This window comes from Myripristis murdjan, chromosome 19, assembly GCF_902150065.1.
Source record: "Myripristis murdjan chromosome 19, fMyrMur1.1, whole genome shotgun sequence".
NCBI classification, from domain to species: Eukaryota; Metazoa; Chordata; class Actinopteri; order Holocentriformes; family Holocentridae; genus Myripristis; species Myripristis murdjan.
This window is the reverse complement of record NC_043998.1, coordinates 12,050,903-12,610,000: the sequence shown is the minus strand read 5'-3', so window position 1 is coordinate 12,610,000 and position 559,098 is coordinate 12,050,903. Positions and strand designations below refer to the sequence as shown.

Here is a 559,098-nt window from a genome sequence, read left to right as displayed (position 1 = left end):
GTGAAAGAGAGAAAGAGAGGTGTGAAGCCTCAGTCACGCAATGCCACTGTGGGTTTTTTTTTTTTTTTTTTGGTGGGAGGGCACCAAAACTGTGCCAAATGAAGTAAGTAAAAGTTGCAAGTGTGGCTTTTACCTAGTGTGCACCTGTGCATACAGGAGTGACAGAAAAATCGAATGCTCAGAGTCCTGCACACAGGAAATCCTGGTTCCTGGCACCACCCATTCGTGCGTAAAACAAATTTGCACCTTTGAAAATCTCTTCCAAAATCTTGCAGCAGTACTTGTCTGCTCACAGGTCTGGAAACATCGTTAGTTTACAACAGTGGACCACAAAGCCTCCCAAAGGAATGACTCCGGTGCTGGGGACTCAAGTAACAAACTAGCCTCGGATTAGGTCTTATGTATGTTTCTGTGTATGTGTGTGTGTTTCTCTCTCTCTCTCTCTGTGTGTGTGTGTGTGTGTACGCCTGCAGGCACATGTGTGTATGTGCTGGCATGGAAGAGGCACCGGGGGCACCGGAGGCTATGTTTGGGGAACTTGTTGTGGTAACAGATACATGTGCGGTTTCACAGGAGGGGAAGTGAAAGTCGGGGGCCGCAGCTGTTCATGTCTCGAAGTCCTCATCTATCCTAACGATAAGGGAAAGGAAACAAGGAGTTGAAATTGCCAGTGTGTGTCAGTGCTATCTGGGTATTACAATCTGCTTTGCCATCCTGTGTGTGTTTGACTGTGTGTATTATTGGCATTTATGCCAGCAAGACAGAACAGTCAAACTTCCGTTTTCAGCCTGTATACCCCTTCCTCTTCCTTGGTTACTGCTGCTGTGGTAAACACTAGCAGTAGCAACACACTCTGAAACACATATTTGACTTGAAAACCCTCTACTATTAAGCAAAGAAATAGTATAATGCATTGTAAGTTGTGCCTCACCCTGGCTTTGTCTGAATGAGCTGCCATAGCTGAACAAAGTCATAGTTACAATGCACAGTCACTGACAGTTTGAGAGCCTCACCTAGTCATGCCACTTCCTACTGCAGGCTGTGTGTCATCTGTCCCTGCAAAGATCTGGGGTTTCATAAGGTCACAGAGAGAGGAGTCATAGAAGGTCATGCCACAAACTGACTGGCATCAATTTGTAGATCTGAAACAGTCTGGAAGGCTGATGTAGTCCAAAGGTCACATGGGAGGGTTTTTAACTAGAAAGGCACCTGATGTCCTCGAATTTACAGGCTTGACAGGAATGTCTCGGTGCGGGGAGGTGCACAGTGCTAAGTAATTAAATAAGTTAAGCGATTTAGTCTGATAATCAGTGTTAAAATCTTGTTTTTCTTAAAATAAGTGAAAAAAATCTGCCAGTGGGATGAGATGATGCACCTTGTTTCCAATTCTGGTCAATTTGTTTACAGAATTCTCTTGAATCAAGTGTCATTTTTTGATACTAGTGGGCTGATCTGCCTTACTCAGCCTTGTTTAACATATTTACACTTGTTCCCTGAAAAAAAAAAAAAAAAAATCATGAGACATGTGAAACTGCATTTGGAAACAAGTTGGATTACTGTATCTCTCAAATATATGATTTTAACAGTGAATATGAGGCTAAATGCCCCGTTAAGTTGGAGAGTGTTGCAGTGTTGATCTCTTGTAAAGATTTGCTTGAGCAAGACACAATTGCCATGCTGCCCCAATGGAGCTAGCAGGAGTCTGCGGTTGTACTCGGGCAGCACCCAAATTTGAGAGAGTGTGTGTGTGTGTGTGTGTGTGTGAATGAGAAGCAAGGCAAAAAGAGTATATGTGCTGAATAAATAAAGATCTAAAAATGTTTTGCCTTCAGTGGAGCTCCATTCGCATGCTCACATTTTAAAATCTGCAGAGTGGTTGGGAGAGCTGGAGGTGAGGTCTGGACTGAACCCAAACACCCCCACAGTTCACCTCCACCCGCCTCCCCCTCCACATCCATCTCATAGACTCCCACTCTAAGCCCTGAGCTCCAGTATGAAATCAACATTGGGCCTGCAGGAAATGAGAGATCTCCACAGGAGATAGCAGAGGGAGGGAGGAAGAGGGGGAGGAAGAGGAGGAGGAGACAAAGAAAACAGCAGAAAGAGCCATAGTTTTGACTTTCAGTGTCCATATGTCAACTCTTCTTGTCACTGTCTCTCCCCTCTCCTTCCTCTCTTCTTTTCCTCGCCTCTTTCTAGCTCTCGATCTTTATCTGCGTCTCTCTTTGTCTCCAGCAACATCTGCATGCTGTGTCTGCCTGTGCCTCTGCAGCGGGGTTGAAGGGCCCTGCCTTATGAAAGGCTCCAGGCTTGTTGTTCTTTCCTGGCACAGTAATTCGCTGGCTAAGCCAAGAAAGTGGACAAGCGGCGAGCTATTTCACCGGGGCCTTGTTTTTGTTGTTCCACATTCAAAGACAACATGACCTCAGGTGACCCCCGAGCTACTCGCGCGCCCGAAACACAGGACAGTGCTGGAGGTGTTGGAGGCAGACCGCAGCAGAAACACACCAAACACAGACGAGTCAACGCTTTGCTCCAAATGTTTTACTTGCAAACATGACGGTGTACGATTCAACAAGACAAGCTGGGGGCTGCTGCCTGATTTAAAAGTCACTGTCTTGAATGTACTGCGCAGGCGCCACGGGGGGGTTTTCGACTTGCAACATTTACACACAAGTGCATGCATGTCTGCGTTTGTGCCTGTGTGTATCTGTGTGTAGAAGTAGATACGCAGACAGACGTACCAGCAGACACACGTATACATGCACACACAGACGCACACACACACAGAGGGGTGGGGTAGCAATGTGGGGCTCAGTTAATGGCTTTTAAATTTCCACTGAGTGAGTGACTTACAACTGTGGAGGAGCACAGCTGTTCCTGATTTGGGGAACAAAGAGGGGGGAACGGCAGCGATCTGAGAGACTGGACCGGGCTGCGCTCATTTAATGGGCTAAAATCTCCCAGGAATGACACAGATGTGTGTGCATGTATGTGTGTATATATGTGTGTGTGTGTGTGTGTGTGTGTGGGTGGGTGGGTGTTTGTGCTTTGTGTGCGTGTGCATAAATCCACACATGTCTACATGTATCTATATGCATCTGTCTGCATTCTTGCATGTTTATTCTCATGTGCATGCTTTTGCCTGTGTGAAATCTTGTGCGCGCATGTTTGTGTGAATGTTTATGTGTGTGTGCATGAGTGTGTGTGCTTGTGCATGGGAGGCTGGGGGGCAACAGGATATGTCTGTGTCTACAGCCGTAGATTATAGCTGTAGAGCGAGCGTGAGCAGACTTACAGCTCAAGAGAGCTGAGCGATAGCGAAGGTCAACTCATTTGGGAACGAGTGCAGAGAAAGAGAGGAGGAGGAGGAGGAGGAGGAGAGAGAAGAGTCTCAGATGTGTGAGATTTAATGCAGGGAGAGAGGAAAGGAGATAGAGAGAGGGGTAGAGAGGAGATTAAGGCCAGAGCTCATCCAAGCATGTCAATAAGAGTTGAAAAATCTCACGTCAGCCAGGTGGAAAAAATCTAGCTCTCTTTGATCAAAGACTTTCCATTTCAGGCAGGCAACAACACAGAGCATCTGAACGTGGCCTTACTTGAAAACTTTGTGTTTCTTGTTGTCAGACCTTTTACAGCGGAGCTCCATCCCTTGATATAGTGCTTCCAGACCCCCCTCCCCTCTCGCACTCCTCCACCCCAAACACGCACACACAGACACGCACACACTCAAACACACGTCTCCTCCCCTCTGTGCAAGCGCTTTGTTTCCTGCCGCTGTTGAACGCAGCCCTTTTCCTCGGAGGCCCCCTTTGCACTGCAGCCTTGTAAAACATAGCAGGTCAGCGTCACATGACTGAGGTCTAGGACACTGACGGCTGGGGCCGGCCCTCTGCCCAGCGCAACAGGAGTTGGGTGTCAAAGTACACATGGGTGGGGCAGCAGAGAGGGAGAAGGAAAGAGACTGATGGAGGGAGAGACGTATAGTGAGGGAGAGAGAGAGAAGTAGTGAGGGGGAACAGGAGAGGAGGGTAAGAAAGAAAGAAAGAAAGAAAGAAAGAAAGAAAGAAAGAGTGTAACAATAGTCCTTTTTAAATATCCATATATGAAATATAGCAGATGTACAGTTTATGTCTAACATATATTACAAATACATGCATCCTCCCCATTATTTTCATATATGCACATATAGAAAGTGCATATATACATATGTTTATATATGTATATCACCATATCCAGAGGAGGTATATATATGTATTTGGTGCATAAATATACTATAGATGTAACATATATAACAACATTTCTGATACAGGGGCATATATGTTTATATACAGGGGGCATATATGGCAGTATATATAGGCATATATATGATACAGGGGCATATATGTTTATATATTAGATTTCCATATGGTAAAATAAGGAAGTGTGCTATATTATGTACATATAGGGGATTTCCATGCATGGCAAATATGTCCATATTAAATATCCATGTGAAACATATTTGAATTTGGCACATATTCATATATATGGGCATATATCTAACATACATTACAGATACCTGCACCCTCCCCATTGTGTTCATTTTTGCATATGTACAAGTTATGCACATATGTTTAGCACGCAGCATATGGGCTACATATATATCACCATATGTATATTACATATCTGAATGAGGAAGACAGCAAGGCAGAAAGCAAGCAAGCAGGAGAAAGTGCAAGAAAGCATGCAAAAAAAAAAGAAACAAAGATAAAGAGCAGGGAGATGGCGACGTGAAACCTATAGCATGCAGTAAACCAATAATTCTCTTGCAAAACTGAAACCACTACAAAAATATTATTTCCATCCATCCATCCCTTCCCCCAGCACACCTTCCTCTGCTCATAGCCTCTCATCTATCACCTCCTCCCACAATCTTTCCGTCCCTCTCTCTCTCTCCTACCCCCCTCCCTGGATCCTTTACAGTGTAACTTCTTGTTTTTTTTTTCTTCTCTTTCCTCGGGTCTGTGCTGCCCTGTCACCCCTAGACTGACATAAACATGAATGAGCCTCTCCTCTCCATGCCTCCCTTCTTTCTTTCCCCCCTCTCTCTCTCTCTATCTCTCTTTCTTTCCCGCTGACTGATAGGAGCTGACATACATATGGAACACACTCATCCTGGTAGGCTTCATAAGTGGGGAGGGGGTAAACACACACACACACACACACACACACACATGCACACGGACAGAAATGTACTTGCACATTATATACAGTTGCAAGCACATCGATCTACATGCACATGCACACATAAACTACCTATACACACAGTAAATTCCTTCTTCCACAGGCAGTACAACGTTATCAATTCCTTCCCTGCTTTGGTTTGAGTGATTATGTGTCACTTGCACATGCATACACCCTATTTTCTTTCCCCTGCCCCCACATTTCTACCTCTCATTCTGTCACCGGCTCCCCATTCTCTTACTTCCTCATGTTTTAGCCTCATATCTCGTCTCATCTTGCCTCTCTCTCTCTCTTTTTTTCTCTTTTTTCGCTCTCTGGTTTTCGCACTAAGCACTCTGAGCGCATCCCCAGAGGTCTCTGGCTTTCGAGGAGGCCTGTCACACTAATAGATTTCACCATCTTGCCTTTTCGCTCCTTCGCTAGCCCTCTTTTCTCTCTCTTTATCAGGTGCTACATGCAGCATTCTGAATGTGTCAAAATGAATGCATCCCTCAGATTTCCCCCGTAAACTCTGTTGCTTCCTGCTGCAAAAAAAAAAAGGATGTTGGTACTGGTCCCATCTCCTCCTACCTGGCATCAGTCCACATGAATCTGCTTGGGAGATGAAGAGGAGGGATGGTAACAGTCCTTGAAAACAGTTAATACACATTCTCTAAGCGACAATGGAGTTGAATGTAGAAAGTGAGAGGAGTGGTGTTTTATTTGCAGTTCCAAGGTTGATTCCATAGGGTTAATTGCACCCATGAAGGCCTGTGGACCCTCAGTTTAATTCAATAGCCTATTAACAGTCCAACAATGTTCCTGTACAGGACACTGGACAGCGTGCACCGTCACAACCCGGCAGATATCATGCTAAATCCATTTCTGTGGTGCACAATGTAAAATGCATTGTTCTTGGCCCAGCACTCATCTATTTATAATCACTTGTGTCTCAAAATAAATAATTTATTGATGCTAAAGTACCACATGTAGCAACTTTACATGCATTATTCAACAGGTGTGTTTACGCTTTGTATGTATGGTTGTCCTTGTTCAGTTATGTATCCAACGGTGTGTGTGTCCATGGATTCAGGTGTTCTGGAGTCCAAGCTACTGAGTCTCCTCAAGGTGTTGTATTATACTGAATAATCTGTTTTGTTTGTTTGTTTGTTTGTTTGTTTAGACCCCCAAGTTTGTCTCCATTAAGCAGCAGACTGGTTGCATTTATTTTGCCTTATAATGACCCTGATATGAAAGGATAATTTGGTTTATGTAGATGTCACATACTGACAAATCGATTTAAATTGTGTTATTAAAACATCTTAAAATAAGTAGTTTTAGATTTTTTTTTATGTCAGAATAATTTTTTTGTAAGTTCAATTTCAGTGAAATTAAATTATTCATTGTTTTGCTGAGAACCCTGTGGAAGCCGCTCAAGCCCACTTTGAAAAGCAATGGTCTATATAACTTTTTTAAAAAATATTATTATTATTATTATTATTTTTAATATAAGATCTGTCTCACACAGCCTGGCCTCAATAACCAGAAGTTTGCCAGTGTACACTACCAGTCTATCTGCAGGTCTGTTTGTAAAACCTGAGTGTGTGTGTGTGTGTGTGGCGTAGAAATGTATCTGTGTGTGTGTCCAAACAGTGCATCCTCTCACAGATGTGTGTTGTCCTCCCAGAGGGATCCACCTGAACTCCCCCCACTCCCTCCCCCTCCTCGTCCTCCTCTTCCTCCCTCCTTCCTGCTCGTCCCTCATGTCACATCACATTTCCCAGGCAGCCCCAGGAAAAGGGCAGAGGCGCTCCTCATGAATCGGTGCGGGTCGCTGACAGGCGGGCGGTCAGGACGGGCGCACACAAACACACCCACACGTCCACACACACACACACACACACAAAGGTTAACCGCAGAGGGGGGTGTGAGGGGACCTTGTGCACACACTGTCCCTCACCTGTCACCTGCTGGCATCTGCAGAGTGATCGTGCACTCTCTGAACCTCAGCTGTGAATATAATGGAGGGTATACATACAAAAAATGTATGTCCTCCATAAATTGCTGCACATACACACTTGTGCACACACACACACACACACACACACACACACACTCATATCCACACACAGTTTACTTCACTTTGTCAGATGGAGTCAGTGATCCAGCGTTTCACCACAGCATTCCTCAGTAGTTCTGAAGGGAAGCGTTTCTCTGGCAGGACTGAGCTCCTCAAGGCGGTGAAGGGCATGACCTGTGAACACGACGGGCAAGAACGCCACCTATTGGCTGTTGCGATGCACTGTCATGCACCCTCTCCAATATGAGCCGTTGAGGAGAATATATGATATGAATAACCAGTAATATTGAGTGCATTCATCATCCACTGACAGTAGATTCACAGAGGAAAATTGACATTAGCTCATAAACATCTATCACAGGCCTGTGTACTCGGCAACTCACATTTGAGGAATGCACGCTGGAGGAGTCGGATGCAATGGAGCATAAGGGCCGTACTACAATATTTTCTGTGTTTTTTTTATTCGTATTGCACACTTTGCCTGCACAGTTTCTGCACTACCTCTTTATTTCCCTCTCTCTCTTTCTCTCCATCATCTACTTTCTCGTGGTAGTACACTGCTTTTTCGTGACTCCCATTCTCTCTGATTTACTCCTATTCCCCACAGCCAGCAAACAGTCTTTTACATGTCCAGTTAAGCAATTCTCTCCTCTAATTGGCTAATGGAGGGCAGAGGGGCCTGGTGTAAAGGGAAATCCCAGGAGCCTCTGAGGCCTGCTTCATGCCCACTGGACTGGAATAGAGCCAAAATGTAGTCTCCTCCAGGCTTTCCTCCATGCCTCCACTGGGCTGGAGAGGCTCCAAGATGGATGCCTCCAGGGCTGTATTGCTGTGAAATGTACAGTATTGTACATTAATTTGGTAAGTGAAACTTTACATCCATCCATACCCATTGTTTTTTTTTTTTTTCTGAGCATGAATCATGCTATGTAACACTCTAATACAAAACTGATAAAAAGGTGCAAAAGTTTTTGTTTTTGTTTTTTCCTGCATGGGACACAAAACGTTAGAAATGACTTCACCTTCTGTGACAAGGACAAAGGCACTGTATAACATTAATAAAGCATCAAACCCAAATCCATTTTCTGACACAAACATCATCTCTCCAAAGAGATCCCACTAGTGCAGTCACAACATCGTATCAAACTGCCTGTCCTGCTCAGCCCTTTAGAAAAACACTAGGTGGAAAAATAGAGCAATTTAGAGGCGGTGTCTTGAAGCTCAGTGATCCACAATGCTTCTGCATGCAGCCGTCTCCCTGAGGATAGAGAAAAACACAGGATAGAGAGAGAGAGAGAAGGGGAGAGATGGAGAGACACAAAGAGGAGGAGGAGAAAGTACATCGAGGCCCACAGAGAGAGGGAGAGGTGATGCAGAAGGAAAATATAGATGCAGCGTGTTGTCTTAATATAGATTTTTCTGTATAAAAGGTCAAAGTGTCTCTTTCTCCCAGCCTCCTCTCCAAGCCCTTCTGCTGACGTAACAACCACGACAGGACTGCTGCAGGCCACATATCCTGCCTTTAGGGGGTGTTTTCTGTAAAGCGGTGGACATATTTAGCTGCCATTTAGCTCACAGGACGAACATGATTTTTTTTTTTTTTTTGGGAACGTGCAAGGCACTTAACCCTCAGCTGCTCCAGTAGAGCTGCTCCATGGCAAACAGTAGAAGACTGTGTTTGTACAGGGCAGCTCGCACGCAGGGTGTCGCTGAAAAAGAGCATGCATGTTCAGTCAGCTTTCCCTGCAAAAAAAAGTGTAAAAGAAAAGTATCTGCTCATTCTCAGACGTCAGAATATTAAATTGCGGCTGGTATTTTAAAGGAACAGTTCACTCAAAATACATAAAAAAAAAGCTGTTTTCCCACTTAACTTGTGCAATCTATCTATTTAGATTTAGTTTCTGTGTGATTTGGTGAGGTTTCCAGTCTGAAATGACCTCCCCTGTCTCCCAGCCGCCCAGCACAGTGAGGCTATATGGCTATTCCTTTGTTGAGCTACTGCAAATTTGAGCAAATGATATATATCTGCCTCTGTGAACAGTTTATTGATGTTTTTCAGCAGAAAATTGCTCCCAACCAAACTGTCAGGTATCTGTGTCATTATTTTTTGAAAGAGCTGCTGCTGCTGAGTTTTTCCCATTTCAATTTTTGACAGTTTGAGTGCCACAAACACACACCCATCCAGCCACGCAGTATCGGGGTGAAGGAGGACAGACTGGAAACGTCACCAAATCACGCCGAAACAATCTGGATGGTTAAATTGCACTAAGTGTATGTTGGGAAAATATATATATATATTTTTTTTATTTTAATTTTGGGAGAACTGTTCCTTTTAATTGTCCTTGGTAAATGGTGAGGTGAACGGTCAAATTGCTAAAACCTCGGATGTCAGTTGACTTGTATGTTACTGCGTTCGCCACCCTGGTTTGATTTTGCACGCGAGCAGGAACGCACTGAAACACAGAAAAGAAGAAGGAAGAGAGCGTTCTCAGGCGGAGGGATATAATGGTGTTGCATAATATGTTCGATGGCATACCGCGTCACTGTTTTGCTGTGCATGTCAGTGCCGACGCGCATCCACCATAAGGGCCGTTGGTAAACAGGCAACGGGAGGGAGGGTGGGGGGGGGGGGGGGGGGGGGGGGGGGGGGTTGTGGGGGAAATTACAGGAAAAGGAGGTATGGGGGGTGAGGTGTGGGGAAGTGTCTGTGGCTTATGGTTCTGTCTCCAAGCAGAAGACATGGAGTGATGGAGGTGGATAGCCAATGGGGTGTGGGCGCAGGGGGTGGTGGTGGGGAGGGTGTGTGTGGGGGGGTGTGGGTGTGGGTGTGGGTGTGTATTGACGGTGGGTGGGTGAGAGAGCGGTCGGTGCTGGTATTTCTAGCCTGTCACATCGCGTTAGTGTGCAGCCGAGCACGACTGCTGAGCACACCACTCTGGACAGCTCTGCACGCACTGGGCGAGCCACACACACACACACACACACACACACACACAAGTTTAAATTCACAAGGACACACACAATGCACTACACTTGAGTGGCCACACACACACACACACTAACACACACACACTAATCTCCCACGAGAACCGGCAAGGACATCCAAAACAAGTGAGCACCGATGGAGGTTTGACAGAAACCAAGAGTGCTGATACTTGCTCAGCCTCACAACTTTACTTTGTGTCCATCCATCCGTTCATCCTTCCATCCATCCATCCATCTATCTATCCATCCATTCATCCATCTATCTATGGCACTTTAACCTTTTGAGTGACTGGCTGAGTGCGCGTGTGTGTGTAGAAGCTCTATGGCATGACCTTCCTCTCTGCCCTGCTTTCATACTTTGATACTATTTTGATATTATGCTGATACTCATTTTAATGTATTTAATTTCAATGTCTTTTGAATCCGTATCTCTCTGACGTCTTGTGTTTTAACTCTGGAATGGGTACTAATAACAAAACCTCAAACCTTGAACCTCAACCTATCCACCCATCCCTCACTTTAAATCCATTTATCAATTCAATTCAATTCAATTTTATTTATTTATATAGCCCAGAATCACAAATTACAAATTTGTCTCAAAGGGCTTTACAGGAAAATACAACATCCTCTGTCCTTAGACCCTCACGTCGGATGAGGAACAACTCCCTAAAAAAAAAAAACCTTTAACAGGGAGAAAAATAGGAAGAAACCTCAGGGGAGCAACAGAGGACGGACAGACATGCAATAGATGTTGTAGACACAGAAAACAAACAACAAAAGATATATATGTATAATACAAAGGAATGTGTAAAAACACTGATTTTCAGATTGATCACAACTTTCATTCGAACAATCCAATATCAATACTTGAAATCCTGAGATCAGTCTTTTCATCAGTGCTATTTTTTCGGTAGATGTGTGAGGATTTTTTGCAAAATTAGGTTTGTGGCGCACCCTCCGTCCAGTGGAACGACCAGCCTACACAAACTCAGCAGTGGAAATATGTTTTTTTTTTATTTTTTATGTTTTTATCTAATGAACAGCTTCAGTCCTCGAGCTTGTGCCATCAAGCCAAAAAGCAGACGAAGACAAAGGCAAAGCTGCTGTACAATAAAAGCTCTAAAATTGCTATTGTAAATGTAATACCCTTAGTTGAATTAATATGGAATCAAATCAAAATTGGTGTTGAATCACATCAAATGGAGAAATCAGTGCCAATCCACACCCCGACATTTATCCATCCTCGCCGTCATCTATGCTTATAACTCTCTGTGAATTATGGCAGAAAACTTAAATTCATTTCCTTGACTTTTCAGGTCTTCCCACAATAAAATGGGCTCTGAGTGGGAAAAAATGACTGCATAAATGCAAGAAAAAAAGAATACAAAGCACATGTGTGAGGTATGAAGTTACACAGCCTTTATATTCTTGGCTGTATCATCACAGAAAGAGTTAAAATCCTTGACTCTTTGAGTGCCTGGATCTTTTTTTTTCTCACCGTTCTGGAGAGACACTGCAATTGAATGTTCTTTTTAACACACATTTTCCAAATTGTGAATATCTCGTTTTTGGAATGGAAAGGCTTGAAATACAGATGTGCCGACTGGCTGCATGAGGCTACAAATGAACTGCAACGATTTACTTCAGCGCCGTCGGCCACGTTGGCAGCACCGGGCAAAGAGAGCAGCCAAGAGGCATCGACCTCTTCAGACAGAGCTATTGTGTCAGCTGGCTCATATGCTTTCTGGTCAGTGTATACAGCATGGCTTTGTGGCCTGAGTCCAAACACTTGACAAGACATCTTCCTTGCGAGGGAGGGAGGGAAAGTGGGTGACGATGTAGCGTTCACACTTCAACCCTCGGGCTGGAGAAGCAAGATGAAAGAAAGATGGAGGAGGGGGAGGGAAAGACGAGAAAATCAAGCGAAGAAATAGGAGCAGCGAGAATATTTGACTGTAAATGCCACATTCACAAAGTGGGCCTTTAAGGCAAGAAAAATATGAGGGGGGAACGGGCTGATGAAAGGAACAATGGTGATGGAGAGGGAGAAAGATGAGGAGGAGGAGGGGAGTAATGCGGAGGAAAAGATACAGTGGCGAGGTGTGATGTGCGGTGACCCGAGCTCTTCAGTGACGCCATAAACTTTGAGCCATGCCTCGATGGCTTCGAGCGAGTCGAGCAGGACGAGCGAGAGGGGACACAAGAGGGAGAGGAGGAGAGAGAGATGGCGAGGAAGGGAGGAGGAGAGAGCGAAAAAGAGAGAGGAAAAAGAGGGAGAGAAAGGTCAGCAAGAGCACACAGAGAGGCAGAGGGCACTGTCAGCACTGGAGAGGGTGCTATAGGTCACGCTTATATAACTGAGCTTGAATATTCCCCACACTTCCCACCATGCACTGCACATGCATATCAAGTCACACTGCTGCTGAAAAGGTCAGGAACCTGATGACCCTCAAAGTCACCTTCTATCACATCTACAGGCGCTTTGTTTTACAATTTGACTACGGGGCGCGTTCACACCAAGCAAGAGTGAGGCAGTTTATTCACACTCTGGAGCATTTATTCCTTTAGATTGTTTGTGTGGGCGGGTGAGAGCAACACCAAATGAAGTCCAATTCTGAATAAACTGGGGTGCAGTTCCTTAGGAGTGAAAATGTAATCTGTGTAACATTTTGCCATGTAATGTCCCTGGCACGGCACCAGGGATTCAAGAGTATTGATGTTCAATACCATTAATCCGCTGTTATTGCAATGACAGCTGAGATTTCAAACTCTCAAAACAGCAAATTTGAGAAATTTGACACACGTGCACACAAAGCCAGGCTGATGTCCGCTGCATCGGGCAGGGTTAGGCTGCAGAGTCTGTTGTTAGCTGGCGACACACACGTATTTCAAGCTGCTGAATGCCGGAAACCATTCAGTCAGTTTGGAATAGCGTTATCACAGCAGCTTGATATAAATGTTTTTTTGATCGGATATTTAAGAAAATTCAGAATGAGAAAATGATATTTAAAAAAGGCAGAGGTTTTCCTTTAACTGTCACAGATATTACAAATGTACAGCCAAATGTACTTTAAAAAGCTATTTGTGCTTTCTCCCCCTTTGAAGGAGGTGGCATCTTGCCATATTGTCATATTGTCCTCTACATGACTTGGCAGAACGGGAGATGCACAAAGAAAACAAGAAAAATTGTTTTCACCAGGGCCTGTCAGTCAGCCAGCCAGGTGGGCCCTGAGAGAGCGTCTGTGGATGGGGCAGGGGACTCAGGTGTTGCTCAGGAAGCCCCTAAAGTGTCTCCTCCAGCCAGCCAGGGAGGATGGAGGGAGGAGGAGAGACGAGGAGAAACAAGTTGCCACTCCCATCTTTTCCTCCTCTGTGTTGGTGTGAGGGGAGCCGCTGAAAACAGATGACCTACATTCTGCTCGAGAGAAACTCAAGCAGCGAGGCCTCCACGGTTTCACAAAAGAGTGGAGGGAGAGGGAGAGGCTGGAGGAACGAGACGGAGAGAGAGAGAAGCAGACAGACTTGCTGTTTGGAATTTAAGACAGATCGGGAAAGGTAGAGACGCCGCCAGATAGAGGAAAGGGGAAAAGTTTTGACAGTAATCCTCGTCGACTCTTCCTTCCTTGCCTCTCCAGCGAGAGACGGAGCGGTTATATAAAAGACATCTAGAATTCTGTTCTATGCACATCAAAGAGCCAGCACCGCTTTGCAATCTGCATAATATGCTGTGTCCAGGGAACAGTGGGAGGGGGTGTGCGCGCTGTGTGTGTGTGTGTGTGTGTGTGTGTGTGTGTGTGTGTCAGGCAGTAGTGTTTGAGTACAAAAAAAAAAAAAAAAAAAAAAAAAAAAAAAAAAAAAAAAAGCTGCTTTGGAGAATGTTTAGATGAGTTTGTGTTTAGATGAGCCACTTGGATCTGTGACTGCTTAAATCTTCGAAAAGACAATCTCATTTTTTTTTTTTTTTTTTTTGTATTTCATCTGAGAGCGCTCTCATTGCAAGCTACCGCCGTAATCGTTAAGACCAAAGAACCATTCAATTCAATTTACATGGTGCTATAACCCTTTTCAAGGTGGAATGGGCTCCACAAGACATTACAATGGCTCAATCTGAATTGTCCCCACTGACGAGAAGCGATGCTAAGAGGGGCTACACATGAATTAGCAGCCCTGTGTTATGCAATGGCTCCGAAGCAATCAAGAATAAAGCCGCCCCTGAGTTTTCGTAATGACTTGAAAGCTTGGATGCTGTCACTGGAATTATGCGCCTGCAAATTAAGTCATGTTGCTGGGTATGAGAGCTTAATAATTCAAGGGAGCACCGCTGGCTGCTGCACTGCTGCCATCTACTGTTCACACATGAAACAAGGAGGTTTGGTCGTGTACAAGACTGCTGGGGTGGTGACTGGTTCATTTCCAGAGGATTTAAAAAAAAAAAAAATCATTATTCACCAAAACTAAATAAGATTCTGAACACCAAATGAATGTTTTGTCAGTCAGAAATGTATTAGTCTCATTTCACATTCTTTATATGAGTGTATGTTTTGTGAGACTGATTTTTTTCGGTTCTGCCTTTAGTTTGCTTTGTTACAAGAGGAACTCTGAATACAGGACTGTATCTGACATTTCCAGTCATTGATCAATAGGAGAACAGTGACGTGTATTGAGCTCTTAAGGATAAGTCAAAGTATTCAGACAGCAACAAGCATTTGTGTTTCTGTCCTCTCCTCTCGGTTACCCTTGTAATTCTAGATGGGATATGACTCAGTGACATCAGGTTTAAAGTGTGGATCGCCAGATGTAATTTTTGGGAACTCCCAAAAAAATTTCCAAGAGGTTTCAGTTATTGATCATATTAGTATGGAGAAACAACCAGCAAAATCGTCTTCATAGACTTATGACTTGAGGCTCTTTTGATAACTCACACCCTTGTTTTCTCACTTGGATTTACTCCAAACACTAATAAAAAACGACTGAAACTACTGGGAGGAGAGGTGCCATATTTTAGTCTTTTTAGCAGTTTAACAGAGTTCCTTCAAGTGTTTGTGAAGGGTATATTAAAAAAAATAATAATTATAAAAAACGAGTCTATGCCAACAGCCCACTGCTCTGATTGGCTGCCTCATTTGAAGGTTTTGCTCCTGGGTTTGAAGGCAAAAAGCTAGAAAAAGCGGCTCAGTGAATGGGAGTGGTCCTTCTTTTTAAATTAGGAAACTTGCAAAATGAGAGGAGTTTCATTTTTCATACGAGTTTCATTTTTCGTATTTTCTCAGATATCAGGAAGAATGACAAAACACTTATGTGGAACCGCAAGAGCACTTACATGGAAGTGCAAGAGAAACCATTTTGTACGAGAGGACAACTTTAAGTGTCTGGTGATGCTAATAGGTTATTGATTTGGAGAGGTCCTTGTACAGCACACAAAACAAAATGAATGTATGTTGTGTGTTTGAATACTAAGAGAATTCTGTGGACAAAGGACTGAATTAATAAGGTGTAAACAGAGTACAGAGGAACTGAGTTACTGAATAGCAGCAATAAAATGTTGGATGTGTTATGAAGGGATTCATAAAACATGAGACGACTGAAAGCAAAGTTTGCAAAACTACTTTATTGAACTCTTAAGATGTTCAGTAGAAGCCTGTATCCTGCAAATGCCCTGGAGGAACTAGATTGCATATTTTTATACAACCATGGTATGATGACTTATAATAATTTGTTCTTGAGCTTTTGAAACATTATTACAGTACATGATAGGACAAAGTGATAATGTTTTTTTCATACAGGTTTAACTTTGAACAGCTCTACAGCAACAAGTAGCTGCATGATCAAAAACTAGTGGTCAGGCGGCATTAAAAGGCCCACGCAACAACAGACTGTAAAAATGCTGCTGAACCTGTTTCTGCTCTTAAAGTACTAACTTTCAGTCTGACAGATTAAATGTTGAAACGCTGAAGCCGTGAAGCTGCTAACACCCACTGCATTCTCTCACGAGGAAACAAAGCACACTACTGCAGCTGCAAATTGCAAAGTCTCCCATTTAACACCATCCCATTTTACATTTGCAAAGACTTGGAAATAAAATAAGCATGGCACTCTGGCAGAAACTTCCCTTTAGATTAGCGGCATTAGAAAATACAGGTTATGTCATTAGTGAAAGATGATGAAATGTGGCGACATTCACTCAGCAGGTAACTTTGCGGATCTAATTCATGAAAGGATCATGTTTATGAAGGTTTGCTTTGTCCTTACTTCATACACCACAGCTCATCTTTATCACTATCTAAAGACAGGATGTTTTTTAGTATCAGTCTTTGGAATATGATAGGATCTAAGATAAAATGAAGAAACAGTTTGATAATATGTTTGGATTCTATAAACAGAGGAGGCACTGGGATTCTGCTGCATTAATGCATAACACGATGTCCTCTCTGCTTCAAGACGTCCAGTCCAGCCTCCTTTTTCGTGTCTCTCCATTCACTTTCCCGTTTCCCAAGAGCAGCAGGGTGCACTGGCTGCTCTCTCTTTTTTTTTTTTCTTTAAACACAAAACACTGACTCACTGTTTTCACCGTTACACTAATTCAATGACTTTCCTGTGGTTCCCAAGCTGTTTTGGGGTTCTCTAATGAACTATCAGACCAATCAGTCCTACATGCGTCTGCCTTGTCACCGCAATCAGTCTTGTTATGACGTCGAGTAAATGTGCTCACTTCCTAACTGTCTGACTATCGCAGACCTATTTCCTTATGATGTCTCCTTTAATGGCAGACAGAAAGCTTTTTTTGGTAACTGAGATCACATAGACTAACTACAAGTATGCAGCATTCAAGTAGAAAATTAGATACTGTGCTGAACTGCAGTGCACTGCAAAAAGCTCCATCTTAAAAAGTCATTTAGTCTTATACTCAGTCTTAAAGTCTTGCTTTTTTTTTTTTTTTTAAACAAGTGAAAGAAGTGGGATTCTGGCAACAACAAGTGGGATGAGATTATCCCACTTGTTTCCAATGCAGTTTCAGGATATTTTTCTGTGAACAAATATAAATATGTTGAAACAAGCAGAGCAGCACAATAGTATCGAGAAAGAAAATGACGACTGATTAAAAAAATGTGGAAACAAGCTGAAACAATGGAAACAAGTGGGATTATCTCATCCCACTGGCATTTTTCACTTGTTGAAGGGAAAACAAGAGTGAATATGAGACAAATGACTTGTTCTTTTGCAGTGTACATTTCAATCAAGGCCCTTTCACACCATGAGCGTCTTGCTACTCAGGTTTTTGCCGCTCCTCGGCTTGTGGCCATAGCTGCAGACCTTCCTGCTGCTGCTGCCCCTCACTGAGCCCCCCTTCAGCCTCACACTGCCCCGCAAGCTCTCGGACATTGTCCTGCCTCGTGGTTTTTCATCTTCCTCCGCTTCCTGCAGCTTCCAGTTCTGGAGGTTCTGGCAGACACAGGAGCGCTCTGGGGGTAAAGGCTCCTTGGTCGGGCAAAACCACTTTATGGAGGCGTAGCAAAGCTCTGCAAAGCTGGAAATAGCAGACACCACCCCGACAATAAAGTAGAAGCAGAGGAAGATGGTTTTCTCAGCGGGGCGCGAGGTGAAGCAGTCCACTGTGTAAGGGCAAGGGAAGCGGCTGCAGGGGAACTGGGGCTCCACCTTGAAGCCGTACAGCCACCACTGGCCCACGAGGACACCGATTTCCACCACCATGCGAAAAGCCACGTTGATGATGTAGAGCTTCCTCATGTGGAGCTCCTCCTTGTAGTCCTGGGTGCTCATGCGGCTGCCCCTCCTCTTGCTGTGGTGGTGCATGGCGTACATGAGGAAGAGCAGGGAGGGTGTGGAGATGAGGACGATGTGGAACACCCAGAATCGGTACTGCGAGATGGGGAAGGCCATGTCGTAGCAGCCCTGCTTGCAGCCTGGCTGGAGGGTGTTGCAGACAAACTCCTGCTGCTCGTCCTCAAACAGGTCGCTGGCCACGGTGCCCAGGATCAGGATCCTGAAGACCAGCATGAGGAAGAGCCAGAAGCGGCCAAGCATGGGCGAGTGGGCCTGGAGGTTATCAAACAGGCCGCTGAGGAAGCCCCACTCCCCCATGATGCCGGCACCGTGTCTGGGATGGCCTCTTGTGTCTCTGGGGGTCTATCCTCTGCACGCCCACCTGTCCCTCTCAGATCAAATGCACCCTCTGGTCCTCAGTCCATTTTTAGCACCACCCTCTCTCCACTTTATGAGTCACAGTGAGATTTTACATGACAATGAAAAATCCTTACAAGTCACAGCAGTAGAGACTAATTCCTTACAAGTCCCAGGACATTACAAGGGGAACTGCGGGTCAAAAGTCAGCCTCTAGTTGGCGTTCAGAAAACGGTGATGGGGCTTGTCCTCCAATGACCTGAAACATGAATAAAATGAAACCAGAAAACATGATTGTGCAACATAGTCACTGCAATTTAAGTATGACACCCAGTGAATAAAGCAAAATGTAAAACAAACAAACTGCAATGGACTCATTTACTAATTTTACAAATGAGCACTGACTTACGTTTTAAGGATGCAGTGCATTATGTGTCTTATCAGTGTCTCTAGCAGTTTACTAACAAAATGAGATACGCTGAAAAAAGAATCATCTGTGTTTTTGAAATGCTGTTAGGTGAATTTCAGGTTGTAGGCTGTAGTCTTTTGGAAGGAAACCCTTAATGTAGCAAGTCAGCACTTGCTCACCTTGATCCTTTCAGCCCCAGGTGCTTACCCTCAGGTCATGACTGAACTCTTCCTGTCTGCATGCGATGGCCTAGAGAACACATTTGAGCGAGAATAAGATAAACAATCACACATTGCTGAATTCCTGCAGTTACACCCAGATTTTAAGTTTATATTTTAGGGTATAGAAAAGAAAAATATGTCACACGTGTTCACACTTTGAGAGCACAACATAACAACAGGTTCCTCTATGGTTCCTCAACAAGTTGCTACTTGTGGAAGTCGGCGGGCTGGCTGAACCGCTATCCGGTCTACTGAGGCCTGAAATATCAGATATGTGCCACTGGTGGTGAGATGAGAAAACAAGTTGAGCCCAAGGCGTTTCATGTTCCTTATGAAATCTCAACATGTGCAACCCAATCCCTCTGATGAGGATTAAAGATCTTGTTTTTGGCCCTTTGTTCTCCTCGTCTCCTTTTCCCATCCCGGGATGTCCTCAGACAAACTGAAGGAAAGTTTGAAAGAAAAAGCAGAAAACCCTTACCCCAATACTGAATCCTCTCAAGGTTGATGCCCATGTCTGCACCAGCCTGCTTAAGTTCCTCTCAGTTTCTCCAAATGGCATGTGCTTAGGTTTTGGTAGAGCCTAATGACTAGGAGGGCGGCAACAGCAAGGAAGTTCCTGTTACATCCTAATCTGTGGCTATCAAGGGTCCCAAACAGAGCTGGTGTTTACTCAAGAGGGGCAAGTTCTTGATGAGCACTTGAAAGAACTTCCTTAATGGCAGGAAGGATCTCAGTTATAAACTGTGCCGTCGCAACTCCAACGTCCCAGGTCACGAGGGAAAACACGAGAGCACCCCAGCATCAGCTAAAAGTCCACTGGGCAGTTTTCTTGGGCAAGATAATGTTCTTCCCGCTTATCAATTAAATTAAAGCACATGTGATTTTTAAGACCATAATTTCACTGAGCTTTTTTTTTTTTTTTTGCATTTCTAATAAAATTCTGGTTTGATTGGCTCTGTTTCATTACTGTTTGGCAGGACACTGAAATTGAATACCTTAACATTACAGTGACAAACTACATAAGTTTCCACATCACACAAAAAATCCATCTTATTTAGTTTCACTGTTTTAAAATCTTGTTTTTCTTAAAGCAGATAGAAAAAAATCTGACAGAAGGATCAGATAATCACACTTGTTCCAATGCAGTTTCAGCTGTTTTTGGGAATATTTCTGGGTCCAAGCATAAATATGTTAAAAGTGTTAAAACTTCATTTTAACACTGAATGAGTAAATGACATGCAAAGCTATTTTCACAGAGCTTGTAGTTTCACTCTTGCTTTCTCAGTTCATAAATTCAAAACCAATCTCTACAAAGTTTTGGGAATCAAGACAAAAATGTAGCATCAATTAATTTAACTATACAAGCTCAGTTGGAAGATGGAAGTATTTCAGTTCAGTTACTTACCCAGCTTGTATCCCAACCTGACCAGCTCAATGTTTCTACATTATGTTTGGGTGAAGCTCCTCCCTTTAACTCTAAATCTCATTTGAGCAGGACTCTTCAGTTCCCACAGACTGACTCCAGTACTCATGTCTAGTCAAGACTGGGACATCAAATCAGTGACGCTGTATTTCAGGAAGACGTTAGCCCTCGAGCAAAACATTCATGCAGCTCATAAATCCAACCACGGCACAGATAGTACAACATATATATAAAAAAAAGCTTTATTTCACACACAGGAATATACAATGGACAGCCATTGAAATATTTACAGGACAAAACATGAATGAAAATGGACAAACAACACATTTCCACAATAAACATCTTCTAGAACAAAAGTGAGTCTTGATCTAAACGTTTTCTGCAATTTGATTTGCATATCTTCATATCAGAGCATAAGAACATGTTTTACAAAGAAAATATGTTAAAATGTTGTATTACCCTACACTGTCAATGTAAGCCTCAAGTGTAAGATGTTTTCAAGTGTTACAAGCAACTACTTACTAATACATAATGTTAAATATGTACAATTGAGAAAAACAGGTTCTTTGACGCTACCTGAAAATTGAACACTGGTTCAACATAAAAATTAGAAGTCATCATCTGAGTCCAGGCAGTAGGTTACAGGTTTCCTGGCACGGGACGGCTTGTTTCTCGGTGCCTCTGCTGCAGGGGCTGAGACTTCGTCGTCTGAAATCTGGAAGCTATCGTCATCATCCCACCGCTTGGTTTTCTAAAAAGAAAAAAGGAAAATAATGACTTAAAAAAAAAAAAAGGAAAAGATTGTTTTTAAAATATTATAGTGACTGTTTCTAGTATTCCATTTAGCATCACACGTCTAAACCAGATTACTGGGAGGGAAAGTGGGTATGTGAACACAAATCTTTTTCCAAAATAAAATATGCAAAAACAAACAAACATCAGTTTTGCTCTTTTAAAATGATTATAAGAAAGAAAGTGCAGATTTTTACAGATAGCAGGCCTCTGCAATGCAAAGTATTTGTTTGAGGGCTAGATAATCTAGATTTTAGAAAATCTGACTGACAGGTAGTAAAATAAATAGCATCTTAAAAACAAAACCCTCAAAACACTGTTGAAGTGCGAACATGTCACAGAACACACAGATATAGTTCCAGATCCCGGTCCAAACACACCTTGCTGGCAGCTGTTGTTTTGCCCTTGATGCGAGCCATGAGGTTGCCTGAGCTGCTGTCAGAGTCATCACTGGCCACGGCCTGTTTCCGCTTGACGGCAGCTTTCTCTTTGGCTGCTGCTGCTTTAGTTTCTGCCTCTGAGTCACTGGAGTCAAATGAAGGGACTTTCTTGGTGGCAGCTTTGGGGGCAGGTTTGGGCTTGGACAAAGCATCCATGATGGACGGCTGCTTTGTATCTGTTGGTGGGACAAGGTTAGGAATTAGAAACTAATCTTGAAACTGACATCTTATCAAACAATGTTTTTGGCCTCTTGTATGTTTTGTGTGAATAAATAGAAAAACAAATCATGTTCTTTGAATAGATTATGCAATGTTATGTTTGATTATGTAACATATTCCTAAACAAACCATGTTAATATTTTTTCCATGCTTTACACATTAAATGTGCAACAGAGAATCTACCTTTTGTGTAGATCGCAGTATAGGATCTAACCTTAACCATGTAAAAGATTTCATCTTTGTCTTGTGGCCAGGTTGTGTGTGAAATATAAACCATTTAGCAGTTCTTAATAAAGCAACAATTAGGTTACAATTATGCTATTATTATATACAATTAATTATTTCATTACCTGCAGCCTTCTTCCTGGCCACAGGAGGTTTCTTGGCAGCGGCAGGTTTCTTGGGTGCAGCCTCTTTGGCCTTGGGCTTAACTGGAGGTTTGGATATGACCATCTGATCATCAGACTGAGCTGCAGAAACAAGTTCGATACAGAGCTCATTATTAAATCTTAGATCATAGAAATTCTTAACATTCAAATCTCAAAACACATGACCACCCACTGGAAACACTTACAGCTGGATTTGCTTTCAAGTGCTTTCACTGTTGTTGATTTTTTCTTTGCCACTATGGCCCTGCGTGAGATAAAAGTTTGACAAACTTAGATTTATAATAAAACATCTGTCTGGAAATTTTATACATTCTTCATTGTTTAAGTAGCCTTTATGTAAAAGGGGACAACTTCATGCACAAGAGCCTCAGACTCACGTGGGCTTGGCTTTTGGAGGCGGGGCTGGGGAGTCCATATCGCTGTCATTCACAGCGCTGGGCTCAGGAGCGAAGCTGGTGTCATCATCACTGACAACTGCTTTTCTTTTTGGAGCATCCTTCTTCCCCCAGTCGTCAAACTCATCTTCACTGCTGGACATACTGTACTTCACCGCAGCTGAAGGAATGGGAAGCAGGATATATTGGCATTTGCACTGTTGCTGAGTGTTTCTATATCTCTAAGATGCTTCAATGTGCAAGTTGACTGCAGCAACTGTCACTGTTAATGGGAATTAGTTTTTACAGCCAGCCTCTACATTTTTACAGCAGTTAAAACCAGATGTGTTTTACTAGAACATTCCCATGATTTTCCAGTAATCAAACAGCTGGAGCAAAGCACAGTTAGGAGTGAAGTGACGTAAGAGCCATTTGTGCACAGGAAATGAGTTTTATCAATGTTTTGGTTTGAACTCCCTCACATTCTTGCAGTGATTACATCTCTTCTTACGGCCTATGCCAGGCAGCAGCTTAATTTTAATGTTCTGTTTTATGTTGTGGCGAGGCCCCAGTATGTCAAGTTTATTACATGCAATTAGCACCTTCATAGGCTGTGGCTGTCACCCTTAAGAGTAAAATCAAATGTTTAATGTGAAGTTCAAGCTAAAGGGGTGTGTACCACTGTTGTCATAAAGGATGTGACTGTGACTATAACAGTCTGAATCACAGCTGAGGTAAGAATCTGAAACTGGATCAAATCAAATGGAGAGTAGAGTGATAAATAAGCAACAGATTGATAGATGTAATGGTCAAATCACCAGTGATGACAATGGCCAGGCTCAGCTAACAGTCTCACCTTTAGTTTTGCGTTCAGCCCTCTCTCGGGGAGCAACAGCCTCCTCTACTTCGCCGTCACTGTCCGCTCCAGACTCGTCATCCGACCACGGGTTCTTCTTGGGCTTCTTTGCCAACGGCTTGAACTGAAGGGTCATCTGCTTACCTGTCTTTGATGCTGCTGCAGAAGCTATAAAATTCAACAGGTTGGGTTTGTGAACAGGTCATTATCCAACATCATTATCTGAGGCAAAAAGAGCACAGTGATAAAAATAATCGACAAATTGTAACAATTACTTTGCATAGTATTGTGATCGTTCTCTAGCGATTTTTTAATCAGTTATTCTATTATTACTCTATTTTTAACAGCAGCAGACATTCCAACTAAACTGATGCTGTCCTCTAATAGGACAGCATCTTTATCTCTTGTTACACGTTTTCCTGCAGGATGACTACAAATAGTCACCTTTTTCCTTGGTCAGGGTTTTGGTTTTCTTGTTCAGACGCGAAGCCAAGCCCATCTCCTCAGTCGGCTCCGCGTTCTCTCCATCATCTTCAAACTCCATCTTCATCACCACATCCTCACTCTAAGAACATGGAAACCAAGGTCAGATGAAAGGTGAGTTTTTTATGCCAACATTTCAATAAATGTAAACATACAATTGCACATCACTAAGGCTGCGCGGTGAATTGTGTCATTACACATCACAATTTTGGATTCCATATTTACCAAGCATGAAACAGATACACCAGCAACCCTACATGTCACCCAGTGAACTAAAATAATCAGTTTATCTTGAATTATATAAATCTAAGTAGAAAACCAGACCTTGATTTTCTTGCCCTTCTTGCCCTCGGCCTTCTTGTTGGCCTCAGCCTTCATGGTACTGGTGACACGTGGGATGACACGACGGCCCTGTGGTGTCGGCAGGGTCTCCTGCTTCACCTTCACCCCTTTGCCCTTACCAGTCTTCCCCTTTACAACAGGCATGGCAGCATCCGCCCTCTCTTTCTCCTCTATGCGCTATAGACAACAAGGAGGAAATCAGAGACAACACCAAATGTGACCACAGTATCTGCATCTGTTTCCAATTTAAAATTTCAAACTGGTCGTGGATCAAAATTAATGCTCATGGTGGCTATGCAATGTAGCTAGGCTGTCAATTTAGGTCATAATATTCTATAGCTGATGATGTGAAGTAACAGGTCTACAGTTACATTAAGTGTGTAGCCAAATGTTTACTGAGAGAATACCACCATATTTTCCACACATTGACCGATTCACAATTTTTTTTGGAGACACAGAAGTGTTGAAGTTCATTTTGTCCATGTTTCCAGGAATGCAGAAGAACCTGATGTGGCAAGGACACACACACACAAGCTGTAGTGTTGATATGTGAAGGCCCATTACCTCTAGTTCTTCAGAGAAAGCAGCAAGGTCTTCCTTCCACAGATCAGATGGACTCTTCCTCTTCAGAGTGTTCAGCTCTGTCAACTGCAGGACAGCATTGGGGTCAGAAACAAGCAAGATACACCAAATGCAAACCAATTTATCAAATCACCAGTCTTTGATAAGTGATGGTATCTTAAAATACAAAATACTACTACTACTAATTTCACGTCCTAAAAGAATGGAGCCCATGAAGTCACAGTTCTTTTGGGAACATCAGTCAGTATTTCCATTTTTCAATTTAAAAGATATTATGTCTGCAATACTTCAGGACAGGTGAGTATCAGACCTTAGCATCCCTTTGTTTGCACAGCTCATCTTTCTTCTCTTTGGTCAGGTACCACATGGGCATGCTCAACAGGTAGTTGTAGTCAGGTCCACTGGTGTCTTCTTTCTCCTTCCCTTCTTCCTCTTCATTCTCCACTTCCTCCTCATTCTGAGAACAAGAGCAGAGATATAAAATGTTATTTGCTCAGATGGTCACAATTTGCTCATTTGCTCATTTATCACAAAAGCTGCTAACAGCTGTTTGAATCTTACCAAAGCAGTGTCCTTCTCCTGAGCCTCCTTCCATGCCTTGACTGGGTCAGAGTCGTAGCCCATCTGCTGCAGCATGCGAATCAGCTCCTTCTTAGGCTTGTTCTCTGAAGGTGAACAGACAGATTATATAGCTTTGATTAAAAATCATCTGAAAATATTTCAGGGCTGCATGATTACTGACCAACCAGAAGTCATTCATTTGTTTGGAATGAGCTACTAACCAATGACCAAGGTGCCCTGGATCTTCTCCAAGATGAAGCGGGCCTGGTTGGAGAGTTTGGCACTCTCTGCCCCCAGCATGCCAGCCAACCAGTCCTTCCTCAGGACACAGTACTTCATTCTCAAGTCAAAGAAGTCCTTCAGGATGTCTTGCACTGACTCATACTTCTTCAGGCTGCCCACATGGTCAAACAGAACCTAAAAACAAAAACAAGGCCTCTCAGTTAAAAGAAATAAAAGAATTGTTACTCTCTTACAAAACTACCAATAATAAAACTAGTGTATCCAAGTCATCCGATGTTTCTTTCTTATCATTGTTGTATTACCATAGAATTGCAGGTGAGTGGGTTTTGCAGCTTGAAGACTTTGTGGAGGCCTGCAGCCTCGGCTTCCCTCAGCTTCTCCTCCGTCATCTTGACCACAAAGCGCACAGTGGTGTCAGTGTGGTATTCCTTGTAGTCTGTGATCAGAGCAGGGACCTTTTCTGTGCCATTCAGCATCGGCTCCAACACACTTTCCTTGTAGGACTAAAGCATGGAGGGAGGGATCAAATTAACATCGAGTGGCGTTAACAGGACAAACCTCAAAATGTTCTTTAATAAATGAAAACAGCGGGAATGTCAGACTAAATGACCTCAATCGTTACCCCTCAGGATTCAACACTAACCTGTGTCCAGGTTTTGACCGGTAGTTCAGAGATCTCAATGGTGGTGGAGTCCAGGATGGCCACCTCTCCACTGTTCAGGTAATGGTTGGCTGTCAGCTGGTCAATGGTGCCCTTGAAGCCTTTGTAGTTTGGAAGCTGCAGAAGAAAAACAGAATAGGTTTTCATCTTATTTTCTTTTCTATTCTTCTATTTTGGCTTTGTCATTTTTTGCACACATTCTGAAGATAAAATAGTATGTATTAGTAAACAACAAAAGTAATTTCCTGTCCTCACCATGGGCAGCGGCTCCTCCCCATTGAGCATGCGGTGGAGGTTGTTGATGATCTCTCGGATGTCATAGTTGGGGATTTTGCTGGCCCAGCCTGTGCCGATACCTTCGGAGCCGTTAACCAGCACAGTGGGGATAATAGGGATGTACCACTCTGGCTCCACACGCTGGTTGTCATCATAGTTGTACTTGAGCAGGTTGTCATCCACAGGTGGGAAGACAAGCCGAGCCAGAGGGCTGCAGGGAAGGAGAAGTGGGGGGAAATCTTGAATGAATCACTGACAAGATTATACACTCCTGGTATTTTAATATTGTACCATTTGGAAAAGCATTTTGCTGTGAATCAATTCATAGTATTTAAAAAAAAAAAAAAAGTATGAAGTATGGATCATGTGTTGAATAAGAATGATTGAAATGATTATTTTTTTTAATTCATTTTGCTGATCTTACATGAGCAAAATCCTATGTTAAGTAGTCACACTGATGTCCTCTTTTAATTGTACACTAAATTTGGATAAAAATCCTGTTTTCATATTGTATTCCTACTTTCTTTTGAGCTAATTTTTTGGATTTTTTTTTTAATTAGTATTTCCTTTTTTAATTTAGAAAAAATGTGTATCATCATGGCCTGATATTATTTCAACATGGTATGAACCTACTGAATGATTAACAGTATCATTAAATTTTGCCCAGTCCTTCTTGAAATCCTTGTCCTCATGACTGGATATGAAAATTTTGGTTGCTCAGTGTGATAATGGCAGGGTAACAAGACAACTAATCCAAGGACATTTTTAACTCTGAACATCAATCCATTGATCAAAGAAAGCCTGGGTGTACATCCACAAAAAAAAATGTGATCATTCATAGCTCAAAAAATGTAATTATTTTTTTCATACTTCCAAACTCAGGTCTATGTAGCAATCCAGTATCTTTCTAATTTTCACTAGATATGGGGCTGCTAACCTGAGCATGGTAAAGATGTATCTGGGACTGGCACTGTCCTTGCCACCGTGCAGCCTGGTTCCAAACTGACCCAGAGGCTGCAGCAGATTCAAGTTGTTGCTTCCCACAAAGTTCTGGGCCAAACCAACAATTGTCATCATCAAAGAAACCTGGAGAGAATGGGCAAGACACAGCGTTGAAAAGATCAATAAGTACTATTGATGAAACTGCTGTGGTTTTTGTAGTGAGCCTAACACAGTTCAACATGAACTTTCAGCTCCAGTTTTAACATTTACTAACACGGTAATCTTACTGACATTATGAATTGGGAAGACTAGGCCAAGAAAGCACTGTTGAGTGAACATAAAGGTGCAGGTAAACAGCATTTCTCAAAAAACAACCACTGTCACATGAGATAGATATAGATATAGATATATAGATAGATAGATAGATAGATATAGATATATCTATCTATATATATATCTATATATCTATATCTATCTATCTAAATATATCTATATACAGATATAGATATATAGATATATTTTTTTAATAAGCAGCAACTTCATATCAAAGGAGCAGGGCTCAACTGTAATTAAATGTTGACTCAACAAAGCAAACAATGTTTCTTCACCTGCATTTTATACTCACAAAGAGTCAAAACTCTAAAAATGATCTTACCTCTCCGTGGTGGTAGGCCGACATCTCAGCCACAGAGCCAGCCAGCTGGGCCACCTTCACCTCCCGCTTGTCATTCCTCTTGAAGCAACAGAAGAGTACTTTCCTCTGGCCTGGCTTCAAGCCTGAAATGCATACAAACACAGAATAAATGCAAAACTAATCCCTACATCTAACACATTACTCATAATTCATCCCTTTTTTTTAGATCTTGTAACTGTATCACTCACCATCCACCAGGCAGGGGATGGACCTCTCATTGTCAGAGTTGGAGAAGAGCACCAGTTCCTTGTTGACAAAGTCGTTGTAGGAGAGAGACGTGGTGGCCTCACCATACAGGTAATCCTGTGCAGATGGTGCAACAAATACAATGAAAATCAGCTGAGCAGTGATAAAGCACATAGTTAACCTTCAAGGTAGGGCTGCACAATAAACTGAAATCATATCAAAATCACAATATGTATAAGTGCCATATCCATCATAAAGATTAAATGTGACAGTGTGTCATTATAAATGAAGCACTGTGGAGCTAAAGAGCCTGGCCTTACAAAAAAAAAAAAAAAAAAAAAAACATTCCCCATATATAAATAAATCATCTTCATTTTCATTTTCATTTTCTCTTTTTCAGTTAAAATGATTATGATGCAAAAATGATTATCACCATTAAAATCACATATATAACCTATCAAAATATATCACAATAGGATTTTTTTTTAAAAAAACTATATCATGCAGCACTACTTCAACCATCTGGGAGCCTTGCGAAGTCATTACCAACATACCTCAGGCAAGTTGTGCTCCCTGCGCTGCCGCCTGTTGATCATGAAGTTGGTCAGCCACTCTTTGCGCTCGTCAACCTTCTTCTTGCTAAAGGCCTGAGTGGGTGAAAACGGTGTATCAGTCATTTAGGGACTTTCATTTACTGACACAAAAGGCAAATATCCAAGAAATACATTATGCCCTAGTTGTTAAGTTATTATGTTGGAAGCATTTCATTTTTCATTACAAGATGATTATGCATGAAATGTTGGGGTGTTACAAGCCCAGCACTCATATTCTTTACTATTCTTATTCTACAGTTGTACTCATGATAATTGCTGTTGATAGAAGTATCAGCAAAATATCTAAAATGTATTTTATAAACATAGATGGTCACTTAGTTAAATCCTTGACGCTTCCCCAATAATCTTGAACAAGAGGGCTGCAGAATCACTGTAAAAGAGGGACATCTTACCAGGGTAATAGCCTCATCGTCTGCAGGGCCAGAGTATTTGAATGGAATACGGTGTTTCTGCATATCAGAGAAATACTCCTTGGCTTCCTGCGATGTGCTAGTTCCCAAACCTGGAGAGATATAGGTCAGGATTAGATGTAGTATTCTGACACTCAGCAATATAATCATGACATCAAAGTGAAGTATGTGGCTTACTTGTTCTGTTTTACTACCACACAGGGGTTTGAGACAAACCTTTGTAGTATTTGATTTTCCAAGAAGTTAATTTTTGCTGGCTTTCCTTCCATTTGTTGAATTCAGGAATACTGTAGAAAGACAGCTGGGTTTTCTTATGAGTGGCCTAAAGAGAAGGAATTAAAAATAAGTTTGCATCATTTTCCCCCCCACATAATTTCTTCTTGTTATGTACGTAGATGCCATTTGTGTTAAAGACAAAATGGTCAAAGCACATGATATTACCAACATAAATATGGAAATGTGTTTTTTCTTTTTCTTTTTTGATTTGAAGGGTAGGATTGTCCTTCAAAGGAGCAGAAAAGGTTGCATCCCTGTCAGATGCAGTTCATTCAGTTCTGGCTGTTTTGTCACTAGATGGCAGGATTGTTGCACAATCCACATTGTCTGATTACTCACTAATTTAATCAGGCAGTTCCATTCATTTTTCAGCCATATAATTTGTTTAGAACAGATATGCACTTACAAAGAAATGCTTGTTCCTTGTGAGCACCTGGTAAAGTAAATCTTAACCATGGACAAAATTTTACAGCACATCAACAGGGGTGACAGTGTACTTTTGATATCACTGTAGACTTTTGGTGGATTTGTTATGAACCAGGGAGGACACAGTACCTTGATGATGGGGGTGATGAACTCCTCCAGGAAGTTGTGCCGCAGCAAAGATGGCCAGTTGTGATGAATGAAATTTATCAGCAATCCTTTGATGTGGGAGCCATCTTGATCCTGTCAGAAAAAACAAAGTTAAGATTTAACATAAAAGGTGTGACTCATGTCAGCCACAATGATAGATGACAACGATCAGCATACTACATCTCTTAACGAAAAACAGCGTTTTATAAATGCGTAACAATGAATAGTAAAACAGATTTAAAAAATGCAAATAGTCATAGAAAACTGCTTCAAAATGACTTGCAAAACACAGGTTGTTTAAAGATAACCATCACTACATGTTGATACCTGATCAGTCATGATCATGAGTTTGCCATAACGCAGACTCTTGAGGGACTCTGGGTCACTATAGTTCTTCTTGTACTGCAGGCCGAGGATCTTGATGATGTTGTTGATCTCAGCGTTTTCCATAATCTGACAGGGGAGGCCAAAAACATGTACAATTTGTTCCTTACTAAACTACATTAGTGTGACAAGGGACTGCCAGCTCATGGCCAACTACACAGACGGACACAGAAAGGGAAATCACAAGAGTAAAGTACAGTATTATTTCTACTTGTACATCTGTTGTCTAAATGATTGTGGTACACAACACAGAGTATAATGATGGCTGCCTCTTTGGTTGAGCATTCTTAGCACATTTTAGCTTTTATTGCAGAGTTTTATTTTGTTTATTGCTGCAGTGTCAAGTTAATTTCCCTCCAGGATAAATACAGCACTTAACCATCCATATCTACCCATTGAGACACTGTGGCTGCTGCTGTCCAAGAATTTGCTCAGAGTGTTGAGGGCCTAACCTGTTTGTGCGAGGCCTCACGAACGTTGAGCATTTTTCCCCTGAGAGGAAAGACGCCATAGCGGTCCCTGCCAACCACGCCTAGCCCAGACACGGCCAGCGTCTTGGCTGAGTCTCCCTCGGTGAGGATCAATGTGCAGCCTGTGGAGTTCTTACCACCTGCCACAGGACATAGTTATCAGGCAATCTTTCTCACTCATTTACCAAATGATACGGTAAGACTGTCTCATGGGGAAAGACCTCAAAGAGTTTAGTACAGGATACCTGCATCGTTGGCATCATCCAGTTTTGGCACTCCTTTAATTTTTGTGTGCTTGACTGCAGAGCACTTCTTGTTGAGCTGGGACTGGGCTTTGAATTTCACCCAGTTCATGATGCTGTCCACAATCCCACAGGAGATGGCCTACAAAGATACAAAAACACGGGGAAATATTAGTATACTCAATTCAATTACTTTTCAAAGATACTGTCTTCAGTGTCCATTGTTCAACTGCACCTGTTTAAAGAACTTGTCACCAAGAGGACAGGTGGAGCCGAAGTTCTTCTGCTGCAATGTCATGTTCTCTTTGGTCTGAGAGTCGAAGGTGGGGTTCTCAATGAGGCAGTTCACAAACAGCCACATGTGATTCTTCACCTGCACAGAAAGGTATAACACGCTCAAACTCTATACCCAACAAATGCAAAAACCATTTACGATATTTTTCATCTATTTAGTACAATCCCAGCAACTATATTTGCAAAGCAATCGTGCCAGTGCAGTTTTGTTATAAAGCATGTGGAAATGAAATAAACAAGATCTGACTTTTCAGTAAAGGAATTGTACCTGGAAAGGCTTGACGGTCACCCCAGCCTTGTTCTTCTTCTTCACCACCTCAATGAGCTTAGCCACCACCTGGTCGGCCACATAGTCTGTGTGCCTCCCTCCCTGGGGTTCAGAGGACAAATTCTCATAAATCTTAATCTTAGTGACACAAAGCGGCCGGGACAACAGCCAAGCTTGTATTCTGCTGCCAAAGAAACACAGCCTGATAATTTGGTTGACCCCCAAGATTGCCTTATAGTTGCTCTAAGAGGCAAATTCAAAACAAGGCTGTCAAAATAGGACAAAATTAAAATTGGTACTCATTATTCCTACAGGCTATGGACTCAATTACAGTTTTAATTAGTGTGGCATGGAGGTCAGTACTACCAAACACTCTTCATTACATACAGACACTGAACAAATGCTTTACAGTATATATATATATTTTTAATATACTGTGACATTACCTTGGTAGTGGCAATACTGTTGACAAAGCTGACTTGCTGGAAACCCTTCTCACTCATGGTGAGACAGACCTCCCAGCGCTCGCTGACTACCTCATGGACCACAGTGAGGGGCCCACCCAGCTCATCTACCTTGTCCTTCACGTACATGTCCACGTAGCTACGGAAACCTGACACCTGGAGGACAGAAAGAAAGGATGTCCTACATTATGTCTTCACAAGATAAAACCCCTTACACACTGATGGCATGACTATTGACTGGTAGAGCACAAAAATGACACACAATATTTTGGCATGAAACAGCGTGTTAACCTACTGGCAGCCTCTTGCCATTAAAGAACACGCGGACACCCTTGGTAGATCCAGCGATGTCATAGGCTCGCCTGGTCATGAGAGCCACTGTGTCTTTGTCCAAGATGCTCATCTTGAACTTGGACAGATCTGGCTGAAATGTGATGCAGGTGTATTCCTCTCCATCAAATGATTTGATGTGAGACTCTCCAGCCCGGCCCATGTTGTCATACCAGGTCTGTGGGAAAACAGACATACTGTAAGTCAGGGCTCTGCGCTACAGGTTAAAATGATCAGATAAAAATAACTGCAGTTCAATCTCCTTCTCACCTGCTTGAAAGTCTTCTTAGATTCCTTACAGGCAGTCTGGACAGTAAACTTTGTACTGAAGATGTTGCAAAGCTTAGCACCATATCCATTACGTCCACCTAGAAAATAAATATTTAGGTAAAGATTCTAGTTATGATATTTTCCAGTAATATTTCACACCAATTTGGCTGTAACAGTTTTTTTCTGCATGTCTTTGTTTGTGTCTTTTTGTGTAATTTGAAATGTGTTTCTCTTTTTTTGACAAGGCCCACATTTGAAATGAAGAGCCTGATTTCATCAACATGTCTTACCAGTGACTTTCTTCTCATCATCATCGTAGTTACTTGAAGTAAGAAGTTGTCCGAAGATGAGGGAAGGCACAAAGACCTTCTCAACCTTGTGCTCAACCACAGGGATACCCTTCCCATTATTCCACACACTGATAATGTTGTTTTCACTGGGGAGGGACACAACAGTTGTGATAACACTGAATACAATTGGAAATTTGCAAACAAATGACTCTGAGGCCGGCTGAGATACTTTATGATTTTGATTTCAAAACAGGTGTGTAATAATCTCACACTCACACATCAATGTTGACCTTGATGCAGGACATGTTCTTATCCCTCTGCTTGTTGTCGGCAGCATTCACTGCAGGCAAAGTAACAAAATTCTGCGTCACAGTGTGGTAGGTTTACTATGACTAATGTTTTGCTTTTTAACCTCATTGACAATTAAATATAATAGGTGTTTTGTTTTTTTTTTTTACTCACCAAGGATCTCATCAAAGATCTTGTAGAGCCCTGGTACAAATGTCACATCACGGCAGTTCAGTCCAATATCCTCATCAAACACCCACATTTGCTGAAAGGATTGATTATAAACATACATTTGCATTTCAACCATTTGTGTTACTTCCTCAACACTGCAATTACAGAAAAACATGGTAATATCCAAACACAACCTGCTCTCAGCCCTTATGAGTTTTACCTATAAATTAAAAGGAGCAAAGGTAACTTCATGTAGCCATCAATTTTGAGACAAACACATTGCTTTCTGAGTTTGTACCTGAGTGACAGGCTCCACAGAGCCAATGTAGGTGTCAGGTCGGAGCAAAATGTGCTCAAGCTGTGTTTTCTTCTGGTAGATCCTCTCCACTGACAGCCGCTTGGGATCCTTCTTTGTCTTCTCCACCACCTTGTTCTCGTACAAGGCCTGTTACAAACACAACACTGGTTTCTTTTTTGGAACAATGTTGCTTAAATTTAAGGGGTGTTTCAAATATTAGCATATCATCAGTATTGGCTGATATGAGCTTTAAAGTGAACATTTTGGGCGGTTTGTGAAATAGGTCAAATTTACCCTGGATGTGGCTATTGTCAGAATTATCTCAGGGAGAGCATCATCCAAACCTTTTTAATTAGAATAAATCTTACACTTTTGTTTGAAAGAAAGGGTTGTATGAAAATAAATATGGCATGTTTTACACAACCTAAGTTGAAGTAGAGTTCTTATTCTGCCCAGTGAACATTTGATTTTGAAAAGCATTGTATTATATCTGCATCTGCCAGTGAGTCATCATGACAAGGGTAGGCATAATAATATGTTAATTCCACTACAGGAGAGACTTGATGTTCTCTGCAACTGGTGGAAAAAAATATGGGGGGAAAAAATCTGCATTGGCAAGTGGTCAGAAGAGTTGGAAAATACCAGCACATTGGCAAAAAATCCAATAACGTGCAGCCTTATTTAAACTGCAGTCAAGTTTTCAGCAGGAGTCCTAACTTTATCTTGCATCTCAAACATAACCTCAGACAAAAAGTGGTAAGTAAAAAATGAGTTTCAACAGCATATATCTTAGCATATGTCAGTGAGAAAGAGCTACATTTGTACATAGCCTATGCATCTTCCCCTCTACTTAGTGCTATGAACAACAACAAAAAAAACAACTAATTATTCTCAGCCAGCCAACTTCCCTCCACAGGCAGATCAGAGCAAAGGTCAGCCACAGCATTTCTACTCTGGAGCTGGAGGGGGATTCATTTATTTTGCCCAAGACACTTCAGCAGAAATAGCAGATGCTTGCTGACATAAGGGCTTGAACCTGGGTTTCCTGGTTGCGGTCCCATTTGACTGCTCTCTAGCATATGTAATTACACAGCCTGGGAAAAAAATATTTACTTTCATTAAAGTTCTAATTTTTACACAGACGCCACATTAAATGCTTTATGTCTCCACTAAAACAAATCTCTGCAGTGGCTTTACAACATGTTTGGCTTTTATCTTATGATGCTACTGAGCAACTTGTGCTAGGTTGTCACGTCATTTTTTTTTTTTTTTTAGGATTTGGCAAAGGTGCTGAAGTTAGCCTAATCCCATCTGACGTTATGCGCGGACAGGGAAGTCTTGGCATTTGGAGATTTCTCAAAAAATGTTCGGTAAAAAAAAAAAAAAAAAAAAAAAAAAAATCACATTGGTCTGAGTGTGCTCCGTCGCCAGTCAGTCAGTAAGGTTAGTCACAAAACACAGAGGAGCTAGGTGCCTTGGTTTCAACACGAGTCTACGCGCATCATTAGATGTTTGCATTAACCGCAATGCATATTTTCATGTTTTAACATTATATTCCACAAGAGTTAAATACCGTCATGGTGTGCTAATGTCAGCCAACATGACTAAATCTGGCTGATAGACTGCTTTAGTGCCTTTGACTTAGTTTACGTTAGCTAGACAGTTGCTAACAATTCTGTGTAGCTAGCTAAAAACCCGAGCGTCATTACCTTCAGTGGTTCCATTTCAGCCATTCTTCTTAGTTGTCGAAAGCCTAAAAATAACAAGAAAGATAAAAATGGTGGCGACACTCTTGCCTCTAACCTACACTAGTAACCTCTAGCTCTCACCGTGGTCCTAACGTTACGCCGCGGATGTTCCCCTTGCTTGAAAATTCAAAACTCAAGAGTCTGCCCGCGTTAACTAAACGGACCAATCAAATACAGACTCTCTTGTTTCTTCCACCAAATAGGAAAACTCAGGCACCAATAGAACCGCCCCTTTCCAGTAAATAACAAATCACCAACGTCAGAACAGAACCAAAGCCCGCCCACCGTTTGTCTGTCGCCCAACCAGCTTCCTCCTGACATCACGGACAGTCCGGCCGCTGCCTCAGTGGTCCAGTCATTTTATGAAAAAACCTAGGACAAATTGCAAGAGAAACAAACTCAACTGATTTTGTATCCTCAGTTTGTCCTGAGTGAGGGGAAAAAAGTCCCAAGAAATCCCATTGGTGGAAAGTTTTGAAAATCACCTATTTATGGCCACATATTACCAAAAAACACTGTTTTTAACACACAGGGGAAAGGGGTTCAAAATTTTACTTTCAGATATCACTATAAAAATTCACAAGATGATTACACACACAAAGACAAGACAAAAAGTCAATTACAAGTTCTTTGAATTATTCTGTTTACACATGCATATCACACATTATCTGATTTGATATGCGCTAATAAGGAATATAAGGAATAAATGCCAGAGCAGATATTTACAGTGAATTAAAAGGTTACTATATATATAAAATTACTGGACTATAACGGCGAACTACATTGTGTTGATGGTGAAGTTTATGTGCTTTATCACAGTCACGCTAAGGCAAAACGTATCATTATAATCCTCAGTTATTCATAGTTAACCTATGTTGTCTCATGAACTCAGCTAGGTGACACGGTTTCTTCAGTCAGTGCAAAGGCCTGGGTGACTGTTTTTGGATAGAATATAGGCTGAAAACTGGCATGATGCCATCTAAACCCAGGCCAATTTTGCAGCCAGCTGATGTAAACACTATTTTATTGGACATTTGTGCATTCCCCTAAAAAAAAAAAATAAAAAAAAATAGAATGACATACAATATAAAGAAAGTAAAGAAAAGAAGAGCCTAGCTGTTCTGGACCTGTACACTCGTATTGATTGCCCATATATCAGTATGGCAACCAAAAGACCATGAAATACCATAGACCTAATGCAGTTTTCTCTCTATCCCTCCATCTTACTTACCCTTCCTACCATTATAGGAACTACCTCAGTGCCATTCAGTGGTAGATGGGTTTATCTCCCTGGTGGTGGGGGGTCCTGGTTTCATGATGGCCCTCAGTTGATGCGTTTTTGCAGCAGTGGCTCATCCTTCAATGCATTCCTTTGTTTTGTGCTCTGTTCAGCAGACTAAATGACCTTCAGTGGGGAGAGATTCGCAAAAAGGGGAGGTAGACAGATGATTTTTGTGCAACGTTAAACAAACAGAGCCATTTACATTTCTGGCCCAGTCAATGAGAATGCAGTAACTTGCTTCATCTACCATTTCACCATTCTTATCTGTTTTCCTCTGCTAAATCGCCCACTCATCTGACCTTGGCATGATAATAATAGGGCTTAGGAACTTGAGCTGTACCAGTCCAACGGATGTGATACATGCACACACAAACACCCACATCTGCACACACGCTTGTACACACCACACACACACACACACACACACACACACACACACACAGGCATGCACACACTAAAGGGTGATATGATTTGGCACTTGGCGTCCTCAGCCGAAGAGTGGTTGGTTTTAGTTTAGACACAAAGCAGAATGTGCCAGCGGCCCTCCAAGAATTTACTAAAATGTATTGCATTAGTTGCCTAAATGTAAATTTAAAATCATAAAAGTAATCAATCTAAACCTGCATGTATTGTTATATTTTTTCAGCTTGCTTTGATATATTTGATGTGTAAAAGCACATATGAGGAAAAAGTAAGGTATAACGGTTGATGAAGTTTATTGAAAGTGTACATCAAACACTAATTTTCCTCTGTGGTACATTTTATCAAGATCTAGAACACCTGACACTATTTAAATGGCCTCCTGAGTTTCTGGTTTTCACTATAAAAGTAGGCCATTCTCAAAGGTAATCCCCACATTTTATCCATCTGTCACCAAAACGCATAATAATTTCTATTAACACAACAACAACTCTAATTTTTTATACTAAGAATATGTAACACCTTTATTAGTATTTCAATCCTAACCCTGTAACACACATGCACATTCCCTCTCATCTAGTGCATGCGGGTACTTTAAAACAGGAATACTAAGTATCTGAAAATAGGTACCCATCTGAAGTAGCTGAGAGATATTAGTAAAAGTAGATGGACACTCGCCCGCTCACTACCACCTGCGTTCCTCTTCATTTATTGATGGCCTTGTGTTTTCTGAGGCCTGATGCAGTTTGACTGTGGAGGCAGAGGGGGAGAGGGAGACTGGATGTGTCACAGATCTGCAGATGGCTGTCCAGAGGGGCTGCATGATGCCGCTGGATGTCCTGTGTCAAACAAGGATAGCGGCGTTTTAAAGATAAGAGGTTTACAAGTATACAGTGATGCATCCCACTGAGCATTTGACAGGGACGTCAGTATTTCCTACAGAAAAGTGCTTGGGTTGTGTAAAAGTTGTACAAGTTGACTCAAATGTCTCTTGGCAGCAAAGGTTCAATGTGTTATACCGCTGTCCTCTTAATTTGACTGGTGGTTGTGAGTGAAACAAAATTCACCAACTCACGACATGCCTGCTAGTTTACACTGACATTACATGAACAGGTGACATTTCCCAATTTCCCAAATTTTGCAATGCATGCCATAAGTGGCCAAATTTTAAACAGTCACTAATCTTTTTGTCATTTTTAAACCAAAAAGTTTTCGGTGTCCAAACGAGCTTGAAATCCAGTGCTGTCGCGGCTAACAAAGACAGAAGATGTCGATGTGACAATAAAGTTTGCAACCCATTTTTGAGGGATTATTTCCTGACAGAGACGTCCATTTCTTCCTGTGGGCGTCTGGACTGGCAATAAGCAGAAAGTAATGCAATGTGTAACTGATATGAGAACACTCACCTCAGGCACAATGAAATAATGATAAAACGGAGAAAGTGACAAAACCTAATTAATCATGTCTACTGTGATGTATTGTCTAGCTTTGGCAATCTTCCTGTCTGTGGAAGCTGTTTTTCATACTGGAAAACATGGTGGCCAGTGGCTAAAGATGGCTAGACAAACCCTAATATCTGCAGCAATGCTAATGTGAAGGAGGGCGGCAACAGAGACAATTTTCACAAACTTAAAAAGACAGTTTTCCTATCCACTAACATGTAATAACTGATTGGGAATGTGTTTTTCTGCAACATGCCATAAACTTTGTACTAACAGCATGAGGTATGTTAAGTGCTTTTGAAGGAAACTGGCGCATCTTAATTTCCTTTTTATCAAGTCATTTAGTCTCACATTCAGTGTTAAAAATCTTGTTTTTCGTAAAACAAGTAGGAAAATTTTTTTTAACCCACTAGTTTCTGATGCAGTTTCACTTGTTTGAGGATTTTTTTTTCTGGGAACAGGTGTAAATATGTTGAAACCAGGCAAAAAATTTGCTTAGAGAGAAACAAGATTATAACACCGAATATGAGACTACATGACTTCTTAAGACTGTGATTTTGGACAATGCAAATACATCTACAACATGCAAGTACCCAGCCTATGTCCATGTTTTGACCGACACATTTCCACAGTATCCATGGAGGTCCATAACATGACCTTTGAGGTGCATACCCCTCCCTGGCTGTCATTGTGAATATGTCTGAGAGACACAATGAGGGAGTAAGAATTATTAATTATGCTGAAAGGGCAGTAGGAAACAGCTTCAGGCACCTCTATCCTGTGTTGTGAGGTAACAGCTAGCAACTAGAACAAGTTAACATTTAAGATAACATGCACCACAGTCAATTACGTCACCCTGGGGGTAGTTCACGCTGAAAGGCTGTGAGCTGCTTCACAAACATAAGGATTCAAATCATAGCAAATCAATCCCTGTGACAGCGTATTCACAGTAAGTACTTCTCACTTTTTACCCCCCCCCCACCAAGGTCACAAGCATTATGGATTCAACAAACAAGCAGATCTGAGTGAAATATAGAGTAGCGTGACCTGAAGGGTAAGGCGGAGATAAGAGTGCATAAATTGTCTCTGTACATCAATCAAGGTTCAAACCCCATTTGATTCCCAAACAGCCTGCTGATTCAGCCCCTGCCATGTGTGTATTTGATTTGACTCCTCACATCACAGCTCCCTCACAAATTTTAACAATTTGTAGCCTCTGAACCCCATCAAAGAGCAAAAAAAAAAAAAAAAAAAAAAAACACAACGCTGAACATGGCAGTGGAGCATAAATCCATTCATTATCTGCTTTTTTGCCGGGGAATCAAGACTGCAAGGCTCGCGGTTGGAAGCTTTTGACAAGACTCAGTCAGCCATAGCTTCGCCAATTGGGAATTCAACAAGAATGACTATGAATAACTACTGCACTTCCACACTGTGAGTCCATTGTCTCCTTGAAGTCGATGATATTAGACTTCAAAGAGTATACTCCTCGCAGTGAAGATGAGATGACCCCCTCTGTTACGGGAGGTGGTGTGAGGAAACCCTTTTAATACACCTTTTTCACAGCGTTTGATTAAAAGGTTTAAGACAGGCAGGGGAAATAAATAAATAAACGGGAGTAATGCTGCATTCAAAGACGAGGCAGGACTTTGATCTTGCTCAGGGATGACGAGTGAAGCTGGGAGCCAGACTGAGAGACAGTGTGTGTGTGTACACACTCATGTATCTGTGTATAAATCAGTGTTTATGTGAGCAGGCAAGGGCAAGTGAGATAGAAAATGAGAATGAAAGGGAGAGATAGTGAGACGTGGGAAGGGCCACATACCCCAGCTCTCATTAATATGAGTCCTTTTGCTCCACTGCAACTTGGAGCTCAGAGGCACATCTAATGGGACAATATTCCTACCCTTTTAAGGTGACATTGTAGCAACTTTGGTTCAGCCAAAATCACACTCAGCACTTTGGCTCCATGGATTGCCACTGGCTTGCAGGTAATGCCACCTACATCAGCATCGGGGTAACGGAGAGGATGCCTGAGCCACCTTCCAGGTGCTCGGCAGACTGGAACGAAAAAGGGAGGAGGAAAAAACTTGGTTCCATTCATAAGGACTGATGCCTGGTTGATAATGCACACAGTATCCATCTAGCTGCCAACCACAGCACTGAGCATTTCAAGTAATTTGATATACTGCCGGGGAAGACTGACTGACTGCCAGCGCACTGTCCCTCGTCATTGAGGAAGTAATCTCATTTTCTGCTTGTTCACTGTCACACACTTTTCCGCCCATCCCATCTCCTACTAATTGACACAGAGGGCCTCATAACCCAAATGTTCTCCCAGAGGTGATTATGGGGCAGCGATGAACACATAATGACATGATAGTTTCCCATGGTGGTTAAGGTACACCAATTAAATTTTGTCAATTACATTATGGTGCTTTTATTTATCAAGGTTGCCACTTATGTATCCTGATGGAGGCTATGGCTACATGAAGACAGCCAGTAGAAAGTGACCTAGGTCTGATTTTTCCCTAAAATGTGAAACAGATCAGATTTTTTTTTTTTTTTTATGCCAGTGTGAACCGCATAAACCACACTGAATCTGGAACTTTCAAATCTGATTTGAGCCACTTTCATATGTGGTGCTAAACCACTATTTTATTTATATTGGTGATGGTGCTTGTTGTAAATGTGAACATGGGGGCTCACAGAAGATATCTGTTCAAACTGATGTCAGATACACAAAATTGAGCATGTGATCACAGATTAAGCCAAGCATGTGGCGAGCAAAGAACGGCAAGCAAACCAGGACCAAAAATAAGACTTTTGTCATGTCACGATTTAAGAGGTGCAGCCAAGCAAGAAGTGTCAGGAGGGAAGTCAATTTGGGCTGCAGCAAAGAAACACAAGGAGATTTAGTGAGAAAGTTAACCGAGGAGAGGCGTCCAGAAAAGATTAGGACAGAATAGCAAAAACTCATCAGATTTTCAATGATGAGATAGAGTGTGAACTTGCCAGCCACTTCAAGAGTCTTGCCAACCGGTTTCATAGACTAAAGGCTGCAGCATACTTCATAAGAAATTGAACTATTAGGGCAGAAAGCCATCTTGCAAAGGCACCAGACGCAGTGATTCAGGTTCTCTCTGTGTTCTTTATGCAAGCCCCCACAGGTGAACTTGTCTTTTGTCTTTTCTACTTCTGATACCTCCCTTGTCTATGATTGGTCCTAACATGATGGGTGTGTCACCGGTGATGCACAGGGGCATATTTCAACTTTAGTTTTGACTCATGGGCTACTTTTTAGTTACTCATGCTTATGCAAAGAAGATAACAAATTATGGTCAGTATCAAACATGATTGGGAGGGACATCAGCCTAACATACAAAAAAAAAAAAAAAAAAAGTTTTTATTATGGCCTTAAAATGTGCACCTTTCATTGCATTTATGGGCTTGCACAAAAAACTAACAATGTCTTGACCTAACATGCAGCTGCAATAAAACTTTTTTTTTTTTTTTTTTTTTTTTTTTTGCATGTTAGGATTCCCTCCTAATCCTTTTTATAGTTCACTTTTTGCCTTTTTGGGAAACCAATTTTCCATGTTTGCAGCTACCTCTTTTGAGTCATTAATACAGTAGATTAACAGATTATAATGCAAGCTGACATTTGCAAAATATTCTTTTGATTAATTTTAACTATCCTCCCTCTAGGTCGTGATAGCTTGAACAAAGCATCACCATCTATCTTGTCCAATACCAGAAGTCACATCACGGCAAGAGCAACAGCCTTCAACAGACATAATGTTCTTCAACAATCTTTATCTAAAAAAGTGTGGCACTTTTTTTTTTTTTTTTTTTTACCACACAGAGCTTAATTTCCCCCTTCCCAATGCTCAATTTACATCTGCTTGCATGGAGGCAAGTTGAGCCAAAGGTCCAACTTTTTTTTTGATGGCTCATACTTCTAAAACTGCATTAGCTAAAAGCAATGTTTTAATTTCAACCTTAAGTATACATCAGAACTTTTTATGAAATCAGTTTATGTTTACAGATAGATAGATAGATAGATAGATAGATAGATACCTCCCAAGAAGAAATTTGTTTTCATGGCCAAACAGTGATGCAGGAACATGGAAAACAATAGGGAATAGCAACATCACACATTGACAGGTCACTGCACACTGAAAGAGAGAAAAAACAAATAGCTGTATGTCATACACAGGCTGTGTGTGATCTGGTGTTTCCACAGCACCGGGCAGGGAGTTACGGTGGAGTACTATATTGATTTTAATTCCATTAATACATTATGACTGGCTGCTTGGCAGGCACTCTCAGGCCAGTACCCATGTCTGTTATCACGGTGGGTTTGATTGGGCTTCCTTATCGGCAGGCGGCAGGCAGGAAAAAGGGCCGGGAGACAGCCAAAGATCCACAGCACTGGCAGCCAGCTCTGTACTGAAACAACAGACTGAAGATCAAACATGATTAGTGTAACGACCCAACAGCTCCAAGAGCATTGTGCTGTATCTGGGGCTCACTACACGCGTGTGTGTGCGTGTGTGTGCGTGTGTGTGTGTGTGTGTGTGTGTGTGTGTGTGTGTGTGTGAGAGAGAGAGAGAGAGAGAGAGAGAGCGTCGGCGTGTGTGCGGCCACTCCTTAACTGACTCCAGCAGCACCTGATGCATGCATATCAAAGCCACTCCCGCCTACATCAGTCAGCAGATGCATAAAACGAATGCCTTATCCCATTAAGATATTTGCATGAATGCTCTCCGCGCACGGCAGCTGTCAGATCCCTCCAGCAGCGGAATATTTCCAGGCGTCAAAGGTTTGTCCAGCTGTGCGTAAATGCGTCGCGCAACTTGTGCTTGCCATTTTAAAGTTTACCTCCCCGTATCATTCGTTCGTCACATCACGGATCAGAGTGAGATGAGGGATCAAGAATAGTCTCATCTCGCGTCGTGTCCTCGCCAAGTCGCGCTGGCTTCAGCAATGTTGCCTAGTTTTCTGGTTGCATAGAAACTGCATCGAGTCAGCCGAGCGCTGAACTAAAAGGTGCATTTCCAGCGGCGCGTCGCGGTTGCCAGTGCGGCTCTCAGCACAAGTTGAACAAGCCGCAAGAGGACCTCATGGAAGCCAACCTAAATATTCACCGAGCCGTGTTTTGCGGAGCGCTCTGAGCTGCTTGACGCGTTTTTTTTATTTATTTATTTATTATTATTTTTTTTTTACTAAGACACTTCCAGGGACACACATCATGAAAAGGAGAGGAAAAGCGGCAAAGATGTAAGTGTGTATTATGATTCCCGATCAAATTCATCCATTCAGGGTTGTTTTTATTGGTGATAAGCATCCACACATTAACATAATGATAATAAGTAAGAATTCACGTTTTACAAATAGTTGATCGCTCTAATTTGGGATATTTCTGTTTAAAGTAATTGCTGCCGATCTATTAAGCCTGCTGAAAAGAAGCACTGAATGATACGACCGCATACCCATGATTAAAACAAGATGAAAGACAAACTTGACAAGGGTATCAGTTCCCAAGAGGCACCGTCGATATCTTCTGTCCTTTGAATTTATTTTCCGATAGGAGCTTTTTGTGGGTTGAATTTTCTCCCTTAAAATTACAGCTCTTCATTTGATAAAATAAAAGGAGCTCTTGGTGGCATTAAAATATCATGCATATCAAATATCAAACATATCAATTTGGTATCTCAAGTGATAGCTTATATCATGAATCATCCAAAATAAAGTTTAAATGTAACTGAATTTGTGAGTTTTAAGTTGATGTATTTACACACACGTGATTTAAAATGACTGATTACTTCAAGCCATCTCTAATCTACATTAAATGCCACTACACTGTAAAGGTCTGACTGTCATAATGAAAAAGTGTGCCCTTTCTTATTCCTCTCAGCCAGGCCAGGCGAACTAGACAATATTATTCTGTAAATAAATGCACTCGGGTCTTCAGGGACTAGAGGAAAGCTGCCAGCTACAAATGTTGGGCTCTTAGCAAAGACAACATCTCCAGTAATTGAGATTGACAGTAGAAAGGGATGGCTTGTAGAGGGAGCTAAGAGCACTGAAATGAGGTTACAGCTGCATTAAAAGGCTGAGTGTCAAACTAAAGATGTTAAAGATGATTTATTTTCCTCTTCCTCTGCACCCCTCTCTGTAACTCTCCCCAGCACTGACTATAGAAAACCATAGACCACGCCAATGAAAATTTAGAAAGCATGACTGCACGGCTTATAGTTTTGATGCACATTCATACATGAGTGACACTGCATTAGAGCTGACATTTCCCATTCATTTCATCACCTCTGGTTGTGTTTGAGTGAAAGTCTGAACCACTGGTCTCTGTGTGGTCGGTGCCAGAGACTTGCCACTACAGCAGTGAATTTATGAAGTGAGAAACTGACCTTTAGGTGCGTGAGCGGTGCACAGTATTTATGGCGTAAATTAAAAGCAGGGGGGGTTTATTTATCACAGGCGATGGCTTCATGAACACTGGCAGAGGCGACCTCCTCACCTGATTTAGAGGCTGGCTGATTTACTGCGTGGAAAGTGGATGTGAGGACAGCTGTTTTTGTTGTGAGGCAAGACGGCCAGCAAAATTCATCCTCGTCTGCCAGTGAAAGTCTTTGAGGAGTGTGTCTTGTGAAACACACAAAAGGGACATTGGGTTTCCCCAAATTTGAATGGGAATTCCACAATATTGGTGCTGTTTGGTGAAAATCTCATCTAGAATATGTTATCGTTTCAGGAATTAAATATAAGGGTACTGTCTTTTTTTTGTTTGCTTGTTTGTTTTTATCACTGTATTTTAGAGACAATCCAATGAAGTTTGAAAAGGTTTTCAAATCTCAATGGTTGTAGCATTTTCTCAGCCCATACAGGAAAATGTGACCTTTCAACTGAAGTTAAAATATGCCACTAAATTGTAGTTACAAGGCTTTCACTTGACAATATCCTCTGTTGTCTCTCCATCAGCAGCTATCTCACCCACAGGCCACACCTATCTCTTGCCTCCCCCCTTATTGATACTTTCATTGCCAAGTGTTTTCATTGCCCTGTGGTTTAATAAAGCATTTGCCCCCTTCCTTGATATCCCATTAGTGTCCTTTAGTGTTCTTTGCACAGTGTCTGCGTTGTTGATATAATGCTACCTCTCTCTCTCCCCAGATCCTCTTGATATCATTTTTTTTCTCTCACATACACTGTGCTACTGTGTCCAATTTCCCTCCTTGCCTACATACGCCTTCTCCTCCTCCGCCACCAACCTCCTGCTCCTCCTCCCCCATTATCTCTCTCAGCAAAATGTCAGGCTGGCATACTATGTGATGGGAAGAGTACTGCCTTTACAGGAACATAACATTACCCATTCAATTTTGCAAGCCTTTTTTTTATTTCTCTGGGTACTTGGCTGTATCTGTCATGCTGTTCTACTCTCTCCTACACCCCAATAAGTGCAGGCTGCAATTTAGAAGTTGTTTTGTCTGGCCTTGATGAAGAAGCATGTCTGATGGAGGCAATGTACAGCAGTCAGGTTTTTCTAGCGCTGACTTGATCTGTGCTGTGCTCTTGTGGATCTGTCTCCGTGTCCCTAAATTGCTCATTATGGGGGTTGTTTGGCAGGCATCTCTTAAGCTGGCATAGCACAATGAGTCTTATTAGCTGTGTCCCGTAGACAAATCACTCCCCACACACATGCACACACACCACCACCCCAACCATCGCCACACTCCCTCTTCCAACCCCCAACGTCATGTGATACTAAGAGGTACTTAGAGATCGATTTCATTTTTTAATCTTGGTAAGTGGATCTTGCCCAGTCTCCAGCCGTTTTGAAGAAATAAAGAAGTCAGGTTCGGCTTCATGGTTCCTTTTGTTTCAGAAAAGAGACAAAAGGCCACCACGTCGTCTGTTTTGTCGGCCTGGGTGCTGTATATAGCAACATTTACCTCAACGAAAAGATTGGGTAGCCATCATTGATGCTACACTGACTTAAGGCGTTTTTCCTAAGAGGATTAGTAATGGGATATGAGGTAGCCCTGATCAGCTATTAATGAGGTATGTTTGGGTGGGGAAGGCATGCTATTTTTAAAGGCTTACATACAAAATAAAAAGTGTAATTTACAGGACACACAAACAAGCTGTTACCTCAGTGTTACTTGCACTTGTCACCAAGTGACCTAAGTCTTTTTGGTTTATGGACGAGTGACTGCATGGGTTGCATTTCACAAGGGTGTCACCAAGTAGTTCACCACGTTAAAAACACTGAAATGGTCACTTTAACATGATACTGGTTCATTCTGTCATCTTAAACTGACAGCCAACAGTTATTGAAAGAATCAGGAACAGGCAACACAACTCTATGAGCAAAAAACTGTAGTTGGGTTTTAAAGTAAGATATGTTTTGTCTGGAACATTTTATTCATCTTGGTGTTAGAGGATTATGTTAATGCCATTCACTGTGTACTGAAATAGCCCTGCACTGCAGGGATGTCAATTATAAAGAAGGAACAGTGACACCAAAGCATTTTCTTAGCATGGTTTTCTTTTCGGCTGGTATGAAGGGACTTTTTGATCCTTTGGCTGCCCTAGACATACAACAGATATCCAGTTGTTTCAGTAGAGCTGCAGTGAAATGAGAGTGCAGCATTCCCTTTGCCTCTGCACTACAATTAGGCAAGTTAACCTCCATTTGTGTATTAAATAACACACTGTGGCTTCTCAAGGACATGCTACTTGACAGTACAATTTGCTCATCTCTTTTTTCAAAAGGATAAGTGCAAACTGTACACCACCAGGCTGACACCGTGTTCTTTATTTCACAGGCTCAACAGCTACTGGGGAGGTTGACGTGGGCTTAACCTTCTTCGCCCAGGTGGTCCTCCCTGGAGCATGCCTGTACTCCATGATGCCCCTGTTGGCAGACTGGCTACTGCGCCACTCAGTGGTCATGTGTTTGCTGCTGCACAGCCTGGTGCTGATGACCTTCTGCTTCCACCATGCTGCCACCAGCTGCTCCAAGAGTTGCTACTGCTCTGAAAATGAGGAGGGGGGCAAGACAGTGCGTTGCAGCAATCTGCAGCTCACTGAGATCCCCCAGGACCTCCCAAATGACACGCGTCGCATCTACTTGGACTTCAACCACTTCACTACAGTCCCAAGTAATGCCTTTGCTGGCCTGCCCCACCTTGTTGAACTGGATTTATCACACAATGAGTTAAGCCAGCTAGAACCAGGGGCGTTCAGAGGCTTGGGCTCTTCGTTGCAGTTCCTAGACCTCTCTTCCAATAAGCTTGTAAACTTTCACCCTGAGGCCTTCGAGGGCCTGCGGGCTCGCGCCAACCTGACAAACAATCCTTGGCACTGTGATTGCAACTTGCAGATGGCCTTGCCGCGTGTGGACCTGGAGCCTGCATCGCTGACGGGCATCGTGTGCCAGACCTCAGAGCCCCCAGACATAGGTGTTGAAGGGCTGACATTCCTGTTGGTACCAGAGATAGACTTATGTGTGGTGATGAAGAAGACTACAGATGTAGCCATGCTGGTCACCATGTTTGGCTGGTTCACCATGGTCATCTCCTACCTGGTCTACTATGTTAGAGCTAATCAGGAGGATGCCCGCAGACACCTGGAATATCTCAAGTCCTTGCCCAGCAGACCAGGCAAGTCAGAGGAGTCTTCCACCATTAGTACTGTGGTATAGGGTTGGTAGAACTATTCATGATGGGACCAGAGGTTGCAACCTACAGCAAATACAAGGATGAAGCCACAGCCTGCACCTATATCGTCAGTCTGAGACACTTGCGTCTGACTGCTGTCAGGAAGCCAAGGTGGGCAACAAGACATGCGCCTGCACAAGAAAACCAGGGCATTGCAACCTAGCCCACATGAATAATTCATCCATCAGCTGCCCATTAGGAGTTTGTGCTGGCTGAGTGAATGGCCTAGTCTGCACACTAAGGGAATAAAAGCAGCAGCAAGTTTTTGGCGAACTCCAAATATGGGATTTAAATGGGATTTATCCACTGGTGCATGCACCTTGATGCACATTTCTCACATACAGGCCATTCAGGAGGCCACATCAAACAACAACATCAAGAGCAGGAAAAGGCAACACTACTATTAGCAACTCTGTTACTGCAGTCCAGACCCTTCCATGTGCAACTGTTTTCCATTTAAATCATCCTTTAGGTATTCACCAGTATATTACCAGTAAAGTGATGTTTTTCCATTAAAATGTTTGTTTATGGGTTTCTTTTTAATTACTGCTTGTTAAAAGATACAGCATTAGAATGCAGGGAAGCCACCTGCTCCCCCCTGCAGCAACGCAACCATCTCACCAAAGATGAAAGCACCTACAGTATTTGAATTAGGTCAGAATATCAATCAAGCTTAAGAAAATAAGTATTCAGCTCACTGTGCTGATCAAATCACTGTACGATGAAGGCCTCATCACTTATTCTCAGATGTTTTTGATTGTAGCTAGTGTACTGGAGTGCCATACTGATGAGAACTGCAGACCTCCAAGCAGCTCCTGTACTTTAAAAGTATCTGACAGGAAACCCCTCCTATGTTCTGCTACAGACAGCTAATTTCTCTCACCAGTACAAGCCACTGGGTTCCCCTGAAATGTCCAGCAGAGTACAATGCCCTCACACACAGTTATAAATAACCCTTGGAGAGCAGAAATTCTTGCCTTTAATTTGCCCGTTTCCTGGTGTGTTAAGTGTTTGTCAAGGTCACTGCGCAAGGAGTTGTAGTCAATTTATCAAACTCTGTGACGTAAGCTGTGCCAAGTAAAGAAGGAAACACCATGAGTCATTGTCACTGATAGGGATGGGAATCAAGAATCAGCTCCATCTGAGAACTGGTTCCAAACTGTTCAGTCCATTGGAATCGTATGTCTCCATGCTTATTAGTTCCTTTTATTGTATTGATGGTGGGAAAAAGGCCGGCAGAGAAACATGCAGGCATTTCTTCTGTATCTTACCTTCTCATGGTAATGAAAAAGGGTGGTTTGCTAGAAGCTAGTCAGCAGGATTTCAAACAACGGGAGAAGGAGAATATGGAGGCACTGTCTGCATGTTTCCAGTTGCACTGATGCTGTGCAGGCCTACTTTTTTCCACACAGAAAATTTATCAGGAATCAGTAACGAAATCAATAAACAATCAGTCCAATAAGCAGAATCAATGATGCCATTGGATTGAATAAAAGCTTATTGATTCCTATCCGTTGTCACAGAGGGGTGAAGGACAACATGACAGGGCCCTGTTTGTCTACCTGATAGCAGCAAACTTCACACAATCGGCATGACATTTGCTGTCTACCTGAAACCAGAAACACATTGCTCCTCTGGAATTACGCCTCAGAATAATATGCTAATGTTGTCACTCTAATCTTTTGCCACGGCCCAACAGTCTCGCATACAATATCATCCCATTGTCAGAAGCTATCGGTGTGATTAGCGGAGTATTAGAGGTGGATTAGTTCTTGCCACGTTCCCACAGATCACCTGTCATGAACTGAAGAAATGAAGAAAGAGGGAGAGGGAGACTCATAATTAAAATGGGAACAGTATTTTTCATATTCAAGTCAGAAAACCACTTCAACAAATACTAACCACATCATTTTCACCTCTTGATGCACGGTGAAGGGGAGTGCAGAAGAATCCTTCATGGGCATACTTGGTAATCTAGACATCCTTTGCCTCCGCACAGTTTTTATCGCTCTCTGTCATGTCTGTGCCCATGGTGCTGCTGGGAGCCACACTGTCTGATGAGGTCATTCCCATTTGTTTCCCAAATAGCTTTTCTGGGGCCATGACCTGATGGTCCATTTAGAAGAGCTACTGTGGATACAGATCCCCTAATTCACCAGACTCGGACAGAAATGCATCTTGGTGTCTTTGCTGGTGATATAATCATCCTTATAAACTGAGAGCACAAATGCTGAATGTAGTTGAGAGGGGAGACAATTTACTCTCAATTTAATTATACTTGGAAGCAAATGAAGAAAATAAATGCTTAATATCCCTAAATAACAAACTGCATATCCTTCAGAACAAAAGAAAGCGCCTTGGCTGCTTTTGGTAAAACGATCTAAGATGGCCTTTAGCCCCTTTCCACATAGTCAGGTAAGATTAATCTTCTGCTGTGTTGAATAATGAAATTTGATGTTAAAGAGCTGGAACATGGTTTGTCAACAAGGGTATCCCTATGTCAAACACACAAACGCCTCGTGAGCAGAGCACAGACGATAAAGTATTTATGACAGCCATAAAAACACTTGAGAAGAAAGTCTGGGAACGCATCCATCGACTTGTGTGACCCACTTGAGAAATAGAGAGAGAAAGCCACAGGGGATCAGCTGCCCCCCTCCTCGTTGCCTGGCAAGACCTTGCTGGGTAAAGCACTTTCCCAGTTGCCCTTGAGCTGCCCGGTGAAGTGGAGGGCGCAGAGGACCGACGATGGCTCCCGCTGTCACACCCTCCTGCTCCTCACACTACCTCTTTCCCAAAAGCAACACCTCAATTTTTAGAAAACACACTGTAACTTTCACCAAAGCCATTTAATGCTCACTCTGTCTTCTTCCAACAAAAAATTCAAGGGCAGTTCTTTTGTAGGGGATAGCTAGTTTTTTTGTTTTGTTTTGGTGTTTTTTGTATCAGCTTTTTGCATATGCACTTAACATTTTCCAGCCATGCTCTCTCCACAGTCTCGGCTCTGTGGCTGAGTTTGCTTTACAGAGTTACGTTATTGATCTTGGCAGAGTTAATCTCAGGGAAGTCTAGCTACAGCCTCCCGTGACAAGCAGGAGGTTCAACAGCACTGAAAAATAGATGGTAAGCTTCTCTCTCTGACATTTCCTGTCTCATACACACACACACACACACACACACACACACACACACACACACACACACACACACACACACAGAGCTCGCTCTTTGCCTCCTTCCCTTGGTAACACACTCACATGGGGGCACTGAGACCAGCAACTGCATTTGAAGGCTCATTGCTTTTGATAAAGATAAAAGCCGTTATGTATGGCGTGTGCTAATTTCCTCCAGCTATTATATGTGTGTGTGTGCATCCTTGTACAACAGGTGTGTATGCATGCAGTCAGAGGAGTGAGGGTATTCTGGTAATGTAACACCTCTGTTCCCCGGCATACATAAATGTCGCTGGGGTTAATTTAAATTTCAGGCCAGCTCAGCTTGCCCCGCCTGCTACCCAGGACACGTTACACTGGTGTGAGCATTACAACTGCTGGGTAATGGGACACAAAGTGGGGGATAGGGTGACGCATCCAATCCCGCAGAGCGCAGCCCCGTTTGGCATTGGGTTGCAGGTGAAAATGTTTCCAGGCTTTGAGATCACGTGGGGGATCTCAGCAAGGGCCACCATGTGATCCCGTGGTGGATTTCCTCTTCTAGCACCGAAGGTAAATGACACCGAAGAACCTTCATCTGAGGACAGTGTCAAGGACATCCCTCAAGTGAATGTCAACAGTCTTCGGCGGCCTCCTTTCCCTCTTATGGGCCGATATGGGGAGAGGAAAAAGTCAAGGCTGTTTCAAAGTGCCTGCTATATTATGCGTACCACAGCTCCCTCTGTCTTTTCAAGTTTGTAAATGTGAAGAAAACAAAGACATTTCTTCTGATGGTGTACACTAGATTGAGATGTGACCTACAAGTGTGACACAAATTTAATGTAGGCTGTTCTCAGTGTGGATATACCCTCAGGATTTTTTTTTAGGTTTTTTTTTTATTATTATTATTTTTTTAATCTTAAAGAGCAACCCAGGAATGCCCATGCAATGGATGCAAATGTGCCCTCCTGTTTGAATAGTCACCATAAGATAAATCTAAGGTGAACTTAAATGTGAGATTGACAAGGAAATGCAAAAGTCTGTCAAAATTTTTATGGAACTAGAGTTTGTATCTTCTCACTGTCTGGTGTGCAGTCACTTCCATTACTGTCTTCACTCCCCCAGCTGAACTCCTCTGCCCCTGGGGATTGTAAGTGAATCTCTTAATATAGTCAGTGTTACATGGATCCTCCCTTTACCTTTCCACATAAAAATGTTTTTGCAACTCCTTAGATAAGTCATAGATCATAGACAGGATGGCTCAGCATTACACTCACCGGATTTCCACATAACATGACCATTTCCCAGTTTGGGATCAATAAAGTAAATCTGTCTATCTATCTATAAATGCTTATGGCATGATAGACATAAACGTTTCATCACAAAATGAATCTAAAACCTCAGTTGCTGTCATGCATTTTAGTGCAAGAAGTGAATTAGTAGGATACATTCTTTGTCATGGAGAAACACATGGCATTTTACCACCAGAGGGCAAATGTTTCTATTCACAGGACTGATGTCCTGCAGGAGAAATCATACTCTATATCAAGCTGAACCAGTGCCAGTCTCTGCAGGCTAAATGCTCTGAAGAAATGGCAGCAGCCTGTCATTTCTCCACTAAGACCATCATCTAGGTGACTGCAACATTTTAAAATGTTCCTGATGCTTTCAAAAGCAGGAAACATCTTCTGGTGACAATAATGCTGTTGTCATCAGGAATATTCCAAGTAATCCCAGGGCCAGGATTAAGCCTGGCATCATGGCCCTTCTTTTGATTTAGAAAGAAAAAACATCCAAGTTGGTCATTCTATATGGGTCCCCTGAATCCAGAACAGCTTCCCTAGCCATCTGGTCTGGCTGCCTCCCCATAAATAAATAAGGAATTAAGATAAGACGATAGCTGAATGTAAAATCCCTTACTTTTTATTCATTGCATAGGTGTAATTTCCACTAGGGACACCTCAGAACACCCTTTTTTCAAAGTCTTAAACACCACTGAATGGTGAATATTTTTATTTTGTGTGAAATGTGCACAATAGGCACATTTAAGCTTAAAAAGTTATGCAGTTATGTTTAGGAATGATTATTGCACTCAAGAATTAGCTTAGTGTTTGGGTGCCAACACCACTTCAGTCAGTACTAAGAGTCACTAACGAATGGAAGAGAGTGTGATTACTCTGTGCTTTGTGTTTGAGACTAAGAGGAGTAATTACAGATGTGAGGCGTTGTCATGTTGTCCTGACAACATCATAGACTTACAGTTTATGAATATGCTTTACTGTGGCAATGTAATGGGACAGGGGTTTACAATACAGTCCTAAGTGACTCACACTTCCACTTGTGTTCAGCATGTGGGCTAAAACACATTAATTAATCAACTACTTAAGCACTTGACTAATTAAAGGACCATACCAGTAATTTGCATGTTTAGCCTAATATCTACAAAATGTATAAACTTAATGTTTCTGCGAATCCTTTTCTCAAAGCAAGCAGATGTATTTTAGCATACCTATATCATTTTTCCTACCTTTAACAGGCCATTTTAATGATCCATTCATTCCACTTTGATATGATAATGAAACTTAAAGAGACTTCATACTTTCTTCACACTAGTGTTCCATGACTTGTGAAAATAGGTGGAGTGAAACGGTTTCTGCCAGAAAATAGTCCCTGGGGAAACGTTTGCTTAACAAAGCCAATTATCAAATCTGAAAACCTTTCGTACCTCGGTGTGATTTGCAAAATGGTGGCAAACAGGCCAAACGTTCAAAATCACTTGTATGGTCCTTGAAATACCCTGAGTCGTGAGAGGTTGTGTCTCTTAAGTATGTCCTCCAGACACTCCTGCCCACGAAAATTAGGCCCCCTCACGCATTTCACAACATAGCTGTGCTGCTGATTCTTTGCATATGCTCTCATTGCCTAACTTCTTGTAACAACTCAAAACAAAAAAGACTCGCTATGTTTGTACTACCTTTCCCTGCCCTACCAAACCATTATTCAAAGCAGGCTAGCACATTATTCCACCATACAGCCAAACAGTGTTTCCAACTGGGTCACTGACAGGGCCATAGAGCGAGGCCTCAGCAGTGAATAATGACCTCCTTTCATGTACAGGTTTGATTGGAGATCAGACCAGTGTGGATTTCAGGGATCAGATTTGACGGCTTCACTTCACAGCCTACCAAGCATAGCAAGATGAAACACAGCTACACTGACTGATCAATGGGCCTTGTGTCACAGCATGAGGCAAACCGGTCTGCCACAATGACCAGTGAGGGTGCAGGATTTGTTATGCAGTGATTATTTGACTCTCACAACACTAGTATTGCGAATCGAAGAGTTTTAATTTTATATGGACTAATTGAGATGCTGTGGGAACAACAGGCATGGTCATTTAGACAAATCGAAGAGGAAAAAAAAATCATATTAAGTCTCTTCTCAGTGGATCCACTTCAAAACTTTTGGATACTTCCAATAAATAAATGAATGAATGAATAAGTAAGTAATTAAGTAAATAACTATCTAAATAAAATAAATAAATAAATAAATACTTCTACATTTAAAATATTTTTACATATTTTTTTTGTTTTTATGCATTTCCCCCCATTTTTTGTTGTTTTATTCTTTTATACCCATCTTTCTTTCTTTCTTTCTATTTTTTTTTTAATTAATTCCATTTCAACTACTGAGACAATTCGGTTGCTTGCATTGCACAGTTACAAGAGGAACAACAATACCACTAGGTGGCACTATAAGTTAAGGCTGATTATTATGTGTTTTCACCACCACACCGTACAATAGCTCAATTCTTCCCCAGGATATGGCCTGGTGAACTCACTGGCCTTCATTCAGCGGGCTCAAGGCCTGAGAAACATAAAAACTTCATCACTTTTGAACTGCGATGACTGGTTGCACAAGTTCCGCTGATAGTGCACGACAGCAATTCCTTACTTCCTCTCATGAACATTAGTTTATTCTGAGTTACTGTAATACAGCTGATTTCAGAGTGACTGTATTTCCGAAACTGTCTAGTATATGCCACAACAAGTCACTACATGCCACTACATGTCAGCAAACTGTTGCCATGTGATCTATCATCGACAGCAAACTGCAATTCATTCATCATACACCATACATGTTACTTTTCCAAATATATACATAAATATGCCACATTACAGTGCATTAATGTAAGGTGGACGCACAAACCATGATGACCAAGGCTCAAGATGACCCAAAAATTTTAAGAGAGAAGGCAGAGACATAGACAACTCCGAGCTGAATAGTTTCTCACAAATTAGTTTTTTTTTTTTTTTTTTTTTTTAATAAAATTCGGATTAAAATGCCACAGTACTTTCAATTTCCATTCCAGATTTCCCTCTCAGTAGTTGTGCCAGAAGAATTGCCTGCTTCCCCTCAGCGTGTGACTGTCTGACTTTAGCATAGTTTTGTGTCAGTGGCCCTTGCACACATGTGCTTACTCTGTTTGCTGGCTCTGTTACATCATTTGAAAAAATTGGTAATGAAGGAACTCCAGGTTCAGTACAAAATGAAACTCTTAAATTGTGTCACTTCTGAGGCTTAGAATTGAATTTCAGTTTTCATGAGAGAAATAGATTTTAGATTGAAATAAATAGTAAAAGCCACTATTTTGCATGGCATGCTCTGCTGAACCATCACCAACGAGCCTAAGTTTCTATTTTGATTTGTGCTGGAAACATTTTCACTCTTTATATAACAAAGTCTACTATCCTAAAAATTAATTCAAATATGTTTTGATGCTGTAAATGTTTATTCTTGTATGTCAACATATGTTATGTATGTTAAATCATTCCTATATCTATCTATCTATCTATCTATCTATCTATCTATCTATAAATAGATAGATATTGAGATATTGATAGATATAGATATAGGGATATATATCCCTATATCTATATCTATATTGGGATCAATAACCGATCATGTAATTCCACATAAATGGTTACTGATCCCAAAACAAGCATCTGCTGTACAGCAGTATTTACAATATCAGCTGAGTCAGTGTCTCCTAAAATTTCTAAGAAGGAATATGAGTGTTTGTATTATTCATTTGTTTTGTATTGTTGTTTTCAATATTTGGCAGCATCACCCTTTCCTGTTAAGCTTTTAGGAACAACTAGTCAGTGACAACGTAAGTTGTCTACATTATCTGGCAACAAGATAATTGTGTGAATTTCACAGAAATGGCATAGCTAACTCATAGTGAGAGTTCTTGGGAAAAACCAAAATATTTTTTTTTTTTTTTTTTTTTTTTTTTTTAGGCCTGCATATATATAGCCTTAAAGTGTCTATTAATCATGAATAGTGTTCACTGGAGGTCAATACTCAAACACCTTCCCCAAACTGAGGCTCACTGCAATGAACATCCTGATTGGTGAGTAATGAGGTAATGCTAGTGTGTGTGTGTGTGTGTGTGTGTGTGTGTGTGTGTGTGTGTGTGTGTGTGTGTGTGTGCAAAGGCTGCTCTCTGCTCACTGCTGAGGAGCTACAGAGACTGGAAGGGGGCTGAAGGAGAGGTAGGCCTTGTTGCAAGCTTGTTGAGGCACCTTTAGTAGATCATTATCTTATACAGGTTTTGTTTTTTGGCACTAGTGTTTGGACTGAAACTGCAATGAAAGCGCCTTGTGAGCAAAATCATAGAAAATGTTATGGTGGAAGATTTCAAAATTAACAGGTTTGATGATCAAGCTTTGTACCAGTTAATTAAGTGGGAGGCAGTTATTATGGAGTTGATTTTTAAAGGCTATGCCCTGACGTGGAATGATAATTTTAAGTAGATATCACATTTCTGCTTGAGGACAGGATCAGGTTTGCCAAAAGATTTAATTTTGCCATATTTAACCAGAGCAGCTACTTTTGTCGTGGGGTTTCGTGTTACTAAGATTATTAAGTTGGGCAGGCTGTCGTGCAGCTATTTTAGCCCGGGGCGAGACAAGCCCAGCGCTGCACGGGGCGCAGGGGCGGCTTTGTTCGGTTCTGGCTGAGTTCCTGCTCCGCCAACCAGCCAGCGCTGTGGGGATGCGGCGGGCTGAGTGTCTTGATGCCTCGGCGCTGATCCTGATTTCTCTCCTCTTACAGTTATCGCCATTCCCTGCTGCTACATGGCCTCTTTCGTCCGCAGCGCGCCTCTCCCGGAGCTCCCGGGCGTAAACAGGACACTTGTTGAGGATCCGGGATTTCAGGAGCTTGTAGAGAGGAGCCACAGTTTGATCCAGAAGGTTTTGCTCTCCATTCCCGAGGCGCACAAATCCTGCATTCACACTGAGGTAAGACGGCATCGCGTTTGCTTCGATTTTTCCATGTATGTGTAAGCAACTTAGGCAGTCGATTTCCTGGCTGCGTATAATCAATGTGCGTAGAGCTCAGCTCAGCAGCCCGGGACCATAAAACATCTTGACCGGAGATGATAGCCAGTGCGCCGCCGCCGTGCGTCTGTTATGCTTTTGAAACCCTGTTTAGTGAAACTACTGCATTATTATTATCGACGTATTGGCCACAAAACTGTGTAAATCTGATATATATAAAAAAAAAAAGTTGTCTGTAAGTAGTCGCAATCATCATCATAATAATCATCATCACCATTATTATTATTATTAATAATAATAATAATAATAATAATAATAATAATAATATTAATGTTATTAGTAGTAGTAGTAGTAGTAGTAGTATTGTTAACAGTAGTAGTAGCAGTAGTGGTGGTGGTGGTAGTTTGTAGAAGCATGACCACAACCAGCTTCTGTGTTTGTGGTATTATTATCATAAGACTGCTTTCAAATAAATGTGAATATATGAATATATGAATGAATTAATATAAAATATTTTGAATAAAAACTCTTCTAAACAGCACCTTTACATTGATTACATGGTAACGCATGTCCTTGGGGCATGCAGTGTAGTTTCTCTTGTCATTTTGGCACCAGCTCTGCCACACTGAGGCCAGCTGCTGCTGTGCTGCAGGCTAAACTGCAATTACCATCTTTATTCTCTCTGAACAGACTCTGCAGCTCAACTCAGCAGAAAATGCAAAGCTCGTGGTTATGGCTGCCAACATTGGCATCCCCTCTGCTCCTGTGCTCAAAGTCGTATCAGACAACTTCACTTTGGTAAGTATCATCCTGACGGGGGAGGGAATCTCTGCAGTGCATCAAAGAAAATGAACAACAGTGCGACTTGTGTTCTTACGTTGCTGATGTTCTGTCCTGTCAGGAGACCTGTCTGAGCCGGATGTCTGAGGGCATCCAGCTGCACCGGGCTTTACTGAGTGCTGTCTTACCTCGGCTGGACAAGAAAGACAGAGTGAATGAACTTCTTGCTGACACCCGAGACCTTCTTGTTCAGATCCATAAGGTAACACAATACTTGTAAATCTCTAATGGCAGTCTAAAAGGACAAACATGCCTTCTTCTGTAGATCAGCAATGCCTACATACTCTTGGCTTATATGATTGTCACACCTTGATGATGTGGTTTTCATGTCTTGCAGATGCAGAAAATGGTCCAAGGTGAGTCTGCGGTTCAGCCCACGCCCCCTGCCTTGAATCTACGTCTCCCAGGAGAATATGAAGTGCAGGTGGCCACACACCTCACCCTGGTGCAGCTGCAGTCGTTCGGGCAGGACATGGTCCGCAGCCTGAGGAGTTTACAGCAGAGCAGTGAAGAGGAGACAGAGAGCTGACCTGCCACTGCCACATCCAGCTTGCTTTTGGCTCATGCCTAAAGCGTATCACATGTTGCCATTTTTTGTCATGGCCGTTATTTATTTCTATTTTAAATAATTTATTGTTTTAATCTATTTATATCTATGTATTTATTTATTATTAAGGTATTTTATTTTGTTGACAACTTGAGCTTGGTAGGGCAGTTTAAGCCACTTCCTCTAATGTTTTGACACACTGTCTTCTTTGTTCAAAGTGCAGTTTTTTACAGGCCTTCATCACAGTTACATCTCAAAGAGCTTTACAATGCCCACCTTGTTAAACAATAAATGTAAATGACAACTTCTCCTAACCTTACACGTTTAGTGTGAACAAGAAAAAACTAGAATATATGGGGAAAGAAAGACTTGGAAAGGGCCTCACAGACAGATTCCCCTTCCAGGACGTGTGTAGTGGATTACATTGATTCAGCTACTTATATCTTGCAATATGATTTAATAACAAGAGTGTACGGCGTATTCGAAAATTTGATGTAGGGACAGATGAGCTTTTACAGGCCTTACTTTTCAGTGCCCTTTTACTGCCTTAGTCTGGCGTGGACTTTGTAAGCTTTATAAACAATTAACACTGATCAAACTGTGCCAACTGGGTGTGAGGAGGGATTATATAAAGTACTAGACACTGATACAACTAGCCGTTTTTGTTCTGTCATTTTAAAAAAAGAGATAACTAATATTTTTATATGGATTGTTTACAAATGCCAATGCAACATTTTATTTTGTGCTTAGTCTTTAAATAAAATGGTTTTCCTCACAAGAATGGTTACTTTTCTTGCAGTGATTATTGCATTCCTTTAACAGCTGTATCGCATGTATGCATTTGAAAAAACAAACAAACAAAAAACAGGAGGGCAGACAATACTTTAATTTCTACATAAGGAAATCTTGCGATGGAGAAGTGGAAGTAAAAGTGAAATGAAAGCTCTTGTGCAATTTCTTTTGCCGTCACAGTCAGACAGACTTCCTTGAGGAAGCTGAAAGAAGTGGGTGACTGGTGACTACACATTTATCATGTGGAGGTTCCTCCAAAGTCCCAGAAGGATCATGTGGTGGCATCACTATAATGTGACCTCTCACGAGTGTTGGATTATCATCATACCACTCTGATGTGACCTCATAGTGTTATTTTAACTTTGCATGTTATCACGCAATCACATAAGATATTTACACACAAGATTTTTGACATTCTTTAGTAATGTGGATATGATGACCGGGCAAATGAAGTAAAACAGGAAAAACAGCTACAACTGTCAAATAAATTAAATAAATACCATCATGCTGCCTTTAAAAGTAGATAATGACAACATTTATGCCATATTATGTTATAATCAATATCTACCCTCATATGATAGCTATAATATCAATGTTTTGCCCAGTCCAACTGTAGATACTGGCAAGCAGAAACGGTGATATTAATATCAAGAGGTAACAAATGAACACCAATTTCACATGATCCTCAAAATGAGTTTATTATCTTAAAAAAGTACAATTTTGCTGCTACAAAGGAATATTGAAAAAGGACATAGTAATACAATGTGTTTTTTTGGGACTTTTTTTTTTTTTAAAGTAAGAGAGAGAATGCCTTTAAATGGGTGTCCCAACCAGGCACAGAGTTACTCAACTCAGGTGGTGAAATGTCCACAGTTGACAGAATGGAAAGGGGTGTTTTTTCCCTACACTGCACCTCGGCCACAGAGACGGTGAGCCAGCAGACGACTGGGGGGGACATTCGACTGAGCTCAGCTGGGCTTAGCTTCTGTCTATAAGGCAGAGATGGCTTTGGCAGCCACCCTCCTCCCGAGCGGCAGATTCAGGTCAGTGATGGCCAGGATCACTTTAGGTTTGGCTAGGGCAGGCAGCTTCACAAGCTCCGACACCTGCATGCAGACACACAAACACACGTTATTAGCTACAGTGTGTTTAAAGAAAACATCTGCGTGGACATCATACTGATCAGGAAAATTTGATTTGATTTTTTGATTTTTTTGATTTTTTGATGATTTTTTGAAAAGGACCATACCAGGGTTGTTGCATGTTTTAGTGTTTTCTTTTTACTAATCTGTGAGTCAACTTAAAATGATTACTGACCATTTTTGAATAAATATTTGAATTTGCTATTTTTAAAATATTAATATGTTCAGGTGATAAACCTACCTAAAAAAATCCCTGTTGCTGCTGCTAACATTAATGCATGGGTTTATAAGTCACAGATGTTTGAATCTGGTTCATAAAACAATGGAACTATTTTCTGGTGGAGACATATTTTATTGTGTGGGTATCTCTGTGTGGAAAGCATCTCTGAGGTTGAGGAGTGGTGCATTCACTGCTATCTGATTTCATACTTGCTATTTAGCCAGACTATCATAACATTAAAAAAAAAAACAAAAAAACAAAAAACAAAAACAGAAGCAGCTAAATCTGCATAATTATAAGTCTGTGTTTGCTCATCATTTGCTGCACTGCACCAGAGGACATATGTCAGTTAAACTAAACTACCACACAATCAAGTAACTGACAAAAAATAAATCCATGCAGGATTTTTTGTGATGTTTATCGTAGTGAATTAGAAATCTCAGTCTTGTTTCTGCAAGTTGACTTTCATACTATAAATAATAAATAAATATATGAAAACGAATGGCGGCCTATAAGGTGAGAAAAATGCATTCAAACGTGTACAAAAGAAGATTTTAGAAAACAGTTGATATTAATGTTTAGTAGGTGTGAAATGTAATAAAAGGCCTCAAACATGAACAAACACCAGTATGGTCTAATAAGGTCATTTTGGTCATGTTTAGGCCAACACTACTGAACTATAAAACAATATTTGAAATGCATACCAGCAAATTAACACTCCTAGAGCAGGCATGTGGCTAAAAAAGAGAACAGTGACATTTCCTAACCTCTAACCCCAACCAATCCATCCAATTGACTATTGGGATTTTTTTTTTTTTTTTTATTGTAACATCATTTTATTTTTTTGACTGATGCAGCAGTTTCTGCACTGATTGTGGTTTGTGTGGTGTCAGCACTTTCTGCTGCTTCAGGCTACATGCTCAGTTGTTCCTTGATCGCAAACCACTCCATCAAAAGACACCAAAAAGAGGCCGTAATATTAGAAAGAAGCACAGTCTGGTCGACTCTAGGGCTGCACAATTAATCAAAATCCTACTGAAATTGCAATATGGATAAGTGCAATATCTAAATCGCAGCAGATGCATTTTGTTTAATAAAGGTTTTGATAAATACTTTACAAGTATTTTTCTGGTTAAAATGAAAATTATGACACAAAAATTACCACTCCCACTATAATCACAAATATCATTGCAGTATCTGTCAAAATAATGGCAATATGATTTTTACAATATTGTGCAGCCCCAGCTGGCTGCCACAAATCACCTATTGTGGCCCACAGGAGACAGATGTTACATTAGTTGTGCACTTTAACAACAAAGGGTACTCCTAATAATTGGGGGCATTTTTTGCTTCCTCTTTTGTAATTTCACTGGGTTTTCAAGTTCCCCTATTCATTTTTGACCCTGACTGTAGTGATCTTCTCTCTGATACTGTACTAATCATTAAAGCAATCACAAACAGCCAAAAGGAGTATTCCAGGGAATGGGCTGTAATGTCCACCCTCCTATGCAAACAGCAGAATAATAATAATAAAAAAAAAAAAATCATCCAAGAAATGACTCCAGACCCTTTTCAAAATAATTTCTGAGTAATGGAACAGTCCCATTATAGTGCAAGCTGTCCGTCCTTCCTTATCATCACCTATCTAGGCTCCCTTCCAACTCTCTTCCTCCCCCTTTTCATAACTCACCATTGTGAAGGGCATGAACTGCAGGATGCTTCCACGGCTTCCCTGTTCCAGGCACTCAACACACTCCTCCATGAAACTGTGCACAAACTGGGTGTGAGGGCCTGCCATCTTGGAGCCCAGGATTGATGAGATAAGGAGGAACAGGTTGGCTGGAGAGAAGGGAACAGGCGTTCACATACGGGAATCATGCATGTTTGCACTCTAATTTTACAAAGTGTACAGTCAGTTATTGTAGAAATCACTTGGAAGCATGACAGACTTCACCACGTCATATGGGGGCTGGGGGTGGGGCTGTGCTTGGCTTTTTTTTCTTCAACCTCTCCTGCACAATTTTTTGTTCATGGTGGGTTTTGTATCCTTTTTTTTGTTTGTTATTTTTCAAAATTTGCTCTGTTAAAATATTAATGTAACAGAGATTTGCTGATTTTTTTTTTTTTTTTTTACACAGATGAATTATAAAAAACAATATTACAAAGTTACAAACCAGTTTGCAAGCAGGCAGTGGGGGGTGGGCAGGGACTATTTGCATATTTATAGATCCACAAAATGTAGTTATTTCTAAACAATTTTAAGGCATTAAGAGATGCTTTTTTTGTGGAAAAAACATCTAAATGTATAATACTGAGGAAAGAGATGATTTTTAGGAGGTTAACCGATGGCTGGTGTGGGACTTAAAGAATATAATGTTGGTAATATTACCTTCACTACTGTCCAAATTGGCTGGAGATTTGACTAAATTGTTGCCATCTTGTATGTTAAAGGCACAATTTTTAGTACAGATGTTCACATTCATGCTACCAAACTTCTTTCAGAACTGCTGTCAAATGTTGCAAATGATGGATGAAACTGTCAACAACGCTGTCTCATTGTGATGCCAGATAGACAACAATGATGCAATAACAGTTATGAAACAACTTCTTTCGGCACACTTCAGAGAGACATTTCAGCGCAGGACACGGGTTGTAAAAAAATGTGGCACATTTACTGAGAAGGTCTTGACTTTAAACCAGGTTAAAATATAATCTATACCTTTCTTGACTATTTAATTTCTAATACAAATTTTTTTGACACATTTGATGGGCATGGAGGCAAACTAGTGTCCATGCTGGTTTTGTTCATCCTGATGATATCTCATATTGTTTTTGCTTGACAATACTTGTGCTTTGCTTTTCACACAAGTACCAAAAGTAATTATAGGACAGCGATGTTGTAAGCTGGCTCAGTGGTTTGCCCCCTCTGTATCTTCCTGTCTCTCTACTTACTTCTGTCTGATAAATGCCAAAAACAAAACAAAACAAACAAAAAAAATAGTTTTGAATGGGAACACTACAGGCGGAGTTCTCACCCAGGACTCGGTTGAGAGGGTCCCGCATGTTGACAGTGTGGAGCTGGGAGGCCGAGAGGGAGCTGCTCATAGATCTGTCCCCTACAGTAAATCACATGAGTTAGTAAACGGGGGAAGAGGTCACAACAAGCAATAAAATAAGAAGTAGCTGATGAAAGTCTGGGAGGCATCCTTCTGCTGCCTGATGTAATCTTTCTTGTTCTTAAATTAACTCTCAAACACATTCCTGTTCATTCTAGAAACACATGGGTTCACTGACAAAATTCTCACAGCAGAAATGTTGTACGAGGACTTATAATGATTGAAAATTGTCACTGTGTGGTTTAGACACAATGACACAATGAAACCAGAAAAAATCCTAAATACTGGAATACCTGGTATAAAAATAACTCAAGGAGGATGACCAGTTTCTAAATGAGATTACCTCACTTCATATGGGTCGGATTTTACTCTACATTTCAAAAAAGGAAATGTCACTGTATTTGCCCTATGCAAAAAAAAGCTTGTAACTGTTTTCCAAAGTAATGCAACACACTGATCTTGGTGCTATCTGGGGATTTCTCCTCTCTGTACCAATCAAAAGAGCCCTCATTGCTCAAACAGATAAAAAGTGAAAATACAGCAGCCTGATGATCAAAAACTAGAACTCCTAGAACTGAAAGCTTAACTCAGTGAAGACATTTAAAAAACAAAAAAACAAAACAAAATAAAACAAAATATATATATATATATATGTTTATGTATATACACACTAAAAATACGCTAATACTCTAGTTGTAAACCACAAACATTCCTCTGTTGTTAGTATACTTGTTTGCTTAAATATCACATTCCTTATTGTTGTTGAGCTGACTTGTTACGAGTGAAAAAAAAAAAAAAAAAATCACTGATCAAACCGTGCAGCCATCAAGTTAAAACCCGCTGACAAGCAAGACACTGAAGGATAATTATAAGTTGAGACAGGTACGTTTCTACAGCTTGTCCAAGAGTATTTACTTGCAAGACCTTACTTGCTGGTTACATGAACCTGCTTTACAAAGCCAAAGGAATTTGCATAGAAAGCCAAAAGAACTGACAAATGATGGCAAAGTTACAGGCATATAATAACTGTATTAAGAAACAAGAGGGCTGTGGACTGACCTGGACTAGACAGGGCAACAGGCTCGTCCTCGTTAGAGCTGAGCAGACGCATGAGTTTGGACGGTTGAGTGTCATCCAACGGGAAAAGGCTGCTGTAGTCCTGTGGCCAAACACAGACACATCCTGTAGTAGTTTCTGGGACTGAAAAATTATATCAGCCAGTACCCTTCCAATTTCAAAAGGTATCACAAAGTATTCAAAAGTTTCACAATGTCGGCTTCTTACACTAAAAACAATGTTTACTTGGTCATTTAAAATTTTAATAATAAAAAATCATCATCAGTTGAATAATGCTATCAAACAATCAATTAATTAGCATACAGGAAACACAACACCAGTGAATAAAACAGAGATGACTGTACAAAAGCAAGAAAATGGGCAAAGAAAGGATGTGTTTGATTAAGTATTGAAATAAATTATCTGTGTGTGTGTTACCTCGATATCCTCTCGCTGCCTCCTGCGTTGGCGAGCTGAGGCCTGGCCTTTGTGGTGAGTGGAGTAAGAGCTGAGAGCGCACCATACAGACAACCTGCAGAGTCACCAGAACATCAACTTAATACAAGAGTCCCAGCAGAACAACAACCACCACTGAAGTGTTGAGGCTCTTTCTTACTTGGCCAGTGCCTTGCCAGGTGGGTCTGTGAGGCTGTGCCAGTGGGCAGAGTCGGTGAGCAGGTTGGGCAGTATGGTGCCGAGCAGGCTGAGGGTGATCTGCTGAGTGTCGAGGCAGAAGATGCTGTAAAGGAGCTCCACCGCCCGATTGGCCCACTCCTGACGAGTCTCCTTCAGCAGCTCCTGATTGTTGATAAGACACAGTGCAACGTTTAGGCCAGACTGAGCTCAAGGAAATAATAAGGGAAAACACAAACACTATTGCTATGAAATGAACCTCATCTAACAAATGTCCAGAATACAATTACAAACTGATTAAACTGGGTAGACCTGAAGTTACCATTTGTTTTTCAGTCTAGAGTACCAGCTTCTTGGAGCTCAAAGCTATTTCCACTCCTTCCTGGATGACCCACCTTGACCAAGTTGTTGGTAAACCAGAAGACCCCTCCCATGTGCAGAAGGCTCTCAAACAGATGCAGAGCCCGGCTGTCCACCCAGCCTTTGCGCAGCACCGCCTGGAACTGCTTGCTCAGGGCCTCGTGGATGGGCTCCTTGGCCGGCAGCAGGTTGCGGTAGGGGATTGGCTCCTGGCCCTCCACTGGCGGCCGCAGGGTTGCACCCGTCTGTTGGAAGACGTCGGCACACATGTGCTCCATGATGGAGCTCATTATCACCACTCTGGTGAGAGGAGATTAACAGACACAGAGGGTTCATACTTCCACTACTGGATTTTTAAGGAGCCATATAATGAAACAAGAGCTTATCTGTATTTGATCATGTACATGTAAGAACGAGTAAGTGTTGTGCTACACCATTAAGAGTACAGTACAGGGCATAAAACTAGCATAATTTCCAGAAAAAAAACCCCAAAAATTCAGCACTTGAGGATTAAATGATTAATACTTGCAGGAATGTGCTGAAATCACTGAACAATGTCAGAAAGGCGCTGTAGGATTTGTACAGATGAGTTTCTTGGAATCTTTTCCAAGAAAGAGGGAAATAGCTCCCTGGACTAAATGAGGACTTATAATATTATTTAGGGTTGAAGCGAGGGAACTTTGTCAGGCCTTGTCTTCTTATATTATTGGTTCGGCTCCTTTCTATTTGAGCACTTTCTTTGATGTGGTTAGGACTTTCTTTACTGTTATCAGTTCATACTGTTCTGATATTTGAGTTTTTTTATTCATTATTACAGACAGGAAATTGAGACAATATTTTTTCCTGTGTCATTAACTTTGTAAGTAACACCGGTGTCACTGGGCATTGTTCTCTGTTTATTACACTGGGAAGAGGGCCAAGTATGGCTGCAATGTGTGTTTTTTAAAAGACCTTTTAACATGACTTACTCCAGTGAATATAAACATCTTTTGCTACAGAGGTGTGCCCCCAGATTCCCTCTTTTTATTCTTTTTATCAGTATCATCATTAAAACGTCTCTGTTAAAGGCTGTTAAAAGTGTAAAAAGGCCGAGGCAATTTGGAAACACTGAATGTGACACACCATTCTTTTTTAAAAATGTATTATGGCTAACCATCTGTGGAGTTATACATGTGTGCTTGAGGTGTTTGTACCGTTCGTTGTAAAATTGCAGTGTGTTCTCCCCATACAGTGGGGTCACAAGTTGGCGGATCATAGTCTGGGGCTTCTCCCGCTCGTCCCGCCCCAACATCCTGACGTGTGCCACCAGCCAGGCCACGGCGCAGATGGCCATACTGCACACCTTCCCCTTGATGTTGTCTGTGATCTTCTACACTCAGAGAGAGAGAAATGGAGAGAGAGACAGATTCGAGTAACACAAAAAGAGGAAGGATGTGATGTGGATATGAAGGGGGCGTGTGTGTGTGTGTGTGTGTGTGTGTGTATGCGAGGAAAAGTGAACTCTGACTAAGGCTGCAATCCTTCCTAGGCATCCTGTTGCGTATGTTACATTGCATGGAACAGAAGGAAGTAATGACAAGTGGACTAAGTATACTCCAAACTGAAACGTCACCTGTTCCTTGATTTTCCACTGAATACATCATATTCACTTGAGCTATGAGTCAAAGGGCAGGAAACATTCTTTGAGATTAGCGGTTAAGGTTGCTACGTCCGGATCACGAGCCCCTTGCAACTCAACAACCAAATATTACAAGAGTGCTTTCCTGTAAATGAAAGAGAGAAAGGAAAGACAGTAAGAAAGACAGACATGCCTGTACTGCCTCCACAGAGAGCACACCGTTCTCCCACGCATTCAGAACTTCCAAGATGGCCGCAGGGGTGCTAAGGCAGATCTCATGCCATTTCATTTGACTGGAACACAAAACAGACAGCAGACATTTTGTCAGAATGTCATCAGGCTCTATAAATATCAAAGTTGGAGAAAGGATTGCTATGTTTCAGCTATCCCAATTAAGTGTGCAATAATATTCTGTATGTTCACACATCATACACACCTCCCTATATGAAGTGTGCAGCTCACAAAAATTTAATTATTAAATTATAATTGGTAAATGACAGGAAAAAAAGTGTTAAGTGTAACTGATTTGATAAATTCATTCCAAAATTATCGAGGCTTCATCGATAATTCGTTAAAATTATAGGGCATTTGAATCTCTGTTGCATTTGACTATAAATGATTATGATTGCTTTGATTATAACTGATGTGATCTATCATCACTGAACTCATGTCAGTGCATTTTGTAATTACTAGACAGTCTGTGAATTAAAGGTAAAGTAAAAATGGATAGTTGAAATGTTGTATGGAATGGCAAAATCTATTTTGACTAAGGGAGTTCTACGACTCACACTAGCTTCATCTCAGAGGAGTTGTTGAGCAGAGCCACCAGGCTCTCCACTTTGCCAGACTCGGGTCTGAAGCAGGGGTGGTCTGGGTTCAGGGTCTTGCCCTCCTCTGGCATACACGTTTGTAGCCACGTTTCAAAGAAAGGTGTCTCCCCTGAGGGACTGGGGTCTGACAGAATAACCTGTGAAGACCACAGACAGAGGAGTTTATTATGTATCTGCAGCTGAATCAGCCAATGAAAGAACCTAGTGTGCAGAGTTCCAACTGGACAGATTAAAAATATCTTAAATAGTCCAACTAGGATATTTTGTTCAGCATTTAAAAAATATTAGTTCAGTTATAGATGTTCTTCTGTGTGTTCAAAGCAATCTATAACCTTTATGTGCCTCTCTGGACACCTTGTGGCCTTGTACTGCAAAAGCAGGTTGAACTATTGTATACACCACTGACTGTACAAAATACTGTCTGTCTGAGCATTAATATATTAACACTGCCATACACCAACCTCGGAGCCGTATGTTTGTACCACATGGCAGAGCATGAGGAACGAAATGTCAAAGAGCAGGGCTCGCACTGACGCTGACTTGGCTTAAGGAGAGAAGAGAAAAATCCTCAGTGTTAGTCATCTCATTTAAAAACTCCTACAAGGAAAGAAATTCCCGTATTGGAACATATCACTCTCATGTTTGAACTTACATCCTTCACCGCTGATGTGCTTGGGAAACTCATTGAGTCTGTAAGAGCAAGGGAGAAAAAGACAGTACTTTGGAGTTTCCAAGTGGGCAAATAAAGTGTGCTTTACATCAACCTTTGAAATAAACACGGTTGGTGATTAAACCATTTCAACAATCATGACTATAAAGACCGAAAGGATTCATGTGCATTATAAATTTGCTTTGTAATATTTTTCAAAAATGTTAATGTATTTTTAGGTCACCCACTTGATGAATTTTCGAGCAAACGACTTGAGTTTCCCAGTGGCAGCTGCTGCTGCCAGGAGAAGGTCCAGGCTTTTCCCAGACAACATGTGTCCCAGGACCCCCAACAGGCCTTCAGGGGACTTGGAGTGGTCTGCATCTACCGTCTAATGAAGAAAAATGAAAGTGATTAAATTTGCTAACTGAAGTACTGTTCCTCTTACAAAAACAAGGGTGCTGTCATCTTTAAGAATCAGGTCAGTCATTCAGGGTGAGAAGCTTCACATCTCAGAATCTCATCCATAAAAAGGCATTATTGTGAACATTTAACATTTAACAAATCTTCACACCTTAGCTGCAATTTTTCAAACACCCCCTATAATCCTCTTGTGGGAGAAGATCAGACAAGTTTCATTTATGTCATTTATTAGTTTGTACAGGCTGCTGTGATAATAGTAGTTTTGCACCATAAAGCAATACATAATCTAGCATTTTACAATAACACCCATTGCTACTGGGCACATTAGACATAAATATACTGCTGGCTATACTGTCCTTAGCTTCTCTGTGTGTTAACATGATCATTATAGTTTAGATTCTCTTCAGTTATGGCCTTACAAATAAAGTTTTGACAGCAACAATTGCGGGTGCTCTACCTTAAGGATGTTGGTAACAGTGGGCTCAGCTCTCAGGATGAGTCCCGGGTTCGGCTGGATGTTAGCATTTTCTGCTGTCTTGAGCCTCGGGGCGTACTCCCTGTCCTCAGCCCTGAAGAAATATTGAGCAGGAGAGGGAAAGATACAGAGAAAGGTAGAGATAGAGATCGAGAGACAGAAGTATGGAATTTGCGAGCAAGCGTGTCGAAATGACACAAATGGAATTTTTTTCCATGTTGAACAAGAGAGTTCAGGAAACAAAAGAAAGAGAGAAAGAATGAAGGGGGTTAGCGCTGGATTTAAGATACACTTGAGTCAATCCTCTTCTTGAAATGGGATGTATAACGTGTGCCCAGTGCGGATGGGATCAGGAACTCATACCGTTTAGAGGTGAGGTTGCTTGTGTTGGAATCTGACAGCAGGCCTAGCTTATTACACTCCTGCAGCAGCATGTTGAGACAGTCACAACTGTGGAGAGAAAGGCGAAAAAAGCAACATAAACTCTGTTGTTAGCACATTACAATTATTCATTAGTCTTGTGTTTGCTTTTTATGCATTTAACTGTTGCTCTTATTTAGTACACGTTACTGCATGACTGCTGAACTGTAATTACTGCAATAATGAGTAATTACAGTTCTCTGGATTAATCTGCCACACAGACATTATAGGTAATAAAGATGGCTGTAGCAAGTATCTAGAAGTCCTTACTTGCATCTCTGGTCGGCCTTGTCCAGCAGCGGCGTGAGTTTTAGTAAGTACTCAAAGGCAACATTCACATCCTCCATGAAGTCCTGGAAAGTGCATTTTTGTGTTATAGACAGACAATGAGGGACAATCACATTACAGGATAAAACACACACCAGTTGTTGCTATTTAGACCACGTCTGCTTATGGTTATTAATTGCGCATCAAGATGAGTCAGTTTTTTTTTTTTTTTTGGATCAAGGGATTTACCTGTCCTTTGTCTCCTTGAGGATATTTCTTTAGCCTGAGCAGAACTTGTGGGATCTAGGTGAACATGACAAGACAGAATAACAGTAATAATAATCATTAAGCAATTTTTTCCTCTGCTGACAAAAACCACCTTCAAATGCAGACAACAAAAGGAATTATAAGGCAGTCAGGACTTGCCCTGCTCACTGTTAGAGACTAACTCAGCAAAATGGCAACAGACCAAAACCATTCAATGAAAATATTATAACAATACTAAATCAATATAAATATATGTCTATATAAATTTCCATATAAAAGTCCACTCAGTAGTTCAGTCCTGACTACACCATCAACCTGTAGTTAAAGGGGAAACTATAAGACCAGGCATGAATGGAAGACAACAAGAAGCAAATGGACAGTGGAAACCAAGACCTTTACTAATCTATGAAGCCAACCTTGAGGAATGTGAAGGCAGTCCATTTGAGCTCCTCTGTGCCCTCTGGTGACTCAATGAGGCCAGTGAAGCAGGCCTTCCAGATCTCCAACACAAAAAGCGGAGCAGGAATTCGCTGGAGAAAACAAGCAATTTGAGAAGTGCTGCTAATTAAACAAAACAAAGACAAAAAAACTTTGAGTCGAAACTTTGTCCAATGCAATCTTTGGAAGGTGGTCCTTAGAACCTTCTATGATAATGCAATTATTTCAATTTAATGACTAAGCTGCACAAGGAAAGAATTTTATGTGAAAATACAGCTGTTTTATCAGCCTGAATCACTACTTTGAGGTACCTGAAGTGGAAGCTTAGATTTAATTTCTCCAAGACAATAAAATTATATCATATCACCACACAAGGTACTGTCCGATTCACCTGATAGCGCTACCATAGAGTCACATCAAGTAAACACATCTCCACCCTCAGAAACTGACAAATTCAAACTTCAGAGCAAAATGTAAAACTGACCAGCCTCATCCAGAGAAAGCTGAACTCACCAGTATGAAAATCTTTTGAGCAAAGTTTCCTAATGCAGCTTTCATGTTAGACTTGTCTGCAGCCAAACGCTCACCTGCATTCTCTTGATCATCATCAGCTGCTCCACGAGTGGCTGTGTCTCTCCTGTCAAATTCATGGTCCCTTCCAGCATGATGAAGGCGTGCACTGATGGGAAGGAGGCGTGGAGCGGAGGGTCACACTGCACTGACAGCATCATGGGAATACTGAAAGAGAGCGAGGAGTTGGCACGATGCAAACACTTTTTGATTAAATACAATATCAAATTCCAGTAGAAAAGTGTCACATAAAAGTTCAATAGTATGATGTAGTCAGTAATTAGGAAGATAATGTGGGGATTCTCACCCCTTCACCAACGACACGCTCTCCTCCAATTTAGTTCTCAGTGTCTGATTATTTACACTGCTGAGGCTGTCTGTCACTTTAAGCATTGCTTGCTCCACATTGCTCCAGGAACCTGTTGGCAATAGCAGCAAAAACAGTGAAAGACTGCACACACTCTTAGGGCTGTACCTGACACACAATTTCCAGAGTCGGCCTTTCAATACAACAAATGGACTTGCGGCCTGTAACTATCTAAAAAATTATTTTAAAAAACATGACTCTTTGGCTCCACCTTCTCAGTCAGCTGCGGAGGTCTATGACTGAGCCCTACACACTCTGTTATCAAACATGCACAGTAATCTTAAGACCGATAAGGATTGTCAATTTACTGATATGCTGCTGATATTTTATGACACTGTTATCTTTGAAGTGAAGTGAAGGAAAACAGTGAAGGAAAACACTAAAATATGAAAACAAAAGAACTTTTTATGTAGCTGTGGTCAAGGCAAAACCTCCCTTTATCATACTTGCGACCAAAGACACTCACTGGCTGATAATAAATAATAATGGGGAAATACTGCTTGGCATATCAGAAAAACGAGAGTTTGCGTTGGCACTTAGTAAACACACGTAAAATCCTAATACCTTGTTCCTCTAGCCGAGCAATGTGGACCAGGGCTCTGTTCTTGGTGCTGCTCATCAGCGTGTGCAGCCTCTCCTGGCAGGCCCTCAGGCTGGCCTCTGTGCTGGCTGATGGGCCGAGCTCTCTCAGCCTCTCACAATACCAGGCACAGCCCTGCAGCAGCCACACCACCACGCCCAGCAGAGCCCGACACAGCCCAATGCATTCCTCTGCCTTCCCATGGCAGCTATAGCGTTAGAGAGGAAAATTATCTCATATAGGACGCATTAACATAATACAATGTAATATAATGTAAAATCCTCTCTATTAGGCTTTGCAACACACATAATTTCCACATATTTAGCAGAAAAATATCTAATGTTAAGCATCACACAACTAAAACAGGCATATTCTCCATGTTTTTTTTTATTCATGAGAACCTGCACACTATAAGCAAGATAATATAATGCCAATGTTTCACTGCCAAACAGGCTTTTTGTCAAATCTCACTTTATGCATAATCTCGAAAAAGCAAGCCATGGATTTGTTGATTAGACAGTGTTTAACTTGGCATGTAGCTGTGGCAAAGCATTGAAAATACATTCAATTAAGTGGCCATTCAAAGGAACCCTATGCTGGTTCGTATAGTTTTGCATACCTGAGGCGATGGCAAAACATGTCCATTATCTCCAACAGTGATTTGACACACAGCTCCCGAGAAAAATCATCAAACTACAGGAAGGAGAGACAAACACATGGAAACATTCTGTAGCTCATATTTGGTCGAAAGCACACATTCATAATTGCTGTGAAGCCTGTTATTACCTTGCTGATGGCTGTGAGCACACTTGAGTAAGACACCATCTAGGGAGAGGGCAGGTGATGTTTACTACTGGCTCTGACACACAAGTCAGATTCCATAAACACACACTCATTTGACACTCATACACACATTATACTGAACACAACTGTGCTTACAACATTTTTCATGAGACAATGCACTTCTTCTCACCTGAGAACTTATGGCATACTTGAGGTAAGACAGGATAAGAGGGTTTGGAGAGGGACCAATCAAAGCCTGCTCCATGAGGGCCTCTGCAATAAATGAACATCTATATTTACCATCAACCAAATGACTGAGTGATGAAATGGTAGTTGGCAAAACTGGTGTAATCTGGGTATCCTCATGTATTAATCAGATGACTCTATACACTGTAACCGTTTAAGTGTGATAGCAAGATGGTAACCATTCCTTCAACCTACAGAATTTTTCTTGGATTTCTCTCTACAGGTGACAGGTGTGTGTCAAGTGAGCTGGGTTCATCCACAGTTTCGAAAAGTCAGTATAAAGGCAGCATTAACTTCAGCAGGCTTGTAGTTTTGTAACATGAGGGATGCTGCCTGTGCCTAATATTTACACATCTGGATTTCAGACTTTTAATGACCTGCAGAGACCCTGATGTCACTGTGATCACCTCTGATTAAAAGAGATATCTGTGCTCTGACCTGCCAGGTTCAGGTAGTCCCATGTGGCTCCCTTGGGAAAGTTCTTCTTGATGTTGATAGCCCACTGGTAGTCACTCCAGCGCTCCTTCCATGCCTGCAGGATGGCTTGTTTCAAATTGACCACCTTCATCCTGCTAACACCACAGGAAGGCACACACAAACACGCTCAAATAGCTATAACACAACACTAGCTAACCTGACGTACCTGTTCATTTTATGATGCCATGACTGTCCACCACAATGAGCAAAATGAGTAGATATTATTAGCTGGCTAACGTTAGCTCGCAACGTTAACAGCAGCCGGTGTAATTCACTGATGAATTAAAACTACGTAGGCTAAGTCAAGTGTAAAACAGTTGAATCAGAGGGTAATGTAGGCGGTTATAACATCTCATGCTTACCTGACGTCTCCAATATTTATAAAAACGGACAATTACTTGTTTCTAGGTTTAGTCGTTTACAATGCCAGCAGCGCCATCTTTGTTTCCAACGTCGTACGCGCTGATTGGTCAGTCCGATGACGTCGCAGTGTTCTTTCAGCGGATTGGTCAGATCGGGCACACACCGGCACGAACCTGCTCTCGGTGAAAGCTAACGATTTCATTTTAACACAAGATGGCGCTCTCTTTCAACTTTGGGGCATAGCAATGTAACTGTAAGTGAGTGGGAATGTAAAAATGTAACCCTAACTAATGTGAGACTTGACACGTGAAAATTTATGTGTTCGCTATATTCCAGGTGTCCCAACCATGTGGGAATTTTACAGGGAAAACCCACACCGCTTGCTAAGTCTTTAGCATCCTGTCAAGTCTTGCCGCCTGGTAAAAGTAAGTCACATATATTGTAAGTTTAAGTAACTTAATATCATCATCACTGTATTTAATTGTCAGTTTCATGGTATTCGGGGAAATACATTGATCTCTACTACTGACAGACAGATACTTAGAACAACCCTTGAGCACTGGCCGTTGTTAATATTCATATCCGTGCAGTGGTTCCTTATCAACTCACTGATTCTTGGGAATTTGGATAAATCACCTCCCACAAAGAAAAATGCTATTTCTGTTGGAAATTTACAACATTTTAATGAATAAAAAGAATAAAGGGCATAATCAGGGGTCCTTTGCACATTTGTAAGGTTCTTTATAGGTTTATTTTTAATTTTTATTAATTTAATGATTATATGTTGGCCCATGGCCTACAAAACCAGTTGTCCTCGGATAGGAGATAATCATTTCAACTTGATTAAAACAACAAAAAGTAATAATTTCATTGAATAATATATTTACCACATGAAAGAGTACATCATAATATGTAAAAACTACAAACGATGAGTTTTGAACAATATTTACTATTATTTTGTGGTTGCTCAAAATGTGTCCCACATATTCGTCACCACCGTCAGATATTTATTTAAAAAAACAAAACAAAAAAAAACAAACTCTACAAATACAAGGTCAATTACATTCCTGAGGAGCCCTTTTCAAACCTTCAGCTCTACTGCATGCTTCAAGACCACTCAGGCTCCTGGAAGTTTTCTATTTTCTCTTAAATCTCTTCATATTTTTGGACACTGCCACTGTCACAACCATAACATGTCAACACCGTCACTTTTGTATAAAAGTATTAGATTAGATTATGGAATAAATGTATACTTTTTAAGAAGAGGTCTGATGCAGGTATCAACAGGGCGAAAACAAGCTGGCTAATGTGAACAATTCATGCTTATCATGTGAAAGAGTAGGTTTTTGTCACCACCGTCAGACGTCACCACCGTCAGGTTTTCTGTGTGACGGTGATGACTGAAGTCTGAAAAATGCTTATAATAGTGCTCAGGATTGTTATTTTTTGTACCAAATAGTTAAATAAAGTTGTTAAGCAAGAAGCCATTGACTTGAGTGGTATAAATTTGGAAATGTATGTTTTAATGAGGCCACTGTCACCACCGTCAGATTAGTGTCACCACCGTCAGAGGCAGTTATATTGGTTTTAAATGAATATGCTTACAATATGTTTCTTTGGTGCAGTTGAGTTATTAAAGTAATTGTCTCTTTTAATACAAAAATATGTTTTTCAAATAATAATAAAAAAAAAACATTATGGTGATGGTGTTGACAAAAACAAAGTAGCCTAATAACTGGAAAAACGCCTATTTTATGAAAAAAATGCAAAATGAGGAGGTTGCACACATTGCTGAACAGCCAAGACCTTGGCCTATAATGATATACCCTCAGATTTTGTAATTTAACTCCCTTTTTTTTCAAAATTAAAACCTCTTTTATCCAAATTCCCAAGAATCAGTGAATTGTGGAAAAACCTCATTACACTTGCTGCTTATTTCCAAAAATAAAACACTGAGCACTTTCAGTTCAAAGCTGGAGTAACAGCAGTTGTTAATGTGAAAATCATCACATGCAATGTCCCTGGAGTAGTTATAAATAACTACTCTCTCTCCACCTTTCCTCTCAGCTCTGTGTTAGGTTAGAAGAGAGAGAGGGAGATGCCATGCCCGCTTTCACCACCGACTGTCCCGGCCCAGCTACTCTTGTGAGTGAGTGAACGTCCCGTATTGAGTCTGGGCAACAAAGGCCTTCATTCTGCCTGACACTGGAGACGCTGTACCGGCCGGGTCCGTGTCCAGGGACATACAGCGGTGATGCCAGCCAGCGAGACACCATACTCACTGCTGTGTACAAGGTAGAGGGATGGAGGGGTGCTGATATAAGGGGTTGGGGTGGTGTTGGGGGATGGATCCTATCCCCTTCGAGAGGTACACTAGAGAAGGGCGCTGACAGATTTGAGTGAACCTCCAGGGAGAGCAGAAAGTTTCTAGTCTGTTCTCATGACCTCATTGCTGGACCAGACCCATAACAGAGGTGTTGATGTTGCCAGCTCTCTCCTAGTCATGAGTCCCTTTATTCTAGAGTTAGATGATGCTTATCCATCTGGGAAAATGGATGGGATCATAGTCCCATTGTTTTTTGTTTTAAAGAAACCCATGTACTGGGGGCACAAAGAGGACAAAGGGATAACCTGTATGATAATATTACATGGAATGAGGCAAATACCTGATATTTAATGTCTTGTATCTGTTGTAGTATATCGCTTGCAGTACTCTATTCTTCTACATAACTCCGCTCTCTCGCTCTTTCTTCTTTCTCTCTCTTTCTCCCTCTCTCTCTCTTAAGCACAGTAAGGGCCGTTGGGCACACTGAGGTAATTACAAAGGTTGAAAGCTAGGAAATGAGTGTGGCCCCCTCATGTCCCCTCAGGTTGTCCATTCATGCTGCATCATGAATCAGGGTAGACTTGAGGCACCTGCTCCAACTGAGAGAAGATAATGTGTCACCATTACCTTAAAGCTGCATCCGGTACCTTCACATTTTGGTGGCTCTAAATGGCCGCCTCCTTCCCATCAGTCCACGGTTTCATCATGCTGGAAGGGACCATGAATTCGACAGAGGGGACACAGCCACTCGAGGAGCAGTTGATGATTGGCAACAGATTGCAGGTGAGCATTTGACAGTAGAGAAATCTAATGTTAAAGCTTTTGCTTTCAAACAGGTAGGTGTTTGAACATTTGAACTTCAATACCCAAGCACAACATTGGTGAACTGCACACAGTGTGCTCATGTTTATCAAGCTGGCTGGCCTGTGATCGCTTTATACAAGGGGAGAACAAAGGGATGGGAGAGGCAAAAGATCTAACGCTGGTGAGTCCAGCTTTCTCTGGACAGAATGCTTAACAGCTGCATATTTTGTTCCGATAATTCAATTGATAACTTCCTTTGAATGCAGAAGTGTTTATATGTAACATCAGAATTTCATTTAAGCAAATAAACAGTGTCAGTTAAGAGGGGTGGGATGCTTTTCTCTTTTGCAGCCCCACATCATTACTTTGGCTGATGAGACAGCTGGATTTTGAAATAAAAATCTTTTTGCAGCTTTAGTTTTGTCATGAAATTAAATGGATGGATGAAGGATCTATGGACTTTTCACTTTTTATTGTAAAAGTTTCTTCACTGTCATGCCAGGGCATTAAAAGCTGATTGCTCTCAGTAATGTTTTGGTTTTAAATCCTTTTTTGTTCTGGCAAATTATCGCTATCGCCTCAAGCAAGTAAAGTGTCAGTAAGTAGTTCTTCCACCTTTTTAGTGGTAGTATATCTTCAGTTGTTCGTCACCCAGAGTGTATTCCTGCTCCTGCTACTGTTCAGGAGTCTGTGTGTGTTTTGATTTGTCACTTCCTGTTGGTAGAAAAGTATACCCAATATCAGACTCACATTTTGGCAAACAGTACCAATCAAAGGGGCCTCAAGGGTGTTGGACACTAATGCAGCCCCACTTTGTAATCTAGGCTGACAAGTTGTAGGTATTTTCACATAACAATCTCAAAATTTTAGTGATAGACTCACCAAAAAATATCCTCGTGTTGTGGTTTAGCTCTTTGTGCTGTGTAGCTCAATACATCACTGGATCATCACTACCACCCACACAGGACATTTTCAACAAGTGGTGTGACAGGGAGGCTCACAACATCATTAGCAACCCATCTCAAGCCAACCTTGTTCTGTTTTTTTTTTTTTTTTTCTGCTCCCTTGCTCGCTGGCAAACAGTACCATACAGCATTTGGTTCAGCACCAATAAACTCAGCAACAAGTTTTACCCCCAAGCAATGAGGAAACAAATAAAATAAGAATAACTGAATAACTTTCAAACTCAGTATGCATACACCTCAAACCTTTTGAATTTGACTGAGCATAGCCCACTGCCAGCTGCATCACTTCTATCCAAGGGACAGATATAAAACTTATTTTAAACATTACTGTGTTACCATCACTTAACTGCTGACTGTGACTGTGTTGCAGCACTCAATTGCTATGCATTAGTCACTTTATACCTACACCCTGGACTCTGTAATGTTGCAGTACTTGAACTATGCACCAGTCACTTCAAAACCTACATCATGTGCTCCATGCACCCCATAACCCAAGTGCTGTGATTCTGCTATCATGAATACTGACTTATTTTGAATCATTCGCTACCTCTGCTTTTTTAAAATATTGCAGTACTTCTGATTCTGAATACTACAGTATGTTTTGTATTCTACCATTGCATCATCACATTATGCTGTCTTGTGTGCCACTTTTGTATTACATCATCCCATTTGACTGACTTAGGAAAAGCTTTTGGCTTTCATTGTACACTTGTGTGAGACTGGATAATAACACCTTTGAGTTGTGTTGAATTGAATTAAATTGTTTGATCCATTACCTGAGAAAAATGTGGTTACATTCCCTTTTCAAAGTCTTATTAATTTTGTAACACAACGGGATTATTCACATGATTCTTTACAAAATATGTGGCTTTTAAGTGGACAGTGTTTTCACGGCATAAAAGAAGTAGCAACAGCAAAGGCCTCAGACCTGAGCCCATCTCATTCAGTGGCACCATCAAAGTAACTAATAGGGAATAGAAATGAAAGTGGTGGCCAGAGAGCCACATGCAGCTTGACACTGAAGAGCTTTATATAGCTGCTTCAACATGATTTCCCCTCATTTTACTGTCATCAAAGCCTGGGCTACAGGGAGTATGTTCCAAGGTTAATTAACTAGACTATATGGGCTGGGTGGCAGAGAGTATGGCAAGTCCACTTCTATACATCTTTCTAATGGCCCCAGTAGTCTTTATTCTTTATTATTTACTAGCATGATGTGAACAGAAGTGTGTGTCCAGACCCCAGCTGGCTTAATCAAGTGTTCTCTGGGAGCCACAGAAGGGGCATTCCCAGGGGACCTTGGGTGTCATCCTTGCTGTTGCATAGTTTAGTCAAAATATCAGGATGACGTAAGACCGGATCATCATCAAAACCCTTTGAGAAAACCCTTGGACAGAGACAAAAACATGTTGAATTGTTTTTTCCCTATAAAACCGAAATCACAGTCTCCAAATTGAAGGAAATGACAAATGGGAGAAACCAGGCATTGGTGAGTTGGTTTCTGTGTTTAGGTTGTGTCTGGTTTGTTCACCAGCTGCAGGCTATTTTTCCCTGGCCGGCGGGTTACGTGGCAACAGCCTCCATATGGTAATTAATAGGTTTTATTTGCAGGGGCCATGAGTGTGAAGGGAGAGGCTGGTGCACCAGTGACACTCACAGCTCTGGGGTACAGACGACTGCTAATAGACCATTATTGAATTTCAGCCTTTCCTGCCTGAGGGGTAGGAAGGAAACAGCTAGTATCAGAAGAAAATTATTGCTCTCAGGCATTTTTACTTTGTGGTTTTTTTTCTCTTACTTACAGTACCTTGTGACAAAACCAAACAACAAATAGAACACCTAAAGCAGATTTTCATCATAGAGCTCTGTCTTATCCATAGCTGGTAAGCTTGAATCAGAATGAACAGGGATAGATGGAGGCCCAAAATACTCTATGCAAACATACTGTTGAATTCTACAGACTACCCATCCCATCAGTATGGCATGTGTTTGGGATTAAACAGCAGCCATCTCAGTTGCAGGACAGCTTATCCCTGCATGTTCTTAATTATCCAGGATCACTTGATGTCTAATCCTACCATGACAGTATAGCTGTCTGACATCACAGCTATCAAAAGATACCTCACTATATGGGCAGTGCTGCATAGCTCCAATAACACTGATAGCATACGCTGCAACTATGGCAACAGCTGGCTGGTGACGTACTATGTCAACAGCAAGCAATAATAGAGCGAAGAGAGATGATGCTACAATTCACACTGCCTCTCACCTCGGCTCCTTGCCTGTGAATGGCCCTTCTGATCCTTCTAACTGAGTGTCACTCAAACTAAGGTGGAGTGTTTAGGGGGCAAAATGGGACCAAGCGGCAGTTTTCTAGATTTTTTTTCCCTCATAGGTAAGAGGAAGCATTATACATTGCATATTGTATCATTATTTGTGGCCAATAACTCCTGACTCTGCCCCCATTCCTGAGCAACAGGAGGAGGCGCTCCCCATTATAGGCCACTGAATATATCAGTACAAAATAAAATTCTGGGGTCCTCAGCTGCTGTCACACCGATGAAAAATCCATGAAACAATGTGCTCATGCAACATCTGCCCACATGTCCATATGTGCTCATTAACACTGTCCATCGCTAATCCCAACAGCTTCACTTCTACTTTATGTGTGCAATACCAAGACCCATGAGGCCTGACATGCACTGCCCCGGCCCTGTTGCATAACTGAACTTGGCGAATGCCCTGAGCATAGCCTCTGTGATCCCTGTGTCAGTCAGTACCGGGACCCAACGCCTGAGCTCAGCACATCCACCAGCCAGCATGTTAATCCTACATCTGTCACTCACTGGGGGTGACTTAATCACTTGAACCTAAATTATTTAGAAAGACTTGATGCTCTCGTGCAAAGAGCACATGAGTATTTGTCACTGGTCAAAAATTTGCTCAGTGATACTGATGACAGCCTTGTATTTGTAAGCCAGTACAAAGCTGTTAACTCTTTGCTGCAATAAAGGGCCCTTATCAAAGGAATTGAATATTTCCTCTACTTTGGTATGTGTATAAGATCAAAGATGTGTCATGCAGACATTGTTAAAACTTCATTTTGTTTAAGTAGTTTGATTTATGGTTATTGAATTTTCAAAAATCCTTCCTTTACTTAGTTGTAGTGCTTTCACACCGAAGTGTTGGCTGTTTTATAGTTGAATGTAATGTAAATGTAATGTGCAGTGCAAATGTAGAAAATGGAGCAGCATTTACATGAAGGTTTTTACAGCTTCTGTGTTGACATGCATGTAGTTGAATTCTCTCACACAAATAATTCCTGTAGACTTGACAGGAAGTTTAGATTCTTAGGCAAGTATGCAGCCCCTCTCTGGAGATCCTTTTGAACCCTAAAGTACCTTCTATACTTTATACTATTTGATGTGTATTTGGGATTGGAAATGGTCTCAGAATAGGCTTTGCATACCTGCCCAAGAATCTTAACTTGGCGTCAAGACTACGTGAGGCTGAACGCTCTGGGTGCAGGAATCTTCAGTGACAAGCACATGAATGCAGAAGTGGAAGAACATCAATGTAGATGCCATCATGTTGTTTGCATTCACGTTTTCATGACATTTGACTATAAAATGTGCTTAAATAAGTGTCAAATATCATTTGTTTGCATTCAGAGATGCTGTTTTCACTCAAGCATAAAATGTGCTTGTCAAACATCACAACTGGTCTTTGTCTAGATTGGCTCCTCTTTGTAAACTAGTAGTAAAATCTGCAAAAACCTGCAGTCTCTTCAAGCAGCATTTAAACATGGTCCAGTATTGCTTTCACTCTGCCTCTGAGGACATAGTCTTCAAATTCATTCAAAAAATACCCTTTTAGCTAGAAAAAACAGCATAATGAACATTGTTCTTATCCCAAACAATACTATAGGGTACTCGAAAAACAAATCATTTACAGAAAAAACACCCCCTCTGGCCAGTATGTAATAGTATAGTTTAATATTACAAGAGTAATGTTTCCTCAATTCTGAGTTAGTAGAGTAATAATGATCTCTCTTGGTACCCCATTGATCGGACTACGTCTGCCGCACGCCTCTGGCTCAGCTCTGTGGGGCCAAAAGGCCCCTGGACCTGCTGGTTGTTTGTGTGTCACAGTGATTAATTGATGAGCCTTCTTGAATAATTGGCCCACGACCAGGGAGTCATCTGACTGTGTTGACATGAAGCTTGATCTATCATCTTAAACCGCTCCTTGTGGTGATGCATTACCTTAGCTACCACTTGATCCATTGATTAGTCAGGCCTGAGCAGGTGCAGGGTCTGTAATAGATTCTACATTTCAATACACCCCAGAGTGGAGGACCATTACCAACATCTGGGGTTATGTACGTCTATAAAAAGGTTACAATTAGAGCAAAATAAAAACAAATCAGTTTCTTTCACAATTAGGTTTTTAATTGAATAATTTAAATGACTGAATTATCCATTAAAATAAAAAGCCCGGTAGACATTATGCCAGGCGTAGGAAGACTTCTACAGAGGTCAAAGGTTTTTCCAATCATCCCTTTAAGAGAAATACCAGTTTAATCATGAGCTTCTGTGCTGAAGTGAAACAACAGAAATTAAATCATTAAGAACCAAGACAACAGTCCTATTTTTTCCTCTCATTTGTGATTTCATTGGATATACTCTGATAAAAACAGATAAATATTGATAAGTATGCTCTATCTGAAGGAAATGCTGAGGTATCAAAAGAACTTTGTATAAAAATAAGCAGATTTGTTTAGCCTGGCTGTTCCCTAATATAGCTTTTCTATGTTACTATGCCGGTCTACAGTAAGAATATTTTTTAAAATTTGTTTTTTTAATTAAGGGCTCAGGTGGGCAACATCAAAACCCAAACAATCAGAGAACAAAATCTGCAGGAATGATTGAACTATGCATTTCAGTGATGCAGCAGAGAAGCTGATGATGCTTCACTTTTTTCTTTTTTTTTTTTTTTTTTTAACCACTGAAGCTTTGTGAGTGGGTGCAGAGGTTTCACACATCAGGGTATCAGGGCCTTCTCAGAAGGCAGTGGGCATAATAAATGTTAAGGGCTGGGAAACAAGGCTTCATTCATTAGCCGAAAAATGCTCTAGATGTATTTTACTGCATCCTAAAAGTTTCTAAAAAAGCAACGCATTATCAAGAATTATCATAGAGCCAAGCATACCCCTGGAATTAAAGGACCACTAGGAAAATATTAGTCATTGTGACCAACTTAACGACCATTTTATGGTTCTCCTTCTCGTAGCAGGTTTTCAGCACATCCTAAGGGTTCCCCTCTCCTCTCAGGTGTGGTTTTTTCATGTGGGGAGGTGAACAAAAATTGTCTCACAGGCACATGAGATCCACATTTCAGTGAGGTAAGAGACAAATTGAACTTGATATATTTTGTCACACAGCATAAACATTGTGTGCAGTTTTGAATAATAACTTCTGGCTAGGCATTTAGAGTAAGGGATGAATTTTAAATGTTATCATCCATGCCAAGATAAAAAAAGTCATGCATCATAATTTTCTTGCTTAAACTATATATCAATAACAAACGACTTAATCTATTACTAACACAAAATGATCTTTCTAAAAGCTTGAAACTGATTTGGTTCCAATGTCTTTTTTCTGATTGTAAATTTGCTTAGAATTATTGGCCTGTTTTTTATTTTTTTTTGTTTTAGTTTTTGTTTTTTGTTTTTTTAAGAACTGACTCAGATCCGTGTAGAGACCAGTTGGGATTTCATTCTGAACAGGTCTACCCATTACTTAACAAACAATCCAAAAATTTTGAACATTACCTTGGGAAAACATCAATCCAAACAACACTGTACATACAATACTTTGGTGTCAAATTTGTTTGTTCAAAATCTGTGCACAAAGTGTATACGAGTACAGTAGAGAACACTAAAATTGACAAATTTGGCGTCATACAGTTCATGACATGACCTTCTCTCAGTTATAAGCAATCTATTTTTTAATTATTAAGATGCACATTCAGTGCACTACAGGAGAATTATTATGAATATTCTTGTTGATTCAGAAAGGTGTTTTTCAGTCTTTATTGCTTCCATACAGACCTTGGTCCAGTGTCTTGTCACATAAGCATATTGCCTCCTAAATGCCGTGAAGTTGAACTCAGTCATTTAGCTCTTTTACACTGTGTGATGTTTGCAGATGCCAGAGGACACAATATGAGAGGTGAAAAAGGAGGGAACAATTCCTCAGCTTTGTTTTACTGTCACTTGTGCATATTCTGACTAGACAGTAAAAAGAATGCTAACAGGTTTTTAGCCAAACTCAGTTTCTCTTGCACACATTCATCTATCTCTTCAGAGGAAGTTAGTCAGGTGAAATTGGAATGCTGAGTTTGACTGTCAGTTAAATTTAGCCATCGCTGATGTAAATGAGTCGAAAACATAGGGCAGTCGTAGCACTTGGCTAATAATTTAGAGAGAATTAACTTTATACAGTATAAAACAATGTGTAGGAGGCACCTTTGCCTCAGTGATGCATGTTCATGTTGCACTCGCAGTGCTTACATATTGCCAGTGCTTATAGGGCAATTAGAGACCAGCTATTCAAACAAACATAGACAGCTCTCAGGCCAATATCTCATGGAAAAAAAAAACAAAAAAATTATTTTCTCATTTCTGCATGCACTTTAAAAGTTTTGAAGTACCTAAAATCTTGATTATCAGTTTATTTCATTTCTTATCAAATAGATTTGATAATAAATCGGCTACTCTTCACATTGAGTTTTGGTAACATTTTCCCTTCAGGCTGTTAACCCCAGCATTTTGTAATGACTGAAGCAATTCATTACAACACTTTGTCTCACGCAGAAGTCCGTAGAATTTCTGTCCCCTGATATTGTTAACAATATGCATAGATTCATTTTGAAAGAGAACAAAAACATGTCTTTTGTGATTAAATCATGCCGTTTTGTTGCAGTATTGATTATCATCAAGAATGAAGGTGAATTCGCTGAAGAATTCTGAAAGGCTGCCAAAATTCAGTTTTGCTGTTTCACTTATTTAATTATTTATTTTATTTAGGGTAACCTTAAAATAACACAGTATGTTGTTAAAGTGCACATTTTGTGGGGGTTACAATTGCTGCTGTTAATTTATTTATCAGCATTGCTTATTACCAACCTGGGTATTGTAAACTTGTGCTTTACTTTTTTTTACCTGACTAGTCAGCAACAATTTGTGCATGAAGTGATATGTGCAGGCCTGTGTGGACAAATCATGGTATCAGCTAGCAAGGATATTTGTTTTTAAGATGGGAGGTTATTTAAAAATATTTAGGATTACGAGAGTAATAAGTACAAAATTTCTCAAGTACAATTCAATTTCATTTCAACATATTCCTAAATTCTCTTCATAGTGCAATTGGTGTTGCCTTCTCTCCCGATGTTAGTATATTTTGGGATCACACCAATACTAAAATGAAGGTGTGAAATCATGTTGTTCTCAGTGGCTCATGGTCAGATGTTTTATCATGGCTCATTGCATTTGAATGCTGCAGTGCACGAATTTGCGATGTGTCACTGAACTCAGATTCAGCAAACTACAGCAATATGAGAAAAGCTTAAGGGAAGTTTTGTAACACTATCGGTTGTGCCCAAGATATAGCAAATACTCTTTTTCAGAGGTGTCTTTTTTTTGTTTTGTTTTGTTTTGTTTTGTTTTGTTTTTTGGAAAAATGATACTCCACACAAAACGTAACTTACCTAAGCAATGTATTTACACCTACAATTTGATTATAAGGTTTTGCCATAATAGGTTTTTGATGCACGATCATTGAACACTCCTAACTCAAAATGACCGTATGACAAAAAAGATTCAAGTTTCCATGAAGGAAGAAGGTCTTTCTCTAGCCTTTTCCTTGGTTGTGGACATTCTTTACCACAGTTTTCTAAGCTGTGTACTCTTGCTTTCCCCCATTCCTTCCAGTTAAGTCCCTTTCACTGTTGTCCTATTTCTTTTCCAATCTATCACAGTAGTCAGCTATTCCTATGGCACTTTGCATTGTTCTGCATTTTTACCCTTGAATAAAGTTATTGAAAGTTGACCCCAGGTCAGTGAGCAGAGGTCATATTTCCGACTCTCTACGGTATGACCTTTGATCCAGTCCCCTGGTGGCCTGTAAGCGTTCAAACTCGTGTCGGCTGTTCCGGTCCGGGCTGAGGTTAGCCAGCGCTCTGCTTCCTCCACCTACATCCTCCTCCTCCTCCTCATCCCGGTTTAGGAAGGCCAGCTCGTTCTCGTAGCAGAAGGAGTTAGAGCTGGGGACTAGGAACTTGTTCTCCACCATGTCCTTGGCACTGCAGCGGGGGGTGGACGGCACCTCATAGGTTTTGTGAAAGTGAGAGTAATCCACCTTGTACAGGTTCTTCTCCTCAAACAAGACTGGCTCGAACCGGTGACCCCAAAGGACCTCAGAGGCCAAGTAGGAGCTGCGAGCCTGCGTGGTCATGGCGGTTGCTTCAACCATTCCCTCCAGGATGACCACAATCTCAAAGTCTGCTGTCTCCAGGTCCTGTTTGCTGATCCCGAAAAGGGGGCTCTCCTCATCTATCTCATGGAGAATAGTGATGGGTGAAACCAAGAAAATCCTGTCCAGGCCTTTGTCAAAGCCCACATTGATGTCTATCTGGTCCAGAGGAATATACTCCCCCTCATCAGTGATACGAGGTTTGATGAGCTGCGCCCTGACGTGGGCCTCTACAATGTGGCTCTTGCGAAGGTTCCCCACCCTCCACATGAGGCACAGCTTCCCATCCCGCATGGCGATGACAGCGTTATGGCTGAACAACAGGGTTTGCGCTCGCTTCTTAGGCCTCGCCATCTTGGCCATGATGGCACCAATCATGAAACAGTCAATGATGCAGCCCACAATGGACTGGAAGACCACCATGAAGACGGCCACTGGACACTCCTCAGTCACACAGCGGTAGCCGTAACCAATGGTTGACTGTGTTTCAATGGAGAACAGAAAGGCAGCCACAAAGCCGTTGACCTGTAGGACACAGGGAGTGAAGTTGTCGTCTCCGGCAGGGTTATCCAGATCCCCATGCAGCAAGGCGATGACCCAAAAGGCCAAACCGAAGGCCAGCCAGGAGACAACAAACACAAGGGTGAAGACTACCAGCATCCATCGCCAGCGGATATCCACACAAGTGGTGAAGATGTCGGCCATGTAGCGCTGTGACTTGTCGTCCATGTTGGCAAACTGCACATTGCACTGGCCGTTCTTTTTGACAAAGCGGTTGCGGCACTTGCGGCGTGTGTGGATCTTGCCATTGCCAAAGCCGTTCATGCCATGCATGGTAGTGAGGCGGAGGCCCTCCTCCTCGGACGACACAATGCTGTAGCGGTTGATCCTCCCCACGCTCATACTCCCGGCGGTGCCTCCAGCTGCAGGGTCAGAGCAGGAGGGCAGGCCTGGAGTCCCAGTGTGTGATCGAGGCCCCTCACAGCTTGATCACTGGCTAAGCTGCATTTTAGTCAGTCACACACAGGGAGCTGGGTGGGAGCCTTGTGCTTTAATCCAACCAATCCCTGTACAGAGTGTTGAGAGAGGATAGCAACATTAAGTGTCTGACTCTGACATATCGGACATATCACACCACAGTAGTGTCAGATGTCAAAAGGCTTAAGCCATGAACACTTTTGGTCAGTGAACAGCAAACACTGTTACATAAGTCACACACAAGACAACAGTTGTGCTACTGGAAAAAAGTATCTACGATCAGTAATAAACATTGTGAATAATTATGTCATTACACTGAATAAATTGTGAGTATTATAGAGCGTAAAACAAATACTCGACTGTTGTTATTATTTACAGTTCACTACGCTCCTTCACTCACAATATAAATTATATTTATTTCTATTTGATAAATTTAATTACATGGTTAAAGATAGAAGATAAACAAGAATGGAAAAACCTGTTTTCATCATGAATATGACACTTCTGAATAAATACAAATAAAAATTTTGCCACGTAGAGGGAGGCACTCATGCCAAAAAATGTTGGTGAATTTTTAATTACATTTATAAGCTTTTTAACATTCGCTTCAGTGCCTGGACCTGGATTATTTGTGTTACTTTCTCCACATATTTGTGATCACAATTTCCCTCTTCTTTAATTTTCTTTGTCTTTTTTCTTTAGTTAAAAATTAAGACTTGTTCTCATATTTACAGACTATTTTAAGAAGAAACACTATAGCCTCTTTATGCTATTTTAATTTCTCTGCTGCTCCTTTTAGTAACTGTTTTAAAAGATGACTCACCATCAATGTCTATTTTTCAGTGTATCCTATGGGTTGTTGATTGTTATTGTGCCATACTTGTGCTAAGTTTCTCCTCTGGTAAATTTAACTGTGATTATAAAAAAAGCACTGGGGATTTGGATTCTGTTGATAATAAACTTCAACATTATGTTTCATGTCTTTAGGATTTATGAGGACATTTTTACCATGCCTTTTCAAGTACATGGCTCATAATTTCAGTATCCATAACAGTTTCTTCACAGTCCCTCCGTGTGCTATCTTGCTCCCTGTGAACCTCACGACTCAACACACTCCATACAATTTGGCCCCACTGAAGGGTACTCATCTCTTTTGATGACGGCTGGGAAAGTGAAGTAGCTGGCTTCACAGAGCCACTTCTGTCACATGGCATTTCCTGTTCTTCTCTGCCTCAAATCATGAAGCAGGTTGGCAGTGATGAGAAACTACATGTCTCATCTACTGCACCAGATGTTTATGATTTTGTAAAGATTTTGACCATCAAGCAAGTTGTTTGCTTGTGTCTGTTTAGCTAGCATGTATTAGTAATTGAGGAGGGTTTTAATGCATGAGTAAGACTGTCACATATCAGTTACAGATTATCAGCACAGCCACGCAGCCCTGATGCACAGTAAATTCAACAGACAAGCCTTACTGTTCTGTCTTGCTCATCTGTTCTTCGTGGCCTAAGTTTTTCATTGTATCAGCATAATACTTGCGAATGGAGTGTGTTTTTGTGTCTGTATATTTAATCAAACTCCTAAGGGACTTGTATGCGTTCCACTGATTCCACGGGCATACAATCCCAGATGCTGCGTAGAGGGACGGGGAGAGAAGCACTTCTATGGCCTAAAATGTGAGCATTTCTGTCACTGCTTGGCCAGGCTTCAAGCTCTATTAATTTGACCCCATTCTGTACAATTTACGGTATTATTAATCATGCTATGAGGATGCGATAAGATTTATAGCACCTTCCCATGGTGCTTCATACAAGCAGATGGGTAGATTGATTTCTCCCTAGTGCTGTGCCCTGTATTACATACCCACGGTAATTGTAGAAGTTTAGCTTACACTGTGATATTATAGGAATGAGTAAGTTCATGTTTATACAACATTCTGGACCGTGTACAACATACTGTACTGAATACAAAACGTCACAACATGCTCATTTACTCAAAACTTTTATCTGAAATGTATCAGGGCTGCTATCAAGTTATCACCTTGGTGAGATAGCAGTTTTGAATGGACATCAGATAACCAGGCCTGTGCACTGGATGTTGGGCCTTTGGGTCAAAGTGTCCTCCCCGTGGGAGCCGGACTGAGGCCCCTCTGGGTGCAGACAGCTTTTATCGCCTGGCCACATCCGCTCTGTGTCTGTCTCCCTGATTTGGGCCCTGAAGACTTGACAGTTCACTGATGTGCGCTCCCAAATCCCTGGTGCCCTGCCGTCTGCCACACACTCTCACTAAATCCCCTCACACTCACACTGTTTTAGGTGGAAGTTCACCACAACTGCTGATCTGGAGCCCGATTACCTCATCCACAATCTTAACCTTGACCATTTGGGGACAGACATAAATCTGAGTCAGGGAAACATCGCTGATGTGAATCAGATTCAGTCATGTGTCTCTTTTAAACCCTGTCAAAGGCTCTTTTTGCCTCTTGACAATATCATACCACATTTCCAAAACTGCACTGCTGTTAACGTTGCGACTCAGACACTGCTCTGACACTCCTGCCTCTCCTCTCAAATATGCAACTACCTGATTAGAGTCTATGATCTAATTACAATGTAGCACTTTGTTGTGATACAAATATAGCCAGTTTAATTAAGCTTGAGTGCTTGTTCCTTGATGGCTCGCGCACTTAATGGCAGGTGGGCTCGGCTATATAACATAGTCGACTGTATTATATAATGGAGTTGGAATCCTGAGCCTGAGCTTCGTCTCAGCATTTCACGTTATACATCTTGTTTGTCTACAGTACGTGCGTGATTCGAACAGTCCTCCATGGTGAGCGGTTGCCATATCATACTGTAGTAGTGTGGTATCAGGTGTCCAGTGAATTGGCCAGATGAAAGTAAAAACCCTCCCTGCGTGCGTCTTTGCAGTCATTAGATAAGTACCTCACGGTGTCAGCTCAAGAAAGCCTTTACTGTAGCTACGTGAGTACAGGGGAAACTCTTTAAAAAGGCATTCAGAAACACATGTCATGTGTACATAGAGCTAAAAGTTTAATCACAGAAACTGGTACTTAGATTTGACAGTATATACCCTGTGTCTAAAGCTTTTACATAATTTTAAACACTTGTTAATGATATTTAAACATCTCTAAATCATAATCGCCTTAATCAAAATGAATAATAATTTATTGCTGGTTGTAAATCCTGAGAGAGCACTATAGAGACCCTGTAAAGCATGCGGTGTGAAATGACAGCCCTGCATGGACGAGGCCAATTGCACAGTGTCACGATGTCTTGACAGAACTCACAGTAGTGAGTCCCACACATTGTTGCATGTATTTTTTTTTTTTTTTAACTTCATCTTCCATTTAAAACATGTTGACTTTAAGGTACTCCAATCACCAAATAAACATCTTCAGCATCTTTGGCTCATAAAGCATGCTTTGAGAAATGGTCATTTGCAGTTGCTAGACACAGCTGCAGTTAATTTCTTGAAAAAGTACATTAACCTCATCTAACCTGGCCTATGTGTTCTTACAAGGTTGGAGAGGACATGATATAAAATAATCAAGGGAATGACAGTGAGGCGTAGTGGGACAGGGTGCTCCATCTCAAGAAAGGCAAGCAGGAAACTGAGCTCCACCACTGCTATCCCTGCCCACCTCTCAGGGCCATTGTGAAGGAGAGGCTGCGACTCAGGTGTCATTGTATTTTCCTATAGCTCACCATGCAGAACTCATCTCTTCTCAAGTGACGTACAGATATTTTCCTATAGAAAGCAACACCACTTCACCATGCCGAGACGCTTTAAGTGCACCTTACCGAAGCTGGGTTTACAAGTGCAGCACAGTTATTTAGAGAGGGAGAATTCCCTTTGTATCATTTCGAGGATCATAACCCATCCAAAGTGTTGACAAGAGTATAAGTTTTGACCAAACAGTAGCTGCCCTGGAGGCTGTTACACTTGGTATGTAGGCCATCTCTTGTTCTGAGGTGCCATCTGAGGTGGCTGTTGAGCTGGTAGTAGAGAAACATGCTCATAAAGAACTGAGTCACCTCTCACATTGTTCACTTCTGAGGCATTTATAGAAGAAAAACAGCTGATATAATGAGTGGAAACCAATCTTTAGGTTTTGCTGGTTTCCACTGACTAATTATTCCCAGAGGTGGATATCCTGCTGGGATTTTTTTTCATTATCTTTATGCATGGAGTTTATTGTTAATGAATCATAGGCATGCTAAATGGCTGGATTTACAACAGTAATTATAAACTAAGTATTATCCAGATTTTAAAAGAAGCCTGCGTGTTTGAACAAATAAGCTCAGATGATGCCCCTCTAATATTGTTACTCAGGAAGTTACCAGTATAGTTTATCAATTCATCATGAAGCCTCTAACATGTCGTCTATTTATCTTACACTTGTTGTATTGGGATTATTATTTATTTATTTATTTTGTATTTTTATTGTGTATTGACATTATTTTCTTATTGTGCCTTGCTGCAAGCTGAATTTGACTTGAGGGCACTAAAAGTGGACTGATATGAAAAGCTGTATGAGGTCACTCAACTGTCTGAGGAAAAAACACAATAACAACACAAAAACAACACAACAACACAGAAACTGTGCTGCATCATCTTCATGCTGCTGTTAATTTGTCTCACTCCAAACTCTCCTATGTGCCTTCACAGCAGTGATTCCTCACGACACTGAAGTGGATCATGATTTTGCTGGGGACAGTTGGTCCAACCTCAACGCAAAAACAGAGGCAGCATTCATATTACTGCTAATATTTTCTCATCATTATCCCTCAGTCATTTTTTTTATACTAAATTAGATGCCAGTGTTCATTTTTCTGATATTCCTCTCTCTCTCTTTCGGGCACCTGAAATGTCCACTAAAGACCATCGAGGTTGTTGGATGGGGAAGATTTAATGCAAAACTATGAGCAATTATCAGTATTAGTTTAATTTGTAATTATATTGCTGATGCACTATTAGCACATTAGTTATGCATTTGTGTTCTCTCACCTTGAGAACCGTACCAGCCTGTTCTACCGTCTCACTCAGCTCGCTGCGATATGGACCCACATCATGCAGAACGTAGCTGCCAGCTCATTGACAGACTTAAACTTAATTGCCTGTTAGTATCAAGATTGATTTTAAGATTTAACTGATCACTTTTAAAACTTGACAAGATCTGCCCTCAGGTTACATTTCTTTTTCTTTTTTTTTTTTTTTTTAACTCTACAGGAGCTGGACAGCAGCCTGATATATCGCCAGGCAAGGCCTTCTCAGCTACTCCAAAATCTAGGCTGAATTCGAAAGGTGACTGAGCCTTTGTCATTCGGACCCTGAGGCCCTGAAAAATATGTGTAAACTTTTTAATCACTTATTGAACCACATTTTACGCTTCCTCTTGTTTGTTATAAGAATTTATTTATATTTGCCTGATATGTTGCAGTGACTTTCTTTCATGTTTGGCATTTATACTGTCTTATCGGCTCTTGTGCGCAGTTATCCTACTGTTTGAAATTATTGTTTTGAAAAGTGACATTTTTAAAGTTAATTATTAAAATTATATATGATTGGATGTTGGAATAGAATTCAGTGGGCTCAACTGAGAGTCTACTGTATTTCAGTCATGCGTCAAAGTTTAATATGTCAGTCAGGGGTCATGCACAGCTCAGATATTGCAAATAAGAGGAGGAAGAAGAAGAAGAAGAAGAAGAAGAAGAAGGAAATAAGAAGCCTTGCTCCATAGGGAATGCATAATAGAAGTCGTTGTCTTCCACTAGCACTTTTACTATACTACAGACCAAAGAAATTTTGTTAACTATATGTTAGGCAATCAGGCTAAAAGTTTGGAGTGATGTGAAGCTGTGTTGTCCTTACCTTTATTTCCACCTGGTCTTCCCCCAAGTTGCAGGTCTGAAAGGTGGTATCCTCTCTCCCAGAGTCCCTGTCAGCCAAACTGAGGCATTCTCTGAGTGTCTGCCACCACAGCTGCTCTCTCTTTGTGTCTGTTACCTCTACCTATGGGGAAAACCACTCCATCCTCTTCAGCCAAAGGCAAAGACCCCCTTTGAATTTCTTCATCCTCGCTTGATCTCTCTCTCTTGATCTCTCTGCTTTTTTCAGCTGGGTTGCACAGGTCCCCAAGCTGAAGCACACATACATGAAATGCAGTTTGGACCAGGCTGAATCTCGCCAGAGCCCAGGGCCAAACCACTCCTGCACAAGTCAGCGCTGGACGTACGAAAAGGTGCGAAAAACGTTTAGCAGGGGCTATCCCGGTGAAATCTCACATTGTGTATCCCTCTGCGCTGCTCCCTTAGCTGGTCTTCTGCTAAGCCCTCATCTTCTCCAACGTGAGGTCTGTCGGTCACATTTCCCACAAAACTGGAGAATTCCACTTCACCGCTGATTAACTGAACAGCTCTCTCTATTAATCTTTTGCAATCTGATCTAGTTGGGCTGCAGTTGTCTCTCTCTTTCTCACTCTCACACTCTCTCTCTCACTCACTGTTACTTGCTCACTCTCTCCCTCCCTCTCCTCTCTCTCTCTCTCTCTCTCTCTCCTGTGGTGTCACAGAAGCTGCCATTTGCAGCCTCCCTCCCTCCCTCCCTCTCGCTCTCGTCCCCTCCCCCTCCTCTCTTTCTCTCTCTTTCTGCCTCCCTCCCTCCCACGTCATGGCACTACCAGTTGACAGTAACTTGATGCATAGACGTATCATTCAGAAAGCATGAGCAGACAGCCCCCCCATTGTGTATGATCACATTTTAATCAAAGCAAACGAAAGCAGCGCAAACAGCGGCAGAGTCATAAAGACTAGCACAAAACCGTGTAAACAAGCCTGAGTTTGCTGTTTTCTGCAGCCCATCTGCTCACTCAGCTCACTCCGAGATAAGTCCAGTTATCCCATGAAGTACCACTCACAGGAAAGGAAAGGTTCACGAGCAGATCTAACATCTTTGTGCAGATGTCCTCTGTTCTCAAGAAGCACCTGCACAGTCGAGTCTCTGGCCTTACAGCATGTATTGACTGTTGAGCGGCACTGGTAAATATTCTTGTATGGTTTGTGGGACTGCGGGAGCCGGCCGCCTTGCTGAAAACTTGTGTGTGTGCTGTGCTACGCTGTGCAGGCTGTGTATTGATAGATCATGCTGCTGGGTGGTGTGTCTCTGTGTAGAATGATGCCTTTCACACTTGTCACCAGCAACAAATCAACAGCATTTGACCCTAGGATGCATGTGTGCGCGCGTGCTTGTAAGTGTGTCTTTGACGATGTGACAGTCTCGCCACACCAGGACTCCCCTGTCAGTGGAATTGATGTTGAAATATGTCAATCATCCTATTAGGCGACTCTCGTTGGATCGTACGCTGAAGTTGCTCTCACTCGTCTGCGTGCGCCTTCTCCCGAGCAAACAGCTGCACGGTGAACTCACCTGGAAGAGCAACTCACAGTGTTTCTGCAGCACTGTTCTCCACACATCACAGCACCTGTATCTCTGAGGTATTGGTTTCTATCCTTATCCTAAGTAGGACTTCCTGGTCTGTGCCTTTAGGTGTTTTCGGGAACAAGCTGCAGCTCCCTCTCCCCCCTGCCCCCATGTTGAATACATTACCGGTACCCTTGACAACTTCAAAGTATGACATTATCCTTAGAGCCGAGTGCAAGCTCCCCTTTTCTCACATCTTTTCAGAGAGCCAGTCATCAGTCAAACGCTAAAAGAGATGACAATTAGTAAGGGGTGGGGAGGTGGGGGTGAGAGAGTGAGAAGTTTCTAAATACAGCCGTACTGGCTCGGCCCCAGCTTTATCACTAATGATTCATCAGTGCAGGAACTCTCTCTCGCTCTCTCTCCCTCCTGCTCCTGCTCTCCATCGCAGCCTCTGATTTCAGACTTCTGAGGGTGATTTGCAATAGCCTGTGTGTGTGATCATCATCACTGGGCTATTGTGTTTGGCCCAGGATGTCAACTAATGGAGCACACGGCGTCCTTGTAAAGTAGCCCTCGGTCTGTGTCGGCAACAGGTACAGTATCAGTTCCTGCACATAATGTCTTGCTTCAATGCCTCGGCACCGCAAGCCAGGAGAACAGTGGATCACAAGGTTCACACATCCAGACTGTACACCTCGTTATGTAACTGCTCCATAATCACAGGTGGCGGCTCGCATATCCTCTGCATGTCTGCATTCAAATGAAAGGGTTTTGCCTCCCAGGCAGGGGGACAAGTGGGACTCACTACCACTTCCATGGCTACAGGTACAACACATCCTCACCGTTTTCTGGATAATAAGAACTGACAGAAATGAGGGGGAGGGGGGGGGGGGGGGGGGGGGGGGGTGTGTTTGTTGGTCAATCTCAGGTCTTGTCTCTAGTGACGCCACTGACGAGAGAGAATTGAAGAGATGAAAGATGAAGACTGTTAGCAGGGAGGAGCTCTATTACAGAAATTCAAAATTTCATCTAATGTATACACACGATTTATGCTGACATTTAGTATGTGTACATGCATTCAGAAAATTAAATTAAATTGTAATTTGATAGGGGCAAATAATTTGGTTCTTTCAAACATAATGGATACAATCAGATGAAAGTCATTTGAATTAGGGATACATTTACACAGCTACATCACGTAATTATCGTTCAATTTAGTCTCACATATCTACAGTTAAATCAGATCTGATGCATCTCTCTGGCCCGAAAGTGTAAACTCATACACAAACAAAACAGCAAGCAGCAAACACCACTTCTGCACTTCTGCAACTTTTTAACCAGGTAAAGGAATTAAACATATGGCGAAAAAATATGAAAACAGAGACATTTTCAGAAAGGGCAGAATCACTTTGTCACACGACATCACTTCCTTTTCCAATCCTATTAATTCAGCTCACATAAACAGCTTAATCCAACTATTGACTTAATCTGGTGAGTCTTGACGGCGGAGCACTTTGAGTTAATCAGACTATAGACAGTAATCACATTGTTTGTGTGCATGTAAATGTATTGACTGTGAAAGGCAAGCTCACAACATTGGAATCTGAAGCCACTCCACTCTATTTAGTGCTGTGACTGTTCTGCCACTGAGGAAGTGATATCAAATTCATTCAATAAATACCCTTTTAGCCAAACTACATTTTATTTGCAAAACATCATGAGGCTGATAATAACATTGGACCTTTAAAATAGAAAGGAGAAGTGAAGCTGGAAGTGGTAAGTGAAGCTCTCAGGTCGGGATAAAAAAAAAAAACACTGAAGGAGAGATCACAGAAAGTGACAAAAAACGATATCGGCTGAATTAGCGAGACAGCTCCGCTCCTGCCGGTTGTGTGCAGTGAGGTGTAATTTGCATTAATCACAGTGTCCCTATGAATAAACCTCAGATGATCTTCCTGGTGGTAGTGATTGTGGCATTTCATCTCTCCCTAATGTTGAGTTTGCCAAAGGCAGCAATCTGCCTGACACTGCTCAGGAGCTCTGCTGATTTATTGTTGCTGACAGCTCAATCTCTCCATCATAATCATCCAATCTCATCTAAAGGGCTTTGACACCCAAAGTGAAATGTATACTCATGGCACTATGGCACTGGTGATACTGTCCGCTTGAATAAGTGCCAAAGGAGCTTGTTTGTGTTTAATTTGTCATGTTTATATTTGTTGTGTGTTATGCATGGTGTTATGTCTAAGTGAATCAGTATCTGCCAACCACATTGTCCCCAGGCTGAGGACCCGCTTTTATATCTTACTTTAGAGAAAGCCACAAGTGTACATTCTATTAATTTAGCTTTAGATTTATTTATTCTGGGAGAGAGTTTGGTCTAACTCTTTAGATATCTAGATTGGCTTGGCTTCACAGATTGAATCCATAGACAGGAAACAGAAACTGGACTTATCAACTTAAAATCACAATAAAATCACATTTTGAGAGGATCTTTCCTTAATTTGATGTATAGCCTGTTGGAAGAGGTAGTTGTGGCAGGAGTTAATGCAGAGAAGCATCTTCTATCAAAAGTGTAAACTAACTGCAGATCGCTTAAGGAGAGAGAGGGGAGTTTTTATGTGATAGTGGTGTAATTGTTCAAAAATATGATGTTTTTAATGGCTGAAATTTTTGTTCATGCCCACTGGTTCACCACTGAAGATACACTGTTTTCCAGATTGCAGAGATAATGGGAAAAATCTGGATTTATTTAATTTTTAATTTCATTTTATTGTTCAAATGTATATTGTGGCATGTAAAATTAGCTGACAAGTTGAAAAAGTAATTTTTTATTTGAGTTTAAAGTGTGGACTACTTTCACAGACTGGAGGTAAAGGCTGGCACTATAGACTAAGCTATAGACAAACCATATGCTCTGATTATCCTAATGGACTGGACTTGTTTTCATAGAATGAGCCAAACTCCTACTTCCTGTAACACTCCCACGTCACAGTTTATAGAAAAGAGTTGAACTAATTCATATTGAAATGTCCTCCTGTGACTTCAAAAACACTAATCCCTGATCCTGAGGATGGATGGATGGCAGATTCAGGGATCCTCTTACTACCTCTTCCTTCATTCCTTTCTTTCTTTCTTTCTTGCTTTCTTTCTTTCTTTTTTGCTTTCTTTCTTTCTTTGCTGGCACAGTGCCATTGAGGGAAAAGAGCAGATCATTTCTTCCCACACAGACGTATCTCTCTATTGTGTGGAAGCCCGGGAGAGCTCTGATCCCCCCTCCCCCTCCCTCCTCCTCCCTGCCCGGCCTGTCACTAAGCACCCCAATTACGTTATTCTCCGAGCCCCTGTCTGATGCAGCTATTTCAGGCCTGGGAGCTGTTCCTGTTCGTTTCATTTTTGCAACTTCAATTCTTCACAGCGGGGATTAGGAGTGTGATATTATGGTAGTTTAACTAGCTGGAATAGTTGTTAACAGGCCTTCCTGTACCTGGGCTCAGTTGTGTGTGTGTGTGTGTGTGTGTGTTTGAGAGGGATGGAGGATAATGCATGTGTTTGTGCCAATCATGTAAGCTTCCCCTCTTCTTTACATTACTCCTGCACACAGTGTAGTCCCACACTTTATTTTGCTCATCTGCTGCCAGCCATTTTCGTACAGTATGAAAAAAACACTAACACAGACTTGAAAATTGCCCAAACAAAATTATGCATCACAGTAAACATACATTTTTTTCTGTTCTATACTTATTTCATTTTGCCAGAGTTGTGTGTTTTGGTATCTGTGTGTACATTACATTGCGGTCCACTCACTGTCAATCAAATAACCAGACACCTACAGCAAAAAAAAAATGGAAAGCTCTGCCAGGAAATAATCGGCTTAAAAACTTTATTGTCCCCTCCATGTCCTCTTATGTCGACCATCTATCTTAGCCCTGTACCAGTAATTAATTTCAAGCTTGATTTGACACTGTAAAGTATTTGAAAGAGAGAGAAATGATTAAATGCGCTCTAAAAATTGAGTTACATCAGATAGGCACTGCAGAATGAGCGTACACTAGACATAGATAGGCTGTAACAGGCTATTACTGTAAATCACACTGGTTTTCTCCCTTAATAGTAACATCGTAGTAGGATGTCCCACTACACCTACTGCTGAATCGCAGTCAAAGGAGCCATGATTGCATGTGAGGACAGAGACTGTTAATGCCTTTACATAATGACTCCAACAACTGCACTCACCATCCCTCCCTCTGCCTCAGTCCGGTTGGTTCGCATTACATTGTGTCCAGGAAACGGACAATAATGAAGGTTTGGTCTTATGGCCATCCTAACAAACCTTAACAATGTTGCTCCCAGCTGACATTTGAGTTAAGGATCCACACTTACTCTTATGTAACATATCCTCACTTCAACTCTGAATAAGATCCTAGTTTGTTTCATAATGTCCTATAAATACAGCTATGAATGCTGCTAAATGTTATTGTTTGCCCTGGACAGATAGCATTCATAGTATCCAACTGCCTTTACTTTTTGTCTGCAAGCATCAGTGTGATGTCCAAGTGTTTGGCATGAAGAAGGTGAAAAATGCCTCTCATGAAATTATAGTTAGAATGCGTGAGTATATTAATGAACAAATGAATTTTTATAGAGCTACAGAGATGAATATCAGCCAGACTCCCCCACTTGTAAGTGTGTTTGCATGCGTGCTTGAAAAAATAGCAATTTTGCACACTGCAACTTAAGAGGCTCGGACTGCTAAGTTGCAGTGTGCAGAATTACTATTTTTTCCTAGTACATTTCATCAGTTGGATTCTTGCACCTCGCTTACCATCGGCCTTCATCTGAGTGCAGCCAGAACTTTTTTTTTTTACGTTTTTTTCTTGCATTTTCAACAGAAGACAGCTCCATACTACAGCTGTACACTGCTGAATCAGATGCATGGTGCTTTTATAATGTCATGCTGTCACAGTAAAATGAATCAAAATGTCATCGGTGATATCCAAGATTACATAAACATATTTTAGATCTACATTCGATTGTAATATTGAGTGCATGTCCACCTCTGAACAGGATCAAACCTGTTTCTGTGACCATTTTATGTATTTTTTCACTATTCGAAAGAAATCAATGCCTCTTTGAGGATTAAATCGACTGTGCTGATGCATGACTTCCTTTGCTTTCTTGCACTCATTTACTTTGGACCAGCCTAAGCATCTTTAGTGATCCAGATGTCCTCACCTCAGTGCTTGTTTACATGAGTCCTGTTTCATAATGTTGTCACTTTCACTCAGCGAGTATCTACATCTTTTCTCAATGGTAATGCTAATTTGTGCTTCTTTTTGGCAATGGAATGGAAAGAAGAGCTGTTCATTCCACACAAGAAAGTTTTGAGGGCTCTCTTTATAAAATCATGCATTGTTAAATAGCCAGCATTGTGGACGTGGCTTGTAATAACTTATTGTTCGCTGAGGCAGAAATGCAACCTATTGTCAGCCACAGTTATGTAAGCTATTTAAGCCTCATTTTACAGTAGCTCAGTGGTTAACTGGCTGGATTGTGATTAGATCAATAAAGTTTTCACTGGCAGACTGACCACACTCTATTAAACAGGATGAATCTGAGCTTTCATGCTCCACCGATGCCAGGCGTGTGGCACCGCGGTGGTGAGTGACACGTGGGGGTGTGTGATGCGTCCTTAAGCCCTGCTTTTCACCCTCAATCTTGTGCCAAGTACATTTTGCACCTTGGAAGAACTGAAAAATTAAGTTGCCACTCAACACAATCCAGCAGCTTTTTAAGAACACATCATTCAAACTGTGGGAGTTGCTTTTTAAAACACTCTCATGTCATAGTGTTAAAGAGAATATTCCTCTGCCCGAGCCTTATGCCTTATCCTTGCTTGGTATAAGACTTTCATTATCTAATGGGCTGTGCGGGGCAGTGCTGGGGGTGACAGGTCTGTGTCACGGTTTCACCGTGTCCCTGCACTGACACTGTCCACCGCGGCCCCAGGGGCGAGGAAATTAATCGGCTCAGATCTTGTGTCCTCACAGCCAGCGTACCTCTCACCTGGCCCTTCCCTCTGTTGACCCTGATCAAACACTCGAGTCCCCAATTTAGCAGATAGTAAATGAAAAGGCAATCATTCACAGATCTGTGACATGCAAGGTTGCTGCAGTACCCATTTCAACACCTTTGACAAAATCCACACAACAGCAGAGTTTGGTTTATAAAGCTTCTTTATGAAGTTTTAAGATCTCATCACATCAGTGGGTATGATGCAATTTTGGTATATCTGTATGTATGTATGGCTGTTTTTTATGTGTATTTATTTGAGGCAGTCAGTTTAAAAATCAAAAGCACATTGCTGTCTCTTAGTACATTTGTAGAAAAAAACATAAATGTGCATTTATGGAAACATTGTTCATCCGTGGTTTACTGCCTCCAATACAGCTTGTGTTAACTGATGTCTAGCTTTCTTTATGTTTTTCTTTCTACCTCATATTTCTAGTATTGGTATCCATATTTTGTTGTTTTATTGATATTTATTTTATATGCAACTTTGAATGTATTTACTATTTGTATTTAGGTGAGATAACCTATAACTCTGAAAGGAGTTTTTTTTTTTTTTTATCTCACCTGCACAATCTGTTTTTGTTATTTTATGCTTTTGTTGCTGTTTTAGTACTGTGCAAATAAATAAACTATAAATGGTCCTTGTCTGATGGGTTAAAAACATTTATAAATAATAGTTACTATAGTGTGTAATATACTGTGACTCATAGTTCTGACCTCTGAAATCATCTCGGCGCATATAGATTAATTATAATGTAGGGTTTGTTTTCTCATCATGTCATATCAGCCGTATTCTCTTTAAATCAAGCACCTTGGCCATTTAAGATTCAGCCTTTTTTAATATTAAATGTCTACAGGGAAACTTAGGATCTTTGTTTCCATCTAGTAATCCATCACAGCGAGACTCTACACAGTGTTCCTACTAAATGAGGCGACGTCTGGATGGAGACATGGCCACTCACCTGACGGCCCTGTTGTTCCTCATGTCCCCTTTGTGACTCGGTGACTTGGCTTGTTCATTACAACAGATGTTGTCACTCATGACACAAATTAAACCTCTCAGCTGAACTGATTATCCCTTCAGGCGCTTTCTGACTCCCTCTCTATTTCTCTAGCTGGTATTTTTAGAACTGGTGTTCTACAGCAAAAAAAAGACTCATTTCTTTTCCAAGGCGCAGCCACCTGTTTTCCCACCTCCACGTATGGGTGAGTGCTTGTCACTCGTCCAGTAAAAGACTAAGAGAGGGTGTTATCATTCTGAAAAAAGCCTGCTGCATCGATGGAACAAAGAAAATGGGTAAACACACTTGCAAACTGGACACACAATCCTGATAGAACTGGTTCATATTCTTCAAAGTTATAAAATACAGTGCATTTCTGGCATATCAGCCCCACTTTAAATGGCAGAACCAGGGCAGGGAGAGCAGAGGAGTCAGCAGGCACGTCGTGACTTCGTCAGAGCTATTTGCTCCTCGTTTCTCTATCCCTCTCCCCTAACCTTGATGGCTTAGCTGCGATGTGATTGGACAGCTCCCGTGGAGCCCTCAGCACTCGTCCCAGGAAGGGGGCCAGTCGCAGCACCAGCCTCAGGAAGTCAGGAAAACCAGGCAAAACCAGGCCAGGAGTATGATCGTGGCTTTTTTTTTGTTACAGCTTCCTTGATGAGCGTTTTAAGGAACATTAAACATAGAGATGGTGTAAGGATCAGACGTAAACAAAATTTAGGCCATTGTTGACAAAAATGACAACTTTCTGTTCTTCCTTGTGTATGTTTATATGTCTTACCTTTTTTTTTTTCTTCATGCCATTTTAGCTATGTCATGTCTAAATCAAGCACCCTAACCTTTTAGGTATTTTGAGATTTAGCCACTTATTTATCAAATGCCTACAATGCAAAGTAAATTTATTGTTTTCAGCTGATAATCAGTTATATGCAGACCATGGGTCAGTTACAGCCTACCTGTGTCTCAAAGTGTGCAATCACTGTGGAATACTCCAGATATTCACATTTGTTGTGCGCATTTGTGCGCGTTGGTGTGTGTGCATCTGTGTTAGAACTAGTCTGTAAGCTTCTTTTATATTAGCAGTGTGTGTGTGTTTATGCATGCACATGCATGAGTGTGTGTGCACAGAGCTATTTGTAGCAGGTCTGGCTCTCTGGGAACCTATCCTCCATCTGTCGATTCCACACAGCCTAGCCCAGTGAAGTCCTAATTTTACCCTAAATTTACCAGCACCTGACCCTTTTTCACAGTGGCATCACAGAGACCCCATTATTTTGCAGCTTTTAATATCCTCTCTATTTTCTCTCCCTCTCTCTCTCTCTCTTTGTGTCTCTGACATACTAACTCGTAAAGGTATATTTTTACTCTCTCTGCATGCTCTTGCTCTCTGTATCACACACTCAGTGGCACTCTCTCCATCACACGTACACACACTCATCTGTAATGTCACTAGAGTGGGCACAGGGGAAAGGAACAAGGGATTTATACATGTAAATGAAGAATGGCTTTTTGAATTAATTAACTGAAGCCACAGATGCCAAGATGTGATATATTTACCATTTCATATAAGGAGTTGAATTAAAGTTCAGTGCAAAATTTTTGTTATGGTATCTTTGGTGTTCTGAGATGTTGAGAAATGGGCCCGTGGCCTTGGAAAAATGAATTAACCAGTGGGGCATATGGTGGTTTTGTGCAGGCATATGGTGAGGTGCCACTTGCCCCTTTAGCTCGGGGCTTCTCCGGAGAAAGCCAATAGGGGCCATTCATAAGACTGTGCTAACAAGCTTTCCCTTACACACGAGAATGAGAGAGAAAGAGGACCAATACTGCCTATGTGCTGAATTTATTTGGAGCGACTTGTTTTATCTTTGGGGAATATAATGTTTTGACAAAATATTGGAGTTGGAAATATTAGAGTGTGCCAGAGTTTCCATCAGCCAAACCTCTGCAAAACTTTTACACTACATCTAGCTTGTCTCTCACATTGCTCTTCCTGTGCACTACAGCCCTCTCATATCTGCATGTCTATATATAAATATATCCTCAGCATGGGCGCGGCAGCCTCAGTTGTTCAAAGCGCTGGACTTTTCCAGGTTGGGCCCAGTGTTGCGTGGCAGGAACTGATTGCAGAGGCCATAGCTGCGCCGTTGCGTCAGCCCTATTCTCTCCCGAGGCTTTACACTAATTCACTGCATCCGATCCCGCAGCAAGGCGCTCAATGGCCCCGCTCACCGGCTCCAAAGGCCAAACATTTCCCCCATTGTTCCCCAGAGAGAGGCCGGATTTAAAGGGATGGCAGGGGAAGGGGAGGATGCTCAGCAATTTTTTTGGGACCGCTACTGTTTACATGGGCGAAGTTCAACCCAACATTTTTTTGTGAATTTGTTTGCAGTGAGTTGCTAACAGCACAGTGTACGTGAGTGTGTGTGTGTGTGCTTGTATGAGTGTGTATTGTATTATGGATCAGGACAGTGATACAGCCTACATTTGGGTGTCAACGACCCAAGGTAACCCACTGGGATTCACGCCCTCTCTGTGAGATTAAGCTTTTTGAGTCCCTCTCTAAACAGCTCTGGCTGTGGGCGTGTGGATGAGAAGTGAGAAAAAGACTGACGCTGTGAGAAATTATTAAAAGTCAGGCCCTGTTTGCTCTATGGGAGTCACATTGTGTTGCAAGGGGGTCTGTATGTAAACCTACTAGGCATAACAACATGGATTTTCATCATGCAATCATGGTGAAGTAGTGTACTCTCCCCGCCACTCCTCTTTTAATTAGGACTGTTTTAGAGGAAAGCAAATGATCATCACAACAGTACGCTCTAATTATAGCATTTGTTCCTGGGCTTATGTTGATCAAGTGTTTATGATACCATCAGCAATTAATTCCCGTTTGTTTCTGTCTTTTGCTGTACTGGGATCCTATGAAATTCACATTTTTTCTCATGTCCTAAATTCAGCTGTTGTTTTTTTTGCCTTATTGTGGGGAAATACCTTGGAAACCCCTGAAATCCTGTTAGATGTCATTTCAATGTTGCATCTATGCTTTAACTTTCACAGCACTGCAGTCCAGAATCTTTTTTTACTATAATTCAAATATCACCTCTAAAACCATGCTATAAATATTTTTTTTCTTATATTCAATGTTAAAAATGTGTTTAAACTAAAACAAGATAACAAAAATCTGCCAGTGGTTGAGATAACCCCACCTGTTGAAAATGCTATCAACTTGTTTCTAGATTTTTTTTTTAATCAACCATCATTTTCTAAGTTGATCTGCCTTATTCTGCCTTTTTCTACATATTTATACTTGTTTCAAGAAAGAAGAATTGAAACATTTTTAGATTTTAAGACTGAATATGAGACTAAATGACTGATAAGACAGGGATATTTTGCAAAGTGCAGCCCAGTGTTAGACCAAGCAGTAAATCTTTTACTCCATATCTGTAGAATACATAAACAGCTGTACAAATACACAGAAAACATGCACCACGGAAATCCATTTGCACTTTTAAACCCTGCATAGCCAAATTTGAGCTCAGAGGCTTTAAACCATTAACACCTCTGTTAAACAGCTAATGAATGTAAAATTGCTCATTGGGTTTTTTGGCATTGGAGTTTCCGTCACTGCAAGATGACAAAATTGGACCTTATCTTGGACCTGAACCGTCACCGCGGTGGAACACACTGTTACTGCTCGGTGGTAGATGGCTGCATTATGCGGCAGGCCAAATGGAAGACACAAACTTATGTAACATTTAGTTGAAGTACATATAATCCTCTGGCATTGAAGTCTAAAGCTGTGCACCCTTAACATTATCCAGCTCAGGAGACGCCTGGGTGGGTGCTCTCATTACAGAAATGAGCTTTCCGAGTGAGCCCTCATGTCACCATTAGGTTCAAACCTGCTGCGCCATGAAAGAAGAGGTGCAAACTGACAGCCACCGGTGTTCTCTATTACACTGATGGGGAGAGGCTCTTATCAACTCCACAATGGACACGTCAGTAAGACGAGGAACAGAGAGCACCCTCTGAGGTTTTTGTCTCACCTGTCACACCACCTGACCCCTTCTAAACTGCCTCATTGTCTTGCTTATCTAACAAAATGATACCATTCTTGGAGAGAGTCATCTTATAAATGATGTGGTATTTTTATTAAACAGGCTGGAATGATATTATTCATCAGACTGAGTGAGATGAGTGAGTGAGATGTTTTAACTATTCCCCTTCTTTTGATTTCTTTTCAAGTTACCATTAGCTAACTTAATAGCCATTAGTTATTATCTTTATTGGGTGCAAATCCCTTATCCCTCCACTAATAAATTCGTCCCTCTGCTTGTAAGGTCAAATTCAGATAGTTTTAGTTCGAATTCAAATGTGCTTTAATAGCAAGCAATTCAAAATACTAAATGCCAAAGCACAGATTAGCAAACAGCTAAGAGATTACAACCACAACATCAAAGTGTTCATTTTTATTCACTAAACCCATTGAATTTGGTGTTTATAACATACATTCAGCTCTTGTTTCTTAAGTTACTGACCACATTCAAAAAAGGTTTGCAAAACTAGTCTGTTCAACTAGATTTACAGAGGAAGTCAAGCCTTAAAATTTTAACAAAATTACATTGTATATCTTGATATTTCTGAGTAGTAGGACTAAACTGACTGCCATCTTATATTTATAATCTTCCATACAGTTGTAAAAAACAGCTCCCAAACGCTGAATTTCAGTAGCATTATCAGGCAGCAAATTTTGCCAATGAGTCACCAAAAGTGCATTTCAAAACAAGTCTAGCTTTATCTGAACTCACATGTTAGTCTTTAGTCCTGGTCTTTGCCTAAAACATGCAGCATTAGAATTTTTTTTTCCAGACCTACACTTTCACTGTGACTCTTTACTGAGCCGCCCACTGACAAATGCAACTCTCTGCGCTTCAGATTTTGAATCCCTCAGTCTCACTGTGGTAGGTACTGTGTTACTGTTAAGCCGGGCTGATCCAACATGCTCTGAACATGCCTCAAGTGCTGCAGGATTATTCATTGTGTTGCATCAGAGCTTCACAAGGCAATAACAGTAGAGGACAGGACGATCCCAAGTGGTGATGCTTCATGCTCTCATTTTGGAGGACTTCTTTTATTTTTGGCTCATTCGGCACACGCAAATGGCTGTGCCAATAGCGCTGTACAGTAACCCCAGTGTCCTGTCCATTAATGCATGACAGATGGGGCTTGCTATGAAGCGTGTCTCATTGTGGGACACAGAACACATTTCCAACTGCTGAGAAGTTTACCGTATATTTACCGTATATGGTGCACACAAGGGATGAAACCTTGACGTAATCTGTGACATTTTCATGGAAATATATTTCAGATTTGCCGCTCTTTATTGCTGATATAACACACAACACACCGCACTTGCTACATTTTCTGTTCTAACACATTTTTTCAGGAAAATTTGACATGCATTTTATATTTTTGGTAGCGGCAGCAGCATTTTGCGTGGAATAAACTCTAAACAAACTGGGTTATGGCCGAACAGACAGAGAAAAGCAAGCTCAAATCATCAACAGAAAATCCAAGGAAAAAAAGATGTCAGAGTGCTCTTTTCACAGTTTGATTGACAAGAGGTACAGTGCAGAAACACCAAAGCGACGACAGAAACGATTACGATGGTGATGATGACAAGGAAGAGCGATGATGTCTGCAATTTTAAAAACAGGAAAAAAAAAGCTTGAATCTGTGGACTAAACTTTCTTCTAAAATCAACAACAGCAAAGACATCAAGAAAAGAAAACTTCAATTTGCTCGCTAAACCATTATATAAAATAACTAATGACAAAGAGAACAACAACAAAACACAAGTCAAATTCAAAAATGAAAAAGTGGAGTAAATAATTTCAAACAAATAGCAAAACACTTGTGACAGCAGACAAGACTGACTGCAGTAACTGAGAAAACAGTTATAAAAGAGGATGATGATGATGATGATGATGATGATGATGACCAAGATGCTGCCAATATTACACAAAGACTAATCTCACACTGTTGTTGACCAGACGACCGCACATTCAAATAATGTAAAACTGATCAAACTTGTGTCTTTTTCGATTCTTATTTCTTTTGCAGACTATCTCATGTCCTAATAATTTCAGCGTAATGTTGATAGTGAAACATGTCCGGAAAGAATGACAGCAAGCTCCCAAATGGCTCTTAGCAGTCAGGAAATTGAGCTTTTAATCTCTCAGCAACTGGAAATGATCCTCTAATTACTATAATTGGCCGGGGGGGAGGGGGGTGTGAGGTGGCATGAAGCACCCGCGGTGGCACCCCGGTCCCCAGCCTCTGACCGTCCTCTCAGCGTCATCACCTACGCTGCTTTGTCAGCTTTATGTCACCCCCGACCACTCTATCCTCCTGCGTTGTGTTTCACCATGCGCACCCCCATGAAGACCCCACAGGGAGGGTTTGTGTCCAGAGCGCCAGCTGTGCACAAGACTGGTGGCTTCAGAAAGAGCCTTACTCCTGGAAGCGCTGGACTTGCCACAGTGCAGTCTTTTCTGTGCGACTTTGCTTTGGTTTTCCCTGTTTTTTTTTTTTTTTTTTTTTTAATATATATATGGTTCTGTGTGACCCTCCTGTGTTCCTGTAAGCCAGACCTGTGTTTTCCTTGCGTACCCGCCCTGCATTTGTCTCATCAGCCCTGCCTCTGTGTTACCTGTTCATTTACCCTCTCACCATCAGCTGTCTGCTCTGTCCACCCACCTCGTCATTCTTCCCTGATTCGTTCAGTTTCTATTTAAGTTCAGCTTTCTGTTCTGTCTTTTGTCAGTTCATTGTCATCTATGGTTTTGATTCCTGCTCCCAGACAGTTGTTTGTTCCTGTTTCCCTGTGATTACCTGTATTCCTGCCGACCTGTTCCTCAGTAAAGACTTCAAAGTCTCAGCTTTGCTTCCCTGTGGGTTATTCCATGAAGCGGGATTAGCAAGTCAGCCAGATAACTTTAGAAAGAGTCATTGAATATCTTGGGAAATTTGTTTATTATTAGCAGCCATCGTCAGGGTCAGATCATCATCCTCAGCCATTAAGAGCCGAGAGCTTGCAGGTTTTCATTCCAACCAAAAACTCCATCAGGAGTCACTGATTAGTTCCTCCTCTCTGACTGAAAGTGAGGTGATCAGTGAAATCACCATCTCTTCGGTTGGAATGAAAACCTGCAGACTCTTGGCCCTCCATGTCATATGGTGGCCCACCTCTGTCCTAAACCTAACATTCAGCCTTTTGTTCCAGATTTAAACTACTAACTTTCCAATCGTGGGTTGTTGAATACCCTGGTCTGCATTTAGGTCCACTTGCCAGTTCACCTTTGAAAGCACTTCTAATTTTATTCTAATAAAATATTGACCTAAGTATTTTTATGGTGAAACTTAACCTTTAACAGTGATCACTGCAATGCTGTAACTGACAATTGACTGTAGTCTAAATTACACCTTGAGGCTACATGAATCAATTATTTTGAAAAGCTAGAGTTAAAGACAAGCAAAAGCTAAGTGCTGATTGATTTGGTCCGTGCGCTGAGGGATTTGGAGGGAAACATAACAAAATCCGAATCCAACCCATTAATCAATAAATCAATACAAAATAAGATCACAGCTGTCTCCCCTTCCATTTTCATGATACAGTTGTGCTTTACTGATCAATACAGGAAGAATCTTCACAAAGGAAATAAAAAAGTGTTACTGTAAAATTTGCCAGCTTATTTTCAATAGACATGAGACACAGGCCTTCTTGGGCCAGCACCAAATTTGCAATAAAAGTTAATCTTGGCTTTGAACTAAAATCTATTTATGTAAAATTTGTTTAAATTTATTAAACTTTTGTAAGATGAATTATCTTAAAGTTATGGGAAAAAAAGATTAAATTCAAGGACTTTTACTTAAACTATGCCATTCATTTTTAAGTTTTACTTTGGAGGAAATGTAAGGAGATCTTTTTGAGAATCTTTTTTTTTTTTTTTTTTTTTTTTCCCAATTTCCGATTAAGACTGAAGTTAAGAAAAAATGGCAAAAGGTTTTCTGAATCTTGCCCCTGGACTCCCTTCCTCACTTTGCTCACTTTGATTTTGCCCGGGATGTTTTGATATTCATTGAATTGTGGCGTTCAAATGCGCTGTGTACCATCTCTCTCCGACCGCCGCGAGCAGTTCTGAACATGAAGAGACCAAAGTGAAGAAATCGGCCTAATCTCCTTGCCTTGAAACTGCTCTGTACATCTTCACTCAAAGATCTGCTAAGCTGAGGAGACAGTTTTCCACTGAATCCCAAACAAAACAGGGCAGTTTTTGAGAATAATTGAGGTAAGAGGAGGGTGAGGGAGAGCGGACAGTGTATGGTGCTGTCAGCCTGGCTTAGCGTCTGTGGCTGCACCGGCCGTGCTGACCTGGTGTTACAGTGAGTCTCCAAGGCAGGACACCAGCATAGCAGTGACACTCCCAGGACATGTGACCTTTTAGCAGCAGTCACCCTGGACTGCTCTCTCCACTGGATGCCATTCACATGTTACAGACTGACAGTCTTTTTATATTGGGCATGAAACTATCATCCTGAAACTGTTGTTTAAGAATTACACAAAACCTTGATTATTGTTACCTATATGGTGCAGATATGTTGTCTTAAGGCTGCTGAAAAGCACAAATTAATAAAAGAGAAGAGCGCTTAGTCAATTTTTTGTTAACTTTAAACAGCTGACGGCCACTATCTGAAACGGAGATTAACTCATGTGTAACGGCCACCAATTATAACTGCCTCTACTCAGTGTGCACAGAGGTCAAACACAATCAGTCCTTAACTCAACAGTACCATGGGAATGGTACACATAAAAATGGCCGTAAGGCAGACCATTGATTTGACTGGGAAAGACCGTTCTGCTCCATTCAAGTTCTGTGGTGATTTCCTACCTTTCCTACACTTGTTGCATTCAACTTGTGGTTTACATGTGGAGGCGGAGAGAGCCACAGATAGCAGAGTGACAGGTTTTCTAGTCAACAAAAGCTTAAGCCTGTCTTTGGGTGCATTGCATTCTGGTCTTTTGAGCCTTGTGTCAATGGAGAAACTGTATCTCTGTTGTATTTCTGTTTTTTTCTGTATATAATTGATTAATTACAAAAAAAAGTGTGACCATATTGAAAATCTCTCACTCTTTCATTTTGATGGACTGCAATCAAAAAGTGATGTTCTCATTTGATATTTTGTTCTCTACATTGGATATGTATCCACATGAATGAGAAAATACATCACCAAACAACAAGGTAGACCAAGAAAGATGTGGTGATTTACTGATAAGCTTTTTGGCATATATCCATCTTTCAGAGATGGATTAAATAAAAAGACTTTGCACCAGGCACTGCCACTCACTCCCATAATAATCTGAGTCACAACTTTTTTTGCAGTTCATTTGTCTCATGCTGTCTGGGTCTGCTGTATTCTTCCCAGTCTTTTCTCCAGGGAACATCTAATCAGCTCCTGTGTAATTGGAGCTGTGTTAAGATGATCTGTAGGAGTGGGACCTTGGCTCTAATCACACACACACACCACCTGTGTGTGATTAGAGCCAGCAGTCTGGTGAGAGCAATTACGACTTCAACATTGGTACCTTTGTCTACGCTATACAGAACAGGTCGTCTACTGGGAGCTGAGGACTCTAATAAGATGCAGTACATGTCACCTTTTTCTCACTTTCTCACCTTGCAACCTTTAAGAAAATGCATTAGTTTCCAGACTTTGTGGTCCTTACATCTTTTTGATGCAAAAGGTTTGCTGATGCCCAGAGCAGAGGATTGTGCACCACCCTGTCTGCAGTTCTGTGCAAGACAACAGTTGCAGTTTACTTGTTTTAGACTGATTTGAGAACTGGGGCATTACTCCCAGTACCTCATTATACCATGCACGGCACTGTGTCCTGTATCCATAGTATACGTTTAATATATAGAGTAAATTGCCTGCATTACTACAGAGTCTCATGAATGCCTCTTGTTATGTGTCATTTACCTGGGTTGCAGGTTGCTTGCCAAAGTGCAAAGACTAGAAACCACTGAAAATGGGTTGAACAGCATGTTGCAGTCTGTTGTCTCTTGTGGTTGAGAGCTGAGGTCTTTGATGAGCTTTTTGACTCAGCCGACCATCACCAGGCTGTGCGTCTGCTGGCCGATCGACCACTTCACTCCACTGTGTCAGGCAGACGCAGGCAGATGTTGGTTCTATCCAGTTTCCTTTTTTGTATCCAACATGGGGTGTCACTTTGTATTTGTTTGTGCGTTCTCCCCGAGGAATGATAAAGTGCTCTGTGCTTTTATAGACCTCAGCGCTTCTGAGCGTGCATCTGTCCAGCAAAATAACCACTGCGCTGTCCAAGGAGTGAGAGTCCCAAAGTACAACAGGACTTTGAGTATTTTGTTTTGTCTCAGGGTCAGTATGGAGTTCCTTCTTATCTAGCCACACTGGTACTGAATCAAAACCAGGTCAACCACTACACACATATATATATAAAACTATAAAGGGGGTTGATCCAGGTCTCTGAATCACCATCATCACCCAGTTTAATTCCAATACTTATGACTTCAGTGTTGCAGTTATACATATATCCAACCAGGAAGGATTTACAAATGTTAAAACCCCTAATATGCTGGAGTAAATTAGATTTGGTAATTGGCTTACAAATTCAATCAGCTAAATTGAGTGCTACTTAAGTGGCCATGAGTGTGTAATGATGCTTTGCATTATCAAGCAAAATCTTTGTAAATCAAGAGAATCATTAGAAAAATGGCACTATACACAGTTGCCAGGTGCATGAAGATTAGCATGTCCAAAGCTGCCAAAACTGTTAAATATGATATTAAATATGATGGATGAGTATGTGGACTTGTTAACACTGTCATAGCATTGTTTTGCTTCATCAGTGGAAAATTAAAGCTAAAATATGCAGATTTTTCACAAGAAAACAGCAATAAATAGAATATTTTAATCATTTTCAGTGTGGATCTGACAGCGTTCCTGTGGGTGAAATTAGATGTTCAATAACTGCAGCATTTGCAACACTTTATATATAATTACTGAGTGCTGGGCATGGCTGTGGGTGAGCTATGTTGTGGCTGTGCAGGAAGTCATAGCAACAACAGTGATGATACAGTTCAAAAACAAGGGTGATCAATGTCGTTGCTTTTTTTTTTTTTTAACACATGTTGCCTGTTCAGTGCCTGTGGTGGCTTTACAGATACAGGTCACCTCAGCCTCAGAACAGATGCCATTCAAGGCAGATAGCATATGAGGATACACATTGATACAGGATGCTAAGTTGCATATTGTTATATTGTTGCTTGAACACAGATGATTTTGCCTTCAATTCTAAGTGTGAAAAGGCTGGAAACAGTTGTCTACATGTGCCTGGGTTGCAATCAAAACCTGTGTTTTTTTCTCCTCCAAACAACTTCTCACAGTTGCAGGAGTTTGTTACAATTCACAGTTGCCATCACACCTTAGAAACTTTAGAAATTCTTCCTCATTAAACAAGACGGTGATTTGCTGTGGCTGGATTTCTGTAATTTGTGTGTAGTCGACAAGGCAGGATTAGTCCTCTCTGCCCCGGCTCATGTCCATTTCTCTCCAATCAAACTATAATCACGTTAGTTCACTAATTAAACACGGCCATCGATATTTTTAGTATCTAGGTCAGCATGGTGTCATGATCATGTAGACTGGCTGTGCAGCCATAATTTCATAAGATCTACAAATGCCCACACACTTTACAAGTAGTTTTTTTTTTTTTTTTTTCAGCTTCAAAGTGCACATAAAAATGTACTCAGTAAAACAAATACCCATGATTCTCAGTCTAATGTGCTGACCAAAAATGACCACTCGTTGCAGCGCTTACTTGGCAGAGGAATAGCATTCAGTTCATATAGTTATTGTTTAAAGTAGTAATCTGTGAAATTTTCATACAATTTGTGTTTTTTTTTTTTTTAATATATACCGTCTGTTGCTGATTGAGTGACTCAGCCAATACACATCCTGGAACCTTTTACCTCTTGCTCTTCTAAACACCCTCTGTCAAGTAACTACCATGGCTGGACAGACACAGAAACTCAAAATCCATCTGCAGAAAATCCCAGGAAACAGTCCTCATTTTACTGGACTCATTGTTTGCTGTTTAATTGGCTGGTGATCTAGAGGAAGTGCAGTGCAGAAACACCACAGCAATGCCCATTAGCAGCAAATATGTCACATTTACATTCTTTAATAGTCACAAGAGTGAGTTACCGCCAATGCATAAAGGCAATGACCTTCAGGAGGGCATGTCTTACTTTGATTTTCAAACAGCTAAGAGGCACTCTTAGGAATGATGCGAAGCGACAGGGAGGAACCACTGACCCTGCCCACTCAGGCAAACATCTATTTCAAAAACTTTCCTCAGAGAGATTTTACCAGCCTTTTAATGTCACAATGCAGTGGAAAAAAAAAAAACACATTTCCCTCTGTTAGTTGATGCTCCATATGATAATGTATACCTGTCTAAAAAATTTAAGATTCAGATGCAGAGGATTTATTGTCTTCGTTCAGAAAACAATGACAATGAGAGACTTTGAGACCAAGGCCATCCATCTCCTCAACAGCTGTCATTCAAACCAGCCTTTCAGTCTCTGGCCTCCTCACCACCCAGAGGAACAATGCATCTGTCTTAACTATTACCTAAGTATAGTTTTGCATGACTCATTGCACTGCACTATGCATGACTGTCATTCAGTTCACTTCCCTTGATAGTTAAAACTATTCTGTATGCCATGCTGCTTGAACACACTGCTGTGTCCTATAAAACCATAACCCTCAACTTTAACTTTATTAGCCCCCAGATTCTTTTTGCAGCCATGTGGTGAAATTATAATGGTTTTCAAGATACACAGTCAGGCAGCGTCACATTCCAAACATAAAAATCAACAGCTTTTCTCTTCTGTTTATCTTTGATCGCTGCCCAACTAGCTCTTGCCTCGCTGAATTGCTATATGAGCTCATCAAAATGATGCAATGCTATAAAAGGAAATGCCAGATCAGCAAAAAATTAATGATTCGACACTCTTGTGGCTGCACCAGCCGATTCCGCAGATGCAGCCAGAGCTTTCCGAATCAACCACAATCAAAACAGAAGGACCCATCAACTAAGTTGTTTGCTGCTTGAATGCACAATAAGTAACGTGGCTCCACACCAGTGCCATCAAAACAAATTCCTCTGCAGTTGCTATGATTCTGATTTCAATTTTGAGCAGAGAATTGTTGAATTATCTTCCTACTCATGTGGAGTGTTTTCTCAACCACGCTCTCTTTGTCTGCTCTCCCACACTCAAAATGAATCATGTGCCACTGTGAGTGCATCGTCTCTGACCAGGTTACCTGCTGCACTCGCTCCATACTAACCAAAACCCTGGCTAAACCTCATCTCTCAGTTTGCACATTTTATCCCCCATCTGTCAGTCCAAAATGGATTTCCCCACATGAGAACACACGAGACTCACTGCTGGCCTCTTTAGCTCTTTGGTCTGTATAAATAGGCGACAAAGCCACATCAGAATGGAAGGCTTTTGGGTAGGCAACTTTAAAAGTGTGAGGCTGAAAGCACAAATTAGCGGTTTAGCAGTAGGTGTGCGATGGAAGTGAATGAGTGTCGGTTTGAGGGTGTGAGTAAAGATTATCAAATTCTTCCTCCACACTTGGACCCTGTTGAAAGTATTTTTAGTGAGATAATGAGACTCTTTAAGGATGCGGCGGCAAACTGTGTCATGCCTAATATTGTGTAATATCACATTCCCGTGCCTCTCCTCACTCCCATAAGATGAATTTATTGCTTTGAGCAGTGATTCGTATGTGACATCCACCTAGGCCCCATGAAGCCCTCGCTCTGATTCCAGTCTGTGTGCAAGTGATAATGTGGCAACTGATTTACCCACAGCTATTCAGACACACTCTAAATTTGGTGTTCACATCATCGTGTGTCTCTCGTAACAAGGCGTATGTAATGGATTTGCAGAAGATCACACTCTGAAACCTGTGATTATTAATTTTCACTTCTAGAAGCCCTCTGACACTTTGGGGAGGAGTTGAGCATTACTGGTTCATGGCACATTGTGTGTGTGTGTGTGTGTGTGTGTGTGTGTGTGTGTGTGTGGATTCTTGCATGCATGGGTGTGCATATGTGTGTGTATTCAAGTATGTGTATTCATTTCTGGTTGTGTAAGAGTCTTTGTATCTGTATCTATATTTGAGCATGTGAGTCTTGTTGTTTTCCTGTCCTGCGCTGGAAACTGGATGGATCCGACTGAGCACCATTTTTATTCTCAGAGGGAGACTCCAGCTCTGATTACTGCTCCGGCTGTGAGACACTGCTCACCTGAAACCCAGCACCTACTGCCACCTACAATCAGTCTGTTACATTTGTCACTTTCACCAGGCTGCAATATACATAGTCAGGGGTACATTTTTCTATATATATACTCTGAAATTTAAGTTATCCAACACACTTGGCCTTTCCAAGCCTTGCAAAAAACTGGGATCACTCATCAGCTGCTGCAAACAAATAATGTTTACTGTTTCAGCATGGAGCCAAAGAAAGTAATTTCAGAAATAAACTTTCTTTTTGTTAAAAAAAAAAAAAAAAAAAAGAGGTTCCCTCTTCCCTTATTGAATTTTGACAAGTAAAAATATCTCTAATTTAATGACAACTAGTTATAAAAGGCATTTGAGACATGCAGTTACCAATCTTAGATAGATATCTATAATTTGAGTTTGAGTATATCACTGATGTCTAGACGTAGAATAGCAACTAGTTAGAACAAGGCAGACAATCTGGAATTGCTCCCACTAAAAAAATAACTGCACAGATCATTAGATTTAAATTTTTACCAGTTAGAACTGAGTTGTCGGTAAGAAATACTGAGATTCCATGCAAGTCAGATTTGCCTAATGAAAATGACAATATGGATATGTCACTCTGGCCTTATGACTAGTCAGAATTTCTGAAAGCACATGAGTAAAAAGTGTATTGTAGATACATTGAATTAGAATTTCTACTTGTAAAAATTGAGCTATGACTTGTTGTATTTTATGCCAAAGCAGATTGCTCTATATGTCGTCTCCAGTTCAGTTCAGCAGCGACATGAGAATAATCAACATGGAATGAAGCAATTCCCAGCTTGTTTTTCACTGTTTTTTCGCCTCCATCTAAAAAGAGGAAGGTTGTGTTTCCTGTCATGGCAGCCGGTTGTCACGGTTCGCCTGCCTCCCAGCAGCTCGCTGTCTGGCTGGCCGAGCTTTTTCCATTTTTGCCTGATGAGGCTGGCGCTGATCGGGCCTTTAAATGAAGCCCTCTCCTCACTTTCACTCGGGTAGTACTGAGACACCCTGGCCTGCTGCCCTGCCAGTCTCCTCCCCCTGCTGCCTGGCTTTGTCTCTGGCCGCCCCACTGCCCCCACCTGCCCCTCACCCCCACGAGGAGCCCAAACAGCGACCCATCCAGCGAAGATGTAAACCAAGCTAGCACAACGCCAGCACACCCTCCTCCATTATTCATCTACCCCCTTTAATGAGTTTTCCATCCACCGTCATGTATCTACCACAATTAAGAGAAACGATTATTGTGTTTGTTCACTTTAATTTGGTTTTACCGGGAAGTGCTTTGTGGTGAAAATGCTTCTCACCTGCATGAAGCCCATTGCAGTGTCAAGAGTAGCACAGATGACGAAGGAGGAATTAAATAATGGACCAATAAATGCAAAATAAGGGTACATTTTTCAGCAGATGGAGTGTCCTAGAAACAACAGGAGCAATTAGCAGAACACAAGATGTGCTGTACTGAAACAGATTTTTTGCTGACATTCTCATTTATCTTTTGTTTCATATGCTAATGTATATTTATATGACAGTTTGCTTAACTGACATAAACCAAAAATTGTATCTAAACGTCTACACCTGCAGAAAAGTATAAGATACTCCCGGTGGTCTGATCAAATCTTGCGGATATTAATTTGATAATTAATTCTCCACTGTGACCCCCTTTTCCTTTTACACTAAAGGGCGGTCTAAGCTTTCACTGCCGTGCCAGGCCAATAGATCGTATGTCAATCACACAGATAATATGTTTGTTTACATACCATGATCATGAAAAGGAGGCCAGCTAAATATTTGATGGCTTCTTCGAGTTACCCAGGAACAGTCACCCTTTGACCCAGCCTTGGAGTTGGACTTCGGCACAACCAGTCCTCGTTAAACATTTCTACAGAGATCTGGTTCATATTTGTGGGCACATGACTGGTTGGCAAATGATATCACACATAATATAAAGCATTTTCAGGCAGCGTGCTCTCTGTGTCTGAAACTTGGGTAGATGAATGGCTCTCAGCAACCAATGTCTATTACTGTACCAAGTATTACCTCTTTAGTCACTGCAGTTTTGTATATAAAAAAAAGGCATTAGTTTTATATGAAAAATGTGTGACTCAAATACAAAAATAATGCAGATTCCTGGTGCTCTCTATACACTGTGGAATGTGACAGCTCAAAAGAAACTGGAAACTCCCAGAGCCTGGCAGTGTGGCATTTAGGGATGCACGATACTATCAGCATGACACTGATATCGGCTTTAGAATAGAATAGATTAGAATAGGATAGAATGACTTTATTGTCATTGAACAGCAACTGTTATAATGAAATTCAGTGCAACGCCTTAAGTGGTACATAGAATACAGGTAAAGAAAAAAAAGGGATTTAAAGACTCTCATAAATAATAAATAAATTGTTATAATACAAAATAATATTGATGCACAGCATATTGTACATGCCAGTGAATATTTTTATATTGCACCTGCCTGAAATTGTTGCAGTCTCCAGATTTCTCAGCAGATTCATATTACTTAATAGAGATGCAATTCTTTGATGGCTCATGGATAAAAAATGTTCAAGAGTCTGGAGGTACAGCTTTTGATACACCTGTATCACCTTCCAGAGGGCAGCGGTGTGAGGAGGTGGTTGGCTGGGTGAGATGCGTCCTGTATTATGTTGCTGGCCCGTCGTAAGCATCGGGTCCTGTAAATGTCTTCAGGAGAAGGTAGATGTGAGTTGATAATGTCCTGTGCTGGTTTAATGACTCTCTGTCAGTCCCTCTGCTTTCTTGTCAGCCACAGTGGAGCTTGCAGACCACACTAGGATGCCATGAGAGAGGATGCTTTCGACAGAACATCTGTAAAAGGACAGTAGCAGCTGCTGGGAGAGGTTCACTCTCCGCAGAGTCTGTAGAAAATAGAGCCACTGCTGTTAGAAATGAAATGTCATATGTTATGTAAAATATCATTTGTTATTATAAAAAATATAGCATTTGTTTTATAAAAACTAAATACGCCATGTTTTGGACCTTGGACAGTGGACCTTCACCATAAGAGCAGGCATAATAAAATATTAATTGCACGCCAAGAGAGACTTGATGTTCTCTGCAATTAGGTGGAAAAAATATGTGCATATATTGGTATTGGAATTGGCATCAGCCAAAAGAGTTGGAAAATATCGCCATATCAGACATTAGCAAAAACTGCAATATCGTGCATCCTTAGTGCCATTCAGTGAGATCCACTTAATGTAAAAGCAGGGAACAATACCACTGTCTGTTCTGTGGTTTGTGGTTACTTTGTGATGTCAGACATGGCGGAGGTCAGGATCACGTTGTCCAAACAAAATGAGTGGATACAGGTCAGGGCAGGCTAGAAGAGAGCAGAGTAAGAAAGGGCAGGAGGGTACAGGAAAGGACAAATGGGACTATGGATATGTGATACGGAGAGCCATGGCATGTAAAAACAGGGGACAATGCCATCAGCTATATCGTAGTTTGATGTCTGGACATGACGAGACAAGAAGACAAGATATGATATGACATGGGAGAACAAGACAGGACAAGACAAGACAAGACAGGACAGGACAAGACAGGACAGGATTGGACAAGATAGGACAAGACAAGACAGGACAGGACAGGACATGAAAGAGACAGTCATTATTAAATCACATATGGCAGAAAACGTCTACTGCACTCCTCTCTACGTGTTGACACTTTGAGGCATGTTGCATGTCTGGCCACACCCAGTCAGTGACGTCACAGCAGGTATATTTCATCAGCGGTCAATAGCAAAGCTTCCGCTGTGACATGAATGACTGGGTGTAAGGATCCTCTTAACAAAACTGAGAAGCTGCAGAAGCAAAAATAAAAGGAAACAGCAAATAAACTAGAATTAAAACAAAATTACAATATCCGTAAATAGTGCAAACTGGGTTATAAACACCTATCTTTACAAACGTAGAATAATTTTGATGTCTTGGGTGTTCTGCCTTATCCATCCCAGTGTAACTATCAACACATTGCCCTCGACCTCACTGTGACCCTCTGACACATTTGTTCTTTGACACTTTTAACTTAAAGCCCCGGTGGACTGAACTGAACCAAGCATGAATCAGTTAATGCTCGAGTCTGTGCTGTGCATGTTAAAGGCATTCACTGGTACTTGCCGTACTACTTGCATCAGCCCACGCACACCTCAGTCCTCCTCCTCTAATCTTAGTGTGGTTGAGTCAAGGCAATGTGAAGCATATAGCCCAAACAACGCGAAAGAGAAAAAAAAAATAGCGAGTGGGATGGAAGTGAACAAAAGAGTTGGAGATGAGACAACTGTCTGCAGCAACAAGAAAGGGCAGCTGAACACTTAGTCATAAAACAATAGCTGCGGCTTTTTTTTGTTTCTTTTTTGTTGTTGTACCACTTCAAAAAAGAGCACTAAAACAAGAGATTAGATCATTCTCTGGTATCATTTACTTCATATTTTGATTTTCAGTATTTTGAATCTCGGCTAATAAGCATTGCATGAAGATGGCAGGCAAGCCCCAAGGTGTGGAGTACATAGTAAGACATAATTTTGAGGGAGTTAATTAACCTAAAAATATCACACTGCTGCATGCAATGTGAAATGGAGCTGCTGTATTAATAGCAAGGGGTTCCCTCTGTGCTGTTGACATTAATTTACATTTTTAAACCAGATATGAATTTGTAATTGCAGCACATTTTATTGCTTTCTGTTCCTTGTGTTGTAATCCCTTTGTAATCCATGTCTACCCACTGAATATAATTATCAGCAGTTGAAAGTATTAATACAGTTGAGGTTATGCTACTCCCTCAGGGACAGAGTCATTTTAGTCCGTTAGCAATGGCGGAGCCGGGGGTGGCCATGGTTGCTTTACGCTGAATCCTGGCCACCCATCAGCTACCCCAAGCACCATTTCACCGATTTTTTCTCCCATTCCTGCACTGCCGGACCTTTTAGCTGTATGCACATCCCACTGTAGTTGTGCCCATTACCCACCAGTTCAGCCCTGTGCAGCCTGAGAGAACACTGTGGCACGTGACAGATTATTTCCAACGGGAGAAAAAACAGCCACAGTTGAAAATCACATAATTACAATTAAAGGTAAAATGAGTAGGATTTGTCAGTTGCGGTTTGGAAACTCAACATTCAAAGTTGTGTCTACATGCCCCTCCTCCCTGGCTAAGCTTACCACCGGCAGCCAGTTTTCATCTCCTAGGATGGCGATGGAATGAAATGACATCCAAAAATGTAGTGTCACCATCCTAAGAAACAAATCTGGCCCGCTGGCACCTACCTGTCCAACAGGAAAAAGGCCAGCACCACATCGATCATCATCCTCATCCTCTCGGTCAGTGCTCAGCAGCGGATGAAAACTAACCCCAGATTCACTCTTGAGTTCATTAACCAACATTTCACAGGCTCGAGCGCGGTCATTTTTTAACATAGCACGAAGACAGGAGTGTCAGGTGCTCTTTTAGTCACCTTTGCCTGAGTAAGGGAACTAAAGGAGGAGTGACCCAAAATAGTGACTGTTTGGCCTACATTGCCGCTCTATGCAGAAAGAAAACAATGGACAAGACACATTTCTGTGCCATCCCAAAGTAAACACTGCTCCCAAAAACTATATCAAATATTCAAATCAAATGTGCTACAAAGGGCTGGGATACAGGATCTTTTAGGCTGGCATGGTGCAGCTGAAATGCAACCTCACTTCTATGCAACTTGGTGGTGTTGCATTTCTGTTGGAGCATTATCCAAACAAAATCATCTGTTGTGTTGGCATCATAATTTGACATGCTTTGAATGGGTTTGATGACTTTGTTAATGACTTTGTTGACACTGACTGTGCATTTTTATCTTTAAACATGTTTATGTGGATTGGAAATCTGAATGTTACAAGTAAGAAGAAGCTGCAGAGAACATTTTCCAAAATAGTTGGGAAGGTACAACGACAGCTGAGTGACATCTAAGGAAAACTCCTGAGAGGTAAAGGCAATGAAATTAATGAACGACACCTCTCATCCACTGCATAGCGACTTTGAAATGTTACCCTCGGGAGAAGATAGAGTACCCCTGCCAAATAGAAACATATATAAGAAATCATTTGTCCCAAGATTTGTAGGGATTTTAAACAGTAACTAGGAAAGCTGCAACATTTGTACACCTTCCTAATCTCATGTTTGAAGTATTGCTTGTCATTGTTATGCTGTGACAGTGATGGATGATGCATCACGCACTGTGGTATCTACTGCTCTGTCTTTCATGTCTTCCACTGTCCCTCTATGTCTTACGTTGTGAAGCCAAGGGCAAATTTCCACTTGGTGGACAATAAAGACTGACACTCCTGTATTTGAATAGAATAGAATAGAGCAGAATAGAGCACGACAGGGCAGAGCGGATTCTGTTTCTGTTCATTCACTGCGACAGAGGGACCAGTGACTGTAGAACTAACAGTACAGTTGTCTTATCTTGTGTATTTTGATTGCATTGCAAAGGGAAAACAAGCTGCCTTGATATTTATTTAATGACAGTTCAAGTGTAGTCAGGACAGGCAATAACCTGATATGCATCAAAGCATTAAGGCCCGTTGACCAGGTAAGATGAGGAGACGGACTCTCCTATTGACAAGCATCTAATTACCTTATCGTTCCTCCTTAAGTACAATGTTAGACGTCTCACTGCTGCAGTATTCTTTACCCTGTCCTTTTCCTTTTTCCTGGTTCCCCTGTTTCCTCACCCACATTTCCCCCAGGGTTTCTCTGAAATCCCCTAAATAATGCACACAGAGTGAAGGCCTTAAAGGGGCTGCATGATGGATTGCTCTCCTTCTCTTTCTGGAGCTGGTGTATTCTTCTTGTGCCACCGCTTATTTATCATTTCCATAATGACACTGCTCTCAGGTGACTGTCTAAATATCTATATTTACACCAGACAACCTTTAAAAAGAACATTTTTTTTCATGATCCAGTTTTTAGCATGTGACATCACAACAAAAATGGGTCGCATGCCTGCTTTCAGGTTTTTATTTTGAAAATCCCTGGACATGTAAATACAGTTTAAATTATATCTGCAGACAATGAAATCAACAAATTGCATTTATCTTTTTTTAAATCCAAAGCCATACAAGTTGTGAGGGCTTGTGAAAGTCACAGTCTTGAGAGAAGAGCAGATTTTCAGGGCTGATTTGACCATTAAAATTCTATGTAATTGGTTGTACTGGAAAAATATGGGGAAACTTAAACTGAAAGTAATTTTGAAATGAAGTGAAGTGCATAGAAAGTGAGTTTTGTAATATTTTTATTCCTTTGGTTTCTCTTTTTTTCGCTACATCAAAGCATCAAAACAGTAAATAAAACTTCTATTTAGCTATTACATATGCACAATAATTTTGGGAGAGAAATATATGGTATCAGTCTTATTTCTCTGGTGGAGCTATTCTTTTGCTTGTAGAAACAAACAAACAAAAAAATAGTTCCACCAGAACAAAAGCTTTCACTCTCAAACTTAATGGTAAAAATATAAATGCAAGAAGGTGACCATTAGAAAACATGAATTTTAAACAACTTGTAAAGATGTATGCCTACATAAGGTCTCTTCATAAGATAAGATGAAACTTTAATGATCCCTGTGCACAAACTAGGTCATGGCAGCAGTAAGGAATAATGTATAGATATGATACAGGAAATACTGATGATTAAAAATGGGATTATAGAGCAGGCGAAAACAACTTCCTGCTTGAGGAATCTTCTTTGCTACAGTATCACTCTTTGAAAAGATGATCCTAAAGGTAAATTAGTATTTGAACTACACATCACATGAATGCTGTGTTTCTTTGGAAAATATTTTATAAATTATTTTTTTACTTTAAGGTGTATCCTGGGACACATCCCAGCCCACACACATCCCAAACTAGTGCTTGACTCTAGTTTTTTTTTTTTTTTTTTTTTTTTTTTTTTTTTCCAGTTTGGTCTACATGTTTTTTCAAGCTGTTCTCCAGTGCTACTTATCATAAATATATAGCTGCACTAGACAACTTTTCACTTTGGCAGATGGCAACAGGAGATCTTTGAGCTCTTTGATGGCAGTGGTGATTCTGCTATAATTGATAATAAAAAAAAAATCACTTTGCTTTATGTTGTTTCAAACACAATTGTGTATTTCGCTCCTAAGCTTCAATTTCTCACTTTCTGCACACCAAGACATTTGTCTTTTAGCTCAGAGGTGTTATTTAGACTAAGATGTGTGGATTTTGACATAAAATTCTTGTTTTAGTGCACCCTAGGTGTCCCATTGCATGGCATTATTATGAAATAAAATACCAGAGAACAATTTTTTGTTTTGTTTTGTTTTGTTTTTTAGATTTTATGCTAAAAACATGCTCCATTTGAATGTATTTCAAATCCTTGAACAATGTCATTTTTGACATACGTTCAAAAATGTCCTAATCTGGGGTCAGTAAAGAATCTTTGTATCTATCTGTCTCCTCTATCTTATTTTCGGTGTAGATGACTTTGAAAGGATCCTTTCAAAGTCATCTACACCGAAAACAAAATCCTTACCTTAATGAATTTACGGACAGGATTGCAAGTGGCATGAGTGAACTTGAGGTGTCAGCTTTGAAAATGTCATTAATTTTGAAGCGAATGGCTCAAGTCACAGATGAAAGTCAGTTTCTCCACCGTCTTCATGAGGTCACTTGTGACAGACATCACATCACTCTCCACCTCTAAGTGAACTTTCCCTCAATGACAGGGGCTTTTTAGCCAGAATACATCAATGATGATTTTGAAATTAAATGAAAAATGTTTATATCAGATTACACAAACCATTTTTTCCTCATAGTAGACAGATTAGAGGGTGTAGATGGAATTTCTGAGTCACTGGGTTGAGGTTTTGTTTTCAAATCGCCAAAATATTTGCCTCAAAAAGATCATTCCTGCACAATTTTAGATTTGTAAATGTGGTTATACCTTGTTGTACATTTTAAAATCAAACGCTCCCTTTATGCCCAGTGTCAGAGCATGTGTGCAGGGTGTTAAGCAGTGCATCGCCTCCTGTCTGCATTACAACATCACAGATCAGATGAACCAGTGTGTACCGTTCCGTCTTCATATTAACCAGTTCACAGTCAGAAATGGCATATGTACACAAATCTGCTCACAAATATGCACCGACTCATGCACAGCAATAATTGGCACGTTCATATAAATGCCACATGATACCCTTAAGTGTGACTCAGGAAAAAAATTACCATAAAGTGAGTCACTGTTCAATGGTAACACTAAAAAGAAAAAGAAAGTATCCTCGGAGTCTGCTGCTCTGCTCTCCCATCAGTGGTCAATTACTGTGAAAACGCTCATTTATCATTGAGGTAATGAAGTCTCGAGGGAGAGAAAGAGAGAGAAAGACAGAGCAAAGGCATGGCGGAGTAAATTAAGCAGCAACAACTCCACTCTTTGACTTAGTGTGTGTTCTTTGCATAAAACAACTATTTAAGTGAGTTGTAGAGAATGTCACATAGTTCAGCCAAACAAAACAATACACAATGCTGCGTGCTGCGTTTAAAAGGTTTGATGTATTTTGGTAACAGTTGCCATGTCTTGTCTCAAAAGCAGGAGGCGTTTAACATCGACTGCCTGACTGATTTTTACCCCTGATTGAGGTTAGTCAATCAATTAATCTGCGAGAATCTTTTTTTTTTTTTTTTTTTTTTTGCATTACATACTCTAAATATTTTCCAGCGAGAGTATTTCTGAAGTGTTTGAGGAGGTGATGCAGGCCCTGGTTGTGTTTACTTGCAACATAATGGCAGTTTAAAGTGAAATCTAAAGGGATTTTGCCACATTTATTGACAAATGTACACAGCCAGTGCAAGTGCATTATTATTCTCACTGGTAAAGTCTTAAAATATTACCCTTTGTAACAGTGAACTACACAAAGCTTCAGCTCTTAGTATGTTGTGACCCCTGGTGGTTATTGGTATCAGATTTGTTTTTAACATTTTGTAATCAGCCCATTACACACCTCAGCATCCTTAATAGGGAATCTATTCCCTCTCTGTGAGGTTTCGTGAAGTTTCTTTTTTTCTTTTCCTAATTGGATTTATGTGAGGAACTCTCCTTGTCTTCAGTTGAGGCTCTGTGGTTGGTGAGCGTCAATCACATCAATTGTTTGCACTTTATACTTCTAGAGTAAGTGGCAGATTGCACAACCATTTATTGTGCAAAGCAGATAATTTTCCGTTCAGATATACACAAATACACTGTACAGTGAATGGTACCAGCTGAAAGCTAAAGCAAATCAAGTGCAAGTACTGCAATCTTTTGTTGTGTTATTTTACTAGATTATACTGTTTGATTTAGGTTTTGCATGTTGACTGTTGGACTTGTATGTTGTAAAGGGGCTGAATCCTTTTCTGAAGATGTGACATGACTGTAGTGTGTGTTAGCAGTAATGTTAATTGTGATGTTGTAACAGTGAGCTTTTATTGTTGGTTTTAAATATTTTTATTGTTAGATTTAGGGGCTTGCCAGTTCTGCTATTGTTCCTTTTTTGCACTACTTCTTCTTACCAAAACTTCCTGTCTACGCATGAAAATGCGTAGGATCTTGCACACAGCAAACAACACCTTTAAAATGTGAAGTCAGCTGGCCTCATGGTGGCGCTACAGCAGTAAATATAATCTGAATCCTCCCGCAGTTCATGTTCAAATGACACTGAATTTGCTAAACAGCATCTGTAGACCCAACAAAATGTAGCTCAAGTGTCTCACTGTAAATGCCAGTGAAATCACTGTAAGTTTTTGTTTAAAAAATGATGAATATCCATCAGTCTTTGTGGCTATACTTCCAGTTTCAGAATTTCAACTCAGTGGCATTTTGCCGTTTACATATTGTGCATTTCGTTTTACCTTTAAAAGTGGATTTCCAACATTTTGACATTCATTCTCTGTCACTTTGTGAAGCAGCCACCGTGAGAAACAGATGTAGTGCTCATCAGCCAGCAAGTCATGACCTACAAGTTTGTCATGAGACCGCAGCCTTTGTAAATAAATGTTATCATCTGATCAAAACCATCATTTCCCAGCAAAATAATGATGGCCAGACTGGACGTTGGAGCCATGATTTTAATCTTAATTCTTGCCACATGAAAAAGGATTTTTTTTAAATTAATTTTTGCAGTGCAACAGAATGACTTGACAGCCTTTTACTGGTTTTGATTGGACGTTAATGCATATTTATTAACATTTCCCACAGACTGGCTTATTCTGACTGAGCCAGTTTGGTTTTGGGATCATTAATAATCTGCAGTATTCAGATTGAGTTAATTTGAATTGGATGGTTACTGCCTCTCTTAGAAGTCCATTAATCAGCCAACCATTCAGCTAGTCAGGCAATAACCATGCCTGGTGTCTAGAATTAGTCATGACAACCTGCCTTCGGACTGGTTTTGAAGATCCATGCAGACAACGATGTTAGCTAATTATGATGTTGCAGTGGCGGGTTCATGTTTCCACTTTGTCCACTTGTCAGAGTCTGGCCAGGCAGCCATTCAGGAGATTAGATTACTGATCATATCACATAAAGATTACTTCTTTGCAACCTTTTTTTTCCTGTTTGTAGCCTATAACATCATTCTGGAGCAACCCACAGACTGCATGCATGCAAGAAAAATGCTGCTTCTTGATTTCCTGTTGAGCTCGTGCACCTGTTTAGATGCTATTGTTCTGTGGTTTTCCCTTGTTAACTGTAGTCACAATACAAGAACGTGCCTGTGGAGCTCAGTGGTGAGCCCGTGTAAGGCCCAGTCCTCTCATCTAATCAATAGAGGCTGCAGGACATGACAGCACACATCATGCTTAGTTCTCTGGAAAGGCTGACACCTCAGTGCAGGGAAAGAGCCCCAGGTCATATAAATCAATGGGGATGAATTCTAGACATATGGATACTGACCTGAGCTGTCAATCTGAGCCTTCTTTCTTTGTTGTGCTGTTCAAGAAACATTTAGCCCTTTGTGTTGCATTGTTGTTGTCTTATTATATTTTTAATGTGCCCTTTTCCTATACTGTCTGTTTCTCCTGGCTGTGGCACGACATGTTGCTGCATATATGGCACATGCTATATTTCACGTGGAGGTGTCTGGCGTAACCCCACCTTGTGTCTATTTCCACTTGTGAGGACATCCTTGCCCAGATGGCCGAGGCAGGGGGTTCATGTCCCTCTGTGGACAGCACAAGATGGATATAAAATTAAATTCAAATTCAAATGAGCTTTAATTGCATAAAATACAAGTGTCCTTAGTGGCAAAGCACAGGTACAGTATAAATATAAATCAAAAAGATAAAGATAACACTGACAAAAGAAAAAAAAAGAAAGTGGGGCTCCAATTAGCAGATCCCATTACTAAATCATCAATCAGTTTATCTTGTGGCAGTTTTTGTTGAGTTTTCATTTTCTCTTTTAAAGTTGAGGTGGAATTCAGGAAAGCGTGATATTACAATGCGTTGATATTTTGTGCAATTCAAAGTAATATTACTCTATAACATACTTTTTTTTTTTTTTTGCTTCATGTTCAGCTGGTTGTGAATAGGACGTGTGTGTCTTTGGTGAACTTCATTAGCTTCCCTATGGTTTCTTGATTTTCTGTTTCAGTGTGTGGGTCCATGTTTAAGGACACACGTGTGCTGGAGGACAGAGGCTACACTTGCCAAGGTGACTCAGACTGCAACATGAAGTTAAAGGCATGTTCTCGCCTAATGAAGCCTATTCTATCAGGACTGGTTTGTCATTTGGGAATCTCAGTGCTACGTCAGCGGAGAAGAATGTTGAAGAATGTTGAACTGATCCACATATCAATGAATTTCCCCTCAGTCACCTAGCTGTTTTATGCAGGAGCTGCTAATGAAAAGTGGGACAGAACATAAAGAGTGCTGTAGTCCCTGTAGAGCACACCTCTTACAAAGGGCTTTCCAAGTACATTTGGGCTGCAGCCAACAAAGTGAAATGCATCAGATTATTGGAGTGGAGGCCTGGGGTGTATAGACAACAAGGCACTTCAATTTTAACAGAACATTACCTGGCTGCATTAAAAATATGTTCCTGTGTGCCCTTCCTGTCCCTGTTTCCACTTACTGATCTCAGTAGATAGAAAGAAATACAAGAGTATGTTATGTAGCATCTCAACTTACTCCTCTTAATGACTGATGGATACCATCGCTACTTTTTTTCCCCATCTTGACAGCAAAGTTGCTTGACTGCCTTGAAATGTTGAGGTAACTTAGCTTTAACTAATCCAGTCGCTGCATTTTTAAAGCTACTAAAACATTTATGACATCAACAGGATCATTTAGGAACATGAACAGGTTTTGTTGGTACAAGCGCGCATGTACACATCCGCCGGCACTGAAACACCCGTTCCCGCATTTGTCTCATCCAGCCTTGACTGCTGTAACACCCTTAAATCAACTATAAGCAAATTACAGCCAAAAATACCACTGATAGGATATTAACCAAGACTAGAAAATGAGATCATGTTACCCTTGTTCTTGTTTCATTACACTGACTTCAAGATTCTGCCGTTAACTCATAAAATAATACACAGACTTGCACCATCCTCTTTAGTCACTCCTCATATTCCCGCTAAGTTTCTATGATCACAATATGCCTGACTATTCCAAAAATAAATAAAACATCAGTAGGTGGCAGGGCTTTCTCTTACCAAGCCCTTCTTCTTTGGAATCAACTTCATATACAAATTCAAGAGGCTAGCTCAGCTGACTCATTCAAAAGTAAACTGAAAACACATCCATTTGCATCAGCCTTTTTTTTTTTAAATACATTTTAAATAATTCAAATATTTTGTTTATAGTCTCTCTCTTGTTTAATTAGATGTACAGCCCACTGAGACATACTTTGTGATATTGTGCTATTATGAATTTTGACTGACTTTGACATGTGCACATAGGTGTGTAAGTGTAATGTATGTCTGTAAATGAATGTATGTATGTATGTCTGAAATACAAAGTACAAATGTCACAATCATTCTCAAGTATCAGTCACAACTTGGTGTCAATTGAAGGCCACGCAAAGATCAGATTTCAAGAGCAAGGCTATTTAACGTTGGAATTTATTTATCACTTACATTTGAAAATAAGATGAGAAAGTGTCTTTTGGTGAGAAAAAAATGTCTAAATTCAAAATAGAGGAGAATTTTTTTCAACCAATTTGCTGTAGATGACAGGGGAGGCACATGGTATTGGCTCCCATGACAGCATGACATCAGCGGACGTCTACCAGCGTTTCAGCGTGAATCAGACTGACTGAATGAACATGATTCACTCACTCCCCCGCTTTTCATACAGTTACCCAACCCGAGGCATTCAGTGTTATCAGTTACAGTATCGGTGTCTCACTGCTTTCCTAGCAGCGATCTGATTTACAAGCAAAACTGAAAGTAATCCACCAACCAAGCTGCTCTCTTTCACCACAGTGGCATTATATCTGTGGAGAAACTCTGGGATATTTTGATTACCTCATCCAAAAAGAAAAAAAAAACATGTCACAAGCATACTTGTCAGAGGAGGTCTGAAGATGTGTCACTAAGGGAGACACAGAAATATCAAATCAAATCTATGACTCCCATCACTTCCTGTAGGTTATTTTGTATTTTGAGCTTGAAGTTTAGTTCCTGAAGTATCAGGAAGTATGTTTTAGCTCCACAATTTTACTAGTTGGAATGGAATTTGCAGTGATATAAAAAATGACTTATTTATCAAATTTAATGTGCAAAGAAGGCCCTTAAATATCCAGTCAAGACAGTGAAAAAGCCCACAAATTCAGGAACAACTTTCAATGTGGCTTAAAGGCAATTAAATATGCAGAAGAAAGAAAGGCCACAGTAATACATCCGCGAAATGAGGTGCATTAAGAGAAAATGTGTAATTCCCAATGGCCGCACACACATATTTGACTCTCACTGCAGCACAAAAAGGCCCTTAACTTAAGGAGTCTGGGATTTGCTGGCAAGAGAGAGAGAGATTTTTCATATAATTTTTATTGCAATCTGCATTTACAGATATAGTTTTCAGCTGATGTATTGTGTCTGAGAACTGTCTTTTTGTTAACATCTAATATGGTGTCCATGAACATTTTCCAGTGACAGTAACTACTTAATTTCAGTGTGGAATGATATGTTCAGGAAGCATATGCTTGAGGTAACACTGGAAATCACACACTTAGGATATTAATAACTCATGCTGCCTTGTACTTGCGAGGTTAATCAGGTACGTTTTAAGTAGCTCAGCCTTTTGAGTCATACACAAACAGCCTACATTTTTGCCCACGCCTAACACAGGAGTTTGTCAATCAAATCAATATGAAAAAAAATGATCCTATTTTATCTCCACCTTTTCTATTTTTCTGTTCTTGTTTTTTTGCCGTCTTGTAAAGCGTGTTGTAAACTCTGCGTTTAAATGATGGTATTACTTTTACTCCAGCTTGACTCCACTAGTTGTATACAGGATGTGCTTGGATGTCTGTTATGACAGTAATGGGTATACAACGGCCCTTCGACACTCCTTCCTTCAGCCAGTCCTTTCCTCACTTGAGTGTGTCAGAGTTTTTCCAAGAAGTACAGCCTTCCGGAGAACTGCAACGGCTTTGATTTTTAGGCAAGTGAAATATGAGCCGTCATTGTTTCCCAGCTTCCTCTGTATTTTTGCCAGCATTTTTGGTGTGGATTTCTTATTGTCCTTTGTATCCCCGGTGACAAAACAGACCACCCATATGGAAGAACAGTTAAAGAATGGGGTAAATGCATTTTGGTGTTTTCCTAGAACTAAGCATTTTGGAAAAGGGAGCAGATGGTCGTCGTGGATCAGCTCCTAAGGAGATGAGTGAGAGGTGGCCAAGTCCAGGCACGAAAAACATCTTAATGTTTCCCGTCTGCAAAACGAGAACACATTGAGGGATCCTGTCCACCACAGGCCACTCTATCAGCTATGTCCTGTCCACCAACTTCAGAAACACCAGATCAAACGAGCAGCAGCACGTCTCTGCCAGCTGGATGACTACAAACTGGAAGTCAGATCTCGGAGACCGAGAGTTTTTTCCAGCCCTCCGAGCCAACTATTAAACATGCCTGCAAAACAAATTTACAGGCAAGGAATTCACAGGTATACATCAGTCTGACTGTTCAGGCTGTCGCTCCATCTGTAGAGATGGGCTAGAAGAAATTCTCCATATTTGTACACACACTTTGCATCAATCCTCAAGTAAAAGAATCAGATCTTTTTTTAGTTTCCTGAAAATGACAATGGATTTGTATTTTTCTAACTGCATCATTGTTATGACAAAAGTGTAGTGCCTTTGTTTTCTCATGCAGTATGTCCAGTCCTCTAATCTGAGGTCACAGTTATTTACACCTCCTTACAGACTTGAATCAGAAAATATGGAAGGGTGGCTGTATAGCTGCTGTTTCCTGAGGTGAAAGGTACGTTTTCTGTTTTCAAACCAATAACCCACACCTTTGTGTGAGGCTCATTTGGTCCTCTTATTGTGAAAGCACATACTGAACATGTCAGGTCACACTCTTCTTCCTCAGGAATGAGCAGCTTTCTCTTACAGTATAATTCAGTTTTCCTGGCAGTATAGTGAAGAAGACAAGTAGCATAAAACAATGAAAATCTGTTTTTCCCTATAATTCTACTTTTATGTAGAATAAAAGCAGAGTGGTGTTTATTACAATTTTTTGATGTTAAACATTAAATAATAAATTTAACATATAACACATCATGATGACATTTTATATTACAACAAAACACAACACGTTCAGTATTTCTCTGAATTAGTAGCTGGAATACATGATGAAAGCTTTCAACTATAGTTCAGGCTTGCATTTAGGCAGTGTACTGTAAAAAAATGTCTGCAATGTGCCTGAATACTGAAAATAAGTGGCTTTTTCCTGAGCGACGGATTTTCTTGCATCTCTGAGTGGTTATAAAAACCCAACCCTTGAGATCAGCTTGTGGCTGCACTCCTGTTTCCTGTCCTTGGTAACATGAACTCTTGGCAAGGATCGAGTGGATCGAGCATCAGGTCTCATCATGTGACTCTAAGTAGATTGGCTTGGCCTGCTTCCTCAGGCGCTGCTGTGTTCGGAGCTTCCTGCCTTTCTGGGTTGCCAGTCCCATCGGTGGTAGGTGCGTCTGCAATAACATTGAGAGAATGAAATAATTAAACCTCTGAAAAGCAATAGAACCGACACAGAAATAAGAAAAAGATAATCGGTTAGATTTTAAGCACTTACCGCCCTTGGATATGGGTTCCCATAATGTAGACCTGTCAAAAGAAAAAGAAAAATATAATAATATAAAATATAAATATAAAGGAATAAAGCAATATAAAATCATCAATATTATTTTTGAGGTGCTTTAGCTATTTATGATCTTCTGTCTTAGATGCTTTACCCCTTTTAAAGCTTGGTTAAAATCTTCTGTCCACTACCTGCATGCTGAAAGACTCGCTAACCACTTACCAATAAACAAATTAATAATAAATAAATACAAACATACATAAATAAATCAAGGCTACAAAAAACAAATATTTTTATGATCTAATTTGTGCAAATCAGCACTATAGCAACTATAGGGTTTCTATTTCATGCAAACTGATCACATTATAAACCCTGCTCATACTGGTGTTTGTCTTCTCTGCTTTCTCTTTCTCAGTGCCAAAAAAGTTGTTGTTGTTTTTTTTTTTAATCCTTTTTCAGTGACTCAGGGTTTTTTCGAGGGCAGGGAATATAAACTCATGTTCAACAGCCTGTCCTCACTTGAACTCACTCAGTCATTTTATGACAATTGCTCTGCATTAACTTGTGAATACTGTGTAAATACGAGTCTGTTAGACAGTATGAAGAGTGACCATGCGGGACATCAGGCCTCACCATCACAGATCTACAGCACCATCAGAGAGTTCAATTTGTCAGTACACTACGGTTTCACTGAATCGGGCCCATGAAGTCACCAGAGGCGTTAACAAGGAACCTTAGATGCAATGAGCCAAAAGCCACAGTATCACGTAATACATCAGTTTAGCTTAATGGGTCTCAGGTTATCCTCCAAGTGTCCTCTCCCTTCACGCACTGTTTGCTCTGGTCTTAAAAATCCACAGGATAGATGGACCTTCGATGGGCACTGGGGCCACAAACAGATACATTAACATAGGAGCAAGCACTATCATTAAGTCAAGACGGCAACCCACACTAACGCTTGAGTCTTTCATCAACCTGTCATTCAAAATTTGCCAGTTTGTACTTATTAACACCTGATTGCAGGTGTTAATAAGTACATTCCTCACCTGATTGCAGGTGTTAATAACGGGCAAAAAAAAATCAAACAAATCATGTAGGCCACATATGGGCAAAATAAGGCCCGGGGGGCAGATCTGGCCCTCAGACATAAATCAAAAGCATTCAAAACAATTACAGTAGCTGGGTTTCGAATGCTTTTACGCTGCCATGTTCACGAGGCAGGTAAGCAAAGAGATGTACTCCCACTTTGTGACACTGGCCTTTCTGGAGTTTGCCCCTGGAGAAAGGCAGTGAGGCGCAGGGGGAAACTACAGGCGCTGCATGCACAGTATACACAGCACCTCGCTTATTTTGTTAAAACTGAAGAACATTTGTGTGTCATACTGCGGATTTCCACTTCAAAATGCTGATGAAGGCTGACACTCCTGATGTAGGCTATATTTGATTCCAGTACAAGATTGTGATTTCTTGTATTTTTTTCCATTGTAGTCTTCAGTGTGACTAAGAAGAATATGTAAAAAACTTGACATCTTTCCACTCTTACCTATTTCTATCCTTGCTTCACATTCTTGTATGCACTTCTTTATTGTTTCTTCATCTGTCATCTTAAGAGAGGCAACAAAGAGGATTACTCATACAAGCAATTACGCATGCATAAATCCACTGCACCATCGCTGCAGTAGGTAGAGCACGGTTCACACCTGCTGATTCTGTCTGAACAGGGTGCGGGCCTCCTCGACAATGTACTGTCTCTCCACTTCTGTGTCTCTGGCCACAGCACTCTGCGCCTGCCAGGTCCGGGCAATGCGAAACACCCGCATGTACAGCGCCAAGACTGTCTTGCGAGTGGAAGCTGTCATCAGGGCTCAGTATGTGACAAATCAGCATGCACCTGCACAGAAGAGAGCATGAGGCTGTTATTCATGCAACTTTTGAAGACAGGCAATCTCAAGTTAATCATCAATGCAATGACAACTATTATTTATTGATTGTTTAGGCGAGCTAACACACTACAGTTTATTAAATAGATAACTACCCGCTGTTTCCATTACTCGCCGTTAGATGGCGCCAAAACCAAAAACTGACTATTTCTCAGCCTAGTTACAGTATCTGAATGAAGGGTATGCGAGGAGCCCACTGTGTGTTGAATTGAGAGGTGTGTGATAAAGAGTATATTTCTTTATCCCTAAGTAAGAGTCTACATGCAAATACACTGCCTAGAGTTTGTTTTTTCCCCCCATACAAATAGCCTGTGGTAATGTCTATGCGTCACTTGTCATTAGGCAATGTTATTACCCCTGCTCTCCACACCAGGTGTCTGCTGTTCATATACCTGTCTACAGTCATTTCGCACATTAGTTCCATTCGTATTAACGACGCACATTGACGTTTTCCTACACTAGGTCATACGCAGTGTTTTAACATCTCAAATCTTGACCTACCGGCTCTGTGTGAAGCAAGTGGTAGCTGGCTATTAGCTTGGTCAGTTATCACATTAGTCGCTTAGTGATGACGGTGGCAGCTGCTAAACGGGAAGCCAGATTTTTTTTCCTAGGAGGACGACGGATATTTTAGGTGCTCATTTTGGCTTATTGATAAAGGTCGGGGCTAGGTGAGGTTAGGGTTATGGTTAGGGATAGATTTCCTATGGGTAACTTTAGTTAAAGACTGTAGAGAATAAATGTAAATCAATTAAAAATTCCGTCGCCCTCCTAGGAAAAAAAAACACTCGTAAACTGGAAGGTTGCAAAAGAGACGTCGACAAAGCACGCACAAGTAAATGAATGCTCCTACTTTCCTTTAACATTTTTACAGTAAGGAAATGTACAACGTAATTCCTACATACTGATTCCTCAGTTTTTATATTGACTGTGTGCAGACCCACTATATGTTAGATCAATGAATAAGAATGACTTAACGCCCAATGTTATTCTTTCAAGTAGCCCGACATAAACAATGACATCTCTAAAGCTTCACACTCGGTTTAATATGAGCATATAAGTCAGAGTATCAGATTACATTTACATGCATATTATTTTGTTGGAAAATAAATAATTAATCTTTTGGTTGCCATCCCTGTGATGAGGATCAGCTGTGTGCTTTGCTAGATGGATGCTTGTTTTGCAGGGAGGAAGTGATGCAGGGAAAATTCCCACAATGTACACTCAATGACCAAAGGGGAAGCACAAAGAAACTGGCTGCTTTTACTCGGAGATTGTCTTTTAACTCACTTCAATGAGCCAACAAAATGATAGATGGGTTCCAAACTACACAAGTTTTAACAGCAAGCTGTGTCTTTTTCTGAAAGCGAAGCCAAACTCGACATTGATGTGGAAGTTTCTTGCCAGCTGCTAGCTAGTTAGCTAGCCATCTGAGTTAACGCGACGAGTTTGCCTCAGTTCGTCGCTGCTCTTTAAAGCTAGCTTGAATAACTTACTAACCACTAATTTGGACTGGCATTCCCGTAGTGATGTACGTCCGATTCCACGTGACAGAGTTTTTAAAAAAGGTAAGTTTCCTTTCTTGGATATTTGCGGTAATATTTGAGAGCTAACTTTTCGTTCTGCTCGCTAACCCAGCTCATGCTAGCTACCTATGGCGACGACGCCAGGGCCAGGCACTTTGGATGGAAATGGCCCGGTGGCGGTGATGTCTCCTCCGCAAATTAACACTGTCTTCACGGCAAGCTCCAGGCCAATTAGCAAACAATATAAATAATAAGTAGCGACACAGTAAATCACCGTAAACATGCCGTTTTGAGTGGCGTGCATGGGCTGAAAAGAGGACTAACTTGATTATGTTTGTGCTCGTCAATGCCAACTAACCCAATAAGTTGGCTAAATAATGCCAACGATAGCTAGCTAACATTAGATATCCAACTTATAATACCGGCTGTGTATTAAAACAAGTACTTCAAGCTATTGGCGTGTCGGTTCAAATGATGTGGCTTTACAGGGACAGGTTAGTTATGTTGGTGGACGACAGCTATCGATATCACAGCTTGGCCAACCTAGCATGCTAGCTAGCTAAGCTGCATAATACAGAATTGTTTAAAAAATAATAGCCGACTAAGCTTTCAAGCTGTCATTTTATTGAGCCAGAGTGTATCTGAAGGGCGATTTGCCGTGACATGCCCCGTGTTACAAGCAGTAGGAGCCCATGGTTCCTGGCTCGGCAAGCTCAAGAAGAAACACAATAATACAAAGTAGAGGAAGTTCAGCCATTGTGCGATTTAAGAAATGAAGTCATGGATTTGGCAGTGGCTAACAGTGATCATGAGTAGCTGGAGTCACTCAGCCACCCTGACCGGGCAGAGCAAGGCTCCTGGACATATGCTGGACCCCCAGATAACACCAACCCCAGGCCAAAAGATGGAAAGCCCTAAAGGGGAGGGTCACTCTGCAGAGCTTTTCCACTAGAAATTCTCTAATTTGAACATTTGTTATGCTCAAATTTAAAAAATAAAAAATAAAATAAAATAAAAATCTCTAGTTAAACAAAGCCACGTTGGTGATCTCAAATTACAAATTCATGGCATGTTGACAAAAATAGTTCTGCAGGATTGGGAAAGACAAGCTATCACATTCTGCTTATGATGACAAGATAATGTGTCTTTCAGCATTGCGGATGTCAAGGTCACAACAGTGGAACAGAATAGGATGACACTTTCACCTATAATGGCCAGCGCCATCTGAGGAATTGTTTGTGAGTAACCTTTAAAGTAATTTCCCTGCGGGGATCAGTAAAGTTTTTCTGAATCACAATCTCACCAGGTAAATTGCTGCTGTATTCTCAAATTGAAAGATCTCTTGTCTAGATGCAACATCAGAATCAATAATGAGAAGCAGTTTTCATTGGCAGTCATGATAAATTTATAGTCTGGTCCCATGGTTGCCATGAACAAGTTGTGATTCTGTGATTTTTTTTTTTTTTTTTTTTACTTTTTGGGTGCCTTGTTATCTTGGTGATTTTGAAAGCACTATTACATATCTGCTGCCTGTACACATCTAACACATAGCAATATGGCACCTATTATAGAAGCTTGTCAAACTCTGTCCATGATTCTGTGTAATGCAAACCATGTTTAGTTCTGATGGTTTCCTTGTTTATGAGAATGTAGTAATTTTGTATTTTTTTTTTTTAAGGTTTCCGTGGTAACCCACTGAATATAAGCATTCTGTGTGTATGCTCTACATACGTAGATCCTCACATCCTCACCTCTAGGTTTCAGGGTGTTGGCAGAGCTTAACAGCTGGCTTAATTGCTTTACCATCATTCACTTCTTAACAATCATTATTTAATTTTGTTCCACTAATAGCCATAGAAATGCAGATCTTGACCTTTTTGATCTTGAACTAGACTGAATCAACATTGCATAGAGCTACACTCCATGACCTTGAGCTATTTATTTTAAACTCTCCTTTACCTCAGGGCATGAGGGTATGTTGAGACGTCTCACCCGGCCAGAGCAGAGGTGTCTAGGTGGTTCGGACGGGGCCTGAAGGAGGGGAGGAACGACAGAAGAGGGACCAGGGAGGGAGACATGGGCCAGTGTGTCACCAAGTGTAAGAATCCAACCTCCTCACTCGGCAGCAAGAGTGGAGACAAGGAGAGCGGTTCCAAGTCCCACCACAAGAAAGGTGGTAGTGCGAGCAGTGGGGGAGGGCACAAAGAAGAGCCCAGTGCCCCATGTAGTAAAGCCCCCAGTGAGCTGTCTAATGGCACCAAGGCCATGGAGGTCACTGTGGAGACACCTGTCATCCCGACGGTAACAGGGGAGCCATGCAAGGAAGAGTGTTTGATGGACGGGGATGGACTGTCACTGCTGCGCATTGAAGAGCTGTTCTGCTGCTACAAGGATGAGCAGGAGGATGCCATCCTAGAGGAGGGCATGGAGAGGTTTTGCAATGACCTGTGTGTGGATCCTGCAGAATTTCGAGTACTTGTTCTCGCCTGGAAGTTTCAGGCGGCCACCATGTGCAAGTTTACAAGGTAAGATTGACCTGGCGTGGCGTGTGAATGCATTTATTGGGGGGGTTCTTCACAGTTTTGTTTATATTTGAACAATGCCTAAGCAGTAGTTCTGTTATGCACTGATATGCATTGATTAGGTTGATTAGCTTGTTGTGCTGTGCCTCACTTCTGGTCACTTTATAAGATGGTAACCACCGCCTATCCCTGCACTGTCTGACCACCTAGTCTGCAGTGTTTTCACTGTGCTGTGGTCCATGCACCCCGCCCCCACCACTCAGTTTTCAGCAGCTGTACTGCACACATACACACCTGGCCTCTCACAGGTAGGGGGCACACAGGAAATGGATCCGGCTCCCACACCACGCTCCCACTCAGCAGTTAGTGTCTGAGATGAATAGGGGTGCCTGCTGGCTGGGTCACTTGTCACTGCTACCCCTCTCTGATTTTTAACTCAGCACTTTTCTATCCAGAGGCTTTGGACAACAGGCATTCTCTGGTTAGGAACATGTTTCATTGTCAACTGTTGCTTACTGAAGCTGTTTATATTACATCTGATTTTGAAAAGCCCACATTGTTGTTGGGGTATATGAAAGCATATCTGCCTGGGTCAGGGTCTCCCATGCTGTGGTGAAAGTACTGTTTATTATATTGACAGCATGTGACCAGCATTGTGTTATATGCACGGGCATTTTGCTGTTACTTTCCTCAAACTGCAAGGAGCTAGGGTGGGCGTCTGTCTTGGTCTGTTTGATGTGTTTCTAGCAGTTAATAGCCTGTTTGTTTGAGATGACTTTAAGATGTTTTATTGTAGCTCTTGGCAACTGTAGCTATTAGTTAGATCCACTGCTGCTCATGTAGCTTTGAGAGGTACAGGCTTTGCTTCTGGATGTCATTTTCTTGCGTGGAGTGGTTATAATCATTCTGATGTCCTGTGTTGTCTTCCTTGTGTCATTAGGAAGGAGTTTGTGGAGGGCTGCAGGGCCATTCAGGCAGACAGCCTTGAGGGCATTTGCTCACGTTTCCCTTACATGCTGCTGGAGGCCCAGGGTGAGGAGAGCTTCAAGGACCTGTACCGCTTCACCTTCCAATTTGGCCTGGACGCCGAGGAGGGCCAGCGTTCACTGCAGCGTGACATCGCCATCGCCCTGTGGCGCCTGGTTTTTACCCAGGACACACCTGCCATCCTGGAGCGCTGGCTGGACTTCCTGGCAGAGAACCCCTCAGGTGTTCGGGGCATCTCACGGGACACGTGGAACATGTTCCTCAACTTCACCCAGGCTATCGGACCCGACCTGAGCAACTACAGCGAGGACGAGGCCTGGCCCAGCCTCTTCGACACCTTCGTGGAGTGGGAGATGGAACGCAGGAAAAAAGAGGAGGCGGCACTGAGGGCAAAGGAGGAAGAGGGGAGATGTACTGAGACTGAGAGCCCGCCCACCACAGACAGACTTGAAACAGAGGGCAGCCGCGGCTCACAGACCTGGGGGGGCCACTGACCAGGAGATGAGAAATACTTGGGAGGGGAAGGATATGACCTATAAGTGAACTGTACATCTGTGAATCATTGGATGAATATTAGTATTACCATTACAGCTATTCATTTCTCTCTCCTTTTCTGTTGGGGTGGGATTCCTGCTTTGCAACCTTATTTTCTGGTTCTTGAAAGGGCTCTAAGAACTGTTATGTTTTAAGCACTTCTATTTAAGTTATTGTTTTACTTTGTTTTTTTTCCCTCCCCCTTCCATGTGTGTTTTAGTAACTGGACATGTGGTCCATTTTAATCTTCACCCACCCACCATAACCCTGCAGAGATAGCTCAGTAAAGGCTTGCTTTGAAAACAGGCAACAGAAAGCCATACCTTTTTTCCATGAGCATCATTTGACAGCTTATTTTGACCTGGTAACACTGGTGATATGACTTTTTGTACAAGGAAATAGGCTTGCTATTCATATTGCATTAAGAAGAAGGGAAACTGGGACAACCTGACAACTAATAACATCTGACCATCAAAACACAGGTATTATCCTAAGGGAGTAAGGGTCATCCTGATTGGACTAATCAATTCAGAATTTGATGCTTTATAAATATTTTATCTTGCGGTGCTGTGAGGATGAATTGGTTGCATTTCTATTGCCTTGACAGCTGTTGGCCTGTATATGGCAAACAGTAATACATTCACATTCTGTCAAAAGGGCATTTTATCTTTGAAGATACAAATGAAAATTACATTTGTATCTTTTTTTTATCAATCAAAGTTGAAATAGCTTTTAAAATCTCAAGTTGATTTCTTCAAAAACAGACCCACCCTCTCTCTATCCCTCTATCGAGTGTTTATTGAGTGCTAAATACTTAGTGCTGAGGAGTGCAGTTAGTGGCTTAGCTTATTTCAACAGCCAGGGCCGTGCTCTACCTTAACCTCTAGTATCTGCCATTTTGATGTTCACCAGTCTTCAAGAAGTGGGTAGGTGTATACAATAACGATGCTGGCTTTTCTCTACTGCCTCATTGATCTCAATTTTCCATTTTTTTGGAAATCTTGAAACTCCAAATAGTCTAAAGCTAGGTCTTGGTCATTTCTGGACAGAGGATGCCTGCACCTGGGCTACATTCAGGACTGTTACATTGGGCGTTACACAGCTTTATATTGTTTACCTTCAAAAGTTTAAAAGTCTTCACATCCTTGAACTGCTATACAATAAAATAGTGTGCACACTTCACAGATCCGTTGACTGCTGGTGATGGTTGTAATGAAATGCACAAAAAAGCCAATGGCCTGCTAAGTTGCTATACTTGCAATGCTTTGCAGAGAGATTGATGTCAGCCACATTATTTTCCATTTTTAACCTTTCGAAACTGTTGAATGATCTTAAAATATAGCCTAGGGTGTTTTTTTTTTTTCTTTTTCTTTTTTTTGGGAAAAGTGAGTGATTGTTAACCAGATATCCTGGCTCATCGAGAGTCTGTGAAAGGGTCCAGTGTGGTAAGAGGGTGCCCATAACGAGATCTGTGAGGTTTACATCTTAAAATGGTTTTATTTCAGATTCCCCCTTTGTCCTTTTTATATAAAATGTATTGATTTATAATGAATAAAACAGTGTTGAACTTTTGACTGTGGACCACGAAAATCTCCTGTGTGTGTGTTTTTAATCAAGAGGCTTCTCAAATACACCAGTGCACCGGTATCCTCATACTTTTTTTTTTTTTTTTTTTTTTTTTTCCCCCATACCGAGGGTCCTAATTTGCACTGCTTTAAAAGTGTTGTCGTTGTGTGAGTGTGACCAGGCGCAGAGCTGCACTGGGGGGGTGTGTCTGGTCGTGATGCGGCTGTCTCCATTGGTGGACGGCTATCCTGGTAACCAACCAACACCAACAACACACAGGGCACATGAGCGCTCACAGAATAACGGCATTATCATACAGCTAATAACACCAAAGTGTGTGTGTTACCAGTATGACAGTAAGTATATCTTCTCAACCGTCATTAGGGTTGCACTATGGTGGGATGTGAAAGTAATAGCCAGCCTTTTTTGTGAGCTAACATGAAGTAGCTACATGCTAGCTAGTTAGCTTTTCAGTTTGTTGTCGTTAACGCTAGGCGAATCGGTTCACACGTTAGCCAGCCAAGTTAACTGTTAGCTCACCCATGTAGCTGTTTTCACCAACACTGAAAGTCAGCTTTACTGTGGGCAGTGAGCTTGAATAAGTGACTCTGTGACAGCTAATGCATTACAAGTCAGCTAAAAGCCCTCGCTTGCTTGCTAGCCAATGTGAGCAAGACAAGAAAAGACATTGTGCCACTACTGTAATGGTCAACTCAGTGTTGGCTAACCTGTTAAGAACGGCGTTCAAATCAAGACATTATGCATGTGCAAACATCCCCTGCACGACTTGTCACGGGTTATCGTTAAACTGTTTAAAACGACAGGTTTTGACGAAAAAGACGCCAGTGAAATGGTTAAAGTTGGGCCTGGAAACAGTCCGCCAATTGTAGGTTTTCTTTATGCGGGACGCAAGCATCATCTTCCTGCGGGTGGGGCAAATTTTTTTTTATATGTGATGCATTTTTTAACGTCAAGCTAATCTTGGAGCTCATGTCACATGCGAGTAACCGTGAGGTATTCATACATGTACTTCTGCAGTGCAGTGCTGAGCGAATACACAGGTGCCAATGGAAACGGTGAGGGATGGTCGGCCCTCCAAAATATGGAATAGGGTCATATGAGCACCATCATCTGCAGCCCCACAATGGATAAGGTAAATGTAAGTGTTTTATGTGCACGTCAGCTCTGGGAGTGAAGTGTTGGATACATGATGCAGATGTCTGTCCTCACATTTAACTTGACATGCAATACTGCCATTAAGGTCTCCTAGTTTTAAGGGCAATAATTGCAGCAGTGCATGCCATTAGTTAGAATAGTGTTTCAGGTGTCGCTCTGTTTCTATGCTACTGTGTCACCAATATAATTATCTGCTTTTTTCCTCTACTGTCCTTGCTTCTCTTCTGCTCCTGTCAGTGACAGATGCTGTAGCCCAGTTGGCTTATAGCAATTAAGTAAGAGGCCTTGTGATTTCTTTTCCTGCATGATGGTGTCATTTATTTGCCTGTAATATGGAATCACATAAGCTGTAAGTGACTGTATTTTGCTGACAATTTATGTTTTTTTTTCCAAAACACTCTCATGTGGGGGAGCCATCATTGCCTGAAGACCAAGGCCAACATTTTTAAGACTAAAGCAGTCAGACATCTGGTGTCTTTTTGTTCAGTCCAACACAGTGTAGCTAACGTAGCATCCATGAGCACACAGTGCAATCTGGAGACACTCTCTTAACTGGGAGGGTTATGCCAAAGCTTTTGTTTGCCTTTTTATCTGGTGCTCTCTTGCTAACATTGTAAAATCTGTGCTTGACACACTTGACACATTGGCGGTTTCATATGTCAGTGTGAGTTACTGTTAACTGAATTTCAATATTCAGAAAACATGCAACTCGTCAGTAAACTGCACACACTCTTGTTTATGAGCCTGGCTGGTTAGTGATGAGAGAGGCAAAAGATCTAAGGATTCAGCTGGATGGAGCACTTGCTTGCTGCTTTAGTGGAGAAAATTGTGTATTTTGCACTCAAGTTTTGATTCATCACTTCCTAAGTCTAAGTCTAAGTCCCATGGGCAGAGCCATTTCCTCAAGTATTGTATTAAAGAGGTTGCACGCCCGTCAGTTTAAATCTGAAAATAAGGAAACAGTGCAAATAAATGGCTTGTTAGTTGGGACGGGAAACTCTTCTCTGTTGTGCCACCAGTTTGGGAATAAGGCTGATTCAATGGAAATATTTTTCATGCAAACAACCTATCTAGTGTAGCTTTCAGTCACTTTTGGCTTAATGTGACATTTTTACTGTTTTGCATCATTGATCTTGGGTGTTGTCATTGTAGATGTAATTTAATTCTAGTGGGCTATGCTTTAAGGTATTATGCAAGATGTAATAATGCCACTTGATATTGTCATATACACTCAGTAACCACTGTATTATGTATACCTAGCAAGTACCAGATGACCCCATTTTGCTTCAGGGACATACAGGCTGAATTGGTCACGTCATGAATTCATAAAGGTGCTGGAGATGTCCCACAGGGATCTTGATTTATGCTTAGTCAGTAGTGGCATTGCAGTCCCTGCTGAGTTTTTTAGCAGCACATTCATGCTGCAGACATTCCCTGCCTACCCCATCCCAAAGACTGTCTATCACTGTAATGGTCCTCCAACCATCGTGACACAACTATGCATCACCCTAGTCGAACTATCCCTTTTAAAAGCTATATACTGTGGTCATGAAGCTATGCACCTTGTCACCAGTGTTTTTGTATGCTGTGGCGTCAGTGTGGTCCCTAATGTGTTCCCAAGAAAACATTCCTCACACCATCGCTAGATCACATTTTTGACCTCTGGACTGCTACAAGCTGGATTTTTTTGTTCCTTGTACTATTCTCAGTAAATTCTGGATGCTGCAAAGCATGAAAATCTGGCACCCAATATCCCACCATATTAAAAAATTTATAAATCATATGTCTTACCTAATCTTTTATGTGGTTAAACAGTAACTCATCGTCTAGAGGAAGAAATTTGTCATATAAATGTTGTGGTGTACCAAATAAAGTGGACACTGAGTGTAATCCTGTGGTTCAACACTCATACTGTCATAGTGAGTATGGATACTTGTCCAATGGCATGGTGTATTGTGACATGCCCCTGTGCTCTTGAAACAGCTTACGTAGGCATTGCTGACTCTGCATCACGTTGGTCTGTGTGTATGTGTGCTTGCTTGTGTTCTTGAAGGATAGTAAGAGGTGCCAAGGAGGGAAGCTTACCTCTGCTGTGGAGGAGACTCTGGATGAATATTTAATTGCCCTCCAGCACAAAAACAGGTGAGGTGTGAGCATAGGGCATTGGGGAGAGACACGATTGAATTTCACAGAGGAGATACTCTTCCATGACTGTCAGTGCTGCCTAATAGGAGACTTTGATTGGCTTCTTGCGCTGAGAGAAAAGATGAGAGGGTAAAGTGCTGTGAAGTGTAGGATTTTTGAAGTTTGAATAGCTTGCAAATATAAGATGATTTGTCGGGTTGGTGCAGATTCATCCTGAAATGTAATTATTTACCTGTGCAGTGCTGATTTTCAGATTTTGATTTATACATCTGTATTTGCAGAGGTGGTTATTACTCTGTCTGTATTCCTCAGGATCCTAAAGCGCCTTAAAGTCAAAGATCCCAGGGAGATAGAATTGGAGCAACTGGAGCAGGGGTTTTCCATTTATCTTAACGGAGCAAACGCTGAAGCCTGCAGCAAGCAGCCCAAGCGGTCCAACCACAAGTCTCTCACCTCCCCACCTGCTTGGAGGCCTGCACACACAGCTGGTATACTGCTGCTGGAGACCAAAATAAATCTACAGACACTCAGAATTGAAAGTGCTTACATAACAGCTCACCCATTTTTTACCTCCTTATTGTGCATGTGGAAACTGTGTTCTTGAGTATTCAGTCATTTTTAAAAGACTCATTTCCAGTCTCAGTTGTAACTGGCAGACAGTTTTTTTTTTTAGCTCTTCCTCTTTGTGCTCTAGACCATCTGTGAACGTGACTGCATATTCCTTCTCCTCTGAGGGAACACTTTGCCATGTGCTGCTAATGTGCTGTTTGTGCTGTGACTCATCGGCAGATGCCTCTAGAAGTGGTGCCCACCAGCTAGCTGAGGATAGCCGTGATCTGGAGAAGGCCCACAAACAGAGGAGCAGCACTGCCCCAGGAAAAGTCCAGAGGAGAGAATGGGTGCAGGTACAGGCCTCTAATTAATGGTAAAATATTTATGTATTGATTGAGGTTTATTTAAAAAAAAAAAAAACATACCAACAAAAAAACTACAAGTGTATTTTTCCCAAGCAAGTATGCTTATTTAGATTCCCCCCTCTGTCATTTATGCAGGATTCTTTCAGAATTCGAACAGAGGAAGGACCAAGTTTGCAAGTATCCCCGGAGAAACGTTACTCTGATGATTTTGAGCCTAATGAAAGCATAGACATGGAGGTAGAGTGAAGACAAAGCAAAGCCTACCAGGCTTATGTGTGGGTGTTCTTTGGGGGAGGGGCAGTGTGTCAAATGCAGCTGTCTGTACGATTTAGCATCTCTGTTATCTCTGCTATCTCCCTTCATCCATCCACTGGTGTCTCATGCAGAGCTCCAGCCCGCGTTCTCCCCGCAGTCCCTGCTCCCCGAGGGACACCTGCAAGGTGTCACGCTCCTTCAGCTCCAGGGCAGAGAGCCGGGGAGGCCAAGTGAATCTGGAGCACAGTGAGAAGGTGCTGCTCAACCTTGAGGAGGTGAAGGTGAGTGGAAGAAATTTGTGTGCTGTTTATTTTGTTTTGTCAGGCTGGCATAAGTGAATTAGAAAAAAATTGCACGTTCACAGGTGTTAATTTATGATATTTTTTAAGCATTATATCAATAAATCAGGTCATGTAAGAGCCATCAGCATGCATGTGTTTGTGTTTGTGTCAGCTTGCCCTTATATTTACAAATGTGTGTGTGTGTATGTGTGTGTGTGTGGATTTTAACGCTGACCTTTATAAACTAGGTTTTGCGTCGGAGCCTGGAGGTTAGCATGCATCGGAGCAGCCGTGGCTCAGCAGGGGAGGAGTCAGATGAGGAGTGGGTGGAGGAGCAGATTGAGAGGGAGGAGAGCACTGAGAGTCTGGAGGAGCTGGGGCTGCCTCCCTCTTCCACCAAGACCACCTCCGTCCCCTCCCCTTCCCATCACCACACTCGACCCAGCAGCTCCCATAGCTTCGATTCCACAAACCTCATTGTGCTGGACTTCGGACCCTCACCTAAAGGTAGGCCTCAGCATCCACTTCCATGTAGAAATTCCTGTATTGATTTTTAGGGTGAGTCGTAATTGCTCAGAGTGGTTCTGTCTCCTCTCACTATCTGTTTCATCAGCATTGACCTGTAGACAAGGAGAAGTGGCAGTACATTAGCTGTCTCTGCAAGATACAAGCCCTAGGTTAGTCAGCATATGTGGGAGGCAGAAAGACTATGTCCCTTCCTTTTATGCTCATGCTCCTTCATGCCTATTCACAAAGAAAAAAATCTAGGTATATGTGAAGATGTAAGTTTACTTTACTCTGATTTTTTCCGATGTCAGTATATATTACAATAATGTTAGTTGAAAATTCTACCGAAACATATCACATATCTTTATATGATGATATGATCTATATATGATGATATGATATCTATATATGATGATATGATATGATATGATCATATCATATTGATATGATTATAAATGATATCACCCAGCCCTAGTCCCTTAGCTCATTCCTGAGACTTGGGTTGTTTTTTTACTCCATGTTGTAGGTCGTAAGATTGAGCGCTCTCTGTCCGCCAAGAGGAAAGACAGCATTGAGACGTACATACCCACCAAGCCCATGTTGGTGAAAAGTAAAACATTAGACAGGCCGCCTTCAAAGGACAGCAGGGATGGTCAGAGTAAGTCTTGCCTGATTAGCTTGGCATCACTGCAGATAACATTTTAAAATGTGGTATGTGCTAAATACAAAATTATTGTATTCCCAGTGTCTAAAATGTAGAGAATACAGTCTAACAATAGTGGATTTCTCATTTTTTAATCAAATTTTTGTATATGCCCTTTGAAGTAACCTACTGTAATGTTTGCACTAAAGGGAATGGGTGTTGTTTTAAAATACATCTGCCTCCTCTTTAAGGGGCAAGGAGTCGGCTAGAGAGGCCCCTATCAGCAGTCAGGAAGGCTTCCATGGAAGAGCGGGACCCAGAGGAGATGGTTTGCAGGGTGCAGCAGGCCATCCAGAGAGAGAACAGCCTCCTGCGGAGCCCGGAGCCCTTCAGCCGTCCCACGGTCTGACTGCCCCCCCACCTTTACCAAACTCAGGGCCACTACTTGTTATATCATTTTTCCTGCTGTTAACAGTTGTTTCTGTTGCCTTTTTGTGTGCGCTTTTTATATGGTGATCAAGGACAGTGGGTGATTTTCAATACCATTACCCCTAACAAAACCCAGTGTCTGTGCTTAGAAGTTTCTTGTCTCTTTGATACAGTGACAGCATTCTGGATTAAATGTAAACCTTAATATAAAAGGCTATCTATCACCACCTGTTGTATTTTGCTCTCTGTTCATTCAGGGTAGAGGACACCAGATGATGAATGGTTCACTGCATGACAGCAGCCGTGACAAGGATGAGAACAGTGTCAACAAAGCCATGCAGAGAATCACACTCATGGGCCCCAGGTAGGTGTTCTGATGAACATGACATTTCAACAAAAACATACACACATTGTGCAGAGAGGTTTCCTAGAGGAGAGAAGGACACCAGGAACTTGGTTAATTCTGTGCCTCCTTGGAAGTCGAAGCCAGAACAAAAGTAACCATGTGTCGTAGAAGCTAAAGCTAAAAGGAACAGGAATTTATGGTGTGTATGCCTGCTGACCTTGAAGAATTAATTACCAGTGTCCGTAACCCAGTGCTCAGCCATCATTCCCAACGGACATCAAGGTCAGTGACAACAGATAAAATAGCAGAAATGAGGATGTCATCCCTCTTTTCAGGCAACAACAGAAACTACTTAAAGCCTTGGAGAAACTTGAAGCAAGCCCCAGCTACGACATCCCTCCATCTGTCAAAACGGACAACAGCAAACAGCCGGTGAGAGAACCAGTGCCACAATTCAGAATGAATAACTCCAGTTACACAGTGGTGGGTGTGACACAGAGCTATGTCAGGGTATTTCCAAGCTGCCATGAGGATGTGTTTGTGATTTAGTATGGTCTTTTGTGTTGTGTCGTCATGCAGAGAAAGCAATCCTTGGCTGAGGTGACACCTGCTCTGTATGTTACCATGGAAATCCTGTCAAACTGGGGGAACGCTTTGCAGGTGGGCCTGACTGAGTTGCAGTTCTTCTGCCACAAGAACAAGAAGGTGTACGTGTCGCCTCACGACCTGGACATCAGGAACACCGACTATCCCGGGAATCTGGGGGCGCTTGTCAACGGCAAGACAAAGGTGAGTTTCTGCTCGCTTCCTCAAAATCATATTGTGGTGATTGCTGCTGAAATTGTGATTTGAACAAGTTATATGTAAATTGCAGAAGGCAAATGCTGATTTGAACATTAGAGTTTTTCTTATCAGTTGTTTATGAATCAATATTTAGTTTAATAGTTTAATAGCCGGAGAGGAAAGTGTGTCTGCCTGCAGGAGGAATAAAGACGGTCCAGTCGTGATTCGGCTGAAAAATCTGTTATCTAGGCTTTGAATGTTTCAGTCAGTTACATTAGAGAAGAATTACATAAATTCATAAATTTTCAACATTTCATTTTGATACATTTAAATCAAAAGTTGCACATAAACTCTCGCACAGTCTAACTTGCTGTGATACATTTAGTGTGATGTTCCTTCTCTTATGCACCTGTCTTATGAAATAGATGTGTGGACTGTTTAAAAGCACATCACATCACAGACGAGTTTGTGGAAATTGTTATCTTTGAATGAATATTATTTATTCAAAGGTCAAAAGTTTGCTAATTGTTTTTGCCTGTCCTGTTGGGTTGACAGACCACCAAGGAGCGTCACATGTGGACGTGTCCATTTCACCCTCCCATCCAGCTGTACTTTGTCATCAGGAACACGGAGTACTCCTTAGACTTTGGAATATCCCGCATCAAAATCTGGAACTACAACAGAAGCCTCAATGTTAGTGCTGTTTACCATATGTTGTTTGTTATTTTGTGAGGTTGGCATTATGGTTTGTATGAAGTTTCACTCTAATATGTTGCATAAGTTTAGTTCCACCCATTCGTCCAACACATTCAATCCTTTGCATGGAGTATCCTTTTGATTATCCCTCTCTTGAGTTCAGAGATTATTCAACATTTAGCTGTCTAGCAGCAGTAGAGTGTACAAGTCCAACATGGTGTGTGTAGTCACTGTGATAGGATAGAACAGAACAGAAATTAAGAGAATAGAGTAGAATAGAATCTTTATTAGTCCACTGAAATGGAATGTCATGTCTGGCTTCACTGGTTGGTACATTAAAAACATAATACCATAGAAACACAGTACATTAAACACGCGATGCCATAAGGAGTGACCGTATTGGCGTGGCTGAATCGGGGGTGTGGCTTTCTCTTAACAGTGGCTGGCTGAGCTGCCACTCAGTCCGTCCGAATGTGGAACAGTGAGAGATTAGCCCCAGAGGATTAGTGTTAGGGAACTTGGGCTGCCGCCTCTCGCCCTCACTGCTGTTCATAGAGGGGTACAAAGACCCCATGATGAGGTTTCTCTCAGGCTGTCTATAACATTATAGAACTACATGATGTATTATGTGTATTGGATTGTGTGTGGCTGCCTGAACCTTTAAGGTAAGGAGCTGTCAGTGTGAAAAAGGGTGCAGGTTAACCTGCAGGTGCACTGTGATTTACTGACTAGGGGATCAAGGAGATTTGAGTTGGGCTTTAGCCATCTCTCCATGGCAGCCATGACTTTGTGTCTGTTAGAAGGCTACTTACTGCTAGCTTGAGGTGCTCATACTGTACATACTGTACATTCAGAACTAGATAAAAGAATTACTGGTGGGTTTGTATGGAGACTGCTCCATTCTTTCAGACTGTTTGATTTTGTGCATTTTCAGTATGTTCCAGTAACAGCTTATCTAATTTTTGAATCTCACTTTTCTCTTTGTTTGTTGTTGTGTTCCCTTGATTTCATTAGCAATACAAGAGCTAAATTAGAACTATTTTGTACTCAAAATATTTTCAGATATATTATGAAATGTTATGTATTTTCCTGTTATACCTGTTAACCCAAAATGCAGCAATGGCATGTAAACATTTGTACACTATGTTTTTTACATGAATCTTATATGATCATTTTTATAATTTTTATAGGATCATTTTTATAAAATGCTGTCATGTTTTATACAGACTTGTGAACGAGAGTGCAAATTAAATGTGTAGGTAAATGGAGATGGTTTCTTTTTTAGGACCTGGACATTGGTGCACGACATGTAAAACTGTACCTCAACAGCACGTTGGTGTTCGAGGGCGAGCTAGAGAAGGGCTGTGGCAACCAGGTTTTTGACTACAGCACCACCATTGACCTCCAGGCGTTTCAGGTCTGTGAATCCTTCTCTTCTAGCCCTGTGTCTTCAGGCCACAATCTGCGGGGTGCAAGCCCCCAGCGCCATGATGACAGGAAGGGTCTGGAGGGCTGCAGCACCCAGCTAGACTGCAGTTCCAGTACCCGGCCATCAGAGGTGCGAGGCCAGGCTAGGACAGACATGCAGCAGGACAAATCACATGCACCGTTGCCACCCATCACCCCCTCACCAGCGCCAGTCTCATCTTCCACCCTGCGCTCCTTCATTCAGAGGAGTTCATTTGAACTGCCTGCATCAGAAGAACCCCTCTCTCTCAGGCAGCAGCTGGAGCAGCCAGTCCAGCTTCCAGCACCCATGGAGCAGACAGTCACCACCCAGCCCTCCTCATCCCGGGTGGCCCCCCAGTGGCTGCAACCCTTGAACAGGGGAGCCCCTGAGGGCAGTGAGGCCAGCAGGGAGAGGGAGAGGCCCCGCTGGTTGGTGCCTCAGCCCTCTGTGGAGCCCAAAGCCCCCACAGCCTCGTCCTCTTCAATGCTCCCGGAGCTTCCATGCAACCCAGGCCGGGTGTGCAGAGGGGTGGAGCGGACAGTGAATGGGGGTCAGTGGAAAGGCGACTCTTTGGATCTGAGCTGCGACCTGCTGGAGGAACTTGGGGAGCAAATGCCAGACAGGCCCATCAGTGGACGCAGGAGCTCAGTCCGAAACTCTGCGATCACTGCCAGACAGATGGAGGAGCAACACTTTGGAGCTGCTGCGTTCTCAAACACTGGTAGGCGAGGCTGCTGTCTTCCATATTAAGCCTAAAATGGAGAAAGATACCTTTACATTTGATTATTTATCACTTATACTAACTATACTTACTTATAATACCTTAGAGGTTAATATAAAATTGTGAGAGTACAATGCAAACAATAGATCAGAAGGCGTTGATCTATTGGTTGATGGTTGATCAAATTTAGGCAACCATGTGCCACGAACAGCCAAGAGTCTGCAGGTTTTCATTCCAACCAAAAACTACACCAGGTGATTTCACTGATTACCTCACTTTCAAGCAGAGAGGAGGAACTAAACATTGAAATTGCCTGATATAGATTTTGTTGGAATGACAATCTGCACACTCTTGGCTCTCTATGGCACATAGTTGCTTACCCTTGGGCCAGAGCTTCTGGTGGATTTTCTCATCGCCACATGTCACTTCAGCTGGTACTCTACAAGTCATGTGGTTTCAGACGCCTCTTGCCACAGGCCCCCAACATGAACTGAACGCTTGGCTACAGCTGTTGCTCTTTCAGATGTTAAGTTGATTTGATTAGATGCAGTCATCTCATAGTTAGTCACAGCATGTGTTTGTGGGTTGAGAGTGATGCACTATCATATTGTGTAGTTTAGTAGAGTCCTTATAGCCTGTATACTGAGCAGCTGCCTTTTGGTGTGACCTTTGTACTGAGAAATTGTTATTTCCTTCTTCTGCCATTTAACTTTGTTTTTGTCATTAAGAAATCTGTTTCTCCAAATGACAGATGTATTTTTTTAATTGAAAAGAAATTGGCATCTGCACATCTGTAAAGATCTTTTCCTGCATTGTAAATGAGATTATAGGGAAGCCAGATTGACATATTACGAATCTCTCTGCCAGCTCCATCATAATCCCTTGATCTCCTAGAATACACATAAATGAGCTACCAGACGTCAGGGGCTGTGTGCAGGCTTACACACACATCAACAGAAAGAGACAAGAGAGAGAGTACATTGTTACAACCTCAGCTGTTGCCTGTGAACCCACTCTTGTAAACACAAGTGAAGATATCATTAGATAGACTCCTCACGGATGAAGGCAAGCATCTTTAAAAAATGAGACATTTAGTCTGTGGTCTCATAAAAGGCACTAACTTTGCTGATTCCAGTGTACAGTGATAAATTTAAAGGCTGTTTATCATCAAATATACTCTTATTTCCTTTGCCTCATCAGTAGCTCATGAAGGTTCTGTGTTTGTGCATTCCCCAGAGGTGCCAATGTCATTGGTAACCACAAGCAGAAGGCAGTGCACCCCTCGGGCACAGCTACACAGCCAACAGGATGACACCCTCATGGAGTCCTGGGACTCCCTCACCAAATTCAACCAGTGCCAGCGTGGACGCATCTCAAACATGGGCTTCGAGGGTGACATCTTTGATGAGTTCCTACAGCGCCAAGGCCACGGCCCACCTGCAGCTCTAGTAAATCCCTCCACAACACCCAGGAGCCCCCTTTCCCACCAGGCAGGCCTGTGTGAAGACCCTGAAGATGATCCATCCACAGAGCGGGAAGAAGAGTTTGAGATCCCGGTGCTGCCCCAGGGCCAGAGGCTGGTCATCAACATCCTGTCCACCTGGGGCGACCGCCACTACGTTGGCCTCAACGGTCTGGAGGTGTTCAGTTCCAGTGGAGAGCCACTCCGACCCGCCCACATCCGTGCTGATCCCCCAGACATTAACATTCTCCCAGCTTATGGTAAGGACCCCCGCGTAGTTTCCAACTTGATCGATGGGGTTAACCGCACCCAGGACGACATGCATCTCTGGCTGGCCCCTTTCACTCCTGGTCGCAGCCATGTCATCTTCCTGGACTTTGGAGCTAGCCACAAGGTAGCCATGATCCGTGTGTGGAACTACAATAAATCGCGCATCCACTCGTTCCGAGGAGTGAAGGAAGTGGAGATGCTACTGGATGGAAAGTGCATCTTCAGGGGCGAGATTGCCAAGGCCTCAGGGACACTGTCTGGAGGTAGCTGAACAGAGCAGGCTTTCTCGTTATGTGTTATTTTTTTTATCAGCTCATCTTATTTACTTAAAATGTTTTTTGCCTACACTTTGCTACTGAATCTCTAAATGACTACTCTCTTGCAATAGGACTGGACCAATTTGGGGACACGATCCTGTTCACCACTGATGATGAAATCCTGGAGGCCATGTCTCGTTATGATGAAACTTTCCAAAGCGATGGTGAGGGGCCCGAGAACCTTGTGTATGAGGAGGAGCTGCAGAGACCCCGCACTGCTGATGGAGAGGGAGAGGAAAGACCCTTCACACAGGCTGGCTTCAGAGAGGAAGACCTCACTGTAAGTGCATGCTTTGTCTAGTAAACAGCACAGGGCTACTGTGCTCATGGAAAACCTCCAAAAGCAATGGATAGTTGTGATTCCAGTTGTGGAAATGTAATGGAAAAGTGACACAAATCCAGAGGGTTTTTGAAAAATAACAGATATTTGTTCATAATATTATTTCAACAACCTAAAGATAAACATGAACACTCAGACACTAGTGAGATGGAGGCTGAGGCTGAAAAAAAAAAAGCCTAAAACATCTGCAGTTTGGGATCATTTTAAGTTGGTTAAGGACAAGGAAAAGACACCAGGGGCAAATCTTAATGTTTTCAAATCAAAATAAATTACATGTATAAAAATGTTATTGACAATGCCATATGACTCATTGCAAGCTTCCTCCATTGTGGGGGAAGTCTACCAGTGGGAGATCTGCATGTTTGTTTGAAGTGCGTTCTCCTATAGCCCGATTTGTTTTTATAGACCAATTAATAAGATAAATGATTAAAAAAAAAAAAAATTGGGACAGTTTTCAGTATCATGAAATGGTCCTGGAAACATTATGGAATTTGATTAACAAAATTGAGTTTGTTTATGATTCCCTCACGGCTGGCAGAGGGTAGCTGGCAGCATTACAGGCATAAGGAGGAAGTGACCCATCACAGCAAGTTATTGTAATAAAATTACATCTCTGATTTGTTTCCATGTCCTCTCAGCTGAAACTCCACCTCAACCCGGCTGTGAGCCAAACAGAGAACACTGAACAAATCCCTGGGATGTACACTGGAAAGTGTGAGTGCATGGCTCCACATTAAAAGATCCCCGTCATCATCACATCTTCACATTTACTTCAAAGGGACAGTAGAGGACTGTCTCTAATTATTTAGGCAAGGACACAGTTTGCTTGCTGTTTATAGATACTGACTTTACAGTTAACATATTATCTGATTTGTCTCCCTGACCCAAGGCCTTAGACTTGAGCTGGTGCTGACGTGGGGTGACTCCCACTACCTGGGTCTGACAGGCTTGGAGGTGGTGGGAAAAGAGGGTGAGAGTTTACCTTTGGACCTCAGTATGATGGCTGCCTCGCCCAGGGACCTCAACGACCTGCCTGATTATGGACATGACCCGCGCACACTTGATAAGTATGTGTGACATTGTGTTCTTTGTGAGCATATAGAATACACTAACATATCATATACACACACATTTTAGACTTTTTAGCTAATACTCTTAAACTGGCAGTATACTTGGAGTATACTGGCAGCAACAAAAAGACACAAGAACAGCCCCGTGGACACATCCTGGAACACCGCGTGCAGTATACTCCATCCGAACTATAGTTCTTCTTATGCCACTCCCTGCCAGGAGGGGGCACAGTGCAGTCACAAGTCGTCCGTTGAGAGCCATCTTGGCGACAGAAACACGACACAGCAGGTGAAAGGAGGTCCTGTCTAGATGGTAACTCTACTCTTGTAGGCTCTTGAGACTGCGGTGAGGGTTAATGTTAAGTTTAAGGTTAGGTTAAGGTTAAGGGTTGACAGTTGCAAAAAAAACACCAAAAGAACCTGAACCTGGCGAGACGTCTTTTAGCCCTAAAAGTGGGGCTGGGACGATATCTCATTTTGAAAACTCGATATATTGGCACAAAATTGTAGATAATTATTGCTATGTCCATTATATTTACAGTACCGTCAAGTCATCAAAAGACCAACCATGTGTATATTTTTTGCCACAGGGAGGCGTGGAAACATCAGTGTTGAAAACACATTTAGCTTCTCGTCCACTACAACATCCACAGTCTGATTTATGATGTCATGAGCTCGGTACGGAGGCTGATTTATTTTCCCCACACAAAGTAATGTTAACAGGACTCTTGTTACTGTGCAGTGTTAACTGAGGTAGCCAGCTTAACCATAAAGGATGAAGGCTGTCTTCTCAGGTGATTAGCACGTTGTTACTGTTAAAAATGTTAGTTTCAAGTGACATTTTTGCTGGTTACTAGGGAAAACCAGCAAGGGAGCATTTTATTATTGATAGATTGTCTCAGCCCTACATAAAAGTTTGACTTCTTATGAAATATACAGGGGGCCTTTACCCAAAGTGTCTCTTGAATGTGTTACTAGAGTAAATTTCATTTCTTAGCTTACCGAAAATTTAAGTAGCTATAGTAATGACTGAAAGGCTCAAGCAAAACCACCACTGATGACAAAAAACACATAACAAATACCTCTATGGGGTTTAAATAATAATGCATTACATCCATTAATATTTGTCTTCTAATTACCTTTCCAGTACAGTTTTCTCACCTTGCTCTCTTGGTGTAAATTTCTACACCATGTTTCACACTGTTATTCCCTTCCTCCCCCCATCCTGCTGTAACACAAAAGCTAATGACAGTATTTATTGTTGTTAGGCAAATAATGCAGTCATGAGCCTGATCTCAGTTACATCATTGTTCGCTTTGGTGCAGTCTGTAGTGCTGATACATTACATTTTGTTCACCCAGGCTTATAGACGGTCACAACATCACCACAGATGACCAGCACATGTGGCTGATCCCCTTCTCCTATGGAGAGCCGCACACTTTGACTGTCACCTTCAACAAAGCCCAGACCATTGCAGGACTCCGTATCTGGAACTACAACAAATCCCCAGAGGACTCGTACAGAGGGGTGAGTCACTCCTCTGTCAGTGTTCAATGTTCAGGTGCAGCTGTCACAGGAAGTTTCTATAAATTCCCTTTACCTAGTCATAATGATAAACAGTGTATGCCAAACAACACAATACAATAAAAGCAATACGATATGATAAAACAGCTATACCCAATTCAGAATAGTAGCTGACAGTAGAAACATAATACAGTTAATTACTTGTTTCACATCTTTTTGTTGACATCTGGACATATTTTTTGGGAGTGTGGTTTTCAGTGTATGGTTTGAATTAAGTAGTAAGCCAGTTTTGCTTGTATTAAGCAGGATGATGTATTCTTACCCCTTGAGTCCTTGGTGCGTGGCTCTATCACATCACATCTGTGACTTGGTTTTGTCCTGTCATCTGCATGGTTTCATAGTCCACCAGGAGCGTTTCAGAAGCACAAGGTTTTGCCTGCCCGATTATGCTGACTTGCTCAGGTTTCTTTTATTTCTCCTCTTCCTCGTCCATGGTGCCAAAAATCCTTTGACCGGTTGACTTCTGACCTGGTGCCATTGGTTATGACGCAGTGTTGATGTAGTGATGTGACACACGATCAGAAGTCTGCACAGGGTGTTTTATTTTGAAAACTCGTTGGATGCTTTATGCTGTTCCTGCATCTGACTTCCTGCCTACCTCAATCTACGCTGTGCAGCTTGAAGTGGCTTCCATCAAAAATAGACTAGGCACGTATTTGAAGCCAAGTGGAAGCGTGTGCGGTGGAATCACAAACACAAAGTGACCACAATCAGCTCCAGCAGCCACGTCGCAGCTGGAATGCAACACAGCCACGCCTGGTGGAATCAAGCTTTTACGATCATGTGTTCTTTAATGAATCATAAAAATATTGGTGAGTGTGAAGTCATGGTGGGATACAAGAAAGAACAGTTTATGTACAGATCTGTAAAATAAATAAATAAATAAAAGTGTCACAACAGTTTTGATATAAACAAGAATAACAGATCACACCAGGGATAAATTGATGGTTTTTGATCAATATGAACCAAATGGAAACACACACATCTCAGTTTTCACCATGTGCTGAACAGAATGCAAAACATAAGACAAAAGTAGTTTGCACAATGAGTTTTTTACATTCAGCAAGAAAGGCTACGTACACAATTTGCACAAAAGTCTATCTTTGATTCAGTTTAATTTCATACTCTCATCTCTGCTCCAGGTGAAGGTGATTCACCTGTTCCTGGACGATGTTGCCATCTCCCCAGTGGAGGGTTTCCTCATCAGGAAAGGGCCAGGCAACTGCCATTTTGACTTTGCCCAGGAGATCCTCTTCATAGACTTCCTCCAGACGCCTACTGACAGCAGGAGTGCCGAGGACTTCTCACACAAGTAGGGACAGAAATTTAGATTCGTTTGTACACTTACTAGGAGATTTTATGAGAACTGAACTCTTTTGAACTGTAATTTAATCTTTTCTAAATCAGAGGAGGTTCTAAGAAACAAGAGCAGGCCAGCATGGACTATGAAGCTCCCATCATGCCTTGTGGATGTATCCTTACATACAATATCTTTCATATGCTGACTTATCACTCACTTTGCTTTAGCATGTTTTTGTCTGCATCCTTTTGTACATTGTTAGTTTAAAAATACAATATTCCTTTAAAAAAAAATGATGGAAAAAAGGATCTGTTTTTATATTTTTGGCAGATCAGACCCTTATTTGTCATGATAGCTATAAATATCCATGATATATTGTCCTTGACCTCCACCCTGCCAGTTATCTTCCAGCTGCAGCTGTTAACAACCTGGGGAGACCCTTACTACATCGGCCTCAATGGCCTTGAGTTCTACGACCAGAATCACAAGAAGATGAATCTCAGTGACAACAGTATCCTCTTTCAGGCATCATTTATCATGGAACTCTATTTACAAACTCAGAAACTGTACATAGAACCTAGACTATATGAATATAATGTGTTATATTTTATGTGGTCCTGTAGTCAGCTGGTTGGGCTTCATTGTGCAAATACATAAAAGCATAGAGTTTGAACCTACAAATCTGGGAGATCTAAACAAATCAGTATTTATGTTAAAAAAAAAAAATAAAAAAAAAAACTTAGCAGCATCATGGATCATCACACTAATGGGGCACTATAATTAAACGCACAATACTGCACCTTTCACAGAATATGTCTGACACCACAAGCCCAGTTTTGCTGAAACTCGGGGGGATGATGCATTTTGGCACTATGATGTGGTGTTCAAAAACATTGCACTGACTGACTGGATGAGGCTGTAATTAAACATCAAAATTTCAGTCTCTGACAAACGATGCATCATGTTACTGATCAAGCCTGGGTGTAAAGTGCTTATAGTCTTTGGAAGAGTTTTCAGTTTGAATGTGTCTGTTCCTCAGCGTTACATCTTCCAGACATCGCCGCTTTCCCCGACAGCGTGAACGTACTGGACAGTGTGAACGGTGATGTGAGGACTCCAGATAAACTGGTAGATGGAATTAACAACACCCACGATGGAAGGCACATGTGGCTGGCCCCAGTGCTTCCTGGACTGGTGAGGATGTGTTTCCACTAGGCTGTCAAGTGATTAATATTTTTTAATCATGTTAGTCACAGAGTAGTCATGGATTAATCATGAGTAATCACATATTTAAAATGTGTAAAATTAGTTGCTTGCTTACCCTTTCACTATTGTATAGGGTATTTTGGAAATAATCGTTCTTCAAGGGAGTTTGTATGATGGATTCTCCAGTGTAATCTGATGTTTTTCTGCACATTGTCTTAAACATCGCTGATGCGCCAACAGTCTATGGAAACCCATATAATGGCTGCATTGCTCGAAGTGTGCTAATGTTACTACTATTGGAAGCACTAAAAACATACTTGTTGTTTAGCTGGTATTTTAACCTTGAAATGCTCTGACACAATGACATTTCAATGTTGCAGTGTGTCCATGTGACTTTATTTCTCTAGAAATCCATCGGGATGCTTTTTGATAGAAAACGTGCCATACAGGGGGCCACAGGTTGTTTTTGTGATTCATTCTGTGATTCAAGTCTGTTTTTCAAGTAGGTTGCTGCTCACAGAATGCACTGCATCATGTATGATGTCATGTGGGGTTAAGGGTCAAAAATGGATTAAAGCTTAACATTGCAATAATTTACATTGATTTCTTAATAATGTGTTAAAGTCCTCAAATGAATCATGTGTTAACGCGTTAACCTCAACAGCCCTGGTTTTTACGTGTGCGTAATAGAATTAAGCAGCGAGATTAGGTAACCCCACTGCAGCCAGTTTGAAGACTCGGTTTGTCTCAGTTTGAGTGTGCTGTGTTTCTCGTAGGTGAACCGTGTGTACGTCATATTTGACCAGCCAGTGACCGTGTCCATGATCAAGCTGTGGAACTACTCCAAGACACCACAGAGAGGAGTGAAGGAGTTTGGGGTGAGACTCCTTGCCCGCTGTGAACCAGGCAGTCACTTTTTGTATGTTTGGACAACAGGTATGCAAAATCGCTGCATGTGTGTGTGTGTGTGTGTGGTTGTAGCTGCTCGTGGATGACCTCCTGGTGTACAACGGCATCTTGGACAGTGTGAGCCACGTGGTGCGAGGCATTCTGCCTACCTGTGACCCAGTAGTGCCCTACCACACCATCCTCTTCACTGACAACGCCTACATCGCCCACCGTGAGAGGAACACAGTCATCAGGTACCCTGGCATTTTAGGACACGTGTGGTCTGACTCGCATACATGTTATCGGTTGCCTGGTTACACGGCTGATTGGTTGTACCTTGCAGGGTTCCTGTGGGTCACACAATTTCTATAAAATCATTGAATTTAGAAAAGTCTCTTTGAAACAGGGAAAGTCGGGTCATTTAATAAATTATTGGGATGAGTGCAGAATAACACCTCTGGATCTGAACTTTGGTTAAATTTTTGGTCAAGGGAAAAAATCTGATGTTTCCTAGGTTATAGAAAATCATGGAAAGGTTACGTAATTTTACAAATGACAGTGGGAACCCTGACATTGCCTGTTGGAAAAAAAAAACACTAATTGCTTATTGGCCCTACATCCCCTCTATAATACGTCATGCATGCTGCCTCACATTGGTACACACTGCATAGCTATGAGCGAGTATCAAATGTTGGCGTACAGATGACACCTTACATATAAATAATCTTTATTTGGGACTGTTGTTGAGTAATAGACAATCCTATTTGGAATGATTGTGGGACAAAACCCCATCACCTCAAGTAGTGATTGGTTTTGAACAGAGCTGTGCTCTTCTCCACTCCAGCCCCCGTGGCAGCAGACACCACCTACAGTGAGTAACAGAGCCCTGACAGCCCCGTGTCAGCACCCCCCTGTGGTCAATCCCTGTATTGAAGATTTTGTCCCAATGCCCTCAAATGTCCCCAAGCCATTCCACACCCTCACCCCACAGCTTGGCTTGTGATGCCTCAACCTTCCAGTCCCTCTTCTCCCTCTTTTCCCTCTTCTTTCTCTCTAGCTCCATCTTTGGTCTCAAGGCCTGGACCTGCTGGCTTCAAGCTTTGTTGTCAATCAACCCTCCATTTTGTGGTGTTCCCTGTTCCAACTTCCTGTAGGCATGGCCACATTGTGGATTTACCCAAGTGTAACTGTTGAGTCTTCCCTTTTTTTGTTGTTTGCAGTAATTATGTAGAGGACCAGGATGTGAAGATGACAAATGAAAATCAGATCGTCCATCACAACAAGAAGAAGCAGACAGCAGATCCAGGTGAGCTTGAGAGTTTTAATGACTTAATTTAAAAGAGTAATGTGTAAGTCATTCCTAAATCTTGGTTTATTAATGCTTAACTAAAAGCTTGTTTGGTCTTCTTCATCTCAGCTCTCCGGCCTAAAACCTGTATGACTGACACTGGGAAGCAAGGAAAAAGGAGGTACTGACTGATGAACTGACAAACATGGAAACAAGTCACACCGCTCATTAAAGGGAGGAGACTTGAAGGGGAGTGACTGTTTTAGCCCACTTTCTGGTGGGTGACCTCTGGGCCATGAGCCTCCCTTACAAAAACAATCCCAAAGTGCTCCATCAGCCACTCTCCACGGTTCCAAATTGCAGCCTGGTAGTGCAATGCTTTTGGGTGACGAGGTCCCCACTGAAGAGGCCAGCTCTCACACAACAGAAAGGGTTTGCGCACACCCACAGGATTCCACTTTATGGTTGGATTACTTCCCTGTCCCTCACCATGTAGACACACCCACAGATATATATACATGTTATCCAGAACACATATAGTCGCCCCTGTTCTCCCTCCCACAGTGCCAGGGTAAACCTGTGAGGCTGCCGTCCGTCAGCCCTATTATTGTGCCTAGTTTCAATTACTATATCTGTGGCTGCTACTTGTGACTTTTGTGCTGCGTACTTAAAATGCTGCTTGTGGCGCTTAGATACTCAAAGAGAGGCTCCAGGGCCACACGACTACACTCTCACGTCGGGATGTGGTCCACGCTACATTTGAGTTTTATCCAGATATGAGCCTAGTCAATTTATGATAGCCCCTGGCCTAATGGCTATGAAAACTGACTAACACACCCGCCGGTGTGCACCAAACAAATCAGAATGCTATGCAGACACTAATTTATATCTCTTAATCATTTATAACATATTACAGATATAATATATTGCAAAGCCTAATGGTTTTATTTGGAGCAAGTGGTTCTAAAGAGATTTTCACCTTTAGAGGATTTATATTGGTGGCTGAAGTGGTGTAAAGTACAACAGGCAGATTTTTGTACATTTTACCTAGATAAAAAATAAAGACTACATCTGTACTAGGCAACGCTGGCTATTCAGACTTGCTTCTTGAGTATATATTTGGCACGCCTGGATTACGTATCACTGTTTTTTCCAAGTACAACCTTTTTTCTGCTCAGCATCAGGTAGAAAGACTTGTTTGCTGTCCAAGTGACCTTTATTGAAGTTGCTGTGGGGGACAGATTTTTTGGAGACAAACATTTCTTGAAACTGTAAAGCAGTTTCACTAACTTGAGTAGAGGGAGAAAGGGGAAAAAACTTGTTTTGTTTGGACTCTGAGTAGCTAACAGACAATTTCTAATATGCAAACACTGTTAACATACCTCAAATGGAGAAGAATGATCTTCAAAAAGGGACAAAATATGGTTCTACCTTCACTGTAATACCTAGTAGTTGGTGTTGTACAAACTATATTCTGTATTATTTTGTTGCATGGGACAGACTCCTCAGCACTGGCTAAGGTGACCAACTTAAAATGTTAGACAGTTGTGTTTTGAGAAGATTTACTGCTTCATTGAGCCACACTATAACCTGTTTCATACTGTAAGTCCTTACGTACAATTTTAGTAATCTAATTGTATATGAAATGCAGTTTTATGTATTTTATTTCAATATGTCCGACAGCAACAATAGTCATTACTCTGTTTCGCAGTCCTGCTGTGTGTGGTGGTGGCTATTATTGTGTTCGACATTCTGTGTATAAAATATTTAATTATTTTTCTAACCTTGTTTAAATATGTGTATATTTGATGTAGGTATATTTGAATAAATAAAAAGAAAAAGGCCTCTATCAGGTCTCTGGGCTAGAATTGTTACTTTTTTGTTTAGCCTTTTTTAGGCTACCTGTCAGACTTTGTAATGACCAGCCTGTAAGAAACACGACTCTGACCGGTGCGGGCCAGAGAGAACAGCAAAGTGGATTAAGGCTCCAATGCATTACCATGGGTGAATATCTTGTTTCCTCTGTAAACCCAGTGCTATAGGCATGTATGTTCACACATGGGGTTTCATACCCTCATCTAATCTGGTATGTAGTTCATATAATCATATTCCAGATTATACCCATTTCAGTGATCTCCTCATAATGTAAACAAACTTCATCCAGCTCATTTGTCAAAATGACTGCTACTGAAGGAAAAAGATGTGAGACTCTGCGTAAATATAGCCTGAGACACTTTAATGCAGAATCTGCAGTACATTTCATGTCTTCTGTAAGGAATGACCAGTTACATTGTGCTCCTGTTCCAGAGCAGCACTTGTAGAAAGGTGGTGGTGGAGCCACCTGGAGTCCTACCACCTATACAAACATAATCTGTAGCAGTGAAGATCAGGTCTTTGCAGACCAACAGCTTTGTAGAGGCAGGCTCAGATTTTGCCTGGAAAGGTTCCCTCTGCTTTCTGGTCGTCCCATTTCTGGACCTTAAGGGCAAAAAAATGAAAGAAAACATTTTAGAAACCTGAATATTAGTCCTCACTGTGTGCTGTCTTGTTGAATGTTCATATTTGGTTCATTAGAATTAATTTGTTTAAAAAGACAATGTTACTTGACAGCATAGCTATGGCAGCATTAAGACGCATAAGTATAACTTGACTTTAAGAGTAACTTGATATTGGTTACTAATCCATAAAGGTCCCAAAGGTGAGAAAATAAATATTTGGAGGGAAAAGGTTTTTCTGCTTGTACTGAAGCAAATCTGCTGACATACAACTGAACATTTTAATTCCAAAATCCTATGTGCTGTCCACTTTAAATTTGGTATTATGTCATAAATGAGAGAGATGTCGTCCTCAACTGAGTTAGTATTTTGGCAATGGGACTACTTTTTTGTGTTTTGTTTTAAGCCATGGATCTCCCATACTGAGTAAGTCTTTATTTTCCCCATTGAACCTTTTTATTTATAGCATTACCAAACAGCTATTGCCATATTAAATCCTTTTTTCTTTGTGACTGAAAGCTTAGCAAAGAGCCCATATTAGTCTTTCCCTTCATGCCAACACTCTTGATCTGAATGAGCAATAACTGATTGAGCAGGAAAATCTCTCATTTTGAAATTACATTCATGTTGTTTTGATTGTTAAGGAGGCACTAGGGGATGGTAAACTTGTATAACTCATCACACACAGGGCCAACCACCATTTATATTTTACGATTAATTAGCTGTCCTTGTTTTGTGGAAAACAAGTTAGCCTCTGGAAATGGAAAATATTTACCCAGGACATGGGGCAGAGTGACTTGTAGACTCGCTTGTACCATTCACAAGGGGCGGTGTCGACTCCTTTGGCGTCTAGGGCTTTCTGGCAGCGGTGATAGTCTATAAATAGGGCAACAATAACAATGAATATGAGAAAGAAAAAAAGTCCATGACCCTGGGCCATGATTTAGAGGAAGGGTCTTGGCAGTGGTCCTTAAGAAATCCTTCAATTGGATTATATCCAGCTCAGAACTAAGAAGCAAACACCTTCACAGATCTCAGAGGAGCTGACAGAGTTTTAAAAAGCAGCTGTATTATGCTGTTATTGTTATTAATATTCAGTGTACACAGCATGCTGGTTTAACTGTTTTGAAGCTGGTTTGACTGTTTTGTCTTCATTTCCAACCGTGACAAAGACAGTGAGGCCCCGGTCCAGTGCTTTGACCTTGATGTCTCCCACACAGACTCACCCAGGTAGTTGGACCAGCAGTTCCTGGTCTGGTTCTGGTTGGGGAACCTGGCGTCGAAAGGAGCAGTGCGGTACTTCTCCAGTTTGTTCTGAATGTCCTCAGCCATTTTCGGGTCTGTTAAAGAGAGCCTTCTCACATGATGCAATCGAAAAGGGATTTTGTCACCCAAAGCCAAACTACATCTGCAACTGCCTGCATATTTGGTGTCGTGTCAGACACATGTTTACATGTACAGAGCGGCATACAGCAGGCTCCCTTGGTGCTGTAGGTGTCCTGTAGATATATGACCTACTCTATGTGCACGAGGCAGATGAAAATGCGCACTGCCGAAAGGCTCAGCGGAGGATCATTTTGAGGTGTTAAATGGTGCTGCTAGAATGCGGCAACTTGGAGATATTTCTAGAAACTAGGGCTTGCTTTATATCCGCATTGAACAAAACTCAATAACATCAATCTCGACAGAATCGGCTATCGATACAAGCGATCGGTATTTATTTCAGCCTTTGATTTAATAATATATTCGAACGTACGCAACACCTCTGTGAAATACAGTTTACCCAGACATAATGATCAATAGCTGATCAATAGCCCGCTGTCACCAGGCCTTTGAGACATTCTCCTGTTTCTTCATATTGCAAACGCGCCTACTATTGTATTTTAGCAAGGTGATTAATTATTAATAATACAGAGAGAAATATAGCCTGTGGAAATACGCAAAATGACAAATTGCGCTCTTGAGATTAAGTGGTATCATTTTAGACGAGCCGACTGAGCCTTATTTAGAGAAGTATTCTCTCGCAATGTAGCTTACAGTACACACAGCTTTGAAATAAATGATGTCTAATCAATTCTAATAAGAAAAAAATAAAGAATAGACCAAGAGTTACCTTTGCTGCAGGCCCCGGGTTGCTCAAAGTGACTTTTACACTGGACGGTGAAAGTGTGGCGCTCCTCTGATAAGCAGCGTGCGCCCCGCGCGTCCCAGTCTGGAGATATTGCAGCCGTGCAGTCTGATCATAACGGTATGGCGGACGCAGGTCACATTGGAATGACAGTCAAATAGTCACACAGCTGAGGGCACCGGCAGGTTTGACATGGGTGATGAATGATTTGCAGGGGGTAAAGACACCATGGGGATGCACTGAAAACACCACAGGATTCCCAAGGGGCTCGCTTTTAAATGTTTAATTCAACGTTGCGCACACGGCAGCGCACATTTCTATTCAAGGCGGAAGTATCCTGTCTTCCTGTATTTTTGTTAATCATTAATAGACACTTGTCTACAGTTGGACAAGTAATATAAAATGTACCACACGACGTTTTTCTCGGACTATTACTTGGGACAAAAAACATGGGACTTTTTTCTGTGATTGCATATCTGCGTTCAACTGAGGAAATCATAAGTAAAATGGGACAAATGTTCACCTTGTCTAACCTAACCTCTCTCTCCAGGAATTGCACAGCGAGGTCACTAAGGGGCGAATGGAGACAGGCGCGCAGCATGGGGACAGAGGTAAAAGTGTCCCCTCAGGTTCATGGGGGCGCACAGGAGCGCAGCCGCCTTTAATGTGGCCGCTTGGTTATATTTGTGCTCTCTTAAACACGGACTGAATGGGCACTCTCATAGGCAGCCATACTTTGACTACAGAAGCTATAGTCGCTCTTGCAACACCCTCTATATGGAAATGTGGTCACACGGATTATTAAATTCTACAGTCCATCTTATAATAATAATGGACCAGTCTGTTTGTACATCCAGTGTAAATATGCGTCCAGTCCGGCTCTCTCCATCCAGCTGGTGCCCATGTCAGCCTCCGCCTCGCACCGCTGCTCCATCCTCTTCCTAATAAACAAGTCTGCAGGCGTGAACCCGACCAGCTTTGTTTAGTCTGTTTCCTGCCGTGCACCATCCTCCTGCAAGTCAGATTCAGAGCGAGGTCCAGGGTCCGGTTCCACCACTCCTGTAATGATTTACTAGGAGAGCCGGTATAGCCGCTCATGCCTGCCCGTGATACACCACGCCTCGACTCACAACAGCATTCAGTGCGTAAGGAAAAGGCTACGGTATAAGCCATGAGCTACGTGACTGAGAGCAGTCCTGACTCACTCTCGCTCTGCCTGCGGCTCCTTACTGCGGTCAAGTTGCCGGCACGAGACACTCCGTGGTCAAACCAGCCGCCCATCGATTTGGAGTGCGCGCGTATTCTTGCCTTTATGGCAAGTGTATTGAAATGTCCCGGCACACCAAACACAACACAATTTGTCAGAATGCGTTGCACTTGGCGCAAGGATGCACGTGACTGCGTCCGGTTTTCAAAATAAGGCCTTAACACAGGGTGTATAGGTGTACAAAAACACAAGTGAAAGGATAAAGCATGTTATGTGTGTCCCCTATACATGAAAACATCCTAAACTAACCTGTGAGGGACATTACTTCATTCTTCGATTTTGGGTGGCAAGAGAAAAATCTGGACCTGGACAACCCAGACTACACACTAACTCAAAATATAGCATTTTTACTGTATCTTTTTTTTTTTTTTTTTTAAACACATTTTGGGTAGTGTTTTGGTTTATTGGTTACTCTTAGGTTTGGGCATTAGTTGGCTCTGGCTAACATTTGGTAAAGGGCGCAGAGAATGAATGTAAGTCGATTAGAATTTCCGTCGCTGTACTAGGAAAACGCAAAGTTGTGTAGCGTATACGTCTGCTTTATTGTGACACAAGAGGGCAGCATTTCTCTTTCACCATGGATTAATTCCCCGTGACTCCCTCTAAAGGCCCTAATTTTTCAATAGTAAATACACTGATTGTACAAATCTTGTTTTCTGGATCTACACATAAGGAGAATCCAGGTAAATCTAAATAAGGTAAACAAAGGTAAATCTAATGCCTTGTTGATTTCCCACATTAAATCTATGCCAATCACAGAGTGTATATGTAGATAAAGAGAAGAAGACTTTGTTCTTAGGCATCTAAAGGTGTAAGTTGTGCAAAACGGCCTGCAACTCAGTATCTGGGTGATAAACACAATATTTTGTACATTGTACAAAACTTTTACATATAGTATTTTGTACCTAATATTTTTGTAGTGTCTTGTGGGAGCAAACACTGAATAAACAAAAAGCGTGAGACCCACTGACAATGGAAACTGAAGAAAGTAGTTATTTTGGAACAGTTTAATATTGCTCAAATGCAAACAAATAATGTCAAATCAGAGGGAAAAGCCAGCTCCAATAGGGGTCTGTTCCACAGGTTAAATATATTAGTGTTTGGAAAAAAAATACAAACCTCATTACCAAGAAATTGTCAAAGGCATACCATAAATGTTACACAACTGGAAAAACAACAACACCTTTAAAAGAGATACAGAACGACAGGAATAGCCCAATATAATGCTGAAAATTTTAACATCAGTGTTGAGTGCTTCAATGCAGTTCTGTGAGTGTGCGTTGAAGACATCGCTAGCTACAGCATCTTGGATTGAACAAGTACCCTCTAATAGACACAAATGTCCCGTGATTGTCAGATACAGTACCATGACTACAAGACTTCTTTGTCTATACTTTTGGAAGCAGGATCCTCTACAAAAATAGTTACCTCAACCAGCTTGAGGATTGGTGGATTTCTGTTGTAATGTCAACTGCATTTTACTTTACAGTTTCATAAGAGTAAGGCAAGTTTACCAGAAAATTCACCCAAGGAAAACTCCAACCTTCTTAGTGTATAACCACGCTGTAAGGCTACCGCGGCTTGAAGTATATAAAGGAACTGTGACCTTTTCTGTTGGCATTCTTCTTCTGCCTTTCAAGCATCGTGCAACAACCAGTGGCATACTTGGCATGCTTTTGCTGCACAACAATCGGCTGCATAGATCCAAATCACGATCCATCTGATAGACGGGGGCTGGGCAACCAAACAATAACAATCGCAATATATTTTTCCTCAATATAAATATTAAAAAAAATGTTCAATAAAACATAGATCAATTTAAAACACAGCTCAGGTGGCAAGAATAGAGAAAGGTCTGATGGCATGCCTGATCATGAGTGAGGAGACGCACACTGCACACAGGAACTGCACGCTGTGTTGCATTGGTGGCTTAAAGAGATGATCAAAATGCCAATTATTAGCATTCTGGATTGCTCCAATTTCACACAGAAGCAAAAAGTACAGTACAATAATTATTTGATGTATATGGAAATAATTATTGATGGACTGAAATAATGCATTTTATCATGGTAACATTTTTGGCCATCTCGCCCAGCCCTAGAGACAGTACACTAGGGTACCAGCATTGCATTTATGTTTGAAAGTGCTAGGAAATAATACAGCAAGTCAGGTCATCATGATAGTTTTCTCAGCAGGAGAGCAACAGTCTGTGTAGTGAGACTGTCAGGAGACAGTAGCTTTAAGAACAGTGGATATGGTCTGAGGATAGTTAATGCCTAGTGTTCCAAATGATTTATGGAAAAGTCCTATCAAATCAAGTCAACCTAGGCTCAGGAAACACAGGAATTTGTTTGGTTGTCAGCAGTTTTACGGTAATGATTGCTAGTGTATATACTTTGGTTTTCAAAATCAAGTTAAGCAGCTGTACAGTCAGCAACGCAAAAAGGTTGCAGCGCTGAGGGGAATACTGCACATTTTACCATTGGTCCTATCACTCATCTTTGAAGCGGAGTCTGTTGAAGGCCTCTTTGATGCTGTCACTGGTCTCTGAGCTGCCGCCGCTGCCGATGCGGAGAACCCTGCTGTCAGGCACGTCCTGCTTCAGCTTCCGCTTGCTGAGGACCACCGTGCCTTCAGCGCCGTCCGTCTCAGGGCCTGTCAGCAGGATGTAGCAAGCGTGGCGCCCACGCTCCAGCAATGTGGCTGCGATAAGGACACACACACAGTCATGCACAACAATGTCCAGTCAGTGATTCACACCAGACTTGTTGCACTCGTTTACCTGAATGGAGTCTATGGCATTCAAATAAAACCAAAACACACCTTTAAATGTAACGATGTGGTCCATGACATTGGTTGACTCTAGAAGTACTTCAGCATAGTGAGGATGCAGCATGTATGAACGCCGATCATCAATCACTGACATCTGGAAAAATACATTCAGTTCAATCAGGTCAGTATTTTTAGCAGCTCTCATTAGGTTGTAAAATGATGAAGGCTACTGAGTTCTATCTGTGAGGAATCTATCAACTGAATCGTCCCATGAAGACGGTGTACTAACAGAAGAGTTTGTCTCTGAGGGCAGCACGCCCCAGAACATGAAGACAGAGAAGGAGTTGATGGTGTTGACTGAAACTGGTCGGGGTGAGTTGGGACTGGCCAGCAGGTTGACTTCCCACAGCACACCACCTGACTTCCCATCCAGAATCACAACCTGGATGGAGACACAGCAGCAAATGCATATTCAATTTGATATCATAAAAGAGAGGTATGACAAACGCATTGGTATGGCAAACGCGTTGGAAACACATTTGTTTGTTTGTTTTTTTTAATTATTTCTAATGAGTGTATTTTCCAATCAGAAATGTTTACAAGTATCGACCCATCTTACCCTCTTTGTGTTGTTGCCAACATCTTCCTCAATCACGACATCAAGTATACCATCTTTGTTAAAGTGACCAAAGGAGGGCTCACTGAAAGAATGAGATGAAAAGATGTATTGGAGTCAAAAGATCTGATTGCAATCACAGAGTATGATACTGTGTATTAGAAATGCTTCTGTTAGATCTATTTTCTTATTATCTGATTTACTTGTTCTTTGTTAAAGAAAAAAAAAAACAGTTTATTGTTCCTATCCGGCAAAACTTGCCTTACGCTGTGCCAGAGATCTGTGTAATGTTGTGATGTCACTATTACTTGAGAGTATTATTCAGGTCTACAAATCACTTAGGGCCCCCTTAAATATTCACTTACATATGAAGTGAAAAGGTTCTTTTAGCACATGCTGTTTTGAAGTACCTGAAGACTTTGCTGGTGTTGAATGTCCATAGTTTTTGCAAACTGTTTCCATCCAGTAATACGACTTCCTCTCCAGTCACCAGCAGCAGGTTGGACAGATCATGTGTTTTCCCCGTCTGTAACACTTGTCTCACTGAGTCAGACCTACACAGGAGGGGAAAAATGTATTGCTAATACAAGTGTCTGCCTGAAGCCACAATAGTTACTAGCAATTTAATGTAATCTGTTTTTCAGACCCGGTTGCAGTTAAAGTCACAACTGATAGGTTACTGTAAGTATTTGGCTGTTTCTTACTCGTAGACAGGTACAAGGCCAGAGGTGGCGCTGGCTTTGCTCTCCCAGTGTTGGTTCTTCTTGAGGCCCAGTTCCATCCCTGCTTTAGCCATGGCAGCAATCCTCCAAAGTGCCAGTCCATACAAGCCAGTGTCTGTGGATCAATGTGAGATAAGTCATGACAACCATCTACTGTAACTGTACATAGATACAGATACACAACAGTTGTCCCAGAACCTGAAATCAATACACATTTCCTATCCTCAGTAGGGCTGGACAATACACAGATAATTGTGTCACAATGCCAGTTTCATATACTGCATACAGTAACATATGGAGTAACATGTAGTCAATGCTTGTTTACAACTGAAATCATTATTTAAAAAAAAAAAAAATGTCAAATCCACAACAAATAGTAACACTAGAGCTGCATCTAAATAAAACCTAAACATTTGTGAATAAATTAAATCTCACACTGAAAACAGACTAAAACTAAACTGAAATTTAAATGAAACTGAAAACTACAAAAAGAAAAAGTAATGACTAATAAAAAATGTTAATTTTGTTAACAAGCTGTTGAAATTGCCAAAGCTGTTCTCTGATACAAACCTTTCTGGAACAAAACATAGTCAGAGTCTTTGGTAGAGGGATGAAGAAGATGCCTCATGGTTTCTGCCGAGTCGAGGATGACCTCTGAACCAATCTGATCACCTGTTTTCCCTGACAGGAAAACCAGTAGTGTCTGCAGCTATGACAGAGATTCTCATGTGAGATCAATTTTATTTTGCTGCTACATTGCCGAATGATTATATGTAAAATACAAGGCTAGCAAGTAAATGTGCAGTAGCTGTAATAACTGACATTACTGATGATTACCTGTACTTTCCCGGGTGACACTAGAGCCACATCACTGACCAAGTCCCCATCCAGATCTGGGACACTAAGAACAGGTACAGCACTGCGAAAATTTTGAGGCTGAACCTTTTGCCACTTTATCTCACCTATCAAAAACACAGACATCACACAGTTACAGGACACTGAATTTCACTGAGTCTGTCTGATCTTAAAGGAGGTAAAACTTCAGTTCACAATTGGTGTTTTTTATCACGACAGTCAAAGACAAACAAATGAAACAAAGGCAACCTGTGAAATGCATGAAAACCCGACTTACACAATATAGCCATACATATAATACTGTGCATGCATTCACAAAACAAAGCATACCATACTGTAAATCATTCCAGGAAAGCTTTACTGGCATGTCTCTAACTCCACTTTGGGTGGATATAACAATTAAAATCCACAGGCATCTGCAGCCATATATGTCCTGGAATCGGGCTTTACATTCATAACTTAGATACTCATGAATGATACACAAGCTTCTTTTCCTTGTGTGTACAGCGATCTATATCTCTGCTATACCTCTACTTGATACAGTCTGAGTTACAGTTAAGGCACAGCTGAGGCACAGTGCACTAAACAGCCGATCAAACATTGGGGATGCTCAGGTTAAGTGAGTGTCATTTTCATGTTTCATATTTCAAATCAATTTAAAAATCCTAAATTATAAAACATGAGTTGTGGTTTATGTTATTTGTAAGTGTTAATTTACAAATTTGTAGTGTTTTTACCACAATACAGGTCCGCCTACTATTTACACTCTCACAAAGTGAAAATTTCCCCACCCACAGAGACCCATTACTTTGTCAAATTGTACTCAGGCTTATACAACATTTGCCTGGTGATGTGTAACATGTTACATATATACATACATCGGTTATGTATGGAAACATTACACAGGACAGAAATGTGAAATAAATGCACAGTAGGTAAAGGTGGAAGGAGTCACTCACCAGTGTATTTGTCGATGGCTGTGAGCTGGTCAGAGTGGGACAGGAGACAGTCCCAGGTCCTGTCTGTCTCTGTCTCCAGACCACACTGGGCCCAGTGGAACTCCGGTGCCAGTGGACGCTCCCACAGCGTCTCTCCATTTGTCCCATCTACTGTCATCACAAACACACAAGGCGAGAGCAGACCTGCAACACACACAAAGGATACCTTAATACACAACAAATCATTTGGCAAGCCGCTCATTTCTCATTTTTTCAAATGGTAAATTAAATAAAATTATTATTTAATTTCATACCCTCATCAGTACATGTATTATTCTGGCTGCCTTCCTTGTCCTTGAGAACAAACATGACATCCATCACCTTGTCTTTACTTGCATCTTGAATGGCTAGAAAATCATAGGTGACTGTAGTGGGGAAGGAGAGAGAAGTTAGTCCATCAGCTCACCACTGACAAGCAGGGGAAAAACAAATCACAGTCGTTCTAACCTGCTTGGGGGAACGTCCTGTTCCAGGCACTGACATACTGTGGTCTGACAGGACAGGGGATGATGAAGGAGAAGGCGAACACTATGATGAGGCAGAGGAACAGGGAGAGGAAGAAAACTGCAGTCCGCCAATGAGACAACTTGGCAAAACCCAAGGCATCTTTACAGCTCTTCTTCCTCAGCTCTGTTGGTGATGGAGCCGTTCCAGCCTCAGCCCCGTCCTCGCCCCTCTTCAGAGGATCGCCCTCTGTGGCACGGTCAGTCGCCTCCATCGTCGCCTCACTGCATTACCAGCTTATGGACACTATTTGACATAAAAACAAGATATAGCACAGATTTTATAACAAGACATTAACTCAATGCAATGCTGATCATATTCTCTGAATAAATGATTCAATGGCAGGACTCTACAAATTTCTAATCCTCTGTGGAGAAGCTCAGCATGATGAAGTGTGTCTCTGCTCTGGTGTAGTGTACAAACCTGAACGTGCCACAGTTGCCTGGGTGGATCACAGCGCTACAAACAAAGCTTACTGGCACGGATAGATCAAATGCGTCTGTATAAAAAATGAAGGCAGCAGGGCCTGTAAGTCCAGCTGTTTCTGCTGTATCGACCTTTGTGGGTCTGCGCCTATTCAGACGTGCCAGCACTGACTCCAGAGATTTCTCACCACAACAACAACCCCATGGCGAACATTCACGGCGCAACACACCCTATTATTGGCTCTGTAGACACACACACACACACACACACAGTGCTCCATTTGGATACAGTCATGGTACTGACGCCAGCTGTAACTATAAATGTGACAAAATAAATTATACAAATACTTAAGATTCACCCTGTATCTTGCTAGCAAACCTTCCTGCCCTTCATGTAACACAGCCACCGGAGTTAGCTAACAGTTAGCTTAGGGATAGCTGATTTGGTAACTTTGAGTTAGTTCCCTAGCTAAACTTGTTGAGCAGACGCCAGCTAGCTCAACAACACGACAGTGGCCTGCTACCAAAAGCCAAACCGTGTGAGCTCCAAGGAACAATTTACACTGACTTGACATGAAGTTTTTTTTCTTACTTTGTTCGCCACGGCCGTCTCTGGTGACTCTCTGGTGCTGCTAACAAGAGAAGTTGGTGTTGGGATCAGTGAAGTTGGGCTAGACGGCAGGGAGTCTGTCAACCTCAGCTCCTTAAACAATCCGACTATCACAGACAAGCCCACCTCTGGGTTCAAGTGCATGTGATTGGCTCATTCATTGACTCTGCATTGTTACAATTGGCCAGTTTTGTCACAATGGCGGTGTGTTTGAGCTCGCAGACAGGATGTGTCGTCACGCCTCCTCCTCCCCCTCCCAACAGTCAAACGGAAGCTGGAGAGTCCACGACAGAGAGAAAAGCTGCGAGCGGCGATGCTTTGAAGAGTAAATATAGTTCACAAATAATATCAGAACCACACGGGGGAAGTGTAGCTTGGCTGAATTTTATAGCGAGGCGTCGAAGAGAGACCTGCGACCATGTCTGCCCAAGCTCAAATGAGAGCTTTGCTCGACCAACTAATGGGAACTGCGAGGGATGGTGAGTTGCAGCAGGATGCTAGCCGTGCTAACTAGCTAGCAAAGATGGAGCCAAAGCAAAGGCTCGCTAGTGTTGTCGTGTGATGGACAGAGCTTGCATGAATGGATGGACTGCAGGCGGCTGTGTGAAATTCACTAGAGCCAGTCAGCCTCTTCTCTCGGGTTATGATTTAATGTTTGTATTCATTATGGCTCATTTTAAACATTTTTACATATTATTTTTCTGCCGCTATTTATTGTAATCTTCTGTCACGCAAGCGATAGATTATCTGACAGAAACCAATCGAAGTCGCTTATTCACCAAACACTGTGGTTTCTACCTTACACTACTGATCGATAATCGGCTAGACTTGCCGCCTTTGGCCGAGACATTTGCTGATATATGTGAGAGCTACTCGACCATTAAAATAACTGGCTGACACATAAGCAATCATCAGTTAACCGTAAGAGCCTGCACCAAATTCAACAGATTAATATAATCTGAAGTTATGTTGACCTAATATATGTAACTTGTGGCCTTGACATGAGCAGAGTGGTTGAAGATAATGCAGATTTCCTTAGTAACATTGCTGTTTTGTTTATGGTCTCTTTCCTTTTATATATACTTTGTTTTGTCTAGAGGCAGTTTGCAGCTTATTGGATACAAACATTAAATGATAGATCAGCTGTCAAGTCTGATGGTCATGTGCAGAAAATGACAACTTAATTGCAACCCAACTATCTTTAAAAATGAGAGGTTCATCCTGACAGTTGATTTTTTTTTTTCCTTTTTAAAGGACTATAGTTTTGTGGTTTATTTTATTTTTTTTTTAACAAGTAAATAATTCGATCTGTAGAGTAAGAGTGAATTTGTGCTGTGAGTTTGTGGGTGTATGTGTGTTGAGATTAATATCAAATTCTTCCCATACATATGTTGCATACAAACTGAACAATTGTGGCCCCTTTATTTTATTCATAAAGGTTCAGTGTATCTTTGCCAGCCTACATCAATCTGCAAAGGAGTTGCAGAAAAGCCTCATGTTCATCGAGCCGTGAGTCACACATAATTTTTAAAGCTGTTATGATGAATATCCAAACAATTTGTTTGCCTTCCGGAAGTTATTGTAGCCTATTTTTTATCACACAAATGGGTAAATCTGCAGTGGCACTAGCATTACAATTTGGAGTAGTGTATACAGCTTGAGTTAAGACGTCTGTTCGCGCTGAATCCAAAGGAGCAGTTCTCTGTGTTCCTCTAGACGTCTGTTGTCACAAGACAATTTTAGCAATCAGTCAAAACAAAAACTTTGCACAGATCATTTACAATCTGACTTGTGTATGACTCCCAACTTCTTACTACAGGTATGGGCAAGAAAACTGTTCCCATTTATACTTTTCTACAACGGGTTTAAAATTCTGCAGCTGTGGTCTTGAAGATGCAGATGGGTACAGTATATGGTGCAGATCGCAGTGTGTATAAACTAACTTTTTTCCTTTTTATTTTCATTTGTATTTTGTGTTAATTTCTTTTCAATGTTCCATGTCTGTAAAGGGCTTGGCTGGAGCAATTTTTCTGGAATGTTTACTTTTCTTACCACATTTTCTAAAAGCACGGTCTTTTTCTGTATATTCAGAGTTATAACTGCTGCATAAATGTTAAGTGAGAGACTCTCCACTGTTAAGGTAGCCCTGTGAAACCTGTCCATGACAATCAGTTCAGACAGTTCTCTCATAGCCATTTGCCAGTTATGTGCCCTTGCTACTTTATGGCTTTATCTACTTATAGCTCTGGCCTAAACCCAAAATATTCCACACTTACAGAGTGGACATTGAGCCTTATCACAAGCTAATCAGAGCCGAGGCTCTAACATTCCCGCATAATTAATTAGGCTTGGGTAAGGTAAGCACCAAGAATGACAGAACTTGCACTTTTACTTAGTCTACTTTCATTTTTATAGCCCGATCAAGCATTTTGGCCAGCAGAGGCACAGTTAACTTCTTACTGGTAGCAATCGAAATTCAGATATTCATTTTTACTCATTTAGGTGGGCACAGAATCTTAATATGCAACTCTAGTGACATTGTCATGTGTCTGCCCCTTTTTTTTATAGTGAAAACACAGTTAACAATATAGAAAGCATTGGATACCTCGCTCCTGCTAACAAGTATGTGAGGTCTTTCTCATTGGTTGTTTTTGGCCTGTTTCAGGGGACGAGACGCGACAGAGGGTCAAGTTCACTGACGAGCGTGTCTGCAAAAGCCATCTCCTCAACTGCTGTCCACATGACATCCTGTCTGGAACTGTAAGTGAGCTGCTGCTTAGGTCTGAGTACCCAGAAACAATATCGGTATTGGCATTTCATATGTTTAAAATGTTGGATTCCACACAGGATATCGCTACCCATGTCACTGAGGATGCCGACCCCACTTCAACAATGCTGGGTCTAGAGGCCAGAGAGACAAAGAATGAAAAGATATTTGGGCAGAAACCTGGAGTGAAATAAGGGAATGGGAAACTGTTGAATCTGACTCTGAAAATAGCACTAGACATGATAAATGAACAGTTTATAACCTAGATAAAATGGGACACATTAGCTGTGACTATGGAGTAGGAAGGTTTGGAGTCTGTTTAAAAAAAAGAAAGAAAGAAAGAAAGAAAAGATTGAAGACTAATCCAGGTCAAAAGAAGCCAAAGTGTTTGAAAGAATTTGACTGACATATACAGCCAGGAAGGCAGGTCAAAAGGCATCAGAGACATCAGAAGAGCAACAGATTATTTGATGTATTACAAGTAAATCTGAGTCTTAGCATCAAGGAGGAAAGAGAATCTTTCAGACCGCATTCTCCATTGATGCCTTCGTACGTGTCACATCAAGGAAAGGAGTGATAGTTTGAAAGCAACAAAGCAAGGGCTCAAAATCTGCTAAAGGCAGGAGAGAAAGCTTTGTCTAGATATTCCATCATTTGAAAGTCCATAAAATCAAATGGATGGTAGCCAATCACAGGAGAAAGAGATGTGAGTCCAGTGAAATGTACATGAGCCAGCAGGACTTAGCTTCACGCTGGAGTCTGATACCAACTATACACACAACAGATGTCATGAGATTTTTGTGGAAACTTCTGAAAGTAGAAAGAGAGATTAAAAACATCCAGACCATTGCAGACCTGGAGGAGCTTTGCTTCAAAGTAAGAAAGGTGCTCTAAAAATTATGGTTTCTAGAGCATCTAACCAGTTAATTTAGTTAATTTAAGCCCATTTGTTGACTTAGTGTGGAATGCAGCATCTGTGGTGTGATAGCACTTAATAAAACCCACAAATTATGTAGAAGAGAAATGGCCGATTCAGTTTGATTCAACTTAATTATACCAGCCAAGTGAGCCATAACACGCTCAACAAACAACAGCAAAAGACTATGGCATACATAAAATGAAAGACAAAAGCTGTGGAAAACAATAAGCAAAAAGCTAAATGACACATCAGTGCAAGGAGCAGGAATACCTGGCTTCTCCAGGGCTTTTTAATACACAAGAACAGTTTGATACCAAATTCAATCAGCTAGATTAATGAAGAGAGCACAATTGTGTATTTTTAGACCTTGAAAGTTGGCAACTGGCATTTGGCTCATCACACAACCTTCTGTGCGCTTCTTTCAGCTTCTGTCGAGTACTTATTGTGAAAATCTCATTCAAGCCTTTTCATAAGCTCATTTCATTTGCATCCAAAGGAAACTTACACATTTAGAACCGGTATGAAAGTAGATTGTGTCAGTGCATATCAACCTCATTGTGATTATCACTTTTACAACATTTGAGGAGACACCGGATAATATAGAATTATTTTGTTTTTGTTTCAGAATTGCCACTAATGCCTGTGTTATGTCTGCTTTTGTTTTTGTTTTTTTTTTTGTTTGTTTTTTTTTTTGTTTGTTTTTTTGACAGCGAATGGACTTGGGAGAGTGCTCGAAGATCCATGACCTGGCACTTCGGGCAGATTATGAAATTGCCTCCAAGGAGAGAGATCTGTTCTTTGAGCTTGATGTAAGTGATGTCCTCAAGTAAACTATCTTTTGTATGTACAGACGTAGCCAGTGAGGCAGATGCATTAGATTTTTTAATATTCTCCTTTTTCCCCCATCTAAGGCAGTGGATCACCTGGAGTCGTTCATTGCTGACTGCGACCGGAGGACAGAACTGGCCAAGAAACGCCTGGCTGAGACCCAAGAAGAGATCAGTGCTGAAGTGGCAGCAAAGGTAAGCGCATGAAAAGAATATAAAGTGTGGAATGGCTTTTGGGTTGCAAGAAATGATGTGAAACCCTAAATTACAACTTCAGTTTGAAGATTTCAAACACAGAATGTGAGAAAGTCACATGTTACCTTTGCACTTGAACTCCTGAGCATTATATTTGTTTAGGTAATGTCCAATTATAATGTGATGACAGTATGTTTTGGTCGAGATGTGACCCAGTATAACCCGTGTTGTTGGTTGTGTTGCAGGCGGAGAAGGTCCATGAGCTGAATGAAGAAATAGGAAAGCTGTTGGCCAAGGCCGAACAGCTCGGAGCTGAAGGCAATGTGGACGAAGCCCAGAAGGTTCTGCAAGAAGTAGAGAAGGTCAGAACTAGGAAGAAGGATGCAGAGGTAAGGAGGGGTTCTAGGGAGTTATTGATCTTACTCTTGAGTTATTTTGCATTTTTCTACATTTTTTGTATTGTTTGATAGTTTCAGATGTACAAATGATGCTTTTTTCTTGCGTCTAATAGGCTATACTTTTAAATAGTTTTTGCTTGTTTTCAGTAGTTTCAAGAATAAAGCTGTTCTTCTGCTCTTCAGACAATGCTTGAAATAAATTAGGACTGTGTGCAAAGTGAAAATGTCTTTCACTGTATTAGTGTTTTCCCCCTCTGAACCTTCCACTCCCTCTTTTGTGTCTCCTCTCAGGAAGAGTACAGAAACTCCATGCCTGCCTCCAGCTTCCAGCAGCAGAAGCTACGGGTGTGTGAAGTGTGCTCTGCTTACCTGGGTCTCCACGATAATGACCGCCGATTGGCTGACCACTTTGGTGGGAAACTTCACCTGGGCTTCATCCAGATCAGAGAGAAACTGGATCAGCTAAAGGTATGTGCTAAACCGCCCCTGTGTACAGTATAAGCCTATTAACAGACCCGTCCTGACTAGAGAGGGCTGTTAGTTATATGTAGGCGTGGTGCTAAGCCTTATCATGAGTAAAAGAGGGATTGTTATGAGCTGTGTGTTTACAGGGTGTGGATTAAGTGCATGTTTATTCACTTCTAATCAAGTGCTGCTCATTTTGATCAGAAAACTGTGGTGGACAAGCAGGAGAAGAGGAACCAGGAGCGCCTAAAGAGGAGAGAGGAGAGGGAAAAAGAGGAAAGGATGAGGAAGAGGTGGGGACAAGGCCTTTTTGAAGTCCTGATTTTGACATCTATGAAAGTAAATTGATTATTTGGATTATAAGTTTTAAACCTTTAAACCTGTGTCCGTTTATTTCACAGGACCAGATCACGGAGCAGAGAGCATAGAAGGTAAGGCTTTGCCCCGCTCATCAACAGGGTTATGTACTGACTGCACCACTTAAGTACCACTGGGTTTGTTTAAGTGGAATATCCGAGCTCAGTTACCATATAAGTGCTGTTGCTGTTTCATCAGGTCCCGTTCTCGTGACCGCAGACGGAGGCGCTCACGTTCCTCGTCACGGGACAGGCGCCGCTCACGCTCGCGCTCCAGGGACCGGGAGAGGAGGAGGCGGCACCGCAGCAGGTCTCGCTCCCGCAGCCGAAGCCACCGTCACAGCCATGAGCAGAGCTCCAGACACAAGTAAAGACACAGCAAGCTCAGGCACTCATGCTTTGTTCTCCTGTTTGTTATCTTTGTAATTTTTGTTTTCTACAATTCTAGCTTTCATAGAGACAAAACCTCCATTCTTTCAATTTTCTTTTTTTGTGTGTTCAAACAGTAGGGAAGGTGGCATGTGACAGAGGAGGGGAGGTATGGGTGTGGGTAGGTTGGGGGGTAGTTGTGACACCATTTGATTCAGGCCAACAAGTAACACAAGGTTTTCTTCTCATCTATGAATTTCTTCCATTACCCACATGGCTTTGTTGAAAACACAAAACGAATTGGCCATTGAGTGCAGTCCAAAGTCCACTTTTGATTGATAAAATTTATATTTGACATAACATGTAACCCATTTCATATCTAATCATATCAAACTGCAATCAGGCCTGTGTGTTAACACCTGGAGCCAAAAACACACAGACTGTCCTGTCTTTGGAAACTTTATTGACATTTTAAAACAGTATTTAATCTCAGATGTTTCTCTGGTGAGAAGCTGCGTAATAAGCAGGCAAAGGAGCAGCGATCCGGTCATTGCTGTTACTCAAACCCACTGCCAACACCTTTTATCACAATGAGCATTGTGTGCATTGTCCTTGACACATAACCTATAGTAACCATGGTGACCAAATTTGTTGTTGATGCCCTCATGCTGTATCCACATGTTCACCAAATCATTATTTTTCTGTTTGTATTTTCTTTTATTTTGTAGACATTTAATCTTGGTTTGTCCTCTCAGCAGATCATTGTGGCTGGGGGATCCCTCTCTCTCTGTAGCCCTTCTCATTTCTCTTTTATTTTCCTTAATAAAGTTTTGCAAGAGCGTTGTTTTTTGTTTGCATGCTTGTTCTCATTTTCTCACTTGGGGGGGTAGGTGTTTTCATTTTTTCTAAATGTGGGTGTTGTAAAGCCCTGTGAGACTTTAACTGTGATGATAGGCCATACAAATAAACTCAACTTGAAATAAGCACTCCTGTTATCTGTTTTCCTCTTCGTTCTCCTGAAACATTTTTGTCTCACCTCCCCCTGAACGTTTCGTAAACTCTCTTGTTAATCAGGTCATCCAGGGACCGAGAGCGCTCGTCCAGAGACAGGTCGCGGGAGCGGGACAGGAGAGACGGTATGAACGGTCGGTCAGACTCACGCCGGGTGGACGACAGGGACATGGACCTCTGAAGACCAAACTCCATCCACCACAACACACGACCTCCTCCTGTTTCTCCCACTTACCTGTCCATCCTCGTGTCTCCATGAATGATAACCTAATGGTATACAGACTTTCCTTGTCTCGTATAAATAACCTCATCATTCCCCCAGTTGACCCCCCTCCTCGTTTGACTTTGCTTTAACAGCTACTGCAGCCGACCCTGTGTGTGTGTGTGTGAGCATAACTACATAAAATCACCCAAAATATTATACGCATTCTCTTTTTCTAGCGTCCAGATATAGATTTTGTTTGTTTTTATTTTGTTTTTGGATGGGGATTAGTTATGGTCAGTGGTGGAGTGTATTGTAATGCACATCAGTGATTTGGTGGCTGTTTATATTCAGTACATGCAATGTCTGTTATCTTCATAAAAAGCACGCTGCCCTGATTCCAGTAGAAAAATGTTCAGATTTATCTTTTGAAGCAAGCTTAAATCGATGGTCTGTTGGAATGAACCATAAAATGTAACAGATCCATACTCTTTGTTGTTATTAACTGTTGTTGACCTTTTTATACAGAAGTACCATCTGTAAATATCTTTTAGGCCTACTGATTGTCATGTTCTGAATAGCCTTATCCTATCAAGGCTTTAATTTCTCCCCCTGAAGACTTCCTCTCACCAGCTTGTGGTAAACCGCAGTTAACATTGCACGGCATGAGTGCAGTTTTTGAATGTCTTTGTCTATATAATTGTCTCCAAATGAGTTAAAATAGATAAAAACCCTTTTATTTACATTTTAGGAACTCATGAATTTGAAAATCAAGAGGTTTTAACGTTGCTAGTGTCACTGTCTAGCTCATATTTTTCAACATCTCCCACTTCTCATGTCACGTCTCAGCTAATTAAAGTTTATTTTATGCTGCCAGTAGCGAAGGAAATACATGCTTGAGAATGTGGCCAGTATAAGTGAATGTTGTTGGGTTTTTTGCCGTTGGTGGCTAGTCTCTGTTTTAGAGTTTAATCTTATCCTGATGTTTTTCTTTTTCCATGTAAAGATGACAAAGATATTAAAAACTTCATCTTGGCACGTGAAGCAATAGGTTGAAAATGACTGTTCTGGGTTTCTTGCCTTTAGAAATTTGCAAAATTGGAAATCCTATCCTAAAACTGCACCTGCTGTTTTGGTCAAGTCGTACATTTCAATCAATCTGATGACCCATTTTTGTTTATTTCTCTCATTGCTTCATCTGCATCAGCCTCTAATAATTGACTGCAAATACATTTAAATGGATGCATTGCTTTACCTAATGTGTGAAGTCTGTAGACTTTGTCATATGTTTGTTTTGCTGGACAACTTTCTTTAAAGTCTCAATAAAAATCACAGCCTTTTAATTTTTATTGGGTATTGGCCCTTTCTTGTAAGGGTAAGATGCACAAGAGCTGGTGAGAAATCATAGGCTAGCTAGAATAATAAGACTTGTATTATACAAACAAAAGATAAATACATTCATTTAAGTTAGTCGTCACTATCAGGCAGAAGGAATACATGTCAACATTGTGTACAACACACATTAGGTCTTTCAAAATTAAAGTCATTTTTAATTTGCACTGTTACTGTGTCAAAAAGAATTTGATTCCAGATGCGAGGCTAAACACTTTGGATTTTAGATTAACGTCAGAAATGACGCACAGGATCATCTGATTTCATGGTCAAGGCCCTCAGGGGCAGATAGAGTCCTCTGGGGCAAAAAAAAAAAAAATCCAATCCAATATCTTTTATACTGGAATATTTGGGGATTCCAGAATAAGAAATAGTTTGTATGAAATCCATGATGTAGACTCCTGGATTTCATAATGTGCTGCTCTCCAGTTTCAGATCAACCTTCATTTTCTGTTTCTCCATTACTGCCTCCAATTCTGTGGCTTTTCGGGCATCCTATGGAAAATGGAGAAAAATCAAGACAAAGACAAAAACCTTGTTATTTTTTTTTTTACACCGAAGCAGCTGAGATCACCACGCACAGTTTCACATCTAAAACTTGTACAGGTTTAATTGGCCTGACACTCCCAAGTCCAGGGGGTTTCTGTATAATCACAAACAGCACGTTGTTAAACCTAAAACACGGCTACTTATCAAATATGTTAATAATTTCATTATGAAACCTGAATATGAAATTACTCTACTGGTCACTGGGAATGACATAGAAATAACCTTCCATGCCAGAGTGTAGCAGCACTGTAACCATCAATCCAGTAAGACTGCATTCAAACTGCAAGCAAACTATTTCTGTTTTGTGCTTGACTCAGCACACAAAAATGTGGTAGAAAAAAAGCATGAATGAATGAAATCAAAATCAAAAATAAATGAACAAAAAAGTAAAGTTTCCAGAGCTGTGTACGATTACATTAAAAGCCCACCAGTGCACTGCTATCACTTGTCTTTGCTCTGTCATCTGTGTCCCTGTCATGAACATTGTTGCAGGAGTTATTGCACAAGTATTATCACACAAGTAAACTGAGCCCCCTGGAGGTATTAAAAAAAAAAAAAAAAAAAAAAAAACACTACCTCCAGCAGTGCTTTCTGCACAGTGAGCTGGCTGTACACTCTGGCGCCCTCCTCAGGAATCACAGCACGGAGCTCCTCCTTGTTGAGGGAGAAGAGCTGGGCACCTGTCAGCACGCCCAGACACGACACCGTGCTGAGGAACACAAAACACATAGTGACAGATTATAAAATCACTGTAAAATATACTATCCTATAGTTTATTTAATCTGCACCATAATATAATTCCAATTGTTGAGCAGAAAATGTGCCTTGATACATAAAAACATCCCATGTACAGTAGCAGTGGCCTTTTCCAACTGCTCTAATTCATTCTCTATTGATTCACTGGTATGATGTTATTTTGTCATTCATTCAGGCGTACTGGTTGCCCTTCCAACATGAACTGAATGCGGTTAATCTGGTCTGTCAGATTAAGGCACTCACGGTTCGCTGAAGCCCTTCCCTCTGAGCCACTCGGCCACCTCGTCCGGAGGCGAGTCGTAGTCCAGGGGAACAGACGTGTCCGAGGAACGAGGGATGACCAGCGGTTTGTTCAGACCCGCCTTTCCATTGGTCAGCCTCTGGAGCAGCTCGTCATTCACCTGCATGACTGAGGAGGGAAGAGTCGATAGAGGTGATATAAATACCTTGGACTTTCACACTCCACTGACTAAATATGAATATCAGTGACAAGCATCACACAAGTGTTGGGCTTCAAACAGCCAAAGAGAACTTGGCTTTGGCTTTGGCTCATTTGTGCTTTTCTTTTCTACCGTTGACTCATCATACAAAGTAATTTTGCGCAGGAGACAGTCTAGAACAACAGTTTCCAAACCTTTCTATTTCTAGGACCCCAAAGGTCAGGGGAAGAAAACAAAACAGGCTAGTCAAACTATAATCAGTAGACATTATAATCAAAAAGTCATTCTCAGTTGTATTTATTCTCTTGTTTTTTTGACAATAAAGGGAGTAAAAAAGTTAAATTAATCCTCTTTTTGCTGGGGACCATCTGTAACCCTCTCAAGGACCCCTAGTGGTTCCCAGACATCAGTTTCTGAGCCGCTGGTCTAGAAAACTGTAGCTCCTTAGGCAATGTCTGGTACCTCTGTCTGTGTCCTCTGCGGCTGGTATATGTTGGCTGTAAGGCGGCAAGCTGCGTGGACGCTGGGGCGACGGGGCCTGTGGTGGAGTGGGAGGGCTGGGAGGGACCACAGAGGAAGTCAGGGGAGGTGGGGCTGGAGCCTGCGAATGTTGAGTGAAAAGGAAATAACATTCAAATATTTGTCGGTGAGAGAATACCCCCTGGCTTACAGGGTTTGTGTGTGTGTTTGCATGTTACCTTGGGAGGCTTGGTGTTGACCGGGCTGTCTATGTGAGCCACAGGCTCCAGGATGTTAAAGGGAACAAAGCCAACCTCGTTGAACCGATTACGACACTTCCACCAGCGCTTGGACGATTCAATCACCTGTCAAAGAGAGAGGCATCATTATAAATAAACATACCAGTGGGAGTATTGGAAATGTGAAAATATGTTTTCTATAATCCAGTACACTGTACCACTGCTAAAAACATTAATCATGTGGTGTTGAAGCCAGCGCCATGCTGTCAGAGCCTAAAACCCACCATTATCTATGCACACTTGAATCTTGCAAGATTGGTATGGTATTTGGTGTGGTGATTTACACTGCAAAAATATGACATGGGAATTTCTTTGAACATGTATAAATATGTTGAAACAAGACAGAACAAGGCAGATCGACCCACCAGTATCAGGAATATGGCATTTTAATTCAGAAATGTAGGATTATTTCATCCCACTGGCAGATTTTTCCACTTGTTTTAAGAAAAACAAGCTTTTAACACTGAATATGAGACTAAATGGCTTAATGATATTTTTGCAGTGTACAAGGGCGTTTCCTTTAGCTACATTTATACCTGCTCGGTCAGTGGTTGTTTTGGCAGGGAAATATGCACCCTGAACATGAATGTCTTGTAATTTCTGTGTAATGACACATGTTGTCATTACATTACATTACATTACATGTTGTCTCATTGGCTTATGCCCACAGTCTACATCCTGTGAATCAGACTATGGTACATGTGGTATTTGACAGCATTACCTCAAGTGTATCTCCCTGCAGCACTGACAGCTCACTGTTATTCCTGGCCACAAAGTCGTAACTGCAGCTGTAGAGTCTCTCTGGTAGAGGTGCGCTGCTGTCTCTGAGAGGAGAGGAAAAGGACGCTGTTATCATGCATTGTGGGTAAATCATATTTGTTGAGTTGTTTGGTCCTTGAGTGTGACCTACATTTCATCACTGATATGAGGGACAGGAGGTCTGACAAGCTGAGGTGGCGGCTGCTGCTGCTGCTGCTGCTGTGAGAACAGACAGAGAAATACAGACATACATGAACAAAGAAAGACACAGTGAGACACCAAAACATGTACACGTACAGAGAAAACTAGAGGGGGTCGATATGCAAGGCGAATGGACAAAATAATGGAAACAACACAAAATATAACACTTCATCACAATAAGAGAGGAATCTAACCCAGATCCAATAAGACCACTGCATGAAAACACTTGGACCTCTCAAAAACCATGGTAACAGATGCCGAGCATGCAGAGCTGCAGGGATCAATGGACTTAACAGGACAGTAGCTGGACACAAGAAAACTACAGCCTCAAAAGATAAAAGCTGGAGCCCTAGGCAGCAGACCTGATGAGCCACTTTTTATCTTTTATCTCTACACTGCACAGCCTCACATTTGGAAGAAGCTTTCAATCCAAAATGCAGCTGTTGCCAGATGTAATAATATGAGCAGCTATCTCACGGCAGTCACTGATCTCTGAGGCCATTACCTTGCACCTTGTAGTACAAACACTGTTCCTGCATGATGTTCCTGTACTGTAAGATCATGATGCCCCCAGACATGCTGCTAAACAAGTTGAAGAGTATTCTCATGAACGTCAGGATGTAGTCAAACACCTTCTCCCTTAATCCCTTAATACCTTCCATCCCTCAATAAACTCAAGGCTTTCCAACATCCCACTACACACAGTTCATTTATCTGGCACCACTGCAGGGAAGACAGACAGCATTGCTTTTGAACACCATCGATCACCTCATCAACCCTGTTAGAGTCCATACAACCACCTTATCGCCTCTTGTGGACAACAGCAAAGAAAACTCGGCTAACATCAGGTCATGTATCTGTCAGCTGCACACTGCCGTAACAACTGAAGAAACAGCCAGCAGACAGTATGAAGCCCTGCTGGACAGTTTTCGCCTGGTTGACACTGAAATGCTCAAGGAAGTGGTAATAACGCTCAAGTCCTCTACATGCACCCTTGACCCAATCCCAGCCTTCTTCTTGAAAAATGTTTTTAATCCCATGTCTGACAGTCAGGGTTTCCGCTACATGTAATTGATCGTGGCGCACCGCCACGGCTAAATAAAAGCCGCCACGGCTTGGGAATGATGTTTTTTTTTTTTTTTTTTTTCGGGTGTTAACACAATTTAAAGTATATTGTATGAATGACCTGTGAAAACGACCCTACATACACACATAGCATATATTTGCGCACATATACTTACTATGATCAGAGTTTTAAATGATAAATTAAATATCACGACATGTTACACTATGCCGCAATTAATTTTATTTTGAAAACGCACCGGAGTTATCACCCACCTGCTTTGTGCTACTGCTGTGCGCTCAAGAGTGGAGGCGGTAAAAAGCAGAGGGAGAGAACAGGGCGAGAGCAAGGTACCTAAGCAAGATTAAGTTTAATCCATTTTTTGTTCAAGCCTGTGAAAACGACCCTAATGTTATTAATGTTAACACTGCATTACGACCGACAGTAGGGCTGGGCGATATGGACCAAAAGTCATATCCTAATATATTTTGGCTCAATATCGATTTAAGATATATATCCCGATTTTTTTTCCTTAAAGTGAGAGCAAATGTTCAGTCATAGTCAAAGCCAAATATGACATGACGGGGCTGGAGCTTTTTCGGGTTGTGGATGGCTTGTGGCTGGGGCTTCTGCAGTGTTCCTGGTAGTATTTGGGGGGCAGGAGCTGCTTCAGGAACGTTCTCTGGCTCGGCCCTCTCACCTGCCATGTCTCCACTGAGAGGCCGAGTAGGAGGAAGGTTCCTGTAAAGTTACCGGGCGGCTGAGCGACCATGACCGGAGCATCAAAATGCGTGTTGTTAAAAAAGCCTGTTGTTAGCGTTAGCTAACGTCCGCTAAAGCTAACGTTAGCGTCCCTAAAAATGCCGACTAAAAGTGTGTTGTTACTGTTAGCTAACGTTAGCTAGCACGTTAGCGTTAGCTTGGTAGTGTTGGCCGTGTTGCTAGGCCTAGCGCCCGGCTGTTTGCTTCCTGTTGACACCACATCGCACCGAGAGTAAATCCAGTCAGCACCAAGTAAACCCCAAGCCCCATCCAGGTTTGGTTTTTCTCAATTTACCAAGTTCCACTCACTTTAAATTGTATTTATGTGTAGGTGAAGACAGACCTGAGGAACAGGCTGCAGGGGGACCATCTGGCAGCATGCATGCTGCTCAGCATCAATGGGCCACCTCTGGCTGAGTTGAACTACAATAGAGCCTTAGAGCTCTTTTTCCAAAAAAAAAAAGAAAGATGAAGTGGTCTCAGCCAGGCTGCACACTGCCAATAATACAGTCTTGCAATATGTAGCAATGTAAATAAAGTGTGTATTGGTCCGAACCAAACTCTGTGTTTCTGTTACATTCCAACACATTCTAGCCCCCCCCCCCCCCCCCCCCCCCCCCCCCCCCACACACACACACACACACACACACACACACACACACACACACACACTATGGTTGGCCGGGGGGGGGGGCTTCGTCCACCTCAGCACCACAGTTTCAAAAAATCCTGGGGGAAACCCTGACAGTTATAGCTACAGTTCTTAATCACTCCATGCAAGCCTTGATCCCTCGATAACCAGCAACTACAGATGAATCTCCAGACTTCCATTTTAAGTAAAATTTTAGAAACATTCATATATATTCAAACAATAAGTTGGAAATTTAGAAATAAAATCTTGGAAGTCTTGCTTGATATTAATCTTTAAGTGATGCAGACAACCATGGAGAAAAGTAAGGCACTCCGTCTTTGAATGAAGGAAAATAATCACTTATGATTTATGATCTTAATCTTAAGTCATAATCTCATTTTAGACAGCTAGTCATCTGTGAACTGCACTAACTGGTATGAGGTGCTACACAAATAAAGGTTGATTGATTGATTGATTGATTGATTGATTGATTGATTGATGCTGTTCTGATGCTGTCCCCTATATATGCGTTCACACACTCCTATCTGACCTGCTCGTCACTTCTACACAAGTGTGACTCACTCATGTTATACTCAGGTATTCCATACCTCCTGTTTTTCTCGGAGGGCTTCATGTTTGTGCTGTGACTCGACCGGATCCTCCCAAACCTGCCCGTCTGGCCTCGAGGCTTCTGGCTTCCAGCCGTCTGAGAACACTGGTGTGTACGGTGCGACGGGCCCTCTGAGCTGAGAGCTGGGAGACGAGAAGAAAGACTCACTTGTTCTCATCACTTTATCACTTTGCAGTGTAACCCAAAACCAGTGGCTGTAGTGAATAGATTTCAATTAAAACGGGTTTTTGAAGGCTTGTAGCAATGCAGATATTATGGTTTTGGAGTTGCCACTAGCCAGTATTTTTAACTACTGAATGAATTAAATTTGACCACTTTTATACCCCCAAATATCCCATAAAAATACAAATATTCAGTGTTTCTCACAGGATTTGTTCTTGAGAGAGTGGAAACCCATACTAGAGAAATTCTTTTTGGTTGTTAGCACCTCTTTAAAAGAAAAAAAATATATACTCCAGGTTTCATGAACTGTTTTACATAGTTTTTTTTTCAGTCATACTTGAAGTGGTCTATACTGACTGGCCAGTATTTGATATTTAATAAATGGACCAATATTTTAGGGAACCAATGTCACGGCCGAACACTAACTGTGAATTTAGTGATTACAGAAAGAAAAGAAAAAATGACAGTCAGTATTGAAGCTTTATCATGATTGTTTTTGTCAAAAGAGAGGTAGAAGTAATTGTCTCAGAGGAAGGCTGTAATCAGCTGGAAAAGGGTCAACCTTATTTATAACGTCAAATATTGACACTGCCACTTCATGTTTCTTTGATCTGCGACTGGCACGCTGCGGAAACCTTGTCACTGCAGTTAATGAGGCGCCAGGCAACGCCGACGACGATGATGATGATGGTGCTGTTACTGACCGAGGGAGCGTCCAGTTGGGGCCCAGGGAGGTCCACAGCTGCCTCTCCTCCTCGCTGAGGGTGCCTTGCAGCAGGTAGATGGCAGAGCTGGTCATGGCAGGGCTCGCCACCGAGGCTGCCAAGGCCGGCCCACCCGTCGTTTTCACCATCTGCACACACACAGATGAGATAATGTCAGCGCTGTCGAAATGCACAGCTGCTACAGTCTACAGTATTGTTGATTACTAGTGATTGATGGTTTCTTCATTGACATCTGCCATTTCAGTAAACCATGGGTTCAGTTACACACACAACAGTGGATTAATTCGGTTTTAATGGTGCTTTTTCCCTTTTGTTACAGCAATCAGCATGCATGCACAGACACACACTAAAATCTAATGGACACACCCAAGCACACACACTTAAACACACACTGTAACGCACACAGTCCCAGAGATATGACACTTCTATTTCTCATACCTTTCCTAATGTCAGCCTTTTTCCATACAGGCGTGTCACTATACACACACCAAACACACCCAGTCCACCTTTCATTATGTACTATGGGCTGATTTCTATCTCAATGGAAAACTTAAAGGCAATGTGGCTTTCATGTTACATCAAATTTCAAAAGGAACAAACCTGAAATTCACATGCGACACATGTTACTACACTGCAAAAAAATCTCTGTCTTCCCAAGCCGTTTAGTCTCATATTCAGCATTTAAAAAAAAAAAAAAAAAACTGCCGGTAGGATGAAATGATCCCACTTGTTACACTTGTTTCAGGAATTTTTCTGGGAACAAGTTTGAATATGTTGAAACAAGGCAGAGTGAAGCAGATCAGCCCACTAGGAACAAGAAAATGATACTTGATTCAATTCTGGAGAGAAGTTGATCAACACTAGAAATAAGTGGCATTATCTCATCCTACTGATTTTTCACAAAGAAAACAAAATTTTAAGAATGAATATGAGATTAAATGGCTTGCTAAGACAGAGGCTTTTCACAGTGCACTGATTTTCGTTTGAAATGTGTTATTATTCTGTGTGTATCTCTTCACACCTCAGTGTCAGGAGAAAACATCTTGGGTAAGGGAAGACAAAGAAGTCATCAAATGAAATCGTTATATATATTTAGAACCAGCAATTTCTGTGTGTAATTTTGTAAATCTCACACACACAGTGGTGGATCTTGGAAAACTCATGGAGTTCTATTTTGATAGATGAGAAATTCACAACAGCAGCCAAGGACAGCAGCTTGGCCTTCCTAGTACATATTCAGTCTCGGTCAAAGTGTTGTTTAAGTATGTTTTCAGACTGCATGCCTGCATGAAAACGGCAGAAACACTGCCACACAAACAAGCTCAGAGCAAACCCTGCATTTATCAGGTGTTTGGAGTTTCAATTCAGCCTGTCACACAAGGACCTGCCCTGTGTAAATACGGAGTGGCACTTGAGGTTCCTGACAACATTACTTAACTAAAGTGAGGCTGTGCCGTTATTTTGATACAACACATGGAGTCAGTCTTTTTTTTTTTAAACACATGAACAATATTGTCCAACTACTGACAAAGGGCAAAAAATGATAACAAATATAGTCTATAGCCAGTACAAAACAAATAGGATCAGATAAATTATTAAAATAGTCATAAAACAGTCCATCACCATGGCTGTGTCTAAATATTTTTCTATTCACCTTTATTCTCAGTTTATCCCCTCCCTGACAGTAATTAGTATGACATCACGGGATGTAGTGATTATCACAGGCGAGAGGTATTTTAAGACACGCTTCATGTCCCACCCTGGGTTTTTATGTGCTGTGCTATAAAAGACAAACCCTTGTGTTGACAGCAACAGCAACAACAGGTGTTGTCGCCCCCGCTGGTCAGGCTGGTGGCAATGTGACCGAGTGGCTCACCATATCCAGAGGTTTGAATACATGGTGCACAAGTTCTGCTGAGGAAGGGTTGGAGATAGCTGACTTCAGACGGGCCTGAGAGAAAGAGACAACGAGACAGAAGGAGAAATAAACTGCAGTGTAGCTTAGTAAGGTGATAAAATAAATGAAATGTCATCTAGTTAAATACACACCAGTAGGCTGAAGCAATATTTGAATTTCTGGAAGATATCAATGAATTCCTCCTCTGGTGGAGGGCGAGCCTTTGCAGTGAGTAGATCTTCTGTTATTGAGAAAAAGTGACACACACACACACACACACACACACACACACACACACACACACACACACACAAAATACAGATAAGAAAAGGCTGGCCCCAGTATTATCAGGCTCTATGGCCAAATGACAGATGTGTTATTTCAACCAGTGCTCTAAGTGAATCCAAGTTTCCCATCAGTACGAAATGATTTCCAGACTTCAACATTTCCCTCAAATCTTCTCGTCCGGTTTACCTTCAGCATTTTGCTTTTTGCTTTTCTTCTTCTTCTTCTTCCTCTGGTTCAGCACCGTGGCCGCCTCGGCTGCCTGCTGCAGCTTGGCCATGAAGTTCTCGATGTCGTCGAAACAGTGATTGAGGATCCCCTGAGGAGGAGGGAGAACCAGTTAGTTGTCTTATTCTGGTTTGAATTACAACCAGAGGTGAGTGAGAGGTAAAAAGAAAATGTGTGTCAAAGTGATGAGGAGGCGTACCACTTCCCTCTCCGCTCGCAGGAAGGAGGTGTCGGGCCCGCTGTTCACACCGTTCACTGTTGTGGACCAGACGAGAAGATTCAGCTCATCCATTTTCATTCATGGCCCTGGTATTTCCTGCATTTGGAATCACTGCCTCCTTCTAGCGCTGAACTCCCCCCCTCCAACACATACAATGTAATCTCTGTGCTCCTGAGAGCCTTTTACCTTAAATACCTCTCTGTGTGCCTCACTTCTCTCCTTCCCTTCTCCCAGCCCTCTCATCCCCGGCTTCCCTGACTTCAAGCACCTCCACAACAAAGCTATTTTGTTGACACGGCAAACATGTAATACCAGAGCACGCACAAGCATTCACCAGAAAATAAACAGCAGCATTTTCTTACCTCTGGGTCCTGGGTAAGGTGGAGGGTTGGCCGGTGGGGGGTTGGGAGCGTGTGGGATAGGGGGGTTTGGGATTTCGTAGGGGTCGATCATCCCTCCTGCACTCTGGGGAAGCCTGCAGGACAACAGGGGAGTTTGTTGGGTGATGTGAAAAGCAGCCAGCGCAGTAATCTGCACCTTAGCAGTGATTTAGTCTCATATTCAGTGTGAAACTGTTGTTTTTCCTCAAACAAGTGAAACAAAATCTGCCAGTGGGGTGAGATAATCCTATTTGTTTCCAATGCTAATCAGTTATGTTTCCAGATTTTTTTTAAATCAATTTCAAATTCTCAATCCTAGTGGGCTGGTCTGCTTTAATCTGCCTTGTTTCAACATATTTATGTAAAATATGTAAAATGAAAAATTCCTGGAACAAGTGAAAATGTGTTGGGAATGTCTCATCCCACTGATGTAATTTTTCATTTATTTTCACAAAATTTTGTTTTAATACTTAATATGAAACTAAGATTGAATTGTTTGAAGCCAGAGAATCAATAATGGCAGCCAGTGCTTCCTTGTAGGTGCAGCAGCACTGCTGATGACATCAGCCGTTCACTCAGCACCATCATGGGAAACATGTAAACATGAAAGTACAACACACCGAATCACCTTTTCAGATTGTCAGACTGGCTCATCGTCATTCTGTCCGTCTTAAGTGGATGCAACCTTGGTGACGAGTTACAACAGGACAGGATGTATTTGATCACTGAATCAATCTATTAAAGCTAGGCAATGCCTTGTAGTTTTAATATCACTATAAAAATACAGCAAACAATGGGATTTTGTTCACTTCTGACTAAATTTTGTACAAAAGGCAAAGTTTTAAACTATTTTTTCCTTTAAAATGTCAGCACATTGCAAAAATTATAATCTTTACAAGACATTTTGTCTAATATTCAATCTTAAAATCTTATTTTTCTTAAAACAAGTGAAAAAATCTTCTAGTGGGATGAGATAATCACAATTATTTCCAGTGCAGTTTCTTTAAAACATGTTGAACCAAGGCTGGAGAGGGCACATCAGCCCATTGGTATCAAGAAAATCATACTTGACTTGTAAAACCTGCCTGAAACGAGCTAATTAATAATGAAAACATGCAGGATTATTCTCATTCCACTGAATATGAGATTCAGTGACTTGTAAACATGGATATTATTTGCAGTGCAGCAAAAGTTAAATACCACAGAACAGCAAGGACATGTACCAGTCTAGGTCAGAACTTTGGCTGACATTGGTATGTTTACCCACCCTTTCATGCACATTTATCCAAACACCTCAGGTTACACACTCGCTCACACTTTGCCGCTGTTAAACTGCACTGCTACAGGTGTATCTTCAAAAAAAAAAAAAAAAAACGCAGGTTACCTTACCAACAATGTCTGTTCTTTTCACGTCCAATAATGCAAGTGTTTGTGAGCAGTAATCCGTTCAGGCCCTGAGCCGGCGCCCCGCCATCATCATCCCTGTCCTCTCTCTCCTTTCTGTCACAATGGCCTTGCTCTCTCTGTCACACCTTCTTAAGTTATGTAGAAACCGGTAAAACCAGTCTTCCCTCTCCCACTCTCTCTCTCTCTCTCTCTCAGCTGTTAACTCTCTCTCTCTCTCTCTCTCTCTCTCTCTCTCTCTCTCTCTCTCTCTCTCGCTCTCTCTCTCTCTCTCTCTCTCTCTCTCTCTCTCTCTCTCTCTCTCTCTCTCTCTCAGGCAGGTGGATGGTGTCACCGGGCTGCTTTGATTTGGCAGAAACCAAGAGATAATGGTGAACAGTGGGAAATGGGATCGAGGTACAATGTACCACGTGTGCTTGTTTGTATCTTTGTTTGTATATCAACCTCTATCGCTCTCTAAAACACCGAGACATTTGCATGAATGCACATGATACAAACAGACACAGACACATACACACACGCACACTGAACTGTCTAACACAGGCGGTTTCAAACTTTATCACGCTACAGATCCAAAAGTTGAATTTTATTTGGCCACCAACACCAATTTAAAGCAACTTTGCCAGAGGAACCTGGATATGGAAAGATATTTTGGTTTGTGTTAAGTCTTAAATTGTTCACTGATACTTTTTTGTACCTTAATTTCTAGTGAATTAATTATGGTGAAATGAAACTGAATAAACTCATTTTGCCGAGGAGATTAAGAGAAGATTAAGATTAAGAGAAAACCTCAGTTATAAGCTCAGTTTTTGCTTTGTTTACGTCCAGCAAATTTTGGTTTCAGGCCATTATCAGAATCATTCCCATGTCTCTTCACAGATTCACTAGAAGGAAGGCAACTTGTAGTTTTTGGCAGAGAACTGAACCAGAGAAAGGTTTTGCAAGAGGTGCATTCATTGCTCTACAAAGCGTCACTAAGGCTGTGATGTTCACCGTACCTGAGGGCGGCGGGGAGCTGCCTGCCCCTGTTGGAGGAGGAGCCGGAAACCACGCCTGTGATGTCATTGCAAATGTGTTCAGCCTGCAAGAACAAGCAGCACGGTGAGCCGGGATCAACTAGTCAAACCTGAACCAGCCTGACAGTTTGACAGGCTTACAGCTTGTGTTATGGCACATCACACCAGAAAATACAGGCTCACACAACACAATGAGATGTCACTCAGGTGTTACTCACGCTCACAGTCTCACAGTTGAAGAAGTGAATGTCTGGTTTCTTCTGATCTTCACTCCGGCAGACGAGCAGGAGGAGGGACGGGAAGCGTTTTTCTGTGTGAATGGCTTCGCAGCGATACACGGATGTGACAGAGTATCTCTCCAGCTCGTCCTGCATGAGTCCATGACAATGAAGGCCGTTATCTAAGCTCATTGCAACACCATTTCCCTGTCAGACACACTATCGGTGCATTGATTGTGAATTCAACTGTGTCACTTAATCTGCTAAATGAAGTAAATAAAATGAATTGCTCCTTCTTCAGCCTGAATCAGTATGGAACAAATCGAATTGTTTGTGACTCTTAAAGAGAAGAAGGCGGCCTAATGCTGATGTGATTTATCTTCTGACTTCTGTGAATTGCAATTTTTTTTGTCAATGATGTTTTTACTTAAACAAAATAATGTTAAATTAACTATATTGTTGATTTTTTTTTTTTTTTTTTTTTTTTTACATTTTTCCCCATCCTAAAAGGTCATTCAGTCTCATAATTCAGTGGCTGAAGTCAGATGAGATAATCGTACGTTTCCAAATCTGATAAACTTCTTCTCTTCTCTTCTTCTTTTTTTTTTTTTTTTTATTAAGTGTCATTTTCTTGATTCTAGTGTGCTGACCTGCCTTATTTTATTTTATCTTTTTATTTATTTTAACATCTGAGACAAGTGAAACCGCACTGGAAGCAAGTGAGATTATCTCATCTCTCTAGCAGATTTTTTTCACTTGTTTAAAAAAAACCCAGATTTTTAAACAGAGAACATGAGACATAATGACCTATGAAGAGGGATATTTTTGCAGCGTGTTAAATGGATGTAAAATTTTGCAAAGTAGTGAATTAAACTGCTGACTTCAATCAGGGTTTACAAACTTTAATCAAATTGAACTGTTGCAAAAAAAAAGCTAATTCTTTCACCCATCTGGATTAATTTAGTTGATGACACCGTTTCTACATTCATATCAGTCTTCTGCCCTGACCTGGCTCTGTACGTCTCGCAGTAAAATGGCCTCTGGTCCCACTTCCACGATCATCTGTTGGCTCCACAGTTTATTGGCCTGAGCCAGCAAGGAGAGACGTGACTGGGCCTCCTCCACGCTCTTCACCTCCCCACCCTGGAGTGAAAATGTCAACAGGTGCTGCACAGGGGAACAAAGAAGTACAGGATGAGAAAGAGAACAAAATATCTTCATTCCAGAGTAAATGACGTTGGGCTAGCGTATCATTGAAGAATCTGCGGCCAGAGCACTCACATTGACGAGATACCGTGAGATGTTTGCCATCTTTTGTCCGCTAGTGTCTCCCGCCTCTGCAGAACGTGGGGAGAAAATGTTGGAGAAATGTTTTGAGGAAGAATGGCAGAGGAATGGACAGGATCATCATCATCATCATCATCAGTCTCACTGACAAAATTTAGCCAAAAGACCTTTGATCCACTCACAGATGCAGACCATTCATCTGCTGGTGACTACCACTGCTTAGTCATTTTAAGGCAGAAACCTAATCTCAGCTATTTTTCCACTACTCAAACACAGCAAACCCTTGGCCAATAGCCAAGAAATTAAAGTTGACATCCTCATTTACATTTTCCTCTCCTCTGTTTCAGTCTCCATCAGCCTATCCCTCTCTGTGTTTACCTCAGTAACCTGGGACTACGCTGTGACTGAGCCACCCAACCAGTCTGACCACAGTACACTGTTGTATCTCTACCGCTGATCTCTCTGCTCCCTGGTGGCCATCAGCGCCGGAATCAATGATACCAAGGAAATGTGAAGCGGTTTCACACAAATGTCTGGTATCACACACTTGTCTTCACGTCTAGTTTCATCAAACCATCCCTACCTAAATTAGTCTTTGATACACTCGGTGCTGCAGCTGGCATGGTACTCACTGTGTTATATTTACAAATAAAATCGGATAATTTAGAGTTAAGAAAACAAGCCTGGCTATTTGTGAACACTATCTCTCTGTAGTGATTTTTTTAAAAACAAAATATGAGCTCAACTCATTCCAAAATCCTACAGCACTCATGTTGCTGTACACATTGCAGCCACTCGCTGCTTGCATTAAAACACACACACACACACACACACACACACACACACACACACACACAAACACTTCATATGTGATGTGACTGTTACAACAGAATTCAGGAGTGGATGGAAAGTCAAACTATTTCCCAAAATAATTTTAATAGAGACATAAGCTATAATAAGATTCAATGAAGCGCATATGACCTTTCCAAGAAATCTACATCAGCACGCTTTAATGAAATTTCAGATCATAGAAAATATTGCCATTGTGTTTAGACTGACTCATGTAGCTTGACAAATCTCTGCCTCCTCTCCTAGTCTCCATGTGCGTTGCACTCATACATCAATCATCACATGATACTTACCTTTCTGTGTATAGGCTAATACATTTCCTCAAGCCAAAGTCAGGAGTATTAAAGTCATAAATACAAATACAAAGACTGGTGATTGGAAATTAGTGTTTTTGGTCAACTCACCAACACTCGGGCTCCTGAGGTATGTCCACAGATGTGTATGGGTGTGTTTCCTGTTTAGATCTGCAGTAAAAGCCCGTCCGGTGTTTTAGTGTGACTGCAGGTGTGTTATTCTTGACTTTCCTTCTCTTTGGCATTAAAAGCTTTTTCTCAGCAGGGGTGTGTCACCTTGCACAGGCCCGCCCCTTCCACCACTCACCTTAGAGATAAGAGATAATAAGTGTTTACTCTCTCTCTCTCTCTCTCTCTCTCTCTCTCTCTCTCTCTCTCTCTCTCTCTCCCTCTCCCTCTCTCTCTCTTTCTCATGCACACACATTAGAGCCAAATTTGAGGGAATTTGCACTAGAGACTTGTATAGGCATGTTCCAATAAATTAGGCTGGCTTTACACAGTGCTGCTTTTATGTAATTAGTTTCAGGTTACCAATGAAGTTTTTGCTGTTTATATGACACCAAACCCACATGGGACGCTCCAGTTGTTGATGTAATCCTGTTTCATGAATTTCATTGGATGGTTCTCTTATGGGACTCCAAAACAGCCAACCTAGCCCTACCAACTGCTATGATACACGAAACTTATTCATTTTTACCTGCAAACACACCACACTTCTTAATAAGGTCTTAATTTCAAGATTGAGCCAGTTAATGTCACATGACTGAAATCAAATAAATTTTAAAATCACAGCATATTTCAAGGGTATGTCAGTGTTTGCTGTTAATAGGATCAATTCATTTTATTTATAGGGGATGATATTTCATATTATATAGCATTTCAGGGATAACTGAAAACATATTTAAAAATGCCTTAATAGTGGACTGAAAATCTTATTCTCCATTAAGGTATAAAGTCATGATTTTATGTTTTAAGTGGTATTTCAGGGACAAATTCAGGAATAGCACCATAAAATGTATCAAATTAAGGTAAAACCAAGGAGGAAGCCATAACTCCTGATTTACTGTTTCAAGAATTAAGTAATTACCTATTCAAAATACATACATGGATTTTTTTTTTTAGTGCACTTTATAGCACACTAGTTTAAAATTTCTTAATCCAAAAGTGTGTTACAATAAAAGGATCCTGTCTCCTACCGGATGGTTGCAAAATAGCCACATACAACATGCAATTACACCATCTTGGCTGCAACACATAAAGTGTAGCCTAAAGCAGCAGGCAGTTACTCTACACTCACAGGAGGAGGGACAGTGTTTGACAGTCATACACCTGTCTAGCCTTAGCTTTAAATGCACATGCACATTAAGTTCCCCACCTGAAAGAAAGTGGGAAAGGTGTCATATTTCATAACATTCCCTGATAGGATGAGACAAACGTGCCTGCAAGAGTCCATGTGACCCACCAGTGGAGTCAAATAAGACGGGAGTGGAGGGAAGTGCCAGCACGTCTGTTTGACTTTGACTTGAGGACATTTGGGAAACTTTAGAGGAACTTAGGGAATTTTTGCGCTAGAAGGTATTTATTGCTTTTAATAAATGCATGACATTATTTCCTGTGCCTGTGGATCCTGTTTCTCGTGGACTGTTGAGGGCAGTGGCTCTGGCTCTTGTGCAGCGTGCAGTGGCATACGTGGCACACTGTGTGTGTGCGTGTGTGTGCGCAGTGAGGTCGCCTTTAATCTCACTCCTGCGGGACAACTGCACTGAAGTGCATTTAGGGATTTTTCTTAACTTGTAGAAAACATAAAAAAAAAGTGTGATATTTTGAATTATGTGATCACAGGGATGCTGAAATTATAGTTAGTTAGTTAGTTAGGCGGTATAAACTATGCTCTATTAACTGTGCAGCTGATGGCCAGCCAGAGCAGAGTGTTGCATCAGCCGTTTTCCCCCAACACATTTCGTCAGTAGTTTTTTTCCCCCCGTAAATTAACTAGCAGAATGACATCCCTGTGATAGCCTAATATATTAAAGCTGTCAGTGGGTCACAAGCTAAAGAGGGAATGTTTGGCATGTTTGTTTTGCCACGTGTTGCATTTGACTGGCAAGCCGGGGTAGCCTCGTGTGGGTGCAAGCCACAAACCCAGCTTTCCCTCTCTCCTCCGGAGTGAGTCTGTGTTTATGTCGGATAATTTGGCCAGTAAGCTTTAAGACAATAAAAACCAAAACAGTGACGTGGTGCCACATCCACGACCAAATCACATCACTGGGTAGCGTACTACGGCCAGCTTGTAAAGCCCGTTAATCATCTGGGGGAGGTGCGTGCTCCGTTCATGTGCTCCTTGTACGCTCGGATTTCCCATAAACAGCCCAGTTAACACTTAATCGCGCGTTCAAGTGGTATTGTAGAAAATAATTAAAGTTCATTAACTATAATGCAGTACAGTTTGGTTGGGTGTAAACAACCAAATATCCATCAAATACGTTTGTATGTGTTCCTAGACAAAATATTGAATACTCAAAATTTCTATTAGGCCTACTGCAATGTCTCATTTGACTATAGACTGCAAAATTTCAGAGGGAAGTGAAACATAATATTAGCACCTGTCTCTACAGCAGCTGTCACTGTCCAAAAGGTCACACTGACCACTTCATATAATCTACACAGTCAGCTGATAGAGCAGGTCAGTGCTGCCACCCCACATTTTGTTGCAGGCGGCTGGCTCAGGCCCTAAACCACAACGACCTCCAAGAAAAACTTGTAAACTGCTGTTTTTTACGACTTACATTTAGTTGTAGTTTGTACTGTAATGTAATAAAAATCCCCTGGCTCTGTACTTCCCTTAACCTTTATTCTATTAAGAAAGGTGGGCGTCTATCAGATAGGTCAGTAGATTAACGGTTATGTCCAAATGAGAGGCTTGCCGTTCAAGTCGTAATTGCAGTATTTCCGATAGTGCGTAAAGGCGCTCCTGTAATGTGGTTCGCTGCTCATTCACCGTTGCATCATGCGGAAGACCAACACAGCCACGCTAACTACACGGCGGGTCTCGCAGCGCTCCTCTCTGGCGGATGTAGAGCCGCGGCGTCGTTTTCAGCTCCGATGTAACTGCAAATTCTACCTCTTTCCACAAACTCTGCAGCTTTAATGTCTTTAACAGCTCAAAGTTAACCGACGCGTTACGTTTAAATGTGGAAGAGAGCTCGCGACGCGGCTCACGTCCAACTGACAATCGGCTCAACATCGCTGCACGTGCTTCGCTTCTCCGTGGACTGAGGAAGACTACAGATTATAGTCGACTCTTATCCCTCCTTTTCCGCCATCTCGACGGGTTTTCTACCTCTTCGTCAGCAAAAAGTGCCCGTGTTCAGGTCAGTTGGCCCTATCAGAAAGATGCATAGTGAAATAATTTATCCGTTTTCTGGGTGTGGACTCCGCGTGTCAACAAAAGCTGGTCGGCTGGGTTATGGATGCTCGGCTAGCTTGTTGTGCTTCCCCCGGAAATTCTCTCATATCAGTTGTTGAACACTGAAGTAAACAGCGACTTTCTGTATTAATGTTGTTGGAACTGAGCAAAATAGTGTTTCTCCGTCTTGTTCTTCGGGATAAACCGCTCTGTTGGTTTTCCTTTCGCCACCCAACCTGTTTTACACCTGCAATGCAAGGTGAATGCAATTAATTACCAAGTCCTGTGGACAGAGAATGAGTAAATCAGCATTGGCACGTTGTTTGCAGAGGCCAGAATAGTTATTTGTGGCACACCATGAGTAAACACCATAATTGGCTGTTGCCGTATTTGGGTATGGTTGGTCGGAAGCAGTGCCCTTCCATCAAAGGTGATGCTGATGAGAAGTGGAAATGTATTAAGAGTCTTGCCTCTTGACATCTGGCCTCACCAGCTACACTCTTGCTTCATCTAGTAAAGAGGCAACTTCCATGTTTTTTTTTTTTGTTGTTTTTTTTTATCAGTTTTTTTTCATCTCCTGCCTCAGATGGAGAAGCAGCCCTTGTCTGATGATGATGGCAGGACAGGAGCCCCACAGCTGGAGGTCAGCGTTGTCGCTAGTGAGGAGAGCGCGCAGCAGGATACATCTGAGCCCCCTGCCAGAGACGGGTGGAACAGTAAAGTGGAGTATTTCTTGGCCCAGGTGGGATTCAGTGTCGGTCTTGGCAATGTCTGGAGGTTTCCATATTTGTGCCACCAGAATGGAGGAGGTGAGGACTCAGACTTGTCAGTCATCGTTCAGTTGAACTTTGTCGGCATTTTTTGTTTTTTGGATGTATTTAGTGTACTGTTGATTTTACTGCTGGTCATTCACAACATATCTCTTCTCTCCCTATCAGGAGCTTTTCTCCTTCTGTACGTGCTGCTCATGCTTGTTGTTGGAATCCCTCTATTCTTCTTGGAGCTGGCTGCCGGCCAGGCCATCCGACAGGGCAGCATTGGAGTGTGGAAGAGCATCTCCCCAAAGCTTGCAGGGATCGGCTACTCCAGCTGTGTGGTAAGATGCCAGTGGTTAAATTTGAAGTCAACCTTCACATACTCTTGCTGCACTACACATCAATCTATGATGATGAATGCATTCCAGGGGTTATTTTGTAGTATACCTTATTTTCCCTCTGTATGCAAGTACATGGAGAAAGCAATAGTGATACTGTAGAAAGTTGTTCCAGTCAAGAAAAAGTGAGTGGAGACGCTGAGAAGGGTTATCATGTTCAAACTGATGTATTTAACTCTGAATCACAGACATGTTACAAACAAAATGAGCCCATGTAGATGTAACTGTCAACAATTAATCAGAGCAAGGTCACACAGCCAGCAGAGAACAGAAACAAACACACAACGCACAACAACAAGGACATAACAGGCCTACCTATCTGATAAAGCCTTGCTTACCGAGCACCCCAAGTTTTTGACTCTCTACAGCATACAGGAATAATTCCCAGGAAAACTTTACCAGAAAAGCAAATGGGAGAAATTGAGGGTGGGCCAAAGAAGTGGAGTATGCGGTTTATTGCCGTCACTATGACTGTTTGCAAAATTGTAATTCTAGATACAAGGCTGACTGCCAAAACCTGATTCCATTGATGTTTTAGATAGCAGAACTTTTTTTCAGCAATAAAGCTTCATTGTGGTTACACTGGATGGATTACGAAGTGACCTCAAACTCGCTGGCCAGTTATCCACAGGAATCTGAAGTGTATGCCAAATGCAAGATACCTTGCCAGCTGCTGTTTTTGATAGTGCTTCAGTGTTTTAGGGTGGATTTTTTTTCTTTTAAGAACGACTAGCAGTTTTTGGACTTTATCATGTCTAGGGTTATGAACATGGCTGTTTAAGGTTCTTCAGGTAATGGTAAACCTGGTAACCTTGTTCTCAAATGTCCCAGGTGTGCTTCTTTGTGGCCCTTTACTACAACGTGATCCTCGCCTGGAGTCTTTTCTACCTTGGGAACTCATTTCAGTACCCTTTACCTTGGGAACAGTGTCCAGCGCAGGGGAACAGGACAGGTGAGCACTCACCATCTCTCACTCTTTAAAGGCAAGCTGACTGACATGAACAATGTGGTTCAGAGCATCATAAACACACTAGCCAAGGTCACTGGTTGCATCTGCATTTTACAGAAATTGAGTACGTATTTCGCTCTTTTCACTCCAGTAAAGGAATGTGAAGACAGTTCCCCCACCACATATTTCTGGTACCGCACGGCCCTGAACATCACAGACTCGATAGATGACACAGGCAGTTTTAACCCTTACATCACCTGTTGTCTGCTGGCGGCCTGGACCATCGTGTGCCTGGGAATGTTCAAGGGAATCAAAACATCTGTCAAGGTATCTGTCTTATAACACTGCACCTGGCTGACTGAGAAGTATTTCTAAGTTAGTAGTTAGCTGAGTTACAGTTAGTGTTTTAAACATGTCAGTTTTACTGTCTCTCAGCAGTAAGTCTATTACTTTCTTTAGCTGGGTTTCTTTGTACTTTCTTTAGTACCAACATAGCGTGCTGCTCTTTCCTCAAATATTTATTTGGGTGTGTTCATTTTAAATCCACATTTGCACATATTAAGTCCAGTATTCGTTCAGCATTTTCTATAGCTGCTTCTGTCAAGACTAAATTTGCCAAATGCTGGTTATGAATACCTGTGTAAGAGTAAATGGCTGGAGGAGGTAGAAGAAGAATCACTTTATTCAGTTTGTGCTTATTGTGTGTGTCTTGAAAGAGACATAACCCTGATGCTTAAAATGTAAAATGTAATGCATGTGCTTGGAAACCTCCCAAAGTCTGTTTTTTGTTTTTATTTACCATGCAGCATTTGTTAGAGGATAGACGGGGTTGTAGACTTTTACTAAAACTGGCTACCTACTGGCTACCTAAATGTACAGCATGTGTGCATTTTTTCAGACTTCCATGTTTGAAAAGATTAGCATGAGCAAAGCTCAAGTGATGCAAAGTATTTGAAGTTTACCTAACTTTACTTTTAAATGCCCCAGTTGAGTGTTGACATATTGAGTCATGGTGCACTCAATGATGAATTACAAATTTGACCTGGTAGTCACTGAGCAAGTTTTAAATTAACACAATGTCTTATTCTGTGCATGAGATAGGGCGACACTTATTTAGTTATAAAAAAAAAAAAGTGTATGAAGGGTTTGGTCACTAAAAATCATTCTTGGCAGTATAATTTAATGTTAAGTTGAAGCAGAAAAATGCTGCATGTGGTTGTTTGTAATTTTGACTAGCACTGTGTTTGACTGAGTTTGGTCAAACCCTGGTCATGTGTTGGCTTCAGATGTCAGGGGTCCCTCGGCCAAAAGAATTTCTAGAATGTCTGGCACTAAGACACCCTTCATTTGATAAATCAATGGACTATCTCATTGAGTCACAGGGGAATTTGGGGGGTCACTTGGTATAAATTTTATATATATATATATATATATATATATATATATATATATATATATATATATATATATATATATATATATATATATATATATATATATATATATATTTCTCAAACACCTAATCAGTACAGCTGAAGTAGACCAGATTAGAGAGAGAGAGTGGGAATTTTGAATTTGATCTCATCTGAACTGATATCTAATTTTTTTTAAAAGTATCATCTTGCACATCCAGTGTCTAGAGTTTATTACAAGAGCCATGTAACAAGTGGTGGCATAGAGTTGCATTCGTGTTTAGATTAGGTTAGAAGAAACTTATGTGATCCCTGCAGGGAATTTAGGTCCCTGTCACAGCAAATGCAGTTGGTTTCAACAGGGGAAAAATATACGAGTATAAGCACACAAAGGGAATATAGTATAAGAAATTAAAGGAAGTGTTAAAAGGTTACGAGTTCTAAGCATTTAAGCACAGTTTGGTACCAAGAAAAAACAGAATCACAGAACATTGAGACCAAGGTGCTGGAGTTGATGCAATAAAAAGCCACTTGGAGACTTTCACCTTTTCTGCTTTGCTGTTGCTGGTGTTGTGTAGTGTGCCCCTGGATTCCTTAAGCATTCCAGCAAAATATTTTGCCGTCTGGAGGATTATGGGCTTCCCTTGCTAATACTGGAGCTCTCTTGAGAGGACTAAAGCTTCATGTGTTTGATTCACGCTCAGATAGCTCTATTTTTTCACAAGATACTTCAAGTGCGGCAGCGGCATCAAACTTTGTAAACAATTGTAAATCACAGTCCTAAAAGTGGCACCTGCTAAGTAGCCAGATAAGCCTAAGAGTCAGTTACCCCGATGGAGGAGGGTTACTAAAATTAGACAGATTACAGATTGGTTAGCTGTTAGTGTTATTGCTCTGTACCTGCATCCTGAGAGGAGACTGTATTGATTTTGGAGGGTGCTTGTAATGTCTGATGCTATTTGAGACTCCTGTCGGTTCTAGATCCAAGTTCATCTCTGTGCCAGTGATTTTATTGCAGATCATTTGTTCATGTACTCATCCCCTCTCTCTTCCAAGGTGATGTATTTCTCCTCCATCTTCCCCTACGTGGTGCTGCTGTGCTTCCTCATCCGAGGACTCCTGCTAGACGGGGCCTTTGAGGGCATCACCCACATGTTCTACCCCAAGGTATCAGCAGTTCGTTTGTCTGGTTGGGTGTAGACAAGAGAGCTAACCATGAAGGTGTCCCTGATGTACCTGTTGTTCCTTCAATGTATTCACAGCTGGAAATCTGGGGGGACATGCAGGTGTGGCGGCAAGCAGCCACGCAGGTCTTCTTTGCCCTGGGCCTTGGCTTCGGATCCATTATTGCCTACTCTTCCTACAATCCCAAGAACAACAACTGCCATCGTGATGCCTTCACTGTCTCCTTCATCAACTTCCTCACCTCTGTGCTGGCCACCCTGGTGGTGTTTGCTGTGCTGGGCTTCCGCGCCAAAGGAAAGGTCATGGAGTGTGTGGTCAGGTGTGTTTCAGTGAAGGATCGCACACACTACATCTTAAAACTGAAATCCAAGTTACAAGAAAATATTTGTACCCCACGATGAAATTAGAGGAAGGGTTATTGATCAGCTCAGTCTGTCCATCCCTAATGTACAATGTTTTGGCTGCATCTTGACTTGTGTCTTTTGTGTTTTTCCTAGTAATGCAAAACAGCTGTCAGAGCTGTTTTTCAGTGGAGAGGACAGGAACCTGATGCCCCGTTTCAACTTCTCTGATCCCACTTCTTTGGCCCTTGAGGACTACAGGGCCTGGTTTAAAGACTACAGTGATAAGGTGTCAGGCACCTTTACTGACTGTAACATAGAAAAAGAGATGCAGAAGGTAAAGATGAAATTCATGGTGTGAAATCCATTTTGTTAAATGAAATGTATTAAGTTAAGTTTCATTTAAGTTTTTTCTTTGTGTGGATTAACATTTTAGCCTGATCAGGCATGGTATCTTAGTATGGTTTGGTAACTTGTCTGTGCAGTTAAAAGTAAACTGATACGTATGACCCAGACTGTGTGGAAAATAATGGGTGGTAAAAATCGCACACCCCTGCAGACGATTTTTGATCAGCCACTGTGAAGCAGGCTAATAACATTATCAATGGTCCATCACATGGCCTACATTCAGAATATGAACTGCTGCCCTCTGGCAAGAGGTTCAGAGTTCCTCATTGACTGAACAGGTTTAAAAACTCATTTACTTTCATACACTCCTGATCAAAATTTTAAGACCAGTTGAGAAATTGCAAGAATTTACATTTTGCACTGTTGGATCTTAAGAAGGTTCTAAGTAGAGCTTCAAAATGCAAAAATAAGAAATCGGAGTGAGACAAAAAAAATGTTGAGTAAGCAATTTATTGCAAACAGCCATTAAACTGAAATAGGCTGTTCATCAGCTGATCAAAAGTTTAAGACCACAGCCTTTAAAAGCCCAAATCTTCGCAAAAATGTGGATTCAGTGTCATTTTCTGCCAGCTATCCACACTGTCATGACCTCCTGATGGCAAAGGCAAAAAAGCTTTCTTGTTAATCGCCTCAAAAATTCGTTTCAGCATGCTTGATGCTCGTGTTTCCAGGAGGCTAGTGGGAATGTTGCTCCAAGTGGTGAAGATGGCTTCACGGAGGGCATCCACTGTCTGGAACTGGTGTCCATTTCTGTAAACTTCCCTTGCCATCCAATCCCAAATGTTCTCAATTGGATTTAGGGGAACACGCAGGATGGTTCCAGGATGGTTGCAATGAATTGCTTACTCAATTTTTTTTGTCTCACTCCTATTTCTTCTTTTTGCATTTTGAAGCTCTACTTAGAACCTTCTTAAGATCCAACAGTGCAAAATGTAAATTCTTGCAATTTCTCAACTGGTCTTAAAATTTTTATCAGGAGTGTATTAAGCTTTTAAATAGTGGTAAATAAGCTTGGAGGCTCTGTGTGCACGTTTGCACTGGCATTGAGCACCTGATTTTTATCTTGATTTTATTTTATTTATCTGTTGTAGAATCTTTTAAATCTTTTAAATTATATATTACAGAGGACTGTCATTGTTTTACATTTGATGTTGAATGACTGATGCTGATTGTTGTCTTTTTAATGGCTGTAGCATGTGTGAAGAGCCCATGACAAATTTCCCACCTTGTGGGACAGTTAAGTTAATCTTGAATCTTGAGTCTAGGACAACACATCTTTTACTGTTACCGCGTTAAGTACCATTACTTTTTTACTCTGTTATTCGGACATCCCAAGATCTGTTGGTGTTGTTTTAATTGAAGAAATTGAAATTGGAAATGTATATACGATATACATTTTTATTCCCTCCTTTCTGTTGATCTGCCCTGTTTCCAGGGTGTGGAGGGGACGGGCCTGGCCTTCATCGCCTTCACGGAGGCCATGTCGCAGCTGCCTGGCAGCCCCTTCTGGTCGGCACTCTTCTTCCTCATGCTGCTCAACTTGGGCCTCAGCACCATGTTTGGCACTATGGAGGGCATCCTTGCCCCCTTGACAGACACCTTCAAAACTCTGGCCAGGAACAAGACCAAGCTCACAGGTAAACACTAGTCATAAATGATATTCCTACAACAAATAAGATTCATTGTGAAGGTTTTTCTAAAATTTAAAAATGAGATGGACTGGATATAGTGATTATTATTATCATGATGATGATGATGATGTATGCAGTTAGTCCTGATTGTAGTAAACAGTGACTGCCATTTTAAATTTGTGTGTCTAATATTTTTTCCCTTGTTGCACAGTGTTCAGCTGTGTTATTGGTTTCCTGATTGGCCTGCTGTTCACCCAGCGCTGCGGGAACTACTTTGTGACAATGTTTGATGACTACTCTGCCACTCTGCCCCTCATCATTGTCGTGGTTTTTGAGACGTTCAGTGTGTCTTGGCTTTATGGAGCTGATAGGTGAGATATCGTATCTTGAAATTATGAAACACTGTCTTAAATTCTGGGAAGATTTGAAGGCTTTGAGCTGTCAGTGTGCGCTACAAAATGTCTCCAGTTACTAAACATTCACTGTTTTATGTTTACAAAGGTTCCTCGACGACATTGAGGCGATGCTGGGCTGGCGCCCCACTGTGGTTTACAAATACCTTTGGAAATACGTATGCCTGCTTGCTATGCTGGGACTACTGTTAGCCAGCATGATCCGCATGTTCATCAACCCACCCAGATATATGGCCTGGGACCCAAAAACGGTATGAAGAGTGACATTATAGGAGAAAAATGTGTCCTAAACAATTTAACACTGCCAAAAAGCAGCTCACAGGTGATATAGCTAGGATTTGGTGTCAGTTTTTCTGACATCCAACAGTCATGTGGGTGTAAATCCATTGCAGATGTAGCAGAAATACCCATGTCTCCACTAATAGTGTCTTGGCAGCTGCAGTCCATTGTGGTCTCTCTCACTTTGTCCTGGATGTAGCACTCTGCTCTTGCAATTGCTGTCTCCACCTACTCACCAAACCACTGAATGCAGCAAGTTCATTCATATTTGTTATAGTTTGTTCATTCAGGGAAATGCTAGCAAAAAGTAAGTAGCTGTAAATGAGGCAGTTGGAGTTAAAGTGTGTATACCAAAAACTAAAACCTCAAAGTCATTAAACATCACAAATTGATATCTAGCGGTATAAGAGTAAGTTATGGTAGACTTTCATTTGTCTTATTTTTTTAGGCCTCTGAGGTGTCCCTGCAGTACCCTGGCTGGGCCTTGGCTGTGTTGTCTTTACTGATCATATTTGCCATGCTGCCTGTCCCGCTGGTGTTCATCCACTCCATCCTGAAGGACAGGGCGAAGCCAGAGTCCAGAGACGCAGAGATTGGTCAGTACAGCCCCGTCAGCACTGATGACAAGTGTGAAACCCCCATGACTGACATGTCAGAGCTGGACCGGAGGAATGGGACCACCGCTCCTGTTTCCTCTTAGGCTGCTGGACTCTTAATGTGCATGAGGCCAGGAATGGTTCACAACAAGAAGTCAAAAGTCTGTCAGTCAAGGGACACAGGATTATTTCACACTTTTTTTTGAAGAAATGGTACAGAGAGACTGCTGCTTGTGCTAAACATTCTAACAGAAAAAAATGATTTCAGAGAACACGGCAGGCAGATCTCATTCCAAACCCACTTCCAGCAGAAATACCGGCGCCCAAAAAAAAAGCAGTGGCTTCTCTCCAAGGAAAAAAGTCATTATTTAAATGGCACAATACTATATCCCCAAAACAATGTGAATCTTCAGTAACACCTTGTGACTTTGTTGCTAATCTGGCTCAACAGTTTGACCAACCTATGGGAGACTGAATTAACCGTTGCTGCCCCCAGTAATGTGGTCACTCAGTCCTCGTGATCTGCCCAGCAGGGCAAAGGTTATAACATGCCTCCTCTTTCAGTTTGCTACGAGTAATGCTAGTGCTCTTCCTCTAGGGGTCATGGATGTCCACAGCAAATTTTCAAAGATTCAAATGAAAGAATATCACATTCACAGCTTGAAACAGTGGCAGCAGCAGTCTGAGCAAATCCATAATATGCCCGACCTGTTGTTTTGGAGATAATAATTGTCCAGTGGTCTTTTTAAAATATTGTTTTCAGAATTAATCACAATTTTTGCACTAATGTTGAGGAACTATTGATTTACACACTGAATTTTTAGCTGCCAGCCAAACAAAACTTTCCTTTGTTTCATTATAGGTTATATAAATTACTTCTTATTCCTGCCATTTCCTAACTTCAGCTTATTTTATATAAGCGTAATTGTGTTTTGTGTAATGTGAATCATTTTTTGTTTTTATTTCACCTGTCTAATTAAGCTGTCTTACACAAAAGACCTTTTGGATCATTTCATGAATCCAGTTATTGCTACTTAGGTCATCAATTCCCAACAAAATGAACATTTTAAAATTTTAACTTTTCTCATTTCTGTTGGGCAAACATTTCATGTCATTGCCATGAACAGTTGTTTATTGTATGTGTTCATGGTGTTATGTTTTAAATAGACCAAATGTGACTCAAAAGACAGAATGAGCCTACAAAGACCTCGAACAGTCAACAATGAATCAGAGCAAAGTTTTGAAATAAAGGCAGGAGAGAACAGAAACAAACACAAGCATTACAGGTCTACCTGTCCTACATGCATCACATCCTACTATCCTACACCAGCTTACCAGGCACTGCCAGCCTTACAGCCAATACAGCTATAACGAAAAACTCTCAAGAAAACCTTATTAGGAAAAAAATGGAATATGTCACCTTCTGTGTGTTCAGTTTTTGTTTCCTGGGTATGATTTCACACAAATTCTGGAGCCTGCTCTTTTGTCATTTGTGAAACAACCAGCATCCTTACACCATTTTAATGTCGTTCCAGCATTATGAAATTATGATATGTTTCACCTCTTCTGTGAATATATTAGTGTCTGTGCCACAGTGTTGTTACCACTAACAGATTCAGAGGGTCAGCAGAGCCATCAAGCTTTTACTACAATCCACATATACCTGTATTGTGTAGCATATTGTGCATGAAAAATATCCATATCCATCTATACACATGAATGTCAAAGTGCTCTCTTCAAGCCATATAATCTAATTGCTGATGCATTTGTTCTTGATTTGGTTTTACTATGATTGTGTAATGGTATTTTCTGTATGTTTTTTGTTTTTTTGACAGGAAGTTGTGTCTGAAAACACAACTTCCTGTCATCCTGCCATGCTCGATATTTTGATGTTGGAGGAAAAAATAAGTGTATTGAAAAGTCTGCTGATCAATACTGCAGTGTCATGGAGGTATACAGGCACGAGGGCTGTCAGCAGCCTGATCTTTGTTGAACTGATCGATCAAGTGACGACACAGTTCAGGTACTACAGAGGGACTGAGACATGACAGTTTTCAGATTTCATGTAATGTAAATATGTATATAGTTTATGTAAAAAAAAAATCCCTCAAGCACAAATGTAAATGGGACTGAATTCATTTTGGATTTTCTGTCATCACCTGTTTATTGGAAATGCTCATAAGAGCATTGTACATAACACAGGTTGAGAAATGAATTGTCAATTGTCACCATGCAGTTTGGGTTTAGGTGGAAGCAAGCCGCATACGTCGTTTAAAAGGGCTGAAAAACCTCAGATTTCCATCAGATTTAGCTGCACCTCTTGATGTAATTAAGGTGTTAAAGATGAATTTATCAGTATCCTTTAACAGTATCCTTAATAATCCCAGCAATTTCTTATTCTGCTTTTGTATTTCACAGCCCTTTTTCTGAATATTCATATGTACTTTTGTAGTTTTTCAAAAATGGTTACAATTTTACTAGAGTCCTTTTTAACTGACGAACTTGATGCTGTTAAATGTACAAGAACCAATGTTAAGTGCCTTCATGTGCGCAGTGCGTCAGTGAGGTAACGGAACAAAATGGAGAAGGGCGTTCTTTCAGACATGTTTTGGTTTTTTAAAAACGTATTTGCCTTGAAGATAAATTCCACAAGACCATGTAGTCTCCAAGTTTGTATAAATCTCATTTTTGAGATAATGTCAAATAATGCCAGTGCTGTCACAATGTATAGTTGTAAGCTTTTATTTTACAATTTTCTTAGTGTATTTAAGTATCTGTTTCCTTTCTAAAAATTTAGCTTGAACTATTTTATTTTTTGTTTTGTTTTTTCGTCAGCATTATGTGTGTGGCAGGATGCTGCCAGTTGTATGGAAAAAGTAAAGATCGGACTGTAATGTTATTAGATTGAAAGCTTTATTTAGTTTAGAGCTCATCTGAGCTGTTTTTTTTTTTTTTTTTTTTTTTTTGTAAATACAAATAAATATACAACTGCACTGTACTGACAGTTTTTTCACAGCTTGGGTTTCTTTTGAATGCATGTTGAGGAGTGGACCAAAAAATACAGAGGTGGTACATTTGCCCCAGTAGATACATCTGATTCACTGTGCAGCAGGTTGGCTCAGCATGCATGATGTTAACCCAGTGTAGTGTGTGACCACTAGTGGCGCTATAATGCACACAAGGAATACTGGGTCCCCTCATCGTTCACATGCACAGGTGCATGTTCAGCAGCAGCATGTGCGTTACATACACCAGTGTAAATAATGCATCATTCAAAATACTCCAAAACAGACATAAATGTTTGAGGTAAAAAAATGCATTCATCATATTCATGGTATAAAATGTGATACAGTCAGAAACAAAATTAGTATGTTTACAATGAAGGCCACATTTGCAACCTTTCTGCAGTCACACTGAGGGTTGACCCGAGGCACACACAGGCTTGTTCCTACATCATTAGAGGGCTGTGACAGTGCATCTGCCTGAGTGACAAGTGTTTCGACTGAAATTACCAGCTCGCTCTGTGACTCAACATCCCAGCTTTGACTGACTGGCTGACTGGTGTGGGCAGATATTCGTCTCTGTCTGAGTGTGCCAGTGGAAATCAGGCAGCCTGTCTTTGCAGAGTAAAAGTGTGGGCGGCCTGAGACATTGTGTGAATCGCAGTGTTCAAGGGTATGAAGACCTCTGCAGGTTTACTGTCTGACCTGATGTGGCCCCTGGCTTTCACAGCTCTGTTTTGACTACTGAGCACACTCTCTGCATTTCTTTCATATCCAGCAGTCCTTGAACACTCTGTGCCGGTCGTTCTAGCAGCTCCTCACTCTGGCAGTGCAGCAGTGGCCCTCTGTTACTGCCAGGTGTTTGCAAACCAGTGACCTCAGCAGATCAAGCACGGCAATATTAAGATGACTACTCAGCTCTGTCTGTTGTTGCCTGTTTGCCACATTGTAAACCAGCAGTGAAAGGTCAAAAGTTTATTTGATTTTATGTCAAGAAAAAGAATATTCTGATAACTACGCTTTGATTTCTAGAACCAACTATATTATAATTATCACTGAAATATTGTGTTATGTGATGGCCTGCGTGAAGTAACACTAGGAGATAAGAAAATGGTTGTTAGAGTATTAAATGTTCTAATATAGGCTACTGCAACAAAATATTTCGATGATGAGTTTTTTTTTTTTAAGCTTCAAATGGGAGGGCACACCACTTTGTATACTGACGTTAAGGATGAGGCTGAGGAAGGATTTAACCTCTTAGACTAATAAATCATAGAATTATATAGCACTTTGAATTGCCCATCTTGAATCAAATATTTTGATGCATCTACATCTGAGCTCCAGATTAGAAATGCATTGGATTAGAGAAACATTGGCTGAATGCTTACAATATGGACAGAAATGAAAAAATATATTGGTTCATTTCTTCATGTACTTTTAATGATGTTTGTGTTTTGATATCTCTGCCCACAGGATTATCTCAAGTGTTTATATTTTATATAGAATTCTATAGAATATAGTCTGGTGCTGGTAAAAATATTTTTTGTTTGTTGTTTTTGTTTTTACTGGAATTATTCTTTAACCAATCTTATAATACTGGTTTGGACTCAAACATATTCAGACTTGCAGTACTGCCCTGCATCGGCAGAGTGCTCTGTTGCACTCGTATTAAAGCATTTTCAGTCCATCCATGGGATACTACAATTAGGAAGTTAACTCCCTCAAAAATGTGTCATGATTCGCTGTTATTGTAATTTTTGACAGTTGTTCTGACTCATTTCTTGTGAGCAATTAACAAATTCATAATTATAAATCTTACAAAGAACTGCACCAGAAATAAAGTTGCAACAGTAAAATCTCATTCACAGCTCACATAACATTTTATCCAGACTTTAAAAACTGCTGTGAAATCAACAGGTCAAATGGATACAACAGCCCGTATAATAAGATTTTTAAGGCTCTTAAATGACGTCACTATGCCTTTTTCTGTGTCCATGGTCTTGTGTGCATCAGTGCTTAAGGATCTCCCCTTGGAAACACAGGAGTCTGGGGAGTTTAGTTGTCTTGGATGCAGTTTAATTGTCTTGGATTCACTTCAGTCAGCCGGAGAGAAGCAGAGAGGAGAGAGACACACCCAACACGAAGAACCAACACATCCTGCCTTCAACTTCAGGTAAAAACTGCAGGAAAAGATTCATATTAAACAAGACTTTCTTTTGCATATAGTAAGTGTGTGGATGAGTGTGGCGCTGATGTTACTGATTGACTTTAAATTGTATTTTTCAACAGCAGGAGCAGGTAGGACTTCGGTCTTTACATCAAAAGTCTTAACAAGTCTTTTAGTCTTACATTCAATGTTAAAATCTTGCATTTCTTAAAACAGGTGGGAAAAGTGAAAGTCAGATGAGATAATCCCACTTGTTTCTGGTGCATTTTCAGTTGTTTCAGGAAATTTTCTGGAAACAAGAATAAATATGTTGAAGCAAGGCAGAATAAGGCAGATCAGCCCACTATGATCAAGAAAACCTCTCTTAATTCAACAAAATTCTGGAAACAGTTTGATTAGCATTGGAGACAAATGGGATTACCATATGTCAGTTGCAGATTTTTTCATTTGTTTGAAGAAAAATTATTTTAACACTGAATATGAGAATAAATGACTTGTGATAAAGATTTTTTTTTTGCAGTGTAATCAAGTGGGAAAAGCATTGCTGTGGCTAAACACAACTGATTTATTGTTTTGAGAAGTGCTGAGTCAAACAGCTAATTAGGGGAGCCTTGGCAACTCCCTCCCTGCTCCTGCTGCAGCACCCAGGTGAATGTGTAATGCAGCTCTTGGTACAAAACCTTTGCCTAAAAACAATACAGACTTCTTTTCTCCCACTGATTTATTTCTCACTCTTAGGTGTATCAGTGGAGTTCATGGCCAGCCTGGTGGCTCTCTGCTTACTGCTGGTTCTCCCACTGAGCCGCTCCCAGAGTGCCCTGCAGGAGGCCGACGCCCATCCAGCCCTGCAGTTACGGGACCTTCTCAGACAAGAGGAAACCAGCCATGTCAATGCAAAGCAAACATGTAAGTGCTCATATCTAACCTAGAAAAGGTTGCCAAATCACAAAAAGATGTCATTTGTGAGTACCTAAGTCATGAAAAGTCTTCCTCTAATGGTGTTTGTTGCATGTTTGTGCCCCTGCAGATGCACACATATACAAAGATAATGCCAAAGTGGGTCTGTTCATTGCTGCAGCCATGGGGACGATAACCCTGATGGCTGCAGTCTACTGCATCTACAACAAGTTCTACACCAAGCAGCAGTACCTGCACACCCAGCTCCACGATGACCAAGGTGCTGTTTCTGCTTGTTTTCCAGGTGTAAACTGTCAAGAGGAGATGTTTCACTCGCTGAATGTTAGGCCTACGCTTTCCTCAAAAAGATAGACAGGAGGCAAAAACAGGTCAATGTAGCTTCACCAAAATGTGACTACTGTTACTAGTTTTTTTTTTTTTTTAGATCTTTTATGGTCTAGAAATATGCAGTCTTATGACATCAAATTGCATTGCCACCATGGATGTTGGCAGTCACCTGTGTATACCTGTATTTAAAGCTGTACTAATCAAGTTTTATATGTAAAAATGCACCCACATTACTATCTTAAATGACAAAATGGGACAACACAGGGAGCAGCGTCTCAGCACTTCTATCTGAGACATTTTACAGTCACCCAGTTTTTTTCAAATGAAATTCTGATTTTGCATATGAGACCACACACAGGAAGTGATTAATCAGAGCTTAAAGGGAAAAAAGTGTCCTACACAGCAGTTTGAGAGCTCCATTCACAGAGACGTGAGCTCAGCATTGATAGATCTTTGGTACACAGTGATTACAGGCTAGATAGTTTGGTAAACATGAGTGTGCCTCGTGCAGTTTACCGACATCATGGTACAAGATGTCAGCATACTGAAGTTCACATGCTGAAAACAGTTACCTCTCACTGCCATCTGGAGGCACTAACTCACAAAATTGCCTACTGAGCCTATGATATAGAATTATGAAAGAAAATGAAGGTGTTTAAGTACAGAAAAAGATTATACATTTGTTAATAATAGCATAATAAACACGTTTAGAAGCACAAAAATACACTTTAATACAGCTCTTTAGTTTTTTCACTTTTCTGTTTGTCAGTTTTTCAACAAAGAGCTGTCTCAAAGTGTGTTTTTGTGCTTCACAGCTAAATTATAGTATATGTAATTTTTTATTCACATTTTATCAGCCTTGTCCACATTCCAAACAGGGAAATAATGGGGAACAGGGAAATGTTACACTGACTTATAAAGGTCTTATTGAGGACCTTGATGTAAAGTGTCACTGACTTTTCAACCATCTCAGCACATGTTTTTGGATGATGTCTAGGTTTACTTTTTGCTTTATCCTTTAAGGTAATACCTGAAAACTCAGAAAATAGCAGAAAAAGATTTGTGGGGAAATTAAAATCAGTCTAAAATAAGAGTCTAAAAGTCCGTCATGGTGGAACTGAAACCCAGTGTTGATCCTATCTCATGACTCCTTCCTTCCTCTCTGTCCAGAGTTAACCATCGACTCCGTGGAGCGTCCTCCTGTCTTCTTCCACAGCTCTGCCGGCTCTACCGCTGCAGATGGGAGGAAAGTGGGCTACGGCTCTCTTCTGGACACGCCATCCATCATCTCTGTGCCACCCAGCCTGTCCCCTCCTCCTGCCGTCACGCCCTTCCCTCCCCTCTTCCTGTCCTCTCACTCCCTCAGGACGATATCAGCCAAGGATCTGGAGAAGAGCTTTCTCTGATATCAACTTGACAAATGTCATCATTTGGGAAACAAAGGAGAGCTAATGGTCTGAATGAGCAGGTTTTCCTCCATCAACTATACACAACAGTTAGTTAGCACAGTGTTGTCTTTTGCAATGATTTGTAGTCATTTGTCTTTTTTATGTGTGGGCTAGATTTTTCCTGACGGTATTTGCACTTTATCTCATAACATCCATTCTTGTTGTAGTCAACCATTGCACCATATAATAAACTTTATAAGAGTGACAGAAATGTCTTGCTCATCTGTATCTCTGAGTTACATCCTAAAGTAGAATTAGATTGATTTGGTAAAATAATCTCTGCACAACTTCACATTCCCTGAGTGCGAACATGTAATTCATCACACCAGAACCTTTGTATACTCTTAACATGAATAAAAAACAATACTGCTACTACCAATAATGGTATGTTATAGATGTTATATGTTATATGATATGTTGAAATGTTATAAATAAACATTACAAGAAAACAATGGCAAGCACTACACCAATAGAAAAAACAAAATAAGTACACAGTGCACTTTGCTTGAATTTTCTCTATATATGAACTTACCATTCATTTAGCCATTTAGCACAAAGTATAACCAGGTACATGCAGTAGTCCCATGGAAATAATTAATTGTTTTGATTTTAGTTAAACAAAACAAACAACACACAAACAGGTGTATCAGAAAATATTGGCATTCATGTGTATGACAGCTCATTTTCAGAGTCTGTGTTTTTGCCTGCACAGACAACATGATCACAGGTTGTGTTAATAACTTTAGAATATTTATAATTTTTATATAATATGTATAATTGTTCAACTCATGTCTACAGTCAAAGTGCAGTAAAGTCTAAACATGATAAAACGTTTTAGGTTGTTGGTTGTGTGTGCACTCTTACTGCTCTGGATGTGAAATGCCTTCTCTGACTGTGAGAAAAAGATCCAGAAAATGTAAATGAATTTAAGGAATTTGGACCATATCACCATTTAGTACATTAATTTAGCAGGGCTGGAGTTAGCAGAGTCCAAGCTGAAGACTAGGTCTCGCTGACTTCAGGTCTGCAGGGGCCAGACCAGAGCAAATCTCTTAGAGTTTCTTGATGGTGAACAGAGACGTCCATGTATTTCAGCACAATACAGTAACCTTCATTTTGACAGAAGCATTTGACTTTTGAAGCGTTTGGAGAAGGTTTTGACTAATCAGTGCATTTATACACTGGTAGAACCCCTTGTATCCTTGAGTGATGCAAGATGGTGAGCTCAAAGAAATATGCAAACGGTTTGATCAACATCCTATAGAGGGCCAGAACAGGGAGGGGAAACTTTATCAATCACATCATTATATTAACATATGCACTTTTCAACTTGGGTTTGTATGAGCTTTTTAATGAGGAGCCAAGGCATAGTTTTATAAATGAAGTCCCTGGTTCACAGTCATGAATGTTTAATTCACCGAGATCTGTGTGAATGTGTAACCCCCGACTTTACAGCCTCACCACATCTTTCCCGGGATCCAGCTGCCCCTCCCAGCTCACAAACACCGGCGAGGTCTCTGAATATGCTCCAACGGGACAGTGTTACTCCAACCGTGTCCATTCAGTGTTTGTGTGGTACCAGAATAGCCGCTGCTTGAGCGGCCAGCGCTGCGGGGTAGGAAGTGACATGCTGCAGCTCACTACTCACACTTGGACAGATTAAGGCGCAGGAGCGGTAATCTGGTTTCAGGACCGCGGCCAGCGACACCGTTTGACCATGAATCCTGTCGAAAGTTGTCTCCGGCACACCTTGAACCTCACCGGATACCAAAGACTATAAGGTTGTTTTGGACCCTCACAATTCAAGGTTTTAAAAAAGGAGAGCTTGTTTTTATGACAATGTTTAATTCCCTAGTTTGATTTAGATGAAGCCGAAGCTGGAGTCTTTTCTGGTTAACGTGGGAGGTGAATCGCCGGACTGTCAGTGTCACTTGATACAAGTTTTAGGAAACAACCTGCGGCCGAGGCATTTTGGTTCTGAATTGAAAACAAGTTTTATGTTTGAGTGAGAAGCACAAGGAGGACAGAGAGTAGAGGTGAAAGCTGCGCGCTCAGCCGGGAGCGCGCAAGGACAGTACATTGGTCGGATCCTGGAGTCGTGAGGATGGAGATCCGGTCGGACAGGGCTAAGGAAGTGGCAGCCAAGACTCTCGGGAAAATATACGGGTAGGTGTTAAAAATCACTTTGGAACATAACCAGAGAGTGTTCAACATTCCCCAGAGAAAGGCAAACTGTCCATTCATGTACTAATAAAATGAAATTTAAAAAGTTTATATCCCTCAGTTAAGTTAGAGGGCTATAGTCATTCTGGATGCTGAAACATGATTTCAATCTAAACATTCATACAAAGAGGGGAAACCTGTAAAGATCAAGGTGTCCAGGGGCCTGGATTAGATACTGAGGTTGGATGACTTGGCACATCTGTATCTCCTCACAGGCCTCTGAATTTACCGCTTCATTTGACTAAACAAAACCAGCAATACAATCAGAAAGTCATTAATAGTGAAAACTGATGTTTCCCTGACGCGCATCACCTCTGTGAAACCTTAAGGGCCTATTTTCACACCATGAGCCACTGGTGAATTCACCCCGAGGAGCAAATAGAAAGATTTAAATGCCATTTTAGGCCAAATCTGCTCCTCCGTGTCAGATGAGGCGGTGGATCGATAGCTGGATTAATTTCGCCCAGGCCTTTAGTTTCTGCTGTGTGGTCACGTTGTCAAATAACAGTTGTCCCCTCTCCGCTTTCTGTGTTTCAGTCTCTGTATGGTGGACATCGAGATGCCCGTGTTTGGCCAATCATGTATACTGTGTTTACTGTGTTTCACTTTCCTCCATACAGACACAGAAACATAAATAAACATGCTTGATAGCATATGCATATGTTGCGGAGCGTCACTGAGTGTGTTTGAGAGTGTGAGCCAGGCCTGTGACGCTCACCGGGCCTGGCACAGAGAGCTACAGGCCTTCGGTCATTCTGTCATTGGAGATCTAAGTTTAAGAATTAAAACTCGGTTTTTTATCAAACCTATCAGAAATACTTGCATGCATTAATAAAAAATAAATAAATAAATAAATAAAAACATGCTTTTGCGGTATTGTTGATAGAATATGGCTGACACTCAAAAATGTGACTATCTGTTGGGTGTTGTCAGGAAAGCTAAAACCAGAGGGCAGAGCTGAAGCAGTTTCCATGTGAGTGCATGCTTCTGCGACACCTGTGCAAAAAGTAGTGTGTGACTCGAGGATTCAAACCACCACAGCCCGCTGTATAGAGACTGCCTGGCAAAACTGCATGATACATCATCTTAACGAGAAAGAGAACAAAAAATGAGTGTGGTCGGCCGGAGCCTGGTCTAAATATACACACAGTGATGGATATCTGAGCGCAAGAAGATGTTTGTGGACTCCCTTTCTTTCTCCCGGGATTTGAAGTAGCGTCTAAACACATAAATCCTCTCCAGAAATAGCCCTCTCCTCCTCCAAGCTGTCGGACCAAGTAAATCCCCACAGGCCGTACACCTTGCCACCTCTCCCTCTCCCTGCTCGGCCCTCCCTCCCGCTAAGTAGCCTACCTCTCCGCGCTGGATCGCTCGTCATCGCGTCCCTTCCCCCCAGGGCACTTACACTCAGGATTACACTTCCTACGAGTCCGCGCTAAGCTTTTATTTCCTTCGAGCACATGCTCCGAGGTGCTCCCGTGGTGCCTTGCTGTTGTTTCAGAGCAGGCCTGCCGTGCGTAATGCGGACGGACTAGTGACTTGTCCTGCACGCAACTCGTGTCCCCCTCCAGCGGGCTGAGACAGACACCTGTCTGCTCTATTCTATTCTATTCTATTCTATTCTATTCTATTCTATTCTATTCGAATCAATTACTACTCTATCTTGTTCTGTTTGTATAGTCACATTCTATTCTATTGTATTGTATTGTATTCTATTCTATTCTATTTGACTCTCTTCTATTCAGTTATAATCTTTTCTATTCTGTTCTGTTCTGTTCTGTTCTGTTCTGTTCTGTTCTGTTCTGTTCTGTTCTGTTCTCTTCTCTTCTCTTCTCTTTCCGTCCAATCCACTCTAATCTATTTGAATCAGTTAATACTCTACACTCTTGTGTTCTGTTTGCATTTGTCATACTCTATTCTATTCTATTCTATTCTGTTCTACTTGGCCCACAGTGCTATCAATAAAAGTGACTTGACTTGACTTGACTCTATTCTATTCTACTCTAAAATAGGCAAAGCTTCTCTCTTCTTCTTCTTCTTCTTCTTCTTTTTTCTTTTTTTTTTTTTTTTAAATTATATCACGCTGTTTAAAACAGCCATGCAGTGTGATGCCTTTAGTGATGAAGTCATGATGTAAACTTTTGTTTCCACCTGTAAGTTCTGATCACGGCAGCTGGTGATCAATTACCAATATACAGTGAGACAAAATTTAGCTGACAGCAACAGCAACAAGCTTTCACTCATCTGTGACAGTCCTCTGTCATTCATCCACTGAATATTAGTGGTATGTGTGTCCCATTTGAGATTTAAGGATCTGATTACTGAATCCGTAACCTGTAAATGACTTACTCATTCTATGAATATTTGAAGAAATCTGACCTCCCTAGTAGTGAAATTAATTTTTTGAATCAATTCATTGCAACAGAGCTGAGTTTGATGGCACATGTTAATAGTTTGTTTTGCTTGCTTTACAAAATTAAGCAAAAAAAAAAAAAAAAAAAAAAGAGTTTCTCAACTGTCAGCACTATTATTTCCTTTACAAATAATATTGCTGCTGATAACTTTGCAAACAAATGTTACATGTTAAAGAAATATGTATGGAGACATTTTAACCCCTATCCCTAAGTATACATTTTTTAATCTAGCACATTAAAGCACTCTGTCAGGATAGCAGAGAGACTATGTCTGTCTGCTATCCAGTCAATGATTGGAAGCTGCTGACTGAACTCTGAACTGTGCCGCTGAACCGTCCTCACACTCGTCCTTGGTGCATGAATTAAGAGATTAAGATGGAGAGAGAAGCAAGGGTACTTCCTGGGCAGAGCAGGGATATAGATTCAACGTCTCTCGCACTTCATCTAGATAGACGTACTCAGGCTTGCTCATACTGACACAAATTACCTCACAGAAGTCAGCAGACCTGTCTTTATGGCGTGTTGAGAGGAAAACAGGCGAGGTTCGGGAACTGCAAGGGATTACAGAGGATATTCCGTATCTCAGGGTCAGACAAAGTCAAGCAGAAATCAGTCGTGAGGCGTCATGCAGAGATGTAGAAAACATTCTGCAACAGATACATTTTTGTGCAGTTACTGAATCCACAGCTCAAGAAAATATTATGCACACAGAGGGCTCAAGCCACTGTAATGCAAGGAGAAAAACTCTGTCCATGTGGAGAGGCTCTGGATGCAGAGACAGAAATTGGTGCAAAGTAGAAAAAAAATGCTGTGAATTGCATGAGGGACCATGTGAGAGTGGAGGGAATTGATGATGAAAAGCAGGGTTAAAGATGAGCAGGAGACAGGAAGAATGAAGAGAGTGAAGCTCTCGCAGACAAAAATAGGCTGAGAGAGCTGAAGATATTAATAATTCAGCATTGTGAATCATTAATTCTTGATCAATGTCAAAGCAGTTCGGCCTGCTGCTTAACTAATTTGCTATGTATGCTTTATACCGCAACTGTCTTGCAGTTATTCTCTATTGTCAATGTACTCTCTCCTCACTATTTAGATCTCTAGCTGACTTTCCCCACTGTCTTTTTGTTAGTAGATATGCAACAATCCCATTTCTCAAGCCTCCACAGCAAGTTAAACATTTGCAACTGGTGAGCTGCAGTTTTATTTACATTGAGAATCTGCCTGCAATCTGTTGGTGCATCTTTTTCTTTAAACAAAAATTGCTCACCACACTCAGCATTTCAGCATTTCATGGTTCTGTAAGTGAGGATAACATAAACAATAAGGAGCATATAATGTAACATCTCCCCAATGGTTGTAGAAAGTTTTTTTTTTTTTTTAAATATTATTTAAAATATGTTTCATAACCAATTCTGCCCATTTTTAGACTGAAACACGTGCAAAAGAAAATGCAAAATCCCATTCGTTTTCACCATAGATAAAACAAATGACAGATCCAGATACAATCCAAAAGCTCTGAAAGAACACCTGAAAGAGCTATTCTTGGATCTGCGTGCTATTTGCAGAATAATCTATATATAGCTCATACTCATGACAGAAGTTTGGTGTTACTTCATCAAAGTCTAATAATCTCAGAAACGTCAGCTGCGACTGCTTGAATTTAACCCTGCTAAGTTGTTGATGTTTAGCTTACTTGCTTGTTAGCTACTAATGAATGCCAGGCCTAGATTCAAAGTTATTTGGGGCCAAATATATTACAGTGCATCCCTCTGGGGTTTTGTGGTACTTTTGTTTTCCAGTTTGACAGTTGTTCAAAATAGTTACTATGGCATATGTCATGTAATATGATGTCCTCAGTGTGAATTGGCATGGACTATTGTGCGATATCATCCCCATCTCATTCCCGATTTTCCATTCTCTCTACCCGGCAAGTAAAATGATCAAATGATCTTTAAAAAATCAGCATGGCACAGAAACACAATCCAAGGTTTATCCATTTCCTGCACCACTGACTGTTGTCTTTGGGCTGTTGTGGAGTGCTGCGCTGAGCGGTGCGATCACTCAAGCACAAGCACTTTTTGACCTTGGCATCATTAAATTACCTACACCAGAGGAGGCCATTTGGGATCTTAACTTTTATCTCATGAACACAAATATTAAAACATGTGTTTATACTAAATAAAGCTATATCATAAATGGGTCTGTGTTGTCTAGCCTCTGGGACAGCAGGATCTTGGTCTGGTGTGTGAACTCAGCACACGTCATGTTTAATGGATGACCCTTTGTGGGTAGATACATATGTGATATTTGAAGCAGACAGAGGTCATGTTTTTTTTTTGTTTTTTTTGTTTTTTTCTGCAAGCCACATGAACAGGGAGACTGGACAAGAGCAGGAGTGAGGAGCCCTGTTTTGACAGGGAGAAGGAGTAGGGATGGGAGACATGTTTCTGTAATCGCTGCATCTTTTAGTCACACTGCCGTGCTCAGGTCTGTCAGCAGAGGCATGCTGCATGCCAACAACACAATTTAAACAAAAACCTAGAAAAGACATCTTGGATAAGTCAAGGTCAGCTCGGAAAGCTTCAGTGCCGGAAGGTTTTGTGTCTGGTGTTGACAGATGAGTTTGTAAAGTGTCTACTGCTCATCAAGCAGTCTTTCTAAAGTAAAGGAGTTTAAGTCAAATCCACGGTGGGAAAAATCTTCCACATAAAAAGATCCGTGCAAATTTACATTTATTAAGTCAAGCTTTCAATCTAAAAGACCTTGAGAATTTTTATACCAAGGAGGAGCACCCCTTCTGTCTGCCTGTCTATGTTCAGGATAACTCAAAAAGTATGCATGTGCACAAACTTAGTTTGGTCATGGGCTAGCAAAGAACTGAATAACTTTTCAGGTCAATCAGCCTCAAGCAGGTGTGACAACAGGATGGACCTAGCACAAACAGGGCTGTAATTTCCAAACACATCAAAAAAACCCGTTGCGGAGGCTGGCCATGGGTCAAACCAACACTGACCAACTTTTACTGCTTTGCAGAAACTGGGCTGTAGTTTTCAAATGCAAATTAACATATCCATACAAAACAACAAAACATCCATGAAACATCTTTCAACCCAGTGAGGCGGTGGGTCGTGTATCAAAGCTGTACTGAGCGCGTTTCCATGATGATCAGCTAAAGGGATGTATATCCTACAATAAGAACATTGCATGAAGTGGATGACGCTTAGCACAAACAGACTTCTAACTTCTAATTTTTTTGGATATCCCTTTAGTTGAATTGAATCTACTAATGGCTGGAAACACTCGTTTGCGTGCACACACATACTCACATACGCACTGATTCTTCGTGATCTTCAGTATGACTGATTTTCCATGGAACAGTTTGTTGCTGTGTGGATTAATACAGGTTTTATTTGTGGTGATTAAATTATTTCAAAAATTTAGACTTTTTGCAAAAAATTGACTTTTGACTTTAATCTGACCATCACACCAGACAGCAAGACCTCAAATTCTTCAACAGGGAACTTTGTCTTTGGCAAATAATCATCAACGTCCCCATCTCTAAAATTAATTTATTTACACCATCTTGTACATACTTTCCTTTGTATATACACACTTTTTTGGTACAGGGTTCAGACTGGAGGTTGAAGAACAAACTTATAAGAACAGGATTTTACATAGTACATATTACATTGCATTCATCTTTAGGTTCGCCAATCTTTTCTTCACAGAGCTCTTGAGAAGAAGCAGGAAAATGGCGAGACCATTGAGCTGTCGGCGGAGGGCCGGCCTGAGCTGGTGCAGGAGAAGGAGATGCCCGTGGTGGACTGCACGTGCTTCGGCCTGCCCAGGCGCTACATCATCGCCATTCTCTCCGGCCTGGGCTTCTGCATCTCCTTCGGCATCCGCTGTAACCTGGGCGTGGCCGTCGTCAGCATGGTCAACAGCCACACCATCTTCAGAGACAACAAGGAGGTCATAGTGGTGAGTGGATGAACTGGCAGCACAAGGGGGGGTTCCCATGACGTCTGAGTCTGTTAGTACTGATGAGATCTACAGTCATATTTTGATATTTACCTGACACAGTTTGCCAAAATGTTTTTTACGTAGCACTGTAAATCAAGTCAAAATTTCCACAAACAAGCAGTGTGGCATGTGGAAGTCAACATCACCAAAATGAAACAAATAAATGTCACTAGTTATTCATGTATAATTAGACTGAGGTGCAAGGTAAAGGAACAAACCAGAAAAGGATTCATTTACAATATCTAGATAAGTTTAAAGTAGAAAGAGAAGGTTGAGGAACAAAAGTCTTCTTTTAAGATAAAATTTCATGAAACGCCAGGAGGTAGAAAGTGATTTTACCACACACTACGTCTCTATGGTATAATCAGTTTAGTTATGATAAGTGTCAGTATAATGATTAATGCAGTTAGCATATTAGAAGTTAGAGGGCGTAATATTTCCATCACTGGAGTTCCTCTGAAATCTTTGTTGCTGTCATAAGTCCCTTGCTGTCCAATAAATAATAAACCACACATATTACTGGAAATAGGAATAGTTATGACAAATGCAAGCAAAAGACTGGGTGACTATGCGAGCTCTGTCAGACAGTGTTATTGTCAGTAGGGTTAATGGAGAGTAGAGCCCACACACCAAAGGTGGATTTTCTTTATTTGATTGAGCTGTGACAGCATTTTGATCCATTATGGATCTTTGTCAGGTATAAAAAATTGTTCTATATATAGACTAGAGTCTGCAGTCACCTGATATGTGATGCCATGGGTCCTATAGAGATCCTACCTCAGCACAGATGAAGCCCATATAGCTCTAATGACCAGGAGCCGCATTGAAATACATATAAAACTACTTTCATTGAATTTCAGACAATATTAGTTATAACAGCATATATACATGCAGCTCTCAATAGAGTAGACTCACACATTAAGATCTTGTGAGAAAAGATAATTTAATTATAGTAATTTAATTATAGTCAGATTTCTGGTGGTGTTCCTGCAGGATTAGAGGTTTGGCATGGCTGAGTGACGTGGTCTGTGGGTTTTCTGTAAAATCAAGGCAAAGGATAGGGCTGATGGGTCAATGGGAGTTTATGGCAGTGAGCTACCACATTCCCCCACGGAACTGGAGATCGATCAGATCAATTTTGTTGTTTTGACAGTTCTTCATCCATCTTAACAGCTGGTTATCCCACTTAGACTTCTTACCAGCACTGCCTGTGTTGATAAGATTAGCTCTGTGTTCTGTAGTGTGGTTGTTGCTAATTTCCCATGTACGTTTGAGTCTATAAAAAACAATACCAATAATTACCAGGGTCTGCATAGAAAGATTTCTCTGTCAATTCATATATAGTCAGTCTGATCCCTTGTGTTAGTCCTTGATTTCTTGTCTTCCTGTCTCTCCCAACAGAAAGCTCAGTTTGACTGGGATCCAGAAACAGTGGGAATGATCCATGGGTCTTTCTTCTGGGGATACATAGTAACCCAAATCCCAGGAGGGTTCATCTGTCAGAAGTTTGCAGCAAACAGGTCTGCTTACTCCCCTATTCATTGGACTCTAGAAGCATCTTTGACATAATATAATCTTCTTTTTTCTGCTGCTGCTTTTATACATATCAAATGTTTCTCTTGTTTCTCTTTTGTCCCTTTCCAGAGTTTTCGGCTTTGCTGTAGTGGCCACCTCATGCCTGAATATGTTGATCCCGACAGCAGCACGGCTTCACTTTGGCTGTGTTATCATGGTCAGGGTGTGTCAAGGACTTGTGGAGGTGCTTGACTCTGCTCTGTGGCTTTTTCTTGCACATAGAACAGTTTAACTTGTAGTTTGCTGAAACTACACTGTTTTCTTTGTCTTAGTCTGGCTGCATGCCGAAATTAAAAGGGTCAGTCAGTCAGTTGGTTGGCCATAGTTAAAGTACTACTTTTAATATCATGACAGCATTTCCTCTCTGTCTTATAGGGGGTTTCATATCCTGCCTGTCATGGTATCTGGGCAAAATGGGCACCACCTCTTGAAAGAAGCCGACTGGCCACAACAGCCTTTTGCGGTGAGTTTATTTTATTGTTATCCATGCTTCTTTCTTCTCTGACATTTGCAATCACTTTAGAGACATTTTGTATCTTTTTTAACATACCCATGATGTGTCTGTGCATGCTAGGCTCTTACGCTGGAGCCGTGATTGCCATGCCATTAGCTGGAATCCTGGTCCAGTACACAGGGTGGTCATCAGTTTTCTACGTCTACGGTGAGTGGGCCTTGACCGTTGAACTGATCCTGCTTTTTGAGGCATTCAGAATGAGCAGAGGTTGATCATCAAACTGAATATTCATCATACTGGTTAGACTGATGAACACAGGCATACCAGGGGATTTTTGGATGTAACTGTAACTGAGAACACCAGACATTAAAACACTTCCTCATAATGACAGTGTCATTATTGTGAGCAAGAATCACTCACAGTGTGAAGTGCTAGTGATTAATTGGCTCAGACTATTAATATAGCAAAACACTGATACCTAAAATATTTATTTAAAGCCAGTCAGTCAGTATGTACACAGAACAGTCAGAATCACTTCATTAAAACAAGCATGGTCCAAAGGCCTAGTGCCAGAAATATGAGAAACAGAAGACTGTCAGCTTACATGTAGACTACACCTTACATTGCAGTCCTGTACACAGGCAGCAGCGACTGAAAATGTTTTCTCTTACTTGTCTTTGTCCTGTTCTCCTTTTCTATCCCCTACTTGTTGCATCCCTGTCTTTCTTCCTCCCTCCAGGCAGCTTTGGGGTCATTTGGTACTGCTTCTGGATCCTGGTGTCTTATGAGAGTCCGGCAGCCCATCCCACCATCACAGAGGAGGAGAGGAAATACATCGAGGAAAGCATCGGCGAGTCGGTGCAGAACACCACTCCAGTAACGGTCAGTACATAGATTTGTTGGGGTACAATAAGACGCAGATTCAATATCAAATGTCCCCGGTTGGAAAATGGATATTGCCATGGCATATATATTTCCTTCAAGTCAGCTCAAGGAGCTCACAAAATCAGTAGCAATAAAAAGACATTTTGATGTTTTGTGCATCTGACTAGAGTGGGTGGTGAGTGTTTACATTTATGCAACGTTATGAGAGAATGACATGATCACAAATAGATGCAAATGAGTAGAAAGTAATAAAGTTTCTATATCATGAGTTGGTTCTAAAACATCTGTTTTCTTCTACATCAAATTAATATCTGGAACCAGTAAGTCCGCCAAAGAAAGTGCAGTTCTTCTCACAAACTGTTAATTATTTGTTAAGGAAAGTGCAACCAATAGACATCACTGGTCATCCCAACTCATTTGTGTCTTTAGTCTGTATGCAGAACATAACTAAGTTTTCTTCACTTGAGTATGTTGGTTTCTGGTGCTTGTTGGGTGTTAATGGGCATCTGAAATGATTCAAACTTGAACTGCACTTTGAATTGCCTTGTGTTTGAAAGGTGCTACACAAATAAACTTTCTGTAAATATGTTTACAAAACAGCAAATGAGTAACATAATGATCCTGATTTGAGTGTAGGTTTTGTTCTTGGTTGTTCACTGCTGCATTGAACACTTGCATCTCCCCTCTTATAGAAATTCAACACTCCGTGGAGGGCTTTCTTCACATCGATGCCAGTATATGCCATCATTGTGGCTAATTTCTGCAGAAGCTGGACGTTCTACCTGCTTCTCATCAGCCAGCCTGCGTACTTCGAGGAAGTGTTTGGATTTGAGATCAGCAAGGTGACAAAACCTAGCTATTGGTGATGGGTTTTGAGTGTACAGTATTGGTATGTTACAGAGGAAAGATTTCATCTCATAACCTTTATTCAGTCTTGAGAGTCACTGAGATCACCCTCATTTACAATGATGATGATGGCACACATGATAACAATAAGATATACATGGACAAAGTCATATATTAAATATAAAAAAACAAACAAAAAAACAGGTGATTAACCTCAATTAAAACAATTACAGCCAGAAATACAGTGATTCAGGAGCATGGTCTTAAATTACCCAGTAACTATGTCAAGCCTCTGGGTGTGCTCAAGTTTTTTCCAGGTACTTGGGTTACAAGAACTACAAGCTATCTTTCACAATTTGGAATAAACATGTTGAATCTGAGCATGAGGCAATCATTAGAACATGCATGACAAGAACCAAGATTCCAGCCCAGCTTGGAAGTACCAATGCTTGTTGCATCTTCCAGATAGAGAGGACCAGCCAAACTTACTGTACAGGATCCAGTGATGAGTATGATAACCATCACTGGTAATAAATCTAAAGGCTGAGTGGTATACAGAGTCCAGCCACTGTAGAGGCAGACACAGGCCTGTAGATTACATGACCATAAAACAGAACTGAAATAGAAACTGCCTCAATCAACCTCTTCCTGCAACACATTGGGAATCTGTCTCTATTTTTGTAAAAGAAAGAAGCAAGAAGTAGCTATTTTCACAGAGTCAGCAATACAAACTGCAGTGTAGTTTCATCTGTATATAAATGAACATGACCTCAGTCAGGGGATGAGGGAATGTTATTAAAATAAATGGAAATAATACAGGGACTATAACTGATCCCTGAGGGACACCTTGCATGTTGCCAGATACATGTCGGCTTGGTGTGTTAAAAATCCCCACATGTAGAAATAAACTGAGGGTGTATTAACTTAGTTATCGCATAAAAAGATTGTTTTCCTGCTGTAATTACCTGCTGTCCATCTAGGTGGGCATAGTTTCTGCCCTTCCCCACCTGGTCATGACCATCATCGTGCCCATCGGAGGCCAGATTGCTGACTACCTACGTTCGAACCAAATCATGTCCACCACCAACGTCAGGAAACTCATGAACTGTGGAGGTAAGAAAGGACAACAAGACATGATGCATGGTTATCATAACAACAAGGGAAAGTATTGAGTATCCTGAGAATATAGCTTGCTTACAAGTTCTGTGATGGCTACAAAAACATTGTCTGCATTATAGCACTTAATATCTAGTTGTTTTTGTCTCTTCTAGTAATTCAAAGGTGTATTCTAAAGCCATGAAACTGCTATAGTTGAACCGTGGTGCTCAACATTTGATATTATAAGGGGTCAGGGGTTCACATAATTTTCTAGCAGGTGCCTCTACTTTGAGCTGAGAGAATTCTGACCCCAGCATTCACAGCCAAGCTCCTGTCAATGCACTACAAAAAAATCTCTATCCCAACAAATCATATAGCATCGTTAAAGCCTTGTATTTTTGTTTAAAACAAGTGAAAATTTTTCAAATTGTGGGATGAGATAATCCCCTTTGTATCCACTGTAGTTTCACCTGTTTCAAAAGTTTTCTCCAGGAAAAAAACAACAACAACAATTATAAATATGTTGAAACAACGCAGAAAAGGGCACATTAGTCCAGTGGAATCAAGAAAATCGCTCTTGATTCAGCAACATTCTGGAATCAAGGTGATTAGCATTGGAAACAAGCAGTATTACCTCATCCCACTGACATTTTTTTTTTTCACTTGTTTTAACAAAACGGAACCATGCAGACCCACAGTGCATACTGTATATGTGGCCTCTAAGCATCCAACTGAGAGGCCCGTGAAACGTCCATGAGTGTACGACCACAATTTGCCTTGCATAGCCCACTGTGAGAAAAGCAAGACTTTGAAATGAGGCTGAAAAGACTGACTCTTTTGCAATGTGGTAACTAAAGTTAGGTACATAAGTATTTGGACAGTGACACAATATTGACAATTTTGCCCGTGTACACCACAATTGATTTGAAATGGAGTTATCAAGACGTGACTGAAGTGCAGATTTTCAGCTTTAATTTAAGGGGTTGAACAAAAATATGGCATTAATCTTTTATATATATGCCAGTTTTATGTAGTGTCACCCCATTTTCAGAGACTCAAAAGTAACTGGACACTTGATTAAAAAGCAGTTTCATGGTCAAGTGTGGCCCTTTCGCTCATTATTCCATGACAAATTAAGTTCATACCAGGTGTTTGCATTTGCATTTGGTATCTGTTATCTGTTAATCAGAACACTCAACGTGCGATCCAAAGAGGTGTCCATGCAGGTGAAGGAGGCCATCATTAGGTTCAAAAAGCAAATAAAATCTATCAGACAGATAGCAACAACTTTAGGAGTTGCCAATTCAACGGTTTGGTATATCCTGAAAAAGAAGGAATGCACTGGTAAGCTCAGCAATGTCAAAAGGCCTGGAAGACCACAGAGGACATCTAAAGTGGATGACCAAAGAATTCTTTCCCATTTGCAACATCTAGGGAAGTCAAAAACACTGGAGGAGGTAGGAGTATGCAAGAAAATAAATACAGAGGGTATATAGCAAGGTGCAAAACACTGGTGTCACTCAAGAACAGGAAGGCCAGATTAGACATCTAAAAAAGCCTACCCAATTCTGGAACAAGGTTCTTTGGACAGATAAAACAAAGATTAACTTGAACCAGAATAATAGGAAGAGAGAAGTGGGGAGAATGAAAGGAACAGTTCATGACCCAAAGCAGAGCATATCATCTGTCCAGCATGGTGGAGTCAGTGTTATGGCATGGGCATGAATGGCTGCCAGAGGAACTGGCTCACTAGTGTTTATTGATGATGTGACTGCTGATGGAAGTCGCAGGATGAATTTGGATGTTTATAAGGCTTTACTATCTGCTCAAATTCAGCCAAATGTCACAAAACTGACAGGACGGCACTTCACAGTGCAGATGGACAATGATCCAACATACTGCGAAAGCAACTCAATAGTTACTGAAAGCAAAGAAGTGGAATATTCTTCAATGGCCGAGTCAGTCCGCAGACCTCACCCCAGCTGAGCTGCTTTTCACTTGCTGAAGACCAAACTGAAGGTAGAAAGGTGCACCTGAAGGCAGCTGCAATAAAGGCTTGGCAGAGCATCTCCAGGGAAGAAACTCAGAATTTGGTGATGTTGTCCATGGGTTCCAGACTTCAGGCCATCATAGACTGCAAAGGATTTTCCTCCAAATATTGAATATAATCCTTATAATTATAGTTATGTATGTCATGTATAGTTTGTCCAATTACTTTTGAGCCTCTGAAAATGGAGTGACAATGTATAAAACTGGCTGCACTTCCTAAAAGGTTAATGCCATATTTTTGTTCAGCCCCTTAAATTAAAGCTGAAAGTCTGCCCCTCTGTCACATCTTGATTACTCCATTTTAAATCCACTGTGGTGGTGTACAAGGGCAAAATTATGAATATTGTGTCACTGTCCAAATACTTATGGACCTAACTGTATGTGAAGACAGTTTGCATGTCTTTCTCAACATTTTCTAACCAGTCTAAAAGCTTTGTTTTTCAGTTGAGCTCTTGGTTACTTTTACATTCATTTCAGGAGGAGGACAACTTTCTGCTTACACAATTTTCTTGTTAGAGGGTTTGTTGACTTCAGGGAACTTTTTAGCCGGTCTGGGCGTTAACCACAGCATTAATTCACTCGTGGTGAGAAACATTTGCTGCAGAGGGCAAAAGATGACTCAGTGTGAAGTAGCACTACTGTCTCTGTGGGCTATTTTTGAGAAATTGATAGAGAAGTGACAGAATGGGGAAGGATCTAGGTATCGCTTCATGAGAAGCTTTGCCGTGCATACAAGCAGCATTGGGGCCAGTTCAGGTCACACAGATCACAACCAGCAGCATGCCATAAAGACAAAGACTTGAATAAAAATGTTCTCCGTCTCACTGTCATCTTGTTTTGAAACTTAATGCAAGCCATTAACACATTTAAGGTCCTTCCTCTTGGTTGCTTTCAGTGCAAAGCGGCACAGCCCATGCATCTTCATTTCACTGTGTTGTCTTGTCTGTCTCAGGCTTTGGGATGGAGGCGACTCTGCTGCTGGTGGTGGGCTTCTCCCATACCAAAGGGGTTGCCATCACTTTCCTGGTACTTGCTGTGGGTTTCTCTGGGTTCGCCATTTCAGGTGAGACATTCAATACAGTGTGTTTCCCAATGCTCCCATAGCTCCATCTCAGTTTTTATTACTGGTGAATGCACATATTTGGTTTTCTCACCTCTTGAACAGTCAAAATTGATCTCACCAAAACCTATAAGCTCCTAGTTAAGTGGGAAGCCTGGCTGTTCTTTTATACCTTTACACTTGAATAATATCTCCATCATAACAAGTGCTTTAGTTTCATCTCTAGTCTTCAAATCTTGTTTTTCTCAACACAAGCAAAACAATCTGCCAGTTCCAGGATTTTTGTCAAGAAAATGACACTTGATTCAAGAGGATTCTGGAAAAGTCAAGAACCATCAGAACCAACTAGAATATCTCATTCCACTTTAGTTTGTCCTTTTATGGGGGGCTTTTTTTTTTTATTGTAATAGTCACATACATTTTAGCTCCAAATGGGCACAGAACCAACCTTTTTTCCTTTATCTCTCTATCAGTATTACAACTCAAAATAGTAAGTGTGTTTTCTGTAACTGTTGCCCATACATTTTCTTCTGACTTTCTAAATGACATAATTACAATTTAAACGAAAGGTTTCATAAACATAAGAAATACATTTTTTTGGTATGGGTTGTTTAAGAATGTCTTCCAAGAAAGACATATTTGGAGCATGTACATTTTTGGTACATAATGTCTCATTTGTAGATAGCGGAAGAAATGAGACTGAAATTCTAAGGAATGTTTGTTCTTCTTATGGGGGGGCTCTTTGATATGAAACCACTTTGTGAATGACTCTGATGATAAAAATTTATTTATCCTTCCTCATAAGGTTTCAATGTCAACCACCTGGACATCGCACCACGCTATGCGAGCATCCTGATGGGCATCTCGAACGGCGTGGGCACTCTGTCTGGTATGGTTTGCCCACTTATAGTTGGAGCCATGACGAAACATAAGGTGAGGACAGATTCTCAACACATGCTACTCTGATTTACATAAATATGTCATTGTGTGTGCACCATCATCTTCCAAAATTTAAAGTTCATTGTGCAAAGTAATATGCTGGTGTAATTTAATGATGCCAGTGAATGAATGATGCATTATTTAAGAGCAGTGAAAAGTCCACCCTATACCATTTTAACCCATACCACAGTTACTGTTAATGATGGATCTTGCATTGTGTCATTTGGTGGTGTGTATTTCTGGCCAAATGGAGACTTGATGTCGCATTGAGATTTCCAGTGAAGCTGCAGTGCAGTTCAATGTCAGAAAAACTTCCAGCAGTCTAAATCAATAGAAAACATCAGGTTTTCATTTCAGCAAGGGCTCCTTTCTTGACACAAATGCAAGGACTCCTTTCTAGACTTTCTAGACTATTTGGCGCCAACATTCAACAATCTCACAGACGGAAATCTCATTTCCTCATCAACAGTAGCCTCAATAGACCACAATGCAATGCAGCTAAAATGCAGCGTTGTGGGAAATGTGAGAATCCCTAGCTGAATTTATCAGAAGCAAATGAGGAAAAGGTGGTTACAAGCAGAAAAATTTGAATACTTCATCTTAAAATTGACTTTATACACATGTATAGATCACAGTACAGATGCAAATCATGACATGGTTTTATTTGGTTTAAACATTGGAATACTTATACATACATAAGGCCCGTTTCCACCGCCGGAACTTCGGGGTAATTTTACGGGGCCGTGGCCGTTGTCGCGTGTCTCCACCGCCGGAACTACCCCGAAAGAGAGAGTTCAGGAACCTTTACAGGGGCTAAAAAACGGCCCTGCCTCGGGGTAGGGACTCTGAGCGGCCCCGAAAAAACTCCTGGGTTTACTCACGGCGCGATGTGATGTCAACAGAAAGCAGGCGTCCCTAGCAACACAGCCAACACTACCAAGCTAACGCTAACGTGCTAGCTAACGTTAAAAACACACTTTTTAGCCGGCATTTTAGGGGCGCTAACGTTAGCTTTAGCGGACTTTAGCTAACGCTAAAAACACACTTTTTAGCCGGCATTTTTAGGGGCGCTAACGTTAGCTATAGCGGACGTTAGCTAACGCTAACAACAGGCTTTTTTAACAACATGCATTTTGATGCCCCGGTCATGGTCGTGCAGCCGCCCGGTAACTTTACAGGAACCTTCCTCCTCGGCCCTCTCAGTGGAGACACGGCAGATGAGAGGGCTGAGTGAGAGGACGTTCCTGTAGCAGCCCCTGCCCCCCAAATACTACCAGGAACATTCTGGTGGAAACGGGCCTATATACTCAACTTTCATTTTTGTGTGCAAATCCACTCTGGGAAAGTACTCCATATTTAACAGGTCTCTCCAAAAGTTCTCATTTTTTAGACTGTAGTCTGTCTTCAAAACTCATTCATCCTTTCTTTTACATATATCCTCTCACTCACTGATACTCACTGTTCCTCCTTTTCTTCCCCCTTTATAGACGCGGGAGGAGTGGCAGGGTGTGTTTCTCATTGCCTCGCTTGTTCATTACGGCGGTGTTATCTTCTACGGTGTGTATATCCCCCTCTTTCTTTTCTGTTTCCTTTCATGCTTCCATCAGTGCACTAAGACTAGAGAGGCCAAAAGATTTTGAGGAGCCGATAAGATGTCAATCAAAGAGTGAAAATATCATTCTGGCAGCTCCTGCCTGATGTGCAGTTGCTTTGAAAATGAAACAATATTGTTTTTTGGGTGGTGGGACATTTTGAAAGCTGGGATAGTTCAGTTTTAAAATCCAAAACTGACACCAAGTGACTGCAGCTTGACCTTTCCAGTATGCATTTGTATGCTGTCCTTTCTGCAAATGATTGAGGAAAACATATAGAGCTTATGTTTTGTTGACTTTCCCACTGGTCTACTTGTCGTCAGTGGTGTTCAGTCCTTTGTGTATTGACTGGTCTCATTTGTCTCTCTGTGGCAGGCATCTTTGCATCAGGAGAGAAGCAGGCGTGGGCCGAGCCGGAGCAGCTGAGCGACGAGAAATGCGGCATCCTGGATGAGGACGAGCTGGCCAACGAGACGGAGGAGCTGTACCGCACGAGCGGCGGGGGTGGCTACGGGGCCATGAACCAGGGATCAGATCCCAACGGAGGAGGGGGCATGGAGGGAGGCTGGGCTTCGGACTGGGACAAAACAGAGGAGTACGTTCAACCAGCCGGAACCAACAACTACCTTTATGGAGGAGAGGAGGACCGAGAGCTGACATAAAAAGAAGACCCGCTGCACATAGCCGTGGAGGAGGAGGACAGAGACAGTAGATCACACAGTACGACGGTTGCTTGTGACACAGGGAGCTGGAAATGGGCGGGGAGGTTTGAACTGTGCAAGACGCTGTGTTCAGCGAGCCTGAGCACATTATTATTTTAACTGAACTGTGTTAAATGACCACAGGGGCAGTGGGAAGAGGCGCAGGAGGCAGTAGTAAATCCACAGTGTGTTTGTTGTGTGATTGCAGTTGTGTATATCTTGTGTGATGGTAAGAGTATTTTAGGGCTTCACAGCCTCCATGTTAATGACGCTGCAATTTCTCTACTGGAGAAGGGGTTTGTTTTAGGCCTGGTTGGGTTGCTTTCTTGATAGTGTGTTATTTCAATTTTAATAACCATATATATCAAAATTTTGATCTCATTTATACCTCTATGCTGCTGTTGTCGGGTGGAAACCTTGTACTGTACACCTTCATAATACCAATCTTTCAGGATGAAAAAAAAACAGCATTGTTTTTAGATTGAGCATTATGCATTTATAGGCTGTCTGGTCTTTCAAGGGTTTCATTTAGAGTCAGAGGAAGTTTCTCACCCCACTAAGAGAAGCATGTGCTCCTCCAGTTGAAGTTATAACATGAAACTCATCAGAGTTGGGAGGTTTTCACCCGACAGCACTCACACTGAAAGCTGGATTCCTAAAAATAAATGACACTTCAAATTTCAAGTTCTGTCCTTAATGTGCACACTTTTAAGAAAAAAGCATCTTACTTGTGCCAATGTGGTGTAGTATTGGTTTGCTTATCTCCTGATGCCCAGAGAAAGTTGTTCATTCAAGACGTACATATTGTATTTACGTACTAATCGTATTTATTTGTTTTCTTTTGAGTATATTATACAACAACGTTTTTTTTTAGGTACCACATTTTGATTCCTTCACGCAACAATACTGTAACCACTAGGCCTCTAGCCTGTCTACTTGTTAAGGCTTATCCAGAGAGAAATTATGACCCCATGTCAAATTAGCTTCATAGTTTAGAGACAATTTTATATCTATGTTTTCTTGTTGAGGTAATTTAAGACACTTTCCCCAAAACCCAACCTCTGAATCCTCACTCCATTTGCTTTAAATGTGATATACGTTACGTTAATGTTGATTTTATTCTGTTGTTATGTTGCTGTCGCATTCAAGGTGTCGGCATATTGTCTTTCAGGAAAAGCGGTTTGCTGATACCACATAACCTAAACACCCCGACACAAACATGCCTGCTCTGTGCTCTCTGTTACAGTGACAAAAGCAACACTGAGCTGTCATTTACTTCAGGAAACTTGAAAGTTAAAATTACATGAGATTAGTGTCATAGAGCCACGGGGATCTCACATGGTCTCTTTTGCTTTGCTTTGTAGTTCAACCAACTGAAGTCTCAAATGATCAGCATATTTTTACTTATTAAATAAAAATACAGGACTGATCATTTATGGCACAATAATGCCATTTCACTGTACATGAGTAATGTCTTTGTTGGTAGATGTTGTGAGTTATTTAACAAGCCCCAAGATGAAGGTTAAAAAGGTGAAAAAGCCCTGTGTTAGGTCATCGGAGGTGCAGTTTGACTTTGACTGAAGAGAGCGTTTCGACCTGTGGATCACATTCAGAGATCATAGTTAGTCTCCTTCACAGTCAAAGAAAGGGTGAATATTGAATATAGAATTTTGAATATAGAGTTTTTACTGGGTTTTTTGTCTTTTTTGTTTTGTTTTGTTTTGTTTGTTGAACCACTTTTTCAGGCTGCTCTGTCAGTCCCTTTTCTTTTATTGTTAACTGTTTTGTTCTTGACTGTAAACTGAAATTGTATATGTAAAAAAAATCATGTACATGTGGAAATTATTATTATATAATAAAACCTAGAGGTGATTACTCCAGTAAAATGTGTTTACAGTAGATAATCTTGGCATTTAAAAAAAAAAATCATATTGGTTTCACTGCAAAACCCTATTTTAACAAGGAATTTACGGTCATTTTTAGTCTTAAAATTTAGTTTTTCTTAAAATGTGACAAAATCAGACAGTGGGAAGAGATAATTCCACTTTTTTCCAAATTTGTCTTGAATCAAGTGTCACTTTCTTGATCCTAGCGGACTGATTGGCCTTATTCTGCTTTGTTTCAACATATTTATACTTGAAACAGATAGTGAAACTGGACTGGACACACGTAGATGGTGTGTAAACCATCCATAGAAGATATATTCTGTAAATAAAGACAGAGTCTGCTTTGTCTGCTTCCAGATACGAGCAAGAGCAATTTTCCCCATCTCCCCCTCTGTCCCTATGTGGCTCAGAGATGCAAATAGGACATTTGGCTTCAGCGGTTTCATGTTACCCCTATGCTCTGCTCCTCCCGTGGCTGTGTATTGATCATGGAGCTAAAAGATATTACACCAGGGGAAATGAGGAAGAGAAACAGAGATTTTGATGGGACCTGAGTGAGGGGCTCACCAGTTTCCTTCGACCAGCTGCGACTGCTGTGGGGCAGCGATACACTCTCACCGCCTTTTCTGCCCCGTGTCTAAAATCAGCAGGATTATCCTGCATCCATCTGCCAGTGGGAGAGCAAGACAGGAGGGAGGGTGAGAGATATCCATTGCTGACATCTGATAATACTGCAGTATATACTTGGCAATGTTTTTTTGTACCTCCTCATGGGCACAGAGGAGGAAGGGCCAGAAGAAACCAGGAGGGATGGAAAGAGTATATAAAGAGTGGTTCGATATTTTAGGTCAGTGTTGGCTTTTGTTGAATATTACATATCGATCTGTTAGTGTCATCCACTGTCAGTATGATGGAGGTTACTCCCTGGCCACGGTGACATAAAACAGCCTGCAAATCCTGTGGTGAAATTTTATTTTCTGCTCTTTATTCCCTCTCTTAATATGTACATGTATTCTTCATTTAAAGGCCTAATGACGACACTGAGCGGCTGTGGTCGGTCATCGTTTCTTAAGAAACACAGCTGAAAGAAACTGTGGTTTTCAAATGAATCTAAATGTTGTGTCAGAGGCCCTTTCAGTCCTTCCCGTGAACATTGTGGAGGAAACAGAATACTTGTGAGGTTTAGTGTGAAATGGGTCAAATTCAAAGATACTAAACATCATCTCTCAGAGTCTGAAGTGCAGTGAAGCGTCACCTCAGAGCAAAAACAGCATTTTCAAGGTTATTATAGTCGATTGGTGTTACCCTCTGGAAATTGTGGGTCTTAAAGACAATGAAATAATCAAACTTTCATGGATTGATTAGTTGGATATTGAAGAGTGTAGCGCTGATGCTTTTCATCACAGCTCAAACTCTGTGTGTAGAGTAATAGTACAAGAATATATAACAATGGCAAAAGTAGCTTTATTTATAAATGCTTTATTTCAAAATTTTAAAAAAATGAACATAAAAAACAGACACTTGTATTTGATAGCATATTTTTTGCATAGCTCATGAAATAAAAAAGTGCTATATAACGTAAGTGCTAAGTAAAGTGCTTTTAATTTCTGTTCTTTGCAGAAGTGGAGTCTCACAAGTTCCTTCTTCAAACTGATGGCACAGGATGTTGCGGAGGAAAGGCTGATAAACTAACAAACCAAAAATCGCATGATAAGATCTCAGTCTCTTTTGGAGAATGTACAGTACACCACGTAACTGAATGTGTCAAATTTATAAGGCAATGTAAGCAAACATCATCACTGCTGAGCATGAAAGCTCATTTGTTCACCTGTTTAGCTTTATGGAAGGTATTTCTTGGTCATGACAAGCAAGCAAGCATCGCTGCACACTGCAAAAAAAAAAAAAAAATGAAAACTAGAAATGAACCGGTTAAAAGTTATTTTACAGAGAGTTGTTTCTTATCTGATGTGAAGTCTATGGACTTTTATTGCTATAAAGCCCCTTCAGGTGATATTGGGCTATACAAATAAAACTGACTTGACTTTAGCAACACTGCAGTTGTGGTAATATGGGTTTGGTTTTCTTTCTTTTTTTTTAACAGCATACAGTCTCCGCTTTATCTGTTTTATTAGCTTTTATGTTCGTATTCTTGTGAATTTCTGACCTTGTTTTGAGGATTTTGCAGTTTCCATCATTCTGTTTTTATCTGAAACGTTTTTGAACAAACCTCTGTACCTCTTTAGCAAACACTGACACAGGTTTGCCTTTGAAGGAAAAAAATCTACCTGAAATCATCCTCCTGGACGTACATGAGCAGAAAAATAGTAGAGACACTTTGGTGCCACTTACAGCTCCCACACAGCATTACATCCCTGTCACACTCCAGTCACAGGAGTGAAGGAATGACACTAAAATATCAGGGATAAAAAAGATAAATATTTGATCTTTGCACAAACACTCTGAATACAGTGCATGGGCTATTTGGAGTAATTTAAGAGATTTTATGCTTTTTGGGGAGCTGTAAAAAGATATCTATCAACTGAAGGTGTTTGGGAGACGGCTGAGGTCTAAGGGGGCTGATTTGCAGTGTGTTTGGTGAGCTTCAAAGAAGTTTCAACTAACTAGCTGTCTCTGTGGCCCCAGTCGCTCCCCCCAGAGTCTCATATTCCTTTTCTCTCTCCTTCGTCTTCAGCGCCGTGTACCCCCCCTCTCCTCCTGTTTCTTCCACCGCTCCCAGTGTATGATACACCGCATCTTTCACTTCCTCCTTCTGCAGCGCCTGATAGTCTCCGTCTTTTTTCTCGCTGCCCGATGGTGCTGACTTCAGCTGGTCGTACTCTTTTTCTCTCTCTTTCTTCTGCAGCTCCTCGTACCCTCCATCAGCTCCGTCTTGTGACTGAACATCCTTGAGCGCAACGTCCTGATAAATTGCTTCTACAAGAAAGAAAGATGGTTTTAGTTGGCCAAACAGCTTCATGCACCTGCACACCTAGAGAGAAGTGAAGTCGTGTCATTTACCGGCGTGACTCCTCCTCACGCGGCGCAGGCAGACGACCACCACACACAGAGCAGCACCCACGACTATCAGTATAATGATGATAGTAACCATCATGTTATTCCCAGGCGGAGTGGCTGAAAACACAAACAAGCTTGATGTTACACATCGCAGGTGTGTGAAACCTTGTAACTCCAGTTTTGGGGATTGTCACTTGAACTGAATAAAACCGTGGTTTCAGAAAAAGTTTCTGAAAAGAAACTTTTGGAGGTAAAAGGTTTTCATTGGTGCTGATACATTGAGCTAAATGAACATTTCAGCATATTATGGTAAGATATAACTTAGAGTTAGAGCCAGACAAATTTTTGGAGCTGATACTGATATTTTTATTTTGGGGTAAAAAACTATATATATGTTTTTGTAGGCTGATACTGTTTACATAAAACCACACATTTAAAGCAAAGATGAATCCTATTAGTTAATCAAATAGTTGCAATAAAGATATGTACTGGAGGCTTGATATTTTGTACTTGAACAATACATTCCTTAACACAATCTGCACCACCATCTGCTCAGATGTGAGACGCTACTCTGCCAAATCGTGCTGAACAACGTATTGCAAACAATGAAGTCTGCGGACCAAACTTTGTCTGAAGTGTTTTTTACTCCAATATGTGCAGTCTTGTTTTGCCAACATGTATGCCGATAGTGATATATTTGTGATGAGGCACTGCTAGGTGATAGTATCGGTCAGGCTCTAGTTTCACCTTTGAAATCCCTCTCAAAGCCCTTTCGCAACACATTTTGTGACGTGACACTTATGAGAATCAGCTGTGGTAACAGGAAAGGTAGGAACTCACAACTGTGGACGTTGCTGAGTAAAGTTCTCTTGTTAGGCCACACGGCTCTACACGCATAACTACCAGCCGCACTGGGCCCATCGTAGTGCTGCCCTTCGCCTTTAACAGCCCATCGATCATCGTTTCCTTTGAAGTACCAATGATAGGAGACATTGCTGCCGCAGACAGAGCAGGAGCAGGACATGCCATTAGCTGCAGAGAGAACTGCCCTTTGAGGAGGCGCTGGGAAAAAAAAAACAAAAAAAAAAACACCAATGTAAGGACACAGACTTAAGACAATGCATAAAGTAGGGAGGCGAACTTCACTCAGCACTGACTGTGTCTTAGCTGTCTCTGGGTACAGCTAAACGGCTAAATCTACCAACTTTATGTGCTGTTACGTGTGCATCAGCAAACTTGTAAACTCACAGTGCCGCTAAAAGGTAGCCGTGCTGCTGGCTGGGCGTACATACCTCTGACAAACAGCTGCTGTGGGTCGGAGGTCTCTTGGCGTGGGGGCCCGCGGGTCGTGGACTTGTGCGTGTACCTGGCTTTACACATATATTGTCCCGCATTGGAGTCTTTTACAGAGTGGATTTCGTAGACATTACTTTTGCCTTCCTGTATCATTTGTCCATCCTTGTAGAAAACGACATGCTCGATTTGACTGGTGCCCCAGGCGAGGCACCTCACAGTCACACTGTCCCCTGCCATCACGGGCACAGGCGCCATCTCCAGCAACACCTGCTTCTCTGGAAGGGTGGAGAGGCAGATTAGATTATCATTTAACCTCAACGTGAATTAACAGGTAACGACAGTAAAATCAGAAGAAGCAGATGTGGTAAACAAGCATGGTGTAGGCCGCCACACAGCACAGATTAACAACTGAGTTACTGTGTAAAGTAAAGGTGCTTTGGATGCAAAACTTGGGTTGATTTAAATAAAAAAATGGCATAAGCATAATCTGACAATTGAGTCAACATGGTTCTTATCATGTGCCTGATAAATTATGTGTTCCATTTTTTTTTTTTTTTTTTGGTCAGCTGACCTAAAGTGTCCTCACTGAAAACAACCCTCGGCAATTTTACATAGAGCACCGTTAAGAAGATTGTGACTATAATGCATATATAGTGCATATAATGTATACAAGTTACATAGTTTTTTATGATTTATTTTTATCTTTTAAAAAAAATAACTTATCGCTTCTTATCTTAAAATAAAAAGAGACGGCCGATACTGAACTGACGTGCTTTAGCGTTTCATACATGGTGAAAAAATCTTGATGGTGAAACCTTCAACAGCTTTGATAAAAACAGAGACAAGCAAATAGCAAAGATAGTAGTCGGGTGCATTTTGATCTGATTATGCCTATAACATAAACTTAACATCGCAGAGTCATCCGAGTGATTGAAAATATAGTTCTGTGTGTACCTGGAGACTTGTGGAGCCCCAGCACGGTGTCACTTTTTAGCTGAGACAGACTATTAAAGAATCAATGGTGTTTCCTCGTCTGGTCCCTTAGTGCTCAGCCATGTTTCATTTTATCTTTGGGTGTGGTTGGGGTGGGCTGGGGTGTGGTGGGGTGTCTGCCTGGAGTGTATGCATGTGTGAAATATGTTGTACTTGTGTTTGTGTGCGTGTGTGGGTGAGTATGAGGGGGTGGGGGATTAGGGTTGTATGTATTTTAATGTAAAGCACTTTGTGTTGCATTTGTTTTATGTATGAAAGGTGCTATATAAATAAAGTTTGATTTGATTTGATTTGATATTACTGACTTTAGCCCGCTAGGTTGTGTTTGTTAAAAATGGTGATACCACTTGATAGCTGCAAAGTTGACATCCAGCTGTCGAAGTTTGAAAGATGCAGCTGAGGAGTGTTCAAAGCTCTGATAAAATCAATAAATGCAGCCGAGCATAAACTCCATGTGTGTGAAGAGGCAGGGACAGCATTATCTGTGCTCCGTCCCTGTCTGTAAGCAAACTGTAACGGGTCTAATTTGCTGTTCATGTCCACTTTCAACAAAAACATCCCACATTTCTCAAGGCATTTCATCACAACTGATGCAAGAGCAACTAGTCTAAACATCTGGATGGGGTAAGGGGGCAAGATGGAAGCAGACAGAATTACAATTATAAGATGCAGAAAAAGAGAAGAACAGCAACAAACAAGTTCTGCATAAGTTTTTAAAAGAAACGGTGAAATGTCATGTCAGGTCCTACAATCTTCTCTGAAGAGACAGTGGCTATGTCTATGTCCTGGCTGTGGAAGACGCTCCAGCTCGTTGCAGAGACAACAACCTTTCAGAGAATCCACACTTGACCGCACAGCTACTGTTTTAATCTTCATTTAGTTTCTTCAGTTCCTTCAAAACCGCAGCTGGTTCTATTTATTTTCAAATTGGTGTGACTATTGCATCTTTCAATCATTGCAAACTGGGAATAAGCACACCATATTGTGATCACAATTAGCTGCAGGGGGCCTCAATCTAGCAGTATAGGCACTTTGTACGTTCCCATAACACAGCCAAAATTCTTGAACTTAAATGTTTTACCAAGCCATAGTTCTTGAACTATGGGCTGTGACCTGAAATGGGTGACAACTATTTCTGGGTTAGGGTTATCACATGGTAGAGGGAAGGATCTATTGACATGACCTCAGTGTCTGAAGTAGAAAAGTCTTATTTCTCTGGCAAAAACATCTAAGACCTCACACTTTACATAACGGTGTGTATAGTTAAGAACAGCAGGCCTACCTGAGGTCCTGATGGTGACTGGGCTGCTCCTCCTTTGCCCGGTCTTGTCACTACACCAGTAAGTAGCCTCGGAGTGATTCAGTGTTGGGGCTTGAAAGATCTGATCCTCGTTCAAAGGCGGATCATTAATGAAAACAATCTTTCTGACCGGCCCTCCTTCATAGAACCAGCAGTTCCACCCGTCCAAGCCGTCCTCATTCTGCAGCGCCAGGGAAAAGGCGTCGCCGCGCGGCATCACCGGCTGGCCCGTGTAGATGGAGAGTGAGGCGGGGGGAACGTAATCTGCTCAGGTGAGCCGAGACGAGGTGAACAAGAGGAAGAGAGAACACAGACAATCAACAGGAAAGTTAGTTTTGATGACCCACACAGTTACAGAGGGTGGAAACCCCACTCATCATACTTATTTTTTTATTCTTAGTAAGTCATTTACCATAATCCATATTAAACATACTCATAAACAATGATAACTGGGCAATAATTCATATGCAAATTGATTGGTAATCATAAAAGGAATGAATCCATAGATATTGTCATAGTTCAGTTGTTAGATGCACTCATAGTTAGATCTATGAGCTTTGCTTGAAGAGGTTTCATTTTTTTACATGCTGGTCATGTGGTAAACCTACCCAGCACTGAAATAGGAAGAACTTCACTCGTTTTCCCGTCGCTCTCACAGCGATAAGAGCCCGAGTTCTCGGGGGTAGCAACTGCGATGCTCCAGGTTTGCTTCTTTTGCTCTGAAACCACGGCGTTGTTGAAGTACCATGTCACCGGGCTCCCCGCTGCACTGTTGCTGCACTTCAAATTAATTGAGTCCCCAGAGAAGATTGGCGTGAATTTGGGTATCACAGTAACTATGATGGAGCAGAGGGACAAAGGAAAAGAAGAGATACGGTATATATATAAGTATTTTTGCTGTTGCACCATGAAGTGACATGTCCCACAAACTGATTCACACTTAACACATCACACACTTGAGACACAACATAGGAAAAGCATGTGAGAAGTGTGTGTGTGTGTGTGTCTGTGGTTACCCTCGAGAGCTGGCTGGCACTTTGCCAAGATCATGAACCCTGCAACAAAATTCAAAGATTATTGTTTGTATAGATTCTTATAGTAATCACACAAACTTAATCTAAATATGCAGTTCTTTTTATATTTATTCCACACAAACCACTGTTGATGCTGCCAGAGACATGACAAACTTGAATATGAAATGAACCTCTACTACAGTAAATTCTAGTTTTTCTGATAAGCACAAAAATATATCACATATTTTTTTCTCTCCTCACATGAATAAGCCTTTAGTTGGGGATGATTTTGAGTAAGCAAAGCATTTTTTGTACAAGGTATCCAGCAAAATAATTTAAAATGTAAATATCTGAATTTAAAATGAAATGAATAAGTACATTTTAAAGTTTGTGCAGGATAGAAATCTTACTTAGCTACTTATTGGTGATACACTATGCATGTAACACTGCTAAATCTATAAAGACATAGTTGATGACTGATTATACCTGTCAATATTAAGATTAGATATTAAATAAATAAATAAATAAATATTTGGGGCATTAGCAAATTGTCTATCCTCTGTCTCAATATATCCTCAGTGTAGACCAGAAATGAATATTTAAAAAAAATGCAAAAATATAAACTAATATTAGACTCATATGGCGGCTATAACAGTCACTAAAAAAGAATATAACACGAGCATTAACAAACGCACAAAAACAAAAATTAAGTGTCTACATCCCAGCACGTCAGTCCACACCACAAAACACTGCGTTTGCTGCTGTGATGCGTGAAATTTCCCCACCGTGGGACTAATAAAGGAATATCTTATCTTATCTTATCTTATCTTATCTTGTCTCATAAGACAGCTACAGAGACTGTGTTTTCTCACATATTTACCACGGCAGCTACCAACAGGTGAATTTAAGTGCTATAAATAAATAAATAGATAGATAAGTAAAGATAGATAGATAGATAGATAGATAGATAGATAGATAGATAGATAGATAGATAGATAGATAGATAGATAATCTCAATCAGCATTCCCTAACAGGCGCGTGCTGACTTGTTGTGCGCATTAGTTTAAACAAGTCCAGGTGAAGAATAAGTAGAATAAGTTCAAATTTAACAGAAAACACCAAGTGGACTGATTGTGGTGTCACAAAACGGGAGATACACAGAGGAAAAGTGACCAAACGGCAGGAGGAAAGGCCCAAAACAAAACAAGGAGGCTGACGTGACAGGTAAACGCGCAGGCTTAGTTTTGTTTTGTTTTGTTTTGTTTTCTTCCCCAAAACGGCGAAGTCATTTTTGACATTTTGAGTGATAATTTTTGGCTTACTGGTTGAGGTTAAGCGTGGGTGTAAATTGGTTTGTAGCTAAGATTTGAAAAAGGCTGGAGCGAATGAATGCAAGTCAATTAGGTTAGGCCTTTCTCATCCTAGGAAAAAAAAAAAAAAAAAAAAACAGCTGCGGGTTACAGGTGAAACGCTTACCTGCAAGCAGCAGCAGCCGCAGCAGCAGTGGCATTTGTCCTCCCGTCATGGCTGAGTCTCAGAGCCTCTGACCAGCCTCTGTGACCGAGCAGTAGGCCTAGTCAACAGAGGGTTGGACTTGTGGAGGAATGCCCATCGAAGTCAACACTGGGAGGGGAACCAAGGTCAGACCGCCAAGAGATAAGTGTTTTCAAGAAACAACTTAAGATATTTGTATTTCTTTATTTCACTTCCTAGGTGAGTCTCCATAGCAACAATGACGTGTATGACTGGGCAACAGTGTATGACTGGACAACAATCATGCACATAAAGACTCAACTTTTTCTTCAGATAACTCTGTACTATTGTACTGACTTGTCTCCTTGCTGCAAGAGAAATAAACAAAACTGCTTTGACTTCGGTGACTCCGTGTTCATTTAAGAATTTTTCCAACACCTTGGCAACATAGAACCTTGGGAACATAAAACCTTGAGAACATGAGATCTTGAGAACATAGGGCCTTGGGAACCTAACACATAGGCTGTGGAGTGGATCCCATCAAAAGCTACCTGTAGCTGTAGCAGTCACAGTTTAATGTGACTGATTAATGTGACACATTAAACACAATATTTGTATTTCTTTATGTACTGAGCAACTATACCAATTTGATTATTACTGCAGAGAGGGGGTCCAGTGAACGGTATTATAGTCTCATTAAATTAAGGTAGTCACTTAATTTAACAGTTCTGACTACCTCAAAATAGCTTTTCGTGTTTAGCTGCCTTAAATGAACTTCCTGTCCACTGTGGCTTTGCTTTTCTCAGTATCATTGAACTGCACTTCTGTACAGTGCAGCCGTTGAGCTGAAACTGTCTTTATCATGCTTTCTGTGAACTGGTGACTAATCATGTTGAGAAAGGCAGATGATTTTTTTGAAACTGCGGTGCAAAATGAAATAGGATTTGTGTGTTAATCTAACACTGAAAAAACAAGCAATTACTTAATAAACCTTTAAAGAAGACATTTTATTGCGGTTTTGCTCCCATTTAAAAATTAATGTAATGTAGTTACTCTATATTTAATTGTTTCTTGGATTGATTACCCCTTGTCATCATCCCTGAGAAAGCTCTTGCAAAACAGCATTTTCTCTAGTAATATTTTCTTTTTCTGACAGTTTCTGACACTAACCATTTCCCCTGCTAAAGGGAGCCCAAAAGAAGACGTATTTTAGTTTCAAATGGTAAACCACGGTGGTAGTAAGCTAAAGTTTCACTGTGGCTGAGCTAACACATCTGCTGGTGGTGTCAGTGTTGCCAATTGGATTGCCACTGTCAGCACAACAACTATAAACCAAAAAAAAAAAACTTACTATGGGGTAAAATGAAGAAGAGAATATATAAAATGGAAGTGGAAGAGCAGTGCATCATTACTCCAGATAGCATCTATGCCACTACACCCCGTGTCCCTGATTATTACACAAATTAGCGCTTATCTCACAGTCATTAGTTTCTGATCCACACTGATGTCATTTCCCTTCAGCCAGACTGCCATGCAACCTGCAAGCATGTCAGCCTGCATGCTGCAAACAAATCAAAAGGAGAGTGCATCTAACAAAAGAAAAAAGTTCACACCTGTTTTTTAGTTTTAAAAAATCACATTGAGTTTCAATATTGGGAACATAAGACCTTGAGAACATATGACCTTGTGTTAGAAAAATGTGCTGCTTATCTTATACTAAGTAAGAAAGAACAGAACAAGAAGAATGTTCGAACATGGCGTTCTCATGTATCTTCTTGTTGTTCATGTTCACTCTTGCCATAGAATGCACCTGTAGCATCTTGCATCATAGTATCTTGCACTGCACACAACTTATTTCACTTCCTAGGTGAGTCTCCATAGCAACAATGACTGGGCAACAGTGTATGACTGGACAACAATCATGCACATAAAGACTCACATGCTCAACTTTTTCTTCAGATAACTCTGTACTATTGTACTGACTTGTCTCCTTGCTGCAAGAGAAATAAACAAAACTGCTTTGACTTTGGTGACTCCGTGTTCATTTAAGAATTTTTCCAACACCTTGGCAAGATAGAACCTTGGGAACATAACACATTGAGAACATAAGACCTTGAGAACATAGGGCCTTGGGAACCTAACACGTAGGCTGTAGAGTGGATCCCATCAAAAGCTACCTGTAGCTGTAGCAGTCACAGTTTAATGTGACTGATTAATGTGACACATTAAACACAATATTTGACTGTAAAATAGACTGTTTAAATAGGCCTGTGTGCTAATATGACACCCTAGGTTGATAAAATCACAATGCATTTATAGACTGAATCACATACTGAATGACAAACTTTGGTAAATTATCTACAGTTAGGTCCATAGGTATTTGGACAGAGACACAATATTCATAATTTTGCCCTTGTACGCCACCACAGTGGATTTGAAATGGATTCATCAAGACGTGACTGAAGTGTAAACTTTAAGCTTTAATTGAAAGGGCTAAACAAAAATATGGCATTAACCTTTTAGGAATTACCGCCAGTTTTATTCATTGTCACCCCATTTTAAGAGGCTCCAGTGGTGGTGTACCAGGACAAAATTATGAATACTGTGTCACTGCCCAAATACCCATGGACCTAACTGTATTTACCTAAAATTGTATTGCATGTCGCTTTGAAATGAGGATCTTCATATAGGGCATGTGAAGACAGTACTCATTAGTCATTACTCAACAGTAAACGCTGTGCTGCCACCAGCATATCTTCAGTGTTTGACTAGATGCTGCTGATATCTGCTCTGAGGAGGAATAACTGTAGAAAAAAAAAACCTTAAAAAACCCTCACAGGCAAACTTGTCTCAGTATCTACTTCTACTTCCGAATGTATTTTGGCATCCTTAGTGAAAAAGAGGAACTTCCCCAAATTAAACACATAAACCATGCTTTGTGTTCATGCATGTTTCTTGAATTTCCTCTCTGACGCTACACTGAAAAAATGATGGATGTAACAGAGATAAACATCAAGATGCAAAACAGGATGTTTATTTGTGTTTACTGAAGTCAGTGTCTCTTCATCGGAAGAGAAATTGCACAATGGTGTGATGCAAAATAAAATATGTTTCCCCTTCTACATTTTGCCTCTGAGAATGCAGAGACAATTTAAATGTATTTTTCTATTGAGAACATAACACTCTTACTGTAGTTGCCTCATCTTCAATGTAAAAAAAAAAAAGTCTGTGTGCACATAATTTAGCCTAATTTCTTTCATTCTCCTTCTCTTTGGGGTTCAGGTTAAATGAAACTATGGACAAAATGTCCAGAATGACAAAGTCATAGTGAAAGAGGATGTTTCTCTGTCAAACTTGTTGTGCAACTTTATTCCCAGACTTGATTTCTTTCCTCTGTTTCAGTTACCTGTAATGACCACCAGAGACCACCACCGCATTGGTTTTCCCTGAGAATTATGAATGACCAGGAGCCTCATGTCACACAGCAGATTTGAGCTGATTTTTCCCTCATAGTGCAGGTAAGCAGATGGTTGATTATATATGATAAGATAATTATGATAATTACTACAGTTGCTGCCAAGAGTGAGCGACAATTTGGGGATGTGTTGTTTGTATTTCAGTGTCAGTTTGTGTGAGAATGCATGTGGCCAAGCAGTAATTTCTCAATTTCTGTTTGAGTAACATTATTGTCAGTTTTGCTGACAAGTGTAGGTTACGTAAAGTGCTTGCAGTCTAAATATATAAAAACCATTGCATGTCTTAAACCTGTGATTTAAAGTCATGCTCTCTCTGTGCTACGCAGCTTGCATTTACAGTAATATAAATCAATAATTTCTCTCTCCATTCCTATTTTTCTCTGTTATCCCCTGCCATTTTTTTCCATTCTCTGTCTCTCTGCTTCTCTAATTCACACAAAAAACAAGTGCACGCATGCAAGCAAAGACAAACATATGTACACCACTACACTGCATATTCTTACTGTACTCCATTTGCCCGTGACCCACTTTTCTCTCCTTGCCTGTGGCAGGAGAAGGGTTAACCCAGAAAGCAGAAGGAAAGCTAGTTTCTCAGAATAAGGACATTGGACAGCAGAGGCAATGGAAGCACCACTGTAGGATGAAAGTGTGGTGAATATAGACTGTGGAGTGCTGCACTATTAAAGGAGAGCACCCACTAGAGCACTTACCAAGGGCTCCAGCTCAGTTTGTGTGGTGTCATACCGTCCTTAAGAGGGTGGATGTGACGAGCTACAGCTACATCTCCTCAACATATTTCAGAGTGCACTATTATTTGAATTAATGTGTTCAGCCGACCTTGCCTTTGTCTGTCCTCCATGCCTCTCTCTGCTGGTGTCTGTCTGTGCAACAAGCAGAAGGACAGTGTTTTTTTCTGAAATACTTCACAGCACAAATGCAGTTCACTTGTGCCTACACCACATTTTAAAATGTACCTCTTATGATCACAAACACATTCAACACTTTTATACGAAATATGCATGTTGCCTAGATCAGTTGCCAATGGGTGTGTTAATGCTGTCGGTATTGCATTTTTTTTTTTCATTTTGCTAGCAATTGACATCTTTCTGTGTATCCCCTTTACCAGAAATCTGTGTTTTTACCACAGGTGTCAACACCAGCACACTGTGGAATAGCAAAATGACAATTTTAGGTCCCCAAAGAAAACTTTTTACCCATTGGGATACAGATGTTAAATGAAACTTGTCATCTCCTGTGAAGGATGCAGCCTCCCCTTGGACGAGGCAGTAGCAAGTCACAGCATCCGTTCAAGTCTCATCAAAACCGGACAAGTTGTGTAGCAGCTACGGTTGTTCAAAGTTTAAAACTTTTGTCTTCATAGCGCCACCATGACACAAATCAGAGCAATTTGTAAGGACAGCTGGATGTGCAAAGCAAATTGTGTCAGTTGAATTTAGGGGGCCGAGATTTCATAGCTGTCAAGAATTGATTGAGCCACGTTTTTTTATGGGGCTGATAGATTTATGATGACAGAGAGAACAGAGGGTTGTTCTTTTTTTTTTTTAACACATTTGAACTCTTTTTTTACATATGCATTACGTTTACGTTTGCCCTTTTCAAATGAAGAAACTTCATTGTTTCTCAATGTGTGCTGTGCTGTAAAATAGGAATTTCCAGTTTCCATGATGTGGTTGCCAGAACCTCATTTCAGTGCAGGGTGACACTAAAATCTGAACACTATGAACTTTTGGGAGGAGCTATCAGCGCGGTCTTGTGAAATCAAATCACTGTGAAATCAAATGGCAAAACAATGGAAACTGTAAGATGGACAAGGGAGGACGTGCATGCCCTCATCATCTCATCATTCAGTGGGGAAGTATTCAGGGAGCTTGACTCAGCTATTAGAAACAAAAAAGTCTTTAAAAATTTCACACACACCCTTCACGGTTGGTTCTTCATCCCAGCACGTCTGAAAGGGGTTCTGAAAAGTCTGAATAAAGTTTACATGGTAATTCAACAGCCTCGGCTAAACCTCCATTTAATTTTCAATCACACAGAACAAAGAGTGACGAATCCACATACAAATTTCCACATACAAAGTTACAAATTTTGACCTTTAGTCATACCGCCCCCTTCAGGCCAATCAATGTATTTTGTAAATACTAGAACGCACTGTGAAGATGCACCATCCGTCCAAGTTTAGACAAACAGCCTCACCGTACCAACATCATCACATTCCCTGTGATAATGATGCGTTAGGTGAGAACAAATTCAGGATTTAATCATTTGAGCCTGGAGGGTTTTTTTTTGTTTGGGTTTTTTTTTTTTTTTTTTTGGATCACCCATCAGCATCAAAGACAAGGGAGAACAATGAGCTGGCCTGAATCAAGCTGCTGCCAGTGTGAGACAAGGAAAGAGAAAGGGGCGGAATAATATCATGGGACAAGTGTGTGTGTGTGTGTGTAAAAATGATTGAGTGAAACAGCAAGAGGGAGAGTGACGGAAGGATGGAGGGAGATGGAGCAGTGAGAGACAAAAAAGAGTGTGTGCGTGTGTGTGGAAGAGAGAGAGAGAGAGAAAGAGAGAGATGAGGAAAATTGGGGATAATTGAATAGAAGAGCTCATTGGTGAGAAAAAAGGCGAGAGAGAGCTGATAGAGCTGCTGGAGTGATAGTGGAAGTAAGAGGAGAGGATGGAGAATGAAGGAGAGAGATCAATCTAGCTGTTAAAGAGAGAGAGAGAGAGAGAGAGCGAGTGAGTGAGGGAAGAGCGATAGAGCTTGATAGGGAGAGAAAAAGAGAGAGAGCAGATTCATTTGAATACGCCACAGTGGAGAGAGAGAGTGTGTGAGGGGGAGAGCAAGAAGGAGAGAGAGAGACGGCTATACTGGGGCAGAGTAGGTGAAAGTGTGCATGTGTATGTGTGTGTGTGCGTGTGTGTGAATGAAAAGGAGAAAGGCAGTCAGACCCCCACCACCACCCCCCACCCCATTTAACAGAGGCTGCTCAATAGTTGCTCAGGGTGCACATCGCTGCTCATTTAAAGACCATGAGGCATGAAAATGTGATTTTGAAGAGAGAAAAGCAAATCACTTTTTCATTTTTCCTCATCTATATTTTACCACCTGGATCTTTCCCTCAGCTCTAATCCCGGTCCCTGTTTGCTCTCTTTGTGGTTTATCAAGGAGGTCACTGCGGATACAACGAGGAGCAACACAGACTGAACTGCACGCTACAAGGTATTTACTTTCTAACGTTCACTGATATTATGATCTTAACTGTTAGTGTTATTCACTTTGAGGATAAGAATAATGGGGGTGTGTACTGTACCTTGAAGTGCAAGTGATGTAAAAGTGACAATAGCACGAAAAAAAAAAGCAGGAAGGAGAAACTTGCGATGACAGAGACCTTGTGCGTGTGAACTGCAAACTCAATTTGCAGAAATGCTGTTTGAAGTTTTAGGCGCGCAGAGACACAGGTTTTCTTTGTGCCGCAAGGGGTGTGAGGGTGAAAGTCACAGCGCTCTTGAAAGGGAACTGGGTGCTATGGGGTGAGCGTGGTGCAGAAGGGTGTTTTCTCCCGTGGAGGAAGAGGGGAGCGGGGTAATTCATATGTTTTCTATAGGTGGGGAGAAGAGCAAAGTGGGACATATCACAATACTTACAAAGATCCTTCAAAGAGAACTTCATTAACTGTGCACAACACTTGAGAGCAGCTTTAAGACAGATTAGTAAGAGCTAAGTGCTCTCCTCTGGCCCATTTTGCCTGTGCAAGCTTCATTAGTTATGGTAAATGGCAAATTTTAAGGCAGCTATAATGGAGGTTATATGGATTTGGTTATTTCTGGCAAATGTGAGTGATTCACTGCAAATGAAATTTTAAATTGACATGATGGGTTGACCTCCAGACTAGAGGGATTGGTCCTACTTTTCACCATCACTGCCCAGAAAAAGTTTGTTCCTCAGCATGAGGCTTTCATGATGAATCTGAGTTTGTAGCCATAATTGAATCCCTTGTGACCAGTTGAAACACTGTTTCAAGTGGATTTTTCCATTTTATGAACTACATGCAGTAATTCATAAGCACTGCCAAACAGTTACACAGTAGATGAATATTTATGATATTGTAGGAACAGTATGTATACAGAAATTGAGGGAAATTGTTGAAATAGGTGATATTACTGCACATATAGAGAGCAATACAAAATCAGAGAAATCAGTCAATGATTAATGGTTGCTCATGTAAAACTGCGCCTACAGTACATATATAGCATCCCGACACTCGCAGGACGGTGTTATATCGTTGTTGATGCGTTCAAAGGGGTGAGGTGCTGAAACAGGAGAGGTGAGCAGGTAGCAGAGAATCATCTGAGAGCTCATCAACACCTCAGTTTCACACACTTCCTGTGCTGTGATTTGTCGGGATCATTACCTGCTCTCTGTATTTATCGTGTCAGCTGGTGGAAATCCTCGAAGGACGCAGTAGCACAGATTCAGCTAGACACACACATGCACACATTTAATTTTTTCCAGGCCTGGTTGAAATTAGGTGTTGTGGCATTGGATGTGTGTCAGAGTCCTGCTTATAGGCAGAGAAATGTGCTATGCACCAGTGGTCTGTTACTCTGGTGTTGCAGCTCTGTGGACTTTGATCCTATAGATACAAAGTAATTGACTATGCACAGCCTCCCTAGACCTGCCCTGCATGGTGTAATGCACAACAAGCAGTATTGGCTTTAAAGCATATTTTTCTATGGGAAAAGTGCACCTGGGGGAATTCATTTGAGAGAGAGGAAAATATACAAAGTGGGCAATTTGGAGGAGAGTAGCTACAGTGAGATTAATGGCTCCCGTGCAAACACAGGGCAATTGATCAAAATGGAACAATGGTAGCAGGGTGACATTATCAAAGTCGGGGAGGGATTGAGTGATTATACATAATGTGGGCATGCCTACGCAAAAAGGCAATGTGATTAGGAAAGAAATGAATGGAAGATGAAAGATGTGAAAGAAAATGAATTGGCCAAAATGCTTAATGTGTCAGAGTAGATATGAGCCTCGTTGAATCAGGAAAATTTCCTTATACCTGCCTGTTTGAACCCCATCCTATCCCATCATGCCCTATCCTGTCTAATGTTATCCTTTCCTGTCTTGTCTAATTCCGTCCTATTTTGTCCTATCCCGTCTCTGAAGGAAGAGTAGGAGTCGATAAATGGGTAGGTCACTGTCGTGGATGTGACTATGCTATATGGTGCAGTGACTCTCCAGGGCTTATATGAGGAGAGTGTAGGACAAAAGAGACATGCCAAGATATTCCCAGTGGCAGCTAACTGTTGTGGAAGAACAAAACTAGACTCTGTTTGCTACAAGCTACTATCGAAGGCAAAATGCAAAACCCACAAAAGGATTTTCCTTAAATCATTCCTATGGGGATCTTAAACTAGGCTACAGCACATATGGAGCTACCACAAAACAAATATATAAATGAAAACACAAACACAGAAATACTGGGCCAACGGTATAAAAAAGTCCCGCTCTCAACACACCATACAGCCTATGTTGTTTTGGTTAAGCAACTTGATCAGTAAGCCTTGAGAAGTAATGTAATTTTTAAATAAAAAAAAAAAATCATCTAATACAATTTCTAATGAACTTCCTTTTATGGGACTGGCACTAAAAAGTCTCATTGCGCTGCTCATTAAGATGGAACACAACACAATCGCTGTTTCTCCTGACTCTGCAGGCTTTTCATATTGCGTACAGGGAGAAATTCCCCAGGGGGAACGATCTGGAGGGTTGCCGTAAGCCATGGAAACCGGAGCCAATAAACTGCAACACATCCAACCATTATGAAGAGCTCAAATAGCTCCAGTATCTCAATTCCAAAGCAAACGCTAGTTAAAATTAAATGACTGTGAATTACAGTGTGATTCAGGCAGTGTGATACAGTGTCTTTCCGGTAAACTCTTTTTGCATGGCTCGCTCAGAAAACAAAGATTATGTGTGAGATTCCCCTGATAGCAGTATGAGAAATAGTGCATGTACCTGCTTCTGAAGAAAAGTCCAAACTGTGTAAATCTGCCTATTGAGTAGAACAGGGGTAATATATTGTGGGATGACATTGCTATGATAGCAGAAGTGGGTAGTCATACATCGTTCTCAGCTCTTTTTTTGTAATTGGTTTACCAGGTACACACAATTACCTCAATTATATTCATTTTTCTGCATGCTAGGAAGAACTGCCCCTGTCTTTTCTTTATTACACTGCCACTTTCGGGCCCTTACTTTTCTCACACTACTCTTGAGTGTAATTAGTTTGCATAATTAACCTGTTTGCTGATCTAATTCGGTTTCTGAACTGCTGAGCAGCCTGTTTCAGGGCATAAAGGTCAGATGTCCCTTTAGCCGGTGACTCTTGATACAGTTTGGTGTCTGAGCGGCCGGTAACAGGGTAGTTAGATCTGATTAGAGTCAAGAGTGGGTCGGGAGAAAAGTGGTTCTGGGATGCAGGTCATACTGCTGAGCCTGCTGGAGGTCTTGTGGGCCAAATTCAACAAAACATCTTTGATAGGAAGTGCCCATTTGAAAATCTCAGTGCCTTTTTCGTTTAATATCCTTAAGTTTCCACACAAGTGCTCTCCTAAAACAAGGTGAGAATAAGCAGTGATGAATTTTAGAGGCCATGATAGAAGCTCAGGGGTCACTACATGCACTCAGCAGGTGCCTCACACTTTCCTTTGCCTTTTTTGCCCAAGTAAACAATAATTACTGGGTTGAGAGTGGGGTTACGCAAGTCTAGTGTTAGTGTACAGCAGTAATTGCAGTTTATTGGTAATAAAAGTACATGAAGCTGAAGCGCAGAGTGCAAATAAAGGGTCTTCCTGTTTGTGGGACCAATCACAGCCCATTAATCAGTAGCTTGGTGAACCGTAATGGGGCCTGACAGACACAGGCATGGTCCTCACGTTGCCAGCCATGTCTAACAGCATTTATTAGTATCTTGTTCACTTTTGTCTCTCAGTGTTACCTTTGTGTCAACGGACATGCAAGGTAAGTCAATCTGTCACTGTGGGACAGTCTATCTGTGTCTGTTATCCATGATAAAATCAAACTGAAAGTCTTAAGCCTGTGTTCAGCTGCCTGTGTCTGACTGGCTTGTCTGTGGCCTGCTTTCATTGTATTTGAGGCCTGAGGTCTTTAGTCAGGAGCTCTGGGACAGGTAAAAAAAGTAAAAGACACCCTTGAAATAGTAACTTGATACTACAAATTATAGCAACGCTCTCTTTTATAAGAAATATTTTGACCCTCCATCTGTACTTCTCTCCTCTTTTCGATGTGTAATAGAAGGGATCCTACATCACGGCCGCCTCTGACGTTTCTATTTTCATGCCATTTTAACGCATTTTCTGTCTCAGAGAGAAGGAGAAGATATTGTCTCCTGTTGGTGAAGTTAACTCATTTGTAGCAGGGTGGAACACTGCACATTTTAAAGTATACAAAATTATTTGCCAGGCAATGTTTTTCCAGTTATTTAAATCAACTATGGTTAAGATATTATACGATTTTTTTTTTAAACCAAAAAATTGTATTTCATACAATGGGATTTCAATGACATACAACGGGACATGATGCACTTCATAACAAGACATGAAAACTACACTACTCACAAAAAGTTAGGGATATTCGGCTTTCGGGTGAAATTTCAGGATGAACCTGAAATGCATTATAACCTTTACAGGTGAACTTAATGTGACCTTCTGTAAACTTTTGAACGCACACGTCCAACTGTTCAATGTTTCAGTACTTTTTGCACAAGTTGCTGTTCTCTAACAAGGAGTTTAACGGCAAAATTCACATCAGGTGTTTGATGCTCCAGCTCATCGAGGTCGTATCATTAGGGAACGGCTGCTGGAGACTGGGGTACCTCAAATGGAGTGGCCTGCACTTTGTCCAGACCTGAATCCCATAGAAAACCTATGGGATAAGCTGAGTCGCTGTGTAGAGGCTCGGAGCTCTGTACCCCAGAACCTCAATGTCCTGAGGGCCGCCCTTCAAGAAGAGTGGGATGCCATGCCTCAGCAGACAATAAGTCGACTTGTGAACAGCATGAGACGTCGCTGTCAAGCTGTAATTGATGCTCAAGGGCACATGACAAGTTATTGACACTGACATTTTTTGTTGTGGTATATCCACCACTGTTGTTGGCTTTTGTTTCAAGAAATTGTTTGAGATGAGGAAATCACCAGTGTATGCTTCTACTTAAATGCCCTACTTTCATGATATAATATCACTGTAGCGTGAACTTTTTGCATTTTCCATAAATTTCACCCAAAAGCCAAATATCCCTAACTTTTTTTTGAGTAGTGTATAAAAATAAATAGATACTATAAAATACTGAGGGAAAAAAATATGAAATAAAACATGAGATAAAGGGAACACTTTTCAGTAAAATGGCAACAAAAACTTATATTTAGTGACAATTGGAGATTAAATGCACTTTTGTTAGCTCATGTTAAAACTAAAAGTGTGGTATGTTTGTAAGGTTTGAAAACACGTCCTTGCTATGCGCAGAGCTGTATAAATGTGTGTGTCGTGAAACTATGACAGGGCGGAAACCACTCTGATCAGGACTGATTAGTGATTGGTCATATAGTTACATGAACTTTGTGGGAAAGGGGAAGTCTCAAAAATAGCAGCGGGGGATGTTCATGCCTAAATTTGTGCTGCATTTAGGTCTCCCAGCCCAAGTGGCCAAGTATAGCCCAAGCGAGGCCCACAGTGCACGCTCCACCTGACCCATTTACGCCCCGTCTGACAGGGAGATAGCCCACTTTGATGATCTCCACCGGACCGCCAGCCTCGCACAGAGCCGCTGGTCTGGCACTTAAACTTGCTCTCGACCAGACTTTTCCAGAACAGATGTGTTTGAGTGCTGTCTAAAGTGCCAGTCAGTGGTGTGTGTGTGTGTGACTGTGTGCGTGTGCTTTGTCACATGTGTGTATGTTGAAACAACGTCAAGTGAAGTTGTCTGTAACCTCTGAGGGAAGTTGTGGCCCCTTTTTCCTAAAAAAAGATTGTCCTTGGCTAGGTGGCGATGGAGAGGATCGAGCTGGAGTGGCAGATCAAAGGAGTAGGAATTGTTTACTGTGGAGGACTGGGGGTAATTATTTTAATCATCCAGTTAATTAATGATCAACGGGCGATAACTTTTTGTTGGAGCAGAGGTTTGATTAGCATCAGAAATGCGGTTTGATTAAAAGGCATCTGTTTTTTGTTAGATGGGAGAATTTCTGCTCCCTGCTGAGGGGGATGCTAGAGCCTTGGAGTGCATGTGGGATGCATCTGTTGATATTATTGTTCTAATCTCCCTGTATATATTAATCAAAGAAGCTTGATTGTCAATTAAGCGCACAACGATTGCACTTGCATTTCATCAGACGGTGTCAGGCACAGTAGATTTAAGGCCTGCCTGGATAAGGTTAACATTGTAATTGAAACTGGATGGTGAACAATTAATTTAATTGCTTGTTCTTTTCCATCAAACATTTTTAATGTTTGATTTTAGGAGAATATGGACATATACTGAAGTATCTATCGACCATATGGTCTTCAGGAGTCGACGTGGACTTTAGTGAGTGCTGGTACTACACAGGGTACCTCCTATACTGTAGCTTAGCCCTTCCTCCACATACTCCCTTAAGGGAACTTATTACGTCAGGGAAATACTCCCAACACTGGTGGCTAGTACTGCACCATTCATATAAAACTAACCAACAATCCTCTTCCCCCTCATTGAGTGTTTCAGTCTGTTGTAGTAGGCCCAGAGTATTCCTGACAGCTCCTCGTCACCGTCAAGGTTACCGGTGGCGTGAAAGAGGCTGGAGGATGGAGACCCAGTGAAAAAGAGGGATATGGAGGACAGAACTTGGCCGTTCCACTTTCACAGGACATAAAAGTGGGACAATCTGTTCCTTGGATGATCTCCAATTCTACTTTCTGGGGACCGATACACTGAAAATATATCTATACACATGCTCTGTCCTACATAGGGAGAGAGTGAGCGTGTGAGATAGAAAGAAAGAGAGAGCTGCAAAGAGACGAAGCGTGAGTGTGAGTAGAACTGACTGTCCATAAGGCCTTTACAATGCGTTTTGCTGGGTTTGTACTTACGAATGTTCCCTCGAGACTGGCCCAAAGGAGAGGAGAAAGCCTTACATGACAGAGGCAATATTCACAGATGCTAGTGATTCTCGCAACTCCGGAGACAACAGCTAGATGATTTATGCAGCCTTGGTGATGTACTTTAGAGAAGATATTCTGTGATTTCAAAAAAACACACTCAGGAGGCACCACAGTGGCTCACCTCGTGGAGTGTGTACTGCGTAACGGGGCTACAGCCTTGACGTAATGGCTTGGGTTCGGTTCAAGCCTGAGCCCTTTGCTGCATGTCGTTCCCTCTCTCCTCCCTGCCTTTCCTGTCTCTCTCCTCTGTCAGTATCAAATCAAGCAAAATGCTAAAACAATAATCTTAAAAAAAAAAAAAACACACACACACACACACGCTTTAAAAGAAATAAAACATCCTTATGAAACAACCTTATTTTGCAGAAATTCTGTGCATAATTTTTGCATTATGCTAAATTTTAATTTTTACGTAGTAGACCAAAGCATTTGTCATATTTGGTTTATGACTGTAAGGAACCCAAGGATGACAAAACAGCCAAACAAGGCCCAAATCATTGCAGCTTTGTCAAACTTTCCAAGCAACGACATTTAAGATCTCATCATGTAGTATTGGAAAAGGCAAATATAGACACATAGAGACAAGATATCAGTGAGCCTTTCCTCCAGATCTCTCCATCCATCCATCTTTGCTTTCCGGATGCTGAAGGAGGGTATTCATCTCTGTCCTCGTTATCGTGATTAATCAGCACCTGATCTTCATCTTAGTTTCAAACCATTTCCTTACTTTCTGAGGACCCCTGCCTGGAAACTTACACTCAGTGTTTTGTTCTCCAGGCTATGGACATCCAGATCTGTCCAAATCCTCTCTTTATGTCTCCACATGACTTCCAGTGATCTGAAGTGAAGTTGCTTAGCTGTGGGTGTCAAATATTTTGGCCTCCCACTGGCACACCAAGTCATTAACTTCTAAAATGTTCAGATGACCCATTTTTCTTCTCTGCAATTGCACAGCTGCTGAAATGTTCATATTTTTGACTTATGTGCTCATAAGATCACGAAAAAAGCAACAGTATGACATAATTACCTTTGCTGAGATTGGGGAAAGAAATTTTTATGGACAGATTTTTTTTTTGTAATGCCCTTCATCACAAAGCACATCTCAAAAACCCCATAAAATTGACTCCTACTTTTTTGATTTTATGTATTTCATGTTGAAACAGGGTGTTTGGACAGGACATGGTACAGGGAACAATCATTCACAAGTGCAAACCAACAGGATATCAGTTTGGGAGAGAAACACATTTTTATTTGAGCCAATAGGTGGATGACAGTGGACGTTTAAAGATTTGTGAAGGTTTCATTGGTTGATGCAGGATGATGTCACCATTTAAGAATTCCATTTTTACAGGAAGTAGAAGTCACGTGAGGTCATTTCATGGGGACTTAAACAGAAAATCAGCCCCCCTAGATCTAAGTTATCAACAGTCAATCACACAGCAAAATGTGCTAATGCAGGTAGCCTTTGCAGAAAAATAAAATCTAAGGAAACAAAACAAAGTGCAAAACACAAAACAGCATGTTGAAAAGACGACAACAATATCACCTAACCTACCCAGCAACAATCACCGTGAGCAAGGAAAATGGAAGAAACCTTTAGTGGCCAATTCAAGCAGGATTCCCTCAGCAAGATGACTGAGAGCTCAGTAGGTGTTGGCGCAAATTAATCGAAATTTTTACCAGAATTAAACATCTTGAATTGCACAAAAGATGTTATATATGGATCGAAGAATTGGTCTGAGGTATGGAGCTGTCCATAAAAAATTCTTTCAGCATTCTCAGACAGCACAAGTTCAATTTACATTTATATTTTAGGCACTTAGAGGACACTCTTACTGTATCTAAGGATGCACCAATACCACTTCACTGCAGATACTGAGTGCAAAGCTTTGAGCATGGACTGATTCTCAGTGTGGATTCAATCCATTGCTTTCACAGAACAGTGTACAGCTATTAGTTCGGCTCACTGGACAAAATGATATAATAGCCTTCTTTTTTCCCATCACTTCAGGAACTTACAGTGAGTTGAACCATAGAATATGCTTAAATTCTTAAATTAATAACAGTGAATAATCATGAAAATGTAGGAGTGTGAGGGTCAGGGCCTTATTCCTGTGACAACCGAGAATTATCATGTGAAAGAGAAGTGCAAGGGAAAGAATAAAATAAAGGTTAAGGACTGAGATAGAAGTGACTTTTAAGAGAAATTAGAATAAGTAGTGGAATGGGGATATGATTCAGTGGAAGATGGTGAAAATATTACTCCTCAGCCTCTGATGGAACCCTGGGAGTGACTCTGCTTTTCTGTCCGGAGTGGGAAAATCACACCAAAATTGAGCAATCAGGAGGGAAAAGACTCGAGGCGGGGTGGAGCGGCAGCCTAGTTCAATGAAAAAAAAGAGACAAGCATCTTTTGCCAGCAAAAGACAAAGCTTAAGCTACTGTGCAGGAGCTGGGAGGGTGCCATATGTCAGATAGGAGATTACTAAATCAAGTCATTGTATTTAAGTATTATATTTATTTTCATTCATAAGCATATAGTCCATTGTACCTTTTTTTTTCCTGTTTTTGCCCTCATGATGCCTCATTTCTGAGGTCACTCTCTTTGCCCTTCCAGCCTCAGTTTTTCACTCCCCCTTTCTTTCCCTCAATCTGATTACTCTGCTTTATGCAAAATACAACTCTGTGTCTCTCCCTCTCTCCATCTCTCTCTCTCTCTCTCTCTCTCTCTCTCTCGTTCTCTCTTGTGTATTCCACTTTCACTTTTACATCCCAATTAGTTAGCCCCTGTCTACCTCAGTCTATCCTTCCAGTTCTTTATCTTGCCCAATGCAGACTCAGTGTTCTTCAATATTTAATGAGTCTTTGCTCATAAATCAAGCTCCTCCATTCCCTCGTGGTGTACTTGAATGATAGTGTTAATCTGCAAGACCTTCAAAGTGTTAACACGCTACTCTTTGGCAACTTGTTATTATAAAAACGATCAGTCTTTATGTGATGCACAATTTGAATGCAGCCAAACAAATGACAACAGTTTGAGGCAGTTAAATATATGTTTTTTTCAGAGCACAGCTATTGATGGATTTCAGTGAGACTCCTGCACTCATAAACCCAAAATAAGTTTTGATTGATATGTTAATGTTAGATTTACCATACACTTTCCCCGACCCTCTGCTTTGTTTATTTCATTTATTTTTTACTTATTTGTCAGGTTCCTTTCCTCAATGAATCTGTCCTTGCTGAATTGGTTAGATACATTTTAATCGTCAACCATCCAGTTTTCTCTTCCCCCAGTTTTCTCTTCTCCCTGCCTCTCTCATTCTGACAGACGTTTGTTTGCATCAAAGTGGCTCACCCTGTCACTCTCTTGAGCCCCTTGGAGGTTCATGTTTCGACCATAGTCAGTCCTCCTCCTCCCACTACAGTGCCCATCTCCCCGCCAGAACTGCTCAACTGGCAGACCTCCTTATGGGCATTCAGACATGACATGAACAGGCCAGGCCTGGATACATTTGCATGAATCCACTCAGTCATTCAGACACCTCTGACTTTGTGGGTATTGAATTCAAAATACTACAGGCTTTAAATGAGCAAAAAGATTTTTACTTGTGAATGACCATAATATAGCAGTGGGCATTGATAGGTTTGTTGGTGAATTTATAGATGAATACCAATCATTCAACAAATTCATCACCAAATATAAAAAAATTTGACTTGTAGGACCGACTTTCAGACATATACTCTGTATCACATAAACACACACACATTTTCAGCAGTTTAGCAATGAAGGTCATTGCTATAAACGACTGAATGGTAAATACATTTCATTGTGAAGCCAAACTGTGAATGACAAAGCAGCATGTTTATTATGGTATTCTGAATTATGATATATTTCCTCTTCACCAGATATTTCTGTTGGATCTCTGCTCTAGTCAGCAAGCTTTCTCTGTTGTGAACGTGTGATGTAATTATCTTTGCCGGGAGGCAGCCTGGAGGGTATCATGCATTTAGTGTGCATCTGCCCATGTGTGTATGTATTTGTCTGCAGCTAATCTCACATACTACTGCACTTATCAGCCTAATATTTTTCTATGCACAGTTATGACTGTATGATCGAGGACCTCTAGCAGTTTATTCAAAACCTTTGAAAAACCTGTTTGCCACAATCGAGTTCTACCTCCTCACTCCTCTTAACCGGCCGGTAGGTACCACAAGTGATCAACAGCTGCTTCCCTTTGGGTTTTTTTTTTTTTTTCCATTTCCTTCTGTTAGGGACAGCCAGTCACGTTTTGTTGCCACAGATTCAAATGCATTTACAATTATGTCGTGTCAGAGATTCAAAAGTTAACATACATGCTGGGGCATGTCAGTTAGCGGATTCTTCTCTTTGCATTTTTCACTTTGAGATTGACATTTTATATCGCTGGTCTTTTGGAATTGCTCCTGTCCACATTTGCACACCAAGGTAAGAACTGTGGCTTGTATTCATTCAAACAAACAATACAACATTGTGGTTTGAAAACATTCAATAATGTCAGCCAGCTGCTGAAATGCCTTTGTTGGTGAACTTGTCATTTATGGTGGCATGATAACGTACCTTGCATATTGTCTCCCTTTCATTCCACTAGTCTCATGCACACACACTGGACACACAGCCTGTTCCTGTTCTCCACTTACACGCTACAAGTTATTTATGTCACTTACAGGCTACTGTAAGCTGAGCCAGAGACTCTCTGGGTGTTGTCGCAGTTCCTGCTGGTCACAATAGATGTCGAGAAGTCAAAAGTCATAGATCACCTAATGCTCTTTTAAGTGTCTATATATTGTATAATCTCCATCAATATCATGTTTTCTGCATATTTCATTGACTATTGATGGACTCATAACATCTGTGTATTTTTGCAATCAACTCTGATTATTTAAGGAATTTAGATCTCTGCCCTAATTTGCGTTCTGATGTGTGTCTCCATAGTCTTGTAATATTTTACTGAGAGCCATCTGTCCATGTGAGCGTTCAGATACCCGTCTAATTTCAGACTCCCAGCTCATTTGATATTCAGAGCACCAAACCGCCTATGAGACGGTGAAAGATCGCCCACGTCAGTCACCGTCATTAAAACGGCTTATAACAATCACCAAGATCGGTGCGGTGGCAAAGCCCCTGTAGGGAGACTTCATTACAAACCAGGACAGTACATAAGGACGCACCCAAATCTGAAACAGAGTGAAAAAACCTTAAAGGGAAAAGTCCACCCTGAAACACTTTAAAACTAAGTGGCAATGTAATTTGCATTTCTTGGACCATTTTGTTGTTTGACAGTTTGTTTTACTTCTAAATGCCAAATGTAAATGTCACATTGAGGTATTTCCACTGTGCTCATAATAGAGTTTAATAGCAGTGGCAAACATCAGTTTCTGACGTCAGTCCCTCATAATGAAGGAGCAAGGACTTCTTTGTAAATTTAACATTTTGATAGACACGGCAGAGCTGTAATTGCTTCACTCAAAAAAGCCTCAGTGGTCCAGATTGCAGCACAGTCACAAAAAAAAAGATTACATTTTGGGTTTTTCTTGACTAGAAAATGCTGTTTTGCTCTCACTGCTATTGTTATCGTTAACGCTAATGCTCTCTCCGTATACGTGTACAAGATCAAGCATGCTCTCCAAGGATTGTCAAAATGCACTCTGGGAAATGTTGGGAATCACTAACAGAAGTAGAAGCAGGCTGAGGTCAAATGGGTACCCCATAAAAGTAAATTATCACTGCCACACTTCCACAAAGTAGCTCCTTGAATGCGCTAAAAATCACAGTTTATCGGGGGTGGATTTTTCCTTTAATGAGCTCATATTAAGCTGTTAGCCCTGGCTTGTGCCTCAGAAAACACATGGCTCCATTAATACAATGCAGCAATGCTCTTGACCTCACAGGAGGCTAAACTGCACATCCAGCTCGCTCTCTTCTGCACTGAACCTGTGATGCAGATTCATAGAGTTTATATATAGCTTGTCTTTCATCAGTCTGCTATTCCCCTATGCATTCCCAGTGGCTAAATGGAAAAATGTGGACCAGCTCTGTGCTCGTTCACACATGTGGAGTGTTAGCATTGCCTGTGGCTCATGTTTCTATTATTGCACTTGTCTTTTAGAAACTTGAATTACACACTCTGCATTGATTGGTACACCAGTAGACACACCTACTGCATTGTTTATGTCGCTGAAGTGAAAAGAGTTAAATGACCAAAATCTTACTCCCCTCTCTGCCTGTTTCCCACAGCATGTTTCTAGGGATGAAGCCAGAGTCTCATGGGACAGCCATGTCTTGTCTCCATGACAGATATGTCACTCAGCCCTCTCTGCAGTGACCCCCTGCACAGCAAAGGATGCTGGGAAATAACAAGCACTTTTATCCCGGTCAGGACGAAAAGGATGGGGAGGATGAGGAGGAGGAAGAGGAGCAGGGGAGAAAAAACAGCAAAGGGGAAGATGCGCCTGACACGGAGAATGGAGGGATAGAGGGACTGGAGGAGGTGGAAATGAGGGGAGGAAGACAATCATGGGAAGGGAAAGGTGGCGAGGTGGGAAAACCATCAGCCATTGTGGTCGGTAGACAGAGAGTTGACCGGCCGATGAGGCCCGGCAACTTGGGGAACCGGGGTATCCCTTATATGACAAATCAAGCCCCCCTACACCATCAGGCATTCAATAAGCAGCAGATTCACCTCATCCCTGGAAATCAGCAGCCTCATCACCCCGGCCTGACCAACGCTTTGCAGAAAAGGCGAGCTCAGATGGAGCGAAGCATGACCACAGTGGCTCCCCTGGAGGACACTCACATGACCATGATGGTGTTCCGCATCGGCATTCCTGACATCAAGCAAACAGTAGGTGCATGTTGTCACTGAACTCTACCAGAGAGAATCATCACAGCAAGCAATTCCAGGTTCTTTTTGAGCATTAAGACGTTCACACTGGAGCAAAACATATGTGTTCAAGGGGAGGAGGGGTTATGTTTGCCAGCATTCACCCAAAAAAAAAAAAAAGATATTAAACATAGCTAATGTGGCCGAATTCCTCCTAGTTACAATCTGTGAGAAAAATAAATAACTATACTTACTTGTGTATCTGATGCTTTAGTTTTTCTTCTAGCCTCTCTTTGTTTAGTTTTGTTTCCTCTCAGCTGACCTCTTAAAGTGTGGCATCATTTTTGGACCCAAAAAGTGGATTCTTGATGACATGCTTTTCAGTCTAATGTGAAACTGAAAAATAATTGCCTTTAAGTGCCTTTAATGTGTTGAGGTGGATTCTGATGGGGTTCGGTGTTACAGTGAAAAAGAAAGAAAGAAAGAAGGAAAGAAAGACATTTCAACATTACCTCGTCTTCATGCAGTAAGGATAAATACAGCATCTGTATGGTTTTAGTGAAGTATGTTTTTCTAAATCCAGTAACACGTTGAAAAAAAAAAGTAATAACTTTATCACGTCTTTTCCGCAAGAACAGAAAGATTGTCAGAGATCCCATTTATTTTCACCATAGGCGAAAAAAGGATCAAGATGTAATCCGAAATTCCTGAAATGAACATTTGAGAGGACTTTGGAAACAATAAAAATCCCCTCAAACCCCCAAAACACAGCGTTTTAGCCATTTTGGTCCTGTGTGGGTTTTGCACTCAAAAAGAACATGGATGCATGGAATTGTTTATATAACCTAAATATCCTGTATGTATATGGGACCACACTGTTCTGGGATGCCTCTTACCATTTCAAAGCATTTTCTAATTTCCCAGCCTGGCCAAGGGACGAGCCCCAGATGGGAGCTTCTGCGCTAAAATATCTGCTGCATGTTAAAAGAAATGCTCGCTGGCTTTTGCTGAGCATCAAGCAGGTGCCAACATGTTCAGCCAACAATACAATGTAACCAGCAGCCTCAGGGTCACATATGATTATTATTAGTCTCCCAAACTGAGGATGGTACCTTTTCACACTCAGAGCAAATCTCAGTTGTGCGGCGGAGGCAGGTGAGAATTGGCCAAACCAGACACGACACATCCAGGTGAGAATAAGTGCCCCGCTGTAACCCCCCCGCCCCCCGCATCATCATCATTTCTCCATTTTCAACTCCCTGAACATGCCCACTGTTCTACATGTCAGCTAATCTGCCCTCAATATAACAGTAATTGCTAATTATCTAATAGGTTTTTAATGAGTTTGGGGAGGGTTGGGGAAGTGAGTGACGTTGGAAAGGCATGAAAGCGCAGGAGGCATTTGTGTTGCTCTTTAGTGGCTCAGACACAAGGCATCACACGCAGCCCCCCTGCCCACCGCGGACAAACACCCAGCACCCCGAGCCTCTGAGCTGAGATATAATTGAACCGAATTAATGGGAGATGGAGAGAGGGATCGAACATTAGAAGCTGGCAAAAGAGAGAAGTGGAGGGAGGCGGTGGTGGGGAAATGCTGTGGGGATAGAGGTGATGGATGAATAAGCAAAGAGGGAGATATATTTACAAACACCACAAAGCTGCAGGATGAAGATCTGAGCAATTCTCCTGAGCGGATGCAAGTAGTGCAGGAAACAACCACCAAAATTCTTGCTTGTATAACAGAATGACAGGGGAGGAAAGTGTCATTCTAGTATATATTGCATCAGCCTTTTCTCCTGAGGATTAGCCACACACACTCACACACTCACACACACACACACTCACACACACACACACACACACACAAAAATGTATACATAAATGTATATTCCCATATGTGTGTGCACAGACACAAATATACTGTACAACTCACACACACACACACTCACACGTCCTCCTCATGTGGTTTACCTCCCAGAGACCACCGAGACATTGCTACGGCAACGGGCGCCTGCCTCCTCTAATGAATTGGTTGCCATGCCAATAGTGTTGGCTACACTGTCAAACAGTGCAACCTAGCGGGGGGTGGGCGGTGGGGTAGAGGGGGGTGGAGGAGGGACTTGGATCTCTGCTGAGCGGTGCAGTTTTACTCACAGTTCCACAAAATGGAACAATAGATCCATACATCTAATTTAGGCCTCTCATTCCCGTTCATAAAGCCGTGCACCCAGTCAGCGCCGTCCAGCCGCTGCGGCCTTTAATGGGAAAAGGGATAAAAAAAAAAAAAAAAAAAAGCCCTTGTCCTCCTGTGGAAATGCATGGAAATGGAATAGTATGAGAAAATGGGCAGTGCACAAATCACCGTAAAATCTAATTAAGTGTACCACAAGCGCATAATACACCCAAGGTATTTTTCTCATTGTGGCCGCCGAGCCTCCGGTGTATCACACACAGACATAGCAGGCAAAGGAGCTTTTCTTTCCAGACGAGTTTGTTCTGTCCCCAATGGATTGTGGTGCAGATATAACATTATGTATGCGCAGATCAAAGAGGAAAATAACCAAGTGGAAATATTTTTTTTTCCAAGTGTAGAATCTTTGCATTAACTGGTTTAAGAGGAAAAAGTGATGGGAAAATGTGAGCAAGGCTTGAATATTATTAAGACCAATGGCCTATAAGTCATCTTATTTTTATGAATATGGCAGAGGATTAATTATTTAAAGACAATGCATTCCTATTCAGCACACGCAACCGCGCACATCACGTTCTTATGCATACATCACTCACTAACCCGTTTACCATCATGCAACAGTGCTGAACCTTAATATTAAAATATGACATGTTGCGACGCTGGCTTAATTTAACTGTCACTGTTTGTGACCATACCAAGGTAAAACACAATTACCGGTGCACACACACGCGCGCGCGCACACACACATCACACAACACAACATATTAAAAACCTGTCTAAATTCCCTGGAGTTATTTATTAAATACCAGTTATTAAAAATTTTTATTTGGTGTAGAGCTGCCCTGGAGGCAGAAATAATCTCATTGGTTGAGTTATATCTCTGTGGACGGAGCCAAAAAACCTAAATAACCTTAGATTTCAGCAATAAGCTTATATGAAACAAAACACCTTACTACCAGTGGGGAAAAAAATCAATTTAAAGCTGCACTATGCAAAATTGCAGAGGTTCAATAGAAGTGAGGACCGTTTACACTAAAGTGACAAAAACTGTGGCAGAAGCATGAAATTTGATTGCTGAATCTATATGGGTCTCATCGTTGCTGATTCGCTGATAAATTATGTGCATATTCTGTGTTTGTTTGTTTTGTTTTACTTGTTTTTTTTTGTCAGTTGAGTGTAAGCAGTCGTCACTTGAATCGACCTTCAGCTTCAAGCCTATCTGACCTTTCACGTTTAAACTAGCCGTACCACACTAGCCGGTTGACTTTCCCTGATTTCTTTTTTCCAGTTTATAATGTGTTACTTCCCTTTTCTGTCAGTTAGCTAGCTTGTGCTCTGAAAAACTGTTTCCTTGGCTCCTCCCACCGAAGCCAGCCACTGAGATGATTTCTGCCTCCAGTGCAGCTCTGCCTCGGAGAAATGTTTGTCCAACAGCAGACTCACTCCCAGCTCCCCTGTGCCTCCCTCTCTCTCCGTCAGAGGTGTCTGCAGTTTGACTCGGACTCAACTGTGTGGAACGCCAAGCAGCAGGTCATCTGCTCCCTCAGCGAGTCGCTGTGGGACGTCTACAACTACGGCCTCTTCCAGCCGGCCGGGGATGGACGGGACGCCAAGTTCCTGGAGGAGGAGCGCACCCTGCGAGAATACCCACAGTCCTTTGAGAAAGGGGTGCCTTACCTGGAGGTATGCGGGTGGAGGGGGTGGGAAAGTGCATTGACTCTGTGCTTTTGAATTGTATTTGAGCCTGTGCCTTGCTTAGTGTTTAAAGGAGAATTCAGAAAAAAAAAACTTGTCAAACTTTAGTTCACACTTATCTTTTATTCTGACTTTTATATTGCTAAAGCAGGCACCTCAAAATGTATTATTTATTATGAAATGAATTATTTATTGTTACAAACTTATTATTAGGATGTTTTGTGTGTGTGTGTGTTGTGTTGTTGCATCACCAAACTGCATGGCAAGAGAGGGCTAAATAAAAAAAATGTAAAGCCTGTGGGTTTCCTGTTAAAAGTTAAACATCCTGAACTTTTCAAAAAGTCGATGTGCAGTCTAGATACAGGAGTACAACCGCACGTAAAAATGTTCTTTCAGCCATCTCATCTTTGCAGTTCAGTGATGTTATGAAATTGCATCACACTTTGAAACCACATGACTTATTAAAAAACATGTAAATACTTTTGTAAAATATAAACTCAAAGGCCAGTTTTGGTACAATTACAATTCTCACTTTACCTCCACGCTCTCCTGATCAGTGAAGTGAATGAATTGTGAACAAACTCTAACGAAGGCAACAGCAGCATCGTGGATTTAACTGCACCCTCTAAAACTGAGGCTAATGTCATGTGGAAAGTGGGTTGCGAGCTGGTGTGAGGTGACACAGATTTACACTGTGGCTCCTCGTGCCGTGAGACAGTGATGCTACAGTGCTCTCTGGTGGCTGCTCTCCTGTAAATGTCCATGACCTGGGTGGGGCTCAAAGCACTGTATGCACAGCAGCTTGGCTTGAAACCAGAAAACTGCTTACAGTCTTGACAAGGCACCAGGTAAAAACTTACCAGGTTACGACGAGGCTTTAGATCTCAAAGGAAAATTTCACTCTAAAGCACAATTTATCCGTGCTGTTCCACTAATCTAGGACAGTTCAGTCTAGCTGGCACTTATGTGATTTGGTGGATGCTTTTATGCAGAACACTTGCAGAACCGTGCATACAGTTTTAGCATGGGCAGTCTCAGAGGGAATCAAACCCCTTACCCTAGCAGAAATACTGCCATGCTGTACCCACTGAGCTACACATATGAAAAAGTGTCGCCCCAAACCGAGGCACAGAGAGCTAAACGTCACCTGATATCTTCAAAAACATAAATCCTGGGGCTTTTCCAGTGACAGTGAACAGCTAGCAGAATTTGTGGAGACAGTGAGGTGGTTTAACAGGGGCTGTATAACAGCAATAATGATACTTTTTCAGGTTAATAGCTGCGAGACTGAAATAAACTCATTTGCATGTAATTCCCAAGCCAGTAAAATATCTTTCAGTTCATTTTCAGTGTTGCAGCTCAAGGTCGTACAGATTTAGAGCCTTTGAGTCATGATAACTGGAAATCCGTTTTGATTTTTGATTTGAGGTATGGCGTCATCGATGAATTTAAGCATGTTATAATACTGTAAGTTGAAAGTTCAGCATTTTCACACAAACCTCTCCCTGGGTTCCAGTTTAGGTATAAAACCAGAGTGTACAAAGAAACAAATCTGGATGAAAAACTGCTTGCCAAACTCAGCACAAAGGTACTTTATTTCCTTTTCTTCTTGAGTGTGCACATTTTGCTGCTGCACAGTATTCATTTCCACTCACACACATCCTCTTCCCTCTTCCTCTACCCGCTCCAAGGCCAGTCTGAAGAAGTTCCTGGACTATATTCAGACCGGAGCGACAGAGAAGATAGCAAAGATCCTGGAAAAAGGTCTTGACCCCAACTATCATGACCCTGACAGTGGAGGTGAGTTTGTAAAAAGCCTGTAAATGTTATCTGACTCTTTTTTGTTGTTGTTGTTGTTTTGTGTTCAAATAAGCAATTAATTTTGTTGCTAATGAGTCTTGTAAGTGCTTTAAAAGCAGAATTAGTTAATCAGCAGTTACATAATTTGGCTGCGGTTTAGTTTTTTGCTGCTTGTTTCTCCTCTGTTAAAAGACAATGCCAACCTACAGCACTTAAATACTGTTTGAAACAAAGACTGGCAATTTACCTTGTTGATTTTTATACTTTATATTTTTTATACTGCAGTGGATAACTGTACAATGCAGTTGTATCGCAGAAAAAGATGAATAATCCAACGCATTATGGTAAACATGGTTTAGGTGTCCCTCAGGATCAAAGAGCAAGAGCTTCTTTTAGGGCTGCAGTGACTAGTCAAATATTTGATTAGTTGCCAACTTCTCAAATGTGAATATTTTCTGGTTTCTTTAGTTCTCTATGACAATAAACTATTTGTGTTGTGGACTGTTGTTTGGGACAAAATAAGACATTTGAGGACGTCACCTTGGGCTGTGGGAAGTGATCAACATTTTTCTCACATTTTATGGACCAAACAACTACTCTGTTAATCAAGAAAATAATCCACAGATTAATTGACAATGACAATTATCATACATGCAGCTCTATCGCCTTTGTACACAATATTTTGCACACATACACAGTGACAAGCCGTCAGTATCTCTGCCGTAGAGATAACCAGTTCTCCACTGACTGTCGCCCCGCTAAACCAGAATGCACTGCAGGCTGCGGCTTGAATCTTGTCTTGGTTGTATTTTTGTATCGTGGATAACCAGGCAGGTTTTTTCTCAGCTCTCACTCTTACTTGACTGGAAAACTTTCCACATCATGATTGCCCTCTACCCTCTCTGGGGGTTGTCAAAAATCATTCTGGGAAATGTAGGAAATCACCAACTGCAGCAGAAATAGCCGAGACAGGTTGATGGAAAGTGACGGAAAATGAGCATTTGTTGATACTGACACCTTCTCCTTCTCCCTGGCCGACTGTCTCCTGTCTGTTTCCCCCGTGCATCATCTTCTCCTCTCTCTCCCTACTTTACCCTCTCTCTCTCTCTCTCTCTCTCTCTGATATAATCTTCCTTCTCTCTTCCTGTGCACTATTTTCTCTCTCTCCCCTTCTCCTGCATCCCCCCACTCCCCTGTGAATCAGAGACCCCGCTCTCTGTGGCGGTGCAGGCGGGCCTGCCGGTGGAGACCATCAGGGTGCTGGTTCAGGGCGGCGCTCATTTGGACTTCAGAACCAGAGACGGTCTGACACCCGTGCACAAATCTGTCAGGGCTTACAATCACACCGGGCTGCTGGTAATAACGAGCTCCTCGCATTAAATCCACACATGCAAACGGCAAACACTCCCCCAAGTAAAGCTGGGCAATATGGGTGAAATTAATATCCCAAAATAATGAGAAATCCCTTCAGTACTGATATATAACCATATCTGTTCACATCTGTGAAATCACATGCTAAATAGTGCTGAAACGATGAGCTGATTAAGAGATTAGTCAGTCAACAAAAATCAATATAGCATAATTTTCATAAGCATGTTAGTCATTTTAAAAAAAATCCCAGCTTCAGATCACTAACATTTTCTTACTTTTCCCCATTCGTATTGTTATGAAATTAATACTTTGGGTTTTTTTGGCTGCTGGTCAGCAACCTGAAGACATTCCCTTGGGTTCCTCACACTGCCTTTGAGCATTTTTCATTATTTCTTTCACTTTACAGACAGTATAATTGATCAATGCATTGCAAAAAAAAATATTATAGATTAATAAACAATGAAAATAGTAATCAGCTGCAGCCCTAATGCTGAATAATCAAATTGTTGGTCATTGTATTGACCTGTAGGGTAAAATCAAACACGATAAACTGTCAAATTTTCAAACAATGTTCAGTAATTTGTTGCCGATCTAATTTTGTGAAAGACATTTATCACTGATATTTGCTATGTAATACAATAAATGATAATACTGAGTTACAGCCCAGCCCTACGGTCAATCACATCTGTGTTTATACATTCTGGCTTTCTTTTTTCACTTTTTCTCTCTGACCTCTGTTAACACACACACACACACACACACACACACATTTCAGAACAGCAGTGCCTTTCTCTTACCCTCTCTCCATGCCCGTGCCTCCTGCCAGGCTCTCTTGGCGCTGGGAGCGTCTCCGGACTACAAAGACCGCTGTGGCCTGACCCCGCTGTACCACACCGTGCTGACAGGGGGCGACACCTCCTGCTGCGAGACGCTCCTCTACTACAGGGCCAGGCTGGGCACGAGGGACGAAAACGGCTGGGACGAGTCTCATCAGGTAGCAACGTGTTTTCCATTTAGATTTATGCTCAACTTACCAAACATCAGCTGTCTGTCTGTTCATTTATCAATCAGAGCTCGACAGAGACTCCAATCAATTCATGATCCAGTGGTTGGCGACTCTGTTGAAGAATGATTTTTCAGTGAGATTCAATTCATATCAAAAATTCAGTCAATTACTGTATTTGATTCAGTGCTTTTAGCCAAAAGTTTATATCCATTAATTTCGATAAGCACATGCAAAAACGCAAGACTACCCTTTCAAGTCTCATTAAAAACACACACACACACACACACACACACACACACACACACACACACACACACACACACACACACACACACAAACCTTTTCTTAAACACATTTTCTCTTGATTTTTTGTTGTTGTGATTCACATTGTTTTGTCTTCTTTTATTGCTTTACATTCCTGCCTTAATTCTTGTTCTATTTAATTTGATTTAAGTTCATTTTAGTTTCTGCCTATCTCCTACTCTCTTATCTCTGTGGGCATTCACTGATCTGTTCACTGTTATTCTGTTTTACATCGCTTTCAATCACATCCCTTGAACTTGATTATGAAAGGCATTATATAAATAAAGTTTTAAATAAAAAAAAATAATTTTAAAAATTGGTTTTTGATTTTTTATTATTATTATTATTTCTGAAATTTAAAAAAAAATCAAACAGTAAAACTACTTAAACCTTATTTAACAAAAAAAAAAAAGAATAATAACACTAATACTACAGCTCATAATGATAATATATGATTCATTTCAAAGCATTTCATGTCAATTCAACCTAAGATGGAACAGTTCTTTTTATTTTATTCATTTTTTGGGTTGGTTGACGCAGTTGAACCTGCAGGATTTCTAATTGAGTTGATTAAGTGTCTGTCTCTCTCTATACATCTGTTTTCTTCGTTGTGAATTTCCAACATGGTTTCCTCGAATATTTTTATGTGGAAAGACGTTTCTGATATCGTTGTGTCTCATCCTTTGTCTCTGTGTATGTGTCGGTGTCAGTGCACTGCCTTCTCTCTGTTTTATCTGTGTTGTTGTTGTTGTTGTTGTTATTGTTGTTTACCATCACCCTCCTCTCTCTCCTTATCCTCTCTCTCTCTCAACATTTTTTCACACTCCTTCCCGCCCCTCCACTCCCCATCGAACGACATTCTCTCACTCATCTCCCCATTCTCTCTCCTTCCTCCCCTCCTTCTTCTCTCTTTCCATAGCACAGGGATGAAGAGGAGTATGGAATGCAAGAAATACATAAGGTACCCTTCATCCTCACCATTAACCACATGCCATGATCACTCTCGCAGTCAGAAAGAGACCCCGGACAAAGAGAAAAATGAAAATGAGCTGAGTGCAAACTGAAAAAAAAAAAAAAAAAAAAAAAGGCTGAGAAAATGAGAGAAGGCACCACACAGTTTCTGTACAGCTGCTCCAATCAAAATCATCTCAAGCTGAGTCCAGTTTCTGAAAGCACATTGGATTTTATCTCTTTCTTTGATATGGGCAAATGTGGGTACATTGCCTACATCACGTCTCTGTGGCATTCTAGTAAATTTGCGTCTGTGCTGCAAGCTGGTTGTCATGGTATTTTATTTTCGCTTCTGCCCTATGCATCCCTCCTTTATTTTGTATGTATCTTGTGTTATTTTAGTCCCTGCAGAAAAATATGAGGAAACCTGTCGGCCTGCTGAAGGCTCATTTCTGTCCTTTTAATATTGTGTCCTTTGTTATTTCGTGTCACTGTGGTGCGGATGTAATCGCCAGCTTTATTCCCTTTGCTCTGACCTGTTTTTTTTTTTTTTCTATAAAAGTAATTGGTGTCTAAATGTGGATGTAAGACATATTCTCCCCTTTTCTGGCTCTTTGTATCTCACTCTCAGTTTCGTTTCCTCTTTTCTTTCTCCGTCCTGCTCTTTCTAATGTGTTCAAACTGTTCTAAATGAAAGCCACCCTTTCCCTGTTCCCTTGTCCCATCGTATATGCTCTATCCTGCCAATTTCTGAACCTTTCCTTCACACGCTTGCCATTGAAAGGCTTGCCAGAACGGCTTTGCCCAGCACTTGGAGCACCTTCTGTTTTATGGGGCAGACACCACCGCGCAAAATGCCTCAGGGAACACTGCGCTTCACATTTGCGCCCTGTACAATAAGGCAAGTATGGAAACAAATACCTGACAATAAACTTTAAGCGTTGCAAATAAAACAGCTACTGCAGCTTGTCAAACAGCTCGTGTGTCTAAGTTAATGTTAACCAATCACTTTCCCTCTCTGACCAATCAGGAAAGCTGTGCCCGTGTTCTTCTGTACAGGGGAGCCAATAAGGAGGCAAAGAACAAGCAGGGCCAAACCCCTTTTCAGGTAAAATGTTTGGGGTGTAACAGAGATTCAGTTTGAGTCACCATCCTGTAGTTGGTGACTCATTTTAAGAGCGATTTCTCTCTCTTTTTTTTTTTTTTTTTTTTTTTGAATGATTCAATTCAAGTTTGCACAGCCTGATTCGAGTCAATAATTTCATTCAGTATTTTTAGATGAAATGTATTATCCATGAAATAAAAATGCAATGCAATAATATATAAGATTATAAGACTGTTTTTTTTTCTTCTGACATTAAGAAATCAGATGACAGAATTAATCATTAATTAAGCTGAATTCATAATATACTGTTACTACATTACCACAAATTTAGTTGTTTTTTTTTTTGTTTTTTTTTAATTATGTGCAAATCGATTCAAAGCATTTCATATCCATTCCGGCCAAAATCAGAGTGATTCATTCTATTATTTCTTTGAGCAGCTCAGTGTAGCTGAATGAATTCAATGAATGAATGTTTTTCAGCCATGTAGATATTATCAGTGAAGACATTTTGTCATATTTTCAGAGGTGTGACAGGTCAAGTCAGATGTATTTGTAAAGCAAGTTTGACCAGTTGGTTTTTCACAAACTGCTTTACAGAAAAGAAAATGGTGCAGATGAAGATGAAGACCGGATAAAACGAGGGACAGGAATGATAATTAGGTGTGGAGCATTAACAGAGGCAACCTTGTGTTTTCTTAATTATTGAATTTTTTGTTCTCTGTTTTTGGCAGCTAGCTGTAATGTCTGGCCATTTTGAACTCGGGGAACTCATCAAAAACCATAGAGATTCTGACATAGGTAAGTCTTCATGTTAAACCTGGTGTCTTCTGAGGCCTCGTATTTAATCCCACTGCTGCCCGTCTCCTGAATCTGTCAGCTCTTCACCCTCACAATTTTCATTTTTTCTTGCTCACAACTTTTTTTCCCCTTTCCCTCTATCACCTCCTGCCCTCCTTCACTCCTCACCCGTGACCTCTCACCCCTTTATCCCCCGCCATCACGCCTCGCTTGCCTCTATCCTCAGTGCCCTTTTTGGAATCGCCAAAGTACGTTGCCAAGCGACAAGAGAGCGCCCGCACACTGCCTCTCCCCTTCCTCCAGTCCTACCCTCTCCTGCGCGCAAACAGTGATAACACCATGACCCCGTCTGACCCTCTGGCCCTGCCCAACAAGGCCGCCACCAGTCCCATCCCCAGACAGGTACCGAGGGTGGATGTTGAACAACTAACCCAACATCTCTGCACTGCAAATCTCCACCTTCACAAGCATTTCAGTGTCACATTTTGTGTTAAAATCTTGTTCTTCCCACAACAAGTGGACAAAAATCTGCCAATGGGATGAGATAATCCCATGTATTTCTAATCCTAATGTCTAAATCTAATGGGCTGATCTGCCGCTTTCTGCTTTTGTTTCTACATATTTATTCTTGTTCCCTGAAAAATTCCTGAAACAAGTGAAACTTCACTGGAAACATGTGGGATTTTCTCATCCCACTAGCAGCTTTTCACTTGGTTTAAGAAAAACAAGATTTTAAAACTAATTGTGAGACGAAATGACGTGTCATGATGGAGATTTTTTGCTGTATGGCATCTTTGCCTGCCAGGTTTTAGATTTTTTAATTTTTTAATTTATTTATTTATTTTTGGTTTGTGTGTGTGTATTTGACTTTCCACGTTATTTGCAGAGTCAGCGCAGAGCTTCAGTAGGCATGAGGAGCTCCAGCAGCCCCAGAAATCGAACTCGCTCCCCATCCAGAGGGAGGGGAGGCCAGAGTGACACAGAGGAGAGGCACCGTCAGCCACGAGGCCGGCTGGGGTAAGGAGCCAAACAAGGGAAAATATACCAACTTACATATACATTAACATAAACAGGGCAATAGGCTGCAATTTTATTTATGTATTTATTTATTCTTTATTTCATTCATTTATAAAAGGGAAAAAAAATTTAATATAAATACAAACGTTCCCGGATCTTGAATGAAAGGGAGCAGAAAGAAGAATAATCTTATTTAATCTGCCCCTTTATCCCAAGAAATCCAGTTACAAAGAACGTAATTTAAAAAACAAAGAGCGTCACAGAGAACTGAGTCTCCAGTGTTTGATCCTAAACAAAGACGACACCAGCTCATATCACTGATGAGTTGAAGGTGTGTTAATCGGTGAAATCACCTGCAAAATGATGCAGCCACACCTTCGGCCTGTCAGTGACAACATGAACCTTCCCTCTACGTTTCACCAAAATCATTCTGGCGGTGTCACATTTATTTAAAAAAACTGAGCTTAAAACACACAACAGTGAAGACGCAGGAAACAATGTGAAGATACTTCACCCCTCTGCATTATATCAACATTACATCAACTATCATTTTATATCAACTCAATCAGTACCAAGGCACGCTGTTGCACGATGGGAGACATTAGTATTCACTCTTTAGGGTGTGAGTGCGGTTTGCTGTGATTTTCATGGCCTGTCTGCAGGCGGTAAGTTAAAATACTTTCTGGAGAGAGAGAGAGAGAGAGAGAGAGAGAGAGAGTGACAGCTCTGTTTCGGGCTCTAATGATCTTTGTGGCAGCGCAGATAAGACGTACAATGTGTGTTTTTTTGGGAAGTTGCAGCATCATAGGCTCTTAAGCATTCCCATTTGTATGTACATGTGCAGTAACGACCTGCTCTGTGGCTGTATTTTGGCTTGCCACCAGCTGGTAGTCTCTGCTGTTTGGGTTGAACTGAAAATCCTCTCCTTTGATTTGCTTACATTCAGCAAAAGGAAATAGGTACCACAGAACTGCACAAAATTGTCAATTACAGATGAGTCCTGCCATATCAGATTTTGTTTTTATTGCACCAAGGATGGCTGTGTCATCTGGGATTTTACTGTAACCATGTGGATGTTTGGCTTGTATTGCTTTGACAGAAATTGCTGCAGAGGGTTGAAGAAAGTGGGGGAGCTCACAAAGCCTTGAGCCGCTCCTGAGCTGCTCCTGAGCTCATGACAATTAGCACAGGGACGGGGTTCGCTTTGTGAGAAAAGGAGTGATACGCCCGATTTCTGTGCAAGTTCACGTTCAGTTCCTGTAACTCTCTGAGTCGTGTGTGAGGCTGGATTGTAGAAAAGCTGAACTAAAGACTATCGACAGTAGCAGAAACCGTTCTTGTGATTAAAACTTTTTTGCAGTTTAACTTTTGCTTGCATGGTGTGAAACACTTTTATGTTCTCTTTTTTTTTTTTTTTGCCGTTGTATACAACTCATCTCGTCACATCTCATGATACAGCTTCATCTTGTGGTTTTGTAACAATCTCTCTCTCTCTCTGTCTCTGCAGCTCGAACTTTGGGGGGAGTCAGATGAGGCGTATGTACAGTGCAGTACCAGGAAGGGTGTATGTGGCCACGCGCGCCCACTCTGCCAGTGGAGACAGAGAGCTCACCCTCAGCAAAGGAGACAAAGTTAAAGGTGAGATGGAGGGCTGACAAAACGCTGCCATGTCTTTGTCTCACGAACCCATTTCAAATCCATTTGATGCAGAAATGTGTGGGTATCAGTGTGAACAAGCAGAAAAGCAGTTTTTGCTTTCCTGATATGCTGACATTTCAGTGTTTTCCTCGGACAGGGGATTGATGAACGTGATCTTAAGGGAAAAAAAGTGAACCCAAAATATAGTAAAACCTGGAAAAAAGAATGATAACATAATTAGATAGGTGATTATTTTTTTCCTTTTGCTTTACCAACCGTCATGTTGGAAGATTTGCATCGATGTTTAATAGTCATACAGGGAGAAATCAATCACAGAAGAGGCAGGAAACTAATTTCTCCACAGCAGCAGCAGCCTCCATAGACCAGAGTGCAATGCAGCCACAAGTACGGGGTGCAGCTGCAGTCACAGACACACCTCTGTTGCCATGAACTGCTTGGCTAACTAACTACAATTATACATCCGTACACCGTCCTTTGATTGATGTTGAAAGTTATTCTGGGAAACGTGGCAAGATGTAGAGGCTGAGGCTGAAATAGACAAGGCAGGTTGAGGGACAGTGTGTGCAGGAAAGTCGATCGCAACAGTTCATCACAAAATAACTCCTGCAATGCATTGAGCATCACAGACTGATGATGTATACCAGTGTAGGAGTATCTGAGGGTGGATCTTTCCTTTAATGTGACTCATTGCAATGTATCTGCTGGCCTTATCTTTCTTTGCAATGTTTCTCCTTCTTTTCTACATGACACTACTATATCTATCTATCTATCTATCTATCTATCTATCTGCTCAGTGTTGAGTGTAGGAGAGGGGGGCTACTGGGAGGGGACGGTGAAAGGTCGCACCGGCTGGTTTCCCTCAGAGTGTGTGGAAGAGGTGGCAGCTCTCAACAAGGACAATCGACCAGGTGGGAGCTTCCCCTCAGTGTTACCTTTCAAAATAATCACTCAAGCCAAAGGTGAATGTTGAGCCCATTATCCAGAGTGTCTTCTCTCCCTCGTGAATCCCTGTGTGTGCATGTTTTTTTTTTTTTTTTCTTCTTTTTTTTTTTGTGGTAACCTGTTGCCAGAGTTTTAATTCTGTTGTCCTGGTAGATAAGAAGCAAATGTTTTATGTTATTATCATCAGGTCCAACTCATTTGTGTGTCTGCATCTCAAAAATAACTTGCATACATACTACAGTCATGTTAGCATTTTGAGAGGTAGCCTACATTTAGTTTTTTTTTTTCATGATTATTCTCAAAAACCAACATTATTTTGCAGTCATGCTGCCAGTGTTCAGTGTTTCTTCACCCTTTATATTTTTGCCATACAATGTAATGATTTTGTTGCATCATGTAATAACATCATTGAAAAAACTACAGTAGCCCTGTTTGTCCACTGAGGGTTCTCTGAATGTCTGTATTAATTTCAAGATATTCACATCTATTTGGGGGAGAAGCAGTTTTCATTCACAGAACAATGTTTTTATGAGGTGAGGCAGGTGCACACATCTCCTCGGAATACATTATTACACTTTGTTTATCATCTCAAAAATTTGTTTTTGAATTCGTTTTCAGTTGGATGAAAGATAACAGTGTCTAGTGGTAGGGAAATAAGTCACAGGACAACTGCTGCTCTGATAATAGCATGTAAAAATATCCAGGAATTTTTAGATGAGCGAGAGGGCATGCTGGAAAATGGGCCGAACAGTCGCTGTTATCCTTTAAGTCAGTGCAACACCCTGCAAATGTCACGTTCATGTTTATCAGCAGGCCCGTGCACAGCAGTCCCTGACACATACACAGCACAAGCTTTCACTTTGGTCTTGTTTTTCACAGCTGCATGGTTTGCACAGCAAGACAACCATATGCCATGAACAGAAAAAAAAAAAAAAAAAATAAGGACATGAGAACATGGTGTAAATATGTTTGATTCACATGTGTTGTGCTAAAGGCAAGGCAACGCTTGTGTGGAAAGACAAAGCACGTGTTGTGACAGGAAATTTAAACTGCACATATGTTGTGCCTTTCAGAGATGCGCAGTGAAAAAGCCAAGAGGAAACTATTTCGAAATGTCACCGTTGGAGGCTACGATGGGGTCGATGGCCCCAGGTAAGAATCAATTGACAGTCGCTACTAGAACAATATCGATATTATATCGGTATTGTGACACAAGATATCGCCTGGGATTTTGGATAACATAATATAATATCGGATATGTGTTGTCTTTCACTGTTTGTAAAGGCTGCATTTCAATAAGTTGTAGCTGTTCTATCATTGTCTTGCTTGGTTATCATATCCACGTTGCTCATGACTCTTTATCAGAAATATTCTCTGTGTAAATATTGCATGAAATCACTGACAGTCATGCCTAAAATATCACAATATCAGTATCGAGGTATTCAGACAGAGACATCGTGTTGTTTGATTTTGTCTATTTTGCCCAGCCGTAGTTGCTATGTCCCTTATAATGCCTAGACGTACCCAGCAACTGATGTGTGGTCAGTAAGTGGGTTAAAACAGGCATTTTCGCCACAAATGAGCAACTGTAATATTCAATCCAGCGGTAAGCCAAGCCTGCTGCCTTTCAGTTTAATCAGTATCGAGAAAAACTAGACTGAATCTCATTGGCTGTAACCCCTGCTGATGTTTCAGCTGTGGCTTGTCACATGAGCTTGTGGGCAGCACATGAACTGTCTATTCTCTGCTTTATTAAGGGCAGACTGTCAGGCTAGTCAAGGTGATTGAAATAGTAGACCATGCTGGGTTGACACGCTGTTGTTTTGTTGTTAATTGGAGGCTGTGTGCGCATGTGTGTGTGAGTGTGTGTGCCAGTGTGTTTGTGCACGCCTGCCGGTTTGACTTTGTGTGTTCATGCCTTCATGTCGATGTGCCTGCGTGTCTGTTTTCTGCTTGATCCTCCGGTGAAGCTTAGGGTGGAGTGCCCGTTCCCTATTGTTGTGCTGTGTGAACTTGCCCGCAGCTGAAAGCACAAAGAGCAGGCATGTCATTTCACTTGTTTCCCTTTTAGCTCCACCAGACAAACGCACTTGTCTCCGCAATTGTTCCCGCGCTGGCCCTATTCAGATTGTCAGCTACACTACCACATGCTTCACTCTTCCTTCTCGTGCTTGTTTACAATGGAAGACAATAATGACACAATGAATGGCGATGGTGATTTCCTGCTTCTCCTCCATTGCATCTGTCTGATCTGCCAGCATCACGCCGCAGCCGAGCCCCAGGCTGCTACAGTGCTGCATTATGAAGCTTTGTATGTTTATGTGTGTGTGTGTGTGTGCTAGTATGCCCATGTCTCTCTGTGCGCCTTTGTACACACAGGCTAGTACATCATCCTGCTGATGAGTCATGAGGAGGCTGAAGCACCGAGCATTAGTTAGGTCCCTGGGCTAGTGAGGGGGACTTACCAGTTGCCACCCCTGGGCTTTGCAGGCTCTTACGCATTGTAGCTGACATTAGCCCTGCGCTAAGCGGCTCCCACTGTCACTCAGAGACAAATGGAAATAGCAGCCAATGGGGTTACATTACCTGTGTTAAGTTAGTTAAGTGTAATTTCAGCACCGTCGCAAAGTGGTGCTCAATTAAGAGCAGGGTGACGCCGGTGAATGTTCCTCACTGCGGTTAGGCATTTGGGAGAATGTCAATTACTATTTCACAGAGAGAGAGAGAGAGAGTCAGTGAGAGAGAGAGAGAGAGAGAGAGTTAGCCTGTGCCGTGGTGAGAGTGCTCTGTTACGGTTTAGCGGAGAGGAAGGGAGTGAGAGGAAAGTCTGCAAAATGTGTGTGTGAGTAAATCCAGGGTGGGAATCAGCTGTTGGTGAATCTGTGATACGCCAGTCGCTGGATGTGCAAATACATGCACTGCACCCTCCCAACACCATGTCACCACACATCTATAGCCACCCAACCCCCCCCATCACCACCCGACGATTCAACTCTATCTCCCCCTATTCCTTATTTTACCCCCCACCCCCTTCCCCCTTCTTTTCTCCATCCTCACTCTCTCTCTCTCTCTCCCTGTTGTAATAATCTCTGGCTCTCTCTCTCCCCATCTCTGTCTCTTGCTTGTCTGAAATATGCGGGGTGCAGACCAGTGCGCTCTCTCTCCCTCTCTCTCTCTCACTCTCTCTCTCTCTCTTCCTCTTCCCCCACCTCTCTCGCTCTCTCTCTCTCCTCCACTCTCGCGGCTCTCTCTGGCTGAGCTCTCGCTGGAAGACCAGGAGGAGGAGGAGGAGCGGGAGGAGGAGGAGGAGGAGGAGGAGGAGGAGGAGGTGGTGGTGGAGAGCGCGCAAAAGAGGAGGGGGGGACATGGCAATGGGGGGATGCGGAGAGAGAGATTTCTCTCTCTCCCTCTCTTCTTCGTGGCCGTCACTGGGCCCCAGAAACAGGAGCGTGTGGTTCATTTACAGGTAGCGGCTGTTTCCTCATTCATTGGCTGGCTATGGATGTGAGGAGAGGACAATGGAGAGAGGGGAGAGGTAGATGATGCTATTGAGAGGCCGTGCCTTTTCAAAGGCAGACTAATAAGCTATGTATTCTGTGTGTGTATGTGTGTGTGTCTCCAAGCGTGCGCGTGTGTCTATGTGCGTGCGTGTTTTTAATTGTCTTATTCCTGTGCATGTGAATATCTCTGTGGGACGGAAGTGTCTATTGAATGGAGACTCTGCAGCATGTTTATTTCTGTGTCTTCCTCCCATGTATTTCTGAATGCTGTGTGTGTCTCTGTGTGTGTGTGTGTGCGTTTGTGTGTGAAAGGGAGCATATATTGATGCATTTCAGTCAGACAGTGTGGGTGTATTTCATTCTCTTTGAGTCATGATCTCTTAAAGCAGATATTTTTCATTCACCAGCACTTCCCATTTACATGTATTCCTGTTTCTTTAAAGGGCTCCACTGTCTTACCCCATAAAATACGTGTCATTTCCCACTGTATCATTAAGAATGTGTGTTGCAGTCACCATAGACAAGGATGAGAGTGGAGTCAAAAAGTGGCAAGAGAGTGGCTTATCAATTCCTCTTGAGACTGATTTGACATACCAGCAATTTCTGTGTGTGCCTGTGTGTGCACGCATTTGTATTAATGTGCGTTGTGTACGTACATGTACGTTGAGCGTCTATGTGATTTCTACATGTAAGTGTATACGTCATGGTGGTTGATTGTTGGGGGAGTAGCTTCTCTTCTGCATCTATCTCCATGCACAGTGTGTGTCACTAACATCAGTCAAGTGCTTCACATGTGGTGTGTGGGTTCCTGTCCCCACATAGCCAGCCTATCTGCATGTACGTCCCGCAGGCAAATGGTTAAAAAGCTGCCTTTTTTCTCAGTAATTGTGGATGGAGGAGAGGATGACTCAGGAGGGTACATAATAACTCTGTTCTCTAATAGGCTTACAGCTCCGTTGAAGCCAGTTCAGGGAGAGTGTCCTCCTAGCCAGTAGAGATTAACCATGGATGTTGGGTCTGTGTTTGGCTGCAATCAACAGGGTGGACAGTGTGGTGGAAGAGGGGCTGAACAGCTACACATGTGAGCGAAATCTAGTATTTAGTGTTAGCAACACCTCAGAATCACCTTGGGGAAACACGCTGGCTCTGTTCATTGGAAATGGATAGCTGGAGAGCCTAGTGGATCCATCCACCCACTCCATGTTACTTTGATCCTGAGAGAGGGAAAGCATGATGGAGGACAGGGTGAGAGAAAAAGGAATGAGGTGTGAGGAGCAGATGGCTGGAAGGCGGCTGTGCGTTGGCGAAACAGTAACGTTGATGGAGAACGCGCAAGGGATGGACCTCAGTAGGGGGAAAGTAGCGATCGTCTGCTCGGCGCTAAAAGTTATGGCTTGGTGTAGAGGACTTGGGGCCGGGGCACGTGAAGTTAACCCTCATGAATCTACCGTCCTTTTCTCACTGCAAAAAACTGTTCAGCAAGTCATTTAGTCACACATTCAATGTTGAAATCATTTTTCTTAAAGCAAGTGTAAAAACCTGCCAGTAGCATGAGATAATCCCACTTGTTTCCAATGCTAATCAACTTGTTTCCAAATTTGTCTTGAATCAGTCATTTTCTTGATGGGCTGATCATTGCAGTGGGCTGATCTGACTTATTCTGTTGTTTTTCCAAAAAAAAAAAAAAAATCATACTTGTTCCCAGAAAAAAGTAAAAGTACATTGGAAACAAGTGGCAGATTTTTTTCACTTTTGTTTTTTTTTTTTTTTTTTTAAGAAAAACAAGATTTTAAGTCTGAATATGAAACTAAATGACTTGTTGAAATGGAGATTTTTGCAGTGCTAAACTTGGTGTACTCCACTTTGTGATGGCATGAATGCACGAGTGGTTGCTGGATGCCACCAGTAAAGGGACAATGTGGAAAGTAGACACATCAACACATTGGTTTGATATTATTTTATTCCCACCACACACTTGTCATGTTGGTGAATTGTGCACCCAGCACAATGTTGCTGAATTTTTTTGTCAGTCAGCTATTAAGTAAAGACAATTCTGTGACCCGGCAACTCATGCTATTCGCTCACAGTTCAGCCACTCTAGGAAATCAAAACCTTTGATTTGATTTCAGTCGGTGTGCCAGTTTGAGTTAAGCTGAAGAGCACCAACTAATGCAGAAATAAGCCACTGAGGAAAGAAATGTCTGGAATTCCTCTTAAGTCGTACAGCTCTGTTCAAGCCCCGGGCTTTCTAACAGAATGAGGGTGAATTGACATTGTTGGAAAGTCAAGTCCAGAAATGAGTCATGAGATGTGGTTTGCGTGGTGTCTGTTTATTCAGTGCCACATGAGGCGAAAGGCCGTAATACTGCCATAAGTCCCAGACATGGTAATCGAGTAATGAAGCAGATTGACTTGCCGGGCTAAACGTGCAGGAACACCACTTCAGCCATCTTTATAACGAGGTTGCCACGTCAATCAATGAACATCATCAGCTTCTGTGATCACTGGTGCTCCCTCCCACACTCTAATGTTTGGGCGAGTGTAGCTGGTTGTGGAGGGAGATTAGGCGACTGTCGGATTTCCTCCTGTACATAATTTGAAGTGTCATGTATGACCAGTAGTTGTGCGCTGGAGTCGAGCAGTATCCTTGCAAAAGCTGCCAGAGGCGGTGAAAGCTAATGCAGCGATTTAGGTGCATTTGGAAGTTTCCATTATCAGTGAAGTGCATGTGCACATTTTTCTAATGTGCCATTCCCCCCGGCCCAGTAGTTGTCAGCTCTAGCTGGATTAGGCTATACTATGGATTGTCATCCCATATACTCTTACTCCTCACCCATTGTGACACTAACTCTACCCCTGCCATCGACCCTTTTGTACAATAGCGCTTTTTTGTATGACACTCTCAAGCCAACCTATCTTTTGGTGCAGTGTGATTTCATAATGTGATGCAGTATAGCTGTTTCCCACATTGAGAAAAAAAAGCTTTATTTGCATGACAATAACACTTTTCCATTGCTGAAGAAGTCATAGCGATCTTTCTTCCCCTCTCTCTCTCTCTCTCCATTTCTGTCTTTCCCCCACTCCTGCACTCCTGATTCATTCTCTCTAAGTGACTACATCATTAAGGAGAAGACAGTGCTCCTGCAGAAGAAAGACAATGAGGGCTTTGGCTTTGTGCTTAGGGGAGCCAAAGGTAAGACATTGCCTCCTCTCCTCAAAAATTCACCCCAGATCCTTCTGTCTTTATAGATTCTTCAGCCTCTCAGTCTCTGGTGCTGGTTTTTTTTGCCTTCTCACCCTCTCTAATCTCTCCATCCTTCCCTCAATTTCAAACCTATGTTCTTTTTATCCGTCTCCATTCATGCTCGTCCTCTCTGTCTTATCCTCTTCAGCTCAGACTCCCATAGAGGAGTTCACTCCAACGCCAGCGTTCCCCGCGCTGCAGTACCTGGAGTCTGTCGATGAGGGGGGCGTGGCTTGGAGAGCCGGCCTGAGGATGGGGGACTTCCTCATCGAGGTGCTAACAGGCACAGTGGTGGTTTGCATTTGGGACTGTCAACACAAACTGAATTTTAAGTCTTTAATTTTAATACCTAATAAGCAAGCAGGCATGCCATGCGCAGAAGCCTCATTTAGATTAATTGATTAAAAATTCATTCCAAAACACTGCTGAAAAACAGCTATTGATGATGTATGATGCCTTTCTGGGTCCATTTTGTTGTTTGGGGACGTGTTTTTAGCAACTGTGTAAAAGTCAACAACATGACAACACACTTAAGATATTTCCAGTGCAGCAGCAATGTAGTTTGATGAAGCGAAATATTGAGCTATGTAAAAAATCAGCGGCATGTAGCAGATCAGTCTTTGAGAATTAAAGAGCAACAGCTTCTTTCAAACCATTTTGCATTCATGGTGACATTCAGAGAGATCATAGAGAAGGCAGAGATGCTTTTTTTCCAGTGACAGTCGCACTAATATAGCAGAATGCATGCAGCCACAAGACATGATATATATTTTGTTAAGTGGCGAGGCTTTCATTTTTTTCTCGTCTGGAAAAGCTCTCTTGCTCTTACGATCTTATCTCGGTTACTATAGCTAGTGCTCTGTCCACCTACACACACTGAATGCAACAAGTTCTCACACATTTTCTGCGGATTGTCAAAAGTCAGTCCTGGAAATATAGAAAACCACTAAGTGAAGTAGAAGTAGAGGAGGCAGGTAGAGGGAAAGTGGAAACAACACAAAATACATTCAGCACTTGATCACAAAATTGGATCCTGGAATGCACTGAACATCGCAGATTGATGAAATATAGCCATACAGAAGGACCCATGGGTGGATTTGATTTTGCCTTTAAATGAAATTCATGCACCTCATCTGCTCATTGTGTATTCATTCAATCTCCATCTGTGTGTCTGTCAGGTGAATGGCCAGAATGTGGTGAAGGTGGGCCACAGGCAGGTGGTCAATATGATCCGACAGGGCGGCAACAGCCTCATGGTTAAAGTCGTGATGGTTGCTCGAAACCCTGAGATGGAAGACACCGCCAAGAAGAAAGGTTAGAGTCCAACATGTGTGTTATTTCCATCTTATGTTTACGATGTGACGATAAAACTGATTGTATGTTTATATCACTGTAAAAGCGTGTTGTAATGTAGTCGTCACTGGCGACTGCATGTTTATACCAGAATACTAAACATTAAGTCTGCATTTGGCTGGCTTCCCCTGGCAGCCCCGCAGCAGACTAAAAGACTGACTCCTCCTGCCATTGCCCTGCGCTCCAAATCGATGACATCAGAGCTGGAGGACATGGGTAAGACAACAGTGGAGACTAAGAATAAGAAAGCACGGCAGAAGGAGGAGGAGGAGGGGTATTTCGTTTAAGATTGCATGAGAAGAGAATGCCATACATCAGAAAATGTATCAGATTAGTGTTTCATCTTAGATGTTTTTTGGGAAAAATGAAAGTACCCTCAGAAATTTAGAGCCTGTGAAAATGACTCAACTGAAACCAAGGTATGAAGTAATATTCGGCGGGTTGCGGCTCCTCTATGCGGGGTGGCCCACCCCACCGTTTGAGTGGTAGGGGAAACACTGCATTAAATATTAAGTGAGTTGATGCAGAGCCTTGAAAATTATCCAGCATGTGTGTAATTTCATTTTTTCATCATCATCGGCTTAATGAGGGAGGACTGAGTAGATTAATTTCCCCTTGCCAGTAAATTAGCAGTTCTTACCTATGAATAGCAAAGTTGAATATTGCTGCATACTATGGAGTACCTGTGTATCTCTAGTAAGTCTGTCTATTAAGTAAAGGGAGATCTTAGCAGTTTCCTTTTTAGTTTCTGTGACCTGTTAATAGCTTCAGTAACAAACTGTTTCTTTTTGTCTTCCGAACCAAACGTGCCGCCTAAAGTGGAGAAAGGTGGGAGAATCATGGATCTGTGTACCCTCATTATCATTTCCGTCCCCATCACCATCCCTCTCACCACATCAGCATCCTCATCATCACATGTGTCCGAGTATGTATCTTCATCCTTTCATCTGCTTTACATAGACGGCAATACAGTAGCTCTAGTCAGGCCTAATTTATGTTTCTCGAATTATGTATGCCACAGCTGCCTCTCCTTGGAAAAAGAAAGCAGGTGAATATGAATCTTTATCATTACCTCTATCAGCCCCCGAGCCTTAATTAAGAGTCAGCCTGTTTGATGCTTAAAGGATGTTTTTTTCTCTCCTCCCCCCCTCAGAATACGAGTCTTCTCAGGCTCCTGATAAGAAGAGGACAGTCTATCAGATGGCACTGAGTAAGAAGTCTCTCCCGCTTTTGTCATACTATACTAATATCATGTATTTAAACCTTTAGGGGGCAAGAGGCGGCTTTTTTCTGTCCTACCCACCAAATTTTGCTCATGCTATGCTCCTTCTTTCTTTTTTCGCCCCCTCTCCTTCCTCTGTCTCTGTCTTAGACAAACTGGATGAAATCCTGGCTGCTGCCCAACAGACAATAACATCGGACAACCAGGGCCAGAGAGGTCATGGGGGCAAAAGGGACCGGACCAAGAGCATTGCTTCCAATGCAGTCACTGAGGTACAGCTGGGAATTGGAGGGAAATGGATGCTGGATCGTTTGCCTGCATCTACTGTGTATTCTTACATAATTCAAGCTCCTGCTGGCTTTTCAGAATCAGCTTGTACAGCCTCTACGAATGTTAACAATGACAGCAATAATCATGAACAGCTGTGAACCTCTGCCCCCATTCTTGCAATGTCAGATTCACACAGAGAGCAGAGCTTTTCCACTGCCTCAGATTTCAGCGTGCGTTTAGCCGTGGAGCCGACGACCACTTGTAGAACCCCGCTATTTTGTTTCCATGAAGGAGCACAGTCTTCAGCTTTTTTCCACGCCGTTATGCATTCTGCTGCCCTCACTGTACTTTACAGAAAATGATTGACAATGGACCACCCACACCAAAGCATTTGTTTAAGTATGAGTCAGGTTGTGTCCATTTATATGCTCTGGTTCTTGATACACGAATACTTTTCTTTTAACTGATTGGATCTGCTGTATTGCAAGGCACATCAACTTTGTATCTCCTTAGCAGTCAACATTAATATATTTTTTATTGGTTTTGTCTGAGTAAACATTTCCTGTCATGTCTTTACTTCCTTCCGCCTTCTCAATTTCTCTTTTGCTTGTCTTCCTTTCTTTTCATTATGTGGTTCAACATCTGAAGCCAAACTATGAGCAGCAGCCGCCAGTGAGTATGATGCCACACGGACCAGGCTTTGGTTATAACCAGGCTCAGTTTCAACCAGGCCACGGCCCCCAGCATGCAGTCATGATGCGGCAAAAATCCATCGGTAAGGCCCATTGTTGTAGAAAGATATTGTGTGACTGTTCAACAACGTGTGTTTGATTGTTACACCTTATAACTGTCTCTATCTATGTATTCAGGTGTGACAGAGGAGGAGCGTCAATACCTCCATCCTCCTGCCATGAAGCTGGCTCGCAGCCTGTCAGTCCCGGGACCTGAGGAAATCCCACCACCACCAAACACGTCTGCCCCAGAGCCGCCTTTATCTGCAGGCCCCCACCCTGGGAGAGGGCCGGCTATGCCCATACCCCCTGTACCCCAACAACACTACCAGCTCCACTCCCAGCCAGGGCATGCTAACCAAGCAGCCTGGGACAGGGGAGGCCCTGGTGGGATGAACCAGCAGGTCATGGTCCCCACCCTAAGGAGACAATCTGAAGGACTTACAGCACTAGGCAGGGAGCCGGAGATGCCCAGGAAGGGTGGGGGCAAGATGGGGGGGTTAAGGAGAGGCTACAGCAGTGCTACGCCACCGACAAGTGCTACATCCAAATCCCAACAAGCTCCACAGCATCACCCGCACATGGCCACCCGGGAGCGGGGTGGAGGAGCTGGCAGGGGGGGAGTAGCCAGGAGGGGCGGCAGGGGAGCTTTAATGAAGCAGTCGAAAGTAGAAGATGGGCTTAGGCAGCACCGAGCGAAAGGGGGCGCAGCCAAGGAGAAAAGCTCGATCCCCATCCCCACCATCATCGTCAAAGCCCCGTCCACCAGCAGCAGCGGCCGCAGCAGCCAAGGCAGCAGCATGGAGGCCGAGCCCTCCCCGGAAATAGACGACTCTGCCTTGCCCACTGCAACAACGGACGGCCCCAACACCAACTTACCTTCACCCCTCACTCCCTCACCACCTCAGCCCCCCACATCCACCCCATTACCCCCATCATCCATCGCCCCCTCCATTTCCTCGCAGCAACACCTGGATAATCTGGACTACACTTTTGGCGGAGCCTTCGGAGGCGGGGCACGCAGAGAGAGGGAACGTTTCCGGGACATGAGGAGAAAGAGCGCTTCTTTCTTCCTCTCCTCTGAAGAGGACATCCAAGGGGAGGCAGGAGGTGGGGGAGGAGCAGGAGAGGGAGGAGGAGCACCAGCGGTAAGAATCCAGCCTTTACAGACCTCCCAAATGGATGTGCCCACCCCTCGCCTCCGGCCCTCCAAGTCCATTGATGAAGGCATGTTCTCTGGAGACAGTTATGTCAACTATGCCAGCAGCATGCCCCCAGCCTTTGGCTTGCCCGAGTATTCCTCCCCTATCCTTGGTCAGGACGGCCAGCCCAAGTCAGCTCCCTCCAACTACGGCCTGGGCAACCAACCAGCCACAACCTTCATCCATCCACTCACAGGGAAGGTTCTAGACCCCTCGTCTCCTCTGGGTCTGGCTTTAGCTGCAAGAGAGAGGGCCCTGAAGGACGACCGCAGGACACGCCGTGAAGAGAGGCACTTTGGTCGGCAGATGTCCACAGTGGGAGCTTTCCCCACCCCTGTACAGACCCCGACACCTTCCCTTTTCCCAACCCCTACGCAATCTGCCTACACCTCTCCGGTCTCCTTGCACCTCACCTCTCCCACGACCACAACCTCCCCTGCCTCTTTGAGCCGGCCACAGTCGCCAAGGATACTGCGGTTGGGAGGAGGAGCAGGTGGAGAGAGAATGGAGAGGGAGAGAGAGGGAGGACCCAGGGAGGGCCTCCGAGTTCGCTTCTCGGAGGACAGAACTACCCAGTATTCAACACAGTATTACCCACAGAGCCCTAGGGAGAGAGACAGAGAAAGGGAAGGGTATGAGAGCAGACCTCTTCCACCTTCACAGCCTCCACCCCCACCGACTCAGCCTGCTCCTCGTCGACCTTCCTTCCTGCAGATGGAGACTACTCCCAATACCAGCTACGTCCCCCAATACACCGTCCCCACAGCCCCAGCACAGACACATGAACCTGGTGGAGAGGCAATGGGATCAGAACCTGGAGGTCTAGGGCTTATGGTTCTCCCTCCACCAGCTCCCTCCATAGATGTAGACGATGAGTTTGTCTTTGCAGACCCCTTACCCCCTCCATTACAGTTTGCCAACGGTGAGAATGAAAGAGTTCAGCAGTTCGCTCAGCAGCATCAACACCAAAATCAACACTCTGCTGCTGCTGCTCCACCTCCGGCGCCACCACTTCCCTCTACCAAAAATCCTGGAGTCGCCACCTCAAACGCACCCCAGCCCTCACCGCAGGGCGGCGACTCTGCTGCCTCCAGCCTTACATCGTATGACAGTGAGGTGGCCAACCTTACACAATCCGCTCTCTCTCCCTCCCTCCCCTCCCCACAGATATTCCCACCTTCCTCCACCACTACCACTTCTGCATCTGCTCTGCCTGCTTCCTCGCTGCACAGACCCCAGCCGATGTCCCACTCTCACTCCTACTACGGCAGCCCCAACAACCCCTCAGCAGGCGGTCAGAGCGCAGCCCAGGACAGAGGGACGGCCTCCCTCACCACCACCATGACCTATGCCACCACAACCATGACTGCAACTGCTGCTGCCTCTGCCACAACAGCCTCCACAGCATCCTCTGACTACAGCATGACAACGGTCGGCCCCAAAGCCGGCTCCAGCGCCGGGGGAAAAGCTGCTGACCACCACCATCACTCCAGTATCACTTCCAAGAGTGGAGACTGGCAGGATGCGGTGGTGGATTCTGGGATTGAAGAGTTGGACAGTCACAGCAGTAGTGACCACCATCTAGAAATGCTGGGACTGAGAGGAGATAGGGGAGGCAGTGGAGGAGATGCAGGCGGAGGAGAGGGAGAGAAAGGAAGTGAACACCAGGAGTCCTACATAACCTACTCAGGTGGGCAAACATTCGAGGTGCACAACGCCAAACTGGCAAACCCTGTGTTTCCAAAGATGACTCATTACAAGGAGGTGGGAGGGAGGGGCCCGCCTATTGCACTGCGTAGACAGAGCAGCACCAACCCTGCCTCCTTGCAGCTGCAGAGACAAAACAACCAAGAAGAGCCCAGGAGAGATGGCGCTGCAGTGGAGGAGAGGAAACGGAAACCGGGCCGATCCAAATTGGAGGACGGCTTTGGCTCCACTCTGGCTGCCTGCTTAGAAAGGCCCATGGATGCCAGGTCTGTGGGCTGGGGGGAGGTGGGGGAGCATGAGCATGGCGGTGGCGGGATCCAGAGAAGTGGTATGTCTCTGGATGGCCGGAGGGCGCACTCGCCTCTATCCGGCGTGAAGGCCAGCATCATCAATGAACTGAGCTCCAAACTGCAACAGATGAGTAGTATCAAGAGCATGGACGAGTGGAGCCACACTCCCAAGTCACCTACCATGCATAGGTAATGCTGTTTTGGTCCATGGGTCTTTGATAATTGAAATGATTTTTCAGCCAAGCAACTTTACAGGTTTTACTGTAGTTTGTTATCAGTATTGAACAGTTGTCATTCACCCCCATGCCAGTTAGGAAACACAGGTGAGGAGTCTTTGTCTGTACAGCACAGGGGGAGGAAGGTAGCACAGCTCTAGAGGAGCCTTCTCCAAAACAGCTGAAGCCAATGAGTGCTGCCTTTCACACTTCCAAAGATGGCAAAAAAATGACAACACAATTACTCCATACAGCTTGTGCAGCATGATGCAATCTTGAGTTGACAAGATCTATATTTACACCATTATATAATGCAAATAACGATGGCCTTTGACAGCAAAACTCTTCACACTAATGTGCATTCAAGCCTTGTGCCTCCACATTTTGTTTGACTCGAACTTGAGAGTTTTCTCATAACATGCAAACTCGGGGCAAACTCTTCCGTGTTTCTGTGTTTATACTGCTAGACTACACATAGACTACACAATATGGAAGAGTGTAGTCTGTTACCAAGCTTGTAGATTTGTTCCCTTGCACCAAATGAAAGGTTAAAGTGGACGCTCAACTCACTGCACAAGGTCTGGATGCACATTAGTCTGACCTGGCTTGCTATCAAAGAGGGTGTGCAGATAATGACACATTTTTTTGTTAATTGTTCCTTCAAGGCTTACCAGCTACTTTTGTGTCTTTCAGGTATTCAGCAGATTTCACAGATGCGTTCCACAGTCCCCCCAGCGGCCGCTCCACCTCCCCCTTACCCACCTCGTCCCCGCAACACCGTCAGATCCTCACGCCCAACCTGACTGCCACGCCGTCCGTCTCTCCCACCCCACAGGTCCCGATCCAGCGCAACTGGACTCGCTCCCCCTCTCCACAGATGCCTTCATCCCCAGTCCACTCACACCCACCCCTTTCCCCGACCTACTCCCCGTACCCGACGTCCCCCAAGCACCGGTCCAAGTTCCGTAGACAGACATTTGACTTCCAGTGCAAACCCAACCAGGAGATGCGGTCTTCAGCCTGCCGGCGCCGTGCTCCCAGTCCCCTTATCTATAACACCGACCAGCCCAACCCTGCCCCTCCCAGACCCTCATCCCTCCCCATCCTCCCCAGTACACCCGTCTATAACAGCCCCTTTGACTTCCCTGGCCCCCTCACGCCTCCCTCTCCTGGTCACCCTCTAGGAGAAACCTACAACCCCTCCACCCCTCCGCTGTACTCCCCGTCTGGAGTTCCAACTCAAAACCCCCTCCTGGTCTCCCGCTCCCTCTCCCCCACCCAGTTCCTCTCTGGTGCCTCCTCTCCAATGCACTTGCCCCCCAGCCCGTCCTGCCTCAGTTACCCCCACCTCACCCCTCCTCCGCCGGCCAAGCCGTTCGCCATCAAGCCCCTGCCCTACTGGACCAAGTATGACGTGGCTGACTGGCTGGCCTACCTGAACCTGGGTGAGCACAGGGAGCGATTTATGGACAATGAAATTGACGGGTCGCACCTGCCCTCGCTCACCAAGGACGACTTCTTGGACCTGGGAGTCACACGTGTGGGCCACCGCATGAACATCGAGAGGGCGCTGAAGAAACTCACTGACAGGTGAGGGAGGAGACCGATTAACAGACTGAGGAACGTACAGAGGCACCGGGGTTGACTTGGGGGGGAGAGCAAAAAGGAAGGATTGGATAGTGAAGGAAACTCAAAGCGTCTCATTCCCTCCACATAAACTAGTTGGGTCCATTCCATTTCTTTGTTAGATACTTATTGCATTTCAGTTGATAAGCTATTTCATCTTCCCTCCATTCATCTCTCTTTCTCAGTTATTTTAGCCTTCCTTATTAAGCTATCTTTCTATCAACCAGTCACCCCATTTAGTTTACTCCTTTGTTATTTCTTTCCTGCTCATTCTTATTCCCTGATTTGCCCTCCCTCTCTTCCCAGGCGGGTCTGCTCTCCTTTGCATGTCACTTCTTCTCCCCGAGACACAGACTGAGCTGAGTGAGAGATGGGGTGATTCAAAGCTGAAAGAAAGGGACAGAAACAAATTGGCAAAGATGAACAATGACAGAAGATGTGCAAGAGAAGGACAACAGTGGATGGTTACATGGAACTCAGACTTAAGGGATGATTATGGGGGAAAAAAGGTGTTGCAAAGACGCAAGTTTGCCGTGTTTGAAGGACGCTGTGATGAAATTTATGGGATTACCATTGGTCAAAAAGGGTAAATGGTACAAATGAAACCACACTTTACAACTGCTGAAGGACAGGTGTTAAGTTAATACACAATTTTGTGTTGTAACAGACATAAACACACACACAGTCACACTCGTTCTCAAACACACTGACAGATGGATTCTCACGCCATCTGCTGCTTGGCAGGGCTGGGAAAACTTCAGTCTGAGTCCAGGACAGGAATGTCACTTCTTAAAGGGTGAACCCCGCGAAAATGTTACTGATTGTGGCAGTGCAAGAATCTCTGATAAAAAATAATAATAAGGGCAACATTCTTACTTCAGTTTTGTAGCTTTAAGCAAATCAGAGTATCAAGTGGCTGTGAGAACACAAGCCAAAGTCAGAATATCGTCCTAAAAACAGGGAGGAGAAATGGTTTTGTGTACACCATGATACAAGAAAGAGTAGTCTTTTTATACTGATATTATTTCTTTGCCATAATCCCCCCCGAATGATGCCCCAATATGCTTTGTATGTATGTACTTTGCGAGCACTAAATATACTATCCTCCATGTAAAAAGGGATTCACTATAAGTAGAACCATTTGTTTGTTTTGTACTGAGTGCTGATCGCAATCATTCATTTCAAATCGGTCAGGGTATTTATAATCGTTGAATTCAAGTTGTGCATAATGAGGAATATACAAAATATTCTAACATATTCTTGTGAAATGACCTGTTATGATTTTTTTGGTTAAGAGAAAGAGAAAGGGAATTAGGGTGTATTGGAAAGAAGCTGGAAGGAACAGAGAATGGGTTTGCATGTCATTTTACACTGCAAATCAAGCTTTTCTTAGACAATTTTGATGTTTACGGACACAGCACAGGTCAAGGGATGGATCCATCCTCTTTGATGCCATAATGTTGACCGCTCTCACACACAGGTGCAGTGATCAAAAAGGGCTTTTTACTGCTTCTCTGTCTGCCTGACTTCCTCAACCTTTAGCCTCTGTGAGTCTACCTGTCTGATTTTTTGTGTGTGTGTGTGTTTGTGAGTGTGCGTGTGTGTGTGTGTGTGTGTGTGTGTGTGTGTGTGTGTGTGTTTGTATGTGCGTGTGAGTGTATGTGTTTGTCAGCCTGCCTTGGTGGCCAAATGCTCCCCCCACCCCGCACTCCTCTCTTTCTAATGCCTTCTCCAAGACATATTTATAATGTTCAGAAAACAGTTTTTTCTCACCACTTGACAATCCTAATGTTGCCCCATTCCACACATCAACCCAAGACAAAAACTTGCACCCCCTTTTCAAAAGGTTTTGTGAAACCTTTATTTTCAGAGTGATAAATTTCAGTCAAATACTATATATGTTATATAGAGATGAGTATGAACGTCCTGGATTTTTTTAGCCATTCCCTGCAGTGAATTCAACTGTAAGGCGAAAACACATCATTTATAGATCTATATGTAATGATGATGATGAGAATAACATAAAAAAACATAGTATAATAAAGATAACACTATTAATTATTAAGTATGTAAACATTTTTAAGAATCTTTGTCTTCCAAATAGTGTGGACAAATCATTTGAAGCTATTTGTTTTATTTATGTTTCATTTTGTTTTTTCTGTAAATGCTTTCTATACTTCTCGCCATGTGGTGACCCCAGTGAAGCTGACACACCTTTATGCATATCCTCCCTATGTGAGTACAAAATTATTACTCTGTAATCTCATGCTGAGTTGCCTCAATGCTATTTTATAATGGATGATACTCTGAGACTGCAAATTGAAAGGAGTGAGCGGTAGTGTAGAAAGCATTACATACTATGATTTACAAAGAGTATTTTAGGACTAGTGAAATACATAATGAATATGACTCTATATACAGTATGAGAATAAGTATGCAGAGATAAAGAGGTATATAAAAGGTATATATATATATATATATATATATATATATATATATATATATATATATATATACATATATATATATATATGAAGTATGAAGTTTTGTTTTAAAAGAAATACAGTATATACTGATAAAAATATGATAGAGCTACAACTAAGGTGTTGAAATAAATGCTAAATAAACTCTAGCCCTGTCTTGATTCTTATTTCTCCATGGATCCCCTCTTCTGACAGATTCACATAATGATCCAATTTAAAGTGCTGTGTTTGAATTGAGTCATTTGGCAGCAGCTCCTCTTAGCCCGGCGGTGGTTGAGCACAACATTGTTTTCAGGTCCAGGATTATTTTCCCATCAGACTAGATGAGATAATACGACAAAAGAGCAGAGCTCACTGGGAGGGAGAAGATGAGATGGCTTCATTCAAAGCGAGCGGTCTCTGTGTTCATGCAACAAACTAAAATATGCCCTAAAGCATGAAAAACACTACAACAAGAGGATTGTGAGATGAAATACCTCCGTATCACAGGGGCCAGCTTCAGCCTCAACATGTGGAAATTTGAAAGGATAATACCAGTGTTGTTGTTGTTTTTTTTTCTTAGTTTGTGCCAATCATCTAGGGCTGCCCTCTGCTTTACATCATTCCTGCTGGGGTTTGCACATCGTTCTCTTCGATATGGTCAGAACAACTGGAGACCTCTGTGGGAGATCTGTCTTAAATGTGGATGGAAACAGTGAAACCAGTCCACAGCTCTTAAAGCTGGAAACTTAAGGTCTTTTCAAACAAAACATCCATTTTGAAGCTGTTAGTTCACCAGTCACATAGTATTTGTGCTGATGTCCATTTCTTAAAACTTATTTACTTCTGCTCCAGTTACTGCAGGCCTCTCATTTATTATCCATGTATTTTGGTGGCTGGTGCAGGTAGCATGGGAGCTGATGGCATGATGACTGGCAGGCGGGCAGGGAGAGAGACACAGGGACACGCCCACACCACCCACTGGGAGACAGGGAGCCACTGGGGAGGCAGGGAGACACGAGGAAAACACCAGAGCAGACAGGGATCATCACAAGAGCTGTGCTTGGGGTTAGGACACCAGAAACAGTTCTCTCATGATCTTCAGTAACAGCTACGAAATACGCTGCCATCCACCATTGTATTCACTTCTGAAACTTGCTCAAGCTAGATAATCCATCATTTCAAACATGAGGCCCTAATTTGTTTTGAAAGATTCTGTTTTGTTCTTATGTCACTGGGTGTTTTTGTACCTGTGTGCATGTTACTTTAGGTTCTGTTTTCTGTCAATCATCTGACACCCACAGGAAGAAGAAACCTCAGCCTGGTGATAGCTACTCAAAAACATGTTGCCTTGCAACTTCTGTTGTCATATCCATGTCCTCCTGTATGTGGTGTCTTTATTAGACAGGACAGCAGCTCCTTTCAAACTTAGTTTGGCATGGAAACGTTAAAAACATGTAAGTGAGGTGTAATGATTCATTGCATTGATGCAATGGTAATAAATTCTGTCTATTCAAATGCATCAGTTTGCTAAAAGATATTAGAGTGAATCCCTCTGAATCAGTGGGAAATGTTTTTAATCGCTTCACAACTGACAAGTGATGATTCGATTGATGATTCTTGAAAAAACACAGAAGACCTAATATGGTGATCTAATAGTAAATTATTAACTGGCAACTTTTTTGTCAATAATGTGTTTTATTTATTTATTTATTTATTTATTTATTTATTTATTGTCTTCATTCAAGTAATTCTGTTGGCTGAGTTCATCCTTAAATCAGCTGCTGAATTTTGAATTTAATTGAATCTCTGTTAAGCCAAAGATTCACACTCCTATAAATTACTTTACTATACTATTACTATAAACTATACTTACTATAAATGGACCACACATTTAACTCGTGCCGGTATTCTGCTTTTACTACTGGCTGATATCCAAAAATGAGCACAGACTAGAATAAGCCGACACACCCTGGCTGCACAGGCCACACACTGTGCTCTCTTTGACCTGGGCACTTTTCTAGGCCTCACCAGAGAGCGGCAGGTTACAAAGGAGCGCACGGCTAGTGCTGCGCTTCACGGGACACTCCCCCCTCAAACAGACACTAATAAGCTCACATGACTCTGTGCCACATTGACACGAGGCTGTGACAGGCAAACGGTCAAAATGAAGCTCACATTCTCTGCCCGGCTTGCTTAACGTGTCAACTCTATAGTTCATTAGCACCATATTGAGAGAGAGAGAGAGAGAGGGAGGGAGGGACGGGCACAGAGAGAGGAGAAGGAGGGAGATTCTTCCAGCTGTTTTTGTAATACACACTGTGGAGAGAGAGAGAGAGAGAGAGAGAGCGAGGGTGAGAGTCAAGAGGTGCAGAAGAAGCCAACAACCTGACAGTGAGGGAGGCAGTGCAGGAGATGGGGATAAAGTGAAGGAACTAGAAGGAAAAAGAAGAAGAAGAAGAGAAATGTTCACCCATGGAATGGATGTGAACTAGGACACCACAGCTGTCAGGGGAGGAGAACAAGAAAGGTAAGTTTTTCTCCCCCCTCCCCACCTCCATTTGTTTGCCTTAAGCCAATTAGCAGTGAAGTGATTACCATGCAAACATGCACTGATTTGTTTAATTTTTTCTGCTTGCATTGCCTCGGTGACTCACGCCCCACTCTGAGATCAGCAACGAGTGTGTGTAACTTTAAGTGCCAAGGGAAAATTGGGTCAGTGAGTGAGCAGAGAGAGAGGCATGTATTAGAGGAGAGAGAGGCACACAGGGAGAGGGGTAGACAGAGAGAGAGAAATCCTCAGCAGCCCTTGAACTAACAAGTGGTCACTTGAGTAATCAGGGGTGATTCAGAGAGAAATGTAAGTGCTGGTTTCTCCCAGGCATGACTTCCACCACTTCTGCTTGATTTTTGTATGTGGACGCACTTTTTTTTTCTTCTTTTGATTGCATTAAAACACTTGGGGTAATATGAATGCATGTTGAATTGCAGTGTGATAGCCGTTGGATCCTGTTTCAAACCTGACCTTTCCACCATGTCAGTGCAGTGGAATCAGACAGAGGGCGAAAACAGGAAGTAAAATACACAAAGTTCAGGTCTGCGAGATGTGTCTGACATCTTTCAATCTATAGAAAAGCACAGCCATAGTGAGAAACACTCAGTCTGGGTGATTATATAAGACTGCAACTTTTAGGAAGCTGAAGAATGGAAGACAGAACGAGACATACTGTACAGGAGAACAAACGCACAGGTCTTTTTGTGGAAGAGCCTGCCTCATGCTCAGTCTTGTGATGAGGTGTGGTTAGTCACTTTCATATTACTCAGCCAGCAATGTGTCAACATTTCACCCAGACAGAAATAGGCCCGAATGTGACTGCGTCCTTCATGTGTTTGTGCATGGATCTCCCTCCTTTTTTTGTGTGTGCTTATACCCAAGTATCAACTATTCTTTTTGGTTTAGACACTGTGGAAAAAAATGTCTGCTATCTGGACAGTTTATTCCATTTAAATCCTACACCCCCGCTTGTTTTTCAGATCAGAAATCCACCGCTGTTGAGCTTGTGTGGTCAAGATCTCTGTATCAAATGGCAGGAGGAGTGAGAGTGGGAGACAGTTGGATCCAATGGGTCTTGTATTAGTCAGAGCAAAGGGAAAGATGACCTTTCCCTGGTGTTTATTTTGGGACGGCAACAGGAAGAATGCCGGAGCGGCTGTTCTATTCCTGCTGTTAGATTCCAGCCCTGTGAATTCCAGCTTGAAACGGCACTCCTCTCACTCACTCACACATGGGCTCGGATGTATGTAAGCAATGTACAGTATAAATAACACCTCATCAGGATCTTCCAAGTTGTCATGGCACTGTGCTCAACAAGACACACTTGTGGGTTTCAGGTGCCAATTTTTTCCCTATCGGCCACGAAGGCTAGTTGTGTTTATGAGGAAGTCAGTTTGCTGGGGCTGCACATTACACAGACGTGGCGTAGAGGCCCAACCTGTTATATAAGTATCCATGTCACCTGCCAGCTAATAAAGAATGTTTTCTATGCTTGTCATGTATCTTAACCAGTCTAGGGACTGTCTCATACGGCAACAACTATTTCTCCCTCTCTGCGCCAGACAAGTCCCTGAAAATGGCGACTCCCCCCAGAGAACCCCCTGAGGACGCCAGGAAACAGAGCTTCTGGATGGTGAGGATTATGCTCATGAATTCTGGGAAAACAACTCCCAGAAATAGCCTGCATATCCAAAACTGAGCAACATTGTGTTCACAGACATGCAACTCATGCCTGTATGATTGTGTGTCACAGTTAGGGCTGGACAATATATCAGTACTTTATTGATATCATGATATGAGACTAGATATCGCCTGGGATTTTGGATATTGTAATATTCTTATACAGCGTATATGTGTCATATCCTAATTTTAAAGGCTTCATAACAGTTAAGGGATGAAGTTTTCACAAGTTATTAGACTGTTCTAGTTGTTCTGTTATTTACTTCTACCCATTTGGTCATCATATCCACATTGCTAACAACTGTTTATCAAAAATTCTGTGAAAAAAAAATTGTTAAAGCACCTACAGTTGCCCCTATAATGTCATCACAATATCAATATTGAGGTATTTGGTCGAAAATATTGCGATATTTGATTTTGTCTATATTTATAGTATCAGGATCAAGCATGTTAGCTGTCTACTTTGTGTCCTCTGTGTCTCTCCGCCCAGCCAGGGAACTATAAACGCACCGTGCACCGCACTGACCAGTCCTACCAGGCCTGCAATGACATTATGGCCTGCTTCCTGGAGAGGGCCAAGGTGGAGAAACAGTACGCCCAGCAGCTCAGCCAGTGGAGCAGCAAGTGGAAGTCCATCGTGGATTCCAGTGAGTATGGGAACAGCAAATGTTGAGCTCCAGAGAGCCGCTACGGCCTGAGAGCAAAACACATGACATGGATTCCAAGTGCCTTTTTGATCGTCTGAAGTCCCACTCTCATCAAGTTACAATTTGATTTCTATAAATGGGTGCATCTGCCCTTGTTTTAAATTTTCCCCTGGGCAGATGGAGGTAATTATGTCTGTATTGGTTCCATGACTCACCTCTGTGATACATCATCCAACCCCCCCATCTCTTTGTTCTCCCCCCTTCCCAGGGCCGCTCTATGGCTCCCTCATGAGGGCGTGGCAGTGCTTCTTCACCTCCACCGAGCGTCTGTCCGCCCTCCACTCCTCTATCTCCCAGTCCCTCATCTCAGAGGAGGGCGAGAGGGTGCGGGCCTGGCAGAAGGAGACCTTCCCAAAGAAAATGTTCTGTGGCTTTAGGGAGAGCTACGACAACGACACGAGCTTTTCACGTGTTCAGAAACCCTGGACCAAGAAGCTGAAGAAGGTTCAAATGCATCTTTTTTTATTACTCTATATGGTTGGCTTAATAAGGCTTCAAAACATTAGTCTGCTATTATTTTTTTTTAAATTATGAATGAAAAAACTGGGGAAAAAACTAACTAAAACTAGTGTTATTCACCCCCAAAAAAACTTTTGAGTAGACAAAATTAAAACTAAATTTAATGCAATAAAGAAACCAAAATATTTGTGTCAAACTAACTAACTGAAAAAAAAAGGCAAACTGAACTGTTTGCACTCTCAGCAGTTTCCATGATGAGAATATAGAGTGAATATTCCTATGGTGAATATATACAAATTAATTCATTAATTCAATAAATCATCACTATGTTTATGCACAATTAGTGCTGGGTGATATGGACAAAATTAAACATCACAATACTTTTGGCTGAACACCTCAATATTATTGTTAAGGTAGTGTGAAGACATTGTGATATTGTGAAGATATAGTATAGGGAGGTCGTTAAGCTTTACTGGCATTGCCAATACAGCTGAAACTGTAGCCTAAAGACAAAAAATCAATGAATTGTACTGCTACTGATAATACTAAGATTAAAACTAATACTTATACTTTCACCAATAATTCTGATGATACTGGTAGTAACAAGCACTTATCTAAAAGTTGAGTTTACACAATGTTTCACAAAACAGCTTAAAAAAAATTAAATCTGTTATTCCATTTTTTAATGCAACAATCCTGCATTAAGTTTTGTATATTCTGTACTATAACATTTGGCACAATTTTTGTCATATTTGCACTATAATATTTTACACACTATTTTTGCACACTTTACGATGTAAATGACTGTTCTTCACTTCTGGTTATGCAAACTGCTTTTCACTGGCTTTGTATATTCCTACTCTGATAATCTAATGTAACTGCGAGATTTAGAATAAATAAATAAATAAATAAATAAATAAATAAAAGGAGAACGAACTAAAAGAACAGATAGCTGATATAACATGAAATAAAAGAAATCATAAGGGAAAAATATGTTTTAGTATGTAGGATTAAAAACTGCCACAGAAAAACAGATTTATAAATGTTAATTTTAAGAAATGCTTTAAATGGTAAAGTAAAATGTTAAACCCCGTCCTGCAGAATAATTCTTAATACTGCACTAAAGTGGGAACGCTAAGTGTGGTTTCTGTGTGTGCAGCTGGACTCAGTCCGGCTTTCGTACCACAAGGCCTGTCAGAAGGAGCAGACCGTCATCGACAAAGAGAAACAAGCCAATGAAAGTGAGACGACTCCAGAGAAACAGCAGAAGCTGACGGCGGCCCGAGAGAAGGCCACAGAGGAGAAGGAGAAAGTGAGGAGAGACGCTCACACACTGCACCACTTCACCTCCAGTCAGTGTGTGCTGACTAGGGGATGACAACCGTCACACACTCAGCGTTTCCTCTGAGTTAGAAATATTGCATTGACAGAGAGTTTTGCTGGTCTGCTCCATGTGGTGATATTTGTTCAGCTGATGTGAGATTCTTCTAGGAAACCAGTCTCAAAAACACACACACACACACACACACACACACACACACACACACACACACTCCAGCCTTGAGCTTTTCATTTTCAGGCCCTTCCCTTGTATGGTGGTGTGTTATTGTTACCATGCACACTGTTTATGGAGACTTAAATCATGCGTGCTTTGCATGGGAACAGTGGAGAGAACCAGAAATTATTTTAGATCAGCGATAGAAGAGACACAGTGTGAGGTTGGTCCAGACGGAGGGCAGGGCAGGTTTTGATCATAAAACTGCTCTTCTGAGCTCCCTGCAGGTCAGGGAGCGCTATGAGAAAGTGCTGGAAGAAGTGACCTCCTGCACCCCTCGCTACATGGAGGAAATGGAGGCAATTTTTGACCAATCGCAGGAGGAGGAGAGGAAGAGGATCAGCTTTCTGAAGCAGGCCTTCCTTTCAATCCACAGACATCTTGACATCACCAACAACGAGAGGTCAGCTGCCATCTTTGTGTTTGTTTACATGTGTGTGGTGCGTATGAATGAATGGCTTAATATAGCACAAGTGTCACTGTATACTTAATGCATGTTGACCAGCATCGGTCTCCCTCTGGCAGTGTGAAGGCAGTGTACAGCGAGCTGCACCACACTCTCATGTCCATCAGTGAGCAGGACGACCTAAGATGGTGGAAGAACAACCGCGGCCCTGGCATGCCCACAGACTGGCCCAAAATTGAGGTACATGAAAAAGTTTCATTCCCAAATGTGATGTCTACCATTTGTGTAAAAAAAAAAAAAAAAACACAGACCTTGCACACACTAAAAACAAATTATGGTGAATTTAAAGGAATACTCCAACATTTTTGGCAAAAAAAAAAAAAAAAAAAACTTTTTCCAACTTTCCCAGACTGAGACAAGATGTTTGATACATACTTCATCATAACAGGAAATGCTACCCAGAGGGACCAAACCAAACATCTTGTATCAGTTTGGGTAAGTCAAAAAAGGTTATTTTGTCCGAAACATTGAGTATTGCTCTAAAGGGGTAGGCACAGAGGCATTGGCTGGACCTATCAGGATCAGAGGCTGAGCCCAAACTCTTGCAGGAGGTCCAGGGGCATCGTCTCCTGGGAGAAAAGTTTTGAAAAATTACCGTCTCTCCTCTCCAGGTCTGTCCCTCTTATCTCACCTCCCCTCTCCTCTCGCCTCTCTCCTCCTCTCCAGGTTTCTGGTTGTCTGATATTAACATTATTCCTGAGCTAAACCGGCAGTGGCACCACCTGCTAACCTGTCCCTGTCACACCTGTCTCAAACCTGGGTGGTCTGGCTCAGTGGGACCATCCGGATGCAGAGGCTCCCCAGAGAGCGCTGCTTTTCTGTGTTGGAGCAAAAACTTGTGCAAATTCATTGTTTTGCTGTCCGTGGCGTGTCCTGTCTCTACCTTTCGACTTTGCACATCACTCACTGGATGGGGGTGGGGCGATAGTGACATTGGGGGTGAGACCGGACCAGATGCAAAAAAATATTCTGGCCTTGAGCCCCAAATGGCCAGATCAGGCTCTTGCTGTCATTTTGGTTCCTCTATGGGTTAAGAAATTTTTTTTTTCAATCTTTTGGGGTAGCTCGGTGTACATGCCATGCATTTCTGTTACAGTTGCAACACCACTGATAAACATAAAGTCTAAACTTGTGCTGTGTCTCTAACATCAGGAATGGGTCCCACCAGTGAAAAAGCCAAAGAGAAAGAAAAAGGACCGGAAAGGGCAAGAAAGCCGACCGTAAGTCACCCTGTGTAGTGAATTCACTGTATGACAACTGATAAATAAAAAATCCACATTTACACAATATTTCTCTACTCCTTAAACCATCAACGTCTTCCCCGGGTAGTGTGATGATTGGAGGTGTGAAGGTGCGAGCTCTGTACGACTACGTGGGAGAGGAGGGCGATGAGCTGTCCTTTAAAGCAGGTGACAACATCAGAACGTGTGACATGACTTGATTATGTTTACAGAATATTATTGTGCTATTCTCAATGATAAAGCAGCACCTGGCATGATTTTTATGTAAAGATACATCCTGTTGTGGTGCAGCAGTGGAGACGAGCGTCAAATCAAAATGGACCACCTCACAGAGGAAACTAGACACACCGACGTAGGCTTTTTGCTTCTCCTGTTGTTTTGGCTTAATTTATTCTAAAACAATCACAGACCAGCTGCGTTGTTTTGTTTATTCTTACTGACATCGCATTACATGATTTTCGGCTGTTGACCTTCAAATGACCTCATTCTGATTTTTGAACCCACCAAAATGCAACATTTCCCACGGCAGCTTCTCAGGTCTACACCGACCATAGAAACTGAAGGAGTAGAACCAACGTGGGCCTTTGAGTCACAGCAAATCAAAGCACGCCTGTTTCCAGGTGGTTCACCTCGCCATGGCAACAGCTGTAACCAAGAAACTGATGTCATGGCGCTGGAAGAACAGTTTGTTTACAGCGGGAGAACTGATGCACAACTAACGGAAACATGCTCTGTTTTCACAAGAAAGTGAATACAGAATTGTGAAAAAACAACAAATGCAGCTAAGTAGGATTAACCACAGAAAACAGATGGGATTAACTTAGTTCACATCAGATTAGCTAATATTAATGTTATCCTGAGATAGACTATGAAGTAGCCTCCAATCATTTTTCAGTAACTTTTGCAGCACACATATGATTTTAATTAATTTCATGCGTCAAGTTCAATTTCCCCCTTCATTTTGCTTGCTTTTGCTTGTTTTGTCACGATGGATGTTTTAATTAAATTACTCGAACCAACTCAGACGCGGTGACATCAGTGGAACATTTACAGCTGTAGCCTCGATGAGGTGAAGCACCCAGAAATGCTCTGATCTGCCGTGAAACAGAGGCCCATGCCGGTTCTACCCGTTCTATTTCTATGACAGTGCATGTGCGGTTACTTCATGACGTTGCAGTTGGCGTACATAAACAAATTCAAACCAAAATACCAACAATTTAAGCCTTTTGCCCCTTAAAACTCTGTTTCCTTCCAAATTAAACAAACAAATTTTGTGACAGCTCAACAATCTGCACGAGGCACTGAGTCACTTTGCATGTTTGATATCGTCCAACCTGCCCAGTTTTCAAACCCAAGTCATCCCAGCATCTCGTTTCAACTGGAAATGTGTCACCGCACTCGGGCCACTTTGAAAGCATATTTCCTTTGTGGGTTTTAACGCCGCTTCATTTTCTTTGATCACGAAGCGAATGCCAGTTTTAATCCTGCTTTGCACCCGAAATCTGATCGCAGGTGAGGTGTTCCTGAAAGTGGAGGAGGAGGACGATCAGGGATGGTGCCGAGGGATACTGAGCGGCGGGAAGGAGGGCTTCTACCCGGCCAATTACGTTGAAGTTGTGGAGTGACATCACACCGTCCTAACATTTTGTCCTACATGTATTTCTCACAAGGTGTTCGGAGTTCAAATCTTCCAAAGAATAATAATAATAACAATAATAATAATAACATCAATTAATATGTCCTCTCACTGCCAAGATGTTGTCACACTGATTGTGAACAAGCATTTTTACTAAGTGCATTAAATTCTCACCAGTATGGTTTGAGGACTTCTGAAATATGGATTAACGTATATGTGCCATGTACTTTTTGTGCAGGGGCTATGTGTGTATGTACAATATGTGTGTGTGTGTGTGTGTGTGAGGAAGTATGGGTTCAAGATAAAATTAAACAGAAGAAGAGATATTTATTTGCTGCCATTCTGTCAATGTCATTAGGTCACTGTTGATCACAATACATGTATGTTTTCCTAAGCACGGGTTTACAATGATGTGTGCATAAAGTCCAAAAGGGTAATGTTTACTTGATAAGTATTAGGGAGAGGCAACTAAGAAGGCAAGTTCTGTTGACAGTGGGAATGGATTTTCAAAATAAAAGTATTACTAATAACCATGCTTGGCCTCTTGTCCTTCTTGTTGCTGCTGCTTTAGTAGTTTTAGTGGTTTTGTCGGTATGCAGCTAAATCAGCCTCGGAATCAGCTGTGCAGGTTCGGCTGCAAACGTTGAGAAACTATTTAGTCCAACCTGCTGTACAGGATGCTTGAGCTCAGACGCGGTCGGTGATAAATGACACAGCGATACACACACCTTGAGACATTTCTGCGAGGGCGGGCTTTAGTTTTATAGTTGCACTGTACAGTCACTCAGCGTTCAAAGGGCTCTGTGTGTGTGTGTGTGAGTACTTCAGCGCTTTAACTTGTCATTTGTCTGAAAAATCATTTGTCTGTGTTCATTTAATTATTATGCCAGTATAATTTGATGCCTTTCTATGATGTCTCTTATGGTAGTTGTGTCTGGATTGCTGTTTCTTTTAAAAGCAGACTTGTCAAAGACTGCTTAAGCTCACAGGTTGCATAAGATTACATGTTTGCTTTGGACTTAGACTGAGAGTGCTGAGAGAGTCCAACAAAAAAAAAAAAAAAAAAGATATATATAGGTGAGTTTTATGTTGTGGAGGTTTAGGCTTTAATTTTGTGTGTTTTGTTGTAATACTACTGTCCTACCTTTCACAGGCAGGCAGATAATGGAATTTGCCTGTGAGTTTGTTTATGTTCCTCCACCACTTCATCTGCGGGACGCCCAAAGAACAAACCCAAATGTCATTAAACGCTCAGGTGCGACTTCTTTCAAACGCTCATTCAGTCGTGCTGTTTCCAGGTTGATTCTCTTGTTAGATTTAGGCAGCTTTTCTTTCCCTTTTCTTTTTTCTTTCTGGTCTTTTGAGGCAGGCTGTTGTGATGAAGGGCCTTATAAACAAATCTGAGTTGACATTCGCAGACATGACATTAAAGGAATTCACATGAAAAGAGAGAGAGAGGAAAAAATAGCTTTCCAGTGTGTTAGAGTATATGAAAAAGAACAGGTGGAAAACCTGATTCCCACCTGTTCAGCTTCATGACATTAAAGGTAAAGTCGAGGCTTTTGCCTGAATGAGCTCTCTGGGTCAGTTTTGTGTCTGACATGAGATTCTTGCTCTGTTATTTGCCTTATTCACCTCTGGGCCGTGTTTGGTTCACTGGCGTCATGAGGGGGATTAGACGCAGTCTCAGTGAAAAAGACTCCAGTGTTAAAAAATCTGCTATAAAATACTATTTCATGAGTATTATTGAATGAAATGATCAGGAGACGATGCTTTCATGGTATCAAAGTCATTACTAAAAGATTTAAAAATGTGTTTAACCATTGCAGTTTTTATGATGTAAAACAAATGAAGGAGAATGGCTGCCCCGCTGATTGACTTTCATTCATTCGAAAGCAATAAAACAACAATTAGAAACCAAAACTCAGCCATGGGAAATGTTTTTTGTGCTAGCTGAGCTCACCTCCAGCTGTGACTGTGATTAATGCTGCTCCTGAAATAGTATTTGATATTGGAGTTTTGACATTGGAGTCTATGGCTAATCCTCCTCATGGTGTCACTTAACCAAACATGGCACAGAGGTGAATGAGGCAAATTGCTATTGCTTTCTCTCATATAAGCATGCCTCATGGCTAAGTTAAAGCTCTGTATCTAGGGATTGGTAACAAGCATTCTGGGAAATGTAGGAAATCACTAGCTGAAGAAGACTAGGCAGGTAAAGAGAAACTGAGTGCACCAAATAATAATAATATTTCATTACAAAATAACTCCTAGTATCCATTGAACATCACCATCTAATGATACTGAACAGCATAACATGATGTGAAGGTTGATTTTTCGTTGAATGAGACATTTCTTGCTAACTGTGACTTGGTAAAGCGGTGTTAATCATTGCAGTGGTAAAAAAACAAAACAAAACAAAACAAAATGTCACTGAAAGTCTGTTTTCAGATTCCACTCAGATACCTTTCAACATTTTAACTTTAAAAGATACGCGCAGCACAAGCCATCTGGCACCTGAGTCACACTTTTATCACAGCACAAAGTTCATCGCAGCACCAGTTGTTTGGCGATGCTCACATTTCCCTCGCTAGACAACCCGTTTTACAAATTAATATCTTTTTCTCTCCGCGTCCCTTAGCCCTCCTCCCTCCCATGCGACCCCGCTGTCGTCCCCCTCCTCCTCCAACTAACTCCGCAGATGTCCAAAAAACAAAATCCGGCCCTGTTACTCACAAGTTCATCGAACACTTGGAGAACATCGAGGAGAAGAGAGATGTGAAGCCTTCTCCCACGTATGAAAATGATGAATTTAATCCCAAAGCAAAGGCAGCTTCCCCCATCAGTGCAACCCCTCCATCAGTGACGCCACCCCGGAAGACAGGTAGTGTGCTACCGCTGCTTGAGACGTGACTGGTGATATAATATGCATGGTTGGACTAATGTGACTCACTGGACTGTAAACCTGTAATTATTATTTACTGATGGTATTGTCTTCAATAGATGTAAATCATGTTTTAAAGAAAAAGTTGGAAATTCAGTCATTAGATGTACTCACCTCTCTCTCAGCCCAAACTCCACTGAAGTTTGTTGGACCTCCGCACACACAGCAGTTTGAGGGGACAGTTGAGATTTATTGACACAAGTTGTGTGTGACTTACATCGATGCAGCAACAACAGTGTATTCCAATGCAACGTATTTTTTCACCGACTAACACTTTCCCTGCATTTCTTCAGCTGGCTATTCTTCAGATACCAAGATAGAATAAAAAACATTTCCAAGATCTCGAATCTTTCTAATGGAAGCAATAAATATTGAAATACATTATTTTGGTTGCATTTTTGGTGTGCATGGTTTAACATTTTTAGCGATTTTTTGTGGCTTAAGATGTTAGCCATTGGTCAACCTTGCTGACTCTTACTTATTTAGTGACGTGCTCGCCTGGACTATTAGCCACAATATTGACCACTGAGACCGCAGATAATGTGCAAACTTCATTATTACTAATAGTGAGTAAGTCATACCAGCTTGTGCCAAGTCCAAATTTTTGGTTTCATCTCAACCTTCTCCCGACTAATTGACAGGGTCACAAACTTACAGTTCCAAAAAAAGCACACAGTGTCCATCCAGATATTTTCCTCATGACAGAGCCTTTGGACCACTGGACTAATAGTGCAACCATTTGCCTACAAAGTACTTGGATTGTGTCAGTCTTCAGAGGAGTTTAACCTGACATGATGATAGGTAATGAATCTTCATTTGGGGGTGAACTACCTCTTTAACGATCAGCCCATATCTGTGTTATACAGCTCTTCTTCCACCGCACATGAGGCCTGCAGCAAAAAGCCAGCAGAAGTCACCACCTTACAGCCAGCCGCTCCTCTCCTCCCCCTCCTCCAACAGCAACAGCCAGATATTCAACTACGACCTCCCCAAAGAGGAGCCACACTTAGATCTCCCTCCCAGCGATCCAAACTACTCATACACTATCCCAGAAAGCAGTGGGGGTGAGGTGAGGCTGCCAGGTGATACTGTCAGTAATGGGCCAGCACAGAGGGCAGGTGAATATGACGCCATTGTTTCTCCTCTTTGCAGACATTTTGTAGTTTCGCTCAGTAGACATCCATGCCGGACTTTAAACAGCCTTGTGCAAATTGCTCAAGACAACAATCGGTCATCCCATATTTCTTCTGCTCTCACCTCAAACCTCAGCTCCGCCGCTCCCTCCAAGGCCCTCGTTCATGAAGTCAATGCCAGATTACCTGGTGCTGTTACCGTCCTCAAGCACACCTCCTTCATCCCAGCAGAAATCCCCCCCAGGCCCGCCTCTTGACACTGCGCATACTGGTAAATGTGAAAATTAATATGTAATCACACCCTGGGCCTAATATAACTGTCTCTGTCACGCTGTCAGGAGGGTAAAAGGAGGATTTCTTTTTTATTTGTACTTATAGCATTGCACAAGTACAGAACGCCCAGGGTCTACAAATTACAAATCTGCACCCTCAGATTGAAGTTGGAAAATGAGACGCACAATATGCATGCACTGAAGTACTCAATGCACAAATAACATAACATTATCACTATATCCTTAGATCCAGATAAACTGGGTTACCTGGCTGATGCTATATCACCATATGGCTTTGAAGTGCACCAACCATATGCTTCAGTCTCTTTGCAGAAAAAGATCATCTGAACATTTGAATCCGAGCAATCTGAGTGAGCAGTGTACGAATCTGAGGGTATGCATTTGTAATTCAGGAGTACGGTTTCTGAATCTGTGCATGCAAATTTGTAAACTGAGAGTACAGATTCGCACACTGATTCATTTTTTTTCTGCCATGATGTGACCCCAGGTTGCTTCAGTACACTTGTTGTGCTTGATTTTGCTCTTTTTTCAACGCAGGATCAGCAGATAACGGATCTTTACCAGGAAATCCAAACGTGATCCTTGTCAGTTTGGGAAAGCTGCTCTCAGAGATAAAGGGTTAGTTAACATTTGTCATCGAAATCAAAACCCTCTATTTTCTGTCCTCTGGGTTGACTTTGTTCCTGCTCCACCATGTTAGCCCATGTGGACCCGTGTGTGTGCATTCACAGTGCTCCCCACGCAAGGAGAACCCACCTCCTGCTCCCAGTGTGGCTCTGTGCTGGACTCCTGCTACGACAATGTGGTAATTAGAGCTTTCATTTGACCTTTATTCTGAAACAGATATCCTATAACTAGAAACAGTGAGTCATTGACTTTAAATGCAATGCAGTTCTGTAAATCTCCTCACAATCACTCCTGGGAAACAGGGGAAAAAATCTTTGAAGCACTCAAGCAGTATTGATCATAATTTAATGAACCAGAGCAGCAAACAAAAAGCACTCTCCAAAACCTTCTCAGGCTGTGGTGCTGGGTGTTATCTTCAAGAGGAGAAGGAAAATACTCCCACACACACAAAGAAATAGACTCTGCATTTTTATTCTGTTTCTTGTCGACGTTTCGGTCTTCTGACCTTTGTCAAGACATTTTTTCAGAATGCAGTGTAACCATGGGCGATCAGGATTAGTTAGTCAAATTAGATTGTAGGCTGGTTTGTAAAATGAATGTGTGTGCTGTGTGTGTGTGCTTGTGTGTGTGTGCGTGTGCGTGCGCGTGTCTTGATGGGTTCACTTGCTGCTGGTTTAATGTCTATTTAAACAACATACCCCACAATTCAGCCCAGGTGTATTTTTATTTAATATTTCTGTCAATAGCTGAGCAAGATGCACCACAAGCCAGTTTTCATTTTAATGCACATGATGCAGGTATGAATCCACATCCACAATACAACATGCTTTTCACATTATGCAGTCAGTACAACGTCAAAGTTAATGACTTACTAATGTGAAGAGGAAACCATGGAAATCCTCCAAACATTGCATAAATAGTAAGCAACCAAGACCTAGAATAATAAGTAATAAGACTTAGTCAATGATATTTGCTTATTTTAACTGAATGGTGCCTTTCTTCAGAGCCACACTCTAAGGTCTTGCTTGAAAAAAAGAAAGACATGGCTGAAGTCCTTGTTTTAGAAGCCAGATTTATTTATTTTACAAAAATCCACTGCTGTGTTCTTGGCTGTACTTGATTTTGGAGTCCTGTTGTGTATGAAAGCATTAGTTCAGGGTCTGCACAGGTTGGTCCTCAGATCCTCAGTCATCAGTGTATAATGTATTCCAGGGCCAGCTGGCCTCCACAGTCTCTGCGTAGGCTCAGACACTAGTTGACAGTAAAGTCTCGGGTCCCAAGAGCCACTTCTGTTGACTGTTACAAGAGCTGCTCCGGGCAACTTTGCTCTGCCTCAAAAACTAGGAACTTTGGTAGAGATCATGCAACATGATGTCAGTAAACTTAGTGACGGAATGATGAACCATACACTTCACAGTTAAACTGTCACTGCCACCGATATTACACAAACAGATAATGTATGTATGTGTGTATGCACCTTATGAATATTTTAGAAACAGCATCAGAGTCCTGATCTGTGGCACCACATAAAGGACAAAGTTGACAGACAGGGGTGTTTTTCCAGGTCCAGGACCAGGCATCAGGAAGCACACATGGACTCACGTTACCGTAATCCTGCTGTGCTTCAGAAGCACTATCTATAATTAATTAATATAACCTGCAGTGGCTGGGCTACAGATTTTGGGCTTTATACACACAGTACATCCACACCACCCTCACACATGCACATACTATACTAATTCACACAGACACTGCACATGTATGTATGGATGTATCTATTGTGTCCTATTCTTATTTCATGTTATCTACCTTTTTGTATGCAACTATTATTATATTTCATATAGGGATATAGGAGAAACTGTTTCTATAGGGGGACTTTGGATAAATAAAGATTCATAAAAACACAAAATGTTCCCACCAGGTTGTAGAGTGCTACTTCTGTGAGCCAAGGGAGCCTCCTGCCAAAGCCCAGCTGCCCCCAGACACCGTCCGGGACGGCCTCTTCCTGCTCAGCCCCGACGAAAAGCCCCTGTCTCCCGCTGATGCCCTGCTGCTCATCTGCATCGACATCTCGGGCTCCATGAGCATGACCTCCCAGGTAAAACCACACGACTGACACTGATCTGGCCGTTGGGATTTATACGACCTGTGGCGTTACTGTGAGTGCTGTGTGTTGTTTAAGGTGTCAGAGGGCGAGCAGGTCGTCTACAGGTCCCGTCTTCAGGTGAGCTCATCTCCCTTTAAAAGTCCATTTCCAGGTGTGATGCACAGCAAAGGCCTCAGCATTAATTTGACTGAGAGTGTGAAAGCCAACACCATGTCAGTATTTAGGTAAATCTACAGCCATTGGAGCGAAGTCAAAATGATTGGATAGCTTTGAATGGGCACTCCAGCGCCAGATCATCTCTGTGAGTGGACAAACAAACTCCAATCAACATTAAATAACTGTCTGAAAAGTCAACACTCGTCAGCCCTGGGAATTTGCTGTGTGTCGACTATACGTGCACATCAAACTGCAACAGTAACAGCAGTCCATTTCCATAGAAGTGATAAAAATCAATGTATTCAAACCAGTTTGTCCAGGATGCTGTGTTACAGTGCATTCAGACTCTAAGTCAGCAACAACCAGACATACGAGTGGGTCTCATCACCTTCAACAATCAGGTACGACATCCTTACATACACATTTCCATCGGTTTGATCACTGTAGACCAGTGGTTCTCAATGTGAGGGTCGGGGTCTCCCAGGGGGCCACAAGATAATTTTTGTGGATCACAAGATGATTAAGACATGATTAAGAAAAAGCATTTTTAATATGCAAAACCGACTGATAATTAAGCAAATAAAATAACCCAGTAATTCTTTAGGACTGTTTGCCACTCTGTATATGCAGCCTATGACAAGGGGTTGTGAGTCAGCAGTGGCTTGTTTTAAATGGTCACAAGCCAAAAAGACTGAGAACCACTGTAGACAATAGAGGCCACAATTTAATTTTCTCTGTTTTTCATTTTCTTTAGTTACTGTGCTCTATCCTTTTTTTTTTTTAAAGATTGCAGCTGTTTGCAATATGAAATATTTTTTAGTTCATTTTTACCTCCTTGTTCTTATTGTTGTTTGTTTATTACTATGAGACACTATCTTTCAATTTCTTTCCAGTTTCAGTTTCATGCCATTAAACTGGGATTCTCATTTAAAAAAAAAAAAGAAAAAAAAGAAAAGAAAAGAAAAAAAAAGTTAGTTATTTAATTTTTGTTTATCCACTGATAAACCTTGCCAGGTGACAATACATGGAAGTGAGAATTTCCCATCACGTTACCTGATGGGAGCTGAGCTGATCGACACTGAGTACTTGAAGGAGGCGGCCTTCAGCTTCCCGAGCCCGCCTTCTCTCTCACGGATCAAAAACTGCATACAGAGACAGATTCTGGAGTAAGAACAGAGAAGCTGTTAGTCTATAATCTGTGATTTTTTGTATCATAAGATAATACTTATATACTATTTACACAGTGACTTTGGGGCCGCCCTGGTGGCCCTGGGTCTTTACTGCAGTGGCATCCATCATCTCCCCGTCCTCTCTCTCTCTCCTGCCTTTCCTGTCTCTCTCTACTGTCACTTTCAAATACAGCAGAAATACCAAAAAAATTACTTCAAAAAAAAACAAAAAAAAACAGTGACTTTGTTCTCAAGATTCTCCTCATGTTGACAGATTATCTGAAAGTGGGGCCACTGCCCTGGGTCCTGCTGCTCTCCTGGCCATCGCAATGGCCTCCAGACAGCCAGGCTCCAAGGTGAGCCTCGCTCCTCAGTCTCCTCATCAAATATTTTGCTTTTCATATTACATAATCATATTCGTGCGGGTGATTTCTCCACGTTGTAAACAGTACAATCTGTCCCTGTTGATTTCTAAGGTGATAATCTGCACAGATGGGAAGGCCAACACAGAGTTAGGGAATCTCGAGACGGAGGACAATGACGCTCGGACTCTCCTCTCATCCACCATCTTCTATCAGAATCTGGGGGAGTACGCTGCCAATCAGGGGTTGGTACAAACTGTGAAGACTAACGCACACGTTTACATGACTTAAACACAATGATATTTGCTCAGATCATGCTGTAACGCTAAGAAAGGACCATGGCAGGGTGGAGGTATATGGCTCTATAATGGCTATAATGGTATTTACAGTAAAATTCCCTTCTTCCACTAGTGTGACAGTGTCTGTGCTGTCCATTGAGGGAACAGACTGCAGACTGGACGAACTGGGCAGATTGGCAGATCGCACTGGAGGCAAAGTAAGAGAGAACATGAAAGTGTAACACTGAGCGCCAACAATTGTGTCAGAGTTTTTATTGTGGCCAGCCTCTTCATTATGACAAGTGTGTCAAATCCTGCGTTTTTCATCTCTTGTCCCCTAGGTGGTGATAGCACGCCCTCACATGTTGCACCCGGAGTTTGAGCAGATCATTGAGAACAGGACCATCGCTACACACTGCAGTGTAACCTTACTGCTGCCTCAAACACTGTGAGATCTGAATGGCATTACTGTGTGTGTGTGTGTGTGTGTGTGTGTGTGTGTGTGTGTGTGTGTGTGTGTGTGTGTGTGTGTGTGTGTGTGTCTGTGTGTGTGTGTGTGTGTGTTTAAAACGCAACTGTTTCTAAATCATGGTCTGATCTGTCATGAAGCAGTATAGCTTCTTGGCACTTGGATGAACATGCAACACATAAATAAGCATTATTAACAAGGTCCATGTGGTGATTCTCCTTTGCTCCAGGCGTGTGAGAGGTGAGAGGGAGGCGGGCCACAAAGGGATCAGAGAAGTGGGAAATGTGGCTCCAGATACAGAGATCACCTTCCAGTTTGGAGCCAATGACAGTGGCTCAAAAGGTGAGGACTGCTGTTAAAAGAAACACCAAAATAAGCTCTAAAAGACAAGTTATATTACAAGATAACATTAATGTAAAACATAGAGACAGTGAGGTATGCAGACATCCACAACTCAAGTATTACCGTGGGTAATGGATATTGGCAAAGGGGAAAAAAAATGCAGTGATTTAACTTGGGAATCCTAAAATTCTTGTGGTAGAGAATATGAAATGGGTCGGATGTGATTTTCTGAGCCAACCTGACCGCTGACTGAAAGGGTGGGCACTGTCTGACTCCTGCAACCTTCACAGCCGTCTGCCCCAGACCACTTCCCTTTTATCTTGGACAGATTTTCCAATCATAAGTGGAATTTGAGTGGGTGCTGAAGGTAGCTGGCATCCGTAGCCTGCAGAGAATGTAGAAATCCCTTGGAATGTGGTAATATTGGTAAAAAAAATTACTCATAAGGTAAATGAGCATATTATGAACAGTCATCAATTATTTTTGGTTGCTAATTCACTCTTTTAACCTTTAATAAGAGTCACTGACAAATTTGCAAAATGTAGAAAATGAACTTGCAGAGATGGTACAATATAGCAGAACTGGTGGGGAAATATTGATGCAGTATTGATCTGCTTACATGTCTTGAATATCAAATGTTAAACTAGAAAAGGAGCATAGAGGTAAATGCATGTGATTGCTATCAGCTGACAAGCTGATTAGTTTGGTTTTGCATTGATGTATTTATTATTATGAGTGGGGATGTTTGATCAGCATTTCATACTGAGCATTTAGAAAGTTCAAAAGGGTTTCTACTGCACACAGGGGCTGACTTATAAATACAATGGAAGTCCATGTAACCCATATACACCCATATGCTGCTCCTTTCTTCAAATCAAGCCAAGTTACACTGAGTGATACCTCATCTAAAAATGATTTGTAAAGATGCTTTTACTTGAATAAATGTCAAAAGATAATTGGTTATTGGTTAGATTATTGATCAATAACTTTTGTAAGTTGAGAGCTTTCTCTGTGTATTTTTTGCAGTGGCAGCACCAGCTTCAGGCAGCAAGGTGTCTGTCCAGCTGCAGATCAGGTACCGGCAGAGAGATGGACAGATGATGCTCAGAGTGCTGAATGAACAGCGATATGTAACGGATGACAGGTGACGAAGAAGATCTCAAAGTCATGCTGCAATACCTCACTTGCTATAGCATTGTGTGTTAAAACAAATGAGCGAATAAAAAGCAAAAACCATGATCTACTGAGATGACATACACTCGGTGGACACTTTATCAGCTACTGGGCTGGATGAGGCGCTTCTGCCTGAATTCTTCATGGCATGGGTTCAGCAAAGTGTTAGAAATGTTCCACAGGGAGTCTGATCCACAGTGTTCTGCAGTTTCTCAATATTTTTCAGCAATACATTCATGCTGTGAAGATCCCACTCCACCTCAATCTTAGTTGAGATTTGGGTTCAGGACTAAAGTCTCTGTCATTTTCCTGGAACAATCCTGAGATGGTGATGAGAGAATCCATTTGAAAAGTGATTGATAGACTGTGGCCATGAAGGGACGCACCTGGTCAGCAGTGTTTCTGCACACTGTGTTGTTGCTAGGGGCCCCAGTTTGTTCCCAAGAAAACATTCCCCACAGCATTACATCACCATCGGCAGTCTGCGCTGTTGGCAGCAGGCAGGGTGGATCCACGGGTTCATGTTTCTGACCCTACTGTCAGCGTGTTGTAACAGACACTCAGATTCGTCAAACCAGGCAACATTTTTCCAGACTCAGTATATGAGGCGTGCTGCCCCAGTCGACATGCTTCATATACTGAGTCATAATTCACTGTGTAGGAGCCAGCTGTTTGCGTGGAGGGAGAGGGGAGCCTGATAAAGTGGCCACTGAGCACATCTGTGTACTAATGTTATGAGAAGGATGAAGTTGTTAAGCGCCATAATGATGAAAGTGACTGTCCCTCTCAGCTCGGCAGTGCTCTCCTCTCTGTCTCTGGCCATCATTCAACTCAACTCGTCACAGGCCAGCGCCGCTCTGGCTGTCAGAGGGCGCTTCCTGGACGCCAGGAGGGAAAGCGAGATGCAGAGGGAGCTGATCGAGAGAGCAATGTGAGTGATGGAGTGATGGAGTGATGGAGGGAGGTCAAAATGACATCTGAGTGAGTGGGTATGAGGACAGTATGTGTACAGACAGCTAGTAAAGGAGGCTGGGAATGAATGAAGACAAGGGTTAATCACATGTACATGTGCATGGCAGTGTACTTGTTTGCATCTTTGCACATATAAAAATGACACGACATAAAAACATTAAAAAAAAAAAAATATGCAAAAATATTACTGGATTAGATTACAGAAACTAAATGGTATCAAATTTGACAATGCAAAAATTAAAAAAGTGAAGGAAAATATAAAGACAGACCTGTTGAAGTGGCTGATATGTGTGTTTTGTAGAGAAAAAAAATGTGTCTGTTGTGTTACTGATGGAAAACTGAGAAATTTGGTAAATAAGACAGAGATTGAGTCTATTTTTGAAATGTTGTTTTTTTCTAGCTCCGTTTCATTTGTTATGACTTCATGGCTCATGTCATCCTTTTCAGTGCATGAATAGCATTTCTTAAGATGTATTTCCTCTTTTTGCTTTGTAAAAAGGTTTTTTGCTGAGATAGTTTGTTTACTCACTTAAATATTTTCTTGTTTTTTGCTTCTAAACCAGCATTTCTTTTGAAAAATGAGTGAAGAATGTTTATTCTTTAATATCCAGTTGTTGTGTTGCACCAGATGACTGTTAATTGTAGTCTGTTAATGCACACTGTATGTTGTGTCTTTGGTTGCAGAGAGCATAATTGCAGTGCAGAGGACGAACAGATATACCAGAGCTGGGTTAAAACTATGGAGCCAATATACAACAACATATTTAACTACACAAGGGTGAGCTTTTATTAGCATAATCACATTTCAATACCTCACAATTAATATTCACTGCACTGAAGCTAAAACACTGCACTCTTATTTTTTTTTCCCCAGAGAAAATCTGTCATTTCAGACTCACAGGTAATGCAAATGATGCCATAAAATCATTGTTAATTGTAGCGCTATGTTGAAGTGAATTAAGGCCTGATGGTGGCAGCTAAGCATTAATTTACTCTTGGCAGTCTGCATTGGTTGAATGCAGTTATAAAACGCTAGCAATTAGCATTTCATGAATAAACATTTCAGTGAATTTCTGTGTCCATTGTGCGAAACAATGAGCAAACTAAAACATGTTCAGGTGTGTGCTGGATGCACAGCATTTTTGCACACTGAAGCATTTGTTCAACTATGTCCCTTATCTTTTTCTACCTCCTCCCCTGACAATTCTTCCTTTCTTCTCCTCATTATCAGTCTCTAACAGACAAGGGTGCAGCTCTGCTTTACACCATGAAGCACAGCAACAGGAAGTCCATCTCACTGAAGAATAAACAGAAACCTTAGCCTTAGACAGCCTCCACCCTTTTGAAATCTTGTACAACAAATGTAAATACAGGGGTGGCTGTCATTTTACTGGAAAGCCCAAATGATTAATGCTGCAGCAAATATATCACAGTAATTTATATGACCTGTAGATATTGTCATGTGTATCATAAAGACATGCATCTCTGAGAGTAAGTCTTCTGAAATTCTTCCTGTGTGTGCCACAACTGCTGTGGCTGACAGGGGTGTGCACTGACACCTCTCTCCTTTTCTTCCTCTCTAACGCTGACTCTGTTTTCACCCTGACCAAAGTGCACAAGAATAAAACCTGACTCAGAAACATCATCACACAGCTGAGACGCAGATCCTTCCGTGTCAGCCAAAAAACTCAACATTAAACATTTGAACATGTCCAAGCAGGTGGTTAATTTACCTCTGATTCTGATTATTCTGTTGCAATTGAACCAAACTTGGCAGATGTGACAGAACAGGAAAGCATAGAACAAGAGTGCAACAAGAGATGTAGGAGATACATCAATAAAAAGGTACACTGAAGTTTTGTTCACATGCAAATCATATAATCTAAATCAGATGCAATATTTTTGACATTTCAAAGTACATCATAAGAAGAAAATAAAATGCAGATGATTAAACACATAAAATAAAAACATTAGGAACTATGAAACATGAAACACACCAAGAAATGCAATCTGAGTGCATGGTACAGCCCACTAGAGTGTTTAAATCCCAAAAAGATAGTGAGCAATGGAGTACATGCAAAACAAGACTGAACAAACAATAACCATGGCTGAGATGGAAGCCAAAGCATAGATGGACATGCGTTTCTCTGGAGCGGCCCTCACAAGGCAAATATGCAGCTTCGTGCAGATCTCTGTCCTGCACTGGAACGGGCGCTGGTCCAGGGTGGGCAGGTTCCAGAACAGCAGAACGTACACAAACCAGACTTCGACCAGAACGCGCAGAACGTTGCTGAGCAGGTAGAAGCCCACAGCGCTTTTGTTTTTGTGGAGATCTACGACCATGTTGCCATCGGGGTCTGCACACCCGGCCTGAGCGCCCCCGTTCCCTTGGGCCTCCAGCTCCACGTTGGCTTTCATCTTGGAGCTCCTCTTCCGGGCCAGGGAGCGCATGTGAGAGACGAAAAGCTCCATGAGCAGGACGGAGAGGATAACAAGAACAAAGAGGAAGTTCCAGGCCACCATCACGGGCTTGTGGAAATGTTCGTTGAAACAGGCCCGGGTGCAGATGTCACTGGTGGCGTTGCAGCTGAAGTCGGCGTCCAGCTTGAACCAGGGGAGCTCAGCCAGGAACAGGATCACCAGGCGGATGCACAGGAAGCCGAACCACAGGGTGCGGCACTTGTACGTGGTGGTGCTGTCCACCGCCGTGCGCAGGATAGGGATGAGGCCTGTTACTATGGCTGCCATCGTCACTCCTGGCTTTTATTTTATTGGGACTCTAACAGTGGGGAAGAAAAAAAAAGTATATCTAAAATACATCATTTTCATCAAGAGACAACAGTGCATGGGTACAGGTTTAGAGAAGGAGAAGGGATGAAGGTGGGTGATCTACACTGACCCAGACAATGGAGACCATCGCTGTCAAACAAAAGATGTTGATTTGAAGGGTTTTTATAGTGTGGCTAGGTGATCAAAGTGACCTCCTCTGGTTGGACAGAAGAAGGAGTGAATGAGAGAGAGTGAGGGGAGGCTCACCCTCATGTAGCTCACCCTTTAATTTAAGCTCCATTAATTTAAGCACCTTCTCTGCAAACGTTTTGACAGACTTGCTGTTTTGCAAATTATCAAAATCATGATCACTTTGATTGCCAAGTGTAACAAATTTCCACTGGAACACGTCTGCATTTTGGGCCCAGGCTGCCATAGCAACACAGAGGGAAACTCTCTGTACAGCTTCACCACAAGTCAGAAGAAATGATATTTAGGTACCAACATGTTGAAAACAGCAGCAGTCCTAGTCGGTTTAGGCAGCAACATGATGCCTTGCTTTGTAACAAATGCAGCCTATATTTTTAATCACTTCAAACACTCAAAGTTGCAGGAATGCATACAGGAAAATTACTAGCAATATGAATGAGAGCATATAAATCGTACCGCTTCTTTCACTGTTACAACAAGACATTTCAGGCAGATCCTCTAATTTGAAATTAGTGTTTTGTTTGGGCTGTTTTGTTTTCTTCTTGAAGGTTACAGCCCGAGGTTGCACTTGAAACTCTGTTCTTATTCTAATGTTGCCTGTGTGCTTAAATTCTTGAAACAAAGTGTGTTTACTTGCTATTGTTTCCTTGAAGTATTTAAATAAAGGAGTGTGATGAATGAGTTTGTTGTTCTTTTTTTTCTTTTTTTCTTTTTTGCCATATTGAGAATTGTGAAATTTCCCTGGCATTAGAATCAGCGACCTAATTTCTGTTGCTGTGCTATTACAATATCATATTCCTTCTTTGCCAAATGAACACAGCTCCACCTGCTTCCACCTAATGCCATCTGTAATACATTCATGCTTGTTTTTAAAGGAAACACACAATTATTGTACGTTCAAGCGAAGACTTTTTATTTAAGCTTTTCATAGATGTCACAGTAGCCATATGCAGCTCTGTTTTAGCGGTTGGACTAAAGCAGACCTCTCCTCTGTTCCTGAAGGCAAAACAGTTGCCTGGAGACTAAAGTGCAGCAGATGAGAGCGCTTACCTTTACCAGCTGCAGCCGAGCCACTGACGGACTATTATCTGACCATCCCCACGTCTTTTCCGTCTTTTATAGGTTCAAGAAACGTGGGTCATCAATATTTGTGCAGCAGTTTGTCACCAAATATGTTGACTTGACCTAAACCTACTTCTCCTTTTGCAGAGTAAACATCTCAGCAGTGTTTAAGATGTTCATACATGTACAGATGTTTCTAAATGTGAACAGACGCTGCCTTTGAATTCTATGTTGAGACACCAAGAATTTTATTATTTTTGACCTCTACTTGGAGAATTTCCAACAGGACGTGGTGAAGACTGTATTGATATGTCTGGAGTACAGGCTCTTGCTGATAACACTGTAACACAACAAACATTATTGGCATGATAGTGAAATCTCACTAATCCTACCTCTTGGAATGTATGATCTTGATCATTCATGGTCAATAATTTTCTGTGATTCATTACACAAAAAAATAGTTACATTTTTTTTTACTTGCTTCATCGAAATGTAAATTCAGACACTGAAGGGTATACAAGACGGACTGTAATTAAAAATGCATTATAAAACATGTATAACTGAAATCATAACATTTTAAGTGAAATTAGTTCATACCGTGGACAGCATATATTGTACATTTGCATCATGATATTTTTATGAAGTGGCTGCAATGATAACTTTGACTAACTTTATAATAGGCTATTTGTAGTACATATTTTAAAACATGAATAGTATATCATACATAACATCTTTCAAATCGCATGTCAGTACAAAACAATGACAGAGCTCTGGACAATGCACACTGAGCAGACTCCATATTGAAATTATAAGAAAGCCACGTTGAAAAATAACTTTTTTTTTTTTTTGTCACAAGGAGGCCCACAATCTAAATAAGACCTAAGGCTTGAAAGCTGAATATGTGTGAAATCATAAATACAAAACAGTAAAATATCTTACAGTCCCTCATCTTTGACCAAGTACTCTGGCAGAGTCTGAAAGGCAGTCACAGGGACAGTCACTGGAACTGCCAGGGATATTGCACTGGGCTCGACTGTGGTGGGGGAAACCTCGCTGGGAGGTAGAGGGGATGGGAGCGGGTCTGTATGCTGAATGATGTTTAGGTCGGTGAGCTGGGTCGCGGGCACGCCGTCCGGGTGTGTCCTTAAGTGCTTGCGAAGATAGGCAGCGAACAGAAAGGCTTTGCCACACAGGGGACAGCTGTGAGGTTTGTTGGTGGAGTGGATCTTCTGGTGTTTGCGCAGTCCAGCTTTGTTGAGGAAACCTTTGCCACAGCTGCTGCAGACATGGGGCCGAGGCTTGGGGTGCTGCTTCTCGTGCTCCTGCAAATCTGCCAGCTGTGCAAACTCGGCCTGGCAGGTCTCACATACATGCGAGCCCAGGGGCACGACTTTGGTAACAGTGGAGGGAGTGGAGACGGTGTGAAGATTCTCATGGGCCTGCACTTGGTCCCAGGTTCCAAACGTGGCGTCGCAGTGTGTGCAGGAGAACTGTGGCAAGGTTGTGTGAGCAGGAAACACTGATGCTGACCCGGACACCGACTCCCTTTGTTGCTGCTGCTGCTGCTGCTGCTGCTCGGACCGCTCAGCAAGATGAGTCCTCTCATGCTTGCGAAGGCTGGAGGACACAACAAATGACTTGAAACACTCTTCACATTTGAACGGGCGCTCTCCAGAGTGGACGCGACGGTGCTTGTTGAGGCTGGAGCGCTCGGCAAACGACTTATCACACTCGGTGCACGAGAAGGGCCTGAGGCCTGTGTGTACGAGCATGTGGCGACGCAGATCCCAGGATGCTACAAAGGCCTTGTCACAGTTCTGACATTTGTACGGTCGCTCGCCAGAGTGCACACGCTCGTGCACAGCCAGGTCTGCTGGCTGTCGGAACCTCTTGGAGCACTTATCACAGGGGTACGGCTTGAAACCCAGGTGGGCTCGCTGGTGGCGACGGAAACTAGAGGGGTCGGAGAACATTTTGCCACACTGTGGACAGAGGAATGGTTTCTCCCCAGAGTGCGTGCGGAGGTGAGACTGGTAGGAGGAGAGCTGGGTGAAGCCTTTGCCACACTGCTCACACTGGTACGGTTTGCTCTGGGAATGAATGCGCTGATGGCAGGCCAGAGAGGAGGAGCGAGAGAAGGCTTTGCCACAGTCTGAGCACAGGTAAGGCTTTTCTCCGGTGTGGGAGCGCTCGTGGTTTTTCAGGTCCTTCAGCTCTGTGTAGGTTTTCCCACACTCGTCGCAGGCATACGGACGGTGGCCCTGGTGGTTCCGCCTGTGCTTTCTAAACACAGAGGGGTCGGCAAAGCTCTTACCGCACTCAGCACAGAAGTATGGTTTCTCTCCCGTGTGAGAGCGCATGTGCACTTTCAACTTAGACAGGGTGGGGTAGCTTTTCGAGCACTGGCGGCAGGAGTATGGGCGCTCTCCACTATGCTGTGTCATATGGATCCTGAGGCATATGGCTTGCATGAAGGCCTTGCCGCACTCTGTGCATATGAACGGCTTCTCCCCAGTGTGAGAGCGGCTGTGGTTGCGTAGCTCTGTGGGTGTCTTGTAAGCCTTGTGACAGTCAGGACACTGAAAGGGGCGCTGGGCTGAGTGAGAGCGCTCATGCTTTGAGAGCTGGGCCTTACTGGAAAACACTTTGCTACACTGGGAGCATGAGTGTTGCTGCTGACGCTCCTTTGTGTGTGCAGAGAGCTTGTGAGTCCGCAGAGCCGAGGGACTCCTGAATGCCTCCTGGCATGCAGAGCATTTGAATGAAGGCTTGGCTTTCGGGGGCCTGCCTCTGCCACGCTTTCTTGTAGGCTTCACCACCTCCTCCTCCTGTTGACTCTCTTCATTCTGTGCTGGGGGGGTGTACTGCTCTGCTACAGGTGGGCTGCCAGGTTGAGGAGAGGCCATCTTTATGTTATATCTGTAAGGAGAGAGCAAAATAAGCCATTTGCAAGGATTCTGAAAATAAAAAAAGAGCAGCACTAACATTAGGATAACAGAGTGGAAGCTGGGTTTTGCAGCAGACAGCAGAGCCGAGCCCAGGGCCAGCTGTGCATTAGCAGAGCAGTATGCCAGTGACAGTGGATGGTGCTGGGCCAGCAGCAAATCTATAGCATAACAGCACAGAATAATGAGGGTGTGTGTGGTCTTAAATCACAAAATGGCTGGCATTAGGACCTCAGGGACAATAAGCTAACCGCTTGATGCCAGAGGAAGTTGGTAACGCGATGGTGTGGAGACCAGTTATTGTGTGAGTGAATGACTGATGTGTCCGGCTGGAGAGCAGGTTTTTGTCTGAGAAATAACGGTAAAGACTCGATGCGATGTCTTTTCACAAACTGCTCTTAAATGTACGTTCTCCCTTTCGCTAGCTTCCTTGCTAGTTATTTTTACCTCCTCAAAATGGCTGGCTTTAGGACCGGCTGCACATATTCGCTCACTAGTGTCATCACTATTATGACCGTGATTACACGGGGACGATTTAGCCTGGTCTGTGCGTCGTATATGGCTTTGTGTGTAAAAGTTATTTCTTACCTGAATCAGGGCATTAATCGGCCGATAGTGCCTGGAAAACGTCAGGACTCCTGCATTTACTGAGAAACTGCGATTGGTCCAGACTGCAGTGCTGAGGGACGGCGTTAGGACCATGATGACGAAAGCAGGCGACTAACGTTAGCCAAATGGGCAGCACTTCCGTGAATGGTAAAATATAACATATATAACATCAAGCTCGATAGTCTGGGAACTACCTTTAAAGAATTACCCCAATTAATTGATAAAGTGAACTAATTCTTTCGTGCCGAAGCGAAGGTTATTTATAGTGTACATCAGTGAGATAACGTTGCTTTTTCTGTAATGTTGCAAAGCTGACGTCAAAAAGGTGCGTGGTGCTATTTTCGAGAGGCTTGGGCTATCAGTATTTGGCGATAACGGAGAGTAGATGGGTATTGTGTTAAATTTTTATCTTTTGTCATTTTAAAGTTGCACTCGCTTCGTTGTTTCTCAACTCAGAGTACCGATGCCGAGCTTACTTTGCTGGTCCGAAGGAGGGAAGCATTTCAGTGCTACACATTTCCTGTTTCCTAGCAACAAGAGCAATGTGGAAATGGAGATGAAGAAAAAAAGACAATTGGAAAAAAGGGGGCTTGCCCTTTACACCAAGAAATAACAGTAGTTTAGTGATGAATGAAATTACAGCGGCGGGAGTAGTTACTGAACTTAAACTGCAAAAGGTATTTAACGGATGTTGGTCTTTTGATTTGGCATTAAACGGCTTCTTGGGGTTTTTGGTGCAATGTTTGTTTAGCTAAACATGATGCTGCTACGTAGCGGCTAGCGTGCTAACGTTAGCTCGCTGTTTCGTAAAACAAACATCGTTGTGGTCAGCCTGCTTGCACGTGAACATAACTTTGCCAAGACGAGCCGCATTACATATTTTCGGGTCGTTCAAACATGCCAGAGAATACGGAATTATACAATGGAGCTAATTTTCTAATGCGAGGCGTTGGTCTCCGGGTTTATTGACATTGCTAGTCGAGTTAGCTTGCCAAGGCGAAGACATTGGCTGACAGCTAGCCGGGCTAGCCGCCGCTCGGCTGCGTCCAGCTCCTGTCTTTGCTCGCCCGGGCATTTAGCTTTTGCACATTGAAGCTTCATAGCTCGGTTTTTGCAGGGGGTCTATGCGTTTTAATATTTAAATCACGATTAAAGAACTGCGGGAGGTTAACAAAAACGGAACAAAACAATGCTGCAAAACTGGCGTGGGAGGATGAAGGATGGTCTAATTTGTTTATATTACTGTATGACTGAATGAGACAAAACCTGGTCCATGTGTTGAAATCGAAGTGTTAATTCTCTGTTAAAGGAAATGTATAAACAATTTAACCTGGTTAGATAAAATTGCGTGAGATGATAACTTTCCCGGTTAAAAATGACCACTGAGGTATTTCTGAGTCTGGTTTTGATTCTAATCGGGTTTTTGTGATTTCAGAGGGCAAAATATTAACAGGCAGGTATAACACATACTATGCTGGAAGGGAAGCTTGTGCTTCAACAATATGAGTCTCAGTGGAGTGCAAAATTCCCAAATCCAATGGGTGTATTCAAAAAAATTGAAAAGGTAGCAAGAGAAAATAATATTTAATGTAATATAAATACTAATATTTCACCTGTTTGTTTGGCTCACATCACACTAGAAAAATGTATACATGTTCTGCACAGAGCCTTCATCAGAGTCTTTCTATGCATAATACAAACTTTTGTTGTTTTGTTTTAGTATGTGTATAACTCATACTACACCAAAAATCAGTGAGAGGAATTAACCAGTGCAAAGTATCACAGCTGCACAATATATTAAAAAAACAAAAAACAAAACAATTAAAAAGCCAGTCCTCAGTTGAATGCAGTGATTGAAGGCTGTGTAACTTATGTACTTATGCATACTTCTAAGATTCCCTCTAACTGACTTGTTTTCTTTACCCTACGCAGCATTCATGGTTTGCCTGCCTCCTCTCCTAAACCCAAGTCCTTCTCTTCCTAACGCTGTGGAACTGGTGGTTAACATCTTGCACACTCCTCGGACCTTGCTGCAAAGAACTGACTTCCTTTTAAATGGACAAGCTAAACATCTAATGTATTTCCTATCCTCTTATTTACACAATCTCCCTCTGGTCCGGTTATTTCAAACATTATCCTGTAATGGCTGTGCACGAGCCTGGCAGGACAAAAGGATTTCCTTGCAAAGAGTGTGGCATGGTTTATCCCAGTATGCCCAGCCTGCTGGAACACATGGACAGTCACCTCAGACAGGAGGAACAACGGAAATTTAAATGTGATGAATGTGGACGTGGTTACAGGCATGCTGGTAGCTTGGCTAACCACAAGAAGACACATGACGTGGGTTCATTTCAGTGTCAAATATGTGGTAAGGAAAACTCTAACGCTTTGGCCCTGAAGAGTCACCTCCGCAGCCACACTTCACAGAAAAAGTACTCCTGCGTTGAATGTGGGAAGGCGTTTCGTCTGGCTACACAGCTGGCTACGCATGAGAGGGTTCATCTCGCAAGGCAAGCGAAGGAGCAGTCATTTAGGAAAGTCGACATGGAGTATCCCACACTTGAAAATAGACATGATGTTGGAAATGATTACTCACATCATCTTAATGATGAATCAGGCAATACAGGAATTCCTACAGAAAACAGCACCACTGAGGACAAGATGGAGGCTGTCCACAATGCAGAAACTGAGACCTCTGATGGAGCAAATCGACCTTTCAGATGTGATTTGTGTGACAAGTCATATATACACCATCGAAGTCTGACCAATCATAAAAAGACTCACCAGGTAGGAATGTTTGAGTGCACGGTCTGTTTCAAGTTGTTCAATAACATGGCTGCCCTCTACAGCCACCAGAGAACTCACAAGACAAGAAGTGGGGCAGATCTCAGTACAATGGATGTGGCATACACAGGCACACCACCCAACCAGTTTTCACCTAAGAGCCTGGACACACAAGTAAATTTCTGCCACCTCTGTCAGATACTGTTCCCCAACGACAAGGAGTTCGAGGAACACATCCAAATGCATAACTCTTCATCTGTGTCATTTGGTCTTCAGGATGGCTTGCCAGAGAACCATAATATGCCGTATGATAATAGTATTGCTTCTCCTGAGTCAAGTTTTTATGCTTCTCCTGTAAATAATGTTCCTTCAGTGTCATCATCAATGGATAATCATGGAGATTTTGATCAGTCACAGGAGCAGATTAATAACGGTCACTTGTACTCAGACTGCTCCAATAATCAAACGCCATCCAGCACCACTCAGGGACAGCCCTCAGTCATGGACGTAGATCCTCTCAATCCTGCCCTGGCACATACACAAAATGCTGATGAGGCAGCTGAAATGGAAGAGAACTTGGCTGCAGATTCTGATGAGCGCCGCTTCAAGTGTCAGATCTGTGGTAAAAGCTACCGGCACTCTGGGAGTCTAATCAACCATAAAAGGTCCCATCAGGTCGGCATTTACCAGTGTTCCATCTGCAGGAAGAGTTACCCTCACCTGGCCGCCCTGAGGAGTCACCTTCGGCTCCACAAGGCTCAGCCTTCCTCTTTTAGCCTCAACAGTGAAGGAGACTGGCTCTCCTCAGAACCTCTGACTCTGGAAAACCAACAGGCCTGCTTCCCCTCACACGAGGAGGAGGAAGATGATACTGGCCTTATGCTTGGAATCGATCAAGAGAATGCACTTGACCACAGCAACGGAGTATTGTACCATGAGCAATTCAATCAGGATTTTTCCCAGGATATGACTGTGCATCTACCTCACGATGAACACCTGATGCAGAGGCACATGTGTGCAGACTGTGGTGAGACATTCGCGGACATTGCAGGGATCAAGTCTCATAGTTGTCCTCTACTACAACAGCAGCATGAAGCTACTAGCAACGGCTATGGCAGTAATATAAACTTTCAGGACAGAAATGGCCAATGTGCCATTGAAAATCCAGGGGATAATTTAGAATTTCAAGGTCTGAATGGTAACCATGACCAAAGTTACTTTGAACAAAATTTCCATGAAAATTTAAATAGTGATCAGTTGAATGGTGATGGGGAAGCAGATAATTCTGAGGAGGATGATGACGGAGATCTTTATCAGTGCTCCGTATGTGGGAACAGCTACACCAGCATGAGGGCTCTTAGGAGCCATCTCCGTGGGCACACTCAGTCCCATGGGACCCCTGCAAGCTCAGTGCCTTCTTCCATGTCCTCCCATGAAGAAGTGAAAGATGATGAACCAGGAGAGATGATGATTTGCAGTACATGTGGGGAAAGTTTTGCCAGGAGGCAGGACTTAATTACTCATCAGCTTCTACACAGCAAGACCCAGGCAGAAGATGTCAGCCACTTACACAATAACAATCTAGATGTGTCTGAAGGCAAGCAAGAGGAGCACAGCATCATCTGTGGCAGCTGTGGCATCTTCTGCGCCAGCTACCATCATCTTGAAAATCATGGCTGTACAGCTGAGAGGAGAAATGAGTCAACAAATGGTGAAGAGAAAATTAAAGTAAATGATGTTGCCGATTGTGAAGAAGTGAAACGCATCAAAGAAAATGTTGATAATGAAGATCGTCAGTACAAGTGTGATCAGTGTGGGCGGTCATATAGACACGCTGGCTCCCTTCTTAACCACAAAAAGTCCCATAAAACCGGAGTATTCCGTTGCCTTGTTTGCCAGAAACGCTTCTATAATCTCTTAGCCCTTAAAAACCACCAGAGGTCCCACTTTGATATTAAGAGGTTAGTGCCACCTTTAAAATTGTTCATCATTTATGAATTCATTACACATGTCATAGCTATGTTATTTATTGTTGTATAACATTGTAAGGAAACAAAGAAAGAATTGCATATAGTTTCTGTTGCCTGCATTGCACATGTTTTGTCAACTGTTTTCCTCCTCCAGACTGGTCCTTGTTTTGCAAACACAGGATTAACCATATGCCTTGTCTCCTCCTCCAGGCACACTTGCCACGAGTGTGGGAAAGCCTTCAAAATTCAGAAGCAGCTACTGAACCACTTGAGGAGGCACAAGGAGAACCAAGCCAAAATCCAGGAACTCAACAACCAGATTCAGGCCCTCATGCAGATGAATGGGACCAGGTCAGATGGAGGAATGCACACCCTAAATGCAAATGCCAGTCAGGCTTTCACCCCCATCCCACGGCGCAGACAACCTTCTGAAGAAAAAAAGGGTCAGATAAAGCCTGAGACGTTAGTCAAATCAGAGGACACAGGTGACTCCCGTCCTTTCGCCTGTGACCAGTGTGGGCGCACGTATCGCCATGCAGGAAGTCTGGTCAACCACAGAAACTCCCATAAGACTGGTGAATATTACTGCTCTGTGTGTAACAACACTTACTCTAACCAACTAGCAATGAAGAACCACTTGCGCACTCACTTTGCATATAAGAAGCACTCTTGCCAAAACTGTGGGAAAGGCTTCAGAGGAAAGAAACAGCTATTAGCTCATGTGTGCGCAGACATCAGAAAGGATGGAACAGGAGGCAAGAAGGGCCTAAAGACTAGAGCTTTTAAGTGCAAGGAATGTAAGCAGGCATTTCTGTCTGTTGACCAGCTGGCAGCCCACACTTGTGATGGACCATCAGGCAATAGTGACGAACAAACTGATACATCTCTGAATAAGGAGGAACGACCTTTCACATGCAACATTTGCAATCGCAGCTACCGCCACGCAGGCAGCCTCCTGAACCACAAAAACACCCACAAGACAGGACACTTCAGTTGCACATTTTGCTCGAAGCCCTTCACCAATCCGATGGCTTTACGCAATCATACACGTATCCATACCCAGAAGAAAAAATATGTATGTCTCACGTGTGGAAAGGCTTTCCGCCTTGCCAGCATCCTGCATAACCATCAGAAGGTCCACAACCGGGTGGCGAGCCACTTCAGCTGCCCTGCATGTGGAAAGAGCTTCCAGGGCAGGTCTGGCCTGAAGAGGCACCGCTGCCGGAGGGGCCAGGACATCGCAGCACGAGTCAGTGTCCAGCATTCAGAGAGTGGAGACAAGTGCTTCATGTGAGTTACTGTCCCATTGTGAACTAAGTATGTTAATCATGTTCTGTCTTTTAGTCATCATTGCTGTAAAATATATTTCTCAGATTAATATTCTCCTTTTTGTTGTACAAAAGTGTTCTAATGGTCATTTTGAATGTTTGAATGCATTATTTTCAAATGTACTTGTAAGAATTGTAGTTATGAGTATTAGGGTCATTTCATGGAAACTGCTCAGATTGGACCTTGGAATTTCAAAATATATATATTTTTTTTAACATAACAAATGTAGAATTTAGTTGTTGTTGTGTTTTTTACCCATTACATCCAGACATCAGAGTTTGTTTGTTCCACCTTGTCAGAGGACAATAGGTAAACCAGGTCAGTGGTAATTTCAGACAAAAACAAAGAATATAGAATCTATTCCACTTGGGAAAGAGTGTTTTTTTCCCCCCAAAATAGAAATAGTTAATGTTTTTTTATATCAATTAATTCAAGTTCATAAATAAATCCAATGTTTTGGTTGTCACATTTTTTTGCTAAAATTACTGTCAAACTGCAAAATTCAAAATAAAACTTAATTATTCTGTAGGGTCAGTTACAAACAGCTATCAGCTGTGTATCAACAGAAATCACTGCTGTCCAGTATATATTTAAAAAAAAAAAAAAAGGCAGAAAATAGCGTAACAGAGTCAAAATTGTGACAGAGTGAAAAGGACAAATTGAGAAACTGTACAATTTATGTTTTAATCTTCCTAAAATGCTCGACGCATTTGTCAAAATATTGTTATCAATATAAAGTGACTGTTGGGTGAAATGATATTTGTAGGAGTAGAATATTAGAGATTGAATATGAACATGTCCCTGCTGCAGGTGTGACCTGTGTGGGCGCTCCTACCGCCACGCTGGCTCCCTCCTCAACCATAAAAAGACACACTCCGAAAATCTCCACCACTGTACCTTGTGTCTTCAGACATTCCCCGACCCTCTCACTCTACAGATACACTCCCAGATGAAGCGACACTGCTGTCCCGAATGTGGCAAGACCTTCTGTCTGATTGCGCACCTACAGAGCCACATGGAGGTGCACTCCAAGGACAGGTCCGTTGTCTGCAGCCCCTGCCAGCAGAGCTTTCCCAACACAGCCAGCTACCAGCAGCACCAAGACATGCACCACGGGGCTCAGGGCCACTATCAACAAGGCATGGCTGAACCCATGGATAACAACCTCTGCTGGGATTCTGACATAAATCAGACCATGGGAATGCCCAAGGTGGTCCCGCCTTTGTCCCATATGCCAAGTAGCATTTCTGACCCGCAGGAGAGTAACGACACCTCTGGCACGGAAGAGAAGAGCCATGTCTGCGAGCACTGTGGCCGCACTTACCGCCACGCCGGCTCTCTCCTCAACCACAAGAACAGTCACAAGACCGGCTCCTTCTTCTGCTCCGTCTGCCAGAAAGAGTTCACCAACCTGATGGCGCTCAAGAATCACCGGCGCATTCACACAGAGCCCAAGCGCTACCAATGCCTGGAATGTGGCAAGGCCTTCCGTGTGTCCACTCAGCTCATATGTCACCGAAGAATCCACACCAAAGAGAAGCCCTTTGCCTGCCTGCTGTGCGATAAGAGCTTTTCCAGCAAGTCCAACCTGCGGCACCATCAGAAGATGCACCAGAACACCCAGGCCTATGACTCCTCCTTTAGCATGGATGCTAATACTTTTATGGACCTGGACATGGGGTCTTTTCTTTGAGGTAGGATTCTGTAGTATCAGAGAACAGGTGGTCCTCTTATTTATCTCTCTATCAATAATTGTAAAACAGTATTTTTTTTTCAGAAAGTGCCCCAAGGTCCTGACAAAAAAACTCCTTTGAAGACACGCACATTTCATTACTGACTTCCAGTCTTACCTCTGCAACGGATGGCGTTTTCAATGAAAAAGTCTTCAGAGAGTTTATTGGTCAGACCGTTTTTTTGTAAGGTCTGAATGTTTTCCATGGAGTACACAAGATCCAAGAATACAGAAGTGTGTGACGGGGCGGCTGCTCAGAACATTTCATAGTCCAGTTCCCCCTCATTCCTCTTCAACAAACCAACCATCCAAAGCGAACAGAAAACTACAACCCAGGTCCATGTGAGAACATGATCAACACGTTGATGACTTTTTTATGAGACGGTACTGTTCTGATAATGGTGATATTTCCTCTCTTGCTATGTATACTTGTGTTCAGTGCCTCCGTAAGTTCCTTACAAAAGAAAATATACAGACTATATTTATCTCTGAATCCTTTTGTCAGCTTTGCAATAGGTGTCAAAGGATTGGTCACTGTTCTTTGAGATTTCACATAGGGCAAGCCTGCTATTATTCAGTCAAATACCTCTGGGTGTGTCCAAAGGTCAGTGGCAAAGTGATTTACTGAAATCATGTAATCAAGTAAATGGTTGTACTGCTAATAATATTCAAGTTCACGTTTGAGTGGCATTGTATGCTAAAAATGGATGTATTTAATAATTTATTCCTGTTTTATCGATTTTATTTTCTGTGCATATTTTAATAGAAAAACTTTTTATGAATGTTGTAAAAAATTTTACGTCTTCTAAGACTCATGTAGCCTATAAGGAACTTCATCAATCGATTTGTAATTGCGCAGTTCTCAGTTACAACAGGTAAGAATGAATTAGCCAAGGACGGTGTTATTGGCAGCACTCAGGGTACACCTTCAAAAGGAACATACCTGACGTGTAAACATTGTAGATAATCAGTTTCTGAACTGAGCATGATATTTTTCACCTGTGCCATTTCTACACCCTTATATTTTTTGCTCATGTAATAGTTATTTGTCCATCCATGTCTGTATTGTTGATGCATTTTGTTAACTCCACATGCATTGCATGCTCTTGAACTGTAATGCCCCTTGAAACCTTCAAGAAGCATCATTATGTCTAAGTGCCAGTGCCTGAAATGTAAGTCGATTGTAGCAATTAACTGTTTCATGTGAACAAACCTCTCACTGTAATTGGTATACTGTAGAACGCAGCGTTTATTTTCTTATTCAGGAATCTAATTTACAAATCGTGCTTATTTTGGGATATTCTTATTCTTATGACTTGTTAATCTCTTCGGCCACGACTAGTTTGAGTTAGTTTTATGCAGTCAAAGCATTGCAACAGTGAAGAGAAAGTGGTTTCTTTTCATTTATTTTTCCATGAATGTTTTCCCCTCAGAAGCTGTATATGAGGCAAACAAAATATAATGACTGAGTATTGTTTGTCTGTTTATGAAAACATCAGTGGTTAATAACCCTAATTTCAAGTAAGCACAAGTATTAATCAAACTGAGCTTTATGGGTTTAAAGAAAGAACCAGCTTCATCTTCACTGTCTAAGTACATAAACCACTCACTGTTTTGATTCATGTGCAATTTTTGTTTTCTTTGCATTAATTTTTTTTTTAAAGCGAGCTGTCTGTGGTGCCTGTTGTAACTTAAGCCTTTTTCTGTTTTTATTTTGATTTGTTTTGTTTTAACATTTGACAAATCAGACATTTCCGAAGACTGAACGGAGTGTAGAAGACACGGCCTTCTGTGTCATTTGAACAGTATGAAATTTGATTTTCTTTATGCCTTATATGTTACACTCTTATATAAATACGTGTGGCACTGGTCAGATGTATGAAATACCTCATCAAAAGCCCTGCCTACCTAGCAACTGATACTCAATGCCTCATGCAGCTTAATTCTAGAGAATACACTGTAATCATGCAAACTTTGATAGTAATTAATTGTAAGACACACACTGATGATCTATGAAGCATCATGGTTTTACTTCGTAGTTTGCAAGAGCCATTTTTACCACGACATGATTCCTTCTCTGTAATTTGCCATTTTCAAAGTTATATTTGCACATTGGTAATAGAGCAGCTTGTAGCTTAAGGGGACGTGAAGTCTGTAATAATGCAGCCACCGCAGTCGGTCGGGATGTCGACGCTTTCCCCCCCAGGGCACATCTCCAGTTGACAGTGAATGAGTTGGCTGGGCTGTCTGGTAGTTCACCTCACCTAGTTTGCGGGTCATAATATTAAGCAATATGCTGAAATGTTAGAAAGTATTCTTTCAGTGCATGAAATTTAAAACATCTCATTTTATTTATGTCTTACCATTGTATTGAGTACAGTGACGGATTCAGTACATTCTGGATAGCCTTCAAAACCATGACTTCTGCCATTTTGTCACATTTCAAATCTTGCCTGCATTAATTGTAATGATTTCGACTGTCTTACTGTAATGTATTTTCTTATGCCATGGTAGCCTACATGTAAAATGATGTGAACATTTCAGTTACAAGCGTAGACTGACTCGTTTTTCTAAAATGATCCCTGTCCCATCTCCTTTGGCACTTAACATGTTCACTCCTCTGTCACTGGTCACAATCACAGGCTAGTTATTTGTGTCAAGTGTTTTATCTCAGAGCTCTGTAAATATTAGAATGAAATATTGGTTGGATCTCTGTACATTTATGGCAAGATTTTCTTCCACAGGAGAAAACTGCTAGATTAGCTATTGTGTAATAAAAAAAAAAGCATATGTCACATTCTGATTTATTGAATTTTTAGTGCTCAAAAAAGACAAGTCTGCTCAATATTTAATTCATATTTATATAACTATTTTGTCACTCTGAAGCGTAGATTTTTACTTCTTTGTTAGAACTTAGTTTAGAATATAAGCAAATTATTGAAAATTCGTTGTTGAAATTAAATGACTTGGAAAATACATGTTTGTTTTGTGTCCATATTCTTCTTAATGAATGTAAACAGTATGCTGTTGATTATTTAGCGACAGACAAATTAGAAAAACGTTACAGTAGAAAAAGGTGCAGTTTCTGTTGCAATCATTGAAAATAAGAATAGTAAATGACATGTCTGCAGATCAATAAGCCTTACATTTTTAATGAAAGTTGTCAATTTTATTGTGAAAATACATTTGGTACACAAAGCACAGTTTATTTGTAAAATTGCATTAAGTAAAAGAAGCCAGTGCATGTATATACATTTACACAAAACTACAAAGCGAGAAAAATATGCAGAAAATGTTAGTTATTGCTCAGTAACAACATTGGCTGGCCTGGCAGAAGTTTTAGAAAAAAAAAACTTCACAGGAGTCCCTTTAACAGTCTGCACATATTTAGAAGTTAATGGCAAGATACTTTAAAAAATAAATAATATAAACATAGTTAAAAAGTGAAAGTATCTGTATTTTAACTACTTACCAAATTTTGCTGACAGAGGGTAATCACTATACCCAAAAACACGCAAAATAGTTCAGTATTTTGCCTGGTGATTTCTCGATGTATTACCTCAAGTAACAGGTGCTCAATGATCATTTGAAAATAAAGACAATTTTGAAAATCTTGAAAGCAATGTGGGAGGAAAAAAATTAGTTTTTACCCATATTTATCGATAATTCACTACAAAATGTTCATAATTTGTGCTATTATGGATCTAAAAGGATTTAATGAGTCAGAGTTAGTAAGCAATGTGATTACGTATCTCCACCTAAGACATGTTAGGTGGTTATTTTTTTTACTACAGTACATTCCTTGCAACCTTGCCATATTGTGTTAGCAGTTTTCTGATTGCATGTCTAGTGTTTCAAACATCCTGTCCTGCAAGCACCGATACTCTCACGTTATTTACCACCGGGACGGTAACACGTGTGTTCTTTCGGGTAATACAGCAAAATCCTGCCAAAAACAAATACACCAAACAAATACAATGAGACAATATTGAAATGACCTGCAAAAGGAGGATCCGTTTTGTTCTCAGGAGACCCTGTAACAGTGCATAAGAAAAATGTTCACTCCCTTTCTCGACATCTTCAGCTATCACTGCGTCAGGCTCTTGAAAGAACAGGTACACATGTTCTGAAACGGAGGTACTGGCAGGGGTTATATATTTCACCTAAAACAAAACCAAAAAAAAAAAAAAACGTAGCTACATTCACATGGCCTTGATGTGCCAAACAGTATGTCTTGCTCACTTGCGGTTCGTCTTACAGAGGCTGTTGTGGTAAAATGACCAGCAAATTGACCCCTTCAAACCCTGCTGAGCGGTAGGCAACCAAACTGCGGCCCAGCAGGCAACAAAAGCCGTGTTACATTCACTGGCGGTAGGATATACCAGGTCTTAGATAGCATCTGTCTCACTGGAGAGACAACTGCTGTTTCTGTCAGAAGTCTGAATCTGAATTGATGCACACCAACATTGATTTCCAAATCCAAATTGTGATTAAATGTAATTTTAAGGCGATTGGAACGACACCCTAGTGTGACATCGTCGCTATTCCTACAGACGTGTGAGAGCTGCTCGTTGTGCTGTACTGTAAGTCGTGATCAGTGCGCCACTGGACTATCTGCACTTGAACCTACACAGAGGATGAGAACTGAGCACCTCTCCTACTTTGAACAGTATAATAAATAAAAAATGGTCCGGTTCTGTTTAAAAAGATACCCTGCAGTCAGAGTACAGAGCATGGTCCAGAGAGTCTTCTGGCTCTGAACCAGTCTTCCTTGGTTCTGTCACATCTGTTTCCAGAGAGGGATGAGGCTGTGGAGGACATGGGACTGATTAAAAACTCCGCTTCGTTTACATTCACATGATGTCAAACTATGAAAGATTAAAACGTTACATGTTGTGACTAGGGTTCGACCGATGGGGCTGTTACATACATGTTTTGGATTAGAGCTGCCCCCGTGGCCATATTTTGCGCCGTATTTGCAAATTTGACCATTTCAGCGCCAAAAACAATTCCAAGAAGTTCAAAAAACAATAGAAGGATTCAGTCCCCAGCATTTTTTATTGTTTGCCAGGTGGAAAAAGCCGCTGAAACAACATTTAGAGCACGGGACACTAATATTTTCCGTTGAAGCCCGGGCAAAGGAAATACTTAGGTGGGGTAGCAGCTCTTTAAGGCAGGGTGAGGCAGGTTTCACTGCCGGTTTTACAGACTGCCACCCATGAGGCATCCGATCAGCAGCGGCGAGTACACAATTTCCAGTCCAACTCCAACATCAGCCCTTACATCGGTCAAACCCTCATGCACAGTGACAGGTTTACCTACTGAAATGTTTAAGCTTGATAAAGTGGCCCCGCAGTCTCCTCAATGGGTTCTGTAGTGAAGGAAGTGAAACAAACAGCAGATCATTTCCCTGAACATGTGTGTGTTTGGAGTGAGTGTGTTGACATCTGCCCTGGTGTCACATGACCGCACTTCATCACGGTAATTATCCTGACTCATCACTGCTGATAACTCAAAGGTGTCTCCTCTTGATTAAAGACCAAAACTCACAGGAGGGACCCGGGCTCTCGCTCAGTTTGTTTAACCACGCCGATACAAACAAAAGCCTCTCCAGGCAACAATGCGCACCGGCTGCTCCAAATGGCAGCGGGAGGAAAACACTGTGAGCCCTTCGGAAAACTGAAAAAAATAAAAACAAGCTCAGCCGAGGGCTTTCATGTGGAATCTGGCGGCCATGCTGGAGGTCTACAGGTTTCAGTGATCCATCAGCACCTTGTAGTAAAAACATCTGGGCTCATATTTATTAAGAGAAATTTTGGTCTACGGTGGAAGATACAAGTAAAAATCTTTCCTCTTTAGTCCTACTCTCAGACTTAAAAATTAAAGTTATTTATCATATTTCTAGTGCCATAAATAAGTAAATAAATGCTCCACCGGTTTCTTAACTGGGGTAGGAGTGACTAATACAGGTTGTGACTGCTCTACATCAGAGCCACTGGGACCACCACAGCCAAGTATCAGTATAGCTATCAGTCACACAGTTAATGCTCCTGCAGCTCCACATATTCTACATACTAACAATACCAAAACTCCCCTTCATGCCATTTTTTATGTTCTCTCGCTCCTCTTCCAGCCTTTGCTCTCCTCTGTGCTCTAGTCTGCTTTCTACTCTCCATTCGTTCCCAATTTCCCAGACAATAAAGTCTTATTTAAACAGCCCAGGCACTGCATGTTATTATTAATTTCACATGTGTTACTTACAAATCGCTTTAAATATTCAAGGCCGGATGAATAAAAGCAATGCATCTATTTTTTGGGTGCAATATAGAGCTGATGGTTTAGCTTCATCATTTCACAAACTGTGAAAATGGCTGACCACAGAGGCTACAACTAGAGAGCAGACGGCCTCTTGTGTCACGGTAACCTCAACTTAAACTGCCAGGCTCCTCACTTCATGTTTCTGAATAGATCTGCACTCACACCACAACAATATTGCGCAAGCGACTTTCCTTTTCCTGCCAGGTCGTTCTATACTGTATTTATTGGTTATGTGAGCACACTTGATTATCCAGAGGAGCTCCATGATGGCACCAGATGTGGTTGCCGGGAGACCAGAAGACACAACTCCACAGCCTCAGCGCTCAAATATCCTGTAAAAACTCATGAGTCAGTAAGCTTCACAGGGCTCGGCCTTGTTTACAACACAGCAGCCTGGTCTGTATCAGTGACGCTCTCTGCCCAAGGGACGACAGAGGCAAAACACTGAGTCGGTGTGTGGCTTCCCAGACTGAGACAAGATGTTGGACAGCACTTTCACCTCTGTGCGTCCACCGGCTCAGCTCCTACAGGTAGCACTGCGTGTTTGCTTAACATAAAGACTTGGGAGTCTATGGGAGTCGTTAGCCAGGCTCTGTCAAAGTGGAAAAAATAAACCTTACAGCAATTCCACAACTGTCTTAATTACACAGTGTCTCATCTGGATTTGAGCTACACATCTTGGAATTTTAAAAAACAAGCAAGAGTCATTTCAGGAGAAGTTAGATGGTGGAATCCAGCACGAATTAACTTCTGCTTTTGGACATGCAGAGGTGAGAGTGGTGTCAAACATCTCAGTCTGGTTAAGTCGCAAAAGGGGTATTTTGCCCAAAACATTGAACTCCTGTCATTTCTTACAAGCAGAGGTGACTGTAAATCTGACACCACAATTTCATCTGAGCACTAAGAGGGACCACCAAGGCCGACACAGCCTTAAAAGTCACTCTTCACAAGTTCAACCTCAGATCAGTTTTCGGTGACCGGGTCTTACCACGTAGAGGCCGTTTCTGCGACTTGCGCCGATGCACCATAACCCCGATAATCAATGCGGCGCCGACCAGCACCACAGCCAGCACTGAGAAACTGGTGATGGCTGCCAGCCTCCACACGTCAGAGGGGTCCTCTACAATGACAGGCCTACCTGCAGGGCAAAACATCACAGCACAGCACAAAGAGAATGAGAGGACGCTGCTGTGTGCATGGAATGAGGCTGGGGATACTCAGGCATCAAGGCAAAACCAACATTTTGAAAACAATACCAACGCTAGCATTTGTAGTATTGGTGTTGGTAACTCTGTGTTTTTATTCTAATGTAGCCTTATGTCATATGTTTGAATACATGAAAGTGTCAGTCACGTTTACAAGACTGTAAATCAAAATGAAAGCACATAATCATATCAATGTATTTGTTGTTAAAGCAGGACATTTCATACAGTTCCTCTTATATGAAATTAATATTTTGCTGGGCTGCTTTGTTTTCTATAGAAGGCTATAGGTCAGTGCTGCACTTGTAACTCAATATCCTTATTCTAACGAAGCCTGTGTGTTTAAAGACCTGAAAAACATGAAGTTCCTGTTTACTTGGTAATGTTTTAAAAGGCTTTACAATAAAGGAGCATTCAGAATATTTCTGTTTTTGCTGCGATATTGAATCGGGTATAGAGAATCGTGAAATTTCAACGGTGTTGGTATCGATCAAATAAAACTCTGGTGTCGTGACATCCCAAAATGAGCCTTGATGCGAACATGAATAAACTAGTGGCTGCATGTTGACACAGTCACACTTTCACGGTACCACAAGCCAGATAGGCCAATCAAACCTGATTAAATTGCTTACATGTGTTACACGATGGGGTCTTTGGATACTGCTTGCATGACGCACATGGCACGCAAACGTCCAAATCTGAATTCCAGAACTCTGAAGTGCTACACGGGCCTGCACACACACACACAAACACAGAGAAAAACATTGGAAATCAAATGTTAGTTATGTCATTTGAAGTATTACGAGTCATTCGCTGGAACAAATTCGCTAAGAGCCAAACCCTGGACTGTTTATGTGAGTTCTCCCAAAGAAAAACATATTCCCTAATTTATCAAATATTTACCACTGCTGAGCCTATGAAATATTAAGATGGCGGTGGTGGTTATGTTAAAGGAGAATAATGGTATTTGCAGTGAGACAGACTTCCTTCCCTTGAGACTGGTGCAGATGTTTAAAAAAAAAAACAAAAGAAGAACAAGAAAAAAAAAGACCCAAATTCCTCCCCCTTCCTTAAAGAGAGACAATCAGGTGAAATTCAGCCGGACTGACAGAGAAGCTGCAGATCTGAGAAACGCCACGGGTTTCATCTTCTTGTGAAATCACTGGGAAAGTCCTTCAGGGCCGACTGTCTGCTGATGCGCTCGTACGCAAAAGGAGCACTGCTCAGTGACTCTGGTTGTGCAGGCACAAGCCCGGCAAAGCAGCGAGTGTGTGAACAGCAGGATGTGTTTTCATAAAGTGCTTCCGTTGAATTGTTTTGAGTGTGTGTACATGTGTGATTTCCAGAGAATAAACGAATGCAGTTGTATGGTGTGTGTGTGTGTGAGAAAGAAGGCACGGCGGTGAGCAGAAAGAACATGTCTACCTCTCTGGACACAATGGGAGGCTTCATCTCTTTTTATGGCAGCCAGACAGCTGAACAATTAAAGCTGTGCACTTCCTGCATGATAAGAGCAGAATTAGCCTGAAGATCTGACCCTGTAAAGGCCAACAGCGAGCCAATGTCACTGATAATATGAATTGTATTGTTCTGGAAGAGCAGATGTTGGATTTCCCAACAGTTTCACTGTCTGACTTTGCTGAAGTTGCATGTATGCATAAATAACCTGATGCAGTGCATGAAATAATGAATATTATGACATCAACCCTATAAACGCATTTATAGAGGATATATAAAGTCTTTTAAAACAGTGTTGCAAAACACTAAGCAAAAGCTAATAGATTAAAAACATGACCATGAGTTAAAAAACAGGTTACAGAAGAGTGAAACAGGCAAATAACCTATAGATATTCGAAAGATAATAAATATGATAATCGCACTTCCTTCTCAGTGCAGCAAGTGCATTTGCATGGGCATCTTCTGTTTTTTTTTTTTTTTTTTTTTTCTCTCCCCCACATGGTGACGATAAACCAGCATGGCTACAGAATAAATTGCATCATCATCCACGGCGCCTTCCTTTTTTACGACAGCTGCTCAACCATCAAAGATAACAAGAGCAAAAACGACTCAAGACAAAACTCTGATATGGGCTAAAAGTAGCAGGATGAATGTGCAGGAAACTGAGGCGGCTCTGTCTCTGAATGAAAATGACAGCGTCGAGCCTCCGGTGTGGGTGTTTTGGATAAAGAAAGGCTCTGTTGTCACTCCTGCGCCGAATGATTCCACACAAATCTGTAGTCTGATGGTTTTAAGTGTCAAGGATTATTTAAATGCACAACTGAGGCAGCGTCTCGTGTTTGGCTGAACTTTCATATCCAAATGAGCTGCATATTTTTGTAGCGCTATCAGTTACAAATAAGAAAATGTATCCTGATCTCCAGAAAATCTTCCTGGATACTTTGAGCATAACCTTTTCTATCTTTTGCATCTCATTCTCTGTGGAGCTGGGGCAGCGGTGACATTACAGATGAGCGAGTGGAAAAACTCTCTGGTGTTTATGGCTGTGGAAGATAGCTGTGAACGCCGGCCAAATTAACTCACACAGCCTGAGCTGTCCTGAGGAAAGATTTTAGGTTCTCTTGGCATGTTTCAGCACTCACACCCAAATTGCAGCAACAATATTTCTTGTCTAGCTTTCCATGTGCATGAAATCGAGCTTACATCACAGTATAGGCTTGCAGTCAAAGCATACAAATCACTGATAACTTTTTCGCTTTTTCTTGGTTTGCGGTCAAGTGCACAGGAAGTTTCATATTTATGACATGGGTCTCAAGCTGGTGACATCACACAGGCCACACAATTCCTGTTGATCAGACTCACGAAAGTCATTCTTAGTCATCTGATGTGAGAAAAGCAGTGAAGTGAAGGTATTCTGTATACTTTGGACTGAGTCAGTGTGTCTCAGGGGGGGTCAGAGCTATGGTGTGCTCATGCCTCAGGAGCCACTCGGCGCTCCACAGCTACCCTGCGTGACTCCTGGCCTGACTCATCTCACTGGAGTCGCAGGAAAGTGTGTCACTGGTCTTTATGAGCATTTCTCATCATGCTTTCCGCACTCCACCCACCGGCTCCACATGACCTCCGGGTTAGAGTGGCCAAAAGGACTCAGAGGTGGACTGGCCTGAAAGCTTGAGCCTGATCTTATCTTCTGTCCAAACCCAGACCATTCCCAGGGGGTGACACTCCTGTCTGATCAAACCACAGAAAGTCTGAAACTGATACTGATCTGCTCATATCAAAGTGATGAAACTTATCTGTCATATGCTTGTGTCTGAGCAAAACTTGAACAACCAAGAGCTCAAGAAGAGCAGTTTGTTATTTCAACATCGCCCTTTACATGACCTTTATATAGTTTATCCAAGAGGTTTTACCACATAATCACACATGCATGGAATTTCAACATTTCCACAAGTCAATATTATAACATTCAGAAGCAAAGGAGTGTAATTTTGATTCATATTTGGCAACTATATGAACTTACAATGACTAGGGCTGATAACTGATAAAACTGAATATCATGATATTTGAGAAGGAGATGTTGGAAGACTCAGCTTAGTCTTCACATCAGTGGGTGCAGTTCTTCAACCTCCAGCAGGGGCGCTGTTGTTCCTACAAGCTTTGCACTAAAGTGTTAATTTGATTTCTGACTAATTGGCTCAAATTGTTTTATTTGCCCTCTATTTGATTAAAACAAAAAGTTTATTGAATTGTTGGCCCTGCAGCTTGTGGCAAGTTACCAACGTCACAGCTGGACAGATGCTAGCATTAATATTGTGCATGGGTCACTCTGATTATACACAATTGCGATGAATGTGCAGCTAATTTGCATAAAACTATTACTTTAGGAGAGCTTAGCAGAACTTACAATACAGTAAAAAGTTTTTTTTTTTTTAAATGTTAGGTCAATATTAGATAATATCACAATATTTTGATGGGACAATAAATATCGCAATACTGAATTCTGGTTATCACCCACTCCTAGCTGAGTTTTCGCATGTTAATATGGGAACCAAGATATTTTACTGCCCAGATAAATAGTTAACACAAAGTAAAGGTACAGTTCACTTCTTCTTCTTTTTTTTTTGTTTTTTTGTTAGAGGTGTCTCAAACTTGTCAAAACCTCCACACCAACTTGACAGAGAGTGGGCTGCTGTGGTTTAGGGGTGGTGGGTAGTTTCTCATAAATGCTGGTGGGCTGCTTAATGACAGGTGATGACCAGATGTACAATTACCATGTTATACAAAACAACCTTCAAACTTCCAAAAGCACTTGATTTCCCACGAAAATCCCTGAATCAAGCTTGAAAATGTTTTGATTTTAATATATACTAAAATGTGATGGTCCAACACCTGTGGCAATGGGGTTATAAATTAGGTCTTCACTGGGCTGCAACATCACCTCACTGAGCCTGGGAAAGAAAACTCCAAGTTTTGACTTTCCCTGAAAATGTGAAAACATTTTAGAATATTAATCTATTCCACATATGTGTGCATGTGTAAGGACATATGGAAAGTAGCAGTGCACCATTCCATGCGGCTTGTCCTTTTCACCCAGGGGCATGGATGAGGTGAAATAAGGCGATTGGAATGCGGAACCGGTGAGAAATGCAGCTGGTAGAGGAAGCGGCTCTGTAAGCAGCCCTATTATCTGACTCCATTAGGCTGACCGAGAGATTCCGTGTTCACTGAAACAGGGACACCCGAGAAAATTCATTCCCAGAAAATAGAAAAAAAACCCGGAAAATATTGAAAAGTTATATAATCCACTATCAAGCCGAAAACTTGCCTCCACTTATTTGTCCAAGTCTTTTCCTGCGCACACATTCTCAGTCAGGTTTGTGGGAGAAAGAAAAAAAAAACAAACAAAAAAACAAGTGTTGTTTTACTTACTTTTCTGTGCGTTCACACCATAGAAGTTGGTCACAGCCGCAATGATAAGTCCACACAGCGCACAGAGAGCGTTTGAAGCCATGGCGGTGCTGAGAACAGGCTGCTTGCTGCTGGCTACACGATTCCCGAAAGTTCATCTGATTAACAATCCGTGCTGGTTTTCACCATGGAAAAGCGAGCATCACAGTGAGTCACCCGGAGGAGTCTGCGCCTTGTTTTAATAGCGCACACACCCACGCTAACAGTTCAACTCCTATGAGTCATTTCCTATGTACTGTAGCCTGCTCGGATTCTCTGTGCGCACCAAGGAGCCGTCCCAGACTCACAGGAAACTTCACCACCACACGATTTGGTTTCGTTTGTTAGAGTAAAAGTGAAAGTTTCATGCGGATCGGCATGGCAAGATGCTTTTCAATCCATAGATTTTTTTATTTTCACTGGCCACACCCTTTAGGTTTTCCACATTTTCCCTCGCACTAGAGAATGTGTGTAGTCTGGATTTAATAGTGTTCTCATTGTTATTACCACGCCTGTCGACGTCATGCGCCTCTCACTGCCAAAAAACACAAGTCTCTGGCATGAATCTGGATCCCATACACAGAAGAGGAACAATAACTTAAGGCTTGAGTCAAAAGACATTTAAAGTATAGATATTTGCATTTCACACTAGTGGGAAATTCTGGCCGGTCTAGAAGGGAGTCTTTATCGCTCTGCACTTGAGTGATCTCTCGCTCCAGCTGTTGCCTCGCACACAATGATAATGTGGCGTTTAAAAAAGTACACATTTGAATATGCGGGGTCCCTGACGCAGTGCAGGGTGGTGGTGGTGGAGCAGCAGTCTGGGACCGGGGTGTAGCCTGCTTCACAAAAATGCAACAACAAAGCCAGTGGACGCATGCCTCAAGTGCAACCATGCTGGCCCCCTTTCAGCGCTTCTCTCAGCTCAGTAATGAAGACCAACAGCAATTACACAACATCTGCTGTGTGCTGCCTCGCATACAAATTATCAGCACAGAAAAATGAAAACTCTTGTGATTTATTTATGTCAGGTTATGCATGTTCAAATGAGAAAACAACCACAGCCCACCTACCATTTCCAATCTAGACATTCAGACATACCTTCTACATAACATCAAAATTATGCGGAGGTCTTACTTTCCCCAGTGCATGATTAAGATTTTTTTTTTTTCACATCACAGGCTCCGTTTTTTGCAGCAGCAGCCTGGAAGCTTTTAAGTGTGCTACATGGTGTGAACTGCCTTTCCCACAAGAGCTAACGTCAAACAGACGCTGACCAAAGTCTTATTAAATAGCTCACATCATCAGAACAGAGGAAAAGAGGTTTCATTGGTTCAATTAGGCCAGAACCATGTTGTTAAACAGATGTTTTTCTACTTGACTGTCACGGTAACCTTTAGTAAAGTAGTCTAGGAGGACCCAGAGTAGCTCAGCCCACTAAGGACACCCATATGAGCTGACTTTCCACTGGAGTGATTTCATCAGTAATGAGGCACTATAAGCTGCAGATGTTGTGTCAAACTCTCCAGCAGGAACCATGGTAACAGGATGAACACACACTGAGGACCTTGCCCAAGGTGATCCAAACACTCCTGTATGTGCTGACTGGGTGCCAAACTAAGCTGTCGTCTCTTAAGCATTGTTAATACTGTAACCTAACCAAAGGATTTAGAGAAATGTGGTTTTTTTATGTAATAATAAAAGCATCTTTAGTTGAATACACAGATGCTTATCAAGTTGAGAACAAACTGAATTCACAGGATTTCCAAGACCAGCAGCAGGACAAAATGATCCAAACAACGTTAGGAAGACCAACCATGTACTACTGAAGGGGTTTTTTGTTTGTTTGTTTGTTTTTTAAATACATTAAAAACTCTCAGTTATTAAACAGGTGGGCCTAGTTAATTAAAAGTGGAGATGTTTAACATTGGCAAGAACTGCAAAGACAAGACAGGAAAAACAGTGCAGGGCATCAACATATGGGAATTATCAACGTGTGTACAAACAAGTGTGTTTTATTAACTACAGCACGACACTTTCACTCAGTCAGAAGTCTCACTATCGGTTTGGTCATAAACTTAAGCACCAACTGGCAACGACGTGGTAAAACAAGTCTTTCCAAAGAGAGAGAGATTAAAATGGGAAAACACAAGCCTGTGATGTTCCCCAAGAAAAGTCTGTCTCTTTGAACACATCCTCGGTTCATCTCTCATGTCTCTACTTTTCTCTCCTTTGGTTCTGTCTACTTCCCTCTCTCTCCAGTGTCTCTAGGTGAAATTAGGTGATGTAGATGCGGTGGAAGTCGTTGGCTCCGAAGGCACAGTTGCACTTGGGGCATTTCCTCTGCCGGGTGTCGTACCGGGTCTTCAGACATTCGTAGCAGAACACGTGGAAACACTTGGTGAGCACTGTCTCCTTGTCTCGCGTGTTGCAGCAGGGGCAGCGCAGCTTGGCCTGATGAAAGAGAGAGAGAGTTTATATAAACCAAATAATGGCTGTTTATCATTTCCTACTATAGCCAGCAGTCACTGGTTAATATTTAAAAAGGTGCATCAAATAAAATATTTACTGGTGGCAGTCTGCCCTTCTACCTTACAGAAAATAGCAGCATACAAGTGATTTTCTTCCTGTATTAGTTCAAGAATCAAGTGTCAAAGTGTCTTTTTAAGCAGGAAAATATTTGCATTTTCTTTTAAATGGACACCAGATGACACCAAGAATCAAAGAAAAGCCATAATCAATTTTATATTTTGCTTTTGTTAAAATGGTTACAATATATATGCTGCAATGTCCTCCTTTGTCTAACCTTTTACCTCCCTTTTCTTATAGTTATGAGTATTTGCCAAAGTATATTTTCTGTTGTACTGTACTTTACAGCTTTTGAGTACTGATTGTGATTTGTGTTATGTGTCTACCATATATTGTCGTTTCTTTTTAGCTTGTAAAAGCTACCAACAACATATTAATTACAAAATATCTTGTCCCATGACACAAGATCACTATAATAATGTGGGATTCCTGATCAATACCACTGACTCAGTCATAACTCTGCAGGCTGCTGGGATTTCTGCTTTAACATGGTGGATGATGCTAAGAGTCAGTGACTGATATTGCAGCATATTTCAGTCTCGGGCCAAAAAATCTGAAATATTTTGCATTTCAACTAGATGTTCATTTGATTTCTGCTTGTCTGTTGTGAAACTGTGACTTTTATATTTTTGCAATCTATCATAGGCTGTGCCAGAGATCTGTCGATGTTGTTGCAATTCCTTGGATGGAAGTTCAAGTCATGAATTACTAAATGCCACTTCTCTGACAGATGTGAGAGGTGGAAGATGTAATCCCTCTGACGGTATGTCAATGTTTTTTTTCTCACCTTGTACTGGTTGATCTCCTCTTGCAGGATCTCATCAGCATCGGTGTAAACCTCGACCTTCTTCTGTTTCTCCAGCTTCCTCCTCAGCCTGGACAGATCCTCCTAGAAGGCATCAGTGGACGAGCTGTTACAGCCACAACCCCCTCAAACACAAACTCCTGACTTGCCTCTCCAGTCTGAACTCTGATGAGGAATATCCCCCAGTGCCAAAATTCGACGTACCTGTGCTCGTTTGAGGTTGCCGCTCTCCCTCTCTCGTGCAGTGCGATTCTCAGCCACGGAGACCTGGATCTCCTTCAGCTTGGCCTGGGTGTGCTCCAGCTGCACCTTCAGGTCCTCTGCCAGCTGGGCAGCTTCCACCGCCTGGAGCAGGGAAGAAACTGGACACACTCAATAAAAAACAATAATGATGAGATTCCAGCGCTGTAACAGTGGCCGTTTAACAATGTAGGCAAAATAAAATTGGTGATATTTGCCTCGGCTTCTGAGATTTAGGCCTGGAGGTGATTATGATGGATTGTATTTCTCAACCCACCTTCCTCTTGTTCAGCTCTAGCGCTTGTGTCCGCACACCCAGCTCTTTTTCCAGAGCGGCCAGTGAGCTCTGGAGGATGCCCTCTTTCTCCTCTAGCTTCTGTACGACCAGCAGCTGTGCATCAACCTGAGAGGCAGCGACAGTAGGGAGTCAATGCTTGAATACCTCAACACAACAAAACAATGGCCCTGTCAGCAGAAGTCTTTTACCTGGGTTTTGAAGGTGAGAACCTGGTCGGCCAGCTCTTCCTTCTCCTCCTTCAGCAGCTTGTAGATCTGGTTGGATTTGATCCGCTCACTCATCAGCTTGAAGTTGGCATCATCCTTCTCCCTCAGCTGCTGCAGCAAGCGGCTGTTCTGCTCCTGCATGTCTTCGAAGGCCTGGCCTGTCACGTCCATCTCACTCAGCAGGGCCTCCTCCTCCTGCAGTCACACACAGTCGTCAAGCAGGGGTCACAGATGTTCTTGTGTTGTAAGAAACGTTGCATACATTATCTAATGTGGGTATGTTATGTAACTGGACAAAGAAAGTTACAAAAGATTTTTCTCCAATGTATCCAACACTATATTTTGAGTGATTCCAACAATCTGACAATCGACTGCATCTGTGTGATCACACATACTTTAATTTCTGCAGTTAAACTATAGCTGAAGTTTTCTTTTTTGTATTGGTTCTATGTTCACACAACCAAATTAAAAGTGAAGCAGGGCTTGTAACCCAAAGTCAGAAGTTGCTTGTTTATTGGACAAAGTACCCTGTTATCCTGCGAGATTACATTTTGTCAGCTGGGGAGTGGGTGAAGTCGAGCATAATGGACTTATTTGCACTCTTTGTTACACTTCACCTTCTCTGGAGTTCAAACATCCATCAACATGAATGAGTGTCAGCCCTGTTTGACAGAGCAGCTCTAAACATGCTTGACGGGAACACACCCTTTGTAATACACAAGGGCAGCACGCAGCGAGTGATCTCAATTCCCCCGTCCCGCGTGCAGAGTAAACTTTGAAGTATCTGTCCATTATTTATAGATACTGTACGCACAAAAAGGAAAGGACAGAAGGTGAAAAGTGAAACATGAAGTGAAAGGCAACATAACAGGCTGGATTTCACTCCTAATGAATCACCAAGCATGTTACCTAGATTATTTCTTTATATATGGGATGTACCAAAACAAGAATGAATTCAGGAAAGCAGGACTCTCCATCAGAAATGACACATGGATATACACAACTCCTGAAAAAAAAACATCTTTTTTGCTGTCTTAATCCATTTTCTTGTAGACATAGACATTTACAGGATGAAAACTCTTAATTTGTGTTAAAGACAAGTTGTGTGAAGACAGCGTGCTCCATATTAACTTGTTTTCTGCCTCATGTCTGATAATAACCACGTGAGGGCGAGTGATATCAAATTCAAGGTGGCCACAGGGTCAGCATCTTAAGGAGTGTCATGAAGTAGACATGATTATTACATTTTGTAGCATGGGTGTATCCACAATTCATGCAGCTCAGATTATATCATTACAATGACATGTTTTGACCCCCATAACATCAGGTTTTAATAATGTCTCTTCGCCACAATGGTCCTCTATCTCAATCCCTTCGTTTTTGAAAATTTGTAATGAAATTCCACAACATTATCTCACCTCAAACACATTTGCACGGCAAGGAGGTTATGAAATGAAATCATCAGCAAGTTCAGACCTGATCTGTGTTTTCAACCTCATATCATGTGACACAAGATATTTTTTAAGATGTTCCTCAACATAGGTTTTGATAATAGTGAGGACTGACCAGATTGGCTTCAGTATTGTGTGTTCAATGTTGTGAAAGTAGAGAAAGGAGTGGACTGGATGTATGCATGCAAGAAATGCATCGCAACTCCAGGTTATGGGTTGCTGACAGTTACATGGGATGAACTGTTCCTGTGCAAGAAACATCAAGTCTCTCAAAAATCATTCAAAAAATACATAGAATCATGCTTAGTTCTCTTTTTTAGGTCTGATATTTTTCTAAAATCACAGGCAGATTAAAGAATAAATGTAAAATCTCACTTACAAAAATACACAGACAAAACAAAACGGGAGAGTTTGGCAGATGTGTTTTAGGTTCTGCTGGTAAACACTCTCAGCAACGCTGGAGTGTAAAAGCTGTAGGTCGACTCTGCAGCCGCAAGTTCACCAGATGATTAGAGTCAAATTACAGGCTTTAACATGAGCTTTCATTTCCTCTTTGCTAGTCAGTCAGGTAAGATTAGGAGCAGCTCTTTTATACACCAGGGTGATGCTTGCTTACTGCACCACTTTCGTTCTTAACACAGCTGGCCTATTTATATCGATAGATGCTGTGGCCTCAAAGGATTAAAACTTAAGTTTTCTCAAAGAGAACTGAAGCTTAATCGTCCGTTCGCTTGTTATGTTTATTTGTTTAAGTACTTGTCGCTGTTTACGCCATTATCTCATTTCTTGTAGTGCTGAAAAGGCATAAAAGTTTAGGAAGTGAAAAAAGGCTGACATTTCATTCGCACTTAAATTATGTGTTACTTTATTTGCATATCGTTTCTGTACATGAACAAGCCCTAATTAACACCGTTGCGAAAAGGTCAACGAGCAAATAGTTTTCTCATCACCTTGCTGGCAAAAAATGAAATCCGCTACAATCTTCCTCATTAGAGTGGAAAGAATACCAAGACAGAGGTAAAGAGGACACAAGCATGTGCTCAGCCACCTGCTTGAGCAGGTGGCAGTTTCATTTCAACCTAACCCAGTTACACCCTCTGATATGAGCAAGGAACAAAGACATACCTGTTTAGTAGCAGCAAGCTTCTTCTGCAGATGATCAATGGTCTCCTCGGCTACTCTGATCTTCCTCAGGGCGTCTTCATCAGCCAGCTTCTTGCTTTCCTTCCTTTCCCTCTCCTCCAGCTCTCGCACACGCACCCTCAACTCATCCACCTGCATCGTTCCAGAGTAGAGACAGACGATAAATAACTCAACTTGGAGTGTACACTAAACAACCTGTTTGAAAGTGTTCGTATAAGCAGCTCATGAACACCTTTCTGTTACATACCAAAAGGAACTGTGTCTGATAACCTTTTTACACAAACCTTCAGGATTTGAGCCCAGCGTTAACAGTAATTGACTTTGGCTCTCATAGGCAGATATGTAAATGGGTCACCTGCAAATATGTGACCCATGTAGGCGTGATGACTCAGGACATGCTCTACTTGTTAAGGAAGGCAATCCAAACCTCAGTGTTGCATTAAACTGTGCAATATGATAAATTACCAGTAAAATCACAATCTTTTTGATTGGACTAATGTTCATAGTGTAGTTGTAATAACAGACCACTGGGGCAGAATGCTGTGTTTAACCTGAAGGTGAAACTTGAAGGTGAAATATGCAGTTTGGGATTTCTGCTCATGTTCAAGGTGTCACCTTGGTGTAAAAGTGAACAAACCTCAGCTTTGGATTTGCGCTCGGCTGCCATGAGCTGGACTTTGTCCCTCTGCTCCTTTGGGGCAGACTTGTACATGTCCAACAACAACTTCATCTCTTTCTGGGACTCCTGGGCTTTCCTGGGAGGACATAATTGAACAGGTTAGTGAGGACATAAGACCTTCAACTGACCTGACATATCATCATTTGCCATCAATTGAGTGTGCTAAACCCACGTTCACACATTTGTTTAATGACATTGTTGCTGGCATTACAGATCAGCACTTACTGCTGACCTGCAGAACAAAACCAACAGCAACTAGCTGCACAAAACATGAACAGTGTTGGTTTGTTGTTTGCTTTTTTGTGATGCTTGATAGTGTCAAGCCTCTGTGTGCAGTTTGTAACCAGTCAGATGGCAGATATGGAAAAAATGCAGACAACTTTATTTTGACTGTCTATTTTGTCGGTCAACTATGAGACTCTGAACTGTGTGAGCAACAGTATTTTCAAGCAAAAGTGTGAATAAGGCCAAAGACTACATGCTTTCTTAAAAATAAAGTTGGAGTTGAGAAGAACATAATCTACTTGAGTTCCCCTCTGAGCATCTTCAGTGTGTCAGAGTCCTTCCTCTTCAGCTCCTCACTGCGCTGCCTCTCCCTCTCGCGCTCCCTCTCTCGCTCTCTCTCAGTCTCCCTCTCTCTCTCCCGAGCCCGCTGCCTCTCCAGCTCCTTCCTCCTCTCCTCCTCCTCCTCCTGATCCTCATCTTCCTCTTTCTTCACATCCATGCCGTCGCTTGTCGTCTCTTCCAGGATCAAAACTCCTGTGTCGCCACTCTGGCACCGCAGCTGTTCAAAAAGCATTAAAATTATTTCATTATTATTCAAATGCAACTTAGGATGTCATTTTTAATACACCGTGAATGCTGGGGAGCAATGCTCTTAGGGCTAGTGGAAATGTGTATTTCTACTGCCGCAGTATTGTTTGGGAACAGCTTTGTGCACCTCAGTGAAACTGATGAGTTCACATCGCACGACTGTGAATGATACCTCACCTTGTTGATCTCCATCTGTGTTTCTCGCAGTTTCCTTTTGTAGCGCTGCACATCGCCTTTCAGCTGGAGGTTGTGGTTTTGGAGACTGCTGATTAAGTGTCGCATCTCCCTGTTGATTGGTCCTAAGAGAGTGAGCAAGTGTTTTAGTTTTGAGTCACTGTGATTTACAAGCTCAACATCAAGGCCAAACGGTTGTGAGGACATGATACAAACGGTGTAATTACACACTGTTCCCACACTGATGTTATCTGATTGAGCAGAAGACAAGAAAACAGTCAGAAAGGTTTAGATGTCACTGTCAGCTGCCAAATGCAATAAAAAAAAAATGAAACAACGGCATACGACCCCTAAACTGGTACAGGTAAAAGGATCTTCAAACAAACAGGAACGTAATAAAAATCATCAATGAGCATTTTTCAAATTCTGTTACCGAGAGCTTTATGAAAAAAGACTACACCGAACATAAACAAGAACCTGGAAAATTGACTAAAGACAGAAAATTACAATAAACCACATGAAAGCCCACGCTTAAAGATATGATCTACCAGACACCAGATTTTGGCAGCCTAAGCTCCAGACACAAAGATCCAGTGAACGTAGACGATAAAAGACCAGGAGGACCCCGCATGACTATGTCAGACTGCTTTACAACATTAAAGGATGCCAACATCTCAAAGCTCTCTTAAAATACAGGAATCAAGGAATCAAGAGGATGTAAGTCAAAGTAGGAAAAGAAAAAAAGCATTAGTGACATAAGTAAACCCGCACACTTATCTACATGGTAAACAATTTCTGAATTTATAAACAACATTTCAGGCCACTCAAGCCTTCATCAGGTAAGTCCTGAGTGGCCTGAAACACTGTCTATAAATAAATAAATGGCCTACATGATTTCATTCAACCCAGCACCTATCCCGATGTGCAATTTAAATACCAAGTGATGTTTGCAGGCTCCAAAAACAAGCTTCTGTCTAACATTAGTTGTATCAAGTTTTGGGACATCCACTTCTTAACAACAGCTTCACCCAATGAGAGTGACTGATAGGTATAGATGACTGCTAGATTTTAGATTTTATTATTGAACACCAGCATGACATTAAAAGGATGCTGATAATGTTGACAGAAATCAATATTCACCCCAAACTTTGGGCCTTGAAGCCCATCACATATGATCAGAGAAACAGAGATGATCATCCCTAGAAAAAAATCTGTTGTGAAGGGTCCGTCAATGCATTAATTTGAATAGTGAAAGTTGAATCAGTACCACGTTGTTGACAAAAAAAAAAAAAAAAAAAAAAACAGACCACATTCCAGTCCATCAGAAGTGAAATGAAAAGAGGTGGTCTGACAGCACACTCCAAAAAATGTGGGGAAAAACAAAACTTGGAAACAAAGTTGCACATATTACAGCCTTACTAAGTCGTTTTGGGGAGAAAAGTAGAGTCTGTAGCCCATATAATGTCTATGAGGAATTTAGTGGGAATAAGATGTAGCAGACTAGCAGATGGTGTCACATGTGATACAACATCAATCAGGTCCCGCGGTGAATCTGACCTGATAAATTTACATTTGGCCAACAGAGGGCCAGCTTTTGTTTGTCAGAATCTAGGTTACATACAAATATCTTTAACAAGTGACGCAGACACTGTAGTCATGTAACAGTGGTGCACCCCCACAGCAAGCAAGTTACCACCACTGCAAGTGAAGAAAAGCATAAAAGCATTTTTAGCAATAGAACCTAAACTTGAACCATAACTTGGGCTTAGTTACAGATGTGGGACAAGACAGACAGAAACAAACAAAACAACAATAAACATATGATCTATAAACGACTACCTCAGCACCTGTGATGTGTTTTTCAGTTTAGTTCCAACCTAAACTCACACACCACACTCTGGCTTTTTACCTTGCTTATGAATAGAGTGATTCATAGGATTTTTCTTTGGATGGTACCTGCTTGCTCGTTGGCTGCCAGGTTCTGCTCAAACTCGATGCGCAGCATCTCATACTCTTTGCGCACCTGGGCCAGCGTGTCCTCCAACTGGATGACGTCGGTCCGCAGCTTCTTCTGGAGGGACAGCTCGTCACTCTGAACACATGAACAGTAAGGCATTGTTGACCAAATATTCACTAATTCCCCTTTCACACTGACAGCTGACAAACTTATTTACAAGGTCACTTGTCTGCTGTGCAGGTGTCTGCAATATCCATCAAGTTAAATTTAAGACTATTAAAATACTTTAATGCTAGTTAGAGTGAATTATAAGCTCAGTTTCACAAATGAAACACACATGAAAATGAAAACAACTGTAGACCAATCAAACAGTAAGACTGCGTGACTGGGTGGATTTCTCACAAGAAAAACAATGAAAGGAACTGCCACAATTTTAAGATCTCTAAATTGAATTTAAGGCTTTTAATGCAAGACCTTTGAAGGCATTTAGTTTAGATAATATAATTAATTACATTCACCTGGTGTCCTGGTGTAAATCACTGACTGATTACATGGCTAGAATGAAAACCAGCAGAGCTCCAAGCACTGGCGACCAAGACTGAAAATCTCTGCTTTAAATAGCTTTATCATAACATTACCTTAATATCTGCCCGCCTGCTTTTGCTGAAACTGCAGCAGTACAGTAGATTAGTATTAAGTGTTATTTTTCTTCAAGGGAGAACCTTCACACAAATTTGGCCCAAGACTTACCTCCATGTGCTCAATCTGTCTGAGGTGGGTGTTCTTGGCAGTGAGCAGCAGCGCCCGCGCCTCGTCCAGCTGGGTCTTCACACCAAGAGACTCATTGTACAGCAGGGAGAACTGGGACTGGAGACACTTGTACTCCGGGGTCTCCTTCACAACCTCCTCAGGAATATTCTTCAGGTCCATCTGACAAAAGGGGATGAAGATGAGGATCATAGAAGAAGGCTGACATATGGAAACCTAACGCCACACTGGATTGACTAGGGCTGAGCAATTAATTGAAATATTACCAAAATGGCAATATAACCAAGTGCAATATCCAAATCACAGAAGCTGCAGTCTGTTGATAAAAGCAAAATACTTGGCAAAATACAATTATACATTAAATACTGTGGCGCTACAGACATGCTCTGGCATATCATATTCTCCAGATGTAAGAAAACATGTTTGTTCAAACATATCATCATTGTTTTAATGTTTTTTTAGTGATAATGAAAATTACAATGCAAAAATGGGACTTGATATGTTTTAAAGGACTTGTAACTGGCGCCTTTTAGCATACTGACAGATACTAGTAAAAGTACAGATACCAGTACAACACCCAGGGACGACAGCCCTACCTTGAGCTTCTCGCTCTCCCTCACAGCCTCCTGGAGCTCCAGCTGCAGTTTCTCCAGGTCTGCCATGCGGCTGTTAGCTAACTCCTGGTTCTGCTCCAACTCTGCATTCAGACTCTCAAACTGAGATGGAAACAGACAGGTGAAATGCATTGAGTAAAAACGTAGCTTTACCAGTATATCATCCTTTATCTCCAAGTGTATTATTATTACATTTACTGTACAAAATAATAAAGAAGTTTAAGGGTTTACTCAAGGTTTACATCTAAGGCCTGAAGTCAATAAACAAAATTGGGATTATGCTGTAGAAAATAAATAAACACAGCTGGGAAAAAATATACCAGCTATGAATACTCACCTTCTGAATGTTGAGAGTAATCTGGCCTCCAGGTAGCCCACCTGAGCTGCCAGAGCTGTTGTATCCAGAGTTCAGCTGCAACAAGACAGCGGAGCCAGTATAAGTACAGGACAAGAGCAACAGGATGGTTAGAGGGGAAAAAACACATGAAAGGACAACAGTACAAAAACAGACCATAGACTTGGCTACATCCATCCCATAATCACATTATTCAGATAAAGCTTATTTTATTAAAACAGAAGCAATAGCACTGTCAGTGCACACACGGATAGCAGGATATTATGCATCAATAGCAACAGCTGGCTTGTCACACTTTGGTGCTTACAGCCCTATCACTGTCCAGTGATGTGTAAGAGAGGAACAACAGCGATAACACAGTTGGGTGTGTATGCCGTCGTGCTGATAAACACTCACAAAAACACAAAGATACATATGTAATAGGGCTGAAACGGTTCAATAAACCCACGGTTAGGTTTGCACTGCGGTTATCCCAAGAATATGTTCTCTGTGTTCTCTGTATTTTGTCTAATTTGCAAAAATAAAATTTTTTTCATTCAGATAGGGGATACCAATATGAAATTAACACATTCTTTCAAAGGCAAAAGTCTACTTAGACTATTTAAAACAAACATAAAAATATGTTTAGTATATTCATCAATTCATCAGCTCAGTGTGTGGTTGTATGGCTCTTATACAGTGGATGCGTTTGTAGCACTGCACTTTTCATGTTCCAGTCCAAAATATAATGAACACTCACAGTCGGCTAACTCTCAGTTGCCCTGGAGATCCAACCACAACTTTGTATGGTGTATTGTGTACTGAACAGTTTGGCTCTTAACCCCTACTGTTTAGCACGCTCAGTATTGTGCAAACACACCTGCTCCAGCGCTTCAGCTAGATGTTTGTTGAGCTTCTGTTCCCTCTTGCGGAGTTTCTCGATGTCCCACTGCAGGTCCTCCACGGTCGTCTCCATCTCAGACACCTTGGTCTCAGAGCTGGTCACCTTGTCGACCAGCTCATTGTACTGGGGGGAAGATGAGACATGACAGAAGTTGCTTCATCAGTGCCAACAGAATGAAACTGTCATCCTGTCTATTAGAGACAATGAAAAGATGTGAAACAGAGCTACATTGGTATGAGGGAATAATTTATTTAGGGTCTTGTGGACATTTGTACAATCTTCTCACTTACACACTCTGTCTCTTTCTCCGACACACACACACACACACACACAAATATTCATCGTACACGCAGACACCCGTGCCCAGCGCCAAAAACAACCCACCTCCATGGACATCTTGTGGTGTCGGCCCTGCAGGAAGGAGGCCAGGTCCTGGAGGCGGCCATTCTCCTCCAGCAGATTACGGTTCAGACTGGTAGTGTCAGACTGGCTGTCATCCTCACACACTGCAAAGGAAGACCAGCTTAGTAGCACCAAACTGTGCATAGAACCAGGCCACATAGACAAAATCAAACATCATATATTTAATATCGTTATAGTGATGATATTGTCAAGATTTTTAGTGCTTTCTTAATATGTAATAGACAACCATTAGCAACATGGATATGATGACCAAGCAGGTAGAGGCAAATAATAAAACAGCTACAACTGTCTAATAAGTTCAAAAATTGCATCCCTGTATTGTAATGCAGCCTTTAAAAACAGGGAAAGACGTCACTTATGCCATATCACCATGTTACAATATATGCAACTTTTGCGCTATTACCACAATATCATTATTACATCAATATATCGCCAGGCCCTAACTGTGCATGCCAATGATGCATCGTGTATGATTATATCAGAAACAGTCATGCCTCCACAGTTACCTGCAGCCTGGACGCGGTTGCAGAGCTCATCAATGCGGCTGTGCAGCCTGTCGAAGACACAGACCAGGCAGGAAACGGCCTCTTTGCTGAACTGCATGCGTTCCTGCAGCTGCAGCGTGAGCTCCTCCTCACTGCTGTGGTCCAGCGTGGCCAGGAAGGCCTTGGCATTTTCACTTAGGGGAGGAGGCGGTGGCGGTGCGTCTGCACAACAGGGGGTGGCTGGGTTAGAATATTGATAGCTGGCAGCAACAAGATGAAATCGTTAAAACGCCAGTATTATCAGAAATAAATGGAAATTGTGTATCCCAAAAAAAAAAAAAAAAAAAAAACGGAATCTGGTAAGATAAGACACGTTAGTGAAGCTGGCAGAAGTGACTGACAGATTAAGCTTGTAACGAAAAAGTATTTGGCAAAGTCACATGTCAAAACAAGAATCTCTAGTGAAGAAAGACACAAGACTTTGTGTTGTGGGATTGCTCAGAAACAAGGCGGTATTATGTCCCTAATTTCTCCAGACCATCTGCTAGAACAGCCTGTCTGTGCAAGTCAGAGAAACTGAGAATCACTTCCTTCACAACTCTAACACTTAGTTAACTCCTTTAACATGACATTTCAGTAATTTATTTAATCAACTCAGTAATTTTGGTGCTCTTTCTCTCGCTCTCTTCCCATTGTCTTTCCTAACTCTAATTTCCTTGCTTTTTCACTGAAATTATGATTTCTTCTTTCCAAAGCTGTCTACTTCCCTGTCTTTCCCCTGTCACTGTTCCTGAAGTGTAGATGCAATCTGACTTTTGAAACACTACATGCCAAACACCACTTTTGCATGCACTCACAAGAAATATATTTTAAACACTCAGACCAACCATTGAAGCTAGAGAGACAATCAGATAACCATCTTGTCTTCTTGAATGTCAGTAAGTGTGTGTGCATATTCTTACTTATGTTAACCAAACAAAATAACTGAATTGCTAGTTACTTTTAACTAACTGAGATGCTACTTAATAAACGAAAGAAAACAAAAATGTACAAGTATTTTCTGCAGTATCATGCATTACTGATAACAGACTTGGTCAACTCTCTGAGAAACATGAATTTGGCTGCTGATCTCATGCCATGGGACAAAATCCATCAGTGATCGAGGAGGTTAGGAGAAAAACCTTGACACTGAAAACCCTCCTTACCTGTTGCTGATCCCTGTGGCACGTCTGTGGGCGTCAAAGACTCTTCTAACCCATCAGGAGGAGGAGGCTCCTGCTGCTCCTGCTGCTGCTCTGCCTGCTCCTCCTCATTCTGCCCCTCTGGGAGTGGAGGTGGAGGCACGGCTGGGGCTGGTGGCGGTGGAATCACCCCATCTTCCTCCATCGGGACAGGTTCAGGGAGAGGGGCAGAGGGAAGGTCAGGGGCAGGTGTCGTAGAAGCTTCTGGCTTGATGCGCTGGCGCAGAACGTGAACACTCTCTTCCAACTGCAAGTTAGAGAGAAAAAGATTAAAAGAAGTTTTTAAAAGAAGGATTTTTATTTTTACATAGTTCACCATACTAATCCTGAACACTATACAGAGATGTCTAGTGCACCTTGTAAGATCCTTCAGCAGGCATTACAGCAGTGCACCTACACAATGACTTATTCTGTACATGTGGAAAGCACAAAGGCACCTGTGACCAATAGCGGTTGACAATCAGCAGAGTGGTGTCATCAGTTGCTTGTCTTTTCTCCAGCTTCTCTATTTTCTCTCGCAGCTCATCCTCCATGGCCTGCCTCTGCTCCAAGCGCTCGCACAGCTTCTTGTTTTTGAACTGGATCACCTTCATGTCCATCTCCTCCTGCAAGACCCGGCATACACACAGACATGAAGACAGAGGGAATCTGTGACCTGGAATGTCGACCCACTGAGACTGATTACACATATTGGTTGAGATACTAATAAGCATCATGAACCAAAGACTAACCGTGGAGGAAACACCCCCTATGCGTATGGGCTCGATGAGAGTGGTGGTGGTCTTCTCTTCCTTTTTGCTCTTCTTCTCAGGTGGGCCAGGGGGGCTGTCCCCTCCCGAGGGCCGCTTCCCTCCACCAGCACCTGACATCTCTGCCTCTGCTGAGAAACATCACAGGAGAATACAGACTGAGAGTTACAGGCAACACCCATGCATCGTTATCAAATGAATGAATTAGCTTGTACCACAGGTTCGGAAATACTGGCTTCAACTCTCAGTGAAAACACTCATCCTGTCGTGTAAAAATTAAAGTATCTATCCCTGAAGCGTAAAGTCGACTGCCATGATGAGGGGCCACGAGCTGGACCGTTAAAATCTACATTAAATCGTAGCGATACATGTTCAGCTCACGTTAGCAAACTTGCTAAGCGAGCTATGCTAATTTTGCGAACTGGGAGCTAAACATCGCCTTTTTATGGCTACATTAAATGATTGGTCGGCGGTTTTCTTCAGTGGCCATGAAATACAAGTGTAAACTGTCTTTAGAGCAGCTCTTTGATTGAATATATGAACTATTTCCTGACCAAAAAAATTACAAACCTTCACAAGCAGCAATTGAAACCGTAAAACATCTAGCAGCTACAGGAGGTGACGGAGTTGCACTTCCGGTAGGAAAAAAAAAAAAAACAAAGCTAAATATTTCCAGTCAAGAATATAATTTAAAAAATGAAAAACTGTGTAAATGGTTGGACCTTATTGGTACGTACCTGATTTTATTTTATTTTATTTACAACGATGAAATATTCCATAAAATACAGTAAAAGACACGTCGGTGTCTTGTATTTCTTGACTCCGGCCTCCAGGGGGCAGTGCTGCCTCGGCGGGGAAAGAGAAGTTTCAAGAAATGTGACTAGAATGTAAACAAATCAGCGGCTCCCGCTAACATTAGCCAGTTTCATAGAATCAGCGTTAAGATTGCACACAGTTATGGCCAACTTTTGTTTGCTCGGACTGTGATGGGATTACTAGTCTGATACTTCACTTGGCGTCCTCTATTCTCGGTATTTTTGCCTGCATGGTAAGTGATTTCCGGGTATGGACACGGTGAGCCTGCGAAGCCAAGGCCACAGCAAAGACACGGCAACAAGCAACTGGGCTGCAGGAAACAAAATCTAAAAAGAAAGCTTTACACGCATAAAAACATCAGCCTACAGATGCATTTAATTTTTTATGTCTTTGTGGTGACTTATGTTGAAAAAAACAGGCGATTGTTCCTGTTTCCTAACATCCCTGCTTCCCTAATTAACAATATCTGTGCAGCACTCTTCTAAAATGAGTCCTGGTGTTGTTACAGATCCAGACTCTGCTACCATGACCAAAGACATAGTTGTTGGAGATGAGCTGCCAGACTGGGTGGGGGCCAAGGAGTTCTACCAGAAGTATGATCCTAAGGAGGTGATTGGCAGGTGAGTCCACTTAGGAAAACAAAATGTAAACGTCAGTAATCATTGATTATGTGAGCTTAAAGCCTATGGCTGTGTAATCCACATGTCCTGCTTCAGGGGTGTGAGCAGCGTGGTGCGCAGGTGTGTGCACAGACAAACCGGACAGGAGCTGGCTGTGAAGATTATAGAGATTACAGCAGAGAAGATGACAGCCCAGCAGCTGGAGGAGGTGAAAACCTCCACACTGAAGGAGATCCAGGTTCTCAACATGGTGAAGGGACACTCCTCTATCAGTACGTTGGCACTCCTCTCCACCGGCCTCCCACATGCTCAGCTCAGTCTTCAGTTTACCTCATGCTGTATTTCCTACAAGAACCTGCCAATATCACACAATATATCGCTCAGCCCTATTATTATTGTTATTACAATGAATTCCAATAAGTTTGATTTTTCACATTTTTTTTTCTGTTTTTATACATCAACAAACTGACTTGCTGATCTTTGTCATGAAGAGCGCAGTATCGTTAAACAGTTTTTCTTTTATCCCTCAGTCACTCTCATTGATTCCTATGAGTCGACAACCTTCATCTTTTTGGTGTTTGACCTGTGAGTATGAAGGAAAATAATTTGTGTATGGATCAGTCTCTTTCATTTCCCCCAAAACAGTTATTTTAGTGTTTATGGGAGCTATGTTGGATTCATGTCATCACTGACTGTTGCTGTTGTTCTGTCAGCATGAGGAGAGGGGAGCTGTTTGACTACCTCACAGAAAAGGTCACTCTGAGTGAAAAGGAAACCAGGTGAACACACTCCATCAGCAAATTAAATGCAACAATATTCCAATTGTTTCAGTGTCAGTAACATTTGACTGAACTCCTGCCTTATTAAAACCCATCCCTGCTGCAGGAGCATGATGCGAGCTCTGCTGGAGGCTGTCCAGTACCTCCACTCCTTCAATATCGTCCACCGGGACCTGAAGCCTGAGAACATCCTGCTGGACGACCAGGGCCATATCAAGCTCTCTGACTTTGGGTTCTCTGTGCAGCTGCAGCCCGGAGAGAATCTCAGAGGTAATCTCAAACAAGACGGACGACTCTAGATCAATATTAAACAGGATTTCTGTAGAGCATTTCCATTGCAAAGCATTTATATAATCTATACAGACAGAGGTAAACCTTAATTTGTCTTTTGTTCCAATAAATGAGAGCTCTGTGGGACGCCTGGTTACCTGGCTCCTGAAATCCTGAAGTGCTCCATGGATGAGATGCACCCAGGCTATGGGAAAGAGGTGGATCTGTAAGTTCATTTCTTTTGCCAGTAATACATTTTGTCAAGCCTTCGCTCGAAGCTTATCTCTAACTCCTGCTTAATTTTTTTTTAATGTACCTTTTTTTTGCTAAGCTGGGCATGTGGAGTGATTCTTTTCACCTTACTGGCTGGCTCACCGCCATTCTGGCATCGCAAACAGATGCTGATGCTTAGGATGATCATGGAGGGTCGCTATCAGTTCAGCTCCCCAGAGTGGGATGACAGGTCTGACACTGTCAAAGACCTGGTAAGACCACACTCTGTAAACTTTCCTGTTTAAGTACATATGCTGCATTGATGCTGCAGTGAACTACATTTTATTTTAGTGCAGTAAAGACTGGCTGGACAGCTTCCTGTGTCATAAACAAAATCAAAATAAATTCATCACTTCATTCATCTTTAAATATATGCTCTTATGAAGAATGGTTGATGCCTATTTTAGACTTTTTTTAGTGCAATATAAAGATCCTAATGTCAGGTTTCTCAAATATATAAAAGTGCATTTGCTCAGTTCTGTAAAGGCTGTGTTTATTTTGAAAATCACTGTGTGTGATGCTCAGATATCCCGGTTGCTGGTGGTGGACCCGGCTCTGCGTCTGACTGCTGAACAGGCCTTAGCCCATCCCTTCTTCAGACTGTACCAGAGGGATGTGCGGCTTTTCAGTCCACGAAGGACGTTTAGGGTGAGATGCATTATCCGGCTCCATTTTATTGAATCAAAGTTAACTGCCTTAAAGAATGGGTTTGCCACACTATGCTTTCAAGAAGTACAAAATCTTCCAAATTTGGATGTTACTGTTGTAATGTTCCCTGCTGCCTCCTCAGGTCTTGATAGTGAGCGTGCTGGCCTGCATCAGGATGTACAGTCGTTACCGCAGGGCCCGGCCTCTGACCCGGGAGGTCCTGGCGAGAGACCCTTACTCCATCCGCGGGGTCCGCAAACTCATCGACGGCTGTGCCTTCCGCATCTACGGACACTGGGTGAAGAAAGGCGAGCAGCAGAACCGGGCCGCGCTCTTCCAGAACACAGCTAAGATCATGCTGCTGGGCCTGGAGGACTTTGAAATTTAAAGGTCAACCTTATCTCTAACTGCTTTGGTTTTTATGTCACTGAATAGTGTTACCACTTGCATGTGCTGTTGTTTCCCTGTCAGTGTACGTCTGGTCAAGTCATTCTGTTTACTGCAGATAATGTACAAGATGAGGAATTCAGGGACTGGGGCGTTTGTATGCCTTAATGTGCACCGTGGCCCTGTTATTTATTCTAAATAATAGCTAAGGGTGCATGATTTCATATTCCATATCTATTTTTTGATCTGACTTGGTGGGTCAAAGACGTGGCTATTTGAAACTCTTCAAGTCAGGTCGTAACGGCTGTAGAAAACAATATTTGCAATGCCACTTTAATGCAGTACAGAACACATTGCACAATCTGTTTATACAACACATAAAGCTGTCTTATGTGTGATCAAGTTTTTTTTTTTTTTTTTTAAGCTCTTGACCATCCGTTGTAACTGAGGAGAGTGTGGATTTCTAAGCATGGTGTGGCTGAAAATGTTAATGCACTGTAATTAATTATTTAACAGATAATTATAGGTGCTAGGCCCAGTTTTCAGGAACATAGGCCGCATTTAACATAAAGTGTTGCTGATGAATATCAATGGACTCAATCAAGAATGTAACAATATTTCTGAAACCTTCAAGTACAGTGTTGGAATGCCTTTGTCAGAAAATCATGCTACTACCATGCATGCAGACATTCCTCCATAGTGAACCCACTAAGAGAAACTGTGAAGACTGTTTGACTGTATTTCCTGTTGCAACTAACCAATAGCATTCCTTACTCAGCTCAAACTACAGTTTACTGAATGCTATGTCTCCTAAAACAACCTGCCTCTATGCATGAGCAATGTACAAAAGTTGTACAAATAACTACATGGAGAAAATAGTTTTATTAATCCTAATAAAACTAATATCTGAGTTTGAGTTTTCTGTTTTCTTTTGTATGTGTTTATGCATCGACAGAGTGACTTACTGATGCTTTATATGTGTAAGAAGGTTAATAAAAGTATGCATTATTTTTTGCCGTGGAGATTGGGCTGTAGAGGAGCCAGTGTGCTGCTGAGCTGATCTGTGTGATCTTTGAGTTGCTGCTCTAGCTGGCCAAACACGAGCATCATCTCCTCTCTGAACTCCTGCTCTATCATTGCCCTCAGCTCTGACCTGGAACCTGAAAGACAACAAATGAACCAACAGTTACAGTTACCACAAGTAATAACAGAAGGTATTTGATTAATCAAGTCATTTGTGCTCAATTACTCTCATTCGTCAGATGACTTGTGAGCCATACCCAGTGTGGCTCCCTCAGGCTCTGTGGTGACTGTTTCCTGTGTTTCGGGAAGACGCTCTTTCTCTTGTGCTGCTTCTGACTCTGTCTCTGAGTGAGGTACAACAAGTCATTTTTTTTATAACTCAGGGTATTTGCAGGTCCTTGAAAAGTATGAAAAAGTCAGATCTTCTAAATGTACGGCCTTGAAAGGTATTCAGTGTCTTACATAGTTACTAGACGTCAGGTTTTTTGTTTTTGTTTTTTTACCCTGCAGTAACAGCTTTCTTTGCACTGCATGTCAACTCTTAGATTAATACAGAATTGGTTTAATAGTATAATACACACTCGGTGGCCATGTTATTAGGTCCACATGCACAATCTAATACAATCCAATATAAATATTCTGCCATAAAGTTTACTTTCCTGATGCCTATAATACTCAGGTTTTCTTTTTGTCACAGTAATAGAGGTGTTCATTCAGTTCTATGTTTGGCATTGAGCTCATAGTTAATGCTGCTGTTGTACTGGACTGCATTTTATTGAGAGCTGTTTCCACTATTCTGTCCCATTCATGAATATCAATAGGGGGGGACAAAAAATTAGAAACACCTCAATATAATGTCCTGTTCAAGGCCTCTGCAAACTACAACCTCAGTAATTAACAATGAATTAAATTTACACATGAACTGCATTAGATTGTACAGGTGGGCCTGATAAAGTGGCCACTGGGTGTATAATGTGTCTGTTTTATGAAAACACAGCTGGACTTCATGACCCTTAACATTTATTTCCTGGTGCCCTACTTTATACTGACCATTTGTAGTTTCGGAGCTTTTATTCACTATGTTCAAGTGGAAATAAGTTTGTTTTGCCAGCTTTCTTCAGTCTAATTTTTAAAACTGATCCTAAATTTACTTCCAGATAGCGGTGGAAGGTTTTTAAAAAGTTTTGAAATTGGCTTTATAAAACGTGCTGATCCCTGTGCAATGTTAATACCTGGAGCAGCAGAGTCCTCCATGGTAGTGTCATCTTCCTCCGGCATCCCAGAGTAAACCAAAGACAGATCAAGTTGTACCTACAGTAATGCATAAATAACAAACACTTTGTATGAATCATGCAAGCTCTTCAGTATGAATCCCTCTGATTAAACTTTATCAGCACTTAAGCGAAAGGAAGCAACAAAAATGGAAGATGGTGCAAGATGGCAGAAGTTTCAACTGCTAAGTTTTCCATCAGTTCACGGTTGCAAACTTTTTCATCATTACCTGAGGAGTGAAAATATATTTGTAGAGCTTGTGGTGTCTGATGTAGGTGTTGTAGATGTACTTTAAGATATGAGTCACCTCCTCAGAGCTGAAGAGACTGACGCTAAAGGGAGGTCGCTGCAGCGGTCAGGACAGATACACATCAAAACAAAAACAAACAAACAAACAAAAAAAAAAAACGTTCAAGCATCACATATGGAAATTGTTGGCTGCTGAAATGACATTATGGGTTGAAAATAACTAAACAGACAGCTATTAGTGATTGGTTTACACACCCTGACTGAGTGACAGAGTAGAAGCTCACCGCAGTATTCAAAACACTGCTCCATGTTGTTGAAGGTGGTTTCTGTAGGGAAAGAGTTTCAAACATATCCCAATATCTCAGATTACAAAGCAGGTAAATCACACAGCAGTAGGAAGATGAACTTGCTACCGAATCCACTGAATAAACATTTTCCCAGTGGTAGAGTTAAATATTAGTATATTAACATATTGTTCAAAGCCTGCCAACTCTACCGGTGTTAGCCTGGTGGATGCACTTGATGATGGACAGGAGGGCAGATGTTTGTTCTCGGTTGAGGCTGCTCTCTCTGCAGAACAGCACAGTGTGGACATACAGCTCCAGCAGGACTCCTCTCTTTGGCTCAGGGACGTCCACACAAAACACGCCGCACAGAGCCCTGTATCACCAAGAGAATAATGTGACTAAACAGACACAAAAACATGCCTGGGCTAAATGCACTGATGTGTTAGTAGGCATAAATCAGAGCAGATATACCTCTCCAAGTCAGGAATGGTCCACATGCTGTCAATCTCCTCCATGTCATTGTAGCTTACATCTGCCCTGAGGACAGCCAAGAGAGACAGTCAGAGCAAAAAATTACATGAAAAACTTACAAATGACAGAAAAAGCAACGTATATATTCAAAATTAATATTTGAGTACTAATATGATACTCACCATAGCAAGATTTTAGGTTTCAGGTCATGTGGTAACTACAAAACAACAAAATAATGACACTACTACCATTACTACGAATGTTAATAACAACAACAAAAACAAAAACAACAATATCATGTATTTACATTGCTGCTTTGCTAAAAATATGAAGCTAGCTCTATTGGAAGTTGGCTCTTGCTCGCTGTACCTTTATTTTCGCCTCCAAGTTCATTTTGTTTCTTGAGTCAAGCCGCACACTTCTGCACTAACGCCAGGTGTTGACAGTTAATTCGGAAAAATACAACTATAATTTCGTGGTGAAAAAGAAATCAAGTTTTAGAAGTGCTGGTTTGCTCATGTAGTTTCGCTGCTCGTGTTTCCATTGCTCCGTATCCTAGCAACAGCCTCACCACTTTGTTCCCCTTCCGGTGTCGCTCTTCATCTGCCCCTCTTAGTTATTTCCCCGGCGCTTTAAAAACTGGTCTCTTATCATCCAGATGAAAATATAATGCAGATTTTAGCATCAAATCCCCAAATATAATCAACCGCAGCGATCCGTGGACTTGGGTTACTTGAACGCAAGTGCAAAAAAAATTGATTTATTATTGACAACGCCCAGTGGATGCAGACAGGCAAGGCATCAGTTCACCAAACCATATTTAATTAATTACTTAATAATTAGTTTCACCAAAAACAAGCCATTCTTTAAAAATAACCCAATACATTTATATGCAGGCTTGTATCGTATAGTATATCCAGCTACATAATACCTAGAATATGTTATATATATAGCTACAATATACTATAAGATATATTTGTAGTATATTAGTACAGATTTTTAGATTATAGATACAGACTAGATTGAGATTATTCTGTAGACTGTCAGTTACGTGCTGTCTAACTAACAGAATACTGCATATTTATTCCAAGGCTCTCGCGCCACCTGTATCCATGGCAACGACATAAACATGTCAGATTCTTCCAAGTAGCAACGTCAGTTTTTGGTAATGTTTTGCCTAGTTTGTGATTATTTTAGTCGTTTTTTTCATATATTTTTGTTGTTGAATGATGTGTGAGTGAAGGTTCATCTCTGTGAAGCGGGCGGCGCCAGTTTCATTAGCTCTCGCTCTTAGCTGGAGGTTTTAGGGGGTCTAATGTGGAGCCATGTGTTTGCCATTTCCAGTCTAACTAGAGATGTATTATCCAGATTATTATTACTTCTTAGAGATTGCTCTGGCTTCGGCGGTTAAGTGTTTATGCCTGGGGAGACAGCTGAGAGGAGATGCAGCAGGCTCAGCTCACCTGTGCAGCATGTCTCTGTGTCCCAGCTGCAGCCTCAACCAGAGAGCCTGGGAGACTGAGAGCCTGAGAGCCAGGCTGCAGGACACAGGCTGCAGGACACAGGCTGCAGGACTGCAGGAGGCCAGGCTGGGCTGCAGGACACAGGTTCCAGGGCACAGGTTGCAGGACACAGGCTGCAGGATACAGGCTGCAGGGCACAGGGTGCAGGATACAGGCTGCAGGGCACAGGCTGGGCTGCAGGACACAGGCTGCAGGACACAGGCTACAGGACACAGGTTCCAGGGCACAGGCTGCAGGACACAGGCCAGGCTGTTCGTCCTGCTTGAGACTGCTTGGCTTTGTCCCTGTAGTGCGTGTGCACACTGACTGAGCTGCCCAGTGCTGTTTAAGAACATTATCCCCTTCTAATCCACTTTGCCTTCTGCCACATGCAGGTGGATAGGCTCTGTCAGATGGAGCAGGGCTGACAGAATGAAACACTCAGCTCCATGTTTTATTAGGCTACCAAAAGTTTTCCCATTTGGCACTGAGCGCTTTCTAACACCGGACACCTAAATGCTGTATTACCCTCTGGCATTTTGAGACATTTTTCCGTATCTGTTGATCATCTCCTAGGCCTGCTCTGCGGTTAAAGAATCTCTCTCTAGTGAGCCATATCTACACTTTAAGTCAGACATGGAGGACCCAGACATACGTCAACAGAAGCTGGATAACCAGGTAAAGAAATGGTCTTGTTGCCCGATGATGTAACCTAATGTAGATGTCAAATACATCTGGAAGTGTCCGTTGTCTTGTTTTGTTTTGTTTTTTTTTAAGTCAGTACCAGTAACGTTGATATACTCAATAAGAAAATAAATGACCAAATATTTAAAGGCCATTACACTTGTAAGTTGTGATATCTTGCGGCATATTATACATTTAAAAAGGAAACACAATTAGGACAGGACAGAAGGGAGGCGAGTTATGTGAGGCTGTTCCTTGATTAAGTGGCTAATACAAAGTGGCTAAAATGGAGGCAGGATAGAGCCTTGCAAAGAAATATAATCTACCTGGAGTGTCATGATCTAGATATGGACACAGGCCGTCTGAGGCAGCCATGAAACTTATAAAAATAACCTATTTGCCTGTGTGGAACTAATATGACAGCCAGTGAACAGACACTGAAATAATTTTTATTGTCCTTATTCAGTTTTATCAGTTTCTATGGTCTAAACTCTTAGTCCTTGGTCTTGTCTATTTGCATCTCCTGCTAAATAACGTAGATGTTTATATTATACCAGAAAAATCAGCAGCACAAGTTGAATCATTAGAAAAGAATGCATGGTATTAATTCACATAACCTACCACTCGGGCCTTCATTAGGATGTGTTTTTGCTATTTTTGAGGAAAGAAAAAAAAAGATAAACAAGCAGATGATAGCCTCTTTTAGGATTTTTAATACAACAATGATGCTTGCATTGTTTTTGTTTGTTTGTTTGTTTGTTTGTTTTGGAGGCTTTCTTTTAATAAATTGGAAAAATGGTGCATGGGTTGCTGTATATAAAACTTTGCATCCATTATCCAAACCTCAGAACTCCTTCAAAAGGACCATTGCCCCTTTTAGGAAAATTATTATGGACTTTTTGCAGATTGGTTGAATAATAAAATATATTATTAGCATTATCAATATAGAGATATATAGAGATAGAGATATAGAGATTCCTAACACCTGTTGTATATCATACAGTCCTTTTCTTAGTTAATTGATAATTTTGGATCACTATGTATTTTGTTGCACTTAATAAGAAGTGAAGAATAACTGTAGATCTGTGCCTAGTTGTAGCTCCAGTTGTGAACAATGTGGAGAAACGGAGTTGACAGAGTTTTAATTAAACATCCCACAGCGAACCCTTCTGATGAAAAAGCAGCAAAAGAGGAGGGCTGATAAGCAAATGGTGATCTCAACTCGAGACGCTCGACCCAAGAACCGAAAGCACAAGACTGGCAGCTCAGATGACATGGCTCTGCTGATCAGCCAATCCCAGAGCAACACTTCCCTGAATGGTTTGTAATAATAATAATAATAATAATAATAATAATAATAATAAAGGTCATTTATTACTATTTGATGAAATAGAACAATAGCCCACTGCATCAGCTGTGGTCCAATCTAACACTGTTCAGTCTTTTTAGGATTCAATTCAGCTAGAAAATCGTTCTCCTCAGTATTGTACAATTATACTCAGCATCTAAATAACAGCGAATGAAAGTGGACACTCTTGATCTCCTGTAGATGCTCAGGTTGAACATGCCCATGATAATCCACTGGAGGAGATCACTCTTGGTGAGTGTGGCTTCACAACAACAATGACGGCAGATGAGATGCCTCCTAGAAAGCCGGTCACTCCCAAGACAATGAACTTGGATATTGAGAGAGAGCCGGAGCCAAATTATGAGAAGGAAAGCGATGACCAGGCGGAGGGCAAAAAGACAAAGAAGAAAGGGGTGAAAAAAGAAAAATCAAAACGTAAGATGATGGGCCTTTTTTTTTTTTGTTCCCTGCGATTGTGTCTTTATGTTTGTGTATTTATACCTGTGTCTGTCTGTGTGTGCACTGACATGGTATGTAAATTTGTCTGGCAGGGCATAATCACAATTTAATTACAAATGTATCTATATGTAAATCTGAGGCTTGCAGGGACCTTGCTAGCCGGCCTAGTTGGTAATCCAGGCATGTGTTTTTATGCAGGCAAGTGTTTAATCTAGAAGACACTTTACTTCAATAAATTATTCATCAGCAAGTCACTGCTTTTCCACTGCTTCAGAGCTCGAACAGAACGAAGGAGAGGAGGCAGAGAAGGATCAAGAAAAGGAGAAAAAGGAGAAAAAGACCAAGAAGAAAGTGAAAGGATCAGAGGACGCAGAGAAGAAGAGCAAGAACGAGCAAGAACGTGAGTAACGTAACTGTGAGTGAGTTTATCCCTCACAGAGAACATCAACACATTAAGTAAGTCAGTTTCTAACCATATGTAATACCATAAGGCTTGATTTAACATATGAAAATGCTTCCACTCTTTTCCATTTGCAGAGAAGCATTTTTTGGAGCATCCAATTGAGATAGACTCAATGCTGGAGGTGCCAAAGTCAAAGACAAATAAATATGATGATAGTGACAAAGAAAAAGACAACCGCTCCCCGACACCTGACCTCCAAACTCCAAAGAGGAAACAACAGCTCAACACATGTGAGTTAACCTCTGTGTCAGACCAGTGTATTATCAACAATACTCGAAAATGACTGTCAGGGAATAACGCTATGTGTTGTCTCTACAGCCAGGTGCCAAATAAGTGACGAGAGCAAAGATGAGGCGAGTCCTGAAATGGGAAAAAACCCAAGAAAGGCCAAAAAAGAGGAGAAAACCACAAAAAGCTTGGCTTCACTTAACTCCAATTACAGGAAGAATTCATCCTCACACAGTGATTCCACTGAAAGAGTGAGATATAAAATTTTGATTTGACACAGAGAAGCACAAGTTGTAGTGAATTTATCCATTCTAAGTTTGTTTCCTTTTCCATTTCAGCCTACGTCTCCCATCTCAGTGGAGGATCTGGAGAAGTTCGCCTTGCGTCCAGCCCCCAGAGACGTGACCATCCAGTGCAGGGTCACCAGGGACAGGAGAGGCGTCGAGAAGGGAATTTACCCCACTTACTATCTCCACATGGAGAAGGACGACGGCAAGAGGGTGGGGGACTTCAACGACATTTCACCCTTATCATCGAGCGTACTCTTGTGTTCACTCTACAAAAGTGATTTTGCTTTTCATAGCTGTCTCAACTGAAACTAACTTTTCCTTTCCATCTCTTTTCCTCTGTTCTACAATTCATTCTTGATTGTGCCATCCAAAGGTATTTCTAATGGCAGGCAGGAAAAGGAAGAAGTGCAAAACGTCCAACTATCTCATCTCCACTGACCCAACAGATCTGTCTAAAGACACCAACAGCTACATAGGAAAACTAAGGTATGCAATATGAAAACCTTGTCAATCAAATGTTTAAGATTTTCATGTTTTCATTTCAATTAAAGGAGTAAATGATCCTCCATGGGGTGAGAAAATGTCCTCACCTGTTGGATTTATGAATCTTTTAGAAAAAAAAATAATAATGTCAAAGGTGTATGGTCATCAAGATTAAACATAAAGTTGTTTGTTGGTTCTTTTATCAGTTATTACTCCTCAGTTTCAAAAAAGTTGACATTTTTAAGTTTTCACATACCAGCATCTGATAAGGCCAGTGTGTTTCAGGTCCAACGTTCTGGGCACAAAGTTTACCGTCTACGACAGAGGAGAAAACCCAGAGAAAAAACCCTTTATCAAAGAGTGTGAATCAGTGCGGCAAGAACTGGCAGCGATTTGCTATGTGAGTCAAACTTTCTAGTTTACACATCCTTCTTCGTACACCACCGAATAAATCATGTAACACAGTGCGTTATCGTGTTTCAGGAGAAGAATGTTTTAGGTTTCAAAGGTCCGAGGAAAATGACAGTGATCATCCCCGGCATGCTGGAGAATGATGAGCGAGTGTGCATTCGCCCAAAGAGTGTATGTTCACAAAACCTTAACTCAGCTTTTAAACCTGCAACCCACACACTGTAAACGAAAGGTCATGGCCAAGACTTTTCAGATGGCCCATAACTGTGTTGACCTTTCAGGACATTGAGACTCTTCTGATCCGCCACGAGAACGGCAACACAGACAACCTGGTGACCCTGGTGAACAAATCGCCCAGCTGGAACGAACAGACCCACTCTTACGTGCTCAACTTCCACGGCCGCGTCACACAGGCCTCCGTCAAAAACTTCCAGATCATCCACCCTGACAACAGTAAGATGTCAACGACTGATATTCGTCTTTTGCTCATGAACCACAGGAAATGTTTCTAAGAGCAAACACCGTCTAGATAAAGAAATGTATTTTCCCTCCTACGCACACTGCTAACTTCTCCTCTTTTTTCCAGCGGATTACATAGTAATGCAGTTTGGCCGTGTGGCAGAGGATGTGTTCTCCATGGATTACAGTTTCCCAATGTGTGCCCTGCAAGCTTTCGCCATCACCCTCTCCTCCTTCGATGGCAAACTGGCCTGTGAGTGATCCGTGTCGGTGTGCCTCATGCACAACCTTGTGTAAATTTTCTGTAGCTGCACATTTGGACGGTTGGTATTTGTCAAATGGCAATAAATTGTGAGTAAACTGGGCTTTTTGAAAGACTTTGTTATTTTTACTGTCTCTATGGCCAGCAAAGAAAACAGGGCACTTGCATCTTCATGTAAACCAGGACTGGGCAATTGAGCCTGTTTTCAGTCCAGCACTGTTGTTTTCACATCTGCATACACTCAGCCCCAAAATGCCACATGATTGCCCATTCTTGATCCAGACAGAAACTTATTTATTTTTATTTGCATTTTATTTATCCTTTATTTAGCCTGAAAAGTCCCATTGAGATGCAAGATCTCTTATTGCAGGGAGTTTTGAAGGTGATAGGTTTCACATAAAGAACAATTTCACATGATAGAACATAAAACTATAATTAAAAGCAAAACAAGGGAGGCATGCAGCCCACCTCAAGTCAAGAAAATGATGCGAAACAATATGTTTCCTTCACAGCAGTTTGTAAAAGACCTTTAAAAATATTCAAATAAAGAACTCATTCCATGCCCAAGGTGCATTTACATTTTAAGTTTAAAAACTCCCTACTATTTCCCACAAGACCTTCTTTATTGCACTGGTGCATTTCAACACATTTTAGAAAACTGCGTTAAAAGGTGCAAATGATGTGCACAGATTTAGATTTTAAAGGACCTTTTCTTGCTTTCTAATGTCATTTTGATTATCAGTGATTTTATACTGAAGTGGAAGCAGAATGTTTTTCATTCATTTTCATTTTATATTTTGCTGGATGTCTACAAGATGGGTGTGATAAAAAAAAAAAAAAAAAAGATTGATGACAACTTTATAAAGATGACTGATATGAGAAATTAAATTGTGATAACACAGTTTTTGCAGAAGACTGACTCTTTATTTCTGTTAAACCTCCTCCATATACCTGGTGCATTTAAAGGTTGTTTAGATTTACTTTTGCTCACTTTGCCATATAAGATTCATATTATTTTAGCACTAACTCTTGATTTAGTTTTTCTTCTAATAACAACCTTCCAATACATCACAAGCAGCACTCTAAAATACTTTGATGTTGACATTTGAGACATATACAACGATGCCGCAGGAGCCGCTTCAGGCCCCTCAGATCTTGGTCTGACAGTAAATGTTATTTCAAGCTATATCTATTTTCAGTAGAATCGTGTCTAGCTGTCTCCCCTATCTTCTTCAGAGTCTTTTATCACAAAGACGGAAACATTTTTATCAAAGTTGTATGGCCTGAGAGGAGTTTTCATATCAGATGATGTGTGACTGCAACATGATGCAGAGAGAGAAAAACATCATGTTTCTCCTCTTGCGCAAGATGAAGACTTATTTCACAAGAGCATCGTCACTGATCACCAACAGAATTTTAATTCGAGGTCGTGTATCTTCACACAGACGGCAGAAAGAGCCACTGAGGTTTCAAGATGCAAAAATAGGCCACATTTCTGCTCTGTGGTAGACTATAGTGACCATGAAAAGTGTAAAGATGTTTGCGTTTGAATAGCAAAAACCCCAACTAAATTAAACTCCCATCTCTGTCTGTGTGCACTTGACAGAGCTACCTGTATAGTTACATATATCTACACCCAGTTCCTGTTCAGCCAAAATACTGCGTATCAGCCACTATTGAAAATGTGAAGCCTTGTCAGCAATCTACGTCCTCACTTTTAACCTTTGCCGGTACCCTGTTGCAACATCTGTGTCAAGTGATGAAGCTTCTGACAACAAGTCACCCAGACGCAGTTCAACCTCTGATCTCATGACTCAAAAACAGTCTTGGTGTACAGCGTATACTTATAAATCACACATTTTCTCATCAAACTGCAAATGCCATAACACTTCGTACTTGCTGGTAAGTTCATCTCCAGCAAGGAGCTGCCAAATTAACTGTTCTTACACACTGGGACAGAGAGATTACTTGCCAGCACAGTGACGTGGATTCTACCGGTGTGCAAGTTGGCATTTGTACAAGCTCAGCGTTTATAAGATGGCATGCATTCGCTCAGCACAGAGGATAAGATATGATCTCAAGCCTCGGTATCACCTCTTATTGTTTATAGATTCACATGCAAACACTATCAGGTTGATCTCCTCCTCTCACAAACACCCACACACACTACACTACACTACACTACACCACATCACATGCTGCCATCTCAGTTGGTGTGGATGTGGTAATATGTTCTCCAGCAATTACGACTACAGTGCAAAATCTGACTTAATCCTCGCAGGAAGAATCAGCAACACGTATTGCCCTGCATTTATCAACAGTGCGTAGCGATCAGGACAAATCATCCAGTTCGACTGGTTCATCATCTCCTTGGAGTGAGTGTTGGCACAGCCGGAGGTGCGTACCATGAACCTGTTTATTATCACTCGACTCAATCTTCTGTTGTTGCCATTCCTCATAATCACTGTGCACCGATCACTACAGAGGAAATGCCATAGAATAACCCTAAAAGTCATTCTTTATTAACTGTATGGGGCTTAAGTCTCTTTGGTTTCTTGTTCTGATCATAAATAGTACTGAAACAGTGAGAAAGTAGTGCCTCACACGGGGATCAAGATCAGAACTTGCCATGATCTGCCTTAATGTGGCCTGATGGGTGACGGAGCCTGAAGCCCTCACACTGTGAAATCCTTACGCAGTACTGAAAATGAAACCAGAGGTCGATCAAATCTGTCTTTAGTTATACTGTACATGACATTCTAAAACAAGCTGCAGAGGCACTTTACAAGAAATAAAGGAGGAAAAACATATAAAGGAATTGTGGAGCACACCATATCAGAACCAAGTGAGAAGATTTAAAACAGTTAAAACTACTGAAAATACTGTTGAGTGCAGAGACAGGAGTGTGGAAAAAAACAGAGGACATGCAAATAAAAGCATGAGAATAAAATACAGGTAAGAAAATGGATGCAAAAAAAAAACAGTCAAACACAGTTACAATGAGTAATTTTCTACACAAAAAGCAGCAGTTCTTGGATTGAAAACTTCAGTGATCTCACATGTTGTGGCATCTTAGTCATCAAGACATCTACTTTGGGACTTTACAGTATGCACTTTTGCACGTCATCTGCAGCATTTTAAAACTGACCCTGAAGCTGACAGGTAGCTAGTGCAGGGAGGCCAGAGCTGGGCCGATGTGCAGCCTGCAGATGGACTGTGTTAACAAGCAAACGGCTGCATTTTGGACTGACTGACGGCAGGCCGCTGCAGATTGGCTGCAACATATGAACAGAGCCCAACAGTAATCAAGTCACAGTGACAGAAAAGCAAGCATTTTTCTCTGAGATTCTTAAAAAGCACTGAACCAGTTTTTTTTACAGTGTTGTTCAGGCTTCAGTTGTGGATCAGAAATGTAACATCTACATTCACAGGCCTGTTATAGTGGATCACAGTAGTTGCTGTCCTTGACTCCTGCATTTTGTGGAGTTTCAGACTGAATACAACTAAATTTTGATTTTTTTTTTTTTTTTTTTAATCAACAAAAATACCCTGTAACGCACTGTAAATATCAGATGAATTCAGTCTTCACACATCTGGATTTTCAAATTTTCTCCCCTTTTTTCCATGCAGATTTGTGTGAGCTCAGTTAAGTCAGATGGGAAATGTCAGTGACCAGCAATCTTGAGGTCATTATGGAGATTTTCAGCAGCTCTGAAGTCTGGGCTTCGGCTGGGCAACCCGACGACTTTCACATAATTGTTTTGAAGCTGGTTCAGTGCTGATTTGGCTCTAGGTATGCTGAGGCTCATTGTCCTGCTGGAATATAAATCTGCACCCTAAAGTCTTTCGGAATTAAGTTCTCCTCAGGAATTTGCCTCTGTGTGGGTGTATTTTGCTCCTTGTAAAGAACATCAATACAAAATACAAAGAAAGCCAAGGCAGATTACAACGATCTACTACTATATTTTCCATGCATTGTGCACAGCCATTGCAACAATGACAGAATAAGCCAAAGTGACTTTAAATGACGGATCTCATTGTTGTCTTCTCAGATGACTGGCTCTGATGATAAATAGAGCTACTGTTGAAATTCCATATTTCGTTAGAAAAGGCTCCAAATTCACTGCATCACTCTGAGGGAATGGTGATAGAAGGGGAGAAAGTAAGTTCACCAGATTAAAGAGAAAGAGTTCACACAACTGTGAGGTTCAACCGTAACTTTAGCCCTCTAACACAGTTTCTATTGACTAGTGCTGTCTGCAAACACACACATCCCCCTCCACCTGTGACATCAGAGTGATAACTGTCAGTATGAAATGACTCTCTGCTAGCTCGCTCTTTCACTCCTCACCTCAGGGGTGTTTGCAGCTGTTTCAGGGTGATACTATTTAATCACGACCTGACAGGGCAGAGGTGATGTGCTGTCGGCTGATGGATTCTCCACTGAGGCTGAAGCTGATGGTGCTGGCTGCATTCCTTCTCGCGTCTACCAGCAGCGTCTATGTGCATGGAAACTCTACAGCGACAGGTTATTTAATTACAACTATCTTCTAGTATACTAAAACAAATTTATTTTAATCTGTTGTGAAATAAAGTCTCCTCAGCCGTGCTTTTCCCATTGCATGCTGTGCAGCCAAGCTTTGTTAAGACCCACAGAACTGTATTTTAGATTTTACTGGATGTCCACAGGTTTCCAAAGATAATAAAAACATCCTGCTGAATTACAGTGAAATGTGTATAAAATGACACACAAGCTATCTAGATATTTGCTATTTGATATAATGCAGCCATGGCGCATTGGGTTTGAATATTTCTCTCAACAGAAATGTGATGTAGCATCAGTGAGATGTCGCTGCCAGCCAATACATAATAATATAAGTACCACTGTCAAACAAAATGGGAAAAAAATTAATGTTTTTCCTAAGTTTGAAGTGACTCAGGAGGAAATTTGAGTGAAGATTAGGTATGAGGTATAAAACTAAGAATTTGACTAAATTACATAGGGTTTTTTTTAGGGATGTGGAGGGAAAATAAAATAAAACATCCACATCCAAAAAAAAGTTTAGCCAGGTGTAGGTCAGAGGAATAAAGAAAACTGGAGAAAAAGACTCTGAGGAGTGAGTATAAGCTCTCAATATTTTTAACGAACCAATGTTTCGGCCTCATGTATGTATAAATAGGGAGGACAAAAAATTAGAAGCACCTCTCAATATGATGAGGCCCACTACAAGACCTCTACAAACTACAATCTCAGTAATAAACAGAATTAAATTGTCACATTCTCCGCTATTTCAACAAAAACTGAACATTATACACTTTATTAGAAGACAGAGGTTATGGCAGAGCTGCTGCACTGAACTGCATTAGATTGTACAGCTGGACCTGATAAAGTGACACTGAGTGTATAATGTGTCTGTTTTATAAAACACAACTCGACTTCATGACCCTTAACATTTATCTCCCGATGCCCCTTTTTTTTTACTGGCCATTTGTAGTTTGCCAGCTTTTTTTGTCTAATTTTTAAAAATTGATCCTAAATTTACTTCCAGATAGCAGTGAAAGGTTTTTAAAAAGTTTTGAAGTTGGCTTTATAAAACCCGCTGATACCCTGTCACAATGTTAATACCTGGAGCAGCAGAGTCCTCCATGGTAGAGTCATCTTCCTCCGGCATCCCAGAGTAAACCAAAGACAGATTAAGTTGTACCTAAAATATCAAATGTGCAGCACATTTCAGCTTTTTTTTTTCACCAACAGGTTACTCTATATTTTGCAGATTAACAATATTACTCACAAGAGGCAAAACCTGGTTCTACTTTTAACCTGTTGGTCACAAACTGTTTATGGGGAAAGAGGAAAAGACGTTTGCAGCGCCTCCTGTGCCTTATTTCCCCACATGAATATAAACTTTTTTTCACAAATCAGGGCATCATCAGGTTATCATGCCCTCCTTTACTTCAGTGGTATGACGTTTGTATGAATTTTTGAGAGAACGTGTTATCACATGTGTTATCACACAAGTGATAATTGTGTGTGACTAAAATGTCTACTGTGTCATTGGTGTGGTCTCTAGATATTCAGTGTGTGTGTCTGTGTGTCAGGGTTGGGTTTGATGTTGGGAAGGTTGACGCTGATGGTTGAGGTGTTGAGAGGTGTATCGTGTTTGTACATGAGCCAGGCAAGTGATATTTTGATATTTACTACAAAAACTGACTGGACTAAAGATTTTGCCTTGTTACTTCCAGATGTGAAAATTGACCTTAACTGTGTGACCGACTTCATGCTGGTCATCAACTGCTCCCTGAACATGACACCTCCAGATAATGACCCGGACATCATCTCCTCCTGGCTGGCTTTCCACCTTGAGGAGTATGAAGACCCCATGTGAGGCAGATTCGACCGATTACTGACACATTTTAATGATACTTATGATATGAGATTATGCTTGTTGTCTTATCGCTGCTTTTCTTTTCTTCATCATGCAGTCAGAAGTATGTCTGTGTGCTGTCAAAAATGAAGGACGGCTTTTATATCTGTTCATTTGACAAATCCCACCAAAAATCCGATTCTGGAGGCTACTTTGGTTATATGGATTACTTTGACATCGGCCTCTGTCACAACAAAAGTAATGTCTCTGAGAGCTGCGAGGTGATACTACGGGAATTTCAACCAAGGAAAAACAGTAAGGAACAATAATCCCACCATGTCCTGCCACACACACACATATGTACAGAACAAAGAATCCATTGAGGAAATTTTAATTTTGAGTGTATTTAAGCTGAAGTTTTTTGTTTTTTTTTAGAAACATAGCAACTTTTGCCAAATATCTGGAATGTCTTTTGTTTCGACACACACCGCTTGCTATCAATCAAAAACATGTTGAAAACTCACCTATCTGTTGTATGATTCTTTCTTTTTTTTTTGTATTGTTCTTTTGCCAGTTAAACCAAATGCGCCATGCTGCCTCACAGCTAACCAGTTACCCTCTGATGATTACCAGTTCACCTGGAAAGACGGCAATATGAACCCCTATCTGAAAAACAAGCTGACATATGAATTTCAATATTATATAACAACCCGCAGAGATGAAGTAAGATTCAATAATAAACAGGATTCCCTTTGATACTGGAAATTAGAAGTTTGATAACAGCCCGGGCTTTTCACTCCCCCTTTCTAGGTGAAAACATTTACTGAAATGAGGAACAACGTGACAAAGGACAGCGATGATTTTCTGCCTGGTACTGAGTACGCCTTCAGGGTGCGGTCCCAACCTGAAAGTGATGCCTGCGCTAGATGCTGGAGTGACTGGTCGCCTGAAGCTAACTGGATGACAGCCAGAAAGGGTCAGTTCCCCCCCCCCAACATTAATAGCTTATCTAGGCTTTTTTCCCCTTGCAATGCATTTCCAAATCAAACCCTTTGATTTTCCCTCTCCCAAACATCCAGGAAATTTTCCTTTTCCTTATTTTTTCTTCTTCCTATTTTCCCATATGTAGATCCACTTTTCCTTGGAGTGGACAAGAAGGTGTTCATCCCCTTGTGTCTGGTGGTGCCACTCTTGTTACTTGTGTTCTACGTTCCTATTAAAAAGTAAGGTCCTCATTCAGCTTCTGACACCTCAGTAAAAATCATGAGACAGAGCAAATGTAATTGAACTGCAAAGCAATTTCAGTCGCCATTAAAAATATCATCACACTTGCAGGTGTAAGCAAGGTGCCTTTATCCCAACGCCAGCACCCTATTTCCATTCCCTCTACAGTGATTGCAAGGGAGACTTCAAGGTAGGTTGAACTGGTCTTGCCTCTCAGATAATGCACCAAACATTCCCATGAGTATGTCCTTTCAGATGATATGTGTGTTTGTAGAGCTGGGTGGTGACACCAAACACGACAAACATGCTAAAAGCAGAGGAGACCATTCAGATTGACACCATGACCAAGTGTGAGGATGAGCCAGAGGAGGACCGTCCTGCACAGTTCCACCACCAGCTGAAGGAGGAGGGCGCATATGGAAACCTTTCTGCCCCAGCTCCCGATGCCTCTCTCCTGGCCATCCCATACACTGTGAGCCCTGGACCTCCACTGTCAGCTTCAGGCAACCCCCTCAAGGACGGGTCCACTGTCTCTGGGCTGGGGAGCACTGTGGGAGACTCGGGGTGCTGGCTCTGCAGCGACACCTCTCTTGACCGAGACATTCCTTGGTACAGCAATCAGTACTGCACCCTGAGCGCTTTCCAGCAGTCTGGTTCAGTCGTGGCACAGCACCACAGTGCAGGGGGCTCGCTTGGCAAAGGTACATCTATCTTGGATTACCAGAATAGTTGCCATCAGGAATATTTTGGTACATCTGACATTGAAAACTAGTTGGTAACACAGTATTTCATTGAGTAATTATACTTGCTGTGTTGGGAAATGTAGAGATGTCATTTGCTTGCACACAACTAAGCAGATTACTTATAGTTCACTTGGTAATATCTTAAAAATTCACCACAGATTCATATAAACTCAAGAATGCCACACCTGCTGAATGTTTCTTGTGCTATCAAGCAGACTGCAGTCTAGAAAATTCATTTATTCATAGCACAGGCTGTTGCTTTCGTAATTGTACTGTAAATACATACTATGTGAATATTTGATTAAAAGCCAGTGCTCTAATACTAAAAAAAATGAGCGTTTGTATTTTTGCCTCCTATTGTCAGCTTTCAGTAGTGGTTTCAGACAGGAGGAAGGGACGGGGATGATCTTCGAGAGATCCCTGGCTGAAGTTAGACCTTATGATGTTGCTGGTGCACACCTGAGCTCACTGAGCCACCTTTTAATTCTTAATACACGACTGCCTAAAACCAGCTTTTTACATGGGAACCATGCTCATGAAACATTGTCACAAAGTGCCCCGAAAACCATTTAATGGTTAGATTGTTGCTTAAAGACTTCAAACAGAAACCAGAATTCAGTTCAACACTTGTGACTGACAAAAATGAGATGTGGGTAGGAACATCATGATTGTGACATTGTTAATCAAAATGTTCAGTGGACGCCACTGATATTACTTGGAAAGTGAGCAGTTAAAGTGAAAGAAAAAAAAAGTTATACTTCCCGTGTACTAGCCGTGCCTTGAGGAGAATAAAGTAACATGAAAATCCATAGGAAGAACAAATCAAAGTTTGGCCATGTACCTGCAGTGCAACTGTTCTACCTCCAGGTGTCAGGGTACAGGCGAAATGCTCAAACTTCTCTTTAGTGTTTAGCATTTAGTCTGCATAAGCCCTCTCTGCATCACCAACACAAAATATGCATGGGATGTCACATTTTCTTCCTTGTTTGTGGGACTTTATACTGTAATTTGTATCTGAAGATGTTAGTGTACATTTCTTTGTTACAAGCATGTAATGCCAAAGAAAAGGTTCATAGAAACAGTTTTATTTACTCCAACACATACATGAACAAAAGCACCATATAAACTTAAGTCTGATACAGAAGTAAGCCTACCTGCCTTCAGTCAATGTGGCCATTTACTTTATTCCATAGCAAACACTCTGGATAACAAAAAGACAGCCAAGGCAGCAGATTCTATCATATATTACAGCATGCTGAATAGAAAACCTGCGAAAGAGAATTAGACAGAGCCATCTAGAGACACTAGTGAGATACGACAGTATAAAAGTGCCATTCATTATACAGCAGTTGAAATACTGACAATGAAGTAATAAGCAAATTTTACATTAAATTCATGGAAAATACAGGGGGAAACTTAAAAGGAATAGACCCTGTGAAAGAGCAAAATAAAACAAAAAGACAGACATTTCTTCCTTGAACTTTGATGACAATCAGCTTGCATGGAGTTGGTGAAAACTGGTACCGAGCTGTGTCCCTTGCACCACATAAGACAATTAACGGCTAAAAAAGAAATGACCAGGGTGCTGGAGCACCCATCCCCTCCCAGCATTATGTGCCAACCAGCAATTAAGAACAAAAACGGTAGGTCAGAGGAGAGCGGATGGCACAGAATGTGTGTGGAGTTTTAAATAGAAGTCTTTAAGCAAGTCCCGATGTGAGAGGAGCACATTCATTGAGAGACTGAGCGGGGAGGTGATTCTTGTTTAACCCATTCCTTCTGCTGGAGCGGAGCGGAGTCTTCACTCTTACGAGGGGGAGAATTTTTTGGCTTGTGCTCGAACTCTTTTTTCATATTCTACTCTGTTTTGGCTGTAAAGGGGTAAAAAAAAACAAAACAAAACAAAAAATTATGATGACAGAAATCTGACTGAAACACATTGAACCTTTCCTGATTTATCTTTTACACAAGCAAACGTTGAGCAGCCTCATACGCGTTCACGGGTTGCAATCCTAAAAAACAGGCAACCTCAGCTGTGGGGAAAAAAGCTGAGTACTGCCATATTTCTAACCAGTTTGTCAACTCGAGCTCCTTGTATTGATTATGACATCTACATTTTAGTAGATGACTTACACCCTTTGACTCTGGCATGGTGCTGGATGGGGGTGCAGTTCAACCTTTCTAATCATCGTCCCGTGTTTCAAGCTGCTTGAGAACTGAGCATCATGACTACAGATGTGGTACCATGTTGCACCACTCAGCTCTGCTTTTGCCATTTTCTTTCTTGTCGTCGCTGTATCCCCTCACCCCAAACTTGTTTATTACTTGGTCTGTTGTTAAAATAACATCAGCTTTCTCCAGCTCACCTCTAATTTCCTTTTCGAACTTAATTAAAAAGGTGCATTAAAGCACCACTGATTGTTTTGAGAGTTATTTCAATTATTTCTTCTTGTGATAAGCTAGTTTTGTTGTCATTGTTGATTGTTCTAAAAAAATGCCACTTCAATTACTTGTAAACAGTGGCATTACTCCGCCTTCTGGCCCCTTATGTCATCAACTCCTTGGTGCAAGACAAGCACGTTTTTGGGGCTGAACTCAGAGCAGTTCTACCTGGCCCAACACCAGCATTTTTGCTGTGAAACACTCAGAATTGTTCACAATCGGGCAGTGGTACCGACAGGCAAGGAGTAAATAATTTTACAACTTTAAAGCAGTGAGACATCAGGAACAGTCTGACCTCAGCCTCTTTGTCTCATTCATCACTATCTAGTCACATCTATATCACGCATAATCACCAAAAAGGTATTGGTTTTAGAAAGTCCAATCAGACATCACTCACCAGTAGATCGTGTAGGCCTCTGCTTGGGCTGGATCCTGGATATTTGGCTCATTTAGGAGTTCCTGGATACCTAATAAGATCTGCAAGACAAAATTAATGAATCAATGATAAGACCAGAATAAAAGGCAAGTCTCATGTGAAAGCCTTTCCATGGGCAATTTATTCTGTTGTGAATGTCTACACAAGCCTTTATGCATATTGACAATAACGGCCATCCATGTGCTACACAGGATCTGAACTGGTTACATCAATCTCCTTATGAATTTGTGTCTCATCTCTCACATGGTCCATGTGCATGTTTACTGGTGTATTTACTGATGCTCAGTCAACCAAAAACCTGGATGGTTGTTTATACATTTGTTTCGTACACATCGCTACTCAATTAACCCAAATAGTCATATACACAAATACAATACAATACAATATAGTCAAATACTTGGTTTTCTTCAATTTAGGTGATGCACATGAAACCTAAACCTCATGCTGGAGTCAGTTAAAAAATGAATTTTTGGCAATTAAAGGACTATTTCAAGATCTTATGCTTAATATTACTCGGAGAAACATGCCAATATTATAGAAATAAGTTGGACCCAATCAAATCTTAGGACTGCATTTTATTCAGAGTATGCACAAAAATACAGAAAAATGAACCACATAAAATGTTAGGCTTGTCAGTCCTTACCTGCTTTATTGTGATGGCTGGTCTCCAGTCCTTGTCCTCCTCTAGAATAGATAGGCATACTGTGCCTGATGGATACACATTTGGATGGAAGAGTGGAGGCTCAAATTTACCTGCAACACAAACAGGAATGCACAGTGCCCTTACATTTCACATACAAATGTCACCCAAGTTGAGCACACCCAACAGCTGTCATTGGTTTGAGGCAGCAATTAACTTCCTCATATTTGCACCTCTGACAGGCAGACAAAATGACATCAGCTCTCCGCAATGTGCCTGTAAATATCAGCAGCAGCTCCCGTGCTCCATGTAATGTCATTAACTGTGATTAAAACATTACTGAATCCGTCTTTTAGAACGAAAGGCACCACTTATTTAAGGTGACAAACACTGTGCTCCAGAACTTCCCATTAAGGTTTAATGGTGAATGGAGAGCCCATTGAAAGTGTCTGACTTCACAGTGGCGTTGATGAAATCACCCCTGAATTTGTTCAGTACTGTGTACAGGGGCTTCATGACCTTGGAATATGAAAACATCATAACTGAACAGTGTTTGCACATCGGACTGCAGCTGGTCCTGTAAAATGGCTTCATATTGCTTGCCTGTTATGCAGCCATGCAGAGTAATAATCAAATCTAATGACTGCCGCAAGTCGGCTGCTCATACTATTACAGTCTCACAAACATCATTAGTTCTCAGATATTGTGGTCTGAAGAATTCCTTTCCAACAGTAAAGCTGTCTGCCTGAGAGGAAAACAACTCAAACCATCCTGTTGCTCAGCGCTGCCCAGAGCTCAAGGTCTTACACTCACTACACCAGGATATGAGTTTGTACTGGCTTTGGGCACAGCCCTTCCATAAATACCAGTTTAGTGAAGCCATTGTCAGTTTTTTTTTTTTTTTTTCCTTGCTTCTGCATCACAGAAGTGTTAATTCAATTCAGCGGTGTTTTCTGAGGATGTAGCTGTGTGGTGTGAAGAGCCCCTTTCTTTTTGGTGTGCATCAACTTGCTTGTTCATCTTTGCAAATGCCATTGCTCGTCTTAAACTGCATTTAATATATATATTGTCATGACTTGACTTTTGCCCCTTTGGAAAATGGTCAGTTGTTCCATGCTGCCTTTAAAATTTATCATAATTTGTTATTGTCATACATTTTAAAGCCGATACTGCTAATTGACATCAAACTTAAGTCACGCATCTGTGTCACCGCCTTTCTAGTTGTAATTTAGTTACTTTAAAGTTGAGGTCATTTTTCCATGTAGTGTTTATTTTGTCCATTAAAAATACACATTCATCAGCAGGCTAGTTTTGTTTTCTGAATGTTAAAATTGTTTACTAGCCAAACGTCTCCTCCAACATTAATAAGGCAAAAACACTGGATGTTAATGTTTCCAGGTATGTGCATTTGTTGTGTATGGTGGTTGAGGTTCAGCATGATTTTGCTGTGGCTTATTGATATTTGCACTTTGGGCTTACAGCAGTAAAACTAAAGACAGGGTTAGCAGTGAACACAAGTGAGAGACAGGTTAGCAACTCACATTTTGGAGGTGAGGAAGGATAGTCATCCTTGAACAACATGCGCAGTTTGAACAGGCCTCCTTCCCACGGGGTCTGAGGAGAGAATAATTACATTCCAACAGGTTAATTGTTGAAACCTATAGAACTACAATTTAACAAAACAATATGGTGTCTTAACACATTGTCCAGTTTTCCCCTCTGTATTAATGCATTTTAGAAACCTTGCCATCAACAGCAAATGTAACACCAACTGAAGATAAGATTGAGGTGTGCATTTTGATCGCAAGGGCAAGTTTAGGATTTTCAGAGGCCTAGTAACTAATCAAGCTCTTGCTATGGATATTCAAAAGTTTTCACACACTGTATTGGTTCCTGAGAAACTGGCTCAGTGCTCCTCTTGGCATGCATTAGCTTTGCTGGCACAAGAGGGTATGCAAGACGTTCCACAAAACTCCACAGTTATAAGAGGATGAAGTAATAGAACTGGTATAAGACTTGTATGCTATTCTGTATCTGCTATGCAAATGTCACAGACTTGAATTACACTGCTTGGGATGCTACATCTGACAGTGGCCACCAAGTAAGAATCAAGGTGCTATTATGTGAACACTTTGATTACAAACTATAACATTACCCCCTTCTTTCCAGGGATCGCGCATTCCCAATTCATGAGGTTCATGGTTCCATCTGGATTTTTTGTGGGTACAGCAACAAATCCCTGATAAATTAAAAAAAATGTACAAAGCATCAGTTAGCTGCATTTACTCAGCATTATGAAACTGAACAAAAGCACCTTATAAGACACTACTTACAAAAGGATGGTCTTTCCGCCATGCCTTGCGCTCCTGGGCAAGCCGGCTCAATGCAATGCCAGACATGACTGCTGGACTCCTAAAATGAATGACAATTTGAGCCAAACAGAGATTGGTTACATAATTTGTTGTTCATAAAATTCAACATCATGTCATAACTTCAGCCTGACAATGTTAGCACTTCAACGATACAACTAGCAGTTACAATTTAGACGAGGTCAGAGCTGGTGTAGCCCAGGGATAGGAAACCTTGTGCTATGAGCGCACAGCATCTGAAGGATTTCATCCTGAGGTCTACAGCAGGAGATTTCACAAATTAGTTCCTGCTGTCTGCTTGAGGTTGCACTAATAATCAGTGAAATCACCTGTTTGAGTCTTTGGTACTGATGAAAACATGCAGACTCTCACCTAGTTGTCTATAATGAAATTAGACCTTCCTCAGAAGACTATGCATGTCTTAGAGTACAGGTCCACTTTGCTTTTGTCATATCAAATATCTCAAAGTTTTCCAAGCTGCAAGTTTTCCAACATGCATTTGTGCAGTGAGCTATTGAGTTGTTATATTTAGGACTTGCTGCTGAATTCCTAGGCAGTGGTATCCACATATATGCCATGAAGCCGCATCTCTCAACTTAGCCCTCTAGTACCTCCTGCTCTAAAGGCGTTAGCAGCTCTTCTCTTTAAACAGGATTCAATTAAGAGGTGCATGTTCTCTTGACACCTTAATTGAATCAGGTGTGGAAATGTAGAGTTGGAGCTAAATCATGGAGGGCAGGGAGCACTGGAGGACTTAGTTGAAAAACACTGCAGTCGAGACCCGAGACTATGCAGATTTTCCTTGCACCCAAAGAGGACACTATGGCATTTCCTTGCTCTTCTCCTGTTCCAAGTGAGCAGTGAAATGTCCCAGTGTCCTCCTCTGGGACTGGACATCCCAGTCCTATAGTGACATTGTAACTGTACTCAAAATCGGGACACCTACCCTGCACTAATTTGTAAACTCACTGCAAAACTGTCTAGCCGTCACCCAGTGTAGTGAGGCTGCCTCGGTGCCAGCCTGAGGTACAAATTAAGTCCCTCCGTTGATCACTTAATGATCTCTATGACAACAACGCTTTTGACGCAATAAGCATGGTAGCAAATGCTACACGGCAAAATAGTGTCTACAAAACATCCACTGTATCCACAGGACAAGGATCTACTTTACCAACTTAAATTAAAGTTTACCAGCCTCACTGTGGTGGTTTGGAGTCAGGGCGACAAGTCTTCCACATGACTCTGTAACACGGGGGGCTAGCGAAGTTAGCGACTGATAACACGTCTGCCAGAAATGTTTTCCAACTCCCAAATACCGGCCACTTCCTCTCAACTACAGCGGTAAGAAATGCATTAACTCGTTAGCTACGTTTTACTCGTTGTTTAGAGATTAACAGAGCTCTAGGCTGGGCTAACTATTGACGTTAACGTTTACAGAATGACCCTCAAGCTATCCAAATTAGCAAAGTAGTCGGTTAGCTAGCCTGCTAGCTCGTGTGCGCCAGAACGCTGCTGCCTAGCAGGCGCTGGCGCGCTGTTAGCGCCTGGCGCGGCCTATTGCAGCACAAAAATGCGCACATGCACTTGATTTGGGCACAGATCTGGTTGCGAGAAAGTGAACGTAGCTTTCGTTTTTAACACTGAATACCATCCTCTTTGGAATCGTCATAAGTATTGTGGAAAATGTTGCACAAATATACCATATCATTACCCATAACAGAAAAGGGACAAAGAACGCCAGAGCTAAAAGGCGCACATTTATGCATTGACCAAACTAGCGAAAATGGCGCAAACTCAGGCGGATTAAATAACCTTATATCCCAACAAAATTAACAAGTTGGCTCGTAGAAATTTGCGCTTACCTTTCAGTATGGCTACAGTGGCTCGGGTAATTAAGCAATATGAATTAATCGTGTTCAGATCGGGTTAAACCTTATAAAGTTTCCCTCCTGAAAAAAACCACCCGTTCCGTCTCAAGCCAGAGACAAATGCAGCGGAGCCAGGCACTAACCCCCACCCGCTTCCCTCTTTGCAGAAACACTTCGGCGGATCAGACCGTGTCTTTAACCGATATTCTGCTCAATGACTCCCACAGATGATGTACTCCTTAATTGTCGTTGTTAATACGCGGTATACTATTTTTGTGATAACTGCTGTGTACGTCTTAAAGTCCCATAAGTTAGTGAAAATTACCTGTTTTGCAGCCCTTAAATCTCGCACATGCGCAGTGTGACCATGCCCGCTGCCGCTCACTCATTAAATAATTAAAACAAATACAGCAATATAAAAGTCTTAGAGGTGTGCTTTATGCTCGATGTCTTCCATTTTTCTTACCAATTTCTACAGTATATGGTTGTTTCGAGAAAAAAGTCAATCTTATGTGTTACGTGCAGCGCCGCCTGTAGATGTGCGCAGGTGCAAAGTATCCCACCGGAGCGGATATCTATCTCCTCTCACATAACATCTTTGTCTCGACGAAAAGGAGGGTCATCACGCCAAATCACAGAACTTGAACGGATAGAAATCAAATCATTAACTTTGAGTGTCTCACACGCACCGAAATTAACACTGGTTTCCATGACAACGAAAAGTCAGATTTCATGGCGGCCGTTGAAAGTGTCCCAGCCGAGTCGCCATTCAAGAGCACAGACATGAATGAGAATGGCCCATCTATCAATTCAAATTCTATGGCCCCGAACAGCCTGAAAGCCGCCTCCAACATATAAAACCAAATTACATGAAGAGTATGACGCTTGATTTCTGCAAATTTACTCACTGGATTACATCGTGCTCATTGGACCTTTGACACTTTGCGATAAGACCTATATTTATGGTTGATGTTGTCCTCATGCCTGTTTTCCTGTGCAATACAATTTTTAAAAAATCACATTTTCATTATGTTCCAGTTGGTAAAATTAACTGTAGCGATTTTTTTTTGAACGACAATCAAACAGGCAATGCTTTAGACAACTATGCCATATGGAGAAGTGACACAAGAGGTCGCCATTTATTTAGGTTTCTGATTTGTTTCTATGGCTGTGACCTCTACAGGTTTGTCTATTTTTACCTGTGATCTCTACAGATGAAAAGCCACCTCCAAGTGTTTTTGGAGAACACAGAAAGTTTAGAGCAGGACACAGAGCCTCATCTAGTTCAATGTGTTGCTCTTTCTAAACAGAGGGCAACTTTAGAAATTAACTAGGCCAACATTAGGGGAAGGATCACCTAAATTCAAAAGCCATCCAATGTGACTGAAAATGTGCCATGAGGTAAACACACCAGGAGTAATAAATAAATAAATAAATACACCTGCACACAAAAATATGAATGACAAAATTTTATTGGGTTTACCTTATGCAAGATCATATAGATCTATCCCATTAACATCATACTTAAGTTTGTACATTTTGCACATTGCATAAGATCATATAGAAGTTAGAAGTGATTTATGTAGTGATATGAGAACCTTATTCGTCAACATAACTCTTAGATTGAGGAAAAATGACACATTCATTCCCTCTGATTATAAGTGTGACTATCTTCAATCATGCATTACAGTGGTCTGTGGTTTTATGAATTGAAACTCTTTATCAAAATAAACTGGGCACTTACAAATATTAGGCTACAGATTTGATAAGTCTATCCGTCACATGAAATGATTATCGAAGCCAAAATGTACAACTGGACGACCTGTTTGGGGAGTTTGGGAGGATCACAGGTGATGTGGCTGCTGAACAACAGGGGGGCTCAACAGCTCAGACCGGAGCGTGTCAAACGACCAGGTTACAACAGAACCAAGCAAATTAATTAGAAAACGTGTTAAATCTCATTGCAGCAAGGCTCAAAAGGAGACCAAAATAAACCCGTCCCTCTGAGCCGACTTAGCTAAATTTCACCATATTAAAAATGAGGATTACCACCGTCAAAAAAAAAAAAAAAAAAAAAAAAAAAAAAAAAAAGGGAGGGGGGGCAAGATTGTCTGCAGTGCTCAAGCAGAGGCTGCTGGAAACGGACTGAGCGACATCTCAACATCGATTAAGTCTGAATGCATTTCTGTTTTTGTGGAGTGAGAGTGCCAGTTGTCAGTGGTGCAGGAAAACAAGTCGGACTATGTTAAGGTGTGTGAGGGAGTGCAAGACACAGCATATAATTGGAAGGCTTCAGAACACTATAGCAAATGTAAACATAGCCTAGCTCTGGCAGGAAATCCAGTCTATTTTGATTGAACCTCTTTGCAGATCTCAGATTTTGCACTTTAAAAGCCCTTGTGTGTGTGTGTGTGTGTGTGTGTGTGTGTTTGTGTGTTTGTATATATGTGTATATGTATTTATATATATATATATATATATATCAAAAACATGCATCCATACTTTTGTCCCCAACAATATAAAACTGTGTTTTAGTCAAGTGTATATGTGTACGTGTGAGTAAATGGAGGTTTGTGTGTCGTTAACAAGTCTGTATATATGTACAAAGTGTGCCAGCAGTAAGAAAAGTTCACTCATCCCTGACACTAAGATCAATGTGTACAATACACATAAGACATTGGATTTTGGTCATCGGGAAAAAGGCAACACTAAATGATTATTTGTGAATGAAATATCCAACCAATCAAAAGCACACATCAAACCTGAAACAACTTTCTATAAAAAGAAAAAAAGTGTTCTAAAATGCAGTATTTACAACATCACAGGCTTGTAAGCATTGTGCACAGTGTTATTCCCACTGTAGTGCTTGAAATGCTGTTTTCAAAATCTACACAATTCAAAATTCTTAGAAGAATCTATCACACTGCAAGAAAAATACATTTAAAAAAAATGTAACAGTCAACTTCTTAGCCAGCCAAGTATAGCTTTGTTATTGGATATCAAAAGATGTTCCAGGCATGTTCTCAAGTGAAAGACACCATAATCAGTATCAACCATTTCAGTCCTTACTTAGAAATCTCTTTAGGTCTAGAATCCTGTACAAACAATGCAAAACTGAAGTTAACATTGTCAAGATTTTCTAGCTTTTAAAGATCCAGTATAAACAACTTCTATTTGAAGTTGTGTTTTCTATACAGTGTACAAAACGTGCAGTTTTAAGAGTTAAATATTAATATTGGACTTGGATTATTTACATAACAAAAAAAAACCTATTGATATTAACATATATTCCTTCACCACCGCCTTCAAACCATTCCAATTCCCAAACCTCCCACACCAAAAATATTTCCCCTCAAAAAGCCTTAAACAAGATGTTTCCTCTAACATACAAAAAAAAAAAAAAAAAAAAAAAAAACTAGGTTAGGAAAACTCAGAAGTCAGTGAGAAAACAAAGACAACATTGTCTTTCAATATTTTTCCCCCCTTGCTTGATTTAACAGGAAAAATATTATGGGCCCTTGTCATAGGACATTGATGTTAAACAGAAAATCACCCCTAAACAGAATTCACATTTGTTTTACTTTGATTTTGACAGGTCCCTCTAAATTTATGAACATGAATAAGTTTCTTCCCAAACTAGAAATCAGAGACTCAAGACTAAACTGCGATGTTATCAAATGACAACAGAATAAAAAGACCATAACGGCTACAAAGCCATTTTCTGTGTCAAACTGCGCAGCTCCAGAAAGCCCAACCGTGACAGGCTGAAGTCTCAGGCCTCATGTAGTGTTTCGAGAACAATTTCAGTCCTTTAAACTGTCAAATCCACTTTTCAATGGGCTGCAAAAACGTACTTTTGAAGGTGGTTTTAGGCACGTTTTGTAAACACTTTTTTCTTTACTCCCCTGCAGCACAAAAGAGTCATATCTGTGGAGGTTTGTTGATCAATACCAAAAAACTGAACTGTTTGTACACCGGGTTGAAACATGGAGGCTGACACCACCAGAGTGACACGTTTAAATCTGGAGCCAAAAAAAGCAAATGACAAAGCAGTATTATTGCATTGTGATGTGTTAACTCTTCATGTGGTATTTCTGTTGGATCTCTGCTCTACCGTGCAAGCTTATTTAACTTAGACATGTTTTTTTATGATTCTGCCCATTACAGGCCACTATAAGCTGTGCCTGTAACGACCTGCGAAAATTATTGCAGTTTTTTGGTTGCTGATCAAAAGTAATCATGTCAAAAATCATTTAATGCCCCTATAACTATTCAATCACATCACTAACATTTAGTTTTCATCTTGTAAAAGGGGAGGAAAGATTCAAATTGGTAACAAGTTCAGTTCCTACCTGCCTCATTAACAGTGCTGCTGTGGATGCATAAACATTAGATGGAAACATTGCTGACAAATCTCATGGTGAACACAAATAAAGAAACTAAAATGTTTCCCTAAAAGTAGGGAACAAAAAATGTGCAAGGGTGTACAAAGCTTTAGTTCTAGTCTCTACTGCTGAAATACAGTTCATGTTCATCAGAGTCAATTCAACTGTCTAATACCTTGGTCATAACAGTCTATCAATTTGGTTTTGGGGGTGCATTTCACATTTTAAAAAAAGGCCCACATCTTAATGTGCTAAATAACTGAATAATTCCCTTCTTAACATCTCAATTCATCTAAATAATGATTTTGAGTTTGATACTTTGAGTTATAAAGACCATAATGATCCCTTACAAGACCCTTGAGTTGGAGGATATAAGAAGTAACTCAATAGAAGACCCTGAGTGAATCATTGGCCTTGCATGATGATGGCCATATTTTCTAGCATAAAACATTTGAAGATTACAATTCCTACCTTTAGATGGAAAAAAAAAGTCTTGCCGCTAATTCAAAAAGGTCCAGTTTAAATGTACAGGCACAAAAAAAGTCAGTAAACAGACTTATTTACAGAAAGAAATAATAAAAAAAATGGAGGGAAAACATGAAACAAAACGTACACCCCCCTCTTAAATCTCCGTTGTGCCATACGTTCTTCCACAAAGATGATATGTTTGCATCGTAACACCTGGAGCTCATAATACTGAGTCCTCTTCACATCCGGGAACCCCTTTCCTGAAGAATCTGCAGAGACAAAACACACTTTAATGATATAATCAACACAAATGCAACTTAAAAAGGATAATTCTGGTATTCTTCAACCTGGGGCCAAAAGTCTGGTGGGGACAAAAATTGGAAATCGGTCCAGTATTGAGCGAGAACGCTTCATCAGTCCCCATCTATCGTTTGGACCCCAAAAAGTGGAACAATAGGGCGGGTCCAGGTTTAAAAATATCAGAATCATTCTTTAACACATTGCACTGCAAGTCCTCCAATAACTGTTCCCTGCATCTGAGTCCTCAAAAAAAAATAAAATAAGATAAAATATATAAATAAATAATAATAATTAAAAAAATACTAACAACAATAATGATAATAATAATAATAATAATAAAATCAAAATCAGCTGTTTTCCCAAAAAAACACTTATTCCAGCAGCAGTGAGTAATCTCTCAGCCGGCAGCACACATGCATTCACTCTCCTTGCAGGCTGAAACAAACAGTGAATGGAGCAAGGGGAAAAAAGGAAAACAGAGACATGAGGGAGAAAAACAGCACTGTGCTAGAAACTAGGAATATGGGCATGTGGAGCGATGTTAGGGGCAGTTCAAAAAGGGGACAGGGGCAGGTGTGGTCAACCTCGGTACTACAAAGGCATGGTCCTAAAAAACCTACCACTAACTACCGATGCTTACTCTGAACTCCCGAAAAGAAAAGAGGAAATCACAAGTTCACATGAAGGATCGAAAGAAGGCAACAGTAAGCATGTCATGTCGGCTGCCATGTCTGATATAGTCTATGCTTGGGCTGATCAAAGTTTCATGACCTTACACCCACAGTGCCTATAATACGGTCTCATTGATTTGCCCCACATTGCATCTCAGGTTCAACAGATTAACACCAAGTACTGTAATTTTTTTTTTAATGCCAGATCAGTGCTATCAAACATACTGCATATACAGCTGGAAACCTTAACTTTCCACACATTGTCACTCCACAGTGGTGAACTACCGCAAAGCATCTCATTTCTAGCAGAGTGAAAATGTCATCGACTGAAACGTAACTTGGACGCAAACATTATTTACTAGAGTGCAGAGGCTTGACAGTAAAACAACATGGGATGATGACATTTAACGTAAGTGCACACTGCTGGCAAAGAGCATTTCACTCACATTATTTTCCACTCAGCGCAGGCTAATCTATCTGCATGTGTGCATCTGAGATTGCAACTGAAGCGTATGTGTTGTGGTTGATTAATCTGGTTTAGAGTATAAAGGCTCTGTTTTGGCACTGTCAACTACGACAGCTGCAAACCAACAAGCCGACTGACACTTTTGATAGTCCTCAACAGGAGAACGGAGACAATTCTACAGCCATGACAAAATGGGTTTTATCCTACTCGACCATACACATGCACATCATAACGACATATTAAAAAAAGTTCAGTTGACTTTGTTTCAACTGAACTTGTGATGAAGGAGTCTGGGCCGTTTAATTATAGTGCCAATGCTGAGAGACAGTGCAAAGATGCATCATCCCTCCAGGTTTCACCATAATTAGATCAGCAGTGTCTAAGATATCATGTTTGACTTTGACAAAGGGACAGAGTCTGTTCCAAAATCCTCCCCTCCTGATTTTATCGAGTAGAGGATAAGAAGCCCAAGTATAGCAGCTGATGACACAGGATGCCCTCCTCTGACCAAGGTTGTGAGTATAACAATAACAACAAGAGGTCTTATTTAGCCTACTACAAAACAGAGCTTTTCCCATCTGGTTCCAAAGAGAGCTTTACCTGCAGGGAAATAGTTGGACCGGTCTATACAGGCACCACCAGGCTTTTGATCTGGCTTTAGCTTGCAAGTGTTCAAGCCAAAGTTACAGAGTTAAACCCAGCTTCTGCCACTGCATCTGAGTAAAAACATCTTTTTGTCTTTGGAAACAAATGTGACAAAGTTCTCAGTGCAAACTGCGTCAAAGAGGGGATGGAAAGGGAAGGTGAGGAGCAACTGGGGGAGCGTGGAGGAGGGACTAGGAGAGCAGTTGAGCGCTCACCATTGAGTCATAAGTGCTCAACCCTAATCAGAGTCATTCATTTCATAATCCGTCTCTTCGTCCTCGCTCTGAGCAACATGCAGCATGCAGACAGCACAGAAGAAGACAAGAAAGGCATCTTGTAAAAGAATGGAAATGAATGGAGGTGTAAAAGTTAGAAAGGACAACAAACAAGGAGAACAAAAAAAAACATCTAATGGGATATGTTCAATGGGGATTAACATTACTTAACTACATTTAATCTCTCTAGTCCAATGAAGATTTAGAGTCTCAAAAACACCCTTATTACATTGGATCTTCATTGGATTTTATTAAGAGGTTCAATTAAATACACATAACTACTTGCACAAAACACAACAAACTAACACAACAATAAAGTAAAAAAAAAAATGTTAACCAAGAGTACTTTCCAATGACCTCAATTCTCCATTCACTTGTCACAAATAACAGAGTCAAAATGCATCAATAAACACTTGTCTAAATTGAGATTTCTGCTAAATAGAAATGAAATAAAAATATTACATAAATAAAAATGGCCTGTGTTCAATAAAAGAAATTAAAAAAACAAAGAAACCTATACCAAAAATGGTGATCTGTTTGTGTTACAGCTTCTAAACCTTGATGGTATAAAATATAATAATGCATTAAAATAAAATAAAGAACCCATTTTTTTTTTTTTTTTTTAAAAAGGGTGATCTGCTTGAAGTATATGCAAATAGTGTTAAAATCTTAACCGACAAAATCATTGAAAAAGGAGAGTAAATACAGGTTGTTCAGTGTGTTTCTTTATAGGTTGTGGGGCCCCATGGGATGTGCTCCTGCTTTGCTCCCTAAGCCCTCGACAGAATGACCGTCCTTACTCATTGTGCCACTAATACGCTGACCGGTGCTCTCATGCTCCCCCTAACACGGATTACAATGTTGAGACTTTTCCCATTTCAGGTCAAAGCTAACGTGACACAAATCTTCAAGCTGGGTTAATGCTATTAGACCTCTGTGTGGTCTTTGACAGTCAGCATCAAAATAACAGTTGCTCTGCTCCTGCCTAAAACCCAAATGTCTTGTTAGCTGTGAAACTCTCCTGGACTGACAAAATTCAGTGCTCCGTGTTTTTCTTGTGGGTTTTTTTTTTTTTTTCCTTTCTTTTTTTCCCCCCAGTTTATGAACATTTCCACTGCTTTAACTGACAAGCACATGAACTAATGTTGGAGTTTAAAATCATTTCCTGTGATCACTTCTGGATGTAAAGGCAGTCTGGCTTAGCCGCAGCAAGCACAATGTTCTCCTTCATAGAGGTTTCTCATCAATAAACCAAAAGGTACTTATCACAGTCCCGTGGAGACATGTTGATCAACGCAGTGCATTTAAAACCATCCAACACAGGCAGGCATTCACAGATGTTTGCTATGGACTGATTTTCAAACCAGCCTTACCGTTTGTGTACACACACACACTCACTCACCTTCGCCTTCTCACTGGGCTCACTGTTTGTCCCGTATGATTGGTTGTGCAGCTCCTTGGAGACTACACACAGGAACTCTGCTTGGTCCTCATTTCCGTAGTTGTAAGAGGAGCCTATGCTGACCAGCTACGGAGACAAGAGAGCAGAGCACAGAGGAAGAATTAGCATTCGACAGACGGTATTGAGATACAAACTGGACAGCTCGTGGTGGAAAACAGAAGCGGGAGGAAGGTTAACAAAAATTTAAAGCAATGTAAAAAGAGGTTCAGAACCAAACAAGAGACACGGTGTCTGCATCAAGTTAAATTTTAAGACTTTTTAATATATTCGAAGGGAATTGTAAATGAAATATACAACAATTTTTTACCAGTGGAACCGATGTGAATATGAAAACCAGACCAATTAAAGTCTTGGTTTTTATTAAGAGGACAGTGAAGGAGCTGTAAAACAATTTAGGACTGAAATGCTAAATTTACCTGTATTTAAAGACCTTCTAAAGGCCTTAAATACAATTTCAAAATAGGCTTTCAAATTGTCAGTACAATTAAGTTTTTAAGGCTTTGAATACGATTCATGACATTCTGAATCTTTTGAGCACCTGCAGACTTGCCAGTATGGAAATATAAATAAATAAATAAATAAAAAGGAGATATGCTGGGATTCATAAAGATCATGGTAGAAAAAAAAACTACATAGGAGAAACAGATGGAATATTATGTTGAGAAATAAAAGTAATCTGAGGTCCATGATAAGAAATTAATGACTAGTAGAAAGAAAACAGCTTAAGAGACATCAAGGGACAGAAAAGGAGTCAGCAGTCGTCCACTAAGAAAATACAAGTGCATGGAGTCAACCACAGGGAGCAAACATGCTGGCTGAAAATCAAATGGGGAACTAATGGGTTTGATTTGATGGAACCGATCTCATTGTCAGTGAAGTGTTGCGATGCAATGAAGTGCTGGAACCTGTCTCCTCCTCCTCATCAGAAATAATGAATAAAATCAAGGTGGAGCAAACCACTAAGTAGCCCACTCCCACCTTTTATAGCAGTGTCACTTGTTAGCTTTGTGACAAAGATTTGATTGATATTAACATTATGTAAACAGCAAATGTAGGGTTTTCTCTAATATTAAAATTGTCAAGTAAATTATTATCAATGCTACTGGCACGGTTCTACTGTCACTGTGAGCTGCTCTCTATCAGCATTTTTTATGATTTCCACTCCTTCCTGCTTGTGTTGCATAACTTACCAGTCAACCAGAAGGGTTTACTGAACATTTTACAGGGAGTAGAGGGTGAGTAGACCCAAATTCAGCCAAATGAAAACATCACCGAGGCTGCTGCTTTTAACAGTGAGTGCTTTTTTCTCCTGTAGACTGTAGCAGTCACGCCAGCTCTTTTCCTAAGCTATACACCAATGAGAAAATCCTACACATCATTTTAAAATTTATCTCCAAGACAAATAATAAGTAACTTTTAATGTTTCTGCTCCTGATAACATGTCTTATTTACAACAGGACACAAATAACAAGGACATGAGAGGTAAAACTATAAAAGGGGACAGGATCTTTCAAACAAAAACAAGAAGACAGCGTGCACACGTTGGAAAACAACTGTCAGAAAAACAGAGCAATTCCTCTTCCGGAATAACTGCTTTTAAACTCGATGTTAAGTGTGTGTGTGTGTGCTGCAGGCTACATACTGCCTGCACCCAGGGTGTGCATGTTCAGACATGCACTGCTTCATTAGCCACTCCTGCCTGAGACTTGTTGTTGTCGACAGATCTCGCTTTGCAGCAAAAAGCAAAAAGTGCTGGCTACTGAGGATCCCAGCATGCAGCAAAACTAAACACCCACAATGTCTAACTATGCTCGTTTTAAATAATAACCTTGCATGGCCAATGACCGTGACACACCTTCACAACAACCTGACTGTAATTATGGAGTCCTGAAGGCAGCAGTGCCATTAGTGGGCCTAAAACCGAGGCAGTAGGTCAGCTAAGCTCGTCCCCCCTGACGACTCCCCTGGGCTGGCTACTGAGCTTTACACTTTGCATAAGGGAGTGTTTCTAGGGGTTTCCCATCTGACCTGTGTAAGGAGATTAGTGAGATTTTAGCTCTGATGGGAGATCCAGTGATCCCTCATCTCTATGGGGAGATTCATTCTCACACAAAAGCACACACACGCCCACACACACATTGTGTTCTCTCATCAGATATAATCCCTTGGTGTACAACTCAGTACTGTAAACTTGAGCAATTCAATTTTAACGTTTGAATCTATTTCAGTTTGTAGGTGAAGTATGCGGGGAAGATTAAAAACAACTGGTACTGCACCCGCATTTCTAAGACTTTTAACTGTAAACAACCATCAGTGTATTGTAGCACAGTCACCCAAAATAGCCAAGGAGCTACATCAAAGCAAAACAAAGGAAGTTGTTGACAAGATATAACAAACTGTGAATGGGGAATGGAGAAAAAACAAAAAAAACAAAAAAACGACAACCACGCACACAAGAAAAAGGTGTCATGTTCTTGTAGCCTCATTGGTGCACAAGCAATACAAAATGAACACTCAAAAGAATCAACTCAAAAATGGCCAACAGCTATGTGTCAAGTTGGGACATACAATGGACAACATGGGGACCATGCAGTGACCAGCCCGTGGACAGAAATTTGTGGGACACACCTCTCCGCTGTTGTTTGGCAAAGCAGACTCCTCTCCCTTCACCTCCCTTGACACAATCAGCAGAAACTCTGACTGGTGGGCCCGCCCGTAACCTATACTGACAAGCTGCAACAACCAATCAGAGCACAGAAGGGATGCCCGGATCATGTATGCTGACATTCAGAAAGATGCGATTTGCTGTTTGGATGTTTGTTTTTTTTTGTTTGTTGTTGTTTTTTTCCAATTTCCAACACTGAGGATTGGATTTTTCTGGTCAATGTGAGGATAGCGGGGTGGGTGAAGCACATAAAAGGAGGATTACTGCTGTGACTCTGTGGGAAGGGCTTTACCTGCTCAAACTTCCAGCCGTCAGACATGGTGGACACCATCTGTGTCAGCTCCTCCTCCTGGCACTGCAGCACCCGGTACACATGCTTCACCGGAGCCTGAGAGGAGGGAGAGGAGGGTGAAAAGGGATGGGAACAAAGACAGGTGGTCAGAGTGTACACAATCAAAACACAAGAATTAACAAATTCCATGAGAAATCTCAGTTAGATGAACACTGCTGGACTTTACACACCTGTGATGTTTTGCAGTCCCGTTCCCTGATCTTGTCCTTGATGAGCTTTATTAATGATGTGATGTTGTAGAATTCGGCTTCTTCCAGCACACCTAAAAGCAAAAGTGAAAACAGAAAACAATGTATCATTTTGGGCTGAGCAACGCTGTGATAGCAAAAGGTCAGGCTTAGCCAAACACCATGCTGCTGGAGATGCTCCTGTTTGTACCTGTAATGTTTAACCAAACAGATTAGATGTGAAAGGTTTCATAAAATGTTTTGGTATCAACTTCTTTTTAAACTTTTTAAGCCTGGCACGGACAAGCATTGCAAGAAAATTAATTTTTAGATGCTGGTGCTACAGGTCTTGGAGAATCTGCATATTTCATACCTGCAATTAGTTAGTAGCTGTAGTTAGTGGAAAACAAGAAAAATCTAGATTGAAATGGTAAATGGTGAAAAGTTGTAAGGTCAGCCCCATTAAAATTGTTTATTTCCAGGTCACAGCACAATTTTGTCCTTTGCGCAGGAATGGGGGAAATGTGCAGCAAGTGCCTGTGCCTTTTCCCCTATTCCAATGTCTGGGTCTTACGCTGAACTCAGACAGAGTCTGGCCATCCAGCAGAAACACACTAAACCCGTTCATTTTGAATGTGGTAGTTCAGCAGTGCTGCGCAGGGTGCTGACAGGGTGTGCCACAGGGTGTTCTAGCAAATACCGCAGTGCCAACCAGCAAGAAGTTGAAACAGATTAAACTTTTACAGGAACGTAACCCAACGCCATGCTGCAGTGGCCAATCACATAAGCCAGCGATCAGACTAAACAGGCAGACGGTGGACAGACGGGCCACATAGTGACTCACATCCACACAACGTTGAGGCAAGTCGCCGGACTGCCTGATTTTATCTGAATGCAACGTTATGGTGGTTTTCTACTCCTCTGGCAGGGATTATAAATGCAAATTAGAGGAAAAGTAGTACCCTAGTTAGCCTGTAGTATTTTTGCACAGAGTACTTTTCATGTTTTATATTTACCATTTATTTACCGTTTAGACCCTGGTTACAAAGTCTTCAGTAATTTTACCAAAGTAAACAATTTTAGCATGTTAGTAACCTTAACATTAACAAAATCCAGTCTGGTTATTTTTAGCTGAATTTTTAGTCCACAGTTAAAGGCATTCTAGTACAGTTGAATGATACTGAAAATAATTATTAAGGAACAAAACTTTGTTATAAAAAAGCTGTTTGTGTTTATCTAATATAATATGTAGAACTGACAGAATATATATGCAATATAGATCTGCCTTATTGTGCCCTCTGTTAATAGTCACTTTGCATAAAGCCAGCACTACCTGTTAATAACTTCTTATTTAATATTTTGTAAATAGAGTACTATGGAGTAAATGGAGTTAACTTTTCCCTCTTACACCAACATACCAAAACAAATTCTGTGTATGTTCTTAAACTATTTGGAAATAAACCCGATTCTGATTACCTTCCTCTGCCAAGTCCCTGTTGAGCACCAGTTTGCCATGCCTCAAGTAGTTGAGCACTGGCCCAAAGTACGTGGGGTCTCTGTCGATGAGATAGGCACCAGTTTCATCCTGGAAAACAGAGCAAAAGAAAGATAAGATTAATAGCATTAAAGTTTGGATTTAAGCCAAAACATCACAGCTTCATCAAACATACGTGTGTAAGACCAAGCTCAGCATCAGTGTGTAAAACTGATGGTATATAAATTATGAGGTCAGCTCCTGTGCTGATTATTTCTACATGCGGTGTGAAGACATGCACACACAGCCACACACCACAGCTTAGGAATATCACTTCCATATTCCCAAAGGCCTTGAGTTTGATCCTCATTGCTTCACAACCACTGGGTATTCCCCTATTTCTGTAAGTACTGTGATTAGAAGGTCTTTGTCTCGTGGGGGAAAAGGAGGTTAAAACAATTAGAGCAGAACAGAAAGAGATTTGGAACAGCAGGCTGAATCCACCGAGGGGACCCGAAGGAAGCGCTGCTATCTCGGCGTACAACTAACAATTAGCCCACTCTGGTGTACGTTATAGTTAGCTCAGCCCACGAAAAAGTCAATTTCTAAAGTAGTCAAATGACTGCAGTTAACACTATTGCACAAACATGGCAAAAGAGCAGAATATAAAGTACGTTTTGCCTGAAGTCTGAGTGGATCACATCCACCGAAACACTCAACAGGAGAGAAAACCCCCAAGCAAATTTTGTGCAAATGCACATATGCAACAGGATGTGTGAGTTTGCATCAGTTGATCCGATGGCCTCAGGAGCAATCTAGACAAATTAGCAGTCCTGCAGGGTCATTGCAGCTTCCCCAAACATTATTTACACAAATACACAAGCAATATTTTCATACTTTCCTGGACACGACCACAATCATAGAGCCAAGTCTTCACTGGCAAACAGAGGTGCACATTCATAGCTGGCTTCCCTTCAGAAGTCCAGAGATTGATGGGACTTCAACTTAGAACCCATTAATCTTTCCAATAATGAGAAAAGGTCCCAGTGCATTTTCTTTTGTAATGAATATCTGAACCCTCTTGGCTGGCTGACCTCCTTTCCATGGCAAAAATACCCCACAGGAGCCCAATGGACTTCTATTCTAGTCTTATTGCTATGTTTCAGTTCTTACATCTCTACAGACATTGAAGTTTAAACACAAGCACATGTGGCCTTAAACAGAGGACCCAAATAAGTCCACAGTTACGCAGGTAAACCCATTTAAGTTTTAGTTTCCATACAGAGGGGTTAAGCTTTTCCATATAGCAACTGCATGTGTAACTTGTAAACTACATTTCACTTATTAATTTATGTTTGGACCGACACTTCTACTGTATTTCTCCAAGCAAGAACTTCAACAGCTATTCAGAAATTTTGTTAAATTATAATCTCCTGATTTGACATGTCAAGTCACTACTAACATCTAGCCAAGAAGAGTGATGATTTCCAATTGGTGGATGCTCCTCTCTCTCTGGTTAAAGCTGACTACACAAATCAAACTTTTGAGAGTCTTGCTCTGGAGGTCAGACGTCTGGGTGAGTAGCCCACAAAGTATCTGATTTATCTGAGTTACCATCATGGTGCTCAAAGGCGAATGTATTTTGTGAGAATAGAGTAGAAACAGGACTACAATTAAAATATTGTATTTTCAAAACCACTGAAACATTTGATGAATCCAGGTTTATCCTCAGACCACACAGGTGAATCCAGGAGTGATTCCACTATTAAAACATGACTGATCTTGAGATACTGACTTGACTTATGATCTTCCAAGAATGTCAAGTAAACTAGGGTTAGACTTATATTTTGGATCAATATTATCTTGTTATTCCAGTGTGATGTATCATCTGTTTTTAGGCCTATCCCACTCTGCATTGGGTGGGGAGCGCAGCTGAGAAGGACAGGGAGGGTCAGCAGGAGCGACCATCAATCTGATTACAAACTCAAGTACAGCACGACATATCAAATACCATTCATCACCTCATTTTGATTTTTAACCCTGGAAAAAAGGGAATTGCTGATTTATCGCCTTTAATTTATGTGGAGGTGAGGCGTGCTTGTGTTCCATCTTAAACAACACACAGATATTAGTGAACACCAACAAATATGTTTTAGCAGTGTTTCCTCTGTATTAATTTAGAAATGGTGTGCCACCACAACAAGGAAATGAAAACCACTTCAAGAAGAATTGTGAAACTAAAAAACACGGCAACTCTGTCTTACTATTAAAAGTAAAACAAACATAGTCCAAATGTTATACAAGTAATGATTATTTTATGGATTTTTTATTACTGCCCTGTCCACTGCAGCAGCATAAAATTTGAGGAAACACTGGTTTTAGTGTTTCTGATCCCTTTAAATATTGGACCAGACATTTTCATCTATGATCACAGCAACATAAAGGGGAATATAAAACCTGAGAAAAAAATATTCTCCTTACATATTTTTTCCATTTAATTGATCAATAATGTTTAGTGCAAACTAACAGCTCATTTTAAAATAATGTATCCCCAAGTCCCATCACTGTTGAATAAGTGGTTGGGTAAACCTGCCTTATAGACGGCAACAGTGAAAGTACAGTGTCGGTTTAAATTGTCTTTTAGTGTCCCATGATGGCTAAAATGATGTTTCAAAGGTTTTTCCAAATTGACAAGAATTAAAAGGATTTTTGAAACTCAATACTTGACAATACTCTGTTGGGGGATAAAAATAGTCAAATTCAAAGCCACCATGAAATGAGCTCACATGATTTCTACTTCCTGTAAAACAGTATCTTAGATAGTGACATCATCCTGCACTAATGTGTGTAAATAGCCTAATGGGTGTAAATTAAAATGTCAACCAATAAAGCCTTCACAGATCTTTAAACAGCCTCTCTCATCCACCTATCCCTTCAAATAAAAATGTGTTTCTCTCCAAAATTTATATCCTATTGGTTTGCACTTATGAATAATCCCTTCCCTGCATTCTGTCCCACCCCAACCGTCCTGTTTAAACAGGAACTACATAGAATCAAGAAAGTAAGAGTCCATTTGATGGGGTGTTTAAAGAATTAAAGAAAAATACCCTCTATTGGCAGCTTCAATAAAAACATCAAGGTGGGCGCATCAGACGTCTGAAACCCAAATGGGTCAAAACCTAAAGCTACAATGTAACCTAAAACCTATGTGTACTCCACATTCCCATAAACTTGAACAAGCTAACCCATTGTGCCGAGGAGCTCCATGCTGTCCTCTGGGTGTACATGGAGCGATGGGGGAGTCCTCCCTCTTGGGGTGACAGTGACCCAGTTAGACTGAGCTGATTTTAGGGGCACTGGATTGTAATTTGTGTGGACTCAAATACACAAAGGGGACAGTGTTTTAATTAAAAACAAAAGGCTGTGTCTCTGGGGGCCCGGGCTGGGGAGCACTGGGCAACAAACAGAGGGGCGGGGACAGTGAGCATGTGTGAGGAAACAGGACAAGCGCCGCAAGAAAATACAGTAGACAGGCAGGAAAGGAGATAGCAAGCTGAATAACTGGCAGGATGACAGTCAATGAATTAGGAAACTCTGAATAAAAGTATGATGGTTAATTAAATGAGTTCATTATCCATGTTTTTTATTTTTCATGGTCATGACAGTATTAAAACCAGGGGACAATGTGAAATACTGAATAATGTGCTAATCAAAGAGCAGGCTTAACCTCAAAGTTTAAAGTCCCATCATGGAAAATGACAAAACATCCATGTTGCAGGTCTATTTATGGAGAAAAGCTAGACCTATCTGGACAAAAAGGGGGGCACTAAACATGAAGAGACTGATCCTAGTGTCCCATTATTGTGGTGGGAACAGCAAATATACACAGGCTAACTGCAACTCTCAAATTTATTGAGATGCACCAAGACAGATGACAGTTACATGTCTCTTTTCAATGTGACTGGAGAGACATTTGTGAGATGGCATGCACTTCCACACACTTAATGCCCGTTATACACATTCTCTTCCATGTTGCATTGCATCCATTGTGAATGTTTCTGAATATTATGTTGAATGATTGCAATATGGATCTGATGATCCAAGGGCAAGGGGAGGTAGATCTATCCCTTTTCTAACTCTAGGCTGGAATAAAAAAGCCAAAAATAAAATAGCTAAATAAACAAAGACACTGAAACAACTGCAAACCAAACCTACAATAACCACCCGATTCATTTAGTGTGGGGGGGCAGCACAAGCGTTTAACAATGTTACATGGTTCTCATCTCATATCACTGGGATAAATCCTCTTGAAGATAATGGGTAGTAAATTGTTCAGTTGTGACGTGGATCAAAGTAGGCCTAATCATGAGCAGATTCTAAGACAAAGATAACTGTGACTTAAAATGAAGGTAAACAGTCTAATTGGAAGGGTGGACTTCACAAAAAGGAAAGCTTACTGTATACCCTAATCGTTCTTCTTCTACACACAATACATATCCTCCCATAGGAAATACCACAGTGGCCCACCCTTCAAGAACATGAAGTCTGATACGACTTTTTAGACACATGAACACGGCAGCTGTATCCGTTATTCAACAAATCATGACAAAAAATTCCTTTTTGGCTTCTGCTCACTACAATGGGTGTACACTAAAATGCTGCATAGCAACATTCATTGTTTCATGCTTAGCACATGGAGGTATCAGTCATTTCTTGCACACACAAAAACAAGTATGCTGGCTTAATTGCATTCACTGCTAAAAATCATATAGGCTGTCTAATTAGAGGCTTGCTTGCTTCATCTAATATTTCAACTGCAACCGAGACAAAAATGCCATTTACACTGTCATGTGAAACAGTTCCAATCCACAAATTTGCTCAGGCTCAGGATAAAATGAATGAAAGCCTTATTAACACTGCTCGCTTTCACTTCAGCTGAGCTAGGGTATAAGCACCCTGCGGAAACAGGGCTTAAAGATGTTGCGGTAGATCTTCTGAGTCACATGACTGTAGCTACTTAGCTAAGCCAAGTGGAAGTCTGATCCTTGCTGAGCAAGAGCCAAAGTCCCTGTGGAGTACAAGTAGTAATGGCATAGTCAAATAGGCCTTCCTTGTCTAAATAATACATACATCACATCAAGCCTGCATTATCTGAAACTATCTCAGATTTCAAAATATTTAACGCTGTCATTTCAGTGCAAATTTGACCTTTCCTGTAGGGTGGGGTGGGAAGGATGGTCTCATCCTCCTTCCACCATTTTCTAAGCACGCATGATTTTGCAAAGCAACACCAGCAGTGCATTTAGCTGAACAATTTATGATGGAGTGGTGTTTCAGGCACTAAATGAACAGCTCCTTTTAGATGACCCCTAAAAGCTTCCCTGTCAGTTCCTCGGCCAGGCTGGCAAGCAGGAAATTACTGCCACACGGAGCTTTCTCTATTGAAATCAGCAATGCTATAATCACAGATGAAGCTTAATGTAAAATATGTACTCAGTAATTAGAGAGGCCCGAGTTCCAGTTGGCGACATTTGAAAACAAGCCTGTAATCAATTGTGCGTGTCTGGATTTTTTTGAATGAAGTGGCCTTTGGCTGGTCATGGTGATGGAGCGGGCCTGGAGTGGTCTAGAGTTGCACCTGATTTGCCAGTGGCACTGCAGCGTTGTATTGAGCATTGACTATGTGGAGGTTGTAGAGAAGGAGATGATATCACTGTTAAATATTTACGTTTCCTCCCGCAGTGTGCTCAGGCATGACATACAATGTGAGCCCTGCATTAAACGCAGCCATATTTCCACACAGGCCGCAGAGAGCACCTTCTCAGCCGGCAAATGGAGATGAATATGAAGGGAAGGAAAAAAAAAAAATCAGATGTGAAAGGAACAAGAATTCTATGTGATGGAATGCTTGAAAAATTGATGCAGCTCTCAAAACCAGAAAGCTGGATCTCTGCTTGAGTGGTTTGAGAGGAGTAGTCTGCCACTACACATTAAAGAAAAGGATGGATTTCCAGTGATGTGCATCTCTCAGCTTGATGATTGGGCTACTAACAACTTTTTGACAGCGCTAACTGCTTAAGATACTTCTGACATGAATCAGTAGGCTAGATGTAAGCTGCACTCTCTTTAACTACTTCGCCAAAATTGCAGAGTAACAATATCATACTAACATGATTGCAGAGATGGGTGTTTGTCATTTTAAAAATAGACAATTTAAGAGACAGACGTGGATACCTATATGTTTAAAACATAAATGGACTGTGAGCTGTGATGACTGGTCGTGCATATGAGTGCACTTCCTTCACTTTCTCCCTGGTCTACCCCAATGTGCAAAATAGGCTCCAGTCAACAACATGAATAATGCAGTTCTCCTCAAGAGTCCTACTGAAGCACGTCAGCCTGCGTGACTGAGAACTGAACCACTCATTTCCTTGGCTAAGAAACACAATACTGCATTCGCCAAAACCAGAACACTTCAATAAACCACCAATCTTCTGGTCTCCCTGTTCACATACAAGCTTATGTGAGGTGACAAAAATATAGGCCTTCTTGACAGACATACATGTGTTGAATCATGAATGACACAAATCATGTCAACATATACGGCTTGAGTGCAAGTGGGAAGTAAAGCAACACCCTGTCCTATATACGGAGAGCTGCTTTAAGTCAGAGATGCCTGCAGCAAAGGAGAGCAGTAATGGCTTGCAAGTTCAATATGCACTTAAGACAGGGGATTTAGATAGGCTGATCAGTTGCTCATGGCAGGGTAAACTGACAAAAACAAGCTGATTATTCAGAGATTAAGATATTTGCATGAAAATATGAGAGGAGCCAAGGCCTAAGATGGGTATAAGGGGGTTAGTGGTTTAGATTAAAATGTGTAAGTAGATAAGTACAATGGATAATAATGGAACAGTGGAAACAACGGAGCAAAACAGAGCACACCGCACCATGCATACACACTGAGTGCTTGGGGGACTTGAACACACTCCTGTTACCGGCAGATGGACAAACAGAGAGGCGCCTGATTCTCGCCCAATGAAGCCATTGAGGGAGATGAGTGACATCATCCCTTGCTCTTGGTTGTCAGCACCTCACCCCACTTGGCAATGACTTGTGCACTCATTAGGAGAGGTCTGCCACAGAGGCTGATTATTATTGCAGACCAGACAGATGAGGTGGGGGTGCATCACTGCAAAGAAACAAACTACTGCACCCACCTCCATTTAAAAAACAAACAAACAAAAAAAAAATAATAATACAATAGTTTGGCTAGTACTATGACTGCATCGAAAATGCTATTTGATAAGGTTTCTAGAAAAATCCACCACTTCTGCACTTGTGTGTGTGCTCGACATATGACAGATAAATGTGTTAACGCTTTTCTGACATCTGACACCTTGATGAGTGCAACGCAATGCAATGGCCTCGGATGGGGAAAGTTTCTAACTAACGTTGCTGTGCCAACTTGGAAAGCTGCACTTAAAAACTGGTTATTAGTTAGATAATTCCAATTGGTAATAATTTGCGTACCTATTTAGGTGAGAGTAAGACCAAGAGCGCCCGGTTTTTGCAATGTAATTAATGTTAATGTTACTTAAACGTCATGAAGCAACATTAGACTCAAGCTAGCAGGCTCGTGTCATGTGGTGACTGTCGGAATCTAGCTAGCTTAGCAGGTTAATGCTAGCTAGCTACAACGAATGCAAGCTAGCGTTAAGTAACTACAGAAGACGCGTTTCCGCAGCTTTAACACAACTGAAAAAGTGACTACACAAGTCCACGAGAGTAACCGCTACCCTGCCTTTCGTATCAATACCGGACACACAGAGTGCTAGTAAGTTTGGCACAAAATAACGAGCTAGTGCGCTTCCGACTCGTAAGCTAAGTAGCTCGGCTAACTTAGCATTTACTGTTACCTTATCGGAGTCGAGCTCGGGGTCAGCTTGGCTCAGTCTGTACAGAAATGACTTGGGATCTCGACACAGCGTCTGTCTTGTTGTTAGAAAATATGTCCCCCCGACGTTCAGGCGAATCCATTTCGATGCCCCGACGCTGGATGAAATGTTTTTCTCTGCCGAGGAATGGGCCAAACATCTCCGATAAACGGAGCCGCTTGTCTCGGAGCTGTTTTCTGCCATCCCTCTTCTCCGCCCTCGGCTCTGTCTGTGCGGCTGACAGGAAATATCTCAGCTGCAGCTCCTAGATTCCACGATTCATGCAAAGCAGGGTGCCAGCTCTTCAGCCACTCCTACTGCCGCTCCGCCAGCGCTCACACACACTCGGTTAGATTATTCCCAAGAAACGAGGTCCCCCACTGATAACTTAATCTACTGGCGTCTCAATGTGGGCCAGTGGTTTTCGCACATTTAGGCCTACTCAACTCATCTGGTTAGAAATGCCTCTGCAAAAATGATTTTAAAGTAAATGCCGTATGCCCAGCATCTTATTTATGTTAATTTATTTGAGTATTTTATGTTAATTTGTTGAGTCATCAGCTGACCACAGTCATGCCTATTTGCATCAAGGTTTTTGAGTCCATATACAGTCAGGTCCATAGGTATTTGGACAGTGACACAATATTCATAATTTTGCCCGTGTACACCACCACAGTGGATTTGAAATGGAGTAATCCAGATGTGATTGAATTGTAGACTTTCAGCTTTAAATGAAGGGGTTGAATAAAAATATGGCATTAACTGTTTAGGAATTACGGACAGTTTTATACATTGTCACCCCATTTTCAGAGGCTCAAAATTAATTGGACAAACTATACATGACATACATAACTATAATTATAAGGATTATATTTAATATTTGGAGGAAAATCCTTTGCAGTCTGTGACAGCCTGAAGTCTGGAACCCATGGACAACATCACCAAATTCTGAGTTTCTTCCCTGGAGATGCTCTGCCAAGCCTTTACTGCAGCTGCCTTCAGGTGCACCTTTCTACCTTCAGTTTGGTCTTCAGCAAGTGAAAAGCAGCTCAGCTGGGGTGAGGTCTGCGGACTGACTTGGCCATTGAAGTATATTCCACTTCTTTGCTTTCAGTAACTCTTGGGTGCATTCACATTATGTTTTGGATCACTGTCCATCTGCACTGTGAAGCACCGTCCTGTCAGTTTTGTGGAATTTTGCTGAATCTGAGCAGATAGTAAAGCCTTACAAACATCCAAATTCATCCTGCGACTTCCATCAGCAGTCACATCATCAATAAACACCAGTGAGCCAGTTCCACTGGCAGCCATACATGCTCATGCCATAACACTGCCTCCACCATGCTGGACACATGATATGCTCTGCTTTGGGTCATGAGCTGTTCCTTTCATTCTCCTCACTTCTCTCTTCCTATTATTCTGGTTCAAGTTAATCTTTGTTTCATCTGTCCAAAGAACCTTGTTCCAGAATTGGGTAGGCTTTTTTAGATGTCTAATCTGGCCTTCCTGTTCTTGAGTTACACCAGTGGTTTGCACCTTGCTGTATACCCTCTGTATTTATTTTCTTGCATACTCCTACCTCCTCCAGTGTTTTTGACTTCCCTAGATGTTGCAAATGGGAAAGAATTCTTTGGTCATCCACTTTAGATGTCCTCTGTGGTCTTCTAGGCCTTTTGACATTGCTGAGCTTACCAGTGAATTCCTTCTTTTTCAGGATATACCAAACTGTTGAATTGGCTACTCCTAAAGTTGTTGCTATCTGTCTGATAGATTTTATTTGCATTTTGAACCTAATGATGGCCTCCTTCACCTGCATGGACACCTCCTTGGATCGCACGTTGAGTGTCCTGATTAACAGATAACACATACCAAATGCAAATGCAAACACCTGGAATGAACTCCAGACCTTTTATTTTCTTAATTTGTCATGAAAATAACAAGGGAAAAGGCCACACCTGGCCATGAAACTGCTTTTTAGTCCAGTGTCCAGTTACTTTTGAGCCTCTGACAATACATAAAACCCGGCTCTAATTCCTAAAAGGTTAATGCCATATTTTTGTTCAAACCCCTTAAAGCTGCAAGTCTGCACTTCAGTCACGTCTTGATTACTCCATTTCAAATCCACTGTGGTGGTGTACAAGGGCAAAATTATGAATATTGTGTCACTGTCCAAATACTTATGGAGCTAACTTTAAATACAAGACATTGATGGAAGGATACTTTGTCACTGCATTAATGTACTGAATGTTGCTGCTTGTGTCATGACTGTGGCTGTTAACAGAAGACAGGACACATGGGTTTATTTGTATGCCTAAATCCCTACATGCTTTAATTACTGGACTACCAAGCATTAAGTGGAAAATTCATCATTCAACATCTACTGACCTAGCGCACAAATAATCAGAGAGAGAATGAACAGATTCATTAAATTATCAGAAATATGATTAAATCACTGAGCAAATAGAAAATGTATATGATATAGTAAGAAAAAAGCTGTAAAATATTATAGTTTACAATAATTATTCACATTCAAAGGCTTTACATCTCAATACATACACAACATGGCCCCTGAACATGACTTCAATCCAAATATGATTCATATATTAGAATTTAAATAACACAGAATGAACTAGAGGCTAAACAATAGCCATCAAATAACCTTATACAAGAATAAAAATACAAAAACTGTATCCTAATATCATTGCATTACTTGCTTCAGATTTCAATAATACATCGTCTGTACATCACAGTTCTAGTCAGTTACAAACCCGGTAGAGTATTCCATACACAATGTAACCGACTGCCATCAACTTGATTCAAACAATTTTCTAACAAGAGAGGGGCAGACACTTTGCTAGAGTGTTTCCTCATCTTTATAGACATACAGCAATTTCATGTTATTTGGATCAGATACATATCCTTTAACTGACATCCAACCACATTGAGCCCCGGGCACCAGGGCCTGAGGTTCCTATTCACCTACTCCAGTCACACACTGCACACACAGACTCAGCTGGAGGAAGAGGACCTTTGGAGAGGACCTTAAGGTAATATGTCAAAATTAAAAGCAGTACAATAATATATCTTTCTAAAACAAGAGCACAAGTTAAATCAATCGCTTAATTTCTATTGGGCCAGATGTCAGAAAGAAACAAAATAAAAATGTAGGGGCACTCCCAATGAATGAGGACCTGATGAGGCAGTCCTGCCAACTTGTCCAGGGACTACAGCTTTACTGTGATTGCTTCCAAGAATGATAGTATGTGTATGTTTATCTCTGATGATGAAGGTTTTCTGTTCAGCATGGGGTGGTCAGCACATTAGATTTTGTTTTCAATAGGACATACTGAAGATGAGCCGACAATCCCACCAAAAAAAGAAATTTATGTATTCACACCACAAAGAAATAGCCAGTGAATGGTACAGAACAGCCAAATCATCCAATAATATTAGCTATGGTTGCCAATGCAGTCAAAAAATACCCACCTTTTAACTTGAATAAACTACTTCTCCAGTGCCCTAGGAGAGAGAGAAGCGGACAAGGCTGAGCTACAAAACTGGCCGTGCAGTAAAGATAAGCAAGTTATGGTTAGGGAGTACGAGCTAGTGGCATGTTTACCCGGCCCATATTAGCAATGTATCCTCAGTAACGGTCTATGGAGCGCTCACACTAAAACAGAGACTGATTGAGAACCATGTGTCACTGTAGACCAGCACTCTGCTCTGTAATATTGAGACCCAAACTGGACTGCAATAGGCAAGTACCGAGAGACTAGCTAACTCAAATACCATGAGAACGCTGGGGATTTGAGAGAAAATATATCTAGGTTTTGAGTTGGATAAAAGATTGAATCAGTTAACAGTATCTGTTGCAACTATAGAGTATATGCACTAAAAGTGGGGCCTGAGTACACCTCGCACATACAATGTAGGATTAGGATATGGTTTAAGTAAGATACTGGTATCAGGATAGGCTCTGGTTCACAAAAGCTGGATTGTGTGTTATGGTGTCATAGAAGCAGGAAACCAGTCCTTGCACTTGAGATAGTCTTAGCGGTACCTAAGCTTGTGTTATTCTACAGACAAGCTTGCCCTTCTCTTTCCCCCTTGCAGAATGTACAAGAAGCAGATGTGCATGGTGGCAGTCTCATCATCCATACATGGAAAAAATGCAATAGAAGCCTCACAGAGAGCACAAAGAACAAGCAAAGCAACCCTGAATCCAAAGTTGTATTTTTTCCCCACGGTTCTACTCAGGAAAACAAACAAGGTCTAGATGCCAGCGTCTCTAAGAGTTTGTTTACATTGCGGTGATGAAGGGCACTAAAGAGGGTGTTACTCTGCTCAGTGATTGGCCTCAGAGCTAAGAGGGAGTGGCAGCAGGAGGAACTGAATTCCTATAGGCCAGGATTTTGGTGCCTTTGATAGATCTTTCTCCACACTTCCTGGATCTTCTTGCACCATTTGTCAGCATTTCCGCTGGGGTCCATCAAATAGTATGTTCGATTAGGCTACAGAGGAAAGGAAAAACAAAGGAAAAAAAGACAAATGAGGAGATAAACAACACACAGTTGTCAATGCTGTGCTAAAAAAAATATGCTAGAAAAATAAGACATTTACCGTGTGAACAAAGAAGGTTTTGAAGTTCTTGGCTTCAGGGCGTAGCTCTAGGGACCAGGGAATCTCCCCCTTTAGGACCTTATTTACAGGGTCCACATAGTACAGGTGTGGTCCCTCAGTGAGAAGCAGCTGTCTCCGCCGAGCAAACAGACCCTGCAATGGAGTGCCACATGTGTTGAGACATTAAGCCACCAACAGAGGGGGCTAGCAGACAAAAGACTTTCCCCACCAGACAAGGGAATTCCCCTTCATTTCCCATAAACTAGCACACAGAAATGCCATGAAAAGTGACTTCACTGATCTTGAATCAACTTGTCTTTCGCTGGATGACCTGGTTATGTATAAACTTGAAAACAAAGCTATTACAAAATGCAGCAATAGTTAAGCTGGCAGCAACCTCCTGAGTCCTGTCTGACAGGTTTCAGTCCTCAACTTCCCTGCAAAAATTCTGAATTTTCTGACATTAAGTGAAAATCTTAAATACATTAGTTAGAATCCACATACCTTCCGTTTATCCACTGGGCCCATTTTCAGGATCAGGTTATTTTCAACAAACTGGTGCCTATGTAAATAAGCAGAGGGTGATTAATGTACACAGTACAAATTTCATCCCCCGTTCACTTGAAGCATCATTTATCCCTCAGTAGACTACATCTGACGATTGTATTCAATAACATTTGTTTTGAAAATGAACTTCAACATTTTTAGGGAATGAACATTAACCAAAACATGATTCATACTTCAGAATTCAACAGTAAACTTGCCAGTTTTATACAAGGAATACAGAGGCAACAGGCTCACCAGGGGTTTCCAGTGGTCTGCTTATCCAGCAGCAGTTGCTTCTCCTCTTCCGAGAACTGCAGATCCAGCTCAAAGGAGTTTATGTCCAGATCATGGATGTACTGCTCAATGTTGCTGCTGGACCTCTGGGGTGGGATGGACTCAGGTGCTGACAAGGAGTGTGATGAACTGGACTGGGCCACCTGCATGCTGCTGAACTGGCTCAGGAGGTCATCGTACTGAGGTTGGAAAGAAGATCAGTGAGCGAGAGTGTAGGCTGATTTTTGGCTGTATACACTGCCCACAAAAAGTTAGGGATATTCGGCTTTCGGGTGAAATTTCAGGATGAACCTGAAATGCATTATAACCTTTACAGGTGAACTTAATGTGACCTTCTGTAAACTCTTGAATGCACATGTCCAACTGTTCAATGTTTCAGTACTTTCTGCACAAGTTGCTGTTCTCTAACAAGGAGTTTAATGGCAAAATTCACATCAGGTGTTTGATGCTCCAGCTCATCGAGGTCGTATCATTAGGGAATGGCTGCTGGAGACTGGGGTACCTCAAATGGAGTGGCCTGCACTTTGTCCAGACCTGAATCCCATAGAAAACCTATGGGATCAGCTGAGTCGCCGTGTAGAGACAGTCAGCATGAGACGTCGTTGTCAAGCTGTAATTGATGCTCAAGGGCACATGACAAGTTATTGACACTGACATTTTTTGTTGTGGTATACCCACCACTGTTGTTGGCTTTTGTTTCAAGAAATTGTTTGAGATGAGGAAATCACCAGTGTAGGCTTCTACTTAAATGCCCTACTTTCATGATATAATATCACTGTAGCGTGAACTTTTTATATTTTCCATAAATTTCACCCAAAAGCCAAATATCCCTAACTTTTTGTGAGTAGTGTATATGGTTATTTCATGACTTAGAGGCATCATTGCCCATCAAAAGGTATGACATCCCCACCCACTGCCACATGGCTTTGTGTGTGTATGACTGAGCAAATGACAGAGTAGAAGAGGACCTGGACAGTTTCAGTAAAGATAAGATCTCACGTTTCCATAGCAGTCTTCATCATCCTCAGACATGGCTGGTAAGTAGGGGGTGAGCTTGGGGGGCGTCTGTAGGTGGAGGTCACTCCAGGAGATGGTCTCGAAGAATGGGTGTTGCCTCAGAGGATCATACCCTCCCATCTCCTCACAACCAATGCGCTTGGAGGGGTCCAGTGACTGAGATAAAAACAGATTACATGGCAGTGCTTTCAAATAAATCCAGAAGTGCGGACCTCTACATACCATTAACCCCAGTAGAGATAACCAGTTTACCAAATTCCCTTATTTGTCCACAACCACCAATAACATTTCATTGCATCTTTTAAGTACAAAACTATGGCATGTAATACCCTTCATCCTTATGGTACTGCTTAAATTAGACACACTATTTTTGAATGGTCCTATGGCTTTATTGATGAAAATATGACTTACCAAAAGCTGTTCAACAAGATCCTTGGCTTTGGGGAAGAATTTCTCTGGAAACTCATACTCCAGCTTTATTATCTTCTGGAATATTAGGTACTCATTTCTAGAACAAAGCACGTACACAACATCAGAGGGAAAGAGGGGAAATTAATTTATGACAAGCAAATTGTGATAATACAAGCTCAGTACTTACCCAGCTCTGAACGGTGGTAAACCAGCCACCAGCTGATAGATTATACATCCCAAGGCCCAGAGGTCAGAACTAAGAAAAGAAACAATAAAAAGAATTATAGTAAAACAGTAGTTATTATACCACTCCAGTCCAATAATATAAAAATAGACCAATGATCAGCGACTAGGTGAGTGACATGGTGGTCAAAACCCACCTCTTGCAGGCTGATTTCTCTGTCAGCAGCTCTGGAGACACATACTGTGCTGTTCCGACAAAGGAGTTTGCTCTCGCTGTCAATGCAAAAATGATGGGGAAACATAAGTTTCTATTCTTCACACAAAGTAAATACTCTCTCTATGACTCTGAGACACTTTTAATACTCAAACATACTGCATACTTCATGCGGAGAGGTACAGGTCAAAGTAAGACTGAACATACCTTGCTTACTATCTGATGACAACTGCTTTGCTGTCCCAAAATCTGTTATCTGAATGTGCATGTCTTCACTCAGAAGAATATTCTCTGGTTTTAGATCTCTGCAAAGACAGGAATATTGGGATTGAACAGTAGAAATTAAGTTAGGGTTTGAAAAATTTCCTCTAAAATAAAACATAAAAGTTAACACCATTAATAAAAACTAAAATAGCAGATGATCTTACCTGTGTATTATCCCCTTAGCATGCAAATATTCTAGAGCACAAACTATTTCAGCTGAGTAGAATCTAGTACAGGTCTCATCAAATGAACCGATTTTGCGAATGTATTTCAGAAGCTCTCCGTTCTTAGCGTAGCTGAGACCAAAATCTGAGAAAAGGCTGGTTAAGGAACACACTGAGGAGCAGAGACATTTTTTTAAAAGGACCTATAAGCAAAAACACTGTATATAATGCTGAAAGAACAATATCAGTGATGACCTTATTATACATGAATGAATGCAAGCAACATAATCACAACACAAGAATTGATATTTTATTAATACAACCAATGCCGTGAGAAACTGAGCTTGTTTAAGGATACACAACTTCTCATCATCTTGAAATGTAAAGTAGAGTTTGACAAAGAATGGGTGATCTAGATTTGACATCAAATCCCTTTCTCTCTTCACGTACTGGGCTTTGTTCTCCTTCATAATATGCCGCTTCTCCAAAATCTTGACTGGAGGGGTAGGGAAAGACAATTTTAAGATTCATCTACAAGCAATCTCAGCCACTTTTAACAACTTTTTTAAGGTTTGGAATTGCAGTGCACTTTATATTATTCACAGAGCTGCCGTATTGTTACTTACTTGCATATTCTTTCCCTGTTAACTGTTCTCTTGCCAGGACAACCTTTGAAAACAAGCAGGCAGAATGTAACAAAAAACACTGCTATGTCTGAAACTTGAGCACAAATCTACTGACATTTAAGCCCTTTCTCATCAATTCACCTAAAATGAACTGAAGATGAGTCATTGAAGAATCTTGACCACAAGAATGCTAGCATGTAGCGACATCTATCAAGGTATAATTCATAAGCTAAATGGAATGCAGGCTACATACGGTCGAGAAGGAGCCCTCTCCTAGTATCTTTCCAAATTTGAAGTCCTCTGGCCTCTTCTTGCGTGGCTGCGGGGCCTGGATGGCCGTCTGTGTCCGGAGCTCTGAGCCCTGGCTGGCAGGCTTTCCCGTGGCACGGGCCTCTGACGCTGAGCCCTCCATGCTGGGACAGTGGCTGCTACTTGCGCCTGGGATAGCAAGTGGCGAGCAGGAGTCGGGGTGATTTCTTACCATTGATGGATGTGGGCAGGAACAGATGACAACGCTGGGTTGAATGGGCACAACATCATACTAGAAAGAGAAGCAGCGAGAGAGGATATTTATGTAATGTCACTCAGCAGGATTACATTTGCAATTCCTCTAAAAAAAAAATCCGTGAATATGTTTCATCTCTATCAAAACATTCTCTTAAAGTAACGTTAAACCGAAAGATTTTTCTATTCATAACCACTGATGGGATGTAAGTGAGTTCAGGACGACCAATCAATCAACATTAAGTACGCTGATGATAAATAATGTACTTTGTGGGTGCTGCAGTTTGTCAATTATCCAAAACAATAATGTAACCACATCAATCCAGTAACAACCCCTGTTCATTTGACACAGGAACAGGTGAACAGAGAGCATGTCCAAAATAAATGTAACATGGCACTACAAGAACCAAATCATCCATTTAACACCACTGCAGGGACCATAATGTCATAAACTACTTTCAAAGAACAACTTCAATTGGCTATAAAGACTATAAACTAGCATATACAAAGAAAAGGGCATGGAGCTGGTTCTGAGAGTGATGGTCCCACCCGCCACGGTTAAACTGAGGTATAAGTTATGTGGCTCATGTTTATGTGACAGCTGTGCGGAGACACCACTCAACTTATCAAAAGTATATGTGTGTAATCAAATTGACATGGCAACACAAACACTGCTGAGAAATCTATCAAATGGTGCATCAAGACCCAGAGACAGGACACACCGCAGAGGTTAGCATGGTTACTATCTAATTATAAGATCCATAGTGTAACGTTACTTACTTTAAAAAAAAAAAAAAGCACAACAATTTATTTTACAAATAACATTATTAACCCTACGGTCGCTTAATTTACTATTTGCCACTTAGCTTACGACTCACTTAACGCTAGTTCAATTGGCCTGGCCTCTTCTCATTCAAATCCAAGGTGTGGCCATTTAGCTGCCTTATTCAAACATGATTATACGATCGCTAACTGGTCATATGGCTACTGGTGTATTAATTAATACTGGTTGACTGCGTGATGGTTATTTATAAACTTAAGCTAATGTTAACCTGATTGCGAGCACTCGAGTAACATTAGGCCTGTGCAAACTTTCTTTGCTAACTAGTAACATTTGCTAGCAGGCTAACGTTAGCTGCTGCTGCTGCCTTGTCAAATGATGCCGGCCATCACTGACAGCGAGTGAAAAACTTAACAGCCAAGCCAATTAGCAGGCTGGCCAGGTAACAAACTCACAAACCATCTGCCATTCAAGCTCTAGATAACCATATACAAGACGAGGGAGCTAAAGGCGGCGGCCAAACATTGAGTCAATAAGTTGGCAGGCGAATTACTCGACGTTAACCTTAATTAGTTAACGTTAGATAGCACGCAACACGGCTAAGTTAGCTAGCAAGCAGGAGCATCGCTCGAAAGCGCGAACCTAGCTAGCCAACAGTTAGCATCACTGGCAAACACGAATCGAGAAAAGGGACAGACATCTAAAATAACACAGCGCCGACAAAACTGACCGCGGCGCCACACAATTCAAAGACTTGCAGCGAATACCGAAACACATCAAGTGCTCACGAAACCTGATGAACATAACATTAGCTGTGATGTTGGCTAACATTAGCGAGCTAGCGCTGTTAGCGAGTCCTGACGCTAGTCGCTCCGTGGCTAGCACCGCTGCTCAAATGAAGGCCCCATGGAACAATTTGTTGTCAAACAGCCGCCACGCTGTACATCGTTAGCGCCGGCTTCGAGCTGGTATTCGTGTTAAAGTCGCAACACTCACCAGCTGACTTGTAGCTCTTGCCATGGAAGTTTTCCTCGAGTATTTATTCGGAATAAAATAATTACAGATCCTCCAGTAATGGCTGCCTCTGCGCCTTCATTTTCGAGCTGTGACGTCGTTCCACAACAATGTTACCGCAAGACAGGAGAGGAGAGTCCCTGTACCCGCCCCCTCGCCACATTTACAACCTCACTCAACTCCAGCCCGTTCATATGCAGCCACACGGCGACAATTGTTGATAGTCAAACAGCAGCAGATGTGGCTTACCCTCTGCTACAGTTCCGGTCTGTTTATGCTTTTTGATCGACTGATAACGCACTGCAAAGGAGTTTGTTTTGCGCCCTGGCCACACATTTTTACAAAACTTGTAAAAATGACCTGAGTGTTCCCGACTCATCGCTGCTTTCTGGCTCCTCATCCTCTGCTTTCTCTTCATCTGAGAGGTCAGAGGCATGTAGATGAGAGAAGGGGATGCATGTGGAAATAAAAACAGGCAAACCTTCACTTTTAAATAGAAGTTGCTCAAGTTTTCAGCTATAGCCACTTCTAAGATTTTTGAGCCAAGTGAGCCAATTTGAAGACTTAATATAATTTAATGATAATTTTAATGTGTAATAGTAATGAATCCCTACACAGTGATGGATGTTGTAACTCTGGACATCATGCTAGTATTAATAAATAAAAGTAAATGTAACACTTAAGTTGGAGTTTTGAACAGCCTGCACATAGCTATGTCACCTATAAGAGTAAACTAATTTCTCAAAACCACTCTAACTGTAAAATCAGAACTTACTAACACCAGAGCTTTTGTGAGTAATTTGTTTCTTGTGTTTCTGCAGGTTATTCCCCCCTGTGGTTGGAGCAGCCCGGTGCCTGCATGTACTCTCTGACCTTTGTGACCCCACTTGTCTGCCAGCCACATTCATGCATCACACACGCAGTTTATCATTCAATATATCACTCTGCTTTCACTGGTCGGCCTATAAGCTATCTTCACGCCCATCCAGACAACCACATCTATCACACTCGGGCTGTGACGTTGTCCCGACATGCCCCTCAAATTCAATAAAGGAAGAATGCAAACATTCATATTTATTTTGACTGTGATGATGTACACAGATGCTCCACTGAATCAGGCTTTTCTTTAATACTTTATCAAAAAGTAATAGGCTCAATAGGCGGCAAGTTATAACTGTTACAAAAGTGATTTATCTTGCCACTCCTTGTGCTTAAAAAAATAAACTATATATTCACACCACTCGAGCACATCGGCTTTGATCCCCTCTCATGGTGACCTGAGAGTGTCTCCGACTCATTGTTGCTTTCTGTTTGCTCGTCCTCAGCTTGTTCTTCATCTGAGGCGTCACTCTCCTCACTAGAATCAGATTCCTCATCCTCAGGTGCACTAAATATAGAATTGGTAGTTAGATGATGTAAGTAAACACACAAATGTTACAGGACAATTTGCAAAGAGATACAGTGGGCTAGAGGGATTTTCTCACATTGACAGGAATCAAATATTAAATGCCCACATGAGCAAAACTGAAAGTCTTACCATCGGGGTCTGTTGAGATTCACACAGTCTCTTCCTGAGTCTACATCAAATGGATCTGCATGTAAAATGGAGGATTAGCTTGCATTAAAAAAACATTCTCAACAGAAGAGGTCACAACCTCAGGAATATATCCCTCTTGGAGTAGGGGGCAATTTTCCAGATACAGAGAAAATTCTTGCCCACACAATACAAGGGGTGTGCACATGTGTGTAAAATTTCAGAGAAAGTTGTCAGTAATTCTGGGTTAAACGTCACTGCGAGCATTTTATAATGAATAAATTACATTACCCATTACCTATACTTGTGCCTTTCACACTGAAATATAAAAAGATCTTCATATACTAACAAAGGAACACAAGTGGCAAAATGGATCGTATGAGAACCAACACATTTCCCATTTTACCAATGTCGTCCTCCTCTGGGGCAGCACTGAGGTACTCCTGCTCCACAGAGAGCAGTTCCTCCTCAGACTGGCACGCTGCATAACGCTGAAGCAGAACTTTATTCAGCTCCAGGAATACTGTCCCCCACTTGAATTTCTTCAGCAGAAGCACTGCCAGGTCCTCAAAGCCTGCAAACACAAATATAACAGACTTTATATGTCACACCTTAGCAGGAGTTACCACCAGCTACCAGGAAGATAACACAACATATCATTCCTAAAGTAGCGACATCAAAGACATTATTAGCCTTACCTACAATGCAGAAGGTGGCAGCAAATGCTTCAACACACGACAACTTGCATGGTTTGCCATAGTTGACTGGGTTAGCAGCTACAAGGTAGGGCAGTAACCTTGGATGAGACCCGATCATCTTGTTGAAGGGAGTCTCCTCCAGCTTGGCCCAGGAACAGTCAATGACTGCCAATCCACTCTGAGCCACAATCTCTCTGCAGATAGAAGAGCATACACAACTTTTTTTGGCCACAGATTATGTCTTCCCAATTTGATCACAAATGACAGGTTTAACAATAAAAAAAAATCCAACTAAAATACATTTGCTGTGCAATGAGAAACCCTCTTTTTCTCACATTATAGACTCACAAACTTAGTCTATTGTGACTGCATATAGCATATATAGTTTAACTAATACAGCAGAGATAACAGCTCTCCAGGGTCATCAGCACCACCCAGAATATTACTGGTTGCCCTCTCCCCTCCTTGGAGAAGCTATATTAGAATCAGAATCAAAATGAGAATGACTGAACTGCTGCCGTCGGCCAGCAGATACAGGACAATCCAAACAAGGACCAATAGGCTGAAATACAGCTTTTATCCAAAAGCAACAACTACACTCAACACTAAAACAGGCACTTTGGCTTGACTTTTGCAATATGTTTGAAGTGTCATATAAGAATCTATAAAACAGGTGGCATGTCCTGTGTGTGTGTGTGTGTGTGTGTTTTCAGTGTTTATTATGTCCCTTTTTTTTTTACTATTTATTTATTGACGGTTTTTACTGATTTTTATAAGTTTGAACTTTGCATGAGAAGGTTGCAAAGATCGTTGTACATGTACAATGACAATAAAGCTATTCTATTCTATTCTAATCTATTCTATTCTATTCTTTCATGATAGGCCAACAAAACTGAAACAAACAAACAAACAAACAAACAGATGTTTGTATTATGCTCCACAATGATCCAACAATACGTGATGTGGAAGGGACATGCGATGGTACCATTGATGGGTTTCCCTACCTCTCTGCTGCATTTTTACAGGTAATGGTTATTCGTTGTGATAATAAACAATGAACTGGTTCACTGCAGGCTGATTTTAGTGAGTGCAGTATGGAGTGGGTAACTCACAACACACCTGTCTGCTGGCGTCACATATTTGGTGCCCATTGGACTCAGTATGAGCCCATTGAACCTCTGGTTGAGGCGCAGGTTGCGTACAAAGCCCTTGCGTACCAGCTTCCTGCCGGTGCAGCGTTTAGGGTCACAGTGGCCCAACTCCCACATGGCAAGAGGACAAGGCAGCTTCACCTTCAGCGCTTCTGCTCCCTCCTCTGGGTGAAGACTCGCTGAAAAACACATTGACACACTCACAACCTGCACACTACAGACACCTATATAGACACACACATATGTACACACCATGTACTCTGTTTGTTTACATGTAATATAACTAAACTTAATAATGTAATATAATGGATTACTAGCTACACACTAATAAAAATGAAACAGCCATAACAAAAGCAGAGCATGACTTTGGATCAGCCATAAATCAGTGAAGCTTTACCTTCTAATGCATTTTGCATTTCCTCTGTAAAAGTCTCTAAAGATTTCCCCTTCATTTTGTGCCGCTTGTCTTTCCCCTTGCTCTCAGGGCGAAACTGTTTGCCCTGTTTCTTACGTCCCATATTGTCCCAGTGGTCTGCTAGTCACCCAGATGACAGCTTGTATTAATTGTATTAATACACATTTGCTCGAGCTTCAGCTAGCTGAACGGACTAGCATGGAAAAGTGACACAGGCGTGAGTTTGAAATATTGACGTTCCGTGAGAATTATGTAGTATTTTATCTAGGCACCCTAAAATAAATGTATTTATTTATGAAAACAACAGCATCATATATTTATTGTTTGACTAGTTTTACTTATCTCGCAGCCTGCTGTCATGCTACACTTTACACGACATCTGTGGAAACACGCAGCTCGATACGTGAACGGCGCATGCGCAGCTCTTGTTTTGATCAGGTGACCTGTCACATGACTGACGACCGGCGAAACAGGAAATGGGGCACCAGTCGGGAACGTAGCATATGTTGAATCAGAGGAACTTGCTGATTATTGTTTATTTTACTAATATTCCAGCCATGCACTGTTTGTCTACACTAGTTTGTCATGTAATGAGGCTGTGGGTCGTGTGTTTATCGCTTCTCAGTGAGTATTTGGCGATCTGTGCCGCTCAGTGCTGATGTGTTTGTGTCAATCCGGCTGATGAAGCATTCTCACACTGTTTATTCATTTGTTTTTTTTTGCACAGTGAACTATGGACTCGCCGGTAAAATGAAAATAGTCGAAGAGCCAAACACATTCGGGTAAACAAAAGACCACAGTATGAGCGCAGTGCAGCTTGTTGTTTTGTCTCATGTGTCTCTGTCCTCACCGGGCTCTCCTCTCCTCTGTCCAGATTAAATAATCCCTTTTTGGCTCAAGGAAGCAGACTACAGCCTAAAGTGCCTCCATCTCCAGTGTCTGGTAAATAGCCTCACTAAATAGACTTTACACAGATAGAATCCAGAGTTATATATCGTGTAGCATTTACAGAAACTTCATTAAAACATTTGTGACTCTTCTTCAAGGTCCATCTCACCTCCATCGCTTAGCCGGGAAATGCTTCAGTTTCATTGAGTCGACGTAAGTGTTTTCCATCATTTATTCACACTATATACGTCCTCTGCTTGAATCACATAATTTTTTAGCTGTTGATTTCTGATTGGATGCATGTTACGTACAGGTAGGCTTAAAGGACAAAAATGACAGCTGTGGTCGTGATTGGTCCTGTTGCAGGTATAAATATGAATTTTGCCCGTTTCACAACATCACTCAGCACGAGCAGTCATTTAGATGGAACGCCTACAGTGGTATACTGGGGTAAGTTACATGGCAACAACAGCAGAAACTTCACGTTACTGATGTGAATTAGCGAAAGACTGCCAGGAAACAGTGATCCAACTGAAAGCCCAGCACTTTCTCCTTTATGTTTTCACAGGATCTGGCAGGAGTGGGATATTTCAAACAACACGTTCACAGGCATGTGGATGAGAGAAGGGGATGCGTGTGGAAATAAAAACAGGCAAACCAAAGTAAGTGACGTTTTAAATTGAAGCAATTTAAATTTCCCTTTTTTAATAATAGCCAGTTCTAATATATATATATTTTGGGGGGTCTAATCAATGAATAACAAAGTAAGGGATGTTGTAACTGGACAGAACTTGTGTGTAATTTGTGTCTTGTTGTTTTTGTAGGTTATTCTCACCTGTGGTGGGAGCAGCAAGCTGGCTCAGGTGTCAGAGCCCAGCACCTGCATGTACTCCCTGACCTTTGAGACGCCGCTCGTCTGCCATCCACATTCTCTGCTGGGTAAGGCAGAAAATCATCTCATAATTGCAAACCAGTGTGGATAATGCTGTTTTGTAATTATTTGTATACTTTCTTCAAGTGTATCCGACCCTGAGTGAGAAGTTGCAAAAGGAATGGGACGATGCCGAGCAGGCTCGCTACGACGGGCTCATCACTGAGCAGGTGAGAAAGAAGATCCAAACACAGACACCTTAACTGCTGCTGTGAGGAGGAGCTGCTCATTGATTTAGTCCACATTCAGCTGAACTAACCTGCTTCAGGAATAACACATTAACAAACTGTTGTTCATTTACAGTTGCATTCTAGGCCTTTATATAAATACATGTGCTGCATGTTTGTTGCAGGGATACAATAATCTTTTGAGAGATATTTTTGAGGATGCTGGTTTCTTGAAGAGCCAAAAACTGAAGTTGAATCCCAGTCTTGCGTCCCATTCCAAAACCCATGAGTCCTTACAGAAATGCACCGAGGTGTGTATATTTATCCCAAAGCACCACCAACCAACCATATGATAGTCTACAAACTAGATCAGCTGTGCACATTATAGCGATTTTGATTTATCTTTGTCTTCGCACAGGACTTTGTGAAGCAGAGTGAAGAGATCGAGAGACTGCGAGCTCTCCTCACTCAGCACAACATTCCCTTTGAACTGAACCCAAGTGAGTAAAGTCAGCGAGGCTGTGTGGCTTTACTCAGGCAGATCAACCCTCAGCTACAGGCTGTGCGATGACAAGTGGCTGTGTAATGTCGTTTTCTGTACGTCACAGATGAAGTAAAGACTCCAGTCAGTGTGACGGTTAAGGATCGACACCTGAGGGGAGACGAAGGCCTTAAAACAGATCTCTTTTGACAAATCTCCTGCAAGAAGTCACGTTTCCCGGATGTCATCTACCTGAGTGGATCTGAAGATTTTTGGTTGGTGTTCAGTGTGAGGTACATCGTCAGCGGCTGGACAAGATCACAGCATCATCAAGGCTATACCGCTAATTGCTGAAATTATCCTAAACAACATATGTCTCACAGATAAATGACAGACTGTTAACAACTTCAAGAAGTAATTTATGAATCAGAGCCTTTCTTTTATCCAATTGCACATTTCTTAGAGAGGAACACTGGCACCCATTCAGCTTTCTTCAGAAATTGTACAGCTAAAAATAACCATGATACACTATGAAAGACAAGGCACAAGGTTGTGGAATAAATAAATGTTGTTTTAATTAACTCATTGGGTTTGTGCTGCAGTAGAATCTTTTGTTTGACTGTAGAAAAATGGTTTTTGGTCACTCAGGTGTGACTACCTGTGTCTGCTATCACAGAGCATATGGAGATGTTTTTGTATTTATCCAGTCATACTTTGAGATATTTGTTGCAGCTACATTTTACAATTAAAACTTTAACAATTCATATTTTTAAAGTAACCAGACGGTCCTGAGTCCATGACGCTGCAGTTTGTTCATGAGCACACACACACACAGGGACTCGAGTCAGCTTGGGCCTTCTTGTTCCCGCCGTGGTCTGATGTGTTAGGCCACATTTTCCATCAGTCAGACACACACACACACACACACATAATGCTGAGCTGTGCTTTTTCCTTGACAACGTGCTGTAGCTGCAGCAGTGCTGACACTCATGGCCTGCCAAGGTTTTGTTACAAGAAGCGTGACATGCCGAGAACTGCATCTCACATTTGGGGAAAGCAAAGTTTGTTTTGAGAATGAATCAACTGAAGACTGTCCAAGGTGTTTCCCTGGCTCCCGCCGCAGTGCATGCTGGGTCGTGCTCCAGCCACACGCCCCTGAAATGGATCAAGCAGGTCGTGAAAATGAATGAATAAATGATACTTGCTCAGCAGCTGAATAAAGTGTTGGAGGAAGAGGCTGGCATTCATAGCCTGTCAAGTTGTAACTAAGGTTGGATTTAATAGCATTTAGCCTCAGTCAGCAGTACTGCCTTAGTAACTAAAGGCATAGTAATTTATTCTCATGTTTTTATTTTATTTTATTGTGAAGCACTTTGAGCTACACCCCCGCTGGTTTTGTCATGTTTACTTTTGGGGTGACAGACTGTATTGTTGTTTTGTTTATGTGCAAGTCAGTCGTCAGTACAAGGCATGGTAATCATGATCATGCCGCAGTGGAAGGGGAAAACCTCCTCCATCAGTGAGTTTGCAGCTCATGGGCCTGGACATGCACGGTCGTCAACTTCCTGACTGTAAAAACAACTACAAACACTCCCGAGTGAGCTCTGATCTCCATGTTTCATCTTCAGCAATGGACACCAGATCTTTTTGTCAGCTCTGTCTTGTCTCTCCATTCTGGCAAAACTGGATCTTGTTTTTGGAATATTTTATATTTTGAGTCAAACAGGAAATAAGTGATCAAGTTAAATTAGTTGGAAGCAATTTGAAGAAAGACCCATCGACACAAGCTCCCATCGCTGACCAAAAGAACAATTCATTAAAGCTAATCTTGTTCTGTCTTTCTGCACTATAAAAAAACAGAATCTTATAGAATGGTAACTTACAGGTTTATGGAGTTTGGACAAATGCATGTTTACAGTACTGTTACAGATGCACAATACTACTCAGGACATATGCCATTTAAAACAATAACAATAAATTGACTAAATGTCACAGTGACTCATTTTATCATGTTAGCGTCCATCTAGATGCACATTGTTCAACTGCATGTAAAAGTAGTTATGTTTGCATTGAGCTTTGAATTCTGTACAGATTGGTCAATATCCAGCAACAATGCACGTCTGAGCAATGTGACGTGGAAGGAAAAAACACAGCACAAACTGATTTAAATAAATTCAGCTGTGGAAAATGCACAAAGGAATTTTCAGGCAATATCAAAAAAAAAAAAAAAAAAAAAAATTCCACATTGGACCCATGCATGCAAAACAACATGGGATTTATAGTCTGATGCTAAAAATGACACAGAGGGTGCAGAGTCCTTTTCTGGTATAGTTGTCTGCTTCCTGGATGGTGGAGGGTCAGGTGAGCAGCTGGATGACTTCTCGGGCTCTTTGCGCCCTCTGCTGGCTGGTTCTGTCTCCGGGCTCTTGCTCCAGCTCCTTGACCAGGGCTGTGGCTTTCTGCACTGTGGTGTCCCGGGCCCCTCCGCGAAGCCCCTCCAGGTACTGGAGAAGCACGGAGAAGTTCTCATCGGGAATCTGAGGAAACAAGGGCAGTACAAATGCATCCGGATTATATGACTGCATCTATTCACTAGAAAAAAAACAAAAACAAAAAACCCCAAAAACAAGCATAAGCCCTCCAAAATACAGAGGAAGCCAAGTTCATTTCTCATTGCACTGAATAAAACATATAAAAAGACAATAAAGCTGATAACCCAGAAGGAAGATAATTATTACCTTGTGTTGTATTTGTATCTGTTTTGCAAAGCACTTAGTAACATTCTGCATGAATACTCTATATAATTACAATTCTTTATTAGTATCATTACTCAAGAGAATTTATCTTTCAATGTCATCTCCTGCCAGGGGAGATCACTACATTTACTTCAAAAAAATAATAATAAAATATTTTTAAAAAAAATAATTGTGGAATTCTTGAACAATTTCCACAATAAACCTTATCAATAAAATGGTGATAGAATGTTGCTGGTTGAGAATGCATAGAAGTTATGCTAACTACAGTGTATTAATTATTTTTCTAAAACTGATGTACAAAAAAAGAAAATTTTTCTATTCATTTATCAAAAACAAAAAACGCACAGTGTTTTTTTTTTTTTTTTTTTGTCAAAAGTTTGTATAGAAGGCATCACTGTTGACTTGTATCTGTTTCAAGGAGACATAATCAAACACATCAGGGCTCAGCAGGGAGCATCTCACTCAGAATTTTCCCAGTGTAATTCATAAAGATTATTAGTAGCAAGATTGTACCTAAGAGGGGGAAATATCTGGGAATACTGCAGGGGCCTGAGCATTTCCTCTCTCTGCAGACCTGGCGGTAGCAGTTCAGCCATGCTACATTCACAACACCTGACATTTCACACTATTTTTCATGTTTGAAAGGTGTCAGACTAATTTGTGAAGGTAAGGAAGTGGGTACAAGTACAGCAGATAAACCAATCAGACAGGAAGTCTGTCTTCCCGTGGCTGAGAGGTCAACCACACCCAGAGCCTCAGCTGAGGAAAACCCCCCGTTCTTTGCATGACACTGAAGTGAGCTTGTATTTCTAATGAGCATCTGTGTCAATTTTACCTTGTCAGAGTCAAACATGTGCTGCAGCAGCCATGTCTGCCTGGTCTTCTGGAACTTCCACTCCTTGCGTTTTTCAGCCCAGCTACAAAGACAAAGAGAGAGAGAGAGAGAGAGAGAGAGAGAGAGAGAGAGAGAGAGGACAGAGTGCATAAACATGGCTGCCTCTTGGACTGGGCCATGTTGGCGTCTGGATCCAGACCATGATGCCTTGATGCCTTGGCTCTGTACTGGTATTAACCAAGAGCCTGAAACGTACATGTGAATAGATCCTGGACTGATGGACATGTGAGAAGTGATGACAAGGCAGGAGGCCACCATGATGAAAGTGATCTGATTGGATTAAATCTGCAAACTAGGTATTTCAAAACAGATTAAAAAGTTTCTGATCCTGAAGATTTGGACCTGGATTTTATAATCCAATCCAACCTTTAATCAGGATTAAATGCTGTTTTGGGATTTTTCAGAGCCCAAGGTAAAAATGTGGGTACATTAACCAAAAATCAGGATAATAGAGCATTATGCTTCATAGGGTTCCTCTCTGTAATGATCAAGAGTGGGCTTCTCCTCAGTGCTGCCACCTGATGGAGCAGCTGAAGGGGCAATGAGAAATGTTCTGGAGAACCTCTGTTCCTCACGATCATCAAAAATGGTTTGGTATTAAAAAAGAAACACACGTTGTTTTTGTGTCCAAATATTAACTGCACATTGCTTTGCGGATGGAGAATAAAGGTAACTTCTCTCTTGAAAGGCAGTTTGTTAATGAATTATCTGTCATTCCCAAATTAGCTGTTAATTGTCTCACAGATTACCATATAAGGGAATTGGAAGTCCCAATCCAGGGATTAGCATTATCTGGTCTAACAATGTTTTGAAAACCTGAGTTAAAATCGGTGAGATTATGTTGGTTCTATGAAAGAAAGAATGAGATTTGATCATCCAGATCCTACTGATCCAGATTATATATTTTGAAAATCTGGCTGCTGGTCTGTGATGAGTAAAATTTGCTCTTACCAAGACAAATAATCTAAGGCCTGCTGAGGTGCAGTAGGCTTGGACTCTTCTGATGTCTCTGAGCTTTTCCCCTCGGCTTTAACTCTCTTCTTTTCTTCCTTTTTCAGGATCTTCTTCATCTTTCTTTCCAGGGCCCGCTGCTCCTCTGGGCTCAGGTCCTCCTCGCCCTCCTCCTCCTCTTCCTCCTGCTGCTCATGTGTCAAGGCGAGGTCAGCAGTTGGCTCTATAATCTGTCAAACAGAAGTAAACAAACGCACACTATCAACACTGCCAGACCTTCCTCTGTAGACCTTTATCATTCTGAGTGTTTATGGAAAACCAGTATCAAGTATCCTGCACAGGACTAACTCTGATTGTTTACCTCAGTGAGATGCACTAATGATTATTTGTGTACGTTACCACCCAAATCCTATTTCATACATCAATATCAGTGTTCCACTGCTTTCTTAATGCACAGCAAGTTTTCCTATTAATGTTAGATGCACCAGCTTTGATATCCACTGACAGCACTACTTGCGTGAAAAGTTTTTCTTTTTTTTTTTTTTTTTTTTTGATACGGTGTAGAGAAAGGATGTTGCCAGACATACGCTCTAGTTTCGGATCACTTCCTGTTGCTCAATGTTTCTTGTGTCTGCAACCGTATGAGGTCAGCATCACACGCACTTTCTATGTATATTAAGGCTCAGTGTGGTTAACATCGCTTAAGCTCAGAATGTAAAGCCCTCCTACGTATTGTGCACCGGCCCTCATGCGTGTTTCAAATCCCCCCCCAAAACTGATAAGTCAGAATTGTCTCTCACCAATGCATTTTTGCAAAAGGATGCAGGAGAGTCATTTTGAACAGATTATCAGATTCTCTTGTGTGGTTTTTGAAATTAAATTTCAACTTAATGCTAAAGAAAAAGAGTGGAAAAAAAAAAACAGTGAAAAGTGAGGGCTGTTTGGAGTGAAGGTAAGAGAGCAGTAGGACTTGGGCGGTGGTGGTTTACGCTCACAGTGAGACCACAGAGACTCCCTTTATAGCAGCTGACATTTCTGTATGTTTGCAAAGGTACAACTAATGTGCATAATATGAAACAAATCAAATGGAGATTTTTCCCCCACAACTTATGAATTATGAAAGCAAAACTACCAAATAGAGACAAGATAATAAATTAACTTTTAACAGGGTTAGTTGGTAAATTTCTCCTTTTGCCTGCAGAAGCACAGATGCATGGCAAAGGGTTTACTAAAATTCATCCTAAAGGTGAACACTGAACAAATTAAAAGTCAGTAAACAACTTGAAAACCGCACTTGCCTCTCAGAGAGTAAAACAAGGGCCATATGTTCTCTGATGTCTAACGGCCCTCCTTTCCTGCCCCAGGAAAAAGGGGCAGGAAAAGATTTTGGTCACGTGGCCACGAAGTCATTCTGCAAGTATGCTGGCTGGGTTGAAATTAAAAAAAAGCTATTCACGCTGAGCGGTCGAGTGCGTGAAGCAAGCATCGTTTTCAGAGTGTGCAGCTTTGAGACGAAGTCAAGGTTCATAAAAACAAACAGGAGACGGGTGACGAAAGCAAGAATGGTAAGTGGAAACAGATTTGTCTGAGCGGGCAGTTCCTCTAATGAGAGCGGGTGAAGACAACAAGAAGATGTGGGCATAGCAAATACTAAGATCTTATAAACCAAACTTTCCATCACTTTGATTCAAAGAGGATTTGTAACTTGCAATTACAGCACTGCAATTACAGCAAGCGTTTGCAAAATGTAAACATAAGTCTTGATAGGAGGTCAAAAATAAACATTGTGTATGACTGTTTCTGATGCATGATAAAAGAAAGCTGACGAGTGAGTTTCACTAGTCACGCATGGCTGCTATAAACAATGCATTTCACCGTGTCACTCGGAGGGCCGGGCTCATAGAAACATAAAAAAGGTCTTTGACTAACAACTTGAAAGGCATTCATACAGACGCTTGATCCCTTGATGGGAAAAACTAAATGCGTGCTGCGACACTGTGGAAGAAGTGATTAAATCTGTAGCTCTAAGGGTGTTTCCTCTTTTCGCTTCCAGTCAAATCAAAGTGAGGATCCGTTCTCGTCTACGATGAACAGCACGCCCGTGTTTCCCACCAGCCCCACCTACCAGCCGCTGGACAACACCACGACAGCAGCCTCCCCTACCTTGATTGCAGTCATCATCGCAGCCAACGACTTCATCTCCAGAGCCAACTATGCCTACAGTTTCTTTGCCGCGCTGGGCTTTCTGTCGGCCTGCTTCCTGCTCTACAGCTTCGTCCTGACCTACCGAGCTCAGAGACGGCTGGTCTGGCTCGACTGCCTGCTCTGGCTCTTTTGTGGCCTCCAGCTGCTGCTCCTGCTCCTCTCCCTCTACGCGGTGGCCCACAGACCCAACGACCTGGTCACCACACGGGTGGGCTGTGCCGCTCTCTCCTTCACCATCAACACCGCCTCGACCTGCAGCCTGTTGCTGCTGGCGCTCATGGCTTACGTGCTGACCTTTAACCCCGCGTCCCACACTCTGCCGAGGAGGCTCTGGGTATGTGTGGCTTTAGTGGTATCGGCTTCTGTTTCGATATCTCTGCTGTTGGCCGGCCTTCGTGGACCCAGCGACCATCTGGGAGTCAAGGAAAACTGTTTTATGGACCGAGTTCAAGCCGGGATTTCATATGCGGCAACAAAGTTCTTCTTGGCTTTTCTGACTCCCTACGTTCTCCAGCTGGGACTTGTGATAGGCGGCTGTGTCCGCAAGTGGAGGTCCACGGGTCGATTCCTCTCCGGCTCCGAGGAGGGTTCCATGTTCTCCACTGTCACCGTGATCGTGTTTTTCTGCCAGCTCTTCTACGGTGTGGTGCTGCTGAGAGGAGTGCGGCTGGAGGAGAGGGGGGCGATGAGTCATCACGAGCGAGCGTTCCTGTGTGTGGCCGAATTTGTTCTGTTCTCTGCGAGCTGCGCGAGCCTGCTGCTCATGCTGCTGATGCACCGGCCGCATCGAGAGAATCTCCGGGAGCTGTTCAGTCGGCTGAGGGACTGGTGCCGAAACCCCGGCCGTGCACAGACCAACAGGCACATCATAGCCCCCCAAATTGAGATCCTTGATACCCTGCAGGACTACGAGCCATAGTGGCCAACAACAACCACAGACATGATGGAAAATCCCAACACATCTTGTCCCAATGTAAATTCATCCATCAGGGAAAACTTATTAGACTTTTTTATGTATCAAGATAAACAATTTTGTGGACTGACTTTTAAAACCCAACTTCAAAAGTGCTTGTTGCTGTTTAACCTTTTTTGTACACTGATTGTAAATTTGGACTTGAACTTATCCGTTTATAGAATAAAATATTGAGAAGAAATCAAGGCTTTGGCTGTGATGCTTTGGCATAAACATGCATCATACATCAACAGTTATATATATCAATATCAAACAATGATGAAAAGAAAAACTGCTTTAGGGAGTAGGTAGGAAATTCAACCAAATGGCTCTTACACATATCTCTTTTCCTGGAAACAGGAAAAGCGTTTGCAGTAACATGATTTGCACAAAGCCCATTGAACATAATGCCAGGAAAAATGTGTGCAATACCCAGGACGCCACATTTAGCGGAGGAAAAAAAGCGTCAGTCTCTGTGCTTAATCCAGATGCATGAAGCATCAATATTTTTAGCGTAATGAATTTGAAGCATTTTTAGGAGGACAGAAAAAAAGAATTTAGATTAAGTGCCCAGTGGAGGGACACTAACTTCTTTTTCAGGAAATTAATTGGCGCCTGTTCTGGGAGTTACCCTCATGGATCACATATCACGTCTATACCAGCACATCTAGAGCTGCACAAGTCAAGGCACCAACAGTAAAACAAGACAGGAGCCGGGCTGCAGGAGACAGTGGCTCCATTAGAGCGTCACATCTGATTCACACCGCTTCAGGGATCAATCATCTCATTTCTGCTCTAATCCATGAAGCAAACAGCAAACAGCAACATCTTTAAATCGATGATACTGATTATACAACATAGGGCAGCAACAGCATTTTGAATAAAAAGTCATCTCTGGTCTCAGATTGAGGACTGACTCTGTCCATCGGGTGTGAAACAATGAAACAAAAACAAAAGATGCCACTAGGGAAGGTAGTGCTCTTACTCATTTGGGTTTCCATCCCTCTGAGGCTACAGAAGTTAGTGAGACGCCACAGTCTTTTTTGTCCTTCATCCTGTTTTATGTAAACACGCTGACGCTCCATCGTTGCCAAATGCGCCTGACTCCCATATTTATGTATTTGAACATTCGACAATAACAGTCACAGTTCACACATCAGTGGGAAAGTGTTGAGAAGTTGGCCCCATTTCACCCTGTTGTGTCTATGGTAAATTGATTATGCAAAGAGGGACAAGTAAAAGAGAAATATGTACGTTCAGAAATACACATGTGGTGTTCAGTTGAGCTGCCTCCAGCGAGGCACGGATCACTGTGTTTAAAAAAAAAAAAAAAAAAAATCAGTGCTTTGATGTTCAACGACAACACAGGGAGATATATATCTAATGCAGTCAAGGTGGAAAAAGTGTGTGTGTGTGCGTGTGTGCGCGTGTGTGTGTGCGTGTGTATTTAAGGGGTGGGTGGCACTACACTTCCTGCGAGAAAAGATGAGGGACAGGAGTCCGACCTCAGTATCTTGTCTGGATTTATGATGACAGCTACTTCCATAAGCACCACACCAGCCACCAAGCAAGGAGCCTCATGTAAGTTCAGGCTGATTCTACTTATAAATTCAAATTACTCATTTGAGTTTGACAGTTTGCCGTGATTGCTTGGTAAATGAAAGCCAGTGTATCTGTCAGCTTCAGCAATGGCTGCATTTTCTCTGTGGTAGAATTTTATTATTATTATTATTTTTACAGTAGCTACTGCAAAATAGTTTTCATTTTTATTCCTTTAATACTCGTCTGAACGAGGTTGTGGCATGAAACTACAGCATGCAGCATCTTCAACTTTTTTGTGATCCTTTCTCTGAAACCAGAATCAAATGTTCTGCAAACGTGAAAATGCAGCAAATTATTTAACACAAATAGCTAGATAGCTCGATATCACAGCTGACTGATATATCGTTTGATAGGTCGGTAAAAAGGCTAAACTGAACAAACCCAAGTTGCCCAATAGTATCGTCATGTAACAACAGAGCATTAATTCTATTCAGTGCTGCCAAATTATCTGCTATTTACTGAGAACGTCCATAGAGCTTATTCCTCCTGCATGTCTATTTAATACGGAGTCTAAAAGTGAGATGGTGAAAGCCACTGACTGCTCTCCTCTCTGTGCAGAACACCCAGAAGGCTTCAACTTTTTCCAACCAGAGAAGCATTTCAAGCTTCAAGAGGAAGGAAGGCAGATGGCACCACAGACTCCACAGCAGCTGGAAGCCCCTGACAAAACCACAACCATGGAAGCACTAACACAGGGTTAACACTACAGAGTAGCATGGAGGACACAATGGATGTGGACTATGTGGACGTGACTGATGATAACATGAACGGCTCCTTGGCAGTCGTCTCCAGTCCGCTGCGGGGACCGTCAGAGCGCCAGCAGCATTTCGCCCTCAGCCTCTTCCTCTCATGCCTCTACACCATATTCATGTTCCCCGTGGGCTTCATCGGGAACATTCTCATCTTAGTGGTCAACCTGGGCCACGGGGGCCGCCTCACAGCCCCCGACCTGTACTTTGTGAACCTGGCAGTGGCCGACTTGGTGCTTGTGGCCGACTCCCTCATTGAGGTGTTCAACCTGAAGCGAGGTTACTATAAGAAGGCCGTCCTGTGCACATTCATGGCCCTTTTCCAGCAGGTCAACATGTACAGCAGTGTGTTTTTTCTCACTTGGATGAGCTTTGATCGCTTCCTTGTGCTGACCGGCTCCATGGGTCGCAGCATGTCCCACGCCCGCCTCAGCTGCTGCCTCATCTGGGTGTCCTCCTCCTTGCTCACCGTGCTGCCCTTTGCGGTGGCGCAGGCGCGGCACGCCGGAGAGCAGCACTTCTGCTTCGTCAACGTGTCCCATGTCCAGTGGCTGGAGGTGACACTGGGTTTCTTGGTGCCTTTCTGCATCCTGGGCCTGTGCTACTGGAGAATAGGCCAGGTGTTGCTGCGCAGCCACAGAGAGCACGGCGGACTTGATCGGCGGCCTCGCAGGCAGAAGGCCCTGCGGATGATCTCAGCCGCCGTCTTGGTCTTCTTCGTCTGCTGGCTGCCGGAGAACGTCTTTGTTAGTGTCCACCTCCTGCGGGGCGAGGAAGACGGCAGCACACTGTGGCACGACTACCCTCTGACGGGTCACGCCGTCAGCCTGGCGGCCTTCTCCAACAGCTGCCTGAACCCGCTCATCTACAGCTTCCTCGGGGAGACCTTCCGGGACAAATTTAGACTTTTTCTCCGGCAGAGGGCCAGCGGCACCAAGCTGCACAAGTCCAGGAAGTCGACTCCTCCGCCTGCTGCAGGGACGTGCAGCCACTTGATATGCAAGGGGAGCTGCAGGTCCACACATTTCCCTCAAAGCTTTCACATCCTCCCACAGACGATAACACCCACAAATAAAAACCTATCTAAAGAATATGACATCACACAGAAACTAGAGAGCCAAGATGTGTGGCACAAACTTGAGAGACAGCATTCACACACTGCCTAAAAATAAGAGCTTGTGCCAAACACCAAAAGACAGTGTGACAGCTGGATGAAACAAGGAAAGAGCCTCGGCTGCTGGGTGAAATCTAATGTTGACACATTAATGTATGCTTCATGCCTGCCATCTCATTGTTTATATAGGTATTTTCCTGCAGTATTTAACAGTACACTCCTGATCAAAATCTTCAGACCAATTGAGAAATTGCAAGAATTTACATTTTGCACTGTTGGATCTTAAGAAGGTTCTAAGTAGAGCTTCAAAATGCAAAAAGAAGAAATGGGAGTGAGACAAAAAAAAATTGAGTAAGCAATTTATTGCAAACAACCATTAAACTGAAATAGGCTGTTCATCAGCTGATCAAAAGTTTAAGACCACTGCCTTTAAAAGCCCAAATCTTGGCAAAAATGTGGATTCAGTGTCATTTTCTGTCAGGTATCCACACTGTCATGACCTCCTGATGGCAAAGACAAAAAAGCTTTCTTGGTAATCACCTCAAAAATTTGTTTCGGCATGCTTGATGCTTGATAAATTGCTTACTCAATTTTTTTTTTTTTTGTGTCTCACTCCCATTTCTTCTTTTTGCATTTTGAAGCTCTACTTAGAACCTTCTTAAGATCCAAAAGTGCAAAATGTAAATTCTTGCAATTTCTCAACTGGTCTTAAGATTTTGATCAGGAGTGTATATGTGAATATTCAGCGCTCATCTCTGTTGCTCACAGGTTCCAGCATCATAAAAACATTTGTTCCCATTTAAAAAGAAAATCAGTCCGCTCTCTTACCTCTATTTGCTTTTTCTTCTTCTTCTTTTTGTGTTTATCGTCCATTTCCTTATCATTGATATGTTTTTTTTGTTTTTTTATTGATATGTCTGGAATCTGTAATGGGGCCTCCTGGATTACCAAAAAAAAAAAAAAAAAAAAAAGATAGATTAAGTAAATAATAGCCTTACCACATAGATGTACAGAGGGCAAATGAAAACATTATTGTGCCGCTCACCTCTACTTGAGACTTTTTCCTTTTCTTTTTCACTTCCTCCTCATTTGAATTCAGCTTTTTCCGTTTGGGGCCACTGCCTTTTGGTTCTGATACCAAAGGTTTGCTCTTCGCCATCAGATAGCCTCCACCTACAAACAAAGCCAGATGTGAGCTCCTGGCAGGCGGGTACAGGCAAAGCATCATCAGCCTTGGAGAATCAGACGTCTGTGTTGTTTGGCAGCTCATTTGTAGTGACACTTTCTCTTAGAAACAGAAGCCCACCTCGACTTTCATATCAGCAGAAAATCAATTCTAAAGTGGAGAAGACATATTTCTTGACAATCGGCTATCATTGGAAAGTGCATACAGAGCAGATCACCTCTTTTTTTTTTTTTTTTTAATTATCCTGAGACATGTGCCACTACAACAGAATCTAATGTCACCACTTAGGCTAAGACTCACAACCGAAGACAATCAATTTCCCTCATTTATCATACAAACAGCTGATACTGACACCCTGTTTCATGGTCATGATGGTCATCAGCACAGCTCAGATCCCTTCACTGCACTCGCTGTGGATTCACCGATATAAAGATCTCTAGTTTAAGTTAGAAATCTTGCTGACATGAATCTGGAAAATTGACAATCAACCACTTGCTGGTAAGTTATGAAGTCAGCTTGCTTTCTGGGAGGATAGTGCATGTACATGACCACAGCAAGAGGACCATTTGCACCTCTTATCAAAAACCTCATCCCTCCATGTGGATGTTTCCAAGCCTGATTTAAACCTATAAATACTGGTGACACAGTGCACACGTGGTTTATGTGGGTAACTTGTCTGTATTGAGCTCTATCTGTTGTATTAGATTTCGATTTTTTTTTTTTTTTTTTTTTTTTTATTGTTTTCATCTCCACATGTGTCGGTGTATCTAGAGCACAAATATTCACCTCAATGTGAATTAAACAATAACCTGTTAACAAAAAAGTCTGAATTTAAAAGTAAGACGTTGAACGGAGCTGTTTTTAAAGCCCGGCGACTTGAGGAAACTCTGCTAACTAAGTGCAAATAAAACGAAGCCCTGCACGAAAACCACGAAGCGTCTTAAATCCATTCACACGACCGCACTTCACCTTTACTTTGATCAAAATATACACTTACCTGTGCTAGTAGGCACACACACACATGACGCTGCTGGGGCACAACAAGCATGGCAGCTCAACCAGGAAGTGACGGTACCTCGGTGAACAGGGATTGGACAGATTCCCAACTCTGCCTTGTGATTGGCCAACGGACGCTGCTCAACATTATAAAAAAATCGTTCTTCTTTTTTTTTTTTATCTTCTACTTATACTGTTTATTGTCAATGGAACCTTACTGATATATTACAAAAAAAAAAAAAAAAAAAAAAAAAAAACCTAAACGAGCCCAAAGACAAGTAAATCGGTGTCGGAATAGGGCATGATTTAATGTAACAAAACACCCGGAAGAATTTCGGCGTTGCACAACGTTGTGTTACATGACCTCGCGTCGAGCTCTTTACCTAAGATGACCACCGTCAGAAATGTCTAGAGGACGTGTTTTGGTTAGTTTGGCACGGTTCTCCTTGAACCGTGGGGTATCGGCTCACCACGCGACCACAACACCGAGGTAAGTGAGAAGCAGAGCGTGTCCGTGGAGCTGAGACTCAGCCGCCACGGGGTTATCACGCTGGATCTGCTTCAATGACAGAGATGTGTGGCTCCTCCGGCACTGCGGGAACACATCAGGGTTTAGATGAGCATGGAGTGGCAGTGATGTTCAAATAGACTGTAATGTTTTAAAAATGGTCATGTTGTTATTGTGTGTGTGTGCAGGAGTTAGTTTTATAAATCAATTCATTCTGTCCATGTGACACCACACAGCGACTGTAACCATCATAACTGCTGCTTTTACTGTCTTACTACTCATCTCTCCCTCCACCAAGAGATCATGTGTAAGTGCAGTCATCCTCAGGCCAGAGGAAGAGAGTTGGTTTATGCAGCAATGGCAATGGGAAAAAAATATTATTGTTATTATTAGAATTATTTGGCTGAAATATATGAAATAATGGTGCATCATGAGTTACTGGAGGGTTTAGAATAGCTGATGGTGAGTATTGTCTGATTGATGAAGATGTTAAGATGGATCATCGGTAGCCAGTAATGTTCTTGAAGTGATCATTTCCCTACCAAAATATGTTTTAGGATCCAACTCAGTCAGTCCATAATATGTTTATGACAACTGTATACCCTGTATAATCATGCTCAGTGTCCATCATAACTGTATGAAGTGCATTTGCTCTCTATTAGGAGTGTGTTTATAAATTTGCATGGGGCTGTCTGTGATTTTTAAAGAAGTTGTTTGATCTTGTTAGGTAAAACGGAGTAAACAGTGTCCTTGCATCAAGAGCTAGTCATTTATATTTAATAGGTGGTTGTTTTCTTGCAATAAGTAAGTTTCTGATGGTGTTAAATGTTTCTGTTAAAGATGGACATATCATTTTAATCTTGTACTGGATTTTAATGTCTCTTCTCCTTTTAATGTCTCTTCTCCTTATCAAAAGGCTGAACCATGCCCGGTCCCTCGCCGTGGCCTCCCAGAGGTGGGCCCGGTCCAAAGAGGAGGACGAGGAGGTGAACAGCGAGCCCATCAAGTTCACCACCAGCAAGGCCAGCCACAGGTCCTGGAGGGTGGACCGCTCCATGGGGAGCCAGTTCCAGCGGCCGCTGCGGAAGGTGCTTCCCATCAGCCTGCTGGGCATCGGCTTCCTGCTGTGGTGTGCGTTCAGAGGGGAGACGGACATTGACGCTCAGCTGGAGAAACACCTCTATGAGAATTTTCCTGGCCTGCTCTCAGACGAAGAGCCGGAGCAAACCACAAATAAACCGAGTTAACGCCTCTGGGACTTTATATGATGTACATATTAGAGGTTGTATTTATTATCCGATGTGTCTTCATGATGCTGCGTGGCACCACCTCGCTGGAGGCGCCGTGTTGATGCCGTCCAGTGGAGTGCTGCGTCCACAGAGCAGGAAGTACCTCACTTTTCCTCACTGCTATGCTGTGGGGAGATGATTGTTTTACCATCAGACCTTGTCTGTCATTTGTCTTGATTTGCTGAGTCAAGCACAACTTGAGTATACTAGTAAAATTTCAGTTATGAATACAGAAATGACATGTTGATTGAACTGCCTTGATTAGATTCACTCATGTAACAGGACAATTTATTCTGCCTTGTTTTGCATAGGAAACTCGGCTTAATGGAGCATACTGGCATAATCCAAATTTGCCACAAACTGTACTGATAACTTTTGCCAGATCATCACCAAATCATTTGCTGGTTTAATAAAACTTATTAATGTGCCCATAGTCCTTTCTTCTTGACATACATTAATATATTATCAATTTAATACAAACTTCAAAGTCAGAGTTGAGGTAGCGGAAAACGTTTATTTACAACAATGTTGACAGATCCTACAACATGCACAAACGGTTAAAAGGTAAAAGATCCTAAAATAGATTTTCGAAACCTGAGAAAGGCAGGGGGATATTTTGCATACATTTTAGCATTTACGTACAAATCAAGCTCTATCCTACAGTGATCAGGACAATAAAGCACAGAATCAAGGGGGAAATAACAATTAGAAAATAAATGACAAGGGAAAAAAACTCCCTGAACCTACAAATGAAACCAGATTTTACACATGCTGTTAATAGTTGAGATTTATACAATTCAAAAAACCCAGCCAGTCCCACCCACAACCCCTAAAAAGATAGCTGAAGATAACTTTAAGATTATGCACGCTCTCCTCTAATTCGCCTGGCCAGCTGAATATCCTTGGGCATGATTGTGACCCTCTTGGCATGGATAGCGCACAGGTTGGTGTCCTCAAACAGACCGACCAGGTACGCCTCGCTGGCTTCCTATTTAAAAACAAACAAAAAAAATTCACTTACAAAAGTAACATTTAAACCAGATCAGTAGCAGGCACTTTTTAAATGGACATCTGTGAACTGACTTTTTTGGGATTGGCTCAGTGAAGCATTTGTTATCCACGACTGTCACAGCAAACAAGTTTAATACTGAAATTATACAGTTCAACGCATAGACACGGGTTTACGAAACAGAGAGATGAGAACACTGTCAAGCTCTGCTTACCTGTAGAGCGCCAATCGCTGCACTCTGAAAGCGGAGATCTGTCTTGAAGTCCTGGGCAATCTCCCTGACAAGACGCTGGAAGGGCAGCTTCCTGATGAGCAGCTCTGTGGACTTCTGGTACCGACGGATCTCTCGCAGAGCCACAGTGCCAGGCCTTCATGGAGAAATTATTGATGATAAATAAAAAGTAGTAACAGTCCACTAAAGCACAACACCTTCTTACAAATGGCAAACTAGAGTGTAAGAAGCCTAATGACTTTCAGATGACACCGGCTAATTAAATAGCTTTTGAAAAAACCCAGAGAGTCATAATAAACTAATAAAGGACATACTGTATCCTATAGTTCAACAAATACTTTTATTGCATTACTATTGCACCTGTTACTTATACATCTGTAGATATACAAGTCTGTTAACTGTATAATTACAACTACCGACAAAATTTCACACCTCCTAATTATGCCAAATATCTATAACACATGTCATCCCTGTGGCTGTCTCCTCACCTGTATCTGTGCGGCTTCTTCACACCGCCGGTAGAGGGCGCACTTTTCCTGGCAGCCTTGGTGGCGAGCTGCTTCCTGGGCGCCTTTCCTCCGGTGGATTTACGAGCGGTCTGCTTGGTACGTGCCATGGTTCACCTGAATTTCTAGGAGAAAAAAAGACGAAATATCAAACATCTGGAGACGCGTGTCTTGTGCAGCCGACACAGCACCCGGTCCCAAATATCACCAGCCGGCATCCTCTTCACACAAATACACAAAACTGTAACTGTACTGGCGTAATCGATGACCTCCAATTCAGAGGCACAAGCTGATTAAAGGAAAAGTTAGCTCTACTATTTATGGAAATGCCTTTGGTGCCACGGTGTAACGGCTTTGGTGGACACACCATGCCTCACAGCTAAATATTTCTCAACTGGTAGTCGGTGTTGGAGCTATTTACTTCCCGACCACACACGGCTGACTTCACTATGTCCCAAACACACACAAACTAACCTGTTCCCCACCACCATTACGAGGCGGAGAACTCACACGTTTCCTTTTGATGCGCTAACGTTAGCTCATTTAAAGCTAGCTCAACAGTGAAAAATGGCGCCAGATAGCTAACAACACTCCTCTGTTTACACTAAATACTTCACATGAATCACTACCACTCGCCTCTAAGAAAGTCAACATGTAACAATACAAAGGAGAAGCAGAAAAAACGCATTTAGTCGCTGGTTTTATAAATGAACAGCTTTTATAGACCGGCTGCTAGCCAACATGCTAACGCTAGCCAACTGCTCATGGCGCGCTCAATTTTAACTTAAAGAGTCGCATTTAGACGTTGTTTACTAGCTGACAAACAATGTAAGGTTTATATTAATGTGATTATTCGTTACTAATATCGAAATAATGTCTAAAAGCAAAGTTACAGTTACAACACTCTTGTTACCGTTTTTGTTTATGTCCCAGTTACACCCAGCTGCTCGCTCTCCGTGTGATCTCATGTTGACTGGGGGCGCACGGGCTATTTATAGAGCTGGGAGACCGGACGTCCAAGCCCCGCCCCTGGAGCTCTCTGATTGGTCCGCTCCGGAGCCCCAGCTGAGAACAGGCATTACCACTTCCTGTATATTTGAAGCTGACAGGAAGTCAGAAAAAAAAAAAAAAATCTCCGCTGATCTCGTCAAAGGCACTCAGCAGGAAGCAGCTCCATATATGTCTGCATCTGTGACCTCACCAAGTAGTCCAGTCATTTTATGAAAAAACCTAGGACAAATTGCAAGAGAAGCAAACTCAACTGATTTTGTATCCTCAGTTTGTCCTGAGTGAGGGAAAAAAAGTCCCAAGAAATCCCATTGGTGGAAAGCTTTGAAAATCACCTATTTATGACCACATATTACCAAAAAACACTGTTTTTAAAACACAGGGGAAAGGGGTTCAAAATTTTATTTTCAGATATCACTATAAAAATTCACAAGTTGATTACACAAACAAAGACAAGAAAAAAAGTCAATTACAAGTTCTTTGAATTATTCTGTTTACACATGCATATCATACATTATCTGATTTGATATGCACTAATAAGGAATATAGGGAATAAATGCCAGAACAGAATCAGAATCAGAATCAGACAACTTTATTTATCCCCTAGGGGCAATTCGGTTCAGCGGTGTACCCAGATTATGCATACAAAACAAGGAAAGAGAAACAGACAAAAACAGACCCATACCAAGCAGGAACAGTCAGTGTGTGGCACAGATACACAACAGGCAATAGAACAGATATTTAAACAGTGAATTAAAAGGTTACTATATATACAGTAACCTTTTAATTCACTGTTATATAGTAACCTTTTAATTCAAGGTTACTATATATATAGTAACCTTTTAATTCACTGTTTAAATGTCTCTTCTGGCATTTATTCCTTATATTCCTTATTAGCGCATATCAAATCAGATAATGTGTGATATGCATGTGTAAACAGAATAATTCAAAGAACTTGTAATCGACTTTTTTTCTTGTCTTTGTGTGTGTAATCAACTTGTGAATTTTTATAGTGATATCTGAAAGTAAAATGTTGAACCCCTTTCCCCTGTGTGTTAAAAACAGTGTTTTTCTGGTAATATGTGGTCATAAATAGGTGATTTTCAAAACTTTCCACCAATGGGATTTCTTGGGACTTTTTTTCCCTCACTCAGGACAAACTGAGGATACACAATCAGTTGAGTTTGCCTCTCTTGCAATTTGTCCTAGGTTGACCCCAATTTTGGCCTAAAATTACTGGACTAAAGAATATGAATCCTAAACTCAAGTCCATCAAGTACACACGTTACATACATTTTTTTCTCATTTGGAAAAGTTGCTGTAAATATACTTCAGTGTAAAAATAATACAATAACTTACTATGAACAGCAAATAACAAAATGTATGGAAAGGAAAGAAAGGCACAAACAAAAAGTGCCTCAAAGCTGTTCTAACTAACTGGTGTAAATTTAAAATGTTGTTCACTCGCTGCAGCGAGCGGAACTATTACAACTGCGGACACATTTCCCCGTCGGAATTCTTCTGCTGTGACACGCGGTTAGGTTTCCAAACAACACACTTCACGTTACAGACGGTAAGAGAGAGAAATATGTTTTAATGTCAGCGCCTGCGGGGGTTTGGTTGTACATGCTGATATTTCTTATGACACCGCAGAGGATTTGCGATAAAACGAACGAGCTCCTCACGTGAGTCATCACCACGGCAACGGGATGCTGTTTATAGGTACTGGCAGAGTCTCTGGTGCTAATAAAAATAAAACTACCAGCTAAATTACTGTTATAGTTTAAAATGAAAGGTGAAAGGCATGAAAGGTGCTCTATAAATAAAGTGCAGTTAAGTTAAATGTCATTCTGATGAGCCATTGTGTGTGTGTGTGTGTGTGTGTGTGTGTGTGTGTTGCTGTTCCAGATATTAAAGCCGAGTCAAACAACACGTCCACTGCTGCTGAAGGCGCCCACAACCCCCTGTGGACACGCAGCGATAATTCCTTCAGATTCAACTTCCTCCCCGAGGGCCGTCCCGCCCCGCAGCAGGACACACCGTCCTCAGCCGGGACGCCCCCAGCAGCCGCCGCAGCCTTCACAGGACAGGGCGCCGCAGGGTTTGCCTTCAACTTCCAAATCCCCCCCGCCACACCTGAAGACATGACGACGGAGAGCCCTGAAGCTGGAGACAGCCACAAGAACAGGGCGCAAGAGGAGGAGGATGCCCGCGTCCCACAGCAGCAGGGGAGCTCCTCGACTAAAACCAAGAAGAAGAAGAAGAAACCCGGCAGGAAGAAAGCCTCAGAGGAGAGCAGCAGCAGCGAGGTGCAGGAGGGGCCGAGTTCAGCTGAGGGCAGTCACGGTGAAGAGACAGCGCTGGTCAGTGTGAAACCGCTCTGCTTAAACTTGAACTCTGAGATAAAGTGATTGTTTTTTAAAATCTGTTTAATTTTGTGTGTCAGACGGCAGAGGAGCAGCTGAAGAGAGAGCTGGACTGGTGTATCGAGCAACTGGAGTTGGGAATGAGGACCCAGAAGGGGACACCCAAACAGAGTCAGTGCAGATTTGGTATTTGTTTGTGCCCTGTTTGTGACCCCTGAGTGACAAAATGACTGGTTCAGAGTTGTGACTTGCTCTGAGTTTTGTTTCCTGTGTTGCTCCGTGTGCAGAGGAGGAGGCGTCCCGTGCCCTCAAGACCCTGCGCAGCTCCAAGGCTCCTCTGGCCAAGAAGAGGCAGGTGATGAGAGCCGCGACGGGAGACTACAGGAGGAAGATGCAGGAGGAGAAGGACACGCAGTTCAGACTCATCGAGCGCGGTGAGGAGACGGAGCAGAGCTGTTTGAAAAGACACAGCGATGGGGGAGAAGTGGCCTAGATCTGATGTTTTATGCAGAAAATCACGCTGACTCTGGAACATTTACATCTGATTTGAGCCACAAACCAGGAGACAGGAGTTTTACAGGAGAATTATGTGTAACTGCTTCTATCAAAGCCCTTTTTTGCCTTCTTGCCCTCAGCCTGAACAGCTGACAGAGAGCCACCACACCACTGTTACTATAGCAACCATAGCCATCAGTTCCTTTAACTATAAAACATCAGATTGCACAATACATATCAAATCAGCACCCAAGTATGGTATCGGATCGGGAGATAAGCGTATTGTGACAGCCCTGATCTGCGTTGTGTGTTCAAGTGACGTTAACTCATAGTTTTGTTTCCTCCACCAGCACTGGCAGCAGCTCAGGTCAAAGCCGTGCCAAACTCCTCAAAGAAGTCTGTGTTCCACCGCAGAGCCGGAGCCAGCAGCCAAACAGCAGCCGCGCAGGAAAACAACAACCAGCAGACGTCACAGAGTCAGGCCCGAGCTGCGGAGGAGAGGCCGCCGGCTCAGGAGGAGGAGACGCCGGCTTTTGTCTTCACTCCATCCAAGGAGGAGTTTCACTTCAATTTTTTCTGATTTATACCCTGACAGCGTTCCCAAAAGACAGTTTTTCAGCCCCGTGTTGAGGGAAACATGTCTTCTTCACCGTGCCTGGTCAGGATTGTGCACCGTGCACAAATAAAAGAAGCACAGTGCAAATCAAAATGTTGGATCCGTCAGCCCAGACTGACTTTGTACCATATGTCTCAATAAAGCATTTTGTACATGTTTGTGTTTGTGATTTTTTTTAATATGGCAAGATGTCACATGATCAGTGTTCTTGACCTAGTTTTCTCTCGAAAAAATTTAAATAATGTCAGAATGTCAGAGGCTAAAAAAAACTAATTACCTGTTTCATCTTAATTTATTAGTCCTTCTACATTTGCATGTGGTGCACCCAGAATCAGAAATACTTTACTGACCTCCAAGGGAAGTTGCAGTTGCTAAAATTCTCAAGAGAAAATATATAAAAGCATAAGTTAAATTATAAGAAATACCAAGAGAAATTTATATTAAAAAAAATGTGCATTAGAAGCTTGTAAAAAAAAAAAAAAAAACGTGCATTATGTGCATTAATCCTACAATACACACAGGGATTTTGCACTGTTGTTATAAAGTCCTACAGATATAAATAATTGCACAGTTAAATAGTTAAATAAACAGTTGAACAGTATTGTGTCTGTGTATGCTGTGAGTTTCCTGTACTGTTTTTACTTTTTGTTGCTGATTATTGATCTAAAGTAGCTTTATATGACTGTTCAAACTTGTAAAACGTCCTAAAACAAGCCACTAAATAACATGATTAAGTCTTGTCACCTCACCTCGATTCTGCAACACACAGTTATTGAACCGTAAACAACATAAACAGCTCGTCTGTGGTGTTTACACCGAGCACACCCCTGGCCCAAACGCAGAAACATCACACTGTCAAAGGTTCCGCAGGGCTCTTCATCAGGAAAAGGACAGCCCGGGCACATTTGTGCGTGACACACAAAACAAAAAAGTTTGTCGATTCGTCTGCTGGGAAAATAATCTGTACCTGTTGCTCGTAAGTGTTAACTTTTAAAACTATGTAGCCCCTAACTTACAATGTTGTTTGTTTAGGTCGTCTTTTACTTTCTTACTTTGTTGGGTTCATTGTAACGGTTGTACATTTGCTCGCGGTGGTGGGAGAAGTGTTGCAGGCTAACTTTTCTGTCGCCAGCTAGCTAGCAGAGGAAATCAGCGAGCCTGTGAGCGAGTTCAGCTGCACTGAACCAGGAGGGAGGTAACCATAGAGACAGTGGTGCGTGTCATCCGGTAAACCCAGTCTGTAATCTGGGTCAGCCGCTGTCTCCCCAGGTGTGTGCAGAGCCAGCGGAGGTGAGGATGTCCGAGCTGAGTGACGAGGCCAGTGAGTCGGAGCAGCTGGGGGCCAGCCTCTCCCTGTGGCTGGGGGAGAGCCTGCTGCGGCCCGAGGAGCTGGACGTCCCGCTGGACCTGCACACTGCCTGCTCCATCGGCCAGTACGACGTGGTGGCAGAGTGCATCAAAAAGTGAGCACCCTGAATCATTTTGTCAGACATGCTCATTACGTTTTGCAGTTGATAATTGTGTGTTTTTTCTTTCTTTCTTTCTTTCTTTCTTTCTTTCTTTGTTTTAGAAAAACGGTGGACCTGGATGGCAAGAACGTAGGAGGCTGGACTCCCCTGATGTATGCGGCTTACATCGGCCATGACAACATCGCCAATCTGCTGCTGGAGGCCGGGGTCAGTGTCAATGCCACCACTTCCAAAGGCCTCACCCCGCTGATGCTGGCAGCGAGCTGTGGGAACGAAAGCATTGCATACTTTCTGCTGCAGGTACAGACAGCCCCATCAGACAGTAGCAGCTCATGGTTGTGTGTTGACGGTGTTTCACACTCAATTCACCTCAGACTGGTGCTGTGTATTGAGTGGCTGTCACCCGTCTGTATTTACATCTGTGAGTCTTTCAGTATATGACCTGTTCTTTGTCGTGTTACTCCAAAAGCAAGGTGCCGAGCTGGAGCTGAAGGACTCGCGAGGCTGGACGGCTCTGCTCCACTGCACGAGCACGGGCCACCAGCAGATGGTCAAGTTCCTGCTGGATAACAACGCAAATGCCAATGTGAAGTCAGTGTCCTCCTCCATCTTAACACAGCTGCAGTTTTCCGTTCAGCCTTTGTGCTTTTCTCATGATGTTTTTCGTCACCAGGGAGCCAGGGTCCGGTTTCACTCCCTTGATGGAGGCGGCTGCTTCCGGACATGAAATCATCGTTCAGTACCTGCTTGACCATGTGAGGAGGTTACCACTGTTTAACATGCTCTCTACTCGCTCATCCATATAACATCATTTGATCCTGACAGCTGCTGTTCATTCATGGCTGCACTTACAGAAGGTGAGAGTAGATGAGAGGAGCTGTAAAGGAGAGACTGCCCGTGCCCTGGCTATGATGTACGGCTACACCAAGATCGCCAGCCTCATTGACTCACGTTCTCCAAAGATCAAACCAGGTGCGCCTTTCAGAAATATTAAATATCTTAATGTTATACAATTCAATATTATTTTTTTCTGAGCTGTCTTTACCCTTTCTGTGTCTCCCACCCAAAATGATATCCTTTGGGCTTTCTCTGCTGTGCAGGACACTTCGAGGACCTGAGCTCCTCTGAGGATTCGGACAGCGCTCCCCCAAGGCCGAGGCTGAGTCGGAGCCGCAATAAAGGGCCCAGCATCCATGACGGGCCCCAGGCCATCGCCAAGTTCCGTGTAGGAGGCACCAGCAAACTCTGTGGTAGTGTCACATAGGTTACCCCGTCTCCGAATTGACAACCTGTTTGCACCTGTTTGCATAATAATGACACTTTGTAGTATCAGAGTGGGATGGTTCAGGTTGAGGAATTAAACTATGCAGAGGATTTAGATGAAACATAGCCCGTGTATGAAAAAGGGAATAGCACTTTGATAACTTAGTAGGTCAGGCAGGAGACCCCCTTCCTCCTCATGCCTTCACTTTGCCTCATTCAAGTTTGCATTCATTTCCCCTGATTGGCCCGACGATTCTGTCATGTCAAATTAAGCATAGAGATTTTTACTTGGGATGAAGCATGTAAGTGAGGACATGTTGCCATTAATGAGTGCTAGGATGAGTGGCACTGATTGGTTTGAGCTGTGTGTGGTGTAGTGTGTGTGTGTGGTTTGGCTCACACCAGTCTCCCTCCCCACAGAGCGACCTGCCGCTCCACCAGGTTACATGACGTTCCACGATCTTGGGGAGCAGAGCGAGGGCATCTGCTACCGCGACGTCACCTCACCCATCAACGAGTTGGACGGCCAGAGCAACAGCAGCAGAGGTCTGAGACGACTTAATAACCTCAGTGTTGTGAGACAGCTCTGGAACAGCAGCATTTGTTTGGATGTACACACCACAACGTAATCTTACTGTTACCTTAGGGGAGTGTTAAGGACTTGTCTTTCATATTTTGGCAGATGAGAGTCCGTTCTTTGAGAATGACATGCCGACCATGAGGAGCAGCAGCAGCAGCAGTGAGGGTCTGCCTCGCGTGGTTGGCCTTAACTGGGAAGGATCAGTGGAGAGCAATGAGGTGAACACATCAGACCGCAGCAGTCCCGCTGATTTAGAGACACACTATTGTTGGATATCACAATAACACAGACAGTATACCTCTGCCCATCAGGACTCAGACCAGTGCAAAAAGAGCAGCGCTCGTCGAGTAAACAAGCCTCATCACTCAAAAGGCAAGAGTCGACACAGCGGCACTGATGCCACACAGTCTGGTGGCACGGGAAACTGTGGGATGCGCTCGCCTGCTGGCTCTGCTCCCTCCTACACTGGTCCCAAGGCATGTGTGTGATCGCTAAATTCATATTCTATCACTTATGTGAGCTTTAGTGCATGGTTTTAAAAATATTTTTGTTCCTCCAGGATCTGGCTGAGTTCTTGGAGCAGATTGGCTTTTCTAAGTACCTCCCTCTGCTCGAGGAGCAAGACATTGACCTGAGGATATTTCTCACTCTCACTGAAAATGATCTAAAAGAAATAGGGATCACGTAAGAGATTTTAGATTCTTCTTTCACATTTACCACAGTGCAAATTAAAGCCCATCGAGAGAGAAGCCATTGACCGCTGCATTAGACAGAAAAAAAAGTGCAGTACAGGTACGGGCTGGTTACGGATTGACTTGCTGTTGGCCTGGACTTTGAGAGGCCTTGATTTGTGCTGTACAGTGCCCCCTGGTGTTGGCCACAGATATTTTTGCAGGTGGAATATTTCCCGATATAAACTCTCTGTTGCATACAGTGTGAGAGCCGTGTTGATCCTTCACATTTCTGTTTTCTTACGGACTTGAAATTCTGACTCTGTTGCTGCCACTGCAGGTTGTTTGGACCCAAGCGTAAGATGACCTCGGCCATTGCAAGGTGGCACAGCAGTGCTCGACCACCCAGCGATGCTCTGGAGCAAGCCTATGCCGACCAGCTGGAGGCTGAGATGCAGGAGATGGCCATTCAGCTGCACAAGGTAACTGCAAAGCTAAAGCTGATTGTACACGCCTTACAGACACTTCAGATTTCAGCTGTGCCTGTTCCTTATGGTAATCAACTGACCATACTGTATGCAGCGCTGTGAGGAGGTGGAGAGCCTGCAAGGCCAGGTATCTCAGGAGAAGGAGCTGCGCACAGTAATGGAGGGCTGTCTGATGGATGACAAGATGGCATGGAGAAGGGTGCATGCGGAGCTGGTGGAGAACCATCGGCTGGCCCAGGACATGAGCGCCACGCTGCTGAAGGCCAGGGCCTGCCGCACAGAACTGCAGTCCTACCTCAACATTGACGGGAATGGCAGCCCTTATCCTGGTGGCGAAGACAAAATGAAAGGTGACACTGGTGTTAAAGGTGGGTTCAAATGTGCTGTGTTTAATAGCGCCATCACAGTGTCTCCAGAATATCACTGAAAGCATATTTTTCATTTGTCCTTGCAGCTGGGGAAAGCTTGAAGCCCTGCCGTGTTGTGGAGCTTCTGAAAAAGCTTGATTCCCTTGAAGAAGAACTGGGTAAGATGGTGTAATACTCACAATTGTGATCAAAGTGGTGTTGTGTTGTGAGCGGAGTTATCTTATGCTGGTGTCTGGGCTGTTTCATCACGCCAGAGGGGACCCTGGAGACGGTGCTCCAGAGCCTGAGGCGACTGAGCGTCCCTGAGAAGGTCACAGATAGCTGGGAGCGGCCTTAGCCTTCATGGGTAAATCCTTAAAACAAACTCACACAAATATGACAGCAACAACTCTGCTGGTACTACCAAAAAAAAAAAACATTTGAAAAACAATTGGGTTTTGCTTTTGTCTTTGTAGGGGCTTCTTTCAGTGCTGACGGAGGGTGAGCAAACCACCCTGAACAAACTAAACTGAACGGGAGAAGGCCAAAGATGAGGCCAGCCCTGCCAGACCAGAGAGCCTTGAGGAGTGGAGCTGCCCAGCAGCTCTTCTAGAAATGGCTGATGGACCAGAGCTGGCCAGATGTGGACAAGGCCAGGGCCAATGGCAGCTACTGCAGGGAATCGACAAGCAGGCAGGAAGGGCAGGTGGCCCTCAAATGCTTGTGCTGGTGTATATTGGATTCCTACAAGAGGACAAGGGGAGAATAGACTGACTAGCACAGTCCTCTATGTGAGGCTGAGAGGCAGTCATGCTGTGAAGTCAGTGCAGTTTTCTTGTATGAAATATGGTGTAAATTATGTTTCTGACGCTAAATCAAAGTTCAGAGGTACATTTATAGTAAAACACAGTAGTATATTTACTTCAAAGTCATCTGTGGGGCTGTGCTTTTGAATGAAATCCTCTCACTTCTATGCTGTTGCTAGGTGTTGAAATATAGTCCTGCTGAATGCAATTTCAAGAGCTGAAAAGCCCATACAGGGGAGAAATATCTATGAAAACACATTGTTTTTTATTTTACAGAACTACATAATGATACACTAGGAAGCCGTCCTTTCTGTCCATCCTGTTTCTATGGACATTCTGTAACTGCAGAGTACTGAATTTCAAAATAAAATGACTGAATACTAATTTGAACTATTGTTTCATTTTTAGAGCAAAACAGCATTTTACTGTTCAAGCTTGATGTGCAGAAACACTTTAACATATAATTGCTAATTTGACTCAGTGCTGCAGGCGTCTGTAGCCCAGATTCACTGAACAGAAGTTGAAGCGGTAATCAGGGAGAATCAATGAGCAAATGCTGTACATTCCCAAGTGCACAGGATGTGAATGAAATCCTAAGCCTCTTCTTGTCCTGTTCATCCAATGAGGGCATGACATATGAATGTTTCATAAGGCACAAGAGGTTGACAGACTTCCATCACACTTGTCCAAAGAATCTCTTAAATTCCCTGACTCATGTCCGGAATAGACTTTTCCAGAAATTCCATGGCCTGCAGGAACCCTGGACAGCACAGGCTCAAATTTCACAGCATGAACAGAAAACTGTCCACTTGCCACCGCTGCCTCGAGGTGCGTCTGGACGGCCCTTATCTCTGCCATAAAAAAGACTATCGGTGTCAACACTTGTCTGCTGCTTCATATTACACAGCAGTGGTGAGACACACACCGGACGGTCCTGTGTGGTCAGCTGGTGCTCGTTGCTCTGAGCAGCACACACTGTCTAGGCAGTAAAGTGGAGGTTAGAGCTTGTGACTGGAGGACTGCCAGTTTGAATTTCTGGCCACTTCTGAGGAAAATGAATGAGTAATGCTCTTCCTTTTCTCAACAACTACAGTTGAGATGCCCTTGAGCGAGGCACTTTAGCCCTGCACCTGTCCACAGAAGCTGCTCAGCAGCCAGCAGCAAACTAGCTGTCCTGGGGAGCTGCCAGGTGTGTGTGTGTGTGTGTGTGAACTGTAAGAATATCAAGCAGAGGGAGAGTTCAGGTGACTCACCCTGGATTACAACCAAAATATCCCTTTGTATAAACGTAGTGCAAACAAATGTAGTCAGACTTGGCTTCTTTAAAAAACTGCAGTGGGCAAGAGGATCTTTACTATTACGTATTAGAGAAACAATGAATTTTGAAAATAATTCTTGATTATAACAAATGTCAGTTTGAAGGACCAGATGTTTGGGATTTACTGCATCACGACAGCTCAAACTGAAAATGTCGGGTAAGATGTCCAGATTTTATTGTCTGAAATTTCTGCCTCTTACTGCGTTTTCTTCATCAATTATGTCAACATTATCAGGCCCAGTTCTGACTTGTCATTTATATAATTAACTGTAAGCTACAGAAATCAAGTTCTAGTTTGAAAGACAAGTATGTGTTTTATATAAATTTGAGAATTTATACGAAACGCTGCATTTTGAAATCCCGCTGAGACATAGGATATTGCACAAATCAGGTGAAATTCTATTTCCTTTTAGTGACTGTGATAGTTTCAGGTTATCACAAAGACAGGTACACACGCAAAAATACAATGACTTGTTATATTTCAATTTTTCATAGACAAGGTTGACTCCTGTCATAAAATGTATTGCTTTAACAGAGTGCTCTCCAGAAGAGGAACAGCTCAACTCTTGACAGTTAAATAATAATAATAATAATGAACTGTAAATATTCTCATAAATCAATTTAACACTATCCCATTCCTCCAAAACAGCACAATGTACACACATTTAGCAGTCCATTTAAGATGAGCAAACACTTAACGGCTGCATACTTCACAATTTTAGTGATGGGTTTAAAAGTAAAAACGTAAAATGGTGTGGATTCATAAATATGTCTAACATTTCCGCCCACATACGATTTCACAAATGGGTTAAAAACAAAAAAGGCAACTCAAAGGCAAGTATTAATTCACATTTGATTGTTTACTTCTTAACGGCTGCCCCGGACAGTCAGCACTCAAGTGTCGATCAAACACTTGGCCTGACAAACCCCCTCCTCCTTTGGACTCAGTGGGTCAGACTTCCAGCTAATGATGCTTCAGCACACTCACACAGCCGTCCTTTCTACCGTGACGAGAGGCCGTGGACTCGTGTGGAGGGATGAAGACGTCTAGTTTGTCTGGTCCGGGCCGCTGTGAGGATGCTTGCCCCGCTCGCACAGGGGCAGCTGTGTGCCCAGCGGCTGTGGCGGCTCAGGTGTACTCACACAGATGACCGCAGCCGGCCGGGCAGTGGGAGCTGCTCTTCAGCCAGTTCATCATGTGCTCCAGATGCCCGCCGTGGCTGCAGCCCTGGCACCACACAAACAGTCCCTTCACCACATGGTGGCACACTGCGCACACACTGGCACACTGGTGGCATCTAGAGGAAAGTCACAGGACCAGGGGGCAAAATTGAAATGGATTTTCTGTGTGTGCTAACAATACATAGACAATACAGTAAGAGAACATTGCAACAATACCACTACGGATTAGAAACTGGATAAAGCCTTTATTGGCTCTGTTTGAAAAGGTGCTACATGAAGCATTTATTAAAAATTACTACATGAATTTTGATGCATTAGTATAATTACCATCAGCAAAAACACCATTGCTACAAGGATTGAGAGCCACTACATAGTGCTGAAACTATGTTAACTGATTAATCAATTGACACAACATTAATTACTTACAACTTCAAATATTTGTTTTAATTTGCTGGTTACAGATGCTAAGGTACAAATGCTAAGATTTCGTATTATAAAAATAATACTTTTGAATGTTTTTTGGCTGGTCCGACTAAAGAAGCAATGACAAGACATATTCAATGATAAGACAGTTCCAGCATGTTTATCCTCCTCAGTACAGTGAAATAAGAAAAATGACAGAGAAGGGGAGGGTAGACAGGCAGAAATCATTTTCTTTGCAAAAGAAAAAAAAAGTGTGTGAAATATGGTCTTGATTTTAAGAATCAAAGAAGCCAAGAAACAGAAGAGGCAAAACACAACTTGTGTGTGAAAGAGCTGTTATATTTATTCATGCTCATTAAAGAAAGCTATCAATTAATTTGACTCTGACATGCTGAGGTTTAAAAAATGCTTCACAAAGCAGCTTTAAATTAGAAGTTGAGGTGATGCAAAATGTCTACCTGTCACAGATCCAGCCCTTGTTGCTCATGGGCCGCTTGCAGTTGCTGCAGTTGATGTGCAGCGTGGTCGATGCCTGGTTGAGGCAGGTGATGGCGCTGCATGTGCTCAGCTTGATGACCTCATTAGAGACGTTCCACAACTCAAAGCGCTGCAGCAGATCTATGTAGGACATGTACCAGTGCTCCTGAAATGGAAACAACTCAACTTGAAGGGGATTTCCTTCTCCAATTTTCAATTTCAAAATAATATTTCTTTTCCAAGCTGAAATGTTTTGCTGATAGTGGATTTTAACTGTGATATGTAATGCAAAAACTGAAGTAACTACTAATATATCTTTATATGAGATGGCTGTGAGTGTATAACTACATTAACATCTAGTCACACTGTATATTGAATGGAAATTATTTCCCAAAACCTTTTGTCCACCTTTACCACAATGCAAAGTTTTAGTCCTTGAAATGGTGCAAATGCAGCAAACATTTGTTTTTTGTGTAGCTTACGCTTTACTAGAAAAAAAAAAGCTACAAAAATGTCCTTTTCTTCTGACCTGAGTAAGATCATCGATTTCTTTGCGGATTCGGTCTCCCAAGACAATGAGCACAGACACGGCCATCTGCACATCGCCCTGCTCCGCATAGTAGCTCAGCATCTCCCGCACGACAGGGCAGAAGAAGCTGGCGGGCAGGTGGGGGCTGAACAGCGGCTGGGAAATGGAGATGAGGGAGAAGGACTCGATGGGTGTCAGGCACATGACCTCGGCCTCGTTGCCACTGACATGCGGGGAGTCGGCCTTGTCCTGCTGCAGGTGCTCAGGGGCAGACGGGTTATCCATGATCTCGTGGCGAAGCTGAAAGGCCTCCTGAGGCAGAATGTACTCCTGCTCCTCTGTTAGGACAGGGAGCAAAATTAAAATTAGACACAAGACCGGAGAAGACAAGACTCTGAGCATGGCGCTGGCTGTAAATAGCGGGCACTGTCAGTCTGACCTGTCTGGTTGTCATGTTCCATCGAGTAGAGGTCATCATCGTCCAACTCCGCATCTCCAAACATGTACTCTGCCTGACCCTCACTGCCCTCTGTCTCCTCATTTTCTGCAGGGAAATTGAAGGAATGGTGCATGTTGGACGACAAGTTTTCCTCATTGTCACAGTCTAAAAATAGCCACAGAGTTTATGCAACCTCACCATCGTTATTGTTGCTGATGTGGGAGTTCCCAGGCTCCAGGTGGATGTTGTCCTGTCTGCTCTCACCTTTACTGCGCTCCAGTCTACTCTCTGAGCCCATCCCTGAACCCATTTCCTTCATGCTAAAACTGGAAAACATACCCAAGCATTGTATTATTTTTCAGTCTCTAAAAGAAAGACATGACTATTTTTATGGAGGAATAAATTTACCTGTTCATTAAGGGTAATGTACCCAGTTTACTGATGTTGTGGTTTGGACCTGGTGTTGTGAGGTTTGCTGGGTCTGAGAACATGATTCTCAGCATGGTCCATGTTGTTGAAACCTTTAGATTGAAGAAAACAAGAAGAATATTACAGGTTATTCACAACAAACCATATCATAAACTCTAAATGGTGCCATCTGAGATGGAGACCTCAAAACTAAGATGGTTCATCTGAAAATAATACCACTTGTCACAAATACTGCATCTCAACCGCAGGACTGACCTGAGGTCTGTTGAGCTCCCGGGCAACTTTGGCATTGTGATCACACAGCTCAGCAAAAGGCTTCCCACTGAGGAGGTAGAGTCGTGCCGTCTTGACAAACCAGTCCATGCGGTTACTGTCCAAGTCTGTCTCAAAGACACTCAGAGCGCTGGACACATGGGCAAACTGTTCTGTGGGGTCGGGCTTCTTGAAGAAAAAGATGGGGTAGCGGCGGTCACCACCAGGGTAGGGCTTCCTGTTTGCATCACTGCTGATCAGACTCTCTTTTGCAGCAAAGGCCAAGTCACCAAACAGTCCAAAGCACAGCCCCTCAGGGTTCGCTTTGTCCACGGGGCGGCTGGCGTCCTTAAACATATGTTGGTACAGTGTGCTGTCCTTGGAGCCAGAGAGCAGGAAATATGGGTCATGCTGGTGGCGCCACACAATGCCAGTGGTCACGTCCTTGTGTTCCTCAAAGGTGGCGAAGGGGATGAAAGGTCTGCGAATGTCCCATACGTAGATGTTGTGGTCCACCATCATGGAGCACGTGGCCAAATGCCACTTCCTCTCTGGGCGCCACTTGACTCGTGCCACGGAGGCGATAGTCTGGACACAGTGTATCTCCTTGGCTCGGTTCGTGGTCATGTCCCACACCTTCACCATCTTATCCCTGCCTCCTGTGGCCAGCCAGCCCCTGAAGAGGACAAGAGGTCCAGACATTAGTGACTGACAATAAACCAGACGTATGAATTTAAAGAGATTTTAAACACATTTTTTTAATTTGCGAGTGACAAACCTTTACAGAGAGGAAAACTTGAAATTTTCCATTTGGTTTCCATTTGAGTCACCAAGACACTTAATGATCTTTTCCGCCTCTCCAGTTTTCCTACCTGTCATCAGGGTGCCAGTCACAGCAGAACACAGGGCCGGTATGGGCGGTGAACATCCTCTCATAGCGGTCCGGCCGCCTGATGTCCCACAGCTGGACGTTCCCATTCTCAAAGGATGCAGCGAATGTGAAGTAATCCTTCATACTGAACTGCACGTCCCTCACACTCTCTGACTGACCTGGAAAAAAGGTAATAAAATGAAAAGATGAAAAAATGGAGATACTGCATCTTCAGTGATGACATAAATTTGAAACATTAAAATACTAGCCGATGGCATGTTGTATCAATTCATTACATATACCAGTATTTTTGTGTCAATAGAGAATTTATGAGACAACTCCCTTTTCACCAAACGAATACGTAAGTGTTTAATGTTTGTAAGGAGAGAAGATCAGGTTCTTTTGCCTTGCAGTGATGTTCACACACATATAGTGATATTTGTTGGTGTATGCAAGTGTAATAGATCACAGTTTGGTCCATTAACCCCTTCCCTGCCATGAGAATGAGAGGAATGTGCAGCTCCAAAGTGAATGCAGTAGATACAGAATGGACAACAACATGATTCTGACTGGTGACACAAAGCTGGAAAAATTGTTTTGAAGATATGAGAGACAACATGTTTGTTTTGGTTTCACTTTGGTTTCCAAAATAGCTGAACTATTTTCTGCTCTAAAATATTTTTTTTTATGTTACATGGCTGTTGGTGCCTGTACTTAAGCATTAGGGATAATGTGCATCTAAATGCTATCCATATCCAGCATTATTACTGATGCATCCCTGGCATGATTTATTTTTTCTTGGCTTAATGTGATTACAAACATGCCACTGCTTCATGCTGATACAATGCAAAGATGGTTAATCACTACAGGTTCAAATTAATCAAGTTGGATATTTAACTTGACATAATAACTGCAATCAAATGCTGCTTGAGCATCCCACCTGAGAAAGTGCTGACAGACTCTTTCTTGCGCAGGTCAAAGCACTTCATGAAGCCATCTTGTGAGCCGCTCAGCAGCATGTACACCTCAGTGGGGTGGAAGCACACCTTGTTGACAGTCCGCTTATGTTCGGTGAAGAGCTGGTCCTGCTTATTACGAGAGGGCTTCCCCAAGTTCCAGGTGACCACCGCCCCGTTGGTGGCCGCCGTGGCCAGCAGGTTCTCCTCCATCTGGTGCCACATGACATCTGCACAGCTGAAGTTGAGCGACGGTTTGCGGCCGACACGGAGATTCAGCTTCTCCACAAACTGCTCCTCCTCCAGCGTGTAGATCTTGAAGATGTTGCGGCCAGCCACCACCACCTGTGTGGCGTCCCGGCACACACTGATGGCATTGGCGGGAGCGTCCAGGTGGCAGAACATGGTGCGGCCACTGAAGGCGCTGCTGCCAAGAGCTGTGGTAACTCGTGACATCTTTTCCATGTTCCTGAGACACAGAATAGCGATAATATCTGTCTCAGGGGCAACAAAACTATCAAGCTGCATAATGTGGTTTGCAAAGTCACATGTTTCTGCCAAAAATTATTGTGTATGAATTTTACATTGTCTGTTACATTCAAAGCCCTCCTGCACAACATGAACTAAAGATCTGAAGACATTTCAACATTTCACCACAAGATGGCACTGCAGCTAAGTGAAATACTAGATTTTGTGCAATGAGGCAGGAGTGGTGGACTCACAAACAAATCAGTGCATGGCATTACTTCTATTTTAATATCTAATACAGTGCACCTGCTGCAGGACTCACTTGGTGTAGAGGTGCTGGTCTCATTAATGTCCACAGCAACACAAAGTCCTCTTCATGTGCTCCCGTAAGAGCCAACTTGCTAGTGAGAGATTATAATGTCAACACAATGCCGCATGGTATTTACATAAAACTCAAGTTTGCTCCACCTTGTTGAAAGGGATTCTGCATCAGGTCAGCAAAAGCCGTCTTAGACTGTGTGGGTGGAATAATGGTCATGACAGATGCCACATGTGTCCTTACCTACGGGCAAACGGTCCCCTGTGTGTAGGTTCATCAAAAGCGTCACCTCCTTCAGCTGGAGGCACATGACGCTCAGTTTGCTGCTCAGTCAAAACTGAGTTATCACACACTGAGGCCCTGCAACCTGCAACGAAACAATGAGAGGAAGATGAGTGTTGAAGCTGCCAGGACTTGCAAAACATCATCATGCAGAGCAGCAACACTGAGACAGGGGGGGTGGAGGGTCACAGAATCAGCTGAATTCATGTCTGGGTTACTGCTGCCACCTTCTGACCTCAGGATGTCACTGTAATTCATTTCTATTTACTTGCATCTTTAGGCCCCAACTTAGCCAAGCCTCATCCTCACAGCACAGGACAAAGACGTGTCTGGATACATGTCACCTGAGTGCATATTCAAAACAGATGCACGCGAGCTTTGTTACATCAACCCGGCACGTGCATAATTTCCCTGCTATGCAAACACCATTCTCCACATCCATGTGGGGGGATCAAGTTTCAAAACATGAGTGATACAACCACTTCTAATAAACAGCATCAACAGCACGGTGTCATGTCCCACTGTGTCCTTGATGACAGATGATTTGTTCCAGGTATTGATCTTGTTCCGATATCGCGCTTGCGCAGTGGGACAAATGCTTTTAACATCGTCTGTGCGCTGTTTTAATAAGAGGACTTCAACGAAAACTTTTTCATTTTCTACCAATGCCATGTTTGTTTTCTACACACTCAAGAAGGAAACCATCACTCAAGACACATTTTCACTCAGGCTGCCTCTTACCTAACATTGCCGGCCGGTATGGGGTTAATAATTCAACAAAGTTTGGCATTAAGCGCATAAAGACCTCTCTGCATGTTGTCGTGCAGCAGAGGCATGCGGAGGCCATGCAGGCTAACGCCACGGTAAACACAGCGCTGTTAGCTTAGTGTTTGGCTTGACGATACCTCGCCTCAAACAAAAAAGACGTGGCGTAATGTTACAACAAATTCAGCTATATGTTTTACCTACTGGGCATTAAAACATACGCAGCATCCAGACCGTGTTTACTGTAAGCTTGACAGGCTGCACTTGCAACATAAACACGAGTCAGCCGAGCTAACGCTAGCTGGCTAAACAAGCCACCAACAGTGCGGCGAGGCGGAGACGCGTCGCCAAGCTCCTGTTAAGTTGTGCAAATGTGCCCGACATTATCGTGAACAGCATATAATTACTTCCACCGGGCAAGAGTTTCATTAAAAAGTAAACAAAGTATGTCGGAGGACTAACCTTCTGGGACTGTTGCTCGCAGTTTGGAACAACCGGAAATAGTGTTTGCTCGTGCCTCTCGCGCGAATTCCGGATTGTACAAGGGGACGGAAGCATCAAGGTGCAGCTCATTCACGACTTACGACTTAAGAAAACAGTCCAGCCTGTTGTTTACATCGTGACCAGCGTGATCACAATATCTTCTGCTGTGTCAAAGTGAGATCTGGTTATAAGATCATCATTGTAATCTCGTTTTTCCACATCGGTGTGCAATAATCCTGAAAAGCCTGTGAGAAGGTGCACTCAGATTGAGTTTGATATTTATGTCTTGGTGTGTTTAGGCCCTGCCACGCTGCCATGAGTGCCCTGTTCGCCTGTGAGGACCCAGCCCAGTGGAGGAAGGTGTATGATGGATACTGGGAGGTGGTGGAGGCCAAGTCCACCGGGCAGGGCAAGAAATCTGGGAAGCTGCTGGCCCTTGACAAATGGTAACCACAGTCTGCTCACAGCAACAGTGACAGTGAGATGTGGCCTCATCGCACCTCCACCACACTGTGTCATGTGTCTGATTGAAAGAAGAAAAATGTCACTGTGCATCTGTGTTCAGGTACCAAGAGGAGCTGCCCGTGGCCATCGGCAGCCGCCCTGACAGACATGTGACTCTGTCAGAGCTGGTCAAGCTGATGGAGTGGAAACTCACTGTAAGTCCTCCACTGGATCCTCCAAATGATCCACTGCTGAAGCAATCAGTCAATTAATCAATCAGAAAATTAATTGATTCTAATTTTCTAATAATCGGGTCAGTGCTATAGTCACTTATCATGTAGAAATGCCAAATATTTTACAATTGACACATGCTAAGGTGTACTTAAGGGTTATTTTGGGTGTTGGTCAGACTAAATAATTAACATTAAGATTTAATTTTGAATCTGGTAACTTGTGATGGGTATTTATCATTATTTCTTGTATTTTCATAGACAAAATGATGCTCGGACTACTAAAAAATAATCGATATATTAACTAATAATAAAAATAATCATGAGTTGCAGCGGTAAGATAATCCTGTGTAGCTTATTTATCGCCCAACAAGGCGTTTTTTTCCCACACTGCTACAGAGCACAGTCTTTAAAAGCATCTTTCTGCATGACACATCTGAGTGGCCAGTAATGGGCTAACTGCACACATCAGCTGTGCTCTTGATCGGCCCCATGTGTTTTGTGCAGAGAGGGAAGTTCAGGCCGCGGCTGCAGCAGCTGGTGGCCTCCAACAGCGAGGAGACTGTGGAGAAATGTTCCAGAAAGGCCTTCAGCCTCCTGCCTGACATGCGGGCAGCCATCGCAGAGCTCAGCTCCCTGAAAGCCCTGGGCCCGGCCACCGCCTCAGGTCAGCATCGGGTCTACACTCTGTTTAGTTACACGTCAGAACTGAAGCCGCATCCAGAGACAAATGTCGTAGTCACCCCCCCTCCTCCTAAAAAGACAAATTTCTTGCTGTCTCATTTAGTGCGCTGAGTAAAGCTTACACTGCTTGAGTGAGCAGCTGAGAGTCCCCATCATCTGTCTAAGCAGACTGAAATTTCAGGAAACAGCTTCGTGCTGTATGGCAGTTGAGCTTGGCATATGGCTGAGTGTGCGTTTTGTTGCAGCTGTGTTGGCAGCAGGAGCTCCGGAGCAGGCAGCGTTCATGTCTGATGAGGCCGTGGAGAGCGTTCCTGGACTGAAGCCCATCCAGTACACAGCCAAGCACTACGCACTCTACCTGGACAAGGTGGTTGAACGCACTAAAACACTTAACAAAGGTGAGGTGGGGACCGGGATATTAGGCTTCATTTTGTCTTCATTTCACTGCCGTGCCTACATCTGCAGTCTCTAATCTGCATCTTCCTTTTTTCATTAAAATGCAACAAGAAAGTAGTTTGTTTGTTTATCTGCATCAATTCCCTTCATGGCCTCAAAGCCACATCAAGTGCAGCGGCTGTTCTCATCATGAACTGCAAGATGCAAGAGAGATGTGTCATTGTGGAGTAACCTCAATCTATTGTCTGCCCTGATATCATTTGTTGACCTTCCTCCTCCTCCTCCTCCTCAGTGGATCCCCAGCAGGACTGGACGCCCCACAGGGTGGAGCTCTGTTTGTGGGCGTGGGCCGTAGCCAATCAGCAGCAGCTCCCGCTCCTGGAAGATGTTGGTGTAAAGGGCAGTGCTGTGAGGGAGAAGACCTCACACTCCGACTCTGACCAGAGACCAGCTAAGAAGCAGAGAGCCAGATGAAACCACAGCCAGGTTTTAACATGAAACCTGCTTTAATCTTCTGTCCAGTTTATATTTTTTTGTTAATAAAGCCCTTATTTGAAATAATCTGTTGTGTTTCTGTCATTTTCTTGTATAACTCATAGATTTAGTCTTCAAAATGTGTAAAATCCTCTTGCTTCATTTTTGAGATCAGTTACACTTAATGTCTTAATGCCCAACATAAAAAATAACCTAATTTGCAATTTACCAATTTGAATGCATCGGTAAAAGAAATAAACAAACTGAATAAATGAATTATTTTAGAATAAATAAAGTTTAAGTAATTCTGTTTTCTGTTAACAAAAATAATCAGATACCAGTGCAGGAATAATATTATACAGTGTCAGATGATGATGTGCATAAACAGAATAAAAAGCAGTGGGACTATGGGGATGTTGCCACAGTATTGTTCTTTATTTATATTGTTCCTAAATTAAAGCAAGTACAATGAACAGTACAAAATAAAACAAAAATATATATATACAATATAAAATGGTTCCGTTCAGAACATTTAAAAAGTACAATAGATCGTGAAATAATTAATGAGGACTTTGATATAAATTATCCATATTTATGTAAATTTAGTCTTCCTTTAGTTTCTTCATGACAAGAGAAAAATAGCTTCTGCTTCTTTTTTTGTAAACGCTGTATTGGCACAACCTCTGGTCTGGTTTTTAGAGATTGAACCTCATAAGCTTGGCACCATTTTATCAATGCAAGTAAGCAGCTCATGAAAACTACCACAGCAGCACAGATATGACTTCGTACTAAACCATATGAGGGGGACAACTCTCATCTTAAGGAGGGGGTCACGTGATATTCGTATGACCTTGAAGGGTCCAGGCAGTATTTTGTGGACGTGAAAAATTCTGTACCAAAGCTAGAAACTGGAAATCTGAGACTCTTGTGGTGCTGTTAGACAAACCCGAAAATGTACCCCCATCTCCAGAAACAAATCCCGAACAGTGTCACAGTCTCGCTTTGCATTTTCATTTCATATGACTTTATTCTCCGTGGTGCTGTTTATCGCTGCGCCATCACAGACTAAAGGACAAACTCCTCTTCTCATTTCTAGCTATGGGAGACAACGGTCAGCCAAAATGATACTTCAGTGGCATTCCCCTTTAAAGTTTAATATTCTTAACATTTATTAAATATAAGGGATAGTGGATCGATTAAATTATGAAAGTCTTAAAGCATTAGCATTCATAGATGCATGTGTGGTTCTCAACAAGGTGTCCCAGGGGCTTTCCTTTGCTATTATTTTACTGGCCAGTTAGCACAATGAGAGAATGTGACCCGCTTGTATGCATTTTAAGCTTCTTTTTCAGATACCTTTTTATTTGCAGATCGGTTTAGTGGTTAAAGCTAAATGTCAATATATTCAGAGGTTACTGGCATTGAAGTTAAAGAACCTTTCAACCTGTGTTATGGGTTTCAATGCCTTTTTTTAAAGTTTGAGAGTGAAAAATCAATGTAGTGGTGAGCATCCAATGACCCTTGTTGTAAATACAGTTAGTTATCCATCTCTAGAGCTACAGTAGCCTGCTTTGTACCTGTACAGTCCTGCATTGAGAGTTACCCATATTTTAAGTAGCAACACACGCTAAGAGAAGGCAACCTGGCCTGCTTGGTGGCAAGCAGCATTTCAGAGCAGCTACTGGATTTATAAACAACCTCAGTTTAATTAACAGTGCGCTGCATCAGTGATGCGGCTTCTCACCTTTACTGATGCAACGCATAATAATGCAGAATATACTGTACAGCTAACAGCAAAGCAGCCCTCTTGCCCATTGCTTAGTTTAGGGTTTATAGAACAAGGCATTGGGCATAACAGCACAATGGATTGGCATAAGGAGGTAATACCTAAAAAAAAAAAAAAAAAAAAGCATCAAAGAATGTTAATGGCAGTAGAACATATGGCACACAACAACATGTCAGTCAACCACATTACGATTAAGTGCAAAAAAGCCCACCGATGACAAAATACAGGAACTGGGAATAAGAAAGAGTAGTCAGAGAAATCTCAAGTATGCTGCTATAAAGTTATGTTTTGTTTTTGATTCAGACACGTACAGAAGTGAAAAGAACAGAAGTAGCAAAATCGGACACGGCTACATAAAAGAATCACGTCAACACTGGTTCACGTGGCAATGAGAGGAAAAAAGAGCTCCGATCGGTTCCAGAGTCGAGTCGAGTCGAGGTTGGCACTAACATCCTCCTGAACTGCTAATGACTGTATCCTCCTCGTTTAATTGGTCTCTTATGAATCAAGGCAGACCACCTCCTGGCTAAGGATGCAGATTACCCAAAGTGATGGATCACATGTTATGGCAGGCCAGCCCTATTCATCTCATGCCACTCCCTTCTGTGCCACCCTTATATTCTTGAAAACAAATATGTCACTCAAAGAGAGCAATTAAATCAACATCATGCAGCCTGTCACATCCACTTCTTAAAGGAAGATGTCCTGTTTACAGTCTAGCTTTGGGCCCTTGTATATCCTCGCAACAGCCATGCATCATCCTGACATCGGGGGTGTTGTGATGTGCACGCGACAAGATATGAAAAGCACACAGCCAGCTTCTTTACAGCCCCGGCGATGTTTTATGAGGAGCGCCGCCTCCGTTCTCCTCTCCTCTGCTGCCCCGCTCCCTCCATCCCTCACGATGCCTCACTTTGGCACAAACCAAAACTGTCACATATGTCAGCCGGAGGATGACAGTCGAGCCTCAATCACACCTTTAACGCCTCTGCCTTTAGACGAGCCGCTGTCTGAGTGCAGGGGAGGCTTTCTCAGACAGGGAGACGGCCTTTTTTTTTTTTTGGAAGGCGTGATGTTGATGATGTGTTTGGCTAAGGCTCAGAACAAGGCCTTGCTAATTTGGCCAACAGAGGAGTAATATTACACTACTGCAAAATTTCCCCCACCTGGTTAATTAAGATATATGCTCTTCTCATTTTCCCTTCAGCCGACAGTGGCATTGTCTGCTTCATATGGCATGGCTGCTGAGGGACAGATTTGCACAAGTAAACAATTTAAAACCTATCTTAATTTGAAGGTAAGGGTATGAGCACTTAGCGTCCTGTTAGGAAGAATGGGATGAGTCTCATTTTTGAGGTTAGGGGGCAATGGGACTTTGTAAGCTTTTTGATATTAGAGTCCTGCTAGTGTTTCGTGTGAAATATCCAAGAGGGGTAATATTCACAGTTAATGCGTTTTACAAAAACGTAGCCATTTACTAGCCCTTTTTACAACCCTTCTGGGTTCCCATATGAATCTTAAGTTAAAGAGGCACATTAACCTCCTCACAGGCATCCTCTTTATCTTCATTATAGGCTAACCGGGTAAGTATGCATTATTCATCATTGTATCTATGCTATCCCAAGCAATAATGTTTCATTGTATACACAAGAATTTCCATCATGAGTCCATTAATACTCTACATTGGCTAATCTTTTCATTTTTATCTGTAGTTCATTTCTGAAGATGGCTTATTCTGGCTATTTCATGTGGATTCCCTCATTTACCATGGAGTCTTATGTTAGTACCGGCATTTTCATGTGGAAGCCAACGCTGAGGGCTGTATTTATGAGACTGTCAAGATTGGCAAATACATAAAATCTTTCTTTTTTTTTCCCCCAAGCAGCCAGTGGACATTCAAATGAATTATTGATTCAAAGAGCGAAAAAACGGAACATTGCATGAGTAAATGTAATTGCCGTCCTCGCTGCAGCTTTCCAAAAGCTTGAATCTGTCTACAGCTAATCTGTGACGTGACCTCTATCCATAATTTGATATTTGGAAAAAAAAAAAAAAAAGGAACTGCAGGAAGGCATCCACACACACTTGCCCGGGGGAATTTGGGATCTGGCATTTTGGCAATTAAGCTGTGCCCACTGCCAACGAGGACGATGGGAAACAAGTCAGCGACAAGTTGTGGAAATGAGTGCAGCTACATGAACATATCTACTATCTCAGACTTAGAGCGACTGTCTAGGGGTTCACAGGCATGTAACTTGCACAGTTTGTCTTCCTCCACCTCATCTCACCTGCTGAATATTCACAATGCAGATCATCATTTTCAGCCTTTGATCACACAAACAAGAAATTAAAAAATGTGAACCGAAGCTCACCAGAAATCAACCGACCGGTTTCGACAATTAACACACTTCTTTTTTTTTTTCCTCCCCGGCTTTTGCCCCTCTGTAAGTTAGTTCTTTCTATGGCTTATTTTGTAAAGCACTAAAGATTTATAAAGTCAAGCGAACTTGAGTCATTGGTGCTCGTTTTAAGAAACCAGGGGGATTTTGCCTCACAGATTCTTTCTCAGAGGATCAAAGCCATACAGCAGGAGTAACCAGAAGAACGACAATCATAGCATCAAGTTTGCACCATTTGAAACTTCGTCTTTTTCCCCCTAAATGAGGAAAAATACAAATAAATATACTCTTAGTTATGAACATACAATATACACATCCACTATCAAATGAAAAAACGGGGACAACTTAATAACACTCTTTTTTTTATAGATACATTCCTTTACAAAAGTATACAGTCCCTAAGAATGAGAAACTGAGGTATAGACTGGGCCTGACAGAGAGACCCCAATGCCCTCTGGGACACGAAGGTCAGAGGTCAGGTGATGACACGTCCGCGCCCTCCCCAGTTCAGTCCGTTAGAGCGAGAACAGGCAGAGGCCAGTATATGCTTGTGTGTGTGTGTTGGTGTGTGTTCTTCTCTCAGGTTGTCCATGCTGACCTACAGAATCAGGCAGTGGTTGTTCGTAGAGACGGAGCAGAGACCTCTGGGAAGGCGCGTGTCCTTGTCTCGGCGAGAACCACAGAGCGTGAGATGACATATTTTACACGGTGCTTTAGCAAAGTTGGCGGTTAGCGCATGACACAGTAATAGGTGGAGCTCACTCGCTCAAGTGATGACTAGCTAGGAAGTGATAAATTCACTTGTCATTTTCCTATGAACTTCTTAAACTTATCTTCTTCCCCCTCCCCACACCGCCACTGTCGTTTCCCATCTGCATGCCTTGTTTATGTTATATGTACCGTATTCTCGTGACTGTCTGTATCCACAGTGTATTTATAATGTTATGCACATTGTGTATAAAAATGAGCTTGTTTTTTGAGACCACATGAAGTGAAAGTGATGCTGATGCTCCAAATCATAAGTTACTCCAAGGAGATGGTATAAGCCACAAAATTCACAAAAATAATGCCTGAAACTTTGCAGTCCAAACAGCCAAAAAAAAAATCCTTTTTACCTCCATTTTTCTGTAAATGCTCTGGGAAAAGCGTAATCCACTTGCACTCAGAGGGGGCGCAGCGTTTTGACTGACATCTCCTACTGAGCCGGAGGTGCTACACTGGGGCTCATTTACAAGATAGAGTGTATACCAAGTTGTGTTAGTTCATCTTTTGCCCTCCATTAGCATGCCAGCGATTTTGAGGAAAAAAACAAAAACAACCCCTGACTACAATCGTATTTCATTGCTGCTTCCATGTTTTTTTTATTGCTCCCTCCTGAAGTAAACACCATCCCCTCCTCAGATATTTCACCTTGTAGCTCTACTTGGAGGCGCAGTAAGTAGGAAGACTCACTTTTCAACCACAGCGCCCACGTTCAAGCCCCCGTCATCAATGCTCGAGTGCCTTTGAGCAAGACGCTGAATCCCTAGCAGCTCCACGGGCAATGCTACAGCTGACTCGGACCTATCTGCGGAGGGGCTCAAAGGAAAAGACAATTCCTCCTTTGGGGATAAATTGATCACATTATAATAAATGATGAGTCGATGCTGTTGAGCATTTGGCCAGCTTCGTCACTAATACAGTGCATACTCCTGCTGTTTCCCTCATATAATTCCTGCCCACACTGACTTTTTTTTTTTCTTAACCAGAGGCACATATCATGAACTGAGCTCAGATTTTCATTTTTTTTTTTTGGAGTCTTTAAATGGGTGAAGGATGCACTGAAAGAAATGAATAATGAAACACCTTTGGGTTTTTAAAAACCCTCTCTGAGGAGAAAAAAAAAGTACAATGGCAAAATGCTCACTGAAAGGTTTGAGCTGGTAAGGTGGATGAGATTTCAACATATATAAAAAGATATAATGCTCCTCAAAATGGATCTGAGGAGCATTCACCTGTACTTGTTGCTACTGTAATCCCTCTTTAATAAAAGAGACATATTTCTTTGATTTGCAAAGTATCTGTAAAAAAGGATTCTTGGTCGACTTTAGTTTTGAATGAATTGATACCAGTTGGGTCTAACTTGAGAGGGAATGGGAAAGGTAACGATGGTCAGGGGGACATTTTTGTTCGGGGTGGGGCTGAAGTCAGTGTGTATGTTGGGGGGGAGGGGCCGCGGGGGGCCTTCATCAGGGCGGAGGCGGGATCTGCACGCCCAGCAGCTCATACGCAAAGATGTTCCAGAAGATCGCAAAGAGGAGGAAGGTGATAAAGGAGAAGACGATGACCCACCAGGAGCACTGCTTCTGCAGGCTCTCCTCGTAGCTGCGTAGGATGAGCAGCCCCATGCTAATACCCACCACGGCCCCCGACAGGTGCGCCATGAAGCTGGGCTGCGGCCCCGAGGAGGGCAGCGGCGGTGAGAAGCGCAGCCACACGGCACGGCCCACCTCCGAACTCACTGCGAACCGAGGAAGAGAGAGAGAGAGCGACACATTCAACATTCAACAGATAGAACCCTGCCTCGTCAAGAAGACTGTCTTAATCAAGGTTATTATAGTCAACAAAAACTAAACAAAATACAAAACAAAACTCATGACAAATACAAAACTATAATAACTCTGAATGCTGAATACGATCAATGAAAACATTTTAGGTACTCGTTTTAGATTTTAGAAAATCTGGGACATGAGTGCATACTTTTTCAAAACTAAAAAAAAAAAGAGAAAAAAAAAAAGACAGTACAGGTCTACTTTAATTTTACTTTTGCTGTATTTGCACAAGTACAGCTGACAATAGTATACATGACCTTGTAATTTAATGCTTATTAAACCTGATGAATACTTTTTTTCCCAAAAGATACTGAGAGTAATATATTTAGTCTTACTTGTACTTTTAAGGATACTAGAGGTATAATTTAACAAACTTAAATGCGCTCCATCAAGTACAAAATTATCTCTTTAGAGTGAATACTAGTAGTGCTAAGTAGAGTACATCTGTAAATACACTTTAATAAACAAAAATATGAGTCAGTTTAGTCCGAACAAGTAAACTACTAGTTTAGCAACACTAGTGCCCTTCTTATACTTAACAAATACACCTAATTCGATTCTTTCTCTTGAAGGTAAGGCCAGGATTAGTATGGGACTTAGCCATGCAAACAGTCCAGACTGCTGTTGAGGTGACAGCATGACAATGGCTCAGGATAAGACTCATACTGTTATTTTTCAGTGTTTGGCTCCGCAGGCCACAATGGGCCACAGGAGGATTAAAATGAATCCTCTGATTATTCTACAGAAATTGCTTTAAGGAGTTAATGGCTGTTACTTTGCCCCCGTCCTCCCAAGTCCCTGCGAGCCGAGAAGGGCTGAATAAAATGATCGGCGCTGCTGGTATAAAAACAGGGCGCGTGCTAGTTTAGGGCGTCATAATAGCTCCGAAAATCACGGGTTATGAGGGATTTTCATTTGAAAAATTGCATCCTGTGTTTGCAAAACACTTCAGGACAAATCTAATATTCCAGCAGAGACGAGCTGTGCTCTGTGTGGGGGAGTGAGGCGAGGGACAGATGGAGGAGACATATTGCTCACTAATGAAAGTCATAGTGTTCTGGCCCTCGTGCGGAGAGAACGGACATGTAGTATGACTCAAATGTTTTGAAAACAATGCTTCATTTCCAATCATCAAACCACTCACTCCATGCCATTAACAATGATTGCATAAGTGACACGTCTGCTGCTCGCTTTTAAGTGGCTTTTAAACCCCACTCAAATGATAAATACTTGGCAATTATGTTAAACTGTAAACAGGTGTGCAGCCATCAAATGAAAGTTCAATACACACTCCTTACTAAACATTTAATTAAAGGTGCACTGCAGAGATTTTGGCCACTACTAGCGCTAGGGAGCCGAGTGGGTCCTCGAACAGCGGCACCACTTATTTGGTTTTCAAGCACGTGGCTTTTAACTTGGGCTGTCAATCAAACGGAGGGGCGGGGGCTTCCTCTCCAGGCTGTTAGATCCGAATGCAAATGTTTTACCCCAGTAAACATTAAGAATTGATATTTTGAGAGTGTCTTTGAAGGTCATAAATTTATTCAAGACAGTCATCGGGGTCTGAGAGCACACTGTATGAGTGGGGACCGCGAATGTAAACAAATGCACGATGTTTACCAGGACAGCTCTGCAGCTCGTCTTTAAGGATCAAACTGGAAACTGAACATAAACAGCCGCAGCAGACGCGGAGCAGCGCGGCTACCGCGGCCTTTGAAAGGGAGTGCGGAGGACTTACTGCAGACGAGTGCCAGGATCATGCGGAGGAGCTTGTATGGGCAGCGCATCCCGGCCCAGTTCTGCAACGCAAAAGGAAAACGTCCTGTCAGCGCAAACAATCACGGCACAAACAATTCACAGGAGCGCGGGCACAGTGTGTTGGCAGCCTGGCAAGAATGGCTACAGTTGCTATTCTCTGGACATTTTTAGACTGGAGAGCTGGACAATCCACATCCATATGGGCGAGGCGACAGCACCTATACTAGACAGAGACATGATTATACACCTGGCTGCTCTCCACTTACTGGTTCCAACCCAGTGGCATTCTATTAATCAGGGCTAAGATAACTTAACGGAGGGGGAGAACGGGCCAACAAATAGTCCTTGTGATTCTCCTGCGATTAAAAAACAAAACAAAAAACAAAGGCATCCCAACTGAGAATAACACATTTATTCCTCAGGATGAATAATTGCACCAATCATCTCCCTCCTTAAGTTCCTGGCCCTGGGTACATGAGGAAGTGTTTTCCCTCCCCTCTCAGCCAAAGCAAAGTGAAGACAATGTCATGCAAGATTAAAGACGCCAAAGAAAAGTACAAATAAAACCTGATGGGTCCATATGTTTGATATAACTGTGGGGTGACAGGGCTCATAAAATCACAGTGTTATCACGGCTAAATGACGACTGTCACGGAGATGAAAGGTCAATGGAGCGGCGCAGAGGAGGCAATCGGAACTTTGGTGACGTGGTTTTGCTGTTTTCTGATGGGAGGCAATTTACTTTGACACGGCTGCACTCGCAGGAGAGGAGGAAGGACAATCTTTAACCAAAGGACAGACGATTCATTTTGTATGCTGCGGCTCTTGTTATCATACTGCTGACACCGGAATGGAGAGAATTGTTCAAAGAATGTGACGTGTGCATGAGGAGAGGAGGACCATTCATGGACTGTCAGCGAAAGTGTTTTCCCTCCTTCACACACAAACGAGTTTCCATCACGGACCGGCTCACGCTGGAAAAAAAAAACAAAACAATGAATGTACTGCGCTTGAAGCGGCTGTGCTGTGCAGGATGATAAAGGTAATAGCAATAACAGATAGCAGGGACACACACACAGAGATATGCACGCACAGATTACGGCAATCGTGCATATTTAGTGACGACAAACTATTTGAGCTTTTCTTAAAATAAATTAAGAACTATAGAGAGAAAGGAATGCATGCAATGATCTATTTCTGCGCTAAATCTCCTTATATGAAGATGCATACAGACAGATTAGCTGGATTTAGATTAATTCTAGTCATGCAGATAGTGAGGCTTACAACTTAACTGGATCTGAATGTTTCTTTTCAGCAAAAGGCATGGTGGAGGTTGGCAGCAGATGGCCGAGTGTTTAGTGGGGTGAGGTCGGACGAAAAAGATTTCCTTCATACCGCCAAAAACAAATCAGAAAAAACCCACGAGAGCAGAACTAAGACGTGCCTCACAAGATCCCGAACAACAAACAGGCATCAGGCGTAGTAGACCAAATAAACTGTCTGCTAGTTGCTATGAGCGCACACCAAAGCGGCAGACTCTCGCTTTGGGCCTGTCGATGCACTTTGATTTCTATTTTCGTTGGCATCTCTATTGCCCACAGTGAAGGCCTGTATTAGTTAAAGTGATTCATCAAATATAACACTGCCCTGAGTCTTATGACAGAATGTGTAAGACATTTCACATGCAAGCCTCCTGACACACACACACACACACACACACACACACACACACACACACACACAGTTTCACATGGGCAGGCACTCAGGGCGTGTCAGGGGAATAATTGACTCGGCTGTGTTTTAAGTGGGCAGAAGGGACAGAATCAGACACCTTTTTAAGTAATTAAAATAACAGACTTGCCCACAGGAAATGCAACTTTACTTAAGGATCATCAATACAGATTATGAGACCCGTGTGAAAATGCAACTGTTTTCCAACATCTTGTAATAAACATAATAATAATAATAATGATATTGGACTAAGTCTTTGTGTAGTGCACTATTAATCGACACATTTCAGTGAGAGCGCCTATATTTTAGTGACAAATGGAGATGAGCCTGTATGGCCTCTGGAATATTCCTTTGGCGCTCTTCCAGAAAAAAAAAACATGCTTGTTAGTGGTCAATAAAAAGTACTTATCACATCATATCAGGGTGGAGCTACTGTACAAGTGAAGATGAAAACATCCAACTCATATCTCCTGCCGCTGCAGGGCCTCCCGGGCAGAAACAAAGAAAAGAAAAATACAAAACACTGGACATACAACACAAAAAGCTTTGCTTTGAGGGGGGTCCTCACTCCCTTTCTCTCTCTCTCTCTCCCACCAAGTGAACGGCTCTGACATTTCGTCTCTATTGATACCATTTTCAAGCGTAACAATAGAGGTGATGATGCAGTTACCATGACGACGTTGGCCAGATGTGCCGAGCACAGAGCGTAGACTCCCCCGGAGCCCCCCACCACGGGAGCACGCATGTCAGTGATGGACACTGTCAGGGAGCCTGCAGAGAGACGGGGGGAGGTTGGGGGTGTGAGCGGGAGGGAGGGATGGGGGTGAAATGAAGTGGGAAAGGGAGGAGATAGCGTTTTAGAGCGGGGGTGGGGGTTGGGATGGGGGGACAAAGCGGATAGAGTTAGATTACTCATCACACAGCAGTCACCTTCCTCCGAGCTTTCCCAAAAAGCTCTGCGAAAACAGCCTGTCTTCACAGAACTGTGCAACATCAGCTGACCTTCACATACCCTTTTTTCTTTTTAAATCCAGAATACATGACACATGAGTAGACACACAAACACATCCAATCCCACACACACACACACACACACACACACACACACAAATAAAACCCTCCGTCTCCTTCCTACAGCTCTGATTGCACACATTATTAAACTCTGTGGTGTGCATATCTTAAAACTGTGTAAAGAAGTCCATAAAGTAGAAGCTGAGAGGCTGACTCATTCGATTAAAAGTGTTCAAGAACTGAGAGGGAATATATTTTAATGGGATTTTTCTTTCAGGATGCCTTGATGGGAAAAAAAAAAAAAAAAAAAAAAAAAAAAAAAAGATCTCTGGTCAGAGTCAGGCCAAGAAAACACAGGCCACCCCTGATCCGAGAGGATAATTTGCTATTCATGCACTCTAGAAATCCCTTGTGCCATATTCATGAGAAAAAAGTCTAATCAGGGATATGTATGGGGTGGATAGGAGCCAAATGCACTGTTTAAAAATGTATTTATAAAATGAATGGTACAGCAGTGGACGTGGCAGTGACAAAGAAAAGGATGAACATGCAATAAGGGGCCATTATGACAAACTGTATCGCCTGTAGAGTGATTGTATCCATTTCCGCTCTGACGGCATGCCATGCTGCAGTTTGCCAACAAGCCAAGCTGGACTGGCAAGGAAAAAATCCACCCTTGGACACTCGTACACCGTTATAAATCATCGGTTTGTGATGTTCAACACATTCCAGGGGTTATTTTGTGATGAAGTGCTGTGATTTAGGTTTTTTTTTTTTTTTTTGGTGTACCCACTTCTCCCTCAGCCTGCCTTGTCTGCTTGTGCCTCAGTTGGTGATTTTCTATATTTCCCAGAATGACTTTCAGCAGTCCCCAGAGAACAGGCCTGAAGTTGTTGTACTGACTTATTGTTGAGTTACACATGTTGGCTGAGAGAGCAATAACAAGAGCATAGTATTTTTTCCCAGTTACTCAAAACTCGACATGTATTGCGGCTGCATTGCATTATGGTCTATTGAGGCTTCTGTCAGTGAAGATAATTGGTATCTGTGCCTCTTCTACCATGGGTTTCTCCCTCTGTGATTGTTGAACATGGCTGCACAGTGGGGAGTCGAGAGGAAACCCTTCTTTGATTGTTCTTTGATTCTGAGAAACTGACACCAAAACCTTGCAATATTTTAGATTGCTGAGAAAAAAAAAAAATTTCAGCTGCAAAACTACACTGGAGCTGTGCTGGAAATATCTCAACGTGGTGTATCATCATCCACATTTGGCCGGTTGACAATGGAAATGCAAAAAAATTTCGCACCAAATGAGCCCGGAAATGCGAGTTACATCATCGGCAGTGCCAACGGGAGTTAACCTTTAAAGGTACCATCTTGGAAGCGGTTAGGTGCACCTGCCACTGCAGTCACAATGTGAAAAAAAGGCTGAAGTGACACTATGAAGTAGGACAGAATCCCAAGCAGGAGAAATCACAGCGGCAGTCGCTTGCGAGGACAGCGTCAGCCACTGTTAATTATGCAAATGAGCTGATAAGGGAAGCGGAGAGGGCTGATAAAACAAAACAGCCCCTTTTTAATCACAGTTGGGGTTCGTTGGAGTTGTGATCTCAGATCTATAATGCATGTTGTAACATTCACATTCTGTGTGTGTGTGTGTGTGTGTGTGTCAGTGTGTGTGTGCAGTGGGACCGCAGACAGTAAACAGCATCTTAACGCCTTGTCAGCCTGTGGTGGCAGTGATGATCATGGCATGACAGATGGTAATCAGAGCGTGTTCTTGAGTCATTTATCTCCTCTCGCCCCGACACTTATAGGTCTATTTTACATGGATTTATGGGGCACATGAAGGTTGATGAAGTGGATGCTGCAGCTGAAGATTTGTGAAGATCCACAGTGCCCCATTTTTAGTGGTTCCAAGAAATCGCAATTACACAGTATAGCATATGTGGTCTCTCATCTCTTCAAAGTAAAGGAAAAATTAAATTGGAGCAACTTTAGTACAAACAACTCCAAGTTTCTCTTTGAGTCTCCATCCTAGTCTCACGTTATCATCATTATTATTATTATTTTTTTTTTGCAATTCGATTACTACTTAAATGTAGCATTAACTGCATGTGGAGTTTCCATTTTCTCCTCAGACCTTTAGTTCTCAGGTTTTTTTTTTTTTTTTTTAATTTAAATTACTATTTATTTGTGCAACTTTGACAGATTTCTAAACCATGACAATAAACTCCTGCCAGAAGGTGGTAACGTGTCAATAGCACGGGTCAGTGAGGAAAATATGGAGCAGTGTGAGAGCATGAAGTGGCTTTAACAGTGGTGTGACGAGCTGTTTGGGTAGTAGCATGACTGTTAGCACCAGTCTCCAGCACTTGTCACAGAGATGACATGCCATCTGTGGGTGAGGGAGAAGACAGAGCCTAAGACCTCAGGCTGAGAGGAAGAAAAAGGCTCCACAGGGAGGAAACAAACCGCTCTCTCCTCCTGCTAGCTCTGCTTTGGTGCAAGGCTCCCAAATACAGTATGAATATTAAACGCACCCGTCATGTGGGCTTTCCTGCTTACGGGGGATTTAAGATTTAGGAATCTCTCGCTCAGCAGGAGCTGAGACGCGAGGTGTCCGATTATTTCTGTGTGGAGTTGCCACTTTCCAACTCACATGCAGATTATTTATTGTTGAGATCCTGAAGGCTTCGTCAGCATCCAAACGTCTTTTTTGTGCGCTTGCATCATGTTTCAACTGCACTGCAGAGCTGATGTTACAAATGATTGTAATTTGAATAGACTATGGGTCAACCACTCATTCAGGGCTGTATCTACTTCAGCATAATCCCTAATGCAGCCAAAGAGAGTGGGGCCACTCTGTCACACCAAACCCACTACATCATTGCCATTATTCCAGGCTGCCCCTAAGCTATGGGTCATATTTGTAGTCTTCAGCCTCTCAGGGATAAGGTGCAGACAAGGGAGGGTAAGCTGATCCCGGGCCAGTGCATGACAGTGCCTAAGGCAAGGTTTCTCTGTAGCCACTCGAGTGACTGAACTGGAACCCGAGCCAGAGCACAGCAAAAGTTGCGAGAAAAAAAAATCCTCTAATCCTCTGAAAATATGGCAAATCATGCCTCTGCAGAAACACTTACAAGCCTGACGCTTTGCAGTGCCTGATTTCAAGAGGGCTTACTGCATGGGTAGCTACACATTGTGATTATTCCCACTATTTACAGCCTATTGCCCCTTTTCTGCTAAAAAGTTTATGGGGTAAGAGTTCCTGGGTCTCACTCTTGGAAGAGAGATCCAGGGTCAAAGCCTGAGCACCCTAAGTGTGTCTGTGTTTCCAGCGGACCCAGACAGCAGTGAACCTCATGCAAATAAGGAGGAGGTGTCTCTTCATCCGACATGTGATTTACAACCGCAGAGCAGCAAACATACAAGATGTTGAAGCTGTTGTTGTGTTTATGACTATTTACTTTTGTGCCACTTGTGATGTTACATTTGGTTTTCAGAGAAGAGACACTTGGAGGCTGATAATGCAATAGAGCAGCGGTTCTCAAATGGGGTACACGTACCCCTGGGGGTACGCTGGAGCACTGCAGGGGGTACATGAGATTTTTTTAAAAATGTTAATTTAAAAAAAAAAAAAAACAGTCATGTATAATTCCTAAAATAAGTAGCTTCTGCTACAATAAGTACAATAATACAATGTAAATGTAAGTTTGATAAACCACATCCACATTTTATATCCAAGAAAATTTCCTCAGTATCAGGTTGTTGTTTCAGACACTGATGGAGCTGTATTGGACCTCCTTATCAGATTTTTCTTCTACTTTTTTTTTTTTTTTTTTTTTTTTTTTTTTGCACTGGTCGGGGGTTACTATTATTTATTTCAAAAGGGAGGCCTTACTGAAAAAAAATTGAGAGTCACTGTAATAGAGAACTAACTCTATTGTTCTCTTACTAGAAAAGCAAGAGCTGAAAAGAGGAAACTGCTTTTAAGTAGAGAAATGGAGCTCGACTGTGACGTGACATGCAGCTGCAAACAGACACAAACAGTATGTTTTTCTCTCAATTACTACCCACATGATCTTCTCACAAAATAATCTTTTAGCATTTCTGTTTCAGGCTGCTCATGTTTTTAAAAAATGGCAGAGCGACAGTTTCCCGCTCCTGTAATATGTCTTTAACCAATCAGGGATGCTCAGCTTACTCTGGTTGCATTTTGGGGCCCAGAAATTCAACCCCCAGGAAAAAACAGGGACTGGCTTCTCTTGAGCACATAGATCCCAGAGGACAATGTGTTGATTCAAGCTGAGCCAGGAGCTGAACAGTAGTGTGGTCATGCCAAAACAACTCAAAAGGAACATGATGGATGCACAACCACATATCACCCAAGTCTTAATTGGTAAAGATGGCTGCCAGCAGGTGACTGAGGGAACTTAAAGGATGTCCCAGAGCATTAGCATGCCCTGAGCTGCATTTCCTGGTTGGTCGGTCAATAAATCACTCAGGAGGGGACACCAAAAGGACAATGAGTGGTTATTTATTAATGTGATTTACTCAGTGCTCTGCACAAGCAAATTTGGCAATCGGCACAGTGCTTTAATTCCCTGTGAGGTTGATAGCGGCGGTCCACTGATATGAGCTCCAAAGACAGACCACCAAGGGCTAGTGCTTTAAAGGCATCCCACAAAATGTGCTTTACTCTGCACCAAACTGTCCAAGTGGGCCAATTTCTTTTGTCATGTTTCATTATTAGAGATGAGAGATTTTGAATCCTACAATTAAGTTGGACTCAGTCCAGCAGGATTAACATATTCAAATGGGCCATTCTCAATGAAAAGAAAGTTTAACAAAGAAAACCGCCAGCACTTTGCCTCAGCTCATAAAAAAGACCGTATCAGTGGGGGAAACCTCTACCTACTGATAGGACTGTTGCCTTTTAAGTTCAGGTCGCTCTATTTGTACACACTCACCTCAGACAGATCTATCCCATATGCATTCAATCTTCTGGCCCTGCACAGAGATGTGCTGCAGTCAGCACTCCTCCACTCACAGCTCTGCCTCTCTTGGCTAATAAACTGGGGAAATGCCTGATCAGATTTATTCACCAAGCACAAATAAGAGGAGAGGGAGCGAGTGATGGAAGAGGTATGACTGAGAGTCCGTGTGGGAGGGGAAAGGTGAGAGAGTGAGAGAAAATGTGTTAAGAACGTGAAAGGTAGAGAGCTAAAAAGATGGCAAGAAAGAAAGACTGAAAGAAAAGGAAGCTTTTTATGTGTAGGACATAAAACTGAAACTAAGAGAGGAGACAGTAGGGGTGCACTCACACCTACTTTCTTGGATCCAAACCGTAGTGGAAAAGCACAGTTTCTTGCATTTTAGCTTTAGATTCAAACTTCAAACATGCTTCATGTGTCCAACAACTCTCCTGGAAAATCCTAATTACTTGTTTGACATCTCAAGTCAACTCACATTTGCCACAATGTAAATGTAATATTTGCTGCAACACTTCCCCCAAAACCGGCCGCAGGCAAGCATCTGAGTCAGAGGAGTGCGGTACTGACAAGTCTGTATATCCAAACCAGACATGACGAAGAGATAAACGACTGAAAACTCTGGCCCATTTATTCAGAGGTGCAATTTAAGTGAACTATGCCTTTCATTAAAATACCTTCAGGATTTATGCAGGGGCAGCTGGAGTGCCGCTTCACAAATAGAAGCAGAGCGAACGGCAACACAAGGCAAACAATAATGTGAGGGGACGCTCACAGGCAGCGTAGGTATCGGCACAACAGATATGATTTTTATTTTTCAACAGTACCACAATTAGACGGACAAAAGCTGAATGGCAATTTGATGTACAGAGTGTACAAATTGAAATTTTGGTATAGCAAAGAGAAAGAGTTTAGAGTTGACTGGAGTGAGACACAAACAGCAAATTAGGGCATCCGGCTGTCCTGTTCTGTGCGCTGGGTGGTGAGGCCGACAGGATGACACAACTGGAGGCCACCCATCTGTCACATGAGCTTTTGTCTACTTTATAGTCTACCGGAGGAGCTCCGAGCCTCAAATTTCATTTAACAGAACAGCATCCATCTCTGAGTCTCATTTTAAACACTAGACGAGCTCCCTCAGTAGAGTGCAGCTCTCCACCAGGCGTGTTGTCTTAACTTGGAGTGCAACAATTTCAAAACCCAATTTCTGAGCCCTTACTGGGAGAGAGGAAAATACAGACACGCTGCCTGTGTTTCTCCCCTTGTCTAGTGCTTGCACTTAGATGAAAAAACAGGAGAGGAATTTGCACACAACTGCAGGGTAAAACAGGTTTTCAAAAGGATTTGAATAACCAAAACCATGAGTGGTCCTTGATCATACAGCCATAACTGTGCACAAAAAATATTATGCTGATAGGCCCATTACATACATGACATAAAATGACTTTTTCAGCTTGTTAGCTAATTAACTATGCCAGAATATTCACACACTTAAATGTCAAAGATATATCAAAATTTTCATTTTTTCCCTTTTTTAATGTTAACTAATAAAGTCATCGCATTTTTAAACAACTGCAACCTTCCCATCAAATAAAACTGCCTCTCTCCCTGACTGATCATTTATTAATCATATTTGCACTCATTAAACTCTTATGTCATGCTCAAGGTGAGAAGCTCAAATTCTCTAAACAAAAGGACAATGTCATACTGATGTGTGTCCCAGAATGCATTTCTTACAAAGGTCGAGAGTCTGACAAAATATGATCATACTGCTTCCTCAGTGAACAAAAATTAGGAGAACAATGGATGATGAGTGACACTGAGCCACATTTCAGCGTCAAATATCATATTTGGTCATCAATTAACCAATGTCAGACAACAGCTAACATGAGCATTCAACCACATCCTAGCTACCACATATGATAGGAAAGGAGAAGTATAACTTAAAAATGAAATCAGTGAACACTGACATTGGCAACACTTATTTTTTTCTTAATTTATTAAAGTCAATAAGTAAAATACGCTGGATGCAACACTACAGCAACATAACTTTCTGCTGTTTTTTCAAGCTTCTTCGCTACCCTCACTTTGACTTGAACCCATCGTGTCACACTGCTGTCAGACTGTAGCTCAGATGTGACAGACAAATGACCAACAGATGATCGAATGCAGTTTCACCTTGAATTTGAACTTCCCATCCTCATCTAAGAGCGTAATGGGCTGCCTTATGAATTTGATTAATTGATTTACACTTTTGAAAGCTGCGTCCTCGTGTTAAGCCATGCCCCAACCACCTGTTTCAACAAGAAATTCATTCAATTAAGGAAGGAAGAGGCTCTTAAAACACAGTTTGATTGTCTCTTTAAAGACATGGACCACCTGGGACAGGCAGGTGTCCTCCAGTATCCAATCAGTCCTCATCCAATCTAACATCCTCCATCTTTAGTGGCCTTGGTGTGGTGTGTGTGTGGGAGGGGATGGAAACCCTTGGGTGATCTGAGAGGAAGGACTTTGAGTCTGAGGACTTTTACTTATCTGCAGTGTACAAATGTCAAGCAGTGGGGGAGCTCCCAAACCATTAGCGTTCTCTCAAAGATCAAAGCAACACAACGCAGAGCCGAGCACCTGCACTGCAGTCAGCGCAGATCATTAGAGAAACAACAACGATAAGGTAAGCACGGAGCCCCAGTCAAAAAAACAGCAACATAAAAGTTGGCCGAGAAAAACAAAAACAAGTGCAAAAAGTCCAGCATGCTAGCGCTGTCCACGCCAAGCTCGGGCCTGGAGGAGGAGATAAAACTCATAAATTTCGCAGTGTGCAAACACAGCGACTCCAAAGACACCTTGCCCTTGGTTTCCTCTAAGATTGATCAGTTTTATTCTATCACAGGCCTCTGCTCTGTCCAAATTTTCCACACAGGGAAAAATATGATAATGTTTATGTTACCCCAGAGCCCAGGGGGCATCAGGGAAAATCAATAGTCTCCAGCAGTCACATCCTCAGAGCCGGAGAGAGGAGACCACTCAACACAGCACCAACTGTCAATGGCCAAGTATAATCATATCTGATCTGTGTGTGTGTGTATGAGCATGCCTGTAATGGAAGAGGCGAAGACAAGAGATTCGGAAATAAGCGTGAGTGTACATCAAAATACCCCTAATGCTCTAAAAGTTGTCTGTGTTTTTGCTGCCTCCCTTTCTTCTTGGCGTGAGTGTGTGAGCAGCTATTATTCAAAATCACTGAATGGATTCTCATCACGACCGGAGCCGTTATCACTCACGACTGCTTTTCCGCTAACAAGCACAATAGATGGCCTTGGATGAAAAATACTCAAATTCCTCGAACATCCCATGGAAAAAAGAGCATGAAATCACTTCTTGTGCTCAAGGTTGTGAAACTACACAGTGTGATGGGTAAGGCAGTGGGATCCGGTTTTTCAGAGAGGCAACCTTGAAACAAACCTCTGAAGTAAACGGAATATTAACAGTGCTGAGAAATAGCCTCCTTCATAACTTCAGCTGACAGGACAAAGTACCCGACAAAACAGCTGTCCAACAGATACAAATATCAAATCAAAACACACAAATCAACACATCAAAAACACACAAACGGGTTATTATCATTAGACTCTTCCACTCATGCAGCCTGATCTGGACGTTTGCTGGCATAGAGGTCAAAATGCCAGAAAATCAGCCACGCCAAGTTTGCAGCTCAAGTAGTAGGAACGTGTCAAATTAACAATGATTTGACATGAGGACCGTAAAATGTGAGGAGGCGATTTTGTTTACAAGCGTAAACATCTGTATGTAACAGGAAGCAACGATTAGTGAGTGGATAGTGCTGATTTATTTCAATTTTGAAGAATATGATTGGTCTTATTTTGTGTACATTATTACATTTTACAATTTGGGATTGTGTGCTACCTGATAATTGTGTTTTCTTTAATTTTTAAAAGTATAACATCAGGTGGCTAACTGTAGTCAAGTTACTCCACGATAAGAATCCTGCATTTGTCTGCTGTTACCGTTGATATACTGTGTCCTGTGTTTGTATTTAATACTGCCATGTGCCTGTTACACTGGTGTTATTCAGTAAATGCTGAATGAATGAGTGAAGTCAGCCTGCCGTCATGAGGGCACGCTTTATGCATGAGACATAATTGAGCTTGGTGCATGCATCAGCAGTACTGTTCAATGTAGCGTCTGAAACCTCCCCTGGTTGAGTGAGCTGATCATACACGGCCATGAGTTTTGGTAATACAGGTATTACCAAAACTGGTGTACTCATACAGGAAGGAAAAACTAACCACAACACACCAAAGTGTTTTGACAAAGGATTGGGAAAAATGTTGAATTTGACAAACACGGAAACAATGCAGCTAGAGAGCGAATTCATACGTTCAGTCTCCAGTAGAGCCTGTGTGTGTGTGGGACCATGCCTGTGTGTGTGTGTGTTTCAAGGGACCATGACAGTCATGATGAAAAGATAATTGCAAGATGTCTCCAAACTGCAGTGACTGTAAGGGTGCAAGGGTCAGATGTCATTTCTGGGAATTTCCAGGACATGACAACAGAGGAATCTCATAGGATTGCCATTGTGGGTAAATGATAGTACTGCAGTAAAATAGTGGAAAAGCATGCCTTTTCTGCATGTTCTGGTAAACCTAATCCTAATTTTACAGTGTTCATGTGTGAATGGGGCCATTGAGGCTGCATCACATTAGAAATATTCCCAATCCTTGGTGTTGTTATCAGTGAGGCCACAGGGGGTGGCTGTGGAGGAAGTGAGCCTGGTGTCACCTAGGAAGAGCTGACTGTGGGGTGTGTGGGTTTGTGGGGGGTGGGGGATTACCATAATCATACCGGCAGCCACTGCATCGCACCAAGGTGACCCTGCCTCCACAATGCACACTCACTCCAGCCCAGCACCAGGGGAGTACATCAGAGGTGCTTACAGAAACACTAGTCCACACTCTCTCTCATTATGCAAAAAACATTTGTGCACACAGGCTTCTGCAGTTAAGTCCTGCTAAACAGTTTTAAATCCAAGCACATACACTGACAATACTGTATGGTGACAGCTGAGCACATCACCACGGCACTAAAAGGGCACAGAAAATAATTGGCATTCAGCCGGCAAAGGCAACACAAAGACATCTCCGTGGCTCTGAGTCACAAAAATGTCTCCTACTTTCCAGCCCTTCACAAATTCACCTCGGGCCAATCAAATCGCTATGTTGTTAAATATCTTTACACCAGCGCTTGGAGTGAGTCAGGGCCAAAGTCAGAGAGTCGCAGCCTGAGTCAACCCTCTGGCACTGGGAGTGATTTATCTAGCTCTTTTCTCTGTTTCTTCCTCTCTCCTGGTCTGTCTTCTCTTGTCTTTTTATCTCATTCACACTCTCTCACTAAGCTTGGATGCTGTGCCACTGATGGGGCGAGAGGCTGGCAGATTCAGTTCATCCATATCTGACTTTGCTCCAAGAAAAAAAACATGGAATCCCATGCCAAGTCTGATCACCATCACTAGCTTTATTGAACCTTGCATGAAGCAACTTCCCAACTGCTTGAACATATTTTAGTAGTGAGATAAGCAGTTTGATCACTGGTGTATCCCTATCATCATACAGTATATGCCGTTTTATCCTCAATGTGTACAGATTTTCAATTTTTCCATGGGTTTTGTATATAAAACCAAGAAAACGCGTTTCTGACCTCTCTACAAAGCTGTATTGGACTATGATATACAGGTTGTTAAGTATTTTAAAAGCACATAAATCAAATTTTCAATCCGATAGCCCAGCAGAGAAAATTCGAATTGTCCTGCATTTTTGAAGCAGCGTTTCTTTATCACACTAAAAAATGGATAGTCAGAGGAATGCTGATTCAAACTTATAAAGTTTGGACTCAGGGAACCCTTACCACAGTAGAGATCTTGCATCAAGGTAAAGCTATATTTCTTGTGATTACTCAAGTGAATTTATTGATTTGGGGCTTATGGATTTTATCACAGAATAAAGCTGTATTTTCTAAGCTTTGGAGATTTCTGCAGAATAAAATAACTTTGCAGCTTGTGCTACTACCAAACATCAGCAAAATGCATGATGGACAGATTCTCTCTTGGCCACGTGCCAAGATCCACTGACGTCTATTCACTGGCTTCAGATGCAATCATATTTACCCATACCAATGTGTACAGGCGACTTTTAAAACAGAAATCTGGAATGGATAAAATGGCATTGTAATACAGGCAAAAATGGGCCTGACTTCATCAAGCAATTTCTAAACTGAATAGCCCTTTATTAGCTTGAGAGAATGCAGAGATTCATGCAGCTAATTTAGGGAAGACAACACAGCAACTTTCATTGCCAAATCATTACAGAAGACAGCTCACAGAGCGATGGTTCTGCCAATATCAGACCAACGATTAGATGTAGCTTGGCATTACATTTGAAAATATAGACATGCCACAATGAGGTTTTACCAACATACAAACATCATTTATCACATTTCCATTACAATTTTCCCAACAGACCCACAAATGACCACATGGCTCTGTCGCCTCTCCACCAAGCAGACCAATAACTAGTGTGAACACAGGGCTGTCTAACTCACAGTCACAGCATATAATCTGCTAATGAGCTCCTTGACACAACATCTAATTATGTTGCTACAATTCACTGGTATACATCAAAAACTGAGGCCTGTGGCGCCCAGGTGGAGCACGAGGCTGGCAGAGTTCACCCCACGTGTCAAGGTTAAGTCCTTACTGCAGCGGCCTGGCTCCAACTCCAGCCTGGACACTTTGATGCATGTCATTCTCTCTCTCTCCCCTGCCTTTCTTGTCTCTCTCTACTATCACGAACTAATAAAGCAGAAATGGCAAAAAAAATCTTAAAAACAGCAACAACTGTAGGCTAACAAAATTTACTTTCCAAAAACAAAGGGTACTTGTGAAATCCAAAAGAGTCTGATCATCCTCATGGTCGCCTATCTACTCCAAGCCAACGCAAACTGAATTCAGATATGTTCAACTAATACATTGCTATGGTAACAACTCAGAGATGCTTTGCTCTTAGGCTCTTGCACGTTCTTTCGGAGTTGATTATAACTTTTCCCCCCCCGAATGCAATGCCACAAGCTTGCTCTCCTGCGACACACAAAGCAGCCTTCGTGAATCCTGCTCACTGTCAGCGGCTGCCACTGTCAACAACCGATATGTGGAAGTTTTCCCCTCAGCTCTTCACTTTTTGACTTCGCTGCTAGCAGAAAAGGCTTTGACAGACACCAAAAAGCAGGAGGGAAAAAAAAAAAGCGTATGCATGCACAGCATCCTCATCACATTGACGTCAGAGCTGAGAGGAACATAGGGGGCTGGTACAGTCTAAGCTCAGATTGCTATTATGAGAGGCTGCAGGCTGATTAGGAATGTCTGAACTGGAAGGTTTAACATCCCGAGGTGGTAGTGGAGGAGGATGCCTTTGAGTTTATGCACGGCTGTGAGGGAGAATATGTTTTTTTCTGGCACCTGTTGAAGAAGGCCTTGGAGGAAGTCCTGGAGCATGTGAGGAAGCTGAAGGAGGTGCTGGCCCAAGGAAGGGAGAACCAGAAGAAAAAGAAGACGCCCAGCTGTTTCTCTGCAGGGTGGAACTGAGCACGGGGTTGAACACAGCTCTTCATTATGCATTAATCTCATCAACATCATCTTAGCACTGACAAATATACATCTGGACTTGTGTTTCAGAAGGAGCCTCTCATCCAGTAGAGCCTTGAGGGATTAGCGAGTGGACCCAGAGTGTCCAAGGACCAGGGACTGTCCACAGCCAGAAAATAAGGTACAAAGTTGTACCTTCTGTGCAAGAGTGGAGGACCAGTGCCATAAAATCAAACTCACTCAGGTTCTGTTATCCTCTGAGTCATTCACTAAAAATCACACTCGTTAAAAAAAAATAAAAAAATCATTTTACAAGGTACCTGTTGTTAAAGCAAGGAATTTAACCTATTTATATATTTGCATATGAATTATTTTCAAGATAAAAACATAACAGTGTAAAGCATGCAGACGCAAGCAGTGTAAAACTGCTTGCTCATGCATGTGTGATACTACATATTTATGTAATCTACCGACTGTGCGCTACACAGCACAGATACATATGGTTAACTTGAAAAATATATATTTTCTGGCTTTGAAAGACAACCCATGGTGCCAAGACTTGTACAATCTATTAGCAAGCACATGAAAACAGGTTGCTTTATGAATGTAACCACTGAGCACCGCTATGACCTGAGCGCACTGCTCGACGAAAATAACAAGCAACATGCTTGCAAGGGCTGATAGCAACAGCCGACATGATTGAACTATTGAGCAAGAATCAGGCTGCATGAATATAAACATGAGACAGCCATGGGCAACAAAATGGGAGAGCAGGAAGAATCAAGAGTTTCACTGAGTAATCGAAAGCACTGGGCAATTTCTATCTTGCACAAGCAATCATAAGTTTACAGAGAGGACCAGAGCGAGGGAAAATGAAGGCAGAATGCATGGAGGACTTAAACGTAGGAAAACACCATTTGGCAACAAGGAAGCAAATTCTATGCACACACAAATGCTGGATGGATGGATGGGTAGGTTAATTTGTACAGGAATGACTGAGGGGCATTAGGTAGATAAACAGATAGATGGCTGTTTTATCTTAGAGAGAAATATCATGTCTATCTGTCTACACCGTAGTCCTGTATGCATTCTGTTCATTTTCTTCCCCTAGATTAGTCCTCTGTGTAAATTTAGGACTGAAAATGAGTCCATAAAATGCACATAAATAACTGATTTATTACCCGGCCACTGACTATATTTAAACAGCAGCAGTTAAAATGACTCGACTCAAATTTCATGACACAGGCTGACATCATAGGCTGAGGCTACACGGATGTTTCAAGCAACTTTTATCATCCGATCACGCCGTGAACCAAATCTAGCCTCAGTGCAAATATAAACAATGTAAAGAGATTCAGAGACTTTAAAGGCATACTTCACCCATTTTGAAATATTTGACATTATTTCTCTTACCCCTTAAGTGGTATGTAGGGTAGTAGTGATGCTCTCCTCTCATCGTTCTTGCAGTGCTGAATACTAACTGGCCCCAATACAAACTATCAGCCAGCTGCAATTGTTTTGAAATCCCCCTGTTTGGCTCTCTTTAAAAATTCCTGCCTACATCCACTCAAACAAAATTGTCCAGCACTTTTACATGTGTTGTCAAAAAGCAAAATGCACATATGATTGAGGGCATATGAGGGCACGAACATATTTTTTTTTCTCAAAATATTGTTGATTCCACTGTGGCTGTGATCTGATGTGTCACTCTAGCTCAAATAAACAGTAAATAAGACTTCCAGTTTGGCTGTTCAGCCTTCAAACAGTGTGAGATTTTATATTCATTTGTATGTAATCATCAAGTCCAATGAAGTGATGACTGAGTAGCATCACTACTGCTCTATGAACCATTCAGGAGGTAAGTAGAAAAAATATCAAATATTTGAAAATGGGAGAACTATCCCTTTACAATTGAGATCTCAAAAATCATCTCAAAATGGCAAGTGTAACTGTGACAAATTTAAATTTGAAGTGATATAAGATGTACTAATTTCGCAGTTGTTTCATAACATAGGGCTGCTTTCTAACTTACATAATATGAACAAAATATCGACACATGCAACACCTACTCTGTGCACCAGTGACGCCCGCTGAGAGCCGCTGTCTCACAGCGTTATGTCTTTTTAAAGCTCCCGCTGCGGCCAGAGCCCGGGCGGCTGTTGACCTGCACTGACCTCTCACCTGGATGCAGCCGTACCGCTCATCGTTAAGTGTGAGGAGTGACTGGCACCGGGCAAGCCTGGGCAGATCCCCCAGCCTCTCTCTCTCTCTCTCTCTCTTACTCTCTCTCTCACACACACACACACACACACACACACACACAGTGCCAGTGCGCTTCTCAACCTGCCTCCTAATGGACTGCTTTCCTATAGGCTGACATTTGTGCCGGCACAGCTTCAGTTTGAACTCCATCAACCAAAATGAGAAGGTCAAGTTATTACACTTCTGAAGTCATTCATCATGTCTGTGACCATGGGCTCACTCTTCCTCACTGCTCAGGTGAAAAGGAGTTCAATTGAATTCTTCCTCTTTCGCTTTTCCTCAATACCCAGATGTCAGAAGACTCAAAGAGGAACCGAACGTTGAATATTTACTTCGAGCTGTCATGAGGTAAAAGTTGCAAGTTGAATGCAATTAGGGGATCAGAATCAAATTTCGTACAATTACATTCGGCTGCAGGTTCAACCCATGCAGCACAAATTCAATTTTCGATTGCGATGATTCAATCTGAGCATGACAGTTCAAAAGAATGCAGTTCAAACTCAAGCCGCTGTGGTAATGTCAAGCCATGCGTTCCCCTCACTGCTTTCTACTTTTTCTTGATTCAGTCTGCAGCTTAAATCTCCAAGCAGCACCTCAAACTGCACTTAGGCTAATTCCCCAGAGAGAAACCCTGCATTACGCTCCCACGTTTTCCTCCTCTATCTCCCTTGCTCGCTCTCTCTGTCATCATTGCAAAAATAAATCAAAGCTACAATAATTCATGAGTGTTAACAGTGTGTGCGTGTGTGTATGTGTGTGTGTGTGTGTGTGGAGGGGTGGGGGTGGGGGACTGATTTTCAGTGAGCACGAGGAGTTTTGCGGAGCGTTAACTCCATTTTACCGTGTGAAGGGAGGGCAGAAAATGGAGAAATAAAGATTTGGGGATTTTCAGGCGCAAAGAAAGAAAAACGCCAAAAATCAGGTTACCAAAGATGAATGAATGCCACTCAATATGAATGAGGCTACTACTCTTGACAGTAATCAAATAACAGTTAGCGCGAGATTTACGAGATCCAGGACAAAAACTGTTCAGAGCGAAGATCAAAGGGGAAAAGAGGCTTCACCATCAGTGTTGATATGATTTCTGCAATTACGGGTTGACTGCAAAATGCCACTGAAAAACCACATATTGCAATCAGCGCAGATTTTAAATTCCCTATCTCCAAACTGCCTTTGAAGAGGATAAAAGTTAATGAGGTTTCTTGTCAATGAGGACTTGAGAGGGCTGCGGCCCGACCTCTGGGCACCTTGTGTGACTCTGCTTTGGTTTGGCTCGGTGACCTGCTTTTTTATCAAAAGGCCGTGTCACCAGCCAGATCCTGTACATCAAAACTAACACAATCAGGGCTCTGATGCATATCAGCTTGAGCACAAAAAACGCTAACAAAGTCCATTTCAACTGTCCTGCTCAATGTACCCGTTGGGTTTGTTGCTACAAATGTGAAATGAAATTCAACACCTTCAATTTATTACCCTTGATAAATAATGAAGGTACAGAGAAAACAAAATCAAACAAAGCATTCTTAGGAGTAATATATTGTGCAAAACACATGCATAATACAATATGCATAATAAATTTGCATAATACAAAAACATTATACTAAACCATGTCAGCCCTGTTATTTTGCAGGCACACAGAGACACACACTCACACACACATACACAGACACACACAGACACAACACATTTGTTGTTGATGCCACTTTTAAAATAGGCAAGAGCAGAGACTAGTAACAGCCTGTAGTGACCAGCTGGCAGTCTCAGCTTTATCTTTTAATAATGAATCTACAGTACATTACACTATTTATCAGTCAACAGCAGAAGACATAATAAGATGCATGCTAAGTAGACATAAATCACCACAGCACTAAATACTTTTAGATACATGTACCCAAAACATTTTTACGTGCACAGCCCAGGCTCATGTCACCGACACTCACCGGCCACCACTCCTGCCATGTAGAGCAGACTTATTCGTAAGATGCCATGGACCATCTCCAAAGGAACGCCAATCATCAGCTGGAGTAAAGCGTTGAACCCCAGCTGCTCCAAACTGAGGAGAGAGGACAGAAAAAAAAAAATCAAAAAAATCACAACGAGGAAGGCACTCCAGTTCAGTGAGAGGCTTTCCTGTTTATTGGCTTTTGTCTGTAATAATGATCTACTGACATTCATCCGTTCTGTTGTACCCATCAGCATCGTCTGCATCAGGTGCTGTTTTTGGCATGGCAAGGTATGGCACTTGTCATACGATTGGCTTCATATCCAAAAATGAAATATTCATAAACTCTGCTCACCTGAGAAATTTGTTTTCTCAAAAACATCTTGGGATATAGCGCATGCCTTCCCTATCACAGAGGAAAGTAACCTACATATACAGATGTGAGCAGCACATACAGACATCCACGCCGGCACGTGCCGTCACAGAGAGCAGAAGGGATGCACCTGGAAACCTGGAGTCAAAATTCTGGTACTCTGTGGATGAATGGAAATGCCTCCCAAGGAAAAAAAAAAAGGATGTGTTTTGAGGGGAAATAGTGAATATTAACTTGCTAGTGGGAAAGCTATATGCTGTCTGGATCGGCTAATGTTAATCAGTCAGTTAGGTGAAGCAGCAGCCCGGCCGCACAGCAGTTGGCAGCATGATGAAGAGGCAGGAAGACAGATAAGGTCTGCAGTGCAGTTTGACTCAGGTTTGAGCTCTTATTTTTCTTATGATGGTGTATTCTGTTTACCATAAGTTGCAGGTAAATTATTGTGGTCCCCTAATCAGTGTTTTGACACATTTGTATTTGCATTCTGTATTTGTGGTTCTGTGTGTGCAGAGCAGGACCAGCCACAGAAGTAGCCTACTGAAGCAGATGTAATGACTCCATAACATGAGAATGATGACTCCTCCTCGGCAGAAGTCACCAAAACTCACTGCGGAACAACTCATTTGGAAAACTCCAAATGAGTTCTCGCTCTGAACATTAGATCGGGCATGTGCACTTACCCGACGTGCATGAACATGTAGCTGAAGAAGCGCCACACTTGGGCGCGGTGGCCGGGGTGGTAGACCAGGGGGCTCTTCATGAAGTCAGGCTGGTACGTCTGCAGAACCCACTTGTTCAGCATGATGCCATAGCACATGAACACAATGATCTGTGGTGAGAGAGAGAGGCGACAAAACTGGAGCCGGTTCTTGCTGACATCACCGTTAACATGCCTCGTCTGCAGATTGCTGCGACAAAAGTGACGAGATTGCTCCCGCTGAAACAAAAACTGATGTGGTTTATGAAAGCCACGTCGTGTTTTCTTTCTCCATATGCCTTAGTTGATAACTACTGGATTGGTGGAGACAATTACTGCGTGCAGAAAAAGACACATCTGGTCCAATTCCATTAGCTTATTTTCATAGATAAATGAATCATTGTCTCTGTGAATTAAAATGAACGTGAACAGTCATTATTATATGCACATTGTCATTACAGAGCGTTCAGTGCCATTGGGAGGCATTTTAAGAGCACTTGGCTTTCTTCAGAATTATGATGAATACAGAGGAAATGATGAAGCTTTGTTGAGCAGCAGTAGGTTATATTCACTCCCTAATCCCAAACCATTCAACTCCAGCCCACAAGTGCTTAGTGGTTTTCTTTTCCACAAATGAACATAATTGGTCAATTAATGCCACTGTGGTGGCCAGAGTGCTCACTGACCTGGTTTTCAAGTTTCACATAAGTAGCTGGAAAAAAAAAATCCCTACATGCAAGCCGACTGAAAGTTTGTAGGAATGGCAGTAAATGCTGCCACTAAGCCGCTGACTCCCAAATAGGTTACCAGCTCATATCAAGCTCTGCTACAGGCGCAAGATCAAAGGCCAAAAATCTTTTCAGACGGAGCCAGCAGAATTGTCTAAAGCGGTGGTTTTCAAGCTGGAGTCCTGGGACCTACAGAGGTCTTTGAGTGCATTATGGGGGTCCCTGGCAAAAAGAATAGATTAATTTGATTAACTGGTAACACTTTACAATAAGAGTACAACAATTAACGGTAGTTAATGCCGTAATAAACATTAAGTAACAGTTAACTAACTGTTAACTAATGTGTCTAAGAATCATGTACTAATGCTGTTCATGCTACGGTATTAATTTATATGTTATTTAAGGGTTATTGTAGATATTATTAACATTAGTAAATGCCATAATAATCATTAATTAACAGTTAATTAACCATTACGGCATTAAGTAACGTTAACTAACGTTAATTGCTGTACTGTTATTGTAAAGTGTTACCGATTAACTTTTATGACTTTTCTATAGGTTGTTTTGATTGTAATTTATAGTATCCAGGTTGATCATAGTTTGGCTATATTGACTTTTGTTATCTCCAAACTGAAACTACATCCCTTCGGTCTCACCTGGACGATGGTGATGATGGCCATGAAGACAGGCGGGGGACACAAGCGGTTCTGGTGGAAGTACCAGCGCCGGTCTGTCTCGCAGGGCAGGATCTCATAGGCCACGTAGCGCACAAAGCGTTTGTACACACCCAGCCCCGTCTCGTCCAGCAGGATCTCCCTCTGCAGCGTGCGGCGGCCATTGGCGATGGCCCGTCGGAAACTGCTGGAGCGCTTGCTGCTCATCTGAGGAGAGGAAACAGTAGATCCTTGAGATGACTGCTGAATGCTGCTGCTTTGAATCAGCCCACGTGACCCTCTTTCGCTAAACAATGATAGCAATTGTTTTTCTGAGGTATGCAAAATCAGCCTGTATACAAAATCAGACGTACAAGACTTTCAAACCACTAAAGCACCTAGCCCAGCTCCTATTTTCAAGAGAGGAAAGGCGAAATATGCATCACCTCAAGTGCTCTGTTTTCAGTGTGGGGAACATTTCAGCACTTCCTTGATAGATGCATGCTGTTCCTCTGTTCAATCAAAACACCAGAGCTTAGAGTTTATTCAATTACATCAAAATGATAAAACCGAAAGAAAAGAGAAAAATTAACAGATTGCAGAGGCGAGATAAATTAAAATAGACCAAATGCAGGAAATGAAATCAAATGGAAAGTGTGTGTTGTAATGAGTTTGCAGGCGTGGGTGTGTCTGTTACTGAGGGAAACCATCCATCAGTTTGGCTCATCAGACAGGCCTTAACTATATTTGAAACTGTTGACAGATGTAGATTCATTATAAATTTGGATGTGACAATCCCATAATCGAGATCCTGCATGTCTAATGAAATTAGTCTGAAATCTGAGAGGCTGCAGGTTATTGGTGTCTGGTGTTGTCTGTATGAACTTGTACGCTCAATTTAAAATACACTTCACAGGGCAAGAGGAGGTATTGTCGCTGATGTATCTATTACTAACCAAAAAATACATGTTTGGTATGTATTTATATTGAAGATGGACAGAATATTTATTTGACAACAGAAACATGCCTGATAAACCAAATCACTGATTTTGTTCATGATACCAAGACACATTTTCATATTGTTTCAGAGAAGATAAATTTGATTTTTTAAGCTCATAGACTGATCATGAATGTGGCTCCTTCTATTATCTTTTCCCTTGGAAAAAAAACGGCCAGTTGTTTGCAGTATTTTTTGCACCATGAAGTTTGCTAAGATCTTGTTTCCAGTCATTTTCAGAGCGTATCTGTCAACGGCTTGAGGACACACCTTATTTACCAAAGATGAACAAATCTCATCATGGCCTGCTGCTGAAATTTCTCATCTTAGCAATTATGTCCATGACTTTCTGCTCAGTAAGTGGATCAAACCTCAGTAAAGAAGGATGACTTCTTTTCATATAATCTGAGGGAGAGTCATCAGTGTGACTAATCATCCTAGACGGGGATGAGCCAACATTCATAAAGTACTGAGTTCACAAGCGATACCATGACGGTTTATATAACTTCTACTTTTCGAAATACATGCTGAGGCGAAAGGTTGATGATACCCTTTTCTTGTTTTAAGAGTGGATTGATGACTTTTAATCAATCTGAGACTTCAATGAACTTTTTAATGAAGTATCTCTTTTAACGGGAGTGGATTTTAATGCATTACCTGTATAGTTTTACTTGCAATCACCATAAACCAGGGTCTCAGGTATCCATTAATTGCTTTTTGCAGTTATTGACTAAGATGAATGATTTGAGAATAGCAGAACCAAATGAAGCTGGAAAAGATTTATATGGTAATTCTACATCACTGAAATGTTTCATGTGAGATGATCAATGACACTCTTGAAACAATTCAGTCAGTCTCTTCTTCAACACTTTGCACTTCTCTACATTCCCACATTGGCAATCTCTACATTCCCATCTGTCTGACACAGAAATAACCAAGGAAGGAAAACAGCTGAAATGTAGAGATTGCCAGTCTTGACAACATTATGCAAACATTTGGCAAAAATATTGCCTCTAAAAATAGCCACTGAAGACATTATGTGATTACTAAACGGTTGATTTCACAAAATCTGCTATGAGTCTTACGTTTTCAATAGACCATTGCTAAAACACAGCCAAAACCAAACATACATTACTTTCTTTTTTCCATAGGCAAGAGTGCCATTAAAATAATTAACACCGGAGTAAAGTGATGAGAGCAGTTCATAGTCACTTTTTTTGCCATCAAAGGGAGAGAATGGGAAAATATCAAGAGTGTGATAAGTGTCTGTAACTACATTTCCAGCCAACCACCAACCTTCCTGCAAAAAAGACTCCAGCACCAATTAATGACTTCCTGCAGTAATGAGCAGTGCAGACTTTACACTCCTCAGTTGAGCTATTTTCTGATAGAACTGCAGCTGCATATTCACGATTGATTAGGAAATTGTGAGATGTAAAGGATGCTCCTGATTTCAGCAAGACTGTAAATGCTGAGGTTAAAGCGGCGGTGGACAGTAACAAAGTACATATATTTGAGTTGTGTACTTAGATACAATTTTCCAGTATCTGTACTTTATTTGAGATTTTTTTGGGGAACTTATGCGTTTTGCTCCACTACATTTCAAAGGCAAATACTTTTGACTCACCTACATTTCTGGTTGCTGTTACTTCTTTTCTAAAATGCGACTGGCCACACGCTGTGCTCCTCACAAGAGAAAAACCAATCACAGTTCCTGCTCTCAACTGGGTTTGATTTGGGTTTAAAAGTGGAAATATGTCATCCAGCTCTGTGAGACAAGTGCAAGCAAGACATCGGCTTTCAAAGTAAAATGCATCCATTCCATGTTGTTAGCAAATCGCAAACGACGTGGCGGTGGTTAAGTACAGCATTCGAGTAGCAAAATGGCTCTACACGCAGGTCAGTGCATTCATTAGGTGGTTTCCTTGAGTTACCAGGTTCTATAAAATGCATTGTGAAAATAATACAGCAATATGTTGATATATTAAAAAAGAAAATGTACTTTTGATTTGAATACTTGAGTATTTTTGCTTTCTTAGATTTTTTTGGGCCTTTCTGCTTTATTTGATAGTTACAGAAGACAGAGACAGGAGAGGTAGGAGAGAGAGAGAGAGGGGACAACATGCAGGCCTTTCTGCTTTATGACTCAACCTTGATAAATGGTACGTGCTCTACCAGGTGAGCCACCAGGACACCCCTACTTGAGTATTTTTAAAATTAAGTAATCCAGTACTTTGACTCATGTAAAAATCTGACTGAGCAGCTTTCACTTGTAGTGGAGTAATATCTGATCAGAGTATCTACACTTTGACTTAAGTATTTAGGGTTTACTGCAGCTCAGTTGTCTAAATAAAAAAGTTATTGAAGCATTTTTGCCTCTAAAGAGCAAATCATTGTTGAGAGGAATTATTCCATGGAGTGTGTGTGTGTGTGTGTGTGTGTGTGTGTGTGTGTGTGTGGCGGGCGGCTGGGGGACGCTGGGGGAAATGGGTGGCAGCCTCATGTTATCACAGACTCCAGATATGCTTAGTGAGCAGAAGCACTGCAGCAGCCTGCAGGCCGGCGTGACCCACTATGTGAAACGCAACTGATACTTTCTTTAATAGAAGCTCAGGATGAAAAGTACCCTGATGCCACTATTTTGACAGCTGTGGCAAAGAGCTGTCACGATAACAACACAGAGAATTCATGCATCAGAGTTAGCACCAAAAATACTTATGTTTGACCAGCTAACCGCAACAGGGATCCTTCACAGTCAATATCTGCATTTGCTTTACAGACTGCGAGGAAAAACGCCTCAGAGGTAAAGATTCACTCACTGACTGATTTACAAAGGCAATGCCAAGTGCCAGATGTCTCCAGTGTGGCTAAAACAATGCAGCTCCCACTCGGACAAATGGCTGACTAAGCAATTATCTGTGCGTCAAACCAGGTCCTATGATGTGATGTGACACTAGATAAAAATGGGTTTCCAAGAAAAAAGTGGGGTAAGGTGAGGGGAAGAGGACAGCAGCTGCACTGCAGGAGACTTTCTGCATGGATCTGTCCTAATCCCAGATGTTACACAGGGAGTACGGCAGCTCCACTTTTACTGTAAAATAACTGCAGGACAGGCAGGCTAGTCCACACAGGCATCATTTAACTTCAACTCTGCCAGTCCCATTGGTGGGTTTGTCATTACCAATGCATGCTACACAGCTGAGCTTTGATCAAATCCACAGAACCCACACCCTTTATTTTAAATTCTAATAGAGATCCCAATATTTCCAAGGATACAACGTGTCTTGCTGAATTACAGGGAAATATGTATAAAATAGTGCACAAGACATCTAAATATTTGAATATTGACTATTTCCTTAATATAAATGTGATGTAGCTTGAATGAAATATTGCAACCACCAGATACAGAATATATGATTATGTCATGCAATATGGAAAAAAGCCTTTTTTCCTCTAACTTTGAAACTACTGAAGGGGAAATTTAAGGGAAAGAGTTCAAGAGGTTAAAGCACATGAGCTGCGGTTCATTAGCGAGGTGCTGCTGTGTGCAGACTCACTACATGTGGATACTGCACGGTTACGGTTAGAGAAAGTATAGGTCAATCTGAATTAAAGCTAATGAACAAAACAAACTGGGAGTCAAAGGATATCAGCAAATAATGGAGAATGACTGTGAACAAATTGGTGCATGAATGGAGGGGCTGTTTTTTTTTTTTTTTTTTTTAGAAACCCCTCTAGAAATAGTCAGAGTTAGCAGAGCAAGATGCACTAACTACCATAACTAGGGGTAATTATGATCCTGGTGGTTAAACAATGAGGGTGTGAGGGCCTGTGGCACAGCGATAACCAGAGCGAAGTTGAGTTGGGCTGCTAGCTCTCCCATGGATGGAAGGATGCATATTTAGTATGGAAATCAGGCCTAGAAAATGCAATTATACTATTCTTGAGGCTGGGAAGGAAAGCAGAAGGAGAGGAGAGGAGGGACATTAGAAGGGAGAGAGGGGAAATTAAGGAGGCAAAATGAGATGCCTGAATGCACTCACTTCACAGTTCTGGAGGCCACCAATGGACTGCGAAGGGGAGACATCACCCTCCTCTTTTTGAACATCTTCATCACAGTATGCTGCTGAATTGACTATGAAAAGGAGGAAGTGTGTGTGTGTGTGTGTGTATGTGTGTGTGGAAAGGAGAGGTGCAAGAGAGTGGATAAGAGGCGTAAACAAAAACCTGCTTTTTTTCTTCCTCCGTGGGCTTTCTTCTCAAAATGATGACTGTGTGTCTGAATTTGTTTTGTGTATGCTTGCTCACTGGAAACACCTGCCGCCTCTCCACCTTGCATTGTATTCCCTCTCCAAGAGCCGCGTCTCCTGTACGCTCCCCAGAGACGCCGTTAGACACAGCTGTCACTCCGCTTTGCCTCGCCTGACACGCGGGACTACCGCCTCTAAAGTGAGCATTAGCGGCCTTTGAAGTGGGGACAGGAGTGAGAGGGAAGGCAGACAATAAGGCACACATAAGCAGCCAGACTTGAGAAAACATGCTGAGATGAGCTGTGAAGCAGTGTGCACTAAAAAATCACATCGCATCACAGTAACACGTCGAGGGGAAAACCTCTGACTTGGGCATCGGTAACTGTGGAAGTCCCCTGACGAGGCAACGTCTGCCAGGGAATAATTGATGCTGAGGCTAAGAGCACAAAGAGCTAAAGATAGTATTTCCCTTTAGGGACGGATGAACGGGCCAAACTGACAGCAGTGTGTGTGTCTGTCAGTGTGGGAATGTGCGTATGTGTGTGTGCGCCTGCAACAGCAAGGGTCCACACTCCTCATCTTGGAAGCTGCATGTAGCCTTACTGTACATGCTGCTCTCAGCTCTAGTCAATGTCCTTGATGGCTTAATTAGCCATACCACATGGTCAATACCTTACAGCTCAATACTAATTAGTAATAACAATTAAAAAATGTGGTTCAAAGGCATCGGGGGTACACAGACCTCACCTTGGTTTATTATGAATTATTCTCATTTTGCTCGGATGCTCAACAAGTTTATTAAGTCCTTCAGTGTTTGAAAGGCGACCATCGCTCATTCACTCCCTCTGACCCCCCTGATAACACACACACATGTGCACACACACAAACACAACACTGCGGCCATCAATTCAGCGGCCTTGTCATTTATTCATGATGATTAGAGGTCTAACATTTCATTCCTGGCATCGATGTATTGATTACAAATTCTGATGACCCACCAGCATCAACCTGCTGAAGGAAATAAACAGAGCGAATCGCTCTGACTTTGGCCTGAGTCGATACGAAACGCTTGGAATTGATTCTAACATTGATGATCTAACCAAATATGATTTGCAACATTTTTTGTCAATAATTTGTTTTTCAAAGTAAATAGTGTTAAAGTAATTTAGTTGTCTGATTTCTTTTACACAATTCATAAGAAAAAGGATTCCTGCACGTGTTAATGTAATAATGGAGTTGGGTTAAAAAATACTGACTTGAATCACTAAACTGAATCATGATTTACAAACTGGAATCAAACTGAATCATTCCAAAAAAAGACAAGTAAACATGTTAGCTATTTCTGCCGTGGCCCATGACCAAGCTTCCCACCAAAGCTGGGCTGAAATCTGAACAATGCCACTGCATGATGCACACAGTTTTATAGCCCCAGCCCCATTAAAAAAGTTATTTTTAAACTAAATCACCAACTACTTAACTGTAAATCGAGTTGAATCTCTGGTCCTTTAATAGTGATAAATTATTTGTTTATAGTTACTTGAGGATTAAGGGTGCAATGTGACAATTAGGTAAGCTTGGTGAGTCACGACCACTTTATTAACAGTATCGCTACACCATTTACTACTTACTTTGTGAGTCATTCAAAAGAGCAAAGTCTCTCTCTCTCTCTCTCTCTCTCTCTCACACACACACACACACACTCTCTTACAACAGGATCCAAATCACTGCGGATCTCAGCCTTGCGTTTGCTGATTCTACCCTGACCCAGATTCTCAGGTTCTTTTCTGCCCAAATCCTTTTAAAATGAGAGTCCACCTCGATCCCTCAGCAGTCCATGGCCACAACCCTCCTTCATGGTTTAATCATCAGGGTACTAAAACTTGAAAAACCTTCACTCCAGGACACTTAAGCAAAGTGCACCACTTTTAGCTGGCATCTAAAACGGAAATGCTTTGAATGGATGCAGTGTGTGTGTATGTGTGTGTGTGTGTGTGTGTGTGTGTGTGCGTATGCAACAGAATTTGTATGCGTGATGTGAGCTTGATAGGTAGCATCTGCATCCTTGGAGACACTTGCAACCTTTAACACACCACTAAATATCACAAAGTCCCGGGCAGTGGATGCATAATACACTCATGACCACAGGTGTGCTTCTGTCCTTTGACTGGGGCCTTTAATCCCAGTTAATTTCTGCTGTCTGTAAATGTCAAGCCTCTTTCCTGAAAAAGCAATTTTGCCTCAAATGTGTCAAAAGTCTATGTTTTAAGCAGAAAATGGAAAATATTCAAGCTGTCCTGTGTAAATCCAAAGAACAAATGTCAATGCAATGCTTGGGGCAGAAGGATAAAAAATGAGCGAAGCAACACTTAATCTCCGCCAAATGGAACAAAGAGAATACCCGCCATAATGCATAAAATACACCCCCCATATGATTAAAACATGGCAGCCATCTTGGATCTCTGACAATCATTAGCCAAATTGCCACCCGAAGGAAAACAATGACACACTTCTTCAGTTACACCGTCGGAACATGATAACATCGGAGCGCTTTGCAGAAATCGATACGTGCATTTACACACATTTGAACCCACCGACTCTTTAGGTGGAGACATGGCCTGGTTTCACCCTCGGCTCGCAGATACACACCAGTCTGTCACACACAGTGTATCGTGCTCCCCAAAGTCCCCATCGTGTGTGAACTTTACACATTGGCAGTCAGCCCCCTGCACTGAGACAACGTGTGTGTGTAATTGAGTGGAAATGTGTCACTGGATGTAAAGCATGAGCTGCTTGGCTACTCTCTCCACTGTGGGTTAGCTGTACGATATGGACCTATACTCCTTGTTGAGTGTATGAATCAGTGTGTGTGTGAGTGTGTGAGAGTGTGCACTTCCCCAGGAGAGGCTTTAGCGAAGCGTTACTTATTCACCCCTCAGGCTGAGCTGATGGAAGTTCTCTGGCTAGGATGAGCCTGCATGAATAACATGAGCGATGTCAAACACATGAACGCCCACTCAGGTCGAAAGAGGCATCATGGACCGACGGCTCCAAAAAGCTCACTGCAAGAATGAAGAGAAAAACAAACCAGAGAAATCTTGTGCACACCAATTAAAGACAGAAATGAGTTGAAATCACAACGGCCTGGGGGCTGAAAAGGCTGCACAGGGCATCAACCTATACTGTGCGAACACAGACACACACACACACACTCTCTGCAACTTGAATTCTACACACTAGTGTATCCCCAGCTTCAAGGGTGCTCCATTCTCAAAGCCAGACCCCAAATCATGACAGACGACAAACTGTAGACACTCGCTGTAATTTAATGGCAGCTCTGCTCTTTCCAAGTCAAAATACCACCATCATCTGTCACAAACTGACAATGAAGTCTTATCTATCAGTCTGCCTGAGAGGGAGAGAGAGAGAGAGAGGGAAAGAGATGAATGAGGGAAGAGGTGGAAGAGGAAAAGGAAACAGGAGTGAGAGGAGCAGGGCAGTGGCGGATGGAAAGATGGGTTGGATAAAGAGCAGGAAATAGGAAAATAATGTGAGCAAGAGAGAGTGAAAAGAGGGATTAGAGGAAGAGAGCGGTACTGTATTGATATCCACAACAGACAAATCCAATACCAACCCTGCTGGTCCCATTACAGATACATGCTGCGTGGCCGAGGCTGTTCAAACCTACAAACCTTTTAAATTATAGTGGAGACCCAAAGGTTTTCAAAGATACCAAATATGTCCTGCTGACTTACAGGGAAATGTGTATAAAATGATGCACAAAACACTGAGACATTTTCTATTTGATGTAACGGTGCAGTCATAAAACAATGGCACCTCGTGTTGGAGTATTTCCCTCAATGTAAGTGTGACGCAGCTTCAGCGAAGCGTTGCAGCCGGCAGATACACGATATGTATGTGGCACTGCTGCACATGGGGAAAATGTTTTCTCTAACTTTGAAGCTACTTAAGCATAAATTTAAGGGAAAAATCAGAGTTCATGGGGTTAATATCTCTACCTAGAATATATTGCACTCAAACATAACAGTGCTGTCTCTGCCGTGCGCCAAAAATGCAAGGTATGTTTTGAGAGTGAGCAACAAAATATCGCAATAGTTTCTGACAGAACAGAGGCACACATTGACCAAGATTTGAAAATCTGGATACTGGGAGATGTGAATTCAATTAATATGGAGAGGTAAAAGGATAGGCTGTAAAAGGCACTTAGTTTTCTCGGCGAGTACTGAGAATACAAAAAACTGTATTCTTATGAGGTGGATATCTGTAAACTCGCCATCACAGAGACAACTGGTAAACAAATCCTTTCCAGAAAAGAAACAAAAACAAAAAGAGAATCTTTGACCAAATCCACGGTCCCTTCCTAGATGTTTCATCATCTGTGCACACTATGGAACGATTTCAGTGTACTTTTTTTCTGGATAATATATGACTATATATGCCTTTAGTTATTTATTGAGTGTCCTTACATCATTTTTTCAGCTCTATTAACAACTGTGGATAATTTACATATTCTTATGGAGAAAGGGGGAAGGGAAAGTTTTGTTTTTTAAATTATTTCTTCTTTTCTATTTCATGAATGTGCAAAAATACAAAAAGTAAAGGAAAATGCAACTCTCTAAGTGAACTTTGCATCACATTTCTAATAAAAAAAAAATCCTGAAAATGACAAAGAGGGATCCACAAAAGAAATAAAAGTGAGAAAAAGAAAAGTGAGAGAGTTGGAGACAGAAAGGGGAGGATAGGGAGAGGAAGGCCTGGGGGACCTGGTGATGACCTGGTTAAAAATGTCACGCTACATGCGGCATGCTCCCTGTGGCAGCCCGGAGCAGACCTGCTCTCGCACCAGATCGCGCATCACATGCTCTGTGACAGGAGCCCAGATTCACATGAACATCTGAATATCATCTAAATTAGTCAGCAAATTTGTACCGGCAGCGCTCATGTGTATGAATGAGAGTCTGTCTGTGTTTTCATGCACATTGGGAATGTGAGTGTGAGTGTGTGAGCGCGTGTGAGAGACAGTGAGAGTGAGAGTGTGAGTTAGAGCGAGAGCAAGAGAAAGAGAGAGAGGTTTGTGGAAGGTGTCTGCAATAGTCTTTGATCAAAGAGTGCCTGCATATATTTAGAACATGCAAATTGTATGCGTGCATAGAAGGAGGAGTGAATAAGTGTGTGCATGTGAGAATGCACTCACGCTCATGTGTCAGACAAATCTTTAAAATCAGACTTGGGGGTCAATATCTCTGCGAGGTTGGGCGTTCTCAAATTGCCTCAGATTACTGCCTGCTACTACCAATGCTGGGCTAATCGAAGGCAATTTTCATTTGGCTGATGGGCAATGTTGAAAGTGTCTCCCTGATGCCGTCGGAGCAGAAGCAGGTTTTTTCTCCCACCTAACATGTGCTCACGAGGAGCTCGCGATGAGAGTGGAGGAAATGAGATCTGAGGGTTCAAGGAAGGGGAGGTTCAAAATAAGCAGGGTGATATTACTTGGCTTGAGAAAAGGGAGGGGTGAAGATGTGGACGCATGAAAATGAGATGGTTTGGGAAAAAAAATACCACTTCAAGGATGGTGGAGCTCCCAGAAAAAAAAAAAAAAGAGGGTTGATGTAAAAGAGTTGCCGCTCTGTGGGAGCAGCACATCGGTCATTGCTTTCCCCTCAGTGGCAGAGACCTCACAATTTTGGACCTTCTCCAAATTGAGCGGCCTTCATTACAAACCATGGCTGGGATAAAACACAGAGATAGAGACAGAGAAAGGGAAAGAGAGAGAGAGAGAGAGAGAGAGAGAGAAAGAGAAGAAATGAGCTTAAGGAAGTGAAAATATGCCAGGAATTGCATTGCGTTGAATTAATCACGGTGCTTACGCCCGTATGCTGCTAGGAGCGGAGGCAGGCGCTTGAGTGCGGGCTTGGGGAGAATCAGCCTTTCTCATATTAAGGCTCGACATGAATTTCTAATAGGGACACAATTGTGAACGCAGATAGGTGAAGAAGCAGTGAATGAATAAAAATGAAGGACCTGACCTCACCTTCAAAGCACAAGCAGAGGACCAACCCGAGCCGGATGTTACCTTTAAACCTGGGCTGCCGGTGTGTCCAGAAACAGGTGTGATAATCTAAATCCTCCAACACTGTGCCCCCGTCAGCTTGGTGTGTATGGTGTAAATGTACAAATGTTTTGTAAGTGTGTGGATTTATCAGCACATTTAATTGGAAAGATTGATCCTTCTTCTGCCTGACTAAAGACTTCAATTGTCCGGTCAATTTAGCCGTCGTGAAGCTTGTTGGCTCCGGTTGCAACAGACAGAATCAATTCTCTAACCTTTCACAAATCAGACAAAGTTGTGCATGTGTGTAAAATTATGCCTGCACCTCCAGACACGAAATGCCTTGCGTAACTGTCCATGCATATGTTTGCATGTGCGTGTGTGTGTGTGTCTGCTCCAGGCAATTTCCACTCACCAGCTCGATGAGCTCTTGGTAGCACACCTGTCCCTCCTCATTGCTCTGGACCAGGGCGAACAGCATGTCCAGTTTGGATGGGTCCAGCTGCAGCTCATGGTGCTCCACCAGGCTGGTGAAGTTCTCCACTGCGATGAAACCGGTGTTCTCTGGGTCCAGCTGAAAAACAACAATCCAGTTCAGTCTCAGATCAGTGGGATAAGAGCAGCATTGCTGATAAAACCAGTCCTGATAATGTTGTTTCTCCATTGCATCCTTAAACACATTGTTGCACAAACCTTGTATTCTTGAAGCGCATACAGAACAATAGGCTGCACTGCAGTGATGAGGAATGGTGTCAATGTGTCCCGGAGGGAAATGCGACAGTAATCAACTAGGTTCATAGACAGATGAGAAGTCAACTGGAGACACAATAGATACACTTAAAGACAATGCAGAGCTACGGAGCTGGCAGCAAGAGCTCAGTCAATGACACCGGGATTAATTAAGCAATGTTGCCACCATGATGCTGATGAAAGAATTAGACCTGCCTCAAGAAACAGCCTCGTTAAAGGAGCAGGACTGACTGCCGAAGAAACAGCAGGGTGATTGTTATTGTTGGAGCTGAGAGAAAACGGGCTGACATGCTGTTCGAGTATACGGTGACCTGCGGTTTCCCTGCTGGCAGTTGGAAGACAAGAAATGTTTTGTTTGAATGATGGAGTTGTTGCATTTTATGTATGCATGATAATGCTTTGGTGTGACTCCACTCGCCACCTATGGGGTTTCTCCACAAAGTTTTTGGTGGTTTAGTTTGTGGAGTCACAGAGAAATTTGAAAAACCTCTGATGAAGGCCATTTTCCATGAAAGTTTGAGTGCTTTTGATTTGTAGGGGGGAAAAAAACAACTAAACAAAACAGAGCTCAACAGTAAATTAGGTTGATTTGTCAGCCCTCGTTTCTAAGTGGATGCTTCATTTGACTGTGAGAGTCCCTCCCCGGCCACATTTGCAGCTCCCAATCAGTGTGGTTTTCATTAATCACCACTCACACACTGAGACCCACAGCCCCATGGGTTATTACTGCTGATGCCTGCATGCCACTGCTGCTCCTCGTAATTGATTTAAGCGGGGGAGTGTCATAAAAGTGCCTGAGTGTAGCGTCTAAAATAGTGCCCACTTAAAATGGCCTGTAAAATATAGGGTGTGTATCTATGTGTGGTTTATGTTATGTGTGTTTTCTGTTGGGGGGGGGGCTGTATCGCATACTTATTTCATTTTCATCGCTTACTTTTTCCCCCTAAATGCGTGTCTATAGCTTTTCAATGGAGCGTTAATTTCTCATGCCAGCTCTCTTTAGTGCATCTGACTGTGTTTATGAGAGTGTGCCTAAGGACAATCTTGAGCAGTACAAAGAGACCACATGGGAAGAGCCCTTGCCGCCTCTCCTTTTACTGTTTCCTGAATGCTAACACAGCCTCATTAAGCTTCGGATAGTAAACCAACAACCTCTTCTCGCCCAGGGGGGAGAGTGGGCTTTCAGATGTTGCATCAGTCTGGAGTCAGTCGAGACGGATCATCTCTGCCCATGTCATGAGTCCGCGAGATGAATCCGTTTTAGGCCGTTACAGTCTGGACTCGATCTGTTCTGACGCGGTGAGACAAAGGCGTCGCGCCGGCTGCATGGGGAGAGTGGCATTAAACTCTGCCATGCAGCGTCAGTCTGTACAGCAGGAAGCTCAAAGCTTAAAGCTCCACCACTCAACTGGGGAACAAGGAAGATCAATCAGACAATCCGTCGGTGTGAGAGTGCCTCCATGTGCATGAATGTGTCTCTGTTTTTGAGGGTGTTTATGTGAGCTTTGCCCCCCTCTCCTATATGGTTTACATGTGTTCAACTGAACAGAAGGAGCCCATTAATTCCATTTAATGCACTTCTCTCCCTCCTGTGATCACTTATTATCTGTTTATTAACCTGGCACAATGTACTGGAGGGAAGTAATGTATTAGCTCTGATGATGCTCCAGTCAAGTTGAATGTATGCCTTCCCAATGCTGGTACATGTGGTGAAGGACTTTCCTCACTTTTGCTATTTTTACTTCAGTGTAACAAGCTTCTCAGCACTGCGAAAAGTTGCTGATAGCCAAGGTTGCACAAACACGATTATGATATATATATATATATATATATGTGTGTGTGTGTGTGTATATATATATATATATATATATATATATATATATATATATATATATATATATATGTATATCATTGCTGTCTCATGGGCACTCCCTGGTTTTGGGGAGGCAAACATTTTGCATCATGTTGTGTCGATTTCTGAGGTGTTCACATGTCATGTGTAAAATCCTGTATGGTCAGGCCACAGTGCTTATACTCTCTCTCATAAGACACTGGCACATAACCAATTTGGTCCATCCCACCCTCTTGGTCACTCTCCCTCACACACCACATACACATGCTATAATCCATGCTGAACGTCGAGCCCCCAGCTGGCTCGGCCTGGCAGCCGACAACCTCAGAGCAGCTTCCTGAACTGCATCTAAAAACCACATGCATGTTTGAAAATGAACCAAGAAGGCAAAGAAAATGGGCCCAGCTCTATTTTTAGATAATCCCCTTAACTGTGTGTTCCATGGACGTTTTTTTAAAACACGGCCCATTCTCCCCTTGAGGCGCACAGAGTGAGGGGTGCTGATATGGCCAATGTTTGCCGAGGATGTGTAGGGCACCAGGATAATATGAGGGGAACAGAAGGGGAGGCACAAAAAAAGATAGCAGAGTAGCAAGAGATTGAAAATGGGAGAGGAGGGGAGGGGGGCATGAAAGAAACGAAGAATGATGAAATTGGAGGAACGGTGGAAGGAGGAGAAGGTACATGAAAAGAGAGGTGAGAAGAGCAGAGCGAGTCTGTAAACCGGAGAGGAGATAGACATGAAACAGAGACGCGCGGCGAATAAAAATGCCCGCCACTGTCTGCCATTCTGTATGTTGGCCTAGCCCAGCAGTCTGGCAGTCTTCTCTATTCTATCAGAGGGCTGTGACACACTCCAGTGCTCTGCATCCACTTGCCACCGAGGGGAGATAGATCAGATTCTAATGTGCTCCTGGCTCAGCCCGGGCTGACAGGGGGAACACAGAGCCACACTGGGGACGTCTGATTACTGTCAGCCTCCATATGTCAGCACATCACTACACATACAGCCGACCCAGACATCGCACATACACTCCAGAGCGCCGCGTGGTAGCTATGTGGCTGTGCGCATTTACGCAGACCCGGTTGTTGACACTGAGCTGTCACGCGGTGCCGAAAGCATCCCCTTCTATGTCTGACCTTATTCAGAAACAACATTACACAGGGGAGGCTGTATGCTGGGAAAACAAGGAGGTGGAGGATTGGTCCTTGTATCCAATTAGGATTATCAATTAGCGGGATGAGGTACAGTGAAATGAATGAATGTTGGCAAGGGGGGCCTGTTTGCGCTTTGGCAGGCTGGTGACGTTCATGGGAGAGCGAGAGAGAGATGGAGATGGAAAGAGAGAAAAGGGGGTGAAGGAGAAGGAGGGGACATCACTGAAAGCGGAGCAGTTATTGAAGCGATCCAACACTGGTGAGGACGACACTTTGACAAGCTGCACACGTTGCCATAGTTACCAGCTGCCTGTGTGTCATCGCTTTCTCGCATTTCCCCCCCCTTTTTTTTTTTTTTTTTGTCCGAGGTATTGGTGTTTGAGAGGAAGAGGAAAGAGACCCAAAACGGGGGAGGGATGAGCAGAGGAGACAGGGGAAGGGAGGATATCGTCTAGATGGATGGCAGGAGGATAGACCAATGAAAAAACAATGAGGTGGTAATAAAAAGATGAAGGCAGGGCTTAGCTGTGGGAGGAGGAGGTGGGTCAGGGACAGCGGGGCTAAGATTATGGATGGAAGGTGTCTGCGTTAAAGGAGAGGAAGTGGCTGAGGATCAAGTGGGAGGAAATACGGGATAAAACGGCGCAGAAGAAGACGAGGAGGAAGAGGAGTGAAATGCTGACCGCGGGGGAATGATCTCGGCGTTAACCCCTAGGACCTCTATTACCATCAATACGGTGCGCTGCCACTCCGAGTGACCCCAGCGCAGGACTGACTTAACTTATCAGTTTCCTGCACATACCTCAGCCACGACACAAGTACCTCCAGTCCTGTACATGCAGCTAATGCTAAAACATGGACTAAGAGGCCTTCTATATGGAGCATTAGCACAGCAGTGCACGAGCACCGGTGCTGCACCAGGCTAACATCTCAGTGGCACAGTTCAAACCCAACGGCACAGAGTCAACATTATAAACTACTTTAGTGTCCGTGAGCATGACTGTCGAATCCGAAAAGGGCTGTGCAGCTGCAGAGGGCAATGGCATTTACAGGGCAGAGTATTATTTGCATGGCATCGGATATAACCCATTTGAATCATCGCTGCTGCCCTCGGGACGCACTGCTGTTCGCCAACAACTGGGCCACTGACTGTGTAATTATCACATTGCGTGTTCTGCCCTACTGTTACTGTCATTACACTTCAACTTCACCACTGTGGCACCGCAACGAGACGGCCGCGAAAGCCAGACCCCTCTCTCCTCCAGCACAGGTGGAGAATTACTGGAGAGAGCCATCCGAGGAATTTTCCTTGATGCAAATCGTCATCTTACTACATTTCCTGGTGTTTAAACATAGTGCAAACAGCCAGAGGCATTTCCCAAATGCAGCTCAATTCAAACTGGCATCAGACAACGATGAAACGGGAAGGTGCATGGGAGCCTTATCCTCTCCGCTTGACATAAATATGTCAGAATAGCATTCAGATTCCCCCCTGCTCTTATGGGAGAGATATAAATAAGCTAGATAAGAACTGAATGACATGGGGGAGATATTCACGTTCGACTAATGATAGCTTGCCTCAGTGATGGAGTGTTGCCCACCGTTGAGTTTCCTTATCAGTGACACTGCTATAGAAAGACAACTAGACAAAGTGTGTGTTTGTGTGTGTGTGAGTTCTAATCACGAGTCTATGTGTGTGCCCGAACAGGCCAGAAATAGCTTGGGCTCAGCATTGTTACCTCCTGCAGACAAGGACTAATAAACTCTCTCATGTAGCCACTGTTGCTTTCTTTAATTCTTTCTTTCTGTCTCCCCTCTCTCTCTCTCTCTTCCTGCAGCATTTCCATGTGGTTCAGTGGGAGGGGGCTGCATCAATATCCCTCTTCCTCTAGACCAGCAGTGCTCATCTGAGTCAAGGATGCCCAGCTGTTTTTGGCAGAAGACACCATACTGAGACTGGAAAACCCCCGCAACCCTAAAATGTAAGTGCAGGAAAATATGCCTTTTGCATTTATATTTACAGCATGACTAAAGGCGAAATTAAATCCTGAGGGAGACAGAAAGCACACTGCTGTTCAGTGCTGGTCGCTGGGGGTGTGGTAACCTCAATGTTAAAGAAGTGGAAGGTCACTCATTCAAATCCCCAGACAAGCTGTAACAATTTGAGCCGTAAATGAGTAATACTACTCCCTCCCAAAACAATGACCTCCTCAGTGGCCAGCAGGATACTGTGGCAGCACCAGGCAGCCTCCAGTGGGTGTAACTATATAAATCTGAAGCAGGCCAGAGCTGAAAAAGGAAATGTGCTTTGAAAACTCTTTTCCCGAATACAGGTGAGGGGAAAAAAGCCTGTCTAAAAGCTGTTGGTAGTTTTCACTTCAAGTAAACAATCATTCGTTCAACAACCATTCTCATTCTGGTTTAAGTGGGTAAACAACTTTCAAATCAAAGGCATTGCGTCCTGTGGTCTGTTCAGCTAAAAAGACCCACCCACCATCCTCCCATGGGTCTCTTGACTTGTCCATACAAATGTGAGTGCAACTTGTTCATGGCCCTGATGATTTCTACAAGCCGCCTCAATAGCTTAATTGGATATTACCTCTGAGAGCTCCATATTTCTTCGACTACTTGTTTTTCGCCTTCACTCAGCGTGGTTCCTTGTGGCAACATATTCTGCAGCAGAGGCAGGAGTGGAAGCCCAAAAACTCACTCCATCTGGTAAACGTCCGAGGAAAAAGGGGAGCTTCGTCAAAGCTAAATCCATACAAACAGTGTCTTCTGGAACATGCCGATGCACACAGAGCAAACCCAACAATCACTAAAACAAGCAGCCATTTACAGTTAGGAAATATCGGCTTCATCTGCAGCCCAAGGTCTTCCTACACTGAAAATGGATATCGACATAAATGAGACGGACTCTTAGAATTCATTAAAAATGTATCTAGGAGGGGAATGTAGGTGTTGTTAGCGTTTCACTATTTCAGAGCAACAGTGTGCAATCACCTGAGCACTTTCACTTTCACTGAGGCGCTCATACAGTAAATGAGTCACCCAGCTTGGCTGCAGCCTGGGAGGTTTTATAGACCACCACTGTGACCACGGTACTCCTTCTCACACACACTGAAATTTCACTCACTCCACACAGGCGTCCCTCCACTTCATATAACAAAAACACCCACACATATACATACATTCATAAAAATTCTTCTGTGCACATGCTCAAGCACGTGCACACATGAAAACACACGCACATATTACACACACACACGCCTTCCCTAGGCTCTTAAGTCTGTTGATCAATGTGTTGCTGATGGGCCACTCGTGACCCCGACACCCTGCAGCAGACAATCGATTTCTCCCTCTTGGACAGAATGATTGCCTAACCTATCTTACAATCAGCCCAAACCCCTGTGGACTAGTCCATCATCGAAAACAGGAGATAGATTAGACAGCTGAGAATTAAATGCCAAACATGAAATAAGACTGCAAATATATATGCAGGCAAACACATACACACACACTCACACATACGTTCACCAGCACAATCACGCAATCGTGCCCGTCCTAAGGGAGCTTCAGCTGAAGACATCTTTTTGGGGGGGTAGAATATGCCTTCAAATCTAGGATGGGCATGTTAATTTTGGACACAGCAGACCAAAGCTAAATTCAGACACATCCAATTGGACTATAAATATATCTCTTTGGCTACTGGATTCTTTGAAACCAGATGTGAAAAGGCGCATTTTTTCACTGGCCTAAGTATGGCCATCAACACGGTGTTTGTCCCAGGCAATAATATTCAACGTCAGAGCCAATAAAGAGGAACAAGTTCAAAGCCATATAAAAGCTGCCTTTCAAGGGGAGAGCCAAGACCAGGACTTGGCTGCCTTGTTGCCAAACGAGGAGCAGGACAATCTTGCTATGTCTGACTCCTGTAACCCAAAGTCCACAAGGCTGGGACAGCAGTCTGGAAAGCAGAGTGAATACAAGTGAAATGATAAAAAAAAAAAAAAAAAAAAAAAAAGCACAGAGACACAGATACAACCCCTTGAGTGCACACACACAGATGCACGCACAAGTGATCAGTGCCAAATCATGCAACAGCTATGTGACTGCTACTTACTAGTTGACCGTTACCTTGCAGCCTTTTCACGTCACAAAAATAAATACACTGATGCATCCTTTCATCCATTTATCCACACACCCCTCTTCCCTCCCCTCCCTCAATCCCTTCAGGTAAACGATGAGACGATGACACCCCCCCCAACCCCCCCCCCCTCCTGTCGCTCATGAGCTGACCTCACATTCTCTGGGCCCACATGGCTCCATGATGCTTGCAGTCATCATGTCGTCCTACAATCTCATTTTGCCAGTGCAAACAGCCCCTGCCATCAATCCTAACACCAGCTCTAACCCCAGCCTCCTGTCTCAGTCTCTGGATAGACGGAGAGGTGGCCAGGAGACTGTAACCATAGAAACCTCTGCCGCCGCTCGCTTGTTTGCTTACCTGCTCTTGTATGAGCTGAAACAGGGAGCTTCTATCCATATACTGGCCAGGGAGTTGAGAGGAGCCGCCGAGGACAAGGGCATAGGGAGGAGCAAGAGAGGGGTGGTGGTGTTGGTGAGGATGGAATGGGGTGGGAGGGACTCGAGTGAGGTAGTAGCTGGTGCCTAAATTGTAGCGTCAGGCCCCTTCGTAGCTGCTACGTCCCCCTTTGCCTTGATGGAGATGGAGAAAGCCCGGTGAGCCTGTTTCCTGGTGGTCCCTGTTTTTCTTTAGCTGGTGTTGTTGCTGGAGTAATCGGTGCTGTGGAGTCTGCGGTGATGAGTGCGCACTGTGTGCAGGCAGGCCGTGACTCTGCTCTGTGCCAGTGCAGCGTGGCGCGGTGGTAAACCCAGCTTCAGCAGACGGCAGGCAGGCAGATCCAGCAGCTCTCATTCACTCTCCTCCTCCTCCTCCTCTCGCTCTCCTCTATTCCACTGCACTGACTGCTACCTCTCTCTCTCTCTGTCTCTCTCTCTCTCTCACTCTCTCTCTCTCTTTTTCCTCTCCTCACACACACTGCACTGCCTGCATACCAATGAGGCAGGGGAGGGAGGTGGCCTTTCTCTACCAATCGGAGTCGTGGAAGGAGTGGCCAGTAGCTGCAGCTCCTCTCCTCACTGCAAGTAAGGTGTCTCAGGGAGGGAGCAGGGGATGGGCTCCACTGCGGCTGTGCACTTACTACTGGCATAGACCCCCCCCCTCCACCCCCCCGCACACGTCTGATCTGTTACTCACAGGCACATACACGCACAATTGCACACATTGTAAACATTACACAAGCTACGAATATAAGGCATAGGATGAAATTGTAATCATGTAATTACTGTGCTACTTATCAAGGGTTAACTAACAAAAAAAAAGACAAATGGGTTATAACGCAAAATACAGCCAACAGATAATGCAATAATGGCACTAATTATATCAATACTACTGGCACCCTGACACTGACACCCCTAGAAAGACAGACTGTTCATAAACCCTTGATATTTCCATGCTAATTATATTCACAAGCACATTAGCACGTTGTACGCACCACTGCACAATCAGGCACACTCCCACCCCCACCACACATGCACAAACGTAACACTGAATTAGACTGTTTGGACGGCTCACTGAGCCTCCAGTGGCTCAAATGAATGCCACCGCAGTAACACATGGCCAGAGCCCTCCTGTGTTCAATAGTTCATTATAAGTAATAACAGAACAAAGGCCCTTTTATGATAATCTGATGCATAATGAAGAGACTGCCATACGGGAACTGCAACACAAGTGTCAGACCATGCATTTGATGAATTGGAGGTTGTTACCATGCATGTAGGTGGCAGGCAGAAGCCGTGCTTTATTAGACTGAAAACTCGATACAAGTATCGATACATCTATCCTGCAGGTGGGGGATAAGGTGCTGGTGCGCAGTGTGAGACTTTGTGGTAAACGTAAGCTCGAGGACAAGTGGGAGTGTGATGTGTACATCGTTGTCAAACGTGCTGGAGATCTTTTAGTATATACTTTATTTGTTTCTGCGCAACTCTGCAGTGACCGCTCCTATTAAGGGCAATGGTTAAAAGAAGTGGGGGAGGAGGTGTTAACTCATAAAAATAAGTTGAGGCAGGGATGCTCGTCCACTGCATTGTTCCTTAGGAGATTTGCTCCCAATTCTCCGTGCCAACAGTGTTCGTCAACTGCACCACATACGTGGACTTTCCTTTTCTTAAATACTGTACATGCAGGCCTGCAAAACCTCCTCAGTATGAGTTTTTTTTTAAAATGTCCAGGCCTCCTCATTATAGCAATGTATCTCCTGTTTGATTGGCTCGATTTAACGGTACTATGTATAGCCAGTGAAGGGTAATTGGCGGATTATGTCCTGATGTATTGAGACTATGTCATCTTGAACATGACAGCAGTACCCTCCTGTCACCTATTACCACAGCCAAGCAAACCCTAAATAACGACCTTCACATTTTGTGAAAAACAAAGGTTTATCTCTCCTGGGTGGCATGACTGAAGCCACTGCACTGTAATCTTTATTCAAATCATAATCAATGTCAGCAATTAATCTGTTTCCACTACCTTTCGGTAGTGAGCATGAATAGATCTAAGCTAATGGAACCACTCCAAGGTCACTGCTAAAGGATTTTCAATAAGTGAACCAGATTGAAAGCACAGGAAAATAATAGCCAAACTGAGATCAGAGTCAACTGTTGCCTTGGTAACCTCAAAGAGCTCCCGTCAAATAATGATAGACAAGGACCGTGAACTTAAAAATCCAAGGCAGTGGAGAAAAAGCACAAACTCCTGAGGATCAAACGCCCTGCACTGCGGCTGTACTCCTACAAAAGGCCAACATAGCATTGTGACCATATGTTCATTAAAAAACTGAACAGAAGGGCAAAACACAGTGCAGCCTAAGAATAACTGTATGGGCCGTATGGATGATTTCAAAACAGTTGTTGTTCAGGGATGCTCTGTACACAAAACACAAATACTGCATACACTAACTTTGTTCTAGTTCTAACAGACTGAAAACTAAAGTCAAATACTATTAAACATGTAACTATCATTAAATTTAAATGTAAAAGTAACCTTGATGGAGCAAAAAAAAGGCACCAGAGGCAGGTAAACATCAGTCCCAAATATGGCAGCCAACCTAATATCACTACTTTGATTAGACCACCACCATGTGATGTTTTGCAGACACTGACACAGCGAGGTAAGCCTCAAGTGAAACGCTGTCTTTGCTGTGTGAAGCATCCCTGACTGAACGGCCTCTCTCGAGCTTGACTAAAGCCCTCCATATTCGACTCACCCCGGGTGGATAGATGCAGACGGCGAGATGAAACACAAACAGCCTGTTCCTCTTTAACAAGGCCCGAGAGCATCAGACAAAGCACCGGTCCGGCCTCTGTGTGAGACAGGGGAGAGAATAACGAGGCCTTTCAGGGAGACAGGAGCGTGCATTAATTAGACCACCAGTCTGCATGCTTGTTCCGTGGCTTAATGACCTCCAGGTCCATAAGGCAGGTGCATATTTATTGGTGTCCGCGTGTGAGTAGTTGTGTTTTTTTTCCATGAAATGAATGGGTTTGGGAGTAGTAAAAGCATTGCTTCAAGTGGGTCGTAATTCAGTGTATGTCTTCATTACACTTTAGCATGAAGAAGATGTATGTTGGTGTATATATACACACCAAGTTCCTAATGTGCAGAATGTATGTGTGTGAGTGTGCATCAGTATGACTACATGGATTTGTGTAAATGCATCATAAGTTCCACTGACTTTATAGTCATAGATCCATACAAAGCATATGTAACATGTTTGTGTGCCCTTTGGTAGCTTTTTATTCATTTGACTAATATGCCAGCTCGTGACTCAGTCCTCCTCCTCACTGTGAGGGGCAGAAGGTTACAAGCTGTCCAGCAGAAACCACCTCACACACACTTAAAGCTGGGCAGCACACTGGCCTTTAGCACTACGGCCTCACTGCGAGAAAGACGCAGGTTTGATTCCCCGCTCTAGCTCTTTGTGTTGGGTTTGTATACGCTCCCTGTTTTACAGTTCTTTGCATATTTCAAATGCAAGGAAAGAGAAAAAACATGCACTGGCTGCTGAATAAAATGTTCTCAAAGTAGGTTTCTCTGCAGTGTCAATTTCAATGAATGCAATCCAAAAAATGAAAAGAAAGAGAGAATATCTAGATTGATTTAATTTATGCTTTTCAAGAGAGAGCATCCAGTGTGACAGACACAAGAATGACAAGCTTTGACAAAGGCTTCATCAGGGTCATTGGCTACACCTGTTGGTGACTCCCTTTTGCTGGGGATTAAATGCAACTTTCACATGTACGAGTGGAGCTGTCCAATCAGAGCACGACCTCAGATTTTATTCCTCCTGCCCTCTGATTAAGTCTTCAACGGCGCCTGTTATCCACAGCAGCTGATTTTGTGCTGTTCTTGGATATAAAACCACAATTTTAGCAAGAATTACCATACGAATTTAATCTATTAGATGGAGTTGTGCCCACTTTAAACAGCACTGGCACTAGCCAGCATCTGTACTTCTACAAGCCTCCAAAGTGGAAGTTTTTAGCAAACTGAGCTCTACAGCAATGTTTGCTATGAAAAAATGAACATAGCTAGAGCTAGTAAGACCCATAGCTCTTTAAGGTCCAACAAGCTGCACACCTGGTTGATTTTACCAGTCATGATAATATTTTTTAACCTACAAGGGGAACTAAAGCCCACCTAACCGTGCAGGAATGTGCAGAAAATGCAGCTCCTAAAACTAAAATTTTTAATTATTTTTAAAATTTTTATAATTATTATTATTTTTACAGTTATTGACGTTTTGGTAACTCCCAAATCTTGATGGATGACAAAGATAGTGCTCAAGTCTAATCCCAAATAAGAAAATCTGTGTTCTTAACTGGCTTCACTAGCCCTTTAAATAAAGTTAGGCCGATTATATAACAAACCTAACCTGGTGACCAATGACCTGACAAAGCCTTTAGCTGAAACGCAGTCCTTCTTGTGTTTGCCAAGCTGAATGCTCTTTACTGAAAACTACAAAAACAAACAAAACAAACGCGCAGATTCACTTTTTGATTTTTTTGGACTCCTGCAGTTCAAAGACACGTAAGCCTGAGGTGGACAGGCGCCCTATCCAGGCTGCCGCCCTGACTTCTAACTTCAGATGAATGCTGGAATAGGCTCCAGCCTCCAACGGCTCTGAAAAATTCAGCAGTTAGAAAAAATTAATGAATAAAACTTTATAGCATTAAAAATTTGGATGGTTTGGCTGAGGGAGAGGAGCGAGACACAGGGAGACTGGGGGGCAGACGGGGTGAATACTACACGGAGCAGCGAGTGTAATTACTATCACAATACCTGACTGCCAGACTGTCAGTTCAAGAAATGATAGTGGTGGTAAAGATTAATTTCAGACTGTGTAATACAACTAACAGCCAAAAGCCTGGCTATCACTGTGCTAGATGCTAACAATTCAGCATCACTCTTGTCTTCAATGCTACCTGTTAATTCTTTGTGTGATAAAGACACAAGGTGTTCAGGGTTCACTTGTCAGACCTGTTAGTCAGGTAGTAATGTGAATTAAAACAGATGATACTTGACCGTGAAGCCTCTGCGTGTCAGGCAGTAGTGATTGGGCAATGGGGGGGAATCACCCATATGATGAAAAAGGAGGGGAAAAAATAATCAGGTCACTGAATGACACAGTTTTAGTTCAAACTGCTCCATTTATACGATCTCGTGGGGACATGAAAAGGAAGGAGGGATGCAAAGCATGAGATAGAGGAAGCAGATTGAGAAAGGGGGAACACATGAGAAAGTTAAGAGAGCAGAGGGGAGTGAGAATCTACAGTGAATCCGACAGAGGGTTCACTCTCAGTCCAATTCATGGTGGATTACTATCAAATTCTGTAAAACTTTGTCAAGATGTGGATTCACATGGGGGCCACACTTTTTGTCTTCATCTCTGCAATATTCACATGTCATATGGGGAAAGTTTTATCTGTCAAGCATCAGAAAGCATTCCTGACATTATAGTGTCACTCCTTGATGAGTTGTATGCAGGCTTACCCTTTCTGAGCTGAAGTGTGGGGAGACCTCTGCTGTCTAAACCTGCAGCTGCACGCTCAACTGAGGACACCCTGCTTGGCCGTCATCCATAGACACAAACCACAGAGCAGCAAAGGAGTGTTGACAAACCAGAAACAATTTCCCAGCTGACTTAACCTGAAATAATCACAGCTCATAACGGTATTCTGATTCACACTAGGTTCAGGATGAAATAACATATCTAGTAATAATACATGGTGTCGGCACTGCCTTTTACTGCCCTGTTTCCACTTTCAAAACCATCTGACCAGGTGCAAAAACATAAATGCTTAACTCTTACACAAAGCACAGGATTGTATATCTTAGGTTTGAGGGCAAACTGCATGCATGCAAACTGAAACAATATGTGGACATTTAAAAAGAAAACATGATTAATCATTTGTCCTCAGCTGCTGCTGCCCTCTGTTGGTAAAACCAGCTCCCTCCAAGAGGAAAGGTCATACCACAACAACAAAAAAAAATTGTTATGGCATGATCATTGAAAATTTTTGTGCAATGTCTAGTGACAGAACAAAGAAAACTATTTTTAAGTCATAAAATCAGAAAGTATTTTCATGACAAGAAACCTACTGCCTTGATGACAAAGGTCATCAAGGCATTGAACTTTGTCACTGTTGGGCATGCACTCCTACAGTAAAACAGATAGCAATTAGCACTACCTACATGTCAGTGATATGGAGAAAATATTATTTTTAATGGTTGCCATCTTAAGACTTTAACATTTGTTTCATAATTCCTGAACATCTCACACTTATAACACAATTACGCTGCAGTCACACATTTGGTAAAGGTGCTACATCTGGAATCCTGCGGGTCCCAGCAGCAGGTTCATCATTACAAATGCACGCTGCATGGCTACGCTCTGTCAAAACCACAGAGCTGCATTTTAAATTGTAGCACAGATCTGAAGGTTTCCAAAAATACCAAAACCGTCTTAATGAATTTCATGGAAATGTTTATAAAATGGCGCACCACACATCTAGTTATTTTCTACTTGATATAATGTCGTAGCCATAGAGCATCTGGGTTTTAATATTCCACTAAATTTAAGTGTGATGTAGTTTCAGTGAAGCATGGCACCCAACAGATACACAACATGGATATGCCGTACAAAATGGGAAAATAAATGTGTTGTTTCTAATGCAGATACCTTGCTGGGCCTGCTGGTAGCGCTAGAGGGAAGATCATGGAATCACGTGGTTGCCAGGTTTCATCTGCTAGCCAACATGAATGTTGTCGGCAAATTTCATGGTGATCCACCAAACAGATCTGGAGGTATGGCCCTGTGGTCCCGACTGCTGACCGACCCACAGACCAACTTAGAAGCTACTTAAGGGAAAATGTGAGGGAAATTAGAGTTCAAGGGCTTAAATCACAATATATTGTTGCCAAATACCTTGTGATACTTTCATGCTGCCACTGACAAGATGACTGCTCATCATCTCCATCACATGCCAGTGGAACCGCCGGTCCTACTGTTTCTCAAAAGTGAGACGTTTCCCATTGACCCTTCCTGTTGCAAAGACTTGCTGCTCTCCCTGGGATGACTCTGCATGTGTTTGTTTTCTATGAATAAACATGTAATAAACAAGTTTTTTTTTTTTTTTTTGGCTTTCAAATTCTCTCCACCACCCACTGACACGAGAATCTCTGCAAGTTGTAGTGCCCTTTGCACTGGAAAAAAGACAGCACCATCTCCCTCTTTCGATCAAGCAGTTTCCTCTTGTGCCATAAAGCAGTTTAGCAGATTTCCAGTGAAATCCTTCTGGGTGGCACACAGTGCAGCTCAGAGTGAACTTCTCACCATGTCCTGGCAGAGAGAGGCCGTACTACATGCTTGACCTGAACTAATGAATAAATACAGTCATGATCTAGTGCAGCGGTTCTCAAATGGGGGTACACGTACCCCTAGGGGTACGTTGGAGCACTGCAGGGGGAACATAAGATTTTTTTTTTTTTAAATGTTAATTTTAAAAATATCAGTCATGCATAATTCCTAAAATATTTAGCCAATGCTATCTGAATGTAAGTTTAACCCACATTTTATATTCCGTATTCCCTCCGGGGTTCCTGAAGGTGTCAAATATGTGTGTTTCTGTTTAAAATGTGCTGCCGTGGTCTTTGAGCGAGGAGGTTTGTTCACTATGACCAGGAAGACAAGACAAAAAAATCCAGAAAATGGATTAGAGGTTGAAATGTAGCAGTGATACAGCTGAAAACAGGGAGAAATAAGTGGAAAAGAAGCAAAAACACAAACAACAAAATATCCTCAGTATCAGGTTGATGTTCAGAGACTGATGGAGCTGGATTGCACCTCTGCATATAGGATTTTTTTCTCTACCAAAAACATTTTTGAACTAGTCAGGAGGTACTTGGCTGAAAAAATATATCCAAGGGGGTACATTACTGAAAAAAGTTTGAGAACCACTGATGTAGTGTGACATGTACAGGTGATCCTGAAAGTCAAGAAAGTAACAGTATTACAGCCAGTTAACATGTCTGGTCACACTAGTTGACAGAAGCCAAATAACTGATATGCTAGACTTCACAATGCTGGGAATTTATGGCCACAACAAGTTGCTGTCAAAACTGGGCTGAAGTTGTGCAGTCTGTTCCCGGCATTAAAGACTTTGAGAGACAGCATGCTGTATTATGACCAGCGTAAACACACCAGGCCCAAAGTTAACCGCCTGCCAGACAGAACACAAAGCACAGAACAGGAGCAGAGGCTGCAAACTGAAAGTCGCTCGTGAGGTTTGTGAATTTAACACCTATGCATGTGATGTTTTCAGTCCTTTTCAGTTATATTTTGCTTAAGAGAGTATCATCATGAATGCAGGCATCAGTGTAAAATTCTCATTTTTCCAATAACAATATAAACACAAAACATCAAAGAAAGACAAAAAGGGAAAAAACAAGAATATAAAGTTAGTAAAAGTAAGTAAATGAAACAAATTAGGACTAAATAAAAAAAAAAACTCATTCCCAAAAAACACCCCATTTGTCCCATTTGTATTGGTTCACATGTCTTGAAAGCATTGTATCAGATACCTGTTTCTTCATCTCTGCTACACTGTTTTTAACAATAAAATACAATTTTGAAACATATAATGCCTACTGACAACTTAGCAGACTTTGGTTCTATGCATGTCCAAAAACCAGCCATGCTCATACCGTTTAACTAAAAGTGTTACGTCACACTGTGGCATGAGAGGCAGACAGCAGACTGCTGTGTGAAGGCACAAACCTACAATAGTCTCAATTAGAGTCATCTCTGCCGACTTGACTGACAGCTCACAGGTGCGCGGAGATTGCATCCAATGAGAGGACTGTCATGTGAGAGAGGCGGTTTGACAGCTGACATCGTGGAAATAGTTACCTGCTCTAAATATTGAGGGGAGGGGAGGGGTACAGTGGGGTGGCGGGGGCACTGGGGAGGGAGGGGCGAGACATTCACAAAGAGAGCCTTAATGTGGGGCAAACTGATGGTGCCTCTGTTGGCCACGGCCCCAGACAGACACACTCTGTTCACTGTGTGTGTGTGTGTTTGTACGTTGTGCAGCAGTCAGCAGAGCAGCACTTGGCCGCTGACACCTGCTCACATGTCCAAGTGTTGTCACAACTGTCAAAGCTGAACATACACTCCACCTCAACATTGTGCACCCACATCACGGGCTGACGACAAATAGATTTAACCGAGGGCGCGTCAATGCCTTTTCTTTACTTTCTACACCGTCTCAGCCACGAAACATCACCGTCTTGTTTTAGTCAGAGTCTAACTTTATAGATGAAAACGGTGCAACTCTGTGGTAGGAAAACAAACTAGAAAGTGACTCTCTGAATGGGAAAAAACTATTTTAACCTCCTGACATGCAACAATTTCATTCTCTTACATGTTTCTTACGTTTTAGTCAATCTTAGTTTGCACTCTTTATTTCTTTATACTATCTTTTGCAGTTGTTTTTTGTCTCACCCCTGAAAAAATTGGTTGGCTCTGCACACACAGTCCCATTTTTAAGCTGTACATTGGTATAACTGTGAGTATGACAAACGTAGGGAGAGGCAAAGTAGATTTTATATTGGAAATGGCTTTTTTATCCTACCCTGGATAATGCATGCAATGCGTCATGCACCTGTGCATTATTTGGTATTCTGTGTTTTTGTGTTTTGTGTATTTATTTAATACCGCAAGAGTGAGCGTGTAAGATTTCCACTGCTGTAGCTGTAAATGGTGATAAAGCACCTGGAAACTTGAACTGCTCAAGGAAAATGAAATCCCAACTCTTTACTTTTCTGGCCACTTTGATGCATTGCTCAGTTACCTGAAACTGAAACTATACTAGTGTACTTTTTGTACCCTGTCAACATGGAAATAAGGTGTTTTTATTTATGCTACACTTGAAAGACCAAAAACTGAAACATACACGAAAAATGATTAGGGTCTTACTATTTTCTCAATGCAGCCACTGTGAAGCCATTTGAAGCCCTTAGCTGGCACAAATTCCCATATACATGACTCAAGACTTCATTTTCACGTTTATAGCTGTCTTATTTATGGTCTCGCCAAAACCTGTGATATTCGATTTTATTAGATATTATATCAGTGAGATTCCAGGGATGTACAGCAGGATAGTCGCAGCACTTCAGTACTGGAATAAAATACTTTATGTGCCATTCAAGTCCAGTTCCTGAAAGTTCAATGTGAGAATAAATCATTATCCTCACTTCACTGCATGCAAAAATATAAATGCTTCACATTCAGTGCACTTTGTCTTGTCTAATTTTACTATGCAAGTAACAGGAGATATTGGACAGGAATAGCTCACTGCAAAGAACGTCCTCTATAATTTCACGTATACTGTAGTGACAGCAGGGGGGTTCTTTTTTTCCTCTGAAACCTCAGACACTAAGATAATTAAAAATGAATGTCACCAATTAATGAGACACATATTCTAAACTGTGCCTTTATTCTACTGCAAAGCCACAGTCGGCTACACCTTCACATTGCATATAGAGAGCTGCATACAGTGACAGTGAAAAGTGTGTGCACTCTTTGTTAAACTGGAATCTATCTATGTGTGTGTCTACCTGTTATTTTGTGTGTGTGTTAAAGTGTCTACCCTCACTGTTTTATTAAACTGCAGCACTGCGGCAGATGTTTATGTACCATGTTACAAAGAATTAATACTTCAGTTATGGTTTCAGATAAACACATTTTGGTTGAAATTTGTTCTTGCTGTAATCTGATGGTACTCAATGCGCTGGCTGGTCTGTAGTTCAGAAAAAGTGAATGTGAAATGTCAAGACTTGCACCCTGATGTCACTTGCAGATGATGTCTGGAGACTCAAGGGAGGATTAAAAATTTTTGAGAAACTTGCCAAGTGTAAAGAAACTGCAGTAGTTCAACACTTAAAGAGTAATAATCTCATCTGAAATCTGTCTGCAGACCTCCCCTCTCAGTTTCCACTTGATTAATTCTAAATGATCTGATTTCACTTAACCTTATCTGAGTTCCAGAGCCAGAGCAAACGGCTACTCACAAACTCTGTAAATTAGAGCCATCCAGAAGAAAAAAAAAAAAAAAAAAAAGCTTTACATGGAGCACAATGTGACCATGTGCTGTTTTTGTTTTGGACCCCTGGACAACTGACCCACAGCCCTGATACAGAGCACACTGAGGCCCTCAGTGGTGGCACGGTGGATGGTGTTACCCAGAATGCTTTGAGGCAGACGCTTGCCAAGACCTGAGTGGGTTTTAGACAGCTAAAATTACAAGTTGGCTTTAGATAAATTTAGATGTTGTAACTCTACGACTTCTGACTCTATGGCGTAGCTGTCTGCTGTAAATACATGCGGAATGTAATTTCCACACCCCACTAACCCAGTTTTAACAAATAAATGGATTACTATGTTAAGTATTACACAAGCTTAATATCTGTGTACCCCAACTACACAAAACAGAGCTTAATTTTCATGTGCTGAAGGCAGGCAATGCAGTTTTACATCAACAATGGGAATAAGAAATAACACACGATTTCCTGCGCTCTTGGAAATAAATAAATAAATAAATAAATAAATAAATAAATAAAGTCTAATTATCAGAATTGGTACTTATAAATGTTATCAGTCACCATCAACTACGCAGACTCACGCGAACACAATAGTGCCATTGTACTAGTCTAAAAATAATACCCTCAAGTAAAAATGCATAAATACATAATAACAATAATAACAGACTATTAGGATATGCAGTAGTAATGTGCAGGCTAATGGTGTAAGGACACAATTAAAAGCCCGTCATTAAGTCCCTGCCAATTACACTCTCAGCATCACCTTGAGAAAAAGAAAAAAAAAAAAAAAAAAAAAAAAAAAAAAGGCGGCGGAGTAATAAAGCGCGCGGGTCATAAGGTGACATAAAATTATGTTAATAACGCTGACATTGTGTTGACCACGGCTCGGCTGGTTCATTGTCGAGGATATCCCTCTGTCGGTGGAGGAAGGGAGTGGTCTAACCGGGGGAGAAGTGACTGTTTGGCTGCTGTTTTTCAGCACCGTTTCCTGGGACACAGCTGGCTGAGGACACACCTCACCCCGGATGATCGGTGACAATAACGGGCAACTCGAAAACACAAGGAGGCAAAATATTGTTCAAAATGCCAAACAGGTCGACGGCAGCTCCCTCACCGGCCACAGCAGCCGTTCAACAATAGGCATGTTGCCCATATCATAGCGCCATTACGTGCGTTCATACAGTAGGCTATAAGCAGCGCACTGGTTCACTCGTTCACCCCCTTCCCTCTTTTATTCACTCACTCATTAGCTCACTCATCCTTAATTTCACCCCCTCCCTCAATCCCTCTTCTTTTACTCCCTCCCTGTTATGCTCTTTTATCCACTTCCTCTGTTGTGCTACAATATAACATTTTATTTGCTTTGATTTACTCGCTCATCCATTCACATTCATCCCCTCCCTCTTTTATTCACTCACTCCCTCACTCTTTCATGCACTGCCTCCCTCCCTCCTTTTTTTTACTCCCTCCCACTCTTTTATTCACTCATCCATCCACTCCCTCCCTCTTTTACTCACTCATTCACTCATTTGCTCACTCAGCCACTCCAACACCAACTCATCCACCCTCGCTATAACACACATTCACACACACACGCACCAAACACACTCCACAACTCATTTTGGACAGGGCAAACAGGAAGAAAGAGGCGTCGAGAAATATTTTCCTCACCACAGGGAACTTAGTTGTGATAAAATATAGGTTAAAGCCAGCAAAAAGATAGGTGAAACAAAGGGCAGTGAGTATAATGCTAGTTGATCATAAGCAAGGGGCACTTCATGACTTGAAAACGGTCAGTGTAACCTCCCTATAGTCCCTTTAGGATAGGACCTTACCAGCTGCCTGGGAGACTGGCGTTGTTTTCCACCATGGCCATAATATGGATTGGGACAGACAGCTGGATCCACCACCGGCTGCACTCAAACACTGGAAAATAACCAAACTCACTTAATCAGTGTCATAAAGTCGGGGAAAAATAGCTGTAAACAATGATGTGACTTTCATGAAGAAATCAAGATGGCGTTGAAGGGGATGATATCTGATCTAAATGTATTTTATTTTATTTTTTTAAATAACAGAGATTAATTGCAAAGTTTGTTATTGTGACTATTTTGCCTGCTGCAGACCCGCATCGCAGACCCCTTGAAAACACAAGAAGCATATGCATATCAAACCTGTTATTGACAGCAGTCTGATGCACCAGTTCCTGAACAAAAGAATGCCATCAATGCGCCCTATATTGAGGGCTAGCTTTACTTTAGACCAGACTAGAGTCACACACACCGCCGGACTCACACCTGCTCAAATGACTGCCACTTACACCCCTCGCTATTATTTGTTGACACATTTTATTGACTAGTATCAGAAATCCTGATCTTTGTAGGTGTTGGCAACTTTCCTGACAATGGAGCTCAGTGACTACTGCCATAGTGATAGTTATAACCAATTCTGCCCAATAAACAGCCAACACAGTAAACCCAACCACGACAATAAAACCTATACAAATCTGTATTATCGACGCCATCGTCACCTATAAATTAGATACTGTGACATTTAATTTATAGGAGGTTTAACAGTAAATAATCTCGACCACGTCACTCAAAGTCAATGGCCGGGCTGTGTTAGTTGGAAAACTGTATCGCTGTATTAAAAGCAAAAACGGGATTCTGCACTGATCGAAACACGTGCAATCGTTTGACTATAGATTCAATTTCAATATGCATTTGAAATTTTGACGATCGGTTCCGTCTGTTTGGGTCAATTTAACACGAAATGTACAAAATTGTTCACAGCACTCATTGCTTCTAGCGGGTTTTCCTTAAATAAAAGTTCTTCCGTGGCAGAGGCGAGGCGGGACAAGTGTGTCTCCCTCAAGCCCAATGTGTCTGCTATCCGCCCGTGGTGTTTTGCGAGCCGGTACTGCAGCACAGTTTTTATATTTGTCAGAAGTTAGAGGATGAAGAAACACAAACAGGACGGCGCCAGTTCCATGGAGTCTGCTAGATCAGCTGCTGGCAGTTGGTGTTCTCAATCACGTCCGCACATAGGCTTCATAGGCTCACAGAAGCGCCTGTGGAATAAGACACACTCCTATGATCCTGCCTCCTGACGCGTCAGTGCGTATGGCAAATTAAAAACGTCTCGTTTTATTTCAAACCTGCGAGTTTGTCCTTGTTTACAAACTCCGACTTTCTCGGGGAAAGCCTCTTATTTCTGGACATTTATATATCTCGCCGCTTGCGACGCTCTGCCTTACCAATCCAGCCCCGGATAACTGCACCTGTAACAGTTTCTTGTGAAATAACTCTTAAGGAAAGTCATTATGGCTGAAACGGGGGCGGCACCAGCCAAAACTAAAAAGGCTACCAAGAGCAAGAAAGCTGCCTCTCATCCCAAATACTCCGAAATGATCAAGGCAGCCATCAACGACGACAAGACCAGAGGGGGAGCGTCCCGTCAAAGTATCCAGAAGTACATCAGCAGTCACTACAATGTGGGCAATAACTGCAATTTGCAGACCAAGCTGGCACTGAAGAGGCTGGTGGCATCGGGCATCGTGCGCCACACCAAAGGCATCGGTGCGTCCGGATCCTTCAAACTGAGCAAACCCAGCGAGGCACCGAAGGCAAAGCCAGCTGCCAAGCCAAAGAAGGCAGCAAAAGCCCCGAAACCCAAGAAGGTGGCCAAACCCAGGAAGGTCACCAAGACGCCAACAAAAACCAAGAAGGCAAAACCTACAGCGAAGAAAGTGAAAAAGGTCACGAAAAAGGCGCCTGCACCGAAGCCCAAAAAGTCACCAGCGAAGAAACCCAAGGCAACGAAGCCCAAGACAAAGAAGGCAAAAACGGCCGCAAAGCCCAAGCCCAAGGCGTCCAAAAAGGCAGCAGCCAAAAAGAAGTAAAGGACAATACCCGAGAGACTTGATCACAGAAAGTCGCTGTAAATACTTTGAGGAAATGTTTTCTTATATGTATTATTTTTGTATGGTCTCATGCGAACTTATCCTGATGTTTTTACCAGCTGTGTATCCTTCTTTGCACTATAGCAAAATGACGCTGTAGAAATTTAAGTTACGTAATTGTGAGCATTTTTATTTGACATTAAAATACTGTAACTGTTAATTCATCTCTGACCATCGGATTTCTATAGCCTATAGTCTTACATTAAGGAAAATAATGTTTGTGACTCGAATCTGGACCTTATTGAACCAACTAATAGTCATTGTGCACGAGGTCGCACTGAAAACAAATGTTTCAGTAGTGAGCTTTGTTGAGTCTTGACAATGTACATAGGCAGTGGACGTCAGCAAGATTTTCCACAAGGCTAAATAATTGTCAGCTTAGGCTACATTTTGTAGAATTTCTCATGTTAACACCGATCTGTGCTATTAAAAATATCCACATCCAACTGTGCTGAATCACTTTTAAAGACTGTTTATACTGCAATTCAATAAACCTGTCATCTTCTACAACCTGTGTTTGAGAAGTTGTTGCGCGCTTTTTACGCGTGCGTAAAATGGGAACTCTTGAAATTATCCCAATGAAACAATGAATAACGGGGCAGACGAAAACTGAACAGCAGAAATAGAGCAGGTGACCAATGAGATGGCTTCCTCCGTTTTTTTGAAAATTGGGTTGTCCGATGTATTACTCGGAGTTCGTGCGCGCCAGGACCTTGTAAACGAGACACTTTTATTGGCCTGGAAGCGCCCAATGACATGAACGACAAATATGTCGAGGAAAGACTAGCGGTGTGTAGGCCTACAAATATACTCAGTGAACAATTTAGACAACTAGTTTTAGGACCATTCAAGAGCAATATAGTGACTTGCACACTACAAGTTGTCTGTTCATAGGCAGTCACTGAAACATGTACAGATGAGTCTGATGAATGTAAAGTGGCACCTCTGAAAGCCCTGGATGAGCAGGGTAGCACAGTGAGTATAGGGCGCTGTCCTGAGGTGGAGGGTTTGAGTGCAAGTTACTATGACAGCATGCATCTGCTCTGCTGAAGTGTCCTTAAGCAACTGCAGCTGCAGGGTTGCCCTATGACAAATACACATGTTTTGTCTGTTGCTTTACATGCACGCAAATAAATCTTAATACATACTTCATCAGTGGAGGATACACACTGACATTTACTCATTCACGTGGAATTTAATAATAACCTCAAATTGTCAAGACACTTGACTCAGGGCGCCTACGGAGTACTGAGCAGTGTGTGTCAAGACACAGCCAAGGCTCACTGTCCTGCCTCCTCGCTCTTACCTGAGGTGTTACACTTCCATCTTGTGGTGGCTCTCAGGAACAGTCTCTCCACTTGTGATTCCACTTGTCTGAGACCAACAGGAGACAGAGTAGTCCAACTGATGAAAGTGGAGATTATATACAAATTACCTTCTCTGTATAGTCATTCAGCTATCAGGCTTAAAAAAAGGTGCAGAATCATAAAGCTAACCTTGTTACCAGCTTCTTGTTAAATGATCAAGTAAAAGAATCCAGCCAAAAATTAAGGTCACATTTTGAGATGGTCTCATGTACCTGTGTCCAGGGCAGTCATTTATGCTGCACCAGTATAAACCAGAGCAAAATTTGCTTAACAAATCTATGCAATTTGACTGCACAATTTTCACCTCTGTTACATTTTACAACACATTACTCTTTGCAATATATATGGCTTTGTGTTCAGTAAAGTTAATAAACTGCAGCTGCGACACAAACTACACTCGTTATGTAGGCTTGAGAACAAAAATGATCTGTCAGCAATGCTTACATTAAGTAGTAATGTCTTGTCTGAAATATACATTCTCAACGTACTAAAACAAGTAAAAAATGCTTGATCTGGTCTCTGAAGCATGATACTTAAATGTAAATGTGTAACATTGTTAACAGATGAGAATTCAGTCATAACAAATCATCTATATTATAAATCCATCCATAAACAGCATCCGTGAAACACACCACCACTCCCAATACATACATACAATCTTTTGGCCAAAAGGTCACCGGTCTGGTCTGTTTTATTAAGTAAGCATCTAGTTAAGTTCACTTTCTGTCAGCAATAGCCAGTTTGAGTCACAGAAATTATATCCTGTGCAAACAGCTGGTCCCCAGCTGAATTAACCAAAGAAATATATGAGAGTCCCAGGTTGGAAAAAAAAAAAACACAAGGACAGAAATGAGATCCAAGGATCAGCACAGACGGGTGTATGCACACCAAAATAGCACTTACCAGCAATCTAGCCTGGGTTTCACTAAAATTAATATTTTGATCAAACCCAAATCAATGTCAGGAGATTAATTCAGGTTAAGCAGAGATAAAGGGGAGCACATATTTCTTTAGCAGTTTCTCATTTTTAAGGCTTGCCTGCACAGGCAAGGTATAATTCTGATATGAGAAAAATATTTTTCTATTTTTTTCTTGCAGATGCATTAAAAATGTATGCACCACTTTATCTTTCAAATACAAAAGAGCAATTTTTCTTCATGCACAAAGAAAATTTCTCCCTGACAAGCCACGATCACGGCAGATCAGTGGGAGACAAACAGCTAAAAACTATATATAAATGATCAGATTTGAGTTTCTTAAAATGCTTCAGTCATAGATGTACTCAAATGCCCCGAAGGGCAAATCACTATGAGTATTCATTGCTGCAAGATGCTTGAGTATTTGGCAAATTTGATTTTAACATCAGTAATCAGCGGTGGTGGCTTGGTCAAAGGGAAGATGGTCTTATTCAGTGAGGAGTTTCAGGAAGTTGTTCAGCAGCAGCCACTCAGGATGTTTCCAGGTGGACGTCACTGTTGTGTTACAGGTGCACTCTGAGGCTCAGGTCTGAACAACAGTGACATCATGTCGTAAGTCGTTTCCCAAAACAATTTGGAATACTGACTGTTACAAACTATTCATGCTGCCCTTTGGTTGTTGAGGAGTCTATGGTTCGGTATGATCCTCCATTCACAATTTGGCTTTTTTCTGTTTTGCTTAGGAGAGACTTTATGTAGAAAAAAACATTTCTCCTATCTCACCCTGAAAACTTAACAGATAGGTGAAGGGAAAGCAATACACTTGACACAAAGTCTTCCTGCATCTCCTCCCCTTTCATAAAGCACCCATTTGGACATCAACAGTAGCAGCTCTTGGTGCTTCAGTGCACTGAGCAGAGGGGTTAGCTCATGCTTAGCCCGGCTAGACAATGTAAGGCGGAGCAAGCTGGGCAGGGGAGAAATGGGACGATATGATCATCAACAGCTTCCAGATTATTATCATCAAGTGAGTCGGAAGGTAAGATGAAGAAGCTTGAAACTGAGAAGCTAAGAAGTCTGGAACAGAGGATGGTGGAGAGGAGACTGGAAATCTTTGGGGTAAATAATAAAATGATGAGAGTCCATCAAGTGCAGACTGGTGGATCTGGAGCCGCCCTTGGAGGTTTGGTGTTGAAGGCTGGAGGGTGTGTTTGAGGAACAGAGATATGCGGTCTCTGGTCAGTTGGTGGTCAGTCATTTTTGTCGGGCAAAGGCTCTGTAGATGGCAAAGCCAAGGACTGCAACAACGGCTGAACCCAACGCCACTCGCAGCCAGAATGATGTGTTGCTCATGTCGGAGCCATTCAGGTGCCTGCAGAGGGGACAAAATAAGAAAAGGACTGTCAACACACAAGTACACAATCAATGTAAAGCCGCTTAAGTGTTTTCTGAGCCACAATCTTCAGATTCCATCTGGACTGTAGAAGTATCTATAAGGTGATCGTTAAAGTAAGCAGTTACACTGACAAGTTGCTTTTCAGAGAAAATCCTGAGCTCATCCAAATTTGAAGTTCCTAATTTTGTGGGGAAATTGTTCACCAGTACATTTCCCACGACATTGTTGCTCATATAATACAAATATCAACTTGATCAAAAATTCTGTCTTAATACAAAAATCATGTTTCAAGTCAAGGAGGTCACTAGCACTTAAAGTGGAATGCTTCCCATATAAAGACTGATTTCAGGTAATGCTTGAGAAGGGGATTAGTTGCCTTCAGGTTTTCCAGGACCATTTAAAATTTAAATTGTTATTTTGTTCATCTCATTTTCCATGCTTCCTATGACTGGAACACTAATACTTAAAATTTGCTGGCTCACCTTTGGCAAAAAACCCCCAATAACAAACAGTAGCAGTCGAACTACAACGTACGGATACATTGCTGCCCAGGCAAGCCTGGTGTAGATTTTCTTGCTGGTGGAGTCTAGGGAAAGGCTGGAGAAGGGCAGCGGTGCAGGCAGTCGGTGTTTGTAACAGAACTCTGCAGGGGTCATCCCGTGGAACTGCTTGACCTCAGGAAGGTCCACCTTGGATGCCACCAGCACACATGGGATGTTGCTCTCCATATAGTGTTGCTAAGAAAAGATATGTGATAAATTTTAGAGAAACTCAGTTGTAAGAGAACTGCAAGTAAATGTATGTTACTTTCAGCATCTGTGGGACAGGTCTGCTACACTGTAAAGACCATTGAGAGTTTATCTTTACAGAATACGAGTGTCATTTAGAGCTGAAGCCCATTTACTACCATCTGTATATGGTTATTTCCCTCCGACACTTTCCTTTGGCCAATCACAGTAAAAGGTTTATCAGTTCCTCTTTGACCATGATCAACATTACCAAAAATCTCACTGTGTTATGTGAATGGATTTGGAAATTATGCACCTTGTTGTGATAAGCCACACCCAGTGCCACGCCCCAGTTTGGCCAACTGGTGTAATCAGCTCTTCCTTGCCCCATGACCAAGCTTTCCAGAAAACGTTGCCATGTTACATCAACCTGTTTGGAAGTTACATGCCTTTTCGTGATCAGCGACACTCACCGACACACCATCTTTTGACCATGCAGCTTGAAATGTGAAGCAGCTCTTGGCCCAAGACTAACCTTTCCACAATGTTTTGTGCAAATCCATTCATACTGTTTTGAGACATACTTCGAAGAAACAAACAGATGGAATGGGGCAAAGACATGACCTCTGTCCAACTCCACTCCACGGGCAGAAGTAATCAGGGCATTGTGCTTATTCTGGGTAAAATTATCTAGCTTGGGCAATTTTCAAGTCAGTGGAAGCTGTTTTTCATTTTGTCCAAAAATGAGTAGCAGCAAAAGGGAGGGAAAATAACCCTGATATCTCCAACTACATTGACAGAGTACATATAACACCTGGAGTAATGCAAAACAGAGGACAATGCAGACAAGACAGCATTATCCTCTAAAAATGACAAGTTCAGGCAGCAGCTGCTCTAAACATATGTTGCTGCTGACCTTGTATATACTGGCACAGTAGTCGAAGGAGTGTGGATCACTGCTGTCGTACATGAGACAAGCAACATCACAGGAAGCGTCTGATGCCTTCAGGAACTCCGTCTCCACGTCAACCTCATAGAGCTGCAGAGGGAACAAACAAGTGTGGAGGTGAGGCTTCGGTTAGCCATGACGAGGGTGAAAGGAAAGGCTCAGTGTTGAGGTCGGGCTGGGAGCTACTCACGATAAGATACTTCTCCTGGTTGCTGACTTGGACAGTGTTAATGGTGTAAGGGGAGAAGGCACTGCTGGAATTTCCCTTACTCTGGAGAAGACAAATAAAAAACAACCAATCACACCTCAGTCACCAGAGTTGATGGCGGACATATTGACATTTTTTTTTAATTACCTAAACTGATTAGATGTAATTTGAAGACAAATGCCTAATGCTATCCATAATTTATGAATGCCACTGAGGTACATGCAACAGAGTGCATCGCCATTTCATACTGCAACGCTTGACATGTTCACTCCAAGACTAACAGATGGTGCCCTACCACAGCACTGCGGCCCACAAAGGCTTGGAGAAAGGCCGTTTTGCCCGTCCCCCGTGGTCCGATCACCTTGCAGAGAAACACTGACCGCTGAGTTTGGCCCTTCTCCAGGTCCACTTCTTTCTCCCGTGTCACTGCACATATAAACAAGCACACACACACAAAATAAACACACAAAATACACAAACTCATGGACAAAAAAGCGAGAAAAAAAAAACCAAAACAAGTCTGATTAATAACACGTTGATGCACCACTGCAACCAACCACGAGTGTAAGACGAGTAACAAGTCGCCTCATATGGAAGACTGATTTGGCAAAAAACTCCTTGCAAAATACTTGTCAACACAGACATTTCTTACATCTTAACATGCTATAAAAATATATGTTGAAGTGGCACTTTTCCCTGTGTCATGTCTTCAAGCACTTCAGCCAGGTAATCATGTTACTTTTATTTGCATTCTTTGCCACATCGGCCTTTTGCATGACATATCACTGTGGTCACTGATTAAATCACATGCTCATGAATACAACAGCGTTTTTACACACACCAAGATACGTGTAGGTGCTTACATACTATGTTATCTCTATGTAAAGAAATGCAAATATCAGGAATATCATTCAAGTCTCAATAACACATGCCAAATTGGCACTTCAACAGCACAGGCTTTTGCCTGCTCACTGTACTGCACAATATTTTTGTTCAGGAGATATATAAATGGCTGTGCTGACAAGTACTTTGCAAGGTGGTTTTTGCCCCATCGGCCTTCCGTACCCACAACCCTTTTTAAGAGGTATGATTGTGCTGGAACACTTTCCGGCCTCTCACACATTTATAGTAAGGTTAACTAAAGGTACTCATCTTTGAGGCAGAGATAGAGACAGTTTGTGTGATTAGTGCCAGTGAGACATTACATCACACTCTCTAATCCTGCCCCAGTTTGCAGACATACCGCCCTCAGACTCTCACCAATCTGAACACACACACACACGCACGCACACAGACAGTACAACTAAACAAACACAAGAAATACCTTCCCATATCAGCTTTCAGACACACAGTAACTGACTAAATTAATCACTATACCTTCGGTTAGTGGTAACAGGTAGCAGGGGCATTATTTTGACATCTGAGAGGGTAGAGTGCCACATTTCATACCATGTACGCATATGTGAACAAAAACACACACTCACTCTCACTCTACATTCAGTGTCTACCATTCATTCACACATTGTTTCTACCTTGTGACATACATGCATTTGCATCAACACAACTATAATGGACCAGATTAGACTCATGACCCTCCTATATGGTTAACTGGGACTTGGATTACTTGTGTATCTTTTTCAAAGGAAAAATGCCATTCTGACTGAGCTACAGGTTGACATAAGCTACAACTGGCTGAGGGTCATCCACTTTCATCCTTATACATGAGCAGGTATGGAAGCAGATACACACGCCCACACACACACCTGTGACTGCTGCAGTCTGTGAGTCCTGCTCAGTGAGGATAGGATAGCCTAGGTATCCTAGGTATTCCAGGCAACGATGAATGTCAAGGTATGCAGAAAGCCTGAATATGAAAGCACGGACACATACATGTGAGTGTTGCGCAGTGCAGACTAACAAATACAATGTGCACAAAAACTGCAAAACTACTGCATGCTTGCAAACATAAAGAAAACATTGATTTGATTTGACAATCAAACAAGATACTTACGTCCACTGGCAAAGGTAGCCATGGTGAGAAATATAGCCCTCATCTGTGGTTGGGACAGATGCGTAGACCTCTGCACCCCATGGCATGTAGGGCAATACGCAAAACAGATTCTTCAGCTCTGTGGGGGACAGGGCAGAGTCCTTATCCTGGAAGGGAAAACATCACTTCATCAAAACAAGAAAACACTTAACTGTTAAACTAGTAGCATAACAAAAATACTGAAAACCTCTGTGGAGAATTGTTGATAATTCATAAAGTGAGGAGAAATGCATTTTTTAAATTCTTTATTTGCATCTTCTTTGATAAATGGCGGCTGGCCCCACTACTCACTTCATCGTACTTTTCAAACAGCCGCTGCAGGAACTGGTAACCTAAATGATTGAGCTCTGAGCTGCAGCCCACAGGAACCCGTAGTCTGACAACAACAAAAAAACAAAAACTACAATTAGACATTTAGATACCTTGGTATGCCAGAATGTTCTGCACACACACACACACACACACACACACACACACACACACACACACACACACACACACACACACACACACACACACACACACACACACACACACACACACACACACAGGGATAGAGCCACATGTACATGCAAATGAGATATGAAATAGATAGCCATGCATAATGTAAAGTGAGGGATCTTTATCTTTTTACTCCCAACTGTTCCAGCAGAACCTGAAACAATATATCAATCAGTTGTATTAAAAGACAGAGCAGAGTCACTGAACGTACTCTGGGTAAAGGTAGTCGTCTGTCAGCTCAAGGGTGTCGTCATAACCAAACTTCCTGAGGATTGTCCATGTAGTCTCATGTCGGCCTCTCTGGATAAATAATGTATTAAGGAACAAGAAACCTGAAAAAGCAAGAGACAGAGGAACCAACTGTTAGTTAAATATGGCACACAAAAAGTTTTAATCTATATGTAGCTACTCCTAGTTGAGTTTTACCGTTGAGGGTGAGGCCATTATCCTGCACACCATCGCTGGTGTTCTTCCACACAACTGTCTTTACATCTTCTAAGGCTTGAGGCGCCAGAGGGTTCCCAAAACAAGATTTCTATGGAAAAGAGACAGATTCTTAATAACAAACACTCACCTCTTGGTTCAGCCAACAGCTGAGCAAACATATGATTAGTAAAGTGTTTTTGACTGGCACCTGAAAGCAGTTGAGTTCAGCATCACTGAGGATATGGTCATTGTCCTGGTCCGAAATGCAGAAGATTCGGCTGAGGGCTCGGACACACGGGGGCTTTAGCTGGAAAACACATCAAGGGACACAGAAGAGATGTTTATAACCATAAAAAAGTGAGGTGGAAAAAACAGAAAGACAGGATGCCCCCTATCTCCAAAAATGGCTCACCTGTTTATCTTCAGGGTCATAAAGAGGGGCAGTGGGGTGGAGAACAGCCTTCTGGGCGTAGTAAAACAACTCTGAAATGTTTTTCAGATTCTTTGCAGAACACTTCAAAGGGGAAACAGCACAAAGAGTATCTCAGTTGCAATCGTCTTGGCTAATTGGCATGCAGTGTGTGTAATTATTTGTGTGAAACCAGGCAAGAGGTTGGCTGACTGGATAACTAAGTCTGTGAAAGAGGAGAGGCTCACCTCAACACATGTTTCAATCTCAGAGAACTGGTTCATGATGGGTAGAATGGTTTCCATTGAGCTCCCGGAGCGAAGATCTGACTTGTTTCCTACTAGGATGATGGGAACCCTGATTTAATAAATGCAGACAATATAAAGTAACTGAGTAAATAGTTTAACACCCATGAAAATCAATTGACCCTACTACAATGGCTGCATTGTGTCGGACCAGAGCGCCCAGCGTCAAGATACTGTACAATAAAAAAGGAACATAATGTTTTAATTCAGCTCATTTTGCATCCCTCATTTGTTTCACAATGAGCACAAAGGTGCATGACAAATAAATTCTACATTTTCCCTGAATGGTAACAATAGATTCTCGCCTTGAACCATTATTTGAAGTAAGGTATAGTATATTTACAGCACATGTAGCCTTTCAGAGCACTGCATAATGGAAATAAAGTGCTCTCTCATACACCAGGGAGTAAGGTACAAGTCACACAGCCAGCTCTAGGTTAGTACATTATTTATTCATGCACAATAAGTATCTTGGTAATTTTCTGCAGTCGGTGTATAATTTAAATATTTTGTTCAGGGATGCTATAAGTTACAACACCGACTCTAATCACGTACACACACCAGAGCAGACTGTTAAGTTGTTGCTCATATCCAGGGCAACTTAGAGCAACAGTCTGGCTCAAATTAATAAATTAGCAATATTATATGCCACCAAGAGCAAGAAGTGCAAAGGTCACTGGCTCCTAGACAACACTGCAGCCCAGGAAACACAACGCTTCTATAAAAACAGCTGATACATACTTGTTCCCCTTCTCGGCATCTCCATTCACTAAAGGAATCCATTTAGTTTTGATCTGAAAAACAAGACGCAGCTTGTGACAAGAGTGCAATATGTAATGTTATCTTTACATCCTATTGACTAAACACGGCATATGTGCTATAGTATTTGGAATTTGTTGATTAGACAGAGTGAAGAGGCAAGACATTACCACCTTTTCTATTGTGTCCTCGTTGGTCACATCATACACCACACACACCACATTGGCCTGTGTGGGTTAGAGAGACAATTGTTGGAAAGGACTTAATACCCAGCACACAATTAACTGGCTCTATTCAGTCCCTTTGAATTAAATCCCCAGAATGCATTACAGTTATGCAAATTCCGAAGTTAGAGCGACACTTCCATTTCAAGATATCTACAGAACAAAAACAACTAATAATCACAGAAGAAGAGGGACTTTTTTGTGTAGTGACTCCCAAAATTAACTTCAAATAAAAATAATTTCACCAGGGAACTAGGCTTTTAGAAAAAGCCATTAAGACGTCCAAATGATGGTTACTGACCTGCCAAACTCACTAAACCAAAACTTGGTTGCATACAGGGGTTAAATTGGGGTTTAATAATTGGGGAACTCTTGTCTGTCACCCGGGAAAGCAGGTGGAGATACTCACCTTGATGATCTCATCTTTCAGGACTTCATCAGACTGTTGAGTTTCTGTTGGGGTTAATGACACACAATCTTATAACTGTTTCCATACAGACACACATGTACCCACTCATTTGAACTGATCTATAGCTGCTAGTCAAATGTATAAAACACACACAAACAGCCAGAGGATTCAGTAATGACGAAGTGACTGTGTGTGAGCCTTCAACATACAATACCTGAGTAGTCCACTATGTGTGTGGGCACCTTCTCTGGGGTGACGTCAGCAGGGATGGTAATCTCTTCAGCTCGGAGGGGAACCTGTGGGAGATCAAAGACCAGATGCTGTTTGAGAAAAAATTTCAACCAACCATTAATTAGACTGAAGCAGCCACTAATATAAACCTATACTTTTCATCTCGCAGGAAATGCAGACGGTCAGAATCTGCATTTAAAAGCAAACTTAATACATAACCAAGACTGAATGCTTAATACCATGAGTACACGCATATAAACAAATTTCATGACCATTAGAGCCATGTCATACAATTAGGTGCCTGTAGGTGTCATTAAAAACAAAATAAAAAGCCACTGACGGAGTGATGTTGTGAGACATTAACACTAACATTTCAATGACACTGTTATGAATGAGATTAAAAAAAAAAAAAAAAAAAGATTGAAAAGTTGAGGTTTGTCGAGGTTGTCATGTAGAAAAAAATGGAGCTTAGAGGACATGAGTATGTGGCAAAGCCTCAAGTTGAAGTCAACCAATGTGCTGATTTCTACATACTAGGATAAATATTATAAATACTTTGCCATCAAACCTTGTACTGGAATTAGCTTGCCCATCTACAATGACCACACTAGTCATAACAATCCTACTTCAAAGTCAATTACAATGGTAATTTTTTGTCATGCAGTTAATTAAGACACTGGTGTTAAAAACAAAAGGGTAAAATCAGTAGCGCAGACAAACCACATCCATATATACAAATCATTCAGTCTATCTACTTTAACTACACATCTAGAGCTACAATTTGTCTGTACTGCACATAGAGAAACCAATTATGTGGATACTGTGTTCGAAAGTGTTCAATTATTGTACCATCTATTATCTTTGAGAAGTTAACACAGTAAGTGGCAGTTGTCAGCTACTCTGGACAAACCCCAAGCTTTAGGGCACAAGTTGTACAGACACTTGCCTCTTCTGGGAACTCCTCTCCAACCAAAGACATGATGAGTGACGTCTTCCCAACTTTGGCTGTTGAAAGAGACAGTATGAAGAGGATGAGAGGAGCTGTATACAGTCAGGGAAAGGCAAATCAAACTTGGTAATGGGATGTGACCATGCAGGGACAGAATGCAGCTTGACATCACACTTTAACCACACCACCCTAGGTTTTGGCTTGTGTAGTGCAGTTTGGTTTACCGCAGGAGACTTTCCTCCCCCCTCTGTGCTATATCTGACTTCAAACTAGATGCACTTGATTAGTCTTTATTTGATTACACCCACACACGCCCTGATATGGATTTATGTGGTGCTGATTATCTGACCACAATGCAAGCGCTGCCAGTGTCCCGGACTGTTGCTGCCGTACTGAGGAGTATTTTAGTTACCGCATTATTTTGGCTGTATTGTCTAAATCAAGTGGGCAAGGTTGACATGAAGGGCATGCAGACCTTTACTTGATATAACTTATCTCACAATGCAGCAGCAAAACAATACAGCAAACTTTAGGAGGTTGGCAATCTCTGGCGGTATCTTCTCATGTGTTAACGTCATTATAATGTACCTCCAAGCTGGTAAAACGCTTCTAGAAAGCTGTCGTTGATTTTGCATGTGCAACATAGCCGTCAGTTGTTGAAGCAGCAACATGTTTACAGTACACTCAATGCTAATCACAAAGTATATCCTACAAGCTAACTTTGCCAGCATGGCTAGCTGAACCTTGTATCCTCCCAAAACGCTATTTAGCAGAAGTGCCGTATTTACATCCGTTAGCACTTTTACTAAATAAATGTTCAACAGTCATTTCCGAGGGACATACCCTCCATTTTCTACAGCTGTCGCTAGAAACTACCAGAAGCTGCGGAGAAAGTTTACAAGTTAGTACAGGGCTGTGTGCTGTCTAGCTGGTATTTGCTAACGGCAGCTCGCTAGCTTGCGGTTAGCTGCGCTCCGTAGTCATGTCAGCAGAAACGACTCACGTTCCCCCAGCAAAAGTATCCTGACGTCTCTTTTCATTTTCCTTCTCTTTATCCAGAGCAGACAGACGCAATGTGGTCTTAAAATGGGGTTTAACTTTCATCTGAATGTCAATTTTCAAACACCAAACGTGAGTCCCTCCACAACGCCAGCATCCAAGGTGAAACCATATCGTTCCGGTTCACGAGCTGGGAAACGCGCCCCCTGCTGGCCGAAGCGCACACTGCGCCCCTGCCTAACTAGCGCCCCCGGCTGGCTGCATTTATTCTTAAAAATAATAAAATACTCCATCATGAACTGTAACAGAGACAACTTCGGTTAATTCCAGTGGTGCAGTGGTAGCTGAGGAGGTAAACTATTAAGGTGATGAGTAGATCTCTAAAGAGCAAGTGGGTATACTCTTTTATATATTTAAATGACTTTTTGGCTAAAAGAGGTGGGTATATTCTGTATACCTGCATATACCCTTCTCTAAATCACTAGGTAATCCTTTTTCACAGTAGTGTTTGCAATTGGGAATTTATAAGCCAAACTAAAGTATAAAACTCTGATTTCAATAAGACTTTGTAATTATAGAGTTTAATCTTTGGCATGTAATTACAATATTATCAGATGATTTTGTATGGAAATGAAGTCATCTGGATAAAATGGCTTATAGAGAGCATTATGGTGAAATATGCCGCTCTGTCTGCCCAAGCAGCTTCTTTTAATTCTGCAATTTGATCAAAATTGCTGGCAGCTGCCTGCACCTTTGAGATAAGCTTATAGAGGTCAACACTTTCTTCTGCTTTGAGCGGAAACAAACTGTTCATTTCTTTATGAAGCAAATATAAGCACACAGGTGATAAGCAAGATAATCTGGATTACTTTGAAATATTTTATAATATCTTTGCAGTTACTAGGGTATAATGTATACACAGACACACACACACACACACACACACACACACACACACACACACACACACATATATATGTATATATATATATAGCCTAACTAACTTTTAACCAGCTATAATCTTTTAAATCAAAGCTTCACTGGTTGCCACTGTATTTTATCACATTTTGCAATATCTCTGTTTGTCTTTTAAATCTGATTTTGTGTGCTTCAATCTAATGCAAAGCACTTTGAATTGCCTTCAGTTTTAAAGGTGCTATACAAAGTCTTGCAGAGTGCAAGAATCAGCAAAAATAATGACCATGAGACACAAGTATAGTTACTGTTACACTGTGAAGTCAGAAGCAGAATAAAATTCACTTCTATTTGGCAAGTAAATAGGCAAGTAGATTTTTGAAAGGACAAAAAAAACAAAAACAAAAACACAGTAAATCAGACACATACAGGCATCTAGACACCGACCCAAATCATTTATCTTCAGCATGCAACAGTAGTATTAGCTGATTCAAAACACAAATAAAGAAAATAAGACAAAATTATAGTGTGTAAAATTTCTAGGGAGCTTTCAATAATGTGTTCAGTGTTTCCAAGTTGATATCATGTTTATCACCATTATTTAGTTATTACTATTTTCTGTGGATCTCTACCCTTCCTCAGTTAGACCTCCATCTGTTTTCAGAAGACACAAAATGCCCAGAAAAGACTGCTGGTGAAGAAAATACTGATATAAAAGATGTTCTGCATGCATTATCTTGTATTGGAGCTGTTTGACATTTCTCTGCTGAGGGGTGAGGGGTGCTGTTTCTCTCAAACTGAGGGGTGATGGAAAATGAGAAAGTGAATTCAATAACCAGGAGACCTCAGAATACAGCAGCTGAACCGCATCGCTCAAACTCAATGAAGCCCTTAGAGAAGTGGTGAAAAGCACACAACAATAACTTAGCTGCACTCAAAATTTAATTTAGATACCTAATAAAGGTAATATTCCTGCAGCTTATGCCATGCAGTTGTTGCTCAGGAGAAACAAGTTCTTCTGTAAATCTACTTGAGCCTGAAAGACAGCAAGGCGGTAAGGAAGTAAAGATCATGAAATGCCAAACACTCCACTGAAGAGAAGAGAGGTGAGGCAGTCTTTGTGAAGCTTCAATCCCTAACAACACACCCCTGGTTGTATCATTTGAAAGAGGAAGGTTATACCTGAACCATGATTAGTGGAGTCTGACGCAGAATCAACCTTTTCTCAGCAAATGAGACTGAAAGACAAGAT

At 41.9% G+C, this 559,098-nt stretch overlaps 44 protein-coding genes across 80 annotated transcripts; 21 read left to right on the top strand and 23 right to left on the bottom strand.

Annotated features, from left to right (window-relative positions):
- Positions 1-17,168: 17,168 nt before the first annotated feature.
- LOC115378427 (gap junction delta-3 protein-like) lies at positions 17,169-20,529 on the bottom strand. Of its 5 annotated transcripts, none has more exons than XM_030078692.1 (3): positions 20,445-20,529; positions 18,995-19,064; positions 17,169-18,665 (listed from the first exon to the last, which is right to left on the bottom strand). In XM_030078692.1, the coding sequence occupies exon 3, from the start codon at positions 18,365-18,367 to the stop codon at positions 17,513-17,515; it is 855 nt and encodes a 284-aa protein (XP_029934552.1). In that variant the 5' UTR covers positions 18,368-18,665; positions 18,995-19,064; positions 20,445-20,529; the 3' UTR covers positions 17,169-17,512. The 5 variants fall into 5 exon arrangements, with proteins under 5 accessions (XP_029934552.1, XP_029934554.1, XP_029934550.1 ...); XM_030078694.1 differs by having other exon boundaries at positions 19,023-19,064; XM_030078690.1 differs by having other exon boundaries at positions 19,518-20,525.
- A 150-nt stretch (positions 20,530-20,679) lies between these two features.
- Positions 20,680-35,989, bottom strand: top2a (DNA topoisomerase II alpha). The gene is made up of 36 exons (XM_030078488.1): positions 35,974-35,989; positions 35,854-35,897; positions 34,145-34,291; positions 33,850-33,940; positions 33,664-33,727; positions 33,388-33,533; positions 33,098-33,195; positions 32,793-33,005; positions 32,480-32,653; positions 32,034-32,135; positions 31,707-31,844; positions 31,475-31,613; positions 31,212-31,369; positions 30,703-30,828; positions 30,358-30,468; positions 29,743-29,848; positions 29,509-29,618; positions 29,057-29,149; positions 28,505-28,619; positions 28,278-28,399; positions 27,618-27,766; positions 26,660-26,891; positions 26,387-26,521; positions 26,046-26,246; positions 25,722-25,917; positions 25,501-25,604; positions 25,250-25,396; positions 24,922-25,005; positions 24,340-24,534; positions 23,977-24,097; positions 23,533-23,700; positions 22,680-22,857; positions 22,488-22,546; positions 22,264-22,383; positions 21,635-21,870; positions 20,680-21,213 (listed from the first exon to the last, which is right to left on the bottom strand). Exons 2-36 carry the CDS (start codon positions 35,875-35,877, stop codon positions 21,070-21,072), a joined length of 4,746 nt encoding a protein of 1,581 aa, XP_029934348.1. The 5' UTR covers positions 35,878-35,897; positions 35,974-35,989; the 3' UTR covers positions 20,680-21,069.
- Positions 35,990-44,282: 8,293 nt separating this feature from the next.
- On the top strand, positions 44,283-49,286 carry lrrc3ca (leucine rich repeat containing 3Ca). Its single transcript, XM_030077942.1, has 2 exons — positions 44,283-44,319; positions 47,883-49,286. Exon 2 carries the CDS (start codon positions 47,963-47,965, stop codon positions 48,758-48,760), a length of 798 nt encoding a protein of 265 aa, XP_029933802.1. The 5' UTR covers positions 44,283-44,319; positions 47,883-47,962; the 3' UTR covers positions 48,761-49,286.
- An 8,002-nt stretch (positions 49,287-57,288) lies between these two features.
- csf3a (colony stimulating factor 3 (granulocyte) a) lies at positions 57,289-60,380 on the top strand. Its single transcript, XM_030077943.1, has 5 exons — positions 57,289-57,344; positions 58,049-58,236; positions 58,966-59,073; positions 59,177-59,317; positions 59,453-60,380. Exons 1-5 carry the CDS (start codon positions 57,329-57,331, stop codon positions 59,642-59,644), a joined length of 645 nt encoding a protein of 214 aa, XP_029933803.1. The 5' UTR covers positions 57,289-57,328; the 3' UTR covers positions 59,645-60,380.
- Positions 60,381-61,131: 751 nt separating this feature from the next.
- On the bottom strand, positions 61,132-75,867 carry med24 (mediator complex subunit 24). 3 transcript variants are annotated; one of them, XM_030077939.1, is made up of 26 exons: positions 75,754-75,867; positions 75,353-75,486; positions 74,859-74,941; positions 74,672-74,710; positions 74,505-74,578; positions 73,870-74,093; positions 73,246-73,357; positions 72,956-73,106; positions 72,347-72,460; positions 71,913-71,966; positions 71,667-71,749; positions 71,340-71,426; positions 70,959-71,070; positions 70,327-70,469; positions 70,082-70,119; positions 69,891-69,973; positions 69,388-69,566; positions 68,793-68,892; positions 68,175-68,350; positions 67,017-67,281; positions 66,605-66,786; positions 66,427-66,520; positions 65,992-66,091; positions 64,852-64,932; positions 63,507-63,655; positions 61,132-61,560 (listed from the first exon to the last, which is right to left on the bottom strand). In XM_030077939.1, exons 2-26 carry the CDS (start codon positions 75,480-75,482, stop codon positions 61,444-61,446), a joined length of 2,970 nt encoding a protein of 989 aa, XP_029933799.1. In that variant the 5' UTR covers positions 75,483-75,486; positions 75,754-75,867; the 3' UTR covers positions 61,132-61,443. The 3 variants fall into 3 exon arrangements, with proteins under 3 accessions (XP_029933799.1, XP_029933801.1, XP_029933800.1); XM_030077941.1 differs by having other exon boundaries at positions 70,959-71,058; XM_030077940.1 differs by having other exon boundaries at positions 75,353-75,483; positions 75,754-75,847.
- An 11,079-nt stretch (positions 75,868-86,946) lies between these two features.
- Positions 86,947-89,232, bottom strand: kcnj12a (potassium inwardly rectifying channel subfamily J member 12a). Its single transcript, XM_030077791.1, has one exon. The coding sequence runs from the start codon at positions 89,215-89,217 to the stop codon at positions 87,982-87,984; it is 1,236 nt and encodes a 411-aa protein (XP_029933651.1). The 5' UTR covers positions 89,218-89,232; the 3' UTR covers positions 86,947-87,981.
- Positions 89,233-134,996: 45,764 nt separating this feature from the next.
- Positions 134,997-138,201, bottom strand: lyrm1 (LYR motif containing 1). The gene is made up of 5 exons (XM_030077472.1): positions 138,067-138,201; positions 137,326-137,516; positions 137,169-137,229; positions 135,620-135,651; positions 134,997-135,518 (listed from the first exon to the last, which is right to left on the bottom strand). Exons 2-5 carry the CDS (start codon positions 137,482-137,484, stop codon positions 135,405-135,407), a joined length of 366 nt encoding a protein of 121 aa, XP_029933332.1. The 5' UTR covers positions 137,485-137,516; positions 138,067-138,201; the 3' UTR covers positions 134,997-135,404.
- A 509-nt stretch (positions 138,202-138,710) lies between these two features.
- On the top strand, positions 138,711-144,724 carry dcun1d3 (defective in cullin neddylation 1 domain containing 3). 2 transcript variants are annotated; one of them, XM_030077470.1, is made up of 4 exons: positions 138,711-139,133; positions 140,244-140,329; positions 141,056-141,616; positions 142,554-144,724. In XM_030077470.1, exons 3-4 carry the CDS (start codon positions 141,168-141,170, stop codon positions 143,092-143,094), a joined length of 990 nt encoding a protein of 329 aa, XP_029933330.1. In that variant the 5' UTR covers positions 138,711-139,133; positions 140,244-140,329; positions 141,056-141,167; the 3' UTR covers positions 143,095-144,724. The 2 variants fall into 2 exon arrangements, with proteins under 2 accessions (XP_029933330.1, XP_029933331.1); XM_030077471.1 differs by lacking the exon at positions 140,244-140,329.
- Positions 144,725-144,941: 217 nt separating this feature from the next.
- On the top strand, positions 144,942-166,623 carry katnip (katanin interacting protein). The gene is made up of 29 exons (XM_030077457.1): positions 144,942-145,056; positions 145,739-145,853; positions 147,930-148,018; positions 148,334-148,509; positions 148,811-148,926; positions 149,074-149,175; positions 149,325-149,474; positions 149,723-149,981; positions 150,508-150,639; positions 150,876-151,027; positions 151,311-151,417; positions 151,735-151,831; positions 151,979-152,188; positions 152,738-152,875; positions 154,164-155,049; positions 156,250-157,044; positions 157,170-157,378; positions 158,077-158,152; positions 158,328-158,505; positions 159,870-160,035; positions 161,235-161,404; positions 161,500-161,564; positions 161,793-161,903; positions 162,447-162,586; positions 163,375-163,476; positions 163,580-163,740; positions 164,331-164,357; positions 164,707-164,792; positions 164,904-166,623. Exons 2-29 carry the CDS (start codon positions 145,818-145,820, stop codon positions 164,960-164,962), a joined length of 4,995 nt encoding a protein of 1,664 aa, XP_029933317.1. The 5' UTR covers positions 144,942-145,056; positions 145,739-145,817; the 3' UTR covers positions 164,963-166,623.
- A 366-nt stretch (positions 166,624-166,989) lies between these two features.
- On the bottom strand, positions 166,990-169,615 carry cox6b1 (cytochrome c oxidase subunit 6B1). Of its 2 annotated transcripts, none has more exons than XM_030077474.1 (4): positions 169,383-169,615; positions 168,496-168,623; positions 168,045-168,145; positions 166,990-167,252 (listed from the first exon to the last, which is right to left on the bottom strand). In XM_030077474.1, exons 2-4 carry the CDS (start codon positions 168,599-168,601, stop codon positions 167,199-167,201), a joined length of 261 nt encoding a protein of 86 aa, XP_029933334.1. In that variant the 5' UTR covers positions 168,602-168,623; positions 169,383-169,615; the 3' UTR covers positions 166,990-167,198. The 2 variants fall into 2 exon arrangements, with proteins under 2 accessions (XP_029933334.1, XP_029933333.1); XM_030077473.1 differs by having other exon boundaries at positions 168,496-168,609; positions 169,383-169,601.
- Positions 169,616-171,652: 2,037 nt separating this feature from the next.
- On the bottom strand, positions 171,653-181,389 carry fam234a (family with sequence similarity 234 member A). 3 transcript variants are annotated; one of them, XM_030077464.1, is made up of 13 exons: positions 178,149-178,245; positions 177,555-177,630; positions 177,075-177,377; positions 176,882-176,992; positions 176,589-176,771; positions 175,612-175,736; positions 175,345-175,483; positions 174,757-174,889; positions 174,463-174,606; positions 174,056-174,137; positions 173,726-173,878; positions 173,488-173,590; positions 171,653-173,367 (listed from the first exon to the last, which is right to left on the bottom strand). In XM_030077464.1, exons 3-13 carry the CDS (start codon positions 177,343-177,345, stop codon positions 173,156-173,158), a joined length of 1,656 nt encoding a protein of 551 aa, XP_029933324.1. In that variant the 5' UTR covers positions 177,346-177,377; positions 177,555-177,630; positions 178,149-178,245; the 3' UTR covers positions 171,653-173,155. The 3 variants fall into 3 exon arrangements, with proteins under 3 accessions (XP_029933324.1, XP_029933325.1, XP_029933323.1); XM_030077465.1 differs by lacking the exons at positions 177,555-177,630; positions 178,149-178,245 and adding an exon at positions 181,380-181,389 and having other exon boundaries at positions 177,075-177,367; XM_030077463.1 differs by lacking the exon at positions 177,555-177,630 and having other exon boundaries at positions 178,149-178,262.
- Positions 178,413-187,018, top strand: luc7l (LUC7-like (S. cerevisiae)). Of its 3 annotated transcripts, XM_030077469.1 has the most exons (11): positions 178,413-178,645; positions 179,605-179,675; positions 180,832-180,926; positions 182,563-182,661; positions 182,764-182,874; positions 183,120-183,263; positions 183,564-183,740; positions 183,942-184,030; positions 184,139-184,168; positions 184,293-184,460; positions 185,537-187,018. In XM_030077469.1, the coding sequence occupies exons 4-11, from the start codon at positions 182,566-182,568 to the stop codon at positions 185,652-185,654; spliced, it is 933 nt and encodes a 310-aa protein (XP_029933329.1). In that variant the 5' UTR covers positions 178,413-178,645; positions 179,605-179,675; positions 180,832-180,926; positions 182,563-182,565; the 3' UTR covers positions 185,655-187,018. The 3 variants fall into 3 exon arrangements, with proteins under 3 accessions (XP_029933329.1, XP_029933327.1, XP_029933328.1); XM_030077467.1 differs by lacking the exon at positions 179,605-179,675 and having other exon boundaries at positions 178,437-178,645; XM_030077468.1 differs by lacking the exon at positions 178,413-178,645 and having other exon boundaries at positions 178,656-179,675; positions 179,986-180,926.
- Positions 187,019-187,029: 11 nt separating this feature from the next.
- LOC115377605 (epidermal growth factor receptor kinase substrate 8-like protein 1) lies at positions 187,030-202,790 on the bottom strand. 5 transcript variants are annotated; one of them, XM_030077458.1, is made up of 20 exons: positions 202,693-202,790; positions 201,434-201,489; positions 201,161-201,319; positions 200,153-200,302; positions 199,917-199,999; positions 197,497-197,609; positions 197,114-197,169; positions 196,876-197,005; positions 196,554-196,642; positions 196,381-196,455; positions 194,484-194,632; positions 193,595-193,739; positions 192,739-192,743; positions 190,481-190,552; positions 190,292-190,394; positions 189,511-189,636; positions 189,275-189,413; positions 188,616-188,781; positions 188,193-188,325; positions 187,030-187,562 (listed from the first exon to the last, which is right to left on the bottom strand). In XM_030077458.1, exons 2-20 carry the CDS (start codon positions 201,461-201,463, stop codon positions 187,476-187,478), a joined length of 2,010 nt encoding a protein of 669 aa, XP_029933318.1. In that variant the 5' UTR covers positions 201,464-201,489; positions 202,693-202,790; the 3' UTR covers positions 187,030-187,475. The 5 variants fall into 5 exon arrangements, with proteins under 5 accessions (XP_029933318.1, XP_029933319.1, XP_029933320.1 ...); XM_030077459.1 differs by lacking the exon at positions 192,739-192,743 and adding an exon at positions 191,107-191,112 and having other exon boundaries at positions 190,481-190,548; XM_030077460.1 differs by lacking the exon at positions 192,739-192,743 and having other exon boundaries at positions 190,481-190,551.
- A 1,263-nt stretch (positions 202,791-204,053) lies between these two features.
- LOC115377840 (sodium-dependent neutral amino acid transporter B(0)AT2-like) lies at positions 204,054-216,538 on the top strand. Of its 2 annotated transcripts, none has more exons than XM_030077885.1 (12): positions 204,054-204,156; positions 206,574-206,796; positions 206,926-207,083; positions 207,972-208,092; positions 208,241-208,416; positions 210,558-210,668; positions 210,764-211,005; positions 211,184-211,364; positions 212,871-213,072; positions 213,278-213,437; positions 213,568-213,730; positions 214,207-216,538. In XM_030077885.1, exons 2-12 carry the CDS (start codon positions 206,574-206,576, stop codon positions 214,456-214,458), a joined length of 1,989 nt encoding a protein of 662 aa, XP_029933745.1. In that variant the 5' UTR covers positions 204,054-204,156; the 3' UTR covers positions 214,459-216,538. The 2 variants fall into 2 exon arrangements, with proteins under 2 accessions (XP_029933745.1, XP_029933744.1); XM_030077884.1 differs by lacking the exon at positions 204,054-204,156 and adding an exon at positions 205,587-205,952.
- A 7,319-nt stretch (positions 216,539-223,857) lies between these two features.
- On the top strand, positions 223,858-243,965 carry LOC115377734 (vesicular glutamate transporter 1-like). Its single transcript, XM_030077711.1, has 13 exons — positions 223,858-224,382; positions 230,582-230,834; positions 232,278-232,396; positions 232,521-232,635; positions 232,827-232,914; positions 233,026-233,112; positions 233,645-233,787; positions 234,483-234,632; positions 235,617-235,749; positions 238,736-238,846; positions 239,649-239,776; positions 241,270-241,339; positions 241,750-243,965. The coding sequence occupies exons 1-13, from the start codon at positions 224,321-224,323 to the stop codon at positions 242,034-242,036; spliced, it is 1,746 nt and encodes a 581-aa protein (XP_029933571.1). The 5' UTR covers positions 223,858-224,320; the 3' UTR covers positions 242,037-243,965.
- An 834-nt stretch (positions 243,966-244,799) lies between these two features.
- Positions 244,800-253,146, bottom strand: LOC115377379 (uncharacterized). Its single transcript, XM_030077060.1, has 8 exons — positions 253,055-253,146; positions 251,582-251,620; positions 251,174-251,401; positions 250,548-250,829; positions 248,269-248,547; positions 247,817-248,038; positions 246,980-247,093; positions 244,800-246,895 (listed from the first exon to the last, which is right to left on the bottom strand). The coding sequence occupies exons 1-8, from the start codon at positions 253,101-253,103 to the stop codon at positions 246,579-246,581; spliced, it is 1,530 nt and encodes a 509-aa protein (XP_029932920.1). The 5' UTR covers positions 253,104-253,146; the 3' UTR covers positions 244,800-246,578.
- A 19,992-nt stretch (positions 253,147-273,138) lies between these two features.
- LOC115377796 (SH3 and multiple ankyrin repeat domains protein 1-like) lies at positions 273,139-305,422 on the top strand. Its single transcript, XM_030077820.1, has 27 exons — positions 273,139-273,648; positions 277,298-277,501; positions 279,030-279,101; positions 279,205-279,313; positions 280,518-280,669; positions 281,511-281,678; positions 282,913-282,954; positions 283,729-283,845; positions 283,975-284,052; positions 284,781-284,847; positions 285,074-285,249; positions 285,734-285,864; positions 287,372-287,502; positions 288,318-288,431; positions 289,539-289,617; positions 295,076-295,158; positions 295,358-295,482; positions 296,388-296,523; positions 296,698-296,778; positions 297,382-297,390; positions 297,584-297,610; positions 297,716-297,772; positions 297,935-298,056; positions 298,703-298,829; positions 298,924-302,173; positions 302,893-303,789; positions 304,132-305,422. Exons 1-27 carry the CDS (start codon positions 273,148-273,150, stop codon positions 304,181-304,183), a joined length of 7,107 nt encoding a protein of 2,368 aa, XP_029933680.1. The 5' UTR covers positions 273,139-273,147; the 3' UTR covers positions 304,184-305,422.
- Positions 305,423-308,648: 3,226 nt separating this feature from the next.
- On the top strand, positions 308,649-316,856 carry LOC115377795 (protein kinase C and casein kinase substrate in neurons protein 2-like). Of its 4 annotated transcripts, XM_030077817.1 has the most exons (11): positions 308,649-308,817; positions 308,958-309,147; positions 310,404-310,474; positions 311,012-311,168; positions 311,437-311,672; positions 312,847-312,999; positions 313,470-313,645; positions 313,768-313,888; positions 314,861-314,928; positions 315,038-315,117; positions 316,462-316,856. In XM_030077817.1, exons 3-11 carry the CDS (start codon positions 310,418-310,420, stop codon positions 316,572-316,574), a joined length of 1,161 nt encoding a protein of 386 aa, XP_029933677.1. In that variant the 5' UTR covers positions 308,649-308,817; positions 308,958-309,147; positions 310,404-310,417; the 3' UTR covers positions 316,575-316,856. The 4 variants fall into 4 exon arrangements, with proteins under 4 accessions (XP_029933677.1, XP_029933678.1, XP_029933676.1 ...); XM_030077818.1 differs by lacking the exon at positions 308,958-309,147; XM_030077816.1 differs by lacking the exon at positions 308,958-309,147 and having other exon boundaries at positions 310,354-310,474.
- Positions 316,857-317,354: 498 nt separating this feature from the next.
- Positions 317,355-329,931, top strand: LOC115378218 (circularly permutated Ras protein 1-like). Its single transcript, XM_030078404.1, has 21 exons — positions 317,355-317,398; positions 317,743-317,840; positions 319,227-319,469; positions 320,396-320,647; positions 320,799-320,933; positions 321,493-321,573; positions 321,687-321,760; positions 323,504-323,680; positions 323,765-323,806; positions 324,157-324,246; positions 324,860-325,011; positions 325,289-325,370; positions 325,491-325,621; positions 325,788-325,872; positions 325,996-326,102; positions 326,353-326,465; positions 327,492-327,609; positions 328,429-328,569; positions 329,295-329,388; positions 329,485-329,511; positions 329,842-329,931. Exons 2-21 carry the CDS (start codon positions 317,750-317,752, stop codon positions 329,929-329,931), a joined length of 2,325 nt encoding a protein of 774 aa, XP_029934264.1. The 5' UTR covers positions 317,355-317,398; positions 317,743-317,749.
- A 626-nt stretch (positions 329,932-330,557) lies between these two features.
- On the bottom strand, positions 330,558-331,389 carry gjz1 (gap junction protein zeta 1). The gene has a single exon (XM_030078223.1). The coding sequence runs from the start codon at positions 331,356-331,358 to the stop codon at positions 330,651-330,653; it is 708 nt and encodes a 235-aa protein (XP_029934083.1). The 5' UTR covers positions 331,359-331,389; the 3' UTR covers positions 330,558-330,650.
- Positions 331,390-332,882: 1,493 nt separating this feature from the next.
- znf668 (zinc finger protein 668) lies at positions 332,883-336,322 on the bottom strand. 2 transcript variants are annotated; one of them, XM_030077286.1, is made up of 2 exons: positions 336,185-336,322; positions 332,883-335,570 (listed from the first exon to the last, which is right to left on the bottom strand). In XM_030077286.1, exon 2 carries the CDS (start codon positions 335,555-335,557, stop codon positions 333,587-333,589), a length of 1,971 nt encoding a protein of 656 aa, XP_029933146.1. In that variant the 5' UTR covers positions 335,558-335,570; positions 336,185-336,322; the 3' UTR covers positions 332,883-333,586. The 2 variants fall into 2 exon arrangements, with proteins under 2 accessions (XP_029933146.1, XP_029933145.1); XM_030077285.1 differs by lacking the exon at positions 336,185-336,322 and adding an exon at positions 336,044-336,134.
- Positions 335,884-345,891, top strand: znf646 (zinc finger protein 646). 5 transcript variants are annotated; one of them, XM_030077283.1, is made up of 5 exons: positions 336,698-336,882; positions 338,138-340,950; positions 341,170-342,249; positions 343,099-343,982; positions 344,066-345,891. In XM_030077283.1, exons 2-4 carry the CDS (start codon positions 338,348-338,350, stop codon positions 343,979-343,981), a joined length of 4,566 nt encoding a protein of 1,521 aa, XP_029933143.1. In that variant the 5' UTR covers positions 336,698-336,882; positions 338,138-338,347; the 3' UTR covers position 343,982; positions 344,066-345,891. The 5 variants fall into 5 exon arrangements, with proteins under 5 accessions (XP_029933142.1, XP_029933140.1, XP_029933141.1 ...); XM_030077282.1 differs by lacking the exon at positions 336,698-336,882 and adding an exon at positions 335,884-335,900 and having other exon boundaries at positions 343,099-345,891; XM_030077280.1 differs by lacking the exon at positions 336,698-336,882 and adding an exon at positions 336,246-336,352 and having other exon boundaries at positions 343,099-345,891.
- Positions 345,892-347,167: 1,276 nt separating this feature from the next.
- On the bottom strand, positions 347,168-356,720 carry si:rp71-1c10.7 (tumor necrosis factor receptor superfamily member 12A). Its single transcript, XM_030077046.1, has 5 exons — positions 356,431-356,720; positions 352,173-352,271; positions 351,327-351,476; positions 349,343-349,391; positions 347,168-348,828 (listed from the first exon to the last, which is right to left on the bottom strand). Exons 1-4 carry the CDS (start codon positions 356,510-356,512, stop codon positions 349,351-349,353), a joined length of 372 nt encoding a protein of 123 aa, XP_029932906.1. The 5' UTR covers positions 356,513-356,720; the 3' UTR covers positions 347,168-348,828; positions 349,343-349,350.
- A 730-nt stretch (positions 356,721-357,450) lies between these two features.
- Positions 357,451-372,953, bottom strand: rnf40 (ring finger protein 40). Of its 2 annotated transcripts, none has more exons than XM_030077448.1 (20): positions 372,892-372,953; positions 372,304-372,452; positions 372,010-372,177; positions 371,537-371,819; positions 370,353-370,553; positions 369,808-369,929; positions 369,400-369,546; positions 368,523-368,597; positions 368,168-368,287; positions 367,554-367,733; positions 366,803-366,938; positions 364,850-364,971; positions 364,384-364,643; positions 363,818-363,935; positions 363,163-363,312; positions 360,569-360,781; positions 360,360-360,485; positions 360,047-360,187; positions 359,825-359,926; positions 357,451-358,902 (listed from the first exon to the last, which is right to left on the bottom strand). In XM_030077448.1, the coding sequence occupies exons 2-20, from the start codon at positions 372,439-372,441 to the stop codon at positions 358,726-358,728; spliced, it is 2,979 nt and encodes a 992-aa protein (XP_029933308.1). In that variant the 5' UTR covers positions 372,442-372,452; positions 372,892-372,953; the 3' UTR covers positions 357,451-358,725. The 2 variants fall into 2 exon arrangements, with proteins under 2 accessions (XP_029933308.1, XP_029933309.1); XM_030077449.1 differs by having other exon boundaries at positions 372,304-372,449; positions 372,892-372,947.
- A 224-nt stretch (positions 372,954-373,177) lies between these two features.
- phkg2 (phosphorylase kinase, gamma 2 (testis)) lies at positions 373,178-376,772 on the top strand. Its single transcript, XM_030077450.1, has 10 exons — positions 373,178-373,369; positions 373,646-373,757; positions 373,854-374,029; positions 374,288-374,342; positions 374,471-374,536; positions 374,643-374,806; positions 374,942-375,032; positions 375,138-375,291; positions 375,605-375,727; positions 375,870-376,772. The coding sequence occupies exons 2-10, from the start codon at positions 373,663-373,665 to the stop codon at positions 376,113-376,115; spliced, it is 1,170 nt and encodes a 389-aa protein (XP_029933310.1). The 5' UTR covers positions 373,178-373,369; positions 373,646-373,662; the 3' UTR covers positions 376,116-376,772.
- cfap119 (cilia and flagella associated protein 119) lies at positions 376,432-380,634 on the bottom strand. Its single transcript, XM_030077451.1, has 9 exons — positions 379,786-380,634; positions 379,599-379,633; positions 379,417-379,482; positions 379,155-379,318; positions 378,914-378,984; positions 378,639-378,755; positions 378,370-378,448; positions 377,395-377,481; positions 376,432-377,274 (listed from the first exon to the last, which is right to left on the bottom strand). The coding sequence occupies exons 1-9, from the start codon at positions 379,807-379,809 to the stop codon at positions 377,120-377,122; spliced, it is 798 nt and encodes a 265-aa protein (XP_029933311.1). The 5' UTR covers positions 379,810-380,634; the 3' UTR covers positions 376,432-377,119.
- Positions 380,635-381,308: 674 nt separating this feature from the next.
- On the top strand, positions 381,309-386,909 carry LOC115378181 (tubby protein). 2 transcript variants are annotated; one of them, XM_030078364.1, is made up of 12 exons: positions 381,309-381,596; positions 382,763-382,922; positions 383,152-383,385; positions 383,684-383,809; positions 383,962-384,102; positions 384,191-384,351; positions 384,439-384,600; positions 384,764-384,876; positions 385,159-385,273; positions 385,357-385,455; positions 385,566-385,737; positions 385,871-386,909. In XM_030078364.1, exons 1-12 carry the CDS (start codon positions 381,555-381,557, stop codon positions 386,002-386,004), a joined length of 1,659 nt encoding a protein of 552 aa, XP_029934224.1. In that variant the 5' UTR covers positions 381,309-381,554; the 3' UTR covers positions 386,005-386,909. The 2 variants fall into 2 exon arrangements, with proteins under 2 accessions (XP_029934224.1, XP_029934223.1); XM_030078363.1 differs by having other exon boundaries at positions 383,947-384,102.
- Positions 386,910-390,287: 3,378 nt separating this feature from the next.
- On the top strand, positions 390,288-394,638 carry LOC115377958 (interleukin-21 receptor). Its single transcript, XM_030078044.1, has 8 exons — positions 390,288-390,533; positions 392,249-392,387; positions 392,489-392,685; positions 392,945-393,093; positions 393,181-393,346; positions 393,500-393,593; positions 393,706-393,784; positions 393,869-394,638. The coding sequence occupies exons 1-8, from the start codon at positions 390,422-390,424 to the stop codon at positions 394,364-394,366; spliced, it is 1,434 nt and encodes a 477-aa protein (XP_029933904.1). The 5' UTR covers positions 390,288-390,421; the 3' UTR covers positions 394,367-394,638.
- Positions 394,639-395,401: 763 nt separating this feature from the next.
- Positions 395,402-402,490, bottom strand: ube2ib (ubiquitin-conjugating enzyme E2Ib). 3 transcript variants are annotated; one of them, XM_030078118.1, is made up of 7 exons: positions 402,418-402,490; positions 400,189-400,267; positions 400,011-400,094; positions 399,397-399,469; positions 397,859-397,968; positions 397,177-397,256; positions 395,402-396,208 (listed from the first exon to the last, which is right to left on the bottom strand). In XM_030078118.1, the coding sequence occupies exons 2-7, from the start codon at positions 400,252-400,254 to the stop codon at positions 396,145-396,147; spliced, it is 477 nt and encodes a 158-aa protein (XP_029933978.1). In that variant the 5' UTR covers positions 400,255-400,267; positions 402,418-402,490; the 3' UTR covers positions 395,402-396,144. The 3 variants fall into 3 exon arrangements, with proteins under 3 accessions (XP_029933978.1, XP_029933977.1, XP_029933979.1); XM_030078117.1 differs by lacking the exon at positions 402,418-402,490 and adding an exon at positions 402,087-402,401; XM_030078119.1 differs by lacking the exon at positions 402,418-402,490 and adding an exon at positions 401,416-401,607.
- A 1,956-nt stretch (positions 402,491-404,446) lies between these two features.
- On the bottom strand, positions 404,447-423,683 carry kctd5b (potassium channel tetramerization domain containing 5b). 4 transcript variants are annotated; one of them, XM_030078077.1, is made up of 8 exons: positions 423,342-423,683; positions 415,425-415,533; positions 413,952-414,043; positions 413,722-413,817; positions 413,393-413,497; positions 410,705-410,830; positions 409,243-409,310; positions 404,447-407,214 (listed from the first exon to the last, which is right to left on the bottom strand). In XM_030078077.1, exons 1-7 carry the CDS (start codon positions 423,561-423,563, stop codon positions 409,266-409,268), a joined length of 795 nt encoding a protein of 264 aa, XP_029933937.1. In that variant the 5' UTR covers positions 423,564-423,683; the 3' UTR covers positions 404,447-407,214; positions 409,243-409,265. The 4 variants fall into 4 exon arrangements, with proteins under 4 accessions (XP_029933937.1, XP_029933938.1, XP_029933939.1 ...); XM_030078078.1 differs by lacking the exon at positions 409,243-409,310 and having other exon boundaries at positions 423,342-423,681; XM_030078079.1 differs by lacking the exon at positions 413,393-413,497 and having other exon boundaries at positions 423,342-423,679.
- A 1,974-nt stretch (positions 423,684-425,657) lies between these two features.
- Positions 425,658-434,149, bottom strand: pdpk1b (3-phosphoinositide dependent protein kinase 1b). Its single transcript, XM_030078072.1, has 14 exons — positions 433,980-434,149; positions 431,952-432,239; positions 431,699-431,741; positions 431,431-431,568; positions 431,073-431,217; positions 430,852-430,949; positions 430,628-430,703; positions 430,435-430,503; positions 430,248-430,344; positions 429,819-429,992; positions 428,781-428,998; positions 428,484-428,541; positions 427,980-428,132; positions 425,658-427,870 (listed from the first exon to the last, which is right to left on the bottom strand). Exons 1-14 carry the CDS (start codon positions 434,001-434,003, stop codon positions 427,757-427,759), a joined length of 1,695 nt encoding a protein of 564 aa, XP_029933932.1. The 5' UTR covers positions 434,004-434,149; the 3' UTR covers positions 425,658-427,756.
- Positions 434,150-435,056: 907 nt separating this feature from the next.
- On the bottom strand, positions 435,057-438,212 carry tsr3 (TSR3 ribosome maturation factor). The gene is made up of 6 exons (XM_030078076.1): positions 437,778-438,212; positions 437,349-437,559; positions 436,230-436,423; positions 435,938-436,105; positions 435,535-435,589; positions 435,057-435,384 (listed from the first exon to the last, which is right to left on the bottom strand). Exons 1-6 carry the CDS (start codon positions 437,896-437,898, stop codon positions 435,222-435,224), a joined length of 912 nt encoding a protein of 303 aa, XP_029933936.1. The 5' UTR covers positions 437,899-438,212; the 3' UTR covers positions 435,057-435,221.
- A 29-nt stretch (positions 438,213-438,241) lies between these two features.
- Positions 438,242-441,697, top strand: gnptg (N-acetylglucosamine-1-phosphate transferase subunit gamma). Its single transcript, XM_030078074.1, has 11 exons — positions 438,242-438,419; positions 438,523-438,577; positions 438,670-438,737; positions 438,842-438,896; positions 439,050-439,133; positions 439,252-439,345; positions 439,508-439,622; positions 439,702-439,784; positions 439,967-440,092; positions 440,200-440,281; positions 440,390-441,697. The coding sequence occupies exons 1-11, from the start codon at positions 438,299-438,301 to the stop codon at positions 440,470-440,472; spliced, it is 966 nt and encodes a 321-aa protein (XP_029933934.1). The 5' UTR covers positions 438,242-438,298; the 3' UTR covers positions 440,473-441,697.
- A 432-nt stretch (positions 441,698-442,129) lies between these two features.
- chlsn (cholesin) lies at positions 442,130-453,784 on the bottom strand. 2 transcript variants are annotated; one of them, XM_030078081.1, is made up of 6 exons: positions 453,670-453,784; positions 452,532-452,659; positions 452,315-452,425; positions 444,865-445,094; positions 443,854-443,935; positions 442,130-442,799 (listed from the first exon to the last, which is right to left on the bottom strand). In XM_030078081.1, the coding sequence occupies exons 2-6, from the start codon at positions 452,643-452,645 to the stop codon at positions 442,620-442,622; spliced, it is 717 nt and encodes a 238-aa protein (XP_029933941.1). In that variant the 5' UTR covers positions 452,646-452,659; positions 453,670-453,784; the 3' UTR covers positions 442,130-442,619. The 2 variants fall into 2 exon arrangements, with proteins under 2 accessions (XP_029933941.1, XP_029933942.1); XM_030078082.1 differs by lacking the exon at positions 453,670-453,784 and adding an exon at positions 453,459-453,629.
- Positions 449,474-451,745, top strand: LOC115377980 (G-protein coupled estrogen receptor 1-like). Its single transcript, XM_030078073.1, has 2 exons — positions 449,474-449,602; positions 450,182-451,745. Exon 2 carries the CDS (start codon positions 450,339-450,341, stop codon positions 451,536-451,538), a length of 1,200 nt encoding a protein of 399 aa, XP_029933933.1. The 5' UTR covers positions 449,474-449,602; positions 450,182-450,338; the 3' UTR covers positions 451,539-451,745.
- Positions 453,785-453,988: 204 nt separating the features above from the next.
- Positions 453,989-455,892, top strand: uqcc4 (ubiquinol-cytochrome c reductase complex assembly factor 4). Its single transcript, XM_030077958.1, has 2 exons — positions 453,989-454,158; positions 455,093-455,892. Exons 1-2 carry the CDS (start codon positions 454,073-454,075, stop codon positions 455,421-455,423), a joined length of 417 nt encoding a protein of 138 aa, XP_029933818.1. The 5' UTR covers positions 453,989-454,072; the 3' UTR covers positions 455,424-455,892.
- Positions 455,893-455,959: 67 nt separating this feature from the next.
- h3f3d (H3 histone, family 3D) lies at positions 455,960-458,273 on the bottom strand. The gene is made up of 4 exons (XM_030077959.1): positions 458,126-458,273; positions 457,195-457,337; positions 456,689-456,842; positions 455,960-456,453 (listed from the first exon to the last, which is right to left on the bottom strand). The coding sequence occupies exons 2-4, from the start codon at positions 457,320-457,322 to the stop codon at positions 456,325-456,327; spliced, it is 411 nt and encodes a 136-aa protein (XP_029933819.1). The 5' UTR covers positions 457,323-457,337; positions 458,126-458,273; the 3' UTR covers positions 455,960-456,324.
- A 1,440-nt stretch (positions 458,274-459,713) lies between these two features.
- c19h8orf33 (chromosome 19 C8orf33 homolog) lies at positions 459,714-461,851 on the top strand. The gene is made up of 6 exons (XM_030077118.1): positions 459,714-459,793; positions 459,874-459,942; positions 460,129-460,583; positions 460,667-460,757; positions 460,874-461,020; positions 461,432-461,851. Exons 2-6 carry the CDS (start codon positions 459,930-459,932, stop codon positions 461,659-461,661), a joined length of 936 nt encoding a protein of 311 aa, XP_029932978.1. The 5' UTR covers positions 459,714-459,793; positions 459,874-459,929; the 3' UTR covers positions 461,662-461,851.
- Positions 461,852-462,563: 712 nt separating this feature from the next.
- On the top strand, positions 462,564-467,705 carry anks3 (ankyrin repeat and sterile alpha motif domain containing 3). 2 transcript variants are annotated; one of them, XM_030078633.1, is made up of 16 exons: positions 462,564-462,673; positions 462,967-463,160; positions 463,268-463,466; positions 463,636-463,757; positions 463,840-463,921; positions 464,021-464,138; positions 464,267-464,416; positions 464,850-464,975; positions 465,112-465,227; positions 465,321-465,485; positions 465,569-465,693; positions 466,021-466,162; positions 466,263-466,536; positions 466,623-466,694; positions 466,791-466,882; positions 466,992-467,705. In XM_030078633.1, exons 2-15 carry the CDS (start codon positions 462,994-462,996, stop codon positions 466,871-466,873), a joined length of 1,941 nt encoding a protein of 646 aa, XP_029934493.1. In that variant the 5' UTR covers positions 462,564-462,673; positions 462,967-462,993; the 3' UTR covers positions 466,874-466,882; positions 466,992-467,705. The 2 variants fall into 2 exon arrangements, with proteins under 2 accessions (XP_029934493.1, XP_029934494.1); XM_030078634.1 differs by having other exon boundaries at positions 462,633-462,673; positions 462,952-463,160.
- A 1,326-nt stretch (positions 467,706-469,031) lies between these two features.
- Positions 469,032-476,601, bottom strand: wdr24 (WD repeat domain 24). 2 transcript variants are annotated; one of them, XM_030078136.1, is made up of 12 exons: positions 476,494-476,601; positions 475,228-475,351; positions 474,988-475,066; positions 474,182-474,666; positions 473,243-473,420; positions 472,374-473,046; positions 472,098-472,210; positions 471,888-472,015; positions 471,690-471,794; positions 471,251-471,588; positions 470,703-470,887; positions 469,032-469,937 (listed from the first exon to the last, which is right to left on the bottom strand). In XM_030078136.1, exons 4-12 carry the CDS (start codon positions 474,660-474,662, stop codon positions 469,769-469,771), a joined length of 2,370 nt encoding a protein of 789 aa, XP_029933996.1. In that variant the 5' UTR covers positions 474,663-474,666; positions 474,988-475,066; positions 475,228-475,351; positions 476,494-476,601; the 3' UTR covers positions 469,032-469,768. The 2 variants fall into 2 exon arrangements, with proteins under 2 accessions (XP_029933996.1, XP_029933997.1); XM_030078137.1 differs by having other exon boundaries at positions 474,988-475,062.
- On the top strand, positions 476,483-478,829 carry LOC115378023 (uncharacterized). The gene is made up of 6 exons (XM_030078138.1): positions 476,483-476,688; positions 476,814-476,960; positions 477,080-477,173; positions 477,696-477,855; positions 478,118-478,270; positions 478,561-478,829. Exons 2-6 carry the CDS (start codon positions 476,830-476,832, stop codon positions 478,740-478,742), a joined length of 720 nt encoding a protein of 239 aa, XP_029933998.1. The 5' UTR covers positions 476,483-476,688; positions 476,814-476,829; the 3' UTR covers positions 478,743-478,829.
- Positions 478,830-482,628: 3,799 nt separating this feature from the next.
- rhbdl1 (rhomboid, veinlet-like 1 (Drosophila)) lies at positions 482,629-545,622 on the bottom strand. 2 transcript variants are annotated; one of them, XM_030077525.1, is made up of 9 exons: positions 545,411-545,622; positions 541,979-542,069; positions 521,051-521,209; positions 509,325-509,549; positions 507,924-508,072; positions 506,869-506,981; positions 489,678-489,778; positions 487,257-487,317; positions 482,629-485,427 (listed from the first exon to the last, which is right to left on the bottom strand). In XM_030077525.1, exons 3-9 carry the CDS (start codon positions 521,114-521,116, stop codon positions 485,156-485,158), a joined length of 987 nt encoding a protein of 328 aa, XP_029933385.1. In that variant the 5' UTR covers positions 521,117-521,209; positions 541,979-542,069; positions 545,411-545,622; the 3' UTR covers positions 482,629-485,155. The 2 variants fall into 2 exon arrangements, with proteins under 2 accessions (XP_029933385.1, XP_029933384.1); XM_030077524.1 differs by lacking the exons at positions 541,979-542,069; positions 545,411-545,622 and adding an exon at positions 531,748-531,833.
- Positions 543,216-544,611, top strand: h1-0 (H1.0 linker histone). The gene has a single exon (XM_030077526.1). It carries the CDS (start codon positions 543,466-543,468, stop codon positions 544,042-544,044), a length of 579 nt encoding a protein of 192 aa, XP_029933386.1. The 5' UTR covers positions 543,216-543,465; the 3' UTR covers positions 544,045-544,611.
- Positions 545,623-546,144: 522 nt separating the features above from the next.
- Positions 546,145-557,113, bottom strand: rhot2 (ras homolog family member T2). Its single transcript, XM_030077523.1, has 19 exons — positions 556,936-557,113; positions 555,930-555,988; positions 554,967-555,048; positions 554,753-554,796; positions 554,293-554,346; positions 554,102-554,154; positions 553,304-553,412; positions 553,059-553,160; positions 552,855-552,953; positions 552,647-552,755; positions 552,432-552,552; positions 552,011-552,095; positions 551,681-551,826; positions 551,433-551,533; positions 549,965-550,095; positions 549,652-549,732; positions 549,429-549,551; positions 548,319-548,521; positions 546,145-547,760 (listed from the first exon to the last, which is right to left on the bottom strand). The coding sequence occupies exons 1-19, from the start codon at positions 556,970-556,972 to the stop codon at positions 547,643-547,645; spliced, it is 1,857 nt and encodes a 618-aa protein (XP_029933383.1). The 5' UTR covers positions 556,973-557,113; the 3' UTR covers positions 546,145-547,642.
- Positions 557,114-559,098: the final 1,985 nt, after the last annotated feature.

Bases quoted from the DNA above. Each gene is read 5' to 3' on its own strand.
- LOC115378427 (XM_030078692.1), bottom strand. From the start codon at position 18,367: ATGGGGGAGTGGGGCTTCCTCAGCGGCCTGTTTGATAACCTCCAGGCC.
- top2a (XM_030078488.1), bottom strand. From the start codon at position 35,877: ATGGCTGAAATGGAACCACTGAAG. The intron at 29,849-30,357 runs GTACTGTGTCCT...CCTTCTCTTTAG, and splicing joins TCATCACCCCCATCATCAAG to GCCACTCATAAGAAAACCCA. The intron at 27,767-28,277 runs GTAAGATCATTT...CATTCTCTCCAG, and splicing joins CGGCCTACCACCACGGAGAG to GTTTCTTTGATGATGACAAT.
- lrrc3ca (XM_030077942.1), top strand. From the start codon at position 47,963: ATGATGCCCCTGTTGGCAGACTGGCTACTGCGCCACTCAGTGGTCATG.
- csf3a (XM_030077943.1), top strand. The intron at 58,237-58,965 runs GTAAGACGGCAT...CTCTCTGAACAG, and splicing joins AATCCTGCATTCACACTGAG to ACTCTGCAGCTCAACTCAGC. The intron at 59,318-59,452 runs GTAACACAATAC...CATGTCTTGCAG, and splicing joins TTCTTGTTCAGATCCATAAG to ATGCAGAAAATGGTCCAAGG.
- med24 (XM_030077939.1), bottom strand. From the start codon at position 75,482: ATGAAGGTGGTCAATTTGAAACAAGCCATCCTGCAGGCATGGAAGGAG. The intron at 73,107-73,245 runs GTGAGAATCCCC...GCTCTCTTTCAG, and splicing joins AGCGTGTCGTTGGTGAAGGG to TATTCCCATGATGCTGTCAG. The intron at 70,120-70,326 runs GTGGGTGACCTA...TTGCTCTTACAG, and splicing joins TTTGCTCGAAAATTCATCAA to ACTCAATGAGTTTCCCAAGC.
- kcnj12a (XM_030077791.1), bottom strand. From the start codon at position 89,217: ATGCATGGCATGAACGGCTTTGGCAATGGCAAGATCCACACACGCCGC.
- lyrm1 (XM_030077472.1), bottom strand. From the start codon at position 137,484: ATGACAGCTTCCACTCGCAAGACAGTCTTGGCGCTGTACATGCGGGTG. The intron at 135,652-137,168 runs GTAAGAGTGGAA...TTCTTTTGACAG, and splicing joins TGAAGCAAGGATAGAAATAG to GTCTACATTATGGGAACCCA. The intron at 135,519-135,619 runs GTAAGTGCTTAA...ATGTTATTGCAG, and splicing joins GGAACCCATATCCAAGGGCG to ACGCACCTACCACCGATGGG.
- dcun1d3 (XM_030077471.1), top strand. From the start codon at position 141,168: ATGGGCCAGTGTGTCACCAAGTGTAAGAATCCAACCTCCTCACTCGGC. The intron at 141,617-142,553 runs GTAAGATTGACC...TTGTGTCATTAG, and splicing joins ACCATGTGCAAGTTTACAAG to GAAGGAGTTTGTGGAGGGCT.
- katnip (XM_030077457.1), top strand. From the start codon at position 145,818: ATGAGCACCATCATCTGCAGCCCCACAATGGATAAG. The intron at 150,640-150,875 runs GTAAGTCTTGCC...CTCCTCTTTAAG, and splicing joins GGACAGCAGGGATGGTCAGA to GGGCAAGGAGTCGGCTAGAG. The intron at 158,153-158,327 runs GTGAGTGCATGG...CCCTGACCCAAG, and splicing joins TGGGATGTACACTGGAAAGT to GCCTTAGACTTGAGCTGGTG.
- cox6b1 (XM_030077474.1), bottom strand. From the start codon at position 168,601: ATGGCTGAGGACATTCAGAACAAACTGGAGAAGTACCGCACTGCTCCT. The intron at 168,146-168,495 runs GTGAGTCTGTGT...CCCTATTTATAG, and splicing joins CTGCTGGTCCAACTACCTGG to ACTATCACCGCTGCCAGAAA. The intron at 167,253-168,044 runs GTAAATATTTTC...TTTGCCCTTAAG, and splicing joins CACTCTGCCCCATGTCCTGG to GTCCAGAAATGGGACGACCA.
- fam234a (XM_030077465.1), bottom strand. From the start codon at position 177,345: ATGGAGGCGACTGACCGTGCCACAGAGGGCGATCCTCTGAAGAGGGGC. The intron at 174,890-175,344 runs GTTTGTATCAGA...ATTGATCCACAG, and splicing joins CTATGTTTTGTTCCAGAAAG to ACACTGGCTTGTATGGACTG. The intron at 173,591-173,725 runs GTTAGTACACCG...GTATTTTTCCAG, and splicing joins CCTCAGAGACAAACTCTTCT to ATGTCAGTGATTGATGATCG.
- luc7l (XM_030077467.1), top strand. From the start codon at position 178,585: ATGTCTGCCCAAGCTCAAATGAGAGCTTTGCTCGACCAACTAATGGGA. The intron at 182,662-182,763 runs GTAAGTGATGTC...CCCCCATCTAAG, and splicing joins ATCTGTTCTTTGAGCTTGAT to GCAGTGGATCACCTGGAGTC. The intron at 182,875-183,119 runs GTAAGCGCATGA...GTTGTGTTGCAG, and splicing joins GTGCTGAAGTGGCAGCAAAG to GCGGAGAAGGTCCATGAGCT.
- LOC115377605 (XM_030077458.1), bottom strand. From the start codon at position 201,463: ATGGCAAACATCTCACGGTATCTCGTCAAT. The intron at 197,610-199,916 runs GTACGGTGAACA...GTTGTCCTGCAG, and splicing joins CAGCTCCCCGCCGCCCTCAG to GCTTCCCCAGAGTGCAGGAG. The intron at 188,782-189,274 runs GTACCAGACATT...TTCCCTCCTCAG, and splicing joins CGCAGAGGACACAGACAGAG to TCATGCAGGTGAATGACGAG.
- LOC115377840 (XM_030077885.1), top strand. From the start codon at position 206,574: ATGGAGAAGCAGCCCTTGTCTGATGATGATGGCAGGACAGGAGCCCCA. The intron at 208,093-208,240 runs GTGAGCACTCAC...TTTTCACTCCAG, and splicing joins AGCGCAGGGGAACAGGACAG to TAAAGGAATGTGAAGACAGT. The intron at 213,731-214,206 runs GTATGAAGAGTG...TTATTTTTTTAG, and splicing joins TGGCCTGGGACCCAAAAACG to GCCTCTGAGGTGTCCCTGCA.
- LOC115377734 (XM_030077711.1), top strand. From the start codon at position 224,321: ATGGAGATCCGGTCGGACAGGGCTAAGGAAGTGGCAGCCAAGACTCTC. The intron at 230,835-232,277 runs GTGAGTGGATGA...CTCTCCCAACAG, and splicing joins ACAACAAGGAGGTCATAGTG to AAAGCTCAGTTTGACTGGGA. The intron at 241,340-241,749 runs GTGTGTATATCC...TCTCTGTGGCAG, and splicing joins CGGCGGTGTTATCTTCTACG to GCATCTTTGCATCAGGAGAG.
- LOC115377379 (XM_030077060.1), bottom strand. From the start codon at position 253,103: ATGACGGGAGGACAAATGCCACTGCTGCTGCGGCTGCTGCTGCTTGCA. The intron at 248,548-250,547 runs GTAGGCCTGCTG...CCACCCTTCCAG, and splicing joins AGTCACCATCAGGACCTCAG to AGAAGCAGGTGTTGCTGGAG. The intron at 246,896-246,979 runs GTAAATGACACG...TCTTTCTTGTAG, and splicing joins CGTGAGGAGGAGTCACGCCG to AAGCAATTTATCAGGACGTT.
- LOC115377796 (XM_030077820.1), top strand. From the start codon at position 273,148: ATGCTGGGAAATAACAAGCACTTTTATCCCGGTCAGGACGAAAAGGAT. The intron at 281,679-282,912 runs GTAGCAACGTGT...CTCTTTCCATAG, and splicing joins GCTGGGACGAGTCTCATCAG to CACAGGGATGAAGAGGAGTA. The intron at 285,865-287,371 runs GTAAGGAGCCAA...CTGTCTCTGCAG, and splicing joins CAGCCACGAGGCCGGCTGGG to CTCGAACTTTGGGGGGAGTC.
- LOC115377795 (XM_030077818.1), top strand. From the start codon at position 310,418: ATGGCGACTCCCCCCAGAGAACCCCCTGAGGACGCCAGGAAACAGAGC. The intron at 310,475-311,011 runs GTGAGGATTATG...CTCTCCGCCCAG, and splicing joins GGAAACAGAGCTTCTGGATG to CCAGGGAACTATAAACGCAC. The intron at 315,118-316,461 runs GTGACAACATCA...ATCTGATCGCAG, and splicing joins TGAGCTGTCCTTTAAAGCAG to GTGAGGTGTTCCTGAAAGTG.
- LOC115378218 (XM_030078404.1), top strand. From the start codon at position 317,750: ATGGAATTTGCCTGTGAGTTTGTTTATGTTCCTCCACCACTTCATCTG. The intron at 319,470-320,395 runs GTAGTGTGCTAC...TGTGTTATACAG, and splicing joins GACGCCACCCCGGAAGACAG to CTCTTCTTCCACCGCACATG. The intron at 329,389-329,484 runs GTGAGCTTTTAT...TTTTTTCCCCAG, and splicing joins ACATATTTAACTACACAAGG to AGAAAATCTGTCATTTCAGA.
- gjz1 (XM_030078223.1), bottom strand. From the start codon at position 331,358: ATGGCAGCCATAGTAACAGGCCTCATCCCTATCCTGCGCACGGCGGTG.
- znf668 (XM_030077285.1), bottom strand. From the start codon at position 336,099: ATGACACTAGTGAGCGAATATGTGCAGCCGGTCCTAAAGCCAGCCATT. The intron at 335,571-336,043 runs GTAAAAATAACT...CTCTCCTTACAG, and splicing joins AAGCCAGCCATTTTGAGGAG to ATATAACATAAAGATGGCCT.
- znf646 (XM_030077282.1), top strand. From the start codon at position 338,348: ATGGCTGTGCACGAGCCTGGCAGGACAAAAGGATTTCCTTGCAAAGAG. The intron at 340,951-341,169 runs GTTAGTGCCACC...CTCCTCCTCCAG, and splicing joins TCCCACTTTGATATTAAGAG to GCACACTTGCCACGAGTGTG. The intron at 342,250-343,098 runs GTGAGTTACTGT...TCCCTGCTGCAG, and splicing joins AGTGGAGACAAGTGCTTCAT to GTGTGACCTGTGTGGGCGCT.
- si:rp71-1c10.7 (XM_030077046.1), bottom strand. From the start codon at position 356,512: ATGGCTTCAAACGCTCTCTGTGCGCTGTGTGGACTTATCATTGCGGCT. The intron at 352,272-356,430 runs GTAAGTAAAACA...GTGTGTGTGCAG, and splicing joins TGGTGTGAACGCACAGAAAA to GCCCGTGTAGCACTTCAGAG. The intron at 351,477-352,172 runs GTAAGCAATTTA...TTTGCCCTGCAG, and splicing joins GACCCCATCGTGTAACACAT to GTAGGCCTGTCATTGTAGAG.
- rnf40 (XM_030077448.1), bottom strand. From the start codon at position 372,441: ATGTCAGGTGCTGGTGGAGGGAAGCGGCCCTCGGGAGGGGACAGCCCC. The intron at 370,554-371,536 runs GTAAGGAGGGTT...CCTGTTGTGCAG, and splicing joins GCCACAGGGATCAGCAACAG to ACGCACCGCCACCGCCTCCT. The intron at 360,486-360,568 runs GTAAAAGACTTC...GCTGCCTCTCAG, and splicing joins TTCTCACCTTCAAAACCCAG to GTTGATGCACAGCTGCTGGT.
- phkg2 (XM_030077450.1), top strand. From the start codon at position 373,663: ATGACCAAAGACATAGTTGTTGGAGATGAGCTGCCAGACTGGGTGGGG. The intron at 374,030-374,287 runs GTACGTTGGCAC...TTTATCCCTCAG, and splicing joins GAAGGGACACTCCTCTATCA to TCACTCTCATTGATTCCTAT. The intron at 374,343-374,470 runs GTGAGTATGAAG...TTGTTCTGTCAG, and splicing joins ATCTTTTTGGTGTTTGACCT to CATGAGGAGAGGGGAGCTGT.
- cfap119 (XM_030077451.1), bottom strand. From the start codon at position 379,809: ATGAACTTGGAGGCGAAAATAAAG. The intron at 379,634-379,785 runs GTACAGCGAGCA...GTTGTTTTGTAG, and splicing joins ACTTGGAGGCGAAAATAAAG to TTACCACATGACCTGAAACC. The intron at 379,319-379,416 runs GTATATCTGCTC...TTGGTGATACAG, and splicing joins ACCATTCCTGACTTGGAGAG to GGCTCTGTGCGGCGTGTTTT.
- LOC115378181 (XM_030078363.1), top strand. From the start codon at position 381,555: ATGGAGGACCCAGACATACGTCAACAGAAGCTGGATAACCAG. The intron at 384,103-384,190 runs GTGAGTTAACCT...TTGTCTCTACAG, and splicing joins GAAACAACAGCTCAACACAT to CCAGGTGCCAAATAAGTGAC. The intron at 384,352-384,438 runs GTGAGATATAAA...TTTCCATTTCAG, and splicing joins ACAGTGATTCCACTGAAAGA to CCTACGTCTCCCATCTCAGT.
- LOC115377958 (XM_030078044.1), top strand. From the start codon at position 390,422: ATGTGCTGTCGGCTGATGGATTCTCCACTGAGGCTGAAGCTGATGGTG. The intron at 390,534-392,248 runs GTTATTTAATTA...TGTTACTTCCAG, and splicing joins TGGAAACTCTACAGCGACAG to ATGTGAAAATTGACCTTAAC. The intron at 392,388-392,488 runs GTGAGGCAGATT...TTCATCATGCAG, and splicing joins GAGGAGTATGAAGACCCCAT to TCAGAAGTATGTCTGTGTGC.
- ube2ib (XM_030078118.1), bottom strand. From the start codon at position 400,254: ATGTCTGGCATTGCATTGAGCCGGCTTGCCCAGGAGCGCAAGGCATGG. The intron at 397,969-399,396 runs GTGAGTTGCTAA...TTTGTGTTGCAG, and splicing joins TCCTTCCTCACCTCCAAAAT to GTAAATTTGAGCCTCCACTC. The intron at 396,209-397,176 runs GTGAGTGATGTC...ACCCCTTTACAG, and splicing joins GAGGCCTACACGATCTACTG to CCAAAACAGAGTAGAATATG.
- kctd5b (XM_030078077.1), bottom strand. From the start codon at position 423,563: ATGGCAGAAAACAGCTCCGAGACAAGCGGCTCCGTTTATCGGAGATGT. The intron at 413,818-413,951 runs GTGTGTAAAGTC...CCCTCCTCTCAG, and splicing joins GGGACTGCAAAACATCACAG to GCTCCGGTGAAGCATGTGTA. The intron at 409,311-410,704 runs GTGAGTGAGTGT...CATGTTGCTCAG, and splicing joins AGCCCAGTGAGAAGGCGAAG to AGCGAGGACGAAGAGACGGA.
- pdpk1b (XM_030078072.1), bottom strand. From the start codon at position 434,003: ATGGCAAGAGCTACAAGTCAGCTG. The intron at 430,504-430,627 runs GTGGGTTTTGAC...TTCTTTTCTTAG, and splicing joins GAGAAATCAGCCTGCAAGAG to TTCTGACCTCTGGGCCTTGG. The intron at 430,345-430,434 runs GTAAGTACTGAG...GCTTTGTTCTAG, and splicing joins TTACCACCGTTCAGAGCTGG to AAATGAGTACCTAATATTCC.
- tsr3 (XM_030078076.1), bottom strand. From the start codon at position 437,898: ATGGGACGTAAGAAACAGGGCAAACAGTTTCGCCCTGAGAGCAAGGGG. The intron at 437,560-437,777 runs GTAAAGCTTCAC...TGTGTTTTTCAG, and splicing joins AATGCAAAATGCATTAGAAG to CGAGTCTTCACCCAGAGGAG. The intron at 436,424-437,348 runs GTGTGTTGTGAG...TTCTATCTGCAG, and splicing joins TATGTGACGCCAGCAGACAG to AGAGATTGTGGCTCAGAGTG.
- gnptg (XM_030078074.1), top strand. From the start codon at position 438,299: ATGTTGAATCAGAGGAACTTGCTGATTATTGTTTATTTTACTAATATT. The intron at 438,420-438,522 runs GTGAGTATTTGG...TTTTTTGCACAG, and splicing joins CGTGTGTTTATCGCTTCTCA to TGAACTATGGACTCGCCGGT. The intron at 439,346-439,507 runs GTAAGTGACGTT...TTGTTTTTGTAG, and splicing joins ATAAAAACAGGCAAACCAAA to GTTATTCTCACCTGTGGTGG.
- LOC115377980 (XM_030078073.1), top strand. From the start codon at position 450,339: ATGGAGGACACAATGGATGTGGACTATGTGGACGTGACTGATGATAAC.
- chlsn (XM_030078081.1), bottom strand. From the start codon at position 452,645: ATGGCGAAGAGCAAACCTTTGGTATCAGAACCAAAAGGCAGTGGCCCC. The intron at 452,426-452,531 runs GTGAGCGGCACA...TTGGTAATCCAG, and splicing joins GGAAAAAGTCTCAAGTAGAG to GAGGCCCCATTACAGATTCC. The intron at 443,936-444,864 runs GTAAGAGCAAAT...TTGTCTTTGTAG, and splicing joins GCCTTAGATTATTTGTCTTG to CTGGGCTGAAAAACGCAAGG.
- uqcc4 (XM_030077958.1), top strand. From the start codon at position 454,073: ATGTCTAGAGGACGTGTTTTGGTTAGTTTGGCACGGTTCTCCTTGAAC. The intron at 454,159-455,092 runs GTAAGTGAGAAG...CCTTATCAAAAG, and splicing joins CACGCGACCACAACACCGAG to GCTGAACCATGCCCGGTCCC.
- h3f3d (XM_030077959.1), bottom strand. From the start codon at position 457,322: ATGGCACGTACCAAGCAGACCGCTCGTAAATCCACCGGAGGAAAGGCG. The intron at 456,843-457,194 runs GTGAGGAGACAG...TTCTCCATGAAG, and splicing joins AAGAAGCCGCACAGATACAG to GCCTGGCACTGTGGCTCTGC. The intron at 456,454-456,688 runs GTAAGCAGAGCT...GTTTTTAAATAG, and splicing joins CAGCGATTGGCGCTCTACAG to GAAGCCAGCGAGGCGTACCT.
- c19h8orf33 (XM_030077118.1), top strand. The intron at 460,758-460,873 runs GTCAGTGCAGAT...CTCCGTGTGCAG, and splicing joins GAAGGGGACACCCAAACAGA to AGGAGGAGGCGTCCCGTGCC. The intron at 461,021-461,431 runs GTGAGGAGACGG...TTCCTCCACCAG, and splicing joins GTTCAGACTCATCGAGCGCG to CACTGGCAGCAGCTCAGGTC.
- anks3 (XM_030078633.1), top strand. From the start codon at position 462,994: ATGTCCGAGCTGAGTGACGAGGCCAGTGAGTCGGAGCAGCTGGGGGCC. The intron at 466,163-466,262 runs GTAACTGCAAAG...TACTGTATGCAG, and splicing joins TGGCCATTCAGCTGCACAAG to CGCTGTGAGGAGGTGGAGAG. The intron at 466,695-466,790 runs GTAAGATGGTGT...TCATCACGCCAG, and splicing joins TTCCCTTGAAGAAGAACTGG to AGGGGACCCTGGAGACGGTG.
- wdr24 (XM_030078136.1), bottom strand. From the start codon at position 474,662: ATGGAAAAGATGTCACGAGTTACCACAGCTCTTGGCAGCAGCGCCTTC. The intron at 470,888-471,250 runs GTCAGAAGAAAA...TTTCCATTTCAG, and splicing joins AAATCGATGATCTTACTCAG to GAGCACTGGTACATGTCCTA. The intron at 469,938-470,702 runs GTAGACATTTTG...ACTTTCCTCTAG, and splicing joins AAGGGCTGGATCTGTGACAG to ATGCCACCAGTGTGCCAGTG.
- LOC115378023 (XM_030078138.1), top strand. From the start codon at position 476,830: ATGAGTGCCCTGTTCGCCTGTGAGGACCCAGCCCAGTGGAGGAAGGTG. The intron at 476,961-477,079 runs GTAACCACAGTC...ATCTGTGTTCAG, and splicing joins CTGCTGGCCCTTGACAAATG to GTACCAAGAGGAGCTGCCCG. The intron at 477,856-478,117 runs GTCAGCATCGGG...GTTTTGTTGCAG, and splicing joins GGGCCCGGCCACCGCCTCAG to CTGTGTTGGCAGCAGGAGCT.
- rhbdl1 (XM_030077525.1), bottom strand. From the start codon at position 521,116: ATGCTGTTCGCCCTGGTCCAGAGCAATGAGGAGGGACAGGTGTGCTAC. The intron at 508,073-509,324 runs GTGAGACCGAAG...CTCTCACCACAG, and splicing joins CCATCATCACCATCGTCCAG to ATCATTGTGTTCATGTGCTA. The intron at 506,982-507,923 runs GTAAGTGCACAT...CTCTCTCCTCAG, and splicing joins TACATGTTCATGCACGTCGG to TTTGGAGCAGCTGGGGTTCA.
- h1-0 (XM_030077526.1), top strand. From the start codon at position 543,466: ATGGCTGAAACGGGGGCGGCACCAGCCAAAACTAAAAAGGCTACCAAG.
- rhot2 (XM_030077523.1), bottom strand. From the start codon at position 556,972: ATGAAAAGAGACGTCAGGATACTTTTGCTGGGGGAAC. The intron at 551,534-551,680 runs GTAAGTATCTTG...TTTCATATTCAG, and splicing joins GGCTACCTTTGCCAGTGGAC to GCTTTCTGCATACCTTGACA. The intron at 548,522-549,428 runs GTCAGCAGCAAC...ATCTTTTCTTAG, and splicing joins ACTGTGCCAGTATATACAAG to CAACACTATATGGAGAGCAA.